General features: G+C 55.4%; 67 protein-coding genes across 67 annotated transcripts in view; 38 read left to right on the top strand and 29 right to left on the bottom strand.

The window, feature by feature from the left end:
- Positions 1–6,282, top strand: part of NCLIV_011480 (hypothetical protein) — a gene marked incomplete at both ends in the record, with an annotated part of 8,632 nt that extends 2,350 nt beyond the window's left edge. Inside the window, 10 exons of the mRNA XM_003880666.1 lie at positions 287–352; positions 773–889; positions 1,638–1,717; positions 2,137–2,349; positions 2,565–2,677; positions 3,347–3,450; positions 3,711–3,875; positions 4,183–4,305; positions 5,757–5,881; positions 6,219–6,282. Of these exons, the coding sequence (XP_003880715.1) occupies positions 287–352; positions 773–889; positions 1,638–1,717; positions 2,137–2,349; positions 2,565–2,677; positions 3,347–3,450; positions 3,711–3,875; positions 4,183–4,305; positions 5,757–5,881; positions 6,219–6,282 (1,170 nt within the window). The remainder of the gene's footprint in view (positions 1–286; positions 353–772; positions 890–1,637; positions 1,718–2,136; positions 2,350–2,564; positions 2,678–3,346; positions 3,451–3,710; positions 3,876–4,182; positions 4,306–5,756; positions 5,882–6,218) is intronic.
- Positions 6,283–8,336: 2,054 nt separating this feature from the next.
- NCLIV_011470 (conserved hypothetical protein) lies at positions 8,337–15,652 on the bottom strand (the record flags this gene model as incomplete). The annotated part of the gene is made up of 2 exons (XM_003880665.1): positions 8,337–8,848; positions 9,322–15,652. The coding sequence occupies 2 exons, from the start codon at positions 15,650–15,652 to the stop codon at positions 8,337–8,339; spliced, it is 6,843 nt and encodes a 2,280-aa protein (XP_003880714.1).
- Positions 15,653–18,411: 2,759 nt separating this feature from the next.
- Positions 18,412–21,715, top strand: NCLIV_011460 (conserved hypothetical protein; the record flags this gene model as incomplete). Its single annotated transcript, XM_003880664.1, has 3 exons — positions 18,412–18,714; positions 19,361–19,769; positions 20,313–21,715. The coding sequence occupies 3 exons, from the start codon at positions 18,412–18,414 to the stop codon at positions 21,713–21,715; spliced, it is 2,115 nt and encodes a 704-aa protein (XP_003880713.1).
- Positions 21,716–25,071: 3,356 nt separating this feature from the next.
- NCLIV_011450 (conserved hypothetical protein) lies at positions 25,072–27,242 on the bottom strand (the record flags this gene model as incomplete). Its single annotated transcript, XM_003880663.1, has 3 exons — positions 25,072–25,412; positions 26,176–26,296; positions 27,132–27,242. The coding sequence occupies 3 exons, from the start codon at positions 27,240–27,242 to the stop codon at positions 25,072–25,074; spliced, it is 573 nt and encodes a 190-aa protein (XP_003880712.1).
- Positions 27,243–29,580: 2,338 nt separating this feature from the next.
- On the top strand, positions 29,581–39,754 carry NCLIV_011440 (conserved hypothetical protein; the record flags this gene model as incomplete). The annotated part of the gene is made up of 6 exons (XM_003880662.1): positions 29,581–29,712; positions 30,007–30,745; positions 31,506–36,496; positions 36,779–37,148; positions 37,569–39,312; positions 39,601–39,754. The coding sequence occupies 6 exons, from the start codon at positions 29,581–29,583 to the stop codon at positions 39,752–39,754; spliced, it is 8,130 nt and encodes a 2,709-aa protein (XP_003880711.1).
- Positions 39,755–48,482: 8,728 nt separating this feature from the next.
- On the bottom strand, positions 48,483–49,901 carry NCLIV_011430 (conserved hypothetical protein; the record flags this gene model as incomplete). Its single annotated transcript, XM_003880661.1, has 1 exon — positions 48,483–49,901. The coding sequence occupies one exon, from the start codon at positions 49,899–49,901 to the stop codon at positions 48,483–48,485; it is 1,419 nt and encodes a 472-aa protein (XP_003880710.1).
- A 2,528-nt stretch (positions 49,902–52,429) lies between these two features.
- NCLIV_011420 (putative S1 RNA-binding domain containing protein) lies at positions 52,430–54,548 on the top strand (the record flags this gene model as incomplete). The annotated part of the gene is made up of 7 exons (XM_003880660.1): positions 52,430–52,584; positions 52,838–52,985; positions 53,173–53,364; positions 53,492–53,599; positions 53,754–53,935; positions 54,049–54,086; positions 54,199–54,548. The coding sequence occupies 7 exons, from the start codon at positions 52,430–52,432 to the stop codon at positions 54,546–54,548; spliced, it is 1,173 nt and encodes a 390-aa protein (XP_003880709.1).
- Positions 54,549–56,834: 2,286 nt separating this feature from the next.
- NCLIV_011410 (protein disulfide isomerase) lies at positions 56,835–58,699 on the bottom strand (the record flags this gene model as incomplete). Its single annotated transcript, XM_003880659.1, has 3 exons — positions 56,835–57,887; positions 57,987–58,185; positions 58,536–58,699. The coding sequence occupies 3 exons, from the start codon at positions 58,697–58,699 to the stop codon at positions 56,835–56,837; spliced, it is 1,416 nt and encodes a 471-aa protein (XP_003880708.1).
- Positions 58,700–63,433: 4,734 nt separating this feature from the next.
- Positions 63,434–79,477, top strand: NCLIV_011400 (putative ATP-dependent helicase; the record flags this gene model as incomplete). The annotated part of the gene is made up of 27 exons (XM_003880658.1): positions 63,434–63,919; positions 64,165–64,413; positions 64,700–64,784; positions 65,224–65,351; positions 65,767–65,943; positions 66,435–66,521; positions 66,921–67,070; positions 67,506–67,674; positions 68,168–68,274; positions 68,953–69,038; positions 69,324–69,472; positions 70,054–70,151; positions 70,506–70,614; positions 70,957–71,057; positions 71,531–71,618; positions 72,399–72,622; positions 73,006–73,171; positions 73,879–73,986; positions 74,371–74,466; positions 74,782–74,982; positions 75,147–75,255; positions 75,768–75,907; positions 76,452–76,590; positions 77,103–77,235; positions 77,903–78,102; positions 78,613–78,660; positions 79,126–79,477. 27 exons carry the CDS (start codon positions 63,434–63,436, stop codon positions 79,475–79,477), a joined length of 4,185 nt encoding a protein of 1,394 aa, XP_003880707.1.
- Positions 79,478–84,848: 5,371 nt separating this feature from the next.
- On the top strand, positions 84,849–94,319 carry NCLIV_011390 (putative SAC3/GANP family protein; the record flags this gene model as incomplete). The annotated part of the gene is made up of 5 exons (XM_003880657.1): positions 84,849–85,055; positions 85,731–86,655; positions 87,469–89,031; positions 89,272–91,531; positions 92,477–94,319. 5 exons carry the CDS (start codon positions 84,849–84,851, stop codon positions 94,317–94,319), a joined length of 6,798 nt encoding a protein of 2,265 aa, XP_003880706.1.
- Positions 94,320–96,403: 2,084 nt separating this feature from the next.
- NCLIV_011380 (putative TB2/DP1, HVA22 domain-containing protein) lies at positions 96,404–96,910 on the bottom strand (the record flags this gene model as incomplete). The annotated part of the gene is made up of 1 exon (XM_003880656.1): positions 96,404–96,910. The coding sequence occupies one exon, from the start codon at positions 96,908–96,910 to the stop codon at positions 96,404–96,406; it is 507 nt and encodes a 168-aa protein (XP_003880705.1).
- Positions 96,911–104,792: 7,882 nt separating this feature from the next.
- NCLIV_011370 (uncharacterized protein) lies at positions 104,793–110,098 on the top strand (the record flags this gene model as incomplete). The annotated part of the gene is made up of 2 exons (XM_003880655.1): positions 104,793–106,841; positions 107,261–110,098. 2 exons carry the CDS (start codon positions 104,793–104,795, stop codon positions 110,096–110,098), a joined length of 4,887 nt encoding a protein of 1,628 aa, XP_003880704.1.
- Positions 110,099–113,202: 3,104 nt separating this feature from the next.
- On the bottom strand, positions 113,203–121,802 carry NCLIV_011360 (putative SET domain-containing protein; the record flags this gene model as incomplete). Its single annotated transcript, XM_003880654.1, has 10 exons — positions 113,203–113,278; positions 113,571–113,638; positions 114,082–114,208; positions 114,486–114,564; positions 115,159–115,316; positions 115,599–115,736; positions 116,242–116,718; positions 116,840–117,739; positions 117,906–119,887; positions 120,183–121,802. The coding sequence occupies 10 exons, from the start codon at positions 121,800–121,802 to the stop codon at positions 113,203–113,205; spliced, it is 5,625 nt and encodes a 1,874-aa protein (XP_003880703.1).
- A 5,086-nt stretch (positions 121,803–126,888) lies between these two features.
- Positions 126,889–131,145, top strand: NCLIV_011350 (hypothetical protein; the record flags this gene model as incomplete). Its single annotated transcript, XM_003880653.1, has 2 exons — positions 126,889–126,907; positions 127,328–131,145. The coding sequence occupies 2 exons, from the start codon at positions 126,889–126,891 to the stop codon at positions 131,143–131,145; spliced, it is 3,837 nt and encodes a 1,278-aa protein (XP_003880702.1).
- A 1,458-nt stretch (positions 131,146–132,603) lies between these two features.
- NCLIV_011340 (os02g0511500 protein, related) lies at positions 132,604–140,230 on the bottom strand (the record flags this gene model as incomplete). Its single annotated transcript, XM_003880652.1, has 11 exons — positions 132,604–132,719; positions 133,423–133,519; positions 133,895–134,016; positions 134,471–134,639; positions 135,221–135,386; positions 136,015–136,258; positions 136,588–136,706; positions 137,203–137,469; positions 137,978–138,929; positions 139,357–139,636; positions 140,132–140,230. 11 exons carry the CDS (start codon positions 140,228–140,230, stop codon positions 132,604–132,606), a joined length of 2,631 nt encoding a protein of 876 aa, XP_003880701.1.
- A 3,047-nt stretch (positions 140,231–143,277) lies between these two features.
- NCLIV_011330 (putative major facilitator superfamily domain-containing protein) lies at positions 143,278–145,056 on the bottom strand (the record flags this gene model as incomplete). Its single annotated transcript, XM_003880651.1, has 1 exon — positions 143,278–145,056. The coding sequence occupies one exon, from the start codon at positions 145,054–145,056 to the stop codon at positions 143,278–143,280; it is 1,779 nt and encodes a 592-aa protein (XP_003880700.1).
- Positions 145,057–148,058: 3,002 nt separating this feature from the next.
- Positions 148,059–148,778, bottom strand: NCLIV_011320 (vesicle-associated membrane protein-associated protein A, related; the record flags this gene model as incomplete). The annotated part of the gene is made up of 1 exon (XM_003880650.1): positions 148,059–148,778. The coding sequence occupies one exon, from the start codon at positions 148,776–148,778 to the stop codon at positions 148,059–148,061; it is 720 nt and encodes a 239-aa protein (XP_003880699.1).
- A 3,190-nt stretch (positions 148,779–151,968) lies between these two features.
- On the top strand, positions 151,969–153,615 carry NCLIV_011310 (putative iron-sulfur cluster assembly accessory domain containing protein; the record flags this gene model as incomplete). Its single annotated transcript, XM_003880649.1, has 2 exons — positions 151,969–152,882; positions 153,348–153,615. 2 exons carry the CDS (start codon positions 151,969–151,971, stop codon positions 153,613–153,615), a joined length of 1,182 nt encoding a protein of 393 aa, XP_003880698.1.
- An 11,016-nt stretch (positions 153,616–164,631) lies between these two features.
- Positions 164,632–165,789, top strand: NCLIV_011305 (srs domain-containing protein; the record flags this gene model as incomplete). The annotated part of the gene is made up of 1 exon (XM_003880648.1): positions 164,632–165,789. One exon carries the CDS (start codon positions 164,632–164,634, stop codon positions 165,787–165,789), a length of 1,158 nt encoding a protein of 385 aa, XP_003880697.1.
- Positions 165,790–167,344: 1,555 nt separating this feature from the next.
- On the top strand, positions 167,345–178,880 carry NCLIV_011300 (putative phosphoglycerate mutase; the record flags this gene model as incomplete). The annotated part of the gene is made up of 12 exons (XM_003880647.1): positions 167,345–167,426; positions 168,792–169,215; positions 169,649–169,837; positions 170,555–170,607; positions 170,894–171,243; positions 171,825–172,725; positions 173,012–173,212; positions 173,507–175,643; positions 176,096–177,059; positions 177,499–177,549; positions 177,912–178,262; positions 178,809–178,880. The coding sequence occupies 12 exons, from the start codon at positions 167,345–167,347 to the stop codon at positions 178,878–178,880; spliced, it is 5,775 nt and encodes a 1,924-aa protein (XP_003880696.1).
- Positions 178,881–182,161: 3,281 nt separating this feature from the next.
- NCLIV_011290 (conserved hypothetical protein) lies at positions 182,162–185,809 on the top strand (the record flags this gene model as incomplete). Its single annotated transcript, XM_003880646.1, has 1 exon — positions 182,162–185,809. One exon carries the CDS (start codon positions 182,162–182,164, stop codon positions 185,807–185,809), a length of 3,648 nt encoding a protein of 1,215 aa, XP_003880695.1.
- A 3,523-nt stretch (positions 185,810–189,332) lies between these two features.
- NCLIV_011280 (conserved hypothetical protein) lies at positions 189,333–192,328 on the top strand (the record flags this gene model as incomplete). Its single annotated transcript, XM_003880645.1, has 5 exons — positions 189,333–189,352; positions 189,475–189,640; positions 190,420–190,464; positions 191,098–191,274; positions 191,405–192,328. The coding sequence occupies 5 exons, from the start codon at positions 189,333–189,335 to the stop codon at positions 192,326–192,328; spliced, it is 1,332 nt and encodes a 443-aa protein (XP_003880694.1).
- An 893-nt stretch (positions 192,329–193,221) lies between these two features.
- Positions 193,222–196,032, bottom strand: NCLIV_011270 (hypothetical protein; the record flags this gene model as incomplete). The annotated part of the gene is made up of 4 exons (XM_003880644.1): positions 193,222–193,497; positions 193,753–194,263; positions 194,529–194,956; positions 195,991–196,032. 4 exons carry the CDS (start codon positions 196,030–196,032, stop codon positions 193,222–193,224), a joined length of 1,257 nt encoding a protein of 418 aa, XP_003880693.1.
- Positions 196,033–201,172: 5,140 nt separating this feature from the next.
- On the top strand, positions 201,173–208,701 carry NCLIV_011260 (putative tubulin-tyrosine ligase family protein; the record flags this gene model as incomplete). Its single annotated transcript, XM_003880643.1, has 2 exons — positions 201,173–207,173; positions 207,482–208,701. The coding sequence occupies 2 exons, from the start codon at positions 201,173–201,175 to the stop codon at positions 208,699–208,701; spliced, it is 7,221 nt and encodes a 2,406-aa protein (XP_003880692.1).
- A 2,867-nt stretch (positions 208,702–211,568) lies between these two features.
- NCLIV_011250 (taf5-like RNA polymerase II, p300/CBP-associated factor (PCAF)-associated factor, 65kDa, related) lies at positions 211,569–219,105 on the top strand (the record flags this gene model as incomplete). Its single annotated transcript, XM_003880642.1, has 9 exons — positions 211,569–212,199; positions 212,832–212,985; positions 213,414–213,894; positions 214,311–214,448; positions 215,388–215,552; positions 216,137–216,780; positions 217,314–217,885; positions 218,117–218,323; positions 218,909–219,105. 9 exons carry the CDS (start codon positions 211,569–211,571, stop codon positions 219,103–219,105), a joined length of 3,189 nt encoding a protein of 1,062 aa, XP_003880691.1.
- Positions 219,106–220,428: 1,323 nt separating this feature from the next.
- Positions 220,429–222,540, bottom strand: NCLIV_011240 (fkbp-type peptidyl-prolyl cis-trans isomerase FklB, related; the record flags this gene model as incomplete). The annotated part of the gene is made up of 4 exons (XM_003880641.1): positions 220,429–220,685; positions 221,029–221,158; positions 221,606–221,684; positions 222,236–222,540. 4 exons carry the CDS (start codon positions 222,538–222,540, stop codon positions 220,429–220,431), a joined length of 771 nt encoding a protein of 256 aa, XP_003880690.1.
- A 555-nt stretch (positions 222,541–223,095) lies between these two features.
- Positions 223,096–224,019, bottom strand: NCLIV_011230 (conserved hypothetical protein; the record flags this gene model as incomplete). The annotated part of the gene is made up of 1 exon (XM_003880640.1): positions 223,096–224,019. One exon carries the CDS (start codon positions 224,017–224,019, stop codon positions 223,096–223,098), a length of 924 nt encoding a protein of 307 aa, XP_003880689.1.
- A 2,815-nt stretch (positions 224,020–226,834) lies between these two features.
- On the top strand, positions 226,835–231,892 carry NCLIV_011220 (protease Do (Precursor), related; the record flags this gene model as incomplete). Its single annotated transcript, XM_003880639.1, has 12 exons — positions 226,835–226,850; positions 227,000–227,034; positions 227,620–227,833; positions 228,063–228,149; positions 228,739–228,821; positions 229,330–229,447; positions 229,660–229,735; positions 230,157–230,236; positions 230,619–230,705; positions 231,041–231,153; positions 231,423–231,506; positions 231,848–231,892. 12 exons carry the CDS (start codon positions 226,835–226,837, stop codon positions 231,890–231,892), a joined length of 1,038 nt encoding a protein of 345 aa, XP_003880688.1.
- Positions 231,893–233,970: 2,078 nt separating this feature from the next.
- NCLIV_011210 (transketolase, related) lies at positions 233,971–242,710 on the top strand (the record flags this gene model as incomplete). Its single annotated transcript, XM_003880638.1, has 16 exons — positions 233,971–233,995; positions 234,043–234,096; positions 234,696–235,043; positions 235,784–235,991; positions 236,466–236,712; positions 236,765–236,908; positions 237,404–237,578; positions 237,817–237,928; positions 238,516–238,634; positions 239,253–239,452; positions 239,590–239,787; positions 240,301–240,546; positions 240,872–241,232; positions 241,601–241,773; positions 242,078–242,288; positions 242,571–242,710. 16 exons carry the CDS (start codon positions 233,971–233,973, stop codon positions 242,708–242,710), a joined length of 2,961 nt encoding a protein of 986 aa, XP_003880687.1.
- An 886-nt stretch (positions 242,711–243,596) lies between these two features.
- On the bottom strand, positions 243,597–245,383 carry NCLIV_011200 (atp-dependent Clp protease proteolytic subunit,related; the record flags this gene model as incomplete). The annotated part of the gene is made up of 3 exons (XM_003880637.1): positions 243,597–243,907; positions 244,426–244,584; positions 244,978–245,383. 3 exons carry the CDS (start codon positions 245,381–245,383, stop codon positions 243,597–243,599), a joined length of 876 nt encoding a protein of 291 aa, XP_003880686.1.
- A 3,602-nt stretch (positions 245,384–248,985) lies between these two features.
- On the top strand, positions 248,986–253,530 carry NCLIV_011190 (moz/SAS family protein, related; the record flags this gene model as incomplete). The annotated part of the gene is made up of 9 exons (XM_003880636.1): positions 248,986–249,237; positions 249,654–249,742; positions 250,193–250,321; positions 250,814–250,923; positions 251,261–251,432; positions 251,814–251,918; positions 252,300–252,429; positions 252,695–252,877; positions 253,300–253,530. 9 exons carry the CDS (start codon positions 248,986–248,988, stop codon positions 253,528–253,530), a joined length of 1,401 nt encoding a protein of 466 aa, XP_003880685.1.
- Positions 253,531–257,097: 3,567 nt separating this feature from the next.
- Positions 257,098–257,796, bottom strand: NCLIV_011180 (conserved hypothetical protein; the record flags this gene model as incomplete). Its single annotated transcript, XM_003880635.1, has 1 exon — positions 257,098–257,796. One exon carries the CDS (start codon positions 257,794–257,796, stop codon positions 257,098–257,100), a length of 699 nt encoding a protein of 232 aa, XP_003880684.1.
- Positions 257,797–263,712: 5,916 nt separating this feature from the next.
- Positions 263,713–272,715, top strand: NCLIV_011170 (hypothetical protein; the record flags this gene model as incomplete). Its single annotated transcript, XM_003880634.1, has 11 exons — positions 263,713–266,674; positions 266,854–266,987; positions 267,333–267,437; positions 267,808–267,973; positions 268,402–268,584; positions 268,703–268,860; positions 269,254–269,363; positions 269,734–269,793; positions 269,986–270,072; positions 270,438–270,583; positions 270,791–272,715. The coding sequence occupies 11 exons, from the start codon at positions 263,713–263,715 to the stop codon at positions 272,713–272,715; spliced, it is 6,036 nt and encodes a 2,011-aa protein (XP_003880683.1).
- Positions 272,716–277,326: 4,611 nt separating this feature from the next.
- Positions 277,327–278,709, top strand: NCLIV_011165 (uncharacterized protein; the record flags this gene model as incomplete). Its single annotated transcript, XM_003880633.1, has 1 exon — positions 277,327–278,709. The coding sequence occupies one exon, from the start codon at positions 277,327–277,329 to the stop codon at positions 278,707–278,709; it is 1,383 nt and encodes a 460-aa protein (XP_003880682.1).
- A 3,498-nt stretch (positions 278,710–282,207) lies between these two features.
- On the bottom strand, positions 282,208–287,147 carry NCLIV_011160 (conserved hypothetical protein; the record flags this gene model as incomplete). Its single annotated transcript, XM_003880632.1, has 2 exons — positions 282,208–284,370; positions 284,778–287,147. 2 exons carry the CDS (start codon positions 287,145–287,147, stop codon positions 282,208–282,210), a joined length of 4,533 nt encoding a protein of 1,510 aa, XP_003880681.1.
- Positions 287,148–293,785: 6,638 nt separating this feature from the next.
- Positions 293,786–303,294, top strand: NCLIV_011150 (conserved hypothetical protein; the record flags this gene model as incomplete). The annotated part of the gene is made up of 11 exons (XM_003880631.1): positions 293,786–295,558; positions 295,956–297,463; positions 298,205–298,302; positions 298,732–298,809; positions 299,617–299,683; positions 299,982–300,043; positions 300,760–301,151; positions 301,555–301,612; positions 301,879–301,947; positions 302,444–302,618; positions 303,210–303,294. 11 exons carry the CDS (start codon positions 293,786–293,788, stop codon positions 303,292–303,294), a joined length of 4,365 nt encoding a protein of 1,454 aa, XP_003880680.1.
- Positions 303,295–304,994: 1,700 nt separating this feature from the next.
- On the bottom strand, positions 304,995–309,557 carry NCLIV_011140 (gl18351, related; the record flags this gene model as incomplete). The annotated part of the gene is made up of 10 exons (XM_003880630.1): positions 304,995–305,116; positions 305,503–305,710; positions 306,189–306,299; positions 306,403–306,615; positions 306,945–307,052; positions 307,242–307,457; positions 308,050–308,280; positions 308,394–308,478; positions 308,823–308,997; positions 309,416–309,557. 10 exons carry the CDS (start codon positions 309,555–309,557, stop codon positions 304,995–304,997), a joined length of 1,611 nt encoding a protein of 536 aa, XP_003880679.1.
- Positions 309,558–312,918: 3,361 nt separating this feature from the next.
- On the bottom strand, positions 312,919–313,905 carry NCLIV_011130 (30s ribosomal protein S16, related; the record flags this gene model as incomplete). The annotated part of the gene is made up of 3 exons (XM_003880629.1): positions 312,919–313,050; positions 313,271–313,498; positions 313,759–313,905. The coding sequence occupies 3 exons, from the start codon at positions 313,903–313,905 to the stop codon at positions 312,919–312,921; spliced, it is 507 nt and encodes a 168-aa protein (XP_003880678.1).
- Positions 313,906–318,210: 4,305 nt separating this feature from the next.
- On the top strand, positions 318,211–321,381 carry NCLIV_011120 (malate dehydrogenase, related; the record flags this gene model as incomplete). Its single annotated transcript, XM_003880628.1, has 7 exons — positions 318,211–318,322; positions 318,769–318,896; positions 319,222–319,351; positions 319,699–319,893; positions 320,161–320,266; positions 320,685–320,793; positions 321,211–321,381. The coding sequence occupies 7 exons, from the start codon at positions 318,211–318,213 to the stop codon at positions 321,379–321,381; spliced, it is 951 nt and encodes a 316-aa protein (XP_003880677.1).
- Positions 321,382–328,144: 6,763 nt separating this feature from the next.
- NCLIV_011110 (putative DEAH-box RNA/DNA helicase) lies at positions 328,145–340,972 on the top strand (the record flags this gene model as incomplete). Its single annotated transcript, XM_003880627.1, has 15 exons — positions 328,145–329,863; positions 330,171–330,863; positions 331,816–332,035; positions 332,244–332,439; positions 332,889–333,089; positions 333,236–333,350; positions 334,114–334,237; positions 334,886–335,278; positions 335,988–336,615; positions 337,199–337,679; positions 337,968–338,152; positions 338,522–338,994; positions 339,246–339,427; positions 339,556–340,079; positions 340,342–340,972. 15 exons carry the CDS (start codon positions 328,145–328,147, stop codon positions 340,970–340,972), a joined length of 6,765 nt encoding a protein of 2,254 aa, XP_003880676.1.
- Positions 340,973–341,843: 871 nt separating this feature from the next.
- Positions 341,844–342,461, bottom strand: NCLIV_011100 (putative zinc finger (C3HC4 RING finger) protein; the record flags this gene model as incomplete). The annotated part of the gene is made up of 1 exon (XM_003880626.1): positions 341,844–342,461. One exon carries the CDS (start codon positions 342,459–342,461, stop codon positions 341,844–341,846), a length of 618 nt encoding a protein of 205 aa, XP_003880675.1.
- Positions 342,462–344,131: 1,670 nt separating this feature from the next.
- NCLIV_011090 (putative cation-transporting ATPase) lies at positions 344,132–350,467 on the top strand (the record flags this gene model as incomplete). Its single annotated transcript, XM_003880625.1, has 6 exons — positions 344,132–345,485; positions 345,858–345,928; positions 346,579–347,049; positions 347,296–347,446; positions 347,850–348,163; positions 348,566–350,467. The coding sequence occupies 6 exons, from the start codon at positions 344,132–344,134 to the stop codon at positions 350,465–350,467; spliced, it is 4,263 nt and encodes a 1,420-aa protein (XP_003880674.1).
- Positions 350,468–353,547: 3,080 nt separating this feature from the next.
- NCLIV_011080 (uncharacterized protein) lies at positions 353,548–360,969 on the bottom strand (the record flags this gene model as incomplete). Its single annotated transcript, XM_003880624.1, has 1 exon — positions 353,548–360,969. The coding sequence occupies one exon, from the start codon at positions 360,967–360,969 to the stop codon at positions 353,548–353,550; it is 7,422 nt and encodes a 2,473-aa protein (XP_003880673.1).
- Positions 360,970–366,984: 6,015 nt separating this feature from the next.
- On the bottom strand, positions 366,985–376,501 carry NCLIV_011070 (aar147wp, related; the record flags this gene model as incomplete). Its single annotated transcript, XM_003880623.1, has 10 exons — positions 366,985–367,101; positions 367,771–368,229; positions 368,558–369,589; positions 370,129–370,380; positions 371,176–371,345; positions 371,730–371,860; positions 372,249–374,207; positions 374,514–374,638; positions 374,747–375,094; positions 375,494–376,501. 10 exons carry the CDS (start codon positions 376,499–376,501, stop codon positions 366,985–366,987), a joined length of 5,601 nt encoding a protein of 1,866 aa, XP_003880672.1.
- A 2,349-nt stretch (positions 376,502–378,850) lies between these two features.
- On the top strand, positions 378,851–381,420 carry NCLIV_011060 (conserved hypothetical protein; the record flags this gene model as incomplete). The annotated part of the gene is made up of 9 exons (XM_003880622.1): positions 378,851–378,910; positions 379,411–379,490; positions 379,770–379,816; positions 379,975–380,030; positions 380,449–380,521; positions 380,640–380,765; positions 380,889–380,941; positions 381,075–381,156; positions 381,353–381,420. The coding sequence occupies 9 exons, from the start codon at positions 378,851–378,853 to the stop codon at positions 381,418–381,420; spliced, it is 645 nt and encodes a 214-aa protein (XP_003880671.1).
- A 1,323-nt stretch (positions 381,421–382,743) lies between these two features.
- Positions 382,744–383,503, top strand: NCLIV_011050 (conserved hypothetical protein; the record flags this gene model as incomplete). Its single annotated transcript, XM_003880621.1, has 3 exons — positions 382,744–382,975; positions 383,038–383,170; positions 383,332–383,503. The coding sequence occupies 3 exons, from the start codon at positions 382,744–382,746 to the stop codon at positions 383,501–383,503; spliced, it is 537 nt and encodes a 178-aa protein (XP_003880670.1).
- A 3,254-nt stretch (positions 383,504–386,757) lies between these two features.
- On the top strand, positions 386,758–397,812 carry NCLIV_011040 (putative N-ethylmaleimide-sensitive factor; the record flags this gene model as incomplete). Its single annotated transcript, XM_003880620.1, has 20 exons — positions 386,758–386,817; positions 387,268–387,380; positions 387,873–388,048; positions 388,485–388,611; positions 389,179–389,228; positions 389,880–390,122; positions 390,465–390,646; positions 391,163–391,249; positions 391,665–391,736; positions 392,338–392,403; positions 392,625–392,720; positions 393,029–393,178; positions 393,524–393,599; positions 393,927–393,943; positions 394,803–394,952; positions 395,645–395,711; positions 396,052–396,215; positions 396,482–396,613; positions 397,264–397,348; positions 397,733–397,812. The coding sequence occupies 20 exons, from the start codon at positions 386,758–386,760 to the stop codon at positions 397,810–397,812; spliced, it is 2,193 nt and encodes a 730-aa protein (XP_003880669.1).
- Positions 397,813–401,353: 3,541 nt separating this feature from the next.
- On the top strand, positions 401,354–410,352 carry NCLIV_011030 (conserved hypothetical protein; the record flags this gene model as incomplete). Its single annotated transcript, XM_003880619.1, has 14 exons — positions 401,354–403,097; positions 403,357–403,395; positions 403,820–404,056; positions 404,539–404,577; positions 404,849–405,010; positions 405,272–405,466; positions 406,077–406,343; positions 406,604–406,672; positions 407,360–407,746; positions 408,117–408,440; positions 408,954–409,253; positions 409,469–409,729; positions 410,012–410,071; positions 410,258–410,352. 14 exons carry the CDS (start codon positions 401,354–401,356, stop codon positions 410,350–410,352), a joined length of 4,179 nt encoding a protein of 1,392 aa, XP_003880668.1.
- A 4,314-nt stretch (positions 410,353–414,666) lies between these two features.
- NCLIV_011020 (hypothetical protein) lies at positions 414,667–421,601 on the top strand (the record flags this gene model as incomplete). The annotated part of the gene is made up of 9 exons (XM_003880618.1): positions 414,667–414,847; positions 414,963–415,154; positions 415,745–415,873; positions 416,877–416,996; positions 418,154–418,486; positions 418,933–419,235; positions 419,823–420,083; positions 420,652–420,714; positions 421,516–421,601. 9 exons carry the CDS (start codon positions 414,667–414,669, stop codon positions 421,599–421,601), a joined length of 1,668 nt encoding a protein of 555 aa, XP_003880667.1.
- A 365-nt stretch (positions 421,602–421,966) lies between these two features.
- Positions 421,967–431,562, bottom strand: NCLIV_011010 (hypothetical protein; the record flags this gene model as incomplete). The annotated part of the gene is made up of 15 exons (XM_003880617.1): positions 421,967–422,051; positions 422,563–422,654; positions 423,249–423,386; positions 423,637–423,687; positions 424,127–424,270; positions 424,537–424,873; positions 425,489–425,545; positions 425,932–426,026; positions 426,539–426,739; positions 427,190–427,384; positions 427,953–427,998; positions 428,637–428,917; positions 430,204–430,346; positions 430,991–431,119; positions 431,520–431,562. The coding sequence occupies 15 exons, from the start codon at positions 431,560–431,562 to the stop codon at positions 421,967–421,969; spliced, it is 2,037 nt and encodes a 678-aa protein (XP_003880666.1).
- Positions 431,563–434,380: 2,818 nt separating this feature from the next.
- Positions 434,381–436,948, top strand: NCLIV_011000 (fibrillin 1, related; the record flags this gene model as incomplete). The annotated part of the gene is made up of 2 exons (XM_003880616.1): positions 434,381–435,911; positions 436,584–436,948. The coding sequence occupies 2 exons, from the start codon at positions 434,381–434,383 to the stop codon at positions 436,946–436,948; spliced, it is 1,896 nt and encodes a 631-aa protein (XP_003880665.1).
- A 1,186-nt stretch (positions 436,949–438,134) lies between these two features.
- NCLIV_010990 (conserved hypothetical protein) lies at positions 438,135–440,703 on the bottom strand (the record flags this gene model as incomplete). The annotated part of the gene is made up of 4 exons (XM_003880615.1): positions 438,135–438,255; positions 439,021–439,147; positions 439,778–440,050; positions 440,652–440,703. The coding sequence occupies 4 exons, from the start codon at positions 440,701–440,703 to the stop codon at positions 438,135–438,137; spliced, it is 573 nt and encodes a 190-aa protein (XP_003880664.1).
- Positions 440,704–442,663: 1,960 nt separating this feature from the next.
- On the top strand, positions 442,664–448,808 carry NCLIV_010980 (putative 3-methyl-2-oxobutanoate dehydrogenase (lipoamide) kinase; the record flags this gene model as incomplete). The annotated part of the gene is made up of 10 exons (XM_003880614.1): positions 442,664–442,962; positions 443,329–443,517; positions 443,915–444,095; positions 444,735–444,858; positions 445,333–445,467; positions 445,976–446,065; positions 446,714–446,759; positions 447,388–447,479; positions 448,185–448,246; positions 448,689–448,808. 10 exons carry the CDS (start codon positions 442,664–442,666, stop codon positions 448,806–448,808), a joined length of 1,338 nt encoding a protein of 445 aa, XP_003880663.1.
- Positions 448,809–451,462: 2,654 nt separating this feature from the next.
- Positions 451,463–453,265, top strand: NCLIV_010970 (hypothetical protein; the record flags this gene model as incomplete). The annotated part of the gene is made up of 2 exons (XM_003880613.1): positions 451,463–452,175; positions 453,022–453,265. 2 exons carry the CDS (start codon positions 451,463–451,465, stop codon positions 453,263–453,265), a joined length of 957 nt encoding a protein of 318 aa, XP_003880662.1.
- A 2,493-nt stretch (positions 453,266–455,758) lies between these two features.
- On the top strand, positions 455,759–460,513 carry NCLIV_010960 (putative phosphoglucomutase; the record flags this gene model as incomplete). The annotated part of the gene is made up of 8 exons (XM_003880612.1): positions 455,759–455,932; positions 456,266–456,337; positions 456,702–456,793; positions 457,163–457,406; positions 458,118–458,400; positions 458,748–458,916; positions 459,446–459,596; positions 459,755–460,513. The coding sequence occupies 8 exons, from the start codon at positions 455,759–455,761 to the stop codon at positions 460,511–460,513; spliced, it is 1,944 nt and encodes a 647-aa protein (XP_003880661.1).
- A 2,333-nt stretch (positions 460,514–462,846) lies between these two features.
- Positions 462,847–467,624, top strand: NCLIV_010950 (atp-binding protein, Mrp/Nbp35 family, related; the record flags this gene model as incomplete). The annotated part of the gene is made up of 9 exons (XM_003880611.1): positions 462,847–463,170; positions 463,778–464,308; positions 464,668–464,855; positions 465,242–465,563; positions 465,877–466,090; positions 466,282–466,408; positions 466,724–466,801; positions 467,327–467,409; positions 467,578–467,624. 9 exons carry the CDS (start codon positions 462,847–462,849, stop codon positions 467,622–467,624), a joined length of 1,914 nt encoding a protein of 637 aa, XP_003880660.1.
- Positions 467,625–469,358: 1,734 nt separating this feature from the next.
- NCLIV_010940 (hypothetical protein) lies at positions 469,359–470,624 on the bottom strand (the record flags this gene model as incomplete). Its single annotated transcript, XM_003880610.1, has 2 exons — positions 469,359–469,460; positions 469,902–470,624. 2 exons carry the CDS (start codon positions 470,622–470,624, stop codon positions 469,359–469,361), a joined length of 825 nt encoding a protein of 274 aa, XP_003880659.1.
- A 5,426-nt stretch (positions 470,625–476,050) lies between these two features.
- Positions 476,051–480,217, bottom strand: NCLIV_010930 (uncharacterized protein; the record flags this gene model as incomplete). The annotated part of the gene is made up of 1 exon (XM_003880609.1): positions 476,051–480,217. The coding sequence occupies one exon, from the start codon at positions 480,215–480,217 to the stop codon at positions 476,051–476,053; it is 4,167 nt and encodes a 1,388-aa protein (XP_003880658.1).
- A 2,943-nt stretch (positions 480,218–483,160) lies between these two features.
- On the bottom strand, positions 483,161–492,008 carry NCLIV_010920 (hypothetical protein; the record flags this gene model as incomplete). Its single annotated transcript, XM_003880608.1, has 15 exons — positions 483,161–483,301; positions 483,479–483,638; positions 484,004–484,155; positions 484,571–484,729; positions 484,935–485,009; positions 485,287–485,520; positions 485,851–485,964; positions 486,403–486,528; positions 487,076–487,186; positions 487,641–487,761; positions 488,066–488,216; positions 488,642–489,071; positions 489,295–489,519; positions 490,113–490,856; positions 491,217–492,008. 15 exons carry the CDS (start codon positions 492,006–492,008, stop codon positions 483,161–483,163), a joined length of 3,735 nt encoding a protein of 1,244 aa, XP_003880657.1.
- A 2,393-nt stretch (positions 492,009–494,401) lies between these two features.
- Positions 494,402–495,412, top strand: NCLIV_010910 (conserved hypothetical protein; the record flags this gene model as incomplete). The annotated part of the gene is made up of 1 exon (XM_003880607.1): positions 494,402–495,412. One exon carries the CDS (start codon positions 494,402–494,404, stop codon positions 495,410–495,412), a length of 1,011 nt encoding a protein of 336 aa, XP_003880656.1.
- A 2,670-nt stretch (positions 495,413–498,082) lies between these two features.
- NCLIV_010900 (hypothetical protein) lies at positions 498,083–501,364 on the bottom strand (the record flags this gene model as incomplete). Its single annotated transcript, XM_003880606.1, has 4 exons — positions 498,083–498,110; positions 498,871–499,362; positions 499,420–500,186; positions 501,038–501,364. The coding sequence occupies 4 exons, from the start codon at positions 501,362–501,364 to the stop codon at positions 498,083–498,085; spliced, it is 1,614 nt and encodes a 537-aa protein (XP_003880655.1).
- Positions 501,365–504,621: 3,257 nt separating this feature from the next.
- On the top strand, positions 504,622–506,482 carry NCLIV_010890 (putative protein phosphatase 2C; the record flags this gene model as incomplete). Its single annotated transcript, XM_003880605.1, has 3 exons — positions 504,622–505,922; positions 506,036–506,210; positions 506,342–506,482. The coding sequence occupies 3 exons, from the start codon at positions 504,622–504,624 to the stop codon at positions 506,480–506,482; spliced, it is 1,617 nt and encodes a 538-aa protein (XP_003880654.1).
- Positions 506,483–509,116: 2,634 nt separating this feature from the next.
- Positions 509,117–518,849, top strand: NCLIV_010880 (putative 3',5'--cyclic-nucleotide phosphodiesterase; the record flags this gene model as incomplete). Its single annotated transcript, XM_003880604.1, has 16 exons — positions 509,117–509,609; positions 509,914–510,697; positions 511,232–511,379; positions 511,743–511,844; positions 512,262–512,420; positions 512,804–512,963; positions 513,441–513,481; positions 513,814–513,867; positions 514,145–514,312; positions 514,654–514,703; positions 514,825–514,930; positions 515,936–516,075; positions 516,504–516,767; positions 517,204–517,391; positions 517,826–517,853; positions 518,405–518,849. The coding sequence occupies 16 exons, from the start codon at positions 509,117–509,119 to the stop codon at positions 518,847–518,849; spliced, it is 3,330 nt and encodes a 1,109-aa protein (XP_003880653.1).
- A 2,834-nt stretch (positions 518,850–521,683) lies between these two features.
- NCLIV_010870 (probable RNA-binding protein 19, related) lies at positions 521,684–525,232 on the bottom strand (the record flags this gene model as incomplete). Its single annotated transcript, XM_003880603.1, has 2 exons — positions 521,684–522,409; positions 522,659–525,232. 2 exons carry the CDS (start codon positions 525,230–525,232, stop codon positions 521,684–521,686), a joined length of 3,300 nt encoding a protein of 1,099 aa, XP_003880652.1.
- A 3,677-nt stretch (positions 525,233–528,909) lies between these two features.
- On the bottom strand, positions 528,910–531,539 carry NCLIV_010860 (putative eukaryotic translation initiation factor 6; the record flags this gene model as incomplete). The annotated part of the gene is made up of 5 exons (XM_003880602.1): positions 528,910–529,073; positions 529,659–529,764; positions 530,078–530,364; positions 530,884–531,066; positions 531,530–531,539. The coding sequence occupies 5 exons, from the start codon at positions 531,537–531,539 to the stop codon at positions 528,910–528,912; spliced, it is 750 nt and encodes a 249-aa protein (XP_003880651.1).
- Positions 531,540–533,974: 2,435 nt separating this feature from the next.
- NCLIV_010850 (mgc81714 protein, related) lies at positions 533,975–542,865 on the bottom strand (the record flags this gene model as incomplete). Its single annotated transcript, XM_003880601.1, has 15 exons — positions 533,975–534,181; positions 534,543–534,587; positions 534,885–535,044; positions 535,726–535,901; positions 536,400–536,775; positions 537,161–537,342; positions 537,705–537,950; positions 538,274–538,396; positions 538,893–538,999; positions 539,459–539,649; positions 540,302–540,410; positions 540,795–541,109; positions 541,381–541,519; positions 542,223–542,332; positions 542,778–542,865. 15 exons carry the CDS (start codon positions 542,863–542,865, stop codon positions 533,975–533,977), a joined length of 2,574 nt encoding a protein of 857 aa, XP_003880650.1.
- Positions 542,866–545,107: 2,242 nt separating this feature from the next.
- Positions 545,108–548,667, top strand: NCLIV_010840 (hypothetical protein; the record flags this gene model as incomplete). Its single annotated transcript, XM_003880600.1, has 6 exons — positions 545,108–545,423; positions 545,687–545,847; positions 546,803–546,875; positions 547,356–547,449; positions 548,021–548,127; positions 548,438–548,667. The coding sequence occupies 6 exons, from the start codon at positions 545,108–545,110 to the stop codon at positions 548,665–548,667; spliced, it is 981 nt and encodes a 326-aa protein (XP_003880649.1).
- Positions 548,668–550,493: the final 1,826 nt, after the last annotated feature.

Below are 550,493 nucleotides of genomic sequence, written 5' to 3'. Positions count from 1 at the left end.
TGCATGCTGTGCGTTGGAGGGATGGATTCCTGTAGGATGCATGCCTAGTTTAAACGCGAAGACGCTTTCTATGCTTTGCCAGTCAAGTCGTTATTGTGCGTCAAAATCGAAATTCCGTCTTGAAATAAAGGGATGCGATGCCTCCACCGAAGTCTGCGAAAAAATGATTGTCGCCTCCAAGCGTCCTCAAGTCGGCAGACACTTGACAGGGGATTCCGGGAGGAAGGGCGTAGGTTGGGTTTTCTTCGCTGTCATTTTGGCCCCTGCGTCGTTGCGCTCCCCTCAGATTCGCACGCAAGTGCAATTTGCTCTCGCGGAGGCTACATGTGCCATCTTCGTTGTCGACGGCCGCGTAAGCCCATTGATGTTCTCCACTTTCTTCTCCGTGCCTTCCTCAACCCGCATACTTGAACTTGGAGTTTGCTTTTTTGGCGATCGCTCTTCTTCACTTGTGTTTTCCCTTCCTGTTCTCCAACTTTCTCTTCCGCCGTTCGCTGTTCTTTTTCCTCGTGTCCCCTCTAGCGTTTTGTTCTGCTGTCGCTGCTTCCTTGTCTGGTCTCTCTCCGTTCTTTCTCTCTCTTCGATTACGATTTTCGTTCTCTCGCCTCGCTTCTTCGCTCGTTGTCGTTGCGACGGAACCTGCTCGTGTCGTCTGCTTCCTACTCTTGCCTCGGATTTTGAATCGGTTGGCCGTCTTCGGGGCGGCCGTCGCGGAAGAGCCTTGTCTCCCAGCGTCGGTGTGCACGGGTCTCCGTCTCTGGCGTGTTTTCAGCACGGCTTGGCCGGAGAGGACGAAGTCATTGCCGACTTCCTGCGGCGCGCGGGCACGCCGGTCGTCGTGTGCGTCAACAAAACGGAGAACTATCAGTCCGGTCACGCCTCTGCGCAGGTCCGTCGCTCGTGCCGGCAAAGCCGCGATTCGGGCTCAGCATTAAAGCTCTGCATGCGGTACATGGGTGTATTGCCAGCAACCATCGGCAGCGCGGGGCTCGACCGTTCGGGCGTTGTCCCCTTTTCCCCGCTGCCTTGCATCTTCACTTGGCCGAGCGGGCAGTCATAACCCAGGTGCTAGTCTGCTGCTCAGTCGTTTCCCCTCCACGGGAAAACCTGTTCTGTAGAATGAAGCAGATCTTGTCTCTCCACGTCTTCTCTCACACTGTTGAAGGCGCCTCGTGGTGCGTTCGACGGCCCTACTGCCTCCGGCGAACTTGCCTGGCCGCACCCCCGCCGATGTGTGCTGTTGTTTCAATATACATGTTCATGGATTCAAAGTGGCTATTTCTACATTTGAGCATCTGGTGATCTACGTAGAGAAGGGGTGTTTACAGCATGTACCCATGCGCAGGTATAGAGATGTGTCGAACTCGTGCTGGTGCTGTGGAGTCCTTGCTGCGCGCATTCGATGCGCCGTGTGGTTGCCTAGGCCAGCGCGAGCAAACCCTAGAATGCGGCCACGCACGCGGCATGCGAGGCGCGTCAGGCTTCAGTTTGGACTCTCCAGATGTCAGGCTCAGTCGCCGTGTGCCTGGTCCGTCTCCGCAAAGCGAGGCTGTGCTTCGACTCGTCTTTTCATCTCTCCAGGATTCGAAGGGTTTTGCCTTCTCGCCGTCGCTCTCGTGTGCTTGGATGCATTACAGGAATTCTGGAAACTCGGCCTCGGACAGCCTTTCCCTTGCAGCGCGATCGAAGGCGTCGGCCTGGCTGACCTGTTAGATGCGTAAGCGATGTTTCACTGAGAACCCCAAACTGGCAATTCACGTTCGCCTTTCTTTCAGCGTCCCTCTGTACTTACCGTGGCGACTCGCGGCCTCCATGGCTGCCTTCTCGAGGGGGGGAAAGAACTGAACAGGAGAGGGCGAACAGGAAAACAGAGAACACCTTTGAGCGAGACTCCGAACCACCCAGTAGCGTCGCGTACGCGACCTTGAAAAAGAAGAGACGAAACAGGCCCTTGGAAAAGACGACGGACGCGCTCCGGGACGTGGCGCTTTTGCACCGGCTTCGTCGACGGCAGCGCGGAGTTGAGAAGCACACAGACCTGCTGAAACAGAGAGCGACACCATGGAGCGGCGAGTTGGTCTGCCGACCTCGCAGGGTGGAGCTCTAATCTGCTTCCCCTTTCCGCGTTGCCTGCAGCTGCTTTGAGCACTTTCCCCCCGATGCCAGGCGGTCGTCTTCGCGCGCCAGCCGAGCGCAGCGAGAGACTGAAAGGGGCGAGAAAACGCGCGACGCACCCGATTACGCCGAGGCTGCCGGACCATCGAGGCAGAGGACGGATCGGGACGCTCTGTCGCAGCTGGTCTTTTCCACCTTTGCGAAGGAAGATGTGAATGTGGCGATTGTCGGCAGGTAGAGAACATTCGCAAACAGAAACAGAAACGCTGTCTAAAAGATCGTGACGATCGCTCTGATGGGGCTGCAGCGGGGAGCGCAGGTTCCAGAGGTGACTCGATCCATCGCGCAGTCCCTTTGCTTCGGACTGTTCCTTCCTTTCGTGCTCACTTCCTTCGAATTGTTCTTGTTTCTAGGGATGTGCCTCGTTCTGTTTTTGTTCGTCCTTTCAGACCTAATGTGGGCAAATCACAGTTACTCAATCGCCTTCTCGGTGTCTCAAGGAGTCTCGTCAGCCCCGAAGCAGGCACGACGCGAGACGCCGTCGACGAGCTTGTCGAACGAGGTCCGCAGGCGACGCGCCACGTTACCCGTGTCTTTACAAATGCGGAAAAGAGTGTGCGTACACCGTTCCTAGCGCCCACTCCCCATTTGTGTGGGAATGCATGTGTGAAGTGCTACCTTAGGACAAAAGGTGTTTGTATCTATGCGCGGATGCGCATTCGGTTCCACGGCGTCTTTGGCAGCTCGGCCTGTCTAACTACATGTCGGAATGGCTGGAAATGATCCTCTACTTATTTGACGGACGTATATGCATGTATAGGTCTCCTGTTATGCATATATATAAATATATATCAATATGACTGTGCAAGAATGCTTTGCCATGGCTCCGTAGAACGCTCTATCGATACGCATCTGGCTATACATTTTTCGATGCTTATATGAGGCTCTCAAAGCTTCGACGTTGTTTATTGGAGCTACTTATTTGATCCCCTGCACAACGTCGATACGTCTGCTTCTCTTCGGAGGTATAGAAGCTCTTTCATTACACATCCATTATACCTGGAGCTGAATGCCGCACCTCTCGCAAATCTCCATATATATATATATATATATATATATATATGTACCTGTTGGCGGCCCAACGCTCCCCTCGACGGGTGCGCACGCACCAAGGGTTTGCTTGACGATTTTCTGTTTAGTCGTGCTCAACCTTCTTCCCCTCGGTCTGCAGACTCAGTGGTCTATCGCCTCGTCGACACTGCGGGGATTCGGCGGGCGCGTGTCGTGAAGGCCCAACAGGGCACCGAGTTTGTCATGGTGAAGCGGGCGGAAAGAGTAAGCATCTGCGGAAACTTCGCGCTTCGCTCGAGCACCTCGCGCCAAACGGTCACCCGTGCCGTCGCCAGTTCTGTGCTCACCTTCTTCTAAGACGTCTCTGTCGACTCTCTCCGTTCGCCGGTTCCTTCGTCCTTCCACTCGGAGCACGTCGCCGTCGTCTCGGTCGCTTTTCCCTCTCCAGAGCCTCTCCTATTTTTGCTTCACCGTTGCGCGTCCGTGTCTTCTTTGCTCTCCTTTCCTCCGCTTTGCACGACCAGGCTCTCACGAGGTGCGACGTCTGTCTCCTCGTCTGCGATGCCGAACGCGGTCTCGTGAAGCAAGACGTCCTCCTCGCGAAACGCATTGAAGAAGAAGGCCGTGCGGCAGTCATCGTGATGAACAAATGGGATACAGTCGACACAGAGGCGACAGCGCACCACGAGGTGGGGAAAGCGTGGCACGGGATTCAGAAACACAATTCAGGCGAACGCAAGGCCCCAACAATGCCCTCACTGACGAGGAAAGACAGATGAATCTGCTAACATCACGGTGACACAAATCCTCAGTGTAACACAGGTACATCCACACCTATCTATCTATCTATCTATCTATCTATCTATCTACCTATATATATATATATATATAGGTCGGTAGGTAAACACATGGAGAGATACGTAGAGGTTGATATTCATGTGTTTATGTTGATGCGTGCAGATTGGTGAATGGCTCTTGTTTTCGGTTTGCATTCAGGTTGCGACTTACATTCGTTCAGTGTTCTATCCACTACGATGGGCGTCAATCGTTTGCGTCTCTGCCTTGACCGGGAAAAATGCGTCCAGTATCTGGCCGGCAATCAACGAGGCCTTTCAACAGGTATCGCACAGTCGAATAGCAAAATCTGCGAAGGAACAGAAGACACCCAATCCTTTGCACATTGCCCGAATTACATATGCACATGTACAAGTGGACATATACACATCGATATATATATATATATATATATATTTATCTGTATTTGCATACATCGTCACATCGTTCTATATATATATATATATATATATATATATGATTGTATGCATACTGAACGGTGTGGGCATCTGTCGCTGCCTTCGAACTGGCGAAGTGTACGTGCAGATATCTTTGATTTCCGTACGCTCGTTTGGCTTTCTCTGTGCATGCACATTTGGATTATTCGTTCCCTCACGATCTTGTGTGTGAGGCTTGGGAGCCAGCGAGCGCCAAACTAGACACACTCTCTGTTCACTGTATGCAATTCTTTGCATCTGACCGTTTTTGTGTAGACGGCCACATACTCACGCAGTTGTCGATATCGACGTACGTATTTTATCGATTTATGCAGATTTTCGATTTTGCGTCGAGTCATGCATCGGCTCGAAGAGTTCTTTTTAGGACCGGGGTTCTCTTTTGCATAGGAACGGCAAAAAATTTGCGCACGTATATTTACGGTCGCAGGCTCTCAGTTGATTGTTTTGCTTTTTCCTCAGCATCGAAGGCGACTAGGGACAGGACTTTTAAATTTCGTGATTCGAGATGCTTTAGCTGTACATCCACCTCCTCTGTTCAAAGACCGCAAACGCGGGAAAATCTACGTCGCACAACAGGTCGGCAAAGCTGAGGATTTTGAGATGCCTTTAAACGGAAAACCATGATGCGCCCAACCGATTTCTCTCGTCAGGTGAACACTGTCTCTCACCCCCCAACGTATATATATATATATATATATATGTACGGGTATACATGCATATATATATATATATATATATAAATATATGGTATAGACATGTACACCTCCACACACCTTAAATGTATGCATATATATATATATATATATATATATATATATATATATATAGGGCTAGAGAGGGATCTGGAAAACGCTGGCTGCCGGATTTCCTGGCGGGTTGAGAGATCAAGAGGCATCCTGCAAAGTTGAGTGCAGTGAAGCCGCAGTGTCGATTCAGCAGGAGAAAGGTGGATGTATCAGTTCACCCCTAGACACTGTGGGTGGCAAGAGAGCAATTGACAAATGAATATTTAAACCTAACGCTCTCTTTCTCTATATATCCAGACTGAGAACTGATGCCGACGCTTCGAGACGCAGCGGTTCATGGTCAGAGGTTGAAGCGCTCAGCGCAGGATCGAAATCATCGAAATCAGCGTCGTCGCTTCTGATTTGGCGGCGGCTAGTGCTCCGCAGTACATACACGCCATCGGCCGCCTGTTGTCCGCGTTTTCTAGATTTTCCCGTCGCTGAAGTTCCACGAAGTCTCGCCTCTGTTCTCCGGAGTCTGCTTCGCCTCCAGGTGTCTATCCAGCCCCCAACTATTGTCGTGTTCTGCAACAAGGCCGAGTATTTCCCAGACGTTTATCGGCTCTATCTGGACTTCTCGACTCGCACGGCTTTCAACTTTCACTTCACGCCCATCAAGTACGCTAGGTCGAGGGGCCTTGCCGCCGTTCACAAAAATGCAGAGAGCGATGCATGCATTGCGAATCTCGCTCAAGAAGGCGCGCTTGTTTCCTCGGATGCGTCTGCCCATGCCTGCGGCTAAGGAGATAGAGACTAGCCGCATTCCAGGTGTCCACGTGGACTGCCTGCCTGTTTCGTGCCTTCACTTCACCTCTGTCTCTCCATCTCTCCGCGCCCGTCAAAACGGTCGGGAGTTTCACCTTTTTCCGCGTTTGTTTACATCAGGTTTCGCCACATTTCTGCCTTCTCGCTCTGTTTGTGCGATTCTCTTGGTTTTTCTCCCCTGGCTTCTTAGGTGGCTGTTCCGCGAGAAGCGCCGGCGCGAACTGGAGAAGGTGAGTCGGTCCAAGTCGCCTTAACAGCGTCAGTCGCTACGGCTTACGTTCGAAGAAGCAATCTTGTACGAAGGCTCGGAAAGAACAAGGAAAACCGTCTTCGGCAACGGCTAACATCTCTCTCAGCCATCCTCTCAATAACAGGTGCGTGAGAAGACGCGGAGGCGGTTTCGCAGCAGACCTCGTCTCTCGAGTTCTCATCCTGTCGTCTCTCTTGAAAGGTTCGCCGACCTCTCGGATGGCGTCTGTCTGTTTATCCCGCCCTGCCTCTTGGGCACTTTTTGCACTTCCCGCTCGCTGTGTCGCTTCATCTGTTCTTCGCGCTGCGGCCTGCGTTCTCTATTTCCTTGTCAAGTGTCCAGAGTGTCCCGGAACACAAACGGTTCCCTCGTTTCTGCAAGCTTGTCACATGAAGGCAATTTCTTTCTCGCGGCATCGCTCGCTGAAAATTACCAGGCAAATGCACTCCCCACTGCGAATGGTTGAACCGCGCCAACTTCTTTGTACCAGTCTATACTGGGGGTTCGGAAGTCGTTTTCCCAAGACCTAACGCGATCTCCTATGTCCTTTGCCTCACGAAAAAGAGACAAAGAGATGAGACAGAGACAAATGAGATGCGAAGGCAGCAAGTGAGAAGCGGAAGCGACACAGAGAAGGCGCAATGGAGAACCGAGCAGCAGGCAAAGAGGAACAGCGGACTTTTAACGAGGCCGCTCATGAGAGAACGGGCGGAAATCGAAAGTAGACCAAACGCTAGAAAGCAAGGGAAAACACAGGGCGTTGGTGAGACATGAGGCGACGCATCGCCGACTGACGGCTTCGGGACCGACCTCGCGATACACTTGACAACAGGGCATTAACGCTTCCTCCACAAACCCGCCGCTGGACATGGGCGTGGCCACTCGGGTGATTCGGCTTTTTGTCGCGTCTCAAACGCACCTCCGAACTGTCTTGACACACACAGACAGACACGAGACGCCCCCTTCCAACGTCTCTCTCGGCCTGTCACGGCTCGAGGGCTTCGCCTAGCACCAGAAACGGCTTATACTGGGAATCCACTTCCCATCCAGGCGGCCGACAGCGACGTACCGCCTCTAGTGCGAAGAGTCTGGAAGACCTACGGAGCTCTCCATAAGCCTCGCCGGACCACACCGGCAGTTTCCTGTTCACGTCTCTCTCCTCTACAGAGGCGACACGGACATTCAGCTTAATTTGTGTTGTAGTTTCGTGCACACGGAACGCATCTGGAAATAAAACGGTAAGGCGAGTGAGGCCTGTGTCGGAGGCAAAACAAAGCTCCAGCGCGAGGCGGCGATCGCGCGGTCGCCCCCGTTGATAGCATGGCATTCTACCCCTCTATTACGGTTTGAGAAAACAGTGGGCATTTGCACGCCGATGCAGAGAGAAGGAAAGTTGCAATTTCCGACGAAAACGCAGCACCGAGCGATTCGCCTCCGCGACCCGCGCGAACACCTGGCAGGTACAAGTGCCATCCGTCCCTGGATCCTGTCCCAAGTTCCTAGCACAACTCGTTAACACGACCCTTCAGTCTCCGGCGCTTTTCTTTCCCGGTTTTCTTCTCACTGGTTCAGCCCCTTTTCCTGTTCAGTAGAGTCGCCTTCACACCACCCAAGCAGGAAATGAGCAGAGACAGCAATTCCGAAGACTCGAAAGCCACTCTGAACAGCGAGAGAAGGCATGCAAGCGAGGGTTTTTCAGGCCGCGCCACACGTCACTCTCCCGTCTCGATCTTCTGTTTGACTTCCCACATCGCAACGGAGGCAATCCTCTCTTCTCGCCATCCTCAGGTACCTCTCGATCGTCTGCAATGTCATCGCCCTCTCGCCTTTCTGACTTCTCACTCACCCACCAAAAATTCTGAACCGAAGTGTTCCCCGCACCCCCCCAATTCCTCGACCCGAACGCACCCCTGAAAACCCCGATCACTCTGAATCCGGAAGGAGATCCCCCGCCTTCGAATTTCGCTCCTGAAACGTATCTCGTCTTCTCGCCTTACTCCGTCATTCTCGTCCTCTCGCTCCGCTTCGAACTTCTTCCCTTTTTCTTCGCGCCTTCGGCTAATACCAGGCGCTATCAAGAAAGGTGAGAAGATCGTCGTCCTCATCGACCTCCTCGTCGCCCAGCAGATAGCCGAGGAACGTCGCGCGGCGCCCATGGGGCTGCGCGCCTTCGCCACGTCCCGCCTCGCCCTCCGCGCCCTGTTCCCAGTCTCCTTCTCTGTCTCCCGCGCCCCCACTGGCGCCTCCCGCCTCGCCGCTCTGGCGCGCCTGTCGCTCCCGGCCAGGCGGCCTTTCTGTCTCCTCGAAGAGACTCGGCGGAAAGAGACTCGGCGGTTTCTTCACGAACGTCACGGAATGAATGGCCACCTTTGAGCCGCGAACGCCCCAGTCGTCGCGACGGCTGCGGCCGGCTGCAAAGCCGGGAGAAGGCGACAAAGGTGACAACGGCGAAGACCCGACGCCAAAGAACGACGGGGCAACCGACCCCTCGACGACGACGTCTGTGCGCCGGCGTCGGCTCGTGTCGAGAGCCCGGACAAAATTCGTGAAGGTCCTCGCAAGTCCCGAACCTGGCGAGAAAGAGACACACCAAGCAGCCACTTCAAAAAGCAGTTCGAAAACGACGGCACACAGCTGGTGACCTTGACTGCGCAAAAAAACGTCTGCTTGCGAAGGGTGCTCACCCCATCGACGAACGGAGGCCCAAGCATGGAATCGATGGAGTCTCCCGTTCGCCCCTGTAGTTTAGCCATCACAGCACTGGAACCACCGGAGCAGTCTCGGCTGCCTTTTCTCCCTTCTTAGAACCTCTCCGAAGGACCATCTCAAGCTTTATCTGTTTGCTTGCATTGTTTGGAATCGGAACCTTCGTTTTTCGTCCCAGGGGGAAAGGCATACGGCGCCTTCGTTTCAATCGCGCAGAGAGGGTTCGCGTGTTCGCGCTCGGCCCTCAACTATACTGGGAACGTCTTCACTGGCTGCCCCATGAAAGCCCAAAGGTCGCGCGGCAGTTCCCCGCATCCGTCTTGTTTTCTGAGCTTACCGATTCCACCTTCATCTCGCGCGCCGTAGACCTCATCGACAATCGTTCGCGAGCGAACAAATCCATCGACGTCTTCATCGTCTGTCTCGTCTCCTGCGCCGTCGTCCTCCGTCTCCGAGTCGGAGTCGCGTCCCCCTGGACCTGGGGCGTACGTGCCGAAGCCCGCGGCCGCATCAAGGTCTTCTCTCCTTCCGCCCTCGGCGCCCTCCCGCCCCTGTCTCCGCGCGTTCCCCCAGCCGCCTTCATCTCGGAACCCCCGCAGCTCCTGGCGTCTTCTCCTCCAGCCTCCCTCTTCCTCTTCGGAGGAAGGGTTTGCGTCGCTGTCCCGACCTCTCCACTCTCGGCCTGTTCGCTCTCGCTCCTCTCGCGCGTCGCTCGCTGCTTCTCCCTCGGCCCCCACCTCTCTTTCACGGCAGGCAGCCGTCGCCGCCTGCCGCGCCGCGCAGCGACAACACATCCCGCACGCCTTCCGGCTGCTGCGTGCTTGCGGCTGTTCCTCGCGGTCGCCACGTCCGCTCGCGCCCGGTCGCCGGCGGCCTTCTCCTCCCCAGCTCCAGCCCGCCCGGTCAAACGTTCGCCCCCCGCCTCCTGGAAACGCAGCAGCGCCTTGAGGCCGCAGGGCGATAGGCGGTCCGTCCTTCCGCCGGCACTTGATGCTTTCTAGCTGAAAGTGCTGGTCTTCCATGAACGCCGCAATCCCGCGAAAGTAGGCAAACACGTCGCCCTCAATGAAGAACATTTCTCCGTAATGGAGTTCGACGACTTCGAGCGTCTCCTCAAAGTCGCGGATCAGCAGCTTCAAATTGTACAGCGCGAGACCTTGCAGATGCTCCGCCTCGAGGTCATCCGGCCGCGCTCCATACCGCGGCGCGGCGTAGGTGCTGCCTCTGGGGCGAGGGCCCAGACTCGGGGAAGAACTGCCCAGAGTCTCGTCCTCGTTCATCGCCCCCGAGGCTCTTCGCATCTCTCTCGCGCGCGTGTCCCCCTCCACCCACGCCCGCCCTGCGCTCGAGAGCTGGCCCTCGGCGGACGAGGCCGACTCGAGGCGGCTGTCGTCCCCGCCGCTCGCGCCGCGTCTCCAAAGAACCGCGCTCGCAGTTCCGTCCAGGGTCGAGACAGTCCGCGCGTCCGACGTCTCTCGGGCCTCGGACCCCCATCCCGACGTCGAGGAGCTGGACGCCGTGTGGGCGTCGCTGCCGTGGCTTTCCATGCGGTCGCTCCCTCCCGGCCTGCCGCCACGGGAAACAAGTGCCCGCCTGCCTCGCCACCCTCCGGCGTCGAGCGCCGCCTCAGTGGGGTTGAGCGCATCGCTGCGGCCGCGCGCGAATCTGTCTCCGCGCCGCGGAGACGACACGCCCGGGACCTCGCGGCTCTCGCCCGCATCCACCAGCTGCAGCTGCTGGAATTTGTAGATGCGCAGGACCTTGACGGGGGGGCGTGACCAGGGCGGGAGATCTGCGAGGTACGCGTAGCTGCCCAGGAAAACAAAGTCGTGCGTCAGGAGGCGGAAGGGGATCTCCAGCCCCTGGAGACGCGGGTGGAGGACCGGGTCTTCGCACACCTGCTCGAGCAGAAACGACTCGTACAGCGGCAAGGCAAACCGCGGCAGGCGCTGGAGGATGCGCATCACCTGCTCCGTGACGCTCCGCTTCGGAACCATCATAAGCGACCGCAGTTTCCGCTGGTCCACAAACAGGTCGACTGACGGAATGACCAGGTGGTTCGCGGGCGCATGCACCAGAAAGCGCGCCGCCAGCGCAACCTTGTTCGCCATCGTCGCGGCCAGCCGCGCCGCCGCGTTCGCCTGGAGCTCCGCCAGACGGGCTGGAGGAAGGCCCGCGTGGAACGACGGCAGGCGCGTGGCGAGGAACGTCGCCATCGAGGGCGCCGCGGACCCCGCAAGCGGCGCCTGACCCGCGCTCGAGAACCCAGAGAACCCCGAGGCAAGCGCTCCGCCGTCCCGCATATCAAAGAGAAAGGAGAGATCGAGCGCGGCCTGGCGCGACACATGCGCCGTCGAGGCACGCCGCTTCAGCCCTTCTTCCGAGTCCGGACTCTGCCGATCTCGGCAGCAGCACGTCCCACAGACGCACGTGCAGGCGCCGTCTTTCCGCGACGCGGACGCGGGTGCACTGCCCGCCGGTGGGTGCGCGCTGTCTGTACTGCAGCCAATGCAGCAGCAACAGAAGCCACAGAGGCGACCGGCACAGGCGCGCCGGCGGACGACCTGCGCGAAATCGTCGAACGCCACTTGCGACGTGAGGGGTAGTCGGTCGAGGTTCACCCACTGGAACTTCGACTTGGGCACGGTTTGAGCGGGGGCCGACTGGCGAGACGCGCCGGGCGGAAACGAAGAGCTAGAGGCGACAGACGACTCTCGGGAAGAACCCGAACCCTCCAGCTCAGATCCCGCTCGAGGCGCGACGGAACAGTACGCAGAGTAAGAAGAGGAAGACGAGGACGAAGAAGACGAGGACGAAGATGAGGACGAAGAAGACGAGGACGAAGATGAGGACGAAGAAGAGGAGGAAGAAGCCGAGGGAGGGGAGGAAGAAGAGGGAGGCGAAGAAGACGAAACAGATGAAGAAGAACAGGACGTCGGGGAAGGAGAGGATGAAGAAGAGGACGACGCAGAACAGGAAGTAGGGGAGGACGAGGAAGACGACGAAGAGCAAGAGGGAGGGGAGCGGAACGGGGGCGAGGAAGGCCCAGCAGGAGAGGAATCAAGGCCGCCCTCGCTGTGTGGATGATGCGCCTCAGGCTGATCTGAATAGCGTCGGGACAGCGCAGCGTTCCAGGATGGGCCCTCAGGGCGCGTCGGGGTGGAAGATGTCGGCACGAGGGATGAGTCCGCTGTGCGCGTCGCCTCATTCCTTGTCGGCCTCTCCCTCTTCTCCGGCCTCCTTTCGGACTCTTCATCTGTCCACGACGAGCTGGTCGGGCCTCCACATTCACAATGCGAAGACGCCAGCGAGGACGAGAAACCACACGACGAAAACGAAGAGGCGAGAGAGGCGCGAGATGCCGTGGATCGGGAAGCGCAAGACTCCAGACTCGCACGCGACTGATAGCCCACCTTGCGATCGCCTACCGCCTCTTTCGCATCGGCAGCGCCTTTTCGCCCGTTTCCTCCTTCGGCCTGTTCGCGGAGTGTACCCTCCGCCTTCTCCAAATCAACGTGACTGTCCTGCGGCGTTGTGCACGGCGTGTCGCTGCGCTCTGGGCTCTGCGTCGGCTGATCGACGGACGCCCCCGGCGCTGTTGATGGCGGCGCCGTCGTCTGGGAAGAGTCCGACAGGACGCAGGACAACCCGGCGGATGACACGAGGACAGGCTGCGAGCGGGGAGACGAGGGCGGTGAGGCCGCAGACGGCGACGGCGAGAAGGGGGAAGCGAAGCGCAGAGACTGTGAAGAGTTGGTGAGAGAACCGCTGCTCTTCAGATCACTCCCTGGGTTCAACTGGTCTGCGCTCTGACGACGCTGCGCGTCTCCGCCTTCGTCCACGCTGTCTCCCTTCCTCTCGCGATCTTTTCTTCCTTCTTCCCCCAGTCGCCCCGCGCCGCGTGCTTCCTCAACCTCCTTCTTCACCCGCGCCGTCTGTCGCTCGTATCCCAGCGCCTCTCGCGCTTCCTCTGCCTTGTCCTTTCGGACGTCGCGGCGAACCTTCGTCTCTCGCGGTGACTGGCTGCGCGGCGAGCTCTGGGTTGCGCCTCCTCCAGCTCCCGCGCCCACATAGGTCTGTTCCCGCACCGAGCGTTCTCTCTCGGCCTCGGGGACTCCGGGCGAAGACGGGGAAACAGAAGGCGCACGGCGGTCCCTTCGTCTCCCTCTCCGCTCTCGGCTCCGGGACGACGGAGCGAGACGGAGCAAGTCGAAGAAGCTCAACCCTGCAGCCGACTTGTCGCGCTTCCCTCGCCTCTCAGCGTGTCCAGCAGCCCTCGAATCGACCGGCCGAGGCTCCTCTCGCCGCCGCGGAGACGCGCTGCGCGACGACGAGGACAGCGAGCGAGGAGGGGACAGAGACTCTGATCGCGAAGACAAAGACTGGGAACGCGAAGGCAACGACGAAGACGAAGGCGACAACGACGAAGACGAAGGCGACAACGACGATGATGAAGGCGACAACGACGAAGATGAAGGCGACGACGACGAAGGTGAAGGCGACGACGACGAAGGTGAAAGCGAGGAATCCACAGAGGAGAGGCGCACATGCACTCTGTGTCGAGACGCAGAGAGACCCTCGCCTCGTCCGGACCTCCCGACGGCGCTGGGTGAAGTGGAGGTCCGTGAGGTGGTGCCTTTCTCACGCCCTTCGCCTAGACGAAATACTCGAGGCCTGTTTTCCATCTCTGCTCCTTCAGCGGTTCTCGCGTCTGCCCCGGACCGCGCCATCCGAGCTGACGCGCTCTGCACCGTCGCGTTTTCGCCGTTCGCCCGCCCCACGGCTGCCTCGCCTCTTTGGGGTTCCAGCGGTGGATCGACGGGCCCTCTCGCTTTTTTCCCGCCGTTCCCCGTCACAACAGGCGCTCTGCGTGAGCCTTCGCCCCTCAGCTGCTCTTCCAGTTCGCCCGCGTCGGGACACGACGAGCGCGCAGAAGACAAAGCTGTCCACGGGCTGCCGCGCGCGTGGTCCTGCTGGATGCCAAAGAGCGGCGTGAAGAGTCGCAGCCAGCCGGCGGCCTTGCTTTTGCTGGCCGACTGTGTCTCGCTCCCAATCCCCTTTCTCCGCCGCTCGCCGACGCCTGTGTCCGCCCTCTGAAGACTCGCGGCTCGCGACAGCAAGTGGAGACGAAGCGCAGGCACCCTCCCGGAGCGCCGCGCGCGCCTCTCTGTGCGAGCCCCTTGCGCGACGCGCACGCGGCCCAGCGAGTGCGGCGACGCGCGCAGCTCGCCAGACCCGAAGCTCGCCGCTCGGAAACTTGCAGAGAGCGAACGAGAAGCGTGGGAACTGTACGTGGAAGAGAGAAACGTTTTTCGCAGAGCCGGCGCGAGCCGCCTGGGCGGAACAACTCTGCAGGGGTGACGAGGAAGCGAACGGTGATTCCTCGCGCGGTGTCGGCGGCGCGCCGAGGAATGCATGTTCCCGCTGAGTCCAGGGGACGGGGAGACAGAGGTCGGCGACCGCGAGTGGTACGCCGGTCGGCGTTGAAAAACGTGCGACAGCCCAGTGGCTCCAGTCCCCCTCTCTCTTGGATGCTCCACATCTGTGTCGCTGCCTTCAGCCGTTTTCATCTCCATGGTGACGACACTAGTGTCGGACGAAACGTTCGTGTCTTCACTCGACGTGAACGCCACAGACGACTGAAAGCTGCTCTGGCTCGTGGTCAGGGAGTTGTTTGCAGATCCGCTGCTCCGCCCGTGTCGCGCTCTCCATGAGGCCGTGCGTAGGTATCTGCTTGACTCGCCGCCGCGCTCGCTGGACCGTCGTCCCGTCCCCGGCCGTCCCAGGCCTGTCACCGGCACACGCGCGCGAAACAGCGAGAAAAGATCCGCCCGCGCAGTCGGCCTGGGGGTTCGAGCGCCATCGTTCGCCTCGCTGGAGTCGTCTGACGTCCGGTTATCGGAAAACAGACTGTCGTCGCTGGTTTCGCTAGAGGAGCCCGCCGCTTCACGGTCGGCCGGCCGCTTGCTCTCGACACTGCTCGGGACGCTTCTGTTGTCAGGTGTAGCTACACCGGAAGAAGACGTGTTGTCAGACGAACTGGACCGAGACGACGCAGCCTCCGACAGACTGCTGGGCGAGTCCGATGTCGGCTCGTCCTTCGCTGTCAAACCTTCCGATGAATCCGAGAAGAAATCACCGCCATCAGGCGGAGCTCGGATTTCTTTTGCTTTCCTCCGCATGCGCTCGGCTGCCTGCGCCTTGATGCGGGCCAGAGCCCGCACCCTTCCACCAGCGCCGCCCGGGAGACCAGGCACCGAGGACGTCCAAGTGGACTGGGACTGCAACACGCATGCGTAGTCAGCGGGGAGAGTGGCGACAAGAGAGGAATGCTCTTCTGTGGCCATCGCCGAGGGGGACGGCCGCGCAAAGGACGGATTTTCTGAACACGACGCGGGCAGTGCTCTCCCATAGGTTAGAAAAGAGGTCGAACCGGCTGGTCCCTTTCCTGGAGCTTGACTCGCGTGATGGCCGAATGCATCTGAGACGGGAGCTGCATTCAGTTGTGAAGCGCGGTAGACGTGGTTGAAGGTCCGTTGGAGCGGCTCTGCTGCGTGGGGTTCGCAGACCCCAGAACGCGTGCAGCTGGGGCCTTTTTCGACCGCACCTGCAAAGGAGGCGCTGTCGCCCGATGGCGAAGTTCCGCAGTCTGGTTCTTCGCTTACCATTTTTCTACGTCGGAGTGAGGCTGTCCCGTACAGCGGGTCGGCACACGAGCCAACTTGGGGATCGACGTGGGACACTGCCGAGTCGGCCTCTGCACGCGTTGAAGAAGGGAACTGGGAGCCCCGCGGAGATGCAGAGCTGGCCCATCAGCAGAAGCCCTCACGGGTCCTGAGACGGCAGACTTTTTCCCAGCGGAAATCGGCAATCGACATCCCCGGGCATCGACTGCCGGCGTTCGATTGCAAGCCGACAGCGGCTAACTTAAAAGCGGCGAACTCCTCTCCGAGGAAGACGGAAAGCCTCTCCCCCTCGCGCAGGGGAGCGAAGGACGAAGACAAAGAAGAAATGGGCTCATGGAAAAAGAAGTGAAAAATGCATGTGCCCCGGATGTGCAGTCGGGGATATACACGGGCACTGGCCGGAGGTTGTCGGAGGCGACGGAAGCAACGGGGCGACACGCCAGATCACGTCCGCGAGAGACAGCAGGACAAACGAAACCGCTCAGAGATCCGAAAAAGCCAACGATGTTTCCTCGAAGCTCCACGAGCGAAAGCAGAAACCCGGGAGTCGGGGGAAAACGGGGGTACAGACACCCGGCATGGGAGCTAGCGCTAGCAGAAACGCATCCGAAACAGGCAGGAAAACGCGAGCAATTGTCCACGAAAAAGAACGGGGCATCGGCAGACAAACGTAAAACAATAGGTGAGGGGATCGCACTTCCACATGGCGAAAAAGGCGGTTACGTACCGTCCGTAAAAAGAGTCGGACGATGGCAATCGAAACAGCAGCGCTACCAGCCCAGTTGCCGGTCGATGAAACCGGATTTCCGCCGGCGAAGGAAGGCGACCCGCATCACGGAACCACGCCACAAGCAATAACTGCCAGAGACGAAACTTAATTCAGCGTTTGGTTTTAAAAACGAATCGACGCCGCTCCACGCAGAAAGAGCAGAGCCTTCCTAGCGCCGCTGCAGCCGTACTGCGTTTACGCCTGCATCACCTCGGAGCAAGGAGTTAACACCTCCCTCCCTGCAACATTTTCTCACGAAAGCACAAACGGCCCGTACGACACTCTCCTTTGTGTGTTATGAAAGCAGACGCGGAGTCAACAGACTCGCGGCGTTCCTCTCCTTCTGTCCCATCTTGTCGAACGCAAGCGAAAAAAAAACCAGGTGCGCAACTTCTTCGCCCCCAACTCGAGAGTCTCCTGGTGCCTACGGAACGCGATGGGAAGGGAGAGACGTGGGGGGAAGATGGACGCTCTGCGTGTGCCGTGGCAGTAAATATGCTGGGTTTTACACTGGAGCGTTCTGTCCCTCCGTTTGGACTTTCTTGCCAATCTGCACGCTTCCTCTCGGTTCTACTTCCCGACTCGGCTAGAGCCTATCCAGCGAGGAAGGCCTCGCCGCTCGCAGGTTCTCACCCCTTTGCTGTGGAAAGAGACGCCGTCGACGTTGAGCCTTTGTGAGGCCCAGAGTCACGCGAGCGTGCGTTTCTGTCGCGATTGCTTTTTGGTTCTTCCTCATCTTCGTTCACGGGCGAACGGAGGTCCGTAGAGAGGCCGATGTTTTCCGCCAGGCAACTGCGCCTTGTGCCTCTCTCGCTATAGTCAGCCGGGTCTCGTGCGTTCGCCCAGCTGTGGCAGCGCTTCGCACATTCTGAGAGGGAAAAAACAGACTTTGGTTCCGGGGACAAACAGAAGCGCCGTGACCCAGCAAAATGAAGCGATGACTCGAGAGCAAAGAGCTCGGATTTTGGTTTGTCTTGCAGTCTGGCTTTCTCCTGCGACGAGCTGCTGGAGGTATATGTGCCCTACACATGCGCCAGAGCGCGTCACTTTGAAACAGCTGCGAGTGTAACCTCGCGCTGTGTTTGTTCCGTACTTCCCGCGCTTTTCAGTGCTTACTGAAAAGAGGCTCACCTCGAGTGCGGCGGTCGTTTTTCCGCGTTGACTGCGGGCTTTGTTTTCGCTCGGTCCCTCTACCTCCTACTGCGTATGTCCCGTCCACAGCGCCGTATACCCGGCCCCTTCTAGCCTCTTCAAGATGCTTTCCACCCTCTCCTCGCTGGCGTCTTTTGTCTTTTCTGTTTCTGCTCCGGGTCCTGAGGATCCTCGACCCGCTGTCCCTGCTTCGTCCGACGATCCCGCATCTCGCGGCGTGCGCAGCCACTCCCCTCACACTTTCGCTTCTTCCCGTCGCCCTCGCTCGTCGCCTCCCTCCCGAATCTGTCAAGACTCCGCGACCTCTTCCTCTCCCAGGTCGGCGGACGCGTCGCGCGAGAACACGGAAGACAACTGCGAGGCGGGAAGAGACCGATGCAAACACACAGAAGAACCGCGCCCCATCGACATCTGGTCCACACCGCTCTGTTTGCATGTCGGTTCCGACGTCCTCCCGGCGCGAGCGTCGCCCGGGCGGATGCCCCCGCGCTGTCTCGGGCGACGCAGCGTTTTGCCACGAAAACCGATTCCCGAAGAAAGGAACCGAAATGGACGAGCCCACGACGTTGAAGTGCCAAGCTCGCGTCCTCTGTCGCGCCGTCCGCGGGTCGGAAATGATTCTTCCCGCGCCACACCCAGCCAGCTGCGCAGCCTAACCGCTCGACCCTCCCTTTCGTCCTCTGCGTCCTCTGCGTCCTCGCCTGCCTCGGCCAACCGTCCTTCGTCTCCCGTCTTTCCCGCTTCTCCGTCGGTATTTCTGTCCGCAGCGGCTCGGCAGGCGTCCTCGACGCTCGCCTCGCCGCCAGCGGTTCACGTGGGTATGCGCGGGAATCGGACGCATCTGGAAGTGTTTGCGAATGCTGGTCTCGGTCTCGATGGCGACAGCGAAGGCGAGGAGGGCGGAGTCGGCGAGGAAGGCGAAGGGACGGGGGGGACGCCCAGGGCGGCTGGCCACGCGCCTCCGCGGAGCAGAGGCGCAGACGCTCCGAGACACGACCAGCGACGCACGCGGGGGGGTGTTCGAGGACGCGCAGCAACCATTCTCGGGAACGTCCCGTGCTTCTGCCTCCCCCTCGAAGACGTCATCTCGACGATTGCGACGGCGGAACGCGCGGCGCTTCTGGTAAGTGTGCAGTTGAGAGTCGCAACGTCTGGTGTGCTTGGAATCGAGGCAAGGCACTTGGGTGGCGCAGCAAACAATCTCGGGAACGTCCCGTGCTTTTCTGCCGGGGCCTGCGCGTCTCCTCTTTGGAACAGGGTTGCCTGCGCATGCAGGGAAGCAGGCCTCGAGCTGTGGACAACTGCGTAGACAGTAGCAGGCAGAAGGCAGGAGATGGTGTGTGCGACTCCATATAAAGACGTGGGATGTGGGGATTCGAATCAGTGAGCTGGCATCTTGTCAACTCGTTTGGCGGAAGCGCGTAGGCAATCCCGCGCTTTCGGCTCCTCTGCAGGAATCTGAGAGCGGTGTTTACTTCCAACAACTCGGTCTCCAGTTCTGCGCTCCCTTCTGGTTCGTCAATCAGCTCTGGGCTTCGTGCGGCCACTGGTGCCACTCCGCTTCTCGGTGCGTGTGTGTGTGTGCATCCTCTCTCGCCGCGCTGGGTCTCCCCTTTCTCGCCTTCCCTGGGTGTGTGTCCGTCTCTCTCAGTCGCTCTCGCTGCTGCGCTCTCCATCTGGCTGGTTTTTTCTCGTCCGTGCCTTCCTTCGCATTCGTCATCTTTTCTCTCTCTGTTCCCTGCGACTCCTCTGTGATGTGGCTGCTCCAGACGCGTTTGCGCGGTGTTGAGGTTCGCAGTTTCGTCTTGGAGAACAGCTACTTTTTCGACGCCTTGGCGAGTCACGTCTTTGCGTTGCCTGTGGACGCGAGGCCGCCTCTCGACCTCCTTCGGATCGTCAACTACCGGAATGAAGATCTGCGCGACACACTCTCTCCCGGGGAACTCGACCGGGTCAGGAAAGCTGAAATCGACCTTGTGCAGCAAATGCAGAGAGAGGATGTGCAGGAGGAAGCGCGGGTGCGACGGCTCCACGAGGAAGAAACAGAACGGCGCCGAACCGGAGACGAGGGCAAGCGAAGCAGCGAGGACGCGGCGACAGCGGATCTCCGAGAAGGCCCCAGTGGCAGCGACGCAGAGGCAGGAGACGAAGGAGAGGACAACGCCTGCCTGGGCAGTGGTGAAAGTGAAGAGAGAGGTCTTGCTGAGGAAAGACAAACAGCGGAGCGAGAACGGGGCGGGCGTCATGAAGGGGGAGAACAGACACCCGAGAGAAGAAGAACTCGAAGACCTTCCACGGAGTGTAATGTGCACAGGGGTGGAGCCAGCAGGCACGGGGGGGAATATCCACGCGGGAGTACTGACGTGGACACATCGCCCGTTGCTTCTTCCAACTCTTGTTCTCCGTCCTCCACGTCCTGTCCGATGTCCACCTCCAACCACGGAGTTGCTTCAGGACGAGACGAGGGATTCTCGGGTTCGAATGTGTCCACTGCCGCCGCGTGCATGCAGATGAACTCTCCTTCCCGTTCGCGTCGCCGTCCACGTGAGGATGGTACATCCGGGTCAGCTCATGCGGAAGGCGCGAGGCCGGCCGGCGACTTTTCTTCGTCCTCGCCTCCGAATTGTCAGGGCCCTCCACCCCTCTCTCGCCGTTCTCTCCGCATCTCGTCTTCCTCGTCTTCTGCGTCATCTATTTCTTTGCCTTCGTTTCCGTCCTCAGAGGCTTTCTCCGCGCCCTTACCTCTCGTCGTCTCCAAGTCGCTCCCGGTCGTCCCTCGGCCTGTCCAGCGCCACGTGCGTTCTCTGCTCTCGCACTTCCCTCGCATTCGGACAATTGAGTTGCTCTTTTCTCCGCGGAAGAAATTTTTCTCTTCCCCCGCGCACGCTATGGCCTTCGTCTCCCCGTTCGCTGTCTTTGCAGAGGCATTTGGCTTCGAATTGCGCCCGATTGAGCTCCATCCAATCACCCGAGCTTGTCCTGGGTGTACAGACACCGAAGGACAAATTGGGAGGTTACCCAAACTGGAAATTGGGTCACCGAAAGGTGGCCGACGCGACATGTGCCCTCAAGGTTCTTCCGGTTGCGCAGGAACTCACTCACTTCCTCACGGGCGCAGTTGCCTCTCAGCCGCATTGGGTCCACCCGAGGACAGCTTCGAAGCCGCAAGGACGCGACACTCTCTCCAGGTACCCGACTTCTCCAGTGGAGGCACTCCTGACTGTTCGTATACCATTGGCGGCCATTGTCTTCGGTACAACAAAGGGCTCTGCGTCTGTTGCGATGAAGAGGAGATTGGCGCGGCCCTCGCAGCTCGGCTTGTCGCCGAATATAAGGCGAAGCTAGAGAGGGACATGAGAAAGTTGCTTGCACTGAGGACAGCGCTCGCGCAGCATGCGGGGACGCCGAAGAAGACGAAGCCGCTGGAGGCAAACGACGGAGGTGTGAGGGAGAGGAACGTTGAAAGAAACGGGGGAGCACGGTCTGCGACAGAGGACAGCGATATTGAGCAGAGGAGAGACACAATATTGGCAAGAGAGGAGATGCGTCGTGAAACGGGTGACGCCAACGATGCTGGATTGCAAGACAAGATAACAGAACTCAAGGAAAAATCGCAGGCGGGATCAGGTGAAGGCGCGACTGCCGGCACGACTTGCGCTTCTTCGTGTCCAAAGTCTCCACGCACGAGCGAAAGGTTTTCTTATTTCGCTGGAGACGCCCAATCTGTAGTTGCGGACGACGCCGATGACAAGGAGACCCAGACAGGAGAGGTTCGATGGGCAGAATGCCAGGCGCTCCTCTTGTCGCAATCTGACGTAGAAGCGCTGCAGTCCGACCAGCAGCAAGAGCGGAAGGGAGGCGAGTTTAGTAGAGGGGAGAAGCAGCGCCATCAGGCAAGGAAGGAGGAAGGAAGTCTCATAACCTCTAGCCGCTTCGTTGGAGAGGAAAAGCACGGAACACCCAGTCGGGGCCGTGAACACCTTAGGGGCGGGGACGGATGCAGAAGGGAAGGAGAACGACTACGCAAACCGAAAAACAGCACGGATCCTGTTTCTTTCCCCATCCTTGGTTTTCTCGTTCGTGACATTACCCTGTCTCATCCGGTGGCGGATGCTGACGAGTAGGCTTCTCGCTTGCTGCATTCATGGTGCTGGCGAGAAAAGGAGGCAGTGCTTGGCAAGCGGTGACAATGGTACTTCTTCGTACGGCGGGCCGTCATCATAGTTGGTGAGACCAAAGCGACAAGTGTACAAACCTTGGTTTTTTTGGCGCATGCATGCGAAGCTGGAAAGACGGTTGAGAAGCGGGTCACGCGGGAGGAGGATGAGCGAAGTAGGTGTGGTCATGGAACGTCGCCGGCACTCGAGTCAGGCGAAACGGCAAACTGCCGCATGTTCCGTTTGTGTGGCCGATGAGCAGGAAAATGCAAGCGAAAGCAAATTAAGAGGAAAGACGTTTCTGTCTCCCTCCGGATATTCTGAGGTGAACGATAGTGAGCTGCGGGCACGTTCCTTTCTTCTGCTTTGAAGGCAAGGATCGTTGGGCGTGGCCGCGTGTGTCGCCCTCTCATAATTCCTGAATCTCTAGTTCTGTGAGGAATTGTCACCTTTCCGAGGACACGCGGCGAAGCCAGTGAGGGTGAAGAGACGTGCGGCGTCTGCGGGAAACTCTCCAAGAGGGAGGTTCAGCGTTAGCGTATGCAAGGGAGTTCATGCCTGTTCCTTTAGCCTCAGCAGTGTGGCAGGAAGAGCAGAGGAGAAGCCGCCGCTGCGGAGCTCCATTCGTTCCCCGACGGGACGAGAACCACGCAGACAGCTTAGTTTTGCTGCATTTTTTGTCGGTCGCAAAAATCACCGGAAACGTGGAAAAGCAGCATGTGTGCCCCACATTCGCCTGCATCTCCGAACGTCTGCCAAACCGATAGGAGGGTCGGCGGCCGCGGGTTGTCCACTTTGTATTTCGACCTTATAAACGCTCGGGGCGAAAGGGTTTCTGTGTTTCTTCTTTTGCGTGACTTTGTCGGTAAACGCAGAAAGCACGTTAGAGCGCCAGCTGTGTCCGTGTGCGCTTCGGGTTTCTGGCATGCCGTTGCCGCTTGCAGAAAGGAAAAATGCCTTGTCTTTCGTTTTTCGCTCTCCGGATTCTCGTGTGGAGCATGTGAAGCAGTGTTGTCACCTTGTTTTCATAGGCAGAGACGAAAGGGGAAACCCCTGTTGGTTAAGTGTTTCTTCACAGTGTCCGAAGACGTCAAAAATGTGTGAAACGAGGAAAACACCGTCATCTGTTGTTTTCGCCGTCTTCAGCGGGGACGTTGGAATGCGAGGGCAATGCATGTGGCGTTGACTCGCAGAGGCTCGAAGACAAGGGAGGCGAGGGAGACTGCATTGGAGCTGTTCTTCGCCAGGTCCACTCCATGTGTTTTGTGTGGGTGGGTGGGTATGGAAGAATGGCGGTGGGAATTTTTGTCATTTGTTTTCTTCTGTGGCTTTAAGTGGAGCGAACGAATGCGATCTTGTCACTGCCCTTCTAGGTTGAAAGGTTCCAGGGGTACGGCAGTCGTCCCCTTTGCGGACTGGACATCGTTTTTTTCCAGGACATGAAGAGGCCAGGCCGTGTATAAGCATAGATTCGGAATTACCTCGCCTTTTTGCCCCTAAATGGCTGCCAGAATCCGTGTGCCGGCAGTAGGCGGCAGTTTTGCACACAGGTCCTATGGTGCCAGCTTTGACATGTCAAGCTGCATCGATGTGAAAGTAAGAAGTCCATAGTACGGGATTGATAGTACGGGATTACTTTCGTCCTGTTACTGTTCAAGACTGAACAAGGGTTGCTTCGATTAGAACATGGTTGTGTCGTCTTGTGGAGTAGAGTTATAAAAAGAAACTTCACTGGATGGGAGCGATTTCTGATGGGTGGAATCTCCGCCGATATACAAGGAGAGCCACCATGTCTGTCAAGACTAATATCTGGTCACGTTGACTATCTCCTCTCTCCTTTTCTCCTGTGCCTTCAATGAGAGATGTTTCAAAAAGCATTCCGTCGGTTTGCATGTACGATTTAGATCTATTTGGACCTCCTTCACCAGGTTAACATGTCACATCCCGCAGGCGTACCACGCGGTCACGCGTTCCGACTGGCTATCACAGCCTTTTGCTCTGTGTGGCGTCTGTCAAAACAGCAAACACAGTCGGGCACGGACAGTTCGCGAACCCACTCGCATATCCCCACTTTTTGTGACGACAGTGTTTGCCGTCGCCGATGATCGCTGGCGGCTGCCGGTATCAGTCGCTGCTGTCCGTTCATCGCCCGCTCTGGTTGGATTTTTTCTTAGCTTTCTTAAGAACTCTGTCGTTTTGAAGCTGCCGGCGAAAGGCGGGAAACCTCGTCGGCACAGAGCGAGAAGAAGGCACAGGTGGTGTTTTTGCCTTCATGCTCGGAGTGTTAAAACTCAGCGGGAGAAAGTCGAGAGCCAGCGACAGAAAGGGCACGGAGACTGGCCCGTTTTAACCCAGGCGGGTTGTCAAAATCGCTTTTCGAGAAACCGACAACAGCGCCGTGGCCTGAGCCCACATGTCCCGTTGTTTTACAACGCTTCGGCACCGTGGTAGCAACGCTTCCGGGCATCTTTCTTCTCGCCTTAAGGTCGCAAGACGCGCACCTGTGGAAAAGCCCATCCTATGTAGTACGATGAACAGTATCAGAGAGGACAGCAGAGTGAAACGGTTTTTGCCAAGTAGAATCATGCATCAGATTCACACAACTTGTCCATGGTCAACACTCCCAACACGTGATCTTCGCCCGTGGTTCTCTTCTCTTCCACACTGTGCTAGCAGTGAGCGTGCTGCATCATGATGCCACCTACTTTCTACTTGTCCATTCTGCCCTTCGCCGTCCTTCGGTATGCTTTTGTCTTTCGGTTCTGTCTTCCGTGCTTCTTTCCATTGTCGGCATTCTCTGTTTTCTTCTTCGACACGGTGTGCCTCTTAGCGCCACCCTCTATATGCTCCGGCTTCCATTCCCGGCAACGCTGTCTGCTTCCCTTTGAGCCTCTCGCAACTCGACCAGGCTCTCATCTCTGCCAGTGATCGCCTCGACTGTTCTTTACTCTTCATCTCTTTTTCTTCCTCAACCTCGACCGGTGTTTCTTGTCCACAACACAAAAGTCCAACACCTCCTGTTTGTCTTCGCCTCGAAGTTGCTTCTCCTCTCCGTTGAATCTCACTTCGACTGCATTGTCTTAAACGTGTGCAGGAAACTCCAGCCAGCTGGATATCAGCCGCCCTCTTTTCTCCCCTTCTCACCAGAAGACTACCTCCTGAACGTAACATCGGCTGTCATGGTGTCCCCTTTTCGAGTGGAATACGTGCGCTGGATGAGTCGGAACAGGAGGTCTCTCCGTCGTCCTTGAAAAATTGTTCGTCCAATGTTTGGCTATCGCCCATTCAGTTCCCTGCTTCACCCCTTTCCCCCTATCCTCCCGCTATCTCTGCTCCCTATTCAGTTCCGCTAGTTTCTGTGTCAAAGCTTCCTGAGCGGCTCTCTCCGCAGCGCCAGCCTCAGGTGCAGTTGGTTCAGTTACCTCGAAAATGTTATCTGACGGAGAGGCTTGTGATTCACCCAAAACTGCCATGTTCTTTTCACGAGTAGTGCAGCCGAAAATAGCCTTTTGTCCACTTTCAGATCTCTGCTCTAACGGTTTCGATGAATCGAGGCCTTCCTGCCGGGGGTGAGAAGGACGGCGAGGCCCAGGTGGTCGGTCTTCACCTTCCGAGAGCTCTTCGTCTCGGAGGTCTGCGTTCAAGCCTCCAAAACTCGTGTACACTGTTTCATCCAATCCTGTGAGAACGCCAAGACGCAATCAAGAGACACAAACACGTGTCACCCAGACAGAAAGAAGGCAGCGCCACGGATACGACAGACCGAGAGACAAACGGTTTGACAGATAGATCTATGGACGCATTGGATACGAATGTACGTATCAAATCAATTACTTCTGCTAATGGACACCATCGTTCGACAACAGCCCAGCGCTAAGTAAAAACATAGGCCATGTACGAAAACCCATGCGGTTAATGGTGGGCATCATGCTGTCATCGATGCCTACAGATGCGTGACAATTCCAGACATAAAAATATGCCAGCTGAGGCGTATACAATGCAGACGACTTCCACATGCAAATTCATAATGAAATAAGAAGGGATATGAACAGTAGTCTATTGTATCGACAGAGACAGAGTCGTGGAGGGTGCAGTCAAGCGTCTCTGTGGAGATGTCCTGCCTCCCCTTTCATCCAGCCTAAGCAGCTGGGAAGACCCGTTCAACAAAAAGCGGCTACGGGACTTCTAAAGACACAAAATACTAGTGAAATGGAAGTCCTTGGTACGTGGCACAAGCGACCGAAGTCCACGCTACCATGGAATAGCAAGACGACAAGAGGAGCTAACTATTGGTCCACCTCCCAAGCTGCATGGATGCAAAACGAGTGTTGGCTACCTTGAATGTGCACTGTGTATTGCGGTACAGCCAGCACACAGTGCTGCAGGGAATTTTCAAGCCAACGTGTAAACGACACAATAACACTCACCAAGCTTCTGTCGGGTTGCTTGGATGTGTAGACGCCGGCGCTCTTCATGCACAGACAAGGCACGGCTGGTGTGCAACTTCTTCAGGGCCTCATGTTTTGCCGTCTCGATTCTCCGTGTAGACTAAACACGACAGAAACACACAAGGAACAAGGAATCTGTTCCTCACCGGAAACTGAGAAAGAGAGACAACAACACGTGCTCAAGAACGGGGAACGAGCGGAAACAGAAGGAGAGAGATTATTGATTCCCTCCGTCTTGCGCCAGGCAGGCGTCCGAGGGTTATCGAAAACGTAAAAGCTGAAAACGAAAGAAAGGTGCGATGGGATACCGCCATAGCACTGTAGCATCAAAAGGAAGAACTTCACAACCCGTGAGGACGAAAACGGAAAGCATAACCGACGGGAAGACCACCGGGGAAACTGCACAGTCACTGACCGTCCGCCGCGCCCCTCAAATGCCACGGACGAGCACCCCCCAACAAAGAAACCGCATAGCAATAAAAACCAAAAAGCACACCCAACGTGCCTGTAAGTCACGAATCACACAGCTTCACCATACGAGTCTCATACGAGATCTGCGGGCCTAGATCCACTAAAGCCGAAGCACGGAGCGCGACTGTGCAGTAGTGGCATAAACATTTTTTACAAGCAAGACAGTGAGGAAAGGAACTCAGAAAAGCGTGAGGAGAGCAAGGCGTGGCCTGACACCACAGTGAATCTGATATTCCTTCACAGTCTAGCGCCTGCTTGTGGACCCAAACTCAATCATATGTACCGACCCTTTGCTCGTCACTCTGTCATTGTTAAACTCCAGGTTATACGGCGTGTGCGAACAAAAAATCAATTTGGACAGGGGTGAGCCTAAAGTTCGGACAGAATAAAATGTCTTCCTTTCAACAGAAGGGAACTGGAAAGCTCTGTGAACAAAATCACGAGCCTCAGCGTTCGACGCTCACCGCTTGTTTACGTAGGGCCTTTTGTTCTGCTTCTGTTGACTCGCTCCTCTCCAATTTCGGAGGAGTACGGGGTTCTCTGGTTTTTCCTTCCCCTCTACACACATTCCCCATGGTGACAGTATACAAGTAGACACTTCTGAAAAAAGAAGTAATCTGTCAGTCTGGAGACAGCACAGCTTTGTGCGAAGCTAGCGCGATGTATCCTACGGGAGCTCTGTTCGGGCCGCCTAGGGTCCAGGGACGGCGACCATTGAGGCGGTTACGTGGTGCTAGGAGACGCTTCAGCATACGACAACACGGGCCGTTGGCCTTGACAAAAAGCTGCTACGAGTAGTGAACACGTCTGGAAACCGAAGCAGATGGATCTGGTAACAGCTGGCGTACAAACCGGCACGGCAGCGCAGAAGAGACACGGCAGCAGAGACAGCGACGTGCTGCAGCGAGGTGTCGAACGCATTTTAGAAACGCGAACTCTATCACGGAAAGCTATGCGTTATTCTATTTCTGATGCAAAGTGACAACGGGGAAAGGAGCGCGCTGCAGGTGTTCGACGAAACGGGGGGAGCAAGGGAGAGACGCCGAGAGGAGTCAACAGGGGGACCACCGTGCAGAAGGCCAGAACGAAGTTTAATGTCGTTTCCGCCGGAGGCGCACTCAGTTTATCGTCCGTTTCTTTCCCTGTATTTATCATCCGGATATGAAAATCCCGCAAAGCAATCGCCAGCACGGTGACGTCTGCAACCGAGTCAACGATTTTGCACGTTTCACGCTGGGTTTCCCTTTTTCTCTGTAGAGGCGATGCAGACGCAACGGGGCGGTTCCCATGTCCCGGGACCTATACAATGAAAAGCTGAGACGTAAAGAATCAAAGACGCTTCCATCAGTGTGCGCCGACGCGCAGCGGGACACATGTGGCGAAAAGCAGCACGGAGTTGGCTCCTCCTGCTGCTTGTGCTCGCCTACTTACAACTGACGAATTCAGGGGGATACCTTGAATGAATGCAGCACTCTATGCCATTCGGATCAACATACCCTCTATTGGCGGTGGGGTGGCCATGCTGCTCCGCGTCCAAGCAACTACTGAAATGGCGAGAAGAATTTTTCAGGTCACATTATACGGGCCCTGCCACTTGGAAGTTTAATGCCGATTGGCGGCTCCCCTTAAAGCGGCTCTTCCTGAACGTGGGCAAGAGTCAGCGTAGCCCCCTTCGAAGAAACTTCAGCAGTACTGGTGTGTCCAACTGTCTGGATTATCCATTCTTCTTCCACCACGCTCCTCTAGACGCTTTGACGCCAGGTGGCGCGGCTCAGCGATACTTCTGCAGCAAGTCCCGTCGAGGAAATGTTGACAGGGGGTTGTAATCCGTGGACTCCAGACAGCGCTACTGCGCAGGTACAGACACACTGAGCCTTTAGTGGAGCTCACCACAGAGCTCCTTCGATTGCTGGTTCTCCTCCCTTATGCTAGCTGCTGCTTCGTGTTTAGACTTTCAATTTTGCTAACCCCAAACTTTTCCGAGACTGCCCACCCGGCCACACTTTCAAGCTGGAACTATCACAACGGCAGGAACTGCAGAGTCCTCGAGTCTGTTCTGCATTCCGGAGGCAATGCACGTGTGCGAGTGCGCCAGTCGTCGCTTTTGTTCGCAAAACCAACGGAGACGCATTTCGTTCCTCTACTCTTAGTGTAGCTGTTGTTCTTCAGCCAGGTGCCGGCAGTCGACTAGCGCCAGTGTAGCGATGGAATGGGCCGCGCCCACCTCGGGGGAAACATGAACCGATATACAAGCGTACGTCATCGTTTTATGGTGGGAGGATACTCTTTTCCTGAAACAATCCCTGCGTCCCTTCATAAGGGGAAGATCGAAGACGAGAAAAGTTCGTCCGGGACTCAACACACCGGCGGCCGACTCCCTGTCATGCAGTGGCGGGCGAGGGGCGGCAAATGCGCGGGCACTCGAAGCACGCACGATAGTCCCCTTCCGACTTCGTTCTGTCTCCGCTTGGTCTTCCTCCGAAGAATCTCTGGGTTTGTGTTATGTGTACCATGTAAGGGCAGTTCGCCATCCTGAAGCGTCAAGCTCTAAAGAAATTCACTTCGCTTTGTGCGTGGTTTCACCTGTGGCCCCGGCAAACCGCTCTGTTCCGCTGCAGCACACCCGATTTTCCGTCGTTATCGTGCGTGCCATTGATGCAACGCTGGCGGGGTACCACGCACGAGGAACTAACCGCTGGTGGTTGTGTCTCGTCTGTACCGCCACTCGTCCGGTTGGCAGTTGATACTGTACATTTTTTCCGCTGTCCAGACACTGCAATGGTTCTTGGATAACACGGGACAATGCAGCCTTTTGGGGAGGGGAGCCTCCCCGAGTAACACCGAACTTTTCTTACCGCACGGAGCTGCATTTACCCGTGCCGAGTTCTTGTTCCACGTTGACGTGATCCCGGGATGATGACGCGTTTTCGTTGCTACTGTGGCGCGGCGTATTGCCTTTTTTACCTGGCGCGTTTGTCTTCCGGGGGTGCCCGTTCCTTCTGCCATTTCGGCCTCTTTGGGATTCTGCTGTGTCAGCTGGTCTCGGTAAGCGTGGTCGCTGGCGGAGAAACGTGGTCACCGAGTGCCTCCGGTTCAGGCCTCGTCGACTCCAGAGAGCCCTTCCCTTCCTTTTCCCCACTATCCCCCGTCCCCCTTTCTAGCCCTGTTTCATTTCCGCCAGAAACGGCCATCCTCGGAGATGCCACTTCCATAGGTCGTGAAGGCTGGGAGCTGTTTCGCGCCGACAGAGGAAGTAGCCCGACAAGGTCCAGTCCAGACTTTTCTTCGCGCACCTCGAGCCTGAGCGCTCCCTCCGATTCTGCCTATGTTTCGGCTCAGTCGGCCAGCCTTCCTACAGAACATGCGCGACACCCCGCAGGAGCTGCGGCGCCGCTGCCCACCGCCGCGGCGCCCCCCGTGGCTGCACACGCAGCTAGCCACGAAGCGGGAGACCGACGCGTCTCTCCTCCTTCAGCTTCCGCCAAAAGCGGAGATCCATTGAGGGGAAGCTCCCAGAGGCACGTCCCCGCATCTGTGCAGTCTCGCTGGCGTCCAATCCAACAGTTTCCCCCTCCACGAGATGGGCAACACACATATGGAGCTTTCTTTGCCCCTCCTCCCCGGGCCGGCTCCGATCCACTTCTCCCTCTGGACGAACCTGAGAAGACAACGAAGACGGAAGCCTCGTCCGACTTCGTGGAGATTCTTGTCAGAAGCGTGGACATGACTCACGGCTCCGCCCTCGTCGGCACCACGCGGGTGCAACTGCCCCTAAATCGTCTGCGGCCCGGTCGATCTCTGGAGAACAAGGCTTCTCCAGCCGAAGAAAAAGGGGGCGAAGAACGCGACGAAGAAGAAGAGCGGGACTCTCAGACCGGGGAAGGAGGCGTGTCGGACTCAACAGCGGCGGGTCACAGCAAGTCACAGTTTCCAGATGACGGCGCGGAGCCGAGGGAGGGCATAGAAGAAGAAACCGGAGAGGAAGTCGTCGCGGCCGAGTACGCCAGGTTGAAAATAGACATTTCCCATTTCTCCCTTCCTAGAGAGGCGGTCTTTTTCTTTCGATGGGGGAAGCCACGTAAGTCCAAAAAAGACTTTCTCCGCGGACCCGGAACTCCGACTGGAAACATCCCCCTCGAACTCCCACTCTCGTTCTCTCACTTCGGGCAGTCACGGTTGGTGGACCGTTTCAAAAAACCGTCCTCGTGCACGTCGTATTATGATTCGCACACGCCGAGGTGATCATACAGAGATGCCCATATAGGTATATGCATATCGAGATGGACATATAGACTCGTGTACAGCTGCGTATACGGCGTGCGTATACACATGCATTTTCGGTGATGTACGTATGGCCAAAGCTGAAGTTACAAAGCTTATATCTGTAGATATGCTCATACATTAGGTACTCCACGTACGAACATCCCCCATGTGGATTCGCATTCCTCGTTACCTGGTGCGCGTGAGCGCAACAGAGGACGAGACAAAATTTGCAAGATGCGCAAGTATCAAACGCAAAGTCGGTTCCTCTTTACAGGCATAGCAGGAAATAGCAGGCCTATATGAGTGGGACACAAACAATGGACCACGTGACGGGCGAGCGCATGCACGGAATCGCTTCACTGTGCCTACTCGGACGTGAGAATAGAGACGTCTCCGTAGTTCTTCAGATTCCGCGTGTGTGGTTTCTGTGAAGTACGTCATTTGGCCTTCCCCTGTAGTGTCTGCGTCGCGAATCCTGCGGTGAAAAGGGTAATAATTACAAATGACGGAGACGCCAAATGCTGTCTTGCGTGTGCTACCTCTCATTCCGCTTGTCTCCCTGCTCCACTCTTCAGCAACGTTTGTGAACTACGATCTGCGATTGGAAGTCAAGTCTCCAGGAATGTATTTCCTTCCTCTGGTTCGGGCGGTCGACGGTATCTCTTCCCTTCAACACTCGGTTGAGTGCGCGTCTCCTTCTTCTCTCTCATCATCTCAGTCCTGTTCTTCCCCCTCTTCATCTAGCTCGTCTGCTTCCTCTTCTTCGTCGCTCCAGTCGACTGGACGCGGCATCGACCCTTCACTATCGTCGCTGCCGGGGCTGCGCTCCTGCACGTGTTCACACCGTCCTTTCTCTTCGTCGCCTTTTGCCTCTCCTTCCGCTGGCTCTGCATTTTCGTCTTCTGCCTCTGGGTCTGCTTCCGCGCCCGTTTTCTCGTCTTTTCTCCCATTCGGCCGGCTTTACTACCTCATCCTTTCTTGCACGGTCGACGAATTTGCGGCGTATCGCCAAAAGTTGGCACCGCGCAGCAGAGACGCAACCCTTGCGGGCACAGTGTCTTTGTCTTTCCACGGAGAGAAGTTCCTGCGAATTCTTCCGTTCCTCACTCAAGATGAACGGGTGAACATGGACTTCACCAGCGACCCAGGAAATAACCGGAATGTCCACTTCTTCCATCTCCCTGCTGCCGTTCCTTCTCGCGCGTCTTCACTGCCCTTGTCTCCGGATGCCGCCGCAGCCGAAGAAGGCGCGGACCTGTTTCTTGCAGGCCTTCCGGGGCCGCTTCCTGCGGAGCTGGGAGCGGCGCCGCGAAGACGAAACGACCCAAAGAACGGAGGCGACGCGTCTGAAAAAGCGGGGCAAGCATCGGAGACGCTTGAGACCTCGCAAATCTCAGTGGGGATGCCGCAGTCTGACAACGAAGTCGCCAGACGCCGAGCAGTGCCTGAGAAACTGGACTGGGAAGGGCCACGAGGTCCCGAAGCCTTTTTGTCTTGGAGTGGTGATCTGAAAGCGGCGGAAGAGCGGATCCCGGACAAGGGAATCGAGGCAAAGAACAAGCATGTCGAAGACGCGTTCACGCGCTTCTTCTTCTTTGCGCCAAAGACGCTGTTGGAAGATCAGTTGACGGAAGAGGTGGAAGGCGAGGGCAGCTTGGAGGAGGTTCACGATCAGAATTCGCGGTCTGCCTCCTCACCGTCGTCCTCGTCTCTCCTTCGTCAGCGGAAGCGCCCCCATGCGTTTCGCTCACGGCTGTTCCGACCTCTCGTGGTCCCTTCTTCTACGCGGCTCAAAGCGGCGCCGAGTTTTTCCTTCGAATGGCATCAAGTCGTTTCGCTCCTGCCTAAAGCCCTGGCGTCTCTGTCTTCGCTGCCTGCTCGTCCTCCTGGGCTTTCCTCTCCTCTCGCTTCGCACGCTGTCTTCTCGCCTGTTGCATGCGTCCGCGTTCAGTTTTCGGGGCCGCCTTCGTCCCTCCCGCAGAGGGAGAATGGAGCGACGACAGACGCTGCCACGGCGCTCGACACATGTGCGTTTTTTGACGCAGCCGTGCACGGGGGCAGCGTTCCGGCGAGTCCCGGGGAGCCAGGAGACCTGGTGCGTTCCGAGCCAATGCATGCACATGCTGCGAAAGCGGAGGGGCTGGGGGCAAGGCGCGGTGCGGGAGAACGCGCGTTTGACGCAGGCGGGGGGGACGATGAGGGTTCAACGGCCCAAGGAGGCGCGAGGCGAGGCGCGGAGCCTTCGGGCCCTCCAGAGTGGCTCCAGGCGAACGCAGGGGGTGGGCGAGAAGACTTCGTGTCGGTGCCTGCGGCTCTCGCCCGCTTCTTCAACCTCCGCAGCATCGACATGCCGACGCAGAGATCGACTGCAGCCCAGGCAGGGAAGGGCAAATTTTGGGGTGAAAAAGGGAGCTCACCGGCGTTGCAAAGACAAACGCGGGAGTGGACGTTCTCGGTTCCACGGGAAAACCTCCCGGTGGCGATGCGGAAGGCAGCGTACGTGGCGTCGCTCTCTTGGCGGCTTGTCCCTTTGCTGTTGGCCCAGAGTGCAGCTTCTTCGGCGGCCAGCGTGGGGGGCGCGGGCCCGGGCCGAGACGAAAAGGCGAAGGAAACGGAGAGCGCAGAAAGCGGGAGCGGCGAAGAGACGGACAACGCGTCTCGAGAGACCGGCAGCGCTTGGCAAGAAGGCCTGCAAAGGCGCGAACTGCGTGGCGACGCAGGAGGCGGCCCGGAAGGAGACAGGGCGGCGAAGCATCTGGCGGTCGTGCAAGCTGAGGCAGATCAGGGGAAGGAAAGAACGGAGATCAAGGCAAGAGAGAAGGACACGCCAGACAGAGAAGAAGCCGCGGGTTCGGTCGAAGAGACTCAAGGAGAGATGACGGAAATCTTTGGTCCAAGTCTTTTTCTTCTCTCTCAGCGCGTCACTCTGGATCTTCCCGCTCGTGGGCCGTGGGCGTTCTCGTTCTACCTGAACACGACGATGCCAATCGACAGTGCGCTCAGATGGTTGGCATGCGAGTCTGCGACACAGTGCGACAGTCTCGGAGAAAACCCTTCGTTCCCCGCTTTCCCTCCCTCTGCGTCGTCTCCTCCGTCTTCGGCGTCGTCCGCATCCGACAGGGGGTTTGCTGGGGCGCGGCAGCCAGCCACGTTTCCGGCGTTTCGGGTGCAGGGCGAACCGTCCTCGGAGACGTTCTCGAAAGTCCCCTTCTTCATTCGCCGTCACTCTTGTCGGGCGGCTCTGCATGCGCCGCAGCGGCGGGAAGCGGAGGCGAGGGAGGGAGGAGGGCGAGAACGCGCGAGCTCGGTGCCTGTCCGGTTGGGTTCGTCTGTCTCGGGTGAGACGGGCGAGGCTGGCGAAGTCGAAGGAGACAGAGAGAACACGGCCGTTCAAACCGAGGAGAGTCCGTCTTCAGGATTACCCTTTCCCGCGTTGTTCCGCTTTCCGCCTTTCTTCTCGCTGATTTCTCCGTTTCTCTCTTTTTTGTCCAGGGTCAGCTCGAGATACAGCCTCGACGCAGCAAGCGAGGAGGCGCTTTCTTTCCAAGGACAAGACAAACGATCTAGGCAGCCGGCCGACGCGCTCTCTCCGGGTTCTCATCTTTCCCACCTTCCTCCGTCCCGTCCCGTGTGCACCTCCTGTGGTGGCCGCTCTTCTCTTCTCTCTCTTCCCCTTCTGTCTCCAAATCCCTCTTCCTCCTTCCTCTCGTTTCTGCTCCTGTCTTCGCTCGCGTCTAATCCGGCTTCTCGTTCTCCTCCCTCGACTGCCTCGTGCGGTATGTGGTGTACCACGCCAATTCTGTCCTTTTCCCGTCCGTCGCTTCCGATTTTCCAACCCAACCTTCTGCAAAGTGTGTCCTTGTCTCTCGGGCCCGAGTCGGAAGAGACGCCTGTACTGGCGGCGCTTTCCTTCGCGCCTTCGGAGGTCTCAGGGGGCGTCGCTGCACTACTCATTCTCGATGCAGGAGACATTTGGAGGAGTCCGAAGTTCGTCTGCGAAGAGGCTGACTGGGAGCAAGAAAATCAGCACAGCGCAGCGGAACCAGGAGATGCGAGATCTGCGGCAGCGCGCGGGAGCCCAGAATCGAATGAGGCCTGGAACAAAAAAGGACGCACAGAGACGCAGGCCGGGCGACGAGGCGGCGGAGAGGAGGCAAGGCGAGCGGCGAAACGCGACGGGGAGAGTGGGGAGGCAGAGGGAGGTGCCTGGAGAGAGTCGATGAGGAACGTTGGAGACCAAACCGTTCATTTCGGCAGGAGCGACGACGACGAAGGACAACCTGCTGCAGGCGGAGAAGCCGCTCGGACAAAGACGGAAGAGATGCAGGAGACACAGCGAGGAGTTGACGACACGAGCCTCCGTCGACGTGTGTTGTCGTCCGAGCACTGGGCCAAAGGCGATTGGCAGCGGCGCGTTTCCTTCGCTTCGCCGAATCCCGAAGAGGCCTTTGAGCGCGAGACACCCGCGCCCGTGTCGGGACTGGTCAATGGAGATTTGGAACCGAAAAAGGCAGGCGCTGAAAGGGCCGGATCGCGGAGGCTGCTGTCTTCAGGGTCAGACGTCGTTGTCTCCTTTACTGTCGAGTTTCTTTTGCGTCGAGAAGCGGCGCCGTTTCGCGGGCCTTCGCTGGCGAGAACAGATGGGACGGAGGCTGCGGGAGGGACAGAGCGTGCCCGGCGCAGTTTCGACGTCCAGAGCGGAAGTGCGACAGGCACTGTGATTGCTCATTCGTGGCTCCTCCCGTTTACCTGTCGAAATGCGGGGCCGGATGGCGAAAGGAGGGTCGGCGCCGAACCCCGTTTAGAGACAGAGCGGGGCCAGGTCCATGGCAGAGACGGGCGAGGACACGGGGCGAGAGAAGAACCGCGGCGCGGGAGTAGCGGTGCGTCGCCGGGGGCAACTGGAAGCCCCGAGGGAGAAGGCGAGGCTGGCGGCGCCCAGGGGGGTGTCGACCTCCCAGGAGTCGAAACAGCGAACAGCGCTCGAACGCTGGACACACGCAGCGAGCGATCCGCGGCGGCCCGTTCGGCTGGTTCGCGTGCGTCCACCTCTTCTGTGGTTTCCATGTCTCTCTCTCTTGAGTCCGCTATCGGATCGTCTTCTTTCGCTTCTCCATCTTCGGTTGCCGAGTCGTCGCCTGGATTCCCTTCTCGCCGTTTCTCGGTCGCGAAGAAAGTCGGAGCCAGCGAAGCGTTCCTGTACGAGGCGACTGTGCCGCCGTCGTGGAACTTCCTCCCAGGCCGACACCTGGCCTCGTGGAGGCTCGTGCAACGCGCGGTGGTCGTTTCGCCGCGAGGCGCAAGGCGGCTGCAGGCCAGCAGTTCCTTCTTGCCACCGGACGACGGCGCAGCCGGCGACAGGTCCAGGGGCGAGATCAACGGAGGGGCTGTGGGCGCGGCCAAAGTTGGGGAACGCAGAGACAAGTTGCAGCTGCGTGAGGACAGAAACGCTTTATCAGACCACGCGTTTCTACCGCGACAGAAAGCGCAGAGCACGCGCCTCGGAGGCGAGCAGCCCGGCGTGCGTCTCACGATGCAGATTCTCGCCGACGAGCCTTGTGAGCAGGTGCGCGGGTGTTGTCGGCGCGCCTCTCCGTTTTTGAAATCGACTCGGCATTCCTTTTCGCGAACCAGGGACCTGCGGCTTCGGCATGGTTGGGCGCACCCGCGACACTCTCTGTTTTGTCTGAGGTTCGTGCAGCTGCTAAATAGCAGCTGTGTTTTTTCGGTAGGCTTGTGAGGGCCGGTGGTCTCCCCGTCTGGTGTCTTTCGCGCGTTGTTTTCCCTCGTTCTCTGACTCCCTGTCTCCACCCGGATATCTGTGTCTTTCGTGCCTCGCTTTCTGCAGACCTGTCACCGAGGGCATTGCTGGCCTCTCGGCTTCGTGGACGGCTTCCGCCTCAGCTACTGCAGGTGCACTTTGGGGGTTGGCGGCGCAGCGTGCGATGTGGAACTCTTGCCGAGGTGGTATGTTTCTTTCCTCACGGGCCTTCTCGTTCTCTCCAACTCTGCGTTTCTCTTCGTTCTTCACTCCTCGATGCGCGAGCTAGCAGACGCGGCGAGTCTCAGCGCGCCCAAGTCAGCCAGCGACCGCCGACCTGCAGCGAGGGCGCTCCAGGCGGGCGCGGGAGGCCAGGGCGAGACGCTGTCTACGGCAATGTGGCGCGCGCCAGCCGCGTTGCGCGCTGCAGTCCGCGTTTGTGTCTTTGGTGCGGCCAGTAAGTGGACTGCATCACAAGACGAGCCAATGGGCTCGACCACGCGTGCGTGTATGTGGGCGTGCGAGAAATAGACGCCGGCGGCCTTCGCTCTGTTCTAGGCGCAATATGTGGATTTTTCTGTACCACTCGTATTACCAGCGCGCGAAAACTACTACGCAGATGCTAGTATGGTCAGTACCATCGTCCTGGGAGTGGTAATCTCTGAGCCGGGGGCTCTTCGCGTCGGCCCGGAAAAGGGGTGGGACTCTCTTGGGTCTGCCTCAAGGCAGGAAGAAGGGTGTTTGCTTCAGTTGGTTCTCGCCCACCTTTTCAGCCCCGGCGGTCGCCTCAGGCAGCCGCGGGTCTGAGCGACTGGACTTGTTGGAGCGCCAAATCTTCGATCTCCAGCTTTCGCGTGTCTCTGGTGTGTGCGTGCAGTGGCAGCGTCTTCCATGTACCACCTGTGCTTCGATGGCGACAGGTGTTTCGTTGTGTCTCCCCTGCTTTGGCAGAAACTCGACTTTCTGTTTTCGTTTCTCGCGATTCTCCTGGTGGTTGTCGCGCTGTTCCGGCTCCCTCCGTGCCTTGAGTTCCTTCTCCTCGGGATCAGCTTCGCGGTAATCTTTCGCGCGTTTTCCACGCCGCATGCATCTGCGATGGTGAGTCACCTGTTTGTCTGTCTCGGTCTCCTGCTGCTCCTACGCACAGTAGGCACCTTTCCACGGCTGTGGATGCAGCGAAGGAGACAGCGCGGCCGCATGCTGCCCGGCGCCTGGGAATGCCGGCAGCGTCTCCTGACGGCGATAGCCCGAGCCATCGAAGACGCGAGGGAGAACAGGCGTCGGCGAACGGAAGGCCCGGAGGCGGCGATCGGGTCGGCGGAGGCGTGGGGCAGAGAGCGAGGATCCGGACCCCAGAGATGTGGGCACTGGAAGACGCAGGGGGTGAACGAGATGAACAGCGCTTCCACGAGACGGGAGAAAAAGGGCGGACACAGAGAGCTGGAGCAGGCAGACGCAGCACGGCGAGAAGAGGCAGACGAAAACGGGGAAGGCGACGCGTCTCTCCACACGCGAGAATTCTCGTTTCTGCGCGGCTGTCTCCAGTTTTGCCGGGATTTTGCAGCCGTGCTGGGTACTCAGGTCGCAGCAGGTGTCGCTGATCCCGTGAGTCTGCTTGTGGGAATCTTCTTTGCGCTTGTTGGAGCGTGCGCGTTTGTCTTTTTTGAAACGAATGGGAACTATGCATTTGTCCACTCGCTGTGGCATGTCTCTATCGAGCTGTCTCCTTTCTTCTGTCTTCGGGGCCTGGCGGCCAGCCGGGCCGACCCCGTGCTCGCCGAGGTCAAGGCGCCACGCGAGAAAAGACAAAAAGGGACCGGAGGCGAGGCGGCAAGCAAAGACCGGCAAAACGGGACGCACGAGCTGAGAGGGGAGAACGAGGGCGGTGAACGAGCGCTGGGAGCGGAAAACGAGACGGAAAGGAGACAGGCTCCTGTGGAGCCGCCAGGCGAGACGCGACCCGAAGAGACGTTCACACGCCAGGGCGAGGCCCAACAGGCGGGGCGGCCTCAGTGCCGTTTCGTCCTCTTAAGACGCCTCCAAGCAGCGGCGTCTCATGCTTTTGGCTCTGAAAGGGAAGACGCAAGAAACGCGATCGCGGAGACAAGTGATGTTTGCTGGGAGGCCATCCTGTCGAAAGCCCTCGCTGAATCGGCAGAGACCGAGTTGCCACTGGAGACAGGAGCCGGCGACGAGGACGGGTCTGAGGGTGAGGAGACAACGGCAAGCTGGAGGCGAATGGTGACGGTGGAAGGCGAGGGAACCGGGGACGAAGAAGCAAGGCGATTCGCTGCTTCGAAAGGGGCGAATGACTTGAGAACAGTTGGAAACGTGGACAGTGTAGAAACGGAGCGAGACCATCTGGTGGGGGAATCGATCCTGGTTTCAACGAACGTGGGCCGCAGAACGCGATGCTTGGAGGCGCGCGGGACGCCTCCCGCTGGGCCGTCTCCTTCAAGTAACCGGCCGGCTGTGAAGGGCTGTCGCGGAGACAGGGTAGACGCGGATTCGCTGGGAAACGAACCTGCGGGGCGGGCTCCATGGCCGTCAGCGGAATTTCGGTCCGACCTGGTCGCTCCGCTCGCGTTCCTCCTGTCGCGTCAACAGGAGGCTCACAGGCAGTGCGTAGCTGCTGGGAAGAATGGCCAACTTGCCGCACAAGGCTCCGGCTGGCCTCAGCGAGCACTAGCTTCCCGTGGAATGACACCCGCGGTAGCCCCAGCGGATCACGCTGAGGATCGTTTGTGCTACCGCCGCCCAGTTTCGGAAGCTACCGCACGGTCTACCTCGCCCTCTTCATCTGCCTCGTCTGCCCCACTCTCGGCATGTCCACCTCCTTCCTCACGTTCGCTTCCGTCCTCAGCTCCATCCTTTTCATCTTCCTCGCCTTCGTGTTCCCTTTCTTCCAGCGCGACGCCTCGCATCGTGTTTGGCCGTGAGTGTCTGTGGTGTGCGATGGCGGGGCGTCTGAGTGCGTTTGACGTGGCGAAGATCCAGGGAGAAATAGTTCGTCTGAGAGTCAAGAAGGTGGTCAGGCAGTTGGTTGGAAAAGTCTGTTTCTAGGACGCGTCACTCTGTGCCGAAAGAGTTGTTGGCGCGGCGCGACGTCGCTTCGTTTTTTTTGTGAAGACATTGCAGCGCCGGCTTTTTCGAACCAAAGGGTCGGCTTTGATATTTCATGCTAAGGTACTTTCCGAGCCACAAAATACGTCTTTCCCATTTTCTGGCCGACTGACCGTTATTGTCAAGGCGTCCTGCATTTTCCCACATAAACGACACTTTGATAGCCTACGCATTTGGATTTGCGCAAGACTGGATCTTTTGGCCCTCATGCATTTAGCAGGCGGAGAGAAGAGAACCGTTCACACGATCAGCCTCAAATCAGCGATGCGTACCGAGGCTTATCTTAACGCGGTAACCCGCGGCGACGCTTTTGCCGTCGCGTTTTTTCGATCCGTCGAGCGCGGAGGACGCAGCGCACGCTTCGGACCCAGCCGCGTTGTGCCGCTCCTGCTTTTAATGCGTTTTCGGGGTGTTTCTCGTCTCTCCAGGCACTGCCGGTGCTGACTAGGACTCGGTTCTCTGAAACTTACACTGACAGGCTATCTACTTGTTGAGCACGGGAAGGCCCCAGGGAACCCTCGAATTGGCTTTCGAAAGCACAAACTCGTCTGTGCGAAAGAGAGCGGCCCGTTACGTCGTAGCAACTGCAGTCGCGGCTGCCGGTCTGGTTTAGTTTTATATCGACTTACTATGGCCACTGCCTTCCTCGGATATGTACTACCATGGGGACAAATGTGTTTCTGGGGTGAGTATTTGTCCTGTTGTAGCTCTCCGTCCAGCGGTATGCATAAAGAGGGTGCAAAAATACACACGTTTGTCGGACTACGAAACGCACAGAAAACGTCCATATAAAGTGACATGGTGGGTGGTGTGTACAGCCGGGCGGCGTGCATATCAATTCGGCTCTTTTTATTGACGAACCCTTCGCTGGGGTAGAGCCTGAGAAGAGTGAAGGATTCAGCTCTACAGATTCAGTTGTCTTCCACACTCTTGCCAGGTTCTTGCAGCGGTGTTCCGGCGACTCTGGTTGCCAACGGAACAAGGTTACACTAAAAGAGTCCCGTATCTCTGAAACGCTGCTCGTTCGCTTCTCGAAATCTAGAGCCACGTCATCGTCAGTGCACACGGCAAGCGACGGATGTTCACTCCACTTGCCGACAGGAAAGCGTCAACAGACTCGGCGCTTTCGTGGCAAATCGGAACGTGGGGTGTGGCCGAACACTAGCGGCCCGAACAACAGGCCAGCCGCTGAACTCGTCGCCTGCTACTGGAGCATTCGTGTCTGTCTCAACACAGGGAAACAGGAGGCCTGTCTTTCATGTATTCGCTTGAAACTCGTGCTTGCTCCGTGTGTTGTCCGTCGCGGATGGTCACTGCATCCACGTGAAGGAGCAAGGGGAAACTGACTCGTGCAGTGTGAAGATACACGCTGAGAGGAAGTGTGCTGCTTCTCAGAGAGGCGACTCGGCGGAAGCTGTCTTTTGTATTCGCCGGTATTTTCAAGGTCAAATGCCGAGTTTAAAAACGTGTTTGGGATCGAGGAGTTTCAGTCAACAGCCAACCCCAGAACCCGCTGTGTGTGTCTATACAGACGCCCTAGCTGGCATTTCTAGGAACAGGGAAGGAACGTTTTCTGGTGAAGTCCCTCAGCGCTGTGTGGCGAGCAGCCTCGTTGGGTACGAGCGAGGTGCCGCTACGTCTTGGCGGGCTTCTGGCACGTGGGCGCTTCCACAGCTGCTGGTTCACAGCGGCGCTTCAAAGCGTTTTCATTTTCCAACAGCCGGCCTACTCCCCGGAGAATAAACACAGCCCGCAGCAGGTGCGAGCTCTGCAGGCTTCCTCGCGGCGCGTACGCAATTGCGGAGGTGCGTCTCCTCGGCGACTGGCATGGCGAGAACCGACCGATTCGTCGCCTTTCTTACAAGACGTCAATGAGCGAATGACCTGACTACGCCTTCCGTCGGTGTGGTTTCTCTTCCAAGAACAGCCTCTCTTTGTGACAACTTGGACAGCGCTATTGGCCGTATGTTAGCGGTCGTTGTGTGCTCCGCTCCCGTGAACCGCTGAGGGACCGCTTCGATATTTCGATGCACATCTGTTCTCGTGGTTCAATCCTCTTCTGCATCTCCTTTCTGTTCGTGAGTTGCTTCCTCCATCGGCAAGGAACGCCCGTCCACACTCGAGAATGACCGGTCCCCCCGACAGCTCCGAGGAGCGTCGGTGCAACCAGAAATGCAGGCTTTGTTAGTCACTCAAAAGTGAAGACAGCGCAGCGACAGGCTGTCGGACTGCGTCCGTTACATCACGGCAACTCTTGCTCGTTCTTCTCGTCATTTATCGACCAGAACCCGTACGCTTGGAAGGCCAAACGCGGATTTCTTCGTCAGAGTTCTCGGATCGAAACGCGCGTTTCGCCTCGGTGGTGACTAGCTGACCACTGCCGCCGCGCCTTCCTAACCGAGTTTTCCGTCCCTCTGGTCTCGGTTCGCGGCGGCTCGGCACTGGCGGGCCAGCTTTTCTTCCGTCATAAATGATCCACATTTCCGTCGACTGTTTGTCCTTGTGCGTTTCTTTCCGGACTGCCTCGACTCACAGCGAGATTCCGGACGGTCTCGAAGCGACGCCTTGCCGCAACGTTTTGTGTCTTCCGCGACCTTTGTCTGCCTCTCTCGAGCGTCGAGCTGTCGAGCCTCGTTCCGCCTCGGTGAAACAAGCTTTGGCAAACAGACACGGTCACCGTGGCGTTACTCACCCCTCCACTCTTGAGTCCAGTAAAAAGGAACGTTCTAGGGGAAAGTGTGCCTGCTTCGCACGGCGAAGAAAGTGTGTTCCCTCGAGAATGTCGAGAAAAGCGGCAACCCGCGAGGCGCCTGAAAAAGCCAGCTGCTAGAGTACCCAATCGACGACTTGCTGCGAAAGGAACCAACCCGCGAAAGTCCGTGACAAATTCGCCAGCTGCGCTGACTTCTCCGCAAGTCGAAGCTGAGTGTACGTACACCCTCTGCTTTGTTTCGCAATTTCAATTTGAGTGACGCAGCCGTATATTCCCGCCTAACTGAATGGAGAACCGCCGACGCATCCCTCTCCAAAGTCCCTGCTTTGCACGTATCCATATCCAACCCGTCTACGTTCCGCTGGGTCCACCCGTCCGTGTTCGTGGTTCTGTCAAGCTGCTGGGCTGTCTAGGCAACCGATTCTCTGCATCTGCCTTTCAGGCTTGATGTGGCAGAACCCACTGGCGGGTTGCGCGGTCCAACCAAAACCTGTTGCCGGATTTCAAGGTGAATGCCTTGAGAAGCAAGTGGTTTTGACCGTTAAAGAACAGTTCTCCCTCTGTGTTCGTGGAGTCTCGGTGTTTCTATTCTCGGAACGACAGAAGGCTGAACCTCAGAGGGGGTAAGCTGTCGTTCCAGCGGCCTCCGCCTCCCAGCACTTTGAATTTCGTCCCAAAACACCACCCGCAAAAGGAAGACTCTCCCGCTCTCTGGTGCACCATACAATCGTGAGTGCTACCTCAACATGGCTGAAACATCTCCTCCTGTACGGCCCTTGATGGAGCTGGCCCCCGTCACGCGTCCTCCTCGGGAACGTTGCCACACTTCCTCTTCAGCTGCTTCATTTGCTGCCTCCTCGTGTCCTTCTTGTTCCACTTCTTCCAACTCGCCATTCGGGTGCCTATCGCTGCCGCATGCCTCAGCTTCTCCGTCCAGTTCCTCTTCCGATACCTCTTCCCCGTCTTCTTCTTTGTCGGCTTCTCCAAGTCGCCTCGCCTCGGAGCTAGCCTGGGCAAAATGCAGACAAGCGCCTGACGAAGGGGCTCCAGACAGCAGAACGCATCCCAACCTGTCCATACCCGCCGTTCTCGTGCCACTCTTGGCTGCCTTCCTCGAGGATGCCGAAACCTTCATCGCAATCGCCTTCACGGTAGGCTTTCTCTCTCTTCCTTCTTCTACCCCTTCCATTCGTCCCCCTCTTCCCTTCCTCCGCCTCTTCCCTTCCTCTTCCCTCCGTCTCCCCTTTCCTCTTTTCTCTTTTTTGTCCCCCCTTCCTCTGCTTTCCCTCCCTTCCCTCGGCGTTTATTCCTTTTGCGGCGCTCTGCGGTTTCGGAACGTAATCGTGTCTTGCCAAGGCACATTTTCTGCACAGAAAGTGAAGAGATCTACAGAGTCCGCGTCGTCTTGTCGGTCTGTCGAAACACCTCGCGTGCGCACGCAGTCAGCTACGTGCTTGAGTCCTTCGCAAACAGTATCCCGCTCCCACAACGGTCATTCGTAGAACGCTGCACTGTGCGAAAGAGGTAGAACCGGTGTGTAGGACAGAGAGCTCGTTCCTTTTGTCACCAAAACGGAAGAGTGAGGGCACAGCCACACCGCGAAAATGTCCATTGCTGAGGACAACAAAGGGAGAACGCTTTTCCGTTTCCGAGTGTCGCTGTGTTCCCGCATCCCAAAAACCGATCAGCAGCCTACCTGTGACTCGTCAGTCAAGCTTCCGATGCACACAGATATATGAAACCTTTATTTCTCTGTGTATATATGTATATATATGTATATATGTATATATATATATATATATGCACACGCATGCGTGCGTGGGTATACACCAGCATAGATACGTCATATAACGCAAACGTATGTATTTATAGATGTATATTGGTAGCATAGAGGTGGGCTGGAGTGTCGAGAGCGAGGCAGGGAGTGCGGGAGACGGCCGTATTGGCTAATATGCCTACAGAGCAGGAACGTCATTGGATGTGGCGGCAGGCATCGACTAACAGGTTTGGAAGACGATGAGACACTGGCGCGATTGTGTCCATTTTCCGCTTTGCTGAACTTGTGGCCTCGATGACGGGGTCGCTTCTCTCGTCGTCTCCAACTTTGAGCGCGCCTGGTTTCTGCGGTCTCGTGTCGACTGTCTCCGAAGCGTCGTGCGGTTTCTCTGCTGCTTCGCTCGTTCTGCTTCAGTGCCGGGAGTGGATGCACGCAATGGACTCTGCGGTGCAGAATCGGGAGTACCGGGAACAGAGACAGGCGCTCGCGGTGTCGCTTCCTGCTAGCCGCGAGCTTCTGCAGTCGGCCGCCTCTCCCTTTTTCCCTTCTTTTCTCCCTTCTTCCACGGCAAACGCGAGAGGACGCGCAAAGGTGGCGGTGACTGGGGAGGCGAGGACTCCACGTCAAGAGACAGAGACGCCTTCCCCTGAGGAGACAGAAGAAAGCGCTCTTGGGCACCCATGCCCGGGTCTGCGCCATCCCCTTTGCTCTCGCGCCTGCGCTTCTCCAAACGCGTGCGCCGTCCCTGCTTCGCCCTCGTCATGTTCGCCGTCGTCGCCTTGTCGCCCCTGCAGCGATGCGTCTTCTCCTTCTGCAGACTGCCTCGTAGAAGCCTCTAAGTCTCTGCGTGGGATGCACTCTATGAGGCACGTTTCCGCGAACGCCCTGCTTCTTCTTCCCTGCTTTTCCAGCTTGCAGTAAGGCCCACACAGCTTTCCTCCACTCTCCCTTTCCATTTCTGAAAATCTGTGCCTTCCGTTTGTTTCCGCTCTGGTGTGTACCACACTTCGTCCTCGACAGAAACGTCCCAATTCTCTTCCAGCGCCTCTTCTCCACGTGTCACGCTCCTCTTCTCGCGTCTCAGCTCTCTGCTTCGCTTCTCACGTCTCGTTTCTGAGTTCGTTTTCGTCCGCTGCTGCATCTTTCGGGGGTGTCCCCGTTCTGCCCGTCTCCTTTCCCTTTGTGTACTCCGTCGTCTTCTTTTCTCCGACGCGCAATTCCTGCCGCGCCTTCTTGCAGGAAAGTTTCGGCCGTTTCGTTTCCAGTTTTGCCTTTCTGTTGCGCGGCATGAATCGGTCTCACGGTTTCCTCTCGCGTCCGCTTTCCTTGAGAATGCCCGGACTTCTCTCCACCGTCCCTCTCCGAGCTGTGAACAGATCTCCAGTTTCGTCTCGGCGCCTTCTCTCCACACCCGTTCTTGGTGAATCTCGTCTTCACGTTGCTTCGTGGTTATCGACTCTCCCGCATCTTGGTGTGTCTTCTCTTTTTCTGCCTCGCCCTCCGGTTTTTCGTCCTTCGTGTTCGGCCTCAGGCATCGGATTCTGCTTCCTCTCAGCCCTTTCTTGCCTCTCGCCCCAGGCGCTGTCTCGGTTTCTCCCGTGCTTCCGTTTCTCGCCTTCATCGCCGGCCTCCGCTCTGGCTGTGCCTTTCTCGTGCCGAGCACGCCCCATCGTTCTTCCACTGCCGCTCTGAGCTTGTCGACTCTCTTGCCCGTTCAGGTGTCTCTCCCTCTCGGTTCCCGCTTTCTCGCACTCGCTCACTTTTCTGATCTCCTCGTCGTGTCCCCAGCTCTCCGCGCTTACTCTCGAGACTCCCCGGCGCTTAACCTCCGACTCCATTCTCTCTCTTTGTCAGCAGATTCCTCTCCTGAAACAACTGGAACTCTGCGCGCCTCGCAGAGTCACGCGTCAGCCTGCTTTCTCTTCTTCTGCGGCTTCCGGTGCCTCATCTGAGCTTTTCCTTTCTGTTTCGTTCCGGACAGTCAGGCAGCAGGCAGAGGCAGCGCCTTCACTCGGTGCACACTCGCAGCGAGAAGGCAGTCAGAGCGCGAAAGAGGTAGAACCGGAGAAACTGCAAACTGAAACGGGGCCTGCGGGCGAAGGCGGGAAGCCGCGCGCAAGTCCCTTGCTTTCCTTCTTCCGGGCGAAGCCGCTCGCACGATGCAAACCTCAGACGGTGAACACAGACGGAGAGAAAGGAGAGGGATCAGACGTTGAGAAAAGAGGAGACAGAGAAGCGGCAGAGACGCCGAGCGACGCGGGACGGAACGAGCACGAAACCGCGGCTGAGGTGAAGACGGAATCTGCAGCGAGAGACGTGGAAATCTCGCGGAAAGCAGGCGGCCTTGACAAAAACGAAACGACACCGAAAACACCTCAAACTCTCGTGTACCGCCGTCGCGTCGTCCATCGCGTTTGGCGGGGAGAAAGCCAGGAAGGCGAAATAAAGCGAGAGAGAGAAACGTCCAGCGACACGTCCCGGCATCTCGCGTCTTCAACCTCAACGTCTTCTGCTGGTTCGTCCACTTCCTCCTTTCCTTCATCTCGCGTTTCCGTTCCGCCCCCTTCTTCCACTTGTCCCACGTCTCTTTCGTCATCCTTTCCACTCTCCTCTTCTGTCTCTTCTTCCTTCTCTTCTAGCTTGTCGCCTTCGGCCGGTCTTTCGGCGCAGAGGGACGCGCTCCGGCGGCAAGGCGGCAGAAAGGCTGCTTCCAGCATTCGCCGCTACCTCAAGTTGTGGACGGAAATCGTTCACATTTCGGAAAGCTGGGAGGTCTGTAGCTAAAAATAGCTGAGACAGAGAAATCGGCTGGGGAGGCGACGGCAAGCTCGCCGAAGCAACGAAGCGCGAGGCCTCGGAGCTTTTTTGGAGACGAAGGAGACGGCATGCAACTGGGGAGCCTGTCACGGCCAAACCGTGCTAGAGGCGAGGCAGACGGCGGGTCCCCCCATGCTTCCCGGTGGCGTTTTGTCCTCGTAATGCCCTGAAAGACTCGTATTCAGGCAGCAGAGGAACAAAAACGAGACGAACAAGGGACTGGATGTGCCAGCCGTTTGCGTTGAGGCAGAGAGACGCCGCGCCTGTCCTCGGTCCTCTCGCGAGTGTGTTGAAACCATGTGTGCTAGGGGCGGGTCTCCGTGTGAACAAAGCGAGCAGACCACAGACAGAACCAAATGGCTCCTCGTTCACACTTCTCTCTATCTCTGCTTGTCTCTCTATCTATCTCTCCTCGGCTCTCTATCTCTCCTTGTCTCTGTGTCTCTCCTTGTCTCTCTATCTCTCCTCGGCTCTCTATCTCTCCTTGTATCTGTGTCTCTCCTCGGCTCTCTATCTCTCCTTGTCTATCTATCTCTCCTTGTCTCTCCTTGTCTCTCTATCTCTCCTCTTTTCTATCTTTTGTTCGGTCCCTCTTTCTCGCTCTTTCTCTGTATCCGCTTCGACTTTGATTGTGGATGCGTGCTCTGTGACACGAGTTTGCATCATTCGATTTGACAAATGAAGATTAAGGAGAGCAGACGCCACACGTCCGCGGTCTGCTAATGAAGTTGTCTCGTGACTGCACATTTCGGATCTTTGAGACGCTAGCGGAGATTTCAGTGCAAGCTTTAGAGCTGTGCGATCCGCCGAGACGCAAAACTTTTTTCTATCCGAAACACCTGAGACGACACTCTCGTAGCGCCAGTCTTTCAGGAGTCTTTCACTCCCGTCTGTCTGCGCACCCGTCTGCGCCGCCACCTCCAGCTCTTCTCGCCGATTTCGAGTCCGACAGACTTGCACGCTGTACCAGTCTCGGCCCCGCGCCTTTCGGAGACAACCGCCTTCTTACGAAGTTCGCCGCACTCGCAAGAACGCGCAGCCGCTCTCCCCCCGCACAACTAAATCCCTCATAAAACTCTCTCCGGCCGATGGCACCATGCCGGCACACAAGGAACGAGGTAAAACGTGCCGCGAACGGCATCGCGGCCTATATGCTTCACACAAGGAAAGGCCGCGTTCTCCGCTCGCCACGCCCTTTGTCTTGGAAGCGCACACCATATCACTCCACCTACCTATTCACACCGATGTAAACATGATATCGGTACTACACAGATTACATATATATATACATATTATACATAAATATATATATATATATATGGGTGTACATTTGAATAAGCAGGTTGCGGCCATTTGTAGCTTCAGAGATCAGAATCGTGTGGCGATTCGGATTCGAGTTTTGCGAGTTCTTCGTCGACGAAGGCCCCGACCGTGGTGGGCGGGAGGGCCAGGTGGAAGGCGTAGTGCATGTGGAGACACCTAATGGCGCAGAAAGTCCCGATGCCTCCAATGCCTCGCTCGCGGAGGACATGCAGCAAACGACAGAGGGGACACCGGTGCGAGGCATTGGCACGGATTCGCCGCGAAGCATGGTTTTCTCGGCTCGACGCCACCGGCAGGCTCCGCTCCTCGCCCTGCTCTTTGCCGTCTTCGCTGTCGTCCTGTCCTTGCGCCTGCGCCGTCTCCGCGGGGCGGTCTGTCTCCTGGTGTGCCGTCGCTCTGTCTTCCTCTTCGTAAAAGTGTTTTAGGACCGGGACGTCGAGCAAGAGCCACCGGATGGCGATGTAGCGCAGGTGATCGGCAACCAGAGCCTTTTGCAAGTCCGCACTGTCCCCAATGCGTTGTTGAATCAGCTTCATTCCTCCCTGAACTTCCACCGTCGAGATGTCTCGCCGCAGAAGCTCGTCGCTCAGCCAGAAGGTTGTCGGGAAAGGCGCGTAGTTTGCGTCTGTGAGCAGCGACGGCGCGGCAGCCGCACCTGGATCGGCGGGTGAAGCGGGCGACAGCGAACATGCCGGAGAGGACGGAAGAGGCGCTGGAGAAGGCGACGGCGCCGAAGACGCGCGGCCGCGCCTGCGCTTCCGACCTGTCTCCGAGGGCGCAGAAACCATCAACGGCCTGACCACCAAGACCTGAGGATCGCCTCGTGGGAGCGGAAGAGAAACTGAAGCAGCGGAAGAGGAAGAGGACGCAGCTAAAGCGGGGGAGGGTGGAGACGCCGGAGTCCCGTACCGTGCAACACCAATGAGCCCGACAGGGGGGCGTTCCAGGAGCGTCTCGATGCGTTGGATCACTGTGGCGGGCACGGGAGGAAACAGTCGCGCCGCCTTGCCGTCGGGTGCATTCGCCCTCGGAGACGCGCCGCCTGTCGGCTTCTCGTCGGCGACGGACGCGGCGCCACCGGGGGAAGCGTCTCCACTCGGACGCGCCGCACGAGCGTTGGGACGGGGCGGCAAGAGCAGAACCTTCTCCATGAAGGGGTCTAAGGCGACGAAAACGTCTCCACTTTCCCGGAAAGAAGCGAACGAGGGCAGTTGCGAAAGATCCCCCCGAGTCGGGAGAGCGGGAGAAGAGGAACGCGCAGCAGGCGATGCCGACGAAGCTTCAGATGCAGGCTCGGCGTCTCCATCGCTGGACTTCGAGGCTGTGAGCGAATGGCCCCAAGCGAGAGCGAACGGCAACAGACAGGCGTTCTCGTCAAACGCAGCGGAGTTAGCTGAGTCCCCAGAAACAGCGAGGGAGGAACGCGTCGACGGGGCAAAGTCGACGTGCTTGAGCATGTGTCGGCAAGCCTGGTCCAGTCTAGACAGAAAGCGGAGACGCAGGCCCTCTTGCAAGGCTAGCAGTGCGTCGCTGCTCGAAGCGGGTGTCTCTTCCTTCCCTGTGTCTTCAGCACCAGCCGAACTGTGTGGAACAAACGAGGAAGAGAGCGAAGGCGCGTGCGGCGTCGGGAGAAGTGGGTTCCTGTGGAAAGGGAACACGTGAGGGCGGCGCGATTCGGCCTTTTCCGGGTGAGAAGCCGCCTTGGAGGGTGGCCGACGCGGGAGACTGGAGATCGCCATCTTGCTGCTTCCTGGAAGCGCTCCACACGCAGGCGGCCTCGGATTCCACGTAGGGCCTCGGGCAAGCACGGCAAAGGCGGAGGACGCGGGCCAGGCGGGGGAAACGGAAGAAACGAAGAGAGCCGGAGACGCAGCGGCGCGAGAGAGAGACGAACAGACGCAGAGAAAGAGAGAGACAACAGAGAAGAGCGACGCAACGAAGCTTTTGAAGGAGCAGCGCAAGGGGGACATCAGGGGAGTCTTCGGGTGGCGACGCGTCGAGTCACGAGGAACGGGAGAAATGGACCGGAAAAGGCAATCTGGCAAGCAGACCTCTGAAGAGAACAGAGCCCGCGACGAAAAGGAAGAGGGATAGAAGGAGAAAGAGAGACGGAAAGAGAGAACGAAGACGAGAAAGAAGAGAAGAAAAAGAAAAAAGGCCACAGAAGGGGAGCGCCCGGAGGTCAGATGGCCCGGAAGGCGTCGCGCCTCATGGCGGATAACAGGCAGATGGGTAGCAGACAAGAAAAGGGTCAGAGGTGGATACGGAGAAAAGAGAAGTCGTGTTCCAAGCTCGAAGCAAGGAAGAAAGGGGGTTCGGCAGCTGTGGTCCTCGGGGAGTCGTGGAACCGGGCCCCGGGGGATATACACTTGGCGCGCGTATACAAAAGGGGAAAGGCGTCGCCAAGAGGAAGTCTTTCCTGCTGGACACGACTCTAACCCAGCTTTGGCGAGCCGCGTACGTGCGCTCCTGCTGACATGCGCTTCTCTGCAGATCCGCAACGCGTGACGGCTCGTCGTCCATCGAAAGCGCGGGCTCTGTGTCGAGGCCGAAACGCCGTTGAGCGGCGCCGGCTGAGAAGAGAAGTCGCCTGTGCGAAAACGCGGAACCTAAAGGGAGTTTCAAAGACCAAACGGACTTGTCAAAAAAGGGAGCACAAGCGGCGTGGCCCACATCTTCGCCTCGTAAGTTCGTGATTCCACAGCCCAGCATTGGCGCTGTCTCTGGACAGTGTAAGCTGTCTCTCTGGCGCCCCGGCGTCCACGCTGATAGAGGAGGCGGCAGAGGGGGAAAATTGAAAACCGGCGGCCGAAAGCAGAGAGCGCCTTTGCCAAGAAAAAGAGTGAAGCATACTGTTTCCGAGACAAGTTCACCTTCTTCGTGTGAGGAGCGTGGGGGTTCTGTTTCGAGAGCTCGATGCAGCGACCGATCGCGGACTGATCGGACGGTCGGGGGAAAACACACGGTAGGAATGCAGACACTGAAGCTTCCAAACAGGCAACCGTTGTGGGAGAGGCATCGCCGCGTGCGGTAATTGGTCCTGCGTGAAAATTTGGAATTCACGCGAATGTTGTCGCTCGTTGGTCTCCGGAGCCAAACTCAGAGCAAATCTTCGCTGGCGACTGGCGACGCGCACACGCGTCTTCAGTGCTTCCCTGCTGAAACTTGCCGAGAGTTCGCGGAGCGGTCGAGCCTGGAACGGGCTCCATCAGACAGGGTTTGAAGACTCGTTTCCGCGTCAGGAACTGTTTTACCGTCCGTCTGTTCATGGGCAGAAACGTGGTCTGTGCCGCCCTTCGACAGACGCGTTTTCCCGATGTGCCGGCTGCTGTGGCTTTTTCAGTCGGCTGCAGCCCGCCCGCAAAGTTTCGCGCCTAGTTTTCGAAAAGAACCCTTCAGAATAAGAAATAGGGAGAGTTCGCTAGAGCGTCCAGGTCAGTGGCAAAACTGTTGCAGGCAGCAGGTTGCCCGAACTGGAAATCAACCGCGTGAGAGGGTCTCTTCTAGCAGTGGTCTGTGTCTTCTGTTCCCCCTTTTTTCTCTGTCGAGTGGATTGGAAGCGCTCCTACGCGGAGAGACGGTGCTGAGGAGCTGTGGCGGAGTTCTGCGGAGGTATGTGACAGCAAAAAGGTTCGTCCTTCGCAGCGCGTTATCATTTTGGATTCAGGGATAGCGTCTTGCTCCGTGTTTGTGGTCGGGTGTTGCAACACGGGGTTCTTTTGTGGAAGACGATAACAGCCAACCTCGGGGACGAGGGTGCGAGCTAGTCCCAACAGATTTTGAGTTTTCTCGTCCTCTCAGGTGTGTGCACTGTCCATTCAGCCTCCTCCGCCTCCGCCACATCCTCTTGCTATTTCTCTCTGCGGAAAATAAGGAGAGTATGTGGAGCAGACGTGGATGGGTCGACACCAGCTGAGATGAACAGCCGCGTGCGTTGGAGGCTGTTCCGCAAACTTCTTTTTCTCGCTGCGTCCTTCCACTTGAGTTGAAATGTTCGACGACGAATTTGGGGAGGCTTTCGATCCTCGCTATGATCGAGAACCCTCGCCTTCAGAGGAAAGACAAAATGGAAAGCCACAGTCGACAGACATTCATAAGGGTGTTGTCAAAAGGCTTCAGTCTTACGGCGCCTTTGTTAAAGTAAGAGGCTGCCAGTGTGGAACCATTACGTCCCCTGGCAGAAGCGGGTATCACAACAAACTCCACGTCGAACAAAAGATTTTTCTATGTCCTATCTTGCTGGCTTTTTGGGGGGGACCTCGATAGCGAATCTGTCCTTGCTAGTTGCCCAATATGGAGAAATCTGCAGCTGGCGGGGCGCGCCTTTCGATTTGGGTCACGAGACGCACTAAAGTACCCGATTTCTTGTTTTTCACTCTTTCCTTGGTTATAGAGGCGGTCTTGACTGTGGACCTCACGTGGTGTGGCAACAGGTACCAAACCTAGACAAAGAGGGGCTGCTGCACATTTCTAGAATTTCTGACCAACGAGTGGAAAATGTCGAGGACGTCTTGGCGGTTGGCCAGGAAATCTGGGTAAAGGTACGTTGCGGTCAGCCTTCGGGTTTGTTCACTTTTGTCAGCACCGAGACGAAACGGACACCGAATACCTGGTGTCGCCTCACAACCTCAAATTGCTTCTGTGAGCAGTCTGGGGTCATTTGAACTCTAGCAAACGTTACACTAAAGCGGTGTGCATTATGTCTCTGCCTCATTCTCGCTGCGCCAGGTACTAAGTCAAGAAGACGGAAAGCTTCGCTTGTGCATGAAAAGCGTCAACCAGCATGACGGCACTGAAAGGGAGTCGCTGCGTCAAACCTTCAGCCACCGCGGAGAGGGAGGAGGGATAAAAACTCCGGAGCTGGACTCGATTCACCAAGGAACTGTTCGGCGGATTCAAGATTTCGGAGCATTTGTGTCAGTAAGTCTGCCCCCCACCAGGTCTTTTTTCCTCCCATACACATGTTGTGCCGGACGCAATTCCGACCACTGGTGCCACGCAGCTGTCGTTGTTCTCTGTGCGTGCTTTTCGGTGTGGTGTCTTGCAGATAGATGGATTTGACAGGGATGGTTTGTTGCACATTTCGTGTATCTCGAGCCAAAAGCTCGACAGAGTGGACGACGTGCTGGCCGTGGGTGATAAGGTCTGGGTGAAGGTAAGCTCAGAACAGCGGACGCGGCTCTCTCTCTCTCCCAGCAGTTCATGCCTGTCGCACAGAGTCTCTTGCCCTCACCCTTGCAGTTTCCCGTCGGTGGTAATGACCTTCCGTCAGTGCGGGAGACGATACCTTTGTGCGTCGGTGCGTGCAGGTGACCAAAGTGGAGGCAGGCGGCAAATATGGCCTGGACATGAGAGGAATCAGCCAAAAAGATGGAGCGGACAATGACCCAAACAACCTCTCTCGGTCACGGGGAACCCGTGCCAAAACGCAAAAGCAAGAACGGATAACGATCGACGCGATCTACAACATCGCGTGCCAGCGGTGTGGAGGGTGCGTGCTGCGGACAGAGTTGAGCTTGCGGCCTGATCGCTGTTGTGACTGACTCTCGTGCTGCTGCTAACTTGTTTGATTCCGGTGAATGTGTGTTTCCGTTTTTTCTGCAGGAAAGGCCACATGGCGCACGAGTGCTATAATACAGGAGGTGAATCCCACGGACCCTAGCGGATGTGCTGAGAGACTGCATTTGGCAAGAAGCTGGGGATTCTGGTCGCACATCTGCTACAGTTGTGGTGCGGTGTTTCTGTGCATTTCAGGGAACAAGTATGAAATGCTGGAGGACGACGAGCCACAACGTCCTGGACAGTCGACTGTGGCACAGCCCGCGTTTGCCACAGATGCAAATGCTGTCCCGATTTCTCCCACGGCTGCAGCGAAGATATCCAAGGAGTGGAAGAAGACACACAAAGAAGGGGAAAAGAAGGACCGAGGCAAAAAGAAAAAACACAAAAAGCGCAAAGCTTCGAGCAGCAGTTCGGACACGTATAGTAGTGACAGTGACGACAGCAAGAGCTCGCGCGATTCCAATCACAAGAAAAAGTCACGAAAGAGAAAACGGAACGACAAGTCTTCGAAACATCGAAAGAAAGCAGCAAGGAATCACTGATTGGAACCTGCATTCCCAAGGCCTGTGATGTGACAGTCGCAACACCAGATCTCGCGTCATGTGGTCCGCGTGTAACCCGCAAACTCCGAACTTTTTCACTTGTCAATCCAGTATACAGCATAAAAGCTCGCGGGCTAGTGGGCCCTTGCAGATGTGACCACCGCTTGACTCATTGAAGGACATGCTTAGATAGGGCGGAAGAGAATTGCTGCCTTAAATGACCGTGGTGAGGCGACAGGCACGGCGGCAAGAGTCCGATGTCTTACGTTTTGCTTTTCCCGCGACCGAGCTGACGGGGGTCTCCAACTCAGTTGCCGCAACTCGTGAAGCTTTGGTGAGAGAGTCTCTGGAGTGTGGCAGCGGAAACTAGAGTAGCTGGGACTTGACCTAGCAACGAAGGGGGTTGCCTTGTTGCCGCGGATACAACTTTCGCGCGGCGAGGAGCGCGCCGTTTCACGCCACACGTCAGAGTGTCGCCCGTCTCGAGGCCTCCTTTGGTGGCTGGGCCGTGAGATGCCTCGATTTGGGCCAGTTCCGCTTGCAGTTCGTTGCATATCTGTCCTCCCATAAACGTACTTTTGTGGCAGGCAGGTGCGTCGGTGTGAAGCTCACCTGGATGAGATCTCGCTTTCGCCGTGCGAGTGTACAGATCGACTGTTTTGGCGAACTGTCATCGGGCTGCTCAGTCTAGCGCACGATCTTCGCCACGAAAAGCGCGATAGTGACAGAAACGTGTGTACCTTGATTTTCTTCATAATATCTTCGTGGGCTGCCTCCAGGGCTTCGAGTTCCTTCGCATGTCTGGTGCGAAACAGAGTCTGTTGGCCTTTCTTTTTCTTCAACAAACTGGTCAATTCTTCAGCCTACTCATCTTTCAGGGGGCCGATGGTAGCAAGGATTTCCTTGCTCTGATCGAGTAGGTGTGACTCTTCCTCCCTGCGGTCGCTCGATGGTAACCCTGACATGGTCCGACTGATAGCGTCTCGGGCTCACTGCATCGCATTCATCTGTGCCTCTGCATCATCTAACACTTGCCGCAGGGCCGTTTCTTCATGTTCCCTGTCAAACTGAGTCACATCCCCATGGCAGCTCGACCGGCAGAATAACTGAAGGATGTTCCATTACCAAGAGCTGTTCTAAAGCTTCCTCGAAGACATCAATTCTGCATTGGATTTCCTGAAGCTGTTCTTCCGTTTTCTGGATTTCTGTGTCGCTCTTCGTTGCACAGACTCTAAACGCCAGCTTTGCGAAATTCAGCAACGCGTACCTGCAGCTGAACTGGCGCATATCTTGTCTTTCTTTTGGCTGAGTTCTTCGACCGCCCGCCTGGCAGACTTGTGCCTGTCGTGTATGACGCGTGTGAGTTGCACCCAGCAGACCGGTGGACACACAGCGTATGGCTGACCTCTCTTCAAAATCAATTTCACATTTCCACTTGTCAGACAGTACGGCTGGTCCCAAGATGCGTTGGACTGACCGGTAGGACTCGTTTGCATCAAGTTCAGTCACGTCACCATTAAGAAACCCTACCTTCAGTTTCGGCCATCAGGGCATACTCATAGAAATCCCGCATATCCTGTGCCGTGCCGCGACGAAGTTTCAGCACTCGCTGTTCGAGACATTTCTCCAACAGCACACACACGATTTGCTCAACCGTATCCTTGGTTTTTTCCATGACTGTTTTCCCTATTTGTTTCCTTCACATTCCTCCGGCCACCGACTTCCAGGCTACCCAATCCAAAAACCTCTGATTTCCAACACACTCTGCTTGAGGTGTATCTACACTGCGACGCCAGAAATGGGTACTGAATCGCGAAACTGGTACACTGCCCAGCTTCCGGTTGAACAGATAATACAAAGCTAAACCTTTTCTGTGGGTCCCTTCCTATCGATAAAAGGTCTGTAGACGCTGAAGCGCGGTGCCACACAACCGACACATCAGCATCCTCATAACTGACAGGGTTTCGCTTCAGGCGGTTGCGGAAAGGAATACAATGACCTGCAGACTACAGAGACAATGACTTCTGGAGCTGAGTGGAGCATTGCAATGTGCTGCCAACGGGTCAGCTTCGGTGTCCGGATATGCAACCGGGGGCCGTGTATGTGCCGTACCACCGCCGGTGGAATGGCTGCCATACACACATGTGCCGGAAGTATGTCAGAACAATTTATTGTCGGTTATCTTGACGGTGACACTTGAGCCAAACGGGGCTTCGTGTTTCAACCGCTCATGTACGAACAGCGTTACGAACACGTGAAACGGAACAGACTGTTGTTATGAACAGTTTACAATTCTTCACCCTTGTCGTCCTTCTTGAGAGGCTTGGAGCCGTGCTTGTTGATGAACTCAGTCAAACCTTCGACAGTCCGCGAGCCTTCGAACTTCATGGGGGTCTTCTCACCAGCCTTCACGAAAAAGATGCTCGGGAAGCTTGACCAGCTGAACTCCTCCAGGGGAGCTTCGTTCGCTGTGCCGTCCATCTTGGCAACAACGAGGTGGTCAACATCCTTGTATTTCTCAGCGAATTCCTTGTAGATGGGCTCGAAGCTCTTGCAGTAGCCGCACCACGGAGCGTAGATCTCCAGCATGACATCCTTGTCTTTCTGAATGACCATCTCTTCGAAGTTCTTTCCGACGACAACCTTGACGGCTTCGTCTTGTTTCTCGGGGACGGGCTCCGACTTAAGGGAGCGCTCGATCTTCCCGGCATCAACATCCTCGAAGAACTTGCTGATCTTAGCTGCGTCCTTCAGGGAAGAAGTCGCCTCAGGAAGCACGAACCGTCCCTTCTTCGACTGGAACACAAGGCCCGGGAACTCGGTGATGCCCAGAGCGTTCTCAGCGTGGCCCTTGAACTGGTCAGTGTCCAGCCACACGAAGGAGCGGGTGTCTCGGAGCTTCTTCGCAGCTTCACGGACAGCGGCCTTGGCCTCATCGAAGTCCTTCTCGGTACCGCAGAGCCAGACAAGGTCCAAGTCACGGTCGATGTATTTTCTGAAGTTCTCCGCGTTGATGGGCCCAAGAAGAGGGAAGGATTCAGTGTCAACAAACTTCTTCAGCTCATCTTTGGTCTTGCCTGTGAACGGCTCAGTGCCCTCCTCGTAGCGCAGGGAGTAGATCTTCTCGTCGGAGACGCCGTACTTGGCCAGGAACTTTCCGAGCTGACGGGACTCGTTGGCGACATCTTCGAACAGCTTCGCCATGTCGCTGTCCTTAGATGAGAGCTCAGCAACGAAGGCAATAGGTGACTCCTTCGTCACCTGTTCCTCAGGCTTGCCTTCCACTTCAGTCACCGCGGGTCCTGTCATCTTCTCGATCCACTCAACGATGGCTTCCGCCTGCGAGAGCAGCACAAACACACTCGAAACTTTTCATTCACTGCCTAACCACGCAACTGCGACCGAGGCTCTTCAGTGTGTCGCACGCAACAAACTCACCGTGCGGCCGCCAGTGAACTTCTCAGGCTTCTGGTTGCGGAAGAGAGTCAGAGTGGGGTATTCCCGGACACCCTGCTTGTCGGCAATGTCTGTCTCGCTGGTCGCGTCGACCTTCGCCAGCATGATCTTGGAACCCTTCTCCTTGAGGATCTTTGCAGCCTTCTCGTACTCAGGCGCCATGCGCTTGCAGTGACCGCACCTGCAGGACCAAAGGTGTTTCGCACCCAACGCGGATCCACACACGCAAGGGCGCAGTGTAAGAAGACTGCAAAAAGGGGAAGTGGGGAACACGAGCGGTCCAAGGCTCCCGCACTCGAGGGACGATGTCGCATGTGCGCCCTCTGAGGTTACGTGAGACACTGCCTCAACCCACGATCCCAGTGTGCGGGAGCATTGCGACAAAACTGTTGTTGCGGGAAGTCTTTTCAAGATAGTATCTAACGTGAACTGCACAACCCGTACGCGCAGCACGGGCGACGAAGCAAGCCACACACCGTGGCGTAGGCTGCCGGCGGCTGTGGAAAATCCCACATTTTATTACTGGCTCACCAGGGCGCGTAAAACTTGACCAGGACAATCTCCGTGTTCTTCAGAGTGTCATCGAAGTTGGAGGCTGTCAAAACAGTCACAGCCTCTTCCTCCGCTGCGCAGTACACCGACGCAGTGGCCAAAAGGCCAACTGCCAAAAGAACGAACGAAAACCCGGCTCGCATGATGGAGACTTGAAAAAAAAAATGGGTAGTCGCAAGCGGCACCGATGCTCGGGGCGAGACAGATGGCACCGGCAAGACTTCTTCGACGAAAGAGAGACGGAACAAGAAACGGTCGGGAAAAAATGTTTTGATCCAAAAGAGGAAGGTGCTAGTGTGTGTGAATCACTGTTCCGGAAAGAGTGGAGGCGTGATAGCCGTTGTGGCAACCCGGTGGGTGTCCTGTCCGTGTTTGCACACCGCCCCCATTTGTGACAGGAGAGTTGGTTCAGGAAACCTCGAGTTCCACCTACGGTCTCCACGTCACTGCGGTCAGCAATCCAGATCTGCTCACAGGTGACCAGGCGACGGAGCGGGGCGCACCTCTGGTGCGACAAGAGACAAAAAGATGACTTGCTCTCGAGTTCCCTGCTTTGCATCTCACTTCTAACGCGACCGTTTTAGTACATTTTCCCCATAAAAGCCGCCCACATCGTGACCCTCGGCCGCTTTCCACTGGCTGTCTCGCGCGCCGTGTCAGCCGTTCCCACTGTCTCAACTGCCTTTGCATGCTCCCCTGGGGCTTCGCCTGCCACCAAACCCCCTCCTCAGTGATGAAGCGACTGTCGCATTGTTTTCGAGCAACAGTCTCGGACAGCTGTTCAGCACACACACCTTTCGTCTCTCCAGATTCCTTGCAGAGAGAGACGCTAAAATCCAGGCTGGGGAAAATATGTGTGCGAGATTATCAGTGACCGAGCATGCGTGCCGAATCTACGTCCCCCCTGTGGTGACCCCAGGCTTGCACGCCATAATCATCAGATATCTAGAAAGCCTGGCCGCGGAGAGCGTCGTCCAAATTTATTAAACACACTCATCTGATCCTTGGACTCCCCGTGGCGCCTTCCGCTGCCTCTGAATGCCGTATGCCTCCCGGGCTCGACAGGCTCAATCCCCCGGTGTTTCCTTTTCTCCCGTTCAACAAACCGAAGGAGAGACCAAGGGAAAGGCAACTTTTCCATAACCATAAGAGCCGCTTCTCTTGCACACTGGAGCGGCGTGTCCAGGAGTGAGTCAGCCAGTCCGTCGCGTGTTCGACAGGAAAAAAAAGTGCAGCTGGCGGCGAACGAGTCAGACGGGCTGTCAACAGCGCAGATTGATTGCAGAATCCGTGTCGGTTACCATATCAGAACGATTTTTTTGAGCGAAGGGCCCACCAAAGGCGTCCGGGTTTTGACGTTGCTCCGAACCACAGATGCTCTAGATACACGGATTGCGGCGCAACCACGTTCTGTTGTGTCTACTTTTGAATGCGATTTCCCCGTTTCTCGAAGCGTGCCTGGAAACAGGTGCACATCATAACTGAAGAAGAAAAAACGCAACGATGTCGCACGAAGCGGAGGCAGGAGTCGCTCTGTGGCCAATAGGAGCAAAGTTTGTAGTTGAAGTTGCGCATCTCAGCCTTTCGGTAACCACCTCATGTCAGCTCTGGCTCTCGCTCAAACTGGCAGCTCTACGGGAAGCCGTGGTTCGCCGAGTCTGACGAAAACCGTTCCTGACTAGTAAGGCTACCTCTATTGCAGACGTCTCCTTCCACATAGGCTTTAGGCTGCAGCTTTTCAACATTCTTCAAGATTAGATGCATTTCCCTGGTTCCTCAGGGATTTTTGTCATCAGTTGAACGCCGGATCCCCATGCCGACGGTGTGGACCAGGGAACGAACATTCCATTTACCAAAAAGAAGCTACTTCAGTTGCCTCCAGCTTGAGTACGTTGGACACAAAGATGATCCGACACGGATCATGAAAATCATGAAATCACAATACTTTTTTCTTTTCTCGAAGGAGGCTATATGCACTGTACCTGATCGAAGAGACATTTCAACCGAGGCTTAGCGTGCGGTGGTAGCTCGACTGGAACTCTTCCCTCATGGAAAGACTCTCAATGTTTCCCTGGAACAAGAGATGGCGAATCTCACTCCATGCAACCGCAGGCACGATGGCAACCTCGATCGGTCCCACTGTGGTATTCTCCAGAACGCCCCAAGCATGTAGCCGGGGGTATTACACCCGTGTGTAAACGCTTAACTCGGTAGCTGGCCACGTCAAGAAGTGCCTAACATGCACAGCCGCCTCTCAATGAATATAACCGATGCTGTTTGAGAGCTCAAAATCCTTCACACCTACGGCTCCTCATCGACGCAGGCGAATCTGGTGAACCCATATGTGACGAGGATTCGGCAGCCTTGGTTTTGTACTGAGCTCTGCCGGAAGGGTGGGAGCGTTACTGCTGCAAGGCCACCATGAGCATCACCACGAAAGAGCTGGCTGTGGGATTAAGAAAACGTTCGAAGTTTTGTTGGCATGTTCTACACTGTTTCCTTGTTCTGAAATAGCATTTTCATGAGGGAAACCGATTCTTGCAAACTGGTCGCTGGGCCTTTGCTACGGGCAAACATCGCCGGCTTCTCTAGGAGTCACGAGAGTCGTCACGAGGGTCGTATACGTAGTAGATAGGTGGCCGAAACCGCCTAGACAAATCTGGGGGTAGTTTCCTCGCTTCTGAGGACATCTCTGTTTTCTGTCCATGTTGCGGGTTCGCTCTCGTTTGTTCTCGGTTCTCTCGCCTCACTTCACAACAAAAGGCAGGGAGTTTTTTTTCTTAAAAAACTACAGGTCGATGTTCCAGTTTGTTTCGCCTGCTACCTACCATCGTCTCTTCCCTTCCTCTGTCATCGCTTCTCCCTCCGTCTCCTTGTCTCCCCTAGAGTCTGTTGCAAAAAGTGGCAATGTGTCTTCAGCCTGCCGCGAACCAAGACAAAATGGACGACTGCCGACCGTTCGCTGCCTCTCGGTTTCCTCGGTGTTTGCCTCTCGGGCCGACGCGCGTTCTTCTGGGCCGTTCTGGACCTTCTTGGAAGTGAACTGTGTCTCGGGCTCCTCGTGGAAAACGATCGATGTCTGTTGGCAACTTCCTTTCTCGTTCCTGGCCCCGCCGACTTTTTCACCTTCCGCAGAGTTCCTCGCGTGCGCGCATGCATGCAGCCAGGCGACGGCGGCGGCCGCCCCTGGAGCGCATATTCGGGCATCAGCGAAAAGTCGACCAGAAGGGAAAGGGAAAGGGAGACTTCACAGAGAAAAGGGAGGAAATCCGTCGCTTTGCTGCTGACCCTCTCTCTCAGATTCGGTTTTATGCAGGCACGCGGTGAAAGAGGACCCGTCGTGGCCAGCGTACGAGGAAAAGAAGCAGCGAGAACCCCGCAGCCAGAAGAAGAGGGAAAGCAAGTGTGTCGAGAGAAGGGAACGAACGCGGTCGCATCACATGCTTTGAAGACTCTCAAAAGTGTAAGTTGTGCCTTGGAAAATCGCACTTCTTTCTTTCTCTCCTCGGGTTTCGCTCGCTCTTTCTGTTTTTTTGCCTCTGTCCTCCGCCCTCGTCTGTGTGTTGTTTTCTGGACAGTTACCCCGCTCGCTGTCCCTTTCGCGGGCAAAATCTCTTCCCTGCTAGCTGCCTGCAGCGTTCCCTGATACCGAATCGCCTCGCGCGTTTCCCGCCTCTTCTGGTTTTCTCTCTGAATTCGCCTCTTCCTCCTTTTCCCGCCCTTCTGCTGCCAGAGTGCTCTTCAGCGTGTGTGCGTCCACGCCCGCTTTGGGAGACGGAGTGCCTCGGCTCCTTTTCCTTTGAAAGTTTCCTTCCTCGGCATCTTTTTGACCTCTCTCGCCTCCCTCGCTGCGTCTTCTCCTTTCTGTTTCTTCCTCTCTCATTCGTCTCCAGAACCCTTGTCCCTCCTGCTCGCGTCTGTGTCCGCTTCTCGCTGCATACTCCGCTTTGAAACCGCTCGGGCCTCTCTCCCCGGCGCCGCCGCAGTTTTTTCATGGCAGGGGCGGCGGTCGCTCTCGTTCCGCTTTGCGGCGACCTCTCCAGCTCTGGGTCGTGTTCTGTCTTTTTCACGCTCTGTCCCTTTTTTTCCCTTCTCTCAATTCCTGGAGGCCCGGGATCGCCGGCTCGCCATGTTCATCCGCCACGCTGTTCTGTCCACTGTAGCTGCTCCCTTTCCCTCCACGCACTGACATCTCTGCCTCCCATCTCTGCCTCTCATCTCTGCCTCTCATCTCTGCCTCTCATCGCGACTGTTGCCACGTGTCCTTCCTGTCTCTGTAGGCCGATTTTCCCCGCGAACTCCCTCGCCGTCATTTCTCTTCGTTTCTCTCTGCACCGCCAATGTCACCGTCTACCCACTGTCTTCCTGTTCAGCGCTGCCCTTCTCTTCCTGTGTCTTCTTTTTCTCTCTCTTTCTCTTCCTTTTCTTTTTCTCTCTCTTCTCTCTCTTCTCTCTCTCTCTCTTCTTTCTCCTCTCCACCTGCCTTCTGGAGTCGAGGAGCGCCCCGACGCAGCGCGTCAGCTGTGCCCAGTCCACCGCTTTCCGCCTTCGTGTCTCGGCGCCGCAATCCCCCCGCATCTACGGTTGCTCGAGCGAAGCTGTTCCCGTTTCCTCTCGCCCACCACTCTCGCTTTCTGTCCCCCCATCTCTCCCCCTCTGCTCCGTCCCTCGGCTCTTCATCTTCTTCCGCCCGCCTGGTTGTCTTCTCTCCCGCCTCCAGTCTTCCATTGCCTCTCGGATTCGCGCCTGCTCCTGAGCGACGTCTCTTCTGTCTCGCTTCCTCACCACGGAGGCCTTCTCTCAACAGTTCCGAGCTATCTCCCGCGTCCCCGGCGCTTCCGGCCTCTGCGTCGTCCGGGCTCTTGCGCTTTTCCGAGATGAGCAGTCGCAGATTCGCGCACGCAGCGGCGATGGAGGGCCCTGAGCCGCCCGCGGATTCGCGCTACTCGTCTGGCGTCGCTCCGGAGCCCCAGCGCGGTGGCGGCGCGCCCTCGCGGCGAGGCCGCGGCGACTTTGGAAGATCGGGCGCTCACGCCTTCTCGAAGGATGCCGCCGCCTCCTTCGCTTCCTCGCGCAATGGACCGTCCTCGACGCCGGCGCCCGGCCCGCAGACTGCGTATCCCTCTGGACGCCCTGGGCCTCCTTCGCAGCCCCGCCGCCAGGCCTCTACCGCCCCGCATGCAGTTCCCTCGTCTCCTCTCTGCGGGTCGCCGGCTGCTCCGGTCCCCGCTGCGGCCTTCGCGTCTGTGCGGGACCAGCCCGACTCGGTCGACAAGCTATTCGGGGGCATGGGAAATCCGCAGTTCAACAAATACATCGTCGACGACGAGAACCTGCTGCATTTCTACGGCATCCGACAAGCGGTGAGAACAAAAGAAGAAAAAGAACGAGAAGGGGGAGAATTGGGGCGCAAGGAGCGAAGGAGAGATGGCAGGCGGTTTGCTCTACGCCAAAGATCGGAGGAGCCGAGAGCTAGATGCCGAGCAAGAGACGCGTCTGATTCGGTTTCGATTGACAGGTAGTTCGCTTTGCTTCTTAGTCTCGTAGACCCTCGGCTTCCCCTCACGCGCGCGTGGGTGGTGGATGTTTCTGCGCATGTCGTCTCCAGGTGCTTCGGCCGGTCGTCCACGAGGACTGCTCTCGAGGCGGGGCGTCTGCGACGCCGTCGCCCTCGCCGCCAAAGAATGCGCGACGCGGCAAAGAGTCGAATCAGAATCAGTTCTTCAAAGCGTCCCTCTCCTGGACCATCGCGGGCAATCGAAAGATCCAAACGGAGGGCATTGGCAGGTCGAAGAAAGATGCAAAGAAGGAAGCCGTCAAGGCACTCCTCGGCCAACTCGGGCCTGTCACGCTCCACGTACGAACACGGGGAAAAGAAGGCTGAGAACAGCACACCACTGAGGCAGGCCGCTCAATGACAGGTGTCCATACACTATACCTCGAAATGTAGATCGTTGTCCTCGATGGACTGCAGATACGTACACCCCTATTGCCCTGTATAGAAGTATGTATGTGTGTGTATGTACATACATATGCTTGTGTATGCGCGTGCATGCACAGTCGTGGTGAAAAAACGTGGAGTCTGTCTCTGACGTGAAACTGTGGCAACGGTCCCCTGGCGTGCGAGTGCGCCCTTGTTGCAGGAGTATGAACAAGTGACGAGGTGTCTCTTCGCGTCGCTTAGGGGCAAGATACACGGCAAACAAGCGTCGTTCCCAGGAGGCAACGGTACGGCCTGTCGTCTTCCTGTCCGTGCGCGCGTGCCTCCGCCGTTTCGCCGCCTCACTTGGACAGTTGCCTCGCCGGGTTGTCGCTCTCTTCTTGGCGAACCACTTGCCGCCGTTCTGCGTATCGCTGCGTCGTCTTTTATACGCATGGGGGGTAGCGCCTGCTTTCAACGCGCGCCTGGGTGCCAGCATTTCCCGCCTATACACATGAATGCATATGTGTGAGTATTTTGTACATTTAGGGCTGTACTTATTTGATCCTTGCGGTGGGCGGAGACGTAGAAAAGATCGCCTCCGCTAGCAGACACACAGCTATATATTCGTAATTATTCATGCATATATTGATATATATATATATATATATATGTATTACGAGTGTGTGGAGTGTACGTCCACCCATATCTGCACAAGCTTCCCGTGGTCTTTTGTTGAGTTTCCAGAACACCGATTTATGTGGACCTTCATGTCGGGCGGCGAAGAAGTGAGGATCGAGTCAACGGGCCGAGGAAACAGCTCGTGCGAGGCAGAGATCGCCGCCATGCAAGACATGTACCTCAAAGTGCTGAAGGTGAGAACACAAATGCGCCCTCTAAAAAGACAAAGAGGAGACACAGAGCAAGGAGAGACACGCTGGGTGAGAGGCTGAGAGAAAACACATGTGGGCACGAGCCGACGCAGACACCCCCTTGTTAGACAACCGAGCGTTTTTATTTTCCGTTTTACGCCTTACTGGAATGAAGCAAATGACGAAACCTCGCATTCGTCAGGGAGCGAGGTGGCGCCTCGGAAGATGACTGATGAAACCGAAGGAGCCGAAACACTTGAGACGCGTTTGCCGCGTAGAGAGCCTCCGAGACACTGCAGCTCATGGTATACATACACTGGAAGGCCAGCGCCGCCGGGCTAGGTTTGGGCTTCGGTGCAGAGACTCTCTCGGGCGCTGGGAAGGTGGCGATTCTTTCTTCGTCTGGCCTCTTTCGCAGTACAAAGACTGCCAGACTGAGGAGCGCGAGAAGATCAATCGACAGGTGACTCAAGCCCGCCAGCAGCAGGCAGCTGAAACTCGCGGGAAAGGAAACCACGGCGCACACTTGTCCAAGCAAGACGCTGGAGAAATCAATCAGCAGCACCACAACCTGACCACAAGAAACCAAATCAAAGTAAGGCAAAACAGCAAGCTCCACCGAAGACACAGGCGAAACCAGAAGGGTTCCGCCTCTCTGCCTAACGTTATGCATTTGACACCATTTCGATATCCCTATATATATATATATATATATAGATGTATATATATATATATATATATATATAGATGTATAGGCCGAGGTGCCTAGGCATCAGTGCCCATATCTGCCTCTGTGCCCATCTTCCTTTTTCAATCTGTTTGTCTCTTTCTCCCTCTCGCCGTGTATCTCCCGCTGTACACATCACTCTAGATCTCTCCTCGTACCTGCGTTGCTCTGGCGCGAAGCGTGTGGCTAGAGGCGTTTGAGGGATAAGCGTCAGCTGGAGACCGCAGCGCAGTTGTGCATCCTCGCGACGCACTGGCGTCTGGCCGGGGCTTCCGGCGAGGGAGGGCGCTGAAGGAGCAACACTCGCGGCGGGTGTGCTTTGTCTTCCATGCCTTGCTTTCTGTCCTTGCGTGCCCCAGCCCACAGAGACGATCGCGGTGTCTGCGGAGGGCTACCGCTGCAATCTGGAGTGGCGATGGACGGGGCGGGATGGACGGAGCCGGACGGTAAGAAGGACCAGCAAAACCGGAGAAAAAAGACGCTACGGGGGAACGGGCGTGCACCGAACAACCGGGATCCTCGAAGACGTGGCGCGTAGGGCAGCATCGGTGGGAGCGTCCACGCTTCTTCCCTCGTCGCGTGACGTCTCTCAGTGTCTCCTCTAGGTTCCGGCACTGCGCCTGTGTCTCCGAGTCCGCCTCGGGGCCTGCCATGCCTGGCCCCCTCGCGCGATGTCGGATTCTTCAGCCTGTCTGTGGTCGGGCGGACTGCACGCGAGGCCTTGGCAATTGAGGACGGGATGCGCGTAGCTCGTGTTCTCCCCTTTTCTGCGTGACCTTCTCGCCCGCGCCGCTCCCACGCCGGCTTTTCGCGTCTCCTCTGTTTCCGCCGCGCGCTGCATGCAGCTTTCCGTCGTCGGCATCGGGTCGTCGAAGCCGCTAGCGCGCGCCACTGCGGCTCTGCAGATGATGGCCGACGCTGGCTTCGTTGAGCACGTCGAGGCGCCGGACCGGCAGGCCGCTCGCAGCCTCTTGAATCTCGTCGCAGAACGACCGGTAAGGAGACAAGCCCCAAACCCTGGAACGCCAGGACGCGCAGGAAACGTGACACACGTGCATTCACGTGCGTATATCAATATATTTATTTCTGGATATGCAAATTGACTCATGCATGCGCACATGTCGATATGCGAGATGCTATCCCTACAAGTGCAGACGTACATATAAATATTTGTATCTATGCAGATTAGCATACATGTATTCAACTGCGCCCTTATATATACATGGATGCGTATGGCCGCGATACATTTCGCATCTGTAGAAGATGCACTTGGACGGGTTGGCTGGGAGTTTCCCCAAAAAGGCCTTCCACACACTCGCCTGTCTCGCTTGTCTGTCTCGCTTGTCTGTCTCGCTGCCTGCTTCGTCTTCTGTCCCGCGTTTTCACTGTCCGCACTCCTGCGATGGGCGTGTGCCTCGCTATGTCCTCAGGAAGGAAAAGTGTATGTGGCCAAGGCCTGCGCGTTGCTTGAGGCGACTACCAGTGCCGTCTGGCGGCTGTTTCTCCCCACAGTGTGGCGCATGGCCCTTGCAGAGAACGAACGATCTCTCATCGACGCACTCCTGCAAACGCTGAAGACCGTGACTGCGTCGGCCTCAGGTAGGCGGAGGACGCGACAGAGCACCCCGCCGCGAGAAAGCAGGCAGCCTTCGCGGCTCCCGGCGAGAGGAAAATGAAAGTAGAAAACACAATCTGCATCCGTTGGTGGTCTTCGCAAGTGTCGCTTCGGGGAAGCGCGCGAGGCCCGACAAATCGCTTCTCGCTTTTTCTTCGAGAAAAGGGGCGTTTGGAGACACGTACAAGTTCGGCTTGTAAAGTGTATAACCAGCCTGGAAAGAACTTGGCAGTCGGGTCTACGCCCGCAAGGCTCTGGACTCCACCGCTCTCTTGGCTGTCGTGTATCTCCTTTCTCTCTGTGTCTCTCGCTCTTTCTACGGGGGTGTCTCTCGCGTCGTGGAGAAGAAGCGAGCAGACGCATCTTGCCCTCGATTGCGTTCCTTTATGCGGCGGCGCCTTGGGTCTCCACCGCTTCCTCTGCGTTCGTTGCTTCGATCGCGATCGCATGCCTCTCTCCGCTGCTCATCCGTCGCAGATGAAGCCTCGCCGTCGCCTGCCAGTGGAAGTCGCGCGATGCCGCCGGACGTCTGGGAGATGCTGCTCGACGAATGCACGGTGCTCACCAACTGCAATTTCGGACAGGTAACACCCCCCGCAGCTGTCTCGTTCGGCGTCTGTTCAAACGCATGCAACAGTCCCACAATTGGGTTTGACCCCCACAAGCGTAGCCCGCAGTCTTCCCTGCCTTTCGTGTCATCTTCGCAAGCCGGATCGCTCCACCTAGAGCGGTCTTCCGTCGCCGCGTTCGGTTTCCGAAACAGCCCCTTTCCATCAACACGCAATTGTATACATGCGTATATATATATATATATATACGCATGTGTGGATATCTATTTTAAAATGCAGATGCATATATATATATATATATATATGTATATATGTATACGGATGTAGTTAGAGAGTGTCAGAGACAGAACAGTTGCGTGCATCAGTGCAACCGTAAGTCTCTACATGCATATATGGATGTGGACGCCGGCCCCTACATGTATATTACCGTTGACAGACGTGTGCATAGAACGTGGATACTTCTTGAGGGCACTCACGTGTAAAGGCACAGGCTGCTGACGCGGCGCAGACACCTGTGCCGAGCGCTGTCGGCATGGGAATGCACGCCGCTCCAGTAGGGTCTCTGCGTTCGCGTGTTTGCTTTGACGGACTGGGTGTCTCTCCTTTCAGAGTCGGATGTCCCAAGTGACTCTAGCCGCACACACGGTGTGTCGCTCTCGCGTCTGTGTGCGGCGCTCCGGCTCGTCTTTTCAGGCTGTGTTGCACGAGCTAGGCGACGTGAAGCTGGAGCAGAGCTACTTCCCGTCCCCGCTGGCCAGGCAGTACTTCCAGAATTATCGGTGAGCCGAGAGGGCACTCGTCCTTTGGCGGCGAACTCGCAAGCCGAAAAGGCCGCTTGCTTTCTGAGTCGTCCCACCCACGGCGTCCAGCGCCGCTTTTTCAGGTGTCTCTGCCCCACCCTCCCCTCGATGCGCCTCGCCGCTTGCGCCTCTCCGTAGGCCTGTCTACCTGTCTCTGCGTTCCTGGCAACCCGTCGAGGGAGAGGGACAGAGGCGCGCGAAAGAGAGGGTCGTGAGAGACGGGCGAACGCACTGGCTGCTGAGTGTTCTTTCGCTTCTGCGCAGCCTGATGCTCGCGCTGGAGTGGCAAGCGCAACTGGCCGCAGGGATCGAGGACCGGAAAGCTTACGGAGACATGTTCGAAGGAAAGCACATGGTTCTCAACTGCAAGTCCGCCGCCATGCCTGTCTTCTCACTCGGTACCACTCTCAAAGGTACAGAGGCGCTGGAAACCAGTGTGTCCGGACACTCCAGATCTGTGTGCGGTTGTGTACATAGTCAGATGCGTATTGATATCTATGTGCTTACTTGCATCCAACGATGGCTGGTTCTAGGCGGCACGTCTCATTGGAGAATCTCCTCGCGTGTCGGAGACTCGACTGAGCAATTCTCTGGTCAAATGCCTCGGGGCAAGGAGGAACACCCAAAACAGTTTTGTGTCTCTCAACATATATATATACATATATGCATGTATATATATATATATATATATATATATATATGCACCTCTCCATCTGCATCCGTGCAGATATCTTCATATAGATGGGAAGATCTCCATTTCCATGCTTCGGTATTGCCTACACATCCATACACCTCTCTCTGTATTATATATATATATATATATATATATATATATATGTGCTGGCATGAGATGCATCGCGCCGTGTTCCGTGTAGCTCGCTCCAGACGTTTAGAGGCGTATTTTCACGTGCGTCGAAACGAGGCGGCGCACGGGCGAATGTGTGTCGGGCGCTGCATTCGACTTCCGTCGGTTCTATCCCTGCCTTGTGCCCAGCGGAAGACCGGGAGTTCCTCGCCAACGTGCAATTCCGGGAAGATGACTGCGTGCTGCTACGCCCCTTCGAGGAGCAGCGGAACTCCGAAGATTCTTGGGTACGCCCGCAGCGATCGGGGAGGCCGCAACGGGGCGCACAAAGGAAACGCGGGGTCCCCAAATGCGGAGTGCCGGGGACGAAGCTCCAGGAAGTCTGCTCTATGCACAGATACGAATGCGTACTATGTAAATTGCGTAGATGTATCTGCTGCACTCATATGTGCATATACAAATGCGTAATGTATCTACGTGTACATTATACTTACATATTTATGCTTATGCATGTACATGTGTGCGCGTATACATGTGCGTGTTTATATATATGCATATGTGAAAGTTGAGCGAGAGCACGTGCGTTTACGATGCTTGTGTCTCACTTGGCGGTCTGCATGTGTTCACCTCCTGGGTTGCAGCGGAAGTGCTTCGTGGGCGTAGTGACGAGCGTGAAGAGCGACAGCGTGAACTTCAACGTCAACGTCCGACTCGCATCAGGCGAGGGCGCCAAGCACGCGGCCATCCTCAGTATGTCTTTTTGCGTTTCACCTTTCAACCTGTTTATTCGCTCCCAGACGTAAATGCGAAGCTCGCCTCCTGTGTCTGTGGACGCTCCTGTCTGGCCACATATGCGGACACCTCTCTCCTCGAGTTCTACCCGTTTTTGTCCTGCGGCAGGGCGTGTGTCCATGTCTGCATGCCTCTACCCCGTGCTGGACGATCAGACCCGAGCCGTCCCTGCATCTGTCCGTCGCCGGCTCTTTGTCTCTCGTTTTTTCTCCCTGTGTCGACTCCTGCATCCCTACGTAGACATCTGTGGACCCGCCCTCGTGTGACGACGCATGTGGGATTCCTTTCCCCTCCTCGCAGCCTGCCGCCGATTCAAGCTCTACTACCTCACCCCTGCGGTCACACACGATCGGATGGTGGAGGCGCTGCGGAGCCTCACCATGCACAGAATGCCCGTCTCGGTAGGCCTCGTCAAGTCGACGCACGAGCAACAGGAGCGCTTTGGAGAGACGTGACACTAGATAAAACCTGTTGCGAGGAGTTAAAGTCCAAACACATGCTGATGCACCTATCTCCCTCTGTGTTTCCCGCTCTTTCTCGAACTTGGTCTTTCTCTAACTCCCGTTCTCGCTCTTCTCTCTTTCTCTATCTCTCTGTGTCTGTCGTCCTCTCCGGCGGCGTTCTTCCTGTCGTCTCACTTGCCGCGAAAGAGCCTCTGAGCCGCTACCATTTCCGTTTTCCCCTCCACCCCGTGCGCTGCGTCGTCCGGCTCTGGATGGCCTGCCGAGTGTCTCGGCGCTTTTTGCTGCGCGGCCGGGAGCCCATCGAAACTCTACGGGGCTCTTCTGCCGTCTCGCGCGTGTGTGACGAGCGTTTTGTCGGCGAGAAGCGTTCCTCGCATCCGGGCGTCGCAGTGTCCCCTTGTCCTGTTCAGCACTCAACCTCCTCATACGCCTTCACCCCTGAGATTCGCTACTTGCTCCTCCACACCGGAGAGCCGCCGGCGAAGGACGTGGCTGGCCGTGAGTTAAGAAAGCGCGCGAAAGGAAACGCACGAAACACAAGAAAGAACAGACCAGAAACACGTGAAGGGAAACCGGGAGAAGCAACACGAAACAGGAAGGGAGAAAAAGAGAGAAGGAAGAGAAAGAGAGAAGCGAAAAGGGAGAAAAGGAGAGAAGAGAGAAAGGGGAAAAAGAGAGAAGAGAGAAGGGAGAAAAAGAGAGAAGAGAGACGGGGGAAAAAGAGAGAAGAGAGAAGGGGATAAGAGACAGAGTATAGGAGCGAGACACGAGCGGAAGGCCAGAACAGGCCAGCACGGCGGCGGGCCGGAATCGACACCAGGGGAGGAGCAAGAAGAGAGAAAATACGCACACACGGGGCGCGAAGCAGACGAAGAAAAACAAAGTGTAGACTAGAGAGTCCAAGACGCGAAGCGAAGGGAAATGGAACAGCGGAGAACCGATATGCCACAAAGGCGACAGGCTTCCAGATATACGAAAGACTGTGAAGTGCGTTGTACTGTTTCCGTATACGCTCCGAAGAGTCTATCTAGATATCAGTGTACACACCGCAACCCTTTTCTGTCCATCACTGTCTATCTCGCTACTCTTTCCCCTTATCTCTATCCACAAATATCTATCTGCATGGAAATATGTGTCAACAAATATACATATTTATATGGACCTATGCATAATCGATATTTCATATATATATATATATATGCATATATATATGCATATATATATATGCATGTATGCTTGCGTTTCGTCCATGTCTTTGTCGCTTTTTTCTTTCTCTAGGTGGTCCGGTGCCGCTGTTGAGTGACGTGGATCCTTCGCACTTCGATCCGCTTCATCGGCTGAACGAGCTCGCAGATGCCCAGATGTTTAGCGCGGCCTCGTTTGCCAATCGCGACGAGGCGGCTGTCGTCGGAGCGTCCGCGCTGCAACACACAAAGAAACAGCGACTTCAGCAGTCTTACGTGGCTGCGAACAATCCGCCTTCGCTCCTTCTTTCGCAAGTGGTGAGTATTCGCAAGGAGTCTTTCCACCGTCGCTCGATGTGCTTAACTCTCCGTGTCGCACCCTCTGTGTACCCGCACGTGTCGCAGCGGTTGGCTCGCTTCACGCGCCTGTCTCCTTCTCGGGCGCAGTCGCCCCACGCGCCTCTCTCTGCAGGACGGGGCGAGCAGTCTGCGGCGTTCCAACGCTCTGGGGACGGAGACAGGACACAGACTGTTTTTTTGTCGCTCGCGTGGGAGGTGGACCAGACGAAAGGCGCGGCGTGCGTTTGTGGTTATCGGGACGGCGACTCTAGGCTCCCGCAAGATTGCTCCACCGATGCAGCCTTTACGTCTCTGCCTCCGGCACAGCTGTGTTGCCCCGACGCGTCTTCGATGCCTCGCAGGCCTTGCAAGCTCGGAATCAACTGGCGTCAGATAGGAACGATTTCGGGACGCCCTCGCCGGAAACCGATTTGACTGACGTCGTGCTGCCTACGGGTCTCCCTCTGACGCGGCCTCAGAAGGCGGCGTGCCTGTCGGCTCTCACCAACCGTCTCACGCTCGTTCAAGGTTCGTCAGGCTTGCGGTCGGCGCAGCTCCAGAGGAACCAGAGAACGGAACTCCGTAGCGAGAGCCGTGACTTGTTGTAATCTGCGCACACACAACGCCTCTCACGGAAAGACACCCATATATATATATATATATATATACATACATATATATTGCACTGATAGGTTTAGACCTGTTTACATATATATATATATATATATATATATACACCTGTACACCAGCATACCTTTATTGCTGTCAGGACGTGTGGATGCGTGTGAATTGGGTTGTGGTGTATGTATTTCCATAATGCAACAGTTCGAGTCTGATTAGGAATCCAATGCAGATCTGTGGTTCTGCTTGCCTATCATATATATATATATATATATATATCTATTTGTGTGTATGTTTTAGTGTGGTTCTGCATACGCCTCGTTCGTGAGTGGTGACAGTCTTCTCTTCTGGTTCCAGTCCGTCTTGCGTCCAGAGTTTTGGGCGGGTCTTTGGCGCGTTGAGTCGGGCGCATAGACAGGCGGCCTGGTGCGGGGCGCCGTCGGAGGCACGCTGCGCAGTCGCATTTTCCCCTCTCGCGCTTTTTTCCCGCGGTAGACACTCTGAGAGAGGATTATTTGTAAGCTCTTCCGCATGCTTCCCGTCGCTAGAAGCATAGCGTGGCCGCCGAACAGTGCTCCAAAAGTAAGAAAATGCTGTTTGTTCCGGCTCTGCAGGGCCCCCCGGCACCGGGAAGACGCACGTCGCCTGCGCCATCATCGACGCGTGGCAGCGGAACGATCCCTCGAAGAAAATTCTCGCGGTTGCCGATAGCAACGTTGCAGGTAACCGTTTCGCCCCTCTTTGGGGCATCTTCGCTCGGACACTTTTCTCTATCTCCGTTGATCCCTCCACCTGGCCACCTATACCTCTACCTGCATGCAACGCATCGGTGCAAATCTGTCTTTACCTTGATGTCTATCTATCTCAACGACTGCCAACCTCTCGCTCTCTCCCTGTATCTCCCTATCTTTCTCTCTAAGTTCTCATGTATGTGCATGGATGCCGAGAGAACCGTCTTCCCTTGAGTGCCGTTGCCGAGCGCGTTGTGGTCTGCTTCAGCCTCCGCTCTCTGAATCAGCGCTTGCTCACCAGGTCAGGGGCGCGCGTATATGTAGGTTTGCTTGCATTTCTCCACATGCATGCGTGTGCCCCGGCCTGTGTGTCAGCGGATAACCTGATGGAGGGTCTGAGCGCCCGCGGAATTCGCAGCGTGCGTGTGGGGAACGGCAGCGAGTCGGATCTCCAGGAGGAGGCGATTGCAGGTGAGCTCTGAACATGTGCCGAAACGGACCTCTAGGAAAGTGATTCAATCTGGAGACACCTCACGGAAAGCTGGGGCTTTGCGGCCTTTCCTCCGTGTGGCCAGGCGCGCGCCTCTTTGCTCTCTCCTTTGGCGTCTACCCTGTCTCTCGTCGTCGTCTGTCCCGCTCTTCAGTCTCTCGCTCTTCAGTCTCTCGCTCTTCCGTCCACCAACCACCTTTCGTCTCCCTGTCGTTCCTCTCTCGTCTCTATCTCTCTCTGTCGTCTTCCGATCTTTCTCTGTTTTTCTTTCCTCTTTCCGGTTTCTATGTTTCCAGATTTAGGCCGATACCGCGACTACGTGCGCCTGAAGCAGAACGGCATGTACGGGGAGGCGAAGACCGTTCGCATGGCGCTCTTCAGAGAGGCGATTCGCCGACAGCCCGTCATCATCGCGACGTGTGTGGGAAGCGGCCACGAGATGTTTGACGATCTCGTGTTTCCGCGAGTCATCATTGACGAGGGGGCCCAGGCGATCGGTGAGAGATTCCCAGTTTTCCAGTCGTTTCTTCTCTTGCTCGCGAGGCCGCCGACGCACGAGGCAATGCAAACACGAGCGGGGTGAACGTAATTTGCATGCAAACACCACTGCGGTGAACAAAATTTGCATGCAGGCACTCGGGGTGGACTTGTGTGTTCGCAGAGCCGTCGAACTTGATTCCGCTTGCCCGCGGATGTCGAAACTTTGTGTTGATTGGAGACCACAAACAACTTCCGCCCACCATTCTCTCTCCCGAGGCAGCTTCTCGAGGGTGAGCTCGCAAACGCTTCTCTCGCCTTATCGGCAGAGCACTGTTGTGTTTCCACGCCCCGCAAGTGCACATTCTACACCCGAATCCGCAGAGTGCTTCTCGTTCCATATACCGTTCTCTGCGATGAAGGTAAAGATTTGTACAAGTTTGTGCTTGCCGCCACAGCCTATATATTTATATATATGTATATGTGTACTCCACTCTCAATGGGTGTCTTTGCAGCCAGACGTACATATACAAATACCTAGACATGTATGTGTATGTAGATAGTCCTGTGTGTATGTGTGTAGATTCTTGGAGAGACACACAAACACTTCTTCGTGCCGCTGTGGTTGAGTGGCCAGAGCCTGGCGGTTTTGTCAGAGCGGGCTGCGGTATGAGGATTTGTATTTCGGTGTGTTTCCGGTATCCCGGCACTGCTCCGCCGGTGAGAGCCGTTGCCACGTGCGGCCGCGCCCTCATTCGGGATGTGTGTGTGTGTGTGTGTGTGTGTCGATCTGAATTTGTCTCAGACTGGATGTGTCGCTTTTGGAGCGTTTCGTGGGAAGCGGCATCGCGCCCATCCAACTTCTGGATGAGCAGCGGCGCATGCATCCGTCCATCGCCTACTTCCCGAACCTCCAGTTCTACGATGGAAAAATTCAAAGCAGAGGTAATTCGCTTCCCGACGGTTTTCTTGCTCTCTCCAGTGCAGGCACGGGTGTGCGGTCTGCGGTGCATCACAGGCTTTTTTGCCGCATGCACGGAGAAGATTAAAGGAAAATCCGCGTGTGTCCGCAGGTCGCGAGTTCGGAGCCTTGGCCTCCCTGTGGCCGTCAACGCAGTTCTGGACAATGTACATTTTTATGCCTTTCCTGCTGCATCTTTGTGCAGGTATTCCTGTTTGTGCATCCAGTCCCGCAAAACACCGGAGGGAAACACGTATCTGTACCTGCGTTTCCCACTCTTCACGTGCTTCTCTCTGTCCACCCGCCCTACGCTTTGCACTATCCTAGAACGCTCCGGATGTCTGACTCTCGACTGGGAATCGCTAACATGTGCAAACACGCACACGCGTATGTGTATATATACCCACTCGTGTATATATATATATATATATATATATATACGCACACGCGTGGCGGCCGTCTCGTCTTTGTTTTGCCGGTAGAACCTTGTCGCCATTTTCCGGCCGTTTCCGCGTCTTTGGTCTGCAGACGTTGACGACCGAAATCGACCGCCCGTCGCCGGCTTCCGCTGGCCTTCGCAGAACAGTCGCGTTTGCCTCGTTGACATCTCAGCGGCGGGTCTCTCGGGCTCTGAGGCCTCTCAGGGCACTTCGAAATACAGCGCAGCGTAAGGCGAACCGAATCGTGGAATCTGTCTTTACGCAAATCCAGCACGCCTTGTCGTGATGCTTGCAGCTGTGCTTAGCCCTCCTCGAAGGAGCGCAGAAATGCGACGCGCTGCCGCAGCTGTGGCAGTCTGCATCGAAAACACGCGTTCGTCGTGTTGCTATGACATCTGGACACACACACACACACACACACAGATTCATATACGAAAGGACGAGGCGCATCCCAGTGGGCCGCACATAAGCAATGTATATATATATATATATATATATGTATGTATGTATGTATGTATGTATATATATATATATATATATATATATATAGTTCGGTATATCCCTGCAGACACAGGTACACATTTCGGGAGTAAGCGTTTGGAGATGCATGCCGTAAATAGTCTCCTTAGATGTATGCACATATGCAGCTGCATGGGAGAAGTTAGAAGTGTGTAGAGATATTTTTGTGGAGGCTGTTCCCGTTGCAGTGCCACGCGCTCTGTTTGTCCTGTGCATGCAGGGAAATCGATCCGATCATCGCGATCCTGCAGTCGGTGGCGAATGAGGGGAGCGTCTTGCCTTCTCAGATTGGCGTCCTAACCCCGTACGACGCCCAAAAGGCTCGGCTACGGAAGGCCATCAACGAAACGTTTGTAAGACGCGGCACAGCCTCTCACCTGCCTATGCCAGCAAGTCAAGGGTTGCACAGGAAGAAGTGCATGTGCACATGCACACGCGCCTACACACGCTTTCCCAGATAGATACACAAAACGATCATATCTATAGAGATAGGCCAAATCACTATGCACAGTTCTGCATATCCATAGACATACATATTCTTACATACGCCTATACAGATGTGTGTACATATTTATACATATATTTATTTATTGATATTGATCCGGGTGTATATACATCCACGCATATGTATATATATATATATATATATATGTATATACATATGCTGGCGCGTGTTCTCTAGATGCTGGCAGCATGCCTGTGTGTGTTGCCAAGTTTGGTTTCGTTGCTTCCACGTATCAGTACGTCCGTGCGGCCTTGTGTGGGTTTCCAAGCACTTTGTTGTCACTTCGTTTCTCGTTGTCGCTTTACCTGCTGTGTGCCGTGCGGGGCAGCTGTGGGAGGTGCCGAACGCTTACACCCGAAATGTGTACCTCTGTCTGTAGAGATATACGGAACTATACATATATATATATATATATATATATATATATACGTTCTCGGTTCGCCGTCCCACCGGTGGCGCCTCGCTCGGCGAGTCAACTTTCACGCTGCATGCGTTGCACTTTTTGTCGTTCGCAGGAGCCCCCGGCCTGCTACCAAATTGAAGTGGACAGTGTGGACGGCTTTCAGGGTAAGGAAAAGGATTTGATTATTTTCAGCGCGGTCAGGTCAAACGCCCGAGGCGAAATCGGATTCCTCCGAGACCCGCGCCGAATGAATGTGATGCTCACCCGCGCGAAACGCGGCGTCATTGTCGTCGGCGACCAGCTAACACTCTGGTAAGAAAAGCGGAAACGTACCGACACAAAACGTCTCTTCTGCGCACGGCGCACATTCTCGTTTCCTTCATTTTGTTCGTCTCGCATTTCCTTCGCATCCACCTATGACTATGTATAGCTGTCTATAGATACCGGTGCACATGGACATATATCGATGGTAAGAGGCTAGGTGAGTAGTCACACCAACGTGCGCTTATAGCGTGGTGTGGATAGGCGTGTGTGAACTACCTATATATATATATATATATATATATATATATATAGGTATGAAGATGTATCGGTGTCGACGTGCGCGTAGATGAGATAGAGGACGCTAGATATTTGTGGGCCTTCGCGCGTGTAGACGCGCGTATGTTCCTGCGGGAAGGTGTGTGGGCCTTTGTGTTTCTTGGGGGGAAAGGGGACAGCGCGGCCGCAGCCCGCCACGCGGCGGGTCGGAAGGCGTGACCAGCTTTCGGGGCGTTCGCTGGAGCTCGGCGTCTCTCTCTTCTTGATTTTTGGCTCATGCAGGAACGACGCAACGAACTGGCGACCGTGGATTCAATGGGTTGGCAGCATGTAGGTTCACACAGAACAGTCGCTGATCCGCTGTCCTTGACACGCCACAACCGTGTCTTCATGCGGAGTCCTACCGTCGCCGCCCTCGCCGTAGTAGAGATCTACATGCCTGCATTAGCTCTCTCTTCTCTTTTCACGCGGTATACAAACGTACTACCTTAAAACACATGTTTGTATTGCGTCCATCCACCGCGAAAGAAATACGCGTACCTGGCTTGCCGCCTGTGTACAAACACCCTCGTTTCCACATCTATACATATCTGTATATATGTGTATATTCAATATATATTTACGTATATTATATATATATATATATATATATATATATATCGAGACATGTGCACGCGTTTTGCTTGTCTGGTCCACTATGCCGTCTTTCTCCTTTCCGTGTTCCTCTTCCGCCCTAGTTGTGTGGCGTGGCTGCAGCGCTCTCCTTTCTCCGCGTCCTTCGTTTTCGTCCCGCAGGCGCTCCATCGTGCCGATTACCCGGCTGAACGATCATCTGGACGCCCCTCGGTACGCGCTGCCTGCACAGGGCGCTCCGGGCGGGAACCTCCCGCGCTCCGCCTCCTTCGCCGCGCGGCAAGGCGCGGGAGCTGCGCGCGGCGGCGGCGCTGCCGGACAGGTTTTCGTTCCGCAGGGGTTTCAGTGCGACTTCCACACGACCGGCGCGAGTCAGTTCGATCGGACCTTCGCTCAGTCGCAGAGCCCCGCCAAGAAGGCCGCGGAGGAAGAGGAGGAACGCGAGGTCAGACACAGAGGAAACCAAAGGGAAGGAGCGAGGCGAGGGAAGAGGTGGACGGACTGGACGGACTAGAGCACGCAACGAGTTGAGAGTGGAGAAACGGGAAGATAGGCATGAGCCCCACAGAGGGAGAGAGAAGGGAGGCGACGCCTAGATAGACATGCATGTGTCTACATGCAGATAGATGTACGTCTGTGGCGATATTTGAATGCCGGTCTGTTGGCGGTGGACGGGTGACTCCGCAGAGAAAAACGTTGCACCCTGTGTCCATTCGTCGTTTTGGTTCGCGTTTCGCTCTGCGTTTCGATCGGCGTGACTGCCCGCATGCACGTGTAGGTTTTCAAGCTCCCCCTAGAGCCAGTTGGAGTGTGTCTTGATGTTTGCGTTCTCCCCCCTTCCTCCCGTGACCAGTCCTCTGCGGCACGGCTTTTTTGTTCACGACAAACACGCCTGCTGTTGTGTTCAGAAAGAACGCGAAGTGCCTGACGACTGGGAGGAGCTGTTGTAAGGCCGGGAGGAGAACGGAGAGCCGGCGCGCGCGCGGCAGACGAAAGCCATGGCAAAAGCGCGAGAAAGAGCGACGGAGGGGACCTCAGAAAGACGCCCGCAGGTGAAAGGGTACAAAACGACGCAACGCGGAGACCAACGAACGTGCCCCGAGGAGGAGGAAAAGTAGAGAGAGACGGGATTTCCCTAGCGCGCACCCTTGGTGCGAGGTGGGAAGATGAGACGCCGAGCCCGCGTGGCAACTGACAAGGAAGAAGACAGCGGCGAGCGTCGCCATCGCAAAAGGACGACACGTGCAAGGCAGACAGACGTGCTGACGCTTCCGTTCTTTCCATGACCAGAGGGGGGCACTGGGACGAGACTCCCGAATGCAGCTCTGAGCGTTTTTCTTTGTTCCGTATAGTCTAAACGTTTTTCTGTACACTCTTCAGCCGTTCTCCGCTCCGATGCTCTCGCCATCGTCTACCGTTCTTGGCTTCCCTTTGTGTCCACTGCTTCCGTTTTGTTTTTTGCGGGCTCTTGTTCCCTCTTCTCCTGTCTCGCTCCTCCGCCGAGAGAAGAAGGGACGCGGCGATGCCTCCCCTTTTGACCTTGTGATTCAATTCATGTCTTTGGCTGCTTCCGTTGCGCGTCGTCGCGTCTCTGTGTGTCGTCTTTGTTCCGTTCTTTCTGTAAACGCTCTTTCCATCTCGTTTCTGTGCATTTGTTCGGTCGTGGACCGTCCCTGCGGCCTCGAGTGTCTTGGCGAAACGTACCTCTCTGGTTTTGTCCTCTCTCGCGCAAGTGGAACAACCGTTTTTTTTTTTCGTTCTGCGGATTGAAAAACCCGCTCCAAGCCGTGACACGCAAGGCGCACCCAACAGCCACGCGAAAAAGCGGCTGTGTTCCATTTCCACAGAAACGCCGACCCTTCTCCCGACACCCGCGATCACCTCGTAAAAGTCAGAGATCTCCCAATATACAAATATCACATAAAGATATATATATACATCATATATATAAATGTATATGCATATATATATGTACCGATACAGAGAGGACTCGGAAGATATATATATATATATATGTATCCGTTGGCAACATGGTAGCATATCAGGTGAGGAAAGACAATGCCACGTGTTTCAGTTTCCTGCTTCGACGGAGCGCTGCAATCGCCCTCGCCGCATTCTCTGGAAGAGAGGCGTTTGCGTCTCGCGCTTCTCAGCTTTGGCGGCTGTGCGGAGTGCGCGGTGAGTTGCGGTTCTTCTGACCAGCTTACGAACCCGACGGGGCAGTGCTTGAAGCCGAAACCGTTTCCTTGCATCTGTCGCAGCGTGTGTCGGCACGGAGCTGAGAGGCGAGCAGACTGCAGAACCGTGGGCGTCACGTCTCTCTCTGGACCCTCGATTGTCAACACAGAGACAGAGCCCCGGGCGGGCTTTAGATCAGTGGGGAGAAAAGATCCATGCGCGGCGGCAACGAACCGCGAAGCGGACGAAGCAGACGAAGCGGTCGCCGCGGTCGCCGAGCCAAGATGAGGCAGTGCCGGAGAGCGGCAGGTTTAGCCTTCGAACGGCCACACCAAAGGGAAGAAACTGGGAGTGAAAATCGCTGAGACAGGATTATTTTAACGAAGGGGCGCCGTGACGACTCGCCTGAGGCGGGCGCGCGGTGCATGCGGCTCGTCACGCTTCACGCCAGTCGGCTGACAGCCTCGGGCCCTGACGCCCGTGCAGACAACGGGGCGCAAAAGACTCTCCAGAGGACGACGAAACACAACGCCGGCGGCGGAAGCGGATGAGGCGAAAGACAGAATGAAGCGGAGGAGAGAACGAAGGGGACGGCGAGAGGAAGGGGGGAAAGGAGATCAAGCCGAAGGAGAGGAAGAACGGGAAGGAGACATGGCAGGGGCAAGCGACGAAGACGAGACAGAGGACGAAGCACGAGACTGTTCGTCGTCGAGAAGAGCGAAGAAGGCGCGACGGAGATCGTCAGGGAGGCAGTCGCCTTGGGCGGCCTGCGTCGGAGAATCCTCGCAGCTGAAACACGAAGCGCCACCAACGCACGAAGAAGCAGTGGATCAGGCGAGGAAAGCGCGGCGAACCGTCGGGGTGACAAACCAAGGAAGGTGAAGAAAAATGGAGAACGACGGACTCGCGAAAAAGGGAGAAAAACGTCGAGAAAAGGTGCGACTCCCCACACATCGAGGCGGGCAACCGCACGACGAGTGGAGGACCAGCAATAAAAAACGAAGAGAGAAGGCGAACGAGCACGGATGGAGCCACAAAAAAACAGGACATAAGGAAGGGGAGCCAAAGCGACTGAGAGCGAGAAAAGCAGCGCACGAAGCGCTCGATATAGGCTCTCAACCTCCCCCGACAAGGGTATTCCTGCGTCAATGAGCAGGGGTACCCTTGCTTCGGTTTTCGCCTTACCGATCTGCCACAGCCTCGGGCGAGGTCGCGGCTTTCTTCTTGACTGGGGACATGTGTGGCCGTTCTATCTGTGTGACCGCGCTGTCGCCTGTCTCGCATCCCTTCTCCTGTAGCTCCTGTCTCGTTTTACGCGGGCTTTCCTCCTCTGACTCCCCTCGTTCGCGCGCCTGTCCTCTTTCCTGTCGAGGCGCGCCTTCACAGCCGGGACCAGTCGAGGCCGGTGGCCCGGCCGTCACCTCGTTCTTCCCAGTCTGCGGTTCAGCGTGACGCTCGTCCTTCCTGCTGTCTCGGGCCTGCTTGGTTCCTCCCTTGTGTTGTCCTCTCGCCTCCGCCTCGGTTTCCGCCGCGCGGCTTTCAGCGGCAGATGCGGCCACGAACGCCAGGGAGAACAAACAGACAAAACCAGTTAGAAGGCGACGGGGGGAGAAGCTAGCCGCGCCCAAGGGAGACAGCGAGGCCGAAGAAGACGAACTTGAAGAAGAGAAACAACGGCAGGAGCAGAAAGAGGCGGAGGGAGAAGAGCGGCACGTCGTGCGCGCGATTTGACATGTAGGCGATGCGCAGAGAGACACCGACGTGAAGAGGGAACGCGGGGGAAAAGAGGAAGGAGAGGAGGAAGTGAAGGAAGAGGGGTACACAGAGGATCGGGAAAACAAACAAGGAGGGTGGGTAGGAGTGGAAGGACGCACGACAAAAGGGACAGCCCAGGACCGCTGTGACGGCAGAGGCGACTGCAGGGGCGTCGACGCGTGGAGAGACAAGGGCTGGGAAAAGAACCACGTGCGCCGCGATGGCGTTGCGAAGACAAGATTGCGTCGTTGCATTGTCTGCCTTTCCAGTGTGTGTCAATATCTTTTTTCGATGTCGTTGCTTGATCGACTCAGAAACGGCTCAGTGCCGCAAGAGAAAACGGTCTAAGCTCGCATCTTGTTCCTGAAACCCGCGAAACGCGTCTGCGCCGCGCAGCGCTCCCGAGCGAGTCACCCGCAAAAAACAAAACAGAAAAGAAAGGGCAATGCAGGGAGCGGCAAAAAGCTCATGGCTGGTCAAAGGTGCGGCCGAGAGGACCACCACCACTCCGGGAAGACGAGAAAGAAGAGACAGACGGGACAGTGAAGAAAGGAAGAACCGAAGCAGTTTGCACATTAAAAAAATTCTCGGAAAAAGCTTTTGTCGGGGCCTTTTCGTTGATCTTTATCCGCGCGCGCCATGTCGCATGTGCCTCTCAGCTGCATGCACTCGGAAACCAATTCCTCTCCACAGAGTTGCCCAGCCGCGGTCGGAAAACAATCCACACGGTCCGGGGTGGCCCATGATCACTTCTTCAGAGAAGGGAAACGCGGGAAATCCCTTTTCTGTGTTTCATTTCCCCCAGTAAATCATTTCCCTTTATGCCTCCTTCTTCGCATGCATTTCCTTTCCTCCCCCCTTTCGTTCTCCGCGGTGGCTGTCTGTGGAGGCGCTGGCTTCTCCCGGCCCTCCGTATGTCCCTCCTTCTCGCCAGCAGTCTCTCCTTACGGCCGGTGTCTTCCTCTCGGCGCAGTTTGTTTCCCTCGCTCTCGCTTTCCTCTCAAGATTCGTCGTTTCCTTTCCTTGCCCGCGGCGTGTGCAGGACAACGGAGAAGGGGGGGGGGGGGGCGGCTGTTTGGCGTGTTTGAATTCGGCGAAACCAAAGTTGTTCTCCTGTCCACCAGCCTCTTGTCAAAATGGAGCCGTCTCCGTTTTCCTCCTCGTCTTCTTCCGTGTTTTCTAGCCGACCGGCTGCTCTCCCAGGGCCGTCTCCCTCCCTCTTTGCCCACAGCGCAGCCTCTTTTCCTGCTTCTCTCCCGTTTTCTGCGCCTTCTTCCTCTTTCGGCCACGCTTCGTCGTCTCTCTTTTCTTCCGGGTCTTCTCTGTTTGCAGGTTCTGCGGCCGTGTCTGCCTCTGGGCTTCCTTCCTCCGCCTCTCTCTTTCCCTCCTCGTCTTCATTAGCGTCTTCCTCATTGTTTCCGCCCCAGCCGGCTGCCTCCTCTTCTTCATCCCCCGCGCCCTCGCACTCTTCCTCTCTCTTTTCTTCCGCTTCCTCCTCTTCTGTATTTTCTTCTTCCGCGTCGTCGATCTTCTCATCCTCTTCCTGCTCTAACTTCTCTTCACCGTCTTCCTCGTCTCTCTCTCCATCTTCCTCCTCTCTCTTTTCTGCCTCTCTGTCTTCCTCAACTTCTCCCGCTCTCTCTCCCCCGCATTCGGCAGCGCCAACGGCCACGCCTCCCGCCTCAGACCGCGCGGCGCGCTCCGTTCCTCCGTCGTCCTTCTCTTCGTCTGTTCCACAGCTCCCTTCGGCCGTGGCTGCTGTCTCCAAGAGAAAGGATCCGTACGTCGCCTCGGGGCGCGAGCGTCTGTGCACGCCGGAGGGCGACGCCGTTCCTCCGCCTTTGCCGACGAAATGCGCGAGACGTCGACACCTCGGAGACGGCCGGAAAGACAATCCGCTGTTGGGAGATACGGAGAAGGAACACCCCATTCTGCTCAAGATCCAGGATCCTATGCAACTCTTCCTGCAAGAGAGCACAGGCGCGAGTGACGGGGAAGGCGCCGCCTCAGCAGAGAAAGGCGCGTCCACGTCCTTCTTCGTTGGAAAACTGTACGGCTACTGTAGCGAAGAGGAGATGCTTGACAAGCAACAAGTTTGCACAACCAGCGATTTCGAAAGGCTAGAGGCGACCGTCGTCGGAGACCCTGAGGCGCGAATCGTAAGTTCCCTCTCACAGAACGCAAACATGTGAACACGAGACAGAAACTGAAGAGTCGACGGCGAAACACTCCAACAGAGCCATGAACCGTGGCAAGCAGGCACTGCGTGCGCAAGTCTCCTGCGTCAGCGGGGCGCGCTCCAGCGCTTTCTCTCTGCTTCGAAAGAGTTGTCTGTCCCCGCGCCGCATTTGCTTGTTTCACATCGTCCCGAGACAGGGGGAGCCCTGCGAGCCCTCGAGGCGAGAGGCGAAGGCGCCGACGCTCGAGGAGCGGCGCGGCGTAGAAACGAAGGCGAAAGAAAAGACAGAAGTTATTAAGGACGAGCGGAGAAACGGTTTGGGATGGAACTGGCGAGACCCGTTGCGGCACACGGTGTAGAGGGTGAAGGGGGCTGGCGCGGGGGGAGTGGAGAGGATAAAGAGGATAAAGAAGCTCGGAGACACAGAGAGAAGAACAGGATCAACACCGAAACTGCATACGCCTTTGGCCCCTCGAGTCCATGCGTGCGGTGTCGTCTCGCTGTCTATCCCTCTTCACCTCCTCGCTCGCCCCACCAATCCATCTCTTGATCTCCCGCTTGATCGCCGGCTTGATCTCGCTGTTCGTCTGCTTCAGTGTGTCTGTTGTTTGTGCCTCTCTTAGTTTCATCTATCTGGATGTTTGCCTGTGTCCAGATCAATCCGTACCTCGCCGTTGCCTCGTTCCGCCGGAGCGATGCCGGGAAGCCGTTCCACCCAATCAGCACGCGGCCTGCGGTGTGGTGCCGACGCACAGTGCACCACCTCCTCACGTACTCAGTCGACGCGGACCTCACGAATCCCGCGGCTGTCGACGCTCATGAGGCGAACCGTCTGCCGAGCAAACCGTACCTGTACTCGCGTCAGGGGCGCGGCTACGCCTTTCTGGATGTCTACAACTTTCTGCGTGACCGCCTTCGCGCATGTTGGCAACACTTGACCGTGCAGCACGTCCAAAAGCACCGCGCGTCGATTGAGACGCTCGAGATCTCGTTCCGCTTCCTCATCTTCGCGGAGGAACAGCTGGCGAACAACCCCGGCTTCGACCGCGTCTCCAATCAGGGCCTTATGCAAACCTGCCTTGACAAGCTGATGCACGGCTACGAGGCCGTTCGGTCCTTCCGGGCGAAGCGCGACTTCCACGTCTACGAGCAAAAGTGCCGCGAGGCTGCCGCGAGTCAGCCCGCCGCTGGCGCCTTCCCGCTGATCGACATCCTCGTCTACCAGAGCCGGTACGAGGGCGAGTTCTGGGGCTACCGCATCTTGTCGCTCATGAGTTCGAGCGGCAGCGAACGCGCCTTGGTCGGCATCCTGCAGCGTCTCCCGCCGGACCTGCTCAGCCACGAGTGCGTGCGGTTTGCCCTCGCCGTCTTCGCGGCCTTCAGATCGGCGAACGTTCGCCGGTACGTCCAGCTGATGCGAACTGGGAAGTTCCTCTGCGGCGTACTCATGAACAAATTCGCCAACTTTGCGCGCGCACGCGCTCTCCGACACCTCGTCTCGAGCCGCCTCGTCCACGATGAGAAACACCCCATCACACTCGAGCGCATGCGCAGGCTCCTTGGCTTCGACGGCGAACCTGGTGAGAGAGAACGCGGGAGCAACACTGAAGCAAACAAGCGGGTGGAGGGAGAGAGAGAGAGAAAGGGAAAGGGGGCGGCAAGGCGGAAAGTGAGGAAGAAGAAGCCACAGACAGAGGCAGAAACCCGGACGACTCTGACGTGCGTTCAGTCGCTGGCAAGTCGTGCAAAGGGCTTGAATGCATGGCGCAGGACCGGAAACGGAGGAAACGCAATCTGCATGCATTCAACTCAGCCGAGAAAGTGCCAGGGCAGTTCCGGAGCTGCATGCGTCCCCTGTCACACAGATTCAACGTCTAGAGATTTATCCTTAGATATAGGGTGCGGGTCTATGAATAGGATAGGAGTGTACGAATGCGCACATCGATTGACAAGCCTGGAGAGGAGTTGCGTCGGGGGGGAGAAAGAGCGGGTGACGGGGCGGACCGTGCACATCAGCAGCTTGAGCGCCACGGAGAGCCGCAGGCTTCAAACGTCTCGCTCGCCAGCCTCCCAGCAACGGCGGCAGGTGCGCGCGGTTCGATGTTCCGGACTGAAGGCCAACTCTCGTTCGTCGCTCTTTTGACATGCCGGAGCGTCCTCAGCCGGTCGCCACTGCACAGCAACGCATGCGTCTAGCGACACGTAGGCATGCACCCGCATACATATGTTTTTTCATGTATATCTGTAATCGTCTGCGTCTGTGTGTATGCATTCATAAGCAACAGTAAGTGGGCGCAGATGCAAATGTGCATATGTCTGGAAACGCGTGATGAGGGGGAAGCGGCTCTGCGTTTACATGTGTGGTGTTTTTGGTCCTGCGGGTGTGTTTTCAGATGACTCCTTTTTTTCGTTTCTTTCGTTTTTTTCGCTGCGCGTGGAGAGGGGGAACCCACGCGGCGAGGTCTACTGCTACTTTGGAGAGCTGAAGAAATCGCTGCTTCAGGATTTGTCCAACTACCGAAAGGTCCGGGCTGCCACGTTCCCGTCTGCGTTCCTCAAGCAGCCTCGGGGTCTCTCGCGCCAGCAACTCCTCGACCCAGACTACCCGGCACCGGAGGGCGGCGACGCGGCGCCTGCCGCGCCTCCACTGCCTTTTCCCTCAACTCCGCTCGCGCCGGCGCAAGCGTCAGCTCCTCGAGCCGCGCCTGTTGAGCCTCTGCATGTCTCCCCGTCCCAAACCCTCGCATGTGGCCAGTCTGCAGGGGCGACTGTGGGCGCGAGCGACGAGCGGTTTCTCTCGGCGACGCCAGCGCCGCCTCCAGCGTCGAGTTTGTTTGGCTCTTCCTCGCAGCCGTCGGCCGGCAGGGTGGCAAGCAAGGCTCCGGGTGCGTCTCTCTTTTCCTCGTCTCTCTGTCCGTCTTCCCTGCCTTCCGCCTCTGCTCTCCCACCGCCTGTGAGTGCTTCTTCCCTTTCGCCTGCGTGCGTCTTTCCTGCGAAAACGGCGTCTGTTCCGGCGGAACCTGAGAAACACCGGCAAGGCAGCGAGAGCGCGGGAGGGCGCGTGCCTGGTTTGCAGCCAGCTGAGGGTCGGTCGTCCCTCTCGCGGTCGCCGACAGCCGACCAGGCTGAGCGCCTCTCTGCTTCGTCTTTGTTTCCCGAGTCGCGAGCGCTTCCCGCAGCACCGTTTCCGCAGCCCCCACGCGGCTCTGCAGACCCTGCGAGCGGAGCAGAGCCTGCGAGTCTCTGTGGGGGCGTGGAGCCGTGCGCGACACTCCGCATTTCCCCCCCTGCCTCGCCTCTGCCGCTGACGCCTTCCCTCCTTTCGCCCCTCCCGCAGCCGGCGGCGAGCTCTGCGGAGACAGAGCCGGGAACGGCGGGGCGCGCAGAAGGGTCGGGGGAGCCGGGGACGGATCTCGGAACGGGCGAGTTGCATCCGGCGAGAGGCCGAGAGCGCTCGGCGCTGTCTGTGGAGGCGAACGCCGAACGCCGCAGCTCTTGTCCTCCGCCTTCACCCTTTTCCTCTCGCATGGAGGGAGAAGAATCGGGAGACGCAGAGACTGAGAAGGAGCGGGACGGAGACGATCGCGGAAAGGCGCCGGAGCGAGAAGGCGAGGACGAGGCGGCGTCTGACACAGAGGGATTGGACGAAGAACGGGGGACAGAGAGAGAAGGCCGAACTGAGGGAGAGCAGGCACGAAGACTGAAGGAGGTCGGTGTGCTGCGTAGCAAGGCTTTCGGCGGGCCTCGGAAGAGCCACGAAAGAGAAGAGAAACAAAGGGAAGCCGAGAGACGAAGACGGGAAGAGGAACAGAGACGGCAAGAGGCACAGAGACGGCAAGAGGCACAGAGGCGACAAGAAGAACAGAGGCAGAAAGAAGAAGAAATCAAGCGCCTCTCAGGAGAGGACGGCGACTGGTGGCTGACACTCGTTGGATTGAACGCGTGGCGAGAAGGACGTAAGTGGGAAAAAGTCGATGCGGCGTCTCCGTCGTGTTTTGCCCGTCATTTCACCGCTCGCTTCGACTCGTCTTGCGGTTTGTTTCCTCTTTCGTCTTTGAGCCCTCTCGTAAATCCGCGTCCTCTCTTCCTCTTTTCTCTCATGCTGTGCCGCGTGCGCCTTCTGCCCTCGTTCGCTTTGTTGCGCGCTCTCCTCTCTCAACCGCGCGCGTGCGTCGTCTTTTGTGCGCTCTGTACAGGCGAACGCGTAGACGCCCTACGCGCGGTCCTGACGCCCCGTGCTCTCGACCCTCAGCGACAGGAAGAAGGGAAAAGAGGGAGACTCTCCGTGGCATCGCTGTCGGCGGCCGCGAGCCCCACGGGAAAAGCCGTTCGTGCAGGCAGCAGAGAGAGCAGGCGTCGGTCTCCTTCCTCAAGCAGGAAACAGAGCACGGAGGCGGACGACGAGACTGAGGCGGCCGACGAGGCGGAACTTCAAGAGTTAGAGAACGTCTTGTTCTTCGCTCGTGACCATCCAGTGAAGAAGCAGAAGACGGAAGAGCCACTGGCGTGTGCGGGATCGACCCGGCAACGGCCGGCGACTTCTCAGCAGAGCCAAACCTCGCTCGTTCTTCCCTGCGTTTGCTCGCCTGTCTCCCCCGATGCGGCCTCTCCTCTTCGGCGACGTCCTTCCCTTTCCCGTTCTCAAGAGACGACAGCGGGTGCGGGCGGTCTGTCTCCTTTCTCGCGACACCAGCAGGCGCTTGTCGTTTGGCGCGAAGAACGGAGGCGAAAGAGGAAGGACGAGCTAGCAGGCTCGGGGGCGCGTCCGCAGACACAACCGACGCTCGGCGCCCTCGTTGCTACGGTCGTTCGCCGACGCGGCGCGCCTAGAGTGTCTCCGCCGTACGCGCCGGGGGACAGCCGCGACAGCGAGGGCCTGGAGAGCCGTCGGCCGCCGCCGATCGGCGTGAAGCCCAGATCAACGGAGGCGGCAGATCGAAGCTACGGCGGAGGCGAAGAAGAGCTGGAAGGCGAAGAGAGAGGAACCGATGCTTTGGGTGTTTTCGCGAAATTCGTCTTCTTCACTTCTGCGTGGCTTCTCCTCGATGGCCAGCCGCTGCCTCGCGATCCGGTTTTCCAGCATGTCTCGAACGGCGCAGCGGGAGGCAGTCATGCGCGCCCGCCTTTGCTTCTGGAGTCCGGCCGATCGGGGGGCGATCGATGGCTAGACCGAGACGAAGACACGATTGAACTGCGGCCGGACAGTGCAGTCAGCCCCGACACACTCGCCTCGTCCATGGTGGCGCTTGCCCTATCCTTGGGTCCCGGCCGCCAGAGACAGGCGGAGTCAGGAACTCCGTCCTCTTCGTTCTCGCGAGACGGGCGTCTTTCGCTGTCTGGGCGAGTCGCGTTCGCGCTCTCTTCTCCCGCGGTGGTACAGCGACAGGGACATCGAAAGGAAAAGGCCGCGCAGGAGCTTGTGGTACCCAGCACAGTCTTCCTCTGGCCTGCTAGTCAGGAGGGACAGCGAGAAGCATGGAGCATGTCTCCGTCGGTCTCTTCTGTGTCGCCTCCAGTGTACACGTGCTTGCATGTCGTTGGCTGTCGCTGGGCAGTCGCCAGGAGCACGACGAGCGCGGCCGCGCCAGAGTTGCCTTTCTCGTCGTGTTCACCCGACCGGAGAAGGCTGCGGCGAGCCGGAGAGACGGACGCCTGCGCGGGGGTATCCGACGCCTACCCGAGCCGCCAGCCTGAGGGAGAGCCGTTTTTTCTCAGGGAACAAGAAGCCGTGGCAGGCACGACAGGCGTGTTCTTGACGCTTCCCTTCTCGATAGCGGTTACGGGCCCCCAGACTGTGTTTTGTGCGTTCCAAGGGCGAGAGCGTACATCGAGGGCGTCTGCCTTCTCGTTCTTCTGTCCTCGCCGCGCGGTCCCAGAAGCGAACGCCGGAGAAGGCGACGGCCCGTCGTCTTCCGGCTCCTGGGCCCCGGTTTTCTGGGAAGATTTGGAGCCGGTGTGTGTGTCTCGTGGCGACCGGGGAGAAGGCAGGTGCCGGGACGAAGCCGAGGAAAACGCGAGGGCAAAGCAGATGTGGAGAGAGATCTTGAGTCGTCTTGTTTCCTTCGTGCCGCGATTTGGTACTGATGACCAGTCCCTCTGTTCCGACCGGGCACCAGCCTCCCGGTCGCCCTCAGCGACGTACCAAGAAGACGCCAGCGAGGGCTCTCGGGGGGCGACCCGCAAGGAGGGCTCAGGAGCTCCTCACGAAATCGCGACGCCGCCCGTGCGCCTCCTCTTCACTCTCGTCGTCCCTCTGCATTGCGTGCGACGGTCCCGGGGCGGGCGAGAGCGAACGCGACCGGACTGTCAAGAGCCGGCAGAAGACGCGGCAGGAGGCGAGCCGCGCATTGACGGCAGAGTCGAAGAGGAAGCTCAAGGCTTGGTGGCTGTGGCGCTTCGCCGGCGCTTGGCGGCGATAGCCGCTGACCCAGAGGGCTGGACCGACGCGGACACTCGGTAGGCAACGCGAGATGCGGGCGTCTGTAGAAACGCCCGAGAGAAGCAGCACGTGGATTCAGGAAAGCCAAGAGCCTGCGCAGGCGCTCCCGTGTCGTGTAGCGTACCCAGCTAGCCCAGCTGCAGATGGCGCCTCGCTGGACCTGCACGGTCGGTGCGCGGCCGGGCGAACTCTCCCCGATGTTCTCCAAGCGTTTCGAGCCTCCGACTCGCGCGACTTTCGTTGATCTCCCCTCTCGTGGCTTCCCAGATTGGCCAGGACGCTCCTGTTCTCTTCGCCTCAGTTGCAGATCTTACTTTTGCAGCTGCCGGTCGGGAGACGGTCTGTGTTTCTCTGTTTTTCTGTATGCACGCGTTTTACCGTCGGTGGTTTTTCCGCCTTACCCAAAAAACAGTGGGGCTAGGCTCCACTTCGAACGGCCCACTGGGGGTTCTCGACCGCTTCGAATAGATAGGATTTGGCAGCATGTCGGAAACGTTGCGGAACTGGCGGAACTGCTGGAGATAGGCGTGCATCCTGTGACTGCGACCGTGCACTGCAGCTGCTGAATTTGTGGAGAGCTGTACCCGAGTCCCCGGGTCTCGCTGGGTCCGCCCCGCGAGAGATCCGCTACTCTGTGTCAAGTCGCAGGCGGTTAAGAGGCGGTCTCTTTCCACGAAGAACGTCACGCCTTGATGCCTCCAAAAGTGTGTGCCGAGGGTGGCGAGAACCTCTCGATTGTGGTCTGTGGGGTTCGCTGGAGTCGTCTGCCTGCGCTGTCGCCGAGTGTCTCTGTCTTCACCAGCTGCGAGAGGAGACACGATGGAAGCCGACGGAAAGATGCAGTGAAAACCAGAAACGATGGCAACAATAGAGAGAGAAGAGGCCGCACGCCGGTGGTCGCGAGGGGACGAGAGGCGCAAGAACGAATGGTGTTGTCCTTTCGCTGTGTTTGTTCTTTTCAGGGAACGGGCGATGGCCCTTCTTGCCTCCCCCCTCGTTCAATTCACGTGTGCAGGGTATCTTCCTCTCTCCCGCGCGCTTCTCGCTTCTTCCCCTCTTGCCTCTTACCCTTCCGTCGCGTCTTCCTGCCAGTGCCGGCTCGCTTCTTGCTCCCGCCTCCTTCCAGCGTTCCGCTGGGTGCATCGCGCGATCAGATCGATGACCAGGCGATCCCTCGAGTCGCGCAGGCTTCGTTTTCTTCCTCGTCCTTCGTCGCTTCCTCTCTCCGACGTGCTGCTCTCTCAGTGGAACCTTCATCTCCGGTCGTTTCTCTCTTCGGCTCTTTCAGCGAGTCGGCACGGGGAAACTCGAGACACGAACGAAGGATATACAGAAGACGAGGAAGAACGCGCCGCGGTTTCCTTCAGCACGGGGTTGAGAGAGGATGAGAGAAGAGGATACCGAGAAGACGGAAACGCGGGCGTCGGTTTCGTACAGGCCCTCCGAGCTGCCTCTTCGTTGCACGCGTCGCTTCGCCGCGTCACCAATACCATAAAAGATGTAGAAAACATCATTCGCCGTCAGACGGCTGAGTCGCAGTGGCGCCTGCCTCCGGCTGAGTGGTGGTTAGCGAACGAAGCGTCGAGGGAGTCCCCTGGAGACGAGATAGACTCCGAACAGGCGCGCGCTGGCAGGGGCGCGCGTGGACGAGACGGCAGGAAGGGTGCAAATGCGAGAAGCTGTCAACGAGAGGATCCTCGTCCAGTCGAGAGGAGGGAGAGCGAGTGTTTGGCAGCAAGAAAGGCAGAGAGGAGACTTGTGGACCCGGTGACAGGGCGTCCTCTTCTTGACCACGAGAAGGACTTGCTGGTCCAGCACGAACTGTGTTTCCTCGCTCTCGTCGGAGACGTCGACAAGGTGCGTGACGAAGCGGAAAGGAACGGCGGGAGGGATAATGCTACAGCGCTCTACCGGTCAGAGGATGGGCTCGACGCTGGTTTGCAAGCGCGCTACACCCGAGAAAACGCGCTCCAGATCCTACGAGTGTTCCGTCGCAAAGTGAAAGAGAAAGGCAAGCAGGTCAAGCGTCTTCTGTCAAGCACAGCCAAGCCCGGTGACGGATTCTCGCCCGACCGCGACGACGCCTTTGTTACGTGGGGACAGATAGCCAAGTCAGGGCGAACCGTACGAGAGATCTGTGACGCTCTGCGGCTTCAGGCGGCGTCCCTTTTCCACTTGCCCGAATATAAGCCGAGATGCCCAACAGGGCAGAGACGGGGCCTTGCCTCGGTCGCGCATCTCCTCGTGCCTAGCCCGATGGAGAGTCTTCTGCTCCCAGCGGCTGCAGAGCCGTGGGAGGGCCTTCCAGTCCCTCTGCATGTCGTGGATCCGGACGAGTGGCTGCCAGTCCTCGGGTCGGAGCGTGATGAAGAAGCTGAGCAAGAAGCTAAACGAGACAGGAAAGAAAGCCAAACATCTAATTCAGATCGCAAGGAAGGGGCAGTTTGCGCTTTCCGCGAAAAGGAAGGGAAGGCAGGTCGCCTCTCGACCTCGGGTATGCTGGCGGCACCAACCGGTAGGCAGGAGACAAGCGCGGTTGTCTCTCTGTCTGCTGGTACGGGTGACTTTTTGCTGGAGCAGGATCCTCGATCAGGAGGGCGAGCGCAAGCGTTGCAAGAAATGACAGATGGGAAACGCGGGGATCCAACAGGGTGGCGAAGAGAGAGAGACGAAGAAGGCTGCAAACGAAGCGCCACGTTACTCACATCTCTCATTGAGTCCGCCAAACGCTGTCGACTGGACCTGGAAGTCGAGAAGCAGGAGACAGACGAGGTCATCAGATACATTGTCGGGTCTAAGGCATAGTGACTACGGTCTCCAGCTTTAGACATCTTTCTTGTAAAATTGGAGCGGACGCTCACTGGCAATCGTGTGCATATGGCATGCGGTCGGTCGTCAGGCATGAGAAGGTCGCGACCGTTATTTTTGGTGCGCTGTGAAATGCTCTCCCAACAACTCAGTTCAGACATGGTGAACCATGTTCATGACGTTCTTGGTGCCTCAACAACACTGCACAAAAGGCACAAGCTGATAATTCGCTCTCTAGGTGACGGCGCACATCTACGTACGCAGCATATACCACGTACATCTTTGCATACGCCATCCATTTCAGTAGTTCCAGAAGTGTGTCAAACGGGGAACCCACACGCAACGTGAATACAAAAATATGTATATATATATATATATATATATATATAATGCGGCAATCGGGCCGGATCGGTGCATGTTCTTGTGACGTCTCGTGAGCCTCAGTTTGATGCGGAAACAGAACGAAATGGCCGCATGCGCACGCTCCTCCCGCCGGCGTCTGAAGGTTGGACAGTCCATGTTAAATTAGGACATGCATCAAGTTGGTAGTTGCTGCCTAGTTGCAAAGCGTAGATTCTTCCACGTCTGCAAGCCGTGTTTTGTCAGCAGCTTGGGGGAGCCGTTGAAGGCAGCCTCTTGCCACAGTTGATCCAGACGATGGCACCAATGCTGTAGCTCGCGTCCCTCTTTGTGTTTCCTCGGTTCTTTTTGTCTCGCTCTGCCGTCGATAGCGAGAGCAAACCTCGTCTCTGTGTCACCTTTACCCCAAAGAACGATCTGCACTGCTAGACGCCGAGCCACAACCGTGCAGTCACAAGGGAACGTCTCAGCACATCTATAGATTTGTGATCAGCTAGAGCTGCATGTTGCGGCGGCACGTTCTCGACGTGAACCCCTTCATGTGTGTGTTGCCGACACGGATAGTAACTACGCAGTTTCTACTTTGCCCAGGAACTGTCCGATGTCGTTAGACAACGGATTGCTCCTGCTTGGAGATAAAAAGCAGCACGTTTCGTCTCCGCCCAGTGAAGGCGTCACACACCAATGGAGCGTTCAGTTCACTAGCCACTTCAAAAACCGAACCTCACACTGTGCTCCCGCGTGCGAATAGCATGAACAGGTGTATATATACATATATATATATATATATATATATATGCAGCTCCATGCCACCAGTGATTAGAATATGCTGAGTTAGGAGAGCTGCCGTGGGTCCTCTTGCTGGTGTGCAAACAGAGGCTTGAAGCTCTTGCATCTTCAGAGGCGTTTTGAGTTCCCTAAAAAAAGCCTACGGAAAAAAATACTTGCCAGTAGCGTACACCCGGGAGAGTCCGACGAGAAACAGCAACTGAAAAGGGTTTAACACCTAACGACATTCGTGAAAGATGTTTTGAAGCAGAGAGCCCCAGTCGGAGGGGAAAACAATAGAGGTGGAGCGAGAACAAGGAGGGAGTGAGCGAATGGCAAGACGGAGCAACTGCGATCATTTTTGCAATCCGTCCCTCGGAAACTACGTGGAGCATGCATATATATATATATATATATATACATACATACATACATACATACATACATTTATTCCATAAAAAGAGGTCTTCCGCCACCAATTTCTCTCATCGGAAAAGCATTTCCTATTCGCCTAGACTTCTCTCTTGCTCTCCAACCTCGCCGAGTCAGCGCTTTTCATATTGCCCCCCACGGAAGTGTCTCTATACTCTCCATTTCTCTTCCTGACACTGGATGGCGTCCCCCCGCTTTCTCTCTGTCACGAGAAAGGCAGACGGCCGCGTACATGCTAGAGGTAGAGAAAGGTAGAAACAAGTTTATGAATAGCGTCTTCCCGACACTCCGAATGGCTGAATGGGTCCACCAAATTTTTTCCTTCAGCGGTTATTCCGTGTTTCCCTCCAAGCCTCATACTCCTCATGCGATCACTCGTTGTCGTCACCTTTGAGCAGCCATATCTTCCTCTGGTTTCTGTTTCAGTCGCAGACTCTTCCCCTCCGTTCCATACTTCGACTTGTACGCCGGCGTGCACGTACTCCTTCCCTCCTCGGTAGCCCTCTCCTTTCTCGAATGCTTTATTTGCTTTTCATAGAGTCTCTGTCCAGCTGTTTGCTGGCGCTGCGGTCACGCCGGAAGGCCTCTTCCGCGGCGTTTCCGGATGCGTCTGCCGCCTGAGACAGGTACGCTTTGACCGTCGGGGGGCAGTAGCAATCGTACATCTCTCGAATTGTTCTGTCCAGAGTGAAATAGTGCGGGCTCAGCACGACGAGCCAGAGCCAGCCGGCGCCCTTGAACTCCGGACTGGCGAGCCAATAGAAGAGAGCTGCCAGCAGCTCATGGTAGAAGGGAATGAAAGCAGAAATCTTGGAAAGCACCAGACGGATGAAAATCGACAACCACGCATATAGAACCCAGTAGAACACATGCTGAATGTACTCCGCCGCGGGGAAATTGGACCGCGACGCAGAGTCTCCTGTAGCACGGTGTGCCAGCAGAAAACGGAACGTGAGGTACGCCGGATAAAGAAAGCTCACCCCGATGACGAGCAGAGAGCCGAGGAAGTTGCCCAGAATGGAAATCATTTTGGATGACCGGAGACTGTCGAGACGGTTTTACGGGAAGAACAAAAAAAAACGGGAAGGTGGGCAAACGGTGACTGGCGGCACACGAGACGCGGAGAGCACAAACTCGCGGTGTACGTACCTCTCACGCAACGGGAAAGGAACTGGCCACAAAAGAAGCAAAAGCAAGCGATTGGTTGGTCGTATAACAACAACCGCCTGGGTGAAGCTGTAGCAGGGGAAAGTCGACCTCGTAGACGGTGGTTCCGCTTGGCACGAAACGTTGGCAACCGCAAGAATATCCGGTGAAAAAGCGGGGGAACTTGCAACTTGCAGTTGGCACGTGGAACTGCGGGGCTTTTTGAAGTGGTTCTATCTTCAGAGACAAGCGCGCCAAGGCGTCGCCACTTGCTTTGTGTAGAATGTGTATCTGCCGTCCGTTGGAGGGTTTATGCGGGCGTCTTCCGAATTCTCGCAGGGGTAAAAGAGCAGATACCACACGGGGGGTGATTTTACGCTCGCGAAGAAAGCCAAACAGACGGGCTTTCGAAAGCAACAACTCTGCTGCAAAATTCTTGTGTCCCCGGAATAGGGAAGGAATTCCGAGAAGCTGTGTGTGCTGTCGGGGAATTGGGGGAGAACCGAGCCACTAAATTGCGACGAAAATTAATCCTACCGCACACGTGTGTACGAAACGCACAGCGACAAAAAGCAAAGTGATGCAGATTTTACGCGGGGAAAACAGGGCGGAGAGACGTCGGGTAAAGCAGTCCGAACCTGCGGTGTTGAGAGACAGCGTCACAAACACTAGCACACAGCCGCCCTTTTCCTCCGTCAGCACACCCTTCAGACCACAACCACCTACCTCTGTTTTCCTCTCTTTCCCAGGCGAGCAGCAGCACCTGCGCACACGGACAACATGACTTCCCCTGCGGAGAACTTCGACAGTGCGGACTTGGGATGCTGAAAACGTGTGCTTGTGGAGGCAGTAAAACAGCAGTCATATTCCTTGTTGCAAATTGTTTGGCACACAAAACGGGTAACAGGCTTGCCGGACACGGGTGGCCCGTCGCAGCGGGTGTGACCAACCTAGCCGCCGCAGAAACCACGGTAGAATCGATCCCTCACGGAACATATTCGAACAGACAGCAGTTGTACACATCTCGATCATCTGTGAGATCCCGCAATGACGATACGAAGCTGGCCAAAAATTGGAAAATGAGGTCTTGCGCGCTTAAGGTCGGCCACGCAGAAAATATTCAAGAAGCTGGCTCTCCACTGTCTCCGGATCTCCAACGAACACAACCGATGCTATGCCCACGATGTTTCGTCGTAGAAAGGCACTAAGCACTTTATAGAGCGGTGTCTTCTTCTTAGGAACATCGCAGATTGCCGTTGGCAGCCGCGCTTATAATGCCCGCGTGCTTACGGTAGAAAACTCTGTGGTACACAAGCGTATCTCGTCTGACTGTGGCATCGCAGTTATTCGCTAGATTAACTGCACGCACACGACAACCGCCCCCCTGCTCGCGAGGGCCCCTCCCTGGAAAAGTAGTATTATTATGATGATCAGCTTTGGCCTCTTCGTCCTCGGTGGATGGGGGGAGTGTGAGCCCACAGGGCGAACGATGACTCGGCGCCGAACTGCGACAGTCATCCTCGTTGGTTGTCACTAGAAACATGGATTATGAAGGAATTGGTATACCGAATGTTGCCCGTATGTGTGACGGAGGTACTTGGGCGTCATTGTTTATTTCCTCTTACTGGTGATTGTGTCAGAAAGAGCTCTATCCGTCCGTTCACTGTTTTATTGTGTTCTCGGTACAAACCAGAGATACGAAGCGTGTTTCGGCAAGGTGTGAATCACCTGAGCGTTCCGGGGCAAGCTAGCAGTCAGGCTATAGGGCGCGATGCGGTACTCATAGTCTCGCTCCAGATATGTTTGTACTCCACGAATAATGCTTCACCACGTGTATTCACTTCATAACCGAATCTATGAATAAGAGAGGGCTTTGCCTTTGCAAAACACTGCAGAAGAAATAAAACAAAGGCGACAGAAGGCAAATTAAGGACGCTTTCTTACAGAGGAATCTGTGTTTGTTGTGTACAACCAGGCTACCTGGGACGGGGAAACACTGGATTCTCCCTGTAGGTAGAAGGCTGTATTAATCAAAAACTCCTGAGAGCGTGTTCGCGGAAAAGGAATCTCTTGTTGTAGGCTTTTTGCCCTATCTAATGCTGACGTGGTACCGACGAGGTAATACGGGGAATGGGTCTGGCTTGCTATTCCGTGCGGGATCGTCTTAGGGCGACTACCAGTGGGCGTGTCCAAAACCGGCAGCAGTGCAGATGGATGAAGAAAACAAATGAGAAGACCCCGTTGCCACTTATTTGCGCAACAGGCCGTGCTCTGGTGGCAGAGTAGAGAGCATCCCCTGCCCTACCATCAAGCAAGCTGTCAACATGTTCAGGTGGAGGGTGAAACCTCTTCTTGATTTGATCATTTACTGCGACGGCGACAACTTGCAATCCGCTCGTCCAGACAGTGTAAGATCCATAACTCGTTTTCTTCGTCTACTCAGACGAGAGATCACTAGCCTTTTCAAGAGGTCCACACATTCAGAAGCCCCCCGACGCTGGTGTCTCCGCGAGGCCTTGCTGTCTTGGTTCTGAAAGACACTTGAGACCAACGCTCACATACACTTCCTTTCGAACAGTCTGAAGCATTTTCTGTTTTTCGGAGACCTGTCGGCAGCCCGCTTGAGCAGGTGAAAAACCATGGAGCAATACATGGACCGGAGTTTCTGGTCCTGACTTTCGTTCCTTCTTCCAAAATAGGCGTGAGATTGATATGAGGTCCTACACTTGCCTGGCTGATGTACAGCGCACCCCTGTTCCCCAGAACGTCCGCTGTCGATCCGTGACATGCGCTCTTGCCCCTGTTTCCTCAGTGGCATTGGGAATCCGTCTTGTGAGGAAACATCATTCGCCAGATGCTATTCGCCCGCCACAAATCTCGTATCGGAAAAGAGAAAAGCGACACGGGCAGAAGACGCGTAGACACGATTTGGCCACGTGTATAGCCCTTCAGAGTGTCTGCCATTTCAGGGGAGGGGGCATGCTTCTCGTTTCGGAGTCTGCTCAGAACCAGGCCTGGCCGGGGGCTGGGCGGGTGTCTCTTCGCAGCTCTCCGCCGAAAGGCCCTTTCTCCTGCAAGGTATGGCCCTACGTGCCTCAGACACCCGCAAGCGCCTCGGTGGCGTGTTTACTTATATGAAATTTTCTTCCTTGCTTCTCTTACGTTCGCCCGGTCCTAGCTCTCACTGTTCGACCTAGCCAAGATGCCACTGAGAAGCCATGGTATTTGAGACGTCGAGTAGGAAGGTCACTTTTGTGGCGCTCTGTCCGACACCCTAGCGTCCCCAGGCTCAGGCGTTCTTCATTTAGAGACGCGATCTGGGTTGTTTCCCTACATGTGTCTAAATAAAGGTGCAACGATTCCATGTTCTAGAAACTTGGTTTTTGTGGCTGTTCGTTTGAGTCCTTCAGCACTGAGCAGCAGTCGACAGGGCCCACGGCGAAGCTCACCGACCGCGTCTTTCTGTTTGCTCGGCCAATAGAACCGTAGGCGAGTGGTGATTTGTCCCAATAGAGCTGTGTAGTGCTGTACGCCGAGGCGCAGCGGGGTGTTTTCGTTTGTGCAGTAGTTCAGCCGGAAGCGTATTTCGTTTATTGTGGAGGTTGTTCAGGTAAACAGTTTTCCTGTCCCAAGCGAGTTCGTGACAGGTTTCCTCGTATCTTCGAGGTAGGCAGAGTGCGAACAGGGCTCTGCCTCAGACCCAGATTTATGGCCCGGCGCTCACCGAGTATATGGTGGCACCAGTGCTCCTTGTGATTCCCTGGAAACTGTGCTCGCTGTAGGGGGACAGGAGGGCTAGCGATCGCGTGCCCGCCTGTTGAATCTCCTCAGATGAACTGAATTTTTGAATTTCCAATGCGGCTTTTGCGATCTCGCCGTCTTGGTACACGAGATTGGCTGTCAACAAGCCACTCGAGGAATCGAGGTTTTCTATTTTAAAGTGCAATCGTAAGTGTGATCTCGATCATAGCTCGCCTGTTGTTGTGACAGTGTCCCCGCGTGGCTCGTTGAGAGAGAGCGGTCACGGGCATTCGTCAATCTCTTTTACCTAGATTCGTGTGTTAATGTTGCACAGTTTCACGGGATTTGGGAGAAACGTCTTGGTGTACCGGTGTCGCTTTCGGCAAAAAACAGGTTAAAGGGCGTCGATGAGAACGCTCATTGTTGTCAGAAACACAAAAACGCCAGATGTTTTGCTCCTCAAATCTTCGGCAGCCCCGGGGCATCTGAGATCGTTGTAAGCACATCTCTTGTCTCTTCAAAAGCGCGTGCCATGCTGAGAGTTGCCCTTTATGATGTGAACAGCTCACCACGGATTACTCCCGACTGTGGCTATGACCTTTTGTCCCTTTCAGGAAACGCTTACTGCTTTGCGTGAAACTGTACTGTGCCTACATCAAATTGGTATGGATATATTTACAGCCTGGTATGTACTGGTGATGGGCAGAGAAAAATTTGGACGTTTTGGAGTTATTGTGTGTCGCGTCTCCACAAGAGGCGAAGCGAAAAACTCATAGGAGAGGCGAAATGAATTTTCTCGCAGTTTCCTTTGCAGTCAAAATCAGGTGTCCTTTCAGAGGCGTAGTTTTTAACATGTTTTTGACATTGTAGAGTTGCCTCCGGACTCTTGTCAATTTGCGGATTTCGTATTGTCGCTTGTGAGCTGCTCTAGCGCTCGTAGGGTCGTCCCTTGGTCAGTCGATAGGTTACTTCTTTCGCCTTTGAAGCTGTTTGTGGGTTTTTCTTTGTCGGACCACTTCGGGGAACACGTATGCAAAGTTGTCGAGTCTTCGTTTATGTACTGGCTGGGTTTTTCGTCGTCCTCTGCCGGTGATTACGACCATGTGCACCGGGGATCAAAAGGGGAACGAAACAGGAGCGTAACACTTCTAGAGAGAAGACGAGGACAGGTCATCCCGTTTTCTCCCTTCTCCCTTTCTCCTGTCTCTCTCTTATTGGCCGTCCTGCTCCTCTCCCCTTTCCTCGCTCGAGCCCGTTTCGCGCGCATCCCCCAGCAAAAAGCGCAAGGTCATCGTTCCTCACGCGAGGTCCATCTTGTCACTCACTGACGCGGGTGACGCCTGCTGTCTCTCCGCCCCTAGACGGCTTTTTAATAACCCTTCTTGTCTCCTTTTTCCCTTCTCTAAGTAAAAACTTAAAGGGAGGCCGAAGGGAACAAGGGAATTCGATGAAACGCAATAGCGAGATAACTCAATTTTTTGTTTGAAACACACCTGTCTCGTGTGTCAGGCTCGCCAACCCGGTCCTATTCCAAAAAGGCCCTAACGTTGCACGCCGCCCACCAGGCGTCCCCGAGCGCTGAACGTTCTCTCTATACGCATTCCCGACGCCCAGTGACAAAGTCAGTCACCTGTATGCGCATCTGTGTAATAGTATGTATTCTCTATACATGCGCCCCTATGTATGATAGGTATAGGTTTGTGATTATATGCCTATGTCTGCGTAAAGACTGGAGGCGTGTGGACGGGAACGTTGTATGACTTTCGCCCTCTCTGTTCGTTTGACGTGACGGGAGGCGCGGTCGCGTTTTATGGACCTGTCTTCTTTTCGGGAGACAAAATGTGTCACCGATTTCCCGCTGTGGTTTCCAAAGTCCAAAGAGAAAGGGATCTCCTATCTTCTCTCCGTGCATTCCTTCGATATTTAGTACCCTTGTGTGGAATGTGCATTCTTGTCTGTCATGCGTATCTGTCGTGGATGTGATTTGTCTCCCGTTTTTCTGCTCGTTAGCACGTGACTGGCCAGCAGCACATAGCTAACGGGCGCCCGGGCATCTGACGCTTCAGAAGCCTCGTCGAGCCGTCTCGATCGATGCTGAGGCCGTCCTGTTGAATCAGAACTGAAGTGGCCGACAACCCTTCCTTTCAGCACTCGCCATTGTTTTGATACCTCTTCGTTGTCTTGTTTATCACGAACACTTTACGTTGATGAAGTGTTCCCCGTGTACGGAGAGTCGCAGTCTCACATCCGTAAGCCGCCGTCGACGTTCCGTGTTTTGTGCCCGCTCCATTCTTTTCATAGCCCTTTCATCGTCCACTTCTGTCGGAAAAGATGGCAGGCAACATTCCGAGCACTGTAGCACTGTGACAAGAAAACATCCAAGCGTTTTCACCTCTCAGTGCCTCAAGAGACTTACGTATACAGCATGACGAGAGCAGCCGCATTTCTGTGCTCTCCAGTTGCCATTTCCTACCGGCGAATACCGGCGCGTATTAGGTCCCGTCCTCTGAGAGGGAAGGGTTCATTTGCCTGCTCGCCTAAGATTACGGTTGTTTTCGCATTTGTGCATTTTCGCCTGGTGGGAAAGTAGCCCCGTTCATGACTCCGTACGAGAATAGCTGGGCAGTTCGTTCTGCGCCGCCTTTGATTTGTTACTCTTATTCTTCTTTTGAAAGGACAACCCTACTCTATTGCGTTTCTCAAAAACAGGAAAGAAAGGTCTGCGTTACCGTCAAACCCACACGAGTGGACTCGTCTCAATCTACAGAGTACCGCGTATACGTCTTGTTCGTATATGCGTCTCAAGATATCTAGTATACACATACGCGCGTATATGTGGTTACCGTTTTTAGGTGCTTATATTCTGTAAATACATAGAGTATGCATTGACATGCATACATGTGCGAATCTATACGTACGCCTATGTGAGCTCGCCTGATGTACGAGGCGAGCGGGTGAACCATGCAGGTTGATTTCCCCATCGGCCTGTCCGTTTCGGAGGACAGCAGTAATGGCGTAGAGCCGCCTCTTGCTTTACCTAGACGTGCGAGGACACGTGTGGATTTCAGTGACACTGCCGACCAGCTGCTAATCGAAAGACAAAGAAATACCGAGTCGTCTTCTACTCCGTCGCTTGGCCCATCCGGGGCTTCATCTTTTTCTCGGGAAGGAAACGAGGCAGGTATATCGTTTTGTGAGGGCGACAACAGACAGGGGACTTCCTCTCTCGCGGACAGTTCGCTGCTCAAAACCTCCCCCGAGACTTCCGACGTGGGGAGGTCTACTGCACTAGCGCAAGGTCACAACGCAAAGGCTGTTGAAGAAAGAAGGGTTACTAGGAATACCCTCGATTCTCTTCGACTATCAAAGTTCGCCCCTTCCACCGGAACTTGTAGTCATTGTTTTCCCGTTCATCATCACGCGGCCAACAGCGAAGCTTCTTCCTCTCTCCCTCTGTCGAAGTGTTCACCTCCAGAGATCAGAGAGGAGGAAGACCGTCTACATACTTTAGTGTCGGAGCACCAATACCTGGGCAAAGGGATTCGCCAAGAGAACGAAAACGGGAACGAGGGCCAGGGAGTTGATTTTCCTGGGCTGAGGCTGTTTCCGCCTTCATGGTCGAATTCTGTCTCAGTGACGGCCTGCAGCGAGCAGAGAGGGGGCGTTTCCAAGAGCGAAGACGACAAAGAAAATCGCTCGTTCTTTTCGTCTTACTCATCGGTACACCCAAATCAGGCGGTGGCGTCTGAACGCCCACGCGCCTTGGAGGCGAGTGCAGAAACGCCTTTTGCTGGTGATACAACGGGAAGCACAGCTGCCTCCTGCCTGGCTTCAACAGGTTCCGCCTCTTCGTCTTGTGGATCCGCCGCGGGGTTCGCGACGCCAGTGAAAGAGAGTGCCCTGGCGGAGAACGCAGCTGAAGCAGAGCCGTCGACTCTCGCTTTCAGTCCACTCAAAGAGGTAAAAACGCCCCACGACCCTGCTGTGAATGTTCAAGGGGAGGTGGCCCGGCCTACAAGCTGGATGTCGGCGGTGCTTGGAAAGATCGGACAGAAGGCGAAAGCCGCGCAAGCAGCGTCGGACCTCGTTCACCTGGCAGAGACGCCTGCTGGCCTTTCGAATCAGACTGGAGAGACAACGTGGACAGAGAAACAAGGTGAAGACGCGAACAGGTTAAACGCTATCCGTCAACTTGCTCTTGATCTCCTCTTCGCCGTTTCTTTTCTTCGACCGTTCGGCCGCGCCTCGTCCTGCGTCGCCTCGGTCGCAGCGCCTGAAAGCTCCGGGGATCCGGCAACTGCCTCTTTTCGGGCGCCGTCACCCCACTCTATCTCCTTGTCCTCGCCTGCTCCTGCTGGCCCTCCTGTGGCCTTCGCTTCTGCCGCTTCGGCTGCGCCAGGGGACATATCGAGAGTCAGTGCGCGCCGCCTGCATGGCGCGGGGAAGCGGCCAGAAACACCAACCCTTCGACAGATTTGCCCGACGTACGCCCTGCACACAGAGCTCGTGGAGAAGGCTACCAGTTTAAGGGAACTGACGCTGTATCTGCTGGTATGCTTCGGCCCGCTGCTGGAGCTCCTGCATCGCGACGTCGAGCAAAAATCGTTAGCTGCTTCCCCTTCGCTTGAGGCAGAGACCAGAGCGGCGCGCCGGCAAAACGAACAAGACGCGCAAGGAAAGGAAGAGAAACAAACCGACGTCTCTGCATTCGATGGCCGTTCCCCAGGACCGTCGTCGACTTTTACGGTTTTCTCTGTCTCTTCGGGAACACCTGAAGACCCTGTCCAGGTGTCGAGACAGCTTGCCAGCCTTTTGTCTGACAAGCTGAAAGGGATTGGCGCGATCCTGCAAGTTTTAACAGAAACGAAGTCGTCGGCAGGATCCCGTGTCCTGGACGCTGTGTGTGACGCTCTGGCTGCGGCAGAACACCCGGCGTTGAAGTGTCTTCCTCAGCAGTTCGCGTCTTCCGAGAAAGGCCCGGACTCTCGAGCCGCGGGAGGGCGTGAGTGCGTAAGCATGGAGGTGGGAGAGGATGCAGAACAGTGCGGAAGTCGGAGCGAACCGAGTGGAGACAGCCGGAGAGCCGGAGAGGGAGTAGACGAGCAAGGCTCTATGGCAGGCGAGAAGGACGGTTCCCCTCGCGCGGGGGAAAGTGGAGAAGAAGGAGCTCGCAGAGAGGCAACCAAGCAAGACAGACGCGAGAGAGCAGGACGCACAGAGGGAGGGTTGCTGCCTGCCTCGGCCTCGTCGGAGTTAATTGCGGCGCCTCTGTGGTCTGCCGCAGCTCAGGAAATCTTAGAGCACGAGCACGGCCTCGAGAAAGGACGAAATGGAGAAGAGCGAGCGGCAGGAGAGGCGGAAGCCGACACAGAGAGAGGCGATCCGCCTTCATCTTTCCGCGTTTCCGGAATCGAGAAAACGGTGCCGGCTCAGACGGCCGAGTGCAGTAACGTGCGGTGTACAGCCAGTGGGGAACACGAAGAAACGGACGCTACACGGCGGTTCGGTGAGGACTCGACGCCGAGCGAAACTCTTCCGAAAAACCTCCAGTGGATTGCCCAGCAGCTGGCAACGCCTTTGGAGAATCTCCGAGGCGACGCAGAAGAAGAGCAATTGCTCAGGGAACAAATCTCGCGTTCCTTCTGTCCGTCTGTGCCTTCATCTGAGTCGTCGGCACCGGCTGCTCGCTCACGTTTTGGACTTACCCAAGCGCTTCGCCGCGGAGAGAGGGAAGAAGCAAGCGAGCGACGCAGTGAAGAAACAGGGGACGGAGAGGCTCTGCATGTGGTCTCAGGGGATGGCCCTCGCGGCGAAGGGCGAAGGGAACAGGCCGCTGGAGACGAACTGGACAGCGGTGGCCGAAAGGAAGAGACGACCGAAACAGAACGCGCCAGGATGCGGTCTGAAACCCTAGCCGCAGAGCTCATTGACATCTTGGAGAACGAGAACTACAAAAAGCACCTGCGCGTGCGGGAGAAACAGCAACAGGGGCAGTTGTTGTTGCTGCTCCGAAAACTTCAAGAACACGCGGAAGACAGTGGAGACCTTTTCCTTGGCTCAACACACGAAAAGGTAGGGAACAAAACGCACATGTATTCAAACAGATGGTGCCATCGAGGGTCTCCTAGGGTTACCGCTGAACGGGAATGCGGGCGGTAGAATAGACTCGTTTGTCTACGGCGCGCCAGAGGAGCATCCGTCTTCGACAGGTGTCCGCGCGTTACGTCTGGGCCGTCACACATGGACGTAGCTGGGTGTGCGTGTCTGTGTGCATGTGTGCGTGGCTGACGCGGACCGGTGTGCATGGTTGAGTGTTGTGCGGCCTCGCGACCAGGGATATGCGTCGCATTCGGCAGTGCCCCGCGCTCTCGAGAACGGACACAGACGAATGGATCTGCATGCTTTTGGGAGCTAGGATCGCAGTCGCGGATGGCAGGCGTGAGTCTTCGAATGCCGGCTGCAACGCCGCTGTCCTGGGTGTTTGTGCACAGAATTCCCTGGCAGGATATTCCGGTTTATTTTCCGCAATCCCGTCTGGCGTGTACGAGAGTCTTCCCCCCACGGGCGTCCCGTCGCGCGAGACGCCTTCGCCTCTTTCTTCTTTTGCCTCGCGTTTGGCCTCGAAACGTGCTTCAGTCTCTTCCTCGTCTGGTGGTCTCCCCGCGTGGTCTTGCACAACCACGGCCTCTCTTCAGGCTTCTTCCTCCTCGCAGTGTACGTCCGCAAACGCGTACTCGCCTCTCTCTTCGACTCCGACATCTCCTGCTTCCCTCCTTTCGCCACCTCAGAACCTCTTCTCTCAGCAGCCGGTCTGGGCCTCTGGGGACACCCTTTCGTCTCCTCTTCTCCTTCCGTCGTCTTCTCTTTCGCTCGCGCTGTCGACGCTTCCACATCGCCTAACCGATGCGCCGAGCCACACGGGGGGTAGCTCGCTGAGCGGCGAAACGCTGTTGTGTGCAAAGGACGAGACTGGGGAGGGGGTAGGAAAACGTGAGGGAGGCGCCTCGACGTCTGCTTGCCTCAGCCAGCGCGGCCCGGATGGCAAGACACCGCGTGACTGCTCAGCGGCCATCCGCGCTACCGAGCTCGCTGCGGAGTCTCTTTCCTCTGCCGCCGCTCCTCTGTCTACTTTCTCGAGTCTGCCTGAAGGCGGAGTCGAGAAGATGAGAGCAGCTGACGGGCTGCGCCCGTCGTTGCCTTCCTCCAGCGCATCTGCTCTACGCGTAGGGCAACGAGCGTCAGGTGCGCGTGCCGCAGAGAGGTTTTCCTCTGGCACTGGGCCAACCGCGGTTTTGCCGACGGCAGTCCAGCTGTTTCTGAGGAAACGGAAAGGCGAATTCTTGGAAAGGGAGCCTGAGGGAGACAGCGGGCGCCACTTGAGAGACGGCCGCGGCAAGCAGTGTCGCGAGGAAGGTCTGTCCCCGCATTTTGCTTCCCTTGCTCTCCCGTACTCAACGCCAGCCTGTGAGGGCCAGTCAGACCAAGGCGCCAAGGCCGCACCTGCGTCTCCCATCGACTCGGGCTCGTCCTCCATTCCTTCTCTCCTAGGCAGCTCTGCCGCGCGCGGGGAGGCGGCGCAGGCCGACGAGATGGGAGGGACTGCAGGTGGGCGGGACGCCATCGGACGCGACCTGCCTGCTGACCTTTCGTTTCCCTTCTCCGCGTTTCTCTCGCGCGTCGTCGCCCGGGCCCAGGAAGAAGAGACTCAAGCGCGACGAGGTGACCCGAGAAACCACCGCAACGAAGCGAACGAAAAGGTGCAGTGCGGAGACAGCGAGAGACGACCGGACGCTCGAAAAGCGACTGCTCGGCGAGGGGGTGGAAGTGCCGCAGAGGGGCTGGAAGACGACGCGAAGCGGACAGCCAAGAGTGAACACGAAGAGACGGACGAAGGGCTTTTCTTCCGCCATCTCGCCCTCCATCTCGTTCGCCTTGCGAAGAGAGAACAAGACGAGAGGCAACGAGGCCGGCCGCCGTGCGCATCGGAGACTTACAGCATCGCCGAGGCAGGCAGCATGGGTTCACACGCTTTTCCTTGCGCGATTGGGGGCGCCAGTGACAGGACGAACAGTGCCCTGTGGAGCTCGCCGTCAGACTTCGATAGACCTGGTGAACCGACACCTTGGACAGGGTTGACAAAGGTCGGATCTTTCGGGTCCCGCACCCGCACGGATCGGGGGCAAAACGAGGGCGTGCCGTCTCTCTTCTCGTCGCTGTCCACGAATGGGCCTGGGATCGTCTCCGAATCGCCGTCCTGTTTCGGCCCATGCGGCGGTCGTCTCTCGCCTTCTGCGTTCGATTTGTCGAGGCGACCAGCGTTTGGAGAAGACGGAGATAGGAACGGAGTTTCTCTTCCGTCCTCCGGCGGGGATTTGTCTCCTCATTTGGTTCCGTATACCTCTCCGGAGCTTCGGCCCCAAAGCACCAGACGCCTCGAGCCGCTCCTGTCCTCGTTCTCGGATCCGAGCCATTCCGCGGCGGGAGATGCGTCCCGTTTGGGCGAGTGCCTCAGTGGGCTGTCTCCGCCGCTGAAGGATGGCGGGGCTGCCCGAAGTGTGGCGGACAGTGTGTCTCCGTTTGTGGGGTCGGCGGGGGTGTCTCCGTTTGTGGGGTGTCGGGGCTCGGGTGGAGGGGACTGCCGCTGTGGAGGCCCAGAGACAGGCTGCATGTATCGCAGTGGGGTAAGTGGGGTTGTGTATGACAAAAGCGGGCAAAAATGGACGGCCCGATGGAATGAAGACGGCAAGCAGCATAAGCGGACGTTTGCCGCCGCGAAGTACGGTTTTTTGAACGCGAAAATGAGAGCCGAGGCATGCAGAGGCGAGGCGAGGGAACGAGCCGCCGCCCGAGCCCGCCAAGCGACGGAGCGAAGTCATCAACGGCGAACGGACGCGAGCAAGGGGACCCGAGGCATAGGAGAACGGGAGAGGTCTCGTCCCTCGTGTGTGGCGTCGCCGTCTTTCTTCAGAAGAAAGTCGCTCAGTGTAAGAAGTGGTAGAGGCGGGGAAGAAGAGCGAGAACGAGGAGACGACCTGGAAGGTGAACACCCCGGCGAGGCAGGCGGCATGTTTCTGCCTGAATCGGTGAAGCCAGACAGTGAGGCAGAGGGGGAGGGGAGAAGAGAACATGAAACCGAACGAGGCGCAGAAAGCACAGTCCGGACGCACGCTCAGGAAACGGTGAAGAGCGAATCCAAGGACGGGACTTCCCAGGATGTCGCGTCTCCTGCATCTTCTGTGGGCCCCGTGGCGCCAGGGACAACAGAGAGAGACAGGAGCGAGGAAGAGAAAGGGGCCGAGAAGAACGAGAGTAGCGTGACGGAGAACTAGGGGGAAGCCGAGGCGGTTCTTACGGCAGGAGGAAGTGAGGCATCCGTACAGAAGACAGAGCAGAAGGTAGACACAGACGTGGAAAAGCCGGAAGAAGCGAGGAGGGAGAAAAGGACGAAGGAAGGCGAGGAAAAGGAAGGTCCATCGATAAGAGAGAGCGGAAACAACGGCGTAGCATCCAAAAGAGGAAAAACGGACGGTGATGAATAGAGTGTCACAGACGCCGGGGACGAAGAAGAAGCATGAACAGTTTCTAGCGGATTCGTACACAGGACAAAAAGACAGTTGTACGCGCCAGCCTGGCTTGGTGTGTAGACAACCGTTTATGCACAGCTGTGTATTGTTTCTTTCTGTGATCCTGCGAAATGTGGAAGAGGCAAGGCGCTTAACCCAATGCCTGCGGCTATGATATATATATATATATATATATATATACTCGCCGTCGGCACGGTGTCTAGGCGCAGCGGAAGAGAGCATCGCGAGCGTGGTTCAGCCTTTGTATTAGGTATGCATGTTGCCGAAGGAGACGCGCGGCTGCACGTCCTGGCGAACGTTTATGCGTGTGTGTGTTTTTTGTCTGATCCCGCCGCAAGAGTCTTAATGCCTGCCTTCCGTGACTTATCTCTGTCGTATGTAAATTGTGTTTTTAACGGTATAGCTGTGCAGTCTGATATTGCCAGCTGAATAGTTCTTGCGATTTCGCGTCTTTCACCGTATGATTCTCGGCGCACAGGCTTTCTCAGCTGTCCGCATGTCTTTCCGGTCCCTTGTAAGGCACGCGGTCCCTGCGCGGCTTATCGCCGCGGTGTGAGGCAGCGAAAGGCTCAGTTTCCCTTCGTACATGCGAAGGGAAACTGTGTGGAGGTAAACGCATCGGGATGTTTCTAGGTTTCGTCGGTTAAGGAACAAAGATTTCCAACGCACTGCATCTCCGGATGCAAACGATTGTATCATCCATCCCGATGTCGATTTATGTGAGCTTGGTTGTCCTTTGATAAAGCACGCGTTTTCCTGTTTTTGGGCCAGAACTGGTCTTCCTTGTCCTCCCGTCCCCCCAGTGGTGTATCCCCCCTCGCAGTCACCGATGCACACTTGGGAATGTCTGTCCCCACGCCGACTCCTGGTTCAAACGTATCGGCGTTCTGTGCCGTCTGCATTCGTGTCAGCACGACCGGTTTACAGGTTTCAACCGGGTCTGTGCGCGTCCATGTTTCCTGTTGCTTTGTTGCACTGTATCTGTCCTTTTGTGCGGAGAGTTTCGGAATTTCACCCGAATCTCACACTTGTTCTCTGCTCGACACTCTTCCCTTTCTGTTTTGCAGACGTCGCCGTGAACCACGCCAGTGGATAGGTACTGTTATACGCCGGTATATCATTTGCGTTTTTGCCTGTACCTTTCCGTTCCGCGGTTTCTGCGTCGCTTCCCCCCTTTCTCCCGGCGCCGTCGGCCTTGCCCATCTGTCCTCTTTTTCTGTGCTCTTTCGGGTTTGTCTCTTCGCTCCTGTGCGCTGCATTGCGGGAAGCCGTCGCAGTGTGTGTGTAGGAGCAGAACGGGAGAGACGGAGTGCGGAACGTCAGATCGACTTGGAAGTTGTTGTGGTGTCGCTGTGTGTGCTGAACGGGACGAAGGCCGAAAGAAGCGACAGACTAATATGGTGTTTGTGTCCGAAATGTGGTCGGGAAAAACGACACCCTTCTCTCCTGAAAAGACGCCCTATCCGGGTACACTCACGCGAGGGAGCGTAAGAGCTCGTTGACTTGCAGACGACACTCATCGGCAGCGCCAGCTCACGGTCTGTCGTCGCTCCCAGTCTGCAGCCCGACCCGCTGCTCTACAGTGCTCCAGCGAGACACTTCTCAGTTTCCAATCTTGCCTCGGTGGAACACGCTGGGTGAGGAAGAATGGACTGCGCGCCAGCCTATCCGAAAAAAGCTGGAAAGCGACAGCCGCAGAGACACCATTTGCACCCTACACATGTACACTGCACTTTCTGTCTCGGCGCTCCAGTCAAACAGACCCAAGCTCTTTGCGGGTAGATCGCAAGATACGGAACTCTAATTTATATATATATATATATATATATATATACATATATATTTCGCTGTTCTACATGAGAAAAGGCTGCGTTCAAAAGCGGGCGTGGTTTGCTGTCCTGAATCTGCGCGACCTCCACTCCCTGTCTCGAAGCTGGGAAGGGTCGGGGGACTCGGAAGTTCGACAGAGCTGCTGGTCTTTTACCGCAGATACACATCTGGAGGAAAACAGTGAACTTCGTTGCATCGTGACAGGTGAACAATTGCAGGCGCCACAAACGCCGGGCACCGAATGCATGCGCATGCACAGGCCTACGAGACTTTGTGGACTGGAATTCGTGGGCGAGTGAAAATACAAATAAGGCACTGTACACACGCGAGTTTGTCGTTAAACCGAATACGCAACTGCGCGGTCTGCCTCAATGCGGCAATGACGGAGACTGCACGTCGAAAAAGGAAACTCCCACTGCGAGAGAAAGCGCAAACTAAGACGGCACACAACGCGCACCGGGGAGAACTCTCACGTTTCTACGCGGTTCGGTCATGCGCCCATATACAGATAGACTCCACACGCGCACAACCGCATGCAGGCAGACACTAATCCCGCAAGAGCTCGCACCCGTTCTTCCCCCACTTTCCTTGAACAAAGAGAACTGTGGGCCCTAGGGACAGGCCAGGCAATCTGGAAAAAGAAAAACGGTTGACAAAGGCAATGGACAATTGAAACGAGTGACTGTGGGAACCCAGACGCACCCCGAGCAGAGATCGCTCTGAAAGGCCGTGTCGTCCACTTCACATCTGGACATACATTACGACGCGGCTCTCACAGGAACCGACACGCGAGGGCGCCCGTGGCCAAAAACACACATTCAAAGGCACAAAAGCACATGCACGTTTAAATAGACTTTTACGGATCTTCATGGATATATACGCGAAGGCAACCGCCTCTGGACCATACGCAAGTGTGCAGCATTGCTGTCTCGCTTCGCGACACACCGGCGTTCTCCCCCCGACGATTCACGTGAAACCAAGGGAGCGGGCCACCGAAACATACATCCAAAGCGACAGCTTCAGCTGTTCAACCACGGGTGTTCCTTGATAACGTCAGGATCGCGCTCGCCGTAGTCCACCAGCAGCTCTTCGCCTCTGAGAAAAACGAAGTGGAAACCAACCAAACACCAGTCCGTCTGCCAGGTGCGCCGCACACTCTTCGCTCTCTCACGAATCTCCTGTCAGATGGCTGTGCACATATCTAATATACATGCGTACATATACATGTATCCACATATATACACATATATCAACATTTACATACATATATATATATATATATATATGTATATATGTTTATATGTATATCCAGGCCCTCGCTAAAGCGGCGTTTGCCAACTCCAGCTCGCTTGTGTCTCGTCGCCGCTGCATGCGGGGCTTTCCTCACTGTTCTATGTTTCTTCGTGCGACGAAAATCAGCCGAGGCTCGCTGTTGAAGTCGCCCATCGTGATTGCCTGAAGACAGGCAGGCCAGCGTACACCCATAAACACACACAGGCAACATCCCTTCATTCTGCACTCATCCGCTATCCAGAAAGCGAGACGCGCACGCAGCTATGGTATACATGCATTCAGTCGCGCACGTATCTCTCTCTCTCTCTCTCTCTATATATATATATATATATATATGTAGAATGAGGAATTTCATGCGCGTTTCGCCAGCAAGTCTAAGGAGGCTTGTAACACATGCCTTCCACTCGCTGCGCGTCTTTGTCGGTTCGATGAGACAAAGTCGATCACTAAACACCGCGAGACATTTCTCGGCACCCTGGATCCTTCCCTACACAGGTCGACATATGCATGTTTACCCACGGAGAGAAAACGGTGCAAGCCACAAACTGCATTTCCTTGAGCAACTTAAGAATTCTTTGGCGTGTGGAAAGGTTCAGGTGCCGTACTCTGGGGGTCATATTTGGATTTCTGCGGGAGTGGTTAATGAGGCGAGCGGGTCCAAAATCTTGTTTTTCGTCTGTGGCGTCGATAGCCATCATCCGAGATCCGTTTTTGAAGTAGAACATGAAGCTCCTAAGGACGAGCAACAACGCAGGACACCACAACAAAACCGTCCAGGCCACGGGCCGAAAATCTGAAAAAATGCTCCTGGTGTGCGCAGGCCGGTCCAGGCACTGCCGTGTGTCGCGAGCGTCGCTCGCTGTCTCTGGAGAATGCCTGTCTCTCTGTCAGCGTCTTTCGGAGCTTGTTGAGGCTCTTGCGGTCGCCTCCTTCGCTCCTCGCGTGAGCAGGGATTCACCTTCTGCCTGTTTCCCTTTTTAAAATCGCATCGCTCTTCGTTCTCGCCTACCCCATCGGAACCTTCGACCGGTTGTAGCGTTGCTCCCTCTCGCGGGCTTCACGTTCGGAACACAGTTCGCCTTTGTACTCTGAGACCGGGAGACACACGTACACCGAGGCAAGCGTTGCGGCTGCGTGCGAGTCGCCGCTTTCGCGCTTCCTTTGCCCGGAAGACGCCAAAAAGCGAGATGGAAGGAAAAGGACGCGCGCACTCGCCGTCTGCGAGCGCGTGCTCGAGACGCCGTGGGGAAACGACTTCAGAACCCCCGCAATACAGATGGGTTCAAAGCAGTTACCTATCTTCCGTATAAAGCCGGGAGGACGGAAAAAAGGCTGGACGGTATACGACAGCTCGCGGCCCTCGAGGTGTCCGGACAGACGAGCATTCAAAAGCAACGGAAGCAGAAGCGCTGCCGCAACGCATTCCTTGCTGGATCGGAACAGACGAAAGGGAACCGAGACTCCAAAAAGGGACACAGTGAGCGAAGGCGAAGGACGGCACGAGGGTACAGAGAGAAACAAACAGAACGGGGAAGGCGGACAGCTGGATAACAGAGAACACCGAGAGGATGAAGAAGCTAGAGAAAGCGCAGTCCACCAAGACGGCGTTGAAGACGCCAGTTCGAACGAGGATCCCGTAATACACTCGTGGACGAAGCGTCTCCAACAGTGGGTTTCCTTACCGACAACGAAATCGTCTTTTAGAATTGTATCTGCAGCAAAGACGGCGCGACCTTTCCCAGGCACTTTCGTGAGGCGAATGCACGCCGTCAAATCCCGCCGAAGACACTCCTGGTAAATCACCGTTCGCTGCCGGATGCTCATCACGGATAAGGGCCACCTTTGCAAAGAACAAGAAAAAAAGACAACACCGTCACCTGGGGACGGCGATAAGGGAACTGCGGCTCAAACACACAGGATACACTGGAAAAGAAGCGCCGTCGAAAGAGGCCCAGAGGCACGCAGGAACAACACAAAGGCAGGACGAATGCGAGGGAGGAGCGCGCGAGCGAAGGAACCGTCGGCACACACAGTACGCAGAGCGACGGGCGGCAAGTCGACACGCCAGCGCGAGACGCGGGGGAAGAAACTGCATGCAGAAAATCGCGAGAGAAAGCCCTACTTGAGGATGCCTTGTTCTGGATCGATCATAATCTCGATGAGTGCCTCGTCGTCATTCTCCGGCAGCGACGGCACGCGCGGCTTCTTTGACCCTTTCCCGTCGTTGTAAATCTCACCCGCCAGCGCGGCACGTCGTGCGCTGCAGCGAGACAAAGGAAAGAACGCCAGGCGTGGTCCTTGCACAGCATCGCAGGTGTATGTACACTCGCAGACACGCAACGGGAGAAGGCACGACGCACCGCGTGGCACAGGATCGAACGATGCTTGGTCCTGACGCCGTGCGAAACGCCTACGTGTCTACCAGCCTCCAATCCGCCAGTCAACGCAAACGCTGGGTCAACGGTGGACTCGCATGCGCCGCGACAACGCGCAGCGGTGCTGATCCGCCTAGCTGCGCTGGGGACGGGCCCTCTCTGAGGGTCTATCTCGCTTATCCTCTCCATCCCTTCGTTCTTTCTCGATTCCCACATGTATATATATATATATATATATATATATATATATATATATATATATGTATAGCGAGAGACGTGGGGATGTTCAAGTCTGTAGAGAAAGCTCGCCCGCTGGAAGGCAAACGCTGCGAGGCTGGTCGCGGCGGCGCATGAGTCCCCACCAAGCACAGAGACTGGCGCCGCACTTACATCATTCTTTGCGCCTTTTCTTCGAACTCGATCTTCATTTCCTCGAATCGTTCCTCCAGCTCCTTTTGCCGCTTTTCTTCTCTTTGCTTCGCCTTGTCGACCGCCCCTTCTCGGTCTCGTGCGCGTTCGCCTCGGCCCTTTTCATCGCCGGACCCAGCTAGCCACGTCTCGAGGCAGAAGCCGTCGTCTGTGCCCGTTTTGTTCCTTTTCAGCCGCCGACAGGCGGTCTGTGAATCATCCCTGAGAGACTCGCCACCCCGCCGCGACGCCCCGAACCTCCCCGGAGCTAAAGAAAGGAAAGATGGGTTTTCCGTGTCGCCTCTCTTTCGCCGTCCGCGGGCACTCCTCAGCGACGCCACCGACGGAGCGATCGTGCGCACGACTTCGTCGATGTCTTTGTTTCCGCGACTGAACCGAATGATGTTCCAAAAGAGATTCGGCGCGTACTGGGCGACGTTCACTGCAGACAAGTCCGCTCTGCGAAACACGGAGCGCAACGAAGCACAAAGCATGATCGCAAACGCACACCCAGCCCGTGCCACAAACGCAACGAGTGTACGTACACACCGACGCCGAGTCTGTCGGCTGCGGGGCCTACCCTCTGGAAACGATAGCGACATCGACAATGAGTTGAAGCGCCCGAGCCAGAAACGCCTTGTCGTAAATTCGGATTCGGTCGGCCTCCCGGAACTGACTGAACTCGGTTGGATAGTCGACTTCGGCTAAGCTTCCGTTGGGAAGGTCGTGGGACGAAAGCGCAAAGGACCGTGTCTCGTTTCGCCCCTTGGGTTTCCGGCGGTCCTCGTCGCTGTCTTCGTCTGAGTCTCCTTGGTCGGAGGACGCCTTCGAGCAGCTCTGGGCAGTCGCCGGTTCGTCTTGCTCGTCCGGGATTCGGTCCTGGTCCTCAGCGGCCATGACCGCCTCGCCGCCCGCCTCGGCTTTGCTGCTTCTCGACGTTTCGCCCTCCTCGTCCCCGCCAGCGCAGCCGCCCCGGGCCTTTGTGTCCCTCGCTTCTTCGCCGCTCTTCTTGTCTTCTACCTGTCGACCCGGCTCGCTCGTGAGCGTCGTTCCCGGGTGTGCTGCAGGCCCCGAAGGAGCGGAAACAGAGAAGGACGACTCTTCGTCCTTTGTCTCATCGGCCAGCGCCGAAACGGACGCCTTCTTCGCTGTGTCTGCCGCTGCCTTCGCCTGGTCTGCACACAAGTTCACATCTCGCTCACCCTTCACGGGCGTCCGGTCCCACGCCTGCTCTCCAGGCCCCGCCCCGTCGACGCTGCACGAACCTCCCTCCTTCCTCTCCGGATTCGCCGCCTCGTTCTCCTTGTCGTCCGCCCCCTTGCCCGTCGCTTCCTCGTCCTCGTCTCCAGAAGCCGAAGCTGCCGACGCGGGCTCAAAAGGGTCGACTTGCTCTTCGCGACGCTCGCCGTCGGGGGAACACTGAAAGATGCGGAACCGCCGCTGGACGGCCCCCGAGACGCGGTGACTCGCCAGGGACATGCTGCATGCAACAGGAAAGAAGGGCGAGAAAGCGAAACGCGTTCACTGGCTGCCGATCTGCATGAATTCGCCGCGTGAAGCTCTTTGGTGCAGACCCTCGCTGCGATCCTCCCCCCCTTCTCTCTGTTTGCATGACTTTGGGCCCGCCGCGCGCCTTCGGACCCTACTTGCAGCGGTGAGGCGTCGGACTCGGCGCGAGCCCCAGAAGCACTCGCACTTCGGACGTGAAGGAGAACGGCAGGTCGAGGTCAGGATCCATGCCATCGTCTTCGTAGTCGTCGACATACGTCCAGTTTTTACACCCTGCGGCTCCGCGAGCAGTTTCCTCCGGCTCCTTCGCCGCCTCCTCTGCGTGGGCATGGCCTCGGTTCGGCGCCACTAGGAGCCGCAACAGGTGCGCGGGGTGTCTGTTCGCCTTGCCGGGGTCTGCGCTGCTGCGCACCCCCTCGTCTTTGCCTGCGCCGTCTGCCCCACTTCCCTCGACTCCTGCTTCGCCTGCGTCTCCAACGACTGCCTTGGTTTCTTCACCCTCGTTTTCTCCGAGGCCCGAGGCTGGTACGGACGCATCATGGCCGGCGGCAGACGCCAAGGCGCCGGAAAAGAGAGACGATGCAGCACCCACGGAACCGGACTTGAAGAGACAGGACGGCGGCGAGCTGTTTCTCTCCTCTCGCCGTCCGCTGCCTCCGGTGTAGCTCCCGCTCGCAAATACTCGTGATTTCTTCAGCAGCAACTTCTTCGGTCGCTTGCGCACCGAGACACTCAAATCATAGGTGTCGGCGCCCTCGTCGTCGGGCAGATATTGGCGAAAATAAATGTAGTCCTCGCCGATCACTTTGCCTTGAGAGCAGCAGTAGAAGTCTCGCATGTCAACGGCTGTTAATGGGCAGCCTTTCTTCCCGCCGTTGGCCCAAAACAAATCTTCGTCGTCTTCCTCTTCTCTCTCTTGGAGCGAAGGCGAAGCAGCCCGTGCGTCGGCAGTGCCTCGCGAACCGTCCTTTGAGGCGCCTGGAAAGCCTTGCGGAGAACCGCGAACGCCGCACCCCAGCCGTGCAGAAGCAGAGGACGGCGAGGCACACACGGCAGCGTCGCCGGGCAGTGGGGATCCGCTGCCAGTGGAAGGCGCGGTCGAATGTGACGCACACTGATCGCCGCCTGGAGACGAAGGGGGCGTTGGGGATTTTGAGGTCGCTTGGTCATCTTGTCTACGGAGACTCTCGGAAGGCGCTTGCTCGGTCCTCGGCACCTCTTCCGGTTTTGTCGCTTTTTCAGGACCACCCAAACTCTGCACGTGCTCTGTGTCTTTTCCCGGTGCGGCCTTCGCATCCTGTGGTGCGTCGACTCCGTGAAGCGCCCCGTTGTTCCCTACTCCTGCCGCCAGCGCGACAGAGAGGCCACCCAGACCCTGCGCGGCTGTCGACTCGCCGCCTTCGCCCTTCACTCTTGCCTGCTGGCCTTGGTCTCCGTGGGCGCTCGAGCCTTCGACTGCCGTACACACCTGTCCTTCGTCTCTTTGATGTGCGCCGGCGCACGGGCCGTTCTCCACAGGCGGACATTCTGCTTGACTCGGAGACGGCACGGCAAGAGGAGAGAGCGACGGCGCGGGAGTGAGCGCGAAGGGCTCAAGCGCATGAAAACACGCGTCACCGGCCGTCTTCCCGGCGCGGGTTTCGTCCGGTAACGAGGCCGCAGCCGCGGAGAAAGAAGGCTCTGTTGCCTCGCTTTCTAGGCATCCAAAGGGGCTCAGCGACGGAGACGAGGTGGATCGCGCAGAGACAGCCCGGCTGCCGGCCTCTGCGTCGCCGACACTGGCTGAGGCTGCGTCTGGGGGCGACTTCTCGCCTTGAGAGGACACCTTGACGCGCGCATTCGGAGACGGCGAGGAGCACGGAGACCGCCTTCGCTGGGTCTTGGAAGTCTGGGACGACGGCTTCTCAGGCTCGCCGGTCCGGAGCAGATTGAGCACGTGCTTCCGATACGCGTGGGGCGTCCGCGCCAGCGGCAGGCGAAACGCCGCCGTTGCGCTTCGCCGGCAAACGTGAGAGAAGAGGAGAGCCAAGGAAGTTGACGAGAGAATGAGAAACGGGATTTGGTTTCGCCGATACTTGGTTTGCATCAGCACCGGACAGTGGGTCCACGGAATGTAGGCCTGGCGAGCGACGACGGACACAGAACAGCAAGACAACGCAGGCACGACTCTCAGACGCAGCCGCCCTGAGTTTTTGCATGCGCCGTTGCTCTGAAAAGTGTAACGGGTCTGAGGAATCTGTGCTGCAGGCAAGAAAAACCGGCTGCCCCAACTCGCGCGTCGCACAGGCGGCTCAGACGGAGACGCGCAGCTCCTCCACCTGCCGGAGAACTGACCACTCGTCCGCTGTCGCTGTCGTGTCACCTGGTGTTCGGACTCTTCCCTTGAAAACTGGGGGAAAAAGGGGGAGGCTTACCTGGACATCGGCGAGAATGTCGATTCCTTTTTCGGTCCAAACAAGGTAGACGCGTTCCTCTTGCATGCCGGGAAGCGGCAAAAAGCCCTTTGCCTCGCCCCGGTCGATCCAGACAACTCGGTGTTTCTCCGACATCGTCTGCTCCACCAAGCGTCGCACTTTTTCACTCAGAGCGCCAGCGCGCCCCGCCCCACCCCCAGAGGCTCCCCCGTGTGAGCCGTGGTTCCCGCGTCCCCCCGCCGAGCCACCCGATGCATGCGAGACAGCTAGCCAGTGGTAGGGGTGGCTGTGTGCCCCGTGGCCCCGCGCGAACGGCGAGGCGTCTTCGTATTTCCGCGAGAAACCGCCGGACGCAGGCCGCTTCGACGTCGGCCGCTGAAAGGGCGAGAGCGTCGGAGGGTGCAGAGGCGAGGCGAGAACGTCGCCCACGTTGCGGCGGACCTTCTTCACTTGCCCGGGCCCCAGGAAGTGCCGACCGCAGTCTTCTCGGCCTCGGCGGCCTGCCGCTGCAGTCGCTGCAGATGCGCCTTTCCGGCACTTGGACACCGACGGACGCTTCGACGCGGCCCCGTCGAGGGGTGGAGTACTCGTCAGGCTCTTCTTCGCATTTGACTCCCCCCGGGAGACCGAGGCGAGAGACGCCGAGCGCCCAGAAGAGGCAGCCGAGGCCGCGCCCGCCTTCCGTTTCGAAGCCAGACTGTCTTTCTTCGAACTCTCGTCGCCGAGTGCGCCAACTTCGTTTCCCTCGCCGAGCACGCCGGAACACACAGGCGCAGAGGCTTGACTCTTTTCACTCGCCTCGTCGCCGTGGCATACCTCGCACGGGTCCCCCACAGCCGCGCTTGGGAGAGCGTCAATCTCTTGGGCAGGCCCCGAACTCTCCAAGTCGCCCGCCGCGCCTGCGATCTGTCCCCTCGCCCACGCGAACCCTCCTGGGTCACCCAGTGCAGACCCCGACGAGCACGCCGGCTGTCTGTTTGAACCGCGGACGAGACTCTTGGCAGCTGCGCGGACTCCACGCTGAGGACCGGCGCTGTCTGGCGACGGTGCAGGCACGAGACTTGATCCCTCGACGCCTTTGCGTCCCTGCGAGAGGGCGTCTCCACCTCCGTCGCTGGGGGCCAGACTGCTGGGCGTGTCCTTTGTCTCAGCAGGCAGAGAACCCCCCAGGATGGCCTGTGCGTCTGCGCCGTCTCGGGGAACGGAGCATGCGCCCGCACGCGACGCCGGACGCAGGGCGACATTCGCAGAGCCATCGACTGCGTTCGCGCTGTCGCTCGCCACGGACGCCCCGACTGTGCGATCCCACAGGTGGTGCGTCGCCGGTTCGAGTCGCTTCTCTGTTTCGGGTTCCCCCGGCGCACACCCTTCGCTCTCCTGTTTTGTGGATGCTTCTCGGCCGTGCGGAAAAGCGCCTGGCCCCTCGGCCGCAACCGCTTCGCAGGGCGAGCCGTGCGGCTGCGACTCCGGATCCGCCCGACTGAGGGCTGCAGGCGCACCTGGCATCTCGGCAGAGGTCTCGTCGTCCACCTCTTTCTGGAGGGAAATCTTCAATTCATTCCCGTCCATGCGTTGCACTGTCTCGGCGCTCGACGAGGACGCCGCAGTCCGTAGCGGCATAGTCGCCAGGCCCCAGCACTAGACACGCACTCTGCTGGTGAGACAGAAACGGTGAGAAGGGGCCGAGGCGGGAGGTCAACAGCAGAGACACCGCGCGGCTACTAACGCTCTCTGTCGAAGAGTTGAAAGGTGGCGAGAGGCGTCTGTCGGGAAGGCTCACGCCCACGGCGAGAAAAAGGCAGGCCGGGCGGACCGCCTCGCTGTCAGAGTCTCCCCCGTCCCGCGTACCGAGCAGCAGCTTGCATGCTTGGGTTCTTAGGACTGCTCCCAAAGTCCGGGTAGAGGCCAGGAGCCGAAGGAAGGAGGGAGCGGAACGCAAGGGGACGAGTCGCGGAAGCGCGAAGTGGGGGAAACTCTGACAAGGAGGCAGGAAACGCGTTTGCCGGGAACGAAGGTCCGGTGAAGAGAAAAGTGTCACAGGCTGAGCTGTGTATCTCGGGAATCAAGGCGATCGAGAAATGCACTCTGAGGCCACGAGGAGAATGGCATGAGACGGGGATACTGCTGTAGACAAAAGTCGGGAGAGACAAGACATGCAGAAATCCGTTCCCTCGTCGGGGGAAAAAACCGAACGCCTGTGTTTCTGTAGCAGAGGGAGAGCTTGTGGAAGGTGACAAGTGCCGATGCCAGACTTGACGAAAGCGAAACGCAGAGGAAACGCAATGGACGGACTGGAGGAAAAGTGAACAACAGCATGGCAGGAACCACCGAGGTTCGGGAGGCGGTCAAGATCCGCCGTGTTCTTGCTCAGCTGCTTTGAACAAGAGCAAGTCTAGGGAGTTTCCTTTGCAAGCAGGCGGCAGAAACCCTAGTGAAAAACTATCTCTTGTCTTTGCCCCGAGGAATCGGCTGCTGCCTTGACGGGGACAACCGCAAAAAAGACTGAAGGGGGGTTTTGACCAATGAAAGGCAGAAGCATGCCGGCGGCGAAAGGACTGAGTTGTGCAACGAACTGTCCGCAAAACCTTCAGATTCAGCACGAAGAAACTGCGAGAGGCTAACGAAAAGGGGCCGACGACAAAAACAGTGGACGTAATCCCAGACAGAGAAACCGCGTTGGATCTACGACTCTCTGCGTCGTGTACATACAGCCCAGCTCCGGAATGTCACAAGGACCGGTTGACTGCAAACCTACCAAGTTCGACAAGCAAATTGCGTTCTACCGCCAAAAACGGTTCAAATAAAGTAGTTGCGCGACGCTGAGTTATTTGTCGACGCAGTGTGAGTTGGGCAGAAAATGCTACACAGGAGATAACTGCGAGACAACGTCGACACGCAAAGGGGGGCGGCGTGTAGTTCGTGTGTACCCGCCCACCGTGTTCAATCGATCGCTCTCCTCAGGGAACACGGAATCCGTTTGACGAAAGGACGGAGTGCAATAAAAAGAAAGGAAATGGATGCCAAAGCAATCTTTCGGGGAAATGGGCCAGCAAAACGGAGGAGAAAAGCGCGGTGAAATGTGGACATCTGACTATATGCCAGTCAACAAACAGCGAAGAGGGTCTTCCGCTCGCCACCCTCGTCACGGCCTCTCCTCCCCTCGGTCGTGTGTTCCAAAGCATCAGCGCTCACTCAAAACAGAGCGATAGTGCAGGAACAGCCGCAGGGGTAGGGAGGCAACATCACACAGGACACAGTACTGGTTTCCTCGTTCCTTGCTCGGTCTGTCATGGAGGAAAGAAACCCGAAAGCGTGCGGAAGAGGGAACCTCCGTCGGTGAAAAGAAAAGCATTCGTGTAGGCATAAATATGCGTATACGGTGTGCAGAAGGGACACCGCAAATGCGTCTAGTTTGCACAAGCTCTTGCTTTGGTGACAGACTTGTTCTTAGAAATAGCACACCACAAAAGAGAAAAGGATTAGACGGCTTGTGTGATCGCTGTTGGTGAGAAATTGACTGTGTCGTTTCAGTCTGTCTGTTCAAAATTTTCGTGTGCTCGAGAAGAAGAATTAGTGGGTGTGGGAAATATGGCACCAGAGCCCGCGCAGAGTTCCTGTTGTATTTGGTAATCGAGACGATGTCATGCAGAGGTATTTTTGGGTTCGTTCCCAGATAAAATGAAACTCGATATGTATTTTGCTCTTCAGGGAATCAGTAGAGGTGCTTTACAGCGTTGAGGATGGCCGCATGGTCACCGTGTGCAAATATGCCTGTCTGGGAAAACTGTGGCAGTGACCAAGACACACCGATGCGTGCAACTCTGCTGTTCGCTATTCGACGCAAGACGACGACATCAGTGAGAAGGTCACTCGTGATATAGAGATAAGCATCTCGGAAATGGACATTCTTGCTGTTTCTTGAAGGCATACCAATTCATATTCTCAGATTCGTTGATAGTTATGACAGAGGTTTGGGGGAAGGGATTCGTGTTTGTATCTACTCGGCTATGTCGTTAAACTCCGGCGAGACGGAGAGAGCATCCTAGCTGCGCACGATGAGTGACGACCGTCCCCTTGTTCTCGATTCCTTTAACAAACATTGAACTTTCCTTTTGCACTTACCGGCGTATATCGTGGAACCTTCAGGTAGTGTGCCGGTGATGCTGGAGTATGTGAGTGACCCGCACACTCTGGCGTTCGTCCTTCTACAATACGCATGGAAAGGGGGGACGATACTAACAGTGGGTGTCGTGCCAAAAGAGGATTAATATACGTTCGTGCACCTGAACTAATACGGACGTGAATGCACCTGTGATTTGAGGTTTCAAGGGTGCGGGCGCTAAACATCTGCAACTGAGGCCCGGCACTGGGTTTCGCAAGGCGTTTCTGGTTGGAAGCCAAAGGATAGGGATCCTTCTGGTCTGAGGGTATCTCCTAGCGATGCCACGATAACAGCGTTTTCCTTTGTTTCTTCAGTGCCGTCGTTGGCACACGGCTCTACTCGTATGACTGGGTGCATGTTGCATGAGGATAGACGGTGACATGTTTGCCGGAGAAGGAAACAACTAACACTGCATTGTTTCTTCAGGGGTTCACGGCATACCGGCCATCGACGTGCCACTCTTCACAACAAACAGATACTCTATAGTGGAGTCGAGTCTCAGTCCTCAAACCGCGGGTCGTGCCGTGATGCGGGAACAAGAAAAAAAACAGACATTAGGTTTCAGGATGCCTCCAACTGTAAAATGCCGATTTTGTAGCCAGTTTGAGACCTCGTGGTCACCGCCATGTCTTTGTCCTGTACCGACCCTTTCCCAGCTGTAAAGCTGCTATGTGCCACATCAAAGGCTACGTATAATATGCATCCAACGGATGCTTTTAACGAGAACCCCCGCGAGCCTGGTTTCCGAAGCAGGCACGCGCTAGCCTTCTGTTGGGCTCCCCGGGAACATTGCTTTTAACCCCTCGTGAAGAACGTGCCGAGCCATAGGCTTCCCCTTGGCTGACAAAACCGCGGTGTATTGCACACCAGGATTCCTCGAGTTGAATGGAAAGAAAGCACGAAGGCGTTTAGAGTAGAACATGTAGGCCTGATTTCCTTTCCCCCTCCACGTTCCGATCGACCGATTCAACAGCAACAAGTGTCTCGCGGTATGGTGTTCAGCACGCACGCCACCACATGGAAGAGCTGCGGTGTGTTGTTCCCTGCACGATTCCCCCAACCCCGTCGCCTCCTCCTAGGAGTTGGCGCAGCCAGACACACGAAAGGAGAGGCTGCAAAGACGGATACTCAGGAATTGGACTGAGGATTTGCTTCGTTGCCAGAGTCTTCAACTGCATCTCCGGCACCATCATACCACAAGAAAGCTGTGATGCTATAGTAGTGGCTTTCTATGCCTGGCATTCGCTGCTCTCTTTTGCACTGCTGTATTCCCAAGACATCTGCAACGAATGTGCTGCTCAATCAGCAAGCTGCGAATAGCCTCTCCTGCCGCATCGTTTCATGTGTCGATCTACACGTATCCCCTGGCTCTCTCCTGAATGGCAGTGGCAGGCGATGACCAGGCTACGATCTTCTTGAGGATGGAACGTATATAGAACTTGTCAGGATGCTATGACACGGAGCAACACACATGAAAAGAAATGCAACCTTTCTTGCTGAGTCTCTGATTCTCTCGGCGCACTCAACAAGAGCGTCTTCGTTGTAGACCGAAACTGCAACCCCGATCTCTCTTTAGCAGACCTTGTCTGCCTAGAACCGGCGACGGACACACACCACCCCTGTCATCCGCTGTTTCAGTTTCTCTGGTGAGATTACACGGTGGAAACTCTACTCGTCTCGGTACAGCACCAGGTGTCCGGAAGGTTCTCAATTCCGCTGCAGCTTTTTTCCCGTTTCCAGCGACCGACTTGTCCAACCGGAGACGGTCCGGCGGGATTCGCAGATACTTGAGAGGAGCCTGCCGGCCAGCGAAGCGCCGTGCAGCCTCTACGGCAACGGCCGCGAGGCTGCAGCCTTCAACGTGGGCGAAAGGGTGTTTATTTTTCATGATGCAGGTGCAAGAATACGTGATTGCTCGGATCCCACTGCTCAAATGATGAGAACCAACGCACATCATTTCTGGTGGATAGTCAGCTGTTGATCAAGCAGCAACTTCCTCGTCGCCTCCCCCCATTGGAGAACCCGTGCTCTGGAGGGCCGAATCTAACTCTCGGAAGCGAAGCTCGTTTGACAATCAGTACTGCATGTCGGCGCTTGGCTCGGCTTTTCTTCGATGCGACTTTTTAAAACCTCCCTTTTTTTCGTCTTGTCTTCAACGTTTGCGAGACCTTACGACACCAGGTGGCTGCAGGGACCAAGAGACGAGGGGTGAGCTCGAACCCCCGTAAGCGCGTCAAAAGCGGGGGATCCCCGTGACAGATTTCGCATCCCTCTCTTCGACTTGGGTATTCCGCTGGTTTCGGCTTTCTGTACTTTAAACGCTTCCATAATACATTCCGCTGCCTCCAAGAAAAGAGGATGGAGGACATTACAACATTGTAAAGGACGTGGTGTGGAGCGCGGCTTCTTTTGGGCCCCTATTGCAACTGCAGCGGGGGCGCGGGGCCGTTCCTCGCGCCAATCCGTTTCCGCAAGTTGTGTGCTCCTGCGTGAACTATCGCGTTTGCATAACCCGAAGCCTCTCGACACAACATAACAGTCTGTATGACACCACCAAACAGGAGTACGTCGTTCTTCCCTGCACTTGAACATGAGTCACCAACGGGAATCCGTTCCATGAGCTCCAGCCGAGCCAGGGTACGCGGAAACGGCCTCTTCGACGGTCGCTTCGCATGACTCTTCGTCGCCTCCGAGCCCCAGAGACCACGAGACGCTATGGAAGACGCGAAAATTTCATCGAACGGCTTCCTGGAACGCAGCCATGTCAGAGAGTCGCCCCACCGGCCCAGTGAGGGCACCGACACCCAACCGTTGATAGCTACCAGGCCGACTCAACGTGGTTGGCGACGCCAGTCTCATTTCAGTGCAACTGCTCGCCGCAAGTCGTCTCCAAAGGGAAACCTTTTCGTTAGACTTCTTCTCATCTGTGTCACTCTTGGAATTGGTGTGTCCCTGGTAAAGTATGCTTCTCGCTGCTTGCTAGTCCAGCGCCGGTCCGGCCAGAACGCCGGTGTGGCGCTCCCCTTTCGGAATGTCGGTAGCACTGCCTATCCCGCCAGTGCTCGCCTCCCCGCCCTCACTGGAAACAGTCGCCGACTAGCTGAGGCGGATGGGGATAAAGGCGACGGTACACCTTCGGATGCCCCATCTGCTTCCCCAAGCACGGATCCGTTTTGCTCACCGGACAGCGCAGCACCGGCCGCTGACCCTTTCCCCGCTTCAGGCGGGACAGCACAAGGAGCGGACGATGCTTCAACCCCAGTCCCGGTTCATACCCCGTACACAACGCCCGCTCTTCGGACGACGAGCAGTCCGAATGATCACGTTTCTCATGCCTCGGCCGCAGCTGCTGGCAGCGCTTCCTCTCTCACTATTCAGGAGGTTCTAGAAGGCACCGCCTCACCTTCAAATGCAAGCGAAGAAGCTGTTTTGATGCGCCTTTTAGCCGACAAAGTTCTGGAGACGACATCACTTTTGTCGGCTGTCTTGCCGCATTTCCATCACGGAAGCAACCCCGTAAGAGCCGCTTCCCAGAAACTCGCTGAAGCGTGGGCCGAACTGCTGACACAAGCAGAACGCGTTGAGAAGGGAGGAAGTGACGGTGAAGCCAGTACTGGAACGCTAGCCCGAGAGGCACTTTTTTCAAGTGACAGGACGGCGCCGAGGGACGGCGTCGCTACTGCAGAAGGGGAGCGCACTGCTTTCGCCTCCGGCGCCACAGGGGGATTGCTCGAACCGCCACACACAAAGCACGTGCCGTTCGGCAAGCTGAGGAAGCCTCTGTCCCAGGCGATGCCAACTTCAGGTTCAAGGCCGATACTGTTGCAAACCATTTCCGAGACAGATATTTTGGATGACGATGTGAACGCCTCATCATGGCTGAATTCTAGGGCATCCCTCTTTGGAACGCGGCACACAGACACGAAAGCAGTCGATAATCCTGGTTTGGAGGAGGCGCTAGAACTGGCCGGGTTCGACACAGGTCCCTCCTGGAGTCCCTTCGGGAGTCATTTTGCAGATCCTAGTAGCCTGTGGAGACAATCTGCCGCCCGAGGCGGTCCCTGCTCATCCAGCACTGACGCGGCTGATGGCCCCTCGCCCCGGACACTCCCCGAGCTCTACAGTGCTGTCGCCGGTCGTGCGCCACGATCAGCTTCGGCACCGCCAATACGAACTGGGGTCGGCGCTACCAGTGGAGTCAAAACGACTCAGCGGGGCCAAGCCCCAGCTCCTGCAGGTAGGCAAACCGCCAGTGTGTCTCGCGGCCCGCCGCGTGGTGGGCATGCCGCTCTCACGCGAACGTTCAGCGTGGACAGGCGCCCCGCAGGACACGTTCCCAGGTGGGACCGCTCTGTTTCCAGAGACAGGAGGGGTGGGGCGATTTCGAGAGCGTATGGCGACGCGGCTGGTAGGCCAGGCGCAAAGACGTTTCCCGTGTCTCGTCAGACGACGCAGCGTGGCACGGACACGACGAGTCAAAAAGCCGGCACTCAGAAAGGCGAAGGGCAGTCGCCGCTGTCGAAGGACAGAGGCGAGGCAGGCGCTTCGGGGCATCCACAAGGGGGTGGGTCGGTTGCAGGGGCTGGTGGGAGCGGCCGACGGCCTGGCGGCGGGGATGATAAAAAGCCTCGGCCCCCTCCCGATGGTGGCGCGGCCGGCACGACGAAAAGGGGGAAGAAAGAGAAGAAGAAGGAAGAGAAGCGAACAGCCGAAACTCCGGTGACAGGAACGACCGAAGGGCCTGCAGGAAAAGAACAGCCCCAGCCATCCGCCCCGATGGATACGGGGAAGAAAGGGAAGGCGCAAGGAAAGGGAACGAAAGGCGAAGAGGCCGCCTCACGCGCGGGTGCTACGGGCGCGGGTGAGAAAGAAGACAGAGCGAAACCTGTTGCAGTCGAGTCGCCAGCAGGCGTCGAGTCCCACCTGCACTCGGGTGGTGACGATTCACCGCCCACTGCGGGGTTCCCGACGAGTGCAGGCAGCCGAACCTCCACCATGGTACAGACGGCCACGGGCACGGAAGACGAACAAACAGAGGCTGCGCCCTCGGAGACGGCGAAGCACCCGCCGAGTGAGAAACCCCACGGCACACCAGGCAAGGGAAAAGGGAAGAAAAAGGCGGCAGCCAAACCTTCAGGCGCTGGGAAAGGGCTTGGAGTTCCGCCTCACTCTCCGTTGCCTGAAGCGGAGACGTCGGCGACACAGGATGCGCCGGGCGAGGCGAAACAGGCAAGTGGGAGCAGCGCAGAAGAAAAGGCCGGAGACGGCCCAGAAGAAAAGCCCGGAGACGGCCCAGAACAGGCGCCGCTGGCCGGTGCGCCACTACCGGAGGCGCAAGACGAACAGGAGAGCCCCGCGGATGAACGGACGTCTGCAGGAGCGGCGGGCGGTCCCGTCCCCAGTGACGGCTTGGCTGAGCTCGAAGCGATCCGAATGGGAGCCCGACCGAAAGCCCGCCATGCGGCACCAACCAAAGGCAGTGGAAGACAAAAGAAAAAAGCGGCCAAAGAGGCGACTCCACCTGCTGCGGAGGCACCACAGCTGCCGCACGAGCGGGAGGAAGAGCCTGAGGAGCCTACGCGAGGCCGAGCGCGGCGCCGAGCGCAACGCAGCAGTGGCGATTCGAGAAGGGAGAGCAAAGGTCAGCGAGTGCCGGCGAGCAGCGCTGCAGATGTCAGAGGGCGGGAGGAGGCCGGAGAGGCGAAGGTCCTGGCGCCTGCTGGCGGGTTCCATGCCTTGGCACAGAACATTGAAGCGAAGCTCGCAGCGATTGTCGAAGAGCACGAGCAGAATAAACAGGACTACGACGGGCGTCCAGGGATAGCGGCGTTTGTCGGTGCAAGTTTCCGCGAGCGAGACGTGGAACCGTCGGATATGGTGAACCAGTTTGACCCTCTGTGCGAAGCGGCGATGGCCGACATACACGCCCTGACCAGGATGGAGGCTTTGCTCCTAGTTGCGAAAAAGATGAGAGAGACGGAGGCAGCCGCGGAGAAATCCGCAGGCTTCAGCGCAGGCGCAGGCGCCACAGGCGGAGAGGCTGGACGGGGAGAAGAAAGTGGCGTCCCGCCTACCCCACTGGCAGCTGTGACCGAGAAGATTTCAAACGCGATGACGGCCATACAGAAGCGCACCGTCGCGATGTCGATGTCTATTGCAGTCTCGCGGTATCGTTTTATCCTTTCCCGCTTCCAGCCTCCACCCCCGGCTCTCAGTTTCCCAAGCGAGCGCTCGTCGACAGAGGTTGGCTTACCGGAGGATAAATCCACCTTGGCGGACCTAGACCTGCCTTCGGCTAGAGATCCGTTCTTCATGCTTCGGCTTCTCAAGGAGCAGCTCGGAGACTGGACACGGTCCTTCCTAGCCGTGAAACAGCACCTCGAGAAGAAGTGGTGGACTCCACCGAGCGACCCAGAGGAAGCAGAGAGAGAGCGCCAACGAACGGCCCTCGCGTTTGAACTAGCAGGCGAGACTGCCGCAGTGTCCTTCTGGAAACAAGCCGCGAGCAAATGGAAGCTGCGGGAAGCGGCCTTAGCTGAGACGGACCCTGCGCGGAAGGAAAGCTTAGAGCGCGCTGCGGAAATGCTCAAAGTTATCATCGAGACGTGTAGACTGAAGAGGATCCAGGCCTTCGAGAGTTATGGATTGAGCCTGTGGGCGACGGCAGTGTCGCGTTTAAAGAAACATGAGGGTCGGTGGATGACGCCGCCGGATCGCGCGCATTGCCCAGAAGTACGCGCCGCCATGGAGGCGGCTTACGCGCCGCCGTCGACGGAGGCCGGAGCAACGAGTTCAGAGTAGGACAAAGACGCGGGCCTGGTTTCTCCTGGATCCGCGTGTCCTGGCCAAAGCGACGGTGTTCCCTTCTCACTCGCACACATGCGCAGGCGCGGGATAGCAAACCCTTCCAGAACGTGGGAGCACGTGTGCGAACGCAGTAACCTTTGGAAAGAACGGTTGAGCTGCTTCGGCGTCTAGACGGGTTGTACGCTCGTGCTTGGAAACGGACAAGTCTTTTGCAACGTTATGGCCGTCTCGCACGCGGTGGCGGCGCTCGTAGCCGGTAACGTGCGAGGTCGAGGCGAGATGTTAAAAGCATACAGCGGGGACACGACCGGTTCTGTGCTTAGCCTAAACGAAAGCGTGCGCGATGGCCCGAGCATCACGGGACGGCTGCGACGACCTTGGTGCAGCCACTTTTTGTCCACATTTCGCTGAGAACCTTTCCCGGTTTCAGAGAGGCTGCTCCGAGGCGGCGAGTGGGTTCCGGAGACAAGCCTTTGGACCTGGCGCTTGTGCACACTGTTGGAGACGTGGTTGTAGAGGGGCATCGCCACGAAGTCATGGTCGCGTCAGTGATCGAAGCAGGCAGGGGCTGCATGCATCCGCTCCTACAGTGTGTCTCGGAGTTCTAGTGCGCTGCATCTGGATGTGCAATGTGTTCTCGATGCCGGATCGCGAAACGTCATACACAAATAACTGCGCCCTGCAAAGGACTTCTCCGTGCCCCAGTGCAGATGCATGGTTGACTATATGCGTGCGTCTGGGCTTCCTGAGGTGAGCCCCGACCTGCTTCCTGAAGAACGGATCGGAGGCTCCCCGCGACTCGCCTCTAACTTCGCGTGAGTCGCTCGGCGCACATGCGCACGCCACTTTTTTTCTCGCATTAAGGACGCGACGTGAACGCGTTTCAATGCCGTGTACTGCATGCAAGCAGCTGCTTGTCAGCGTCATCCTTTGAGGAGGGCGCTCCATCCTTCTGCCCCCCACGCGAAGGCGTCTCCCTGCCGAATCGAGTTTTGTCACCAACGCACGCAGAAACAAGCTGGCGGCAAAACCGTCATGTGCGTCTTCACCGTCTCCACGGGCGTGGAAAAGTATATCTTTTTCAGCATGCGGAAGTCAACCTTTGCACATCGTATCGACGCATGCGCGACGTAGGTGGAGCCAGAAATGCAGTGTACACAGTTTGCACAGCACGTGTGCACACGAGTGGAATACCTAGACATAGACACACATACACCTGTGCATGGGCGCCGCTTGAGTGGGCTCTGAGGCGCGCTCTTTTTTGTCGAGAGCCGCGCGAACCGCCTGAGGACGAACCGGGCGGAGGGGCGCACCAGCGCAGTTCCACGCAACGGCCAGATGCTTTTTTCGGGGGCGTTGCACGCACTGGGAGCACGGCAGGAGGCGACGCGAGGGCAGGCACGGGGCGCCGGGAGAGGGCGACGTCTTCCGACAGAAATTCGCGCCAGGCTTCTAGTCCATCGATCCGCCAGTGAGAACCAGGTGAGAAGCCTTCTCCTTCTCCTGCAGTCTTTGGAGCGCATTTAAAGTAGGCAGCGCCTCCATCGGATTCTGCAGTAGCTTCCGCTCTACAAACAACGCGCCGAGATGGGTCAGGCACACCACACACGCCAGACTCAGTCCCTGCTTGAAAACGCGCAAAGGCCTCTCGCGGAGGGACCGAAGGCGCACAGTCGGCTGCGTGCAGGAACGACGACACGAGAGACAGAGAGAGAGACGCTGCCTGTCTCGCCGACACGTGTGCACGGCCTTGTCAGCAAATACGCAGCTGGGACCGACGACGTGACAGGGACACAGGAAGTTTCCGACCACCGAGCTGAGCACGCAACAGCCCCACACATGTCGCTGTCCACCTGCCTCCCTTCTTGTCTAATCGGATGCCTTCATACACACATCTATATACCTACATACATCTATATATATTTATAAAGACGGAAACATTTTGTCGATCTCCACTTTGAGGTGCTGGCGCTCTGCGCCGATCTACTTCTCGCAGCGATATGCATATAGAACTATCGCTATCAAAGTATGTGCATATATACGAATGTGCATGTGTCTCTCGTTCTCTCTCTTCTTTTATGTATATATCTAGATATAGATATAGATATGTACAGTGATATAGGGGCGTGGACATACGAGCGTTTGCACGGATACGCAAGTCGTTAGGCGACCACGGCCAGTCCCCGCCTGCGTATGCGTGGAGAGTGTCTCCGCAGGTCAAAGCCCTCGTTTCCCTTTCCCATTCTGAACACGGGCTGACCGCAGACTCACCGATGTCCATCTTTTTCATCTTCTTCTCCTGCTTCCTCAGACTGGGGTATTTTCCGTGGAAGCGCCAGGAGATCTCACGGAAGGCGTCTTTCGGCGTCTAGAAGACAGAACGCATCACGGAGGGATTCAGCCATGCCATACACACGCAACGCCACCTCAACGGCCCTTCCTCTGTTTCGTTTCCCTCGCCGTCTCGTCTCCGTTGCCAGTCCGTCAGTCTCGTTGTTTACCACGCGTGTCTGTGCCTCTTCTTTCTCCCCGCGGGTGGGTGGGTGATACAACCCCGAGCTTTTCCAGGCAAGCTACCCTGCATGCGTACACCCACGTGTGCACGCCTGCGGTCGGCGCTCTGAGGAGTCGCCCACGGGTGCGCTCGCCCAGGCAGAAACACCGCGGCACTTGCCTGCCTGTGCACGGGTTCGAGCTGGGACACAGCCGCAAGTGCGCGCGGGGAAACGGAGACGCGCCTTACCATGACATTCCCATATCGGTCGCGATGGTCAATCTTAATGTCCTTCTCCCCCAGGGGCTTGTGGAGTGGAAGCTCGTCTGGGCGGTGGCGCCGTTGCCGCATTTTGTCCAGCGAGTAGTGGTCTGCAGAGGCCAAGGGGGAGGCAGCACGGCAGCGAGCCAGGGAATCTTTAACACGGTCAAGAATGCCCATGCCGACGACGCGACAGTCACTACACCCGCAGCGCAGAGGTAACAGAAAGGCGGGAGGGTCAACTGCGAAGAGCGCCGACTGCCGCAGCCGCGTGCAGAACAAACACGATCGGAAGACGACGAAGACAGCGACCGAGGAGACACCGCCGAGGAAACGATCCGCAGGACGCGCGAACGGAAGTGACCGCACGCCAGAGACAACAAACGACGGGCGAGAATATCCACAAGACAAAAACGAGGAGCGCGAAGCTCAGGAGGCCGGAATTGCCCCGAAGTACCAAAGCGCACCCCAGGGAATGCGTCTGGTTTCGTAGGGGGGGGGGGGGGTGGGACACGGCAACGCGACCAGCGAATCGACGTAAAAAGGGAGCAATTCGTTGCTTACTTTTGCTCTGAAGATATTTCAGTGCTTCGGCCAGGCCGTGGCCCATGGGATTTTCGTTCATGAAGCCAGTCTTGAAAGAGACACCCGACGGCACCAAAAGCAAAAGGACTGAATAGGGGAAAGGGAGCGAAACAGGAGCAAGAGAGGACCCGAGAGGGTCAAGCGAGAACTGTCGAAACACGTCAACGCGCCACGCACCGGAAACCCGGGGGGGTGGGGGGGGGGGGGAAAGAAGAGGGAGAGGGAGTGCACACACCAAGACGGGGACGAAAAGTTCTGAAAACGGCATGCGAGCTCTGAGAGAGCCAACATCAGCGACAGGCCACGGGTTGAGAGGGGCCGGCGCTCTTTGTTCACGAAGTGCACGCCGCCAGCCTTGAGAACGGACGAACGGAAGGCAGGAAGGAAAAACGGCGGCGAACCCAGCGCGCATAAGCGGCGCGGAAAGACCACTCGGGAGCGTCGCGAGAGAGACGGCGAGAGCCCACTTTCTAACTCTCTCTCTCTCTGAGGGCAAAGTTGGTGCGTCGGGAAACGCTCTCACGGTGGGCCGTGTGCCCCGAAAATAGCAAATATCGTCAAAACCAGAAAGGGAAAAGTGGGAGGAAAACGAGGGTGGAAACGCCCCGAGAGAGGGAAGGCGAAACGGCACGACTGCGAACGAGAACCACAGAGAGGGACAGGGGAGGCGAGTCTTTCTTCACGTGACAGGCAAAGCGTCGACCGAGAGGTCAGCGCGAGAAGTCTTACCTCTAGGTCTTCCTCCTCTTCCGACGAGTCCTCGTCCTTCTCCTTGTTCCGACGCTCTTCGCTCCGATCGCCCGTGTCGCTGTCTTCTCCTTCTTCCTTCGCCGTCTCATTCGACTTGGACCGCTTCTCTCCCCTTGGCTGCTGTGCATGCGCGGGCTTCTCTTGGCTGCGCGCAGGAAGCCGCAACGGACGCCAGGGAAAAAAGACGTCTCCTCGAACTACACTCGGTGCATCGATACGGAGACAGACCCAGATGAACCTCGCGCCTTCCTAGGCCCCGAGGACGTGCACAAAGGAGGGGCGTGAGACAAAAAGGCCCCGCCAAACGAATAGGTGAAGTAGACAGTCACAAAGAAGGAATCTCGGATGCAGTCGCCGCGACACTCCGCCGAGGCCAGGTTGGCCGTTATTACGCACGAGGCCGTTCGGACCAACATGTGGGTGCGCATGTACCTGTGCAGGACGTATATTTTACCGCACGAGCATATTCGATACATCCATGTGTTTGTCTATATGGATGTGCACAGGGAGAGAGGGAGGGACGGAGATGCTTTACATGCGCCTCATTCCCTGTGTATATCGCTGAACCGGGTCGTGTGCCGGAGCGCAGGACGACCGTTTCCAGAGTCAAAAAACGTGAACTGCACATGATCCACAAGCAGGTGTTCGCGTTCGTCAGAGCGCTCGAGTGCTCGCGGGAGCATGCATATGGGGACGGCGGAGTGGTCTTGTTTTTCTCGCGCGAGTCGATCGCCAAAGTCGGAAACGCTTCCGCCTCGGTCCGGAGAGCTCACCGTTGTCGGGAACTGCCGTAGGGTTCCTGCTTCATGCTTTGAAGCTTCTCCAGAGGCGTCTGGATGGCGCGGCAGAATTCCGTCGTCGTGCTCAGCTGCAGGCCTTGCGTCTCGTCTTCCTCGTCTTCAGCTGGGGCCTCCGACGTCGCCGAGAAGCCGGCTCGGCGGTCGCGAGGCGCCGCAGCCCACGCATCTTTTCCTTTCGACGGCGAGGACGACCCGTCGACCGGCAGCTGGTCCGCTTCTGCAATCCACGAGGGGAAAACCGAGACTGGGAGCAGCCTTGGAAGACAGCAACCGAGTACGGAGAAGACGGCGAACGGCAAACCCAGGGACAGAGAGAGGCCCGACCCGCCGGGGGTCGAGAAAAAACCGAGAAGACACGTAAAAGTTCGCGAAACGAAGGAGACAAACAACGGCTGTGTGTCTTCGTCCGATTCGGAAGGTAGCCTCAAGCGAGGAGAAAGACGAGCCGAAGAGGAGAGACGACGGAAACGACGAGCGACGGACCACACGGGAGAAGGAGACGCGGAGAGAGCGAGAAATCGGAAACTGACCAAATCGCGTGCTTACCGACGACCCTGCCTTTTGCCTGGCTGCGAAGAAGGCTGAGAAGCCGTACTTGCGGGGTTTTCGCCTGCGCGTCCTCTGTCTCCTGTTCACGCAGCTTCAGACAGGCGAGGCGTCTCTGCCTGAGCGAAGCAAACGGGGTGCGAGCGTCACAGGCAACGCGCGAAGCGACAGCTGGTGGGTGGAAACGTCCGTGAGAAAAAAGACAGACGAGAAAAAAGCGAGAGACAGAGGAAAGCTCGAGGAAAACGAAAAGGCACGAGCAACTCGGACACGCCGGAAGAGACGCGCGCGCAGAAACGCAGAAGCGAGAAAACCTACGAAAAAGGCGGGAACGATGAAAAAGAAAAGACGGCAAGGGACAGCTGCAAGGGGCGTTGCAAAGCGCGAGGGAGAAATCGTGAAGCAAAACGAAAACTGGAAAGACGTTCGACAACGCAGCTGCGCCACCCTACGGCGGCCGCGCGACGTATTCGCCCACAAAGGAAAAAAAGGTGCACGACCCTAAACAAAAAACGTGGGGACGCGCTAGGGGTATGCAGGCTGTGTGTGTGACCGGGTTTGAAGCATCTCTGCTCAGGGCCTCCCCAGACCCGCACCACAGCCGAGACAACGCACTTTTCCAGGCTTTCCTGAAGCTCCCTGTCTGCCGCCGCGAGGTCGTCCACCTCGCTGTCTTCCACGTCTTCTTCCATGCCTTCTCTCTCTGCTTTCTCCACACGCGAAGAGCCTTCTTTCCCTCGGCTTCGCCTGTCGCTCCCTTCGTCTTTCCCTTCGCGTTCTCTCCGAGACGAGGAAGAAGTCGGCTGGGGACTGACATGTTTGGTGGCTGTTTCCGCAGCTTCCAGCGCCTCGCGGACGTGTTGTTTCTGCGAGTCTGCTTTCCTGCGAAAAAACAAAGTCACATTCGCAAATCAAAAAAAAAACGCGCTTGCCAACGAACCACCGTCTCTTTTCGCGGGACCGAGAACGCCTCCTGTACACATCGGCAACTCTCCCCACATATGCGTGCACAGGTACATGTAGACAACATGGATGTAGTCTGAGCGATGCGCGAGTCGCCTATCTGGCGGCGGTTACACCCCGTGCGTGCGTGTGTGCGAGGGGCGTGCACATCGGGCAAGGCGCCCGGTTGCTCGCGCCTCCCGCCGGGATACAAACGTCCCTCGTCCAGGGTTCCTCTCGAGGTCAGTCTCTGCGACTGAGGCACGAATCGTTCTCTTCGAAGCAGCGGCGAGACGCGACGGCGAACGAGGAGACGCTACAGACGACAGCCCAGACACAAAACACACCGGCCGCGCAGGTTCGGGCCGCTCTCGCGCGCGCGCACACACGGGCGACGCCCTTTGGAAGCCTACAGAGGCGTCGCTCCGTCCCGTGCGCACCCACGTACTTGCTGTCTCTTTCGCGTCTCTCCCCGCGCGACCCGTGGTGTCGATCGGCCTTTCGCGGTTTGCCGCCTGCGGCAGGTTTGATCTCGTCGTCCTGCGCCTCCTTCTCTTCGTCCTCTTCCTCTTGAGGTTTTCCTCCGAGGAGCTCTTTCCAGAACTCGGCCCCCTGCTTCTTCTTTTGGATCTTCTTCTTCTTCTTCAGCTTGCGGAACGCAACCGCCTCGCCGGCGCCTCCGTCTGCGCGCGCGGCCGCCTCGCGCTCGCCGCCGAGGACGACTGAAGACGGTCCCGAAGCGTCGTACTTTTGCCGACTGAGGTTCGCCCCAGTCAGCGCGATCCCGTCGCTGTGGTACGCGGCGAGCGACGTGAGACCCATGACCTTCTGCTTCTCGCGCTCCACGAGCCTCTGTCTCTCGCGCAGCAGTTCAATCTGGACTTCCACGGGCTCGTCGAGTTCTCGACCCTGCAGACTCGGCAGCACAAAGCCCCGGTCGTCGTCGGGCGGAGGCCCCTTTCCCTGGGCGGCGAGCTCCTCTCTCTCCCACGCGTCGTAGTGCTCCAGAATCTCCTTCTTCTTCGGCTGGCCGTCTTCGCCTTCTTCCCAGTCTTCTGTTGGGTCGTACACAGTCTTCTTCTCCTTCTCCCGCAGCAGCTTCTGCAGCTTCTTCTTCTCCGCCAGCGCAACGTTCTCGAGCGTGTCCATCTCCTCGTTGAGCGCTCCGTCGGCCGTCAAGATCTGAGAGTCCTTCAGCGTCAAGACGACCGTCTCCCCCTCCGCGAAATCCTTCAAGTCGTGCACGACCTTCACATCGCCGCCCGCCTGCTCGCCGTCCGTGGCGGCCAACGCCGCTCCACGATGGCGTTTCGCCGGATGTAACGGAGACTCCTGCCCTCGCCGCCCAGACACTCCCGACCCCGATTCGTCGTCGCTGTCGTCGTAGTGCGCCGCGTCAACTGCACAGCGGGACGAAAAAGAAGAGAGAAATCAAAATCCCCGCAGAGACAAAATGGAGCGGAAACGCGGGTCCGGACGCACACGCACACGCGTTTTCACACTTTGACATCTCCAGAGGCGCGTCAATCGCTCGGACTCCGTATCAAGAAACTAGCCTTCGCAAAAGAAACACACAAAAACGCATACAAACATCACGCACGGCAACCATTTGTGCACCAAAAGCGTTTCACACACAAATCCATATACACAAATATACACATTTATATACATAAGTATATACATATATATATATATATATATATATGAACATGTACGTGCATGTGTACTGCACATGCACTTTTACACGCTGGCGTCGGCTTCGCCTCTCCTTTGTACAGTCGGGCACATCTCTCGAGGAATGGCCGAGACGTTTTTTCAGAAACGAACCTCGAGCTTGAGACGCCAGAACGCGTTTCTCTTTATCGTTTTTCCTCATCCGCGCGACCCAGGCTGCAGGATCGTCTAAATCATCGTCGTCTTCTCCGAGGGTGGGACCACCAGTCATCGCCGCGTGAACTGCTTTCCTCTTTCGCTCTTCAGTCCGCTCGGCGAGCTGCCGCGCCGCCTGCCGCCTTCGCTCCTCTAGCTCGGCCGCTGTGAGATGCGCGTGGGGATCGGAGGACGAAGCCCCGCCCGCCTCAGAGTCGCCATCCTGAGAGGGCTTCGCCTAGAAAGCCAACAAACACGGCAGACGGCAAAAACGACGCCGTGGCAAGGCGTTCTCCCCTCTCGTTCCCTCTGCTCGCCTCCTGTTAGGCAAAGAACTCGGCACTGTGTTCGCATTCCGCGTCAAGTCGAAACGGAGTCAGCATCCGTTGACCCGGTGTCTCAGCTACTCCCTCACAATCGACTGGTTCGCCCCGCGCCTTCCACGCCACAGAGAGCACACTCTGAAACGGCGTGACGCACGCCCATCTCCCTGTTCTCTCGTCAGCATGGCAGGCAAATCCGAAAAACGCGGGAGACACAAACGTGGACGCGGAAGCGCGTCCTTCCCCATTCCACTCGCTGTTCGGCTTCTGCGGAAACGCTCTGTCCACTTAAACACACAAGTCAGCGAGACGAGCCCAGACGACGGGAGACGACCACGTGTCTCAACATCCAAAGGGGTTTTCGGCACCACGAAAATGGAGAGGGAATGTCGCCTGCACGCTGAGCACACCTTAGGTTCCGTGTCGACGCGCAACGGCTTCAGTCCCAGCTTTAGCCGCAGTCTGTTCGTCTCCTCCACCGACAGGCTGATCTCCTTGGCGTCGGCCATGTTTGATTCGCTGGAAAAGGAAAGGCAGTGTTCCAGTGTCTCACGGACAGCGCTCTCCGCCGCGCCTCTTGAACAGCGTGAAACTACGCTGCTTCCTGCTCCCGTTCCTCCTTATATATATATATATATATATATATATATATATATGAATATAGATATGCATATAACGAGAGATGTGTCGGTTGATTACGTGTGTATCCTTGTGTAAGTATGTGTAGACAGACAGACGGGAAGATGGGGAAATAAACGCGGAGGAATAACTCGAGAAAGTGGGCGCGCCTGCGGGTCGTGTCCGGTTTCAGGGGCAGAGTGCGCAGGGTGCGCGGCGTCAGGTGTAACCAAGGGAAACAAAACGCGCAAACAAAGAGCTGTGAACGGTAACGTAGGCGAAGGCCTGTGTTTGGAGGGAAAGAAGAGAAAGTTTCCGCTATACGGAGAAGAAAGAGAGGACAGACTGAGTTAAAAACAAAACCTGGACGGGGCACTCGAGGACGCACGAGAAAGGCGCATGCGAAACACGGGAAAGAAGCCTACATGATCGCAAGCAAAAAGGAACGGGAGTGGCAAAATGCGCGATGTTGTCCTTGGAGAAAAAGTAGAAACAGAGGAGACTTTCAGGGAAAAAGTGGAAGGTTCAGAAGAGGAGTAGAATCGATGAAGCGACTGGGTAAACCTCTCTTCTCGACTGTGTTCTGAACACCAGCGAATGGTGCGCAGTCGCTGTCGGAGTTTGAAAAGAATCGACAGGAGAGCAAGAAGAAGGCATGGAGAAACAGACCGCATTGCAAAAACAGCGCAATCTGAAGCGGGTTTTTTTAAAGGGGGAAAACAGGTTTGTTCCCAGCATGCAGCGCCGACAAACTGTGTGACCGCATGCAAGAGGTGAAGGAGATTTCTTTCCAACCGGATTTTAACTTGCCGCCCATGCAGGATCTCTCGAGTGGTGTGGAGAAACAAGTGCGCTTGCTGCCTTCAAAAGGAGGAAGCTCTTTTTGCTTCATTTACTTGTAACCCAGAACTGATGCGTTCGCACAACTCAACAGCATATGCGCAGCACAACGGTCACTGTATGCACTGGAATCTGGAGTACACACTTGCATTGTCCCCCTTTTCGCCAGAGAATGGCGTCTAAAGAGAGACGTCTACCGAGAATGAGGATGGCACAGGTGAGATGTAGCAATTGCAGAAGGAAAACGGCAAGGCAAGCACTGTTCTGCGCATGTCTCTAGACGGAGCGGACCAGCCTCAGTCTGTGGTACTGACTGTTCGTGTGCTAAACAGGAGGAACCCAAGCTCGAGAAGAGTCCTTTTTGCCGTTTCTTTCATCTCTCCATGCATTACTGAGGCTCACATCATGCCGACATCCTCCCTGTCTTCCGAGGTTCACCATACTTTCCGTCATTTCTTTTCCGGCACCCCTCTTTTGAGTTTGCTGGGTCTCGCAGTTTGGTTTTTCTTTCCAGTAGCCTCAGTTCTCTCCGTTTCAGTTATTCAAACGCTCCAGCTTCTCGCTCTTCTTTCTTGTTTCCTGACTCCCGTCCGCCGTCAATGCTTATCTCACGGAGAGACACGCACACGGAAGTACTGGCAGATCTAAGATAGGAAAGCCAAAGAAATGAAAATAACATCGGGTTTCCACTCCCTTAAACCTGGTCGCGAGTCCACTGAGAGAGTATCGAGCGGAGAGCTCGCGGAGGGTTTAGGGAGTGCACTTGTAGACTTTTTCTCCAGACTAACGCGCGCGTTTGATCCCCGACGGGGGGGAAAGAGTATGCCGCACCGTCCTCTAAGTTGGTCGGAACGAAACACCAATGGGGCAGTCTTTGCCTTGTATGCTGCAATGCCGTTGTCGGGTTGTCTTGGAGGCGAGTGTCTTTTTGCTGCATGCTCTGTTTCTTCCACCGTTTTTCCAAAAGGCAAAAGCGCCGCTAGTGTGCTTCGCTTCTTGCCTGCTGCTCGGCCTCGCCCCACACTCATATGAAACACCCTTCAATTCCAGAAGCGAAACGAAGACCGTTGTCTATTTCGGCGTACGGGCATCTGTACGCCTTCCACAAAGACTTAAAGGAAGTGCGCCACAGCATGTCTACGTCTACCGGCCTATGGATGCAAATTTAACAAAGCTCACTGCAACAACTTCTGCGTGCCGACCTTAGTTCTGTTTCTCGCTCTGCTAAATCTGTTTCATGTAAAGCTGATTCCTGGAACGGCGAGAGATAACGGTGCAACGGCAGTGGTACGTTCTTTTTCCTTCGCTGCGTTGGACCTCGCGAGCGCCCGCAACCCAGTCCGAGTTTCGACCGACTGTTCACGAGCGGACGATAGGAAGAACTGAACTGCGTTCTTCGTCGGTCACGACGATGGAATCAAACAACCGCACGGATTTCAAGCACAAACGCTTCGCTACAATTTGTCCACAACACGGAAAACGCCGCGTCTCTCCGCCACAAAGCTACGTTCGCGCGCGGAGCAAACAGAGTGCTAGGAACAGGTACTTTCCTTCGCACATAAGCCGCGGAGACACAACTGGACATGTCGCCTCCTGTTTCTCTGACCTTTCCCTGAGAAAAAAGACGAGGAGGAAAGCTTTTTTCGTCCTTCCTCTCCGCCAAAAATCTTTCCATAAACCGCAGAAAAAATACCTGTCTGCCCCCCACAAAAGTTTGTCTCGTACACACACACACACAGCGCAGTTGCTTATTCGTCTCTGCTTCCTGTGCAGGCCGAAGTCTCTGCATTGCCCCACGCGCGTTGTCTTCTGGGAGAAAAAAAAAACCAAGTTGTCGGAGTCGGAACCAAACCCGCGAGCAGCCCTTGAGGCTGCGTCGACACGAGTGGTTCCGCTGTTGCTTTTTTCGCCCGCCCCGGCGCTTTCAGCTGCGTTCGGTTGCGTTTTCACGAGCGACGCACAGACCGGGGGGGGAGGGGGGGGGGGGGGGGAGGCGACGACACCAGAAGGATTCTGGCGCAGAGCGCGCAAGAAGCGGAACCCCGAGGATGGCCTCCCGGCATCCAAACGCGCCCGCGAAGACAGACAAAAATGATTCTCAGCTGTGCAGTGTAATGGTAACCTGCTCGTCAGCTTCTACCCGGTCGCTTGGGGCGTTCTTTGGACACGCGAGGTACGCCTTGGGCCATCGGCGCTTGAGGAAGAAAAGGTACAGGGCGAGGCACAAGCATACGAGGGTCAGGCCGAGCATCATCAAACAGGTGTAGAAGTAGTCGCCGTCGAGAACGTGGAGAGTTAAGTCGTCGTGGAGCGGAATGCGGAGCAGCGAGAGGAGGCCGCCCGTTGCGCTGGTCACGCCCACGACCTTGCCGAAGTCCGTCGAGCGGAAAGTGTCGCTCATGTACGCGTACATTTGGCCACTAAAATTCGAGAGGTACAGACAGGAGAACACGGCGCTGACGTAGTAGCAGGGGACGAACCTGGAGAGTGCAAAGGCGTACATGAGGACGCCCGAGGAAATGATGAACAAGACGAGCGCCATGACTCCCCAAGTGTCCGCGAGCTTCCCGAGGAGAATCGCCGGGACCATGGACAGCGGACCCAGAATGCCGAGGACGTCGTTGACGTGCGCGTTGAACAGATTCTCTGCGGACGTCATGTAGAAGTTGTAGAACAGCGCATTCAGTGGCCAGTAGATGTAGAAGCAGTAAAAGTAGGGCGACCGCAACTGCTTGGCGAACGGGATGGTGGCGGACGCCTCCAGCCCCGCCGCCAGTTGCGCGCCTTCGCCTTGGCGCTGCGCGCTACCCCTGCCGACTGCAGCTTCTGCGGGTTCGCCGTCGACCGGTTCCCAGGCCGTCTTCGCCTCCTTGGTTGTAAGTGCCTCGGCCTCGGGCTTCTCGTTCCTCTCTGTACTCGCCGGTGCGTTGGCGCTCGAGCTGCCTTGTCGCGACTCCCGCATCAACTCTTCCTGCGACATGTAGCTCCGTGACGGGAAGAGGAAGAGCGCCACGAGGAAGCAGACGCCGGTCCCCGTTATCGCGTACGTCACGCAAATCCAGAAGAACGACTGCTCCGGGTGATTTCGCCAGAACCCGTCCATGATGGTTGGGACGGAAAAGGACGCGGACATGGCCGCACTCATGGTGACAATCACCAGCCCCTCTTGGCCGGGAAACAAGTTGCTGATGTTCAGCGAAGGCAGGTATCCCGCGTCTGCGCCGAGCGCGAGACAAAACACGCCCGGGATGTACGTCTGACAGTCTTCGCTGGCGACGCCCAAGAGCACCCAGCCGACGGTGTTCATCAGCTGGCCTACGCATGCGCACACCTTCGGGCCCTGGAAATCCATCAGGAGGCCTGCGGCGAGCGAAAAGCAAAAGGCGACCGCCACGCCGACGGTGAACAACAGCTGGACGGCGCTGTCCTGCGCACGACACAGATACCGCTTGTCTGTGACCGATGGCTCGTCTCGGCACAGCCACTCGAAGGCCCCCGCGCGAAACAGCATCGAAGACAAGCTCGGCCATCCAAACAGCACCCGCGCCGACGCAAAGGTGTACAGAATGTACACCACCAGGAGCACGTAGCGATTGAGGTTGAAGGGACGGGGCTGCAGTGCCGCGGCGGCCTCCGAACCCGTCACGGGAGGCACGAGACTTTCCTTCCCTTCCAGAGACTCTCGATCGTCGCATAGGATCCCCGCAGCAGCCGCGCCGAGCTCGTCGTCTTCGCTTGGGCGACTCTCCAACACATTCGCCGCCGTAGAGAGAGCCTCGACAGATATTTCGCCCGGAACACCTGAGCGTGACCGCGGACACACTGGGTCCGCCTCCTGCTCGACCAGCTCGACGCTCCCTTCCACAGGGGTCGCCATGTTTCAAAGAACGTAGGGCCGCTCCAACGAAAACAAACGGCGATACTCTCCCTGCTCAGCACGGGAGAAGAAAAAACCAATGCACTTTATTGAGATGTGTGGAGGTTGACGTCCGCGCATCAAGTCAACTGGGCAGCAAATCAAAAAACAACGCGTAAGAGAAGACTGAAAACGACGAGGCATGTCACAGATCCTCGTCCGTCCGAACTGCGGATGAAGGGAAAGAACGGCAATGGACTCGTATGACCCTACCCGGGGCCTTCGGCCCATTTAAAGCTTGATCGAAACTTTCCAGTGTCGAGACCCGGAACATGTCGAGACCCGGAACATGCAGACAAAACAACCCACCCCCACGTCAACAAGGGACGAAGGGCACTTAGCAAACACAAAAGAGACCCGTTAATTCTGCCTTGAGAAAAGCACAAGGACGCTGCCGAGGCGCGCAGCAGGGGAGGAGGGACAGAGGGACCGGGCGTGGAAACACGAGACGGGGAAGGGCGGGAAGCCAATTTCGAGATTCGCCACTCGCCCTGTGCAGTGGAGAAGCCATGGACAACACAACTCCGAACCGCGCACGTGAGCACAAACTCAAACACCGGAAAGAAACTGCGCGTTTCCTCTCACGTGGTAAGCTGTCTCTGGGTAACCAGAACCACGGTGACAGGCCTATTAGTCCTCCGTCCAGAGACAGCCTAGGACACCACACGTCTTCTGGGAAGCAGCGGCGAATCAGAGAGTCACCGAAAAGATGAGCAGCCAACGGAAGGGAATGGAGTGGACAGAGTCCACGAAAACCGCGGGGTCTCCTCGTACCCCCGACGGCGTGAACCCTACACCAGGGATTTCCCCGCGGAGTCGCCGCATCCGAAAGCCAACAACAAACAACGAACGGGAAAACCGAAGACAAAGAACGACTGTGGCCCCAAATATCTTCCAGTGCCGATTGCCAAATCGAAAAAGAGCGGGAAGCGTGTGTCGCGGAAGAACAAGGATGTGGAACTGCCGGGTACGACAAAACAACAGAGGTGATTTGGGAAAATCGTCTCGGCGGCCGGGACTCTAGCGATGTGGTTCAGCGCGGCAAGAGAAAACGCAGCGCAGAACAGAGGAATTCCCGGAGAGACAAGAACGAGCTAAAGGTAGACAAAGGTGAGTTTCAGAAAGCAATGACGAAGGGATCCGGACAAAGCGGGCCGCCGCTGCAGGGTGGCCGCATGTGTCTCGTCGTCGCGGTGTGAGCGTTGCGATGACGACTTTTGACGTGTGGAGAGGAGGCACTTTCCCACGGGGGAGCCGCTGGCTGCGTTGTCTTTGCAGTCCAGTGTCGGTCTGGGCCTTCGCTGGACACATGAATGCAGCTTACCTGACTGAAAAGGTGCGCCGGTATGTCTGTAACGCAGAACGTTTCGGCCCAATTCACTCGTGTTCAACACAGGGTTTGTAGCCATGGGCGAGTAGCGTGCCGAGAAAAAAGTCGCATACCGAGTCTTCAGACTCAGAGTGCTTAGAAGCCGGTAGGCCTTGTCGGCATCTGACCCTTTGCTTCGAGAACAATAGCATCTATCCACGTTTATTTTAAAATTTCAATTGCTCTCGAAGGTGGCGCCTCAAGCGAAACGGAAAAAAGTGACTCGACGGGGCACTGCTCGCCGCGTAAAATGTAGCGGCCATCGAGATTCCCAGGGGGACCGCCGGAGACGGAGCGCGGTTATTGTGTGCTGGAAGGCAGGAGAGACATATATCGTAAGTACGGCGAAAAGAAAACGATACTTGCATTCAGTGCGCTCGAATCGGTGAGAAGAAAAAGAGGAAAGCAGAGCGAGATGTCGGCGACAAAAGAAATCAGGGTCCAAGTCTACCGGAGGGCACCGTACATGATGGATACGTACATAGCGCTGAAAGGCCAGTACGTGGGTATACAGTGGCGGTTGAGAGAATAGGAACATGGCTGAAGAGAGTAGATATAAGGTTTCCAGCGTCTTTCCAAATATATACCCCTGAGATTTCCTCCATACATACATAAATATGCATCTATTTTAAAGACACCGACAGCGAAGACAGATGCCCCGATATAATGGAAGTTGGGTTCGGAAGAGCAGTGCGTCTGTGACGACACAGGCGTGTGTCTGGCGTCATTTGATTATGTATTCCTCATGGAATGCGCGTGAGGGCGAGTTCTCAGTTTTTCTCGTGGTTCCACCAGGAACGTTGGAGCAACTCTGAAACTGGAGGAGGCAGCTAACGGCGCCTGACAAATTGTGAAACTCATAGGAAGCGACACTTCACGTCAGTGTAACTGTGCATACTTTCCAGTGGGCCAGAAGAGCGAAAAAGAGAGAAGTCCGAGATGTCTTTCACAGGCGTGCTGACACACGAAAAAAGGACCAAGGAAAAAATGACCAGGTGAACAAAAAAACGAACTTTTGAACGAAGTCTGTCGATCCTCTATCCTCCCGACAACGAAAGAGGTGCTGAGAAACGTCGCCCCGAGAACACCCACGAACGTATCAGCCCTCAAGTGTTCGACAACACACGCCGTGTGACTGTTAGGGGCAGGGTCTGTGGCAGCTCTTTCAAGACGCATATCCCCCCGCCGTTTTGAGGCCCACGAGACGTAGGACTCAAGCGACACCCTCATTCACCTTCGCAACTTCCCAAGCACGCCTCCCCTCGACCTCGTCTCGCTGTCCTGCACGTGTGCATATATATTTATATCGATATATATATATATATATATATATATATGCATATGGGCCTGTACATACGCGGAGTCGTGTACAGGTTTCGAGAATTAATGGTTGGCGCAACAACGAGAATCAGCGTAGACGTTGGGTGGCGGGTGGTTGCGACGGGTTTTTTCAGGTCGCCCGCTCTTGGAGTATGTTTTGCTGTTTCGCAAATGAAGAGAGATGGATAGGGGTATTCCAAGGGCGAGTGACCGCAGTCCGTGTTTCGACGTCTCTGTCAGCTCCCCCTGTTTTTCTCCTCGTTTCAGGTCCTATTTACTTGGTGACTTCAGCAGACCTGCCGAAGAAGTACCAGATGACGACTCCAATGAAAATGTACACGGGGATATGCCACAGCTCAAAGACACCCATTCCTCCGCTTTTCTGTGCAGCACCCTTTCGCCCGATCTGAGCTTTAAGCGCCTCGTTCTCTTTCACGAGCTCGTCTTTATGCCGCTCCAGGGCCAGAGCATACTCGACCAGCTGGTCATATCGGCTCTTCAAATCCGCGGAATAGCTGCCGCCTTGACTGCTACTCGCGCCGCCATATCCGCCTCGACCAGAGGACGGCCCGTTCCCGTCAGCTGCTCCCATGGCGCCCCCTACATGGTCTCCCGAAGAGCTGCTCGTGCGGTAGACGACAGAAAGGCGCGTGTCTTCGATTCGGTCTCGATCAAGAGTTTGCCAGTAGTCGCGCGCCAAGGGTGCGTCCGAGGAGACTGCGGTAGACTGAATGAGGAAGCGGTCGCTGCAGGGACGCGTTGGCTCTTCCGAGAGCGGCTGCAGAACAATGTGGACAACCTCTTTTCCACCTCGCGGAATGATCCCGGTCGACGGGCGCACGAGGTAGCTTTTTGGCGCCGTGGTCTTGATTTTGAAGGCGACGAACGTATCAGCAGTGTTCTCCAAGTGCAACTCGACTGTAGACGAGCTGAAGAGAACCACCGGAAACTCGATCACCTTCTCGGGAGTGATCCGCAGCAACGGCCCCGCCATCGTCTCGTTCCGGCCACACGCAGTGCACCTAGGTTTCACTGTACATACACCTGACCACGAGACGACACACCCCGGGGAACCTCGAGAGTGCGCAAAGACACCGGAAAGTGTGCGACAGAATTTGAGAAGAGGCACGGACGGAAGCACGCTAGCAGAAGGAAAGTGAAATATGTGAGACACAGGCAAAAAACAACTGTTTAACGGCCACAGGTTTAAATTCGTGGAAAGGGGCGCAGGACAACGGTTGAAGCAGCGTGGGAGGTGAAGGTGAACCGAGAGAAACAAACAGGAGTACGGGCGAGCAACACTTGCGTGCGAAAGAGAGAGAGCGTAGAAGAACACTAGATGACAAACACAAACACTCGCAAGTCGCCTAGAAGGGAAAAAGAGACCCAGAAAGGAGTACCTTTACGAGATAGGCGGCCTCATTCGGTGGCTGTTATCTTCCGCCCGCCTGCTTCTTCGGCAGCATTCCCAAGAGAAAAGGGGTGTTTTTGAGAGTGACACGAAACGGAAAGCCGAAAGAAGGAATCCGTAGACGAAGGAAGAAAAAAAAACAGACGGAAAAGGAGAGGGAAGTTAAGAGACAGACAAACACACCCAGGAGAAAAAAAGAGCGAGAAAAAGGTGTAGAAACCACCACGCAGGGTTCAGGTATTATGTGTACGCACATTCATGTATGAGATTAGATCGCGTACAACCACAAGCAGTGGAAATTCCGGTTCTGCCCCCCAAGAACCACAGAAAAGGTTGCAGTTTTTTGTTTTCAGAAAACGAGGTAGAGGACGAACCCATTGCACGGGAGTTGGAACCCCCCCCCCTTCTTGCCGCTCTACACGCGCGCGAATCTCTCGCTCTCTTTCCTGTCGTCCGCCGCCGTGAGAATCGAATGTGAAGAAACGTGAAGCACGTAGTCGGCGGTCTGAGGATGCAACACAGCAACTGAGCAGACGACGCCCTCCGCGTGTCCGTCGACCGCATATATTCGAAACAGACTTACGGTCGCCGTATCCAGAGACACAAGGCAGGCAGCCGAAAACTGCAGCGAGGGGAGTGAAAACCACCACGCAGACCGGCGGGGGAGTCACACCGATACACACAGACCCTCGCCGCAAATTCGAGCGCGCGGCCAAATATTTATACACAACCGTGTGTGTCTTTGCACGCGTTTCTCTGAGCAAAAGAAATGCAAAGATCTGAATAGATATAGGCACTTGGAACGAGATCTATGTCCAAGCTGCGCAGGGTCATTGCAGGCGTTTCGCAGTTTTTGCAACACCCCCGCGTAGATGGCATGGGGTTGGTGTCGATCTGGTCACGCGGTGTTGCGGACACAGGACTCGCTAGAGGAATCACGGAGTTTTCCGGCGGTGTCTGTTGCCTTTGGTAACACAACCACATTCATTCCCTCATAGCAGGCAATGCGTAGATGCCTGTTTCGTGTCGCAGAGAGAGTCAAGAAAATAGTCGCTACACAGAATGCGTCAGAGTGCAGGCCGTGGAAAGCACACACAGTCGCGACCCCACGTAGGATCATTCGCTCGGTCCATCAGATTATGTTAATAAAAAATGCATAGATTTGTTCGTGCGTCTATGCGCGCACTTTCCCCTGATCCGATTACGCTTGTAGATCCGTATCGACACTGGTTTTCCCGTTGGAGAGGCAGATTTAGGGGTTGGTCGTTGGTCTCGCTCGCGTCCACGACCGGGTCAAGAGCAAGAAGCCGGCGTGCTTTCAGAAATTTTTCCGAGCAGATCAAAAGAGCTGTTTGAAATAGCAAGTCGAAAGGGTATAGAGAGAACAGTCTTTGTATATATTCACGGGGTGCGCAGAGAAAGGTTCTTGTGAGATCCCTCGAAGGTCACTTGATGTGCGTTGCACGAGAGACATCGGGCGGCTTGGAGCCTGGATGGCACACCCAGCAGACAAAAATTGCACATCTACTGAGGCTTTTCCGGCACAGAGGGAGTTCCTTTTTTCTAACCGTTGCCTTGTGTCTCAGTTCGGCCACAGCTTGCTGGTTCTCCTCGTGGGTTAGGATGAGAACGGCATCGCTCTGTCATCCCGCAAAGATGGCCCACGTTTTAGTCAGTCGAGGCCTAAAACGCTTCGACAGGTTGCGGGTGTCGCTGTTGAGCGCGCTGGCTGCAGTCTTCCCTGTAGTTGATGTTCGGGGTTTACCCGTCAGTCTTCTGCCTTTTCGTGTTCCTTTGGAGAAATAGTATCGGCGCGAAGGTCACAAATGAGGTCGTGTCGAGCCTGAGGGACCGACCAGGTTCGCTCTGATTTTTGCAGCTAGGCCGTGGAACAACGAACGCATCGCAACACCTCACGCCTTTTCTCAGGCGTTGGAAAAGCACTGTGGTCCTTTGTTTGACCACACGTTTTGACACATTTTCCCCCCGACCTGCAGTCTGGTCCGCCTCGAGTGCATTCTTAGTGCTCGCTCGTGTTCACCGCTCTATATGGCGTGCGCTTCTCTGTCGCCAAAAACACAAATTCGGCTGTTCGTCTGCGGTCGCAAGAAGACGAACAAGGCCCGTTTCGCTTTGGCGGCCATTCCTTTTCGTTCCTTCATCAGCGTACTTTGGCGTTTTTCGATGCTTCATCCGGCTGGTGGTCCTTTTGGCGAGCGAACCTCCTGTGTTCAGTCCCTTGGCTGTTTTTCCCCTCGCCGGGGTGGAGCGCGTTTCAGCGGAAACAGTCGCTTTTCGTTTGCCGTTCTGCGGCGCGCGGAGGTGCCTTTCCCGGCAGGACGTTTCCACTGATATAAAGCGATTGTTTTTTGAGGCCGTGCTCCACTGCATGTGCCTCTGGTGTCGGACATGGCCCTACCGCTGGTATGCCGCTACTGCAATATTTTCAGCTCCTGAATTCGCGGCGGGTACTGTGTTGCTCTCTCCCGATTTTCCCTTTTCTGTCTTGGGGTTCTCTGGAGCGGTCTCATTCCATCCGTTCCTTAAGTAACACGAGAAAGATAAGGCCCATACCAACTTTCAGAGCATAGTTGGAAAAGGGTATCCGGTGTAGCCGTCAGCTTTCTGGGACAGGCGGCTGTTTTTGCCGGAAATGACGCAGATTATTCTTCCTTATACAGAAAATCTCCGCTTGATTCGTTTTCGTCTGCCGTTTTCCCGTGTTCTGCGCGGCCAAGTCCATTATGGTTGCCCATGCCGTTTTATGGCCGAGATGCCGCTCTCAGCGCCACGCTTTTTCCGTTCCCCTCGCTCTCTCTCCGCGTCTCCACTGCTTTGCTGCGGTGCACCTTTTTCCGGTTCTTCCCCTTCTGGGTCTTTTCCTTCTTCCCGATTTTCGGCTTTCGTCGCTTCGGCCGCGCCGTCTCCGCAGGGACGAGTACATTCCTGCTTCGCCGGCTTTCCTCCGCCAAGCAAACCAGTGAGAAGGGGGCTAGCCTGCGAGCGCGACGGTGTCCACCTGAGCACCTCGGCCTGTCGCTTTTTCGCGCACGACGCAGGCGCGTTCTTCTCTTCCAAGTCGCCTAGGAAGGATGCTCTCAAGGCTCCGGTAGATGAGGGACAACCCGGCCGACTGACTCTGAAAGAAGACGGCGAGGCCGTCATCCACATATCGCCAGCAGCCGCCAAGCGGTTGACTCGGATTTGGGAAAAGCGCAGAGAGGCCGAAGCTCAGGCAGCCGCCGGTGCCTCGCAAAGTGTGAGTGCGGCCGCGCGGTCGGGTGTTCCGGAGAGTGGAAAGTCTTCGGTCGTCACTCCAGCTGCTGGTCGGGGGGCTGCCCAGGATGGGGTTCCTGGGGAACGGAAGGGAGGATCTTTTCGTCCGAATGAAGAGACGAAGCTCGCCTTCAAGGGCCAGGGGTCACCTGGACAAAATCGGCACGGAGCGGATGGAGGGGAGCGAGATATCGTAGGCAGGGGCGCGCACTGGTCGGAGACAGACGAGCCAAACGGGAGGTCAGGCGAGACGCAAGGCAGTACTCGTGGAAGCGAGGTACCCCCGCCGCTGGGGGCTTCTCGTTCGTGTTATCAGTGGCGGGTGTTCAGGATACCAGTACTGCTTCGATTTGATCGGACGCAGAGAGCTCGTCGACTTTCGACAAGCAGGCACGCATCTGTGAGTCTTGTGTTGCCACAGATCCACCAGTTCGTAGTTAGCGTTGGTGTGGCGTTTCGCGATGCGGTCGGGGGTGCACAAGTAAAAGGGGCGTTGAATATCTGTACTAGCCGAGCGAAACAAGGCTGCATGCAACCCCGATGTGGTTAAAGACAACGCGGCCGTGAGCGCCAGGCAGTGGCGTCCATTTGCACCAGCGGGTGTCGATCTAGAGCCCTTGATTTCCCTTTCTATCTCAAGAGGATATGGTGGGACTCAGATAGGGTTTTGGGGTCTCCTGCGACCATGCGCACGTACGACTCTTGGACGCATATTCATATATGAGGACAGTGCAGGACGAGTACAGTCAGTATTCTATGCGATTGGAGGTGTCTTGTCTCACAGGAAGCCACGAAGCAGAAAGCCTCTTCTTTTAGCAATGCGGCCTCGCGGTGCATTCGTTGCGTCTCTCCAATTTTCTTTCTCTTTTCCCCCAGGTTTTTCCGCATGGCCTCGCCATATGGAGGCCCGGACATCGGAGCAGAAGAGAGACCTAGGAGTTTTCAAGGCGGCGATTGTCAGAACGAGATGAGAGAGAATGCGTGGTGCGTGGTTGTGGACAAGTGCAGTGTTCCTTTACTGGAAAATTCTGTGGTAGATTATTCCGACACACTCGCCGCATCTGAGTTTCGCATTGTTAACAACGAACAAGCAGAGAATGTTTGCAGTTGCGGTCACTCTTTTGCCATAAAAGACGATTTTTAGAGAACGGAGTGGCAAAAAGGACTGCCGTTTCTGGTTGAGATTTCGTCTGGGCGTGTCCATATTTCTGAGTCCCCCTGGTTTGGGGATTTGGGGGTAGCTGCGCCACGCCCACGGGGTTCCGTCCGTGGTACTTTATGGTACTTTTCTGCGCGACCGTTTTTCTGCCTCACCGAGTTCCCATTTGGCATTCTTAACCGTTTTCCTCCATAAACGTAAAGAGCAACATATGACCGATACCTCTTCCTGCGCGACAGGAGTGCCGCGATATTTCGACAAGGTCTTGCCGCAGTATCTCTCTGGTGGCATCTTTTTCTGGGTCGAATGCCTCGCTGCGTTTCCACCTGTATAGAAAAACGTATTCTGAAGGGTTCCAGTTTCTAGCAGGCAGTCGCCCCCAGTGAGTAGATACTTCTTCCCTCTCCGCCGTTTGGTTAGTGGTCGGTGCCTTTTCCTATCTCTGCTGTCGTTCGGCACGAGCAAGATTGTGGACGTATGAGAAATCGTGGGGGATACTGAAGCATTGACACGGCATACGTCGAGAATGATCTGCTACATTGTATTCCACATGTGAGGGACACGAAGCAGGTAAGTGGATGCAGACAGCGGCTATGCAGGACATTGGCAGAAACCTCTCACATCTGATAATACCCTATTCCACGTCGGTTATGTTCTATTCGTAGTATATATGGATTTTTTCTGTTATCGCTCGTATGAACAGCGAGACAAAACAAGTACTCACGTGTTATTATGAGAAGTACCATCGTACCGGGAGTGACAATCTCTGTCGTAAACGCGCGGCCGATACAAACACGATCGGCTGTCGGCTGCTACAGACCGCCCTCTGAGCTTGGGATTGGAAGGCGGGGGCATTATCCGGCTGGCGGAGTGTTTTCGGAGTCGGGAAGTCTAGGTTTTCTTTGTAGTGCAGCAGCAGGAAATCTAGATGCGTCCCACCGGGATCCTGGTCGCTCCGAAGAATCCGGAAACTGAATGCAAAACTCTAGGAAGAACAAACCGCAGCAGAAGAGCGTTTTGTTACTGCTGAGCTTGCACATGCAGTTTCGTTTGAGAGGAAACAGTTCCGTCGTGCCCTCGTGGTGCAACAGATAGCGACGTTGCAAACCTCCGTGCAGCAAGAGATCTTCGTCCTGTATTTTGTTTATTTCTCTCCAGTTAACTGGAAGAGCGGAGACACCCTGGCTTGGCCACGTGACGTTTAACGTGTTTCGAACGTCCTTGTAAATACGTTCCTTACTGAGAGAAACGAGGAAACCACAAAAGCTGAAAACAGAGCAGTTGACAGTCTGAACGGAAACTTCGCTGCGAACAACTACACTGTGGCTATGGGAGTTCTTGCAAGATCACATTGGTCTTGAGCAAACGTTGCCTGCGTCTTTTTGGGGCGATGTCGGTTTGTCGGTGACGGAGAACCCTACTGGGTAGGAAAAGGCCTCGAAGGAGAAGCAAGAATGGTTGAACACTTCAGATAATGATAATTCGTGTCCCTCCATACATGCATAAAAGCGACATTTCAGTAATTCAAAAAATGCATCGTGAAGCACAAGATTACGGGAGACACGCAGGCGTCGAGGATACAGACAACGTCCAGAAGAACGGGGAAGCATACATATCTCTCTGTTTTGACAGCCAAAAGGGTATATTTTCCACAAAGAGTGGTGGCGTAGACAGATCTACATGGTGAGAATTCGTTGCTGGGCTCTTATCGCCACAACGTCGAGCAACAATGCCAGGGTGGGATCACGCACTTGCGTTGGAGACAGCACGTCCCGCATCTGCGCGGGGAGATTGCCGGTTCCTCTCTCATGCCTACTACCCTTCAGCTTTTTAACCACTGTTTTTGTGTCCCCGTTCTGTCTTTTCATAGCCTACAACCATCGAGCGGTACGCATGCACGGTGTTTGTGTTCTCGTTTCTTCTTTACCACAATTTTCCTCCCAAAGCCCCAGCCCAGGCTCTCATGCTTTCTATACGAACACTGCCCCGCTCTTGCCTGCACGAAGCGCCTGATGGCTTGCAGGTTTTTCTGCGTTCTGTCTTGTGTGTTCATGTTCCGGCACCCGTTTTATGCAAGGCGTGAGACTTTGTTGCTTTTCTCGTCCTCCCTTCAGGGGAGAGGTCACACACGCTGACCGCCGTTTGTGAGGTTATGGTCGACAGAGTTTTTCGTGGTGCCTTTCCAGTATTCAAGCATTTGTGATCATTTATGATGGCACCAATGGAGTGCACTGCAGCAATTGGACGAGCTTCACTAAACAGAACACGAGTGCTTCCCAAGATCGGTGCTATTCACGTATAAACCATGTTAAAGAACGTTTCAGATCCTAGAACACCGTTCGACCGAACTCATATCCACGGCACCACTCCTAGGACCGATCTGTAGATCCATTTTCCATTTTAATGTGTTTTATGGCGCTGGCGGGCGTTTATACGTTGTGTTGATAAAGATTGGTGCAACGCCTGGTACCCACGTGGCGAGGGGGAACTCTTGGTCATTGTGAGGGTTAATGGCGTATATCGCTCAAGACGACGGAAAGCGACTGTGGAAGAAGGCCCTTTCGTTAGCAGTACTTTTCCTTGGCAAGTACAGAAAAGGTATATGCCATACACGTGACCGAAAAGATGACTGCCCGTCTTAACAGTATGTCTTTTTCGCTCAATTACAGCGGGGAGGGTAATTTCATCGTCCTTCCCGGCAGCGCACACTTTTGTTGAGTGGGGTAAGGTCTGTTCTATGTCTGCCTCGTTTGTCAGTTCACGCCACTCCACCTCTCCTGCTCCGTCTTCTACCTCATGCTCTCCTCTGTCTTCTTCCCGTTCTGTTGTCTTTTCTTCTCATTCCTTCTACGACCTGACTTACTCTGCGCCCCCCCTGGCGCCTCCCAGAAGCCACCAGCGCCACATAACCCACGTGATCTCTTGGGAGACAGACGAAGAGGAGGAAGAAGGGCGTGAAACAGTGGAAAAATATGAAAAGGAAAAGGAGGAAGAAAGTACCAATTTGCAGGAAGGTGCAGTGGAAACGGAATCATCAGAAGGCCATTCTAACAAACGACCAACGGCCTCGCCGGTACCGTGTCGTACTGCGCAACTTGAAGCCGGCTTCACTGCATCTGTCGGACAAGAAAGAGAAAGGACTTCCCTGCCTAACTCCGCTGAACGCATGATGCAAGACGATGCACTTTGTCGCCCACGAATACAACTCCGGCGTTCTGAGACAGTACGACGGCGTCAAACAGCAACCAATCACAGGAGGAGCATCCAATCGAATGCCCTTCACCGCGAGAGGGAGGCGCACGCTCGCGACGAGTACGAAGAGCTAGTAGAGAACCTGATTTCCGCTGGACGTTTCGACGCACTGCACAGGATCCACGAAGTGGCTGTCCCGGGGAAAAAATTCGAAAAACGTGAAAAACAAAGAAGTCCGTATGAAACCTTCAAATTCAACTCCCCCTTCTGTGCGGGAGATGCAACCAGCAGACGCCGCGACTCCTCGCCACCGTTAGGGACTGCTGGCGGGGTCAACGGTCTACACTGCACAGAGAAGCAGCGAGGACAGGCGCAGAGGCAGCACGCGCCAGGTGTGGAGATGCCTGATGAAAGAGGCGAAGGAGAGGAAGACGGCAATCAGAAGACAGCAACTACCCACCACGGCGAATGCCCACGGTCCCTTCTTTGTTACTATGCTAGGAGAGAGGCGAAAGAAGCCGGCAACTTGAAAGAACCGAGAGAAATCACTCAGAAACTTCCGAGCAGTCTTGCCGAAGCGGGTTCAGCTGCGAGAGGTTACAAAAATGTTGAGCCCAAGAGACAGAAAGAACTGGAAAGAGAGACGTCCGAACATATCTGGAGAGAGCAATGCAACGAAGTGTTCACGTTCTGCAAGAAAAAGGTGGAAACTGTGTTGGAGACTGTGCGCACCGTAGGAGTGCCTCTGCAACCGACGAGGTCCTCCCAGCGCGAAACGATTACAGAGTGGCTGCAGCGTGTGGGTGCTGGATCTCTGGGAATACAAAGAGACTTGATGATGAGGTATGGAAACCTTGTCGAGGATATGCTCCAAATAGCCGCCTATACTGTGCCTGTCGAAGAGGAGGGTAAGTGCGAGGATTCACGTGTAAAGAGAAGCAATCAAGTCGCCGAGATACTCACACGAAGTCAGATGTCCTTCCCGTTGCTCAAGGGATACTCATTGGCATGTATTTGACCAGCTGTCGGTCTCGCGGGACCGCGCCTCCACTTGCTCGGCACTGAGGGCGGGGCTTCACAATTCACTTCAGATCTTCTTTACCATAACTACTTTTATGTTAGAAAGCCGCCTCTAGGTACATGAACAACGTGAACGATGCTACTGCATTATTTTTCACGCTCCCACTTTAGAGTCCAAAGGTGTGCGAGATGCCAGCGCTTTCTGCGTCACACGTCGTCTTTTCAAGCGCCATCTTCTGTCGCGACTACTTTGACAGGAGATTCGGAGCGAGATGGATGCCTGGCAACAGGAGAAAACAAAGGAAGCCGACATATGCTTCTGCTTATCCAGGCTATCTTGCAACTGTTCACGTTATACCGGTACCACCTTCTTCATCCTGGAGGTCGGGCCCCGCACAATATTGTCTGTGATGTCCTTTCACAAGTCCATGCGGACTACCGCTCCTCACTGGCGACCGAAGACGAGAATGAGTCATCCGTGCCAAGCGAAACACCACCTGTGACCTCCCCACCTCTCTACCCCGCTTGCGCCGCCTCTTCGTCCTTTTCTTCCTCAAGTTGTTCTCCTGACCAGTACCCTCCCTTGGCTCCTCTCGCTCAGCAGAGCGCAGCCAACCAGCAACGAATCCAACGCCTGCTCGTGGAGGGTTGTACGTTTGGGTTGAGAAGCCTTCGGGCGCTCCAGAGCCTTTTTGAAATCTACTTTTTCCGGTTTCAAGGAGGCAAGGAGCTGTATGCCACGAAACGCTTCTCTGTGTGCTTGTGGATTGAGGTCATCAAAGTCGTTCTCAAGATGTACATCCACAGTTCCAGTCGGCTCCGAATCTATGCAGACGACGAGACGATTTGCCGGGTTTTTGAATCCATCGGTTTGACATCGGAGGAACCGCTCGCTGACAATCATCGAATCCAAGGTAGCCGGCAGGGGCCCCCACAACCACATTTCCGAGCTCCTTTCTCTCGGTACTCTGCTGTCTCAGTGGCAAGAAGAACGAGAAGACACGTCTCTAATTTGCGTTCCGCTAAAACATTGGAAGAGGCAGAACTGCAAAGAGCGGATGACCGCCCTCATACAGAAGAGCATGAGATTTTCTTGAGAGCAGGTACAGCAGAACAGAGGGCTGAGAAAATGGAAGCAATGGGCGAAAGGTTAGAATACATCAGGATGCAAGACACTGGTCATCTGGGGACGGAAGGCCACCGGGATTTCTTGACGGACAAAAATATGGAAGGCCGGGCGCCTAGTAAGCTCCCTGACCCGGTGAAAGATGAAAATGCTCTGAACCGCAAAACTATGCACACGCCTGTTTTCCCGCTCTTCTTAGCCACGCTATTACGAGTTGCATTTACCGCTGCACGGCTCGGCGTACGAGCGGTAGTTAACGAATGGAGCAAACGAGCGCGGGCTGCAAACAGGAGAGACGACGGAGACGAAGAGAGAGAACAAAAGCAAGTATTTACTAAATCTAGTGTTGCCCAGCAGCCGAGATTAACGAAGCCCCGAAGGGACCCAATGGAAGACTATGGAACAGCCCAGGGCGAGAAGGAGAAGCGACGAGACCGCGACAGCCTTAACAAGCAGTCTTCCTTTCTGCGACTCCTCGCCGTACAAAAGAAACAGTAGGTCTTTGACGGTAACCCCGATGCAGGGTTAACAGATGGCCGAAGAACGTATTCCCGACAGTGAAACCACTGTTCGCAAGGACACACAGTGTCACTGTTCGCTGCGAAGCTCGCTTCGGCTGCAGCTCGAACCGGATACACACTGGAACGACACAAGCTACTTTGAACATGCACGCCACACAACAGAGCTTGGGAAACAAGTTTTTCATACGCAATGGACTTGGTTTTCTACACATGAGATTTAGGGGAGCTGTGATATTTGTCCACTCAGAGATTTGGACGAATTCCGGGAACAGAACCAAACGGAACTCCCTGCACGTTGAACTTAGCTGCTCGTTTCCACGTATTCTAGCAGCACTAGCGAAACCTGGTGCGCGATGTGAACAGTACTGAGTCGGCTTCTCACGAGACCGTGGAGGCGCCTCTGCCTCTTGGGCAGAGGTGGTCGAGTTGGGTGTGCGTAACGCGCGGTTGAAGTTTCTGTTTTTTGAACTGATGCCTGTATATTCTCTCCCTGCAGCCTTCTCATAGGCGAGTTCCTTTACCACTTCCGTCCCATCTTCCATCTGCTTCTTCTCCGCCGCGCCTTCCGCAAACGAGAGAGACGAAGGAAGGGAACGCCTGCAGTTTCTCTGCACGAGGGATTATGGCTTCCATGGGCTGCTGCGGTCGGTAGGTCATGCCTCGCTCCTGCTTCCATTCCAGTATCACGCGCTGGGGGAGGAGGTGACAGGGTTCGGGAAATGCAGAGTTTCAGCTTTCACAAGAGCAAACGATGATTGTTCAAGGAAGATGTCCTGAACGAAGATCAGCGACACATTTTGCACGCTCAGAACGTGGCACTCTATGCATGCCGTGCAGCTCCTGCAGATCAGCATCAGTCAGCTGCGCGCCCCAAACGAAATGCGAAATTCGTAGTATATGAGTTGCAACGTTCCCCACCCTCTGCTTTTTTGCAATTTCGTCGCTGCACTTTGTCGCAAGAATTGCGAGGGACAGGCCAATTTCATACCACCCGTGGGTGCGATAGGTTTGATATTATGTACCAACCCCTTCAAATTCGTGAACGAACGCCTGGTGTTCATGATCCCGGTGTACCTGCCCCCCTTTTTGTTATTCTGAGATCGTTTCGAGGCCTCAGTTGACTGAACGGGAAGATGCATCTCAATTGACAGCTTAGTATTTTCTCTGTCCCGTGTTTCAGAGTGTTCGTGCTCAACTGCGGAGCTCCGCTCAAGTGAAGAACAGATTCCTTTGTCTTTCTTTGTCGTGTGAAACACTGAGGAAAGATGGGTAATAGTTTTTCCGCCTGAGGCGGCAATGCACAGAATGCTTTCCTGGTTGGAGCTCGGAAGTGCATCTACCACTGGGCGGCTCTTTGCCTTTTCGTTCTGGCCAATTTCTCTTGTGCTGTGAACTCACTGCCTTCAGCGATAGATATTCTGAGTAACCACCTTATCCAGAAAGGTCTCGTCCAAGAGTGGGAACCAGACGAATCCGGACAGGGAGCAGCGGCTTTGAGGCAGCATGTTGACGCAGGCTTTCCGCTACCGACAGCCGAAGAATTTGAACAGGCGGAGCTCCAAAGCAGGTAAAGTCTCTCTCGTTAGCAAATTTCCTTTCAGAACTGAATTGTTTGCCCACGCTTCGCAAAGGAATCACCCGTCTGACTTGCTCTGCATTTCACGATGGAGCTGGGGTCGGCTTGGTCCCCGCCGCTTTCGGGACAGCGGTAGGGATCCGCCTGAGGGGACTGAAGCTGTCGTGACACCCTTTCACACTCTGGGGCCCCGGCTACACTACCCACAATATAGGGGGGCACGCAGAAATGCATTTAGATGCATGCAGATATACGTATGTCTTCTCAGAGGTATACTTCTGCTGGTAGTCTTGACGCTGGTCCATGGACGGGCACCTGCCGTGCGTGCTACCGTTGCGCGATGCTGTTTCCAGGAGGAAATGCATATATCTGGCAGCTCTACGAAGTCCGTTCTTCGATAAATTCCTTCTCAGGCCTTCTGAAGGCCTCGAAAAACTTCTCAAGTCTATTCCTTTCTTGCGGAATTTCAAGTAGGTTTCTTCCAGTTATTCCATGGGCAAGAAAGATGACAAGAGAAACTTAGTTTCCAGCTAGAGGTGGCAATATTTCATTGTGAACTGCGACATCAGAAAGGAGTTGTGTCATCTTTACGTGTATTCCCTGAAATGAGCTCCAGAGATAATACACAATGGAAATGTGCAGCATTAAAGTATGTACCGTGTAGTGCAATATCCGTACCTACGGAAACAGCTGGGAGATAAAGTACAGCAGCGATCGCGAGGAAACTATCTGCTTCTCTTTTCCTGTGGCACTGAAGAACTCATGAGGTGTATCTCCTTGTCGAGTCACAGCGCCTGATGTAGTATCCAGCACCTCTGATCATCCTGGATCCCTATGTTCGATTAAGGTCTGGGCATCTGTCTGGTACGGGAGTATCTGCCTATTGCTATAGAAAAGACAGCAATACGGATTTCCTGTTTCGTTCGAGCTGTGACTGATATGCGTACGAGACGTCGGTGCCTGAGAAAAAACGTCTAGGAAAATAATCGTCATATGGGAACACTATCCGGTCATCGATTTTCGTGCGCTTGAAGGCGGCAGAGCGACGCAAAAATCTGATCCGAAAAATCCAGTCCTCATCCATGAGCACCTTCTAAGGGTGTTTTATCCCCATGTATGAAACCAGCTCCTACAACAGGATGTTGCGGATATGAGCATTGTACTAGGAAATACCAGAAACTCCCACAAACTATTTGTACTCGAGTGGGAAAGGAACCTTCCTTGAAGTGCAACGTCTAGTCACATGCCTTCCTCTGATTTGTTGCTGCTTGTGTTTCCAGCATACTCGAGGCCTTTCTGGTGTACAGGCACCTCTACTTCACGACTTCGGGAACATAAAAACATGATTATAACGTATTAGAGAAACGTGTTCATCTCCGTTTGCATTCCATTTGTTCTGGTTCTTGGATTATCCCGCAAAGGCCAGGAACAACGACAGTCAGGCGAGATGTGGAAGTTGCAAAGGTACAATTGATACACCGTGTTCGTGAACCTTCTTGGAGCGCGTCAATACGAACAGGTTACAGACGGACGGGTCACACGTGACCTGGATTTTCGAGTGTTTTGTGGAAGTGTCGCAAGTGCAGAGACAAAGGGGGAACACAAAGGTCACTTTCTGTAAGTCACATGATACAGAGCAACCTGAGAACTGAGGAACGGGTAACTGCCAACGTCAATTTGCTCGCTACAGCACGGCGGACACGAGCTTGTCGGCAAGACCTGTGCACCGGAAAATGCGCTGAAAAAAAGAACGATTCCAAGGCTTTCACAAACTACCTTTTTCTGGGGAGTTAAAAAAGAGCGCCGAGTTTAGATGAAATATCCCGAGACAAAGCTGTGATCACAGGGAGTGGCAAAAGTGTACAACCACGGCCGTCCTTTCACTTCCCTAAAGCTCTACCCTTTCCAGAAACATCGTTGCGTAAATGTTAATCGACTTTTATTAACGTTGCGCCGTGGGGGTCTCCCGATGTTCGAAGAAAAGGTCGTAGATGGATGACAATGCTTCAGTTGTAACCACTTGCGTCCGGGTAACTAAAAGCGCAACCTAGCAATGCCCCCCCTTTCCAGAAAATGTCTATCGAACGAGCAAATGGGTGACCGTATTGATTGAATAATATTTAGATATGGGCGCAGGAATGTCAAACTCTCATGCGGATAACTGAGTGAAGTGGCGTTCCAGCCCAACCGAGCTGTCGCGCCTGGAATAGCCTGTGACCAGCGTATTGGAGAATTACGGTCGCCCGTTGCAGTCTATGCGTGCGTTACAAGCAAGTTGTAGTCATCCGGCGGCGTTCGCTTATGTGTCTGTTACTGGCAAGGTTCTGTCGCTCCCTAAATTGGCTGTCTGCTGAAGGCATTCCACTGACACTGACCTGACACAGTGAAGTGCAAACTGAGCCAGCGGCCGCCGAAATGAACTAGGTATTGCTCAACAATAGCTACACACCCGGCTGAACAAACCTTTCGTCTCTACACGTCCCTGCTGCAAACAGTATGCCCTAGAACGCCCCATGAAAACAAGAAAGCAGACAGGCTTTAACGCCAGCCCAGTTGTTCAGTTTAACACAGTGTAGGTCAGGCGCCGTGATTGACACCAGTACGCCCATTGCAATGAATCGCGCATGACACCACAAACCCTTAACCATCCGCAGAGGAACCGGGATCATCCAGCGGGCAACCCACATGAGTCAGTGGCAGTACCATGCAGGGGTTGTGTGTTGCATCTCTTCCTAGCGTCTACTTCACTCCATGCAGTGCTCCAGGGTCTTTCTGCTGCCGTTGGACACGGACCTCATCACGCATCAGAGAGTGGTAACACAGATACGATGTACAGCAGACTCCGGTTCCTCGGGTGACGGGGCTGTGAACACGAAGCATACGGATCCTCAAGAAGCGTGCACCGGATGATCACCGACGCCGTCGCTTGTGGTTGCCGAATGGTGTGCGGACGAGGTGGGCACGCATTGGCTACCTGCTAGCCCACAAGCGACAGGGAGAGGGATTCCGACCCTGGCCGCAGGATCGGTTGGCGTATGCCGGTCAGCTGCGTGGTGCGGGCATCACACGACCCCGTGTCATAAAGAAGCCGATGCCAAAGGGTCAAAGGTAGCCAGAGTTTGCGAGAGCTATTCTGTCCTATGCTACGATTGCGTTCCTCATCTACCTGACTCACCGCCTAGCGGTTTTTCTGGCACCATCGCCCGCAGCTGGTGACGTAGGACCAGCGAACTGCCGTTCCCTGTCTGTGCCTCGACGGGTGGCTGCCAGTGTGCCCACGGTGGCAAGCGGCGCTAGTTCGATCCCGCGCGCGAGTCGAACTTCTATCGCGTGGTCAACGGCTGTTGCTGTGAGATCCGGCACCGTCAAGTGAAGGAATGGCGACTCCCGTCGACTGGAAACGCCGTCACTCAATGAAAGGTGTGTCGAATAGATGTATGCCCTTCGCAAATCGAGAAAGGAGCAACGGTTATCCACTTCGTGGATGCTGATAAACAATAGTGTGTTAGATACATCACCATTTACATCGAGACGGATTGTGCGCGTCGAGTTCCCATTTCTGCGCAATGACGACATCAGTCGCAAAACTGTGGACACCGACATCAGCTGGGGCTGCACAGTTCCTCCTGGTCGTCTCTGACTATCTTTGTTTTGTTTTGGTCGTGGCCGTGCTCCACGCGGAGGCCCTTCGCCAATACGAGACGCTCAGCATCTCTGTTGGTGAAGAGCGTGAGTCTCCGTGCACAGTGAGCAACGGTGTCGCCTTGTGCGACTGCTCTACTGGAACCTCTGCATCCGCGACGAAACTGACGGCCCGGTTGTCCACCACAGTCAACACAATTCAACTCACCTGCGCAAATGCTGATGTGGGGATGCCTGATCCCATGGAATCGGATATGGTGTGTCCCGTGGATAGTCCGGACCTGTCACAGTGCAAGCCTGCAGGACGGGCGCTACAAGCACATAAAGCCGCGAACCAAGCCTTCCCAATAACCCAGCTTCTGAATGGTGCCACGGATGCTTCTCTGACGTGGCAGCAACAAAAACTTAAGAAAATCTACGCGCTCGAAATCCCGCCGAACTTGTTTCCGTTGACAGATCAACAGTTCGGCGTGGGCTGCGGGAAGAAAGGTACAAATACGTCGTGTAAAGTGAAGGTGACCGTTGCAGCGAAACCCTCTGCATCCGTAAACCAAATCGTCAGCTGCGCATACGGGGCCGACAGTAATACCGGGACCGCGCTTCAATCAGTGACGATTTCGCCGACGCATCCAAGCGTCACACTCGACTGTGGTTCTGCCGGCGTTGTGCAGCCTGAGGATCACACCACCGAGCACTGTCCAGCAGGAGCCCCGGTCCAGCATAAATGTGACCAGCCATACACATCCATCTTTAAGGATTTTCAGCCGAGCTGGTGGAGCGGTGACACTGAAACATCTCACAAAGCAACGTTAACCGTACCAAATGATAAATTCCCAGTCGACGAACAGAAGTTTGTCGTCGGGTGCAAGTCCCAGGAAACGATAAATGGGGGAGAGAGCACTGCTGGCTCGACCGTATGTAGCGTGGAAGTGACTGTCTTAGGAACAAGCGAAATGTCGAGTGGCGGAGCGAACACCCCCTCCGTGCTTGTGACTGCCGGGGTTAGCGTGGTGGCTGCATACTTTGCTTTTGCTTCTTTGGAAGCGGCGTTCCTGCAAGATTACTTCTCTGTTACGAGCTAGTTAAACGGGGAAATAGGATTTTAGGGACAGTGCTTTATGCCCAAAACAGGCAATGCACGCTTTAGGATTTTTTTGGGACAACTCTCTTTGCTGTGCTATTGCGAGAGGAGGCAACATTTTTATTATGGAGATTGATGTGGACGGTGAGTCACCAACTCCACGCGAACGTACAGCTGTCGACGCAGTGTGAGAAGTGAAGTCAGAATGCTTCGGTTGCATGACGGTGTATCTCGCAAGTTGCGAAGATGGAAGCTGACCGTGCAGTACGGTGGGAGCGTATTGGTGCCCCGCCAATTGTCTTGTGGAAATGCAGGAGCCCTTCATCGCGCTCCTCCTGTGCACAAGAGCTATACAAGCAACGGATACGGCCTTGGAATGCCCGCCACAACTGGCGGCAGAGTGTATCCGCGGCGGAGTGTATCCGCGGCAGGGCACCGTCTTTCTCTGAAGGAGCAGGGAAACTATATCCGAATGTACATGCGGGTCTGCGAGTTGTAACGCTTCGAATGAGAGAGGCCTGAATGCACGCGACGAGCATTGCTGAGTTGGCACCACAGCGAGTGAGATCTTGTCGCCTCGACCTTCCCTAAACGGGAGGGTAAACAGAACGAGTCATGTGAGCGTCGCGTAGAAGCGAGATAACGTAGTACGACGTTTCCGCGAACGCGCGTCAGGACAAGGCCACTGCTTCGTTTTTTTTTCTCATTAGGAGACTCAAGAAGCAACGCACTGCGGTGGTAAACAAGTTGAAAGACATTCGCATCTCTACGTCGTTGCGCGAGACGTTGCACAGGCGTCGAACCACATTTGTTCGGGTAAAGATATGGTGTAAAGTTGATGCAGCATGAGTAAGGAACTGGTGAGCGTTTTTAAACACATCAGTCAGTAGAGCAGGAACGGCCTTCCTCCACAATGGAAGAGAGTTTGGAGAGACAAAAAGGCATCCGAATACTCGAAACAGCAGCTCCAGGACAATTCAAGAGCTACTGAATGCGAAGGGGAGCCATGACACCACTATACATTGCCTATCTACGCTTATTTCTCTTCTGGCTTCTACCCTCCGAAAGCAACTTTCGACAACGTCACTCCATGGTCTTTCCCACTCTGGGCTAGCAGAATGAATTCAGAAACGCCCAACACTGTGACATATGACAGATTGCCGTTCGACTGTGGAAAGGAATACTTAAGAGCGGAATCTTTTGTGCGTGAAACCATCCTAAGGCTCTGTATTAAATACCAGCTGAGTAATGTCAGGAGGAGAGAAAGTGCATCTCTATATTGAGCAGAATGAAGATGCTGAGCGAGGCACCTACGACCCTGTCAAAGTGCGCGCGGAAAAAAAGCATCGGAGGGTGGAAAAGCTTTCGTTACCTACTCTTAGGCCCCTCAGATCCGGAGATAAAGTTGTTGATACAAACGGCTAGATCACTGGAGCTACAACGACGTAACAAGTACCGGTTCACCGGTTACCTCAAAGAATCCAGAAGAAGCGATTTCTTGTTTCTTGCTCCTTTCACGGGAACCATCTACGTACGGAAGTCCAAGTGACGTCAGCATGAACGTTGTCAACAAAATGTTTCAGCAAGCTGCGTCGGGCGAGGCCATCGCCTACGCCGTGGCGGTCGTTGTTGCATGCGGTAGGTAAGATTCGTGATAAGTCGTTCGTTCACTTTTTGCCTGCATGCGACTTGCACAGTTCACTGATGTGGAGAAAGCGTTGAACATTCTCTGCTCTGTAACCAGTCAGGAGCATTTTCCAAACACACACGCAACATTTCCCGTTTCTTGTTGCGCCTAGAGGCCACTTTGTGAACCTATGAGCATGTCGTATGGTAGGGCCGTCTTCTTCTCTTCTCTGTTGTGTCTTAACTCGGCCCCTGCTCGACCCCTGGAAAACAGAAGCGCTTGTTTTGTGCAAAGTACGTTCTTCCTTGAGTCCCCTGTCACTTTCCCGTCATTCTCCGCGTGTGTTTTCGCTTCTTTCTTGATTCATGACGTACCAGCGGCCTTGTCAGGAAGGTGCCTATCGCCTGCAACGGCTAAAGTTCACGTACGTGTGCTCGGAAGCGATTCGTTTTTCTTTTCCCTGCACACACACAGATCCAGAACGTTTGAAAGACCACAATGCCGAAAACGTTTCTCGGAACTACCGCCCTGTGTTGTTCATTGAGTTCGCCGGTTGTCATTTGCGGTGGACTCTCGAGTCTGAACTAGCGCCTGTTTCGAGCAGAAACGGAATTTGCCCGTGAACCCGGCGGTTTCGACTATTGATTTTGAGTCGAACTGAACAAGGCGTCACACGTCTGCAAAACGAGAGACCGGACGCTTCCCAGAAGAGTCCGCGAAGGCTTTTCTCGTGGTGACCGTTTCGAACAAGGAAACGGTGATGAGAGGAAACTGCCGTCTGATTCGAGATACTGCGCCTGATGGACGCTCGGGCGCACGCCCCGGATTCGAGAGAAAGAGCACGCGAGAGCCAGAGCACAATGTGCAATGGCCTTTCCGTCGCATCGAGTGGATTGCGCGGGGACGGCCTGATGTAGGCTGAAGGTATGTCAAGGAGGCTAGGCACGAACCTACTTTTAGCTGTCTTAAGCAGTCTAGTGGGGTGGGGAAAATGTGGGGAAGGCGAATCGCCAGGGAGAGACAGGGACTCACATCTCTGGTGTGCGGCGTCACAAGAGCTTTTGTTTCCTTCGTGGATCGCCGGCGCTACCCGGGTCCTGTTTCCCCTTCTGTGTGCTACCTCTTTGGGTTCCGTTCGACATCGCGCACATCGGTCTTCGAAGACCGTTGTTCTGCATCTTTCTTGTCTGTTTTCCTTCTGCTTCACCTTGTGTGTATGGGCCATTCGGGATGCTTGAGCGTATTCTGTCCCTTTCTGCTTTGTGCGCGTCCTCAGTCTGCGCTCTGCCTTCTTTACTCCGCTCACACAGTGGCGGGGGCGGCGTCGCTTTTGCCACGTTTAGGTGCCACGTGGTTTTGTTCCCTTTTTTTTGCAGCAACGACCTGCCTTCGTCTCGTCCTTCTCTTCCAGCCCTTCGCGTACCTTGCTTCATATCTGCGTCTTCGCCTGATCCTGCTGGCCGTCAACAGAATGTATCGGAACATGCCCGTGGACCTCGTTCTGGTCCGTCATGGCCAGTCTGAGGGGAATTTAGCTCAGCGACTCTGTCGCCAGCAGCAACAGAATCCGGGCTCTCTCTCCGGCTCAAATGATCCCTCGTCTGCTTCCGCTTCGCATTCGCGTGACAATGCAGCCACGGAACCAGGAATGGGCGTTTGGTCAAAGGAGTTCCGGGAACGGCACAATAGCCTCTACAGGCTTACCGACAAGGGGAGGATGCAGGCGGCGGTCGCGGGAAGATGGATTCGATCTCATGTGGCGACTCTGTTTGACAAATACTTCACTTCTGAATATGTCAGGTCAGTTCCAGACGAAACACCCCTTTTTGCTGTTCTCTACAAATACCTTTGGATCTTCTTCTCCGGAGCTTTTTTCTACGGCTTTGCGCAAGCGCGAGCGTCACCGCTCACAAATGAGCACAGGCACGTGCGGTCTCCTGTGCTCATCTTTCGACAAACCTCATGTCGTGCCGTTCTCCTCGTGTTTCTCCGTGGCAGGAAGTTCCCCCTGCGACTCCTCCAGGCCTCTCGGTTTTCTTGCTCAACGCTCCACAGAGTCAGCGGTGCTTTGGTCTTTCAGGCTACGTTCTGCATCTCTGCCTGTTCTCCTCTACCAGTTGTTGACCGCGGCTGCCTCATTGTGAAGTCCTCTCTGGACCGTCGCTCGCGAGGTGTCGAGCACACGCTGTGGAGGCTGCTCGCACATGCGTTTTTGCGGGCTGTATGCGCACAGAGCCATGGAGACGGCGGCAATGCTGTCGCTTCCGTCGGCCCGGTGGGCCACAGAGATGTACCTTCGCGAGCGCGACCGAGGAATTCTGGCCAACAAGCCTCACCACGAGAGACACGAACAACACCCCGAAGAAATGCGGCGGAAAGAGCGAGACGCCTTCTATTGGCAAGTATGGCACGCCAGCTGTCCGTGAACCGGCGACGTAGTGGGGCGAGATGCTGTGGGACGGTCCCCTCACCGCTGCGGGCCTATTCATCTATGCATACGTATCGGGTGCAAAGCGCCACACGCATGCTTACATCTAGAACTAGACTCATTCACAGAAAAACACTGCCTGGCTCAATATATATATATATATATATATAAATAGATATATATAGATATATGCATATGTAGATATACATTAGTATACACGTATACATGCCACCCAAGGCGGGCATTGTCGCACTGTCTCCAAGCGGTCGAAAGGGGCGTGCTCAAGACATTCCGACGCGCTGCCCTGAGGCTGCATTGGCGGCTTCCTGAACCGGAAAGTGGTGATCTTGGTAGTTGCTGTTTGTGTCGGCACTGCCCTCTTTGGCGTGCGTCAGCTAGCAGACACACTCGCCTCGCTCCTTTCGCAAGCCGCGCCTCTGTTCGAGTTCACCGAGGCTGTTGCCACGAGTCGCTTTTCCACATGGTTTCGAGCCTCGACGTTTTTTCGTAGGGCCGTTTCCACTGAGTCCGTCCGCGACGGTCAACAGTGCCGCAGTTGCGTTGCTCTGTGTTATTGTACCTCTTTTTTTCTCTTTTTTGCAGCCATCGGGGGGGGAATCAATCGCGAATTTGTGTCTCCGGGTAGACCGCGTTATGGAGAACCTCTGCGAGTCGTGCTCAGGTTCGTTTTTGCTCCTTTTTCTTTTCCAGCTGGAGGATCGTGCTCTTCACGACAGCTGAGTGTGCCTGGGGAACTGTCGCAGGTCAGTGCTCCGCTCTACGGACCCCGTGATGCTGCTTCGCCACGTGTTGGTGAACGCGATTGAGCTAGGAATGACAGTTCGCGGGCACCCTCTGGACCTCTGACGTATACAGAGACGCCGAGCGTCTGGTTTTAGTGAACGCTAGAACCACCTACGGGTTTGAATTTCTGAACGGTTGGCAAGACAGCGATTGGTGGACCGATCGCCGTTTTGGACTCGCTTCGCTGGACTCGAGACACGCTGTTCAGGCTCCTGGCTGAGTGTGTGTTTCTCCCGTCTTCTGTAGGCTTACGGGTCATCATTGTATGCCACGGGGGTGTGATAAAGTCGTTCCGGGCGCTGATCGAGCGCGTGCGCCCAACCGAGAGCCGCGCCGCCATCTCGTCCAGCGGGGCTGGGCCCGGCGGGGCAGGCGCGGCGGGCGGCGGCGGCGGGTCCACGACGGCCAGGGGACAGCTGGAGAAGATCCACAACTGCCAGATTGTGTGGTATAGCCGGAGAGATCCGCGAACGGGCTCGATCAGCTCCAAGTACAACTGGGTCAAAAGCGTGTGCCCGTGGAACATGAACCTCAGCAGCAATCAGTGGAGGGAGATACGCCGCCACGTGTATAGCAACGAGGAACTGCTGCGCTCAGTAAGCCGTCCACAGCACACCGCTGGCCTTTGCGAGGCCTGCCGATAGGATGACGAGAAACAACGGACGTGGGTCTGGGTACTCCGCACTGACACCCTTTCTTTTCTCCTACCAGGCCTCTCTCCTGCGCCTTCGAGAGTGACGAAAGAGAGACAGAGCAAACCTGAGAATCCGTGACGAGGATGGGGCGCGAAGGATTCGGGACTCGCTCGGCCGGTTTCACGAATCGTGGCAAGCGCTCATTGCTGTCAAAGGGGCAGAGCGGCAGCACTGCTAGAAACGCGTGTTCGATGAATCGCCGTCTTTTTCGGACCGGTGTGCTGACGACTGTGGAGCTTGCCGCCTCGGTGGCTGTCTCTGATCGTTATAGCCCGGGCCCCAGGGGTCGTCTCGCCTGTGGTTTTTGTAGACGTGTCGCCGTCGATTTTCCGTGTTTCCCCTGCGTGGTACGTCGGCGTCTGATCGTTCGTATCAGCCCCGCGTCTTTTTCGCTTGCCTCCTTCCTTTTCTTTTTTCGCTTTTTCCCCCCATTTCGCGTCACGACCCCGCCGCGTCTCGAGTGATCTCTCTCGATGTCTCAGGTTCACCAGGTGCCCCAGCTGGTGAATCGAAGCCTGGAAGAACTGGATGCCCCGTTCCAGTCCCTCGCCCTCATGCCGTCTCCGGGGCTCCGCACGACGCGCCCCGACGGCGCCCCGTCCCTGCTGGCGGTCGCGGCGGCCGCCGCGGCTGCGGCCAGTGCGCCTCTAGGGGCGTCTCCGCGTCACGCCGCGAGTGCCTACGGGCCTGCCTCGCCTCCGGGACACATCCAGCAGGCCTCCCCGCCCCGGCTCCAAAGCGACTTGCCTACGCCGTCGGGGCAGGAGGAAGAGCCTGGGGCTGAAAACGCCGCCGTGGTAGCGGAAGACTTTGAGGAGTTGCTTTCCGACGACAGCGAATGCAGCGACAGCGACGTGGACGCCCTTCTCGCCCAGCCGCCGTCTCTCGTGCTGCACGGGGAATCCACGCCACCCTCTCCTAGGGACGAAGAGGCTCCTGCGTCTCTGCCACGCGCTTCGGAGGAAGAAGCCGATGAAGAGCTCGAGGACGAGGAGGCTGAGGAAACACACCGGGACGACGCGGTTTGCGTTGAACGGGAGAAAAGCGACAGTGGCAGGCCCGCGGGAGAGGAGCGTCCGTCCACGAAGGCGACCGGCTCGTCCACGCTCAGGTCCGGCCCGCTCGCGGCGTCTCCTGCAGACGTCTCTGATGCGAGTCGTCGCCCCAGGTTCCTAGCGGCGCCTGCGTCCGGAACTGTCCACAGCGCCCGGACGGCCAGGACGGGGCCAGGCCAAGCGCCAGAGAGAGAGCACGACGGACAGGAGAGATTGAGGATCTCGACAGTCCCCAGGGGGAAACGCGAGGCTGGAGGTGGAGACCCGGACTCGACGGCCGCGTCGCCCCACAGCGGCGGGAAATACGACGCAGACAGAGATGGACAACGTGAGTTCCGGCGTCGGTGGATGCCGTCTTTCGGCTAACCAGGAGCCGGCCCTGGGCACACGCAGAGAGGGGTTTATACTTGGCTTTGTTCATGCGGCCGCTCGCGGGGGAAGTCTCCGTGTATTATGCCCGAGATGAGTTCTGCGAGCCTCCGGGCGCTTTTACGGTTACGCGCCTGGGTGTGATCATGAACGTGGGAAGGAGCGGAGCGAGTCGAGGGGCGATCCCAGCCCTGTGATCGATGAGGCGTTGTTTCGTGTTCGGTTCGTTCTCTCTCTGTTTGCAGCCGGTACACCTCGAAGTCCGTTGTCCACTCGGCGTCTCGCAGCGCCGTCCCTCCGCCGTCTCCGAAACCCCTTGCACGCATCGGCTGGCCTTTCGACATCAGAAGAGCTACTCGATCGCGTCGCCGCTGCAGGCAACGCGGTTGGCCTTTCGTCTCCACACTTGCCAACGTTGTCCCTTAGGGACGGTGCTCTCCATTCAGGTCCGTCCGGCGCTTCGTCTCTTCCCATCTATTTGTCTGTGAGCGAAGAGACGGAGACCGACGGCGGACGCGTTGCCCCCGGATCGTCCACTTCGCTCCACCATTCTCCCGAGGGCTGTGCCACGTGCCGCAGTTTGTCGCTCGAGATGCCGGGCCCCACAAGCAGGCGATACAGCGCAACTGACGTTCGGAGACTCTTCGAAGGCGCGCATGCAGAGAGGAGTCGGGCGCGGGGGTGGAGTGACGTACCCCTAACGACTGCTCTGCGCCCGTCGCCATGTTGTGTTTCGGCAGCTTCGCCCCAGATGGCGTCATGCGCTGCCCAGAGGGACAGGGCTAGCGGGACCGCCCAGTTCGCCGCCACCCGCGCTGGAGCCCAAAGCCGGCAAGAAACAGACAGACGGCCCGGCCGTCTTCTCGCTCTCGCGGAAGGCGCTGAGCGCACGACGCTCCCGCCTTCGCCCAGCCTGCAGCCGCGGGCAGAGGGGTTGCACGGAGGCGCTGACGAGGCCACACTCGCTTTTGAAGAGCACCAGACGCTCCGGCGCCCCGAGAGGCGGCGAGGCCCGCTGCGGCCGCCAGACCACGCACCCGCTCCTCCGCAGGCTGCTGCGAGCCTTTCTGGTACCCTGGCCTTGTCAGCGCAGAGGCAGCTTGGGCTCGCTGACCGCCCGTCCTCACCAGTTGGGGTGGAGGAGGCCGATCCGACCTGCTGCGTCGACGGCCTCGGTGAGAGGACAGCTGGGGGAGAAGGCGCTGAGGGTTGCGACCGCTGCAGCGATCCACTCGTTGCTTCCCTTCTGGCGTCTCCTGAACGTCGCCGGCTTGGTGCACTCTCCGCCAGCGACCGTCAGTTGGCCCAAGACGAGGGCGTCCGGGGATCAGCTGTGGCAAGAAAGATCGGCGGCGACGGGGAAGGCCCGCCGTCCCTCGTCGCGCCAAAGAACGCAGGCGAGTCGTCTACCGGCCCTGCGCGACGACAAGGCTCTCCAGAGATCTTGTCTTCAGCCGCCGACGGGCGGGAGTCCCGGGCGGCGCGCTCTGGCCTTTCTGTCCTCGCTCCGGTTCCTCCCTCGCCCAGTGTCCAGTCAGGTGCCCAGCCGCAGGGCCCTCCAGCGACGCGCGGGGCGCCGCCAGCGGCCAGTGGTCTGCCTAACGGGGACACGAGTGTCTCTGCTCTCCCTGGGAAGGCCTGCGTCCCGCCGCTGCGTGGGGCATCTGGACGCGGCGCCTCGACACCGCCGTCAGCAGACCGCAGCCGGAGAGAACAGCAAGCTGCTGGTCGCGTCATCGACTCTGGCGGCGAACCTAAACGCGCGAAGGGGCAGTTGACCCCCGGTGCGGACTCTTTAAATGACGTGGAAGCTGGCGGCGCCCCAGTCCCGTGGGGAGGCGCGTGCGTGCCGACGCCTGCACGGTTTGCGCGGAGTGGGCCTGGGGCGACTGGAAACGGGCTGTCCGCCTCGTTTCCGTGGCGCGCTTCCGAAGGTCTCCGTCAACTTCTCCTTCTCCAACAAAACCAGCTCCTTCTCCACAGACAACAGGAGACGCTCCGCGCGACGAGCGGGTTTCCGAGCGCGGCCGCCGGCGGCGCGACCCTGGAGGCCTCGTCTCCCCAAGCTGGCGTGTCGGCCTCGTCTGGCCTTCCTTCAGTCGGCACCCCCCCGCCTTCCCGCGGGGGCGAAGGCAGCGCTGCGCCCAGTGTGGCGACGGGGGGAGCGCCGCCGCTGGCGGGGTCTGGTGCACATCCGGGCGCGTTCTCTGGCGGGAGTCTTCGGGAGTTTGCACACGTCCAGCACCAGATCCTCCAACACCTGCAAAACCAGCAGTTCTTGCAACTCCAGCTGCAACAGCTTCTTGTGGCGGCTGTGCTGCCGAGCGTCCAGGCGGGACTTGTGAACGGGCCGTACGACCCAGCCTGCCCGCCGGGGCCTCCCCTGTTGTCCGCTTTCGGCGTTTCGGCGCTTTCTCGCGACTTTGGGGGCTTCGGTGACATGCCTGCGCACGCGGCCCTGTCTCTGCGGGACCCGGTGTGCGCCCGGACCTCAGACCCAGGCTGTCGGCTCGGCTTCGGGGCGCACTCGAGCGACTCCTTCGCGAAGGACCAGCGAACGAATCCCTACCTGCAGCGGAACGCAGACGGGGCGGACATCGTGAACATCCCACCTCTCCCTGTCCCCTTTCCCCCGTACGGAAATAACTCAAACACGACCACGCCAACTGCGGGGAGAGGACCCCCCAGCGGCGCGCAGGCGCTCTACACGCCCTCGAAAAGTTCTCGGAGCTCTGGGGCCTGCCCCGGCGCCGCACGCGAGGGCCAGGCCGGTGGAGAAAGCGACTCGGTGGGAGTCGGCGGCTCGCCGCGTCTGGGAGGCTACGCGACAATGGGGAGCGCGATCGTATTCGAGCAGAACCTTTTAGATTCGATCGGGTGAGTTTCGAACGTGAACCCGTCTCAAAGAATCCGGAAGAACCCACGGATCCCGCGCACAACCCAAGGCGCTACCAGAGCCATGGGAAGGCGAACTAGCCGTTCTTCTCGCAGAAGGTACCGCGAGGAAGCGGTAACGCGGTCCTTTGCGGCTAGACGTCCCTGCCGTCGACTGCGCGAAGCAGACGTGAAACTCGCTCGTCACTGATCCACTGGAATGGCGGGTGAAGTGTGCGAACAGCCTCGACTCACCAGCTTTGTTCGTGATATTTTCCTATCGCTCGTTCGCCGGGGTAGCCGTTGGCCAGAGGGCAGTTCCGAGTCGCAGTGCGTCGCCGTCTTCTGACCATGTTGCTACGCGATTGTGCATTTCGGCCCGCGTTTCACGCACTGCCTTTCCTTCTGTCTCTGCTGCGATCATTCCCGTCTGTTTCTGGTCCCTCTGTCCTCAGCTTTTCGCGGGATATTCACCGGATTGTGTCTCACGAACGGGACCGGGTGGTTGACGAGTATCAGCGCTTTCTGGCGGCTCAGACGCAGCGCCAGCAAGGCAACCTCGCGGGGAGTTCTTTGGAAGATGCGACGGGCCTTTCTTCACCCCGCAGCGCCTCTCCCGTTTGGCCGTGCGCCGTCTCGGGTTACGTGATGACCTCCGACGAGCCTCTGCTTCCCTTGCCTTCTGCGTCGCGTTCTCGCCCCGAGAGCCGCATGCTTATCGCGGGGTGCACGGGGTCGGAAGAGACGGACTTGCGGCTTCAACACGCACATAGTGCAGAACGGATAGATGCGAGCGGCCCAGCGGGGGCGGCGGAACCCGGCCCGGGGGCGAGGCCATCCGAGGCCGACTATCAGCGGCCTGGAAGTGGTCTGGTTGCCTCTCAGACCAGTTCAGCTTCAGTCTCAGCGGCTTCGAAGCGGACCTCGTCGTGCCAGGAGTCTGAACGAAGGACTGTCCATTTTTTGGAGAAACGGACGTCAGAAACTGCGACCGCTAGTTGGGGTCCAGAAGGCCATCCGGGCGCGGGGAGTGGGCGCGGGCCACGGTCGCGCGCTTCAGGCGCCGACGAGGGAGCCGGCAGGAGGGCCGGGACCGAACCGGCGACGCCGGAGGCTTCAAGAGTCGAGTTAGGTGCCGATTTGGGAGGCGTCGGAGAGAAAGTAGCGGCGGGGACAGCTGGGGATCCGGAGAATGGAGGGGTTCAAGGTAACGGAGGGAAGACGGCCCTTTTTGAACCCGTGGACGGACGGAGGGACCCGCGAGCCGCCAAAAGAAAAACGGATGAGGGACACATGCACGGGCAAACTGCGGATTCAGCCGACGTGTCTAGGAAGGAGATCCTCGCGGCGGCGGCCTCGCGGAGAGACGCAGGACCGCTAGGGAGTTCAAGCGAAACGCTCGCTCCGTCAGTTAGTGGGGTAAGTTGACAGTCCTCGGCAACTCGGCGTGCCATTCCGAGAACGGAGAGCAGCAGGACGACAGAGGCGGTCGCCGGGGCAGCTCAAATATCCAAAAGCGGGGCCTAGCAAAGCGATGAAATGAGAAGACAAGGAACGCAGCCCTCTGTGTGTGGGGGGTAACTGGGATAATTTGCGTGAAGTGGAGTAGATCCCCCGCCTAGCTAGCACCGGGAGGGGATGTGTTCAGAAGTGTTTCGAACCAAGGCGCGAAGAATAAAGGTTTCGACAGCACAAGGGGGGTTGGCGTACGGCGGGATGATCCGTGTCGCGAAGCAGTCGAGGAGGGTCTGCGGAAGGTCTGGAGCCCAATGGTTGACGTGTCGTCAGCGCACCGAGAAAGGATCCCTCTTCTCGGGTGTCCCCCGGGTCGGTTTTCCTTTTTTCACTGCTGTGGCAGTCGAGTGGGTGGGAGAAGCTGGTGTCGACTGCACGTCGGGAACAGGACAAGGTAAGCCACTCACACCCTAGCTGTTTCGAATTCGCGTCTCGCAGTTGCCCACTCGTGGTTCAAATTCCGGTCCGGAGGAGCTTACACGCTTTCTGTGGACGGTCCAGAGGCGAGGGGGGACTGTCCGCGAGAGGCCGACGTGGGGCTGGCGAAAGGGCGACCGGCTGCGTAGCTTGCCCAACCCACCAACGCGTCCACGCGCGTTTGTTCAACTCCACGACGGCCCCGAGGACAGTGTGTGGTGCGCTCTTCTCGAGTGTTTCTACGCACACCACGGTAGCTGCTTCGCGTTCCTCGGCGTGACTGTTTGTGGGCATGAAAAGGACGCACACAGTTCCCATCTGTCTGCTCTGTGGTTTCAGGGTGTCTCTGCCTGTCCTTCTTCTGTAAGCGACGGAGGTTCGTCCGTGGCTAGTACCACACGTGCGGCGACGGCCGCGGGTGCAAAGTTAGCTTCTGCGCAGGCGTGTAGTTCTCTGACCTCTTCTCTCCGTGGCTTCCGTCCCGCGGATTCCCAGGCTGCGGACCCAGAGGATGTGGCGGGGAACGGCGTCGAGGGACATGCGGTGGTGGAGACGGCGGAGACAGCGGAAGTAGCAACGCAGAAAGAAACGGTGGACTCCGGTTCAGAGGGTGAATCGGAGCGAGACCGGGGACAAGCGAGAGGCGCAGAGGAAGAAGACGCTGATGATGAATGCCCACGCGGCCACGAGGTAAAAAAAAGTGGCGTGTGAGGCAGGCGAAATGCTCTTCCTCAGCCCGATTTTGTACTCCACGTTAATCGCTCCTTACCCTCTGATGCGTGAAGATGCCCAAGGCACCACGCGGTGTTCATGGAGTGACTTTCATTTAAGGATGCGCACAGACAAATGGAACTCAGCCGGCAGTTCTCTACGGCCGTAGTATGCCGACTTTAATTTTAGATCTTCGGCTAAGTAGGAAAACTTCACTTGCACAGCTGTTTCAGGTAGAGGACGTGCTAATGACCATTTGCAATGCCCACGATGCCTTTCCCCCAGGCTTGTCGCCTGCGTCGTGCGGCCGTCGTGGCAGGGAGAGAACTCAGTCTGGCGTGCAATCGGGGACTCGTACACGTCAACTGAATCCGGGGAACGCGAGATGGAGACACCGGAGTTGAACTGTGAAAAGGGACCAAGGATGCGTGTCTCTCGTCGGATCGTGAGGTTCATTGTTGGTCCAGTTTTCCCTGTGTGGATAGCAACCGTCGCCTCTGCTGACCTGTCTGTCTGTCTCCGTAGGACGAGCTGAAGGAGGACTGGGACTCTGCAGATTCTGACCAAGACTGCGGAGTGCAGAGGCAGGCACGATAGCGACATGGAGTTGAAAAGGCGCAAGCGAGTGCATCCGTCGGGCGGCCGCGCGGGCCCTGACACGAATGATGGGACCTAGGGAGAAAAATGTGTTGACTTGTGGGGCTGTCTTGTGTTCAAACTCCGGCGTCGAATCCCCTGGTAACTACAGGTTCACTTGGTGGTATTAAATGTGTGCTTCTGGTAAGAAACGTTCTCTCACAAACATCTATGGGTGTAACGACGCACAAAGTCTACCGTTGTGTCAAGGTCTGAGTCCGGCGGTTCCGTATGGGCCTGGCGCCTTGCGTGGCATCCTCGCGTGGCTTTCAGTGTCTACGTTTTCGACAGTGTGTTGCTTTCACAGCAACCTATCAATGCAGGTACCGTTGTTTGGAAATAGTCTCCTTTCTCCTTCGATTTGGGATTTTCGAGACGCCCGAATGGGATCGACTCATGAAAGGGTAGGAAAGGTCGTGAATGTGAGCGCTCGGTTTGGTTTTTGCAAGGCTTTTTCCCGCTACCGAGAACTGAGAGTCGGCGACACATCCTTTTTCCAAAGCTGACAAGAGTTGGACCGCTTCCCAGTAAAACAGAACTTTTTCGCTCATGTGGTAATCCATAGACGTGCAATCTCCCTGGTACTTTGCTGGAGTACGGCGAGGGATAGTCATGTCACAGTGCCAAGAGCGTCAGCCGCTGGGCCTTTCCTTCTACCGAGCCTATTTTTTTGCCGCCGAGACTCGCCCGCGAATCCAGTTTTTTAATCCCGGAGACAAGCACCACGCAGGAGGCACCCGTCCTCCGCATACGGAGAAGAAGCATCTAGCAGGAGATGTGATCTCGCTAAGAGTTTGCTCTGAGCAAAAAAGAGCGCTTTACGCTATAGCGGGTGAGAGGGAATGTGAAGAGGTCCCGTCGAGCAGAGAGACACAAAAAGACAGACCGTCCCGCGACGGAAAATGCCCTGACCAAGCGGGAGATGCCGTGGACGAAACAGGGGGAGAGCGACGCAAAATTTGCGTGGACTGGGTGAGGCGCGGTTGGGTGCGCGTTCTTTTGCACATTTTCTGTGGAGGGTCTATACGAAGCGCCTCCGCTGGCGTTTTTATGGCGTTTTTTTTCAGTGAATCTCACGACGCCAGCAACAGCGTTGGTGACCACCTCTGTTAGCGGCCATACTTCACTCCCTTCTTTGTTTTTTGTCTTCCCAACGACTCACGCTTCAGCACTAGCCAAAGACAGGTGCATAAGGCTCAGCGATTCGCGGCCGTAGTCGTCCTGCAGGAATGTCACTGTCTACGAGAAAAGGCTGGAACTGTGTGTTTCGCTATGTCTTCACGTCGCCTAGAAGGTCCACGGACGGGCGGGAGATATGAAGTACGCTTCTCGAAGTCGCTTATTTCAGCCCGTTGTGGGCCGCCTCTCGTGACTCCGCAGTCGGACCGTCCGCACAACGAATCCTGCTCGGCGGTTCGGAAACTGCTGCGGTTAGCTTGAGAAGCGCATTCGCTTTTGTAAAAGACCGTTTCGACTCGGTGTGAGTACCAACAAGGAAAGAGTCAACAACCTCACCGGTTGAGAGTCTGTGCAAGTCGTTTTTGTTTCCGCTGCAATTCCTGTAGAGGGGGGAAACGACGTGGTACGCCAGGCGTGCTATCTGCAGCATGCGCCCCGTCGAAAGGTTGAAAAAGTTTGGCCGTTTCCCGTGGACAGAGGAGTTGTGAAACTCTCCTCACTTCTAGCGTTTCCTTTCCACGCAGAAACAGTGGAGAAGACGAGTGGACTGTGCACAGCTTCCCCGCGGAAACACGCCAGACAATCGACCGGAACGCACTGTGGACGACGTCTGATTCCGTGCGCGTGTGGTGTGCGCCTTTTCTCGCTTTCGGTGCTCACGCGTGGATTTTTCCGTTCAAGAAACCAAGCAAACTGCTCTGAATCTTCTTCTTTTTTGAATTGCCTCCGTTTTTTGTTCTTCTGCTTCGCCGTCCTCTCGGCGAACTCCTGTCGCCCGTCTTACCTGTCGCCCGTCCCCTGCCTCTCGCCTCTCCGTTGTTCGGGGTTCAATATCTCTGCGAAATCACTTCATTTTGACGGCGCCCCTGAAAATGCCGTTTTTGAGGCAAAGCGACGATCCCGGTCCGAGCAGCGAGGCCTTATGCACTTCTCCGTGTTCTCGTTTGGACATTCAGTCACGCTTTTCGATGCTTTCTCGTCGTTGCCGTCTTCGCATCGGTTCCACAGCTGTGTTTTTGCGCGAGCACCGGAGCACCGTGATTTGCGAGTCGCCCATAAACGGAAAAGACCTAGCCTGTTTCCCCAAAATTCCCGAGCGTTTGTGAACAGGGACAAAAACGTTCGCGCGGCTGCGGCGGACCAGCACTTTCTCGCCAAGAACGCGGCCGGAGAGTTTTTTCCGGCAACGGGACTGCCTAGCTGCAACACCTTTTCGTTTTTCCCGCGGAAGGGACATGCCAAAAGGCCTTTCTCTTCATGGTCTTCTGCACTTGGCAACACACTGGTCCCTCGGTAACTATCTTCGCTTAAGTGAGGAAAAGCGAAAACTCCACGATTCTGCAGTTCCCGGGCGCGGCAGGATCCCTTCCGCAATGTACACACACGCATACAAAAGTGTATGAGAATGCACACGTGTGTACACTGCTGAAATGGATTTCTTTCAATTGTGGGCTGTCTTGCCTGCGATTCTTTTCCGTAGCCGTTTCCCTTCGCACCTTTCGCACGCTTACACACATGCGGGTGTGCAGCGACAGAGCTGTGTCGATTCTTTGCCTTCCTCGTCTCGTTTCTCTTTTTCCACTTCTCTCCGTGTCCGGGGCCTTTCAAGAATCCGAGGCACAAGAGTATCATGCTGTTGCAGAGCACACCCGTGAATCTAGTCGTAAATGCACGAGCGCATGCAGGTATTTCCCAGACGAATCACGTTTACACATACATACGCAGCGCCCGGTTAGTACCGAGTCTGTGGACACGCAGTTCAACCCCGGAAATTTGCTGTTGCATGCGGATCGCAGGGACTGTGTGTCGCCTCCGCACACGGCGGTGACCCCTGCAGGCAAGGAGCAAGGGGCGCATTCGCATTTGAGAAGAGGCCCCGGCATTGTTCCGTCATCTTCAGGCGCTTCAAGCGAAGGAGGCGTCCACCTGTTTCGCCGCTCCTTGTTTCTTCAGACAACTCGCCTCGTCTGCGGAGGCCATGCGCCCGACCAAAACAACGCCTGAGCCCAAACGGGAGTGGCTACGAGGACAAAAGAGGAGCAGCGGTCCGGTGTCTGTACACCATGGAGCAGGGTTCATTTGAAATTTGTATGAATGGAAATATCTCTGGGAGAAAGGACGACCTCGTCACAGAGTCAGGGAAACGCGGCGTGGACCTGGGCACGGCTGCCGAGCTGCCTGAGGATGCGACTCCCGAAGGCACGGCCGTGGACACCATTGGAGGACTCGGCGCGTCTCCGTTTTCTTTCTGTACAAGAGAGGAGAAAGAGCAGGAAGACTCGGATGAGCCCGATCCGCGGTCTCCGCGAGAGTCGTCTGTTTGCCTCTCAGTCCGCGAACGAATGAGTAGACCCGAGATTTTCAATCCCGAAACGAACGGTGCGGCGCCCTCCCCCCCTGCAGTCTCTGGAGGGTCGCGGTCGGGCGGCGAAAATGGGCGGCCCCGAAGAACAGCCCGCGCGTCAATTCCTCCTCCAAGTTCGGCTCCGGCAACTGGCGAAGCAGCATGCGAACGCAGCGGCAGCACTGAGGATGCGGAGGCCTCCGTTTGGGGTGTACATACACGGCAGTCCGCCGTCCCGGGCGGCGGGTGCGAAGGACGCCTCCGCAAGGGCGGAACTCGAAACACTCCGGTGCCGAGGACCGCCAGCGACGAGTCACATTTGAAGCGGCCGGTGGGCCCTTCAGGAAGCCATCCCTGGGCGTCTCCAAGTTCAGTTCGACAGCCGAAATGTACAGCGGGGAGGCTCAGCCGGGACATCCGTACCGAAGGGACCGAAGGCGCTGGAGGTACACCCGGGGGTGGCCGGACCGCTGGTCGCGTTTCCAGCTCTTCTCAGAGTAGTCCGAGTGGGTGCACGAGCGTGTCCTACCTTGAAGACTTTTACATGCGCCAGAGGACGCGGGCCGCGCACGAGGCGCAGCGGCGGGAAGAAGCTCGCCGCGGGATGACGACGTGGCGCGGCGCGCCGGCAAGCAAGGAGTTTCAGTGGCTGCAGCGGCTGCGCGACGCGCAGACAGACTCTGGCGCCTTGGCGTGCGGCAGTCCAGGCTCCGGGACAGGCGGCGCGTGGCATCCCACAAGTCGCAGCTTCGAATCACAAGTGCGAGCCTCTGGCCAGGGAACCCTGTGGCGAAGGAGTGAAGGAAGCCGAGAGCCGCGCCAGGTGAGTAAACGGAGCGCGGCGGTTCCCGAAGAAACGAATTCGCGGCTCGTCAAACATCTCATCAGCTTGTTCCAGTCGCGGTCGACTCGCCGGCCCAGCGGCAGGTCTAGAGTCCAGAACGGCAGTGTCGTGGCGGGGGCTCACCCTCGGCAGTCACCGCAAGAAGGGACAGCCACGGGGACACAGAGGCAGTGGGCCACTTACCCCCGGTCGTCATCGCTGCAGCCGAACGGAGGCAGTGAGAGTCGCGCACCTGCCTCACTTGACACGAGCGGGCACCTCCCCGCAGGTTCCTTGCGTCACGCGCTTTCTTTTCCGCGCCCCAGTTGTCCGTCCTCGTCTCGGGGTGGACCGCCTCAACTCTGCTCGTTTCGGTCTGCACAGGAAAGTCTCGGCGAAACCCAGCATGGACCCAGTCGGGCCTCCGACTCCCTCCGCGTCCCTGCCTACTTCACGCCCGACGCCGCGCTTATGCAAGGGCGTAGGACTGTTGCCGCCCAGTCTCCCCCCCCACACGTTTCTGCCCAGGCGGGCGCGCGGTCGCCGGCGCGGAGCGCCGTTTCGATGCGTCAGACTCCCGTCAGCTCGCCGCGGCGTTCGCCTTGTTCCCCGAGAAGCCTGGCTCCAGTCTTTGCGGCGCCGCGGCCGACAGCGGCCTCCGTGCCTCCGCGTCTGAGTCGCGAAGAGGTACTTGTCATTCAAGATGCCTTGCTCCGGTACCAGCTTGCCCGCCAACATGGACCAGCACGCGCCGGACTCCCTGGATCTGGGGCGGCGTGTCGGCCAGTGCTCTCTGCCGCTTCCTTTCGAGGGCGCTCTGCGGGGCCGGGCGAGGCGTCTACGGGTCTCCCCGCCTCCACGCCGAGCGGCGGGCTGCTCAGCCCGTCTCAACGGAGACCGCACACTGATGCAGATGCACGGGGCGCTGAGTGTCGCCAGGAAATGAACCAAGCAGGGGGAAACAAAACGGACTTGGCCGCCTCCACACACGCGAGCAGAGGAACAGGATGCGGAGACGGAGCCGTCCGTGCGCCTGCGGCTGGGCCCGAACCGCCCACGCACCGACCCGAGCAGGCCTCGCGTCTAGAGCGCGCCGCAGACGAAGGCGAAGAGCGAACGCGCGACGCACAAACAGAAATACGACGCGAAGAAGGTGGACAGCGCGCGTCCCATCACGTAGCAGAGAAGTCTGAAGCCAGAGCATGCAGCAGCGAGGGCTGGCCGACAGGCGAATCCGGAAGGGATGAAAAGACGCCACTCGCCCGGGAACGCGGTCTCAGAGAGGAACGTGCGATGGCCACAGGTGGGACAGGACTGGCGGCGGAGAGTTTTTTGGAGAACCCGGGCGCGGTCGCCGGGCGTGGCGACGCGGAAACGGAGATTTCTTCCGATGCCGAGTCGGCGCCTCTCAGCGGCGGGGCTCAGGACACGGCGCAGCCGACGCCTGTCGTCGCGGCGAAGTGTGAGGCCTCTGAAACGGCCCCGCAGAGACTGGACGCCAGCGCTCTCTCTCTGTCCGGTAGCACTGTGTCCTCGTGTGCAGGACAGCCGCCAGCGAGCGGACAGGGGGGAAGCGTCGGTGCCGGCTCCAGCTGTCAAGCGCCGGAAGAGGCTCTTCTTTGTCTCGCCGATTGCTTTGCGGCAGCCGCCGTTGGCCTCGAAGGCGGGCCGGGGGCGCTCAAGGGAGGCGCAGCGGTCGCGGCAGGCGACAGCGCCAACACGATCTCGGAGCAAGACGGAGAGGGGACCGATGGAGAGAGGTGCGCGGGTCCCGGGGACCGGGAGGGAGGTTTGAGCGCCGCCTCCACGCCTTCGGATGGCGCTCCAGAGGAGCTGAAACCATACGAGCGAATAATGCTCAAGTTTCTGCAGTACAGAGAGTGGCTGGAGGCGCAGGACAAGAGCGGGGGCGACGGCGAGGCGCGGGCTGTTGATGACCTCTTGGCCGCGCTAGACGCGCACGGCGAGGACGGAGCGCAAGCTGGAGAACGCAGCTGGGATGCCGATGAAGAGGCCCAGCAGCTGCTGGAGATCGACGCGCTCCTGGAGTCGATTCCTGACCTTCGAAGAGACGGTCAGCTGTTCGGGGTTTTCGACAGTTTCGGCGCCTCCGAGCTGGCGGCAGAGGCAGGGCTCTTCAATTTCAACTTTGCGGAGCAAGATGGGATCCTCCTCTTTGAGGACGAGGGCGAAGACGCGCACAGTCAGGACAGTTTCGACGGGGCGGCGCCGACTGAAGAGCGAATGCCGGGTGTTCCAGAAGACGCGGCGGAATCCCTTTCGAATCTCAAGGGATCTCCCCTTGAAGAAGAGGCCCAGTCGGGATCGAATGCGCTTGAGAGTGACAGTCCACGAAAGAGAGACGAGGGGAAAGGGACAGCGTCTGAAACGCCTATCAGCGCATCAGATCTTCTCCGCGCTCATTACTTTGTCGGGCCTCTTCGTATGAGCCAGCTGGCGGCCGGGGCTACAACTAGTCGGCGGCCGGGAGAGTCGGCTTTTCTCACAGATGCGCAATCCCCGGAATCAGCGAAGGAGACGTGAGAGGCCAGGAGACGCCAAGGAGGAAACGAAGAAGGGGAGAAAGAGGAGGGAATGTCACACAGCGCTCAACGTGAGCGGAACAAGGGTGGGTAGGAATGCGAGTGCGAAAGGCGCGGCGCTGTCATACTGACAAGAAGGAAGAAAGGGGATGTCGGCGACACCGGGGAACGGTGGTGAGGGTGCGAAGGACGGAGCACCCAGAGAGCACGAGACAGCAGCGCATGTGAGATGCACAGCCTTCAAGTGGAGAGTACACCAGCGTTGTTCCAGCTTGAGGAAGGGACTCTTTTTCCCGGCAGCGTGGTGCGACGTTTGCCGATCGATTTTTAATAGTTGTGAATGAAGCCATACAAAGCTTTATTGATGGGCGTTTTTGTCCTTGCCCGGGCAACATCTCTGTCGGTTCCTGAACAGAGTCGTGCGTGTTCACACCAGCTCCTGGACGCCCGGAGCCCGACCAGTTTTGTTGTTGAACTGAGAAAGAAAAACGAAGGTGAAGCCCTCTGACAGGTTTTTCGATCTCGTTCTTGAGAGCTGTGAACACGTTTTTCTCCGGCTACGAAGCCATCGGAATGAGAGGCTGAGAACACGATGCAGTGTCTTCGGCGCTGGGTGCTTCCACAAGCAGAAGAATTGCTGTTAGAACTCCTTCCTCCGGTCTCTTCCATGGCCTCGCCATTTTGCTAATCAGACGACAATGAAGTTTAGATGTGGCTCTTTACGGCCAGGTAGTTCAGAGATTTTTTGCCTCTGAAAGAGAACGAGGGTCTGGAAACACTGAACGCATCCGGGGTCGCTGCGGAGAACACCGAAGCAAGTAGGGTACGCGCCACACAGTGAATAACTTCGGAACATGGGCGGTGACACCAACAAGCACCACGTGCGTGCTGTTCAACACTGGACCACTCCGTTGTTTCTGACGCGAAAAAGATGCCGTTAACCACCTTATGGCTACAGAATTCCTTCCTTAAAATGGCAGCAAGGATCCACGGTTGTCCGGAGCACCGGGTTTATCGTACGCGAGAACGGCCACGAGGACGCACATATAAATCAGGGATGCAGGGTATATCTGCACATGCACACCTGGACTCGGATACGTACGGATAAGTCTTTACAGATTGAGAGAAAGAGAAGTATGCGCGCGCGGTTTAGCCCGCCCTGCAGCTCGGCCGCTCTGGAGCGTTTCCTAGCAGCCCAGGCCCTATGCCATGCTGATCAGAAGGCAGGACACGAGAAGCGGCGCGCCTTCCACGCGAAAAGTGTCCGAGAGGCTGCGCAGAGACTGCCACGCTCTTACACATACTGCGTGTGTGCTCCCACTGCCAAGAGCTCCTCTACAAAAGCGTTGTTTCGAATTTTTCGGTTAGTCGGTTCGGCGTACCTCGCTTGATGATGGCAGCTGTGTCTATGTCAATGTACACACGACCTACGTGGCTAAAGGAGCACGTATTTCTTTGTGTCTTCTGCCATGTGTGGGTGCTTTCACTTTTGCAGAATAGAGCGCCTTTCATTGCCTGTCCTCCCGCTACGAGCCCGAGCACGCTCTTTCTGTTGTCCCGAGGCCTTCTCACAGGTGGTTTGAGAAAAAGGCTGGGAACGCTCTAGAAGGCGCAATGGAGAACTTTCCGTCTTTACGGACATTTGCCTTTAAAACGCAGACGTCTCTGCACACTGTCTGAGTTGACGAGTTTCGTTTCCCCAGAAGCCGCTCTAGTCTCCAGTCACCCGACGTGGCCGACTGTCGGCCGCTCCCCCGCGACGTTGTCTCGACGGAGAACTGCACGAGACGCTGCGCAGGAGACGCTGCGCAGAGTAGGGACAACTGAGGCCTCGAGTTTCTCCTAGCGAGTCATGGTACCCCTGTACTTCTCTTAAACCCAACCGGTTCAGTGATGCGTCTCGTGGCCGTTCATCCTAGAAACCATGGTTTTTCAAGTTAAAATGACAATCATGTGAGGCTTGGCCGGGAAGCCTTACAGGCCGCGTGTCCCTGGACTTGTCCGCCTGCATGGGGCACGGGCGCCTCCGACTTTCCGACACCTCATTCATACCCGAAGATCCGGTTCCGTTCTTGACTCCTTTTCACGCAGAACAACATCATTTTCAGACCGGCGCGTTTGGTTTTATCGCAGGGTTCGGGTCTTTCTTCGTGGATTCTTTTCCCTGTCGCCTTTACCGGCGGAGCTTCGCGGGCCGTGTCGCCAGCTGCCTTGCCGCGGCCAGGCTCCAAAGGCTGAGTGTACAGCTGGTCTTCCCAGAAACGCTTTATTATGACCCGTACGGTATTTCCCTGGCCGTTTTAGTGTTTGTAGGTGCTGCCACTTCTCGTGTCGCCGCCGCGCCTCCCCTACTTCATCAGTCACTCCCGACCAGCGTGTGCCGTGAACCTCTCTCTCTGCCTTCGCCAATTGCCTTTCACGCCTGACCGTGGCGTCTACCAGGCCTCATCCCCCCTTTTCTTGGAGTCAGCTGAATACCCTTCCGGAATTTCGAGTTCGTGTTTTCTCACTGCTGGGGACTGAGCACGCGGCACCTTGTACAAAGGCCCAGACTCGCCGACCGCGCGGTTTTCGGCGGTCCAAAGGCACACCACCCCCCGAAACACACAGGCATATCTTCCCCGTTTGCGGCTTCTGTCGAGAGTCAGGTGGACCTCGTGCCCCCCATAAGCAGCCTGTACTGCCTGTCCCTTCTGTCTGCCGTATAAAAGGCATCGTCTGTTAGGCTCGGGGTCCGTCACGCCCTCGAGGCTCACCTCTCGGCGCATGAGGAGGAGAAAACCCGGTCAGAGAAAGGCTTCTTTGTCGATCGATTGCGGCTAGCTTCCTTGGGGTCCGAAACTTTGGTTGGTCACATGCAGACGATCTCAAGGGGATGATGGCGTCGGCGCGGCGGCCTCGTGCTCGCGGTTTGCCAGATATCGAGCGAGAATTTGAACCCTTTCTCTCGCCGACTTCCACAGCCTGTGGGAGACGGGGTGGCCCAGTCTCGATAACGCTGCCGTCAAGCAACAGAAAGGGAATTCGGGAGACCCCTGCGCGTGCAGCTACGCAGGACGACTCCTTTAAGGCGCCTCCGAGATTCCTTGAAAAACCGGACGCATCTCAGCGCTTCAGTGACAAAACCTCTCGCGACAAATGTACGAGTTTCTTCTCTGGGGGGAGGCTGCATGGGTCAGGCGCCCTGGCTGCCGGCGGCCCACGCGCCCTCGTGCCCGTGAAGGCCGACGCAGTCGTCGTGGCGCCTCAGGCACTCCGGCGTTCCTCTTCGTGTGTAAGATTGCCTCGAAAAGCCGCTCCAGAGGGGGGACACGGAGGCCTCGACACGGATTGCTCACGGGGCGAGTCTCGTCAATCCTCCACTGCCACACTATGTGCTGGGGGGGCTGACCGACGCGAGCGCTCAGAGCCCGTCAAGGCGCCCTACTTTTATTCCAAAGTAGCTGGCCGAGCCGCCACAGCTGAGGGTGGTAACCGGATGCACACGCAGCCGCATCCCCAGCGAACCACGTTCTCGGTCTCCAATGCAGCCCCACTCTCCGGCGTGAGTACTCCAACGCTGGAACGGTGCTCGGTAACCCGCCTGACAAGCTCTCTGAGCGCCGTAAACTCGGCGGAACTGTCCAGAACCCAGTCCTCTCGAAGTGTGTGTGAACGGTCCCAAAGCGCATGCGATAAGAGCGAACTCAGCACTGACCGGAAAAGAAGGTACTTGGCTCCGCCGGCGTTTCCGAAACTGAGGAAGAATTTAAACCCGAGGCTGACCACGGATACTGCGAGCGAACAGGGTGGAGACGACGCAAGACAGCGCTCAGATGCGGATGTCATTGAGGTGCGTAGAATTGTAGGAACTGTGTTCTGCAAACTCAAGGGAGGTACAGCATCGCGCGTTTTGACCGTGTACCGGGATTTGGGAGCTCCGACTCGCCTCCGCGCCAAAAGAGAAGGCGTCTGAGTTTTAGGCAGGACACGTGAACACACAAGGCACCTAATCGGATGCGTTTGTCTTAACAGAGTGCCGAAGGCACTTTGCGTCGGTGCTCGTGGCCAGCAGTGTCTCCCGCAAAGCGTGAGTGCACAAAGAAAGGCTTTACGAGCGAATATGCACCATCAAACAGAGTTGAGGTTCCTGGCCCGCAGCCGTTAGGGACGCTTCCATACCAAAACCAAACCGTCCGAAAGACGCAAAGAGGCGTTTGAGAGCGGCGACTAGACGAGAGAAATCCGCACTGATTCCCCACGAACATTACCTTGCATCGGCGAGTTCTGTCGATGCACCAGGACATTTTTCTTTACCCTCATCCTCTATTTCGGAGGTCGTTGTGTTTGAACAATCGAGGTCGGTCAGATCACAAGCAATCGTGACACTCCTCTTACGTAGTCAGGATACGCACCCGCAGTCGGCTCCGAGATGCGGCTACTCGCGCGTGGATCGGTAAAGCGGAAGTCGACAAACGTCCGTGATTTTGAGGGAGGAAGAGAAGGGTGCTACACACCGTGGTTCATCGAAATCTGACGAGTTATCCCTCACTGTTTTGACAGAGTCTGGGACAAAAAGGCGAACAAAGAGATCACGTTTTTGCTTCTGTCGTACATGGCTTTTGTTTGCAGTCCACGGCCATCAAGGAAATTCAACGGGAGAACCAGCTTCTGAAGGTATAGTTGTAAAGCAAGCATCCCCTCAACACGCCCTGGAGGCACTGGCGTCGCAAGATAAACTGAGAGCATCTGGTATCACTGAGTCTGCTATCCGTTTCAGGTGGAGCTCTAAGGAAAGCCTGCACACCATGCGTTAGGGTCGTGTCTTGCGGGTACTCGGAAATGGACAACGACCAGCAGGTTCTTCCTTTCTGGTGATGTGTTGTTCGTGTCTTCAGGCTTGGATTGCCTGCATAGAGCTCCTTCCACATTCTAAAATTTGTGATGAGAGAAACGTAAGCTGGCAGTTCCTTCTCTCGAGGCAGAGACGTACGTGCTCAATTGAGGGGTCCGCTCGTGGCAGACCTGCTTTCCCTTGTCCCGTTTTTTTGTGTTTTTACAAAAGGTTTCTCCGCCGTGCCGCCGTTGCGGAACACCGTATCCATAATGCGCGTAACCAGTCCAAAAGGAGTGGGCTGGCTCTGGTTAGTGTTGCCTTTGAGTAGTGGATTCGGGCCTAAAATCAGCGGATCGTTTCAGAGGAGGACCGTGGACATCGATTTGTAGGGCATTTCTCTTTCGTCGCCACGAACCAAGAGGCGATAGAGAACAGGCCTCCCCTCGTTTTACTGCTGCGCCCATTGCGTTCAGGTCTGCGGAGAAGCACACGTCATTCGTCGGCTCCAAACGGAAAAGAAGCACCTACAAGAATCTCTCCTCCAAGCTGAGGCTGCTCGCCTGCGCGACTCCTGGGTGACCAAAACGGCTCAGGCAGTGGCCGCAGCGGAGACGAGGCTGCGACGGTCCTACGAGGAAGCTGCGAAAAAGGTAGGGTTCAACACGTTCGGTGAAGCGATGCCTTCCACAGGCGCCAGTCTCTGAGGTGTTGTGCAGCTGGTAGAAAACATGTGGTTTCTGCATGCCTGTGGTCCCTGTGTGCTCCCCCCTTTGACTGTAGAGAGAAGCACAACACGCATCTGAGATAGCGACGTTGCGGATTGCTCTGGATGAAGCGGAGAAACGTTTGGAGTGGGCCGAGGCGGCGCACGCTCAAGCTAAAGCTGATGCTCAGCGGGAAAAACAGAAAGTGGTGCGGGCGACAGCCGAGTGCGAAGTGACTGAACGGGCCCCGCGGGGCATTCACGAGATCACGCGGACGCAGGCTGCGCGAAAGCACGGAGTTGCAGAAGCAAACGGGGCCACCACACGATCTCCGGCAGCTCTCACTGACGAGAACAGAGAGGGTGCGGAGTTCGAGGGAGCGTCTGCCGAGCAGGAACAGCTGATCAGAACTCCCGAAGAAGAGACGCGACAGCTCCGTGAAGAACTGAGTGCGCTGAGAGTGACGCTTCAGGAGGCCGCCAGATTGACAGAAGCGGGGAAGGAGGATCGCAAACAGCTTGCAGCCGCTCGAGAGGAGATCGCGCAGCTGAGGGAGCGTTACGAAGCCGAGCAGAAACGGCGGCAGGAGCTCGAAGAGACAAAATCCCTCTTAGCCACGGGGGGAACCCCTCCGCACTCAAGCGCAGCGAGGCCCGGTGACCATGCAGGTCGAGCTGCCCTCCACTCGAACTCGAGTTGGCGAAAACATCTGCATCAACTTCGCAAGCTACGCACTGCTGAAGACGTGGCGTTGCTGAAGGCGACACTAGCGGCGCACAGGGTGGGAATTGCCCCTCACGTACTCATCCGAGACCGGCTTGCCCTCTCTCAACGAGGCCCCGCCGACGCAGGGAAGGAGTCGAGACAAGCGCAGTCAGAAAACCCTGCAGGCGCGCAAGTCTCTCCTCCGAGCGGCTCCCACTCGGTTTCGCCAAGCAACGGACCCAGCATAGGCCTGGGTAAATGTCCCCGCTCCACAGAACCTCCTGGAGATAAGTGACTAGCGGAGCAACGGCGAATGCACCAGTGCGACGTGAGTTGAAAGTGCGTGGGGGCGTTCCTTTTCTTGCGACGTGTACCATTCACGCTCCTCAACAGGAACTTCCCTCGGCCTGCACACGTGTCAGACTGGCTGCAGGACAAGACCCGCGGGCGCTTTGTTAATTTTGCCGACGATCGCTGACGTGGATTTTAGGGGGGACGGGCGTCGCGATTTGCCAAACCGGATAAAGCTCCGCCTACTGTGCTTGACTGTTGCGCTCGCCTATCAGCAGGTCAGAAACAATTCAGCTTGCGCACAGTCTCTGAAAAGCTGGAGCGGACTTCGTGAGGCTAATGAAGATCCGGCGGGGTGGGTCGTGCCTCAAATCCGCGGAAGCGGCACGACCCGACTGGCCGCCGTGCATCTTCTGACTGGCGCTGAGGCACGAGCGTTTTTTCGCGGTGTGTGCGACAAGTCAGGAGAGCTGGTGTCTCCCTTTCCCACGCTGTGCCGGTTTGTGCCTCAAACCCAGAAGAGCGTTGAGGACTGTGTACGTTCGCGTCTTGGCGTTTCCTCGGCAAAAGTTTTGTGGTAGAAACGGCGGTTCCCTCATACCCCAGGAAAAACAGACGTCTACGGCTGAAACCGGGCACATGCGCTCTGACGGGGTTGAAGACTACCGTGCACACTCTCGTGCACATGCATAGACAGGAAAACGCTGTTCTGCGTCCTGCTCACGTAGCCACGGTAGCCGCTCACACTTTTTCTGTAACCCCCGTTCCCCAGCAGCCACACACGACGCCTTGCCACGGGAAGAAGATTCTTACGCTCTGCCACGTTCCAAAACTGAGAATTACACACGCCGTGACGAGCATGGAGTCGCAGGGAAGTTCGCAAAATCCTGCGACTGCTTATTTGTCGGAGAGAGCTGCAACGCCGGGAAGCGTCTTGCCTTCCAGCAGCTCCAGCGAGGCGCCGCCGCCGGTCGACACGTGGCTAACCTTGGAGCCGTAGCCCTCCCTCTCCACCAACGCGGCGGTGTCCCCACCGCCGACAATGGTGATGCATCCCTTCTTTGTCGCCTCAGCGACAGCTCCACAGAACGCAACGCTACCCTTGGAGAAGTTCGGCATCTCGAAGACTCCAGGAGGTCCGTTCCACACGAGCGTCTTGGCGCGGAGGATCATCTGCAGGTACACACCGAAGCGAAGAATCGACAGATGGTGGGCACATCCGCACACCGCACCTCGTGGCTGGACGCTCTTCTTCCAACAACCTCTGACCCTGCTGAGCCTTCACAGCGTGAGTCGCGACACGCATTCAGGAAACACTGTTCGCGTGAGGGCCATCTCGCTGCGAGAGCTTGCCTCTGCGTGGACGCCCCAGACGTGCTCTGTAGCTGCTTGTGCCTCATCCTGTGGCTCGGCAAGCGAGTGTGTTACCTCTGTGGCCTTCTCGACGGTCTTGGGGCCCACGTCAATGCCCATCCATCCGTCAGGAATGCCGGTCTTGTCGTCGCAGATCTGAGTGTTTGCTTCGTTGTCGAATTTGTCCGCGCACAGAAAGTCAACGGAGAAAAGCATTTCAACGCCCTTTGCCTTTGCCTTCGCCATGATGTCCGGGACAATCTTCGCTCCTTCCTCGTCGAAAAGACTGTCGCCGATGGGCATGTTGTCGACAACCTTCTTGAAGGTGAACGCCATACCACCGGCAACGATCATCATTTGCACGCGGTCGAGCATGTTTTCGATGAGCTGGATCTTATCACGCACCTTGGCGCCGCCCAAAATGGCCAGGAAAGGCTTCTCGGGGCACTCCAGAGCCTTGGAGAAGTAATCCAACTCCTTCTTCATCAAGAGACCGGCCGCCCGGACAGGCACATCAATGCCCACCATCGATGCATGCGCGCGGTGCGCAGTTCCGAACGCGTCGTTAATGTACACATCACCCAACCTGAAAACAGGAATGAACATCGCATTCAACAGAGACGCTCCACTCAACAGCCGGCCCACACTGGCCGTCTGAAGTGCCCATCCTTCAAACCCGAGACGGCTCCACAAACAAACGCACCCACTCTTCTGTTCTCTCGAGTCTCGCCCGCGGTGGTTCCTGTAACGCGAACGACCCCCCCCCCTCTGGAATTCACACCTTTTGCTTGACGAGATACACACATTCCAGTACCACCACGCCCTGCCAGCGCGCTACGCGTTTCGCTTACTTGGTGAGATCGGCCTTGAACTTGGCAACGGCTTCAGGGCTAGCCTTGATTTTGTTTCCCTGCTCGTCTACGCCCTGGCCTTCCTCTTCAACGTGGAAACGGACGTTTTCCATGACGAGGATTTCTCCGTCCTTGGCCGCCTGCACTGCCTCCTCTGCCTTGGGGCCAACGCAGTCCTCGACAAAGATGACCTTCTGCTGAGGGAGCAGCGCCTGCAGCGCGGTCGCCACGGGGCGGAGGGTGTATTTCGCCTGAACGCGGCCATCCGGGCGTCCGGCGTGGGAGAGGAGAACGACGCACCGGGGGCTCTTGCTGAGCGCGTACTCCAGAGTCGGCAGCGTGGCTTTGATGCGGGTGGCGTCTTGCACAACTCCATCCTTCATGGGAACGTTGAAGTCCACGCGAATCAGCACGGACTTCCCTGTGAGCTGACAAAGAGAGGCAGGCGGCACCAAATGAGGGAGGGGAGGCCTTCCACCCACTTGCAGTCGACGCACAGCCCAAAAGACGTGGAAGGATCGGAACCGAAGAAAAAAGACAGATGCTGAGACGACTTAAAAGCACTGTACACGTGCAGAAAAATACACTGCTACCGGGTGGGTGCCGACTGCGCAAACCCCGCAACGCAATGCCATACATATATATACCATATATATATATATATATATGAACACCATATATACACATTATATATATACTGCATATATATATATATATATATATATATATATATATATATATATATATATGACTTGAAGCGCGACACGGAGGAGGCACTTTGGAGCAGATGAACAGAACGAACGACTCATAGAGACAGTCCTTATGGAACGTGTCGTTCACTTCTCTTACGACAAACGGGGCATTCCGGCACTGTACACGGATCACGCACGAGCCAGGCATCCGTGACTCGGCGCGCCGTACGAATAGACGTCTAGAAATGCGCACACTGACCTCAAGAGCACGGTTTCATGTGGACGGCGTATGTGCACAGACGCACTAGTGAAAGGCAAGTATGTTGATCCTTTTTGGACAGCACGTAGAGGCGAGATGCAAATGCGCAAAAAACGCACACATCCCTGTGATGTAGGACGCATACGAGAACAGGGCGGGTGCGTTTTTTGTGGTCGAAGCGACGGGCTCTGTCTACCGCGCTCCGGCGACTCTTCCCTTCGCCCGTTTCAGCGGCACAGGCCCAGCGCTGCTTCTTCCGCCGCCAAAACCTCACGGAACAGTGAGAGATTTTCGTGAGTCACAGACGCATTGTTTGCAGGATGCACAAACTGTCACTCGGCGAGCAAAGGTGCCTGGCAGCCTCGCAGCCGCACGATGTGCAGGTAGGGCAATCGAGCGAGTAGGTGGGAAAAGGCACTGCAAAAACGATGCGGACAAATAAACGCGGAACTCAAGAAAAAACCAGATGGCCCCCGGCCCACCACGGACGGGAACGCAGAAAAAAACTCACCTGGTCGCCCACATCTTGAATTCCCAGCTTGTTGGCCAACATTTTGTAAACGGGAGAGGGAGAAAAAAAGAGGCGGTTGCGTGTTCTTCGGAGAATCCCGAAAAACGACTGTTTTCAACAGGAGAGGCGGTCGTGACAACGAAAAAGAATATGCTGTGTCGACGGAAACACGGATCCCGCTCGCTCGACTCGCGTCGTCCTCGTAGCCAGGCACACGCGCGCACATTCGAGGGGCCAACCGACTTGGTTCTTCCTGCGCACACCGCGCAAGTCTTTTCGAAAAAACGCCGACAAAGTTTGAGGTCAGCAGCCCCGCCTTCCCGTGCGGATGTATGTGCCGGTGTGCGTGAACAAACCCGCCTCCTGGACCGCCAAGATCCAGTCCTTCCATAAATAGCGGCCCGCCACGGGGGGCCATTTTGGAGGCACTGCTTCCGGAATTCTTCTTGAACAGGTCGTGTCTTCTCTGCTTCGGCGTCCACTGCCTCTCTCGGGTCTGGCCACGTCCCCGCTCACTGCTAGATGCAGCAGAACGGGGACGGACCCACATGCCACACACACACTGGGAGAGAGCGGTGGCTTCGCCGGAGCAGGCAACTGGATGTTGTTGCCAGCGGGGCGCTCAGATTTCTTGTCTCGACACTTTCCGGGATGACAACCACAAAGAGCATGTCTCCCACAGCTTTGGGACGACAGAAATCTGCACCAAACCCAGATCGAAGGGTAGACACTCTCTGTACATGCAGCTGGCTCCGGTGTATGTGTCGCTGTCGTGGTGGCCAACCCGAACCGCGTCGCTGCTTTCCAGCTTTGAGGACGGAGAGATGCACTGCCGGCTCTGGCGCCTTTCGTTCAAGTGAAAATTGACAGACTGAACTGCCGCAGAAGTGAGGAGGGAAATTTCCGGAGTTCCTTGCATCCGCGCCGATCTTGGCTGCATTTCTTCCCACGAAAAGTTTGCTGCTGGCACACTGGGGTCGGCGGGTTCTCTCTCACCACACGCAACCTCGACGTGACACGCGTTTGTTGCGGGAAGGAGTCACAGTAGTTAACGGGTCGTCAAAGAGGCTGTGTACAGATAAATAGAGGAGATGCTGGGGCTAGTGAAAGTAGTAGAAGAAAGAGACATGCTTCTCGCCGGTTCACCCTGTACTGACGTGGCAGGTGTGCGGGGCACTCGCTCCCGGTGGCCAAACGTATTGTTGCCTTTCTCTACGCACACACCAAATTCTGTTCGGAGTGCTTCGAAACGCATTTAGTCTTTTCGAATCTCGACGCGGTTGCGCAAAGGCCCACCCCCCGTGAGCACGGTCGGATATTCGTGTCCGACTTCACTTGAGTCTGGTCGCGTTTGAACGAAATCGGGACAAGACATTCGATGTCGAACCGGTCGTGTTGCCTACGTTTCCATTGTCTCGCGCAAGAGAGACCGCTTCACTGTGGTCGGCATGTCCAAGCCTCTTGCTAGGGGCCGTGGCCTGGTTCTAAGACAAATTGTCCACTACCAGGCGTAGCGCAGCGGAGATGCACAAAAGTGGCGGGAGTGAAACGCTCTACACAGCTGCGTCAGGCTCTCAGAGAGCCAGGAAAACGTAGTTTATTCCTGTCCTGCGCTTGCTTACAAAAGACATTGGATTCTGGTTTGGCATGCATGTTGCCGCGCAACGGTCCGGCTGGTCTCTACCTCTGGAGCTGTCAATCTGCCTGCAGATATCTTTATTTCTTATCCACATATCAGCGTACCGATCGATCAAAGCAGCCTTCGCGCTTGAGGAGTGAAGGGTGTATTCAGGCAATGCATCCACCAGGGCGTCTGCTTTGCCAAGCCGAGTCAAAGTACCATCCTCACACGTTCGACGTTCGAGCGTTGACACACATGGAACACCCTTCCCCGAGGCGGGCTGCCGTGTCGCAAGGTCCAGGTCTCATCTTCGTTGCTAGCGATTACCTTTGCCGTCCATCGCCAAGTAACGTTCGTGCAACGATATACCGGTCTTTCTGTTCTTTCTTTATGGATACCTGCCAATCTTCGTACGAACCCCGGTTCGTCGAACCAGCTGTATACAACCACTATGACCATCCAGGTGTCCGCTTTGTGTATTGGCTCGCCTATTTCCCTGCGTATCTCCCTAGCTGCGTAATAACGTTCTACCTGCGGGCCTATCATTCAGCCTATCAACCTCACTAATAACCTGCGTTTGACTGTATCTATGTCACCTCGCCCGCTTTCATACCGTCCCGTCAATCCTCTGCGTATCTCTGCGCAGCAGGCCGCTCAAACGACCTACCGGCACTACTTCCTGCACGATTGCTCAGCGAGGATGTGGATTTGACTCGAACACCATGCATTATATTCGAGACGATTGCAAGAACAGAGAACGTTTCGTCCCTCGTCTGCCTGGGTTTGGTAGTGTCTCGATTCGTAGGTAGCGTCAGGGCCTTCTGAACGGCTATTATATGTGCGACATCTACGCCCTGTGCTCCCAAAATGGCTGTTATGGAACGCGGTCCACGAGAGTCTGCTAATCGTAGGCAGCGGTCTTTCAATGGCTCGTCCCCGGCAGTTTCTTCTCCGGCCTCACCTCCGTTTCCTTTTGTTCCTCCTCACTCAACTGATGTCTATCGTAGAACGCGAGATCGGCCCGCAGAAGAACCCCATTGTGGAACGGGTTCCGATGGTGCCCGGAACCGTTCCGGGACAGTGAACGTCAGCGGCACAAGATCTAGGTTCGCATCACGGGTTACCGACGAAACGCCCTGTGTTTTTGAAACATCCAGTCCATTCAGCCTTGCGACGGCTCCCAAAACATCCATTTCTGTCATGACAGCAGACTTTTCCCCCGGCGTCCCGGGAAGGCGAGAGCGCCAGTCTAGGGGGAGCGAAGAGAGAGGCGGGGAAGGGCATTTCCTTGTAAGTTCGGAAACAAGTCCTTTCGGCGCTTGTCGGAAATCGCCACCTTTGTGGGGAACTCAAGGCATTGGGAGCGCCCTTTCCCCCCACGGGCTGTCTACTCCTTTGAGAGGTGACCCTACGCATATGGGTCCGAAGCAATCCGCCCAAAAGGACAGTTCGTATTCGCCGTTGGTTCACTTCGCCGAGCCTCCGACGCAAGACGAAGACTTCTCGTCTTTTCGAAAGAGAAGTAACCGGCGTGTGATTCATCTTAATCAGGTCGAATTTTCAAAGGTTGTACGCGGTCTTGCTCCTGCTACTTGGATCGGGGAGTCGCGTCCGACGACAGGCTCTATCCTTGCTGAAACTGCTTGCCTCGGAAAGCCCCTTCCGTCCCCTCAGATTAGCTCTTCGTGCTCTCCCATTTGCACACGCTCGGGCCTGAATCCTAGGAGAACGCTCTCCGAGCTGGAGTGGGGTGAACGTACCTGGCCAAACGGCGTGAAAGAGCGAGGGTTCCCTGGGACTCGGGAGACGAACCCTTCACATCACGCTGCTTCCGACAGAAGGTGCCTTGCACTAAGAGAAACCGGCGAAGTTTACTCAACGCTGCAAGGTGACTGCATCTCTACAACCGGGAAACCGGATTTGGCGTGGCTGCCTGAGACCAGGCATACCTGGGGAACTCCTGGGAAACAGAGAGTCTGCGGCTCGTCAGGCGTGTGTCAAGCGTACGACTCAGTGTGTTCGGCCGGAACGACCGTCGCGAGACGTCAGGCGCCGAGCAGTCCGAGGATGCTGTCCAAAGTACGGCTCCAGCTGAAAACGAGGGCCCGCAGACATCTCGTTTCAGCGGCGACCTTTGCGGCAGGTCGGGATGACCAAGTGGGGCCGGAAAAGCGCAGAGATCCTGGTCTGACGAAACGCGGTCGCCGTGACGTGTCCAGAGATCGCAGCAGTCAATCTAGGAGGGAGAGCGATCCGGAGTGTCCGCCGTCGGACCCGGCAAAGTCTAAACATGTTTCCGGAGGAGACTCGGAAAATGTTTCCTGCACTCCACTTCACAGTTCGTGGTGCCATGCCGTCACGCCCGCCAGTTTCTGCCTCCCTGGTTGGTCTCGAAATCATTGTCCTGGCGGCGGTGCGTCGGAAGTTCAAAGGAATCGAGGGAACAAGACCGCTGAAAGACGCCCCTGTGGAACTACCCCGCTCGCTTCGGGCTCCGTTGGTACCTCCGGCACCGCCGGCCCGTTTCTTTTGCCATCGGCAAGGAAGGAGATGTCGCGTCGCCGGCAGCTGTCTCTGCAAAGTTCATCTTCGCCGCTAGAAGCAAAGGCTCGACCAACCGGAGGGAACGGTACTCTCCGTTTCAACTCAACGCCATGTCAGTCTTCTACGCATGATTCTCAGGTGAAAAGGACAACTGGACATCGTGAAACGTCGTACTCCCGGAGTCGCCACACAGGTCAAGCAGGGCCGTTCTCTCCTCTAATGGATCGTGCAAGTGAGGCTGCAAACGAAAGTGCATGTAGAACCACCAGCGAGGCCGAAAGGACTTTTCTGTCAAGCGTCGACGACTGCCTCGCCACCCGCTGCACAAGTTGCACAGCACCCCAGCCTCCCTCTGCTCCAGAACTTTCCTTTCGTCCTCATAAACTTGTGCCGCATCTGAGCACGGAGACACAGCCACGCGACGAATCACGCATGCTTCCAAAGCGTGGCACTTCTGCGTCCCGAACAACTTTCGGACGTAGAGATGGTTCGTCGCGGATCGGCGCCATCCACGGTTGTCCGCCGGCGGGAGTGAACCACCGGAATGACTCTCTGCGTCGGACAGTGGAGCTCGCCTCAAAGAACGCGACAAGGGTTAAAGGTGGACTGGGAACTGTGGACTCAGCTGTCCAGTTCACCTGCACGAGTGGCTACACCGAGCCACGGTCACCGGGGAAGCCTCCGGTTGCCGGGGTTATGCCGGAACCGAAGAGGAAAGAGAGGACGGGCGCTGAAGCTGCATCTGCCTCCCATGAACGGCATCGGTGGCGCCTCCCGCGCCTCGCTGGCGTGCGACTAAAGAGTTCGCTTTCAGCAGATCATCTTGACGTGAACAGGAAGGACAGTGAACTGGACGACGCGGGGAAGCGAAGACCGAGGGGATGTCCACGTGCTCTCCACAGCCGGGTTTCTAGGAGAGAGGAACCGAACAACTTCTCATCGTGCAGCACACTGGCGTCTGAGAGAGGGAGTGACGAAGCCCCGGAACGACAAGGTGTTCCATGCTGGTCCGCCACCATGAGAGGTCGAGAGCAGACACAGCCGTCCCCGGTCTGCTCAATTGGGACGGAAAGCCTGCACAGCGCAGATGTGAGGAGCCGACGGTGGTTCGCTCCCGTGGGCAATGCGCGAGGTGGGGAAACAAGCACGCAGAAGGTCGAGGCAGCCGAACCCAAGGACGTTCAGGCTGTGGCGGGGGATGGTGACCAGCGCCCGCATCACCTGCCTGACTCGAACGGTTTCAAGCATGAATCGACAGACGGGACCGATGAGTGTTCCAACGCTGCGTTGTTCAAGGAGATTGAGCAGCTACAGCGACTGCTTGGTCAGCACCTGAACGGAGATACGCCGTCCATGGACAGTCTTCAACAGCACATCCACTGCCTCAACGCACGCCTGCATCGATTCCCCCAGGCCAAGGAGCAAACGCATCGGGTGAAGCCATTGACAAAAGAGGGGAGCGCCGTAGCAGGCAGTGCAGCAGAAGGAGGAGGCTGTACAGGCAACCTGAGTGTACAGTGCGGCCTGGAAGCCAACGAGCTAGCTCAGGATGCAGAGCCTGCAGGCCGAAGGCGCGATATGCCTAAACGTAACTCAGTGCCGATGGCGTCAAGCGTTGCGTCTCCGGATCAGGCCGACCAAGAGACGAAACCTGTCGTCGAAAGGTTTGTCAGACGCACGCCAGTGAGCGGGTCGGTGACGCCCTATGTGTGGTCCGGGGATGTTCTAAACGCTCTTGACTGTGCACGAGGTGCTAGACACGCCGAGCCTTCTGAACACAGTGCAGGGGATCCGGCTTCCCAGCGAAGTAGGACAGCTCGGACCTGGGGACGCGAAAGTCCCAAAAGCGCCGCAATACGGCTTGAAAGGAAGGTCTGGCGTCATCCGAGTAGTGAGCGCAACGAGCCCGATGTCCCCAGCGGGGGACGAGGCTCCATTGGTGCCATGCTGCCGTCTGTGGCGCTGGGACAAGACACGCGGCAGGGTGGCAACCCCGTTGGAACACTGCGAGACACTTGTTTAAATCAGGAAACGAAATGTACACCTGATGTTCCAGGCGCGATGCAAACACCTGAAACGGGTATCCGCAGCGTACCAGCGGCATCTGGCCAAAGCCGGGAGCGGGTCTTTCCGACGACGAGCAGACAGTCTGGGCAAGCAGGCCTCGAAAAGACAGGCCCCGAAAAAACAGGCCTCGAGCAGCCAGGCTCTGTCTGCTTGTCATCCAGGGTTCATCCCTCAGACCTGGAACGGGAACGGGAACGGAATCAGTCAGCTCCGTCATCAGGAACCGCCGGTCGAGTGTCGGTGGAGGATCCGCTCCAGGCGTGGCAGAGCAGCAAAACGTCCACCGCTGCTCCTAGCCTTTCCGCGGAGAGGGCACGTGAAGGGAAACGCCTCACGAGTTGTGCTGCAGAAGCTCTGTCGCCTGCAAGCAACGCGATGTCGCCACCTTCGCCAGGCTCCACTTCCTCAGCGGCCTACTCGGTGGGAACACAGGTGAGCGCCGACGCCATCGGTAACCGACGCACAGGAAGGTCACCTGAAGCCGAGGAGAGCAGGAACAGCCGGCGCGAAGTCCCTGAAGCTGCATCGGCTGCCTGCGTGGAAGAACAGCGCAGTAGGTCAGAAGGCTTTAGGTGGGACTTAACTCCTCGGGGCATCCAACACGAAAGCGCTCGCGCTGGCTTGCTCGACTGCTCGGCACGCGTCTTGCAGGCCGACAGAGCCGCAGACGAGGTGCCTGGCTGTCTCCGCCCGCGGGCCTCGTGGATCCGCTTTCGCTCCGTCCGGCGGTTCGGCCGCCTCAAGCTGCGGCGGCGGTATCGGATCCGCGCCGTCAAAAACTGGAGAGAACACGACAGGGAGGAGCCTCGCCAATCCCAAGATGCCGCGACAGTCGCGACAGACCCTCGTTTCAGAGAGCCTCCACGTCCGGACTCTGGTACTGGCGCGTTCCGCGGTCGCCCCGCGGGACTGCCCACGACAGTCACGCCGCAGGTGGAGGTTATCGTGGCCGCTCGCACAAGTCCAGCGCGGGAAGGCGAAACCCGCGCGACCGCGAGTGCGGCGGCAGCCGTCGCTGCAGCCTCTCTCCGAAACGCAGGCCATGCGTTCGAGCCGCAGGCATCTGCGAGATCGACGACCGTGCAAGCGCCCGCTTGCAGAGAGAAGATCCGAGATCAGAATGCAGTGAAGGCCGCGGAAGAACCCCCTGGTCTTGGGGGATCGGAGGACGCCTCACAGGCCGTAGAGCGTTTGCCGCATTGGCAGAACTCGCCAGCGTCGGCGGTTCCGAACTGCACTTTTTTCGAGCAACAGTCAAAAGTTGCCCGTCCACCACGAACTCTGCACATAACGGAAGCAGCTGGCTTCACAGATCTGGCGACTCCCGCCGTCGGCAGGGCCCCAGACGAGGGCCAAGCCGATGCGGGACAGCAGGCCGGAGACGGGGACAGTCTTTCTTCTGGTTCACAGAGGAACCCCTCTTCCGACGGTCCCCGGAAACACGTGCGACACCCGAACGGGCTTTTTCGTCTGCGCATACGCCGTTGGCGCACGCGTCCGCTGGGCCGGCACATGCCTGCGGCGACGCAGAGGCTCCTGAAACGGGAGAGTGTCAGGCGGCATCCAGGCGTGAGCGAGGGGGATCCGGCGGCTGAAAACCGGGAAGTCGAGCGGACGCGGAACGTGCGGAGAAGACCGCCTCCAGCGTCGGCGAGGCGCGAGACGCAGGCCGTTGTGGTTCCGGGATCGCGGACCGCAGGTCGCGCAGCAGCACGCGCAGCACGACGGAGACGTGCCTCGTCCTGTAGGCCTCCTGGAGACGCCGACGTGTGGAGGGCGATCAGTGTTCCGTCAGCGGCGAAGGAAGATCCGCAAAAGAGCTGTCCAGATTTGTGTGCGCATGCGGCTGCTTCTCCTCTGAGCGAGGCCAAGCTCAGCATGAGACCGTCTCAGCAATCCCGAGGATGGCTGGCAGAAGGCGTGAGGGGCCTTCCACGCCACATGGCTGAAAGAGCTGGCCAGCGGCATGCAAAGGAGAAGCCCGGAAAACAGGAGACGAAGGACGCTGAAGACAAGAAAAAAGGCGGGGAGAGAGATAGGCAGAGGAGAGCCAAGGCGCAGGCCCCAAGTTCGGACGGTCCCGGCATCCTCAGAGGCGCCGAGAGAAGTTTCCATGGCAGTCCACTAGCAGGGCCTCGCTTTGAAGACGTCCGTGAAGAGCGTCGCGAGCGTCAAAGTGTCAGGGGAGGAAGCGTTGAAAAACCGGACGAAACAGGTGCGGGGCAGAGACACGTGCGAAGTGTTACGGAGAGCCCATCCCTGGCGCCGGCAGAGAAGGCGCCGAGGAAGAACTCGAGGAAAGCGCAACTCACACAGGAAACTGGCGACGTGAACTCGGAATGTCCTGACACAGCCTCGCTGCTTTCTCCCTTCGAGGAGTTGTTTGGCTTGCCAGACCTCATTCCTGACGAGTGGTACGGGGACGTGTCGAAGCGGTTCGAGGAGGTGCGCGACAAAACGCGTGTTCGCACGCTGTCGCGCAGCGCTGCCGGCGACGAGGCGGGCTTCCACCCTCCGTCTCCTTTCGTAGAGGAAACATGCCAAGCAGCAGTTAGAGGCGAGCCTTCCCCAGTTCAGGAACTACAGGCCATGCAGGTACAGAGGGAACAGCTGGAACAGAGGCGTCTAGAGGCAGTGCACGCGCTGAGCTCGCCTCAGGGATCGCGTCGGGATCCTGCAGGCACGCATACTTCTCCCTGTCTCTCTTCCCCGCAAATGCTCGACTTCGACTTCGACTCCGCAGACTTCGGAGCATGCCATTTTCCTGAAGACTTGCTTGAACTGATCGGTTCGGTGGAGGAATATTCTCCCAGTGCACTGAGAGGCGGCCCGTGTCTCCCTCCCACGTGCAAGACGTGTCGAGAGTCCTCGAGCTCGGCGTCATCTGGCCGTTTTCCGAGAAGCACTGAAGGTTCCCTTTCACCGTTCTCGACTTCATCTTCCTCTTCTTTCTCAGCCTCGTCTCAAGAGGAATCTGCAAGTTCCCCTAATGATCTCACGCCGCAGTCCCGTGTGGCCCGACGGACACCCCCCTCGTCCAGTGCTGATTCAGAGAAAAGACGTTTGCGCATGTCCAGAAAGGACCTTTCCTCTGATTCCGTCAGCGAGAAAGCGTCGCTTCAAGGTGAAGAAACGGGCGATGAGAAGTGGGATGCGGAGCCAACGCAACTGAGGTTAAAAGTTCGAAGGCCGTCGAACGACGAAAGGCCTTCTTCTTCAACGTCTGAGACCGACGACTCCGACCTGGCGCAGTCAGGCGATTCACCCGCGGACAGCCAAGGTCCGGGGAGTCTCTCAAGCTCTTCAGACGACGAAAATGGAGACCAGGCACCGACGGCATCGCCCGGCGCTTCCATCGACAACTTAGGCAGGATGCCTGGGAGAGCCACGAACTCCTTCAGTGACGCACGGTTCCACGGGACAGCGCTTCACACAGAGGCGCACGCACGCGGAACCTTTCGCACGCTTCAGAGAAACGCAAACCGGCTGTGTGGAGTCGAAGTGGATCGGGGAAAACCTAGCGCTCATTGGCGTCCGGCAGGCCGTCGTCGAAGAAGCCGCAGCCAGCCTCCCTTGTCAGGCGTGCCAAGACGCCGGAACCGCGCGCAACACAGTCGGCGGGAGGCGTGCCTGAAACAGAGGCTGTTAGCACTGGAAAGTGTGTGCATGAGTCACGACGAGTACATGAACCACTTTGCGCGGAAGATGCGACTGACAGGGGCGAAGAACAAAGTTGCCTGTGTCGAGTTGACGAAGGCGAAAAGAGCTTTCACGCCGCACTGCTTTCTCGGCGGGGGCCGGGACTCCTCTTGGAAGGGTGACGGGCGAGACGAGGACTCGGGGACCGAAACAGGCACGCCCTCGCAACCTCCGTGGGGAGGCAGCGAAGACGCGAAAGCCTTCCGTTGTCCCCGTCACCGTTCCTACGTGCTGACGATCGAGGCCGCCGTGTCCAGTTGTTTGCAGAAGCGGGGGTGGATGATGAACCGCCTCGTTAACACGCACTTTTTCGACCTCAAATGGAAGATCTCGGACGTCGACGAAGACTACCGGTGTCTGAGGCGGGAGCAGCTCTTCAACCACTTCCAGAACAACCGCGTCATGACGACAAAGGCAGGCCTCTCGCGCAGTTTCCGTCTCCTGGCCGTCGAGGAGCAAGTGCGGACTGAAGCCTTCTTTCCCCGTTGCTACGACCTCAGCACTCTGGACGACTGCATGGACTTCCTAGTCGATTACAGCCGGTGCGAGGCAGTGACTGTGCTCATGCACTATCTACGGTGCTGCCAGGCGCCGAAGGAGGAGTTCGAGGCCGTCATGCTCCAACCCGCCCCGGAGCCTTCTGTGAGACAGTCGAGCGTTCTCCTGCTCTGGATGGCGCACCACATCGTTTCCAGCTGGCTTCATGAACTGGAACCCGACTACTTCCTTGACAGGCACGATCCCCTGGGGGAGAGACGGAGGCTAGATCCTCAGCGACTTGAAGTGTTTGCCACGCACGCCTGGAACGTCCGCTCGCAGCCGGCGGCCTTCCGACGTGCCTGGCACTCGCTGGCGAAATGCGCCGACGGACGGAGCGCAGCCGGCGAGCGCGGAGCAGCGGGCAGCAGCGTCACACAAGTCTTGCCGAGGGATAGCGCGTGGGTTGCAGGGAAGGACGCTTTCGACGGTCCCCCCTCCGACTGTTCAGCGACGCCCTCGGAGGCGCAGATCCTCGATGTTCTACGCGGAGTCCAGAAGGCGTGGCTCCTCTGGCGAGCCGAGAGAGGCGATGTGGATTTGGAGAATCTGCGTTCATCCGAGAAACCTGAAACAAAAGACGGGAGCGCAGCGCGCGACGCTCCACAAGAACCGCGGTGGCACCACCATAACGTCTGGATCATGAAGCCGTCAAGCAGCTCTAAAGCTTCTGGAGTCTACTGCCTTAACAACCCATGGGACATCTTGAAATCGGGTAGGCTCAGCCTGGATTTGCTGGCACCCCACACGCTCTTCCACGGCCGCCGCCAGCAAGGCACAAGCGCAGGCGTACCCAAAACAAATGTGCCGGGGACAACCCTGTAGCTCTGGGCTCCTGTGTGCTCCGGCGATGCCCAGCGTGGCTTTGACGGCAAAAGCAACCGAGGCGCGATTCAGACATCTCCCATCGTCCTAAGGAGATCTCTCAGCGAACCAGCCCTCAGCACTCCGACGTGGGCCAGCCAGCGATGCATCTTCCGGGGCTGCTTACTCCTTCGTGGAATCTGTTGCGCTTGTGTGTAGGACGCGGTTTGAGTGACCGGCTAGTGCAGAGGTACATCGAGCGGCCCTTGCTGATCTTTTCAGGGCGGAAGTTTGACATGCGCCAGTGGGTGCTCATTCGGAGCTTCGCTCCGCTGAAGGTGTACGCGTTTACAGACCTCTACTTGCGCCTATGTTCAGAGCCCTACGACCTGCGAGATCTGCACAACCGGTTCCGACATATCAGCAACTGGAACCTAAATCGCTTGAACAGCGAGATGCAGGACGGGCGTGGCCTAGGGAAGCAAGCAGGCGACCCAAATGAAGACGTTTTCCCCGTCGCACCTCGAATTTTTTCCGACTGCACTAAGCCTCTCGCGGATCTCAGAGAGGCCCTAGAGCGAGCGACCGGGACGCCGAACTTCTGGGACCGCCGGATAAAGCCTCAGATTCGCAAACTGATTCTGCAGACCGCTCGCGCGGCTCGTCCAGCGATTGTTTCGCGTCCCAACTGCTTCGAGCTGTACGGCTTCGACATCCTCTTGGATGCGGAGTACCGGCCCTGGCTCGTCGAAGTCAACCTCAGTCCAGCCTGCGCCGCGCGCGCACCCTGGCACAAGCGAATGGTCTCTTCAATGACGCGTCAGTTGGTCCAGATCCTTGTGGACGAACCACACAACTCACCGGTGAACGCCGACCCATGCGGCGCTCCCAGCAACAAACCGACGTGGGAACTTCTATTCGATGAATCCGTTCCGCCCAGTGACGCTGCGCGCACATTCCCTCCCATCGAACCGGACTTTTCCGGCACGTTTCCAGAGGCCGAGACATGCACGCGGGCTGGTAATCCTTTTCTCCAGTTCTACAGTCAGTACTCGAGTTCCATCTGGGCACCGACTCGAGAACGTTCCCGGCAGAAAGCCTCGCGCGCTAACCAATCCGACCCTCCCCACCTTCCAGCTGGCGGACCGCCCTATTGGACGAGCCTCAGGACAGGCCTTCATGGGGCTGCCAAGGGGAGGCGAGGGCCCGGGGTGCCTGTGGGCGGCAAGGCAGATCTGTGGAACAAATTCATGGTCACTGGAGAGAGAATGGAGAGACAGCAAATTCTGGAGCTGGACATGCGTGTCAGCGTCGACGAGGCAGTCCGGCGTCTCGCGCGTTGGTGGCGTAAGACCGCTTGGCGGCGTCGCGCAGCACGGAGGCGGAAAGTAAAAGTTCTTGAAGACATTGAGCTAGACGTCTGCTTCGGGAACTGCTAGATGTTTTCGGTGTCCTACAAATGCACAGCTCCCTGTGTACACCGGAGCCGCGAACAAAGCCTGAACGTAACCTGTCATTTTTGTCGTCTGCCGATAGAAAGAGCGCACCCCATTTAGAAACGCGAAAGTCGCATCTATCTCAGGCTCGAGTTGGATCCCTCAGGCAGGTCGACACTGGCGCGTATCACTCCGGTCCGGTGGCAAAAGGAACCGTTCTTGCATTGGTCCTGCAATCTAACGTTTTCGCCAGTCCGATTGTGTCCAACAGCGACGGCTCTGGAAATACGAATTCGCAAAAACCAGGAATAAGGCCTGTCACTGGCTGGACAGCGCACGAACCCTATACGGTGTACTCTTTGAGAAATTCACTTGCCTCACCGTACCCAGCATAACAGATGCTCCTTGGCGCATTCCTCCGCAGTCACCAAGCGCCGAGCCACGCAAGCGCGGAGTCGAACTGTGCGTGAGGCCAGAAGGTCGTGCTGGTTTTCCAGAGGCTGTCACTGACTGCAGCGAGTGTAGCGTCTGTGTCCCTTTCGCCCCCGTGGTAGAGTGAAGAAGCAAGTTCCGGAAACCTACCCTACCCCGCCCTCTACTGTTCGTGTGTCCCAGTGGCGCGCCTCGGCTTCCTTGCAAGACAATTTCGGGAAGCCATTTCCTTCCTCCTCCATGATAGCTCCGAATAACCTGTCTATCTGCCCGACCATGCATGTGGCCGATGGAAAGACACCAAACCGGTTCGTGGGACTTCCGGGATCCCTCTTGTTGGGGAAAGTGTTCTGCTTGATTCCACCTGTTTTGCGCCTTTGTTGCCATCTCCCGGGAGTTTCGCCGGTGTGCTAGAGGCACATAAGCAGTCCCGGACAGGAGAGTGAAAGGGAAATGACGGTGACTCCCCGACACAGGACGAAAGGGAATGCGTGTGTGCTAGGCTGGTCAGTTACCGCTGAAGATACTTGCAGAACCGAGGCGCAGCAGCGTGTAAATCAGGGACTAGATGTCCAGGTATATAAAAATCACTGCAGGAACCGAACTGATGCCCATGACTGCATGGTTCTGCCTCCAGAGCCAGGTGTGGAGCGAAGAGCAGAGCTAGAGGAAACGCGGGAACTTTTAGACGCTCGAAGTTCGGATGCAGAGAAAACGTGGTCAGGCACACATACCCCGTCTTGACAACTTGCCTCTGCTCACCGGCAGGAAACAAACTACAGATCACGGCATGACTTTCCCATCACCATTATATCAGCTGGGTCTGTTTGAGTTTACGAATGCTCCCGCGAATGCGGAGACAACGTCTTAAAAAACGTCTTACGCGAAGACGGCCCTTCGCGTTCTGCAGTCCCGCGCCTCCAGCGGCAAAACGTCCAGGCGAAATGTGGCGTAGGAACCACTAAGAGCTCCGATCTCACAAAAGCGGCAGCACTTACGGACTGTTAGTAACAAAACGCCCATAGTAGCCCCTAGTGAATCGACTTCTGCGGCGCACGCGTACCGAGGTGGATATGTGTGTTCGTCCATGCCAATATCTCCATCTGTACGGGCGAAAACACTCTCTTGTACCTCAGAGATGCAGTGTTTGCCTCCACACAGACAGTGGTATGGCGGTTGTTTGGATTTCTTTGGTGAGACGAGCCCTCTGGTGTGTCCCGTGTTTCGAGTGGATCCGTTCAGTCGAGGGCCCTATGTGGTGATGGCGTGCACTGGCCAATTCAGCTTCGCTGGTCCAGAAGGGACAAAAGAATTTGTGGCTTCTATAGAAAGGAACCCCGACTTCCTTTGTGGAGCTTCTTTAAACGCCATTGTCACGTTTTTTGACGGCGGTTCGCACTCGGTGCTGCAAGCGCGAGAGCACAGCGGAGAAAGACTGGCGTTAAGCGCGTCAAAGTTACCGTCTAGAGGGAGACACAATCGACGCTTGGCAATGTAGGGTCCGTTTACGCTGGGCGTCTCATTCTGCTGTCCTCTTGTCGTTTTCCCGCAACAGAAGCTTGAGAAACCACGAACTAGCGAGGTAAAGACGAGTCGGAGAAAGAGTCGAAGAGACAGTGGAGAGAGACAGTGGAGAGAGACAGTGGAGAGAGACGGAGCAAAACGGAAGAAACAAACGAGGGAGAGACGGGACTGGAAAAGGGAAAACAGGAGAGAAGGAGAAACATCGACTGAGAGAGGGACACGGAGTGTATTGAGTATTTCCTCGCGAGTGTATCTGTATATGCCTCGTGTGTGTGTCGTTAGTTCTCCACCTAGGAAAAAGAAAAGTAAGCTATCGTCGTGTCGCTTCCCAAACGTGGCTGATATCGTTGCTCGCTCGTTTTCGCCTGCCTGCGTCACGACTCGCCCGCCCGAGCTAGACAGAAATTCGAGGTTGCATGCGCACTCCGATCTCCGTGGTTTCCCAATTTCTTTTCTTCCCATGTGTTTCCCTGTATCCGTCTTCTTTCCGTGTTTTCTCTGGCGGTCCCAGGTGCGTCTTTCTCTCGAATGGCGGATCCGTTTTCCGCAGCGAGACCGCATATCTGCATGCACCCGAGAGAACCGGCAGAAACTTTTCGTTCTTCTCTGAAGGCTTGCTGCGATTCGCCAGCTGGCCGCAGTCCTTCCCTTCTGCTTTCGTAGAGGGCCGTCTGGGCCTGGACCGACAAGTGAGGCTCTGGATTTCGCACTCCTCTCGCCGTCGCTTTCCCTCTGGTGTGTGCGGCACCTCTGCGCGCGACATCGCCTCCCCTTGTGGCGTCGCCGCCCGATTCTTCTCGCGCGTCTTTCCGCTCTGTCTCCTCTCCTCTCTGTGTTGCCCCTTTTTCTCGTCCTTCTCGGCCCCGCGGATTGGAAACGGACGCTCGCGGCCTCCCGGCAGCCTCCGGGAAAGCATGGCGGATGAACGCCCTGTCTCCTTCCCTCCCGGTGCGCAGCATCCCCGAGAGACCATGGCCCTGGGAGAGTCGCCGCCCTGTTCTTCCGCGTCGTCCTTCGGAGACGCCCCACAGACTCTCCCTTCCTTCTCCCCTCTGCCTGCTGTCCCTCCGGACCCACGCGGAGAAGGTGCGGCGCCTGCCACACTCCCCGCCGCAGCCTCCAGTCCCAACAAACTGGCGGAGATTTTCCAGCTTCTGCAAGAAAAGTACCATGTCGATTCACGCATGCTCGACTCGCTCCAAAAAGCAATCGCCTCGTCCACCGGTGCGCCTTCTCCGTCTTCTTCAGTAACTCCGCAGCATGAACAGCTTCAGGCATCTGTGCCTCAGCGCGCGTCTGCGGAGGCGGCAGCCATGGGAGCGCTCGGGACTTTGGGAGGCCTGAGCGCGAGTCAAGCGGGCCCTCGGCTCGCGTTGCCTGGAGGCACTTCGCTGCTGTCTTTCGACGTCTACGAGAGAATCTACAGCCGCTTCTGCGTTTGGATTTTGAGCCTCTTCGAGGACTGCCGAGAAGAACTCATGGACGTCGCCTTCGCGGTCCTTCTCCACATGTTCCGGAAGCTCCTAAGCATCGATGCCTACCAAGGTAAGAAAGCCCGCGGGGAATCAAAGACGAGAAAAAGACGCAAACGCCAGAGGGGAGGCGCGGTAGCGGGACCAGTCGTCCAACGCGTATGTACACTCCAGAAAACGGTGTGCAAGATCCACATCTGTCCCGGTTCGGCGAGATGTCTCCGGAACCGGCAGAACAAGAAGTTAACTGGTCGTGCGCACATTGTGCCGAGCGTGAGCCGAGCCCGGTCGCGGAGAGAAACTGGCCAGGACTCGCGCAGAGGCAATGCAAAGAACCAGGTGACACGCTTTTCTTGTTCGTGTTCCACCGTTGACCTCGCCTTTACACGTGCTGATGAAAACTGGCTTCAGGGTGCGACGATTTCGGTCCGTCACGGAACACCTTGGAGAAGGCAGTCAACGCTTTTATCCCATTTGTTGAGCTCCTCGAGGCGGGAGCGTTGCTCAGGAAGGAACGCAAGTGGTTTGTTGTGTTGTCGGTATCTCGTAATTGGAGTCCTATTCAGGACCATAGGTTTTTTCTCGCCGTCCGGCTTTTTTTCGTTTTTCATATTCAGCTGTACGTATTGTAAACTAGACAATGGAGCTTTGAAAATAGGGAATGTTGTCGACAATTTGTGACTCGAGTGCGCCTGTGGTTTCCAGCTCGCCAGCTCTTGCGGCGATTCTCCCTACTCCACGCCGGAAAGCATGGGCCTTTGTTGAAACAAATCGAGGACGCCGAGCCTGTGCACCCTCTTCAGTTGTCTCTGATTCCCTACTTCGCTTCCGACGAACGCCATCCGCTGTACATCTCTGAGTAAGGTCTTGTTTCCCTCTGTCTCGTCCAGCTTCTTTCCGCTCCTGTCTCTTTTGTTTTTCGTCTGCGTCTGCTCTCTCGCCCTGACTTTCACCGGCCTGCGCGCGTGCGTGCATTTGTTTTCCGTTTTCGATCTTCTTGAGGTCCGGCCGTTTGTGCATCTCGCATGACTCGGCGAGGTTTGTCGCCTATCCGTCGGGCACTGGCCTCACTCTCCCCTATGTTTCCGGCGTCCTCTTGCGTGATGATTTCTGCCTTTCTTCACTCCGTCTCTCCCCGCTCCGAGGAACCACTGTATCGTCGTCCAGAGCTTCCGTGGACCGTCCGTGTCGACTGCGTCCGCTCGTGTTCCCCCGCAGCTTCCGTGCACGTTTGCTCCCTTCCCGAGTCTCCGTCCTGGCGTCTCTTTTCTCCGTCTGTCTCTGCAGGCGCGCCTACTTTGTCCTGCGCACCTGGCTCGTCGACACGCGCTGTCTGTTGCTGGAAGTGATGATTCAGGCGGCCAGTCGGCTGCTTCCGCCGCCTCCGCATGCGCCTCACCTTCGCGGCGTGGTTTACCCAGGCCTGCTGGCGCCACTCTCTCAGTCGCTCTCGGCCCCCGCCCCGACCGCCCCACAGGCGCACCCGCTGTCGTCGCTCCCCGCCGGCCTGCGCAAGCGCGAAGAGACACCAGAGCCCGCGGCGCAGGAAAAGGCGGCGGCGCAGCGCGCAAGCGACTTGGCCTTCTTCGACGCTCGCCCGACCTTCACCTCGCCCCAGCTCGGCGAAACTGAGCGAGACAGAGGCGAGAAGCGCGAAGACGAGCGCCTGTCCGCAGAGGCCGACCTGCCGCCTGTGACTTGGGGCCTGCCGCGGCAGTTTTTCAGGGAAGAAACAACCGTCGTCGGACCAGGCGGCGAGAGGACCAAGGTGAGAGGCGCGCGACGGCAGTGCAGCAGGAGGAGCGACGGAGACAGCGGGAGCACACACACACGCAAAGGAGCTCGACGCGACAGGGCGAACGGTGTGCGAAGCGCAGTCCCCAGAGGGCGGTAGCGCCAGGGGCATGACATGCGCGACGAGCGAGAAAACGGGTTTTCAGCTAGACCATGCAGTGTTACCACATTACAAGTCGATATTGTCTCAGGACACAGGATGCGCGGTCCAGAGCTGCACAACTCAAATCGAATAAACAGCGACATCACATAGCACCTGTGGTCTGCGTCGTCGCCGTCCATCGCGTTTGGGATCTTTCGTTCTCGCTCCTTGGCCTCTCGCCTCTGTTCGTTTTCTGTTTTTCCTCGAGCGCCGTCTGCCGCGGTCCCCCCCTGCCTCTGTCTCTGCAGCGCGTGCGGCTGCTCGGCGGGGAGAACCTTCGGGAATCGGATCTCGCGGAGCCCAACAGTCTGCTACCGCTTCCCGAGCCGTCAAAGGATTCGTTTCTCCTCTACAAACGCCTTTTGAAACAGCAAACGGAAAGAAGAGTGAGTTCCACTTCTGTTCGTGTCGAACCGTTCACGACAGGCAGACACCTGGCCGTCCATAGACGCGAGGATGAATTCTGTGACTCAAGAAACCTTCCGCGGAAGTTGTTCCCTAGCAACCGGATCGTGGTGGCTAGGTGAACGAATCCCGGTTCATAAAGACCACCAGGGAAACGCTTTTGATTTGCCTGAACGGAGGTGGATAGTGATTATCTTCGCTCCCATGGTCTGCAGTAAATTAACAGTAAAACGTTTCCAGTGTAAAGTTTGAACGTAGTGCAGCTTAATGTTCTGTGTTGGTATGTCAACCAAATACGTTTCGCCGTTTTAGTGCTATTTCCTTGACGCGCGTTGGTGACATAAACACTAACGAACCACCGGTCGATTACGCCTGTCCCGAGGCAAAAGGAATTCCTTGTCGAGCAATTCTCAGACGTGAAGGTGGGTCCAACTGGTCGCATGTCGTTTATCGGAAACGTTTTTAAGTGGAATTATCGTTGAAGTTGAGGATCGAGGTGGCCCGACGGGGAGACCCTGAGCACCTTTTTCGGTGCGGGAGTGTTTGCGCCAAGCCAGCAGGCGAACGGCCAAAGACCTCGCAGCGTTTTAGAGTTAAGCCTGCCGCGCAAGTTGCCTCTGTTTCTAAGGAAGCACCAGGCGCTTGCCCCGCGGCTCTGCCTCTCTCTCGTCTCGAGCGAAGAGCGTCTTTCTAGGCCTTGCTGCTGCGTGACAGAGGGATGGGCCTCGCAGGTCTGGTCTCCTGGTCTCAGGGAGTCTTCTGGAGTTCCCCTCGACGCGTTCCTCCGGGTGACTGGGTTGGTCTGCATGCATGTGCGACGGTTTCGCGTGTCCTTGTTTGTCGCCCTCTCTGCCTTGCGTCCCCCCTCTTTCGGGCATTTTTGACCGCGTTCTTTTTGGGAGTTTTCTGCGTTTTCCCAGGCGCCCTTGTCGGCGGCTGCAGGTCAGTGGCCATCGATCGCGTGCATGACAGTTTTAAACTCCTCGTGCGAAAGTTCGTGCTGCGCCGTCAGCCCGAGCACATGCAAACTGATCGCGGTCGGAGGAGAAGGCGAGATCCGCCTCTGGGATCTGCAACAGTATCAAGTAAGTGGCCGGAGAAGACGGACACAGCATCTCAGCAAAGAGAAGAGGGAAGAGCTCGAGGGAATCCAGCAGAGAGAAGGGATCAGGAAGAGAAGCCCGGGCGGGTAACGGGAAGCGAAACACGGACAAGCAGCGGCGCAAGAGGGACAGGCGCGCTTGAAAACGCCCCAGTCTTCCGAAGGCGAGTCGCGGCGCGCCTCAGCCGCTGAAGTCTTGCAGCCCCGGAGACGGAAGACGCAGCGACGAACAAGCCAACATGCGCAGGAGGCAACAGGCGGAGGGGACGAGCTCGAACGGTCATTTAACGCGCGAAACGGAAAGCGCAGCAGAGACGAACAGATAACGCCTCGCCGAGGAAGAAGAGAAGCAGGCGAGGAGAGTCAGGATCTGCGCTTGGGGGCTCCGATGCCTGTTCTCGCGCTTCGTCTCGCCTTCGTCGCCCTGCTCACCTCTCGTCTTGTCTCCTTTGTCCCTTCTTCGCCACCCCACATCTGGTACGTTCTCGTCCGCTCCCTGTGGGGTGGGCGTCTCGCTTGGCGGTTTCGGCAGGGTGTCTGCTTTGTCCTTGTCCCCATTCTCCGCAGGTCACGAAGGCGCGGCGCGAGCGTCAGAGACGCAAATGGCTTCTGCGCATGCAGCAGCAGGCGCAAGAAGGCCGTCCTCTCTCTTCGTTTCCTGCCGGACCACCCGGCGCCGACGACGAAGACCGGACGTCTTCGGAGAGCGAGGAGGAAGACGCTGTGGGGGCGAAGGCCCCGAACGCAAAGAGCGAGCTCCGGCGCCGCAAAAAGGACGCAGCCGCTTCGGCGCCGCCACTCGCGTTGGAGTGGGGCGAAGACGCAGAGGGAGAAGAAGGTGTTTCGCGCCTCGTCGGCACGGACGGGCGCGTCCTCGCCCTCGCGTTTGGCGAGATCGACGACCGCATTCTGCTCTCAGGAGGGACCGATGGGGTGATTCGGCTTTGGCAGTCGTACCCCTTCTCCTCGCGGGCCTCCTCGCTCGTTGAGGACGAGGCGGGAGCGCTGGACGGCGAGGAAAAGAAGCTGAAGGCGCAGGGCGAGGCAGAAGAAGCTGGTGCAGGGCGGGATTCGCCGGACGGCGAGAGACTCAGCGACGAGCGCCACGAGGCGGGAAACATCTCCGGCGGCCGCTCCAACGTCGTTTCGCCTCTCTGCGTCTACCGCGGCGCCCTCGCCGCAGTCTGGTCCCTCGACGTGGGGCCCTACGGGTGAGGCGGAAAAGCGAGCGGGAGAGAAGACGCGGCCGGGATTTAGACTAGCGGGAAGAACCGTGGGAAAACGGAGACACAGGAGCAGGGATTGAGACACGGAACAGAACGCGAGGCAGAACAGAGGCTCAGCACGCGAGACGCGAGACGGCAGGGGCGCGAGAAGGGAGAAGCGAGCGTAAAGGAAGAAAAATGGGGGAGACAGAGCTCACAGAGCTCGCGAAGAAAACCAGGAAGGACGAGGAACTCAAAAGGTGTTACACGATGGAGCCCACAAAAGAGGAAAAGGTTACTCGCAAAACGAAGGGCGACGAGGAACGGTGCGGTCTTTGGCGTTTTTTCTCAGAGACAGACCATCCGCGTGTCACCCCTCAAAAAAGCCCCCGTTTCCCGGTCTACTCGATGGGTGGCTCGGCTGTTCCCACTGCTCGCTTTTCGCGTCTGCTCTTTCCTGCGGTGCGTTTCATCGTTTTCGCGAGGACGCTCAAGTCCGTCATTGCTGGCTGTCTCCGCTGCGTTCTGCGCGCATGCAGGCACTACTTCGCCTCCGGTTCGAGCGACAACTGCGCACGCTTGTGGTGCACTTCGCGTTCTTTTCCGGTTCGTCTCTTGCAGCACTCGGCCTCTGCGACGGACGTTTTCCACGTTGCCTTTCACCCGAATTCCTCTCTGCTTCTGACGGCTGCCTCCGATAACTCGGTGCGGCTCTTTGACCTGCGTTCGGCGCAGCTGGCGCGGGCGTGGGCGCCGCTCCTCCTCCCGTCTGTGGACGGCGAGGCGCGGAGGAGAGAGAACGAGGACGAAAGGGACGGAGACAGGGACGAGACCCGCGGGCGCGAAGACGAGCGCGAGAGGCGGGAGAGGCGCGAGAGGCGGGGCAGCGACCGAAAGCTCGAGAAGCACGACGCGCTGCTGCTGCGGAAAAAGAGGATACACGAAGAGGTCAAGAGGCCGGAAACGAAGCATTTGCGTCTGCTTGGGAAACGGGGCCTCGGCGCGTACGGAACCCACGACGAAGACGACAGACGAAGGCGCGATCGACGACGCACAGGACGCGTCACAACTCTCGCCATGTCCCCGAATGGACGCCTGGCAGCCGTGGGAGGTGAGGCGCCGCGACGCCGAAGCGACAAATGTCTCAATCTAGAGTTTCGACAGCGCCGCGTCGAGTGTGCTCGTCGAGTGTGCGTCGGCTGTCGCCTTCGCGTTCTTGACATGTGCCGTCCTCTTCTTGCCGCGCCGTGCCCCGGGTGCGCTGGAGCTCGCGCGGCGTGTCCCGAGGTGTTTTCTTTTGAGTTTCGTTTCCGCTGGCCTCCCGCGTTTTCCGCGTGTGCAGATTCTGCCGGAGGGATTTGCGTCTTTGACATTCCTTCGGGGCGTCCTCTCGCATTCGGATCGATCCCGACGATGCAGCGGCGAGAAGAAAGTTCTGCCTTTTCTTCGCTTCATTCTCGAATCGCCGGTCTCTCTTTCTGTCACGGCTCGTCGCTCCTCGCCTCCGCTGCTATCGACGGCACTGTCGCTCTCTGGGATACGAGCACGGGTAAGGGAGCGAGAAACACTGAAAGTGAACGAAGGCGGGTTTCAAGGCGCAGGAGGGCGTTTTTCTGCACGCTTGGTTCGAGACCGAAAACAGGGCAAAATGAGAAGAAACAGATGTTTCTGACTTCAGTCATAGGTCGTCGACCTTATACGAGGATCGCGATTTCAAGGCTATCCAGGAGCCTAAGCAAACGGAGCAAATGACTGGCCTCGATTGTTTATCTGGCAGCTTCGCAGACGCCTCCACTTTGTGTTGCGGTTTCGTCTCCAGAGTGGAGCCGACGGTCGGCCGTCTTTTTCCTTCGGGGGTTTGCGAATTCGTCCGTCGTGTCCCTCTGTGGCAGAATAAGACAAAAATATTCGCTGTCCTCGTCGGACTCTCAGGTATCTGTGCGTCCCACGCGTTTCCTCTTTTTCGCTGCTACCTCTACAGACGAAACGTTCGCCACTTGGTCGCCACGTGCCTTTTTCGTTTCGCCCTCTTCTCCCGATGGAATCGTGCGTGTTTTCCCTGTAGCGTAATCGCTCTTCCGCCGGGATGTGGTCCATTTTCTTAATCGGCTTGTGTGATTTTTCTTCTTCTCAGGCGCCCTCCCAACTCCAGACGGTGACGGGACCACCCGTCAGAAGCCGGGATTGTTTGCTGGCCATCTCCCCTCGTTGTCTCTGGCCGAGACGTACGGGGCCGCGCACGTGGCTTTCCGCTCGTGTCTCTTCACTCCTGAAAACCTGCTTCTGTGTCTGGGATTCTCCACGCTCTGCAGCGAAGAAGATTTCCTGTAGTATCCTGCGCTTTCTCAAGCAATAGGGTGCAAGAAAACCTGGAGGTTTCTTCCCTCTGGAGGCGGGTGCTACGTGTTCTGAGATTCCGTGCGTTCCTCTTAAACGCTGCCTATCCTCCGGTCTGTGTCGGTGGGGCTGTCGTGTGGGCGTTTTAGGATCTTGCTGTTTCTCGCGGACCGGCCTAATTTGTCCTTTCTCTGTCACAGTTGCTCGACTTTTGTAGGGCTTCTGGTTTCTTCGTCTCCTGTCTGGTCTCCAGCTGTCTCCCCCGTTGAGTTAAGCTCTCTTGGCCTTTTTCTTTCGCAACCGGCGCGGGCCTCTCTCGCCAAGACACCCGAAAGTCGCCTCGCGGCTGGCAGCTTTTTGCTCTGTAGTGTTGCTCGATCAGGTACTCTTTCCTCGCCTCTCAGCCGTCGGAGACAGGCGTACACAGAGTGAGCCGCAAAGGGTTATCGAAGAAAAGGAGAGCATTTATGTGTGTGGCGAGGCAGAGACAGAGCGAGAACTGAGAGGCAGGTGCTGCAGCACGAAACACTGTGGAACGCAGACGTTTTCTCTGTGGAAGCCAAGCAAACAAATGCTCTGCATGCGTAACTCGTAACATAAGCGGGGATCTGTTGAGACACCGAGACTGGACCCTCTACGGCACGGAGGGAACCCGCGGTGTACAGCGAGAAGCCGAACTGTGACGGGTTCGTTCTTTTGGCAGAGCAAGGCATGCGTGCAGCCGTTTGCGTCCCCGGTGATACCCGCGATGAGGTAGAGACAGACTTTTTCACATGTCCGTCCCCTTCAAATGCTCTCTTGGTGAGAGCGTGGTAGCAGGCGAGACTCTACAGGGTCGGCTGCCGTGCGATATCTCGACGCGAATATGCACAGCGCCTCTCCGTATTGTATCGTATACATGCTTCATTGTCGAGGCGTTGCTGATTGAGATCTGAGTTCGCAAGAGGTGACAAATATCTGGTAAGCTGCGCATGCCGTTCGCGCCTCCAAGCGACACTCTTTGTCACGGTTCTTGCCCTCTCCGCAAGGCGCGTCGCAGTTTCCCACGGCATGCAATTCAAATAATTCGCAGGTTTATGTTGCACGATTCAGTTCAACGAACAGAGGCTTCACACACACGGCCCCGCAACGCGTTCGAGGGTGGGGAAAACCTGGGGCGCTCGTTTCGTCTCTTCATGTTTCGATCAGGGAACAGGCCACCTTGGCGAGCAATCCATATTCTCCTTTCTTCTGTCTTGCGCCCGGTAACGTTCCGTCGCGTCCCTGTCTACGGTTCTCTGCCTAGCGCCGCGCCTCCTGACGCCTCGTTCATTGTCTTCAAAGCTCAGTGTGTCTTCTCTCCGGAGCCCGTGCGGCGCCTTCGTTTTCCTCGTCAGTCCCGTTCGCGTCTGCCGCTCCCGTCGCCTTTTGTTTCTGGTTGGACTTTTCCCGGCCTTCCCGTTTCTTTTTCTCAATGAACTCTGGCCGCGGCGACGGCACCACAGACCCGTAGTGGGGCGGGATGTGTTCGTGGAATTCGACGTACTCCAAGCGAATGTGCAGGAGCAATACCTCGTTGGGTCCGATCTTTCCCTCTAAGAGACCAAAAAAGAAACAAAAACGGGCGCCCCGCGACAAACACAGCTTCACTCGGAGGGTCGGAGCAGAGTCGTTGCACGTTCACCCGAAAACGCGAAAAAGAGCGGTCTGTGCGGTGCTCTGGAGACACACGCGTCGCCGCCGAGGAACGGCGGGAAGTGCCGATATCGCACAGACTTCTTTCACCGGGAAAGCCGAAAAGAAGGCAACAGGTGAAACAGGCAATCAGGCCTCTTCGTGATGCATATCGCATGTTGCTATAGACGCACGTCTTGGCTTCTTCGTGGTGTCCGACAGACGCTCTGGGCGGCGAACAGAACGCCCTGTGTAGGCACTCACCTAACCCGAGCTCGCCAAAGGCGATCTCCGCCGGAAGGTAGGCGTGCATTTCTTCGCCAGTTTTGAGGATTTTCAGAGCTTCCTGCCATCCCGGGACGAGCTTGCCGAGTTCCACCACGGCGGCATGACCCTGGACAAGCGGAGGAATGCGCGAAACCCCAAACAGAGCGGCACACACACAGTCTCGCGCATCGGAGCTGCGCGCAGCCGAAGCACCGAAGCGACGGACGTGAACTCTTCCCCACTTTGAAACGGAGACACAAGGCGAGAGACATCCACCAACCCGAGGCGCGCGCCTCTACGGAAAGAGCAGGCCTTCCCAGGTCCATGCCACAGAGACGCTAAGAGAATGCACACATGAGGAGAAGAAGAAGAGAGGAGGAAATATCGACGCTAAAAAAACGCGGCACCCTTACGTTCCACACGCCAAGCAGAAAATGGGGGCAGTCGCCGGACACAGGACGGGACAGAGGAAGCGAGAAGAGCAACAGCGGGAGAGGGAGGCAGAGATCGAGGAGAAACACAGCGGATGAAAAACCGCGAAAGGAGCGAAAACGAAAAGGTAGGCGAGACTCACTCGACGGAAAGTGTTTTGAAACGTCTCGCCATTCAGGCGCTTCCCGAGGTAGTGCATGTGGATCAAATCGCGTTCACTTCTGGAGAGAAAGACACCACAAAAGATACTTAAATAAGGTGGAGACACCTGAAACCCATGCGTAGAAGAAGAAAGCAGCGAACAGGCGCGCGACGTCTCGAGAGAAGACAGAAAGGAAAGCTCGAGCATCAGACACAGAACATCATTTGAATGCAAAGACCTGGCCCAGATGAAGCAGAGGGGAGCCGAGTTAGGACCGACTCCCCCGTCCCGTCCTTCCTCCTCCACAGAGGGCCCAGTTTACTTTAGGTGAGAAATGCGATATGTGTGCTTTCGTCGCTCTCTCCGTCGAGCCTCTAACTGCCTGGCGTTGTGACCACCACTCTATGCGCCCCGTGGGAACCCCTCAAATCTGGTGGAGAGGCCGAGCGTTTGTCGTTACGCGATTTTTTGCCGGGAGGAGGGAGGCGTGCGGCAAAGCGTAGCTCAATCGACACTGTATTGAACTCTTCGGGAAAGTTTAAAGAACTCGCCAAAAGGTAGAGGACGCTGCATGCGGCTGAGAAGCAACGATGTTTTGCCGCCTTGGGCGCTGCGGCTTTCTGCTTTTACTTGGGGTGTCTCGCGCGGTGATCGCGATTCGGCTTCAGAATCCGGAACTGGAGCCCAGAGTCGGTCTCGATGATTCCTGGCTGTTCGCGGTTCCACTGGAGAAACGCGCGGCCGAGCCGCAGGTTCCGGTCTGCTTGGGTTTCCCGCTTCTCTGGCAGATCGTCTTCTCCCCAGAGCGCGGCGCAGTGATGCGGTAGACACAAAAATTCCGAAAGCGAGCGCGGCGTCGCCTCCGGATGCGCCTCTAAAAAGGAGGCGACTCTCTCCGACTCCGACGCGAGGAGCACGCGGCAGGCGGACTGCATTTCACGCACAGTCAAGTCCTCCGTTTTGTCTAACAGACAGAGACCGAGAGAACAAGAAAATCACGGGTGAAGCAGGCGGGGCGACGAAACCGCCCCGCGACACCTGGCTTGCCATTCCAGGGGGAGTATCAAGAAACAGAGCCGGAGCAAGAAGCGAGCTGCGAGAGCGACAGCCTGGACCAACTCAGTTCCCCGTAAGCCGACTGGCTGGACATCTCCGGTCTGAAAAAAAGAGACCGAGAAGACGAGACGCGACAACCAGGAACATGAACCCGTTCCTGTGGGTATCAAGAATGTCTCGCCGCCCTACTGGAAGGACAAGAAACGCCCGTTTTGCTCGAAACGCTTCCTCTTTCTGGTCCTCTCTCCGTCCCTTCCTCGTCACCTTTAGGGGCTCCCGCGCCCGCATTTCTGTCTGCTTCCCTCCCTGTCGGCCTGTTGCGTGTGCGTTTTTAGCCCACGATTTCTTCCTTATTTGCCCAGCCCTTTTGCACTCGCTTCGTTCCTGAACCCTCCTCAGTTTCCCATGCCTCGCACTGCTTCTTCTCAGCCTTTTCAGTCTTCGTTTCTCTTTCCTTGCGTCTCCGTTTCTCTCTGTCTCACCTGCATACGGTTTCCAGTAGCCAAACGAGCAAAGGTTGTGCGGCTCCAAGGCCTCGTCGATTGCGATAGCCCGTTCAATGCGTCGTCGCTTTTCTTTCTCTGCTTTCCTTTCTCTTCTGGTGTCGTTCTTGTCCTCTCTTTTCTCACTTCTGTCGAGTTGCGGTCTCCTGCCTCAGCTCCGCCTCCTCTGTGGTTTTTTGCGCTTTCTCTTCTTTCCCGCTCGCTTGCTGGTCCAGATTCTTTGCCTGCGGCCGCTTCGCTTTGTCTTTCTCTTCTCGGTGATTCGTCCGTGCCTTCCTTCCTGTTCTGCGCAGTCTGTCTTTCTCCTTCTCCCTGTTCCGGTTTCCCCCCCTTTCCTCCCTCGCTCTCTGTCCCCGTCCTGGCGCCGTCCTCGCTGCCTGTCTCCGTGTGCGATCCTTCTTCGTTTCCGTTCAGCCGCTCGAGCACGAGACGCGACAGACACTGGCAGGCTTCGCAGGTGAGCACCCGCGAGTGGTAGGAGTCCCAGGAGAAAAGCGACTTGCCTCCGTCGGCCCCCACAGACACCGCCGACCGGGCCTCGAAGTGGGGAAGCGAAGGGTCGATGCGTTTCCGACGATGGTGGCTTTGCTCCCCTGTCTCGTCCAGCTCTGCATATTCTTCAAAGACTGCCCCAGCCCGGAGGAGAGTTGGAAAGACGCCGGAAAGAAACAAAGGAGAGAGCGCAGCGGGAAGTGACGGCGCCAGAAACGCACAAGAGGACTGCGCGCGAGAGAGCCCGGTGGCTGCGAGCAGACAGGCAACGATACAGAAGCGAGGTAGGGCGACGAGAAAGACAGGAGGAAGGAAGCGAAGAGAAGGAGAGAAGGGAGGAGACACGCACGGAGAAGACGCCATGGCGACTGGCTGCGAAGGATAGGCCAAACGCGGAGAGGGGAAACCGGAACAGGAAATGCGGAACAGGAAGAGAACAGCACAAAGAGGAGCAAATAGAAAAGGGTGGAAACGGAGACAAGAGAGAGGAGGAAGAATGGAAGACGACTGGGGGGTTTTCTTTCTTGTATCTGAGTTGTGCGTTTCCCTCAAAACGGACGTTGAAGCCGTTGCAATGCTGAGGGCTGAGGAGACGCCGTTTAACCCAGAGGTCTTGCCCGAACAGCTGGCGGCAGAGAAGGAGAAAGCGTCTTTCCTTCCTCTCTTTGGGACTCGAAGGGCGCCGTTTCTTTGGAGGGACAAGCCGCCAACGGTCCCTCCCTTTTCTCGGCTTTCAAAAAAGCTACAGCGGCCTTTCCTTTGTTTTCTCCTCCCGGCGTCACAGGCCGGAGCCTCGACCCTCGTTTTTCCGGCCGTCTTTGCACCTTTGTTTGTCTCCTACGCGTTTCCTTCCTTTTCCAGTCTCTTTCTTCACCTCTGCAGTCTTCTCTCTCTACCTGTCTCTCTACCTCTCTCTCTGCCTCGCTGCTGTCCCCTCTTTTCTCTTCCTCCTCTACTGCGTCTGGGGCCACTGGACTTTCTCTCGCTGAAATCCGAACGGTCCGATCGGATTCCACCAAGGAGGAGGGGCGACAGAAGGACGACCAGCAGGCGCCAAGCCCCCAATTTAAAATCGCCGGCTGAAACATGAAAAAAATCGTTGTTGTCTTTTGGAAACAAGACAATAATCCTGAACCTTTCTAGCTACGAGCTGCACACCGTTGTTCCCCCTCTTGTTCTCTCTCTTGATCTCTCTCTTGCTCTCTCTCTTGATCTCTCTCTAGATTTCTTTTTTCTGTTGATGCTGGCGCGGCGCTGTACGGTGGCGGAAGGGTGGGCAGACGCGTGGGGCCACAGGCGAGGAAAGAGAAGAGAAACGAGTGACTTCTCGTGCTCCTGCGTGTTCGCCTGGAGACTCGATGCTTTGATCTCTCAGTCGCACTTTTTGCACCGCCGTCTCCAGTCACGGAAAAGGTGCGAGAAGGAAGAACAGAGGACCGCACGGCCCGGAAAACGGCCGGGAGAACGAGGCATGAGAAGACACCGGAGCCTCCCTGCCAACGCGGAAGAAAAGATGCGCAAGACACACGCGCCCCGAACAGAAAACAGCGTGGAAGGCGCGAATATGCGTTTTTCTGAGCATCTGCCAATGACGGGGGAAAAGTAAAACGGCTCTCGCCTTGGGCGAGAGAAAGACTTTTCGTCCATCCCGGCGCCCTCTCTCCCTTTTTCGTCTTCTGTTTTTTTTTCTCCTCTCCCGCCTCCCTCCCCCTTTTCCCGGCTCTATTCTTTTTCCTCTGAATACCCGCTTGCTCTTTCTTCAGCCGCTTTCCTTCCACTTGCTCTCGCGTTTTCGTTGCCGCTTGACCCCTCTTTTCTTTTCTCCTTTTTCCAACCTCTTTCTGGCCTCGAGGAGTCTCGACGCGGCCGCTCTGTTCGACTGTCTCCTCGCGCGACTCGGAGGCAGCAGGCGAAAAAGGAGACAAAGAAACACCGTGGCGGGCCAAGAGGGAAAGTGATCGCGCAGTCATCTTAAGAAGGAAACTTTCAAACCATTCCAGCATGCGCGAGTGCCTCGCGAGCCGCGCACGGGCGCGGCTGTTCTTTAGGGCTCCACGACCCCGTCGTCTTCCGGTGTCTCCTTGCAGAGAAGCCACGTCGCCCTGTCTCTGTTCGGCGAAAGACAGACACAGCGAAAAGGAAGGACACGGAAAGCGAGGGCGAACCGGGCGTTCAGCCACAGCCTCCGTGCCGGGGATGGTCCTCCTTAGTGCTTTACCTTGGTTAAAACCGCAGGGCCAAGAAGAAGAAAGCAAAAGAGCCTCCTCGGGATACAGAGCGTCGAGTGTGCTTTACCGCGGCACAGATGCGTCTCTCCGTAATACTTCTTTTTCTCTCTCTTCGTCTTCCTCTCCTCTCGCTCACTCGTCTTCACCGCCCCGTTTGTCTGCTTCGTCTACTTACTCTTTCTCTTGCGGCGCACATGCTTGGTCTTCCTTCCCCTCTTTCCCATCGTCCGTTACTTCGTCCTCTCCTCGCCCGCCTCCCCCCTCGTCTTGTTCCTCCTCCCCCGGGGAGAAAGGAGGCAGTGGAATCTCCCGCAGGTTCCTCGGCGTCTCCTCTTCCTCGCCACTGTCTCTGCTGTCTCCGTCTCCCTCTTCGCTTCCCTCGCCCTCCCCAGACGCAACTCTCGCCGAGGTAGTAGACAAGGTGCGACCCGCAGTCGTGCGAATTTACCAGGTGAGAAGGGCACGCATCGCCCCCGTCTCCAGAGACACCTCACGGCTGCGCAACGAGAAGGCCTTCATCGAAGCAAAGAGAGCCGCGTCGCCCCGGACGCATCGAGTCGTGAGCGTCCAATATGCAGGCTCGGGGTTTGTCCTAAAACCAGAAGGTACGCCAAAATCGCAACACAACAACAGCACAAGCAAACCCACGGCCACACACACATATCCATTATATATATATATATATATATATGTTTGGGTGCTGCGATATGTACACGTTTCTTTATAGATGCCAGTGTGTTTGGGTGGGTATGGAGACACCGGTGCGCACACACGCATGCAGATTCAGGTGTCCACATAGGGATGCCTCTGAAGAGTATATATCTGCACAGATGGAAGGCTTCTCTATATATACAGGCGTGAGCATATATATATATATATATATATATCAGGTGTCTTTCTGTATGAGTATATTTGTGTACATCTGTGTGTGGGAAAATGTCAGTGTGTGGATGCATGTCTACGGATGTGAGCGAGAGAGAGTATGGGGTGGCGTCTCTCTCGAGAGCTCGGTGTTGAGAGTTGACGCCTGTGGAAGACCTGACACAGAAGCAGGATTGTTTCGAGCAATCGCAAATTCGAGTTTTTTTGTTCGTCCACCTTGCGACTCTTGTCAGGCGTGGTGGTCACGGCAGCGCATCTGTTTGACGAAGTGAGTCTGTCTCTTCCTCTTTTTCTTTAATTTCGCGAGTGTGCGTCACCGCACCCATCGAGTGCCCAGCGGAGGTGCCTTCCTTCTCTCTTTGTCCCCGAGGGTGTTCGTCACTTGACTGTCTTTCTTTGGCGAAGCTTTCCCAGACTTCTGCGCGCCTCTCGTCGTCCGGCCTCGCGCACGCAGCGCTCGTGTGCGAATCCTAGAGAAGGACGGGCGAGCGCTCTCGCGTCTTTCGTTTGTTTTTCTGACGCCTTTTGCGTCTCTTGACCGTTTTCTCGAATGATGCGTTCTGGCGCTGGCCTTCAGGAAAGAAGGAGAAACGACAGGCAAACAGCTTCAATAGAAGTCTCGGTACACACCGGGAGAACGGAAGAAGAAACTGCGACGCGCGAACCTGCGATTTGTTTCCCTTTCCTTCAGACCTCTGAGGAAGGAGACGACGCACATCTCCAGCTGCCTGACAACGTGTCGGCCGTCTTGCCACACACGTCCCTCCCGACTTCACGCGATTCTCCACCGGCGTCTCCCCAGGCCTCTTCAGTCCCCAGCCCTTCTCCGTGTCTGTTCTCTCCTCTTTCGCAGCGCTCGTCGAATGCGTCTTCCTCGAGCGAAGCTGCGAGCGTTGCGGGGACGGAAACTGTCTCTGCGCCGCTGCCTCGTCCTCGCGAAGCTCCTCACTTGTCGAATGTCTCGCCTCCCCCGAAACCTGGAGACGGCAAGGAAGAGGAAGTTGTGTATGTGGTGAAGATGAACGACGGCCAGCTTTTGTGGGGCGATTTCAGAGGCAAAGACACTCGTAAGGTTGAGAGGCGGCCCAAAACGTTTTTCCGCTCTTTCCGTGCCTCTCGCCTTCCGAGAAGCAACGCGTGTCGACCTCTCCGGTCTGACACCGTCCGTCTCTTTTTTTCTCCTCTTTATCTCCTCACGGCCTTTTCTTCTTTCTGCGTGCGTCCCCACATGAGGCAGGCGAACGCATGGTGTCTCGTCTCTCTGTGCTCTTCGATTGTTTTCTCTTTGCCTCTCAGGATCCGACGTGGCAGTGTTGCGCCTCCGCGCCCCGCACGGCGACCGGCCTCTCTGCCTCCCCTCGGTTTCTCTGCACAGCCCCGTCCGTAAGGAGCTGTGCTGGTGATTCGTCCGTCGTGTGGCCCAGACACAAACGCCGAAAACCGAGACGAGGTTCCTGGGAGTTCTCCCTCAACAGAAACCCATACTTGCAGTGCACTTACCCTAGGGGCATGACACGCACAGTAGCGCACTTGGATGCGCAACTCCAAGGCCTTCACGGTCCCAACCCGGCGTGGGTCGCGGTCCTTCACGTGGCGACACACGTGCCCAGCCGAAACGCATCTCCACTCCTCCCCGTTTTTGTCCCATCGTTGCGTGGAGCGCAACGATGGGACAAACCGCCCGGTGGCACACCGCGGAGACACTGCTCGCACTGTCTCGACCTGTGTGGGGTTCTTCGCGACTCTCCGCGCAGTCGGCAGCCACGTTCGGCTTCTCAGGCGCCGACGCCTCTCTCCAGTTCCGCGCCTGGTCTGTGCCGATACGCGCAAAGTCGTAGGTCCACTTGTTTCCGCCATGTTTCTCGTCTCGTCTTCTCAACAAAGCTCCACCTTTCCGCCTCAGAAAAGCGAAAGTGCCTGCGCTCGCATTGTGCTTGTCTCCTGTGTGGTTTGCGCGGCGTGCTCTCGCCAGGTGATCGGCGCCGAGGCGAAAAGACCGAGAGTCCGTATCGGCCGCGATTGGGTGAATTCGTCGTGGCGGTTGGAACGACTTACGTGAGGCAAGAAAAGGCTGAAACGCGGCGGAAAACGACAATGGTCCAGGCTGTCCTGTCGTGTCGGGGTTGCTCGGTTTCGCGTTCTCTCCTCATCTCTGTGTTTCTAGGCTATGTGGTCCAGCGTCGAAAATAAAAGTCTAGACGAGAAACGCTGCGCAGCCAGGAGATTCGCCTTTTCTTCTCTACACCCTGCCTCGCTGCCGTTCCGCTCGCCTCTCGATGCTGCCGGAAACAGGGTTCCCTATATCAAGAACAGAGCGCCCTTGGGCACAGCCTCGTCGACTCGGCCTTCGGGATCTCCTGCGCCTGTCCTCCCACATTTGCTGTTGGTTTTTTTGTTGTTTTCCGAGTGTGCGGCACCGGCTGTGCGCACGCGTCTCGGGCGTGTCTCGTCGGTCTTGCGAATTGCATCTTGCTGCCGCCTCTCTCCGATTCTGTGGACGGACCCTCTCTAACAAAACCTATGTCGTGCGCGCGCGTGCGCCTTCTCTTGCCTGTCTACGCAGTACGGGGACGAACCTGTGGGAGCGTGCGGCATCGTCAGTCAGCCGTGTCAGTCGTTTTCCGCCTTGAATGCCGGCACCAACGTGGGCTTTATCCAACTCGGCGTCATCACGCTTCCCGGTGAGTCTCCACGCGACAAAGAGAGGGACGGAAGAGGCGCAAACCGAGGTGAAGACAGAGGCGTCGAACGCGAGACGCGACAGGCAGAGCTCCCGAAGCTTCGCACGAGAAGACGGAGGGCGGAGCGAGGGACTCGATGCTGTCGATGCTGAAGAGGCGAGTCTCATCGACCGATGGCAGCGAACGCCTTCGACTGGTGTCGCTCTTTGCAGGCATGTCGGGATCTCTCGTGGCAAACATGCGTGGAGAAGTCGTAGGCATGGTGGTCAAGAAATTCCAAGACTACGGGTGAGAGAGAAGAATCACTTGACGGGAGACAGAGACCGAGGGGAACAGGAGAGAAGAAGCAGGGTAAGAGAGAGCGACGCCCAAGGGAAGAAAGGAGGTAGGAACCGAGAAGGCACGGCAGAGAAAGAGCGAGGCCATAGACTGCAGACGAGGGCCGAGAGCCGCAGCCTCTGTCGCTCGACGGTTTTCGTGGGGCTTTGAGTAGCGGGTCGGTGGAAGGCGGCGACAGAAAGGGTACGCGTCCCTAGCCATTCCTTTTCGGTTTTAGATTGCGAAGCGCAGCAACTGGACGGAGACTCACCGTCGCCTTTCAACCGTATCTCTGCGGTCTTGCTGTCCGGGCATCCCTTTCGTTTGTTTGCTCCGGAGTCGACGATTTCGCTTCTCGTCTCTGGTTCTCATCGGTTCGTTTCCTTTTCAGGTTGGCGCTTCCGATCCACTTTGTCACCGCGGTGTGCGATCAACTGGACGCAACAGGACACTACCAGGCACCCTCGCTAGGTAAGCTTTCTCCAACTTTTGTTGCTCTGCTGTCCCAAAGTTGATGCCTCCACACAAATGTCTTGTTCAGATACAGGTGTGCGCGCTTCCCTGGCGCTTTGTCTCTCTTTCTCGCGTCCTCTGTTTTTCACTTGAAGGGACGGCCTCGTCGCCGTTCCACGTCGTGAGGGAGACGCTGCGTGCCTGTGAGTATCTCAGGGAACGTGCAGGAGGAAAGCTTCGATCCGGGTTTCTGTAGGTCGCCGGCGATAGGCGGATAGACGCGCATGCGCAGGTTCTTACTTCCTACGCAGGTTGACGCCTGCCGGCATGTCGCCGGCGTTTCGGCTTTTTGCAGAGACGTGTTGTGCGTTTTCTCTCCCTCGGGTGATCGCCTTGCCAGGTCTGGTGTTTCAGCAGCCGGCGAGCCTGGCTGACGTCGCCGCCTTCGCGTCCAGCGAGGACACGCCTTGTATAGCCCCACGCGAACGTGAGCGAGAGGAAGGGCGAACGTTGGACGGAGAAGGGAAAACGGACGAGGCAGGAGACACACTGCGGGAAGAACAAGGATAGACGCAGAGAATGCACAATGAAGGCGAAAACGTTCAGACGAGATCCTAAGGGGAGGGGCTCTGAGGGGAAACGCGAAAGCGCCGGAACGAGCTCTGGGAACCAGCCTCGTGTCGGTTCGCGGCACGCGGGAAAAGCGCTTGGCTGGGGACGGCGGCAGAAAAGAAGGGGAATCTGCCCGAGAGGGAATCTCACCAGAGCGCGCAGCGAAGCAAAGAACGATCCGTTTTTTGGGTTCTCTCTGAGTCTCTTCAGAACACCTGCGCGTCGACTCGGTTGTGCCTGGTAGTCCTGCTGAGAAGGCGGGCATCCAGAAACGAGACGTCGTCGTTGCAGCGGACGGTTCGGCAGTTTGCAACTTACATGCAGTGAGGATGAAGGATCGAACCATCTGAGCACAACTCAGAGCGAGGAATTAGGGGAACTGCACAGGAGTTGCGTCTCGGGTCTCGGTGTTGCCTCGTGTTTTGCGGGGTTCGCCTCTGTCGTTTCCACTGGAAACCTTGCAGCTGACTGGTCGCCACTTCGCCGTTACACGGAAGGCAGTCGAGGTCGCAGACATCGAGAAACCAGACCCGGTTTTTCTCTGTTATATTAATACAGGTGTTCCCTCTCTCCGTTTTGTTTCTCACTTTAGCTCTTCGATTTCATTTTGAGTCGCGCGCCAGGCGAAGCGGTTGTGTTGGACGTGCTGAGAGCAAACATAAAGCGCACGTGCAAGGTGAGGCCTTGTTGTGTTTTCCGAGTTTCGAGTTCAAAGGGGTTCTCCGCAGGACTGACGACGATCCTGTCGGCGTGGTCTCTCTTTTTTAAAGGCGAGATGGCAACCGTTTGCCTTTGTTTCCACAGCCTCCCTTCTTTCACATACACGGCTCAGCCTGGCGTCTGCCTACACGCGCCTGTCGGGATTCATCGACTTGAGTAGAGTGGCAACCTACGTATCTGATGGCCTATCACTCCGTGCATATGCATATATACATGCATATATGTGCGTAGCTGTCGATTCTTGTAGTTTGAGGTGTGGAAAGTTCTTCTTTGCTTTCTGCGGTCCCCATTTTGCAGGTGATTCTTTCGCCGCCGGCAGGTCCGGCGGGGCCACCCGGGTGAAAGCCTTCTCAAGGCGCCAGTGAGTGCACGCAGTTCCACGTCTCTGTTTCTGTCCTAGGCCTTCTCCGTCGTTCTTGACACCGTCGATCTACGTCTCTGTTTCCCAATCAAGAACCCGCAAGGAAGACTCAGACAAATTCCTCGCGAGAGGACCTAACGGAAAAGGGGCTAAAAGCTCGTGTGGCGACGGGTGCGAAGCAGGCAGAAGGAAGCGGCGCAACTCAAACCTAAACGTTGAACCGTCGGTTTCCGGCGACGTGTAAGACCCACGCGTCGTGAACCCGAGTGAGGAGCAGAAGGCCAATGTGCCCCGCGAGGGTCTCCAGCGAGCCGTTACCAGAAAACAAGACATCTTCTAAATCAGTCGTCCCACTCGCAGTGCACGCTTCCCCATTCATCCGGCAGATGTAGAAACGGACACAGCGCACTTCATACGGTGGCACGGGGAGCCTAGCTCGCGGGGAACGCCGTCAACGCAGGGTAGAAGCCGCAGCGCAAGTTACGGCCTGGAGCGTCTGCATACAAGCGTGGCTGTACACATAAAAATAAACGTATAAAAGTAGTTCTGGACCTCAATGGATATATAAACATACATGAGTGAGTATCTCTGGATTGCAGCGGATGCAGATTGCGCGCCTCTCTCTCGTCACCTGTTCATGACTGTGTAGCGCACAAGAGCAGTCTACAACCTCTTCCGACGACCGGACTTCCCTGCTCTTCGTCTCGTTACAGAACCTTCCGTTTAACAAACGCTGTCGGAAGGTAGAAACGAAGCGAGGAAACCTACCAAATGACCTTGCAAAATGTGACAATTTCGCGCTTCGGCCTGGATGCTCTTTGCGAATGAGAGGCCGAACGGAACATGAGAGAGAAAAGACTTCTTTTCGCGAGCGTGGGGCTTGGCGACTGACGGCAAGCTCCGTTTCATCGCGTGCAAATCTTCCAGTTCCGTCTACTTTGTCAAGTCTCTTTGGACTCCCACGTTCATCTAAATCCCCATTCTGCCAGGGCGGGTCTAAAGCACGTGCTGGGTGTGAACTCGTGTGCTGAACGACACGGCGGGGGCGTAACCCTAAACCGGTTTGTTTCAAAAGCGCACGTCCTCATGTGAACAATCTCGCGTCCAATGTGCACACGTTCTCCCAACGATGAAAGCAAGCGCGTACGCGCCGCGTCTGCGGAGAGAGGGTTAGTCGCGAAAGACTAGACACATATCGCACCTTGTGATACGGAGTGCTACATAGAGGTCCACCAGGCGTGTTCGATTGGGTACAAGAGCAACGAGCTCCAGGCGCATTTTCCTCTTCCTGTCCAGGCAGAGGAAAACAGATTCTGAGCAGGTGTTTTTGTCTGTCTGGACTGAATTCGTGGCTGCACTCGCGTTGGTGCCTGAGAGCCAGGGCGTTGCCTGTTTGTCAACGTCGTCGCTTAACATTCACGCCACGTGGTGCGTCTGGTCTTCTGAGTGTGCCTTGCGTACTCTTGCACATGCTCAACAACCCTCGGATTCCATTGCTTTAGCACTGATGCGAGCGGCCTTCTTCTCCAACGGAGCGAACCAGGAAAAAGGACGCAAAATAGACGGCAGCCACACAGCGAAGCAGTTGCAGCCGTGCACATCTCCCTCTAGATGCTCCCCTGTCTACGTTTTTACCACAAAGCCGCGCGCCACGTCTTCGTTGCTGGAGCTCTCGGCAAGTTCTCGGTCACTCTCTATTTCCATGGATTGTCCTACACCCAAGCGGTTTCTCTCGAGTGCTCACGGGACCGAAACAAGAGTAGATGTTTTTCCCCAGCGACGCGCGCAGCATATAATTAGGCGAGATGCGTGGCCTTGAGGGTTTCTCCCCACTGGGTCCTCAGACTTTTAGAAAACGGGGAAAGGTGGGACACTCCGCAGCAGGAGAACATGCCTCAGTCTTTAACTACGAGGAAGAATAGTCCGGATTCTGTGTTCTCCGGCAGCGATTTCGCGTCGAAAAAATCGCGCCTCGCCGCGCACACCCTCGTCTTGTCGGTTTCTACGGTCTCACCGTCTCCTGTCTCATTTCAGCTCCAGGACTGCGCGCGGCCTGTCGATGGAGACGGGGCCGCAGGTTGTCCGTGAAGATCCCCGCAGAAGATTTTTTCGCTTCTTCGCAGATCTCTAGCGCGCAGCTTGCCTCGACACCAGGCTTTGTTTCCCGGAAACCCGCCGAAAATCCGTAAGTTCCGCGTTTGCTCCAAGGAACTCCCCAGAAAGAACGTGTGCCAGCGTTCGGTGAGGGGGTTGAGTGCCCGAAAGCGCGGGCGAATTGCGGCCCCAAACGCGCGAGTTTGAGGGTTTTCTGACGCGGCTTTCGCCTCTAGTCGCTGTCTCGACCCAGTGACATGCCTCCGCTTTTCACCAAAGTGCCTCCCGCATCGAAGACGCGCAGAACGCGGCGGGCGCTTGCCTGGCCGTTTGAACCAAAGTGAACGCCGCTTCCAAAGCAGGGAGTGCGAGCGCTACGGAGGAGCTTCGCGCCTGCCTTCCGTGTTTCCGGTTCAGGAAGGGAAACGAACCAGAAACGGAAAAGGACAAACGCGCAGTCGCAGCGACACTCGAAGCTGCGCGGGACGTGTTTGTCTGTTTCCCTCTCGCGCGGGCTCCAGGAAAGTCCACGCTTTCCAGAGCTCCGGTATGTCCGGTCCGTGCAGCGATAAAAAGAGGTTCGCTCTCTTCAGATCAACTGGACAGTGGCCAACCTAGGAAGAACGCAGGCACATCTCCGCGACTGGCGAGTTACCCGCAGCGCTCTCTCTCTTTTCCTTGCTTTTTTAGGTTCTTCCCGCTTGACCGTCCAAATCGCGTCTTGCGCCTCTCCTGGCGAAAGAACAGCGACAACAAGCGAGCCGCTTCTCGCAAACGCGCCAGAGACACAGAGAGACACTGGAGCATGCCGGCGGCTGAGTCTGTGCGGGGCAACTCTCCCCTCTCGTGTTCTTTGCTTTCTTCCAGCGACGAGGAACCTTCGTTCACGGTCGAGAGCTTTGCATTCGGCGACGAAGCGCGCCAGCACCCAACCGATCAGACCGGAGATCTCTCCGCCGAGGCAGCTCTTCACTTCTGTCGGAAACTCCGAGAGAACGACGCCGACAAAGACGCGCACGTCGCGTATGCCTTCGAGCAGTAAGGAATCTCGCACGTGTGTTCCGCGTCCAGCTGTCTCCTACAGGCGCTGTTGGGCGGGCAGGGGTCGTTAGCGTCCCCCTTCGCGCTTTGTTCACCTCGCTTTACGCGGGTTTGCTCGCTGGTTACGTACTTACCAACAAACTGTATACGTCTGAGTAAATGCAAAGGTGTTTCGTCCGTCTCGCCTGTTCCACTTGGCCTCCTGAGGCCGCGGGGAGGGCTCTGCGCGCCGCATAACCCTCGCTTTCGTTTCCCTTCTCTTGGTTCCGCGTCTCTCCGTTTCGCTTCTGTTTGTTTCTCCGAATCTACGTCCGTGTGCTCTCCTCGTTGTCGCGCTTCTTCCTGGTCTCCCTTCGGTCCCGCTCGCCTTCCTCGTCACTTTCGTCTTGATCCAGCGCGTGTTACTCTCGGTTTTCTTGCTCCATTCCTTCTACCTCCACGTCTCCACTTTTCGTCTTTTGAGCATCTGTCTCCGACTCTTTCTTTCCGCATGGTTTTCTCGCCTTTCCCTCTCCCCAACTCACGTCGGTCCTTCGAAGGACTACCCCCCCCCCCCCGACCATCCTCCCCTGCAACCGTCCTCGGCTTTCTTCTCGTTTCCTTCCCGCCTCGCCTGACTCTCTTCTTTCTTTGGTCTCCTCTCTTCGTTTTGCCTCCCATTTCTCCCCTCTCTCTCTCGCGTCGACTGCTGTCGATTTCAAGGCTTTTTTCCTGTCTGTCTCGATTTTCCTCTCCAGCGTGTTTTGCGTCTCCTTCGCTCGGCCCTCGCAAGCGCGCGTTTGTCTCCAGGCGCTGTCAGCGGAGCAAGAATTGCGCCCTGAGCAACACCGGACCGACTACCTCATCGGCGAAAAAACAAACTCCGTGCAAGACGCACACGTGCAGTGGCAACTGTGGCCGTTCAAACGAGAAATTGACCTGTCCACCGTCGTCCCCAGAGTCGCAGTGTACGGACATCTTGAGAAGCACTTCTTCCGTCGCTCCGCCTAGATATATTTTCAGACTTCCCTCCACGCCTCTAGGGGCATGCAATTGCTATATTCATTGATATATCTATCTATAGAGAGAGAGAGCGGGAGATGCGATGGATGGGAGGCTGAGGTAGGGAGGAAATCTAGATGCAATTCTCGGCACGTTTTCAGCTTGCCTGCACCACCGCGTCTCTGTATGAAGGAGATGCGTGTGTGCCCCTCTGCGTGTATTCGCACGCAAACGTCTTTGTTGTGGGTTTCAACTCGGGGCGAGCGTGTGCCTATGGAGCGAGGCAGAGTGAGAAAGAGAGCGGATGGCTCTGTTTCGGGTTCTGCACTTTCCGGTCTTGACTGTTTCGTCTAGCGCGCTGCACTCCGTGAGTCTTTCCGGCGGTCCTGTTTTGTGCGTGTATTCGGCGCCTTCCCTTTTTTTGCTTTCTTCGCAGAGTTCTCCAGTCGACGGACCGGTCTCTGCTTCACAAGAAAACCTCTTTCTTCCGGAACGCACTCAGCCTCATCTCGCGTCTCGTCGCCACCTTCGACCCAGCGCCTTCAGCCTGAGTTTCTGTCGCTTCTTTCCCCTCTTCATCTTTCGCCTTTCCTTCTTCGTGCGCCTTGAACGCGTTGCAGCGTTTGTCTTCAACTTTGCGTCTCTCAGTCCTCACTGCTCCCTCGCGCTCCGCCCCTCAATCGTCGTTTTCTTTTCGTTTTTCTTCTTCGGTTTCGTCTGTCACGATGGTGCAACAGAAGCGCCGTGGTTCCAACGCCCAGCTGGGCGAGGCGAACAGCCAGCCGGAGACGAAGAAATTGTCTCCTGGAAAACGCGAAACCGCCTCCACCGACGTGCTCTGCGTCAACACCATTCGGTGCCTCGGTGCCGACCTCCCGACAGTACGCGTCTCGGCACACACATGCGACGCCCTCCTCGTTTTGCAGTTCCTTCCGGTCCCAGTGTCCCTCTCAATCAAACGTCTCTTCTCGACCTGCAGTCCTGAAAATTTCTGCTCGCGACTGCCTCTCCATGCGTTCACCTCAGTTCCCGCCCCTCTCTACATAGTACCCCACAATCCACTCTCGTCCTCTCTCTTTCTTTTCCTCTGTCTTTCTCTTCCTCCCTCTTCTCCTCTCTCTTTCTCTCCCTCTTTCTCTTCCTCCCTCTTCTCCTCTCTCTTTCTCTCCCTCTTTCTCTTCCTCCCTCTTCTCCTCTCTCTTTCTCTCCCTCTTTCTCTTCCTCTCTCTTTTTCTTCCTCTCTCTTTTTCTTCCTCTCTCTTCCTCTCTCTTTCTCTTCCTCTCTCTTTCTCCTCGTCTCTTCCTCCCTCTTCTTCTCTCTCTTCCTCTTTCTTTCTCTGTATGTTGCGACGTGTGTCTCCGTTTTCACTGTGTAGATCGCCAACAGCGGGCACCCTGGAGCGCCCATGGGGATGGCGCCGATGGCGCATGCACTGTGGGGCTACGTGATGCGTTATTCCGGCAAGCACCCCCGGTGGTTCAACCGCGACCGCTTCATCCTCTCGAACGGCCACGCTTGCGCCCTCCTCTACTCCATGCTCCACCTCACGGGTCAGTCCTGTTTGCTGCGTCTTCTGCCTCTCCTGGAATAACGTGAATGCCGCAGTGTGTCGGGCCTTGCTGGCGTCAAATAAGCATCTTCGAGATTGTCTTTGCTTGTGGCTTTCGGTGCGCGGCACACGCGCGTGTGTCTCCGTCCCTGTCGTGATTCGCTGCGCCTCTTGTCGCTTCCGTGCCCCGTGGCGGCTTAAACAGCCTGGGGAATGCGCCTCTTTTCCGGCCTTCTTTCCTCGCAGGCTACGACGTGACAATCGAGGATCTGCGCCAGTTTCGCCAGCTGAACAGCAAAACGCCGGGACATCCCGAGGTGCACTACGCGGCGGGCATCGAAACGACGACGGGTGCGAGCGAGAAAAGCGAATTTCCTTTTCTTTCGTGGCGTCTCCCACAGTGCTGGTGATGCGCACACGAGAGTCGTCTTGCCACGGAAAGAAAAAACAGGAAGGAAAGGGAGGTCATGCGTCCCCGTATTCGTGCTGAGACTCGTGGGCACGGACAGGGGAAACAGGACGCAGCTTTTTTCGGATTGGAGTCCCCTGTTTCGTGTGTGTTTCGAGAAAGTGCAAATGCGCAGTCACTCCGCCCGAGCGCTACGTGACGCGCATTGTGTACAGACGTGCCGAGCAGCGAACCGTGTCTCGAACTAGGCGTATGCGAATGAACGCGCATGCACCATGTTTTTGGATATGCATGCATCAACATAATTCGCCTCGTTCCACACTGTGGCGGCGCGCTGAAACAGGATCAAACGTCGACGTCTTCTTCATTCTTCCCATCCCGACCACGGCACCTTAACTCACCACACATACGCAAAAACACGCCTGATCTCTCTCTCTGTATGTTGTTGCATGCATATGAACAAACACATATATGTTTTTGGTAATGTGCATGCGTTGCCTTGCCTAGGGCCGCTGGGTCAGGGCATCAGCAACGCTGTGGGCATTGCCCTCGCTGGCCAGTACATGGGCGCAAAGTACAACAAGGAGAACTTCCCGATCTTCGACAGCCACGTCTTTGTGTTCTGCGGCGACGGGTGCCTCGAAGAAGGTAAGCTCCCGGGCAGGGAAAGCTCGGGAAAGGTTGGCGGACGTGTCTTCTAAATATTTTGAAGCGGCATTTCTTTTAAATACTGTGGAGCGACACATCTTTTAAACATTTTGAAGCGACACATCTTTCAAATATTTTGAATTGTGGAGAGCAGAACGTCCTGGTTCGCAAGTTGCCGAACGCAGCGCCTGAGTGCATCTGCGGTGTGACATGCGAGGCAGACTCCACATTCGTTAAACCGTTCGGTATAGTTTTCGCGTAGTTAAATGTGGGGTTGTTCCCTTTTAACTCGACAGAGTATCCCCACGCCGCAGCGTCCAGTACCTTCTGAGCCGCGCGCAGACTCGCGAGGTTTTTTGCGGGCGAATCCTGCTCAGACGATAAGTCGCAGAAACCTCCAGAGGCGGCAGAGGCGCTCGGAGACAAGCTCCCACGGCGGCGGCCATGCCGCGAATGTCCGCGGAGAAGAAAGGCAGAAAAAGGAATTGGGGGACCGACACCGGACGCGTGCCGAATCGCTTGCGTCTGCCTAACACCACCACGTCCCTTCCCAAGTCGCTCATTCTCTTCCGTCCCTCTCTCCCCTGTCGTTTCCCTGCTTCTGCTCTGTTTGTCCAGGTGTCGCCAGTGAGGCGTGCTCGCTGGCCGGGCATCTCGGTTTGCACCGGCTGATTGTTCTCTACGACGAGAACAACATCACGATCGACGGCGAGGTGAACCTCGCGTTCTCGGAGAAGGTCCAGCAGCGCTTCAAGGCCTACGACTGGCACGTGGACGTCGTGGCCGACGGCAACCACGACGTGGCCGGGCTGGTTCGGGTGAGGCGACTGTGGACGTTTCTCGACGCGCTTCCGTCCAGGGGTTTCGCGGAGGGGCAGGCACCCCGAGTCGCAGAGCTTGGCCGCTTGTCGCGTCACTGGCGTCTGGAGCTTTGAGAGTTGTCCTGTGCTCGCAGACGATGGAGGCGGCGAAGAAGCGAACTGACAAGCCGACCCTAATTTGCGTCCGGACCACCATCGGGTTCCTCTCCAGCAAAGAAGGAACGGCCAAGGTCCACGGCTCTCCCCTGTCCGAAGACGACCTGCGAAAAGTGAAGGAAAAGTGTGGATTGAACCCCGACGAAAAACTCCAAGTTCCTGACGCTGTCAAGAAGGTAAACCCCGGAAACGCGGCGACGAAGCCACGCCCAACGTCCAGCTGGCATGCGCAAATACATCCATACACACGTAGACATGGAATTACGGAACCATCTAATATATATATATATATATATATGTGTCTGTATGGATATGTATGTGTACTGCATATGTATAGGTTTCTAGGTGTCTATTTTTGCGTGAGTACATGGTTTTTTGCGGGATTCTGGAAAGATGACGACCGCCGAAGCAAGGTGTTTCTCGTGCTTCTCGGTGAAAAAAAAACGGGCGTGTCGCGCAAACGCGAAAACACTAGGTGACCAGAGGCTGCGATGCATGCGAGATTGCATGCATGCATTCATATACATATGCATGTAAATATTTTTACATGCATACTCATTTATCTATCAAATGAGTGCAAGCACGCATACATGCAGATTCACGCCTGTCTACATCTACATAGCAAACCTCTGCAGCAAGCAGACGTGTGCGCGACTTGAGGGCGTTTTGTGGGTGTCGGCGTTCGTCAGTTTTACGAGGAGGTTCAGGAGCGCGGCGAACGGGCGGTGGCGGAGTGGAATGCGCTTTTCGACAAGTACAAGACGGCGTACCCGGAGGAGGCGAAGGAAATTGAGCGCATGTTCAGCCGCGAAGTGCGCCCCGAGGTCTTCGAGACACTGAAGCAGCTGGGCGACAAAGCCCGAGAGAAGGGGGACTCGACGCGCGCGCATTCCGGGCGGATGCTCAACGGCATCAAGGGTTTCATGCCTGAACTGGTGGGAGCACCGCATGCAGAAAAGGGAAACGACCTGAGAGCGGACAGAGAGAGCGGACACACCGACGCGAATCAGGGAAAGAACCTAACACGCAGTCGAGAGTGCAACAGAGAAACCCAGGTTGGCGAGAGAAACGACGAGCACAAACAGCGAAGCCGCAACGCAAATCGACGGCGCCGTGCACCAGGAGGCCATGAGGCGCTTACCGATGAGTGTTTTCTCTGTGGCTTCCGCGTCGGTGCGTGTCTCTCGCCTGTCTGTTCGCGTTAGCTTTCAGCCTCATTCTCGCGCGCGTGGACGCATGCGTTTTTCGCGGCTGTCTCAGATTGGCGGCAGCGCAGATTTGACGGGGTCGAACTGCACGGATTTGCAGAACGAGAAGTCGTTCCAAGTGGCGAACCGCTCTGGGCGGTACATCCACTTTGGCGTTCGCGAGCACGCCATGATTGCCATGGCGAACGGCATGTACCACTTTGGCTGCATGCGCCCGTTCTGCGCGACCTTCCTGAACTTTGTGACTTACGGCTGGGGCGCGACGCGCCTCGCGGCGCTCGCCAAATGCGGCATTCTGCTGGTGGCGACGCACGACTCGATCGAACTCGGCCAGGACGGCCCCACCCACCAACCGATCGAAGTCCTCGCCCTCTGCCGCGCGACGCCCGAGTTGATCGCGATTCGCCCCGCCGGTAAAAACTCGACAAGAGACGAAGAGAGCGACACAGACGGCAAAAGAGAGAGGGACAGACGGAAACACAGAGACAGTGGCACGCAGAGAAAAAAGGGAAAAAAACGAGAAGGAGCAAGGAGCAGAGAAAAGAGAGAAACCCGAAAGGGAACGAATTGCGGGAGACAAGAGGGGGATTTCCAGAATACGGCGGAAGCGCGGGGTCACCGGCGGTTGCGCCTTTGTGCACCTAGGCACAGACACACATCGCCGGGAAAAACGGCGGCATCGTCCTTTTCGCGAGATCGTGTTTGCCTCTGCAGTCTGTTTTCGCGACGCGCCGTTGTGAGACGCGCGCTGACGGTTTGCGTCTCCCTGGTTCCCTTGCAGATGGGACTGAAGTCGCGGGTGCGTACGCCGTGTGGCTGCGCGACGAGCTCAAGCGCGTGACGCTCCTGTCTCTCTGCCGCAGCACTGTCCCTGTTCTCGAAGGCAGCTCTTTCGACGGGGTCGCCTTGGGCGCGTACATCCTCAGCGACTTTGAAAACAACGGAAAGAAAAAGGTAGACGCCGCCTCTGTCGCTGCGGACACAGGAAGGTGTTGCGGTCTCTCTGCTGCTCGAGATCTATAACTCTGAGTCTGTGCAGTTCCCCTCTCTCCGCGCACGTTCTCGGTTTCTTCGCGTGCCAAGTGCTGTGCTTTTGCACTGACGGGTGCGGTTCCCTGTAAACTGTGTGTGAGATGTGCGGCTCCTCCGTCTTTTTCTCCGCTAGACGATGTCTCGGGCACCACGCAGCCTGTGAGCAGCTTCACCCGCGCGATGTGCCGCACCCCTTTGTGTCTTTCCTGCCTCTGCATTTCGCCAGGTTGTCATCGCTGGAAGTGGAAGCGAAGTGCACTTGTGCGTTGAGGCGAAGAAACTGCTGACAGGCAACTGGGACGTGCGCCTCGTCTCTATGCCTTGCTGGACGCTGTTCGACGAGCAGCCTGCGGAGTACAGAAACAAAATCCTCTGTCTCTCTGAGCGCAAGAACGGAAATGTCCTCACCGCCTACGTCGAAGCCGCCTCAACATTCGGTAAACATATAGATATAGATATATGCATATATATACATACATACACATATTAGGCGTGGACCAATGTATGTATGCCTATGTGTGTACAGAGTATCTGGGTAGGTGCTAAAACTGGAAAGAGTGTTCCGTTTGTTGTTTCCGCGAGGCGTCTCGACCGAGCGGGGGGTACAGAGCCACAGATTCGCGTTTCAAGGGCGGCGTGCGGAAGCCGAGAGGCAGAGACGAGAGCGCAACGAGAAAAGAACGCGTGGAATCTGTGAGGGCGGTGCTTTCCTGTTGCAGGATGGGACAAATACTTTGACGTTCACGTCGGCATGCAGTCGTTTGGCGCGAGCGCGCCGGGAAAGGCTCTCTACGACTTCTTCGGCTTCTCCCCTGCGAGCATTGCGAAGAAAATCGAGGAGTACAAACCTCCTTTCTAGACGTCCCAAAGCGCGGACAAAGAGGGGCGCAAACGGCCGATGAAAAGATAACGTGTAGAAGAAGCACGTAGCATCTGTACGCGGAGAGCGTCTCGAAAGGCCAGAGAGGCGTCTCGCGAGAGCAGAGCCTGGAAAAAGGAAATCTGTAGGAGAAAAGGCGGAGACGGCGGCTTGGGCAGAAAAGTGTCTCCCCAGCTGCCCGGAGCTTGAGACTTGTTGTGTCTGCGAAAAGGTCCAAGGGGAAAGACGATTCTCCGTTTCTGGTGTGCCGTCTGTTTGGGTGGATGTCCCGCCGAAAGGCAACTCGTTTCTTCCCTGTATGCGGAACCGAAACTGTCGCGATCGGAAAACAGGAATCGGCGTGCGGCAGACTCGCTGCCTCTCCAATCAGTCTTCCGAGAAGATACTTTCTCACCGCCTTCGCAAAACTCTCACCCCGCTGCGCAGGGGTTTCTCGATATCCTTTGAAGGCGAGAGAAAGAGGCAGCGAACGCACGCGCGGCCCGAGCTGGCCGACAAAAATGGATTTCGGATTCTCCGATCGGTCGAAAAAATCGACAGCGCGTGCATCGAAAGCAAAGTGCCACGAAACGCCTTTCCTTCCCTCAGCCACACGCTTGCCTCACACGTGGCCGCGAAGGACGGGAATATTCCCGAAACCAATCTACATACATAAACACGCGTAACCCTCTCCCCCTCATCTGCATATGCCCACGCACTTGCAGGCACACCCAAATGCACATATAGTTACACGCGCATGCAGATATAAATTTATATATATATATATATATATATATATATATATTCCTGTACAGACGGGTATAGATATACGTGAGACATGTCTGTTGACAGTCTCAGAGACGGAGAATTCATCTGCCTGCTCAACTCAATCGGCTTTTGGGCGCCCCACTGTGTGCCAGGGAGGTCTGTATTTGACGGGAATGACTCGGTCTATGAGCCCATACTTCACCGCCTCGCCGGCGCTAAGAAACAACTCTTTTTCGCAGTCCTCTCGAATTGCCTTCTCTCTCTTCTCGATCTGCCTTTCTCTCTCTTGTTCTCTCTCCTGTTCTCTCTCGTCTCGCCGAGCTTGGCGGCCAGTGCAGAAGGCCGCGAGGTGTCTGTACACCATGCGCTGGACGTTTTCGATCTCGAGCGTCTCTCGGTCGATTGCTTCCGCCTGGCCTTCTACCCGGCCTGGAGAAGAACGTTCACAAATCGCAAAAACGGCCAGGTGGACAAAAAAAAGATCGCATAGCGCCGGTGCGTTTCAAGTGAGAACTACGACGAAACGACAAAACCTTCCGCGCGGTTTTCATCCTTCATCCCCTCTCGCAAGGAAACCCAAAGGAAACGCCTTCATCCGAGAGAAGACGATGCACGCACCCACGCACGAGAGCCAGCACAAAAAATCTACATACATGTAGATAGATAAAGGGATATGCCTGTGTACGTGTATGGTCTCAGAAATCAAAAGTAGGCATTTGTACCTAGAAGTACAGGTGCATGCAAGTATCCATGAATCGGCGTACATGTACAAATAAAAATGCACGTGCCTACGTGTACTAGTTGGGATTCGGACATGACCGCAGACGCGACTGCACTCAGATTAAAATATTATTGACACGGGTTTTCCATGCCGCGAGTACGTGCAAGATGTCTGTGGACGAGAAGGGCGAATGCACATCTGGGTGTGCTACGGAGGACATGGTGACCTTCGATTTGCCGAAGAGAAAGGCGAGACGAAGGAAAGGCGCGACGGCAGCCAGGCGTCCCTGCAGCGAGGAGCATCGCGGCGACACCTGCAGCTTGGCCGACGCATGTTGTGTGGACGTCGAACGGGAGCGACTGGAAAAGATCCAAAATCCCCAGCGCTGAGGGCAACGCAAACACCGACTCTTTTTACACACTCGCTTCTCGACACCCCACATGGGGCGCATCGAACAGATGTCACACACACAAACACGCAGGCGCATGCATATACATATACACTTATGCATATGTGTACACGTACATATCGATGTAGTGGTAGAAGCATGCACAAAGAGACTCAGGGAGAAGATAATACAGAGGCACTTTTAAACCCAGCCCTACAGAGAGAAAGCGATAAGTTTTGGACACACAAACACCGCGACAGAAACAAAGCAGACAATGCATACATACACACGCGTACACCTATATATATATATGTACCTACGGTGGGGAGGAGCTTTTCGTCATGGCGTTTGTGTAGGACGATCACAGATCGAAGATTTGTCTTTCCATACCTGCTGTAACGGAGCCGCCTGGGGAATTGATGAGAATGTCAACCGGAAGTAGCTTTTCCTTCTCTCTCTCTTCGCAGTGTCGCGTACTCGAACGAGAAGGGACGAGTGATTCTTCACAAGACGAGATTGAGGGCGAGACCAAGGAATCTGGAAAGACTGAAGAGAGAAAAGTTCTCTTTGCATTTCTTCTTTTGCGCAGATGCGCAGCAGACGCTTCAGGGCGAGACGACGGACAAAACACGTCCGTTCTCTCTCGCCTTCCGCGCGCTCCCTGTTCTTCCCCCTCGCTTTCGTTTTCCATCTCCTCGCCTGCTCCTCGTCTCTCTCCTTGCCCGCGAGCCTCGTCTTCCCGTTCTGCTCCGTGTTCGCTTCCCTCTTCCTCCTGTCTCTGCGCAGTGTCAGCCATGTACAACAGCTGAGCAGCGAGTGAAGCGGCCAGCTGGTCGGTCAGGGGGCCGTGGAGGAAGAGAAGGCGGCGGCGTAGGAAGCCGGAGAAAAGATCGAACTTGTCAGATTCGCTTCGACAGAAAAGAGGAGGCTGCAAAGACGAAAAGAGAGACCGGGGCTAGGTAGAGGAATACCGGAACGTCACGCGATGCAGGGGATCCGAAGAAAGGTTCAGAGACGACGCTCACCGAAGCAGCAGGTAGCAAGCCCGCGAAGACGTAGAGATGCACTAGAGGGTGGAGGAGCGTGACAGCGGAGGAAAATACGTTTGAAGAGAGACAAGGATGAGGCGAAAGGAAAGGAATATGGCCGCCGTCCTCCTGAGACGAAGACGAGCTGGAGAAGGCGGAAGCGCGGCAAAAAAGCTAATGAATGAGAACGGGAGAGTCACGCTTCGGTGAGTTCTGTAGGTAAGCGAAAAGACACTTCATAAAAAGATACAAAACTGGGAAGCTCCTGAGAAACACAAGACTGGAAGTGTCTTCTCTCTCTGGTAGAGAACTCGACGGGAGAGAAGTCCAGAAGAGCACGACAAGAGGGCGAGGCTAAGGAGCGACGCGGAAGTCTGCAGACTCACTCCATCTCTGCAGACGAAATCTAAGGCGCAACACGAGAACCGAGGAGCGCAAGAGAGACAGATAGCCGCCATGAGTCTGCTGGACGCATAAAGAGGCGGAACTCGAAACGTACCTCTGCAGCGGTTGTGTATGGCGAGATGTGTCCTGGAGTGTACATACACCCCATAAAATCGCCATCCGTCATCGCTAGGCCTCCTCGCCGTCCTTTGGTTCCCCCGCACCCTTCTGGGCGGAAAGCGAAGTCACGTCCGAACTGGCATCTTCTCTCTTCCTGTTGACAGCAAAACCTCAGAAAAAGGCCCCGCTGCCAGCATCCCACCCTCCTTCTTGCACCGAATTGCCGCAGCGAGGAAGACAAGAGAAAAGGAGCTGGGGAACGGAAAGGGTACGAAGAGGAAAAGGGATGAAGAAACGACGGTGGTGAGGATACAGAGTGAAGAAGGCGACGAGAGGAAAACGGAGAAGAGTAGGACAAAAAAGACGCGACACAGAACGAGGGAGAAGAAAGAGCCAGAGAAGCGAGAACAAGAAAAGGGAAACCGAGAGACAAACGACGGCACAGAAAGGCAGGTGAACGGAGTGAAGAGGATAGGTAACATCGAGGGAGACAGGAAGAGTTGCCTGAAGACGCGCGAGGGTCAGAGGGGAGAGAGAGCGCGCAAAGAGGACGAGAGACTGAGTGAAGCTGCATTGTCGCTTTCTCTTCTGCCTGCAGCGAATGCCTTTGTCTCTTTGAGGCCATCCGTGCCCATCTCTCCTTCTGGGGCAGTCAGCCTCCGCATGGGCCGTTTTCTTCAAGACGCGTCTGCCGCACAAGTCACTTCGCCGGCGCGGGTCCAGAAGTGAAGCGCCGCGCGGAGCGTTTATAGGAAGAAGACGAAGAACACTGACGCCGGCAGATAGCCAGAGAAAGAGAACGACTCGAAATACAGAAAGAGAACAAGATATACAGAGAGAGAGAACAAGATATACAGAGGGAGAGAACAAGATATACAGAGGGAGAGAACAAGATATACAGAGGGAGAGAACGATATACAGAGAGAGGGACAGATATACAGAAGGAGAAAAAGACATACAGAAGGAGAAAAAGATATACAGGAAGATACTGATGGAGAGGAGGTAGAGATAGAGACAGAAAAAGATATATATAGGGTATATACATATATAAAGATCAGACGTTCAGAACGCGAGAACTTGAGAGGCTGAACGGCGTGCCGTAGTCATGTTGACACAGAGAAGGCGCAGCACGGACGTTCCAGGCCGCGAGTGAAAGAAGAGAGAAGAGAGGCAGGCGAAAGAGAGGCGCGGAAAGTGAAAAGAGAGAGAAAAAGTGGGCGAGAGAGACGAGCAATGTCTCTCCGTCCGGTATGTGCCTTTCATCGGTGTTATTGCGGCAGGCGAAGACGGCGGGGTGCGTCGGCTGCAGCGTGCATGCGCTCTCGAACGAAAAGGAAAACGGGCGTTTTGCACGCCCTCTAAAGAGAATAAAATTTCCTTCGTCTGTCTCTTTCTCCTCGTCCTTTTCCTCGCAGAATTGCCGAATTTGACAGCTGATTTCGACTGTCTTCTGCCGCGCGGCGGCCTCGCGACTCTGCGTGCACCCGCCGGTGCTGTCGGGGCGGAGGAAACGCGTTCGGTTTTTGCGATATAAAGACGGCGAAACCGCGGGGTTTCTTGTTTCTTTTCGTCGTGGTGACAAGGTGGATCTTTTCGCTTCTCTATCCTATCTAGAGGGCGGCACCCTGTCCGGAAAGAGCCTCCGTTGCGACCGTCAGAGCTCCCGCCCAGAGCGCAGAGACGGGCGCCGCATGCTCAGACGGCGGGCGAGAACAGAGGAAGATTCAGAACAAGAGAGGGACAGAAGCTGAGAGAGAAGAGGAAGAAGAAAGAGATGCGGAGAGAGGAGAGCAGGAAGCAAGGGAGAGATGAGATCTCGGGAGAGACACACTGAGAGACGAGGGACAGGAAGCGAGGAGAGAACAGGGACGAAGAGGTAAAAGAGACTCGAAGCCTTCTGGGCGCCGGGAGTCTGGGAAGTCGCCTGTTCGGGTTGCTCCTGGTTCACCTCTTCGCGCCTGTTCGGCTTCTCTCGGTCTAGCCTCATTCTTTCGCCGCTCGTTAGAGTTTGTCTCTCTCGAGCTCGTCCTTCGTTTGCAGCCTCTTCCTCTTCTTCATCTTCCTCTGTTTCGTCATCCCTTTGTCTTGTTCTGTTTTCGCGTCGTTCTTGCCGTTCTCCTCTCTGTCTCCATTTGGTATTCTCTTGCCGCCCTGCCTTTTCTGTTGTCTCCTTGCTTCGTTTTCTCTGGCATCTCCGCGTCTTCGTCTCCCGCGTACCCCTCCTCGCCTTTCCCCTTCTACAGCTTTTTGTCGTGTTGTCCTCTTCTTGGCATTCTCGCTGGATAGCCTCTGAGCGGTTTTCATCTCCCTCGGTCTGGTCTCTTTTCTCCCCGCGTCCTCGAGGACTGTCTTTCTCTTCGGCTTCTTTTCTTTTCCCTTCCTCATCGATGGGTAACGGTTTTGTCCTTTTTGTCTCGCATCGTCTCCGCGTCTTCTTCTTCGGAGCTCGTCCCCTCTCCTTAGCCCGCTGTATGTCCTGCCCCATCGTCTGCTGTCTCTTCTCTTCTCTCGCCTGCTTGTCTCTCGCGCTCCTCGTTCTCTTTTCGCGTCTCAAAGAACCTCCGGAGTTTCTCCCTGTCTCCGTTTCTCCTTCCTCTCTTTCGCCGCCAGCTTTCCCTCCCTCCTCCTCATCTGGAGTCCCTCCTCAACCCACCATTTAACCGTGTATGTCACCATTCTCTCCTGTCTCCTCAACCGCTCCTGTCTCCCTCTCTCCCTCTCTCCCTGCTTTCCCTTTTCCTGCCGTCCTCTGTGTCTCCTGCTGTCCTCTCTCCTTCCTCTCCCTTCTGTCTTGCTTCCGTTCTCCTCTTCTCTCGGCCCTTTTCCCCCTGGTTGTCTCCCTCGTTTCGTCCTCTCTTTTTCGACTATGAAACGTGTCTCTGCCTCTTCGGCTCCGCGGCTGAGCGCTGGAGCTGCGTCCGCGGCGGGGCGCGTCTCCAGCGCCCCACACGAGAGCCGCTCAACGCTGCCTCTGCCCCATCCGCCCATCTCAAAGGGTGGCGCCGTTTCTATGCCTGGCAAGGGCGCAATAAAGGGAGGCGGCGCGGGCCTCTGCAAGGGGAAAAAAGGCGGGAAAACCATCAGCACTGCCAGGATGAACGACTCCTACGTTGTCTCGGTGAGCCTCCCCGGTCATTCAGCCTTCTTTCCGCGGGTGCACGCGTCTCTTCGGCTTGCCTTGCCGCTCATCCCCCCCCCCCACCCCTGCTATTTGGTTTCTCACAAAAGCAAAACGAAGATGGGAAACCCCAGGGGCGCCGTCTTCCGGTTTGCGCGACCCTTCGTCTTTGTCTCCTGTCTTCGCCTCCATCCGCCTTCTAAGGCCATCCTGCGTTTTTTGTCATGCTTTCTGTTGCTCTTCCTCTGTGCATCTCTCTTTCTCTCTCTTCCTCTCTCTTTCTCTCTCTTTCTATCTTTCTGTCTTTCTCTCTCGTGTCGGGTTCGGCTGCCTCTCCCTCCGTTCTTTCCTTCCGTCTTCTTCTCGTTGACTTCCCCACCCTCGTTTTGTGGCTCGCCTGTCTGTGTCTCTCGCAGTTCCCGAACGCTCTGCCGGTGAAGCAAGTCATTTGGGCGCGGGATTCGTTGGCAGGCGTTTGGCGTCTCTGCTCAATTGTGCATGCAAGGTAAAAAAATCAAGGTGCCGAGCGAGATATTCCTTCCTCTTCCCCGTAACGAAAAGAAAATCAGACCTGCCGCGTCCGCGGCGACTCCCATCTCCTTCGTCTCCCCTTAAAACCCCCCTGTCTTTGGGCTGTCTCTCTCTGTTCCTTTCCATCTTGTCGAGAGTCTCTGTCTCTCGTCCTCGTTTCTTCTGCTCCGCTGTTTCCTTTCACAAGTTTCTGTACCCAGACCCCGACTCAAGTAGCCACTATCAGTACCCGTATCTTGCGTCCTTGCGTTGCGGATTACTCCTTTCTTCCGCTTTCGATCCGTCTCCCGCAGCTTCTCAGCCCCTTCTCTCCTCTCTTTTTCTGTCTTCTCTGCTCCTTCTCGCCTCTCGTTCTCTCTCTCTTCTTCTTTCTTTTTCTCTCGCTCTACTTTCTGGGCGTCTCTCGCGCGGTCTCTGCTTCCAGGCTGCGGTCCGCTCGCCCAGGAGAAGCCTCCTCTTCCAGCTCTTCGTCGAGTTCGGAGGCCCGACCAGGCTTGGAGCCTTCGCCAGATAACTACGACTATTACGTCCATTTCCTCGGATTCGATCGACGGTGAGGCACCGACACAGAGCGCTCTTCCCTCCACTCTCTCTCGCCCTCTCTCTGGTCTCTCCGTTTTCTGAAGAACGCAATGTGCTTCGGCTCTCCGGTGACCGTGTCCCTGTTTGCGGGCTGTCTCTCCTGTCCCCTCAAACTTTGCGCTTCTTTCCTCCTCCGGCGCGGCCCCCCCCCTTTCCTATGCCCACATTTTTACCTCCGAAATGCGCCGCTCCGGCCGTTTCCAAGTGTATGGACACACCCTAGGATCATGCCTGATTGTGCATAAACACGCTTACACGTTCCTATGCGTTTATATATAAATATATGTAATTATATGGATGTATAGGTGTATTGGAATGCATGCACCTTTGGTGGGCGCCAGCCTAGTACAGCGAAGGATGGTCAGAAATAGTTTTGCAACATTACAACTCGATGCATCAAGGCGTTAGACATCCCAGGGACTGCTCGCGCCGTTTCGCGCTTCTGTCGGGCGTCTGTCTCCAGCTTAGATCAGTGGAAGGCTTGGGAAGAAATCCGCGAAAACGAATCCGATTTGCCACCGAATGAGCCCTGCGTCAAAGAAGTCCCCGATTCGAGCGACGACGAACATGCAGGTGAGAAACAGAAACAGACGCAGAACCAACTTCCCTTCCCGCACGCCGACAGCCTTCTCGGGCTCTCCCCTGAGATGCTCTGTTTCTTGTTCGTGTCTTGCTCCAATATATATATATATATATATAGAGAGAGAGAGAGAGCTGTGTAAGGATGTGTCGGTACATGTAGATGTTCCTGTAGGTGCGTTCTACGGTCTCCTTTTTGGTGTGTAGAGAGGTAGAAACGTATCTCGGAGTGGGAGGCGTATCGCGTCAGACATGGTGAGGAAAAAAATGAGAGAGCGGTGCCTATAGTTTCACAGGCTGAGACGCCCCAGTGCTGCGTGCGTGTTCTCAGGGATGGACGAGGAGTACCTGCGGGAACACGAAGAAGCGACAAAGGTCAAGAGCATCAACAAAATTCGCATGGGCCGGTACAGCGTCGACACCTGGTACTTCTCGCCGTATCCAAAGCTTTTTCAAAATGTTCACACTCTCCATATTTGCGAGTTTTGCCTCACCTTCTTCAGGTAAGAAGCGCACGTATACGCGTCACTTGTAGTTTCGCCTCTCCTGTCTACCTGCTTAGCCGGTATTTTGCGTGGCGCCGTGCGCGGGTCAGCTTCTCTCTGTTTTTTTCTTTTCTCTCCTCAGAGAAGAAACAGAGCTCCGACGCCACATGGGGCTGTGCGAGTGCCGACATCCTCCCGGAAACGAAATTTACAGGCAAGTCTTCTGTCTTTTTCTGGGGTTCTCTCTTTGCTCCGCGGGCGTCAGGCCTCTGCATGCGCTGTCCGTCGGCCCCGCTTTGCTTTTCACGGATGCTCTCTGGGGACGCATGGTCCTGCGTTTTTTGACAAATCTCGGGGAATCTCCTGACAGCCATGCGTCTTCCCTCTGTGTCTTCTCAGAGACAACGACATCGCCATGTTTGAAGTCGACGGCAACCACTGCCGGGTGTACTGCGAGAACCTCTGCTTTCTCTCCAAGCTCTTCCTTGACCATAAAACGCTGCGGTACGCCCCGTTTCGCGATTTCCTCTGCGTATGCTGAACTGTTACGATGCGTTTTCGCTACTTCGCTTTGCTCGGACGCCAAAGCATACAGATTCCTTTTTTCGAACAGCTACGTTTCATCATTCAGGGAACCACGCGCCTTCCGGTCTTCGCCGTGTGCTGCGGGTCCGAACGCGTGTTTCGGGTTTGGGCGAGTCCTCGGTGTCTCCCCCTGCGATGTGTGTCCTTCCTGCTGGGTCTCCTTTCCGGTGTGTGTCTCCTCGGTGTGGGGTTTCCGAGTCATTCTGGGGCTGCGCCGCCTTGTCGCCGCTGAATTGCCGGTCTCTCGCCTTGCTTTTCTCGCTTACGCCTGTTGAGCTCTCTCTGGGGTATGCTCTGCAGGCATCCTGTGAGCCTCTTTCTCTTTTACGTGATGACGGAGATCGACGAGAAGGGATATCATATCACCGGCTACTTCTCCAAGGAAAAATACTCGAAAAACAATGTCTCCTGCATTCTCACGCTGCCTCAAGTACGCTTCCCAAGCCACGATCTGGCCACTGCCACTCAACAGAAATCTCCAACAGAGAGATTCGCGACACGGCATATTTTTATGTATCTTTGTCTCTGTATAAACATATACATATATATATATATATATATATACATGTGGGCCGGCATGTGTATGTGGATGGGTTTGATGTTTAGGCTGCAGGTATATATGCACATGAGCGTCGGTGGTGTGAAGCATTTTCTGTGGGGGAATGGGTTCCTTTTTCCTGCGTCTGTCTGTGCAGCATCAACGCAAGGGCTACGGCAAATTTCTGATCAATTTTTCGTACGCCCTGTCGCGGGCGGAGCGAAAAGCGGGCACGCCTGAGCGGCCTCTCTCTGACTTGGGGAAGGCCTCTTACATCGCCTTTTGGACCGAAGCGATCCTGGCGCTTGTCGAGAGACACAAGGGTCGAATATCTGTCCAGGTGCGCAGGCAATCGGGAAGGCCAGTTGGGTCCGACGCCTTGTTCTTCGCCAAACAAGATAGATGCCAAGCTCGTCCTCAGAGACACAGAGAGACTAGGGGACCGGACAAGAAGTGAAGTGATAGGCACGTCGATCAATATGTATATGGAGAGACAGAGATTTTTAGGTAGACATGGATGGAAAAAGATAGACTGATACCGGTAGACGCGAAAGTGAGTTGTGCGCACTCTACGGAGAGAGCGACCTGCCAGGCGGTGTGTACTGCCTCCTGGTCCCTTCCCCTCGATAGTGCGCGTAGGGTCTGTCTTCTTTTTCTCCAGGCTTCGTGGCGTTCTACTTCGTTTCTCTCTTTGGTTTTCCACTTTTTGCGCTTGCGTCGTTTTGAACGGGTGTGCGCCTCCGTTGTCTGTTTCACCGCCAGGACCTCTCTCGGCTCACATGCATCGAGCAGGCAGATATCTTGGCATGTCTGGAGCACCACGGCGTGTTGAAGAGCAAAGGTGACTGCTTTTTCCTCGTCCTTCCACAGCAAAAAATCAAATCTCTCAAGGAAGCAGCCGGACGCCCTTCGCGAACCGTGAAAGCCGAAGAGCTCCACTGGATTCCTTACGACCGCTACCTCATGCCATTCGAGTACAGCCCCCAAGCCTAGACCTTTTTAACGTCTCCGAAACGAACTGTGTCTGTCGCCCGTCTCGCTACAAAACACCCGATATATATATAGATTGCTCTGTATAGTATACAGATTTTGTGAAGCGTATCCATGCGGGGGGCGGCGGTATCGGCTCGGTTTCTTCCTTTAGAGGTACATCTGCGTGAAGACGTGAACTTCTAGGCCGCTTGGCGTCTAGCCAGAGCCGATGTGTCTCCTGGGAGACAGGCGCGTGCGATGAGAGAAACTTCCAGCATGCAAATCCAAACTTTCGAGAATATGGCAGAACCGCGCACGTTGGGCCCCGTCGCCCCGACCCTGCAACATGTTCAGAACGATCTCTCTTGTGATCTCAAAACACTCCCCTGACACGCGTAGGTGAAGTTGCAGCCACGGGGATAGATATAGAGTGGCGTATTCACGCGCACATTTGCGCATATAGGTGTGTACATGCGTGGATATATAGACATTCGGCCTCTTAAAAATAAGTCCTTAGCAGCCTGGAGTGTGTACTTGCACACAGGGATTGGCGTGTGTGGAGGCAGGGCGCTGACAGATACGAATGTGGCAAAACGCTGTGAAGGACGAGAAAGCCGGGACTCCTTTGTGACATTCCGAAAGCCCAGAGACGTGTTGAAAAGTGTGAAAGTTGGTACAGACTGGTTTTTGCTTTGTCGGCGCGAGGCGCCTGTGTCTACATTCCCGAGATGTGGGCGGAGCATGTGAGAAAGACGCGTGGAAGAAAGAAAAAGTAGCTCGGGGGGTTCCCGCGCAGATACCCTGAGGAAAAAAGGTGAGTCGGACACCCGTTGTTTAACGCCTGTCCACCTCTTGCCAGTTTCAAGCGAGCTGCCGCGCATGCACACAACGGGGGAGAAAAAGAGGAGCTGAGAACAGTCCCTGTCGTCGCCATTGTCAGGCGTGCGGATGCGTCCCGCCTAGTTCTCTGTTTCTCATGACTCTCTGAACCGAAGCACGCACTTGTGCGCAACGGGAGGAAAGGGGGAGAAAGCGTATCACGAGGAATACGAGTCGCGCATGAAGCGGAAATCTGTCTTTGAGATGGGCATCATCCGTGTAAACTGGAAATTGGGTGTCTCTTCAGAAGAAGACGGACGGCACGCCTCCGGAGACTCCCGGAAGGCCCTCGCGAGCGATGTCAGCATAAAACCCGAACTCCATAATCTCAGTGACTCGAGAGAGACGCATGACACAAGGATGTATTCACCGTTTAGAGCCATGTATTGTACTACTCAGAGAATTGGTGTTGGGTCCTTTTAGCTGTCTCTCAGCAGTCCAGAAGGGCGGTGGAGTACAGCAGTCATAAACAACGTGGTGATTCTGATACTTTCTGTAGAGAATGAGTCTTTTTGAAGCTTTCACCAGTATATTTATTATTAACATTATGAAAACGCTTGTACACTGTTTTGCGAAAAGGTAAGGAGGCGTGCCTTGTTCAAGTGTAGACCCCGTCGCGGCGGGCAGAAGGGTGAAGGGGAATCGAGCCTCGCGATCCCGTTAGTGGGGAAACCCTGACATTCCCCGAACCAAATCTGCTGGTTTCTCGGGAGCACAGGTGACCCTCTGTGTCCTTTTCCCCTCGTTGAGTCCGGAAAACGGGATCTTCCGCGTGTCGCTGCCTTCAACTCGTCCCGCTCCACAAACAGTCGCCAAAAGGTTTTGAATGAAAACTGAAAATGCATGGACAGTCCCAGTTAGCAACACCGAGATTTCTCCCTTCATTTCACACATCTGCGAGATCGCCTCTACAACCTCAGGCAGCACTTCACGAGCGAGAGAGTCTCTGCCGCTGTCAAGCTCGGTGTCTCTCCCAGAGCTGGGAATGACAAGGCCTAACGAGAAGCAGTGTCAGACCGTCGAATCAGAACTGCCGAAACGATTCCTCTCTTCGGTCTCAGGTTGCTGTCTGACTCCCGGTGTCCGGCGGGACTAGACGGAAGCGAAACTGAATGTTACGTTTGATATTCTGTACCTGCCGATCTAAAATCGTGAAGTCTTTTTGTTACGTGACGAACGGTGTGTTGACACACTTAATGGAGGGTACACTGTCCAACCCAGACCACTACCGAATTCTGAACAGATACTTTGAGGAATTAAAACGGGGTTCGACGTAACTTTCACACCCAGATAACTTCGTACCAGTCAATCGGTTCGTAACGCCACTTCATATCGTACCTGAATGCTATTTTCTAGCATATTATGTGGTGTTGAAAGTAATACCATCCAGAACCGGTGGTTTGTTTGTATTTTATGTCATCAACATGTCAATAGGGGCATACCGTTATATTCGATGATCTTATGTGTTCACGTTGGTATAACTCAAATCGAATGTCTTTGTCGTGTATATAATCTAATAATGCTTGTCAAGTTCCTTGTATCTAGTTAGCTCACTGCGGAATTAGATTCAGACCCAAAGAGAAACAGAATCGTAGATTGCTGGCCGAAGACCGCTCTGCATGAATACATAGAGTCTGGGAGACTACATCGCAACCAGGTGTTCACGCTCATGGATTCAGTGTGCAGGACTACCTGGCGCTCTCTCTTGGTTCGAAAGAAGTTACCATATCCTCCGTACAAAGGTAGTTCTGTTGAACATGTTTACACGATGTTAAATGGTAGATAGGGAACAAACTGTCGGCATCGCGAAAAGATTGGTTTTCCTTCACGCAATGCGACAACGCCGTGCAAAGAGGAGAGACAAACGAAAGTGGGGGGAAAAGCGACAGGTGGTGCACACGAGAAGAGAACCGTCGAATGCTGTTTCAATGTCCACGAGAAAGAGACGAGCGAAACCGTTTCTCCTCTGCGCCTGGAGATCGATGTGGAGGCGGATTGCGAAATGGGATGTGTGCGTCATCGTGGGGTGCGGCTCTGCCAGTGTCGCTCGGAGATCGCGGCAATGTGTAGGAAAGGCGTGACTGAGTGAGAGGGAGACTTCTCTCTCGGCGAGGCCGTGGAAAAGAGGAAAGTGTATGTGCAGCTCTTCCTGTGCTAGGTGCGTCTCCGCGTGTTTGCCGACTGGTTTTCGAGGTGTGAAGCGGCGTACGCGTCGAGGCAAACCAGCGAAGACGGCAGACGCATGCAGTCGTTTTCGAGACGATGTCAGCGTGGAACGCCGCAAAGAAGATGCACAAACTCAGCGTAGAACCGGGACAGGGTGGACTGTCGGTGCGCGGTTCGAAGAGCGAAATGGAATCCGAGGCGGGAACATGACAGTGAGTCGCAAGAGGAGGGAAGAACGGGACGAAGAACAAAAGACACATAAACACGGGGACAGAGGAGGAAAGACGGGAGAGGAGAGATTTCAGCAGAGAGGAAGAGAAGCGAGGCAGCACGAACGACCGACTGAGAGAGGGGAGAAGAAAACGGGTATCGGCACAGCCTGGTGAGAATCGGCGCTTTCTCGTCAAGAAATCGAGAATGCACGATGCGAAGGAAAGACGGAAGACCACCCAGTGAAAAGATCTTGCCGCGAGATTCACTTCTGTGCACGCAGGAGAGGCGATCGAGAAGCATCGGCCTCACCCCTCGCCGGCTTCTCTTTTCTTAGCCTCGTGCTCCGGGTCGCTTCTTTCTCCTCCAGAACTTGAACCAGAACGGGCCGTCGTACAGCTCGGGGGTTTTTGCACTGTGTGCGTCCTTCGCCGCAGTTTCTTTCTTCCACAACTCCTGCGAGTTCTTGATCGCGTCCTCCGTTTTTCTCTTCTCCTCAGATTCACAAAGAGAAAGAAAAAACGACTTTCCAGTCTTCTTTACTGACTCCGCCGCAGGTTTCCCGCCCCCGTCAGGCGCACGCACCGAGGAAGAGGAAGGAGAAGCGGAAGAAGAGGAGGAAGGAGAAGCGGAAGAAGAGGATGAAGGAGAAGCGGAAGAAGAGGAGGAAGGAGAAGCGGGAGAGGAAGAGGAGGAAGGAGAAGCGGGAGAGGAAGAGGAGAAAGGAGAAGCGGGAGAGGAAGAGGAGAAAGGAGAAGCGGGAGAGGAAGAGGAGGAAGGAGAAGCGGGAGAGGAAGAGGCGGAAGAGGACGAGAACGTTCTTCGGGTTCCTCCTGTAAGAACAGGGAAGCATAGGGAAGCACACCCCGCTGGAAGTTGGCGCCGTAGGGATAGAGGAGCAGCGGAGATTGCCCGGGAGGGGCGAGAAAGAAGGGAGACAGGAGACACGGGCACGTGGCTCAGCGAGAACGGGGCCTCAGCGAGGCGGCAGGCGGCCGCAGCAGAAAAGGCGCAGACTCTCTCCGTCATCATTCTGAATTTCTGAGCTGCCTGTTCCGATCTGCGTGCTGGCCGACAGCGACTACTCGGCCGTCCCCGTCGACGCAAACAAAAACGGCTCGAGAGAGGCTCCGTGCACCGTTTGCGTCATGCGGGCGCGAAAGGTAACGAGGACCGGAAGAAGAGAAACGAGAATAAAAACTCGCAAAAAAAAGAAGGTGGAAGACAGCCCCTTCAGCACTACGTGACCGTTGGAATGATACAAGAGAGTCGCGGCTCTCGTAGAGTCCCCAGTGTCTTCTTTTGTGGTCAGGAGAACGTCCTGTCCACCGCTTTCGCCCTCACTTCATCGCTCACAACTCTCCATTCTCCACATATATTCAGCGACAACCGGATGCATATATAAAATAGATACCGAGAGGCGTGTCTTTCTTCCAGGTTCCAGATGTCGATCTCCGTGCACATGAGTGTATGTACCCTGGCTGTCTCCCGTCTCTTTCTTGAGCCGAGAGACCATCGTGTGTTTGTATATTTCGGCCTTCTCTCCCCCGAGACTCCAGCACGGTCGAGAAAAAAGCCGAGCAAGTCGAGGCTCTCGTGCCTGCCGTTCCTTCTCGTTTTGATTTTGTCTCTTTTTCTCTGTACGTTCTCGATTGGTGTCACGTTCATCCCCCGAGCAGCTGGCGGCGCGCTGACACCGATCTGCCGCCCTACAGTCGGTATATAAGCCGAGGCTCCTACGCAGCAGCGTGCTGTCGGCGCTGGCCCGTCAAGCCAGGCAGCAAGCGGGGAGGAAAGCCCCAAAAGGTGTATCTGGCGCTTGCGTTTTAACATGGCGTCTCCTTTCTCTAAAATTCTTGGTACTTCAGGTCGTCTTGTCCTCTCGCGACCTGTAGATTGTGTGTCAAGCACACGTACTGCGCCGACTTTGCATCAGGTTATGTGTACATACAGAGACGGAGACGTGTACGTATTTGAAACCCCACATAAATGTATATGCAAATGTGTGTGAATACGTAGATAATGGGCTATATATATTGAATGATGCTGCTTGCCACCGAGGGTATTTCATGTGCGTTCCTTGCATCAGAAAAGCCTTCGTCGGCATGTGCGGTCGCGCCTTCAGGCCTGTCTGTGTTCCGACGGGGGGGAGCCTCGCGAACCACAAGGCATCAAGTTTTGTGTTGGTGAATCGTGGGCGGGGAAAACAGGGGAACGTGCTTAGGCAGCGTCACTGTTCGGGCATTTCCCAGGCACAACTCGCCAAAACAGTTTCTGCGCGCTTGCCGTCGGGGGGCTTCTCTCCAGGCAGCCTCCGTTCTGAACGTCTCCAAGCCGTTGTTCTCTGCCGAGCGGCAAGCGCCTGCTTGCCTCCGCGGCGCGTGCCCGCCGGGAAAAGGAAAAATCCACGCGCTTCGTCCACCAGAAGGAGTTGGAAGTGGCTTCTCCACAGGCAGCAAGCTGCCTCCCGCAAAATAATCGAGAAGACACACGTCACAGATTCTAAGGGGTTACGTCTTTGGAGTTGCCTCGGAATGCTATCGCGGTCTCACCGGCTGTGTCCACACCGAGGCGAGCGCTCCGCACCATCTACCCCGAGCTCGTGCGTGGACTGTTGCCTGCGTGTGCGCGCCTCTCTGGGGGAAAAGCGGCTCGGAAAACCCACGGAAAAAGGAGCAAGGCTCTGCGTCGACAGATACAGAGAGAAAGACTGCCGAGCGGGCTTTTTTTCTGGTACGCAAACAAGAGACACAGGGGATGTCGCGTGGTTTCCAGCCGTGCTCGACCGAAGGCGATGGACAGAGGCGCGCCCCGCGTGGCGGGTGAGGCAGTTGGATGCGCCTCCTCCCGCACAAGTGACGGAAAAGGTGCATGCTCTTTCTTGTCCGTTTGGTTATATTGGGCGGGGGGGGGGGGGGGGGGAATTCGAGGGTAGCACTGTTCGTAGCTGGATGGGCGTCACACGGAGGGAGGGAAGGCAGCTGTGCGCGCACTGGAGGGGAGGAGCGGAAGTGGCCGCGAAGGGCTGCATGAGCTGTGGCGGGGGCGAGTCCCCGCCGCCAGGAACACATCCACACAGGAACGTTGCTGGCAAGGAACGCGTCGTCTGGGAATATGTTGCCTCTTTTCTGTGCATACACGCATGAACGCGCGCGCCTTCGGGACTCTGTGCGCGTGTGCAAGTAGAAAAGTGGTGTATAGACACGTGAGGACGCGTCTGCTTTGTGGGCGTGTCGTTCCTCCCCTCCTTTTTATCTGTGTATTTGCACATATCGACGTGATTTATGCGGATCCGCAGGGGCGCGTCCGTTTCTCCTCTCCGTCTACCAAGCTTTGGGGGTGTGTCAAGGAGGAACCCCAGCGAAGAAACGTGTGTGGATCTGCCTCGTCGGCTACAGCGGAGTGCGTGTTTTTTCCGTTTTTCCCTGAGAAAGGCGTCGTTTTTCCTGAGGAGGAGGCGAGGAACGAAGAACGGCGCCGCAGAGAGAGGCCAGCCGCCGTCGCGTTTTCGTCCCGCCCCCGCCACAGGTTCTCACCCGTTTTTTCCCCCTTGCGTCCAGTTCGGTCGTGGCACGGCGACGGCGTCAACAGTGCGTCTGATTCGTCCTGAGAGTCGTGTGACGCTGAAAGCTTGGGGAATTCTCCGGTTTCGGGTCCAGAGTGAGTGCGACTCGTGCTCCTCTGTAAAATTCCAGGGGAAATCGACGATACTCTCCCTGGCAGCGTGGGAGCGGCTGGTTAGACGCTTTTTCGGTCTGACACCAGGTCTGCGTGTGGCGAAAAATGTAAGAGCGGGAAGTTTCTCCACGTTTTCTCTTGCCTCTTTTTTTCTCCCGATTGCTCTCTCCCTTGCTCCTTCTTCCCTCGAAAAAGTGCGACGCTCGTCCCTCGGGCGGACAAGCTACCACACCGACAGACAGGGCGAGTGCGGCGGGGCGCAGCGCGAGCGCTCCGAGCGAGGAAAAAACGGATCTATCGGGTTTAGCGCCATTCAGAGACCCGCGCAAGTCTCCCATATGTCTTCCGGTTCCGATGGTATGGGCGTTTCTGGTTTCGGTGTCTTTTTCCTACAAAACGTGAGGGCCCGCGCGCCCTCATCGAAGCCCCAGAGTTGCGGGTGCAATGTGCGAGGCCGTTGCTTTCGCGAGGCAGAGCTGTGAGGAGCGAAAGGGATGAACCGAAGTGGCAGAGCAGTGCGCCTTTGGAGGAGCGAAAACGGACCGCCTTCCCACTCTTTTTCTGTGGTAGAGCGAACAAGGCCACTGGAGCTCTGTGCGTCTGCCGACAGTCGCCCGGCCTGCACCATTTTTCCTCGCTCTGTTGTGGTCTCTAGGCGACAAACCCGAGTTTTTCCGCCGAACGAACAAGAAGACGCATTCGACGGGAGCGAGAGGGGGACATGGGAAGGAGCGAAGCGTCCTCGTCCCGCCCGTATTTTTCCCAAGCGACGGCAGAAAAACGCCCGCGCGAGTCGTCCCGAGTCACCTCCCCGCCGCCTGCCCCCAAGCGCCATAAATGAGACCCGTTTCAAACTTTTTCGGGCGTTGTGCAAGGTCTCCGCTAATGCGCGGCCTGCAGGACCGTTTTGTCAAATCTCTACGTGGGAGAAAAGTTGCCCTCGGTTTGGGCCATTCGTTTCTTGTCCAAGTGCGTTGACGCCCACGGCTCTCTGGATGTTGCGGCGCCTTCCCGGCTCTTGCCAGTTTCGTTCTTTTGCCTGCGAGACTCGCCCCCCCAAGTGGTGTCACCTGTTTGTGGAAAGCGTCGCTTCCCAGTTCGTTCCGTCCCAGTTTTCCCCCAGTCCACTTGCGAAAGTCGAGTGCCCGTGCTCCTCGAGACCACACCGTCTCTCCTGGCTTTCCTCCTAGTTCCTGCGGCCTCGACTCGACCTCGCGCCTGAAACGGCTCCAAATATGCGAGGACCGCGTGCGTCGGCAGTCTGTCTTCTCGCTGAATCGATTTGCCAGGAGACGGTTCGTCTCCCTTCGGATCTGCATTGTTGTCTGCCCAAAAAGTGGGCGCAAAAGACCGTTTCACTGGGGTAGGTCTGTCTGTTCAAGAGAGGGAACCATCTGTGTCGGCCGCGTCTCGATTCTCTGAGGCACGGCCGCTGCCCAACGCGGGCGAGAGAACGGGGCGCCCGTGTGAACCTGCGAAAAGTGGGATTGTGCCTGAAAAAGACAGGCCTTTCGCGTCGCCCGTTTTGTGCGTGCCTGTCTTTGTTCGTTCAAGAGCGTCCGTCTCGAGTCTTTGTCGGAAAACGCGCGACTCAACGCGGTCGACGTCGTTGCTCCCGGCCGACAACGAAGTTCCGTGCCGCGCATCTTTGGCGACGCCTTTTTGTTGCCTTTTCCTCTCGCTCCTCTCCCTGCAGAGCACCTGGGAGAACAGTCGCTCTCTTCGCCCACCGGGGGCACTCTACCTGTTCGTCCTCGCTGTCTTCAATCGCTTTTCCCCTCCGCTTCTTCGCGGTCCCGCCCCCAATCTTGTCAAGCGTCTGTGCGGGTCGACATAGGCGTGTCCGTTCGCGTTAGCCTCGCGAATGCTTCTCGTTTTCGCCTTCTTTTTCCACTGCCCCCGCTGGCGTTTTGTGCCGTACTCCCTGATTCAATTGCCTTGCCGTTCGAGGGTGCTCAAAACGCTCCGCGTTTTTCTCTCGCCGCACCTCTTCGTCGACCTGGGACTTTCTTGTACAGAGGAACTCCAAAACGCGAACGCTGAGTCCATGAGACAGGCCGCACAGGCGCGGCGACTGCTCGGTTTGGTTTGTTGTGCAATTCCCTGCGAAAACGAGGGCGCAACGCCAGAGATTTTCCTCGAAGCGGCTTCTGACGACGCGTCGACAGTATATAGAGGTCTTCCCCACAGCTACGTCGATGCGTGTGTGTCCACCCTGAGCGCGTGATGCGAAACCGCTCTCTGTTTAAGTGAAGGGAAGTGCTCACACTGTTCCTCGGACCGGCAAGGTTGATGCAGAGACACCTGGAGAACTCAACGCTGTTGAACGTGTGGGAAAGCGTGAAAGCGCGGCGCGGCCGGACTCTCGCAATGGAAGCACGCCTCGCTCGCCTTTCGCCTCTGCAGCCATTCTGGCGGGTCGGCTGAGGTCGGCGCGACCGGCGAAACGCCGCTTTTTTCGACGGTACTGGGTGGAACGCCGACCAGGACTTTTCGTCTCGATCTTGTCAATCAGGCGCCTGGCGATTCTGTTCTCGCCACCGGCAAACCCGGAGCGCCTTTCTCTCGTTCTCACCCATTGTATTTTTGTCCGTGCTTTCTAGTCGCGTGGCTCGGCGTCTCGTGCCTTCCCTAGGTTTTTTTACGTCCTCGGCCCCGACAGGAGGGAGTTTTTCTCTACCTCTGTGACCACTCTCTCCGCGTATTTTTCTGCGCAGAACTCGCTGCCTGAAACCGAACCGGGCATCGCTTGTCTCTGCCAAAGGGTTAAACAGACGGTCGTGTCGGAAGGATCTGGAGAGGCGCCACGGTCGCGGCCTCTGATGCGAGAACAGAGAAGAACGGAGGGTCGCGAGAGGACGGGAAAGAAGAGGCTGATTTCTCGTCTCACGGCCGATTGCGAGGGTCGGGTGACCGCGTCCCTTGAGTTTCCTGCGCTCTCATTTACTGAACGAACGCCTGCGAGACGCGCCGAGCGGCAGGATCTGCCCAGAATTGCCCGAGTCGTCCTGTCGGCGTCTGCGGTGCGGAGACAGCGACCGCACGGTCTCTCGTTTTTGCACGCACCAGTTGATCTCGCTTTTGAGGACGGGTCTCGGGTGGGAGTCTTCCTCCACATGAGGGCTGTCGGGTGGTACCGTTTTGTCGCTTTGGGCAGCAGTGAACCGTATTCTGTAGTGTCGCTTGAATTCTCGCCTTCTGTCATCACCCCCTTCGTGTCCACCTGTCGGCTGTGTGTCGAGGTGTCCTCTTTGTTGAAAGTTCACAAAAATGGAAAACGAAGAGAGCGCAGTCGTCGGGCTCTCTGCGGAGAGAGCGACGGGGGTGTGTGGCTATGTGGAGACAAAAAGCGGAACTGTCGAAGTCCCTTCTTTCTTTCCTCCAGATGCCTGCGGCAACAGGTTCGTTGACGGGGCTGACGTGTGCTCTGAAGTTTGTCTCTCCCCTGTGAAGGCGCGTCCAGTCGTGTCTGTGGGGAACCGCGAAGAAGAGGGAGGCTGTCCCGTGAAAGGCCACAGAGACAGCACGGCGTCGGCGAGTACCCAGGCTTCCCAGGGCGACGGCAGACGGAGCTCTGGGCGCCTGGACGATGCCGTGCTGTTCCGTGCTCTTTCCTCGCTCTCCACCTTCACCTCCTTCGACAGCCAGCGGCGACGCTTTTCTGCGGAGGGGCGACAGTCTTCACATCTTCTTGCGCAAATCGAAGAAGACCAAGAAGAGGACGAAGGCGGTCCTCGTCAAGTCAGTGGCGAGAGCAAGGCGTCGAGCGAAAAACGCGAGACGCCAGAGGAGGAACCTGCCGAGGAGTGCCAAAGCCTTTCTCAGCAAGGGAAGAGTCCAACTCCCGCTAGTCCCCTGTCGCGTGGCCCGTCTTCTTCCAGTCTGCCTGTACCGCAAGGCGACCTTGTTCGAGATGTCAATGCACGAGAACCGGGGGCGCCTTTGGAAGCTTCAGCGCTCCCCCTTTGTTCAGAAAAGGAGACGAAGGCGCAGACAGGTCCCGAGCGAGAGTGGGAAGAGCCGTCGCTCCCTGTTGTCTCTTTTCCGCAGAGAGACGCGTCCGAACCCCGACCAACTCCCTTTTCCTTTGGCCTCGGCTCCCGAGATGTCCACCCTCTCTCTGCGTATTCTTCCTCCTTCTCCTCGCCCTCCTCGCTGTTCCCTTCCTCGAGGCCATCCCGGGGCGCTGGCGTCCCGGCCGAGGTCGAGCGGGCCTTCTCCATAGACTGGCTGCAGGGTGACAAAGGGCCGTGTCTCTCGCAGGCGGGCGAAAACGTGTCCTCGCCGGAAGCAGACGCGTCTCTGGGTCTAGATAGCATCGACGGCACCCGCCAGTCGCAGCGGGCCCTTGGGCATTCGTTTGCGGGCCTTTCGGGCTTGGCGCCGCCACCGGGAATGACGCGCGAAGGCAGCCACGAGACAGGAGACATGCAGGCTCAGAGCTCGTCGCGGGGCGAGCAAGACGGCGAGGCGAAGCAGGGGTTTTCCGAGGACCGGAAAGAAGAGGCGCAAAGTGGAGACGTGTTCACACGTCCAGGAGACGCAGACGGGAGGGGAGCCGGACAGGCAGAAAAGGAGCTAGACGTCCGTAGGCCTGTTGATAACGGAGAAGTGCTCGGGGACATGTCTCCTCGTGCGCGTGCGAGGCAGGCCCTAGATTCCATCGTGCGTCCACAGGCTTCCTCGCCTGCTCAACCGCATTCTCCTGGGTCGGTTTTGTTCGATGGCCTACCAAGTCATCGAGACGGCGAAGTCCGGCTCCACAAGGCCCTGTCGTTCTTGCGTCAAAGCCTCGGGTTAGGCAAGAAGGAGAGTGCCGTGCTCCTGGACGTCCTCGTCGCCCTTGGCATGGAGAGAGAAGAAAGAGACCCCCAGGAGAGCGAGATGTGCGCCGAGGCTGGCCGAGTCGACGGCGTGCACAAAGAGAAGGGGGAGGACGGGCGCGGAAACGCGGGCAAAGACAGCGGACAAGACAAGAGAGCCGGACCGCATCGAAAGCGCGGGGACGAGACTCTGGAAGCTCTCTCCGAAGGGCGGCCTGAAAAGGACGGTTTCGGGCAGGCGTCGCGCCAAGGAACCATGTCTTTGTCGACGCACTCGCCGTCGCCGCCGTCGTCCTCTCCCATGGTCTCGTCTCCTCCTTGTCACCCTCCGGTTGCCTTTCCGTCTCCGCCTCCGCTGTTCTCGTCGCCCTCGTCTCCAGGCCTTACGTTTCTAGTGCCTCAGCAGCCGCCCGGTCTGGGCGCAGAGAGGGAGCGGCGCGACACAGCTTCGGGGCGTGGTGCGTCGCCAGCATGCTCGCTCGTCTCACTCTTCCCGTGTTCGTCGCCGTCCTCGCCCTCTTCGTCTGCAGCGCCTTCCTTTCCGCAGCCAACCTTGCATCCGTCACCCTTCCCCGGCTCGCCGCCGTCTTCTTGCTGGCATCCCGTCGCGCTTCCCACCTCACGCCTAGACGTCCAACGGGACACTGTGTCTCCGTCCTCGTTCTTCATCAGCGAGGAGGAGCTGTCTCTGCTGGAGCACATCGTGGCCACAGAGCGACAGAAACGCGAGACGAATGCGCACTCCCAGGCGGGGCCGCAGTTGGACCCTTCCCTCCTCGAGCGCCTGCTTCTGTTGCGAGACAAGCCGTACATGCGGCACACCGTCCCTCTGCACGCCGGCGTCGAGTGTGGGGTGCCTCCTGTCCCCGAAGTGCAGGCGTGTGGCGCCGACACGAAAGCCAGGGCTCCAGGCCCCGAAGGCTGCGCTGGGACCTATCCCGATGCTGCGCTCGTAGCACCCGGCGAGTTCGAGAGAAAGCGGCTGCTCTACCCTGTGACGCCGCACGACTTCACCCTCGCTTCCCCCCATGTCCTCCCGCCCCCCTTCTCGTCGCCATCGTCGTCCTCGTGCTGCCCCATCTCCCAGAGAAGTCCGGGGGATCTGGCCGGCGCTGTGTCCTCGGCCCTGTATCCGCGCCACAGCTCGTCCCACGCCGCTCAAGGCAACGACGCTGGGCTGGGCAACGAGGCAGAGTCGAAGAGCGGGCGAGGCGGGGGAAAAGCAAAGGCCGAAACACACCGAGGCCTTGCTGTGCGCTCAGGCGCTGCGTGTGGGGGCGTTCCTGGGGGCGCCTTCTTCCCTGGTCCTGCGCTGCCGTCTCTCTCGTCTCCGCTCGACTTCTTGTCTCCTGAGGCCGCGCCTCAGCCTCGCCCCGGCGGACGCGCCACGCGGTCTCCTGTCTCCTCACGTAAGTCGGGCGAGGGGACTAGCGGGGGAGCGTTAGAAAAACGAGGACAGGGAAGCATCTGCGGTGCCGATTCTCTTTTTTCGATCGGGGGCCTCGCGGTCGGTGTAGGCCTGTCCTTGCGCGACTTGCTCCCGCTCCCCCTCGACGGATTCGTGGCTTTTCGTGTCTCATGTGCGCAGTTGCCTCCGCGTCCCCGTCCGCTATTGGCACAGGCAGCGCTACCGATTCTGTTGCGGAGTCAAGAAGAGGACGGAAAAAGAGAGAGAACCGCCGAGGAAGAGGCTCAGGGCCTGCGTCGGCAGTGGAGGGAATGGTAAGACCGGAGAAAACGAAAGAGCGGGGCCGGCCCGCATGCAGTTCTCTCCCTTGGCTGTGGCCAATCTGAGTAGCCCTGGACCAGAAGATGGCGCTCGCAACGGTCTGTGCGGGCCAAGAAACGACTGGCTGCATCTCGCCTCTCATCTCTGAAAGTGCCTCGATCCCCAGTGGCAGGCACAATCGCACTCTTTTAAAAGAGGAGAACTCTCATTTCCTGCGTGTGTCTGCTTTTGACGCGGTACGCGACGGGGAAGGAGGTTGAAAACCTGCATGCAGTGCGGGTGCAAAGTGTCGACGCGTAACCTTCTTGGTCTGTGCGGCTTTTGCGTGTGCTTTCCAGGGCGCTGCAAATGCTCCCCTTCCGCCCTCATGTAGCACTGCTCTGAGGAACTTCCGCTTGGGCACAGTTTCCCCCTTCACCATGCGAGATATCGGCGATAATGCTGTACGTTTTGTCTGGGGTTTTCTGCATTTCAACTTCCGCCAGTGGGGCCGGACCTACGGCGTTCCAGGGTACCCAAATATTCACTGGCATGTGTCACAGCGGGTGACTCACACCGTTCCACACGCTACGATCCGCATGATCCGTATCCATGCCTGCTGTGGGCGCGTCCGTCCACTCTGGTGTCTCTACGCTGTAGGAGCGCTCTACATGCCTTTCCACATTTCCGGTTTGCCTTCACAGATTCGCCTGGTTCGGCACACACAGATGCGGTCGCGTGCGCGTCTCGAGAGTGCGTGTGGCTAAGGGCTTCTCTTTTGTTTGGGTGCGAAGCGATGGTAGGCGGTTGACTGTCTTTGTGTTTTTGGTTCAGCTGGAATTCGCCAAAGACCCGTTTGCGTCGGCCTTCCTACAAGAACAGTTGGAAGTTTGCTCTCTCGCAGACCGGGTTCCGGTTCTCCTGCAGTTGCTGCCGCACGTCCTGGACCTCTCCGCGGATCAACACGGAAATTATGTGCTCCAAAAATTCTTTGAAAAGGGTGAGAAGATGCAGCGGCGCGTGGGAAATTGAGCGTTTGTGAAAATCCATCCGAAAAGCCTTCACCTGCGTATCGGCCCGAAGCAATCCAGACCGTGGACCAGACGAGCTGAGCTCGTCAAAACAGTCACATCTGCTAGGGGCTCGGAACTCTCTAGGGATGTAGATGTGCGCGTGCGGGATGAATCCGTGTGTATTCTTCACTGACTCTCTGGATATGTCGATATACAAGGACAGGAGCGGGGCTCGGAACCGGAGTTTCGGCGGCGCATCGGGAGTCTCCCTTCGCTTCTGTTTGCAGAGAGGCGCTGTGCGCCGGCAAGAAGGCGCTCCCCTCTTGGGGCACTGCAGCCATGGGGGTTTCAGGGCGTCTCGGTTTGGCGGAGCTGGAATTCGCTCTGTTGCGTTTGCGGGCGGTGTTTGTTCCAGGCACTGACAAAGAAAAGGAATGGCTAGCTGCACAGCTAACTGGACATGTCTTTCGGCTGTCTCTGGAGGTCTACGGCTGTCGACTGATTCAGCGAGCCGTGGAATCGCTTCCCGTTCCCGCCCAGCTGCGTCTCGTTGCTGAGCTCAAGGACCATGTGGTCACTTGTGTCGAAGATCAGCACGGTAAGAGACAGTCTGTTTTTCAGGTGGCGGGTGGACTATCAAGTGTTCACGTGGAACCGGACGAGGCGCTTTCCGTGACGCGTTGTCACCCTCTTTTCTCCTTTGCCGTTTTCTTCAGGAAACCACGTCATCCAGAAATGTGCAGAGAGGCTGCCCTCGCCGTCGGCCCAGTTCATCATCGACGCGTTCAAAGGACAAGAAGCGCGCATGAGTGTCCACTCGTACGGCTGTCGCGTGATCCAGCGACTTCTGGAGGCCTGTCCGATTTCCCAGGTGGTGAGTCAAAAGGTCTCTGCAGTCTGCATGAGGACGCCTGCTTGACCTTTTGCAGATCTCACGGTCTGCAGAGGTACGAGAGGCGCTTGTACACACAGTGTGCACACGTGCCACATGAGCCAGGAAGCTGCGCATATCCAAGTGTATGCCCAAAGAAAGTCGGTTTTCTCGGTGTAGGCGTGCCGATGTATAGACAGCGCTCACAGCGCAACGCGTTGGCGGTTTCCTCCATTTATTCAGGACGAGATGTGGTGCCGTCTGTACGGCCACACGATGCTGAGTTTGCTGGTGAACGTCTCCCTGGGAGCGCGTCCTCGCTCATGGAGAGAGCGTACAAGGGGGTGGACGGGGGACCCGACGAACTTGGGTGCTGTGCTTTTGTTTTCTTCTTAGGCGACCCTTATTGACGCTGTCATGGCGGAACTGCGCATGCTTATCCGGGACCAGTTTGGGAACTACGTGGTCCAGCACATTCTCGAGTTTGGTCGAGACTCAGACAAAATGTGAGGCAACCGTCGAAGCATAGAAGGCGCATGCACGGTGCTCGCGCGTTCTCAGTAATGACCTAACCGGAACCCACGCCCGTTTGTGGGCCACAACTCGCCCGGTCTCTCGTGGACAGTGTCTGTGAAGCGCAGAGTTCAGGAAGGCCGCCGGAGGGGGGGTGATTGCAGTCTCTGCCACGTACTTCCTTCCGTCGAGCCTGGACACATGTCGCCTCTGAAGGTCACCATAAGAATCTGTTTTTGAGGGAGGTTGCGAAATTACAAAACACAGTTTTTGTCCTCTGCCTGCGGGGAAGAAAGGTTCGAGACTGTCCGTCGTTTGGTCTTTCCGCAGATTTCGCCCCGTGTTTGGTTGTTTCTGTGTCAGGAAAATCATCGACTTCATGTGCGAGGACATCATCCCTCTCTCCACAGAAAAATATGCGTGGTAAGTGTGCGACGATGTGAAGGGGAAAGGGGGCACATGCCGCTTCGAGCGCCTACGAGTTCGATCCCGTCTTCAGACTTTAGGTGTGGCAGATAGGGCATTGAATTTTTTTACCGAAAATCCGTGTTTGTGTTCCGAATGGTGTGCATTTCGAGTTTTGCGAATTTGCCTGTTCTCGTGTTATCTGTGCAGCAACGTGGTCGAGCGAGCTCTGACGCTGAACGCCATGGGGTGCGCGCGCCGCGGCATCATCAGTGCGGCTCTGGGCCCTGAGATGATGTAAGCCGCGGGGGGATATGCCCATACGCTTGGCCTGGAGGAACAGACGCGGTACCTCGGCAGTTCACAGGGCGACGTATGGACAGGCGCTGCTGTTTCAGCTGCAGTGACGCGTGCAGCTGTTTTTTTCGCCGAGACGTTTGCAGTGTCGGGAATGTTTTTGAGCCCAGAAGGGGTGCCGCTCTGGGGCATGCCCGTTTCTTTTCGACACGAAATCTTGGCCTTTGCGATTGCATGCACCCAGGAAAACCGATCTCTCCATAGGAACGTGGGGACGCGCGACGCAGTGGCAGAGACAAGCAAATGTGCGTACGGCAGATCGTCATTTTAGTGTTGTGCACTGTGCACACATAATTTGTGTCCAGGGGACAGCCGTTGAAGATGGTCATGTTGGACCGGTACGGCAACTACGTCGTTCAGCGAATGATGGAAGTCGCCCCGGATGACTTGCGGCCTCCGCTTCTGCGGCTTCTTCGCGAGCATGTGGATATTTTGAAGAAATTCACTTACGGTAGGTGTGGGCGGATGCCGGCGAGAAGTCTTTCGGTTGAAAAGGTGGACGGGACGCACAGCGCGGCCTTAACACCTCGGCCAGTTATTTTGCCCCGAGTCCTGGGTGTTTTAACCGGTTCCCGTGGAGCGAGGGAGGCAAGGGAAAAGCCGCCTAGCGTTTTTCCCTGGTCGATGTGTCTGCTTTTTCTGGTGCATGCGCATGCAGGCAAGCATATCGTCACGGCTCTGGAGCGCCTGGAGAGCAGCGGGGGATCGGGGAGCTCCTCGGGTCCCGCCTCCCCTCCCTCCCTCGGGTACTCGACAGGGGGCAGCCCCAAGGGCGGAAAGGGAGGACGAGAAGTGCTGTCTCGGACGGTCTCGGCGCCTCTGTCCCTGTCGGCTGATCCCCCCGCGCAGCTTCACCCCTCCTCTTCTTTCTCTGCCTCGACCATTCCTCGTCCGAGATCTGTCCATCCCCCGCCTCCTCGAACGGAAGCGCCTGGGCGCCAGAGTGGCTGCGGCCCCGCTCCGGGGTCTTCGGTCTTGTCTGTGGCGGGTGAACCTCGCTTATCTTCCTCGCTGAGTGCCTCGCCGGTGTCGGTCCCGCAGCCGCCGGCGGTGTCGCCTCCCCCTGTTTCCCTCGCGCCTCGGGTCCTCGGCGGGGGCTCCTGCACCCCGCGGGGCGAAGGCCTGCCTGGGAAGGGACGCGACAGGGGCCAGGGCCGGGAGGGCCAGCACGTCTCCTTCTCGGCGAGTGGCGTCTCCCGCGATCAACCGGACAAACGGTTCGGGTCTCGCCAGGCGAAGCCTCTGAAGGGCGAGAAGGGGCGCGCGCAGCGAGGCGAGAAGAGCCGAGACCGGACTCGGCAGGAGAAGAGCGACGAGGCTGGGAAATCGGTGCCCAGTCGAAGCGACGAAGGACGCGGCAAGTCGGGGCCGGGGCGGATGGGCGAGGGCGGAGACGCAGTCTCGAAAGGGAAGCGGAAAGGCGACAGAGCCGACGACGGCCTCGGGTACTCCAGGGGCCAGCCGGAGAGACGGGCGGCCGGAAGTGCAGCTGCTGACAAGGGCGGGCGCCGAAGGGAGTGTGGGGCGGAGAAGACGCAAAGGAGTCATGCCTTTGTCTCCGGAGCTGACGAGGCGCTGGGAACCAGCGGAGAAGAAGTCCCCAATGCGAAAGGGAGAGGCGGCCGCGGGGGTGGATCGGCCGCGCGAGAGGAGGAGTCGCCAGATCTGCAGCAGTGGGTGTCGGGTGGACAAGCGTTTTCACGCCAGGCTTCTGCTCTCGCGGCTCTCCAGAGGTATTTCTTGGCTTCCCTCTCTTCCCCGGTCCGCAGTCAGCCGCGAGCCCCCTCCGCCCAGTCAGGCGTTTCACAGGCCGCGGCTGCCTCGTCGGTCCCTTCTTTTCCCGCTGTGAGGGCCGAGGTCCAGCGGGCCTCCACCTTTGGGTCCCTCAGCGGCAACGCAGTGTGGGACAGTTCGTCCTCGGAGCCGCCTTCGACGCTGCCTTCCTTCTCCGTCTTCACCCCCAGCGCGTCGGGTTCGCACTTTGCTCGACACTGTCCCACTCCGCCGGGGAGGCCGTCGGTGCCTGCGGCGCGCGGGCCGTGCCCCGGCGTCCCGTCCAGTCCCGAGGCGCCGAGCGTGTTGTCGGAGGTCATGGATATCGGCGCGGGCTCGGTGGGCGCCGGCGCTTTCGCGTGGCCTCGCAGAGAGCGGGCGATGAGCGACTGCGTCCCCAGCAGCTTCTCGTCTTGCGGGCGCGTGGGGCCTCTCCCGCCCCTCCCCTCGGTCGCCAGAGACACCTGCTTCCCGCTGTCTGTGCGGCGCACAGGCGAACGGCGCGACGAGCGCCTAGCGGCCGTCGACGAGCGACGGAGACAGCCCGGCCCACCCCTGTCGCGCGCTCCCGACGCAGGTGCCCACGCGTCCACCAGTCAGTCAGAGCTTGTCGCCTGCCTCCACCCTCGCGAGGCTTCAGGGAAACAGGCTTCCGGTCTCGGGGAGTCAGCCGGCCGGAGACCAGACCCAGCGGGGAGGCCGCCCATGCTCGATGAAGAGGGGAGAAACACTGGCAACGTCCTGCCGCTCACACCCGAGATGATGAATGAAGTGTTAAAAGCCTTTCAGCAGTACCGCCACCAAACGTAGAAAGCCACGCCTCGGGTGTCTCCAGGGGGGCAGAGTCGCTCGAGGTTCGTGCTTGCAGTGCATGCAACCGTGAAGGGAACCGGAGGACGAATGAAGGGCGTGGGAAACAAGTCGCTTCCTGCGGTGGGTGGGCTGCTGGAGCATGTGCCTCGAGAAGGCGCACAGCGTAGGACCACAGGCTTTTTTTAATCGGGCCCGAGTGTGCAGGGATAGCATGCACGGGAAGGCATCTCATTTCAGGCTTCCGGAAGCCCCGTGTTCGGCTGTCTGGCCGCTGAGCCACCGGATAGGGCCCTCATTCTTCAGTTCGTTGGACTGTGTCTCGTGAACCAAGTGTCGTATGTCAACTTGCGAATTTTAAAGCGGTCGTCGACGCTCGCCGTGTGTGTCTGTGGCGTGTGCCTCGGACCCAAGTGGATATGTGTATATCCGGCCAGCTGCGCGGATTTTTGTTCCCGGTTGTGGAGACCGGTATTTCTTTGTATAAACTGTGTCGGTGGGGCGTTTCTAAACGGTTCGAGGGCACTCGCTGGGTGTGGAAATCGAATTTTGGACGCTGAAAGTCACCCCGCGGCAAGAAGTGTCTCCCTCGGCGGAAGACCTCGAGGCTGTCTATACGTCGGGAACCGTTTCTTCTCTGGGGTGGGCTGTCAACCCCACGTGTGGGATCGTGTCTCTAAATGTCGAGTGCTAGTGTGCTTCGATTCTTTTCGCCGTATGCCACGCGTTTCATGCATAAGCGCCGAGTCTGTGTGTGTCCGAGCGTCTCCGCGCCCAATGTGTTGGTTGTGCTTCTCATTCGAGTCACGTGTAAGCCTTCCCCCGAGATCAAGAGCGACCGGCCATGTGTTGGGGCTTCCTGTCTCCGCATGTTTGTCAGATATATGTGGGTGCTCGCGTGGCCTTTGTGTCAAAACGCGGAGCTCCCCTGTGGGAATCAGCTGGACTGTCGGGGAGGGGGAGGGTTCTTCGCGTTCCAAGCATTTCATCGCTTTTAGGGTTTAGGATCATGATCGTCGAACCTCGCGTCTTTCGCGCCGGATCAACCGGCGGGAAAGCTGCCGCGCAGAACGGCTCCGAGGGCTCACAGCGAACGTCATGTGCATTTAGGTAACGAAACATGTGCATGTACACAAGCACGCATATATGTGTGTGGTTGCGTCGGCGTCGACTGTGGGCTGTCTCTAGTGTGTCGCCAGGACAATCTCGCTGGGTGGTGCGTGGGGTCGATGGGCCTTTGCATACGCCAGTGTGTGGACAGATCCTTACGTGTACCAGGCGGACACAAAAATCTCTCCAGCGTTCCAGAGAGATGCCAACCATTTACATGCACGGATATATTATATAGATTGCTGCACAAATACACCTCTATTTTTTTAGATATAGGTAACTTTTGTAGCCGTACACACAAGTGTGTGCGCGAATATACTGTCATGCAGCTCCATTGTTAAATCAGTGTTCCCAGGTGTGTAAGCCCTAACCATGTGTTTCGTTGGGTGGGATTCCATGGAGCTCTCCTGATCAGAGAGAGGCCTGGCCGGTTCTCTCTGGGAATGTTTGTCCATGTGGGATGACTTACAGGCATAAAAAAACGGTTGCATGTGCCCGACTAGAAATGGCCCTGCGGTGAATCGATGACGGGAGAACGTTGCTCGTCCACTTTCCCTCAGTGTCTTGTGTGGAACCGCAACCAAGGTAACAGCGCAGCCTTTTTAATCGTTTTCCTTTTTTTACACGTGCAGTGGAACACAGCGGAGACATTGCACGTGAGACGAGTTTCCCTGTTTCAGTTCTTTTTCCGTCTCCTCTTCGCTTTTTTTCGTATTTGCATGGTGCTGTGTGTACGCGCTTCCACGGGAACGACCGTATCGTGAGAAGCGACAAATCCAGTCTCCCTGGGTCCAGCGTTCTGCCCCCTTCGTGCGCGCCTCTCTCTCCGTCGGCCCTTCCCTCGTGCAACTGTGTAGAACAAACGAGGGGAGAGCGGGGAAAGTCCTTCGGCGGAGCAAAGAGCAATAAAAGGCGACGTTTTGTGCCAACCATTTCGGGAGAGGGAACGGAGTAGCGACGGGGGAGAAAGGACCACCATGGATTTCACCGTTCTTGGAACAGAAACAGAGAAACAAACGTCTTCTTTTCGAGTTTTGTGAACTTCGAACTACGAAAACCGAAACTACGCAGGAGACCCGCATACCGTGTGTCCCTCGCGTCAGCGTTTCCCTCGTTTCGACGTCCCAGAGAATACAGAGTTGTTTTCTTCGCGGTGTCCCGGACTCCAGAGTCTTTCTGCATCAATAAAAAACCAGTGTCCCTTTCCACAGGATAGAATACAGAAATAGCTCCACCGGAGAAAGCACATGACGTAGCCCTCTTGACGAACAGCAAGGATCATCCCGGGCGTGGCACGTTTTACATACGCTGCAAACGGCCCGTGTCTCTAAAAGGGGACACCGGCGGTGCGCCGTGATCTCTGCGTCTTCACTGTTTTGAGGTATGGATCCTGTCGCGTGTGTGGCGGGCACTGCCTCCAGTGGACGAGAGTGATTTTCTCGTCCCATTCCTGTCATATTCTTTTTGGTAGCTCTTGTTGAAGCAGTCAGAAAGAGGAATACCTGTCGGCGCTTCCTTTTTATTCGTGAGTTGTCCTTGTTCTTTGTCGTGGAAGAAAACCTTGCAACGTAGAATGAAGGGTACGGTTCCGTGTTTCGGCGTGGTTGACCCGCCGGAGCGGGAAGGAACCCGCGGTAATCAGAACGCCCCTGCCGTCGCGGAATTCAACCGGAGAAAAACACATTGTCGGTATTCGGTGCTATTCGAACGGACTATCGCAATAGAAGGGACGCCAGCGAATGGATGCTGAGAGGTTTGGAGAAGCTTTCGCGTTTGGAGAGGCGGAAAGAAACCGTCGTCCCAGCATTCCGCAGTGTCTAACGTTACCGTTCTTGTGCAGGAGGGTGGCTCGCGGAAGCCGCTGTCTCCCCCACACAGACAAAAACATGCAAAGCCCGTCATCCTTTATGTACGGACCTTGGATAAGAGTGTCTTTTTCTGCACACATTGCTCCGCTGCAGCGTGTTCGCACCGCCTCCCAGATTACAGGACGGGAGTATATAGGCCTTGTGTATGTATGCCCGGGTGTATAAATGGAGGGTCTGTATTCGGTTATGTTGCTACACCAAGATGCGATACCACGAGCCCACGACAGTCGCACACCTGCAATTTCTTGGTGTTTATATCTGTAATTTTAATCAATCTGGTCTGATCTACGCCAGGCTGGCTGCACTGTGCATCATAGCACATGTGTGTCTTGTCTGCGGGCGTGGTCCACCTTGAAGTCGGAGGGGGGGGGGGGGGGGGAATCCGCTTGGGTCTTTCCCCATCGCTCAAGCTTGTCCGCTTGCTGTGATTCCTCCACTTGCTGAACGCTTATCTGCTAGTCTCGCGGCAATAATATAACTCAGATCTCTCTTTCGAATTGAAACGCGCGACCAAACCAACGGGCTACATCATCTGCCGCTCGTAGCTAGGGTGTACACGCACCGCGCCAGAATTTTCAACGAGCCCCCGGTGGAGGCTCAACTCCGGAATGGCGTAGAAGAAACGCATTGACCGGACTTCACGGCCGTTGTAAACTGTTTTTCTCCCGGTCATCTAAAACACAAGACACATGGGCAGCGGATGCAGTGATATGCAGCTCCTATTCCCGTTCTTTCCACGACAAAAGCGTGAAGAGGGCGCTCCAGTGGGGTATCTCTGCCTCAGAGTCCGCCGCTTTGCCGGCCGCGAACCCGAACACCCTTTCCTTAAAGGGAGAAAGCTGGCTTTTGGAGGAAGAATAAAGGATCCCCTCTTTTCCTTCAGAGAAAACAAAATGAATGGCTGAAACGGTTCTTCCTTTCGGATCTTCAAAGCTCAATTGGTCTTGCCACCGTTAGGTTTCAGCGCACACCTGTCGTCCCCGACAACGACCCAGGGAGTCTTGACACTGTCTGCTTGCGAAAAGATAACCCTCTGATAAAGTAGACCCGTGGGCTGCTTCTAGTTCCTGTTGTTCCCCTCGAGGGAGAGGGCGTGTGTATTTCTCCTCTTCTTTTATACTTTTCCTCTCAGTTACCCGTGGCTCATGGGTCTCTCTGCCCATGATTCGGTCGGGGTATTGTCGCGTCAGAAAAATATGTCGAACTACTGGCAAAGACTCGAAGCCGCCAGGTCGACGGCCGAGATCGATTACCTTCAAACGGCTCCTTCCACTGTTTCGCGTGCGGTTATCCATAAAACTGGAAGGACCTTTCAGGTTGAAATGACGTGTGTGTCTGCGTGTCTGTAGCAGTGTCAGTCTCTCCCGTTCCTGTCCCCTTGGCGTCGTCGCTCCCTTCTGCCTGAGCGTCCTATCCAAGTCTCTCTCCTTGTCACCCCTGGATTCTTCCTCTCGCGTCTGCTCTCCTCTCTCCCTATCAGTGTGTGTCGACCGTCTTTCGCTTCTTCTCGGAAGAGTGCGAACGCCTGTCCAGACCTCAGCTGCCTGACCCCCCTTCGTTCCGTGTTGCGTTTTTTTCGGCTCCGCAGCCCCTCGATTCATATCCTCCCCGTCGCCACAAAGAAAGCATAAAGATGAAGAGAAGGCGGCGTCCACCAGTTTCTTCTCCGTACTCTCCGTCCTGTTCTTCGCCAGTTCGTCGCTCTTCTGGCTCTTCTGCAGCATGTTCCTGCTCGCCTGCCGACTGCTCGGGGGACATCGGGACTAACGCGAGGCCAAGTAGCACACCCGCGTGTGAGCAGACGCTGCGGAAATGGCTCGTCGATTCTCACTTTTTCCCATTCGTTCTTCTTTTTCTCGGTCTCTTTCCTGCATTTTTCGCTCTCTTTGACACCCGAAACACAGGCTATATGTTCGTGAGAGCGGAGCTGCCGGATGGAGCCGAAACGGCCTCGGCGGATCCCGCCTCCGCTCCTCCGTTTCCTCTCTCCTCTTCCCTTCCGCGAGTGGCTGTCGTCCACCTTCCTTCAGGTCAAACGGTGCATGCATCGGCAGAGAGCCGACTCGACGGGGAGGGTTCACACCGCGTGTTGTCCACGCGAGTAGATATTCTGTCGCGTGCGCAGAAAGCGAGATGTGGAGGAAATCTGGGGCAGGGGGGACAGAGCCATGAGAGTCCATGCTCTTCGAGTTCTCTACAGACCGGGAAACAGAGCGAAGGCGAGGCAGAAAGGCCAGTTCTCGCCTGCAACGTCGAGTGTACGTACACTCTGGAGAACATTGCCTTTGTGGACCCAGACCAAACATGGGAACTGGGGATCGGCCCCACACAGCAGGCCTCGCCTTCCTCCTCTTCGGCTTGTCTATTGTCTGCTGCGGAGTGCGAGGCTCCACGGATCTCGACTCAAGTCCTCGATGATTTCGTCGACATTGAACTCCCGGTCTTCTCCCCGCAGCTGTCCCCCTACACTCAGACGCGGCAGAAAACGCTGTCGCCGTTGATTCTCAGGAAGGCGCCTGGCCTCCGTTCTTCCGCATGTCCTTCCTCGCTCGCAAACGGGCTCTGTGGCGAGAAGCGGGATGGCGAGACAAAAGGCCGCTCTTTGTCGGACGAGACGGGAGAGATCTACGCAGGCTGCGTCACCCTCCATCTCCCTTTCCATCTCCGCTATGATGCCGCATGCACGAGCTGTGGGGGGCTCACAAAGCATTTCCTCTCGCCTCCAGTCGTTCGCGTCGACTGCCGAGAAGGGCGAGGGGGAGACAAGGGAGGAGTCGAAAATAAAGCATCAGAGAGAAAAGAGGAGAGGCAGCGTGCGGCAGGTGTGGTGTGTGATAAGGAGGCCTGCGTCGCCACTCTTGTCGTTGGCGCCTACCCCGCGAACGGCCGCCTCCAAGGGAGGGAGAGGGAGAGAAGGAGAGAACAAGCGAGGGCCATGTTTTCCCCAGAACACTGCACCAGGAGCTGCGAGACGACAGGCACTCCTCGAGGGGAAGCAGACGAGGAACGCCAATGATGAAGACTCGGTTCTGTATCTCGAAGTGCCTGTCGGATCGCTGGATCACTTGGCGCCGGTCGCGTGCCTCACAGCCCTCGCCGTCGTGTTCTTCTCCGTGGGCACGGTGGTGGTCCTAATTCTCGCAGAGAACGACGAAGGGGAGAAGACGGAAGCCGCTGAAGGCCAGGAGGGACGCAGCGAGGAAAGTCGATTGGAAAGGCCGGAGACAAGGAAGCGAACGGAACGAAAGGGACAAGCTGCAGACTGAGACCAACGGAGGCGAAAGAGAGAGTGCAGAGCAAAAAAAACACGGAGGAAGAAGAGAGAATGCGCGAACAGAGAAGGCAGAGACAGATCGCAGAGTGGCTGGGCCAAAGAGGCCGCGACAGGAACGGTTGTTGGACGGAAGGGAACTTTGGGCGAGGCGCCCAGAGAGAAGCGAGTACATGCGAGAGAACGAGAAGCGGGGGACAGGGCGACACACGGTAAGAAACAAGAGGCAGAAGAACCGTGGCCGGAAAAGACACGGCGAAGCTCTGGTGTTTCGCATAGCAGCGGAGCGTGGGGGGGGAATTCCGGAGACGGGAAACGCCGGAGAGCAGGCACGCGCGCGACGCAAGAAAAAAGGAGTAGAATGAAGCGACGTGTATGGAGAGAGGCGCTGCTATCAATTCTTTTTCTCACTCGTGCACGGATCTCTCGTCTGTTCTGGTTTCTCTCGGGTTAGTCGCCCCTTGCTTCCGTTCTCTCGTTCACATCCGCTAGTCTCTCTTTGGCTTCACTGCCGTCTCGTGGGCAGAGAGAACGCGAGGCTTTTCGCCAGTTTTTCCTCACCCTCGCCCCTTTTGTGGATAGGGAAAGAGCCGAAGCTTACGCCGAGGCTGCGCCTTGTGTTTTTCTTATTTTCTCCCGCCCCATTGCGAAAAAAACAGAATAAATCGCCTCGCACACCGGCTACGAAGGACGGAGCAGGACTTCTCACCTCCGGAAGTTCGCGCTTCTTCGCTTCGTCGCCGACGCAGAGACGAGCGTTGCCTCGAAGGAATCACCGCCAGCAAACCAGGAACGGGGTGTGCGCCCTACTGAAAAACGGCAACGCCCCGTCCCTCTGATTTTGTCCGTTCTCTTTCGGTGTGTGAACTTTTGTCACGGGGCTTTGCCACGGGGAAGTGTCAAGAGGTGGGCTGGTTCAGTGACAGGGAGCTCGGCCTGCAATTTTGGAGAAGCCTGTTTGACTGCGTAAAAGAGAATGCGTCTTGCAAAATAACTGCACAGAAAAAGCCGCTGCACTGCCTCAGCAAAGACCGATATGCCGCTACACCCCGCGGGCGCCTCTCGGGGTTGGGGCGGCTTGTGTGTCTTTGGACTTTTAGCGCGATTCTCTTTCTGGCCGTGCAGACAGCGCGGGTCGTCGCCACACCAGAACTTCCAAGCATCGCTGCTGAGGCGTGATTTTGACTCCACGCGTATTCATATGTATGTATAGTTGTAGGTATATCGCGACGTGCTGTGGGTATGTGTGTGTGTGCATGCCTGAATGGCGAAGCAGAGGAGTTTCCACACAGGCTTCGACGCGGGCGCCTCAGTGGAATGCGAGAGCGGGGATTCAAGTGCTTCTGAAAACAGGCAAGTGTGTCGCATTTGAAATGGCCAAAGCCGATCACTTCGATTATGTCAGAGAAGCGCATGGCTTCGGTTTCTTTCGTGACAGGCAGTCAGCACTCGGTGACTGGTTGATAGGAAATGTTTCCGACTTTTGACACGCGTTCAAAGAGACAAAGGGCGGCCGCTCTCAAAGAAAAGCACGGCAGTGGAACACAGAAAACCCGCCCAATCTGGAAGCCCCCTCGACGCGAGTGAGCCTTTTCCCCAGCGAGACAAATGCAGAAAAGGGAAACGCGAATATCTCCTCGCACCAACCATCCGGCAAAAAACCTTGCAGAAAGATCGCGGCATGGATGCGTAGTCTGACTGCGTAACAGACGCCGACGGAAGAGAACGAATAACGCACACGGACAATGGATTACCCGCTGTTCTCGTCCCTCTGCTCCCTCATGTGTAGACAAATGCATATGTATCATATATATATATATATATATTTAAATGTGAATATAAATGTACGTGTTTATTTGCAGATGCAAAAAAATTTTATAGTTTCGTACACGGATAAGCGTGCTCGTAGGTGTTGCTTCATCTCCGGGCACGAGGAGTGAAGCCCGATAGACTCGCTTCAGAGACACCCTGGAAACAGGCCCTCTTTACGGGAAACCTGACTAGTCGAGAGTCTTTCGCGGCCACTTACACAAATTTCTAGTCGAACTGTGCAGCCGTAACCGTACATGTACTCCATATAGAGACATGCACTTGTTTTAACGTATGTGTATATAGATGGATAAAGCATGCATGCACACATGCATGTATATGCCTATCGAGATGTATCTCGTTTGGAAGCTCTCTGGACGAGACAAAGTGAAAGCAAAGTGCTTGTCCGGGAGGGTTTTAGAACGCGCTGCCCGCGACTCTCGCGTTTCCCTGTGTTGACAGAAAGGCGGGTACTGTGTTGACAATGGCGATGAGCAGTCGCGCAGATGAGAGCGCGCGGACTTGGTTTGTCCCGCTCGAGAGCCGTTTAGGGCTCCTAAACGGGACACCGAGACAAAAAGGCACAGAAGCACGCAGCCTGGATAGGCTGTCGAACGAAGTGAACGTGACAAAACGCGGGCTCTCGAAACCTCAAGTCTGTCTTGACAAGACACCACACGCAACGCCCACGAACGGGGCCTGGGACACTTTTTTGCACATGCCTGCTTCGCTCGAGGCGAAGAGGTCCAGCTACGTCAGTAGCTGCGCTCGCACAGACACGCATGCAGAGACAAGACACGCGCGCGGCTTCCCGAGCGTATATCGTCGCGTTGAAACGCTCTGAAAGAATGTCACTTTTAACGGAAAACTGTTGAAAAAGCGTCTTCTCACAAGTGCCAGCTTTCCCCCGAATCCTGCCATTTTTGCCGGTCCACTCGAGACGCCAAATAGCGGCGAGTCCTCGCACTTGGGGCTTCCAAAAAGATTCCCACGCATTCGATACTACCCATTTGCCCTTTTTTTTTTCCTTTTTCAGTTCTGCAAGCGTAGAAAGCCAAACGTCCCTGTGGCTACGTGCGATTCTCGACGCTCTGTGCATACCTAGTCAGCGCTCGTCTTTCAGCAGATTCGCGTCGCGTCAGTCCCACGTTGAACGTATGATACACGATTTGCCCAACTCCCGCAAACTCCCGACGACCAGGCGTCTCTCTGCGGCGCAGCCGCCCCGCCCTCTTCTACCTCCTGCTGTCGAGAGGCCGCCTGTTCTTCCCACGTTCTTGGCCTCGCAGCGAGAGAGAACGGACTCGAGACGGGACCGCTCAGGACCGCCTCCCGCGCTGACCGTGTAGACAGAATCGGAATAGAGAGCCCCGCCAGCAACCTGCACACCGGCCGTCCCCCCCCCCCCCCCCCCTGTGAGTTCGCCGCCAACTCTCACGAGGCCGGAGAGGGAGAGTACGAGGGAGAACACGACGGCGAACGAAGCGCCGAGGGCGAAGTGAAGCCCGAAAGCGTGCGCTCGAGACTCTTGGCGCGTGGCGACCGCGAGGCAGAGAAGGGCGCCGGCGAGTTCGAGCAAGACAGGCGGAAGGGGACACCTGTGGGGCCCGCGTGAGTTGCAAACTCTGAGAGAGACTGCGCCCGCGACCCCCGATCGGAAGTCGGTTTCTCGTCGCGCGGGGACAGAGACGCGAGATGCGAAGGCCGGTTGCACGAGGTCCGCCTGCGGTCCTCCCGGTCGGGTGTCCAGACAGCGTCCTCGTGCTCCGTTTCGACGACCATCGTCTCACCGTCTTCGAAGAACTGCGAAAACTGCGCACGCACATTCTCTTTCTTCTCGGCCTCGAGGCCCGCACTCCGCGCCTCGCCCACAGGCTCCTCTTCTTCCTCCGACGCGAGGAAGAAGACGCTGCGGTCTTCCTCGGCCGCAAACTCTTCGCCGAATGCGTCGTCCGTCATCACGATCTCTTCTTCCGCGAGCAAGAACGTGTCTTCTTCGCCCTCTCTGCTGACGCCCTCGCGTTCTTCCTCGCCAATCCCCGTCGTCAGCATCGCGTCCACCAAGAAATCCGAAACGGGAATGCTCTTCTCGCGGGAAGGCGACTTCCCGCGACTCTTCTCTTCCCCGCTCGAGGCGCGCCCTGACGCAGCCCCGGTGTCCCTGCCTTCCACACACATCCCCTCTCGCTCGGCATCGACGCGCGGCTCCTCAGTCGGGCCTTCCACGTCGCCCGCCAATCGCCCCTGCGCTCGAGTGCCCACCCGCCGATCGCACGACTCCTCCACGAGCTCACCCTCGACTCGCTCGCCAGCAAACGCGTGAGACAGAGGGCGCGTGGACCGGTACGCGCGGTCTGCGTAGTACACCGAACTCGCGATCGGATAGAAAGGTTTCCGTCTGCCCCGGGCCCCCACACACGGCCCAGGCCGCACGGACCCCATCGCTGGCGTCGCCTGTCTGTCGACTGACGAGGCCGTCCAATCGGGCGTCGCGGCCTCGCCGAGACGCTCGGCCGCTTGCGAGGTCGACGCCTTCGCCCCAATCCGGCGCTTCCCTGGAGTCAGCTGTTCCTCGCCCGCTCTCGCCTGCGCTCCCGGCCTCAAATCGTGGCCAAGCCCCATCGGCCCGTCCAGGTCGCCCTCTGCGCGCCGTTGTCGCGGCTGCTCGCCGGCGCAACGGCTCGGCTGTCTCCCTGTGCGGGTGAGGCCTTCGTTTCGGGCCTTCTCGCGTCGGTCGCGGCGCTTGGGATGTCCCTCTCGACTCGCCCGGCCATTGAGACGCCTGCGTCTCGCCTTCTGCTCGCTCACCTCCTCGTCCGTCGACGTGAAGACGTACTCCAGATGGCCCTCGAGGCAGTGCAGCGGCGGCAGGAAGAAACGCGAGGGCGAGGACACGGCTGCGGAAGAGAAGACGCCAGTCTTCCGCCACTCCGGCTGCCCCTGGCTGTCGAGCGTTTCCTCGTTCTCGTCCAGGAGACGCAGAAGCGCCTCCTGGAAGTCCACGAGCTGCGCCACGAACCTCTCGGGAGTCTGAGCCAAGTACCTGGGGTCATCCGGGTCGTTGAGGTACAGCAGCTTCGTGAGGTGGACGACGTCTTCCCCTGCCTGGTGTGCCACGCGACACGCAGCCATGATCTCGCACGCCTGGTCGCCTGCACTCAACAGATCGAAGCGCCAGTCACCTGGCAGAGGCATCGCGGCTCGGGTCTCCCGTGTCCCCCGCTCCGCCTCGTGTTCTTCCCCCGACGAAGACGTGGTCTCTTCCTCCGTCGACGGCGTCTCTGTCTCTTCCGAAGAGAAGTCCGCCTCGTCTTCCTTGACCGCAGAGGCGGGAGAAGAGGGAACGGTTGCACCACGCCTGTCTCGCTCGACATCTCTGTCTTCCGTCCACGGAGACTCCGGGAAGACGCGTCGCCCTTCCTCGCGGTCGCCGTCGGGCGCAACCGAAGAGCCAGGCGAACGCACGCGCGGCCCCGAACGGCCGGTCCTCTCTGCGCGCATTCTGCGGTGTAACGACAGCTGCTGGCGGCGCAGCGCCCCGTGCTCCCGCCGGAGGCCGTGGATGTACCGCTGGAGAACGAAATCAAATTCGTGGTACTGAGAGAGAGGGGGGGAAAAGACGCAGAGACGCAGACAAGAAAAGGTGGAGACTGCGCGAAAAGATCACAGGCAGCAAGGCACACCGTCGCGGGCCCGCACGAACGGCCTCGAATCGACGGCTGTTCACCTCAGTGAAACTGTGACCCGAACTGCGTATGGTGTACGACGAATGCGCCTGCTCTCCGGCAGACAGGGAAACGAGAGTGGTGGCCTGCCTCAAGAGAGGAAGATGGCTGCAGACTGGATCCCTCTGTGGATAAACTCGCGAGCGCTGCAGCCGTGGAAAAAAATCTGCGCACAGTTCCGCACGACCTGTGCAGTGTAGCCGCCGGCTCGAGGCGGTTAAGGACGATTTCTCCAGAGTTTCCTGTTCAGAGGGAAACCCGGACGGCAAAGCGACTTACTTTCGTTGTCGTGTAGAACTCTCGGTACGCTTCTTCGTCGGTGATTGGGGGAATGGGGCCGAGCCGCTTGACGACGTGTTCCGTCGAGTGAATGTATACCTGCTCTCGCGCACACAGTTCGCCAAGTTCTGGGAGACAAAACTGGAGATAAAAGTTTTCGACGGTTCGCGTGCCTGCATTGGTCACAATGACCACCTGGCTGAGAGAGAATCCGTTGTTTCTCACGTCGCGCATACTCGCGAAGAAATTGCCTAAAACCTGGAAAAACTTCGCCTCGTACAGAGCCTCGCGAATCGCGGCCACGGTCTCAAGGGGCCCGAGAGTGCAGTGCTTCGAGCGCCACTGGGACATGATCCACGACGTGGGGATGAGTGTGTTGTCGAGGTCGAGCAGAATCAGGCGCGGCCTGCCGCGCAGGGGGGTGAGAGAAAAGGGAGGAGACAAGTCGCTCGCGTCAAGAGTTTCTCCGAGCGAAGACGAGCGGCAAACGGACGACTGATCTGTGAGGCGCGAAGGCCGTGGCGAGGAAGGCTCGCGAGACACAGACAAAGACCTCGACGTTCTCGGAGAAGAGGGCCCTGAGCCGGTCTTGTCGAGACGTGGAGTCCCCGCAGCGTCTTCGCGATGTACCGGCGCAGCGACGCGACCGCGCTCAGCCCACGGCGAGGCATGACGGAACGAGCTCCGCGGAGACAAAGAAGAGGCCGAGCGCCTGGGCGACGGCGACTCCCCGGAGGGCCGGAGACACGAAGGCAGACGCGTCGTCTCTGCTCGCTCTTCCGCGATCGAAGAGAAGAATGAGGCAGAGCTGAGAGTCGCCGCCTCGGATCGACTCCCCTCGTGGCAGTTCCCACACGGAAAGACATGGGTCTCAGTCGGCGACAGCTGGGCCGCGCGAGAGGGTTCTGTCTCCGTTCGTTCGCTCGCTCGGCGACAGCTGCGCAGCGGCGACAGCCGACGGGGAGTTGGATCCACAGGAAAAAGACGACTCGGGCTCTCCGAGACTTCTCTAGGGTTTTGGGCCCCTCCAGGACTGCGCAGGCCTTCCGCACACGCCACGCTCGATGCAGGCAGAGAGGAAGAGAGTCTTCCGTTTAGACCACTGGCGGGCGACAAAGCTTCAGAGAGAGACTCTGCCTTTAACGTGGAAGCATGCAGGTGAGACTTGGGTGCGGCCTCGTCCGAGTCCCCCCCGACCACGCTCGCTGTCTCCGGAGACCGCTGAGCAGCGGAGACAGAAGAGGCGCCAGCAGACATAGTGGACGTCGCGCAAGAGGGCGGAGACGACACGGAGATTTCGCGCGGCGAGACGGAGTGGCATGTGTTCCTCGAACTCGCGCGTGGAGAGAGAGAAGACTGAGGCATCTCGGTTTCCGATCCACCCGCGACAAGTCCCTCGGCTTCTCTCTCGTGGTCCGTATCTCCCATCGCGGTTTCAGGAAAGGAGACAGCCGCGCACGGTCCCCCACGTGTGGCACGTAGAGAGCGCGAGTCCACCGCTGCGAGATTTTCTGGTCTTCCTTCCTGCTGAGGACCAGTCAGTCCGCGAGACGTTTCGACACCCGTCTGGGGCTCGAAGCTGTGTCTCAAGACTGTCGACGCTTCGTCGACACCAGCGGCCACCGACGCGCAAAGGCCTCCTGCCGAGGCAGGCGACTCGTCTCTGCAAGAATGCTGACCAGCCGCGGGCCTTGACGGCGTGCCGTAGTGGATCTCGGCACTCTCTTCACGTTGGCTTCGCCTCCCCGCTGGAGGCGCGGCCTCGCCCGTGAGAGGGAGACATCCGCGTCGGCTGTCCGCCATCTCTCCCTCTCTGGCGTCTTCGTCCATCGCATGCGATGAGCTGCAGTGAGGCGGACTGGAGCACGCGCGAGAGGCAGGGGGACAGGCAGGAGACGAAGGCCGGCTGAGACACCGCAGCTGTTCATGTGGGCAAAATGAACGCGCGTCAAATGTGTGCAGGTCTGGCTCTTGCGTCTCTGGATGTTCTCTGTTTGAAGCGTTCGGGCAGCGGTCGAGGATCTCTCTTGCACCCTCTTCGCCCCTGTCGGTCGCGAGGGCGTCCAGTGTTTTGGCCGAGGGACGAAGCGGCGATGAGGCATACGGGAGGGAATCGCCGGGTTTCACCCAGTCGGAGCGCGTCGCGTCGGACCAGAAGTTTCGCGATGAAAAGGCTTCCTCCTGCAGGCTTTCGAGGCCGTGGAAGACGGGGGAAATTGCTTCCAAGTGCCGGAGATGAGCTGCGCTCTCTGCGGTCGCGTCTTCCTTGGCTTCCAGGTTCTTCGCACAGAGAGACACGGGGGCTGACGGGTGCGCCGGCGGAATATGGAGCCTGTCTCTCTGCGGCTGTCCAGTCCATTGTTGCGTCATTTTTAAAAAGGGTGTGTTTCTTTCCGACCGCAAAGACAGAAGAAACGCCTTCCACCTCTTTCAGCTGTCTGAACAGCCGAGAGCATGTGAAGTCTCTATGGAACAAGCATTGCACGCCGTGCGCATTTTCTCGTTTTCTGCGCTCCGTCTGGCGGCTTTCGGCCGCCTTTTCCTTTCCCAGATTGCACGCGTTCTTGAGCCTATCGGTTTTCTTCGTCGCCGGAGTTGTGGCCACTAGGAAGACGTCTCTGCCGCCGCTGACACTCAGAACCGCGCGCTCCGCCGTCGTGGTGCACGCGGAGGGCAAATGAGGGCTACACAGGTGGATCTTTGTCTCGCCAAGTCTGTAATATTCGGAAACAGAAAAGATCCAAAGACAGAAACGAAGGAGTGACGGACCGACCGCCCGCGGGGGGATCGCTCTGACTCCCCAGTGCGCGCAGGAGAGACTCCTTTCGCGGCTCGTGCGTCGGAGAAAGGTCACCTCGTCGCGGGAGTGACTTCGGTGTGTGACGCCGAAAAGGAACAAAGCGGGAACAGAAAAGACGTGTCAGGCCGTTTCCTTTTGCTGAGCAGCCGAGCAACACATGACAGTGACGCTCGAAACCTTCGCGCGCGTCCGTCGTTTGGGTGTCGACGCCGTGCTCGGCTGCTACCCAGCTACGGTGGAACACACGAGGGGCGAAAAATCGGCGCGGGAACACGGGGTTCTCGGAAACAAAGCGGTGAACACGAAGCACTGGAATGCAGCACGCTCACGGCCTTTCGTCACACTAGATCACGCACAAGTTTTGTCTGAAAGGCACAACCCCTTTTAGCCTGAACGGCGCCCGTTCCTCGGGCGAGACAGAAGAAAATTTTAGCGGGTAGCTGTTTTCCTGCTTACACGCCGGCACCCGTGAGCGTCGCGACCTCTTGTGTCGTCGTGTCTACGGAACGGGGCGCGTGGAAAGAATCAGGTCTCAAGCGTAGAAGGGCGGAAAGAACGGATGCAAGGCACGATCCGAGTGCGACAAAAAAGGGAACAACGCCTCTTCGTCTCTGCCTGAAAAGAGAGAGGGCGCACGCTCCGGGAGAGGCTACAGAGCAGAGACTGTTCTCTCGGGGTGTACGTACACCGTTGAACGCGAGCGAAATATGACAGTCTGAACTTGTGTCGAGAACACTGACCGTTTTCCAATATTCCCCCGCCAGTGGGGCGCGCAAAAGTCGCTGGAGAGCTCCGAAAAAATCCCACAGAAGCGTCGTTCGCCGTGTGACGAAATTCGGCGAGGGTGTGAACGAACGGCCCAGTCTTCCGTGTCCTGAGCAACACATCCAGTAGCGCGGTGTATCTCACATGGGGTGGGCAGAACGACATCGGAGAGGTAGCTAGGCAAACGCCGCCGCGAGCACGCGCGTCCTGACAGATCAGTTGGCGGTGCCGTGCGGACGAAAGCTACGAACTTGCGGCGGGAAAATGGCCTGCAACCGTCCCACTGTTTTCTCCGGGGGAAAAGATGCTCATATGCAAACAAGGAATTTTCTTAAACCGCAGGGAAAAGGACCTTACCCGCAGCGGTGCGTTTCAAGACGATCGATCAGCCATACTGTGGCGCTAAGAACATCGTCTCCCCCCCAGAGCGTGCCGACACGCCTCATATCGAGAGAGACCCGCCAGCTAATATACGTAGAGGGCGACAAGAACAAAACCGCAGCCAAATTAGTCCGTATCCGTGTGGTGTCGTGTGTCACACGTCGAAGCGTACGCGTCGGCAAAGAGGTGTTCCGGAAGACACACGGACACTCTGCATTCAGAAACGATAGAGCAAGAGGAAATACGGTGGAGAGCAGGAGGAAATAGGGTTTCTTCTGGCCTTTGGCCGCCACGTCACGCACGAGAGGGATTTGTGGGCAACCACCCTAGTTTGCGTGCACCCTCGAGGCTCCTGAAGGCCGTCGAGGAACGGTGCCCGTCCTGCATCCACAACGAAGCCTCACGACAGCCACGAATGGTGCTCCCGTTCGTGGAGAGAACACGAATGCATAGATATTTGCTCTCTCAGTCACAGACAACAACTGATGGCAAAAGCAAGGGAAAACAGGAATCTCCCCCCCCCAAATAAAAAGCAGTATGGGGCTTTCTCCACTGGGGATTGGCGAGGACAGAGCAAGAGCAATCGAACTTTCAAAGGAAAAAAAGAAACTTTCACTCGAGTTCTCTCTCCTCTTCACTTGGCTACCCTCATACGAAGGGGAGGGCACCAAGAGGCATGTTCGCTGTGAAGCACTCGAGTCTCGTACCTGCCGCGCGTATGCCCGACGCCCCAGCGGGCCGTCACTACTGTTTAGGTTCAGAGGTAAACCAACTCGAGATTAAAATGACAACGAAGGTAGACGCTCAACAGTGTCTCCGGAGATACTCCTGCGCAAGCAGCAAACACGCAAATGGCCCCAGAGGATGATCATGCGTTGCAGTCATGTGGCGATGGTACTGCAACCCTGATAGAGGCGATGCTCAAGACAGCACTGATGCATAAAGACACACATCAAGGAAGGCAATAGAACTAAGGATCCTAATACCTAAGACAACAAGAATCGATACAGAAGTGTGCAGCGGTGTCAGGGTAAAGTGAGGAAGAGAATGAACGGTGGTTCCTCTCGTGATTGGTCCAACAACTAGAAGATCGAGCGTGGAGCCCCGGCTTCGACATTTATGGCGTTGCCGTGGAATGTACATTCGGTACTGAGTACACGCTACTGCACTTGCAGTTTCATGCAGTCACACTGCGACGCGCAGATCTTTGCTAAATCTCAAGGGGTGCACGGGACATTCAGTCTGGGTTTTTCCTATGACGTGCAGTTGGTTAGAAGAACTCTAGGGCATCGGAAAGTCTGGGCCCATGTGATGCGTTTAACTCGCGTCGATTTCGACCACAGTTGGCTGATGCGCCTCTCTCCACGAACAGCTTGGCAGGCGTACCCCCTTAGCTAAGTTTGGCAGGCACCTACAATTTCTATCCACCTGGTAGCCCTTTCGACACCTGAGGTGTGATCTCTGTCTCGAGCCGAAGTAGAATGTAACACCTGCAACAAAAGTGTCAAAGAAACCCACTTTGTCATTCTGGCTCTGGGCACAGCCACGGTCTCATGTGACAGGACTGAAGGGCTGTGAACCTTCTCATGTTCCCGCGCATATCTTGCTATCACGTCTTGCAAGAATTTGTGTAGGCCCCGCTTCTGGAACGTTGATTGCAATGTAGAAACGCCTCTGTTCGCAGTTTGGATATTTCCCGTGAACCGTCGGCTGCATGACGGGTGCATATCCATAACGGGTCCAGTGGTCCGAAAACGTGCACTTCGACCCGCGTTTCACGGAACAACGCCCCACTCCACAATAGATATTCCATAGATCTTTTTTGTGTTTGCTTTTGTCATGACGTTTGAAATCAGGGGTTATGATCTGGGCATTGCTTTCGTCGCTACCTCTTGCCCAGTATATGGGATACTCTTCGAGATGCTGGGACCTCCGAAAAGCGCCGCAGCGTCAGCAAGCTGATCAGGGGCATCGTTCGATTTCTGGAAAGAAGATCTACCTACGAACACAAAGACAGAGTCTACCGGCTACCCATGGGTTCGATTGTGTTGGGGTCTTGTAGACAGGGCTAACACCCGAAGTTTTAAGTGGAGTGGTTGAATCCAGCCACATGCTTACGAAAGGAAACGTCCTTTTCTTCAAAAGAGTTTCTCATTGCGCTGGAGGAAACCACAGACCGGATGTCTTTCCTCATTTGCGGGGGCCTCATGAAAGGACAAGCATTCTGATCCATGTCGGCCGCGTAAGGGCGCAGGCCTGTCGTCTCTTCAGCTGCAAGATGTTGCCGGGCCTTCGTGTCACAGCGTAAGTCGCCTTAACGGCCCGCGTGAACAGAGAAAGCGTAACCCGACACAGTAGAGAGAGGAAATTGTCACAGCCCACAACTGCTGCACAAGAAGCCTGCAGCGACGCTCTTTACATCAGAGGCCCTCGCCCTTTGTACTGGAAACAAGTGTCAAACCTTGAGTGATTGGTCCTACCCCTTACAGCTGGTGCTTCGCCGACCGGGGTATCTCGTTTTCGTCTTGTTTCCTGCCGGGTGAAGGATTCTCGCCTTTGCCAGGCGAAGCTGTTCGCAGTTAAGACTGAATAGAGAGAGTGCAGCAGCCTCTCGGAGTCGAAGCCTTACACCCGTTGACGCAGCAAGCGACACGACACGGTTCACTTGCGTCTCCCTAGGACGCTTCTTTCGTGACCGGTACATCTGCGTGCATCCGTGGAATGCAAATCATAGCTGAAGATAAGAACGCGTGGCGAGCGTGGGGTAGTGAAGGAGGCGGGACGATGCATCCTATTGGAAAGAGCGGGGCCAGCTCTCCTAACTTCCGGTAGATGTTCATGCTGTCCATACGCGCCCAAGTCCTTCTACCCCTGCGAGTGCCCCTAACACGAAACTTTGTCCTGAACGTGCGTTCGTGAAACGGAGCAAAAGAACCAAAGACGAGAACGAAATGTCGAAGCGTGGAGCCCATTCCAGACCCCTCTCTGTATGGCCAGTGGGCACATATGGGGCAGAAAAGTCTCTGCACACCCAGTGATATTCTTGCGAGCGGAGTTCTCTCGGCGCCTTTGTGGATTCGTCTGAAGCACCTCCCTCTTCCGTGTCTTAAGAAGCAAACAGAAAGATGGAATCGCCCGGTGTCTTGTTTCAAATGAGTCGGCTGTGGTATACGGGCGTGTCTTTACGTGGATCGCTTAGACATCCTCGTCTCTCCTAGGCCCTTCGGAGAAGCTCCAGAACGAGGCCCCGAATGTCTTTTACGTTGTTTCCGGGGACTTGCCGATTGGAAGAAACGTGTGGCCGTTTGAGAGGCAATCCAGCAACTTCTCGAGGGCCCCACAAAGCTCAGCTCCGCAGGGTGGACGGCTCTGTATGCGGCGCGCTGTATGCGTCGTTTTTCCTCGCACGAAAGAGCTGTTTTCTTCCAGAGCACGAACGATCGCAAGACTTGTGCAAGAAACGTGAACAAAGTCAACGTTTCCCCCCCAGCCGTAACAGAGGCACAGCTTAAGCGACTCCCGGCCCACTGATTTTGCGGTTGACTCGGGCTGTTTGCGCAGGTGACTGCTCCAGCGTGTTTCGGACCCAGACACAGACGACGCGTTTCTCGTGCGACTCTCCAGTGAGAAGCTCTTTTGCTCACCACGGTCTCGCCTTCTTCATGAACTTTTGCCTTTTCTTTTACGCGGGAGGGCCACAGAGCGGTGGCATTTTGGCACATTTCTGCGCACGTGCTCTCCGGTCGCGTTCGCAGCGGCCAGCGCAAAGAAGACGCAAGACGGTTCGCGTCAACAGCCCGTTCGTTTTGACTGAAGAGCGCATTTCCATCTATTGCTCACCTGCGCAGCAGCAAACGCGAAAACGAGAGAAGGCCTCTTCGCCAGTATCTCCAGTCGCGTTTTCCCTGCGCGGCAGACAAAGCCTCCGCTCTGGGCGGCCGACCATTCTCTCGGGACTCTCTCTCATCATATGAGTTCACCTCCTCTCGCAAGCAGGCTCTCACCCCGCCGTGGTAGCCTTCGTTACGTTGCGTTCTCTCGAGCGCTTCCTTTCTCTTGCTGCTCTGGCCAAGCAGTTGTGTTCGCCCGCAGACAACCTCCGGTGGAAAGTCCTGAACCGATGGCTGCGCTCCAGTGGAGAACGCTAGAAACGAGCAAAGTCACGGAAGGGAAAGCGGGACGCCATGTGGCGTCTTTTCGGTCCGCAGATCTCGCCCCCGTGGCCCATTTGTTCATCCGAGACGGCTGAGCTCCCGCTGGGCGTGCTGGAGGCTCGAGTCCAACGCGCGCGGCTTGTGCCTGTGTGTCGGAATGATGTGATGTGAATAAAGGAGAACGGTTTTTCTCGACGCACTCAAACGACAGTCGAGTCCCTGAAACCCCGTTTCACAGACGACGAGGTGCGCTGCGCTCGCTTTTCTGGCCGGCGCCAGGCACCACCTCGCGAGGACAGAGGACAGAGGACCGAGTGGAGATGTACAGACCGCTCGGCCACCGATTTCCCGAAATTCAAAGCTGGAAAAGAGGAACATCGCCCTTGCCAGGCGCACGCCCTGTACGTCCCCGAGAGTCTCCGGCCGTTTCTGTTTGGCGCTTTGTCTTTCGATCCCTCCCGCACTGTCGCTTCTCTTTCCAGGACCGCGCGTCTTTCCCCAGTGGTCTTTCGGCGCGACTTGGTTCCTTCCTCCGCATCTCTGCTCTCCACGGGACTCGTGGCGTCTCGACAGCGACTGTCCACGTTTGCAGGAAGCCTTCCACGAGGCCTTCTCTCCTGGTCATCCTTTTCTTTTAGGCGCGAACCTGCGCCGGCGCACCCACCCTTCTCTCCAGTCTCTCCGCAAGCGTGGCTCCGGAAGAGTCCACGTAGAAGGTCGGAGGCTGCTGCCAGGGGAGACACTCGCGTGGCGTTTGCGAGGTCAGCGCAGCTAGGCGACACTCCTCTCGAGCGGGGTGGTCCCCAGAAAACAGTGGTTTCCGCGGTTCGGTGCGGACTCCTTCGATTTGCGAGCTGTGGCGGAAAAACAACTCCCAGCCTCCCTCTCACGCTTCATCTGCGTCCAGGATGCATCCCTTTCACGCGGGGGTTCCCTGCGGGCCGCTCCGATCGCGGCCTCTCGTGGTCTTTTCCGCGCACCCTCATTCGCCTGCTCGGGTCTTCGCTTCGCGGGCGGCGGTCTTTGGCCAAGGCGAGATCTGTCGCAGCCTGAACATTCCTCCCACGCGCCAGCAGGCCTTCGACAGAGCGAGTGCGAACCGCGGCGGTCCTTCTGCGTCGGCCGGGAGCGGCGCTGAAGGCGCGAACGGCCGCGAGCAGCGGAAGGGAACTCGCGTGGGATGCTCCGCCTTTTCGACAGTCGGTGGAGACCAGGTGACTTGGCACGCGACTGGGCGTGCGTTCTCGAGTGTTCGCAGCGTTCTGCACGCGCGCGAGCCTTTCCCGCGGACCAGTCGCTTGGGCCTCGAGCCCCGAAAAGGCTGTCTGAAGGCCCTCGGAGAGAGGGAGCAGTTGGACTTGGCGCTGGAGGACGACGCGTCGCTGCAAGAGATTCGCGAGATCTGGATCGCCGACCCGAGCGAACTCGACGCCGCGGTCGCCGATCCTCTCAGAGAGACGCCGCACACGTCCCCAGGGGAGACATTCCTCAACGCCCAGCGTGACGCCCCGCCCTGCGAGCCGTGCGGGGAAGACAGCGCGAGTCCAAACAGAGAGGGACAAGTGACGACCTGCGCTGTCGGAAGCCAAGGGACGGACCGTTCGCCCGGAAGGCGAGAACGGTCCAGCGGTGGCCCAGGGGGGTTGCCGCCAGCGCCGCGTCTCCAAGTGATTGCTCGCGTTCGGCGCCTCGTGGAGGAGGCGCCTGAGCGTCTCTTTTCGCAGGCGTCCTCGGCCGCTCGTTTCAGCGCAGACGCCGCTGCCCGAGACGCTTTCGCCTGCGATCCGTACGACCAGGCGCAGGACGCGTGCTTCGCGTCGGGCAGCGTCGGCGCGTGGCGATGCGAGTGGACGGAGGCGAACGACTGCGTTTGCCAGTTCGCGACGCGCATGACTGCCAAGGAGATTCTCGGGCTCCTCGCCCTGTACACGAAGCTGAAGGCGCTGAAGGTTCCCGCGGGGGCTTCGCCCTCTTCGGCGACGCTTCAGAACCTCACGGAGTCGAAGCGAGCCTTCTACGCGCTCACGCAGGCGCTGCTGCGCAACACGGCCTCGCTCGTGGACGGCGCGGCGCCGGGTCGCATGGCGCTGCCGATTTTGCTCGAGAGTCTGACGTCCACGCAACTCGTGATGCTCCTACGCCACTTGGTGGTCCTCGAGTTTCACCACCAACTGTTGCTACTCCACGTCTTCCACCTGCTTCCGCGGCGTCTCCTCCTCCTCGCCCAGGAGGCGCGAGAACACGACGCTCGCCAGAAAGGCCTGCCGCCGCCCGCCTTTCCAGACCTCAGCCTCGCAGCGCGACAGAGCCCCGGCCGGGACGAGAAGGATCTCGCCAACAAGCAACAAAACCAGATTCGGCAGCTCGCTTCCTTCATTCCGTGGCAGCGTCCGGCCGCCTTCCATGGAAGGCCCGACTCGGCCGATCCTGGGCGACCCCCCACAAACTGCGCACCTCCCGCAAACTGCGCACCCCCCACAAACTGCGCACCCGCCCACAGAAAGGATGCTCTGCACATGGTGGCCTTGACGTTCCTCGGCGGCAGCGTCGCGGAACTCGCCCGCACGTGTCCTTCGCTCTCCTTCTGGAACAACGAAAACACACGGACTCTCGTTGCAATCATCGAACAACTGACCATTCTCAACATACACGAAACTTCTCCCGTCCAACTCACAGTCTTGGTGAGAACAGAGATGCGCAGCCGCCACACCGGAAACACAATCGCTCACACACGCACATACACATACGTTTGTAGTATATGTTGTTCGTGTACCCACACAGAGACACGTTTGACTGTTTTTCCGTCCGTGGCGACGTTGGGTGTTTGTCGAGTGTTCACGTGAACCTGGTTTCATCCACTCGTTCTCGGCTGTGGTTTTGGGTTTCTCCGCTTCCTTTCTCTTCCTTTCCCTGCGTTTGTCTGTTTTTCCGTGCCTTCGGCTGTTCCACTTGTCCCTTTCTCCAGGCTTTCCCCTCGCCTGCTGTGTTTCGTTCCTATTTTTTTCTCACCTTCCCCTCGTCCCCTTTTTGCGCGCGCCTGTGACTCTCAAAACCCTGCGTTGTTGCGCTGCTTCTCAGGCGACGTCTGTGTGCGGTTTGCACACCGCGACGATTCGTTTTCTGAACGTCCTGGCGCAGCGGGCCTCGGATTTCTTGAATGCCTTTTCCTTCGCGCAGCTGACGCTGGTCTCGAATGCTCTCGCGCGCCTCCACTTTGCGCATGGGAGCCTGGTGAAGAAAGTCGACGCGCTGACTGCGAACGCCCCGAAGCGGTCAGACGGCTCTGGATCTTTCGCGCCTCGCGCGGAGCGCAGAGTGCCTGCCGTCCGCGGAAAGATCGTCACAGGCGCGGCGGTGGAAGAGGCTAGTGCCCCGGCTGCTGGCGCCACGTCCTTTGCAGACCTCGTCGCGGAGTGTGACCCGCGAAGCCTCCGCAGTCTCTGGTATCGCATCGCCCTCCGAGCCGCCACAGCGCTGCCCAAGACGGCGTGGCGGCAGCAGGAGTTCCTCGACACGAGTGGAACCTGGATCGACGTCAACGAAATGCTCGCCTTGGAGCAAGCAGCGGCCGCTGAGGCGCGGGCTCCACAAACACCGCGAGGCGGAGGGCCTCAGGGTATAGACGGCCCCACACCAGAGAGAGAGAGAGAGAGCGAGAGAGGGAGGGAGAGCGAGATGCGCGCAGAGGGCTGGGAGGGCGCGTTGGGATTCCCCAAAGGGAGAGGAAGGTTTCTGCCAGCGAGTTGCCTAGACCTCTTCAAAGCTGCGGAAATCAGCTACGACTTGTCAACCAAAGATGATGTCGTCGCCTACTTCGACCCGGCCGTACGCGGCGGGACGTGGAAACGGCTCTTCTTTCCTTCCTTGTCTGGCTCTGCTGCTCACTCGTTGTCTTCTGCTTCTCCGGTTTCGAGTGCAGACGCCTCTGTGCGCACTGAAGATTGTGAACCTTCGAGCGCCTCCGGCGAAGAGACGCTGCAGGCGGAGTTCACTGGAGGGAAGACGCACGGCGCGGCCTCAGGCGCCTCCCGACTTGAGAAGGGACAGGACGGCGAGGGCTTTTCCCTCGCGAGTCTTCCGCCGTCGCCCGCGCCGGCGTGCGGCGAGGAGACAGCTGACGGCCTGCGGCCGTTCGCGCCTCTGCGGAACGAGGAGATTCGGCAGCTGATCAATTTGCTGAATTCGTTTGCGCGCGTTGTCGCCGCTGAGCTCGTCCCCCTCGACGACCGGGATATCTCCGCGGAGCTCTCCGAAACCTTCCCGGCGTGGGCGTCGAGGCAAACGTCCGCTAACGCGCAGAAACCCGCGACTGCGGGCAGCGAGCAGAGCGGGAAGCGCTCAGACGCCCCTCAATCTGAGTCTTCTCCCACAGACTTTAGCCACGATGTCGTGGACTGGGCGAATGTGCGGAAGGTGTGCGCCGCCATGGTGAACGCTGGAGCCGACACCGGAGCCGCGCAAGTCGACAACCCTGTTTTCCTCCTCTTCACCCGAGCCATCACCGAACTGATCGCCCGACAGGAACACATGACCCCGCAAGGCATCACGAGTTTCATGAACGCGTACAGCAAAGTTCGCCTCAAAGGGTGAGAGAGAAGTTTAGGCTGGAAAGAGACGGAACAAAAGCGCGCGGGAGACGAGAAACACGCACGACGAGAGGCGGACAAGTTGGAGCTGACCATAAACAGCCGAAAGGCACCATCCACAACTCACCTGTTGAACCAGCTACAAAAAAAAATGCGCAGCCATCGATGCGTATCTACATCTGTCTATCTCTATCTCTGATATATATATATATATATATATATATATATGTATGTATATGTATGTATATGTATATGTATGTTGTATATGTATATGTATGTATATGTATGTATATGTATGTATATGTATGTATATGTATATGTATGTTGTATATGTATATGTATGTATATGTATGTATATGTATATGTATATGTATATGTATATGTATGTATATGTATATGTATGTATATGTATGTATATGTATGTATATGTATGTATATGTATATGTATGTATATGTATGTATATGTATGTATATGTATGTATATGTATGTATATGTATGTATATGTATGTATATGTATATGTATGTATATGTATATGTATGTATATGTATGTATATGTATATGTATGTATATGTATATGTATGTCTATGTATATGCGTATGTATGTATGTATGTATGTATGTATGTATGTATGTATGTGTATGTACGTATGGACTGCGACCTGGTGTGGGGAAGAGGTGACCGGGAGAGGATGCGCATTTGCTTTTTCCTCGGTGTTTTTTGCTGCGTGTCTTCTCGCAAGGCACGGACGTTTCTTCTTCCAGCTCAAACCGAGGATTCTCAAGTTGTTGCCCGAGTTCGAGTCTCACCAAATCAGCATGGCGCTGAACGCCTTCTCGTGTAAGTCGAGGGCGACACACGCCTGTCGTGTTTGCGGCTCTGAGCGATCCTGAAAGGCCCTAAAAGCGCGAACGTAGCTGTTAAAAGAAGGGAATCGAGGCTCCGCACGTGGAAGCGGAGACAGTGGAGCCTCGCCTCGAACGCCCTGGATCGTCACGCGAGAAACCGGAGAGAGGCGAGAAACTGCACGTCTGTGAGCTGAAACTCGTGCGAGATTCAGTAGACGGCGAGCGCACGCCATCGTGGAAGGCAGCGTCTCTCTCGCGCGGCCTGCGTGCAAGTCCTGCGTCGGATGGCCGCATGCGGGCGCTGTCGGTGATTCGTGGACTTCCTCGTCTCTGGCTCAGACGGCACTCGAAGGCGTTTCCTCGCATCTCAGTCTGCACGCACGAATCACCGCGTGCTTGTCAACTGTTGTCTGATGCTCAGATTTTCGCTTCGATGACAAAGAAGTCGTTCGTGGACTGGTCAACGAATTCATGCATCGCCGCCACCAAGGCGCGTCAAGTAAGGTTTCCGGAAGTCCTGGGGATTAACTCTCGACAAGGAAGAGTTTTAAATGCGTCTGCAAAAGACGTGTTGAAGCGTCGGGATTTGTGGGGGGGCGACGCCGCAGCTTCGCGAGGTTCCCGTCTTTCTAGGAAACGTTCACCTTTTCTCTCCCCGATCTCTCCTTTTGGCACGCAGCGACTTGGCGAGAGTGCCTCTCTGCCGGCGTCTCTCCCTTGTGTCTCTGTCGCGCCGTTCCAGCGACTGTCCCTTTCTCTGTGTTGCCTCGGCATTGCACACTTTCTCACTGCGACATCGAACACAGGGTCGTCTGAACGCCTGCGGGTCGATACGCACAGCTACTGCTGTTTCCACACGTGCAGGGAGAACAAGCACAACGTGCCGAACACACACAGAGGCAATCTACAGGAACAGATACATGCAAACCTCCACCGCATACACGGATATATATATATATATATATATATCCATATATATATGTATATCCATATATATGTATATATATATATTTATGTTGTATGCATCTATGTCTATCTGTATGTATATGGGCATGTGCACGCTGGCCGCGCGCGACTTCGATACAGAGCTCGGTAGACAGTGCGCGGTTCTCTGTTGGTCTGGTGTCGTCGGTCCCTGGCCACGTAGAAAATGCGTGACGGAGCAAAAGACGCGGAACAACGCGTGTTATTATCGAGCGGCAAAAAACAGTCGCTTCTTCACAGACGACCTTCGAGGACCGAGGTTGGCCTTTGCATCGGCTTCCACCTATTTTCTTCGAGTGCATGTGTCCACGTACCTCTTCAGGTATCGCGGTTTCGAGTGTGATCCTTTCCATGGCAGCTCTCGGAATGAGAGAGGAATCAGTGATAAGGTAAAGGAAGGAAGAGGCAAAGAGACAGACTTCTCGCGCTGAGTCTCTTCAGCAAAACAATGACCTCGTAGAATCATCTGTCTCAAAACATGAACATTTACGCATACTTAGATGTGCGGACTCGCCTTCAAAGAGATTTACAGACGTAAAGACATACAGACATGCACATGTGTCTATATATATAGATATATCGAATCTCCCTCGAATGCGTGCGAATGAGTGCATCCGAGCGTCTGAATACGACAGTTGAGCTTTCCTTTCTTTCCTCTTGTTCCATTTTTCTTTGTGCACACACCAGGGCGATGACGCAGGGGAACTGGATCTCGAACTCCTTGTTCTTCAACAGTCTCTCAACTCAAGGTCAGTGGAGACAAGTGAAGTGGTCTAAATAACTCACCCACACAGTGACGCGAGTACTCTGAGTTCAAACACACAAGGACACCTGTATGTCTTTGTGTATTGTCTCTAGCTCTCTGTCTCTCTGTCTCTCTCTGTATGTTATTCGATCTTCCTATAGCTATCTCTTTATCTCTATATCTCTACCTCTGTGTATCTACCTACCCAACCCATCGTTCTCTATTTTTCTATCTTCTCTCCGTCTTTCTCTTTCTCCCGCTCCACATGCCTTGCAATGCATATCACCTCTCGATGCACATCTCTCTAGAGACACTTGGGAACAAAGGAACGAGTCGGGCGAGGAAGGAGAGAGGCCCAAAAATACATCGATGAGGATCGAAGCAGACTGCGAGACATTTGGTGATTCACGCTGGAGCACAAGAAACCAACCGCAGGAGACAAAACTCTCTTGGCCATTCTTTGAGTCGAACATATACGAGGATCCGCGACTTCCGATCCAGGCCGTGAAGCGGTGGCAGTGTTTTGGCGTTTTCTCCGTCGAAGATTGGCCTTGACAAAAGGCCGCAGCAGGAGTGTCTCCCTGTTTTCCGGTCTGTCGCTTGTGTCGCTTTTCCGCCTTTGTGACTCCGTTGATGGCCAGCTCTGCGTCATTCTGTTTCTCTCGCGGCGAGACACTCATGCGATGCATTTGCTTGGCGCGTTTGCGCTTGCGGTGTCAGGTCTCACCACCCTTCTCTTCTCGTTGGTTTGTCAAGACGCGATCTACGAAGCAGCGACAGGCTCGGCAGAGCTGCTGAACAAGATTTTGACTCGACTGCACGAGTCGCCGCTCAAGCGCCACGGAGAAGCGATGCTGACGACGTGCGCGCGCGCGATCTTTCCCTGCTCGTTTTTGACTATTTCGGATCACCTGCGTGCCGTCGAGAACGCTCGCAAGCACCGCCTCACAGGTGTCGACATGAGCTCGTACATTCGCCCCGAGTTCCAGAAAAAATGGATTTCCACTGGGGCCAAGAAAGACGGCGGCCGCGAACTCGCATGGGCGGTTCGCCCGCCGCCTGAGGTCCTCGACACGCCTCCCGCGCAGTGGTCGACAGGACTGAAGTTCTTGGTAAGAACAGAGAAAGAGAAAGAGAAAACGGAGGAAGCGCGAGAGAAAACGGAGGGACAAAAAGGGAGAGAGCGAAGGGAGAAAAAGAGAGGAAGAGGGAGAGAGGAGAGAGAGAAAGAGAGAAAAGAAGAGAGAGAAAGGAGGGAGAAAAAGGAGGGAGAAAAAGAGGAGAGAGAAAGGGGGGAGAGAGAAAGAGAAAGGAGAGAGAGAGAAAGGAAGGAAAAGACGGGAAAAGGAGGGAGAGTGGGAACACGGGGGAGGAAAGAGGAAAGATAAGAGAGCATGGCACGAAACAGAACGTGGTTTGTGTTTGAGTACCGCAAGTGGTTTTGTCGTTTAGGGGAAAGGTTCAGTTGTAGTTTCCGTATGAGTTTGTTTTTGGTTTTGTGTTTTTCGTTTCCAGGCAGATCAATTGTTCTGCAAGAGCCGGACCGACTCGCGCGCGAAGATTGTGCCCTCAGGTGAGAAACCGCGAGTGAGAGAAGAGACGAAAAGGCGAGGGAAATTTCAAAGAAGAGCCAAAAGGCGGAGGCGAACCGACCTGTCTCCCCTTTCTTCTTCGCTTCAGTTCTTCCCTCCTGTTTCCCTCGCTTTGCTTGTCTTGTTGTCTTGCTTTCGCCTTCAAATGTGTTTTTGACTCTCTTTGCTCTCCTCTCATCTTTCTTCTCCCGTCTCTCTTCTCTCGTGCATTTTCCTTTTCCCTTTCTGTCTCCTCTGCCTTCGCCAGGACTGCATTTCCAGGTAGCCGCTGTCGCGCACCTTCTCGGCTACCGGGTCCTCAACGAAATCTCCGTCTGTGAGTCTCTTTCCAAAGTAACACTCTCAGACGCACACATCCGTTTGTGCCACGTGCAAATGCATATAAATATATACATACATATATACTTATATATATATATATATATATATACTTATATATATCACTATATTCGTATATATATGTATATATATGTATCCATATAAACATTTAAATATATATATATATATATATATATACGTAGATGTGTAGATGCTTAGTCTATGTGTATGTCTGTGCATAGATCGCGTGTCTTCTCTCGGTATATGACTATAGGTGAGAGGCCGCTTTAGACTCTTGAACTGTATCTCAAAACCCATTCAGTTAAGTCTCTCTCTCGAGCTCTCGGTTGTCTGAATCTCCATTCTCACTCCCGCGTTTCTGAGGCGCCTGTGACAGCAGCGTTTAGAGGTCCAAGCGGGAAGACATGCACACGCCCTCGGCCGCGGGAGCTCTGCTCTCATTGGTTTCTCGCGTCTTTTCTTTTTTCTGTCAGTTCCGTACTCCATCGATATTGTCGTCTTGCCGGATGCCGGCGTCAGCGACCCTCGCAACGAGCGAGGGGAGAGAACAGACTTCCGGAAACGCGCGGCGCGAGGACACGCCGCTGGTGACGCGCCTCCAGGATTCTACGACATGCAACAGACGGAAGAACTCAATAGACTGGCAACGTGAGAGACCCAAAGCACAAACAGAACACCGTTGAGCGACAAAACAGAGCTTCTCTCTTTTGCTGTCGCGTTCTTGATTTTCTCTTTTGCTGTCGCGTTCTTGCTTTTCAGTCGCTCTCGCTTGCTGCATGTGCTCGGCGGCCTTGACTTTCGAACGCGCACAAACGATTTCGCAGCGCACTGCGCACATTCTCTCACCTAAGACCCCACTGCGTTCGTATAAATATACTTGTGTTGCGTGTCTCTGTTTCTTTTCTTGAGACGCTGAAGCCGTGTGTGTCTCTGTTTCTCTTTTCTTCTCTGCCGCTCCTGTCGCGGTCTCACGACTCTCGCCTGGCCCTTCTCGCTTCGCCGTCGCCGCAGTGTCGTTCTCTCCTTCTCCTCTCCTCTGTCTCTTTGTTCTCTTCTGTCTCTCTCTCTTCTCTCCGGTGTCTCCTTCTCCTCTCATGTGTGTCTCCTTCTCCTCTCGTGTGTGTCTCCTCCTCTCGTGTGTGTCTCCTTCTCCTCCCGTGTGTCTCGCCCCCCCCCTATCTCCACGCGTCTGGGAAACCGCCGTTCCGCGCTCCGCTCTGCTGTTTTTTCTTCGGCCAGCCGAGGCGTTCAAAGCGACGGCACGTTGACGCGCATGAGCAAAGTGATGACTTTCCGCTACGGCGGCTACGGCAAGCAGCCTTAATCTCAAAATACTCGAGCGTTTCCCACTTGCCAAAGACGAAGGGGAAGCCTCTGTCTGCGTTCCACGCTTTGGCGTTCACGCGAGGCGTGTGCTCCGCCTCGAAAGAAAAGCATGCGAAGGACGGTCTCGAGGCGCGCGCCGCGCGAATAAGACGCCGCATTGCGTCCCTTTCTTCGACTGGATCGCGACTTTCGTTCGCGGGGAGCCCAGAAGGAAACCTCTCTCCAGAGTCCACATCTCGATTCCCGTCTCTCTCCAGACTCTTTTCCCTCTCCTCTTTCGCGACGCTTTTTCTTACCTCTGTGTCTCCGAGGCGGCCCAGGTTTCTGCGCTGTCCCTGGCAAAGGGGGGTGCCCTGTCTCTAAGGTCTCCCGCACACACCCAAACCGGGAAACGTCTTCTGATGTGACGATTTCAAACTTCTTGTCTCTTCTCCAGAACCCCAAACCCCTGGCTTCCCTTCCTCTGGCGTTTCCCGATTCACCTCTTCTCGCGTTCCGGTTTCCACGTCCAACCTGCGCAAGACATGCCGCCTCTCCTCTTTCACGCTTTCCTCCAATTGTGTGTCCCGGCTCTGTCGCGGTGTTTCCTTTTTGAAGTTTGACTTCGTCGTTCCGCTGAGACAGAGCCCTCTGCTCTCCTTTCGCCGGGCGTCTCTCGAGCTCTGGCGTCTTTGCCTCGGAATCCCGCTTGCTCCACGTTTCGGCTTTTACCTTCATCTCGCAGTCCAGCGACTTCCGCCGTCTTTCTCTTGGCGCTTCCCGTATCTTCCTCCTCTCTCTGGGGAGTCTTCGGCTCCTGCCTCTCCCCTCTGTTTATCCCTCTCTCCTTCTGGTCTTTCTGATCGTCTGTCGTCTCTCTTGTCGCTGCGGTGCCTCCAGCATCTTTCTTCCTACGAAGCAATCGTCCGTGCCTCGCCATGATCCCGTTCCCTCTCCGCTCTCCGTTGTCAACGACATGGGTTGCTCGTTTGCCGTCTACGAAAAACAGCACTTGGCTGTGTTAGAGACGAAAAACGCCTCTCTATTGTCAAACCTCTCTTCCTTTTGGAAGCTTCCTAGCCACAAACTCGAGTTGTCCCTACGACTCCCTTTAAACATTTCTGCTGTTTGGCACACAAAGAAGAGCGAAGGCGTTTGTCTCTCGAAACACCTTTTTCGAAAGGCAGTCTAAGAAGCAAGAAGGCGCTTGTCGCCTCGCGCCTCGCATGTCACGGAGTGTTGCACTCTCGCTGTTTCTACATTTCACCTAGTGTCGCGAACGCGTCTTCCAGTTCAAAAAACTTTTTTTAGATAGAGGACAGACGCAACCTCCTGGCTCTTCGAGGAGTGTACGTCGAAACGCACGCAGCAGAGAGCGAAATACGAAAAACAGTTTGCGTCCTTGACAGTTCCATCGGGACCAGACAACCGCACCTACAAATACAGAATTATATCTTTATATATCAGTCATATACATGTTCACATATACATACATATATACACATGTGTGTATACACATATATATGTGCATCACGTTTCACGTATCAAAGTGCATGCGTTTGAATAAAAAAGTATTTGCGTGTCGGTTGGCGTCCCCAGGGGATTGTCGATGCAGCTGAATCACGTGGAGGAGAGAAGCCAAGAAAGTCGTTTTGGTTGAGAACTTGAGAGCCTTTTTGGCTGAAAACTTGACAGTCTTCGGACAAAAATGGATTCTTTTCACGCGCCACGAGACATGGACTTCCCAGCCTTCAGCACTTCGTCGACCAGCAGCAACTGCTGCGCCAGAGTCGGAGCGATCGAAAGCATTTGCTTCTTCACCAGGTAGTTATCCCAAATTCCTGAAAAGAAAAAGGACAGAAACCTCGCATATTAATCAGCCACGACCAAGACGACTCCCCAACAACACCCCTATACATGTAACCAGCTTCTTACGCATAATACACATATACATATACACACATAATATATACATATATATACATACATTATATATATATATATATATATATATATATATATACATATATATGTATATATATGTAAATACTTCCATATCTACCCGCCTGCACATAGGCACATACACATAAATACAGATGTCTATAGGTGTATACACATCTGCAATTGTCCCTTAACATATATAAATAATCATACAGGGTGTCTTTGTGTGCATTTCGTCGCTTCTTGGATTTGAACTTCTGTCCCAGGCGTGGAGAAATTCTCTCACCTTCGACAGAGGGCGAGAGAGCCTCGCCAGTGGTAAGGTTGAGACCCAACGGTTGTCTCTTCTTCTCGTATTCGTCGATCAGAGACAAAACGGATTCCTGCGCGTCGATGCCGCTGTTCTCTGCCAGCGTCTTGGGTATGGACAACATCGCCTGCGCAAAGGCTTCGATAGCCAGCTTCTCTTTTCCCGGAACTTCCTTCTTGTAATCCTAAAAAACAAGACCGCCTCTCACAAACAAAACATTCAGAAAGAAGGCGCAAGACCAGCGCACAGGACAGAAACCCCGCGGCGGCAACGTGAAAACGCGGTGCGACACGCAGAAAGATTCGTCAAACAGTCCTCCCATAAAGGAGATGAAACTGCCTGAAAAAAAGACGCGAAAAAACGGAGGTTTAGAACGCGACGAGCTCGATCGGCGCTTCCGACTGCCCGAAAGGCAGACGAGGAGAGCTCACGCCGAAACTGCCTCTCGCTCTTTCCGTTTTGAGAAAGCCTTCCCCGCGCCTTGTCACATGTTCCTTCTCGTATTCCCGCTGTGCAAACTTTCCGTCTCTTGCAGCGAGGTGTACAGACACACCGCTCCGCCCCCCCCCAACCCCCCCCCCCCCCCGCCGCGCGCGCGTTCGTTCGTTTCGCGTTTTCCTGCTTTCTCTGTTCACCAGGGATTTTGCGACTTTTTGTCTCACCTGCAGGGCGGAGAAGGCAGCAATCTCGTACGCCCCGGCACCCGGAACGACGGCGCGATCGTCGAAAACATTCTTCACCGCTCGGAGGCCGTCTCTGAGTGCATCCTTGATCTGAAAAGGGTCAAAATACAAAGGAGTTTGCATAATGAACGGAACTACTGGAAATGAAGAGCGCTTTTGCACGCAGAGAGAATCCGCGTTTCTGTTATCGCACCTGTGCAATGGTGTGATCGTTCGGTCCCTTGATGAGAATGCAGCAGGACTGGGGATTCTTCACTCCATCGACAAATGTGTATTTTTCTTCTCCGAGAGTCTGTTCGTAGACGTGCTCTGCATAGCCGAGGTCGTCTTCCGTCAAATCGTCCACGCTGTTCACTGGATTGCCTCCGCAGCAGAGAGACAGTCTCTCCATGTTGCGTCTTTTCACCTGAAAAAGCAAGAAAATCGGAAGAGAACCCGAGAGGCAGGTGAGACAGGGTTTCTGCGCGTCTCGCAATCGAAAAGAACAGGGCGTGAGCGGAGCAACACGCAGAGAACGCGGGAGAGAAAGAGAAAAGATGCACGATCCTGGAACGAGACAGAGAGGGAGAAGAGAGATGAACAGAGAGCCCGACGAGCCCGCACAACAAATAGGCGAAGGACGCAGGGCAGAAAACTACCAGGAAGAGCGGAACGGCCCTCCACGCAAAGAGAGGCGCGTGAACTGAGGGTGAAAGCGTAAAGAAAAGCTGGACGAACGAGAGAGGCGAGTCCTACCCTGCGAAGCGCGAGGATGCCATCCTTTGCGAAGAGGTCCAGGGAAGGTGGATCGATGCCTTTCTGGTTCAAGACGACGAACGTTCGGCCGTTCTCTGGCGTGCAAACCTACGAAAAGAAAGAAAAAAGGCCAGAGGCACACCCAGGGTACGCCCGCTGGAGACAGCCGCGGCACGATGCGCCGTCAGAAGAGCGTCCAGAGACACGAGCGAGGAAGGAGAAGCGAGAGAAAAGAACTGGAAAAAGACGGGAGAAAGGAGATGGAGCGAAAAGTCTCATCCGTGACAAGAGGTTTACCTTTCGCTTGAGTTCGATGATTTTCTTGACTTTCTCGTCTGTGAATCTTCTCTCGGCCTCAACCATCTTCTCCCGTTCCTCTGCCGAGGAGTAAAAGAATCCCGAGTTCACTTCCGACTTCTCGTACTCGAGAGAGACATTGCATGTGAGAATGTAGCACTTCTTCAGGCTCGTCGGCATGTCCGGGTGTCGAGCGCCGTGATCCATCACCATACCCTGAAAAAGCGAAGACGCACCGAAACGCACGCCTGTGTCTGCCTCTCCTTTTCTCCTCGCATCTCTATTCACAAATGTATATTGTCTGTACACAGGTACACCTGTGTGTGCGCATGCTAGCTGTATATAAATTTCGACAGAAGCAGGGGGAGATATCGAGAAAAGACGAGATGTCTTTGAAAGAGAATGAAGCGCACAGAAAGAAGGCCGCCGATCGACACACATACATTTAATGGGCACATGCAGTTGGGCAAGACACACACGAAAGCAACATCAACCGTTCCGGCACTTGGACACTTTCACATCGAGACGCAAACACGCACACGGATCCATGTACATCTTTACTAAAATAATCCATACGCACACATATATCTATCTACGTACATATACATATACAATCAATATGTATATATATGTATATGTATATATATATATATATACATATATATGCATTATCGAGACTATCGACGTGCCTAGGCGATTTTTCGCCTCGTGGAGAGAGTCGGAAAACCACCAGACAGACTGCACCAAGCATCTCTGGTGCTCGGGAGGCGAGGTATCTGGAGATTTGAAGTCTCGGCGCGTCTCTCACCTTGATGAGTTTCGTCTCGCTCGCGAGGCCGCGGCGCATGTGGAGAATTTCGATCATGAATAGGTCCAGGGGAGACTCGTCAGGCTTCGCGATGAGACAAACAGCGTCCACTACGTCAGGCGTCAGTTTTTCCGCCAAGCCAGCCGTCAGTTTCGTTCGCAGAGAAGTCCGCGCGACGCTGTGCAAGAGTTCCCGGTCGGGCAGCGGCGAGAACGGGACGGGAACTTTCAGCTGCAAGCCCGCATGCACGTCAAAAAAACACCCCGATTTGCACTTTGTGCAAGCGAGAACGAGAGTGCCGCACCGCTGCGCGTCTGGTATGCAGACGAGTCTCCGAGGCTTACTTGGTCGAGAACTTCGAGACACTTGGACCGCGCCTTGTCGAAGCCCTTGCAGAGCAGTCGCGGGTGCACGCCTTCGAAGACGAGTCTGAGAAATGGAGACACCCGGAATTCGAAAACGGTTCAACAGCACTTTTGAGAGAACGCAGCAGTTGTCGAAACAAAGACACCATGCAAAAAGGGTGAAAAAAGGCATCCCTTTCTGCAGTATCTACACACAGAAGTGTGTATATACGTTTGTATGTATACGCATATATACATACGTGTGTAAACTACGTGCCTGTAAGGAACGAGCACAGCCGAGCTTCGACTGCTCGTGTTCTCTCGATGTCATCCGCCATGCATCTCTACAGATGCGATGTGGTTCTCGACGCGAGTGTGTGAAGGTCACAGCGCTCTCTGCGTCTATCTCTGTGCGGAAACACCTTTTACCTTTCGGATTGTCTGAGGATTTCGCCAATGAGAAGGACGCTGCTGGTCGTCCCATCTCCAGTGCTTTCGTCTTGGGCAGTGGCAGCTCTCGCAATCATCGACGCTGTCGGGTGTTGGATCTGCATTTCGTGCAGGAGCACGCATCCGTCCTTCGTTATCTTGATCTGTCCGGCGCCTGCAAAGAAAACGCACAGTTCCACTGTTTCCACAAATCGACAGCGACTCGCGCAGTTCCTCCAGGAAAGGCGTTTCAAACAGATGGGGAGGCTTTAAGAGCCACACACCATCGCCCGCATGACGTGTGCAGGGGACCATTCACCACCGGGTCTAACCGAGAGCGCCTTGTTTCTCGCCGGAAGAACGCGCACATCTCAGCAAAAAAAGCTGACACGCGCTCGAAAGATGACAGCACGCATGCAGGCCACATCGGGGCACATCTCTGTATCGCCTTCCTCGGATATATACACAGCCACATGACAAACGCGCGTCTGGGTTCTCCAGGGATAGATCCAGGCCTGGAGGTCGTGTGGAGAATTCCGCACGCGCCTATTTCTGCATGAGGTGCGTATGGAAACTGGGAAACAACTTCTCACCGCCGACGAGCATCTTGAGAGTGCCATGAGGCCCGAAGTTGGTTTTGACGACTTCCTGCAGACCCTTCGCAGCGTTGCAGTTCGCTGCTAAAGCAGCCGCCGAACGAAGGACGTCCGCCTTGGCGTTGACGATCGACACCATGGTGTACGTACACCGGAGCACACAGGTGGAGAGCAGGTTGACAGCCTACACCGTTTTGTCTCTAGGCAACCCGAGGCAGCTCCCCGGTGGAAACCCCCCGAAGAACGGAGAGCGAAGCACAGACCGAGGGGAGAAAGAAGACACGAAGACGGGACAGAGTCTGGCAGTCGAGAGGACGGGAACTACGCAGACTGGGCGAGGACGCAGAGGCTCAACTGGGAGAAAAGGAAAGAACGCTTGAAAAGAGAGGGGACGAGAGGAGCGACGCGGGGGACCAAAGAGAGGGACGGAAAGACGGTGAGATCGAAAAAAAGGCGAGAGTCCGGTGTCTCTGAAGGCGGCCTGCACGGACAGTCAATCAGAAGAGAGAACGAAATGCAGTTTCCAAGGTATACACGGACTTCCCAGTTTTCTCCCTGCTGTTTTTTCGATGTACTCTTGAGCGGCGTTCGGCCCTCCCGGTGTGGAGGGTGTGGCAGCCGGCCTGGTCTCTGCTTCCCAGAAAGCCCCTATTTCTGCAGGCACGCAGAGACCTCCTGGCAGCGAGAGGGGGATTTTTATCTCGAGCCTGAAGAGGCCGGCGCGTGTGTCCTCAGGTGTATCGACACCTGCGGAATTCTTACCTCGTTTGCGTTTCGAGTGGTAACGGCAGGAGGGGCAGAGCACGACAAAACCGGTTGGAGAGGAAGACAGAGAGCCAGTTCGTAACACGCCTTTCCAAACACACGCGCGGGAAGGCTACAGGAAAATGGAGAAAGTGAAAAAACGGAAAAACGAGACTTTTCTTACGCACCTCTCAGGCATGCTGCGCAAGACGCATCCCCCAGAAATCAAGCCTCTCCCGCCCACCTTGACTTTTTGCTCACAGCACACTCGACTGCATGCGCCCTCAACATGTCTCTCCGCTTTCTCTCTCTCTCGTGCCCGCGTTCTCTCCTCTCTGTTGCGCGTGCGTCCCTTCTATGGGTGCTTTAAATTCTCGTTCTTCCTTTGAACGTGTGCAGAATGGAGAAAAATCGTATCTAGCAGAGAAGACACAGGGGCATCGAACTCGTCCCTTTGGCCTTCCCCTCTCAGTCCTGAGTCTTTTCCCGGTCGTCCACTCTCACCATCACCTCCTCTCTGGCAGCACACGAATTTCGTTTTCCACGAGCTCTTTTTCGCCACTGTATGCGTGTCTTTCTCTCACACACGCCACACCTCCTATGCTCTTGTGTCGGAACCCCGCTTCCTCCCCCGCAGATCCGCGCACTACAGCTACACATATATATACCGGTGTAACATCGATATCTGCATGTGTATGTATACAACTATGCGAATAAAAGAATGTAAGCATGCATATGCCCATAAAGGTGCACGTGTATAGATATGTTTATGGATATGTATAAATAAGAGTAGCTATCTTCGTAGGTCCTACATTGCTGATGCCGGGTGTGAAGTACCGAATTTCTTGTGAGTCTCGCGGAGCGTCTCTTTCATGTGAAACAGCGATAAGGCTTGTACAGAGTAACCCTAAGAGGTAAGGTAGACTTCTTTCACCTCGAATTTCTAGAACCCCATGTATCTAGATGCGACGATCTGGATGCCCTACCGGCGGAGTGTACCGGCACCTCGCGTCGGCGTATAACCTTCCCCTGTTCTTCCGTCGTTTTCCTCTCCAGAGGAAGAGGCGATTCCTGGAAATTAATGCCCTTAAACTCTCTGCCGTGCCCAAATGCTTGACAGGAAAAGGGAGGAGCGAGAGAGGACTGGGAAGACAAAAGCCAGCTTGCTGTCTTCGCTCCCGTGAACCGACGATGTATCCAGACGCCCGTTATCGTTTGCATACACGCTTTGCCTGTGCTTGTATAAAAACACTCGTAGTGATTTTACCGCATGCATACAAAAGCGCATATGGAGTCATATCTACGTTTCTGCAGCGCTAATTTGTACGTGGGTGTACCTCTCCGTCTCGAGGCGCGGATTGAACGCGGTTTTGAGGACAATGGATTTTCTTGGAAAGGGGGCCGGGCTGAGCGACACCCCGACTGTAGCGCCCGAGCTGAGCCATCCTGCGTCGTTTCCGTGCGAGTTTCTCCGTGCGCTTTCTCTGCACTCGGTCAACTTCAACACACCGTCCACCTTGCTGCTCCGCGTTCGCAGAATTCGCCCGTCTACATCACTCGTGTCCTTCTCTTCCTCTGTGGCCATGAGTTACAACACGCGCCAATGACATTACCTATTCCGTCGCTCTGCAGCTCAAGGACGTACACTGAATGAGCTAAGGCAGCAAAAGCCTGTGTTCTGATATTTTCGGAGGGAATCGTCTCAGATCAACGCCCCCCCCCCCCCCCCCCCCCAATCCTTGCGGGCGAAACGCCGACGGAAACCGCACACACACTCAGGACTCGCCGAGAATGAGTTCACGTCCGAAAACGCCTGTAGCTTCTTGGCGTCCGAGCGCTTCGGCTTATATACGGGTCTACACTTCCCTCCGCAGTTGTGTGGTCCTTCGAAAGGTGTGACCCCATTTTCCGAAAAGAGCGGTAGCACGTGCGACGTAAAATATGGGCGTGAGTCCATGCACATCCCCCCGTTCAGCGGCGTCGCCAAAATCTGTTTTTTCTGCCGGGATCTCTGGACAACGCGAGAGTGCTGTGCGCAGTTCGTGGCCCAATAAGCTGCCGCGAAACCGGAGACGTTTGGTGGAACTGAGACCTCTGGCAAATGGGTCTCGCCATCAATAAGACCAGGTCCAAAGACGTAGTCATACGCATGTTTACTTTTTTGCGCGCACATTCACATCGCTAGTTCAGGAATATAGAGACATATCTCATAAATATGTGTGTAAATGCCTCTATCAGTAGACCATGGGCGCCCTATACACATGAACATATAAATATTATATATATATATATATATATATATATTGTGACTCGTTGCTGTTGCAGATTTAAAGAGATGCACACACATCTCCTGGTGAATGGCTTTGATATTCTGAACAGTGCGACTTTCGAGATTTTCCGTGGTGAGGAACCAAGGGGGGAATGCGCCTGGAGTGCTTTCTTGCCTCGCTGCTTCCTCTGTCAGTCCCTGCCGGGGAATGCCCCGCGGTCTTTTGCAGGAGACGCTCGAAAAAGGCCCCAGGAAAACAGCAAACGAAAAACGGGCTCTAAAGAAAAAAAACGCCAACTGTTGAAGCGCACGAGGGGTGCTCGACTTCGTGAAAGAGCAAGACAGAGAGACAGTGAGGGAGAAAGGGCGAGAAAAAACCTGCCAGAAATGGGGAAAAATTGACAGAAAGCTTGACAGGACGAGAGATAAAGAGACATAGACCAGAAGAAGGGAAACCTTTGGAAAGCGACAGCCGCATTCGAGCGCTCTACCGCAGAATCCGGCGGACTCGTTCTTCCTTTTGTTCACCTTCTCCCTCTGCTTCTTCGTCCTCCGAAGCCGAAGCAGGTCTGTACACCACGGGCTCCGCGGTTTTGAAATACTCGCGCAGTTGCCTTTCCTGGGAAAAGAAAAGAACAACAAACGCGACGAGGAAATCGACAAAAATCCGCATCCCATGTGCTTTTCCCACGAATCAAGACGGAGCAGAGACACTGTCCACGAGAAAAGGAGAGGGGACACGTTTACGAACTCTGGTGAGCCTTGCCAGGAAGCCTGCAACGGAAAGCAGCCCACCGCGCGAGTGAAGGTCTCTAAGCCGTTTCTGTTCCGTTGCCTACCCGCAGTTTTTCTTGCTTTTGCATCACGCTCTCGAGGAGCGTGTATCTGGCCTTTGCGCGCCAGCCAAACATCGGCGGAGGCACCGGTACGAGTCCCGCATTTCCCAGCAGGTTCGCCATCTTGGGGTTGAAGGCGGCGCCGGCCGCCAACCAGAATTTGATTCTCGAGAAGCGCAGGCGGAGCTCTTCAACACCCGAAGGCGTGCAGGGGACGTAGCTCCCAAGAACCTACAACGGTAAGAAAGCGAGAAAAAAAGCGGTCTGGAGAGTCGCATGGACCGGCAAGGAACGGGAAACGCGAGAAGAACGGCAGCCAGAAACTCGCACACCAGTGGGTGGCGCAAAGGGGAAAACAGGAATAGAGGGAGAAGAAGAGAGCACGCAACGCAGGAGAAGGCTGGGATACAGATGCGGTGACGAGAGAGGGGCAAAATGGAGAGGAGAGAGATCAAAAGGATAGCAACGGCGAAGGCGAGAAGACGCATTACCTCCATGTGCTTCCCGTCTCGAGGGTCTCGCTGGTTGGCTGCAACGATCTTGTAAAACCGTTTCCCTTTCACGCCCATGACTTGCATCCGAATGCGCGGGGGGCCGCGCTCCTTCGAGTAGAAGGGAAGAAACATGTGCCTGACCATCTTGCAACAGAAAAGCACCCAAGAGAGTCGACAAAAACCCGGAAGAAGAGAACGCAGACTGGGAAGCAGAGGAAACAGAAAAAAGAGCAAGAGAGAGCGAGACGGTCTCGGAGCAAAAGACAGAGAGAACGAGAGGAGACACACACCCTCAGCAGACTCACCAGGTGGATGGCAAGAAAGGCATGGAACACATCGAGAGATGTTGCCGACCGACAAGCACAGGGGAAAAGCGAGAAACAAGATTATCCGACACAACACGTGGAAAAGCAAGTACTGCAAGCGCAAGAAATGACGAGCGCGGTGGTCGGCTACGGCCGGAGGGAGACGGAACAGCCGCCAGCAGTTGAAAGCTCCGAAACGCCGCAGGAGCTGGACGGAACACACGAAAACGCGAAAAGTGGACAGAAGGTGGAGCGTCTGAGAGATTGGCAGGGAGTTTCTATAGAGAGCCGTTTTTGCGGCAACGATTCTGCTCGAGAGGAAAAAGATCGACTGCATGCGCACTGCTGGGCTTTTTTGAGGCTAGAGCAGCGACAGGCGTCCACAAGGCAACGCAACGGAAACGAGCCGTCTTTTTTGTCTACACAAAACTCCGATTTCCGGAGACGAGACACTCGGATGGAATCGCGGTAAGAGAGCAAACTTGCTCCGCCGTAGAACATTGCGTGGACGGTGAACAAGTCCCGAGGACCTCTCGAGCTGAAGAGGCGGGTTGAAGGACTGAACAGCTGTGAAACAAGCCTGCACGGCTCTCGCTTCGTATCTTGCGAGTGTGTGTCGTCTTCGCAAGACCTCGCAAGCGCGTAGACGTTTCAGTGAAACGAAAGGTTGCGTGGAGATGCTGCAGCGGGTCCTTTTGGTGATCCACTTGCCTAAATCAGCGGCGAACGGGAAGGCGGAGGACAGGACACTCGTCGCCCTCTGGATGAACCACGGAGCAGCAGACGTTTGTCTGCTTGGAAGAAACACCTTTGTGTCTGCCTGGCCACTTGCGAGAAAGGATTTTAGAACCACAGCAGAGAGGCCAGGAGGACACAGGGGTGCCGGAGGGCAGAACGAGAAGCTTCAGCGCTTGACTCTCGCGCGCCGCTTGTGCCCCCGACCAGGGACTTCTTCATTGTTGCAAGTGTGTACCCCCAAGAAGGAAAACAAAGAGATGAACCACTGAGTTGCTGCGTTCTGCGAAGTAGACACTGGGAATTCCTGCACTTGAGATATGCAGACGGAAGCCGGAAACAGAGCTTCCTGGTAGTCCTGGTTCCCCGGAGCTGAGTGCACTGGCCTCTCGACTGCACCTCGATGAAGGAGAAATGACAGAAAAGTGACGGTGCGCTTATCGCTGCACACCTCTTCAACAAGGGACAAGCAAACAAGAAAATTCCTCTCTGACACACATAGCTGAAAAGCGATCCCAGCCGTTAGATGACTCCAACATCCTACACGACATGTGTGCTTGGCTACAAGATTCACTTTTTGAGGCTCGAGGACAGGAAATCAACTGGGTGCTGTGCTTTTGAGAATGAGCCGTTCAACTTGCTGGTTTTTCACGAATAACATTTCACGGCCGGAAGTTGCTTGTGGAGCACGACGCTGCACTCTCCGTGGAGGTTAAAGTGTACACGCACATATCAATTCGTTTGTATACCATACACATATCCATGCAGCTGCTCAGGAGAGAACGGCAACCGCAAGGTGTGGGCATCCACGGATCCTAGATGTTTCTCTTGCCATTCATCTCTTTTCACGAACGAACAGGATTTTCCGCATACATTCTTGTTGACGGGCCAGCACAAGCTGCCGATCGTCCAAAAAAACAGCCCATGCGTGTCTTTGCTTTTCTGTGAGTTGGATGCAGTTTTCAGCAAACCCGGTACAGCTCTGCGACCGTTTCAGTACCTGTTTTCTCGTTCGCTCGTCGGGGAGCCTCCGGCTTTTAACGTGTAGGTGAAAGGTTGCATTCGAATCAAAGTTTGGCTTTTTCCTGTCCGTGTATTGTCGCTTCGTCCCTGGGAGCATGTATGCGTTTCACGTTGCATTTCTACAGTGTTTCCCAGAACGATTGAACTGGTGAAAAAGGTAATCATCTTCTGAGTACGGGCGAAAGAAGAACAGCAAAATCATTTTAGACGCTCTAGCGCCGTAGCGTTCGTCGTTCTCCGTAGACCACGAAAATTTGCAGCAAAGAGCCAGAATCCTTGAGGGGTGCCCACTGCCGCAGCCGCCATGGTCCTCACTACCATTTCACCAGCTGACCAGGCCCCATGATGCGAAAGTTCTTGGGCTCCCTGCGTTACCTTTTCTCTCGCCCGAAGAAAATATTTCTTTGCCTGTATGTGTCGTCACCGTACGCCATTCTCTGCGCTTCCACCGTTCACCTGTGAGGGTGACTCCACACAGCTTTCTCCGGTTCCGAACGTGGGACCTGACATCCACCCTCGTGTCGACGAAAAGCGGGTAAGTTCTTGGGTCCCGCTCGGCAAACATTCGCTGGTCCCCCCGCTTTAGGTCTTCTTTCCCTTGTCAGGCGGGAGGCCGCCCTTTTGCTACACTTTTGCCAGCGGATTAGCGCTGAACCAAATCGTCGTATGTACGTCGTGTCATCCCTTCAAACAAACAACCGCCCTCACAAACCGTCACTGCCACTACGGTGTTTTACATTCTCGTGGCTAGGCATTTGTTTTTTGCGGGTGTCGACAATGAGCAAGGTTCCCCCGTTGCCCGCTGGTCTCCCTGGTGTTGTGTAAGCAGCCAGACTGCGCCCCCGTACTGGTGTGCGTGTCACGAATGAAAAACTGCCTGAATCTGCAGAGGGCGGGGCTCTCAGCCACCTGACAAACGCGAAACACGCACCCTTCAGGTTCTGCTTCCAGCGTTTTCGAGAAGCTGGTAACTGTGCGGGCTCGGGCTGTCCGTTCCCTGTTGCCAAGGTGACAGACACCATTTCGGTCTCCCACATTTTCCTCCGTCTGTTGTTCCCACGAACGTGGCATCGCGTGATTCTGCGTCTCTGTGTTGAGAAACGGAAAGCTGCATGGGCCAGTACTCCACCTCAACGCCATCGTTTCTACTTTGGTCTGACTGTCTTTTTCGCACATTCTCTTCGCTTGGATGAGGGCACAATTCCAAAAGCCCTGGCCATACTAGGAAACAATGTGGAGGATCTGTGATGCTAGTAACCGAAAAAAACCCGCTCCTCGGTTTGCTGCTTTGGCTGCTCTCGGTACGTCAGAAGTCTGGTGGTGTCTCGTGTCTTTCGGTGGCTCCACACGCAACTTCTTGTCTCTCATTCTTGGGAACCCCCCAGAAGTTTTTCTTTTGAATTCACTTCCGCGCTCAGCCCACTTCTCCCCTAGAGGCGGTAGCCTGCCCGGACTCTCATCTCGAGGTGGTAGACCGTTTCTGTGTTCCGGCCAAGGTGCGCCACGGGTCAACTCTCGAGGTGCATCACTGTAGACAGTTACGCGCTGCGGCATCCGCTGGTTATGCGCCCTGCCGACATTCCGTCAGAACCTCGCTTGCTCATTCACAACGTGTAAACGAAAACACATGCAAAGTGCACGCAGAAAAAACACGTGAGGGTGCCAACCACAGGAGTGACGTGTCTGTTCTGCACCGTCGTTGCTCTGCGCTGCTGTCTCGGGGCAGAGAGTAGCCGTGGATCTCGGGGTGTTGCATGCGTGCGCGTGCGGGCGTCGGTGCAATTTGCGCGAGACAAAATGTCCCTTCAGCACACTAAACCCTAGGGGGAGCTGAGTGGGTGCAACTACAGAAATCGTGGTTTTACGGGGTAAGCTGAATTTCCTGGTGTTCTCAGGCGTCTGCACGGTTTCTCGGACGCTGTATGTACGGAACTGCCGTCAGCAAGGCGCTGAATTATCCAAGTCAACGAGGCGGTGCGCGAGACACGTTCCTGTTTCGTGTTTCAGCTCTCCCTTGCTCGCATTTTCTGAAGCTCCCAAGACGAAGCAAGACGCACTGCAGCGCGCGTCCTGCTTCCTTCAAGCACTCAGCTCAACGGAAACGTGTACTTCCCTGCCGTCGATTTGCTTGAGGCACTCCGTTCTAAACGGTTCCATAGAGTCCTTTGGTGCCAGTGACGCGGGGGCCGTCTTTCGTGTAAGGGGTGGCCGAAACTCAGTTCGCCTGTCCCCCAGTGGTCGGCAAGGCTTCCTGCCTGTTTTTCACCGTTCAATCTGCTCCGCATCCGCAGCCGGGTGCTTTCCACGAGAAAGTGAGAGGTTTCCCTGTGTTGCCACCCAAAAGAACGATAAAGTTCCACGTCGGACCCCTGCTCGGTGCTTCAAAATGTCCAGAAGAAAGATCGGTCTTATCGGGGGCGGCAACATCGGTGCCACTTTTGCCCTCCTCTCTGCCGTCAAGGAGCTCGGCGATGTTGTCATGTTCGACGTCGTCCAGGGTAAGGGATATGGAGCCAAGCACAACCGAACGGAAATCCAACCTCCTGCGCACAACCGAGTGGCGAAGTAAATCTGTTAGGTGTATGTACACCGGACATAGGAGTGCCACTCGGGAACAAGCTCCTGCCCATCAGTTTGCTTTACAGTGCTCACACAAGCGAACTAGATGGTGCATGTGTGTAGGCAGAGAAGAGGACATCTCACTTCTCACACATCAGCCGGAGTCTCCTGTGGCTGATGCCGGGGGTAAACACGGCGAGAAAACCTCTCCTTGCGTGAGTTGCCGTGCCAAGGCTGATACGTGTCTGCCTGAAGATGATGTGGAACCGTGGATGACGTGCGTGTGCACCGATTTGCACATGTGCATGGTTACGTGCCGTTGCCGACGCCAGCAACAAAGTGTACGCACTTCTACGTGGTGCTCTCGGTGTCCTTTGCGTGTCAGACCTCCCTCAGGGAAAATGCCTGGACCTGTACCAGTCCACCCCGATCTCGGGCGTCGACATTCACTTTGAGGGTTCGAACGACTACAGCGTCATTAAGGACGCGGATGTGATTATCGTCACAGCTGGTGTAAGTTTCTTTTTCTCACCAGGACGCAGAAAATGGGCACCGCCACAAAGGGACAAAGTACAAGGGGAAAAGCGTGCAAGAGACAAAGAAACAAAGCACAGTGGTGTTCCCACGTTCTTGCCGGAGGTATCAACGCGGTTAGCGCTCTGCGGAAATTCCTGTTCCTCCAGTTTCCCTATCATCCCCAGTCGCCGCCTCAGAGCGGTTCGTTTGCCTTGTCTCTCCCTTTTCCGTTCTCTTCCGTGCCTCTCTCCCCTCCCCTTTTGTGCCTCTTCCCTCTTTTTTCCCGCCAACGCTTCTCGCTCCTGGCTCCCGGGCTCTCCAGGTCCCTCGCAAGCCGGGCATGTCCCGCGACGACCTCCTGGCGATCAACGCGAAGATCATGGGCCAAGTTGGAGACGCAATCAAGCAGTTCTGCCCGAATGCCTTCGTCATTTGCATCACCAATCCGCTCGGTGAGGAAAGCGGAATCTGCCATAGGAGAAGAACGGTTTTCTAGCCATACTGCGGCACAGGAAGCGGAAACATGTTTGTGGTTGAAAACTCCGCCCTAAGGTGCTTTGTCTGGGTTTGCACACCCCGTGGGCATGACTCAATAGACGACAACGGAAGATGCCAAAACCAGAGGGGAAAGGACGCCAAGCCGAAGGAGTTCCGCAGCGAAAAGGAACATGTGGGAGGTGGCTCTCAATGTGAGTACCCTCTTGCGTCTTTCTTTTCGGTATTTCAACACGTCCAAATAGCCGGCCATCCTGCCGCACAGCTGATCAGCTGCGGTGTAGCTACACCTTTCTTTTTGCAGATGTGATGGTCTACATTCTGCGTGAAAGATGCGGCCTGCCTCACCACAAAGTCTGCGGAATGGCAGGCGTCCTCGACGCGGCACGCCTCCGCACTTTCCTCTCCGACCGACTGAAGGTTTCCGTCGATGACATCCAAGCGCTCGTTATGGGCGGCCACGGCGACACGATGGTCCCTCTCCCTCGATTCACAACTGGTAAGTCACTTCCATATATGTATATATATATATATATATATGTTCCTATTCGTACATGCGTATGTGGGACGAGAGCGCACAGGTCGACATATGGCTACATATGCGATTACAAGTCTTGTCCGTCTATACACATTCAGCGCGAGAGCCTCGGCACCCTCTGATCCTTCGTTGACGGCGTAGATGTATATATGTATATATGCGAGTGAATCTCCAAAGCAAAGTTCCTGTACACCAGCACCATTTGCCTTATTTGTGGTTGTTTTTCAGTGGGTGGCATTCCTCTCCCCGAGTTGGTGAAGATGGGCATGATTTCCCAGCAAGAAGTCGACGACATTGTTCAGCGTACTCGGAACGGAGGCGGCGAGATTGTCTCGTAAGTCTTCGATCTCTGAGAAAACGCCCTGTAAAGGACCCAGAAGCATGCTCATATCCGTGCATGTCCAAATCAAGATAGGTATGGTAGATAGGTGTAGATGCAGCGTTCTCTCTCTTTCCATATATATATATATATATATATAGGAATGTTCGGTGTACGTGCCAGGGAAGAGACTTTTCGTCTCTGTGGTTTGTCTCCGATTTCTCTACTAAATAGGACGAGATCTCGTCATAGAAGCTCCGAGGTGGGCGTCTCCTGACATAGACGAGCGCTTGCGCACGCATGTTACATATGCATCTGTGTGTCAAGGTGCGGATTCAAGAGACATTTTGATTCTCCGGGCTGAATTTGAGAATGGAAGACGAGCGACGATCGTTTGGAGCTGTCTTGGGCCTCGTTTTGTCGTTTTGTTCAGGCTGCTCAAGACAGGCTCGGCGTTCTTTGCTCCAGCGGCTGCTGGCGTCATGATGGCTGAGGCGTATCTGAAGGACAGGAAGCGCTTGCTTCCTTGTGCTGCCTATTTGGTAAGAAAGGTTTTCTTAACTTATCCCTCATTTTTCGTGATCTGCTCTCGTTCCCTTCAAGGCCCTCGGGTTGGCCTTCCCGTTCTTTCGCGTCCTTTCTCGCTTGCATCCTCTTTTCTGTCTCTTCTTTCTCGATTCGTCTCTCTGCGCCCCGTTTCTCGGGTTCCCTCTCGTGTCCTTCCGTGCGTCTCGCGCCTTTTCACATTCCTTCGCATTTGCCTGTCTCTCCGGCACTCGCCTTCTCCCGCTTCCTTTCCGTTCGGCGCATTCTTCCCAGCCGGCTGTCTCTTCTGGACCAGCGCCGCGCAGGCGGGCGAGGCCCGAAACGCGTTTTTCGGAGAGATATCCGAGTTGTCTCCTGTTCCGGTTTCCACTGTCTCTTCATGTCTCTTTTCCTCCTGGCCCTTTTCTATTCAGAATGGAGAATACGGAGTCAAGGACATGTACGTCGGCGTGCCGTGCGTCATCGGGGCGGGCGGCGTGGAGAAGGTCGTTGAACTCGATCTGACACCCGAGGAGAAGAAGATGTTCGATCACTCTGTGGAAAGCGTGAAGGCCCTCCTCGCCGCTGCGCCCAAGTCAGCCTGAGCTACGAGTACGACCGCGCGTGCCGACACGAGTTTGTGGCTCCGCACCGTCACTTGGATAGAGCTATGTTTGACCTTTCAGCTAGAACCATGGCTGTTGTTTCCACGGACAAGCTGCAGCTGCGGTTCCAACAACCGGGGACATATTCTACGAAGCGTCGTGTCATCCCACACACATCTCGAAGCATACGCCCAGCTGTGTATGTATGTACACATTTTTGTTAAAATGTCTATGCATTTGGACGAATTTCGCAGGTTGTGCCACTGTGTGTGTGGAGTTAGATATATGCGTTTGCCATTTCGGTTCCCCGCTTTGTTTTCGACGGCAGTTTGCGGATCTGAGGCTGTCTAGGATTTCTGTTGTCTCTGCGGAGGTTCCGGGATTTCTGAACGTTGCGAGCGCAAGGTCCACGTTCTGATGTTTTTTTCAGGGCTAGACTTTGAACGCCACTTGTGGGGAGAGGTCGAAGGATACGCGGAGGTGCCAACGTGTCCCGTCTGTCTCTTGTGGGGACAGTTCCCTTGCAAGAAAACCGTCTCCTCCGAAGCCGCGCGCCTCCATAAGAGTGCCGCGTGCTGTCAGCTTTGTGATGGAAATGAATCCGAGAGTTGTGTATGTATGTGTGTGTGAACGTATGGACGCTGTGTTGCTCTTCTCTGCTTCTCGGTTCTACGGTCGCCCGGCCGGGGGGAAGCACGGGGGGGGGGCGCTGCAGAACCGAGTTTTGGATGCCTGTCCCGTCGATTTGTCACGAGAAGAGCCATCGAAGGTAAATCTCGTCGCTGTTCTCCGTGCGTGGTGCCCAACACTCACTGGCAGATGTTTTGAAAAGGGACACTCTGTTTACCTTCCCGCTTGCCTCCGTTCTCGGGCGTCGCACGCGGCTCCTTCGCTTCTTTCACGTCTTCACCTGTTTCTTCCTTTGCCGACCCACCGCTCTCTCTTTTCTTTTCTCCTCTCCACCCTCCTCTCTGTCTTTCCGGATTGCGCTCTTCCGCCACTCTGGCGTCGCCTCTTCGCGTGAACGGCCAACCCGGGGAAGGCAGCGCTCTGACACACGGTCGAAACGCGTCTCACCGCCACGCAGACGCTAGTATTTGCGCTTTATTCTTTCGCAAAGATGTCTGTGTATGTGCCGATATGTATTTCTCTAGAGATAGATTGATCGGCAGATAAATAGACGTTTTTGTCCAGCTTCCAACTGTGGAAGAACCGAAGGATAGGAAAGTGGAGAAATGTGGCGAGCGCCTCGTAGAGTCCCGACACACCGCGGCTTGTGGAGAATCGAAGGGAAGGCCATCGAGGGTCCGTGACGGCCAGGGCACTTCCAGAAAGACCGAATTTCTTGTCGATCCACCGGAAACAGATGCACTCACAACGAGCAGAATGAAGCAGACTGCGTGTGTCGCGTCTCCCTTTGCGCGAACGCCCGCATTCTAAAAAAGCGAAGAAAACAGGAAAAGTGCCCCGTACCTAAAAACGCCGAGATGAGCTTTGCGCTGAGGGGGCATGCGAAGGAGAAGAAATCGAGAAGCAGAGTCGGAGCTCGGATAAAACAATGGTAACGAAGAACGTGCGCCTGGCTGCACAACACATCTCGAAGCCGAATTGCTTTGCGCCCGTCCGCGTGGACGATAGTGGTAGCCTTGCACAGATTTCTGAACAAGTTCGACGTTGGATAATGGGACTTCCCTACGCAAAGAAGATGCACAAAGAATCGGATATCTCACCGAAACTCAACCTCACCCAGCCCACTCAGGGCTTCCCCACTTTCTTCGCACAGTACGGGTGGACAAGGGGGGTTCAGGACTGTCCGAGGCAACTCACGACTTTCTGTGGGAGAAATTTCGTGGAGGCCTCAGAGGGGAACCCAGATGAAGGATTCCTGGTAACAGCTGTCTCTGCTGAACCGAGAGAGAGCGAAATCGCACACGCGAAACGGGAGACAGAGCGCCGCGGCGACTGGGAAGAAGCCTCATGGAATCGAACGCAGCCACCCAAGACAGCGTTGTGGAGGGAAGACAGGGGTCAAAGACAAGGAAATGATAAAGAATCAGAAGAAACCCGCCTCCGCGAGAGCGACCGACGGTTGAGGGCTAAGCCGGGATCAAGAGATAAGGGCTCTTCATAGACTAGAGGGAAAGATCTCTTTCTCCCCAGCAAGGCGAGACAACAGAAGACTCTTGGAAACTGAAGAAAACACGACTTTGCCTCTTTGTTCCTCTTTCAAGTAGCCCCGCTCCCTCCACCGAAGAAGGTCTGTCCGCCTCAGAGACAGCCCACCGTCTCGGGTTCTCCGCGGCTTCTGCCCCAGCGCCCGCTGACCCCGGGAAGCCGAAAAACTGTCTCTGCAGACTGCCCGCGCTGAATGCTGGGTCCCTTCCTTACAGCTGGAGTCTCGTTTGCGTTTGCCATTGGTTGTCTGTTCTTTTCCGTTTGCTTTCCTTCCGCAGTTCGTTCTGTGGTTCTTAGACGCCCTAAAACCCCACGAGCCGAAGGGAGCCACGCTCTGCAAGCGTGGGGAAAAAGGGACCGGAAAGGGTTGGCAACAAATCGCCGCTTTCTGTTACTGTCTATCTTGAAAATGTCGGCCAGCATGTCTGGAGGTTCCCCTATTCCTTCTGGACCCTATGAACCTGTGTACTTTGCACCAGAATTCCCTGGGCCGCCATGTGTCGATCGCCGTCTCCCAACGCGTTGACGCAACGCAATCGAACGTCATAGAGGGAGCATCAGGAAGATGCGCACTCTCTGCTGTGACGGGTGAAGGTATAACTCTTTCGAGACAACCCTGAGCGGTGGTACAGGTGTTGTGAGTGATTCCTTCGTTAAAGACAGGACTTCTCCCTCGTGCGCTGGCCCGCCGAGATCGCTCGGAAGACAGGATTTCCTGGGAACACTCTTCTGAGGCACCTCTCCTTTCCGGATTTGTCGAAACCTCTCGATTGTGTGCAGCCGAATCCCGTGGCGAGCACGAGAAAAAGGACGTCAACGGATTTTGCTGTCTCCAGGGTGCTTGCGTGTTCAAGAAGAATCCACCTGCATGTGTGGCTAGCTCGCCTGTTCGGCGGCGGGTGAGTTCTCCAGCGGCGTCCCTGCCGGTTGATCCAAATGACGGAATGTGACATTCTCGTTCTGTGCCTCGTGTTCTGTTTTCTGCGGTCGTTTCAACTCGGGTATGCGGCCTTGCTCGCGTCGGGGTTCCCCTCCGTCTCCCCTCTATGCAGGACCGCTGCCTCCGAAAGGTTGTTGGAGGCGCGAAACAGTCGGTCTTTTCCTACGCTCTGTCGCTGCAGATCTATGCGAACTTCTCGTTGCCGCCCCGGCCCGACGAGGCGAGATGAATCTCTATCCACTTCACTGTGTACCGCTGAGACGGGGAGGAGTAGTGACTTGCCAGAATCTCCCGTTTTAGATGACGTCGTTCCCGTGCCATGGGTAGTGTTCACTGTCTCGTCGGGAGAGTTCGGCTGTACAAAATCCAGGGGGAAGTGTCGAGCACCTCGTGCCCACAAAAAAAACTACGCCTAGCTCCCCTGTGTCTGTTTTAAATACGTCCTTCGTTGTGTACACACTGACCTCTCTCCGTGCTCCCGGCAAAAGACGTACGAACACACGGATATACAGATTTCCTCGCACTTCGTGCCTACCTCCCGGTTCCGAGACTGTACAGGCGTGTACAGGCGTTTCGCTGTCCAGGGTCGAGCGGAGTTGCGGGTGCCCGCCGTTCCACCGTGTGAGTTTGCCGGTCTCTTTGTCGGATATCAATAAACGACGTGCTGAATTCGATGGAAATTGAGGAACGCTTTGGTTTTTACTGCACTGGCTGAAGCTGGTTCCCCCGCAACAGGTTTCTTGCCGGCTCAGCGCGCCGCCGTTTCGACTGGACGGGCGGCGTGTGTCCCCGTTTAAAAAGCGGTGATCGGAGCTCTCCCAAGTGAAGAGCGCATTTCTCTCGTTTTTCCCAGAACCCCAGCCTCACCTTTTCGCCTGCCACACGGGAAGCGAGGGTTCAACACCTCCCTTTTATAAGGAGACAGAGGAGAGACAGGGCTGTCGCTAGCTGGGTACGAGACGCAGGAGAACCAGTGTCGAGACGGGGGGAGGGGACCCGTCGGTCTGCTGAGGGGCGAGGCTTAGCCTGGAGCGCCGAGGCTGAAGAAGGAACGACGAGAGCGGAGTGTGTGTGTGTGTTTCTTTTTCCTTTAACTCGGAGACGAAAAAGAGCGACACGAGGACGTGTCCCCCAGAAAGGCAGCGCGCGTGCGCGAGAAGGGGCTTTAGACAGCACAACCAAAGCGGCGGCGCGGTCCCGGCCGCAAAAGGAGAAAGAAAAAAGCGAGAAGCGTGTGTGCTGTGCGAGACTTTCCGTGTGCAATCCATTTCCTTCTGAGACTCAAAAAAAGACACCGTGGCTTCAGGGTTTCTCGGCAAACTTTTGGGGGAAGAGACTCGGGGGAGACCAAAGAGGAAAAGACCCGACCCTCTCCCCCCGGTGAAGGTGTAATAAAGGGGAGAGAGAGGGGGTTAAGGACGGGATGCTCTCCTCTCTCTCTCTCGACGTGAGAAAGGATCTTTGACTGGTGTGCTAGGGGAGAGAGGCAGGCGAAAGGGTGACGTCGCAGGTCTCGGGGCGATAACTCTACGTTGGGTTTGTCTCGCCTTTTTGCCGCGTTTTCTTCTTCTCTTCTACGCGTTCCCGTGCAGCGCTTCCGGCGGAAACCAACCGCAGAGCCTCCTAGCGCTCCAAAGCAGGCCTCTCTCGCTTGCGTCCGCGCAGCCGCCCTGCTTCGGGGATGCAGAGAAAACCGATGCAGCCGGTGCACTGAAAAAGCAAGACACGCGGCGGCGAGGAAATCTCTCAGTCGCTGCAGAGAAGACACAGATATGAGAACGAGCGATTCGGAACGGCGCACGGCTGTTTTCCGGACCAGTCGAACAGGGTCGGCACATGCGCACGTCGAGAAACGGAGTAGCACGCTACACGTTGCACTGCGTTGTCGCGAGCCCTGCGGCAAATCGCACGACGGTCGCTCGTTTTTGAGCGGGTTTGCTCGGATTTTCCTCGGGCAGAAAACGATATGTTCGCGACTCGGCTCTCTTGGCAGTCTCTCAGTGCTGTTTTCGCGGAAGAAACCCCTCGTGGACACAGCCGCAGTTCTTCGCAGTCGACGGAGGTACTACACGCGATCCCTCCCGTTGTACAGGAGACAGAATACCCGTACATCCCTGTATGCGCGGCCTCATCTGCGTCATGTGAGAGTGCACGCCGAACCTTTTTCCCGAATACAACTGGACGCACAGAAATATGCGTTTCTCCAAATAGTCGTAGATAGATCTGTACGTCGTGGTTTTGCGTGCGTAGGCGGCGCTTCTTTTGCTGCGTTTCCACACGTGGCTGCTGCGCCTGTCGTGTCTCGCTTTCCGCCGCTTCCACGTTGAAGAGACCAAAGGACGCGGCAACACGTTGAATTTTTTACCGGCGTTTTCTCTCGAAGAGACGCGCACAAGAAATCTGTGACGGTCTCGGAAGCGAGGCGGAGGGCTTTCCTTCCGGAAGCACTTCCTCCGGCGCTCTCGGCAGTTGCTTTCGCTCACAGTAGACAAGAGAAACGGCGACTCTCGCGCGCAACCGGGTTCGCGCAAAGTGGAATTTAGGCATGCCTTGCACGCGCCTTTCCGAACAAAGCGGGAGAGACACGGAGACCACGCGAAGGACCGCAAAGAGAACCCGTAGACAACGAGCGCGGAGCGGCCGAGACGACTCGCGGGCTCTCGACAGGGAACGGCCCTTCGCTCCGTGCTTCCCTCTGTTTGCGCGTGCGTCTCCCCTCCACAACGCGTGATGCCTTTCAGCTGACTCAAGAGCGGCGACGAAGGAACCCGAGAGAGAGGCGCCCTCGAGGGTGTTCTTCTGCACGGTTTAACGCCAGAAATTCGGTTCTCGGGGCACCGGCGCCGTCTCGTCCTTGTTCCATGGACGCCGCACGGCCCTCGCGCGGACTGCCTCGACGCCTGCAGCTCTCAGTGTGTACACGTTCAAGAGTGCGCCCGCATGGACTTGCCCACAAAGCGAACGCACATGCATCGATCTGCCTACACGCAGAGGCAACCAGAGCCCGCCGAGAGACGCTTGAGCTGAAGAGAGTGTAGAGCTGTGACACACCAAATCGGGTTACACGAGCACAGACTGAGCCTGCGACGGTGGAGAGGGAAACATGAACCCGTGGACGCCTGTGGCGAAGCAAGCTCGGGTCTGTTCAGGCGAGACACGTGGCAGGCAACCCGCGATCTCGGGCTGTGCCTGGTAGAATTCTTCAGAGTTTTTGTCCGGCTCTCTCCCCCCCTTGGCGCGGAAGCAGGGACGACCGGACTTTGACGAGTGAGAGAGCGAGGAGACGTTCTGTCGAGAGAGTGCAGGTGCCTCCCTGCAGCGCGTTCCCGGCCAAGCCGGGCGGTTTTTGTTCGTTGGTTCGAGACTGCCACACACGCCTCTGTTTTTGAACCCACGAGTGCGACGCTCGCCCGAACTTCACCCCGACGTCGGTCGCGCGTTCTCTCAGTGAAGCGCAGCGCGCGCGCTGGCGGCACGGTGACCTTCCGGATTTGAGCACTTCGCCTGCCACGCGAAAGGCGGCAACTGTCGGCGGCGTCAGCCCAGTTTGCGTTTTATCTTTTTTCTCTAGAGAGGTCTCAAGCACTTTCTCTTCGCTCTCTCGCGCGCGGCTTCGGCCTTCCCCGTTCTGCCGCCGCCTGCTTCGTGATGGCACCTTCGCACTATCGGCGGGGCCGGGGCGACGGACCCAGTCGAGGGCGAGGAGACACGCGCCGCGACCGGGACGGACCGCTCCCCTCCCTGTCCCCCGCTGCGTCTTCGGGCCCCACAGACGCCGCGCAGTTGAACGCTGCAGACGCCCAGCAACCTCCGGCTCCGAGCCAGAGACTTGCCTCAGCGCCCCACGGGGCCAGCCGAGGGCGAGGAAACACGCCGCCCGCCCGAGGCCCGCGGGGCGCGAGCAGAGGGCGAGACGCCCCTGCCGAGACACGCGACCGAGAGGGCGGCCCTCCTGTCGCCTCGGGTGTCTCCTCAGGCGTCTCCTCAGGTGTCTCGGGGGCTGCGCGGGGCGAGAAGGCCTTTCCGCTCGCTCGAGCTTTCGCGAGTGGTTTGACGGGGGGTCGCGTGCAGGCAGGTCGAGGCAGAGGCGGCGGGCGCGCACCTGGCGTCGGCCGGCGCCGATTCCCTGAAGAGGCGCAGAGCCCGCAGGCGTTCCGAAACGGCTCGGACGTTTTGGGTTCGCTGTCCACGGCCACGCCTCCGTCTTCGCGCAGTTCGGTCGTGTCGGGCCTTCGCGGCGGGGCCGACGGCCTCGCGCCTGCCTCCTTGCCTGCCTCGGCGCCAGGCGCGCCCGAGGCCCAGACGGCGGGGAGCCCGGAGCGCGCGCTGACCTTTCCCCATCCGCAGCCTCCTGTCGCCTCGCCTGCGCCTGTGGCGTCCTTTCCGTCGACGTATTTCTCCAGCCCCCCGCAGAGCGAGGCGACCAAGGGCGAGATGGCCCCCGTGGAGGAGCTGCCGATTATGCGTTACAAAGACGTGATTCTGGACCACATTCGGACGCACCCCGTCACGTGCATCCAGGGCGAGACTGGCTGCGGGAAGAGCACGCGGGTCCCGCGCTTCCTCCTCGAAGAGGACTTGCGGCAGAGTTTGGAGACCGGGGCGTCGGCCAGCGCAGGCGCGCGCAGGCTGAACGCGATCGTGACGCAGCCCCGGCGCCTGGCCTGCATCGCTCTCGCACGGCGCGTGGCGCAGGAGCTCGAGGAGCCGCTGGGGCGAAGCGTCGGGTACCGGATTTCCGGCGACGCGGTGACCAGCAAGGACACAAAGATCTGCTTCGTCACCACGGGGTACTTTCTCCAAGTCCTGATCAACCAGCCGCACGCTCTCGCCTCGCTGACGCACATCATCCTCGACGAAGTCCACGAACGCGACCTCGACGCCGACCTCCTCTCGCTCGTGCTCAAGCTGCAGCTGAACCGAAAGTCGTCGCTGAAACTGATCGTCATGTCTGCCACGCTGCAGGGCAACCTTTTCGCGGAGTACTTCACGCCGGCCAGCGTCCCCGTCTCGCCCCGCATCTACGTGGGGGCGAGACGGTTCCCTGTCCAGAGCCTCTTCCTCGACGATCTCCTGACTGCCACGACGCGCCCGGAGACCCTCCGCGGGAAACTGCTGCACGTCGAGGACCTCACTGGCACGAGCTTGCTCATGGAGGGTCGCGCAGACGACGACAGCCCCGTCCTCGGGCCCGAGCGCGAGACGGCCGGACGCGGCCGCCCGGAGGACAACGCAGGGAGAGCCGCCGGCGCCGGCGAAGGCTCGACGGGCGGCATGCCTCACGTGAACCTCGTCCGCGCACTCCTGCAAAGGAAAAGTGCGCGGGCGGTCTCCGCAGGGTGGCAGACGAGCAAGGCGATCCGCGATGTAAGTGAGGCGACGGAGAGGGACGCGAGGAGAGGACAGCTCAAAACTGTGGACGAACGACGTGGGGTGTGTGACTTGCACGCAACCAGGAGAATTTTGCCCAATGCGGAGTGGAGTTATGTGTGACTCCGATGTGTCGCGTGTGGGGTTTCGCGTTGTGGGGCCTGCCGCCGGGTCCGCCGACACCGAGGGGAAACAGTCAGACCTAGGTTTGGCCTGTCGCGACGCCGGACCTCTGTAGCGCCTTGCGAGAGCCTCGCGTTCTTCACGCGCTGTGCGTGGTTGCGTCTCTCTTCCTTCCGTGCAGGCGCTCTCTCTGTTTGACAGGAACTCGACCGCGGAGCTGCAGAAAAAGAGCCCTGGCGGCGGGCGTCTGCGCGGCGCTGCGGGGCCGCCGTCTTTGCCGATGCGGAGTAGAACGGCAGACTGCTTTCGCGAGGGCGCACCCGTGGAGACTGCAGGGGGGTGGGAAGCCGAGCTGCAGACGTCGCTTCAGCCGCAAATCATGGACGGTTTGGACTCGGTGTGCCTGGACCTGGTGACCTCTCTCGGCTTTGGGGGCGAGACGATCCTGATTTTTTTGCCGGGGATCGGCGAAATCACCGATCTGTACGAAACGCTCTCCCGCCTCGACTCCTCGACTGTGTGGACCGGGCCGACGAATTCGTCTCTCGCAGACGTGGCCGGGGAGCGCAGAGATCTCCCGAGCTCAGTCGCGTCCAAGGCTCCGAGCCACGCACTTCCCTCCGACTCCAGAGAGGCGAGGGGTGCACCGTCGGGAAGTGAAGAGAAAGGCGCCCGGCCAGAGCCGCTGAAATATCGCATCTTCGTCCTGCACTCGGCCATCAGTCGCGAGGAGCAAGAAGAAGTCTTCTCGCCGCCACCCAGTGACACTGTCCACGTCGTCCTCGCCTCGAACATCGCCGAGAGCTCCCTTACCCTTCCGCAAGTCCGAATCGTCATCGACTTCTGCCTCAAGAGACAACTCATCTATGACCAGGTATAGGGCGAGCGAAACACTGGAAACAAACAACTTTGAATGCCGCGCCGAAACGGCTGTTACAGGAAACAAGTCGCGCAACCCCGAGGGATCGAAAGAAACATGAGACCGCCACCCACACGGCACGTACAAACATATATACTTACACACATGTATATATACATACATTTGTATGTATGTATATATATATATATATATATATGCATGTGTGTACGTGCCTGTATTTATACGTGTTTGTTCATGCGTGTGTGGGCGCATGTGTACTCGGTAGAAATGCGAAGAGGCCGATTTTGGGGAGAAGATGCATGTGGACAGAGAACCCGAGAAACCTACTCGAAAGGCGCTTGGGGCGCCTGGCAGTTTTACTTTTCTTGCCGTTTGCGGGAGGCGACAGGTCAATTCAAGCCGAGAAACGTCTCTGTTTTTTGTTGTCTTCAGCGTCGCCACACAGCGGCACTCGTTCGCGCATGGACCTCCCACGCATCCTCACAGCAGCGCACAGGCCGAACAGGTAAAGAGTCATCCTTGAAGAGACTCGGTTGCCGGTGTCTCCGTTCGCGGAGTGGTAGAGAGCGCGTTGCCTCGTCTGTTCCGTACACACACGTGCTCTCCATGGTACTTCCCCCATACGGACGTGCAGAGAAAACGAATTGTCTGCTTTTTGCAGGTGCTTACGTCCGATCGAAGTGTATGCGAGTGTTGAGATATCACCCTGAACAGATTTCGACCACATACGTGTCTCTGGAGACATCTATATCACTCTCTCGTAAAGGTTAGGCCTACACTCTCCTGCGTATATATATATATATATATATATATATGTATATGTTTATGCGCACATGCATGTCCAAGTTTGCAAATAGTCGTGAGAGTCTGCATGTGGCTTTTCTGTCCGCTGTCTCCCGCAGGTCGCGTCTTTCCGGGTCTTTCCATTCGTCTGGTGTCTCGTCAGTTCTACGAGCGCTGCATGCGCCGCTTCGACCCACCGGAAATGCAGACTGCGCCTTTGGAGAAGCTGTACTTGACTGTGAAGCATCTGACCCACAGTTTGAATCGCTTGGCGTTGCGCGACGACGAGGAAGGCGAGGGGAAGGGCGAAAGGAGCCAGCTGGGTGAAGGGAGGCGCGGCGAGAACTTGCCTGGCTTCCTTGACGAACAAGGGTCCATCAACCGTGAGTGCTTTCTCTCTTTGCGTTACGGCGAGTGTCTTGTCTTTTCTTCAAGTCGCTCCGAGCCTTCTCCGGTTCCTCTCCGAAACAACACCAACGCGCTGGAAACTGCCTCCACAAACTGCGGGTTCGCGTCTCCCAGGAAACGGCCTGTGGCCTGGCGCGGCCGAGGTTTCAGAAATGCGCTCCTGTCTTCTCCTTTCTCCTGCAGAGGCGCTCCACGCTCGAAAGCTAACTCCTTGCCAGCTGTTGCGGCTGACCGTTCAGCCCCCAGACGTGAGCGCTCTTGACTCGGCGCGGCATCTGCTGAATCGCCTCGGCGCCCTCACCAGCGACAGCGAAGACGCAGAAATCACCAACCTCGGACTCCTGATGATGCAACTTCCCATCGACACTCACCTCACCAAGTAGGCTCCTGTCGAACCTCCCCGAATCAACGCACTTTTGCCGCGGTGGACATATCCGTAGATAAATCCTTGTCAAGATGAATGTGCACACGTGTATGCATACATGCACTTACATGTGCACACATGTATGCATATATATATATATATATATGTAGGGACTGTGAGTTCTTGGCCGTGTTCTGCGAGGCAGTGTTCTTCTGTGGGCATCCTTACGTCACCAAAAAGTCGCCCGCCCATCCGCTGCCTCGAATGCTCAGAAAACTGTCGCACAGCGATGCTCGCCAGTGGCCGCGCGGGTCGACGTCTCTCTGTTGGCCTCTCTCCGAGTGTATATACAGCCAGAGGTGTACGCATGCGGAAAAAAGGCAGGTGCGGAAAAAAGGCGAGTGAAGGCGCGCGTAGAACGCGTTCCCGTCTTTTCCCTGTGTTTTCGTGCTTGTGCCCTCAAGGCTGCTCATGGTCGGCATCATCGCAGGCTGCACGAGCGAGGCACTCGTCCTCGCAACAGTTCTTGCTAGCCAGGATCCGTTCACAATGCCCTCGGGCCTCCTCATCAAACACCCTGCGGAACTCGCCGAGCGTCTCCAGCTGTCGCTGAAGTCTCGCGCAGCCTACGACGGCGGTCACTACTCAGAGCCCCTCATGCTCAGGTACGGCGCAGCTGCAGGAGCGAGAGGGCGAAGCTTTTGCTTGGCCCGTCAGACACAGGCGGCACGGCACACTTCACAGCGGACTCCGGTGTGGACGCCCCGCGGCCTCGAAACTCGGGTGTCGCTCTCCTGCGTGCGTCCTCCAGGAATCTCTTCGTGGACTGGCTGACAGAATTCGCCTCCAGTGTCGCGGGAGTGCGCTCGCGCCTCGCTCGCCAGGCAGCCATGCGAAGGAATCGAAGACTCGAAATGAACATGAAGGTAAAACTCCAAAGCCACCTTTTCTGCCAATCTGTGTAAACATACGTTTCACGGCACGCAGGTATGTGCACAGGATAGCTACATACACACATAATACATATACATATATATTCTCTGGATTAGGGGGGAGTTATGCCAATGCATTCTTGTCTGTGTGGTGAATAGAGCGCAGCACGAAGGACCAGATTCCGTGGTCTTTCAGGGAGCACAGTGGAGGCGTAAGGCCGCTCCGGATGTTCCAGGGGCGTTGCGTGTTACCCCTGCGTACTTGATACGTGATGCACATGCATGTGGTTCGAGGTGCATGCGTGCACGCGCATGCGCAGTTAGATTTCCTGTAGTAAACAGCTAACGAGTTAGCGAAATCGAGGTGGGCGGCAGCAGCCGGTCCGACAGCTAGGCGATGGGCAGGAAGGCAAGCAGGGCGTTTGCGGCGTGCCAGGTGAAACGCTGAGTGTGCGGACGCAGCCGAGATAGAGGTCCGCAGATACTCTGTCTTGCGCGCGTTTGATGCTGCTCTTGTCCGGCGCTTTCTCCTGATTTTCGAGAAGGGAAGGCCGAAGTCGAAGTCAGCCGAAAAATCCGAATGCCTCTTGGTCGATCGGCGATTTGTGAGCCCGCTCCCACGGATCGCCTCTGGAAACGCAATCGTTCCGCCGTGGCTAGTCTCGAACTTCGCACAGCGGACGCCGCTTTCGATTTTCTCGCCTTCTCTGGATCCTTTCACGTTTTTTCTGGTGCGCGCATCGTTTTGTCTCCGTAGATGGAATACCTCCGCGTCTCGCGAGACTTTGCGCGCGGGCACAGCGTGGTGGCGAAGCGCATGGTCCATGTGGCCATGATGTGCGTAGATCTCGCCACGCGTCTAAAGCGTCTCCTTCGGCCCGGTGAGTTTTCGTCCTGGCAACTTTGAAACCTCCTTCGGCGCAACTTGAATTTGAAAGTGACAGCATTCACTTGCCTCCACTGTGTGCCCCCGAGAAAAAGGAGGCAGGGTTTCGTAGGTCCGTTTTTTCCCATTGCATGCGGCGATGTGCTGTCGAGTCGCGGAGTCACGACTACGGGGCTTCCTCCGGTTTCCTTTTTACGAGTTTTAAACACTCCGCCGCTTTGTTGTAACACGCGTTCCCTGGCGACTGACGTCTCCCCGAACCCTCGAAAAAACAGGCTTCAAACCGCTGGCAGATCCACCGGCGCGCGCGGGCTGAGGATTGCCGTAGTCCGACCAGGCCGCCTGAGACAAGTCCTGCCTGCTCCAGGTTACCGCCTGAGTGGTGGCGAGAGTCGCCTTCATGTCTCCGAGCTCCCCTACGAGGTTTGTGGTTGATGTAGCAAAGTTGGCGCGTCCGGTGTGTCTTTCGTGTATCACGTTGGAGACGGCGTTTTCGCCTGTCGCAACTGTCGGCGACCGGGCGAGAAGTCAGCTCCAACTCCTCTCCCTCCCCTCTGTGGATTTTTAGGGATACTTTGCATGCAGCTCGCGTATCGCATTCACTTTTGTGCTGTGGCCGTTTTTTTCTTCGCACCTGTGTCAGACTCGGCTGCGGCGACGAATCTGTCCTTCTTTGTCGACCTCCTCCAAAATCCGACGATCCACCCTCCTGCTCCGGGGGCCTCGCCTCCGCTTCTCGGCTCGACGCCTCCTGAAGCGAATCCTCCCGCGCCCGACGCTCCGGTGTCACGCTACGCATACAGCACGGCCCTCACTTATAACGGCGCGGCCGCAGCTGCCGCTGTGCAAGAGCGCTTCACCTCCGACACCCTTCTCCTCAAAGCCCTGCTCGTCGCGGCCTTTGCTCCCTCCTTCATTGTGGGCAAACCTCGAGTCTGCGTGGACGGCAAGGCGGTGGACCGCGTCGTCCCTCGGGCCCTCACCTCTGGCGGGCACGGAAAGGAAAACGCCAAGTGGGACCTAACCGATTACGCAGGTGAGAGAAACCGTAACCGACAAGAGCCACGCCACATCTAGATAAATAAATAAATATATATATATATACGAAAATGGAGAAATGTGTGCATTATGTACCTTCTTTTGCGTGTGTTGAAAAAAGCGTATATAAATGCATGCAGCTCTGCCGACTGGTAGCCAGAGGTACAAGGACTTTGATGCCGGTACATTCAGCTGTGCATGCGCTGAGACCGCTATTGATCGGAACACAGAACGATTTGGCTGCTTCGGAGGGTTCTGCTCTGAGGGGAAAGAGATGACGAGGACAGAAAGGAAAATGACGGGGCTGGCGCGCTCGTGCACGTGCAGCACACGACAGCAGAGAACTATATATATATATATATATATGTATATTTATATATATATGTATGTGTATATGTATATATATATATATATATATATATATATGTTTATGTATATATGTATGTGTATATGTGTATATGTATGTATGTATGTATGTATGTATGTATGTATGTATGTATGTATGTATGTATGTATATATGTATGTATGTATATATGTATCTATAAGCATAGAGAAGGGCGGGGTTCTGGGCGCATATCAGTCAGTTTGTTCCTGAACATGACCTGTGGTCTGTGGAGAGTGGATGAATTCCCAATTGTGTGGTTAGTTTCCGTTGGCCATCGCGCTTGAAACCTGTACCTGGTGTGTGCGGTGCCTTTTGCGGCAGCGGCGATGCTGCGGCAAGGATTGGATCCTTCGCGGACGCTGGTGTTGCACGATCGTCTAGATAGTCGAACAGGTACGGTGTGCAGGCAAGTCCGCGCGTCGCTTTCTCTGGTGTGCGCCGGCATGGACTACTCCATCGTTCCCTGCCAAGGCATGGAAGAAAAGTGTTTTCTGTACTTCCCCGAGAGTTCCGCCAATGCCTGTCTGACCTTTGACGCCACCCGCTTGCCCAACATTCTCAAGGCCCTGAAGGAGAAGCTTCTCACGCCGGTGTCCGCGGTGGGAGACAGCGCAGCTGGGGCTGCTCACTCCAGACAAGCGGGCGGCAGCGAAGACGGCCTGCCTGGACCTGGCGCGCCCGCGAGAGGAGCCACCGGCGACGAGGAGTTCGGTTTCCGTGCCCAGGCGGAGAAGAAAGTCCACGAAGAAAGAATGGCCAAGACGGAAACGGTCGGCCTCCATGTGCGGGTCGGGAGCGAGGCACAAGACACAGAGGGCGGGGAAGAAAAGAACGGCGAAGGAGCGAGTGAAGAAACGGCTAGTCAGGACGGCCGCCGCACCCAGTACTCGGCTACGTCCACTCTGGTTCTTGCTGCGCACCTTCCAAACCAATTCGCAAATGGAAGATGGTAAGCCGAGCAAGGACTGTCCAGATCACGAGGTTCCCGGCGTGTTGAAAGAGGAATTAAAGTGCTGCGGGGTTTCTGCGCCTTCGCACTCACAGACGTGAGACGGACGTCTCATCGGACTACACACATGTGCGCGGGACACGGGTGAGCATTGGCCTCGGTGGGCGATTGTCGCCTTTCGAGCTTGCGGACGCTCGGCCACATGCACTGGCGTGACGCGGGTGTGGACGTGAAGTGTGTGAACAGCGTTTTGCCACGACAAACAAGAGACGTCGATTCCCGGCGCGGCGCCCTCGGGTCTGCCTCTGGCTGCGTGCTTACAGTGGCACTGCCAGCATCTGTTTACAAACACAAATACAGCACTGCGCTCCTCCTTTTTGTCTAGGGAAGCAGTAAAATGACCCTCGAGATGCCTACATATCCAGATATATATATATATATATATCCGTACATATGTAGATAGTCACCTGGAAAGGCAGATGCAGACAGTATTTTATATATATATATATATATATATATATGCGCTTCTGCATGCGTCTTTTGTTGCCGTTCTCCTGTCTCCCGCGTTCGTCTCTGTGATTAGGAAACTCTCGATTGCGTTGCCGGAGACAGTCGAGTCGCCACAGCCGCCGACGGACGAGGCACTTCAGGGGCTAGGCGGTGGAGGCGTCTCAGGATCTCAAGGAGGGCGAGGGTCGTCAGGGAATCTCTCTGGACGCTTTGGCGCCGGCGCCTCGGGCTACGACGGCAGTGCGGGAGGAAAGGCACCTTTCGCCGCGATGAATGTCGATTCCGGAGTTCAACAGTTCGATATGGTTCGCCCGTGCTCGCCTTTCCTCGTCTCTTGGCTGTTGATGGGAGACGACCAGTCGGCGACAGCTGCAGGTCAGGGCGTCGAGGGCAAAGAAGAAAGCCGCACAGGGAAGGCAAAGAAGAAGGGAAAAGACCAAGGAAAGAAGAAGGCGGTCAAAGTTAAGGCAGTGACAAACTGTCGGAACCCAATCGGATTCTACTGCGCCTGTCCAGTACGTGTCGAGGAAGGCGGCGTCAAACTGTTCAGACAGGTACGGAGCGGAACGCCGACGTTTGGAAGTTTGTGGTGCCGAGGAGAAAGAGAGAGCGGTACTTACAAAGAAGAAACGGAAGAGAGGGGAGGGAAGAGACGACGTTTTCTGAAAAAGACCGAGGACATAGACGTTGCAGGAATCAGCAACACGAAACTAACGCCGAGACAAGCGAAATAAAAGAGCGGAAGTTGCTGCTGACTCGATACTTCGAACCCGCGGGGGACTCACGAGCGTCTCCTCTGCTGTGATGATCTTCGGCTTTTGTTGTCCTTTTTTTGTTGTCAGCAAGAAGAAGTTTATGGCGTGGTAACCATGACGCAAGGCACCGACGATCCACAAATGTGCTGGGTGGAGGGCGTCACAGTGTTGCCACAGAAACACGCGGCTCTCCTCATGCTCGCGTTCCTGAGTCACAAACACGACGCCGAACTGGGGATCCAGGTCACCTCGACCGGGCCGGTAGTAAAGGAGTAAGTCGTGAAAAACAACGCCACCAATGCGACGACGAGTGAGGCATCAGCCAGGACACGTTTTTCGCTGTAATGTACATATTGGGAGCTTTTGTGAATCCCCCGCGTCCAGCACGTTTTCGCGTTCCCGGGGGACCGAATGCTAACGGTGTTAAGGGGGGGCCGTCGCTTGTTTGAATCCGGAAGAACCTGCCGACCTCCGTCTTTTTCTCCCTTCGCGCGCATTTCTTCCGTGTCGCTCGCTGGCTGCTTTCGTGCTTCGTTTTCCCGCCCGGGTGTCCCGTCCTGGGCTCTCCCAGAACAGCGGTACCGACACAGTGGGTGGGAGTCCGTTGCACGTTTTGAGTGTGCCGTGTGTGCTCGTCCCAGAATATCTCTCTTCAACGGCGTGAGAACGATGAAGCTGCCGTTCTACGACGAGGGACCTACGGTGACGCTGGCCGACCTCTGGCGCGTGAACAAAGTGAGACGCTTGCTGTCGGAAGCCTTCGCTACGCCCAAGGGGACTGCAGTCAGTCGTTGGGGAAGCACATCAGAACCGCGGCATCAACCCAGCGCAGGCCGAGGTGCTGTGACGCAGCAGATGCCCTCATCCGACACTGTGAGCATCTCTGCGGTGTCGGTCAATATGGACGCATCCGTGCGCCTCGGCGGACGACCAGCCTCCGGTGCTGGCGCGGGTGCAAGAGAAGGAAATGCAGGAGCCTCGGCTCCTCTCAAAGACGAGTCTGACCAGATCAATATCGACGAAAACGAAGCTGTCAAGCAGGCCCTCTTGGAGATGTTGCGAGCGTGCAACAAGGACGTCGATGCTCTTGCTCTAAGCAATTCACCACAAGATGGTAGGCTTCGAACCCCCGACGGAATGGACTGGAGTGCGAACCGCGCGGGATCGGCCCTCCTCTGGCTCTTGAACCGTTTGCATTCAGACAACCCCGGAGGTGGACAGATTTACAGAGACACGCCTAGGTGGCTTCAAGGTCTCGTCGCGTCTGCCGCGCCCTAGAGGCGGTGTGCCTCACGAACCCGCTGGATGGCCGGGCTACCTGACCAGCTGAGGGTCGCCGCGCGTGTGTGGCTTCTTTGTGTGCAGACTGCGTCAGGGTGCTCACAACCCCGGGATACCTGTCTTGCTTGACTTCCAATTTGGGAAATTCAATGAAGGCCGATCTGAGCCTGTGCCGAATCCCCGCCTTCGAGGACACGCACGGCGACTTGCTTTCTCCGTTCAATTTGAGTGGTGTCGCTGGGAAAGTTGAAAGCGTCAAGTCGAAGGTACGTCGGATGGTCCCACTGGAGGCTTCGCGTTGGGAGGCTGCAGGAAGCTGTGGAAAAAACCCGTTTTTAGAACCTGGTCTCAAGCGTTTCGGTCTCTGTGAGTTGCTGCGTGTTTCCTTTACCAGGCCATGAATATCCTGCAAGCCAAGGCACGCGCTCAGCAAGAGGCCGCAAGGCGAGAGGCGGAGAAGCGTCTCGCTGCAGCTCAGAAGCGCAAGGGAGCACAGCCGAAAGCAAACCAAAAGGGTGGCAGGATGCCGCAACAGCCAGCGTATCCGATGAGTTCAGGCCACGGAAGGCAGAACTTCAACCCTTACGCTGGTGCGGTGGGAGAACCGGCAGCCGTCGGCGGCAAGCGGGAAGGAAAAAAGGGCAAAGGAAAGAATGCAGCAGCCCCGGAGGTTCCGCCTGCACCGCAGAGTTCGCGCAGACAGCCGAGACAGGCCGCAAGTCAGCCAACAGCGTATGGTAGAATGACAGAAGCTGTTGGAACTCCTGGACAGTTTCGGAACACGCCTCTGCAGGAGATAGGAGCGCAGTCGTATCGACGAGGCGCTGCTCCTTTCCGGGGGGCTGGAGTGCCACAGGCAGCCTCAGAGCTTATCGCCAGCCACACTGTAGCGTCTGCCGCCGGGATGGACGCAAACTGGTGAGTCGTGGAGCCCCTGTTCTGCGGTCATGATACATCGGGATGCTACTGAGGCAGCTGCTGCTCAGGGAATTACTTCCGTTTCTCCACCGGTGCCAAAACTTCTTCGCTTTTGTTCTTCCGCTGTCTAGGTGCTCACGTGAGAACTGTTTGATGTTTAGCAGAACCGCAAACAGCAAGTACATTTTTGCAGAATTAGCAGATGGGAGTACACCCAGGAGTTCAATAGCAATTCTGTTGTGGCTCCGCTTTGCTTGTTTAGGCACAACTATGGTGCCGCGGCCGTCGCCGGCCCGATGGCTGGAGCGTACGCCGGCGCGGAGCGACAAGGATATCGGTCGAGCTATCCTTACCCACAACAGCAGGAGCATGCTCAGCAGTACCTTCAGCCGCGCGGAGTTCTCCAGCAGCATATGGGTGCAGGCAATGTCGGCGGAGCAAATACGGCTGCCTATGCGATGACCCCAGCTGTATACGCCCCTCAGGCAAACTATCAGGTCCATCAAAATGCCGGCTACGTGGGTGGAGGCGGCTACCAGACCTTCGGGCAGCACCTTGGACCTACGATGGGAAGAACGGCGCAAGCGCCATTGCCGCACGCGTACCCATCCGTGGGGCAGTTTGTTGCCGGCTCTCAGTACGATTTCTCTGGCAACCGCTCGGTAGCCCCCGGGTACCAGCAAGATTATCGGTGCCCTGTGGTGCCCAGCTACGGTGCTAGGGGCACTAAAGAAACAGATGGATTACAGCGTCCAGGAGTGCCACAGGCTGACGGAGGCAGTTCCATTTTTCCTGGCGCTGTGCCTGGTGCCGGGCGTGCGTTGATGCAGAACTTGCAAAACATGCAGAACCTTCAAAATGCGCGCCGTTTTGCAGGAGACGGATACCAGTAGAGTGCAGTGTTGCAACTCACACTGCGTCGTGATTGATTTCCGATGTGTTCGCTTTCTTTGTTGTTCCCATGTTAATGACGTCATAGCCTTCCTAATTAATGCGTTGACGCCTGCAGCGGTGGACCTCCCCCAGAGCGGAATGTTTGCATCTTTCACATTTTGATAGCCGTCGGGGGGGTAGTGACTGGTTGGGGCTGTTACACACCACGACGGTGTGCGCGATGGTGCAATGCAGCGGACTTCACGCATGTGATACACGTGGTTGCGTGCAGGTGAGTCGTTAGGTGTGGAAAAGTACGGCTGTGTTCGAAAGTATACATATGGTAAATCATACGGTAATTAAAGGAAGTGCGAAGCTCTCAATTCGGATTTCCCGAAGTTTTTTCCGGAGCTAAGAGAGCTGACTCCATCTTTGTCCAGTCTATGGTGAAGTCCTGTTGTCGTTCTTCTTGCCGTTCTAAAGAAGCCGCATTATCCGACGAGCTCGTTATAGTTGGTGATCCACATTTTTTCGCGGCTGCGTTGTGTTCAGTGGTGTCATCTGTAAGAGTGGGATGACAGTTTTTCTGACACCGAACTCCGCGATGGTGAACTCAAGGCAGCCTATACCTGATATTCTTTTCCTTTTGCATTCGCCCGAGATTCGCGCTTGCTGTATAAAGACGAAGTCAATACGGGCTGATGATTCAAAGTTTTACGTGCCGTACCAGCTCCGCTTTCAATGATTGAACCTGCCTCTGAGCCTCGAGCAGCTGCCACTGAAGCAGCTGAATGCAGTTGGCCATACAGTTCTTTTCGAGTCTGGATTCCTAAAGGTTAGGAGGAGCAGTGGATGGAAATTTGAGTGGTCAGGAAAGGAATAAATGTCCATCTAAGGTACCTGCAATATTTTGCTCCGCTCGTTTTTGTAGAAGTCCCGGAGGCTTTCGATACATCGTGAATTGCACAACCACACTTCGCAGCCACCAGTAACAGTCTCATCGCAGCAAGCACAGTTTACGGTCCTGTGGGGGCATGCCTTCATGTGGGATTCAAGCTCGTCGGCCTTCACGTGTTCCTGGCATCCCTCGTAGGCACACTTGACTAGTCTCTGAATGCAGTGGGAAGCTAAATGCTGCGGAAATTCTCCTAGTGGAATAACCTCCCCACATCCATCATTGCTGCACATCATTGGAGTTCCCTCTAGAATCCGGACGAAGGACTTGTTGGGGTCAGAAAAGAGCCACGTATCCACAGCTCTGCCGTCATCGTCTTTTTTCCCGCTTGAACCATATGTCTGTTTATTGCAAAGAGGGCACGTCTGAATATTAGACTTTTTCAGATTCTCACAGCAAGACCTGCAAAAATGGTGATCGCAGGGCGTCGCTAGTGGATCGTCTAGGAGATCATGGCACACGGGGCATATCAGGTGTTCCACTGCCCTTGGTCCGTAGTTCAAGTGCAAAGCACACTGATCAACCGGGAAACGGCTGCCGTTGATTTTCGCCATGGGTTCTTGGGCCCTATGCATGTTTGTGGGAGAAGAGGAAGGCGAACGAAACCCTCTTCCGAGAATCTCCGAACAGTTCTCCAGTAATCGGATGGCAGATAACCAACCGTGGCACGAATTCAAATGATATGATCTAGAAGGACGACGGCAACACGTTTTCCAGAGTGTACATACACCCTAAATCCGAAACGGAGTTGCTCTTGTGAGGACAGGAAGCTAAGAACTAAGACGTATTACACACGTTCGCAGACGAACAAGGAGGCTGAGCACATTTTTTTTAATCCGTGCATTCTGACGCGTATGACTTTCCGCTTTGCCCACCGGCTGTGCGCATTCCGGATGACACCGGTCCGCGTTATGCTCGTTCCGGTGAACCACAGTTGCTGGACCCAAAATCGCACTCTCAGCTTCTCCCGTTCGTATCTGCATCCTTGGGTTCATAAGCTGACGAGCGTGCCCATAACCTGTTTGTCGAGTTTGAAGAACGATAATTTCATTCTGTGCGCTATTGACCATGCGGTATCGCGCGACTGCCGCGACGCCTACGCCAACTTGTAGCTTCAGTCGAGCCCGGGCAGCAGCTTCTATAGGCAAAATTCATTCCATGTGACGCAGTTTCCATCACTTCTTCCTGGTAGAGACTCCAATACACAACAGCGATGAGCGCGGGCGATTGGCACGCGCTTTCCTCCGTGAAACGACGGGCAACCGACGGTGCCCCTGAGATATAAACCCGGGCTGCGTTTGGGTGCCATTCTCCTGCTGCGAAGAGCGTCAGCAACGCCCAAAATTGCCAACGATACAGGCTTCCTTAGTTGATCAATTCAACTGCCCAAAAGCGTATCTTGGAGTGTTTCAGTGTAAGCGTCCAACGGAAAGCCGACGGAAATTGCCATGTATCGATAAGACTATGCATGATCATTGGGCACGGCCATCATACTGTTGTTCATGCCCTTCGAACCATTATAAGAGTGCTCAGCTGTGTGTGATAATGGCGCGCGGCAACACTTTCGGTCTGTCACAAACGGATGGTCTTGCAACCGCGACATGCGCATCCACTGGTGCATGCAAGACATCGAGACTGTCGCACACAGTGGTCTATGAACCATCCACAGGGCTTCTGAGCGTTCGTGAATGAAATGTTTCATCGCTTCATACAACCGCCCCCCTTCTCTGCATTTCTCTGTGGCGATTCTAAAGACACGAAGAATCTCTGAAGTGGGGGATCGGCGGTTTCACAGGCTGTGTGCGCCCGCCTGCAAGCCCGTAGACTGTAGTGTTTGTCCGCATGAGGCATCTTTTGCATCGGAAAAAAGGAGCAAGTCTGCGCAGAATCGGCGACGGAGGAAAAAACCTGCCAAGTTCGAGTTTTTTTTAATTGTTTGCTTTAGTCATGTGGCAGTCGGAGCGCGGCGGTACGTGGGTTTCTGACTGGCCAGAGAACTGACTGCATGCAGCTTGTTCGTCTACCGCGGTCCGCCGGTTGTTGTTACTGGGCAGGGTCTGGATTTCGCAGTCAAAGATCTTGCTTGCTCCTTTTCGCCTATGTTCCGCATCTTCGACTGTGCGTGTGTATCGTGACTTCTTCCTCACACCTGGCACTGCAAAATCTCAAGAAGGCGTTCTCCGTGGCTAGCAACCGGGCTGTGCTCGGTAAAGTTGTCGTAAAGATGAGCAGGCCAACTTCCAACCTGCAGGAGAAAGGAGGCTCCTCAGGTTCGACCTCCGCTGACCTGCGTACGCGGCGTTTTTTTCTGTATCGCAAGAAGCCCTGGCCGCTCCGCTACGATGTCTGGCCCTTTGCACTCCTTGTTGGCGCGTGTGCTGTTCTGGTCTTCAACGACCTCGCCTACCGCGAAGACGTGCTTCCAGTGTCTCCAACATCCCCTAGGCCACCTCCTGAGTCGGCCAGCACACTAGGCGACGCAGCTTCCTCAGACACAGCAGCGGACCCGCGAGAGGCGCTGGAAGAGGATACACGCAACCCGCAGCCTGCCGAGAGAATACCCGCGGAGGCTGGAATCCCGCCGTCTGCCAGCTCGGGTGCATCTGATCCGCAGTACGATGAAATTGATGCTTCTACGTCATCGTCCACAGAGGCGCCAAAGACGATCGAAGAGCTCTTCCCGACTCTGGCGTGGTTGTTTTCGTCAGTGTATTTCCTGTACTGCCTTTTGTGGGCTTTTCTCGGAGGTCTCTTGCATCTCAGCACCCACTGGTTCGTGGCCTTGGATTGCCTCGTTGGCCACACTCGCACGTCGTCAGTAGACGAAGCGACTGATGTTCTCGTCATTCCTCCCGGGGGTAAGCCGCTGGAAAGACGAACGCTGTGCCCCCTGATTCGGCGACCAGACCAGGCTTTCTTCTTTTACCGTAAAAAGAAGTTCATGTTTGTTCCCGCCACAAGCTCTTTCGAGCCCCTCCGTTTCCCGAAAAGTCAGCCTCTGTCTGAGTATCTCAAATGGAAGGGACTCGAAGCAGCTCCACAGTCCAGTCCCCAGCCTCTTCCGCCCACTTCCGTGAAGCTGGCCTCGGAACTGCAATGCGCGCCTGTCGAAAAAACGCTCTCCCCCCGGTGGGATCCTTCAGAGGATATCTCCGTCCAGGCTGTGCAGGCGAAATACGGTTTGAACGACTATGACATCCCTATCCCGACGTTCCAAGAACTGCTCAAGGAGCACGCGGTCTCGCCCTTCTTCGTGTTTCAAATGTGCTGCGTTTTCCTCTGGCTGATTGACGAATACTGGCAATACAGTCTCCTCACTCTGGTGATGCTCGTCCTGCTGGAGTGCCAAATGGTGAAGAAACGCCTGAAAGATTTCCAGCAGCTCCGGGCCATGCGCATTCCTCCCCGCCCCGTCCATGTCTTCCGGTCGGGCTCCTGGGTTCCCATCCGCTCGGATTTCCTTCTCCCCGGGGATGTCTTCGCCATCACTGGATCGAGCAAACCGGACGCCGCTGTATGCCCCGTGGATGCTCTCCTCCTTCAGGGCTCTGCCGTCGTCAATGAGGCAACTCTCACAGGTACAAGCGAGGATCGCTCGGGACACAAAGCGCCACAGGCGAAGGAAAGAAGGAAAGGACAGTGGAAAGAGAAGGAAGAAAAGACAGTGGAGAGAGAAAGAAGAGAGACACAAGCAAAGGGGAAGGGCGCATTAGCGGGAGGAAAGGGAAAGGCAAGGGGACACGGAGATCGCTGAAACCAGCGACGAGGGGCATTCCTAGGACGGGACTCGAGATGAAACTGCCCTCGGATACAAAACACTCCTCTGGTCGATGAGAAAAACGGCACTCCACCGAGCTCCACAGCATATCTTCTCCGCGCCTCCCATATGTGATGCGCATTTTCCTCCTTTTTTGCTTTCGAGAACAGAATTTTGACCGAACCTCTCGCAGAGACCCAGGACGCGTTTGCGGTGTGTGCTGACGGTTCTATCACCCCAGGCGAGTCGATTCCCCAGACTAAGGTAGCCCTCGAGATCGACGACATGAAACGAGAGACGACAGGGAACAACCAAGAGGACGAGACAGGGACGGAAGGAGAAACCTGTCTAGATATGGAAATGCGAAATAAACAAAACGTCATCTTTGCAGGCACTTCCGTTATCCTTCATCGAAACGAACAATCCAGTTTTTCCAAAGCTCGAGTCCCCGCAAAAGCTTGTGTTGGCTACGTTCTCCGAACCGCCTTCAGCACCACTCAGGTATAGAGCGCCCTTTGGGGCCTTGTTCCTTGACTTTCATGTTGTGTCTTGTAGACGACACACTCCCGGATTGCATGATTGCCTGGAAGACTCCGGTTTTCCTGGCTGCTCTGTTTCTCCTCCTCTATCATTCTTTTGCTCCCCCGTCTGCTGTGAGCTGTTTCGGTAGCTTTGCCTATCTGTCGCGTTCTTCTCTTCAGCGATTCATCATGTCTCTCGCTACCGTTCTTTCCTGTTCACGATGTGTGTTCCTCCCCCTGGTTCTCTCTGGTCTCTCACTCCTTTCTGTGTCGCGTTCTCTTCGTGCCTCGCTCCCCGTACTCCTCCCCCCCTCGACGCGTTCTTCCTGGTTCTTCCCTCGCTTTGCCGTGCACGGCCTGTCTCTGTCCCTCTGCGACTCTGTCTCCTCTCAGGGTAAGCTCGTGCGGACGATTCTCTATTGTCACGGTCGCGTGACGGTGGCGAGTCGCGAGGCGTGGCTGTTTTTGGGGCTTCTTCTCGTTCTCGCGCTGTGCGCGTCCGCCTACGTTCTCCGAGAAGGCATTCAAAACGCGGACCGGTCTCGATTCAAGCTCTTTCTCTCCTGCTCCCACATCGTCATGGCTGTCGTCCCTGCGGAGTTCCCCATCACGCTCTCCCTCGCAGTGACCATGTCGCTGCTGCTTCTCTTCACTCAGCAGATTTTCTGCACCGAACCGTTCCGAGTGCCCTACGCCGGTCAGGTCGATGTGTGTGCCTTCGACAAAACGGGAACTCTGACCTCGGATTCCATGCGCGTGAAAGGCGTCTACGGTGTACAGACAGGCGGACAGGAGCCGAAGCAGTCGGCAACCGCCGGAGGAACAGACCTCGGCAACGCTGAAGAGGACACCCTCGTCACGCAGGTCAGCCACGCAGCGGAAAGAGCCGAAACAAAACTGGGAACATAAAAGGACACAACAGAACGCAAGGAGACCACGCCAGCAAGCACGCACATCCGTGGATCTCCCGCTCTACCTACCGAGTTGACCAGTTTCCACAATACGTGTAAATCCGCGTTCTCCCGCTGCCTCGCACAGTCGTGTGTCCATCTGACATAGGGTTTTCTCAACTTGGCTGTCCGACTTTTCTTCCACGCGCTTTCTTCTCAGGTTCTGCCCTTTGATACCGTGGCAGTTATGGGCGCTTGCCACGCCTTGGCAGTCGTCGATGGACACCTCTTGGGAGATCCCCTGGAGAAGGCGGCCTTCTCCGCGGTTGGATGGACGCTCACTTCGCCTGACTGCGTCGTGTCTGCTCCCCGTAAGTGTGTTTTCCGATGCAGGCAGCCGGTTGCCCCCCGTCCTGTGTGCTTCGTCTTGCATCCTAGGCACCTTCCTCTGTTCGGCTCACAAATCTGTGTCATTTGAACGACGAACGCGACTCTGCGTACCGCCTGTCATCTGGCGAGGTGGACCACGCTCTCTACATCCCTACCCATCTGCTTGACTACGGGTTCACCCACATTTCCAGTTACAAAGATATATATATATATATATATATATATATACGTGCGGATGTGGGGTGGGTACGCGTCGTCGGTTTGCACAGCGTTTGGTGCCTTTAGGGAGGGAAGCAAAGACAGAATGTCTCTATCTCGTCGCTGTCTCCCGAGTCCGCTGGTTTGGTCATCTTCTCTTGCGGGTTTCCGCTTGTACCTGTGTAGGCCCGTGGCCGCTGCCTACGAGCTCGACATTTCAGCAGGACCGCATCTCCATTCTTCGTCGCTTCCCGTTTTCTTCTGTCCTCCAAAGAATGACCGTTGTGGCGCGTGTGGACGGCCCGCGGATGCCGTGGCACGGCGCCTGTGCCGCGTCGAAAAGCGTGCAGGCGTTTCTGGGAAATCCGCCAAAGGACCGAACCCCAGACGCGGGGTATGCGGACTTTGTCGCCTCAAAGGGATCCCCTGAAATGATCAAGAAGCTCCTCAAAGATGTCCCTTCTTTCTACGACGCGTTGTACACTGGTTTTTGCATGAAGGTAAGCCCGAGACTCCGCTCAGCCAGACGGGCGCGCCAGGAGCGTAACGGAGAGACACACCGTACACGCTAGGAAAGCAAAAGGGCGAGCGAAAACGGAGACGGAACGCGCGGCCTGCGAGTGGCGAACTCGCGTCTCTGGAGAGGCCCTCAGCTTAGCAGGGAGGGGAGAAAGCGACAAAAGAGAAGAACCGGAAAAGGCAGCAACCTGGCAAGTGCTGGAGATGCGAAAGAAAGCGCGAGACAAAGTGCATGGGGCAACTGAGCTCGCCCAAGAGAGGAAGGAAGAAGCCGAAGCATGGGGGTGTTTTTACATCAAATTCGGGAGAGACAGAACGCGGCTCAAGGGTTGTTTTTTTTTCTGCACTGTGTGCCTGAATCTCCCACCGACTTGCTATCGCAGGGTTACCGGGTACTCGCTCTCGCGTACAAGCAAGTGGAGCCTGGTGCCTCGCATGCGCAGCGGTCGGATCTGGAGAAGAACCTTTCCTTTGCAGGTTTCTTGGTGGTGACATGCCCGATCAAGAAAGGCACGAAATCCGACATCGACGTCGTTTCGAGGGCCGGGCATCGCGCCATCATGATTACGGGCGACAGTCCCCTGACGGCGTGTCAAGTGGCTGCAGACGTGGGGATTTTCCGAGAGGAGTCTGCGTCTTCTCGAGACGCGAGCGAGAAGAACGCCGGCGCGGAGACGGAGAGCGACGCGGAGACCCATTCAGTTTCACGGCCCATTCTCATTTTGAAGTGTGGAGACCGACGCCGGGGTGCTTCGCTACCAAGCGGCGAAGCTGAGAACGCGCCTCCTGTCGCGGACGGCCTCCGCCAGCGGCGCGCTCCGCCGACGGCTCCGAGCGCGCTCGCGTCTTCCTCGCCTGCGTCGGCGCTGCCGCCCGCTTTGGAACATTTCTTCTGGGAGAGTCGAGACGGCCGGCAGAGTATCCCGTTGCTCGCCTTCCTGGCCGCCACTCCCAGCCCCGGCCAGGACGTTTCTTCCGCGTCTTCGCGGCCTCGGTGGACGGGGTTGGAGCGGCTCGCCGAGGAGTTCCACTTGTGCCTGACGGGGCCGGTGATCTCTGCGCTCCTGGACGCGTTTGGGGCGGTCTCGGTCAGCGAGCACGTCGAGGTGTTGCAGCCACTGCTGCCGTTTGTCGGCGTCTTTGCGCGGATGTCTCCGCAGCAGAAAGAACTGGTTCTGATTGCCCTGAATGCCTCGGGACTGACCACGCTGATGTGCGGGGACGGGACGAACGACGTGGGGGCTCTCAAAGCCGCCCACGTGGGCGTCTCGCTGCTCTGTCAGGAGGCGAGCTCGACTCGGGGCAGCTGCAGTCGCCCGGAGCGGGGCGACCAGGAGGCCAAGAAGGGCGGCGCGGTCGGCGGCGGCGGCGCGCTTGTCCCTGGCAGCCCACACGCGGCCAGCGTTTCTCCGCTTGGCGGCAGACCCGGAGTCGCGAGCAAGAAAGAGTTGGAGCGGCGGATGGCAGAAATGTGGGAGCAGCTGGACGACGGCCCGCCGCTCGTGCGTCTGGGCGACGCGTCCATTGCCTCACCCTTCACCTTCAAAGGCGATTCGATTCGGTGCGTGCCGCTGATTCTGCGGTCGGGGCGAGCGACGCTGGTCACCGTCATCATGATGTACAAGCTGATGGCTTTGAACTCGACGATCACCGCGTTCGCTCTCTCCGTCCTCACGCTCGACGGAGTCAAGCTGGGCGACCTGCAAACCATCCTCGAGAACCTGCTGTGCACGCTGCTCACTCTGATGATCTCAAAGACGCGCCCGTCCGTCGAGATGGGCTCCTGTCGCCCGATTGCCTCGATCTTTCACCCGCTGGTCTTCCTCTCCCTCGCCCTCCAGGCGGCGCTCCACACCTACACTTTGTACTCCGCCTGGGACCTGGCCAAGGCGTTTCGCGCGCCCGACTATACGCCGAATCTGGACGGCCACTTCGAGCCGAACCTGGTGAACTCCGTGGTGTTTCTCCTCATCGCCTCGATGCATGCGTCCACGTTCCTCAGCAACTACGAAGGCGCCCCGTTCATGGTCCCTCTCGTTGAGAACAGGCCGCTCGTCGTCACGCTCGGTTTCCTCATCGCCACGCTCCTGACGCTGGTCTTCGAGTTGGTGCCCAGCCTGAACGAAACCCTGTCTCTGGTCCCCTTCCCCAACGGCGCATTCAAACGGCAAATCGTCGGTCTCGTCTTCCTCGACTTGGGCGGCGCGTGGCTCGTCGCCTGGATCCTCAGAAGGATCGGCTGGGCGTGGGCGCAGCGCAGCGCGCGCAGAGCTCGGCCTCTCTGAGGCTTAGACTCAACGGCGAGAAAGAAAGAGGACAAGAGACACACAGATGACAGCGCGACAGAAGGGGCCGGAGAGCGGGAGAAGGAGTGCACGGGGAAGAAGCGGGGAGAGAGAAAGCGAGTGAGAAGAGAGGCGAGACACGGCGAGGACTGAGACGGGCGGCAAAAGAGGCAGAGATGCGAAGAAGCGAGGAAGAGAACGACCGCGGGCGCGCACATACCCGGAAGAGAAAACAGGGAACGCAAGTGAAAGAGAGGCATTGATGGGGAGAAAATGAAAAGGAAAAGATGGGCAGGACGCGCTTTTGACGGTATAGGAAGGAGACGTGCAGTTCGCCGACGAGTTCGTTGTTCCATGCACATATCTCTATGAATGCGTGTATATATGTATGTGGATCTATACTGATGTCTCTGTGTAGTTCCGGCCCTTCAGTGCGGCTGTTTCGGGGCGTGACGGGTCAGTCTCGCCCTTCTTTTTTCTACATTCTTGCGTCGAGCTTGTGGGAACTGCATCTGAACGCACCGCACACGAAAAGACGTAATTCCTCCCGGGGAAAGACCATAAAACCCGATTTTGTTTCCGTGTCACTATACTGATACGCTTTCAATATTCGGGCGATCTAACAGCGGAGTCCGGCGGGAGAAGAGAGAGTGAATGCGTCTTTCGTCTTACAGGTTCCGTCGCGTGTCTGTCGCGATGGGTTTCGAAGCACCTGTGTGCGTCCCATCTCTTTTCGCGAATTAATTCGAGTGTTCTGGAGAAGCACAATGCATGCAGTTCGTGCAGTTCTCAAATTGCCCCGCTTCGTCGACCGGTCTTGCCCCTCCTCTCCTTCCCCTGGATGGCTGCGTCTTCATACTGCTCGTTCGACAGGCCCTGTCTTTCCGCTAGGAGGGAAAAGGGGAGAGACCCGTGAGAAAAGCGTGGACGTTTTTTCGCCCTTCGCCTCACGCGAGAGCTTTCTATGTTGCATCCCTCGGCCCGAAACGGACGTTTCCACCTGCGTTCGCAGAGGCGGCTGTTTCGCCCCCATCTGAGTGACGACGGCGATTCGAACGCCCCTCCTCGCCGAACACCCCGAGTCAAATGTGCTCCTGGTGCATGCATGTATACATACATATATATATATATATATATATATGTTTTACTGCACACACATATACGGAATTGTCAAGGAAAGTGCGTTAGGGTTTCGCCTCTTTCTGCAATGATCGTGGGGAAGACATGTTTCGTCGAACACTGGTTCAAAAGGACGACAGAAAAGAGTTGTTGCCCGGGACACTGCGCGTCGAATCCTGTGTCGTGCCGTTTCTGTGCAATCTCTGTCAAGCGGCAACTGCTTCGCGAACTCGCGTTTCCTAACGTCCAGTCTCGCTTTGTTCTGGCAAAAGCGCCACGATGCCCAACAGTGGATGTCCGGAAGCCTTCAGGCGCTGTCGTGTCGACTCGCCGCAACTGAGCGATCTCTTGAGAGGGAAAATCGCGGCGAAAGGCGCCCCACATCAACCGCGCGTGTCTGTACAGCCTGCGTGGAAAGCTCGGGGATTGGAGAAATATCTACTTTGTGGCATGCAGAGGCAAATCTACCCACGTCCGTGCCTGCGGTTCGAGAAGCCCGCGGGTCGGAGCATCGCGAAAAGCAAGCGAAGGGTGTCCCTGCGGGCGGGGCTTCCGCGGTCGCGTTTCGAGTCTTCAAAAAAAAAAAAAGTTGTCGGACACCGCCACGCGGCAGGCATTTACACACGTTCAAATTTTTGTCAACGGCAACGCCGTCGACTTGTCGCATCACCCTTTCGGCACACCACTGTCGAAATACGTGCATGCACACACAGGCAGATATGTGACCGCAAGCGACGGACACACTGGCGAGATGTAAAAGTGCTCCGATTAAAGCAGCTGAGCAAAGCCCAGGACAAGTGCGAATCACCGCCTGGGCACCACACCTTGGCGCCTCGACGACTCATTCTTTTATGTACATGTGTAGAAATACACGGAGGAAGACCTGTTGAAAGATTCAAATTGGGTCCAAAAGACCAGTCACTCCTCCTCACTTTCTTGGATCTAGAATGTGGAGACGAGAATAGCACCAGCCGCGCGTGCGTCGGCGCACAACCACCAAACTGACGGCCCAAAGACCCCAAACCGCACTCTCCAGTCCTGGGGTTTTTAGGGGGGGCTGTAACGGCAGGATGTTCGAGCGCATGGAACGACATGAAACAGAGACAGCGACGAGAGACGATCTGACCCAGGGCGTACCTGTCGCGTTCTGACCCCGTGGCTCTAGACGTTCCTTCTTCCCACTCTTCTGGAAGTTGAGGAGGAAGGAGACACACGCGGCTGTCGCATGGTCGCACGTGCGAGAGCCGGCTCTTGTGGAGCTCTCCCGAGAAACGTTTTCCACGTCTCCTGCTCTCCGCCCCCACATTCTGTCTACGTGGCGAGGCGAAGATGAACAACCAGGGACCGGGGCAAAAAGAGGTTTCTACTGCTCGGGGGTGGTAAGAAACAAGTAGCAAAGCGGATCAGAAAGACACACACTTCAAATACTTTCTTCCGGCGCCTTCATCGGTCGAAAGCAGAACTCAGCTTCTAGTCCCTTACCACGCGCGAGCACAATGCGGAGATCCCGCCAAGAAATCAATGGACGCCGCTGAGGCTAGCCGCACAAAAAATCTGGACACAACGTCCGTTTCAAAATCTCCCTTCTCTCTCTTGGCGCAAAAACGCGCCGTGAATAAACCCCAGTCGTCACGCGGCGGGCTCCGACAGAACCACAAAATGTTCGAACACACGGAATCGCCTTCTCGGTCTTCATCGCTTTACTCCACTTTCTCCTCTCTCACCTTCCGGATGTCGCTGTGTTCCCTTCCTGTTTTCCCTGTTTCGTCCGTCTTCTTCGCCCCATTTCCTTTCTGAATGTCCCCTCTGGGAGCTTTTCCGCTGTCTCCGGAGGTGTCTCGGGCCTGCCTTTGGGACACGGCGGGAGCGGCATGCCGCGCCCTCTTCACTGAAGATGGATAGAGCCGGCGCTCGATGCCGCGAGGGTTGTGAAATGCAAAGGCTGTGCCGCGCTGCTGTCCCTACGCTTGCAAAACTGCAGGATGCACGTCGGCAGACAGCGAGAGAAGAGAAGCGAGATCTGAGTCTCCACGTTCCACTCCCGCTGCGGTTCCTGTCGGCGCGACTCTAAAGGCAGCCGGGGCGGAAGAATAGCTTAGATCGGCTTCGGCGGCGGCAGGCCCCGAAGCGCACGAGAGAAAGGGTGAAGCGCTGTCTTCCTCAGATGCTTCGGTGGGTTGAAGCAAATCCGCCGTGGTCCGCGGCAACGCCTCCTCCTCTTGCGCTCCTGCGTCTGTCTCTGTCGTCTTGTGGGGCAAGCTGTCAGTCGAGAGAAGGGAAACGACGGTGTTGAGGAGCGTGAATTTGTCCCCACGTTCCTTCGTTTCACCGTCGCGCTCCGCATACACCGGAGAAGGGAGACTCGCCTCGAGTGCTTCTGGCCGCGCGCCGCCATTCTCTTCGCGCGCGGCAACCTCGCCACTCTCGACAGACAACAGCGCGTTCTCCCCCTGGCTGTCTCCCCTCTCCCTTCCTCGCCCTCGTTTCCTTGATTCGCCTTCGTCCTCGGCCTCCTTCTTCCGTTTCTTCTCCGTGCTGTCCTCGGGGCATCGGATGTCGTCTTCGAGAACGCGACGAAGGTGAGCGCAAATGAAGCGGTGGATGAGTTTCTTGTGGAGAGTCAAAATCATCGAGGAAACCGTATGCAGAAGCGACTGGAGAGGGAGAATAAAGGCGAGCATCGCAGAGTAAGACAGACTCAACAACCCAATCGTCGAGAGGTCCAGGCTCGGCCCTTCGCCCTCCTTTCGCTCGCCAACTGCGCCGACTACCGGCGCAACTCCGATCAGCGAGGACGAAAACGACGCCATGGCGTGTCCCGCCGCCAGAAGGGAAGAAGATGAAAACGAGGTCCTCTGCTGTTCATCCGAGCGACTCTCAGAAAGCGTCGCTGGGTCTGCGTCTCCACTTTCAGTCGGCTTTTGCACGGACGCCTCGGAAGAATCAGCAACGAAACCCCGTCCGACAGCCACGTTCACGTCGAAAGACGGCTGGGAGCGCAACGCCAGAGGAACCCCTTCGGCGGTTTTCGGGCCTTTGGACGACGGGAGCAAACACTCGCCGACCATGTGCGCATCTCCTGAGGTGCGGCTTTGCCCTTCCTGCCCCATCCCATCCTCTGAATCGGCCGAAGCAGCGATCTCTGCCATCTCGGGGTGAGGCGCGTGATCAGAGCAGGAACTCATCACGCCAATCGAGATGTCGGGTCGCGCTTCCCCCTCGCCGTGGCCTCGCGCGTTTGGTCCTTGGGCGTTCTGCGCAGTGGATGCTTCTCTCTGGCCCTCCGGTCCTGTCTGTGCATCCGTGCGCTCGTCCTCTGGCCTAGCCTCTGGCTCGGGACTGCGCGTCTTCTCTGTTTTGCACGCCTGCTGACGCGCAGGGATCGCATAGAGAAGGTAAATCATGTCCGCCACTTGCTGGCGGTCGCACGGGCACGGCCGATCCGTGCAGGAGCAAACCGGCGTGTCCTGGAAGGGCGCGAGAAGAAGACGCTCGAGAGACGCCTCGTCGCGAATCACGCGAGTCGAAGTCGAGGCGCGTCTGAAGCTGGCGGCCGAGCTCTTATCCGCACCGGGACCCGAAGCCTGATCCAGTGCTACACCTGCGAGATCCTCTTCTTCGCCTCTTTCGCTGCCATCTGCCTCTTCTCTCGGCCGCTTCCGACTCACCTTCTCGGTCTCTGCAGCCGAGGCACTCTCGCGCTTCACGCTGCACTCTGCAGACGCGCCTTCGATCTCTCTTTCCGCAGAGCCCTGTTTCTTCTCGCCGTGCTCAAGGGCCACGTCCGAGGCGGACGGCGGGCGGTTCGACTGGTGCTCTCCCTTCGCGTCTGCCCCGACTTCCTCTCCCGAGCTGCGTTGGAACGACGCAGGCGGCAGCACACATGGAAGAAGTTGAGGCGCGGCAATCCGCAAAATGAAGCGGAGTTGCTGCGAGACCGGTCCCTTGAGCTGCGAGATTGTCAGCGCCAGGTGCTGGTGGGTCTCCAAGAGGCCCAGCGCAGTTGCGATGACACTCGGTCGCTTTTCGCTCCGTTGCCGGTGTTCCCCCCGCGCCTCCTCTGTCCGCTCTTTGCCCTCCACGTCCGGACTGCCTGAGCGTCTCCGGCAGTCGCTCCCCGCCTCCTTCCCCATCTCCACCGCTTCCGGTTTCGCCGGCTCTCCCCGGGCATCACCTGCGTCCTTGCTCTGGAGGGCTTCCTTCGCGCTCGCCTGTTTGAAGTCGCCGAGTGCAGGCGTCGCAGTGGAGGCGCATGTGAAGGAGAAGACGCCGCTCGAGGTCGACGTGCGCGTAGGCGCCGGCGTGTTGCTGCCTGCAGCCAGGGAAGCGGCGCTCCACTGCAGACTGGCTGCGACTCGAGAGCCGCCGGTGTTCGGCATCTCCAAGGCGTATTTCGGCTCTGAGTCGAGAAGGGTGCCTGCGGACCCAGCCATGCCTGCGCCGATGGCAGACAGCGTCGTCGCCACAGTTTCCCCGCAACTCGTGCTCACGCAGCTCCTGCTCTCTTCGTCCATGTGCTGGCCGAGACTGTCGCTGAAGGTGACCGCCGGGCCCGCGGCCTCCAAGTCAACCACCGCTGAGAACAAGTCCCGTTTCTTCGACGCCTCGCTTTCCTTGAAAAGGGAGGAGGCCTGCGTCTCGCCCTCGTCGGTCGACGCAAGAGGTCCAGACGCAGACGCACGCAACGCCGCGTCCTCCAAAGGCAAAACTGAGAAGGGCGCCACCGTCTCAAGAGAAGCTGAGGCGGAAAGCGGCGGAGGGTCGTTCGTCGAAGCTGTCAGAGCCGGCGACAACTTGTCGGGAAACGCGAGGTCGGGCGTCGCATCGGTGAGAGGGTCAGCGAACCCTCGGGAAAACTCCGTCTTCGCGTCCGTCTTCTCTTCTTTCTCCGTTGGATCCGTCTCCGAGGGCGCACCCGCCAATAGAGGCTGGTGGAGCTGAACCGCTTCCGTCGATTTCGTTAGGGACGCTTTAAGTGTGTGCATCAGAACATAGGTCGAGGACGTCAGATTCACGAGGGTGTGGGACAGAACCAGAAGCTCGGGCTGGCCCAACTCCGGCTTTTTCTCGTCCTCCCCGTCCAGCAAATCGTTTCCAGGAAACAAGCCGCGAGCGAGCGCGAACTGCGCCTCCCCGGTCGTTCCGTTTGTCCGGGCGCTCTCCAGCGACAGTTGCGAGGCAAGCTCGGGCAGGGCGCCGGCGTCTGCGCAGCTCGTCTTGCCCGTTGTAGCGGTGTTTCCCAGAGAAAACGGATTTCTGCCTTCATCCGTATTCAAAAAGAGGGAAGAAACTTCTGGGACGGCTTCAACGGTCAGAGGCGGTGCGTTCAGTCCGTACTCGTGGAACTCGTTTACTTTTTCCTTGGCGAACTCGCGGAGAAATTCGCCAAACAAAGTGATCGTGTCAAAGATTTGGTGACTCACTGCGGTTGCCGCCACGGCTGTCGCAGTCACACTGTGGCCGTTTCCCCCGAAGCCTTGAGGCAGAGCCGACCCGGACTTCCCGTCTGACCCGCAGCGCCCGAGCTGAAGAAAATCTGCCGCAAGAACGCCGGTGGGAGGTAAGCTCGTCGCGGGAAGAAGCGACTTGACTTCTTCTGGTGCGCCGTTTTTCGACATGCTTTCGCAGACGATGGCGAAACGGCGCGACATCTCCCCTTCCTCGCCTTTAATGTCCTGCATGACTGCGGGCGGAAGCGGAGGAGTGGACAGCTTCGCACACTGGGAAGGAAAGTCCTCCGGTTGGGCAGCGAGAGAAGACCCGGCCTGGTCTTGCCGCGGGTGAGAAGGCAAAACGGCAGCAATGTGTCCGTTTCGTTCCTTCGAGAAGTCTGCCGCTTCGCTGGCGAGTGGCAACGAAGAGCCGCTCGAAGGGAAGGCGGAAGACAAATAGAGCGCTTCCACCCCTCCAGAAAACGGCAAGGCCAGATGGTCGGGTGGGGGTGTCCGAGAAGACAGAAATTGGAAAGGATCTCGCGCAAACACGGCGATGCCCGCTTCACCTTCTCTCAAGCTCGACTCCTCCCCACTCTGACATGCTTGAAGGTCAGCCACTTCGAGCGCCTCCTCGCACTCTGAACGTTCGTTTCCGACTCCCCCCGGTTTGTTTTCTGCCGGCGTGGCAGGACGCCTGCGAGTCGGAGGCAGTATCTCCCCTTGATCCTGCTTGCCAGTCGTAGTATCGGGGACTTTCCCGAGGGCTGCCCAAAGGGCTTCGTCGGCCGCGTCTAAGCCCTCTCGGCCATCGTTCGAGCAGGCGCCTGGAGCATGCACGGTCGCTTCGGAACCCGGAGCCTGGCTGGGCTCACCGAACCAAGTGTGTCTCGCTGGATCTGCCTTTTTTTCCTGCCTCCCGAGGGCCGGCACACTGCTTGCACTGCGCACCGAAGACAGGGAGCGGGAGGAACCTGAAGCGAGTGGTTGTGGCTCGCCTGCTTCGCCCTCTTGACTCACAGAAAAGTCGGGGCTCGGAGGCGTCGCAGTCTCAGAGCTGCCGGTCACCCCGTTCTTCGTAGAAGCTGCTTTGGGGGCTTGGCCTTCCCCGGCCAAAGCGCCGGAAGCTCTCACGCCGCGCGCGACAGGGGCCGTTTGCCCAGGGGACGCAGCTGCGTTAGCCTGCGCCTGCAGCATCATGGCGGTCATCATCATTGAGTCGGGCAGCGCCTCGTGCTTGTCCACATAGTGAGCAAAGTCCTCGGCCATGGTGTGCGCCGTTTCATACCCGTAGAACTTGGCACTGTACGTCCTCATCTTCCTCTTCCCGTTCATGTAGTAGCGCACTCTCCACTCTTGCTTGGCCACATGGTAATGTGGACGATTGCCGCCCAGAGTCACGACCGCTCGCAAGGGGACTGGCGGCGGTGCGCCCGAAGCGCCTGCGCCGCGTCGGCCCTCTCGCGTCTTGGGCGCGACAGTCGACGTCTGAGTCCCGGAAGCCGAAGGCAACGAGGCCGAGAGCACCCCGCAGCCTTGGTTCGCTGCCGCGTCTTTCCCTGTTCCTCCCAACGCAGGCGCAGAGTCGGGCAGGAACGCGGCCGCGGCCTTGGAGGCGCCGAGGGTGTGAGGTTCTCCTTCGCGACTTGCGCTGGTTGAATCGGACAGCTGGAGCACACTTTCCTGGGTTAGCACGCGAGACAGTGAGCTCCGCTGTGAAGGCTCACCGGAAAGCGTTGCAGTTTCGTCCGAGTGAACTGAAATGTCCTGCTTGCCTGCGCCTCCTGAGAAGGCCCCCAGACGCAGGATGTCGAGCGGATGCGGCGGGGACGCGGCAAGGTCTCCGAGCGCGTCTTGAGGAGAGAAACCTCGTTGCGGGGCGTCCCGTGGGGCCCCAGCTGCATAGGACATCACACTCTCACTCGAGGCTTGCCGCTGGGGAGCCACAGAGTTGCCGCTTTTCCCGCGTCTGACGCGGCCACCATTCTGAGAGGATGCCCCTTGGCGATGCACTCGGCTGGCCTTGCGACCAGGGCTGCCATCTGAGCTGGAGGTCTGGGGAAAGGAGCACGCGAGAGGGTGAGCAGGCGCCGCGAGCTTGGAGCCTCTCTCGTCTCTTTCGGACCCCGGAATGCCAAGAGCTCCGGACCCATCCGTCCGAGCGGCGGAGGCAGAGTACGACGAGGCAAGCAATGCATCCAGCAGCGCTTGTTGAGAGGAAGAAGGCAGTCGGGAAGCAGACTGAAGCAGCTGAAGAGGACCTACGTTTTTGCCGCCGTTCCCACTCCGTGTTTCCACAGTTCCGTCTGGACCTCCAGAGAGAAGCGACGCGGGCAGACCAGCGGCGTCTGGAATAGTCAAGGGGAGGGGTGAGCCCCTACCTTGCAGCTGATCCAGGAAGTCCGAAGTTCCCAGGCTAGCAAGTGCATTGGTTTTCTGGAGGAAGGCCAACAAAGCGCTCGTGGAAGCGTCCGTCGCTCTCCTAGCAGCACTTTCGTCAGCAACGGCGGGCAATACTTCTGAGAGTGAGGCAGCAGCGGTTGAGGAAGCCGAAGCAGACGGCAGGCATGGAGACGATGCTAGAGTGGAAGAGGGTGTGGAAGGAATCGCCGATGGAAGCGCTCCTGCTGGAGCGGCGGAGAGCAAGTGGGATGAAGACGCAGATAAATCTCGAAACACTGAGGCTTGTGACGGTTGAAGAGCAGCCAAGAGACCAAGAAGATTTGATGGATCCAGGGCACTTTGTTCTTGTCGTCCTCTCGAGCTGGTTGTCCCCTGCATGGATCTCTCTCCAGCTCCCAAGTTGCCTGTCCGTTCTGTCGCATCCAGTGCACTGCCTGGTTCTGGAGTCGAAGGCGCGCCTGTCCCTCGGCGCATGCCTACACCGGCGCTGTTGGCCCCTCGTGTGTTGTAGCGGCGATTTGCTTCATCAGCCGAAAGACCTCGCGTGTCGGGAAGGATGTTTGGCTTCGTCAGGATGTCTCTCCGCGGTGTCGAAGGCTGGGATGCCTTGCTGAGGGGGGTTGCATTAGGCAGGAAGTTCTTTCCCTTCGCCACTTCCGCTTGGAGCAGAAGTCTCTCAAGTTGGTTGGTGCTGGTGTTTCTCGACACTACTCCAGCAGGCACTGCTAGTGAGGGAGAAACAGAGGCTATGGAAGGCACGGAAGACGCGAGGGGGGCTGTGGACAACAGCAGGGCCCGAAGCAGAGATTGGCGATTCAGTGCCGATGCTGCGGCAGAGGCAGCGAACGCGGGGTGTTCTTCCGGTCGGGACGAAGAAGTCTTGGGATCGCACGCGCCTCCAGTCAGTGAACGAAAAGCACTTTGGGCAAGAGCCAGAGTCTCTGCAGGTGGAAGAGAAGAAGCTGGCGCGGCGGACGGGCAGCCCGGGGCACTCAACGGGGCGGCTGGTCTCGGCACTGCGGCCGTGCGGGCTGCTTCTCCCAGTAGCGCGAAAAGCGGAGAAGCATCCGGAGCCGTGGCTTTCCCAGCGCATGCAAATGCTTCACCTTGCATAAAATCTGCTGATACGGAGGAGGCTTGCGGGTACGCTGTTCCGACCCCCGGCAAGGTTGAAGAAGACGAGGGCGTGGATGCGTAGAGAGAGACACTCGAGGCGGTAGGAGGCAACGGGTTCCCTTGCCAAGTTTTCAGCGGGTTCCGATGCAGGGAAGTAAACAGATTTCGGATAACGGCTTGAGGAACTCCTCCAGTGCTTTGGGATTGGACCAGTTGAAGCAAAGCCGCTGACGACAGAGGCCCCACTTGAGGCGCGGCACTAACAGGTGTCATGTCTTGGCCAGAACCGTTCTGGGAGAGGCAAGCGAGAGGTTCGTGTTGTAAAGTCTTCCGCGTCGCCTCTTCTCCAGCAAACGCAGCAGGAGTCTCCTGAGGCAGGAAGCACCGCCTCTTGGCGGGCCGGGCATCAGTGGTCGGTGCGGGCGTGGCCATCGTGGGCGCTGGGAGGACTCACGGGCGGCAGAGACGTCTGTTTGTTGCTGTAGAAATATGAGGAGCGGAAGGGAGAGACACACGCGCAGGAAGAAGGTAGGATGTGTGACTAGAAAGTCGCAGGAGAACCGAAAAGACACTCGTCTTGCCCGAGCGCGGCTAGCGCTCGCTCGTCGACGGACCCGCCCCGGGCGCCCGCGAAGACGAGCTGGGGGAACCACGAAACCACTACCCGTGGTTCTCGGACCAGGAAAAATACATTCCCCTTTGCGGCAAAAATGGTTCAGAAAACTCGAAAAAGACGCAGGCAAGGCCGGGATGCAGCCGATATCAAAAGAAATTGACTTCTTTCTTGATACGGGCAAGACACGCGCACCCTCCTCACTCGCGCAAGTGTTTTAGAGGGGCGGGGCTTCAACGAAGAGAGCAGTTCGTGTACTGGCAGGAATCGAACTCGTTTTTGATCGTACACGTGGGGCTTAGAGAAAAGCCATCGGCAGGGAAGAAAAGACAACGGCCTGGCACAACTTTCTCAGGCGGCAGGGACGATGCGAACCCTCGCTTGTCTTGCTGGAGAGTTGGATCGCCACAACGCAAAATGCGCGCGCGCACAGAACCCGGCGACGCCCTGTCCCGACACGCAGTGTCCTCGTACGCTGCGCGGGCGTTTGCTTCTAGGCATTGGGGAGGGCCGGCAATTTTGCGCTAAAGATGAAGGGAATGCAGTTGTCGATCACAAACTGGAGCACTGCCGAGAGGAAAAACCTAAAAAGACCGGAAAACATACAAAGAAGCTGCAGAGGACAGGCCGAGAAAGTAACGACAGTAGCTCGTTCGAAACAGCAGTGCGCCAAATGACCGAGGACAGCTCAACCAGCTACTGGGTGAGGTTGCCGGGCATCCGGTTGAGAAACCACTCTGTCTGTTTCCGCCCAGTTCTTCTCGTTCTTCCAGCGAAACGAAGAAACGTGTGTGGGTTTTTCTGAAGAAAGGAAAAGGCTGGCCACAGGAAAAAAACATAGTCAGGCAGGCTGCCGGGAAGGGGATAAGGAGGCGGACCTCAACGGGCAAGACGAGTCGACAAGACGTCGTTGAGGCGATAAGCCGCCAATCCCCGTGCGCGACCCTCGCGCAACCACCACGGCTGCTGAGTGACCGCCGTCCAGGCCTTCTCTGATGCGCTTTAGGGCTGTCCTCCGCAAAGGTCTCGCCGCTTGAGGGGTATTCCGACCCGCCGTGAGCTTTTCGTGACTGGTGGATTTTAGCTTTTCAAAGACCGCTACCATCTCCTGCCGATCCAGGGAGAGTACTGATTTGACGTGGGCCACCGCAACTTCTACAGGTAAGAGGCAGCTGCCGAAGACTCCGGAGAAAAAGGCGGGAGGGCCAATGCTTCGTCCGTGCCCGCTGCACGAACCCTCTCTGGAGGCTGTGTCTTGAAGGTGGAAAAGCAGTTTCCGTGGTGGGGGCGTGCCAACCGGGCGGGCAGCTTTCTAGAAGACAAGCGCTTCGGACACTGCAGAGAACAGCAGCTCTTGACCAGCAGGCAAGCTCCATAGGCTTCGGCCAATTGCTCTCTACACACGACGTGCAAGAGAAAGGGGAAAAATTTATAGAGGGGCCGGTCGTACGTGCGTAGTTCGTGCACTACAAAAAAAAGAGTAAATGCCGATCACCTACAGCGAATGTGCGGATCTCACTCGCGGTCATTCACAATCACAACGGAGGCCGGACAGAGCGTCGTGTCGTTTTCTTTTTGTACGGAGCCCTTGTTTTGATATCTCCAGTGGTCGATCGTCGAGTTGTTTGGGTGAACTCATAAGATAGTCGAATGTAACGGTAGACTCTTGGCGCGTCACATTACAAACTGGAAACTAGAGACTCATTTGTAGAAGACATGTTCATATTTTTATTGATTCTACTGCAATTTGTATACAACTTCCGAATCGTTTATCCGTACAAAACCCTCGTTTAGTGGCAAAATTAGGAGGATCGCCTTTTAATTGGTTACCTCTGTATCATTATTTCGTTTTCAAATTGTAGAATACTTAAAATAGCTGTTCTCTAAAAAAAAAGTCCAACTGTAGCTGTGTTGTACCGAAGCCGTAATGGAGTGTATTTACACCGCCTCAATTTTCTGGAGATCGTGTCAAGGTGCTGGCCGCTTCCGGACATCAATGAGCACAAGAAGGCCGTATCGGTCGTAGTTGCTCCACTTCCGAAGAGATAATGCTGCCGGGCGCCCCAGGAGTCCATCGAAAATGCTCTGGTAGTGGTAGCGCGTACGAATGCAAGGGAGAAACAAACCAACCCCTGGCCCTCCCAGCTATCTCTGATGGACTGAATGACAGTTAGGGACGCAAAACCGTCACAGCATGATCTTAACGTACACACTACGCAGTTGTCACTAACAAGCATAGAGTGCTGACGGTTGAATGTGCCAGGTGATGCGCCAAAGTAGCTCTGTCATGAAGAATGACAGGGATTAGGCACCCGATGCAAGAACTTCGCAAACGAGGATCTATCAATTATGTTCCGCTAGAGTAATACAATATGGCGGCAACGATTGATGCGGTGCCAACTGTGTTTTGGTGAACATGTTGCTGGTGTGTTGGAGAGAAGAAATGGAAAAGGTCAGAAAAAAGAGATGGGGAGGAGGCCACCCCGCAGCAGGGTTAGTCAGTTCAACTCAGCGTGCTGCTTCACGCCCATCTAACAGCTGGCAGGTTCGCTTGCTAAGTCGCGGTGGCTGTTACCCCACTGAGGTATTAATCGTGTGGGTACCGAGTGGCGTAGCGTTCGCTGCGACTAGCACACTAGGGAAGAACCCTGAAGGCCAAATGTGGATCCTGGTCAGCTCAACCACTGGTGGTGCGTCCCTGTGTATAAAATGTCTACTGTGTCAAGTGCAATAGGCAGTATACTGCACGTGAACACATGGTGGATGTATAATGGATAACCCCGATACACTACTTTGAAGGGAAAAATTCACAAAATATACTGGAGGGTGCCGGAGAGGCCAAAAAGGGGTCCAGATTGTAGCCTTCTGCGAAACCTCCTTTGAAGAAGAGCTGCCTTAATGACACCACCTTCACAGCCGTTCCCTCGAACCTGGGGCAGGTGGTCATCAACGATGGAGCTGCCAAGGTCTAGAGACCTCATAGGCGGTTGATTTGGCACCGCATCAGAAGGAGTGGCCTTATGGGCCAGGAAAACTCTTGCAGGATGCAGACTCTGTCAGTCGGGACACTGTGAGAGCCCCTCGACGATTCAGGGGACATGATTTCTCTTCCGGAATGAGGCATGAAGGGATTGGTGACGTAAGGAGGCTCAGAAGTCTCAAAGGTAAGTGCTGCCATTACAGAACAATAAAGTGGGACGGGGACGCTACCGTTCCTAAAGCTTCACCATGTGCGATTTGGTGACTACTTCTGTTCCAACAAAACAATGTCATCGTAGCGTCGATGAAGGTATGGCATTATCAGTAGGTTATGTTCAGCTTAAGGGACATGGTCCCCAGGTGCTGATAAACAGGCTAACAAATGAAGCTACCTACTATTTTGGAATTTCTTTTGCGGTTCCAGGAGTTCAGTAAAAGTCAGTGTTCCAGCGGCTGACTGTAGACAGATGGAGTATCCGTAGGTTTTCGTGTCGAGCACAGTGTAAACACCAACTGCGGTTACTGATGGTTCCACCAACACACTACGACAACCATGCTCGCCAGCAACACCAACGGTTGCCTACCGACTGATTTTGAGAAATCACGATACCTTTTGTCACCGATTCGCCATTTAACCAACCATCAACCGCTGTGTCGGTATGCACTTCCGGTACCTAGGTCTAGTGTGAGCTGTCATGAGTAGAGCGCTCACGCATGCAAAAAAAATATCGCCCTGGTGCATGTGTATAAATTAGCGACAGATCACGTCTGCTGTTGTTGGGAAAGGCTGCGGCGCATGCTCTCTGGACGCTGCGCTCGTGTGACTCCCTGGCACCTGTTGTACCGACTCAGAAGAAACAAAGCTGGGGCACTTCGTCAAGTTTAGTCGCTTCCGTGAGTGCAGATGAGATTAAATCCTGTCTTGAGAAGTTGCTGATCGACAACTGCCAGCTCCCGTGTCGTCGTCCCACTAATGGATCCGGTGGTTTTCTGCTCCCGTAGCCATCATGTCGAAGACTGAGAGGAGAGAACTGATAGATCTGGTTCGCGAGGCTCTCCAATCTCGGGGTTTCCTTAGTACGCTACGCGCCCGTCTCCGTGCAGAAATATATCACTCCATGGAAGACCGGGTACTAAATCAGCGACCTCTGTTTCCTGTAACACGCCGTGCTCATGAGAAAAATTAGATGTTCTTGTGCTTAGCAGAAAGCTCCACGTCTTGCCTCTCCTGTTTATGGCTCGCGAGTTTATTTACACGCTCACATCTACTCTTCCCTTGCACGCTTCAGCGTAATATTTGGCAACACTTGGCACCTCTTGCTTAATAGAACGATAGGCCATGCATGACGTGTTTTACTCCCCTCCAGCTCAGAAACACAATATGTCATCGATTTTTAAAGTGCTACGAACTCCTGATCTGCGCCAGAGAAAACAGGACCTCCCTGAATATTATTGTCCACTTTACTAAGACCCACGATTAGCCTCCTGCACTTTGCAGATACGATCAACGTGTCTCTGCACGGCGAAACGGGGGTTGTGCAGGTGATAACTAAGTCGTTGTTCCTTGGGATTTGCCCAACTGAGTGTATACATTACCGAGGTGTTTTACAGATTGAACTGGCTCGACTGGTTATTTGTTTCTTCAGAAGATGCTTTGATTGACAACTGCCTACAGAATGAGGTCCCTCACAAGCCACCGCGCCTGAACATTCTAATCAACGAGTTGATCCGAGAGTACCTCATTTTCAATCGCTATCACAATACCCTTTCGGTCTTTCTGAGCGAGACCGGCTCGGACGACGCGGAACCGTTAGCAAAAGACCTCCTTGGAGAAGCGGTCAACGTAGTCAGGGAGCCTCAGGATCGTTTGTAAGAGGGTGGTATCTCTGGAACAACGGACCTAGCCCCTGTAGACACTTTAAGGCCAAAACGATTCTTTGCTTGAGTAACAGGCTCCTCTCACATGTTCTCAATCGACCAAGACGGCGCGGTCCGGTGCACAGACGGGTCGTCTCTCAACGTGCCCGCCACTATGCCAATAGCAGTGCAGCGACGCCAATTGTCACACCACATGGCCCCGCCCTCGGTTTGTTCTATTTCCTTTTCCTTTTCTGTCGGATTTTTAGAGCGTTATCTGATGAGATTTTCCTCGCATATATATGTATATATATGGCGTTAACCACTTCGCATGTACGACTTTTGTGTTTTTGAGCAGACCGCTTTTATATCGCTTGGCCTGCTCGAATCAGCGTGAAATTGAGGACATAGTGAACACCAGGAGAGTTTATGCCCATGAAGAGGCGCATGCAGGCACCGACAGTCATTCGCAGCTTAACGTCGGCTGAGGTGAATTCTAGCAGGAAGAAGTGGCGGGGAATTCTGGGCACCAACTTTTCTGTTACAGCATTGGCTCCGAGGAGACGGACTACCACCGAATCAATCATACAGCTGCTGCTACGGTCACAGAGTGACGCACTCAGGACAGACGACAGCGAACCTGCTGCAAAGGGGCGTCGCGCCATGCCTGTAAGGGCACCGTAGTCCAGTGGGGCCATGATGTACATCACTCATAAAGAAGTTGGTTGTCTGAATCTGATCACTGGAGTAATATTCAGTATCCTAGGTACTATAATGTTTATTTACTCGATTTGAGTTGTACAGTTCTGGATCGCGGATGACAAGACAGAGCAACTTGAGGCATACCTCATCGAATTGCGTCCACGCTCGCAGACGGTCGGGATCGAATTCCGACAGGTTTCGTTCATGGTGGTACATAACGGTACCAGATGCTTCCACTGAAGTCAAGAACAGTAACGTTTCAGACAAGCGTAATCTCTGACACCTTTCCGAAACACTCAAATACATCTCGCAGCATACCAGGCCACCATGGAATTCGCTTTCCATTTCGTAATAATCACGTGGATGGGTCCAATCATTAGCTCTGTTGAAAACTGGAAAGCTCGCGCAAGAGACTGTTGAGAGGATTGGCATGACAGAAAAGAACGGACACCTTGAGAATGAACACTCAACTGTCTTACCGCTGAGAGCTCGCCTCAGGACAAGATTCTTCTCGTCCACAAGTGACGTTGCACAGCGCCCTCGCGGTTACCACTGAAATGGAATGTTTATCTCCATCTTTTCCTCTTCTGATTTCCTCTATTTACCTCCGTCGAGAGGACTCGCAACCATGGTACCTCAGCGAGATTTACCTGTCGTTCTGCTGCAAGGTTCGACTCTACAGCAGCTGCCTCTGTCCTCTTTGCATTGTCACCGATGTAGCTGTCGACACTCGACAAATTATCTGGGTGACTCTCCTCCTCACGTTGAGCGACAGAAGTGAGTAAGGCCTTCTTCTAACGGGGCATGCTGCGCCGTTGTATCATGCGAGACGACACGATGCACCCTGCGGCTTTAGTTGCCATCCTGCCGAGATGGTTTTTCGCATTTGTGCTTCTCGCCACAGCGTACCAATTGATCTTCGAAAACCTCACTTCCCCATTGCTTCACCCTTCAGTTTTTTCTCCGGTGCGGATCTAAGACAACCACGGAAGGCCTCTCAGCAACTCTGTTCACCAGCGGTGCCTTCCTCGCCAGTGCTATACGTGTGCCTGCTGTAAGCTGCTGTTGGATGCACTGCCTACCTTTTCCATCGACGCTTCTGCAGCCTCGAGTGCGGCGGGCCGGGACGGCATCCGCACCTGCTGTGCGCCGCCGGTATCTGGCCGCTCGGGTGATGCCTCTGTAGCAGATTCGGCGCTGCCCTCTGTGCTGTAACTACCCACTTCATCGGTCCCCAAGTGTTCGAGCGCGGGGCCGGGATATCTCCGGGTGTCATGCATTTCTGCACCCGCGAGCTCTTCGGTTTCGAAGCCTCTGAATAGCCGTTTCAACTCGTCGATAGAGAGACGACCCCGTTGTTTATCTTCGTCAAATGACTCTGGCCTTCCAGAACTCGGGGCGCCCTGTCCGTCAACGTCATCCACGCCTGAACCAACCTCGCAGACGCCCCGGGCCATCCAGCCTTTGAATTCCTTGATTTCTTCTAGACGCTCTTCGACGGTCCGCACACATACAAAGCGGACCACCTTCACGGGTTTGTCCTAGAAAAACCGGCGAAAGTCAACACAGCGCAGAAACCTTTGTCGCAGAAGGAATCACAGAGCCCCACCGGCCGCTTCAAAACACACACGAAGTCACGATATACCCGCACGAAGATCTCGACACAAACTGCAACAAGTCCCGTGTTCTCCCCCTCGGGCCTGAGTACTAGGACTGCAGTGCAACTCTTCAATAAGACAGAGAAGGGAAATCCAACCCATAGTGCCCACACAGCCTCCTTGTTTGTACCTAGTTCCCGAAAAAAACCGTGGAAGAAGGAACTGAGCAAACAAAACGATTGTACCGGCACACCGCTGTTTACTGTCTCACCTGGCCGAATCGCCAGATCCGTTTCATAGCTTGGTTTTCCACTTGAGGGTTCCACCAGCCGTCCATGAGGTAACACCGGGACGCTCGCGTGAGGTTCAACCCCACATTCCCCGCCTTCAAAGAACAAAGAAGAATGCGTCCTTCCCCGCCGGGCTGCCTCTGAAGCGCGCGTCCGTCTGCTGTCTCGCTCCTCGTTGCCGCTTCCGCTGTCTCCCTCGCGCCATCTTTCGCGTCCCTGAGATCTTGGAAAATTCCCGCGAACGGCCCCCCGTCGCGGTCTTGGCTCTTTCTGGGGCCGGAGGAAAGCGATTTGCTCCCACCTCTTCCTCCATCTGCCTCCTGTTCGGCCCAGAACGCAGGCTCATTTGCAGCGCTCTTGCTGTGGGCGAACCAGGATAAAACCGCCTGTCTTTGTGAGCTAGTCATACTGCCATCGAGTCTCCTGTACGGCAGAATAGGTGCCTGATCCGCGTTCGCCTCTTTGCTTCTTCTCTGTCTCTCGTACTCAGCAAAGCCTCTCTCGATCGTGTCCAGCATCGACGTCCACTGTGAAAAGATGACACAGCTGCGGCCTTGTCGCACGTCCTCTGCCACCAGAGCAATAGCAACCTTGAGTTTGGTGCTGAAGAAGAACTCTTCGTCTTTCTTTTCTCGTCCCTGTTCGTTCTTGCTTGCGCTGCTCCCGTTCTTTCCCGCCTCATCAGCAGACGAGGTCGGAGCAACGCCTCCGGCCGTCTCTCTCTGAGCCTCCTCCCCGTCGAGCTCGGCCGTTTTACTTGCTTCGGCACTCGCCCCAGAGAGAAGTGCTGGCGGGGGAAGAAGCATGACTTGATTCCGCTCGAATTTCCGCCGACAAATCGGGCACTCATTCCGCTTTCTCCGCAACAAATTCATCGCACAAGAGTGGCAGAGCGTGTGGCAACACGAAACCAGCAGGACTGGCTCGGCAGGGAAATCCAGACAGATCGGGCAATCTTCCACGCGACCTTCTCGCACCTCCTGCACGACGCTGCTCACGAAGAGCGGCGACGCCTGAGATGAAGCAAAGTGGATGCAAACACATTAGAGGATCCAGTTTTGACTGTTTAGCAATTCAAAGAAGGGAATCGAGTGGCGCAAAACTTTTCATCTGTTTCATCTTCGTTTGGTTGTATCATACCTGCATAAAAATTCCTACCTAGTCACGGGGAAGACTCCAACAAGAGGACGGAGGAAACGAGCAGACAAGGGGGGACAGAGAGACCAGGATGGCACGCGAAAAGCATCGACAGAAGGACGGCGGCTCGCACGAAAACCACCGGGGCAAAAGGAAAGAAGCTGTAATGGGAAGAGAAAAGAGGAAGGATCGCAGAGAGAGAGATGAGCTCTGAAGACGGAAATACGGAGGGCAGAAAACTAGGCAAACACCAGCAGGAGAAACAGGTGGAAGAAAACCCAGATATGCAAGAAGCTAGGCGAGAAGCGAGAGAGAAGAACCAACGCGACGCAGAGGACACCTCTGGATAAGGACCAGCACGGCGAGGGGAAACAGTACGAATACGAGAAGAGTGGAGATCCCCTCATTAGCCTACGCGGTCTGCCTCTGCAGTGGCATCGCCCGTCTCTTTTCGTCGAATAAGGGAACCAAGAAGGCGATCAACGTCCTCTGTGCTTCCCGAGAGAATGCGCTCCTGCAGGTCTCGGCTTCGGGCTGTAACGAGGGAAGGATGACAACACAGCTGCCGCAGACGAAGAAGAAGGAGAAGGACATGCGAGTAGTTGGTCATGACTACCCCCGCCTTCAACAGCCTCTCAAACTCTTCGCGGCTCCGCGTGAAGAACGCCTGAAAATCCACATCGCAGGCGACACAGGAGAGAGGAAAGAGATGACGAAACGAGAGGAAAAGAGAGTGCGAGAGGGTGCGCCAGCCAGAAGTAGAGAGGAAAGGAGAGAAACGACGGAGAAAAAAATGTGAGCCTCCTCTGGAGATGCGTGACCAAGGGGGACCACTTGGCACTCTCTCGTCTCTTCGTCTTCGCGTCTTGGCTTCGATTGAGAGCCACCGTGGATCCCACCGCAGAGAGACGGGGACGGACCACGACCCTCGGGCGAAACACGACAGAGAGGGCCAGAGAGATCAAAGGTTCGGAGAGAGAAGACGAAGAAGGTACAAGGATCTGAGACAGGAACATGAAACATCACCCCCAAAGCCTATCTGTCTCACGAGTACTATGACTACTACGTGGCGTACTCTGCCGATCTGGTCGCCTCGCGGACCTTCAGCTGTTCCGATGCCCGGATCTGAGGTCTCCTTGTTTCCACAAACCCATCGACGGCTAAACGTGCGGGGATCTACGCAGACCCTCTCCAGAGCTATGTAAAAACAGATTCGGGAATTCGGCAGGTGTCTCTCATGCGCGACCACCTGAGCTCTGCATCTTGGTTCTTGCATCTAATGGAGACACCCCACGTGTGCTTTTGTCCTCCTTCTCCGCATCTCCATTCACGCATTTCCATTCACGCATCTCCATAGAGAACCTCTCTACACACAACTCCCGATGAGTGCACCTTCGAGTAGGCGGCGTTTTTTTTTGGGCGGCTGGCTCCGCTTGACCCTCACCGCTGCGGCCAGTCTTACCATGTAGAGTGCGCGCTCGAACGGGGTGAGGCACACGCTGAAGCAGTGGAAGGAGATGGGAGGAAGCGGCAGAATCGGTTTTCCGTCTTCACCCCTCGAGTTGGCGTGGCGGCGAAGCATCAGAGGCAGCAAAATGCTACGCACCGTGCTAATCGCTGCAGCTGTTTGGCCTGGAAAAACAGCGCAGAGCCGAAAACACACGCGAGACGCTCGCGGACGCGAATGCCGATCGAACAATTGCGCAGAGCTGCACACACACATCTGGCTCCTACATACATCAATCCACAAATATCTACACATACGTGGAGGCCCCGGAAGCACATGTGTATCTGCAGACGCGTGACTCGACGCTCGGTGGACGACTTTCGGGTCGAGTGCCCTAGGCCGTTTGTGCCCTGCCCGTGGGCCGTCGTGGCTGCATTTGGTAGCCTCTATCTTTCTCTGAAGAAACGGACGGAGGACTGTAGAAGACGGGGCAGCGCCCGTTGTCCCATGTTGAACGCCTTTAAAAACGAAATCTGAAGACTGCATGTGCTCAGTGACGGATTGCGTACCCCGCTCCATAGGCTGCGCGACATGCGCGTTCCACCAGGCTGCCGTCCCCATAGGCCGAATTTTGAGAAATTTGACGAGAGCGAATGCGTCGCTCACGTCGTTCTGCAGAGGCGTCCCCGTGAGCATCCACCTGGAAAAAACAAACATACACCGGGGCTTCCCTAGGGGCTGAATTATGGACTGTGCACCTGAGAGGAAGCACACGGTTTAACGGATTAGCAGATCAAAACCCTGTTCTTTCAAACGCGCTCCATACGGACCGTGACAGTTTATCTCTGTCCACTCGAAACGCTAGACGGCCGTTCCACGGCGGCTTCCTGCATGCGAGAAGGAATGACTGCCGTTGACAAACAGCACATTTATATATAGATGCGTTATGCAGAGATACAGTCTGATATTCGACTCTGAACCTCTGCAGGGATGTAAGTCCCGGCGTGGATAGTACACACAAACGACCGAGGCGTCTCCAGAACAGCTGGAATCTGGGCATATCCCCAAAACGCCCTATTCTTTCCAACGCCATCCAGCAGAGTGTGTGGCTGCGCCCGTGTGTTCTCTCCTCCGGAGCTCCCGTTTGTTTGATCTTTTTGTTCTCTGGCCGGTCCGCATTCCTCCCGTCTCTCAGCCGACGCCCTTTTCCGGTCCCTTCTCGGGGTGTTTCTTGCCTGCGTTCGGCGTTGATGGCGCAACAAGCCTGGCTCTGGCTCGAGGGCGCGCTCTTGATGATGTGGCCTTCGTCGAGGACGACGCGGTAGAAGAAAATGGCGTGGAGTGGCGACGCGACGGCGTTTCTGCCGCCAGGCGCATTTCTGCTCCGGTCTTCTCTCTCCTTTCCGTCCCCACAAGACGAAGGCGAGAAGAAGGACGCGCCGCCCGCGTTCGGGGACGCCTTCGCACTAGGGAGACACCCGGTCGCAAGGCCTGGGCGTCGTCCAGCCTGCCGAAAGTCTGTCGCGAGAGTCTGGTAAGTGGTCAGCACGAGAGTGTGCGAGGCGAGGAACGCGGGATTCTTGTTCCTGCCCGCACCGTAGTACTCGTAGACGGAGCACACTCCCGGCTGCATGTGCGTGCGAATCTCCTCACGCCACTGAGAAAGCAGAGAGAGCGGCACGACAATCAGCGTCCCGCCCGGATAGTAGCCCTCCGCGTCGGGTTTGAGATGCTGCGCAATCACCTCTGGGCGAGGCGGCGGAGCAAGAGGAAGACATTCGTCTGCCTTTGACGAGGAAGCACAGACCTCTCTCTCGCAGCCTGGCTTTTGTTGCCTGGATGCCGTGGAGCGACTCAGACCTGTCGCGCGCCCTCCCGCGGACCTTTCATCCTCTCTCTTTTCCTCTGCTTCGGCTCGGCTTCCGGCTGCCTGCCGGCGCCTCGGCCCTTCGCGTCCTTTGAGTTCTTCGGTCTCGTCTTGTGCGTCACGACTGTCTCCGGTCGCCGGCGCGCCGTCCCCCTCAGCTCCTCCAGGGTCGTAGGCAGGCACGAGGTCGGTCGAAACCAGCGCGAGGAGCTGCACGGTCTTTCCGAGCCCCATCGCGTCGCCGAGAATGCCGCCGGTGACGGCTTTCGAGGAAGTGGGACACGCGAGAGAGAATGCGCAGGCGTCGAAGTTGCAAAAGAGATGCCGAATGGCGTTCTGTCTGTCTCCGTTCCACCTGAAGAAAGGATCTTCTCGAGCGTCCAAGACCTCGCCACCGGCCCCCGAACGCTTCTCAGTGAAGGGCGAACGGTCGCTCCCGCCATTCGATCCGCGACTGGGGGCAGAGGCTGCATGCGGCGCATGCAGCCAAGAAGGCAAGCTGGAAGGGAGTTCGAGACGGAGCCAAGAAGGAGGCAGAAATGCCAACCGCTCGTCTGGGTGTTTGCACTTGTCCATCTGCTTCTTGGCCGCCGAGTAGTCGAAGTCCCTGGATTCGCGAGACACCAACCAGTACAAGCCTTCCTCTTGGTACCGTCGGAGGCTCGTCCGAAAAACGCGACGGGACGGACGCAGGCGCCCTCGAGTGGACACTTCCCCGCCTCGACTCGACGCGAAGGCCCCTGCAGAGACAGAACCACATGCAGGGGGAGGGGCCGAGGCAGGGGCGAGGGAGGCAGAGCAGGCGCGAAGACTCGGTGGCGCGGCCGAGAGCGACGACGAGGCGCAGGACGGCAGCGCCGTTTCAGTGCCCAGGACGAGGTCGGAAAGACGGTTGCCGGCATCCAGAGCTTCTTCATCTTCAGATTCACTGTCGTCTTCCGCTTCGTGTCCTTCCTCTTCGCGTCGTCCGCCCTCGTCCTCGTCCCCTGCCGCGGACGCGCTGCCGTCGAGAACCCGATGCGCTGTCAGGACACCCGGACCCGCGGGTTCCGCCGCAGATGGACACGGCGCTGATGGAAGGACTCCCACGAGATCCGCTCGGCTCTTCATCGGCGCGCGCACTGCTTGGAACAGCGTCGCCAGGGCGTGGCTGCACTGTCCGCCGAGATCCAAACTCACGCTGAAAATGGGCGGACAGCACACAAGTGAACAAGACGCGTCTGGGGAACGGAGAGAGATGAAGCACGCAGAGACCGCGGACGCAAACGAACAAGGAGCAAATGGACGGGACGTGAAGAACGGCGCGGCGACCTGGAGCACAACGAACCGACACGGATTCCTCCTGAGACCGCCTACGCAGTTCCTTTTCGGGAGAGAGGACGAAGACGAAGCCGTTCGCGGAATCGAAGAAGCACACGGAGAAGTGCAGATGCACCGAAGTGGCGTTGGGTTCTCGGCAGGGGCTGTTCTTTCTGGTGTTTCTGACCTGTTTTTCGCCCTTTCGAGGCTGAAGAGATTGGAAGTTAAAAAGACGTAGACCGCCACAGTCACCGTCGTGCCGACACGGAGAGGAAAGGCGGGAGGCGCCCCAGGGACCCACGTGATGTGGACCTGCGAGGATTTCGGAGACGCCGAAAAGGAAAGTGGAGATGAAAAACCACCGACCGAAGAGCCAGACAGCAGAAGCGAAGGGCGCCTAAAAAACTGGTGTCTTCTTACCTTGATGACATCGAGAAGGAGAAGAAGGAGGAGTTCCTTGGAGAGGCTTTTTTGGATTCGTCCTGCCTCTCGCTCACCAAGAAGCAGACGAAGCGTGCAGGAGGCATCTGTGAGATTCTCTAGCAGGGTCGTTAGAGCCGGCAGCGTGCGCTTCTTGCCTGTGCGCGCAGAGCCGCCGGAATCTCCCGAAAGTTTCTTCGCCGCAAACAGCTTTCGCGCATCCTCGCGAATCTCGTCGAACCCTGGATCCACGCGGTAAAGCTTCGGAGCCGCCTTCCGAGGAAGAAAAAACGTCCCTCTCGCGGCGGGAAGCTGAACGCGGACGTCCCCGACAAAGCGCATCTGCGGCTGAAGGGCACTCAGGCACACGAGGCCAGACCGCAAATGTCGCTCATCACCAAAAAACCAACGCGCGGCAAAAGTCGGGAGCGCGTGGCAGCTGTCCCTTCTTCCCTCGCCTTGCCTGTTTCTATTCGAGGGCCGGCTTGGTGGCGCGGGCGCACGCGAGCTCACTAACCTTCTCCACAGATCCTCCATTGTGTAGATCCACGCACGGCATCTGATGCTCTCCAGAAACGATCTCTGTTTTCCGCACGCAGGAAAATAGCGAGGCTGCCCCCCTCGAAAGGTGCCTAGGGTTTTCACTGGAAGCTGCATGTGGTCCAGGCCCTGTGAACTCCCCCACGCTCTCAAGATGAGGCGTAAGCCGCGCTTGCCAGTGTGCGAGCGAGAGAAAACGAGACCGACCTGAGGAAGCGGGCGGGTGAAGGCGGCAGTGATGATGGTCGCATCGAGAGTGAGGTAGCCGACGTAGGTAGTCCAGTCCGCTTTGACTCCCGCCGAGCTGAGGAGGCTTTGGCTTCGCAGAATCTCTTGTTGCCTCCACGCATACTTTTGTTGGAGAAACTTGAGAAGTTTTTCCGCCTCTGCCGTCTGTACCTCTCTTCCTCGCGGCCGCCAGCTCAGAGCCTCCGCACCGGGTCTCGCGCGCTTGGCTGCGGGACCATCAGAAATAGTCTGAGACTCTTTCTCCCGGCAGCCTGGAACGGCCGCTGGAGCCGTCTGCGCGTCTACGTCTTCTGCTGTCTTGCCAGAGTGGAACCGTGTCTCCGCGAGCCCCCATTGTCGGCGGCTTTCCAGTCTGGAGGCGTCTTCTTTCAGCTGGGCCTTCCCAGACTCCGCAACGCCGTCCTCTGTCACATGGCGTTTTCGACAAAACCGACCTGAAGCCGCGACTCCCCGCTCGCGCGCTGTCTCTGTGTGGGCTCTCCCCTGCACAGCCGCGGGGTCTCCGCCGCCTTCGTCGAGCTTCGAGAGCGGATCAAAGTCTGTGTCCTGCGTGCGCGTTTCCGGAGTCTCTCCATCGCTCGTGTCGTCGAGGAGAATGGGCGACGAGGGATTCGCGGCCTGGGCAGAGGCAGGATTTGCCGTGCAGGAAACGGAGTTGGATCCGCCCTGCCTTTTGCGCGAGACAGGAGTGGCGAGGAAGGGTTGCGGGACTTCTTCGCGGCGCTGTCTGTTTGACGAGCCTCGGCGAGCAGGCTCAACCAGCGGCGCAGGCTGAGAACCAGCGGGACCCGGCCGCTGCGAGAAGAAGAGATCTACTGCTGCATTGACATCCCAGTTCGCTGTCTGAAGCAGCGAGAGGGCGGTCTGCTCAGAAGCCGCGAGGAGACTCGTGACCTGGCTTACAAGCAGCTTCTGCGAGCGAGACAGTTTCTCCGGACGTCTGGGAGCCGTGCGAGCCGGGTCCATTCTGATGGGCGACAGAGCACGGCCGCCTCGCGTTGCGGCGCAAGTGGCTGCGAGAAGGCGCAGGAAACAAACAGAAGAAGAGAGAAGGAAGAAAGACGAGGGCACACAGAGAGAGAGAAGACGGCAGAGGGGCAGATCGGAGAAAGAAGACAAACGGGATTCATCGCAACGCAGCGGGCGTCGGTGCGGGAGACGCCCAGGCGGGGCAGCGGTAGCTCAATTAGAGCATGTCGACAGCCCGCAGCAAGAGAACTCGACTGTCTCGAAGGCAGTTGAAATCTGGGAGGGAAGTCGAGAAGGTTGGGACAAGAGAATAGGAGTGGCTGGGAGACCAATAGGAAAGAAGGGACGGGGGAGATATCCGGAAGCAGCGAGGATGGAGAGAGACGATTTCGCATCCAGAGGAAGGAAAGGAGAGGTTTCGAGGAAACGTTTTCTGAGTCGGAGGGTAAAAAGATATTCAAAAGAGAAGGAACGCCGCCTCACTCCTCGGCCTGGCGGTGGAAGCCGTGTCGAATGCAACAGGCAGACGTGAAGGCCGAACGCGACGGGGTCGAAACCGTGGAGGCGAGCCAGCGGATTTCCGAGGGCAGAGAGACGCGCAGGTTTGGAGCTCTTGTCTCCTCTGGAAGTTGCGCTTTCGTAGGCTTTGGCGTTTCGACGGCAAAACCGCAGGCGAGAGCCGCTGTACACTTCGCCGCAGGACACGCGTCCCAGGGACAAGATTGGTGGGAGTTTTCCTTCCTGTAGAGACCGCGGAAGAATCGGACGAAAAGGGAACGGGTTACGAAAATGCCGTGTAGCCGAGGCACGCCGCGCAGAGCGGCAAAACAAGAGAGGAAGCGACAGAGGAAAGCGGGGAAGGGAACCGCGCAGGCGTTGCAGAAGAAGGGATACGTGCGACTGTTAAGGCACCGGCGCAAGAGCTGTCAAGGGAAGGAAGAGAAACAAAACTCGCGCAGTTCGCGTCATCGAACTGAAGAAGCGAAAAACGGAGACTTTTCTTCAGGTCTTGGTGAGCTGCTGGCCCAGACTCGAAATTGACGGAGTGTCTCGCAGACGAAGAAGGGAGCGCGACACATGCACACTGGCAAGGCGAGATGACTGAGAAGCGTGCGCAAGATACTTCCAGAGGAAAAAAGAAGGCGACTGCCTGGACATACGCGAAAAGGGGTGCATGTCGTGGGCATGCAGTCACTTGCGTGAATTCTTCGAAACCGGAGACAAGACGCGACCCTCCACGCGTACACTCTGGGTCCATGGGAGGAAGCGCCTAGGGAAAAAAGTCGGCTAAGGTTGGATCGAGGAAACACAAGACATCAGAAAAAGGCAAATCGAGAGAAAAGAGAAAGCGGAAAGCGTTCCAGGCCTGTTCTGTACAATCCGGCTGCAACAGACAGTTGATGTGACTAACGATTTGAAGAAGCGGAATGCGAGGGTTGTTGTCGGACTTTCGCGTAGGGGGGTGCTGCCGATTCCTTTCTCTCCAAAATGTGCTGGCGAGCCAAGAATCGAATCGTCTGCGCCGCCCCACCTGGCGAAAAGCGGGCTGAAGCTTGCATGTCACTCAATCGCCGCTCTTGATTTCTCAGGAGAAAATCCGGAAACCGAGATCTGGAATCTCGTCAGGCAAAGCAAAAGAAACATAATCGCCAAGGGTGAAAGGGACTCGCTCGCGGTCTGACGCAGCGACCGTCTGTAGGCGGGTTTTCAACCGTCGAGCATGAAAGCTACCCTCAACGAGGAGAGGCCGTGGCCATGGCCCGCAATTTGGGATCTTTTTAGACGGAAGCAGAGACGGAGAGACCCTTTGCGTTGTAGGCAGCGCTCGTCCGATTTCCCCGACGTTTTCCAATCCGACTTTTAACGTAGAACCGCACAGCAGGCGTGGCTGCACGTGCCAGCTTCACGCAGCGCAGCGAAGTTTGAGCGGTTTGCTAGGCAGGTCACCAGCCTTGTTGTTTCAGAAGGAACTGAGTGTCCTTTAACCCTTCTGTCCGCGGCAAAGAATGCGCCTGAAAATCCCTTGCTCAATGGCGACTGAACCAAGGAAATACCTGTTTGCCTTCCGTCGTGTCTGAAAACGACCGTGACCCGGCCGTCGTCCCGAGGAGCTCGTTGGTTTCATCTCCTGTTATACGGACTCAGATTTCTTTGCATCTACCTTATTCCTCCCTACCACCCCCCCTCCCCCACCGCCCACAGTCACAGTCAAGCGCTTGACGGTTTTGCCGCAATCTGCTCTTCCTGAAAGCCCCAATATCTGCGCAGGTTGATCGCCGGTGTTGATCCGCCAGTGCCTCTCTTGTTTCCCCCTTTGGAAAAAGAAATGTAAAGGGGGATACCAGGATGGCGCCCGAACTCTCTGAAAGGCGTTACCTCGTTGAAAACATCGAGGAGGAAATTGAAGTAAGGTCAGGCCCAGCTCCCAGCAAAAACGCTGCCCACGTGAACGCCCTGAACGTTCGGAGCATGGACGGGAAATGGCGGTAGAGAGGGTCAGAGGAGAGGCGCGGAAGAGGCACACGCAGTAGACAAATGTTAGAAACGAGGAGGAAGACCCAGTTGCTGCTGTAGGGCTGTCGGCGGGCGTGTTTGCAGCCGAGGAAGAACAGACAACCAGTGCCAAAGATCGGCTCCAACGAATTGCCAAGCGGACTCGCTTTTTTCGCAGGCTGCAACGAAAACAGCATGAGACGAATACACCTGCCAAGAGATGGGCACACAATAGGGGCAATTTCTTTCCGGCCGGGCAATACGGTTTGGTGGGGACGTTGCCTCTCCGTCGCAAAAGGGTGCTCTGTCTTTTTTCGATGATACCCCCCACTGGTTTCTTTCTCCGGAAACGCACCCGTAAGGCTGAACGCGACGCGACAGTCGCCCCTGGCACCTGTCCGTGTCATGTGCAGGAATGGTGCAGTCTTGAGTACGAGCACATCTGCCAAGTCATCGGACCAGAGCGAGTCATCTTCGCCAACATTCTGGAAAGGTACGCAGGCAGAAATTCGGAATTCGCTGTCCAATGGGTAGGAATCATCCAAAGGCCGGCGGTACGCATCTTGGTGACTATTTTTTCTGTTCTAGTTCACCGAAAACGTATATATACATATGCGTATTTGTGAACGTGTACACACATTTCCTTATGCTTACAATCGCAGTCACAGCGAAGGCGCCTTTCCTGTCGGTGAATGGAAGACCCCTACAGGGGCAACAGGGGTGCAATCTCTCTTTGCGAATGTCTGTTCCTCTGTGCCCATTTCTTTTCCAGTGACATTCCGGACGTCAGGAAAAAATACAATGCGAAGTTTCTCACAGGTATGGCGGACGGTCTGCTGCAGCCATAGCGGGAGACACTCGTCCTGCAGTGAGATGCGATTGGTTTGATCAATAGCTGTTGGTGTAGTGGGGGCGAAGCGAGTGCCGATTTTGTTGGGAACAATCTTAACTGGCATTCGGCGTGATGTCCTGTGCAGCTTCGATTGGCCAATTGAAGGACGACTTCGCGTGGGACAAAGCCGTCTTACTAGACGTAAGTGAAACCCACGCAATGCGCAGTAAACCTGCTCTTCTGTGCCTCCCAGAGTGTCCATGAGACACTTGTGGAGAGATTTGTCAGGTCTCGAGTGGACTGTAAAAAACGATCGCGGTTGGGGTGCGCCCACAGACACGAAGTGCTGGGGTAAGATATCGCTCGACCCCGCGTACATCGCAAATCACTTCAGTACGGGCAGTCTTCTGAAACCTTATTTAGGTGTGGCTTTCGGACTGCATTTGCTGCTTTGGTAAGGAATATAACGATGGACGGTTGATTCATCCATAAGGACAGTCGCTTCTTTCGAGTTCTGAAGCTGACTAATTTGGGTTTCACCGATGGAACAGGATTCAGTGAAGTCCCCTAAAATGGAAAAACCGGGATGTTTCACTACTTGCGATTTTGTTTCTTTCAGATGGACGCCGAAGAAACCTTGGCACCTGAAGACGCAGAGAAGTTCCAGCTTTGTGTTTTTGGAGGCATCCTCGGTAGGCGGTCTTGCGTCAACTTCTGGAAAGAGGCAAAACTTGACACGAGTTGAAGAGCAGAACCAAGGGAAAAAACGGTGCGCTAAGGTCGGTTTCTGGTGGTTTGTCTGCGTTTCAGGGAATGTTCCTTCTGATGATCGAACAGCGGAGGTCCGGAAGCACGACCTCCAACATTCACGAAATCTAGGACCAGAGCAAATGACGACGAATACGGCAGTCTTGGTGACGAAAATCATCCTAGAAGGTGAGGAAGGGCCTTCTGAGGCCTCCGCTACGCTGCAGGTCGGTGTCGCACTCTACAGGCGTTGAACTCTCTTCTTAGCTGTCCAGTTACATAACACATCTTCGTGCCGTGGGCTTCTTGCAGATCGGGTTCCACTTTCGGATATCCCATTCGTCGACGACCCCGAAATACCCGTGGTAAGCGACTGGCACAAAAGCAGAGATGCCAGACTGCGTCGTCAATAATTGAATGTCCTCGAAGGGGGGCGCGCTGCCTGTTGGTACGCTGTGCCCGTCTCGCTTCCAAGTGTGGACTGGTGTTTCTCTGCAGGATGACAGGGGCTGCGAGACTGTCTCTCTTCCGTTCCGTTATGTCGCCACGAGCTACTACACCAAAAACAGTGCTGACAGAGGTATGGAGAACTGAGCTTTTGTAGCCTGGGGGCGGGCAGTTGTCATCAGGCACACAGAGGAGAGCGAATTTGGAGTGTGTGTGTTCAGGGCCGGTCGGAAACCGTCATGTTCCGTATATCATATGAATTTGTACGTGAAGGATGTCTCTTCTACTGTGTTAGGGTATCTTTGATATGTGTGCTCTCTCTGCTGCAGAGACTCCGGTTCTTCCAGAAGGCATGCTCGAATATTTGCGAGATTCAGGGGGCTTCAGTCTGGAGTAGGCCAGCTTCCAAGTCTCTGTTCGTCGCACGCTGGAACACGCTTGTTGCCCATGGTGCCTGTGCTCGGCTCTGTCGATAGCGTGTAGCGTGGCCGGCAAGTTTCTGAAATTCAGCCTCCGTGGCTATACCACAGCGGTACCAATCCCTCACACGCCAGTGGCGTGCCCGCGCCGCCCCAGATAACCGGACACTCTTGGCCCCGGCGACCGTTCTCCTAGCACAGTGATTTCGCAGCGGCCGTGGCTGACAGTGAGGGCTGCTTGTAGAATCATACACAAGATCGGATACTATCTTGGTCTGATATTGCCCAAATATTTTATTTCTACGTCTCACGTCAAGCAACGGCTTCGATCTCCGCTGTACATTCAAAATTTTTGTGGATTTTAGTTTTCCGATGGAACTCAGCGTACAGATTTTTGATGAGGGACCAGTTAATTCTCTTCCGGTGACTGCATGAGATTCTTCTTCGAATGATATCCATCCTCACTGACACGCTACAAAGTTGCAAGCGTGACATTCTGTCCTTTACTTGATTGCGCCATTGTACCAGCACTTGTCGGACGCGTGGGCAGAAGACTGTCAGCCTTCAGTATGCAGTTTTAAGAGGTCACACGATGGATGGTCAAATATGCCCCCCCCCCCCACCCCGCTGACACTATGTATTCCGCATTCTGGCCGAGCCACATCCGCTTACTATGTCGCATGGGCAGTGAATATCAAAGGAGCTAAATTGTGGGCCTACCTCTGACTCCCGACTAATATGACCATGCGGAACGTTGCGTTCACACGGACAGGTGCCCTTAGCGTAAATTCACCGAACCAAGGGAATGCCATAAAGTATCACCAACAGAGTCACGGCGGACACAATGGTGCCGAGCTGCCACCGTCCGGTTGTGAACCTTTCACATTTTTGAGGAATTAAATGTCTCTATCTCGTTCACGAGAAAAATGCTACTAACAGAGTTCTAAGTTTTGTTCTTCTTCTGGGGCCGATAGCAAAACATTACCTAACAAACGCGAGATTTCACTGATGCGCTGAGACAGCTTCTCGACCTCAATGGGGTGTACAGCCACCGCCTGGCAGTAAGAAGCCTCCCGCTGGACAAGAAGTCGAAATCTGTGGCGGAATAGCGGTCCAAACTGGGTGTGTTCTTCGGAGAGGCAGTACCTTGTGACCTAGCACGGTGAATGATGCAAAACATGGGGAGCGTCTGCCTCTGTGGGGCTGCAGTAATAGCCCTGACCTCTTGCGTGGGGGCGTTCCGAACGACATCTCGCCTGTTCCTGAATCCAGAGCCAACTGCTGGACCGTACCAAAGAGATATGTGGGGGCATCCCATTAAGATAGCCAATCCAGGCTATCAATGGACAATACCCGCAGGGCACACTGTCAACGATCCTGCATTCGGTTCTCTGCCTAGCGCACCAGGCGTACCCGTGCCAGAAACAACAGGCACGAATCTCCTCTATGGGCAAACAACCACACTCAGCGGGCGGTCGCTTTCGCCTACACCGCAGGAACCGAGTGTGCCGCCGCCTGCAGGCGAACTTCCAGGTGCGTGCTATTTCAAACCTTGCCTCTTTTGTTATGGATGTCAGTCAGCCACTACTGCCCAGTTGTTCTTGGCACGCCGCAAGGAACAGCGACCGCATCATCTGCGCAGCTTTATGCAGCAAGCCAAACACCTGTCAATGCTGCGAGAGGGAATGTACCCATTGTGTCTAGAGCACCTGCTCCGACCGCTGTAATGCCAATTCCACTGCCGGCACCGATGTCAATCCAGCCTTTTCCCTTCTCTCAGTCGCACATACCCAACTGTAAGCGCTGACTGACCAACAGCGATACAGCAGTGTGTTCGCAAATCGCCTGCACCATAGTTGATCCTGCTTCGCTGCTCCGGACCCTGGGAGGTGCCCTCGCAAATCAGTTGCTGGGGTTCCGCTCTGCATCTTCCTCTGTGCCCAACCGGCCTTTTACTTATCCCTTGATGAACACGAATATACCGCTCACCATAAAGGTAACACACAGTCTGCCTCTGCATTCGTTTTCATATCACATAGCGAATACAGCAAGTTATGGTAAAATATAGTCCTGCACGTATGCCTCGAAAGTCCGACAGCGTTTCACGTCTGAGTCCAGAAAGAACAGGCGAAAAAAGCGGCGTGGCAAGACCTGGAGCCAGTCGTAAGCATCGCCACGCGAGAATCGCTCGCGGTCTATTCACCTGATCTTCGTGCTCTGTAGGCGGATCTGACTTGTACTCGAAACTGTGAGACTCTGAGAGCGGATGCTTCCGAGCACTGCCATAAAATGGATCATATGAGTACATCGCAGACGCCAAGCAGTGCCCTGCTGGATGGGAAGAAATAAGCGACACTGAATGCCGAGCCCCCGTAGACTACAGCGGCCCTTGCCCTCATATTCTGGTTCGCGTTGCAGTTCTGCGATAACCAGCATGTCATTAACTCCATTTCGTGACAGGCCTTCGAGGTGAAGACACCTCAGGACAAGTCGCAGATCTCTGCAGGCACGCTTACATTTTTGTTCTGCACCTTGTGGAACATCCACACCAGCTTGTGCAGAGTGCAAAATCCGGTGGCCGTGTATGGATGACGTTTGTGATGCGCGTGGAGGACGTAACTACTCCTTAGAGTGCCCGGGTAATAAATTCAATGTGACTAGTTGGACGATTGCTCATGGCATTGTGCCTGCGCAGAAGGGTGGAGCTACAATGGAAAATGCATTGCCCCAGCGTAAGTGTCAGCATCTGCGAACTTACTCGACACTCTTTCAGCAGTTTTTCATCCTCAGCGAGTATAAGGGCCACTGCGAGGCCGAACAAGTGAGAAAGCCGCGGACAAAATGAGGGCACAACCCCCCTCGTGATGCTGTCCCCTGCAGGATTTGTCTGGTTTCTCGGCCGCAGACAAGGAACGTTTTGCCGTTGCATGTACGCGAAGACAGCGAAAGAGGAACTTTCTCTTTTCTTATTTCGAGGTCATCCAGGCCAGGTTGAATGGCCGTGCCAGCAGGTGGATTGCGGTAAGAAACTTGCGTATCTTGTGCTGTAGTTCGGGACCACAAGATGTCGTGAGATCAGTTCGTGACTATACCCATACCTGCCCCAAGGACTGGTCGTATGATGCTGAGGCACACATGTGCCGGCCTCCCCCGGTAGGATTGACGAGGTCATCACCTTGCTACACTCCTTATCCACCGATTTCGCAGGGGTCAGCTCCTGCGTGTTCAGATACACGCGACCTCCAGCGACTCACTCCACTGGCGCGACAGGCTTTTGCGGCCGAGTGCAATGTTCGGTGGCCTTGCGTACAGCAGACAATCGTCGCAACCTGTACGTTTGTATACACAGGGGAATACATGCTTTGCTGTATCCGCCCCGTTCGACAGGCAAGCGAGCATACTCTACAGCGCCCTGCCCGGTGGGATGGATGAACCTGATGGGTTCTGGGGCGTGTCGGGCGCCAGACAGTAGGAAGCGTCCTCCTCGCCATCCAAATTGAAGTTGCCGCTAATCAGACTTTCCTCTGACCAGGCTTCGCATCGTCGCCGCAATGCCCCTCTCTCACCCACTTTGACTTCATGTCTGAGCACGAGAAACAAGGTACAGAGCTCCTGAACCAATGCGTCGCAAAGCTTTCATCGAGCTCCCCAGAATTTGAGAAACGATGTCGCGTGACCTGGCCTTGCGAAGGTATGCTCCAGTGTATGTGGCTGCCCTGACGCCCCGGCAAACTTTTGAGTTCACAGGGCAGGCGACGCGAAACTGCTCCGGATGCCCCATCGGCTGGCAGCGAATCCCGGGACAACCAGGTAGGATTCACCACTCCGCGCGTATTGGATAGCGAATGTCACGATGGCTATGCAGGGTGGTGCGAGCCAGGGCCATTATACACAGGTTGGGTCAAATATGTGCCTCTCAGCAAGACTGTTCTTTACCTTATCCTTTCAGGGCCCTGCAAGAGACCTCAGGAATGGGGATCACTATCCGACGAGCAGAAACAAACTCTGCTGAAGCTCTGCAACCTTGACTGCTATCCCTTGGACACCATCAATGGTGCATTCACATTGAGTGACGGGTTTGATGTAACTCGCCTGCTCACAGGAACCGGAGGTGAGAATATACGCATCCAAAAGCAATACAATCGCAAGAAAATACGTATCGCCTACTCATCAGCGAGCGATGCGCATACTCTAACGTAGTTCTGGGTGGAGGGGGGAAGAAGCTAGTGGGTGTCTAACTCCCCGCTTCCCCTCGTCCCCGAGGAAATGGTGTGAAGCATCCCCGACGAAGAAACCCCGGGGCTCAACAGAAGATTTTGTACATACCGTAGAAACATGTCCCTCCGCAGCGTTTAGACAGATCCTAGCAATCATGGGCGGGCTCGTGAGCATATCCGATGTGACAAGACCGAATATTTCTGACCGTGATTCTAAACAACGTCTCAAGCGGCACTGAGACAGCTCAGGCCATCGGCATTTACGTTTTCTATGTCAAAATGACGCGGTATATGGGAACGCTGACCTACGCAGCGGTCGTGACAACTCAGCTAACCGTGGATGGGAATCTTGTATTTGTTCTGAAGTGTTGGCCGCCACCGTCCCTCTTGAAAAACAGGCAATTGCACACACACCGGATTAGTCTTGACCACAACGGGTACGAAGGCGGTTAGAGTGAGCTCACATGCGACATGCCGCATTGTTGCTGACGCAGAAGCGTCAGCAAAGAGTCTCGGTTGGTCGGCTTGTACCGTAGAGATCGAGGCCCACTGGCGTGCAATTTTGCTCAGCTAGAGTCCGAACAGACAGTCATCACAGCTAAGCGACACTGGCTAAAGGTGAATCCTGATTTCTTTCGTAACTTGAAGCAACTGACCAAACCGCCGCATTCTGCCTTCCGCCTCGTCCCACTTGCTCGATTTTTTTTTCTGATTCCCATTGGTTTATGTCTCCCGCCCGCGCATGCACCCTCCCCGCTGTTCACCCGTGACAGCCTCCCGCTCGACGCCAGGCGTGGGCCAGATCCTACGGTGACGTTGAAAGGCTGAATGATTGTGTGCTGGCTTCACTTTGTGAACTGACTAGTCTTTTTGCCCCTGTTCAATCCAATGCGGAAGGTCGCTTGGCTTGATCATTGTGTCTGCTAGCATCAAGCTACAGGGTCAAGAGCAGCGCAGTGTCTTGCCGGCTGCATGTTTTACTTTTCTCCTCGTACAGTGTTACGGGCAAGCCGGCTGGACTGAGACTTCTTCAGCGAATCCAATTCTCACCAGAATCGGATAGTTCCATGTTTCGCGACCGTGACTTTCTGGAAAAATATGGCATTCGTACTGACGACCGTTAAGCTGCCGTCCAAGGATGTGGCATTCACAAACTGCGTAAGAGACCCTGGGACACCGGACGCGTTTCGGCAAGAAAGTAGCTTCGATAAATTGTGCTGAACGTGGCCTTCACTGGTCCACAGAGCCCCTTCCAGCGACACAACTTTCTCCTGGCACGATCCAGACTCCCGGGTGCTTTTTTTTGTCGCCGGACGTAGTCTGTCGCTCATGGTTCAGTAGATATGCATCCGCCAGACACGTGTGCGGTGGTCACGGCCACGACTTCTCTTCGGGAGACTCTTACTATTATGCGTACGCGGCCAACTGGAACTGAAGCCACAAATTGCAGCCCTACGCCGTTTCAGAGCCACGTTGTGGACTCGTGAACGGCACAGCTGAAGGCGTTAAGCTTTTCCGTTTTCCCATTCTCGCTGTGGTCTCGACTACAGCCTTGCCATCGCCTTTTCGACGGCAGCCTGTCTGTCATGCGGATGATTGCTGCCTCAGGCATACGTCAATCCACGGGTGTATGCCAGTCTCCGACAGACGGCAGCGTCGTCGGGGGATGCGTCCGGTCACGCCCTCCTCTGCGAGGTGAAGAACATTGTCGTCTCTGTCATGTAAGATGACACTCCTCAGACTCAAGACGGAAACTGCTTGCCATTCCGTAGCGGCCTGACTCTAAGCACACAATGACATCTGCGCACCTCTATTTGTTTACCGGTTGATGAGGCCTGGACTGGCATGATTTCTGGGTCGGGAGAGAACCTTACGACGGTGCCTGTCGCCGAAGGCGCTGGAGACGCCTGTGGTGGGGCGCTAGCCGCCTTCTCCTCCCTTCCACAGGCACAAACAACTACCCTTGGTCTGCACTATTTCCGGGTCAAGTATGTTTAGTGGCTGGTAGCACCGGTAAGGACACCGGGTGCACAGCTTATAAGGACAGGGACCAAAGTCTGCTGTCTCTCTGAGAGGGGACTCACTGCCGCAGTTCTCTTTTCTTCTACATGTCGACACGCCTTGAGGTATTGGTGACTGACTTGCAAGAAACACAGAGAACTGGAGCAAAAAGCGTATTTATACGGTTGACATCTCTGTTCGGACCCTCGCAGGCCTGATGAATTGCTCCAGGAGAATGAGATTGGTTTGAATACCTGTCAGCGGGAGAGCGCAAGAATTCAACTTAGAGATGAAGTTGCGCTTCGCCCTTTTCAGCTTCCGCCGGACCGCGAGCATCTGTACCAGATTGGAGTGATGCAAATCGAGGTTTCTACTTATCTCAAACCAGGTATCAGAAACCTGTCAAGGCTTTGCACAGTTTGCTGTTCTAAGTCAGTCCGTCGGTGTACTGAGAGGCGACCCGCTTGCCGCCTCGACGCCTCATGGTCGGTCCTCTGAATGTCACAAGTTTTCTTGATCGCCGTTCGATGCATGCCATTCTGGACTTGTCCTTGCTGTGAGTCATGACCCCCTTCGTGTGATGTACGCGTCGAAGTCACAAAAGCCAGCTGTTCCGTGATCCTTGCGTCAACGCGGCACGCTCCGGCTTTTTGTGTAGCTACATGGATCGTTTGTTTTTCGACGATACGCCGTGCACCTGTCACATCCCCCTCCTGCAGAGATTTCTCCTTTGGCCGGAGAGCCCACTAGTGAGAAGTTTTGCGCCAAAAGGCTTTTAAGGCGTCTTGAGCATTTGCTGCGGAGCCCGGCGTTGTTGTGAACAGAGTCGCGTATCGTTGTGCACGATGACAAGCTGGAAGAGGAATTTCGATCGCTCTTTTGTCGGCAAGTCTTCACCCAGCACCAGTGCGTGGCTGTCAAGCTCGACGAGAAGCAGGCGCTCAAGATGACGTAAGTTATACCTGCTTACATGACGCACCTGTTTCTGCGTTGCGGAGCATGCAGCACATCGTGGACCACTTCAACTCCCCTTCCTCGTGCTTTCGTTCCTCACCATTTCCAGCTGTTTTTTTGCGAGCGCAGTGCAGACTGCCGAGGATGTTCCCCCCCGTGCCGCATGCTGACTAGGGGGTTCTGCTGCTGTCGAATACTCCACGAAAGTACTATCACGGCGCCGGCTGGCTGGAGCTAATCTATGCTGTGGCGGTCCCGTGTGTAGGTCTTGTGTCGCATGCTTTTTCCGTGTTGTTTCTGCTCGCTCAACTTCGTAGATCGCGCATTTCCTCAGGTTGACGCGGAAGTGGCTATACGCAGAAGACAGATCACACTCGAGAAGCGCTTTCAGTGCTCGTGCTCTGCCATGGAGAGGCTACATCGTTCATCGTTGTCCTAAAGACTTCCTAAATTCGCCCGCCTCGCTGTCTTTCCCCCTTTTTGGCTGCTCACCTTTGTTGATCCAACCCGTTTTCCATGCATGCGACGGCTGGTTCGGCGGCGTCCTTTTCCCTTTCCTAGCAGCGTCAAGGAGATGCTCCCTTTCGAGGGCGCTAGCCGGCAAAGCTCAAGACGTAAGCGTCCCAGATGCCCACCTTCTTCCCTCTCATCTGAATGTCTACGCCCTTCATCGGAGACTTCGGTCTAAATACATATTTTCATGAATACCTGTATTTAGGTGCCTTCTACTCTTTACATCAGCAGACGTTTTGCCTGTTGCGAAAAGGTGAAAATCCCAGCGCCAAGTCTTTAGACACTCCCTGTTGACTTTGTGTCCCTTTCTATTCTTCATTGGACCTTCGAGAGTAAGGGACGGTTGAAGCTCTTTGAGATCAGTTGCTTTCACATTTTCTGCGTCGTGCGGCAATATCAACTGAGGAGCTAGAGGTTATCTGACATGCCACTTACTTCTGATAGTACGGCCCAAAGCAGAGAGACAAGCAATATGTTCTTCCGTTGCTCCGGGAGGGCATGTATTATAAGCAAGGGAAAACAGGAAACAAGTGCTCCTGGGGGATTTGTCTCTCTCCGAGGCGAACACCTGGGGCAATCGATATTTCACCGTGGGATAGGGTGTCTGTACAGCTGGCTGTTTCCGAGTCAAGTGACACAGTTCTTTAAGGAACGGGGACAGGGTCTGTTTCTCTGCGGAATCGACCTTGGTGCAAATGCCTTCGGGCGTCCTCATTCCGACATCGCTGATACCCGTGTTTTTTCGCTCGCAGTGCTGACACGTGGGCAACTGACAGAAAAGAGTCAGGTGCTTTTTGTCGGGGCAGACGACGGCCGGGTATGTGTCCAGAGTCGACGCATGCTGCAGAGAAACATTCTGACTCCGGATTTCAATTTTGAGGAGCTCGGAATTGGGGGGCTGGACAAGGAGTTCAACGAGATTTTTCGAAGAGCTTTTGCGTCACGGATTTTTCCTCCTGCCGTCGTCCAGGAAATGGGAATCAAACACGTTCGAGGTAACTGTTCACCATCCTCCGTGTTGACTGTTCCAGAGAGGAAACGCTGAACATCAAAATGGAAGAGGAAGTCTCTGTTTCGGATTCCCCAGTTGCACGTATTCTCAGGACGACGGGGGGTCTCACCGAGTTTTTTAGGCGCTGAAGTTTTCATAGAACTCCCTGAGAGGCTGTTGCCTGTCTCAAGATTCCTCTGTTTGTTGGTTTCACTTCTCTGCCGGTTTCCCTCCTTAGAGTTTGGTTTCTCCGAAAGAAAAACGCTATCTTCCGTCCTTTCGATTCTCGCTTCCTGCCGCATCTCCACTCTGCTCAGTGTATAAGCCCTCTGTTTTCTGCGCACAGGAATGTTGCTGTACGGCCCGCCTGGAACAGGGAAGACGCTGATTGCTCGCCAGATCGGGAAGAGCCTTCGTGCGCGCGAACCTGTGATCGTCAACGGACCGGAGATTCTCAACAAATACGTTGGCCAGTCGGAAGAGAACATTCGCAACCTGTTCAAGGCAGCAGAAGACGAATACAGGAAGGTAAGCTGCAAGTTCCTTCGTTGATCTGCCGTTTTGCTGTCGTTGTTGAAACTGCTTCAAGGCAGAAGGCCAGCAGGAAGGGAAGAAACTTCCCTTCTTTGATTTGCAACCCCTTGTGGAGTCTGTGAATTCTCCTCGAGGCACTGGGGGGGTCTTCTTCCGCCTTGCCGCCGACCCCGGAGCCGGGAAGGCAGGCTTGCCGGGTATTTAAAACTAGCAGGTATCTGTGTGGTTGGAACATACAGCCTTCCATGTGAGTCTGTTGCTTGTGTGCGGTAGTTATGCCTGTTTGGTGCGTGTGGCGTGAGTGTTCAAAATCGACGCTGCCCGGACGACACCAGCAGCGTTGTGTTACTCAGCACGCGCAGGCTTGTTGTTCAAATGATGAAAGACAGAACTCTCCGCGCATTCGCGTTCACTCTCGTAGCATAGGAGAGCGGCAGAGGGACGAAATCGCAAGCTCGTCTCGTTTCGTGTTTGTTGGGTGCCTGGCACGGGCAATCTGTGTATGTACAGCTCGGCGACAACGCTTCTCTCCACATCATCATCTTTGACGAAATCGACGCCATTTGCAAACAACGCGGCTCGAACCCTTCTTCTGCGGTACGCGATTTTGCTTCGTCGTTCCCTCTGAATGCAGACGCCGCTTTCTCAAGAGAGTCTCGCACACGTCGAACGCACTGGACAAGTGTCTGCGTTCACCGTTTCGTTTGCAGTTTCCAGACGGAATTGCCTCTTCAGGCGTCTGGGCCATGTCAAGGGGGAGCAGCGTGGCGATGGGGAGGAAGCGGAAGACTTGCAGGGACACAGCCATAGACGAACGGAGAAGAAACGTGTGCAATTGGTTCGAAAATGGCCACGGTGCATAGAAGGCAATCGATAAATAAACGTGGACACAAACTCGAGACTGCTCGTATTTCTGCAGCTAAAGGGAGACGGAGGCACGGCTCAAAGGTTTCTTACAGTGATGTGCATGCCCACGTATTGCTGGTGTCTCCCTTCTCTTTTTTTTTCCTAGGGTGTGAACGACAGTATTGTCAACCAGCTGCTGTCAAAGATTGACGGTGTTGAGGCTCTCAACAATATTCTGGTGAGTGGAGTCGCATTATAGAAGACTTCGGCCAAACGGATTCAGGCGGTTTTTTTTCTGCAGAGACCGCGCCCTCCAATCACGGCGACGCCTGTAGCTGGTTTCTCCTGTGTAGCATCTCGAGAGTCCCGACAGGGAGGGAGATAAAAAGAACAGAGAGGCACACGGGAAGCGTAGGAGAGAAAGAGAGACTGAGGCGGAGCGGACAAAGAGGGAGTGGGGAAAAGGGAGCGCAGAACGACGCGCCAGAGACGGGGAGGCGGGATGAAGAGAAGGAGAGTAGAGGTAACATGGGGAAAGTCAGTGTGGAGGGCAGGAGATCTTGGCGTCTAGATTGAGGTCTGCAGGCTTTGGCTCTTGCGCGGAGACAGGGAGGCTGCGTGCGAGGAAAAGTGTCCTTCCTTTACTGTTTACGTATCCGAGATAAGCGTGGAGCGCCAATGCACTTGATTTTCGCAACGCAGTTGCGCCACTGACGTGCATGTGAGTGGCTCTGGATCGCGTGATTCCCACATATCCGCTTTCGATCGTCTCATTGGAGACTGCAGTGACATCCATCGGCAGGATGACCGGAAAGCAGTCGCCTTCTTTTTTTTCGTAGTTGATCGGCATGACCAATCGAATCGACATGATCGACGAGGCTCTTCTTCGTCCCGGACGTCTTGAGGTAAGACAGCGGCGTGCTGCTCTTTCGCTGACGAGATGCAGTTTGGCAGTCTCCATCGGAGTTCTTTCCAAGCGACGACAGCCGCGACTAAGTTGCCGCGCGGGTTGTTGTCGAACGTCTTCGGAGCCGTGCGAGAGGCGTGTGCCGCGACAGATCGCCAGAATAGTCAAGTGCGGTCAGACCCACTCAACGGAAGCGGTAGTTCGTGTGTTTTTTTCTAGGTTCACATTGAGATCGGACTGCCCGACGAGTCAGGCCGAATTCAAATCCTGAGCATCCACACGAAGCAAATGCGCGAGAGCGGCCGTCTGGGCAACGTACGTCCACGAGGTGACAGACGGGGCGCGAGGGGACTCCGTGGAAATGGAAAGTCGGCGAGGCTCAAGATGCGAGGCTCCACTCTAGGGCCCCTCGGTTTTAGCACTGCATGCAAGACAGCGAACCCTGGAGAACCCGAGCCTATTCAGTCGAGCTGAAAACGTTGAAGAGTTGTCGCCCCCCCCTTTCATCGGACGGCACTGCAGAGACGAACCAAAGTCTTGGTTCCAGCGCGGCATCTCTTCACGAGGGCCGTTCGCGTTACGACGGTGGTGCTGCCTGTTTTTCGACTGCTTGCCTGCGACAGGACGTCGACCTGGCGGTGCTTGCGGCGGAGACGAAAAATTTCTCCGGGGCGGAGATCGAGGGCCTCGTGCGCAGCGCTGCCTCGTACGCGTTTCAACGAAATGTGAACGTGAAGGATTTGTCGAAGCCAACAGATGTGGAGACCATCAAAGTAAGCGAGAGGAAATCTTTGTCTTCCCGACAACGAGGCCTCGTTGCTGGGGAGTTTGCATTGATATACGGTCTCAGGGCCAGGGTCCGTGTTCCCGCGCCGACCACGCGTTCGTTTCCCCGCAGGAGGTCCAACCTAGAGGTTTGCCTCGCGGGTTTGTGATTTTCGCTTTGTGTCTCGTACCCGCTGTCTTTCTGTGTAAACAGAGAGATGCCGCGTCTTCGGTTTGCGGGATTACCCCGTTTTTTCAGCGTGCTGGCTCTACTCTCGCGCACAAAAAACACTTCCGTTCCCGAGACAGTCGCGAGGCAGTCGCTCGTGCGATTTCCGGCTCTTTTTTCGCAGGTAACGCGTCTCGACTTTGAGAACGCATTGACGGAGGTTAAACCCGCCTTCGGCGCAGAGGAAGACCTCTTCGACAGTACGTTTCCAGCTGTACAATCCAACGTTTCTTTCGCGCAGGCACCGCCACCAATCGCAATCCGCGGATGTGCAAATCGACCTACTTTGATAGCAATGCGCAAACACAAGCGCCCATTTGCAGACTGCGTGTATGCGCTGTTAATGCGCGATTTGGATCAGGCAGCGCAAGATATCGAACCTAGCACGATTTAACGGTGTGAAATCATCGACGGGTGTCCTGTTGGTTAGCGTCTCAATGTCAGAGGCCTTCTCAGAGCCATGTACATTTGTGCGCTTCATTTTGTCCAAGCACACTGTGGGCAGTGATTCACGTTAATTTTTGCAGCTCAGAGTGCACAAAACGTAAGGGCGGCGGGGAATGTGGAAGTTGAGTCCTTTGTTTACGGCTGGCACGATTACACGGAGGGGCATGCATTTGGGAATTTGCAGACAGGCTAGACACCATCTATACTCCATGTGCTGCACAGTGTGGCCACGGAAATCACAGCGTAACTTGGAACTGGTTTAAAGAAAACATGTGTGTCCGAGGACACAGCCACATCTGCGTAGGGGTTAATTTGCCTACTGTGGCGTAAGGCGACTGCGCCTTTTTTGCCGGCCTTCTCCCTCTCATCGGGAAGAAAAACTGAAAACGTTGCTCATGTCGAAGGTCTGCCGTCCTGTACTTCATTGCCGCGACCCTTTTTCGATGAGGGAAATCCTGCGGGCGTCTCAAAATACACCTCTCCTCTTTGCACCTCTGGTGTGCTCCATCGTCTCGCAGGCTGTCTCCGAAACGGCATTATTTCATACGGTCCCGAGTTCGATCATCTTCTCCAGACCTGCACGACACTCGCCCAGCAAGTCAGGCGCCCTAAGCTTTCCCCTGCTTTGCTTCTCTTTTTGTTTTTGCTTGAATTTGTCCTTCTCGGATTCCCCTGCTTCCAGTTCGCAGCGTGCTCGACTTGCGTCCGCCCTGGCCGTGTGTGTATTCCTGCCCCGTGTTTGCTGCGTGCGCTCCGTCGCTGTCACTTTCTGTTTTCGTGCCCCAGCCTTTCCCTCTGCCTTTCTCGCCGTACTTTGTTCTTTCGGCTCCAATACGGTGGTCTTCACCGCTGTCTACGACCGCCTGCTAGGTTCTCTACAGAGAAACAACGCGGCTCCGCCCGCGGCACGTAGGGTGTCGACGTCTCGGATTTCTCGCTTCCTCCGTGTTTCTCAGGTGCGAGACAGCGAGAACACCCAGGTTCTCTCCATTCTCCTTCACGGCCCTCCAGGATGTGGCAAAACCGCTCTGGCAGCCCACGTCGCCAAGGAAGCGCAGTTTCCCTTCATGAAACTCGTCACGCCTGACAATTTTGTTGGTTTCTCGGTGAGAAGGAACGTGCGCACTTCAGGGGCATTTCAGGAGTCCGGAAGCACTTCGGTGTGTAACGGAGTGCCGTGACTTCCCTGCGAGCATGTGTGACGCTTGTTTTCTCTTCGCTTTCTCTCCGTTTGCCAAGAGTTAGTGAACAGCACCACCACTTCGACATGACTAGGTCACGATCGGCCCGTGCATTTTCCGCTCGACTCTTTACGATGGCCCCACGTTTTGTAAAACGTAATGAGAGGATACGTGTAGACAACGGAAGTTCCCACACTGCCTGAGTCCAGAATGAGGCGTTAGGAGGTGAAAACGGTTCGGAGGAGACGACACAAGACGGATGCCAGTTCCAAGCAACACGAGCTTGAAGCGGGGATACGTTTGCCATATATGCGGGTGCCGTGTTGCACTCTCGGGCTGCGGAGCCCAGCACCAGAAGACATCATGTGGTATTTCCTCCTCACTGCGTATGCACCTATTCGTGCACTCATGCGCACGCATTCTATCTTTGGAGAGGCATACTTACCTCCACGCCTGTTTGCACGCAAAAGTCGGCGAGGCTGAAAACATGAGAGCTTGAGCGCAGCGAGCATTTCGGGATCTTTCCCCTCCTTCCGCTATGGGCTGCTTTTTGTGGATGGGAACTTCTCTCGCTCCGGCTTCGGCCGATTCATGTGTCTGTCGCTGTCTTTTTTCAGGAGGCAGCTCGGACGAATTCTTTATCACGGACGTTCGACGATGCGTACAAAAGCCCTCTTTCCTTGTGTAAGCTTTGTCTCTGCATGGCAAGCTGATGGCAGAAAACGGTTTTCCCTCCTCCCTCTGTCTCCGTTGCGTCGTTGCCCAGACTACTACAACTCGCATTTGCTTTTTAATTGCGCGAGAATGAAAGCACGAATGGAAGCACTCATAAGTCATCAAAAAGTGAGGACGCGGAAAACGTAGATGCCTCTCTGCGGCCGCGCCACCGAACGGGTGAGCGAGTTTCGCCAACACGCCTTGCAGATCCAGGTGTATGTCTTCAACCCTGGTGTGCATTTCTGCCAAAGCGCCATTTCGAGTGTCTTTTGTGTTCTGTGGTCATCCAAACTCGTGTCGTTTGCAGTGATGATCGACAATATCGAAAGGCTCATCGACTTCACTCCCATAGGTCCGCGGTTCAGCAACGCCGTGCTTCAGGCTCTCGTGGTCCTGGTGAAGAAAATGCCTGCCAAAGAAAACCGTCGCCTCCTTATTCTCGCCACTACCTCGGAATTCGAATTCATGAAGGTAATTGAATTTTCTCTTGTGGACCCGAGACGACAGCCCCATGTACGAAGGTTTTCCGTCGCACAGCTTGTTCGCCTGTAGAAAGGCAGGCGCGGTGACTCTTCCCGATTCAGAGAGGGGTTTCCAGAGTCGCTCAAAACTGTTGACACGAGGCGTAGCCTTTTTGTCTTTGACGTCTTGCGATGGCTTTGCACTCGCTGTTCGAGTCAGAAGTCCATCAGTATAGAGTGATCTCGGCTCTGTGTTCGTCCTTTCCTTCTTGTCAGGAAGCAGGTGTTGCCAAAGCGTTCAATGTTTCGTTGCAAGTGCCGCTCGTTCGCGGGCCTCACCAAATTCGCACGGTCCTCCAAGCGCACTGCGGGGATCGTCACGTCTTTCCCCCAGAGGAAATTGCGCTGGTCAGTGCAGCACGTGTTTTGGATTTAGCACTCTCTCGGTCTCCCGGATCTTTGGGGGGAAGAAATCTCTGGACAGTCAGCCCGCCTATAGAGTGCCTGTCAGGAAACAAGCTTTTCCCCCGCAACCTGTAGGACGCGCCAAGACAGCCCGCGTTTTGCGGCCTAATTAGAGGGTATTCCGGTCCCCGTGATATGACACAGTTGCCACAGATGTTCTGAGACCCGTGGCGAAGAACTGGCAAAGAGGCCGCGCCTTTTTCAGACGCAAGCATAATCCATCTTTTTCTGAAGGCGGTGCGAGCCGAACAGATGACAGAAGAGAACCTGGGGTCGTTTGTTTTTGGCCTTCGAGAAGCACGCCATTGCCTGGAGTGCTCACCGGTTCTCTGGGAATCTTCGGCTAGTGCGAAGTGATCGAGTTCTTGGTCACCAGACGCGAGCGCGCACGGGCTATGGAGAGTGGCATGGACTAGATATTTCGGTTTCAGATTACATAGAATTGCGGTTAGAACTACACAGAATATACCAGTGAACACCTGCGGGCCTGAGAAGCTCAATGGAAATAAGCTTTGCTACAAAGTCTCCAACGGCGTCGTCAAAATGGACGGAACAAGACCATGGAGTGTTTCTTGGGTGCTTTCCATGTATAGGTCTGCGAATCTGGCAAGGTCCATGATGTGAGCATCAAACAGCTTCTCCTGGTTACTGACATGGCGAAGGAGTTCTCGAAGCCCGGTGAGTGTTCAGTCGAACATGGAGATACTCTCACGCGCCCGGGACTATATTTCCATCTTCCCAAGCAGAAGGAATATTCACACTGTCCCAGCAGGAGGATCGTAACTATCGGACCACTCCGCGAAATTCAAAAGTCAAAGGCTGGTTGCTTCACAGATGTCAGCATTTCGACGGCACAGTGGTAGTGTCTCAGATTGCGTCACAGAATTTATTTTTTGGTAAACAAAGGTACATGCCACTCCAAGCTCGCAACCCCCATCAGAATGTATGCCTTCGACACGCTCCGAACACTCCTGTTTACTGGGACAGTTTAAGCTGAATTGTTCTGCGGGTACCGAAAAAAGGGCGGTCGTGCTTGCGTCTTGATTTGACTGTGTCTTTCAGGTCCCATCAAATGCGGCCCGTTCCTTCAGTGTCTACACGATTGTGGCTACGAGGGGGGTTTCGACGCAATGCCTTTCTGATGCGCCACATGCATGAACTCTGCATGATTTGAGCCGTTTCCGCCAGTCCAGTGAGAGTAAAACAGCGGCAACCAGACAGTGGTCGTTCCCTTCTTTTGTCAAAAAAACAAAACTTCCATTCTCAAAACTTTCACGGAGTTTCGAATCTTGAGTTGTTTACGTTCTCCCAAAAAGTACTTTCCAGAACACCCGATAGTTCAGAACATGTTTCTTCGGAAAAGCCTTTGTTCTGACACCATAAAATACCAGTTGTACAGGAAAGCTGCCTCAAACCTTCACGAGGGGTATGACAGGATGCTCTCGTCACCGATGGAGAAGCATTGCATTCATGCTGCTGTCCTACGTGCAATCATCGGCAGATCTTCCTTTGAACGGCTCCCCGAAAACAGAGAATCTGTCGCGTTGGTACGGAGAAACCCAGCCAAGAAAATACAGGGGACCTTGCTGTTTTTGAGTAATCCGATTTTCATAAAATGCTTCGGACTCTTCAACGAGTCGATGGCGCGATTTTCAATTTGTTGTCGACGCAGGAGTGGAATCGTGCCACTTACTTTTCCTCTGTAACAAAGCAGAGAGGGACACTCCAAAAATAATTAGTCGTATGTTAGTGGGCAGGAAGGTAAGGCGCGCGAGGCACCGAAACGCACGCTGGCATCTCGCATGGAGTGACATATTCGGACATAGCACCGAACGGCGAAACACACCGACGTTGAGGAAGCGCCTAGTAAGTAAGAATCCATGCTGTTCAGCCTCAACAGACAGTGACTGGCTGTGTTTTATCGGGCCTCTCCCACCGCAGTTAGGACGCATGTGTTCCCCCTTCGACACAGGAGGCGACCGTGATGCAAGAGAGAAAGAGAAAGCGAGAGTGGGGTAGAAATGCTTGGTGGGGGTGGCGTCCCTGCTCACGATTCATCACGCTGATTGCTTGAATGCTTACATACCAGTAGAGCCAGTCTTCAGTGAAGAGTTGCTAGGGAGAGGCATAGAATTAATACGCAAATACTTTGCAACGCCAGCCTCCATATTCATGGCGATAGGGAACATTGTAAGTTCTTAATAGCAAGGCCATGGCAGCGTTTTAAAGTGTTGAAGGCATGTATCTGTGCGCTGTGCTTTGCCGCCATGAAAGCAAACGTCACTTCTAAAAAACGGAGTAAGCACACACCGCTACTCTCCCGTGTGTAAGGGCTGCGTACCAGGAGCCCCCAAACCCCACGACGGTCGCTGGACGCCAGGAATTGGCCGCTCGCTGAAGTTTGAGTTTTACAGACGAGCGCCGGTGTCAGAACACAAACATTGCCGCGACAGTACTTCAGGGCCACTCCAGCAGTCGACGCGACGGGTCATGAGGTCTACCACACACCGGGGAATCCTTTACCAGCAAGCCTCGTGCAACCACCACTGATTAATCTAGAAAGACAACTTGTTTCGAAACTTGAAACTCCTGTCAGTATGAGTACAGAAATCGTGCAACTGGTTCACTGCCTTTTGAATAAAACAAGCTGCAGCCGCCCCCGGCACAAGCACAGTCCTCTGTTCCGCTCTGCCTACAGTCAAACGCGCCCCGAAATGCCAGCGAAAAAAAAACTCTAAAGTGTCCAAACTGGCTCCAGCGAGAAACCACGTTGCGTCTTTGAGTCTGCTGTCCCCTCTCTCGATCCCCCAAGAAGTTAGCCTCTGTTTTGAGATCTGATACCTATTCAAAGACAGGATAGAAGAAATTCACTTTTGCACGCCAGGCCGGGATTCGTATCTAGTGAGGCGCGCAGCAAATGGACAGGGAGCGAAGGGACCGTGCCAATGTCTAGGCAGTTCGTGCGTATACTACATATCAGTCAGGAGGCGGTTTTTTGGTGGTCAACGACGGCAGCTAACTGCGGATTTCCGTCCACGCATGTGTCGCGACGTTTGTGTTTGAGTCCGGAGACTTGCTTTTGATTTGGTAAGGAAGAAGGCGGCGCCGCGTCGACGCGGTCCGTTGACGGCTTCGCGTAATCCGCGTCAGACAGCCACGCCACAGAGCCCGTCCCATCCCCCTCGGTCGGTCAACCGCAGGCCAGAAGACACAGATTCCGGGGGAGCGAACGTTGAGCCGGCGGCGGAGCGAACCCCGCGCGTTCCTGCCCCGTTCCCTTTGCCCAAGCAATGAATAGTTACTTTTCGGGAAGTTTTCCCGTCCATTGAAGACCTATTTTTTGCGGCGAAGAACGGCCGCAGCTACCGATATAGTTTGCCGTCCGTAGCGGCCATTGCCGTTCCCCTTGGCGAACCTCACTCGTGACCCTCCAGGCGCGCGCGCGCGTGTTCCCGGCAGGAAAGACAACGCCTGCTCTACTTGCCATCTTCAATGGCCCGTTGTCTGAAGCTGCGTCCCGTCCAACATTTCTCTTGAAACGCCCTGTCTCGCCTGGGCCATCTGGGTGGGGTATGTAATCGCCCTGAGCTACGAGAAGACTGCGCCCGTCTCGCGAGTCACTCGGCTCCGAGTCCCGTTCGCCGACAAGAGAGACCTCAAGGCACCGGGGCGCCATGATCGGCCTGTGGTTTCTGTCCTGGACGGGTACGGTTAGCCGAAAGACACTTTTCCCATAGCAACCGATGGAGCTCTCACCGCTATATGACCCTTCGCCTTTTGTTAGAGAAAGTGGCACTCTTCCTGCCCGCTCAAGATTCGTTTTCATAGCCGTCCTTTTTTCTCCCAGCAGCTACCAGAGAGGGTTTCCAGCAACAAACACGCGCTGCTCACTGGCACTCGAGCCAAAATCACCCGAAAAGAGCTTCTTTCAGCGTTGCTCGTGGTGTATAAGCTGTGGCGCTTGCCGCCAGTGCAGTACACGCGTCAAAATCGAAATGTGGGAGACTGGGCATTCGGCCTCTGCTGCTGCTGCAGCCGGTATTCGACTGCAGAGAGGACCGACTGCAGAGAGGGACCGTCAACAAGAGGCTACTGGTCTTCATTGGGAGGCTCTCAATTGATCGCGATCCTCGGCCACGGACATGTCCCAAGTATACATGAGTGTGCTTCAAGTTTTTCGTACAACATTGGTGTTATATCTCGGTTGTGCTTGTGTTTCCTCCTTTAGGGATCTCCCAATTGGTGGAGGGGACAGGCGGAGGCGCATTTAGCAAAAAGGGCCTCTACGCTGTCCTCGTCGTGTGCTTGTTCTCTGCGGCTGCTGTGACTGGAGTCGAAGCTACAACTGACGGACTCATACACCGTCGCGGCTCGTTCGACGGCACAAGGACATCCGGGACACCAGATGGAACACCACGCCGCACGAACTCGTGGTCTGGGCCTCGACCGCCCACTCCACCGAAAAAATGGGCAGCAGTTAGGGTTCAGGTTCCTTCCCGGGGTGGGTCAGGGCTTTACCCTAACGATTTTAAGGCTATCGACCTTTACAAAGCAACCTCACCCTCCACATCTTCCGGTGCGTCAGGGTCTCCAGCCGCGCAACCCCAGCCAAACCCAACCTCAACTACAATTGGACCGCCTGCTCCAGTGCTGCCAGACGATGGATCTAAGCACACGGCAAGGATGGTATTTGTCGGAGACGAAACCAAAGATGACACATCAAAGCCCACACCACCCAGACCCGCCTTGCTAAAACCAAGCGCTGACAAGATGCCAAGTAGTACCGGTGACGTGGAGACAGCAGGGCCAGTCGACAAACCCAGGGGCGCGTCCTCCGGTGGACCTTCACCCAAGCCCGTCTGGCTAAAACCAAGCGCTGACAAGATGCCAAGTAGTACCGGTGACATGGAGACAGCAGGGCCAGTCGACAAAGCCAGTGGCGCGTCCTCCGGTGGACCTTCACCCAAGCCCGTCTGGCTAAAACCAGGCGCTGACAAGATGCCAAGTAGTACCGGTGACATGGAGACAGCAGGGCCAGTCGACAAAGCCAGTGGCGCGTCCTCCGGTGGACCTTCACCCAAGCCCGTCTGGCTAAAACCAAGCGCTGACAAGATGCCAAGTAGTACCGGTGACGTGGCGACAGCAGGGCCAGTCGACAAAGCCAGTGGCGCGTCCTCCGGTGGACCTTCACCCAAGCCCGTCTGGCTAAAACCAAGCGCTGACAAGATGCCACGTAGTACCGGTGACATGGAGACAGCAGGGCCAGTCGCCAAACCCAGGGGCGCGTCCTCCGGTGGACCTTCAGCCATACCCGTCTTGCTAAAACCAAGCGCTGACAAGATGCCAAGTAGTACCGGTGACGTGGAGACAGCAGGGCCAGTCGACAAAGCCAGTGGCGCGTCCTCCGGTGGACCTTCACCCAAGCCCGTCTGGCTAAAACCAAGCGCTGACAAGATGCCACGTAGTACCGGTGACGTGGAGACAGCAGGGCCAGTCGACAAACCCAGGGGCGCGTCCTCCGGTGGACCTTCAGCCATACCCGTCTTGCTAAAACCAAGCGCTGACAAGATGCCAAGTAGTACCGGTGACATGGAGACAGCAGGGCCAGTCGACAAAGCCAGTGGCGCGTCCTCCGGTGGACCTTCAGCCATACCCGTCTTGCTAAAACCAAGCGCTGACAAGATGCCACGTAGTACCGGTGACGTGGAGACAGCAGGGCCAGTCGACAAAGCCAGTGGCGCGTCCTCCGGTGGACCTTCACCCAAACCCGTCTGGCTAAAACCAAGCGCTGACAAGATGCCACGTAGTACCGGTGACGTGGAGACAGCAGGACCAGTCGACAGACCCAGTGGAGCGTCTTCCGGCGGACCTCCACCCATACCCGTCTTGCTAAAACCAAGCGCTGACAAGGGACCAGAAACGGGCGCTACAGCTCCACCGCCAAAGAGTGAAGGTAGTGTCCGAAGCATGGCACCGGTAGAACCGAAAGAGGAGGCGGGGCCGGTTCAGCCTCCATCAGAGGCCCCTGTAAAGAACGTTGGCCCCGGTGGATCCCCATACCAACCCCGGAAAGAAAGCATGGAGCTCCAACGTCAACCGCTGAGTCCTGAAAATACTACTCGTTCTGGTCCCCAAGGGCGGGCGCGGGCGCGAACGCAAGCTGGGGACCTCCCTGCACTGCCACCGCCGACTCCTGAGGAGGAGGCTGCCCTCGGTGGTCCCCCTGAGGAGCCCCCTACAAGTCGGATGGCATCTCAATCAGGTGAACCGCTTGCGGAGTCAGGATCCCTATTGCCCGAGGTATCAGTGGATGGGCCAGGGGAGGAGGACATTCCCACGCCATCGTCTGATGCTGTCGCTGGCAAGTCAGCTGCAGCGCCCGAATTAGCAGCGCCTCTCATGCGGAGAGGAAGACCCGGCAGCAACCGTAAGTCCCCGTGTGGTGGCTCCCCTCAACACAGCCTCTTTTTACGCTCGACGCTGTAGTTTGACGTGATCACCGGCGTATCGCAAAGTTTGTGACGGCTTTAAGTTTTCTAGGTGGTGCCTATATCGCTTGCGGGTCGCACCTAGACAGTGGCCTACGAGTCGCGATTGATGGCCGCGAGTTCTCACGATGCTTAAGAGTAACTCTCTCAATGGGCACCAAGCTGAAAACTGTGTGTCTTTTTGATATGTGCGTTCAGTTCCCGTGTGTGGACCAGAAGTGTCTCACTTCGAACGAAGTAAGAGCTCGTTGGAGCTGCTCATGGAAAAGAAACTGGGGCTCCAAGCCCCCTCCCCGCGCCCTTGTAGCGATTTGTTAGTGCTTCACGGGACTCTGCTGCTCGTGCTACCTAAGGAACGCCGCTCTTGAGCTCAGGAAGGGCGCCTGCATTCGCTCGTCCCGTGGCCGACATTCGCTAGGTTCGCTGCATTCAATGTTTGTTGTGCGGCTGAGGGGCACTACATATCGTAGAGCATTTGTTTATAACCAGCATAATTTACAGATCACTTCACGCTCGGCCGCACACGAACGAGACGCCTCATCTGCGTTACCTCGTGATACCCCGTCCCCTTTATACGTCTCACTCATGCAGCCGCAGCCCCTGTTTTCTGACATCCACGGGCAGTTATCTGACAGCTCCTTGGTGCGACCTGTGACGTCAGCATTCCAACGGGCCTACAAGGAAGCGCTTGCGGCGGTCCACGAGCTGGACGATGGCCCCCGGTGTATAACGTCAATTATCGGGAAAATTGGGCTTCCGATTCATCGAAAGTTCCCTGAAGTTCGAACTGAAGTCGTGGAGACAGTGGTGGTCTCTGCCCGAATGAGACTGCTCGTCCAGTCTACGGAGAAGACGCTAAAAGCAATGCGCTCTGGTAGTATGCGCAACTCGCACAGCGGTAAGTTGCTGGGCACCTGCACGAAGCCAAAAATGGATCCAAATAGGGCCAGGGGGAAAGCGGAAAGTTTATTTCACTTTTATGATTTCAACTGGCCTTTCGTCAAAACTACCCCGAACGGCGCACTGGTACTCCGGTTGTTGCTTTCACACGCGTTTTGAAGTCCCGTGTCAAGACATAAGATTGTCCGTGTAGCAAATTGTCGCTTCCATAAGAAGAGAAAAGGGAACGAGCGGTGAGGACTGGGTATCCCGGGTACTCGCTCCGTCTCGCCTCCAAATGTGTACCGAACTGGGAATCGATTTTCGCGACACCCCCCATGTGAGAGCACCACTCCTTTTTGGAAGCTCCCGACTGCGGCCTCTGCTGAACACAACTGCATTCCTCGTCCCTGGGATGACTGTGCACTTTTTGTTCGGGTCGAGCACACTGCCGTTGCGCTGCACCATCGCTCCGCTGTTTTCCTTGATTTTGTACATCAGAGTCGGCGCTTGATGTGGCGATTAACCTGCTCGGAACAGGTAGGGCACTTCCCGCTTGCCAGAAGCCCCGTTCGCCGCCACAGCCACAAAGGCAGTGCTGGAAACGGGTCCCAGAGCCGCTTAAGCTGCAAACGTGTTGCGCATCCTGTCTACTTGAGAGACACATGTGGAGTGGAACTCGTTACCTGTGAGCGGAGTCCTGTGGAACTGGGGGTTGCTCAAAACTGTGGGTCACAGGAGACGTCTGCTTATGGTGGTTCGTAGTGGCCTAATGTGATTCCTCCTGCGACGCGCTGCGTTCACGTTGCAGAGATTGCCATCGGTGATACGGTGAAGGAGATAGGCCCCGATAACCAGCTGCAGTCTCGGACCTGGATCGTGGAGAGCGTCGCGGGGAAACGCCTGAACTGCAAGAATGGAGATGAGACACGGATCTTGGATGTAGAGAAAGCCGTGAAAACCATTGATTCCTGTGAGGCATTTGAAATGAGGAGTGACAATCTCTCCTTGAAGCGTGCGCTGGGCCTTGATCGCGGGCTCAGCAAATGGAGCCGTGCTCCGGTAGTTCTGTAGAGAGACACAGTCGTGCTCGACGTCGACGTTTGCTTCTCTTCAGTGCTGAGTAGCAAGGCCCATGGTTCCTCGCGAGGTTTGCAAATCTCGTGTCTCTCTAAACAACTCCGGACTACTGCGGTGAATGCCTTTGATTTTGGCTGCGTATGTTTGTCGCCAGACCACGCCACCATTGCAGACTTGACTCTAACAAATAGCTGGAAGGAAGTGGAGAAAAACAATCCCAGTCTGTTTAAGGCTCTTCAGAAGGTCATGTGGGAACAAGGATGGTGGACTGCCTATACACAAGCGAAGGCGAAAGGCGCCTGGGGCATACTATTGAAGAGTATGGAAAAGGGAGAGCAGCCTACTGGAGGTAAGTCTTGTGGGCAGTGTTCTCGTTCCACCTAGTCGGTCGGTGATAGTTTCATGTTTCGGTGCTTTCGATTGATGGTGGTCCTGAATGTTCCGCTGAATCTCTTCTGTTTCATTTCCTGCTGGTCCAGGACTTTGACCGGATCATGATCGTACCCTATTTCGTGTTTCCTTTTTTTCCCCTCCCTACAGCACTGGCTTTGACGGATGCAGTTCGCCATTCACGTTCGGAGAAAATGATGAGCATGCAGGAGAAGCGGAGCCGCGGAAAGGATGTCTCTCTAACCGTACCATATCTGTCGGTGACCCATGTCGTTACGTGTAAGCATGCGAGTCCCAATCACCGGATGCGAATTTTCCTCCGCTGTGTCTCGTCATCAGTGGTCGGGCGAATGTGGTTTGCCGCTACGAGCAACACGGACTCACACACGGTTGGCTGAAGAGAGACTCTAGACCTCGCGACTCGTGCTGTGCATTCCTTGCTCAGTTCTTCAGAAGCATCCGCCGCATAATATCTATAGGGTGTAGTGCTGGGTGCATCTCAGCCGCTGCGCCGGGAACACATCTTATTCCGAGCTGCGGGAATGCTGGTTTTCTGTCCTTTCCCTCAGTTCTGGAAACGTATCATCTATATAAAAAGACCTCTGCAGTGCAGGGCTGCATGCCGCTCTCTGCGGCCACGGCTGCCGCCGAGTCCGATCTCCTGGGAGTTGTCGCCGATTTCGGAACGACCCCGCTGGATGACCTGGAGAAGGAGATCGATGTAGGCGAAGACGGTCCTGCCTGCCTTGCTGCGATCGACTTTTTCTTTTCTCGCAAAACCCAGGGCACGTGTGCAACCGAATGGCGACGCAAAGTGGCTTGGCCACCAAAGATTAGTAAGGTGGATAGGGAATACGAAGATGCGAGACCCTCTCTATGGCTTTGAAAAGGAAAAAGGAGAGTTCTTGTGGCTGGCCGCACATATCCGAGTGTGGTAACACGGCTTCGGGAACACGCATGTAATACTACGTACACGAATACGTGCCCACAGCAATGAAGTTGCCTAGTCGGTAAATCGAATGCCTTGTACGGACCAAAGACTCGACACCAGCGGAAATTGTGCATGTGCTGTGTGCGCTGTGTTCTCTGCACACAGTCAGTATGACCAACGCCACTGCACTGAAGGAGTTCTTTTCGCAGAGCTGCGAATCAAAGGTTCCCACAGGTAACCTCGAGCGAGGGATATCTGGTCTGTCTTTCAAACAGACGATCCTGTGTGCGACAGAGCGAGCGGACGCTCCCTAGTGTTTTCCGGCCGATTCTACATGTGTATGCCTATACTGATGAAGAGGTGCGTGAGCCATATGCCGACCGCCCCCACTGCTGCACGCAGCGCCACGGAGGACTGGCTAGAGGTTATTGCTGCAATTTTCTTCTTCTTGAGAACCGTGAAGTATCTTTCCTTCGAGTGGAGCTGCATTGTCTGTTGACGACCGCATTTTCTCACGGGTGTGCAGTTCGGTGTTGACACGAAATTCGGCGAACGTGTGTTTGGTTGTCTCTTTGTCTCCACCTTCCAGGGTATCCAGTTGCCTACACAAAGAAGTGCAACATGGCTTGCTTGCGCCGGCTGTGGCAGCGCACAAAACCTTATGGAAAGGCAAAAAGCCTATCGCAAAGCGTTCGCATCAGTGGTGACTGTAAGTGGATGTTTCCAGTGGCCTCAAGGCTACAAGAGTGAATACCTTGATATTCGTACGGGTCGTATACAGATGTGGGTTTTTCATGTATACGCGGGACACTGAGCAAGCTGCCGTAGGTCTAGCGTCGTTCCCTCAAATATTCCACAATCGAACACAGACCCTTTCCTTTCTTTCTGCTGCTTGGTTCCGCCGGTGTGTGTTAACCGCAGTCGTTCGGACGGCTCTGAAATACGAGTGGAAGACTCTCCTGATGCTTGAAGATCTTGGCGCCTCCATGGCAGATGTTGCAATCTCTCTTGATCCCCAGGGGGATCCGTTCAAGCAACTGGAGATGGACATATGCGTCGCGGCCTGGTTCAAACGGCAGAAAGCGGAAAGCCTCCAGCAAGGTTTCGGCCTCGACTTTTACAATCCTCTCCTTGTTGGGTCATACGCCATCACTCACTTCCGAGCTCTCTTGTCTGCAACACAGGCTGGCCTGAAGAGTGCTGACTCCGCTGCGATAGAGACCAGCGAACCTCTGAGTGGTCTGTTCAGAACTCTAACCTGTAAAGCGCCTTACGCTGTTCCCATTGCATCTTTCCTTCTTCAAGCCAGTAAGCTCCCGACCCCTCCCCCCCGAGAACGACGTGGCTGCACAACGAAGCGTCAACGTGCCTGTAGCACTGAGGCAAAAATTCCTTGACTGAAGAGCATTCATGTCTCACGCTAACTGAAACGCGTGGTGGCCAACAGGACAATGAACTGTCGAAAACCCTTTTGCGAAGCACACAGTACAGCAAACTCCTGTCACGCGAGGCTGGGAACAGTTGACAAAACCTACCTCTCTAGTGCGCGGAACAGTAGGTCTTTTTTGCGACCGTGCTGGAGGGGAAGGATTCGGCTTGTATTGCGATGGATAAAAATTCTGTGGATTTCTACCTAAAAATCTCAACCAGGTTTTGTTTCGGGGTTTGGTGCTTCCAGGTGCATTTTTGCATGTGGAGGTGGAACAGGCAAAGAAGAAGCAATACGCCAATGCAGCAGCAGTGATGGCACAAGGCGTCTTCGACGAGAAAAAATTTGATGCTTCCAGGAAGTGGATCAGGAGCCAAGTCATCAAATTTGCAAGGCTATTCATGCCTGGGTACCTTGACGGAAAGAATCCCGCTGCCAACCGTCAACATGCGCTTTTCCCCTTCACCAAAATGGCTGTGGTGATGTGGATGCTCGGCCTTACGGATCCGCAAAACTCGCCGGTGCCTCCCCCATCTCCGAAGGTGTTCTTCGCTCATCTTCTCTACAATAAAGGTATGATACATTTCGATGGAATACTTGGTCCTCAGGACCCGCCCTCATGTTACTACGAGGGCTTCCTTTGATCGCGACTTTGCTTGCCTCCGCCGCGACGGTACTGGCATTCCTTCAAACAGAGTGTATGCGCATGCATTGCATTCGCCGTGGTTACTCGTCTGTGAAGCATGAAGGAGTTTTTTGGTTGGAGGGACACTTACGCCTGGGTGGTCCCACCGTCTTCCTGCTCTACTGAAACGGCAGCCTCTTGTCCACATAGACGCCGCGTCTGCCTTTGAGGAGATGTTACCGTATGTGACTCTTCTATAGTTTAACCGCTACTGCTGGGCCTGTATATTATGAACTTACGGTAGTACTATCAAGCCCCTTCTTCCAACGAGATTTCATGGAAAACCAAAAATTGTAGGAATCGGTGACGGTAATTGGGGATGCGACTGCAAGCCGCCTGAGGCGCTGATGATTGACTGTCGACGTGTTGTCAAAAACATTCCCATTTCCGTTTTCTTTCAGGCAAAGACCCGGTCGATGGAATGGCAGAACGAATCAAGCTCGACTGCAAGAAGGCTGCGGTGAACCTGCCCCTGTGGATCAGCACGAACATTCGAGCGACACCAGCTAAAGTCAAACTTGAAGATATCCGTCAGAAACTTGTTACGGGTCTCAAGTTTGGCGTTTCCCAGACTGGTGATATGCATCAGGCCACCAAGGACGTGGAGAATCTGGTACAGGGCTGCAAGGGTCTCCTCTTTGACTTTAATGACCCCAGTTACAGGCCCTTGTTCGAGCACCATCACTGTATGACATTGCAGAGTGAGTGCCGCTCTCGTGAGATGGAATCACACCGTGGCTCTTGCCTCTGCGACGTCCCAACCACGGGACGTATTTTCGTGGCTGTTCAGCGTTGAGATGAATCGCTTCCTATCTTCCTGGGCGACTGTAGTTGTCATAGTTCTCCCCAGGTGTAGTCGATCTACGCTGGCCGAATCTCCTGTCGCTCTGTTCTTCCTGCTTGTGCGATGTTTCAGAGAACGCTATCTCGTTCTTGAGAAAATTATTTAAAGGCTCCAAAAAACAAGTGCCGGAAGACCAGATTAACGAGGTCTTCGAGTTCTTGAGCCAGGTCCACCTGGTATATTCCAATGATGACAGCGGGCGACTGCTAAAGGGATTCGCTGAGTGGAAGAAAACAAGGAAGCCATACGATACAGAACGTCACACGCTGGAGTTCAATTGCCTGTGGAAAGAGAAACCGGAGACTCAACGTGCTATGGTCTACGCGGCTCTGAGTAAGCATTACGTTTTCTTCCGAGCTCATTCTGCGGCACGCGTGGAAGATTTTTAGCTGCAGGAGTTGTTTTTGTCTAACACGCTACGGAACCGGTCTCTGGTTCGGTTGTATCTCAATTGGAAGCGTAGAGGGAGGTTTTCCTGTGGCGACAATCCTGTTCGTCGCTCACAGATAGCCTCCGATCCCACATCGACATGACAGTCAAAATTGCTCAGTACGAATTCTGCTATGCAGCAGAATGCCCTTCCCGCCTCCGATTCTGTTTTTTGATATTCTACAGAGCAAGAGGACCCAGAACCAGGCAACTACCCGGTTCCCCCCTCTTTCGACACTTGCCCGGGTAAGTGAAGTCGCCTCGGGGCGCAGGCAACGATGCGGCCGGCCCGAGAGGCAGTTGGGAAGGAAAGACACACGCGCTCTCTCCTAGGTCCGTCGTGGGCCCGTAGTTGACTGTATTCGCTTGAAAAAAGTTTTCCAAGAACGCGAATTCTAACGCTAGCTGTTTTTTTCCATGTGTGTCCTGCAGCTCATGCGGTTGACCCTTTGACTACCTCGAGTCCGGAGTTTGCCGGAATTCCCGGGGGCCACAGCATATACCCTGATCTCTCTGCTTTCTTCTAATTTTAGCTTATCTATTTTTGAATTTCTTTTTGATTAGCGGTGTGGCACTCTGCTCCAAGTGAAATATTTGAAGGAGTATCGATTTGCTATCCCCATTCCGTGGGGGGAAGCGAGACATTCGGAGAACACTACATACGATGTGTGTGTCTCTTTTCTTCCGGCAAGGGTCTGAGTGTCCAGGGCCATACAAACCCTGGGAGGGCCTGCTGTATCGCGCAATCTGTCCCAGTGGAAAACAACAAGACAGAGGGTGTCGGTTGATAATGGGGAGCGAACCCATTCGGTTGCGAAAAGTAAACGGAGGTGTGTAGGACAACAATGCATCGGGGAAGGAAACCGGTCAATAGCAGCGTGCATTAATAAATAGATTTTCGTGAAACCATGCCCCTTGGGCAAACTGTGACTCAATCTCCCCCTGACCCTAGCCAGTCTCCGGACTCTGTCGTAGTTTCCTTTTCGTAAGATGACTCAGAGTAGTCACTGGTCATTAAACGTTCGAAATCGAGTGAACTGATCACGGCCATCGTCTTCACAATGAACCGGGGGCACGGGCTGAGTGATTAGCAGAGTGGTTGCACCTTATGTAATGTAAAACCATGGTGACTCGGCTCCAGAGTCGCGCTAACTGCTCTCCAACCAGGTGAGGTTGGGTCATCTTCCACTGCGGAAAAAATCAATTCTCACAGAATGAATCCGTCTGTCAGAGCTACAAAGTCGATATTTAGCAGTTCAGGACGCACGAGTCTGACATTTGCGCTCTACTGCAGAACGTATACGACTCACATGCGGCATAGCACACTGTCAGAATTTGCAGAATGTTGTTGAAAGCTTTAGATTCTAAATAGCTTTCGGACGGCACACGCCCACAGTTGTTGAGAGCCCCGAAACGTACACGCCCGCGAGTGAAGTTACAGCACGGATAGCTGAGGATCCCGAAGCGTCGTGTGTGCAACATCCAAGACAGTAGAATGCACTCGCTACACGCTTTCGATGCAGGGTCCATGCTTCCAAATTGTAATCACCGAGTTCTTTTCTGGAGCCAGTTGCTGAAGCTTCGACCTTGTGGGATGGATCTGCAACAATAGGACGCCCGTCGGACAGTCACTAACTGCGGCGATAAGCCATCATGGGCTACTTCCGCTCTAGCTGTTGCCTGTCCCTTCTGGGTCTCGATCCGAAAGGGTACTGTACAGGCTTAATTCTCGACGAATATTGTGACTGAAGATGGTGGTGTGTTACTGTAGTGGGATAGTGAGAAACGTAGACGCACTGCATCCTGTTCCAGCAAGGGTCACCACGCAGGGGAAAAAAACCCAAACACGTAGCCATTTCTTCCTCCAGCAGGAGGTAAGTCATTAGTGTAAGTGGAAAGCAGACACTGTGCTTGAATAGTTACGTCCGCGGCTCTGACAGCTCGAGCGCAGCATCCGCTCTTGCTCGCTGGGCGAGCTGGTAGTTGTCTCGTCTTCTGACTAGCCAGGACACGCACAATAGCACCAGAAAAGCGAGCAGCTGTCTCGGCTCCCATGATCAATTTCCTTATGACCCCTGTAGTTCGCGCCGTTAGCTCCAAGGTCGGGGGGTCTAGGGACTCCCGCTTTGTCAAAATTCTCGTGTTCTACCTCCCACCCTCGAGACCGCCACTTAGTAGCGTTTCAGGCGGCTCCTTCTTTGACAAATTCATCAGTTGTGAGAGGTATCTCAGACAGTGCTGTGTTTTCCACAAAGGCCAGAACAGTGCTTTGGATGCTCACGGCAGCATTGTCTCTACGTGAAACTTCTGTAAAAATAAAGTAGGCGCGGCACGTCTCAGCTGCGGCTTCTGCTTCCGACTCGTCCACTCGTCCTGCACGGATCAGAGCCCCGCCAAGAGCAATGATGGGCAAAAATGGCAAGGGCTTCTTTCTACCAAGCGGTATGCCCCTCGTTCTCCGTTTCGTTGTGAAACTCATTACACGTCCTCCTGAGAACTAGCAAGGGTGCAATGGTCTGAAGATGTAGGCTGTGGAGGGAACTGCTACACGGTGGAAATGGAAATCAAAGTTGGCCGTGTGAGGAGTCCGAACTGGCTCTTTTCCTGTGTACCATTGCAGAGGAATCTTATTACTCGCTGTCTGTGCGAACGGTTTTGCTTGCCTCAGGATGGCGGATTGCTTTTAGGCTTTGCGTGTATGAAACTGTCTTCTACTAGGAAACAATGCAGGGAGCTTCTAGAAAGTGTGAACCGAACACAGAGAGTGTTTAGGATGTTTGATTCTTTGTCTTGGCTCAGCTGGTTTGCCTTACCCTGCTGACCGAATGTTGAGCGTGCCATACTTGAAGTTGCCGCCATAAGTGAGCACCACGTCTTCAGCTCATGACAACGTCTCAGAGGGAATGAAAGAGTGACCGGATGGTAGAATCATCGGCCCCACTGTTCTTGGTCTCTGAACTTATTCGCTTGTAGGCCCTCGGCTTCAACAACAACAACGACGGTCTACATCGATAGCTGCTGCCATATTCTTTTTTTCCGCCGTTTTCGTGGAGGCCACACAGAAAACAGTAACACTGAATACGTCTATCGGCGAAACTTCAACGGCCAGCCCATCGCAGCGAAAATGGGAAGTGAAAGAACAAAAGCTGCCCATCATTACATTCCGTGGAATGGGTCCTGCCAGACCAGTGACTGTTTATGGATATCAAGGAATTCCTACCAGTCCTACTCCCAATCCTCAGCAACAGCATATAAAAGCGGCAACGCCAGTGGTGTTGCCTGCCATCAATATAGAGAAAGAGAAGCAACCACCGCTGGTCGAGGCACACGTCATGCCAGGGCCGGCTAAAGTTGGGCCACCGTTGCCGCAAGTTGGCGAGACACATGTTGTATCTGGACCAGAGAACGCTGAGAAGCCGGCGCCGGCTTCACAGGAGCACCAACGGGCTGACGAGGAAGAAAGGCAACAGCTCGACAAAACACGGGCACAGTCCTCACATTTACAATCACCAGGACCCGTTAAAGTCGGGCCACCGTTGCCGCAAGTTGGCGAGACACATGTTGTATCTGGACCAGAGAACGCTGAGAAGCCGGAGCCGGCTTCACAGGGACATCAACGGGCTGACGCGGAAGAAAGGCAACAGCACGGCAAAACACGGACACAGTCCTCACATTTACCTCCGCCGCCTTCAGAAAAGCATCCTCCTCCGGCGGAAGCGGAAGTTACACGGAACGGGTCCTCAGCGAAAGCAGTGTCTGGGGCGGGTAAGAGCGACTCAGCGCACTGCCCAACTGAAGCAGTTCGTTAACTCAACCCGTGATCCCCCCATCGGGGCACTGTTGCCACTCGAAGGACGTGGAACGTTTGGTTGATACAAATGCCTTTGCATTCTAAATAACATAGCAATGAAGTTTTTACGCATACACGGTGCCTTATGCCCATGCGATGTCCTCACAGGTCAGGAGTGTGAACAGATCGTGTCAGAGTTTGAACAAGGTAGGCTATTCCAGAGTAGGGGCAAGAGGGTAACCGACGAAAGAACTACGGGAGACTGCGATCCCGCGTCTAGACATGAAACGGCGAACATCCGTGCCCACCGGAGAACGGCGGACGAGCCCGCGGTATAGCGTGAATCTGGCAGTTTCCCTCCCGGTACGGATTCGAAACTGGAAAAAAGGGCACGGTATACTTCTCAGCCATCCGACAATCGCCGATCACTGGGCGCTTGTGCATGTTCTCCGTACAGTCCAGAAGAATGCTCTTCATCGGTCCCTATCCCTTTTAAAACAGATCAGGGAACCAACAGACTGTGCCGCGCTGGTGACGGGGGTAAGGTTTAAGGAGATATCCGCCTATTTTCCGCAACAGATTGAGGCGATCCGTGCAGCCGCACTTCTGTCTGGGGAAATCCACACGTTTTTTGAGCGTCTCAAGTCTTCCTTAAGAGATATGGAGCACGCGAAAATAAAGACCGAACACACGGGTAAGAGGCTGAAGTCGGTATAAAAAACCGTGAGTGTTGCAACGCAGAGGCTGCTTATCGACACTATTGTGAACCGTAAATCAGTCTGGCTCCAAGGTTCACTGACGGCGGTGGCATCGGAGAGCAGGGACGTCAGAGTACATTAGAGTCCTACCCCGCTGTGGCTTCTTCACAGCACAGCATGATACTGATTGCATTGCCATCGCTTGCAGGCGTCGCGCTAACTAAGGCATGGAGTCTGCTGAACAGAAACGGTGAGCGACGCGGACAGATGCGAACAAACGCAAGCACCAATGGTGTTTCTGCCACCCTCATCTCGTCTCTGCAGGAAATGCCCTGTTAAACATTATTCGTGCGATGCCTCCTCTTTCACCAGAATTCAAAGTTGGCGATCGAATCCAAGAACTAAGCCAATCGAACAACATTTCTCCTGGCATATGGGTTGTCAACGCGGTACATGGTAACGAAGTAACGTGTGGCAAAGGTGCAGAAACGAAGAAGCTCCACATTGATAGTCTTATCAAGACCGAAGAACCAGGTACGCTGTACTGTCCCTTTTATATGTCCCAGTCAACGTCGTTACACCACTAGTATCGCCCCAAGTGTTCGCCAAATCTTGCCTACATGCGTGTCCTTTTCCGCTGTCTCAACAGCTGTGGCCACAATAGCAGATCTGTGTCTGACGGACGGCTGGAGAGACATCGAGAAGAATGACCCTGCGCTCTTCACGACAATTATGGCCACAATCAGAGCCCGTGGCTGGGATCAGGCCTACAAAGAATCGATGAAATTAAGGAGCTGGAAACTCCTCCTTCGCAGGCTGGAAACAGCAGACGCTACAGGCTGTAAGCGTATCACACAATACGCCCACGCGAATGTTGACTGACTTCATGACATAAATTTTGGTTCAGAGAAGCCGGAGAAGATCGGCTTATTAGAGACTAAATAGCTAGGTATAGTACCGCTGACCCGCCGGTTCGCAGACAGCAGCTGCGATACTCCATTTCTATGTTTTGAACCAAACTGCTCGTACCTGTCCCCACGCAATGCATTTGCTCATAACAGGGGCCCTTGGTATTTGTTGACAATTTCATTTCTCTCAGGCTAGTCGTAAGGCACCAGACGGAAGGCCAAATGTGATGGGAAGAGCCACATTGCATAGATGGAGGGCGAACAACTGCTTGTATGACAACATACCTGCATGTACAACTGTACATTTATAACAGAGAGCTAGTAACTTTCACTCTGTGCCGAGCAACAACCTCGAGGTCGAGTGTCCGCCGCTGCTACGCCATGATTCCGGGACAACCACATTCTGTCCACACTCTGTAGGCACCTTGAAGTTGACACCAGTATGCTGGACATCAGCGATGATTCCGCTTTGAGTACGTATCTTGCCTCGTGTAGTGGCTATTTGCTGTTGTGCGAATCGCAGTGTTGGCATTGGCGGATGCAGCAAGAATCGTTCTCGGCTCTCAGTTGCTGGATCTCAAACCAACTCAAAAGTCCAACAAGGACCCTTCTGTTCAGGATCCGTCATTGTCTACCTCCGAGGTCCTCAAGAGTAAGACTCTTCCCTGCTTCTTGCTTTGACATTTTTCAGAAATACGTGTTCAGCTGTTCAGGCCGATCTGAAAATTACAGCCTTCTCAAAGTGATGCCGCCTGGCCACATTTAGGCACCAGCACGCAAGATCACAGCCGTGGAGCCAATCCACTGCGTGACCCCTGTCACTACTTGTTACTTCTGCAGTGCTCGGACAGGCGCAGGTCCTTCTGAGAACAGGCGCTTTGCCCGCTTGCACGGATGCATCATATGCGACTGCTTTGGGCACTTCGAGTACCCTGTTGGCGCGAGTTGTTCGTCAAGGGGCAGGCACAGGCCACACCAAAACTCCGACACAGAACGAAATTATGGCAAATGATGCGGTGGGATCTGCATGTTTGGCTGCTGTCGATTTCACGTTTGCAAGAAACTCAAACCACAAGTGTGCTAATGTTTGGAAGAGCAGGAATCCAGGTCCACCGAGAACAGGCACGTTATAATTTACTGCATGCGAGAAGCACGACTGGCATTATGGGGTACAGACGTGCTGTTCACACCCGCTGACCGGCATAAAGCGCTTCATTCGATTCCTTCTCGATAGTGTAACGTTGGTATACCGAAGGCTAGATCCAAACGCGCTCACAAACAAACAATGCTTGATAAATGCAAAGCACAGCGAGTGACCTAATGCCAGACTTTCCTTGCTTGACACTCCCTTGAAGGGGGGGGGGGCAAGACTACTGAACCGTTCACGAGTTATTTCCTCTTCTGTCGTCTGCAGTCGCGAACACATCAGGAAAAGCTCTTTCGGAATTCCTGAGTCAAGTCTGCACCGCAGAGCCTCCACAAGGTATGCAACCCGCGGAGAGCTTGTAAAAACTGCCTGACGTTTTGACCGGCAATGACACAAGCCTCTTATTGTGCATTCTGTCTATGTAGGGAATAAACCAGCCGTTTACGGCGTCAAAGGTTCCATGTTAGAAGCTTACCTCTATGTTGCTTTCGGGGCCGTTTACCTTCAGGAACTCACCCCACCGGTTACGTGACCAAGTGCAATAATATGTGCTTGACACGAGCTATGACATGGGACACCGGCATCGGAAGCCCGAAACCGAAGCAACGAGATCGCGTGACTGGGGACGGTAAGATAGTGCTGGGTTTCCTTTCACGGCCTAAAAAAAATCTAGTAAGAATATTTAAGACCCATACTCCAACGGTAGAAACTTGACTAGGTGCGTACTTCCAGTCTGAGGCCGGACTCCAGAGTACTCATCCACCAGCATGGTTCCAAACACGCAATAAACGGCATCTGCTTTCGTCAACACCTTAAGTTTTCTACTTTTGTTCTCTTGACTCACATATTGTGCTTACGTCGTAGTGTTTCCAACTGAATTATTTTGATGCCGACCTCTCGCATTATCGAAAGGACCCTGTTACTTCCAGGACATATCAAGAACTGAGCAGTGTCGTTTCCGTGTGGGCATTGCAGTATTACGAACAATACTCAGATACGAAAACAAGACTATCGCGCTCCTGGATCAATTGGCAGGGACACTTGCGGGTTTATCCCGAAGCCTTGCTGATTTGGGGAAGGAGCAACACTCCTCGGTGATCAGAACCATTTTAATGGACATATGCGCTGCAAGCTGGTTCAAACGAGATCCGCAAAACGGTGACAAATTCGGTTTTGGTCTTCTTAATGTTCAGCTAGTCGCGTCGTATTTTGTAACACACACACGATTTAGCGTTCTGGCCACCGAAGGGGACCTGTCGAGCAGCCGAATGAGGCGAGGGCATGAGAAAACATCTCCCGCCATCAGTGTGGTCTTCAGAGGCCTCACATGCGGCATTGATGGGGGTGGTCAAATTACTCCGTTTCGTTTTCCTCTGGCAGCATACATCGGACAAATAGGTACGAAGGCCAACAGCATGCGTGTATCCTTGGAGAAAAAAAGGGTATTGTGTTTGGTCGGGTGAAATTCTAGTGCTTTGCAAGCATCCACTGAACTCCTGTATAAACGCGTCATTGTGATTCTACGAAGAAACTGACCGTGTCAACGTAATCGATAAATGTGCCAGCCATAGGAGAGGCATGTGATCACTGGGGGACTCAAGCAAAACTGCACATTAAAAATATGTGTTTGCATACACCTTCGCACTTATATTCGTTGATATCTAAAATCATCTAGATGTACCTTTGCATGTCGAGACTGGCACGAGCAGTGTCTTCATGCCAGGATATCATACATCAATGTTGCGTTGGATGCTGTCTCTCTGATTTGGTTTGTTTTTGGTACAGCCTTTTTCCTCAGAGTTTCAGTTGAGGAATCAAGGAAAATCAAGTTCAAAGACATCGTCGATGCCATAGGTGGACAGACTTTCACTGAAAAGGAGTTCGACCGTGCTGCCAGTTGGATGCAAAAGAAAGCAAAAGACTACGTGAAACGTCTCATGCCCGGTTACGATTATAACGGAATCAAACCTTCCAAGAAATCGCTCGATGTATATAAGACGCTGCACGGAATAGCCAAGCTGATCCCAGTTCTATGGCTGCTTGGCATCACAGACTCAATGCAGGGGGATATAAGTTCAAAAGCCAAGCTCTTTTTCGTTTTTCTTCTTTACAGTCGCGGTGAGCTCTCTCTTTTCTTCTAGCTTCTCCTTACAAACACCTTCCTCTGGGAGTATCATCGTTTCAATGTTTGCAGCAACATTACGGCGAAAGCGCCCCAACATATCGCTCCTGTAATTATTGACCCACCTACAATGACAGCACCCTATTAAAGATCAAGTGCATTCTAACCGCATGATAGAGTATTGCACGCTTGAAGTCTACCGATGATGTAGCACGATTCGCGAGGTGCAGTGAATCGCCGACCTGGCAGTTCGCGTTGAAGAGTGACAACCCCTAGTCCGACTGAACTACATAGCAATTGTGTGGTGCCACAAATCCCAGGGAGTTTGTATCGACTTCATTCCTCTTCATCTGAATACTTTGTACATTTTCGTTTAGTGGAGCTGGTGCAAAGAATTCATACACCTTATGCGGATGCTGTTCTGTTATTTCCGCGCGCTCAGGAAAGCGACTCGATGAATACTTCATGGAGAAGATCAGAAAAGCGTGTGAAAATGTGACGATGACTCCTCGTTATGGATTCACTCTATTGGAAGGAAACCCGAAGAAAAACCTTAAAATGAAAGATCGCATGAAAACCGTGGCAGCTGTCATTAAGTACGCTTTTAGTGAGACAGGGGACCTCCAGCAACTGGAGAACGCCACGGATGCCTTCGTGCAAGAGTGCAAACGTGACGGAAATAAGAAATTTAACGATCCAGCTAGCCAACCATTGGTGATTGAGCACCAGTGTATGGTTCTTCAACGTAAGTCTCACTGTGAGTATCTGAATATATCAGATTGCCTATCACGACAGAAGTATAGAGCGGAAGTAACGGATGTCCTATGCCTTTGTGTGTTTGAGTTGTGAGTTAATTACACCACCAACCGCTCGGAGCAGCAGAAATAACCCACAGACTGAGAATACGGAACCAACGACGACTCAGTTTTCTCCTTCGTAGGAGAATACACAGAAGTGGAGAGAAAAACGGCGTATTGAATACAGAGAATCGAACCAGGAGCCTTAAAAACATTTTCCCCCTTCAACCGAGCTTCCTTGGACACATACTGTGGAGAGAAAGAGGAATAGATCGAGAAAACTTAATCCAGGATTGGGAGTACTTGTTTTTTGTTGGGTGGACTGTGTGAATGTTGCACCCACAACCTGCGTTCGTTGAGAAAAAGGGGAGACAATAGGGAGAAAATCCTGCTATGATTAAGAAACCACATACGATAACTATCCCTCTGCTTCTCGTATCCCCCCGAACAGGACTGGTTGTGTCAACAGGACTACAATGTGGTGAAATGCGTATTTCAGAATATACGGTTTTTCCATGATGCATGCGTCTTTCAGAGTCAGCAATTTCTTTTTTGGCCAAATTGTTCGGATCGCGATTAAAGAAGCCTCCTCCTGAAGACGAGGTCCAGAAAGCTTTTCACTTTCTGGAGGGCATCCATGAAGTACACCCTGGGGACGACGGCAATCGAATGCTACAAGAATACCAGAAGCCGAAAGACTCGAGGAAACCCTGGAACAAGACTAACTTCCCAACTGTCAACTGTACCTGGAAACATGACAAGAGAAGCCAACAAAAAATGCTCGTTGTAGCGACAGGTGAGTAACTTTACAAGAGAGTACCCGCAGTATCAAGAGGTACGCATTTACCGAAAAGTATTGAGGCTTGTAGTGTTGCAGTAATATTCTTGGGCATGTAGTAATGGTCAAGTTCTCCTCCGTTGTCTCCAATTTTAGTTCCTTCCTCTATGGGATAGAGCCGTTTTCAGTCCCTGTCACCGTTACGCTAGAATCTGGTCACCCTGTCTACAAAAATTTTTATGATCCGCATGATGAGGTTGCGTTTGATGTTACTGGAAATAATGGCCTATCGTCTTGATCCCCTGAGCAGAACCTGACAAAAACGCTTGACTTCGAACTTCGACAAAGCAGTAGTCGTAACTTATGAAGCACGTCATTTGCCCTCGCATTCTCTTGGTGGTAATCAATGGTCTAGAAACGCTGGTGCTAATATTTTTGGTGCTTCTTTGCCAACATCATCAAAGCGCTCTCTTGCTTGTTGAAACATAAATGCATTCTCCGTTCGTTCAACTGAAGAATGCCACTCTATGATTTTTTTTACCGGAAAATCAACCTTCATTGCTCCCTCCTTTTTCGTGAACGTCAGGCTATAAAGCTGCGAAAGACGACTACGAACCGCATACGAGAAACCAGACACCGACCTGCGGTGGTAAGTGTGCGCCTCGCACGGTGCCAGCTTTTTTGTGCTGTCTTAAATCCCACCGCCACATCCCTTTTGAATCCACAAAGGTTTAGTGTAAATAGTCGCACACCTATTACGACACGTGGTTCCAGGTGGAACCTTAGTTTCGGTCCTTTGGCACACTCGAATCATGCGACGGTGGCTACAGTCGAAACGTTCCCCGTTGCCGTCCTGATACACATGCGTGCCATCATACCAGCGATAGACAACACCGGGCACAATGTATGTCTAGGAATAAGAAGACGAATTGCGTACAGACCATGAAAACTACCTGTTGCCCACGCTCACAACGAAGTACATTAAAGAGAGGTACTGAGGAAAGTAGTTAGTCTTGCCGTAAGATTCGTATACGAACATGTCAGGGAATTAGGTGCAGTACCGAAAAATGCATGTGACCGAACGGGTATGAACGTCGACGACGCTGAGCTGGACACATACATCATGCTCTGTATACATTATATCTTCACACTGCGAAATGCCGATTAGCAAGCAAACATAGGTACCTTTTTGAATATCCGTGGGAAATGTCTCCACCTGCCTGCACCGTGTACTCATTCCCGATCCTCCCTTCACCGGGCCATGAACTTTTCATGAACACACCACCTCACACAAGCTTGCCCTGAATCCGGGTTAGCCACCAAAGATGGACAGGGTATTCAGAACGCTTGTTTGTCTTTTTTGTCTGCTCGCACTGCAGCGCAATCGGTGTCTCCCCTTTCAGGCTTTGAGCGATTTTCTCCACATGTTGACGACGACTTGCACTCTCAGGCGGGGACTCTGGAATGATGGGACAACCGGACGCATTTGATGAACCGAGGGTCAGCTACTCTGAGGGCGCAGTGGCGGAGGACTAAACATTCCTAAATGGATTGATGAGGTGCTTCAGCTCATCAGATATGATGGCGCCATCCCATGGTAGAATATATTTCCAGGTCCGCAAACGCGCAGGGCTGTTGTCATTATATACACTTCATAGAACTTGGATTTTATACAGGAGCACTGTGCAGGGGTGACAGCGAGGTCGCACATCGATGCGGATGACAGTGTCACGTGTCGATTCTCCCATGCCAATGCGAAAAACCGCATAGAAAAAAGTGAATCAACTGACATTTCGTGTGCGTATGTTCTGGTGAGATAAAGAAACAGCACTCGATACGGAAATGCCCCAAGTGATAGGGAGAACAGTCGCACGCTCCTGCGGCACTTGGTCGGGGACTTCTTAGCACTGCAGTAGAGGGCTCGGCTGCATGATTCTAGAAACAAAAACCCTGTAGTCGACATACTCCTCCGCGCCCCCGGGTGCCCTGTAATAGAAAAAGTGACACAGACACTGTATACGAACGGTTCTGTCGATACCAAGTGGGCTTTTCCAAACCAGACTCCACGACTTCATGTTCACCTGAGGGACATCCGGAGACATATTGAGTTTCATCGCGAACCTTCAGACGGCACACCTGGCATTCGCTACTGGCCACATTCCACCGTCCGTGGGGGCCATGCACGAACGAACCACTTGATTTCCATTTTGGAAGCATCTGTGCTTCTACGGCTTCCAGTTCACTCCGACAAATATTTCTGCAGTGTCGACTAGACGTCCGTTCCCACATGGGCCAGTTCCCATGCAGTGCACAAACTGCTTTGCTGAAGGATGCGGGGAAACGTGATCCCCCCTCCCCCCCATAGCCTGCTCAGCGCCCACACTGAAGAATAGGGACAAAGTGCTGGCTTCCCTTCCCGCGCAGGGTTTGTCGCAGAAAGAGCCCTTCACGCGCTTCATTAGCTAACGATGAACACGAAACGCCTCTGCCTGCTTACGTGAGGAGACGCTCTGCCTCATCGGCGTTCATCGATTCGCCCCAGTTGGCGAGCACGTTCAGCAACGTCTTTCGTTTAATTTTCCCGGAGTTCTGGGGTGCAAACCGTGGACAAAAGAGCAAGGAAAACATGGAAGAAGCGAGCTGTGACCGGCTGACTATCTCCTGTACACGAAAACCTGCGTCGTTCAAGCACGAAGCGTCCCGGCAAGTGAGGACTTTGTGAAGAAACGAACACCTGGCAGCGATGGGGTGTACCGTTGTCTTTGGTGTCTAACGTCCACTTCTTCTCGGTTCGTTCCAGTGTGTCCTCTGTTGTCCAGTACCTCTTTATCATAAAAAGCGAAGACTTCCCGTAGTTTCTCCTTGTGTCATTTTGATGTTTGAGTTCGGCGAGCTGCGTAACAAACGCGTTGTAGTCAATAGTCAACCCCTGCCGGATTCGCCTTCTGCAAAGCTTCCAGTCCTTGCAGAGACAGAGTGAAGCCGAAGATGTGCGCCAGCCGACCAATGCTCGATGAGTTGATCTTGCCTGGCGTGGCGTCTTGTGCCTGAACAGAGATACACGTATGTACACAAAAGCTCTCAGTTCCGAATATTACTGCCACGCATATATTCACGAGCGAATCTAGGAGAGATCAGAACGAATGGATGCGCAGCAGAACTTGAAGAAAGGGAAAACCTTACCGCTTGCTGCTGGAAAGCCGCGTGCCGAGCTTGGACGAAGTGGGTAAACAGCTGGAAGGTTGCATAATCCATCACCTGGATTTGCTTGCCGCTGGAAAACTGCTGAGCATCCATCGGATGCACATCGACGAGAACTCCCTGTTTGCCCAACAGAAACACAGAAACAAAACCGAACAAAGGAACGTCCTTCAACCCCAGTCTGCCAGCGCCCGTTCAAGACAGAATGCCCGAAAAAAGGGACCGACCTAACGATAAACTTGCCTGCTGCTACTGTGACGCTTCCTTCACTAGAGAGTCAGAGGCGGTGCCTCTTCCGCGAATTTCCGACCCATTATTTTTAATATTCTCAGTCGCGCCGACTATGGGGCAGACATTCCTCTCTACTTACGAAAAGGGGGAACAACTTGGTTGCATCCGAGAGGGAAATGACGCCATTCCTCTGTGAAAACGACACGCAGAAGAGAAGCGACACAACAGAAGCATTGCCAAGCGTGGATGCGGGCAAGCTGCTCCACGACAGCGACGCCCAAAGCTTCACACACGCATACGTCGAGGTAGCGTATACATATGTGTGCATACGTTCACAACTGTATACCAATACATCTCTCTATATATATTAATATGCATTGCTTGGAGGAGCAATGCCGGGCTACGCTGGCCCTAGTATTCACACCAGTGTGGTTTATGAAGTGAAACTTTGAGCCATATGCTCCAAGTAGGAGAGGTGGAGCCGAGCCTCGATATGTCCGCGGGATATGACGTCGCGTTCTGAAGACACTGGTCTTTTTGCACGAAAGGTGGGCTCTAGGTGGTGCACTGGTTTTCCGTGAAGAGAAAAATCACGTTGACTGCAGCAACCTCCCGTTTTTTCGATTTACCGCAGCGTGCGTGAAAGCCTCGTAACGAGGGGGGGCGAACGCGACGGATCTGAGGAAAGTTTTCAAGTCCACGGAATTGGGGACTCTCTCTCCGCTTTCACGCTCAAAAGCTTCGATGTCCTGTGGAGTGGCTGGGAGGCCCAGCTGAAGAAACCCGGAATTCGAGGCAGCACAAAATATCAAGAGATAAACACCCGTGGCCGATTGACTAGCGGTCAAAGACTGCCTACGCGAAAACGCCCACAGAAGCCTGCGGATACAAATCTTTCAACTTTTTCATGCAGTTCCCGCGCAACTCGCACCGACTGTCTCTACACCTGAAACATATCCGTATATGCCTACTCTGTGCATCTGTCTAGCGATAAAGCAAAGGAAGAAGTTAAACTAGCGGGGAAGCACTGCCGAATCACCTGTTCTTTGGCTGCTTCGCACGCCTGGTCAGGCGTGAGAGTGGCCGTTTTGGAACCTGCAAACTCGACGAACGCCTGAACCTCCAAAGAGGCGCACTGAGCTGCGGGGAATTCTGGCGTTGGGGAAACTGCAGTCATTCCAACTGTCGAGTCAACGGTTGTCACATGCGTCACGCCGGAGAAATCCTCTTCTGTTCCTCTCTCCTCGGCACCCATCGTGGACTGATTGCACGATGCACCCGGGCGCGACGACGCAGCAGGTGCCGAGGAAAGGGACGGTCCCAGCGGCGCGGCCAGGCTTGGGGCGATTCCGATGTTCGGCGTTGGCTGCAGAAGCCTGCAGAGGAGGCACAAAGCGCAGAGCGACGCGCTAACCAAGACATACACTCGCACACGTGGGAAATCAGTCGCCACACAGAAAAACACAGTCCTGAGTGTCTCTACACAGCCCTGCACATGAATGTACATACATGCAACAAAAATATTTATATATACATGTATATATTGTACATACAAGCACGTGTGAACATTGGATGGCATCGTCGACGCGTAATGCCCCTCAAGACAGTCGATATGCACATGCATTTATGTGAACGGTCAATTTGCGGGTAGCGGTTCGCGAATGAGTAACGAGAAGAGAGTTGTGAATACACAGGTGTCCTACGACGGCGATGTCTCTTCACGTAGACGATGACGGATAGTAAGTTATTCAAGAGAGCAAAATGGGAGAAGATGGTTTCCCTCGGTACGGTACACATGTGCATGTTTGAGCGTCACCTGCCTTCTCGTGTTCAAAGTCTCCTTGAGTCCTTTAGAGTCAGGGCCCCACCAGCAGGGCGTGAACCCTCACTCGCACTACGTTCTGCTTTGCAGTTTCTCGTCAGGACATCGTGGCTCTCATAGTTTTCCTCCGGGATGTCTTCCCTGTCTCGAAAATGCCCGAAACACTTACGCGTCGGCGAACTTGATGTAATTAACTTTCCTTCCGTCACCGTACAGACCGAACTTTCTGAGGACACACGACGGCGATACAGATCACGGGGAAGAACCGGCTTCACTCTCATTCCTCCAGTTCCTGCATCCCAAGGAAAACAGCGAATGCTTTACTTGCAGGATACCTTCACTCTTCCCACGGAAGAGATGCCTTCTGCTTCGTCTATAAATTATCCCGATTCCGCGTCAATACCCAACTGTCCTAATGAAGGAGAGGGCGCTTTGCCGGTTCAAGCGAAGCCAAACACGAAGGAGACGCAGAAGAGAAGGCACACACACAGGGTCGTCTCCCCTCATAGAAAACGCTTGCTTTTAAGTTGCGTGAGGACGCGTTTGCGCGGCGTATTCGCTGCTTGGGAGACAGGAGAGACGGATGCCGCGAAAATATCCGTCGGGACCGACCTGAGAAGGATGTCAACGTGTTGCTCCGTGTTTGGGTCTTGTGTCAGAACCATCAACAGCGAAACCAGAGTGAAACGACTGACATAGCCGGTGTTCTGCAGAAGCAACACACGGAAACTGGACGAAAAGATAGGAAACCGGAAACCCACTTCACGAGAAAACTGGCAAATGCCTTAGATGTAAACATCAGCACGACCGACCATCGGCCTGGAGCTGCTTGATGTGCTCTCCAGATGTGTCCAGTGCACCTCCCCCTACCCTGACGTGTATACAGAAATTACGTGTGTCCTCCCCCCTCCCAAGTCCCCTCTTCCTCAAGTGCACCAAACATGCATACATCTACACAGAAGAACAGGTATGCACATGCATATATTCGCTCACTTCGCGCCTGCCTCGCAAAGGCCACCTTTGGATGCCCAGATGGCGTTACGCACTGTGGATCTGGTAGCAGCGCACCTAACTCCTTCGTGCGCAGCAAACGGTGTGGGCATTTGATCATTATCCACACTGCTTCGACAAAATGTAGATATAAAATTGCAAATGGTACACATACAGATAAATATACATTTATATATATAGGTCTATAGTTGGTGCGTTTTGGGCATACTGATTCGTCGTAGGCCGCAAATGCAGACGCCAGGTAGGAGGGTGTGTGGACGCAGAAAGCGAGGAACGTTTGGAGTTGCGAGTGCTTCACCCCGGGGCCATGCTCGGCGTCCCATCTAGCCAAATCTTCAGGAGACGGCGCCAGCCCTTTCATATACGCCACCAAAACAGCCTCGTTCGCCTCCACTCGTCCCTTGGAGCCCTGAGCATATCCCAAGTACCATATGTACATCCGTCTATACAAGCACAGACGCACCTACTATACGCACGTTTCCATGTATATATATATATATATATATATATATATATATATATATGCATGTATACCTGCGAATACCGGTGACAGCCAAAACTGGAGACAATTGCAGGACTCCTACGTCTTCTTGGTCGATCCGCGTATTGTCTACGGCAACGTCAGGTGCATCTGCAACGCGACGATAAGTGTCCCGTAGATTCGAACATATAACCGCGATTCAATAGATGGTCGTTTCGAAGCAAGGGCGTTTCCTTTCGACGTGTGCTTACGCTATAGAGATATGCATGCATACGTTTGAATGCAAACGGAGATACGCATCTCCTTTCCACGCAAATCGCTTTTAGCACGCGAAGCGCGAAAACGCGAGCGCTCGCAAACGTGTACAGGATGTCTCACGCAAAGATTCATGAAGCAAGCGAGAGCGGGATCGGAGACGGGGCTAGCGGCTGCTGCGCTTCGGTCCTCCTCGTAGTTCTTTTCCTCGGCCGGCGTGTCGCATGCGCCGCCGTGCCGTTCGTCTCTTTCCTCTGCGTCGCTGAAAACCTCCTCGGCGGCGTCCAGTTGCGGGGCATAACAGCCCAACCCAAAAGCCTGACAAAAAGTGGAATCGAGCCAGAGACGTCAAAACACGTTTCCCCTCCTGCGCGCTTCGTAAACGGATTGTTTGCCTCCCTTTTCGAACCAAATAGAGAGGGAAGACGACTGCGCAGCCGTGTCGTAAGGGCCCCAATGCACGCATATAGAACACATGCGGCTCACGCTGTCGAGCGAAAATGAAGCGACAAAACAAACATGAGCCGGACCGTCTGTATGCGGACGACTTCCCTCGTAGCGAAAGGTTGTCGACAGCGCCGATTCGGCCGTTCCACGGACAGAAGAAACGCGTCTGCTTCCTCTTTTTCCCCCGGCTGTGAATCGGCGGCAGGCGACTCTCTTTAGAGAGAAAAGGGCCACGCTCTAACTCTTGTACACGCTCATGCATCGTGAGTCTTCTAGCCCTTGTACATGCGTGCTTATGTATATATATATATATATATTGGAACAATATATATACGTATATGCATATATGCATATATGTGGAGTACATATACCGGTGCACGTCCGCACACCATTACATATTGAGTATCAACTCAAAGTGTCTAAGAGACTTGCCACTCACCCAGGAACTCGGAACTGTGTCGCCGCTCTTGCTCCACATTAAGGGACTGAAAAAGCGAGCATCGGAAGACGGAGACTTTTGGAATCAGCATCGCTTCATCTCAGATGGGTCCACGAAGACAGACAGGAACCGGAAGACGACAATAGCGTTCATCGCTCCTCACGTGCATTCCAGAAGCATCTCCGCACAAGAGGGGTGCCTTGGAGTGCCCAGTAGGCTATTCGCAACGCATGAACCACAGCAGCATGAGCAGCAGCTCCAGTAGACCAAAAAGGGACGACTTCCGCAGCGCTGCGGAAACCTTTCTCCTGCGTGTCTGTTCTCTACAGTTTCCCGTCGCCGATCCTGCCCCTGTCCCTCTTGAGGTACTCCGCAGCCTCCTTTTTGGCTTGAAGCTCACAAGTCTGCTTCTGACAAACCCGCTATTCATTGCCGTCCTTTGTCCGGAGGATTTGGTAGCTTCTTTGTACCAATCTACATTGGAGGTGGGGCCTCTGCTCGCAGAAAATTCGAGGGCACGAATTCCAAAAGAGTCACCCGTGGCAGCATCTACGGCGCAGCTGCGCTTTTCCATATCCCTGTGCAAGCGTCCTTCGGATGCTCTCTAGATACACGCAACTCTATATGTCGGCGCATGCATACACGGATGCAAATATATATATATATATATATATATATGCTTACGAGGCGCTCCGGGGCGGCGCCCTGTAGATTTGTTTCGCGACGCTGACAAGACGAGCATCGACAATGGCATTGCCTGCCTGTGTATCTCTCGTCAAAGCAATTTCCGTCACGCTTCCACAAGGCACACCGCCCCAAAAGAGCGCGCTTTCGAGGGAGCACCCCGCCGCGCTTTTTCCTTTGCCTTTCTGCAGAGAATGCGTCAAGAGGTGGACGATCGAGCCGGAGTCGCAGATGAAGGCAACGCTCTTGGAAGGATAGTGATTCAGCAGCTTGTGAAGCGCCTGCAAGGAAGAAAAGAGCACGCGGCACGCGCGGTGGATAAACATATAGCTGCATAGCCGTTCGGGAACGTATGGAAGAAGATACATATACATACGTATATACATATATATACATATCTACATGTTTAGTGTACGATTTATAAATATGTACACATGAATAGTGTAGGGCCATTGCGCATATGTATATGTATATCAGTATATATGTATATATATATATATATATATATAGATAGATAGATAGATAGATAGATATGTGTTCACATGGTCAATTTGTTGGGCATGCAGAGAGAGCCACGACAGCGCCTCAGCTCAACCTGTACGAGGAGACGACATTCGTGCGTAGTCGCTTGCACCGCAAGTCCTTGTCGATCGCCGCCTCCATATAATTTGTCGAACTGCACTCATCGAGTTATGGATGTACTTGAGCACTCCTCCATGTCATCCTATGGCTATGTGGAATAATCATATATATATATATATATATATATATATATATATACATATGTACATATGCACAAGATCGCGAATGGATGTTCCTCAGAAAACAAAGGAACGCCGAAGAGCTCTTGGAGACTTGCTTGAGTGCTTCGGCGCGCTTGATGAGAGAACTGGGAGGAGCAGCAACTCGGGAACGTGTCGGCTCCGCAGCTTTCCAGCATGCCGACGGAGGTTGCCGCCAGGTGGAGAGTAAACTCGAGTACGCTGAAAATGCCCTTGGTAACGGCAGCGACGTCTTTCACGCATTCCGCAGCCACGGCAGTGCATTCCTTCGAGAGGCGCTTCAGCCGCTTGAGGGAAGAAACCACGTTTTCTGCGTAGCGGCGCACGTTTCTCTGTCCTCCGGCAACGGTGTTAAGTCTCGAGATGGCCCCTGCAGCTGCTGCTCGGGCCAGACCCTAGAGTGTCTCCAAATATGCTCTGTACCGCTGAATGTTCTCCGGCCCACAAATAAGATCTGCGTGAGGAGCGATGCTCGGGAGAGCGGCGAGAGGTTCCGGCACCAAGCCCTCTGTCTGTTCACCGCACGCGGCCGCGCTTGGCATTCCTGCTTCGCTTTCGCAATTGACCGTGACGCCACCGGTCAAATTGTGCTCTAGAGGTCTCTCGCCCGCGCTGACCGAGCTTGTGTCCGTCACGTTTTCATTCGCGGAACGGAGTGTCACAAGGGAGTTTGCTCTGTCTTTCACAGTCGACGCCGCGACTTGGCACGCATCTTGCGTGTTTGTGAGCCACTCTTTTAGCGCGGAAACCAGTTGATGAGTTCTCTGAGGAAGTTCGGTGCTCACGTTCGCCTCTTGAAAATACATGATGTTCTCTTCCAGAGTTTCCTTGCCTCCATGTGTCTTGCACGTTTTGCCAATTGCACGCTGTGCCCCATCAGCTGTCTCGACGCTGCTCTCTGTCAACCCCGCGAAAATGTGGGTGACGCCTGAAAGGGAACGATCACGAGATAGAGACACGTTCGAAACAAAGAGGCCGTACCACAACACTGTAGACAGTCACGGTGCAACGCCCACTCTGGAGCTCTCGCTATCCAAGTCGTGACGAATCCGAAAAACGCCACCGAAGAAAGGGATGCCGGTAACGTGCCGGAGCTGCAACCGACCCTTTTGCTCGCCCCGTTCCCGATCCCCGCAGCCGGTCAGTGTTTTGTATGCTTCTGGAAACGTTCAAAAATGTAAATGCGGAACGGTGGTGTGCACTCGCCTATAATTTGTGGGTAGCTGTAAACTCGCGTCGACCCGGTTCGTGATGCACGGAACAGATGGTCAGTTCACTTCTTTTGCATTTAAACAGCACGCGTAACGCGAGGCCGTTCACCGCAGTTGATTCGAATCATCTTCGGGGCAGAGGGTACAGCGGACTCTGACAGCGGCAGTCTCTCTGCTCCCCAGTTTTAGAATCGACTAGGATTTCATCTGGTATTTTGTCCCCGCCATACAACCGAATCTTGCCTCAAAAAAAGATACTTTCACTGGTTCAACCTTGAGCATGTCTGACTTCCGGTGTTTGAAATTGCTTGGACTACCAGGGGGCCCAGCAACTCTACAGACCAGAGCACCTCATGCCTACCCTTTTCTCGAAAATTCTCTCCAAGGTACTCCGCTTGACTCGCTCCAGCAGGAGAAAGGAATGTGGCGCTGCGTTCTTGTCTCGAAGTGCCGACTCCAATCCAGTTGTTTAGGTGGTCGGCTTCCTCACCTGGGACGTAAACGGCAAACAAACATGTTCAGCGACCCAGGAAATGCAAATCGGAGCTGCAAAACGCAGAGACGCCTGCATTCCTGTCTGGCAAGGCGGGTTGATCGCTGCCATGAATTCGTCCCAGTGAACAGCCTCTTTCCGTGTGAACCACAGAACATGTCGACGTGTAAAAGGGGTTTGCAGAGTATCCAGATGGAAAATTGCTCGGTGGGGGCGGGTACCCGGAAGCGACACAACACATGTGAAGCTTGGAGTCGGCAGTCCCGAAGGTTGGCCTATGGAGGCCAGTTGACCGTTCCATAGTTGGGCTGTATGTACCCCAGTGACGGTCCAAGAAGATTGCGGTTTCTTCTTCATGGCTCCACTCAGACACAGAGGACTCCCTGCTTCTACTCACCGCGTCGAGCAATGAAGACGTGCTGGACGTAGTGTCCACTCATCTTCTGCGACGTTGAGAGCACGTTTGGACGAATGCTCAACCAGCACACACCAACCGGCTATCTAAATGGTTTGCTTTTCCCCGATTTCTCGTCTGCTGATTTCAGCACAGAAATGGTTTAGGAGAACAAAGCCTCCGCATCTATGGACACACATGGATTTTCATTCAAGGGTACAACTCCATCACCTTATCTCGGAAGCGTCACACGCGGGAACGCCGAGAAGGTGCTTCAGGAGCAACGACGCTTTCACCCGTGCATGCACAGATGCAGGAAGTTTCTCACCCCTAAAAGGCCCTAAAAGGGCAGGTTTCTCAGGGGAATTCGCAGCTCCGTTGCGAAAAAAAAAATGCGCGCGTCTGCGTTTTTGACGCGAAACGTCAGCTTTTCTCGTGTGCATCTGCGCTAGGGCCTCTCCCCGGTTGCCGGGCTTCTGGCCACGCGCTCCTGCGAAAACGCAGAGGCCCAGACTCCTCGTGTGGTGTTTTCCCATCATCGGCAAACCCTGGCCTTCAGTGGAGTTCCTTGGTTCTCAGAGCAGTAAACAGGTGATGTTTCCAGTAGCTTTTCCGCCAACGAATTCGGAGTCAGGCATCCGGCTAGACGATATCGGGGGGTGGGAGCGATCACTCCTGTCTCCAGGCTACACTGTCACCGAGAGCGCGTAGACAAGAGTGACCTGGCGCGTGCAGAATCCGCTTTCGTGCATCGCCACATCAGCCCACTGCCCTTGTCACATTTCCCTTTACACGCAATAGCCCAAGGTTTGGAGCCGAGTTGCGCAATCCGGTATCTTACAGCAATTTCACAGGAAACAGCGGGAACAAATGGCGTGGGGGCTCCCTAATTTCCTCCCCCGTAGACAGCAGCGTAGCGGCAGGGATTCTGTGGCCTGTGGTGTTGACGTGCAGGAGTCTGTAAAGGCATGGTACCACACAAGGCCGCTGTGGGCTTGAACCTAATCCTAGAATACCTATCTGTACCTTAAAAAAGAAGAATACATATATTCTGTGAAATATCCTCCGTGAGAACCGAGAGCTCCCAAAGGTGGGGAATTTTACAGGCAACCCCCCCCCCCCCCAACAACGCGCCGAACACAGAATCAGGAGCAAACGTAAAACATGTCTGCTTTAGGCTTGACAAGCGGAGTGAAAAGCCTTTTGTGGCCTACTACACAGACCCGGAAACGACTCTCCAGTGGCCTTGGATTATTTCAAGTGCACGTCAGAATGGTAATTCCCCATGTGCATTAGGGGGGCGCGTCGCACGGAAATCTCCGGTGCCGGATCCGCTCAGACCGCGACACGGCAGCGCGCGCAACAGTCTCAACGCTGCATACTTTTCTGATCGACTAAATTCCGTCCGCTATTCTGATCTAATTGCTGGTGTGGAGGAGTATACGAGCTTCTACCGTTACCTCTGTGAACTTTAACAAAGTGTCGCTAGAAATTCAACTAAAATGGAGGCGCCTTACATAACGGGCGGCTGCCGATTGCAAGCACATTCCGCAAATGTGTAGCGTTGTGTGTAATCTACCCTGGGTAAACATGAGTAAGGAACTGGCCCGCGCCGTCAAGGCTTTTCTATTCCTGACGATCTGTGTTCTGAGGTTTTCGTGGGGAGATGTGTCACCAGTGTTGATCCGAAGGCAGGTTACGCCTAACGGTGGCCACCCAGCCCAGTGCCGAGCATAACCTTCACTCACTATGGAATACCGTTGGTGGGCGTACTTGCATCCTGCCTAGTCTAGAGAAACAGTATCATGCTTTGCACATTGCATTCACAGCTTTCAGCGGCATTTTAAGTGACTGATAAAATGAGAGCCTGCCCCTCCAGAATCACATCTGACGTGGTATTGCCGACTACTCAGGACTGGCTGGTGCAAAATGTTTCCTACAACAGATAGGGTCAAACGGATGCTTTTTTGTGGTGGCATGACGACGAAAGCCCGCAGAGCAACGCGTTTGAACTTATGGAGGTTCGGGGCTCTGCAGTGATTTCATATCCGGGGATCTGATGATTCGGAAATCGGCGCTTGAATATGGTCAAAATGAACATTTAAAACGTTTGCAGTAACTGAGTGGAGTTATGTGCACCATATGAAGTTGTGAAGGTCCTAAGCTGCTGAAAAACGCTGTGACTTTAGAAAATCGGTCCCGACAATCTTGGTTTATATGAACACGTGTGCTTTTTGCAACCCTATCGATGTTGTTTCTGGTTGTGTCCCTATGACATTTCTGTGGGTGCACTCGTCTTCTGAGGGACAGCCTCTTGTAATGGGCGTTCGGCTGTCGCGGCGTTGCTCGGGGTAGCGGTGTTTCCAGCTAGCTCGCGAGTTGCTAGTCACGTGAGATCGTAATATTTTTTCTCTTATCGCGTACAAGACGGGTTTCTCCGGCTGAATGTAGCGTGCCACGTGTCTGCATACGCTTTTCAACCTGCCCGCTGTCACGTGGGGGCTTTGGACTATTGTGAACGAGGCACTACTGAAACGGAGAAAGTTAGTTGTCCATACGAGCCCCACAGGCGCTCTGTTTGCACGGGTGTCTCATATCAGTTCTTGTTGATTCGCTTTTGTGCGCGCACGTCATTGTATCAGGTTGTTCTTTGGGCTTGGCATTGCAAGTGTCTGTAGATTCCAACCCCGATGTACAGTATTCTTGTCTTCTGTCTGAGACCAACAGAAGTTTGGAACTGTAACATAATTCTGAAGGCTTTCCCGATCTCGTGCTTTACTTTGGTGTTCGGGAGGACATCACCTTCCAAGATGAAGGGACACTGGCTTCGTACTTCGGCCGCGCTCGTACTCTTTTCTTTTTCTATGATTGTGGGAACTGAACGCACACACAGTCTGTCTCCAGCGAACTCTTTTTACTTTGGTGACCTCCCAGAAGACAATCAAAATGCTTTGGAAATTTCATCTTCTTGGGACGTGTCGCCTGCCGCACGCCAATTGGCTACAGCTGCGCCGGTGCCATCATACGTGACAAGAGTAGCAACTACCAGAACGAATCCAGCTTCGGCCAACTTCAGGAGTTCAGATGATGAACTCGCTCCGATTCTCCGAGGCATCTGCAATATCGCTGCCTTCAATCCTTGCGTACCGGAAGCGGAATGTGTGCCCACTGTCCCTGTCATTGGGGAAGCAACGTGCGTCTGCCCTCCAGGTTATGCTGGCGACGGTCTGGCTGCTGGTGAAGGATGTGTAGATATCAACGAGTGCGCTACAGGAAGCCATGATTGCGATACGAGGACTACCGTGTGTATCGATCTGCCAGGGTCGTACAAATGTGAATGTAAGCCTGGATTTCTTACAGCACCCAATGGACGTACATGCCTGGATATTGATGAATGCCAGAATCCGGCACTGAATGATTGTCATTCCCTAACCATGACCTGCCACAATCTAGAAGGCACATATCGATGCGTGTGCAAGGACCCACAACAGTTCATGGATCCCCTGATGAAATGGTGTAGAGACTTGAATGAATGCGAGGACATGGATGGTGTAATGAATCCGTGCGAACAGCTGTGTTTCGACCGAATCGGAGGATTCGAATGTGGTTGCAGGGAGGGATACAAGCTCGCTAGGGATGGCGTATCTTGTACAGATGTTGATGAATGTGCGGATCCAACGCTTAACGCTTGTGACCCAGAAGGCATTGTCTCCCGTTGTCAGAATGAGGTTGGAGGTTACAGGTGCTTATGCAATATTGCCCTGGGCTTTACTGACAGTCCAGATGGGATATCATGCGTCAACTTGGATGAGTGCGCCAGAGATCCGTACATTTGCGGGGGAGCACTTTCATGTTGCAAAGACATGTTTCCTCCTCAACGCTTTGCATGTACAGTTCCTCTCGACGACACACTCGGCCATACAGCGCCATTAGGGGGGGTCACGACTCAGAATATTAATAATGCCTTCGGAGCATCTCCTTTAACAAGTTGGATTCCTGGCTTTCTTGGAGTGGCAAATAGTGCAAGTCTTGCAACTCCCAGGGTTCTGGAGCAAACATCAACGGAAAGTCCTTCGGGAGAGTCCGATAGCCTCATTGGTTCTGGCTTGTCTTCACCCACACACAACATTATACGTTCAGACGCTCAGATGGGAACACGGGCAGAGTTCATTGAGCTGGGCACGGATGGAATTGCTGTCTTTCAAGAGAACGGGGAAAGTATGAATTTCTTTGGTGTTATTGCCGGACCCAGGACAACCGAGGAGGTGCATCGCCAACTGGACATTCTTAGATCTCTTGGGAGCACAGACACCACACTGAAACCAGCCGAATCGCAAGCTCTGCGCAGTCTACAGTTACTGACCGCCCTTAAACCAGGGTCCCCACATATCCCAGGTACGTTTTGGTTTTCTGAAGCAAACCTCTGCTCAGGAAGATGGGAGAGGTTTGGACAGGTAAAACAGCTGCAAAATAACTGTTTCGTGTAGACTCGCTTCCCCCTGTGTTGATGTGTACCGAGGAATCAGCAATTGCGGCTTTACGCTATTCAAATTCTGCTGCTACATCGTATGGATGACCTTGCACAGTTTGACTGTCACTTCACTCCCACTGCCCGTTTCCGATGTTTTATAAACTGGAATGCCGACTAACCATTTCCTATCTGGTAAAGTAAAACTGTCTTTGTTATCTAGATGTATTAGCGTATCTAGATGCAGATATGTGGACAAAGCAAGTAAAGATAAAAGCACATATAGTGCTTGAATGTTCACACTGTATATGGACATTATGATGTTGTTTTAGTAGAGGTCACTGCTTTAGTCATTAGCCGCTGCCGTGTGGAGCAGGTAGAACAAGACATGCTAGAAGGCAACTCCTCTACCTATACTAAAGGTCGATAACCGATCTTAAAGGTACAGAGTATCTCGATGGTTCAATATGTTGCACCGCGAACGTCTATAGTACTGTCTTTCCTCACCTGCCTAGACACCGATCTGCTACAGCTTCTCTCTGTGTGTCTGAGACCGAGGAATATTTCCCCCCCTCGTTTATTCGTGTTCTCTTCATCAGGTAGTCAACTGGGTCCGATTGGTGGTTTGAGAATCGCACGTGGGGCAACATGCCCAGCAGGCTTTCGCCTCGGCGGCGATTTGTATCGAGAAAAAGTTAGGAATAAAGTGAAGAACACGTTCGAATACTTGATTACAAGTAACATCCAAACGAATACCGACGGAACGCGAAAGGTTGTCGCTCCGCAGGAAGTGGCTGCTGGCGTTTTGGGAAATACACACCTAGTTGCGGACGAAGCAATGAAGTGGTACAACGAACTTTCGAACATTCCGTCCTCTCTCGGTTCCACCGTCCAGGTTGGCAATGCAGCCGCAAATGCGGCCAGAGATGCCGCCCTCGAACAGCTCATGGGTGGCGGCGTGTAAAGTTATCATGGATACAGTTCTCCCAGCGGCCTCGAAAATACTGGGAAAAGGAGATTGTTCACAGGGTTCCATTGTTGATCTACACGGATAGCTCATCTTTCAGATATGTTCTGTTCTTTAACAGTGTATTTGCCTATTTCTTGATAAACAGATACCACGTTTATACATATATATGCATTCGTCGAGACGGCCCTATCCGCATCCATACCGAAGTTTTTGTCACGGTGCCTATGAAAATCCAAGAAGAGTAATATTTGTTTCCTCTCCTCGTGCAGGTTGCTTTTTCCCCACAGCTATACCAAAAACCTTAGGACATGGAAACCAGAAAGGGACGTGAGAAGTGTGCCCAGAGGTGTATGTAGTACGGACAGTGATTGCTTTTCCTCCTGTCGAGAGCCAGTTTCTTCGTTATCTTTTGTCAGTCGTAAAACTTGATTCATTCGTCGTATCGCAATGACATGCAGTTACTGACAACGAATTTACATCGCGTAGAGATACTCATCTCGAACGAAGTCGTGAACAAAACCGTACAATGTTTCCTTCACTCCGTCTGCAGCACCGCTGCCCAAGCAGACGTTGTGTTCATTAAGCTCCAAACGAGATATCTGTTCTCACCAGATGGGAGAAGAAAGACTGTAAAGCTGTAAAGGGCATCACTTCGTCTGCTAAGGTACTCCCGCAGACACGTGGCAAGTAGGCTAGCTGACTTGTTCTGACTCCCAAATATTTTCTTGCGTAGAGAACAAACATAGGGGGAAGGAAAGACATTGGGAGCTGGAGGGGAGGTAGCCTGATAAGGAAAACGATGGCCACGTCTTTTTCTCGAGTAGAAAACATTTGCGATACCGAACATAGGCAGTTCTTCCGGATCGGAGAGCTTGCTGGGTGACGGAGTGACATAGAGGGCGAATGAAAAAATGGAAACACGGGTGAAACGCAGTGACACGAGAACGAAAAAGACATCACAGCTAAAAAATTGTCTCGCGAATCCGCCTCATGAAGTGAAGCTGGGATGCCAATACGACGAATTCAAAAGAACAAACGTCTGCCTTTTGTGGAGGTACGCAAAAAGGTGAAGGCTTGAGTGCCACATGAAGACCAGAATCCGAAGGAACGCGTGTTTCGTCCGTTCCCTCTCACCATAAGAGAGATGTTACGAGAGAAACAAAAGAAGAAACGAGTAAAGTTACAGAAACTTCGTGAGACTATCGGACAGCAACACAACAGCTGTTACACCGAGAGCGATAAGCGTGATCGTGCAGCTTCCTTCCGGGAAGTAGTCAGCCACAGACCAGTTCTCGTACGATCTGCAGAGGAAAACGGGAGAATCGGAAGCAGCCGAAAGTGGCGATTTCCCGACTTCGACGGGGCGGAACCCCGAAAATCGTGTGACCGAGACTGCTCCGATTCTTCCACATCCCCAGCACACTGCTCAAACGTGTTGCTTCCTTTCAAACCACGAACATGCATGTATGCACATCGACTTGCATACATGCACCAGCATAAATGTATTGATGACGATGCCTGTGGACAAACGCATCTGCCTATCCCTGTTCACATATGACCGCAATACCGCTCGTGCCACTACCACTGAGAGGCGCCTAGCCACACCCACGTGCAGCTCTGTGTGTGGCATTCTCTTGAACGCTGGCAATTTGGCTTTCAACAATTACACGTTTTCCTTCCGTGCACAAACTAGACATGAAACTATCCAACGCCTTCCGTGAGGAGACTGTGTTCCCCGCAGAACTATACTGGAAATCTACGTCCAACTGAAATGCAGACTTCCGGTACAGGGAACGGTCCCTTCGAAAAAACCTTCCCCTCCTTTGCGGCAGCAGCCCGCAGCTACCATTGCCCCCCTTTGACTTCAGGCCTGTCAAAAACACTTCCCGTGAACCTCGCATGCCAGCCACATGCATGTGTATTAAACTCTAAAATCTGTAACCGAGGAGCAAACACCCGCGGGACTGCTGCCATTGAAGATTTTTCGCTGATGAACGTCGTCTGAACTGGACACACTTGCGTGGAAAGGCCTCGCGTTTCTTAGGGGGAGCGGCGTGCGTTCTTACTTGCAAGCGTCGTATCTTATGCCTCCTCGACGATGCAGTCCGAACTTGCGGAGGGCATGCGTGCAGGCGACTTCCGTGACCGACAAAGACCCTACGCGCCGATATTCGGGTGGGTCGCTGGCGCTTACTGCGAAAAGGAAGTCCAAAACAACCCGCTTCTCGGAGACAGATGAAAAACAGTGTCCTCCAGCGCATCGGAAACCACAGCCATACGTTTGGTTCTGGAAAGGCCCAGCTATGTTATCTGTGGCCACTGCCGCGCACACACAGATTTCTTGGAAGCACGCCCACGTTTCTCTAAGGCGGCCGTACGCACATGCATATATCCGTCGGTGCATTTATATATAAACATCTCTGGAGATCCTGGCCTACGGGGGTTTACGAACATGCAGTCTATTTCCAGAGATTTGTTGTGGCAACTTTCTTTCACCGGCGACGCAGATCATTGTCGGAAGCTTGAGATTTGAGTCCGGAAATTGAAAAAAGGCTACCGGCAAGCGGAGGCACCAACGTGTCGCTCACAACGAATCCTGCGTCAGGTTGAGAGCGAGCGAATGCATCTCTACCCCGCAAAAGGAGTCGGCGAACGTGAAGAACCAAAAAGATCCCATTGGGCCGTGGACCGGCCTTCGCCTCGCGCTCGACAGCTGGCGAAAAAAACACGCAATTTTGAGCAGCGATTTCAACAGACAACATGGGACACGAATGTCACGGTAGAAAAGAAGAGACAGGGCCCGGAAAAGGCAAAAAAACTTACGCTGGTCGCTGCAGAGCTTGGTGATTCGAGATCGGTCAGTCTCGTCACTCCGAGCAAATCCTTGACCTTCCACCGCGGGGTTGTCTCGGATGCACTCTATAAGGTAGCCTACGCCTAGACAAAAGCGAAGAACCTGTCGGTCCTCCTCAGTTGCAGGGCATTCCTTCCGGTCTCGCACTGCACGGTCGATCGCCTCCGATATTCTCTGATAAGGCGCCGAGGATTCGTCCTCCAGGTGAGAATTGCAAGTGCTCCACGGGCTCGTGTAGCCCTCTGAGTGGAGAAGGAGAAAGCGGCGAACGCTGGACTTTCAGCAGACAAAAATACTGATTTCACGCGACACAGGGGCCACGAAACGCCGAGAGCTTGGATCAGCTGCCACCAGACGACGAACCTTTATACACTGTGAAGAAGGGAGGCGGAGCACGCGGTGACACTCGAAGGCACAAATCCCACGACATCGAGTAGCCTTTTTTGTCTCAACAGAAAAAATGGAAGACAAATAGAGCTATAGCAAGGGAGAAGACTCTGCAGGAAAGACAAAGAGAAAAGTGTGCGCAGAACAAAAGGTCATGCAACGCACCAAAGCAGCGGCCCGCCCGGAATGCAAGATCTCACACTGACAACTGTACAGCGTATATGCAGCTAAATGGAGACATAAGAATGCACAGATGCGGATGCATACACGTGTGCACATCTGCCCAGATATATATCTATCCGAAACTCTGAGCAGACATATAGCCGTTTCTATAGACAGCGAACGTCTGCACTCTGAAAGGAACGCCTAAACGACGCATCCCCGCTGCCCTGAACACTTTTGTCTGGCGTTTTCGAAACTTTCCACGCCAGAGTTGCTCCTTGCCTGGTCACTGACCTCCTGTGATCGTGCTGAGAAGCAGAACGCCAAGAACTACAAGGAGAGACATTTTCGCTTTCCAGAAATTCTTAATCCGCTCTTAAGGGTTCTTGCGTTCAAATCAATGCCGCATCATGGCCGCTCTGCCTTAGTGGCTGAGATGCTAGCCGGGGATTCTGTTCCGTAGATGTACTCTTCTTCGCGGAGAGGCGGAGCACACATATAGACAGACGCATGCGGCTTCGTGGACGGATGGATGCAAAGAATTGACAACCTACAAATCGAGATCCAGACTGAAAAACTACGTCTCGAACACGAGTGAACCAAGTTGTCCCCGAAAAGCCGAGATTTCATTCCGTGACGAAGAAGCAGTCGTCTTCGCAACACACTTGGAAAACGAGGCCGTGAGAAGGCGGAGAAGGACAGGACAGTCTCGTCGCCAGGGAAAAATCCGTTTTTCATCGAGATACGGAAACTGATACGGGTCTGTTTCTGGAGAAGTGTGTGTTGCGGTGCATGCATGCATCCGGGAACAGAGGGCGCGTGTCTCGTCAAAAAGCGGCATCTTAGCTTGTTAAAAAGCCTTTAGGCGAAACACCCCGTCTCTCTTGCCCGTCCGTTTTAGGAATCTGTCAAACTTCTCGGGCCAGGTGTACGTGAAACTCGGGCAAAAGAGGAGCTAAGCTGACAAATTCGAGTAACGCAAAGTTCGGAAAGCACTGCGATGGATGCGGTTATCTCACTCCTGTCGTCCTAGCCGTTCGAGTGAAACGAAACCGGTGAGTCTTCAGATTTGGAAGCAGAACCCTGCGGCAAGCAAAAAAGCCCAACCGATACTGCGGTCTGTGAGGCAAGACCAGCTCTGGACCCGAGGGTTGATCTGAGGACAAGGTCAAATCGGAGTTTCCCGCTTGTGTCGTCTGCATTCCAGGAAATCGGAGCTCGTGTCTCGCCAGAGTTCCTTCGCTTGTTGCCTTCTTTTTGCCCTCTGGGCCTTTGCTTCGCGTCGTGTCAAGAACCCTCAAAGACAGAAGAAGAAGGCCAGCTGGAGGCTGCGGCCAACAACTTCACATTCTTCGTCGCAAGCCATTTTGCTCAATTCAGGAACCGCCTGTTTTTGGTCTGTTGGATCCGTGCGAGAGCCTAAGAGATCCGGAGCGCCTCTTCGTGTCCTCCAGCTTTTGTCGCAGAAGATCCACAAAGTCTTGAAGGCAGCGAGAGTTCCACGTTTTTTTCACCGGTTCCAAGTTCCGGGGACAAGGGCGCCTCGTGCCCCGCCTTTGTCAGGCGACAGATCGAGCGCTTTCCGCTTCTCTCGACTCTGTTTGCGTCTACGCTGAGTTCGTTGACGCTCTCGTGCGCTGTCGCGCTTGATATCGTTTCGGAAACGGAAAGTGCGGATTGTTTTCGACTGTGCGCCTCGGCTCCACACCTGTCAGTAGAACCTCCAAGAAGGCGAAAAAAATCGGTAGGCATAATCTCACCTGCGCGCTCTCAAAAGCCACGCGGTTATTCTCGTGTCTGATACTGCGGTGTCCTTCGTCCCCGCCCTATATTGCATATATGCATATGCCGAAGCGGTGGAGACTGTATCTCTACGTCTATCCGTCGGCTGTGTTGCGTGCACGGAAAAACATGGTTTCTACTGATGACGTCACTTCACCTTTTTCACTCTGCGAAATGCGTCCACCGCTCTTTTTGCGGGTGCCGCGTCTCCCACAATCTCTGATCACGAATCCCTACCCCTTTGTAGATAGATGCGCTCTTACGCACTTAGACATTTGCAGTGAAAAAAGCATACACCTTTTCCTTGTTTTGACGCTGTGGATGCGGAGACGCTTGTTTTGCCTTTTGGCAGGCGTTTCGATTTGGGCAACAAAGGTGGGACTGTGTGTGGTTTTCCTAGGGGCGTCTTTCCCCAGTTGTCTACGGGGGCAGAAACCGGGGAAGCCTCTGCCGCCATGCTGGCCCCCTCCAGCTCGGCAGGCGCTGCGCCTTTCCTGGGCGTTGCCGCTCTTCTTTCCTCCAGCATGCGTTGTGTGGAAAAGGCTCTCGGCTCTCTGCCGTGCCGCGCGATCGGCACTCGAACCGTACACTCCCGCGCACAAACTCACAACGATTCACCAAAGTCGGAAGCCTCGCCCGCGTGGAGTTCTCCCCGTCCCAACGTCGGCGCGCATGCAGCCCTGCTCGTGCCGCAAAACGTTCTCGCCAACTCGTGGCACACCGTCGCGGTGGTGGAGAAGATGAGCAGCACGCCGATCCGGCCCATGACCATCAAACGTCTGCTCCAGTTGGAACCCGCAAACGAAACGTCGCTCCTTAAAGGGTACCCGCTCCCACCTAGGCCAATATATATACACGCCTGCATACCGGTTCGCTTGGTCCATGTGGATACATGTACATGCATGCAAAATAAACCATTCGTTTAGAACGTGCGTAGACACCGGTACATCATCCGTATACGTATAAATGTATATCTACGTATATCTGCACGTGCAGTTCTGAATGCTTGCGTGTATGGGTTTGCCTGTCGATGTGCGAATTCGTGCGTCTGGGTGGGCCGTTTCCCGTCTGTGGTTTTGTCCTTGTTCACGAGCTGAGACGATCGAGGGGCGGAGGCACTGCGTGGTCGTGGGCCGTGCAACAGCGAAAAGTTCACGCGTGTGCCTCTCGACTCTGCGTCCCACTTTAGGGCCGAGTGGATTCGAGAAGAACTTCCAGTGCGCCTGTCGCACCGGCTGTACGACTTCCACCGTCTCCCGTTTGTCGCGGTGACAAATCCTCTTGTCCATTCTGTCTACGAGACCTACGTGAAGACGTTTGACCGTATGAGGCGGCTTCCGCCTCTCAAGACGGTCGGCGACATGAACGCGTTCGTCCAGTAAGTGCCAAAGAACGCGTCCAACACAGACAGGGAAAACGAAATCAAGCACGTATACAGATACACACCCAGGCCCTATCGGTAGCTCTGCATGCAACCGCAACAAACAGACAGCAATGTATCTACATGCCGTCATGTGGTGGTCTTTATGGGTGCTCTACACGACCCACTAGACTGCTTAAAACAGCGCAATGTTGAGTTCACTATCGTACGACATTACGGTTCTTCCGCATAGGTGAGGTTCTAGCCGGTGTACTTGCAGGAACAAAGGAGGGCGGGAACGAGGACGGATGTCTGTGCGTCTCCGCCTGGCAGAATGCAGACGAAACACGAACACCAGAGAGACCCACGTGCTCACTCAGTTCACGATTTTGAGTTGGAGTTTCCATCTGTGCAGGCTCGTCGAGAAGGAGCGGTCAACGCACGACCGCACGGTTGACCTGATGGGTCAGGGCGTTCGCCAGCTTCGTCGAGTCTGCCGAGATATCGATTTGAATTCCTTCTTAGAGCGCTTCTTCTACTTCCGAATCGGCAGGCGCGTCATGATAGACCAGCTGGTTCACCTGCAGCGCAAACAGGTTGGGCGACTGGAACGCTCCCGCGCGCCGCCAACACAGCGTCGCCTCAGGCGCTCTCGAAGGCAATCGCCGCATCCGCACACTGCAAATCTATGCATATACACGCATGCATGCGCCTCTAAGGAGACTACCTCGCGTCGAGTATCAGATTATAGCTGCGGTCATCATGCACTTTTTCTGTAGCATGGGGAGAGAGCAGCGTGACGCCGGGGAAAGGCGGTGGCGCCAGTGTCCCTCAGAGCTCGTTGCAAGTCGCTTCATCGTCGGGAACACCATGTAGCCGTGCTAGCCATGCACGACCGCGTCTGGGGTTTTGTGCACAGAGATGAATCTGTGTGTGTTTGATGCCCCCGCGACGGCGCTGTTCCACTCGCATGCGTTCATTTATGTACGAGTGTGGGCGTGCACAGGCCTGCATGGGTCTGCATGAAGAGATGCATTTCATTGCGCGCGCCTCTGTTTACTTGCACCAGAATGGAATTCTGTCTCCGAAATCCACGGCTGCCTCTCTCTCCGTCTGTGATGCTCTTCACACATGTTAAGAAGGAAGGGACTGGGTTGGCGGAGGCGTAGAACCCTTTTCGCGCACTGGCGGTGCCGCGTCGCAGCACCGTTTTGGTGTCCCTTTGATGCATGCAGGAAGGATGGCAAGGGATCATCCACTTGAACTGCCACGCGGCGAAGATCATCGAGCAGAGAAGCAAGGACGTGTGCGAGTCTTGCCGACACTCCTACGGTCTCGCTCCGCCTGTCGTCATTTCAGGTGCGTTGTGAGTTCACCTCGCCTTTTTGGTCTCGAGTTCGACGTTGGTCTTCTGTTTGTTCCAGCTGTGTTTTCGCACGTTAAGTTCCCATTTCCCTCCGTGCGATCGCGCTGCGCTTCACGAACCGCCAACATCCGTAGCCGAGGCGCTCGCCCCGTGACCGACACAGAAAAGCTGCGCCTCCACAGTGGGGCTCTCCTGCGGTGACCGGAACGGGAGTCGTGTCGTTCATATGGCAAGACTCTTTGGCAGTTCCAGCTGGGGTACTCTTCAGGAGGTTCAACGTGCACGCCGCCTGAGCGCTTTTCTGTGTCCATGCCTCCCTATACATATATATACATATATATAGAATATGGGCGTAATTTTCGAAAAGGTCAGATCTTACGTTTTGAGTGACGCCGGTTTGACCGTCCCCACCAGGCACGGGGGATGCACGAGGGTGGCTGTGGCGAGTTGGATCCGGTTTCGCGCAGGAAACACCGACATGAAATTCGCCACGATCCCCGACCACCTGGCGCTCATTGTCACGGAGGTTCTGAAGAACGCACTGCGAGCGACTGTGGAGTTCCACACGATGGGGAACTCTCTCGTCGACGCCACGACTAGAGGTGAGGACTTGCCGCGATGATGCAAACCCTTTGAATTTTCGTCGATTTTTCTCTGTTCTCGCGCTGGCTTCCGTGCCGACTGTCGTGCTCCTCGCTTTGAGGTTCAGCAATCTCCCATAGATGTGCACTAGTTAATACGATGAGTATCCCAGCATTGTTCACCCTCCCCCCCCACGCCCGTTAGAGAAGGGGCGTCGGCATGTCGGGAAAATGGCGGGTTGTCCGTTACCGTTTTGGTCCCTGCTGCAGCTTATGCATGCATTTCGAGGCCTCTCGTTTGAGCGTGTGTGCAAAAACAACGTGTACGTGGGTGTCGACATACTTTTCCATCGCGCTGTAGGTTCCTCCGGCTGTGAGTGTATCTCTTTGGAAAGATGTGGAGAGGCGTACGGCCGCGGGCGCACGCATCTGTGAGTTCAGTCCCGTGCGAGTCGCATCGCCGTCGTTGCCCGGGTCGTTTCCTGCGAAGTATGGCTGAACGAGCAAAGTGTGTCGTCGTGTGTATCAGGCATGATCCAGGAAGACGAGGACCTACCTGAAGTGAAAGTTGAAGTATACAAGGGCAAGCGAGAGGTCGTGATAAAAATCTCCGACAAAGGTACGAGCCTGCAACGTGGAAATCTGAATCTACATCTCTGTGGCTTTTCCCACGCGCATGGGTGCCTTGGAAAGGTGAACGTTCTATACAGCCGTCTGCATGCATACAACACAAAACCGTGCATCTCTGTACGCAAACAGACACATATGCGTATGTATGCATGCCGACACAGCGTATTGCCTTTGTCGGGGCTTTGTTTAGACTGCCTGTCGTCGCTAGGGGCGTGCTCGTCCTCAGCGTGGTATGCCTTTTCTCGCTGAAAGTCAAACAGGTTTGAACTGCAGTATCTTCGTGTAACATTCGTCTCGTTGCAATCCGGAATTTTCTGCATGTTCAGAAAGAAGCGACGTCGTCCGTCGGTGACTCGAATGTTTCATTTCTATTCGCGTCTTGCACTGACATTAGCCAGTGTACATATCTATATGCTCTTTGACAGCCCGTGTCGGCGGTGAATGGCTAGCATATTCTGCGGCGTTAAACGTAATACTATCCAAAACCGGTGGTTTGTTAGTATCTATGCCCTCCCCTGTTAATCTAGGTGTATTATCTGAGTTGGAGCTTTGAATGCTTTGTTGATTCGTCAGCACTTTGTGACTCGAAATGTAGAGGCTGCGTCGCCTTTTGCCATTCATGGTTTTTTCCGCGTAGGTGGCGGCGTTCCTCCACCAAAGCTTCAGGACATCTGGAGCTTCGGGTAAGACGTCAGACAGGTTAGCGTGAACCGCGTTCTCGCAGCCCCTGCACAGAGTGCAGCTACATTTCGTTATTTTCCCTCGTTAAACAAATTCCGTTGTGGTACATGGCAGCTCAACTGGCTATACCCAGAACCCCGGAAAATCGAAGGTCTTTTGTAGCGGCGCTGTCTAAATCGGCTCAGACAGCGCACTGCACACCGACACCAGCACCTGGTGTGGTGTCGAGCGGAACTTGAGCGGACCTCCACAGAACCCGTTGCCTCTTCTCGTACTCGTGCGAAAACACGTGTGCCTGTCTCTGTGCACATCTCTAGGAAGGATAGTGTACCTGCATGCGTGCATACGCACAAGTAGTTTTATATGTATACAGAGCCGTTCGTCTCGTTACACGGTCGTTCTCTGCTTGGATGAGCAGACGCGGAAGGGCGTTGAGAAGGATTTGTCACAAGACAGAAGGCGTCCACCGTTTAGACGTCGCCGCCAACTAAAAACCTGGAACGCGCAAAGTTTTTATACCGCTGCGCAGAGCCGCCCAGAACCAGCATCCGACGCGGTTGTGCGCTCGGGCGACACCGGAGGACTCTTTTTCAGCTCTGTTGTTCGTTCCTGTCGGTTTTTTCGGTTCAGGTATAGCACCGTCGGAGACAGCAACACAAAGCTGCAGGAGAAGTCCTCAGGCATGGGCGAAAACTTCATCCGCTCCGATATGGCTGGATATGGTCAGTCATAGTCGCGTCCGCTCTGAAGCGCCGCGGAGAGACGAGTCGGTTTTTTCCGGTCGACCCAAGTGCACACTTGTGTCGAGATAGAACTGTCAACCCCCCGAAAACGCACGGACACGCATACACATGTCCGTGGTCAGATGATTATTTCTCGGGTCCGCTCGCTTTTGTGCAACTCGGCTCCGAATCCGGAGAAGAAAAGGCGTCTCTGGGATCGCTGTGAGAAAGCAGGAAGAGAGGAGGAACACCGGGACAGAGAGGGCTAGCCGAGCAGGGAGGAGAGCATGAAGGCCAGGAGACGAAGCGGAGGAAACAGGCAGCACGAGGACATCACAGGGATCCACATCCCTACATGTGCGTGCATGTGTTCATACAGTTTCCTTGCAGCGGTCTAACTGCGCTTCTAGGTCCAATACAGTGCATATGCATATATATAAATATATATATATATATATATATATATATAAATGCCTGTGTCTGTTATGTGTGGTTTGAGGTAGCATGGAATTACTGAGGCATTCGGATTCACGCAGGGGTGCGATTGGTTTCTTCTCGATCCTATTTGTGTGGAGGGGTCTGCGATTCGTTGTTTTCTGTTGGAGCGGTCGGGAGACGTGGTGTATGTGCATCTGCATCCACGTGCACATTTCTTTCCACGAAAGTAAGTTTGTGGAGGTATGCGCATGTGCGGAGTTTGAACAGGCTTCGGTCTTCCATTAGCTCGCGCGTTCGCTCGCTACTTCGGAGGAGACATTCATGTTCAGGTGAGAACCAGAGAGAAGATCGAGCGAGCAGTTCTCTACTCCACAACAGCTGTATCGCACCGAGGACGTGAGCAGGGAAACGCTACCTACGGGGGGGGGCCGGGGGAGAATACGAATTTGCGCTAGAGTCTGAACGGACAGAGTCCCGACCGCGAGTTTGGGGATATGCTTCTCTGCATGTGTCTTTGGTATGCTTGTACATAAACTGGATACACACGCATACGTGTAGAGGGCGCACGGGTGCCCTTTTTCTTCCCCTTACCAGTAGGTGCACAGGTGTATGCATGCTTATACATCTAAATATGCATGCAGTTGTCTGCATATTTTTGCACCTGCAGAGACATTTGTCAAGTTATTCGCCGTGCGGTGTACGTTTTTGAGGCAGACGAAATTGTTGGCGCCTTTTCCCTGTTTTGCACGTGTCCTGCCGATGGTTTCTCAGTCCCATTTCGGCATTGGAACGGACGTGTACATCACGTTGAATCATATCGGAGATCAAGAGGAGGCACTGTACTACGAAGAGCGCCCCGAACTGCGACTGGAACACAAAGTGACAGAATAGGCGAAACATGAGAAATTCTCTGAAATACCCGCAGTGACAGCCCACTGCGAGGGTCGTTGTGCACAGATGTGCGTGTACTTTTTTAGTTTTTTCTCTTGGCGTATCTGATTAAGGGACGATGTGGCCGTGTTTGGCGTTCCTTTTTTTTCAAATTTCTTCAAACAGCGCTGCTGCGCTTTTTATGTACGCTCACTACTCGCCACTCCGCAATAGGTGACCAACCCTCTTTTCCAACCCGGACGCGGCTTTCTTTTTTCCAAGTCTGTCCGTTCTGCTATCACAGTGGCGGAGTGTTCATGTATGGCGATTTGTGTGCTAGCCCGTTGTTGTTTCCAGTACGAGCTTTGTGAGATCCCGTAGGCTTCGAATCGTGGCCCTGTATGAGAAAGGCCCTCGCGGAAATTGGCGTCAACGACACGTGATGAATCTTCTCCACAAGCAGTAATCACGCTGTTGGGAACGATTTGAGCTCTGCACGTGCATGCTGACGGACTTGTTGGATACAGGTCCAGGGAGAGTATCCACGTCTGCAAACAAGTGTCTGTACATGGAGTAGAAATCATAATTGTCCATGTTTACGGATATACTGCGTGAATAGGAGTTTGCATTTGCGTGCGTGAAATACAATCGAGTCTGTGAGACTACATAAATTGCCTGTAGCCATGTTGCTTCTGGTTTCGGGTCGGCGCGCTCGATATGCGTTGTGAGGAAAAGGCTGGGGTTGTTTTTAGCGGTGGCCTTCAACTGCGGCAGAGATCGCGTTTCCTAGGTTGTGTCGAGAAAAGAATTTTGTTGATTCATGACAAACTGTCTGAGTCTCTCTTGTCGACAGACCCTAGTCTGAAATCCGTTGACGATTCGCGCTGCGAACACGGCCATGGACGAAGGCGTCCACAGTTTCCGCGTGACAGAGAGTCCCTCCTGATCACAGATCCTCTATAAATGAAGCTCTTCTGTAGAGTTTGGAACTATATATACTACACTTTACTTACGTCAATAGGTACATACGAGCCCGCATGTTTCGTCGTCTATCCTTATCTCGCCACATGTGGAGATAAGGATAGATATAGAGACAGATAGATATGCGCCATGATTTCAGCAACGTGAAGTGTAACATATGTAACTAGTAAGCCTCTGCAACCGCCACAGCGTGGAAGCGTCATGACAGGCAATATTATTTCGACATTCGAGAATCAGTCCTGGTAACCTTGCTTTATCTGGATACTTTTGTTGCGTTACGCGGGACTCAAAATCTCGACAAGGGCTATTGCTTGCTCGAGGATTTTTCAGAACTCTCATGTCTTCCCCTCCCTTGACCGGATCGTTGATCTGCATCGTTCCGCGCCGTCCTACACCTTTGTGTCGGATTAGCCTGGATTTCTGCACTGGCTTTTCCGCGTGCATCCCTCAAATCAGGTAACGGTATTCTTTTCTCACTCGTGTCGACCGGAAGACAGGCCTCTACCCGGCGAATGCCGTTGAAGTATCATACAAGACTCCTCGACGCCGGAGCACGAAAAAGTTGCCTTTCACCCTTCAGCACAACCTTTCAGTAGTCTTCCCCTCTCTCATCTTCCAACTTCTGCCTTCGCAGCAGGTCATTCCTCTTATAAACGAGTGTCTGGCCGGCCATCGTCCAGAACGTAGAGGAGGTTTGTCAGCGCGTCACTGCCAAGACGAGACCTCGCCGCCGTTTAATATAGTCTTTCGGTCACCCCCGGCATGCGTCGGGATGTTTTGTAGGTTCAGCGAAAGAAGGGGAAACGGCACTATCGGAAACCGTAGGTTTCATCCGAATAGCGTGGCCACGCGTTCCTCAGGGCTGGTCTTGCCCGTTATAGCCCTTTTCTGCCTTTTCTCGCAACAGTTGCGCAAGTGCATGCGCGGCGTTTCTCTCGGGAGCAAAAACGAGGCCCTCCCTGGCGTACATGGCGGTTTCCTACAAGTTTTCCCCCGGTTTTCTCTCTTCAAAAGTAGTTAGCCTGTGGCCTTTCATTCTGAGCTTGACTCTCGTTCGTTCCTCAAAGGTTGGCAGCGGGTTCATATTTTTTCCCTGACTGCGTCGCCTGGTCGAGTATCCGCTACGGTCTGTCGTGTGAAAGGACCTCGAACCTGCAGTTTTGAGAACCTAAGTGCCAGGTACCCTTTTTTTGCAGCCACGAGAACTCACAGAAACCTGATATTCGAGGGTAGGCCATTTCTCAAGCGTTTTTTGCCGGGCAGACTCTGGCGTCGCCGCCGTCCTTCCGTTGGCGTCTCGTGTCTTTTTTTGTCCCGGACCCCCACTGACTCTCTCCTCTCGCGTTTTCTCTCGGTCTGTTTACGTATTCGCCTCGCTGAAAGAGACTCTCGCTAAGCCGTCGTGGACCTTCCGTGATTTACCGCTCCTCTGTTCCCCGCGTTTCGTTTGCTGACAGTCCGTACCGGTACCGAACCCACTTTCAATCTACCTGTTTTTTCACGTGCATACTTTTACACGGCCTCACCGGTTGGAAAGAATGCGCGCCTAGGGAAAAAAACTGACTCGAAAACGTTTCTGGGAGGATAGCGAGTTTGGTGTGCGTCTGACGCGTCCGTGTGGTGCCCCGCTTCTCCGGCGTGGACCTCAGGTCTCGTTGCGGCCTTTTTATTTGCGCAGTTCCCCAGTCGCAACGATGAATCAGCCCTTTGGCGACTTTGGAGAGAACCTCTCATTCTACGGCTCCGCCTCCTACTCGGGGGGGGCGGGCGCGAAGAGCGGCGAGTCTTTCGGGATGATTTCCTTGGATCCGAGCAACCCGGCCGGCGAGTGCGCGCCGCCGCCCAAGACAGAGTCTTCCAGCATGCAGAACTTGATCTTCGGCAAGATATTTGAGGGCAAAGGCAGCGGGGCGGACACGACCTTCGCCTCGACGCGCAGCTCTTCTGCCTTTGGCTCCTTCACTGACAAGAGCTGGAACCCGCTGAGCAAACCGCCTCGGGGGTCAATGGACAACGTCGCCGCCGCCTTGGCGCAGGCTGGGAGGAGCGGCCTTCCTGGCCAGAACGCCGCCAACGCGCAGGAGGAGCAAGGTCTGCTGGCCTCAGGCATGTCGGCGGTCAAAGAAGGGGCGACCCGCATTCTCGGCGGCGCCCAGACCGTCGTCGCCGCGACTACGCAGTCCGTCACAGAGTCGCCCCTCTCCACGCAGCATCTCCTTCTCTTTGGTCTCGTCGCAGGCGTCGGAGTGCTCTTCATGTTTCTCGCCTTCCTCACCCTGCCTCTGCTCGTCTTCGCCCCCGCCAAATTCGCCCTCCTGTTCACGATGGGATCCGTCTGCTTCATGGTCAGTCTCGCGTTGCTCCGCGGCGTCACGGCCCTCGTCGCTCACCTCTCCGAAGCTGCAAGGTAAGACCGTTTCCCCTGCGCCTCGGCGCTCGCCACCCAAAGGGGGAAAGGACGAAACGGGGGGAAACCCGCCGTGTCCAATGTGCTCAGATCCTGCTGAAGACTGAAGCACGCGTAGATTGCTTCTTGTGCCGCGTATGCACACAAACGAGGCAGCTCGTGCAGTTGTACGCGTCTGGAAATACACGTAAAGAAACGCGTGGAAACGCGCTCTCCCTTTCTTCTCTCCCCTATTTTTTTCCAACCACGCCGTATAATATATATATATATATATATATATATATATATATACAAAGATATGTACGTGATGACTCTAGAGGACCTGGGATGACTGTCTTCTCTGCCGTGTGGTTTTCCTGTGCTCCACTTCCTCTGCTGCGCACTCGGCTAGGCCGTCTGTGTCGATTTGCCTTCCGGCATCTGGTGCTTGAAGGCCAATCCAGTGTAGAGAGTCGGAAGAAACGGATGAGCGAAATGGGATCTTGTGAAAGCGAATGTTGATAGCTGTCGCGTAATGCCAAGGACAGTGGGGTAGGTCATAGATTGCATTTCTAGGAAACCGGATGCTCTTGTGCGTGGCAAGGCCCTTCTCTGCCTTCCTATCGGTTTCTCTTGTGTCTCGGCTAATCTGTGTCTTGTCTCTTTATGGCTGTGCTGTCTGACCATCACCTCTGTCCTGCGAGCAAACGGTGGGGCCGTCTTGTCTCTCCTCCGGGATCTTTTTCCTGCTCGTTCCTTTCCTTTTTCAGCTCCATCGCCCAGCTGTAGGAGATACGGGGATTCTGGCGCTGCCTGTGTTTGCCGTGTGCATGAGTGGTTTCCTGATGCGTGCCTGTCTTCTCTCAGGCTACCGTTCACGATCGCATACGGTCTGTCTCTCGTTCTCACTCTCTACGCAACACTGTGGGCAAAGTCTTACGTCCTTACTCTCATCTTTTCGGTCGTGCAAATGCTGGCACTCGCCTCGTTCTTGGTGTCGTACATTCCGGGTGGGAAGCACATGCTCAAGTTCATCGGGGGGGCCGCGTGGCAGATGGTGAAGAAGTTGTGCAACTGCAAGGACGCGAGAGATCTGCAGTTGCCGTTGTAGGACCGTCGCGGTGTCGGCAGGGCGCGCCTCCCGAGGCGCTCCTTTCCGCCAGGTCTTTGGACGAAGTCACGTTCTAGGGGAAACGCCGAGGCCGCTGATTCCAAGGCCGGCCGCCGCGAGTTTGCAGGAAAAAAAGCCGAGTGCACACGCTGCACGAATCTCTGAACACACAGAGGGGAGGTCTTGGCACACAGCATCTCTGTGCACCTACGTATATGCACACACATGTATCCTTATCTGTATATATGTGTAACTACAAATATGCATGCATGTGGGTAAGCATGTGCACGAATTCGTACGTCACCACAACAGGGACGCACACGATCAGAGAGCGTAAAGTCTTCTTGCTCACGTGCACCCGCCACGGTTCCATGCATGCACTCACGCAGCTGGAAGGGCGACCGCTTCGACCTTTCGCGAGGGCTGTCGGCGTAGAGAAAGGGATCAGGGTGTGTTTTTCGGACGCGTCCCATTTAAGGGTTTTTACGTCCCTTTCTGGAGGCATCAGCAAGATGCGAGCGCCTTTGTCCAAAACGGGCGCAGCTAAATGACCGCTCTGCAGTCCGCTGATGAGGTCACCCATCTTGGACCCCTTGTCTTGTGATTTGGGTAAACGCTAGGGATTTTCTGTTATTGCAGGCGGACAGTGCTTTTTCTGTATACGAAAGCTTTTACGACTTGTGACTTTTGCCGCTTTTGAGAGACAACTGTGGAGCTTTGTTTCTCTCTTGCCACTTGGAACCCTGATATAGCGATGCTTGAGAAACCACCTTCTAGCAGGGACGTGAGGGCTGAACGTTTCTCTCTACATGCATTGCGCATGTGCGCGCACACGTCGGGGTTTCCTGGAGAAAACGCGTTGCCCGTACGAAGAAAAATGCTTGTGCTCTACCGTCTTCCGGCTTCACTGCCAAAGGGAATGCCTCAACTTTTCGTATGTGTGATTCGAGAACCAGACGTGTCTCCCCGATGTGTGTGCATTTGTGTGCATGTATCTGTTCATTCGCATATGCATAAGTATATAGGTAGAGAGATGTGTGCGCATGCGTGCAGTGCTGTTGGAGAGGGAGACTGGCATGGGGCTCGTGTCTGTGTGGCGAGCACGATTCAAGTAGCTTCATCAATGGAGACAGCGTTTTCAGGTATCATCTCGTTAACTGTTGTCTACCGAAGCATTTTCGTCTGCGAGCTCGACAGCGCTTTCGGAGGGCGTACGTCGCCCCTTGATATCTCGCATTTTTTGACAATACAAACTCCACCCTTCTGACGTACACTTGCAACAAGAGTTGCACAGAAAAGGCGGGAACACGGTCCATTCTCGTCTCTGTTTCGGGGAAATGTTTCGGCGTGTACGAAGGGAAATCTGTAACATTGAAACATGGGACGTGTCGAAGAACCAGTTATACGTGGCGTTGCGTGGTGGCTTCAGCAGCTTCTTCCCGGATGGAGGGCTAGGGTGTACAGAGAGATTGAATAAGTTCTTTTCCTTTGAAATCGCCTACACTTCTATAGGCAAATAATCATCTACGTGTCTATACTTCAACATATATACAGGGACTAATATAGACTACCCTCGAGGACCTATGGAATCAATTCCTCACCCTTTCGATGATGCGGGAAAGTGCGTCTCCGGAACGATCGGTGCGCATACACGAACACACGCAGTGGCATTTGCTGCGCCCATAGTATACATATATACATTCATATGTACCTTGTGTGCCGAATAAAAAAGGCGAAAGTCAGCTTGTTTGAATTCGATTTTTGTTCAAAGGACACCAAGGGATGAGACGAACGTATCGGTTGTCTGCCGAAATCCTCTCTGGGGGGGCGTGCTCAGGTCAGACGCCCGTCCTTCCCAGGTTTCTCGACCCGTCGAATATCCTAAACCCTGAAAGAATGCGTGCACGAACCGGGCGGGAGAGCCGCAACGGAAACTCTGTAGAAATGCCACTCGAGTTCTCGGTTCCCCGTGAAACCGCGCCTTTTAAACGCGCGCGAGAGACGAGAACGGGGCTGTTTTTTTAAACCCAGAGGGGGGACGGTCCTGGCTAGGTACACCTTCAGCTCGTCTAGTAGGGCGGATTTGAAGACAACGACACAAATGTCGCTTTCTGTGCGCGCTTTCTTTTCCAAGATTTCGCGAGAAGAGGAGAATGACACACGCGGCTTCAACGCGGCAACGAGACTTCCGCGACGTTTCCCATGCCCGTCGCACGCCGACCCCGCGGAGGCGTGGGTCACGCTTCCGCGAGAAAGCGTCTCACAGCGAGAGAAACAACTCGACGCGGTTTCTGCGTCTGTTGTCTCCGTCCTGTCTCTCCTGTGCGTGACCGTTCCCCTCGTCAGTTCATTTTCCCCCCTTTCTTCCCTTTTTGTGAGATTAACCTTTCGAATTTCCGCACTCGCGGACTGCTGTTTCCTCGACACCACAGGGCCGAAGTGCCTCAACGCTTTCGCAACAAAGTTCGCTTCCCGACTCGGGCGCCTCAAACGATGTCTGGAGTCGCAGAAAGGAAGTTTGTGAACGGCGCCTTGGAGGCCGCCGTCAAGTTCTGGTGTTCGGTGGACCGGAGAGAAGAAACACAGAACGAAACTCGGGAGATGCTCAAAAATTTGTCCGAAGATGAACTCGCGAAACTGTTTCTCGCACGGCTCGAATTCGGAACGGTAAACAGTCCTACGCTGCTCTGCGTAGACAACAGAGGGGAACAGACAATGTCGTACACATCCTTCGCGAAGAGACCTGAACTTTGTCATATCCCCTTTAAACGTACATGTCGCAAATGCATCTACAGGCACACGTGCTAGTTGTGTGTGGGTAGTCCATTCGAGACGTAGGCCTGTGCGAGTGAGAATGCGCTGGTTTTCGAGAGTTTGGTAGATCTGGGGCAGCGACCTCGAGAAGGTTTCGGATGGCCACGCGCGTCATAACTCGAAACGCACCTTCCGCAGAGAGCGAACGTATGTCAGTTGGTGCGCCGGTGTTCGGGACTCCCGCAGGCGGGTTTGCGCGGTCGAATGGGTGCCGGCTTCAGCAGGATGAACGACGTGACCATTCAGCAGACTACTCAGGTGAGTTCTACCGAAAAGAGGCAGCAGTTTAACGTCGCTCCACCGCATGCCCTTCTAGGGATAGCGGCACAGACACACGCAAAGTCTATCCAGTTGTTTTGGAGTGGTGGTCCATCTAAATCCGCTTGGCTCAATACGTGAACTGTCTACGATTCGGTAGTGACGAACAAGGACAGGGCCGCCCCAGTGAAGCACCTGGTGATCGCACAGCCTGGCCACACACTTTGCGTCAGGACTGCTGCTCCGATGGCCCGTTTTGTCCAGATGTCGTATCTTCTGTGTGTGCACTCCTTCGCAGCCAAGTGCTGCCTCCTTTCCTCTTTTTCTAACTCCTGATAGTGTCGTTTCTCCCCTTCTCTTTCAGGGATACTGTGCTTTCCTCATGGACCTCTTTGGAGAAGATGGCAAAGATCGCGGGGTTGTGATTGGCTTCGATGCGCGACATAACTCCAGAAGGTGAATTGGCGACCGTTTTGAGTCCTGCCCACTTTGAAAATCCATCTCTTGTTCTGCTCCATTTCCACAGCTTAGTCTCATATATATAGATATATGTGTGCAGGTGAATGCCTATCGGCGTATCTTGATATAGGCGCTGTTACCACAGCTCCACAAGGCCCCGCCTTAGGCAGAACGCCACGCCTTCTCTCGACGAGGATGGGGTGCGATTCTCTGCGAGCAGTCTGCTTTCGAGCTCTCTTGACTTTTCCTCTGTGCATCCAGTTTGCTCGTACAGTCGAAGAAAGAATGCGGTCGCACAGTCTGTAAATCCCCTCCAGAGTCGCGCCGGGTGCTCATGCGTCGTGCAGAGTTTTTCGCTTTGTTCAGGTTCGCTCAGCTCACGGCTGCGGTGTTCTTGAGCAAAGGGGTTCGCGTGCGACTGTTTGGCGACATCGTGCACACGCCCATGGTGCCCTACACGGTTGTGTCGGCGAACTGCATCGCCGGTATTATGATCACAGCCTCCCACAACCCCAAGGCTGACAACGGCTACAAGGTGTACGCGGCGAACGGCGCACAAATCATCCCGCCGATGGACAGCGAGATCTCCGCTTTCATCAACAGCAACCTCGTAAGCGTCGGACCCAAGTTTCCAGTTGCAGGGAGGGGCCTGTGGGTGTTCATTCGTGTACAGACACTTGGACCTCCAGTTGTTTTGCCAAGGGACAAACGGTTAGCAGTCCTACAACTATCTACATAAACATAGCGGGAAGCCGAATGCTGTGAATGCAACTGAGACATTCCGAGTTGGGTTTTCACTGGAACCAGAAGGGAAGATTTGGAGAGTGCAGTGTTGCCCTCGTAAGCTTTGTAACAATGGTCTCGGCAAACTGAGGCCTATCCTCGCCGACCGCGCTTTTCACGGCGAGAATGCCGGCAGTGGCATGCAGGGTGAAAAGTGAGTCTGGCGCCGTCTGCCGTCTCGGTTGCCAATAAGAACTCTGCGGGATCCTTTCACAGCCGCCAAAGGACAAAGATGCTGCACTTTGCACAGAAGCTTCGTGCACTGCGGTCACGGAAGCGCGTCGACTTTAAAGAGCCCCCTTCAGTGCAGAAAGGGAGTAGTAGCAAAGAGTCAGCTTATGCCTGTGAGAGGAAACTGCTCGTGAAAAATGAACAACCGCAGGCAATACGGTTTTCTCCTGTCTCCATTTTCCCGTTTTTAGAGTCGAGGTGGTGCTGTGCTGTTGATCCTGGGCGCCTGTTTTGTTTGACCCGTTTCGCATGCGTTCCTGTCTTTCCTTGCGATGCGGGGTGTCTCACACTGCATGCGTGTGTTCAGGATTTCTGGAGCGACGTGGACGACTTTTTCGACAACAAGACTGGGAGGCTGACGGAGAAGGCCGCGAAAAGTTCTTTGTTGGAAGATCCGTTGAACACGTTCGTTGACGCGTATATCAAGGACATTGCGGCAGACCTCTGCGTTCCGAAACGCGAAGCAGGCAGCGTGAAGTTCATGTACACCGCCATGCACGGCGTCGGCGAGCCGATGGTCAAGAAGATGATCGCGGCGTTCGGCTTCAAAGACAATCTCCTCACAGGCAAGGCGAGGCTCTTTTCTGAGCGTAGCCGGAAGGAGTGAACGTATCGGTGTGTGGAGGACCGTCGCCTGGGTTGGGTTCTCTCCAAGGAAGAGTCGTCTCTTTCAGCTCCGCTTCTTTCTTTTCAGCCCCCCTCCCGAATCGCCTGGAAGCATCCTGTCCACCAGGCCTGTCAGACAGGTTGCGTGGTTCCTCCTGGTCTCTGTCGTGGCCGCGGAGGCTGCACGGCCCCACCTTTGTTCGCGCATGAAGGCGCACAAACAGCTCTTAGTGGCCTTCGCCTCATCCCTCAGGCGTGCCAGCGCTTGTTGTTCTCGCGGAACTCTCTGTAGACGCGTGCGTGGGTCTCCTTCCCGCGCGGTTGTGTGCAGTGGATGCGCAGTGCACTCCAGATCCGGAGTTCCCCACCGTGGCGTTCCCGAATCCTGAAGAGCACGGCGCGCTGGACATGGCGTTCAAGGAGGCCGACGCTCACGGCCTGACGCTGGTAATTGCCAACGACCCAGATGCCGATCGCTTTGCCGCCGCCGAGAAATGCGAGTGAGTGTGTGTTTCAGCCATCCTCCCAGAGGAGGCGGGTCGCCAGGCAACTTTCCGCTGTCTATATCTGCAGGGCCGACTGTCGGCGACGAGGAAGAACCAGGCGCTCGCTCTGCCCAGCGGTGTACCACTGGCATGAGGAGAGATGCCAGCCCTGGAAAACGCCCGAGGACGAGCCGGGAGACCACAAGGCCCCTATGCGTTTTTGCGAATGCATTGCATCCTGTCGAGCAGGATGTTTTCCACTGTGTGGGTCTGACGGCCAGAGAAAGAGCGGCACTTTGTCCGATTCTCGTAAATACGTGCAAATTCGGTTCCGGCAGAAGCTAAATTCGTCGGACGGTCGCTGCTGATCGCGGGGTGCGCTTCTTTCTTCCGTCTTGCATGCCAGTCTCCGATTCACGTTCGGAAATGTCTCTCTCTTCGTGGACGACACGCGTATGATGCTGTCGCCACAGGTTCTGTAGCCCCACGGTGTGGTTTTCACTAGCCGAAATGGCCTGTGCGGAGTTTTGTTTTGTGTCTTCAGCGGTCGCTGGTATCAGTTTACGGGAGACGAGTTGGGGGCTATCCTTGGGGCGTACGCAATAGAATTAAGAGAAGGCCAGGGAATTGCCAAATCGAACATGGCACTGATATGCTCTGCTGTCTCTTCGCGGATGCTTCAAAAGATTGCCAAGGTGAGTATCTGCGTTCGGAGCAGGAGTTGAAGGCAACGCTGGAGCTTCCGATAGTTTCTGCGTCAGCCACTGCAGCGTCATCCCGCTGCTTAGGACAGGCAGTGACGCTTCAGTTTTCCTCTCCGGTTGAAGTTGTTCGGTGTCTCTTTCTTGCGTAGCTGGATCTGACGAGGTGGGAGAACGAGTGCTTCGAAGTGTCTCTGCGGCTGCGTGCGGACGTTGTCGTGGGCTCGTTGCAGCAGCTGTTGATTTGTTGGGAACCTGCGTCGCGCTTTCAGGACAACGGCTGCAGATTTGCCGAGACCATGACCGGATTCAAGTGGATGGAGAACAAGGCAATTGAAATGGAGGCGGAAGGCCTGACGCCGGTTTTTGTGTACGAAGAGGCTTTGGGTTACGCTCTCAGCCAGCGAGTCCGAGACAAAGACGGTGTAAGTGCAGCAGCGGTGTGGATGCAGATGGCGACCGACCTCTACGCGCGAGGCCAGACCGTGATGGACTTTCTAATGTCCTTGCGAAAGCGGTACGGGTATTTCGTGACGAAGAACTCGTACTTCATCTGTCCCGATCCGCCCGTGATCCAAGGGCTTTTCAAGGATTTTGCCAACGGGGGACAGTACCCAACGCATCTGGGGCCTTTCGCGATCCGACGAATCCGAGATGTCGGCCGCAGTTACGACAGTGGGGAAACGTGCACGTTCCCCCCAAACTGCGAGATGCTGACTGTGTACTTGGATAACGGAGCTGTAGTTACGCTCCGTGGCAGCGGGACTGAGCCGAAGCTGAAATATTACGCAGAGACGAGCTCATCGAATCCCGAACAAGGCGCGGCAGAACTCGAAAAAGTTATCGCCGCGGTCGTCTCCGACTTCGTGAAACCTGATCTCCACCCCGCGATCAAAGTGACTCTCCCCTGAAGCGGCAAACACGGGGAGTTGGTGCAACCTGACCCGAGACCTCAGCTCTGCAATGTGTGGGCCCAGCTAGACTTTTCTCTATTCGCCGTATCGAGGGTTCGTGTCTCTCTCGTGTGTGCAATGATGAATCTCCGCGGCCAGTTTTGAGCTGCAAATCCCACGTGCCGACGTAGAAATATCTACGTGCTTCGTGAGCGCGTCCTCTTAGCCCCGCGCCGAAAAGGAAGGCCTTTTTCGACGGGAAAATCGCCGGTCCGGGTGTTTAGGTATCCTGTGTGCACGCAAGCTTCGTATCATCTCGAGGCTTGTGAGGCACAACGCGGTGGATGGCGTTGCTGCGGGCGCTGAGCCAGGACTTCGTGCATCGAGTTTCTACTCGGTGATTCCGTTTTCCGTGATGATACATATTGCTGTTTCGGGCGTTGAGATGGAAATGTGTGCGTCTCAAAATCGAATTCATGTTCCGAGTCGAGCCGACACCGTTCTCCGGGATTGCCGCTCACGCAATCTGGAACCGGGTCCCGATTCGTTCATCTTCTCCGCAGTGAGGCATACAGCCTTTCTCAGGTGTAGAAATTGAACTGCCTATGCCTCACGGGGTCAGGTACATATGTCTTGCTGGTATGCTGAGACCATTTTCCATGAATTAACCCTTCACGTCATGCGGTCTCCGGAAGACGGAACAGTCAAACCCAAACGCATGTACCTTTCTGCGGCCTATCTAGCGCCCGTAGGTAAATTTCTGAAGCGGCTACTCCCCATTGGTTTAGCTCTTGTCGTTGTTACGTCCAGGCTTAGAGTTTCCCTAGGGACATGAGACTGATTAAGACAGAGAGACGAGCTTCCGTTCTTACTTGCTAAATGGTGAGGCACACATTGCACAGCTCGCCGTACCGTTACAACAAACTCGCGTGCACGGTTTGCGGCTTTCCAGCGCGAGCATGGATGCGTGTGGACGTTTTTTGCTCATGTGCCTTTGATGTAAAGATGCTGAATTGCGACGGATTGGCTGAATCTGTCAGAAGACGTCTACCTGCAGAACGCGAGCCAGTCCACAGTGCCGATGAGGATTCCTCCCACACACGCACTTTCGAGATTTGCGCCGAGAAACAAATGCGCTTTTGCTGCCATCGCCAGCAAGCACAATGATTTTCAGTTTGGCGCTTTGCTGACGGTGACTCTCACTTTCAAATTCACCGCTGTTCGGGGCCTTGCGTGTCGAAGCATCACGGCGACGCGACATTGAGAGCCCTCTTCGTCGTCGCTCCAGAACAGGCAACGCACCCCTCTAGTGACGGTCTCGTTGGGTGCCAAGGTTTCAGAAGCTTGCACGTATCTTTTGTGTGGCCGCGTTTCGCAGACACTCGACATGCAGGACTTCATGTTACTCCGCGGGGATCCATTCGCCATTTCCGTTTGAGTCACTCCGCGCGAATTTGCGGCCACTGGCAGAATTCACTAGCACATGATGAGGCTGCGTCCTGAGAAGACTCCAGTAGCTCTGTTGAAAGCACACCTGGAGCTTGCGTGGTTGACGAGCTACGATTCGGCCTTTAAAGACATCCTTTCCTCGTCCCGGTTCCTGCAACCCGAGTTGGAGAACAAAGTCCAGAACCCCTGCATCTTCAGAGGTGACAACCTGCTTCGTAACAGTCAAAGAGCAGAGACTGTTCAGCGCTTTTCTCCTCGTCTCTCGAGGAGAAGGAACTCGCGATTTGTGCATCCTCATCGTGCGCATTTCACTGCTGCTCCAGTTAGCGGCTACGAACCTGTGGCTACCTCACATGACCCTTGCGTCTCTGTCACACTGGCGGGTTCCGTAGAGAGTCAATTTATGGAAACGACCTTCGACTTTCGGACCTTTTTGTAATAGATACGTGGTAAGCCATTCCGATCGTGGCTCTGGCGTATCGTAGCGTCGACGAAAGCCAACCGCTTTTCTGCTGTCGTATGCCACGAGACACCAAAAACGAACAGCCGTTTATCCGGATGATTCGAAAACGGCGCTGCCCGATTCTACTCCTTTGCATCTGTTAAAGAGGGCGCTGCTCTCTCATGCTTTTCAAACAGCAGGTGTTTGCTTTTCTCCTAAGCGTCGCGGCAAGAGCGCGTCGCCGCTTTTTCCGTCAGCATCGAGATGCATGCGCATGCAAAGGCGACATGAGAGTTACATTTTCCGTACTCAGATGCACGGACAGCGTCATTTTTCCTCGGTCCGGTTCCAATTTCCGCTTTTTGACGCCACCGAACATGCTGCATGCTGGCTCCACTTGCCTTTTTTGCGTGGCTAGTTGTCACTGTGGATGTGAACGTTCCTTCCGTTTTCTGCCGTCATGAATCGAGATGATGGCCGTCAAGCGGCCGTCGACAGGAATGTCGATGGCGAAGAGCTTCCATCCGCCGCGTTCCACACGTCTGCAGATGCATGCCGGATTCAACGGTTAAGAGACGAAGTCTTGGATCAGCTAAGGACGGTCATTGATCCCGACCTTCACAAGGACATTGTCGCTTTAGGTTTCGTACGGGATTTAGAGATACACGAGCACGCGGGCTCCGTAAAGTTTCGTTTGCGGCTCACGACTCCTGCCTGCCCAGTCAAAGATGTCTTCGTCGCTACTTGTACGGCGCGCCTTCGCGCCCTCGAATGGGTTCACCAAGTGAGGCTGGAAAAAGGCGGAACCAGACCTCAGCTAGCTCGGAAGAACTGCAGGAAAAGAAGACCTAGCAGTTGAAGGTCAAAGTCCGTCGTGTTTCTGTTGTTTCCGCAGTCTCCGCGTTCCCTTGCTTCTTCGGGAACCCGAAACCACGAGGGATCGTTACGCGTGTTTTCTTGTATACCATTTTGCACGGCCAGCAGTCCAGCTGATTACAACTACCGTTTAGAGTCGGAGAGAGCTGGAGTCTGTCACAACAAACGAAGCGGAACAAGGGAGCCTTTTTCTGCCATTACGCGTGCAGAAATATGGCCATGAACAACCGAAGAACACAGGGGGAGGCAGTGGTTTGTCTAAGCGAGGCGCCGTAATGAATGTTCCTGCGTCTTGGATGAATTTGCAGCACGCGTTCAAAGATGCGCTTCAAAAACAGGGGGGGTCGGGAAAATTCCTTTGTGTCACCTACCGCGTGGAAAGGTGACGGTGTGGTCTGTTATGGCACTCCTGATATTCTAGGGAAAATACAGGCGTTTCGTGTTTTGTGAGAGGTTGAACGGTTTTCTGCGTCACGCTCATTTGTCGCCGGCGTGCGTTTGTCCCTTTTGTTCAGGTCGACATACAGTTGGAGAGTCAAAAGCCCTCAGGATCTACGGCATCTCGTAGTGCCGGTGATGGGCTGAAATGCGTTTCGTTCGTGCTTGCGGTAACGTCCTGCAAAGGAGGCGTTGGAAAGTCGACAGTCGCTGTCAACTTGGCATTTATGCTGCGGCGGTTGGGCGCAAAGGTTGGGCTTCTTGACGCTGACTTGTACGGCCCAAGTCTTCCTGTTCTGCTTCCGCTTCCAGACACGGACGTGTATTTTGAGGAAGAAAGCGAGGGAGAACCTTCAGAGGAGCACACGTCCGAAGTGGTATTCAGGCCAAAGAGAAGTAAGGATCGGGGGCATTCCCGGGCAAACAGTAGCCGCGGGAGTCCCATTGCCTTCGAACCGACGAGGAGTCAACGAGGCGAAACGGACACGAAGAAAAAGCACTCGGCTGGAGACCAAGACGTCGAGAACGCCCAGCCGAAATTGCGTCCTTTGGTCCACAATGGCGTCAAAATCATGTCGTACGGATTCATTAGGAATTCCGGGTCCCAAGTGAGTCAGCCCGTCCGTCGTCCTCGCCGTATAATGAATTGGTGGTACATGCGGAATTGCAAGTCCTCGCATGGCCTGTCCTGTGGAAAACGCGCTAGAACATCCGAGCGGAAAAACCACTTCGGCTCTACTCTCCGCCTCGTGTGTCGGAAGGACTGGGGACGTGACTTGCGCTTCTACGCAACGCGTTTGAACCGACGATTTTACCGGCAACCTCTCACGGCATATCAACTCACCGTACCGCGTTGTGAATGAGAAATGGAAACTAGGGAGATAAATGTTGGATGCCGTTTGATCTTCCTTGACGTGTGGAACGATTAAGGCCACCTGGCGCGACGAATTGTGTTTGCAATGCTTAGGGTTTCTCCGCTCTACGTGGCCCATTTGCAAGCAGCGTCATCGAGCAGCTGTTGACAGGCACTGCCTGGCGAGATCTCGACTACCTCGTCATCGATTTCCCTCCTGGAACGGGCGACATTCATATCACCCTTTCTCAGACAGTGAAAATTGATGCCTGCGTTGTTGTGACGACGCCTCAAACGCTAAGGTACCCGCCGGGCTACGATGTCCTTTTTTGTGCATTCGGAGCGACGAAAAAATGCCGATTTTCGATCTAAGTCACAGGATGGTGCCTCTCCGTCGAGAAGTGCATCGTGGTAATAACGCTGCCATTTCTGACGTATTGGCGGAGATTTCTGTGGTATCCACCGCGTGTCAGTTTGCGGAGTACTCGTTTCCTTTTGGTGGCTGCGGAACTTGATTATCGCACTTTACTTAATTTCGTAGACAACTCATGCATCTGGACGTATCCTCGAAAGCGGCAAACTTAGGTTACCACAGAGGCGCGCAGGTACGGCTGCAAAAGGTGGTAAGGTGCGCGTAATTTTTTTGAATTGTGGCGCTTTCAAACATGTTTTTGCTGTGGGTTGCTAGCACGGCAGATGCGGAGAGAGGAATTAAGATGTTCAACGAACTCGGTATCCCCACCATATGCGTCGTGGAGAACATGGCCCACTTCGTGTGTGACGGATGCCAAAAGAAACACATCCTTTTTCCCGGGCAGCAAAACGTGGAGAAACTTGCGGATCTTGCGGAGGCGCCGCATGTCGTTCAAATTCCTCTCGATCCTCGTCTGTCAGAAGTTGTTGGGGACGAAGCGTCGGCTGGTGACCAACCTACGAAAAATGCACAGAGCGCCGGAGAAACCTGCACGTTCCCTGTTGTAGAACGGCTCCGCCAAGTTCCGGAAGATAAAGTGAGGATGAAAGGAACACGACCAGCCCATACAAGAGATGCGTTTGCGGCTTCCCATCCGGAGTGAAACGCATCAAGTGCTCACTAGTGTTGGTGTCATCTCTGTGGTGCGGCAAGACTTGCCGCCTGTCCGCGGTATAGTCGATTGTTGCGCTGCTGGGACAGTTCTCGAAGAGCACTTCAGCAGGACGTGGCTTTCAAGTCATTACTGAACGCATGCACTTTCGCATCTTAGGCGCGTTCGCGTGAAGACAACATTCGCCTGCATCGCGCCATTTCCTGCCTCATTTGGTGCGAGCTTGCTGCTTCAACAGGTCTATTCGGTGTTTCATGACCTAGCTGCCATCGTCGTGCGCGAACTTTCGACTTTGCGCTACGGCTACGTCGGCCCCTCCGTCACGCTTACTGGCGATTCTTGTGTCCAGATAGGTCTACCAAGGAGAATTCACAGAACACGCGCCGACGATTCAGAAAAACGCTGGACATCCTCTACCGGGGATCCTGACGATGATCATGTGGCTGCAGCCGGTGAGTTTTTCCGCAAAGACTCTGTACAGGTGAAGCAGCAATGACGAGGCGCCATGCAATTGAGTGTCCGCAACTGTGTCGTAGGCAAAAGCGGCCGAAACGCCCATCTTGCAGTCTTGCCGCCACGACGGTTTAGAGAAGCAGTGGCACATAGTGTTTATTTGTCGTTGCATGGTTCGATTTCCGTGCAGGAAAGGCCAGCACGTCGGATCCTCACGCTGTCTCCATCGACGTGTGCACCGTCTCTCTCCGCCGCCTACGAGACGCTTGTGAATGTGGAATCTGCACGGAAGAAGCGGAGAAAGTCCCAAAATCGGGGTGCGTCTGTTCGCCGCGCTGGTACAAGACATCAACGGTAGCGTATCCACTCGCGGCAGAACGATAAACGCATACAGGAACAAATTACAGTTGAGGCGGTCATGAACGGCCACGGCTCCTGCGGAATACCCATGCATGCTGTCTCGCATATAGCTATGTTTCACGAATGCGTTTAGCAGCTGGAGTTCGTTCGTGTCATTCGGTAAAGGGACCTTGCACATGGCGAGATGCCACAGCGAGGCGCAGACTGACTTGCATGCATTTATGGACGGGGTTACGAGCGATTCGGTTCTTTTTTTTGGCTATCTGTTGCAGAACGAGAGCGACATCGCCTGCGGAGCTGGCTTTGACGGAGGTTCTTCATGCGTCGAACCGTAGCCTGATTTTCGTATGGTAAGGCGAGAACTCACGGAGGCGTATGGATGGAACGGCGAAAATTCCGATAAGCAAGATCTGCGTTTGCGTTGTAAGTTTCACGGAAGTCCGTCATAACCAGTGATCCAGGTCAACCCCAAGTCCACTGACGGATTCGTTCCGTTTTTGGTGGCAGGACACTGTTCGCACCGATGCACCCACTGTTGTTTGCAATGTGTTGCGAGCGAGAAAGAAATGCGAGGTACTTTCGCCGCCAGTTCTATGCTCGTTGGAAGCTTAGCTGTACTCGCTCGTATATGGAAAAGGCACAGTTGAAAGCAATCAGTAACATATACTCGGGCGAAGCCCCCGTTGCGGAATGAACACAGTGACAAAGCGAGTTGAAGGTTAGGTCTCTGTACGAGCTGTTGTCGAGGTCTGTCGCCGAGCTGTGTCTCTTAGACTGGGGTGGCTGTGTAGGAACGTCCCCCCAAAGGTGCGTAGTTGTGAATTATTGGGGGGCCAAGAAGGAAGAACGCAATTCTCTGTTATGCCTTCCGTTAGGGACGATGACCACCGGACGGCGCTACCACTCCAAACCTTGGAACGCCTTGCACACGCGGAGGACGAGATCCGAAGTCGCGCAAGTAAGTGGTCCTCAAACAGCACAGAGCTGAGGCACCGTGGTTTTTCTTCGGAGGCGTTTCACTATTTGGGCATAATGCACAACCCGCGAAAATTCCGGTGCTGCTCTAGAGCTTGAATCAGATGATGATCACGCAGATGCTGTTGTTCCGTCCACTGTTTTCTCGCAGGCGGTTCGGTGTGCACGGCTGGCGCGCAACCAGAGCTTGAGTGGTGAACGGGAGTTACAGGAAATTAAGAGGATGATTTGTACCTATCGGTACCAGCACCTCGTCTGACCACACACACGTTCTCTGGAGAAGCAGACTGTGGTGACGCGTGGGTTGGTGCCGTCCGTAATCCGAGGGGACCGCAAGTGAACGTGTGTTTCTCGACACACGTTCTCTGGAGAATCAGACTGTGGTGACGCGTGGGTTGGTGCCGTCCGTAATCCGAGGGGACCGCAAGTGAACGTGTGTTTCTCGACACACGTTCTCTGGAGAAGCAGACTGTGGTGGCGCGTGGGTTGGTGCCGTCCGTAATCCGAGGGGACCGCAAGTGAACGTGTGTTTCTCGACACACGTTCTCTGGAGAAGCAGACTGTGGTGGCGCGTGGGTTGGTGCCGTCCGTAATCCCAGGGGACCGCAAGTGAACGTGTGTTTCTCGACACACGTTCTCTGGAGAATCAGACTGTGGTGGCGCGTGGGTTGGTGCCGTCCGTAATCCCAGGGGACCGCAAGTGAACGTGTGTTTCTCGACACACGTTCTCTGGAGAATCAGACTGTGGTGACGCGTGGGTTGGTGCCGTCCGTAATCCCAGGGGACCGCAAGTGAACGTGTGTTTCTCGGGCAACGCGTCACTTGGGTGCTAGCCCCCTGGCGTCCTTGAAGGAAAACCAGGCGCACTGAGTACACGGTTCCTGAGCATATTTCCATGTCGCATGACTTCTACGTGCAAGGCGAAATCCGTTGAAAACCTACACCTTTCAAAGAGCACTCGATAAGATCGGGTAGGACTGCAGCTGCGGTGAGGGGGAGTGAAAACGAGGGTTTCGTGGAAGGATCTTGCCCTCGGCCGACCAGTCCCGCTCCAACGTAAAATCTGCAGGCGCGATCTTCCAGATGCCTGATGGAGAGAAAGAAAGAGACTCTTGTCGTGATGCACCGCCTTTATCCTTCCGTTTCCAGGAAGCGTGGAGACCGGAGGCAGTACACGGTATATATGTGGTAATCTGTGTACACGGCACCGGAAACGCGTGTTTCTATCAACGACGTTAAATTCTAAATGGAGGACGAACACACAGGGTGGGAGTTGCGGCTTGCTTCCTTATGAGCGGAATGCTTACCGTGCATTCGACTACGAATTGTATTCAATAAGGACGGCCCTTTCAAGCATGATACCCAGAGAAAGGTTGAGACAGCGTTACGGGAACATTTCGATTGGAGCTTATGCCTAAACTCACTGAGCAAGGCTTCAAGCTGCTCTGAGTATCTGGAAAACGAGTTTCAAATGACAAAAACTGGCTGTTTCGAGGGGTCCTGAGTCTCCAATTCCGCGGTAGCTATGAACTGTACCCTCCGTGCGACACAGTGGAAGGCCGGTATACCACATGCCGCCTACTTGATTTACCAAAACGGATCTACCCGAACAGTCCACCTAGCCGTATGCTGCTCGCCACAAAGGCCGTATGCTAGACGTCCCCCTTACTACAGAGGGAGTCTCAATGAAAACGCCGTGGAGACTAACAAGCGTTTTGTCGGAATCTCAGACGACAGTGGCGACAGCACGGCGTTCGGAGCCCAAATTGAACACATGCCTCACACGGCGACGTTATTTCCTTTCTCATCAGTGAACTATTGCAATAATTCACAAGCTTCGTTCCACCGGTTTCTGGGCCCAGTGATGAGCACTCTCCCTTAGGAAAAAGCCAGCATCCGGACGAAAGGGTGCCTCCTCTCCACAGCAAAAATCTAGATGTCTTGCCTGTGGGACATCTGCGCCTTTTTGCGCTGCTCTCTTGCGTGCAGCTGGTTCACCAACTGAACGAGTTGGGCTTCAATCGAGCCTGCACCCTGCAGAAACATGGGACACAGCAGACAGTTGGTCCCTTCGAACACCAGAGAAAAAAGCTCGGATGAAAACACGGTACAGAGCAGCACAGCGCGTACGAGCCGGATCAGCACTTGAGCTTCTGCGCTGCCTTGTCGATATGTGTCCCACTTCCAAACAGACCCACAACAAAGCTAATTCATGTGCTTTCCCGTGCATGCGGCCGACCGCAAAGGTCGGTTAGCAGGCAGCAACACAAACGTGGATGCTTCTCTATAGAGTCCTTTGTTTTGGCCTACCTGTACGCGCATATATATATATATATATTCTTGATTTAGATCCGCCGAGACGAACCCGTCTCGCGGGTCCACCAATCCACCACAAGGATATCAAGGATATCCTACGGTATCCGTTTATTTATCGTCCGGGTCGGATCACCTACACGAGTTCATGTCTAGACTCACCAGCAAGTCGTTCGCACCGTCTCTTCCTTCTTTATCTCCCAAACAGCCGGCCCCCCCGTCAGCGGTGATCTCGAGGGGCGGCGCTGTGTCATCTGGATTCACAAACACTGTGACGCTCTGATGTCTTGAATGAAGAAGATTGGCGACAACCATGTCGCAACTGTACAGACGAAGAGACCGGCGGGCTTTGCCGTGAAGCGTATCCGCATTCGTCTCGAGCTTGAAGGACATGAAAACACAATGTGGATTCAGATGCTTCACCAGCCCGAGCATCTTCGGCACCTGCTGAAGCTCGAGAGTGACGCCAGTCTGAGTGCCTGACGGCGTTTCCTCTGTTGGCCGCCCGACACCAACAGCGGAGCTGGAATTCAATATCTTTTTTACGTCGTCGTGCTTTTCGCCAGCAGCCGTCTCCAAGACCTCTCCGGAGCATGCAGCTTGCTTCCTAGGTAAGCCTGCACCGTTGTCGCTCGTCCCTTCTCCCTGGTCAGCAGAGGTGAGGGCCATCTGGGGACCGTCACAGTCAGTTTTTCTCTGCTGTTGACCCTTGCTGGTCTGGGACAGCCTAGACGCTTCGATTCCCGAGCTTGTGGGCAGCGCCTGGTGCTCAATTCGCCGGTTTTTTCTCCTCTCTGCTTCTGCCTCCACAGAAGCCGCATCCCTGGATGTCTTCCCGCATGACTTGTGGGTAGGGAGGCGGCTTTCCAATTTGTGCGTCGGCATGCGAGAGACAGGAATGTAAAAGTCGGCAACAGCCGCGCATGCGCAGACTACCAAGCTGTCTCCAAGTGAACGGCACCGACTTAGGATTTCCTGCCACAAGAAGAGGTATTCCGTTACCGTCTGAAAGGACACACACAGAAGGCGGTCTTTGCAGCGCCTGTACGACCGGACCGCTGCTTCTGCGTCCTGATTACACACCCGATACCGAGCAGGGAGACCGCTGGCACGGCCCTGTCCGATATGTGTGCAGTTCCCTGCCGAGTCACCGACAGCGGAACCTGTCCCGGGGGTATCTCCACTCGGAGCGGCAACTGCACTGTCCGCGCTCTCTCCCGCAATGGTAGGCGGCGGCATCTGCTGCGCGCCGTTCCGCGCGACAGAATGCTGCCGAGCATGTCCAGAATCGGCTCCGAGAGTAAAGCACGGTGGCTCACTGCTACACTCTGCTCCCTTGTCTGACGGCAGCTGGACACTGTCAAGGAACGCAGGGCTCGGCCGATGTGGAAGAACACGGCGAACGAATGGCTGGGCCGAGTTCGGGGACGAGAGGAAAATAACAAAGTAGCCATCCAACAGAAACTGCTCGCACAGCGCTGCTCCTCGCCTGCCTGTGCTGAAATTCGCAATGAAGCGAATGGTGTTTCTCTGCGGGGAAATCAGGCAGCAACACAGCAACGCGAACTGGCTTCCATTTGAACTGATTCGGCCTCTCTCCTCCTATGGCGACTCACGGCGGCCGCCGCTTCCGAGATCAAGATGACGACAGCAAAAATGCAGTTGCAAAAGCAAGGCCCATCCCAGCGAACAGCCTCTGGTTTTGCCCAACGGTGCTCAGCGTCGTTTGACAGCTGCTAAAAGCTTGGTATGGATATGTTTATCTACTCATACATTCAGCCTTTCCACCGATAGGCACTGCAGTGCACTGATGAAAAGTACATTTCTTCCGGCGCAGTCGGATGGCCGTGTGAAGACTGGCGACTCTTGCCGCTGCCGACAGCTTCCGGCCGTGTGGTAGCCGAAAGTGAATGGATAACAATTGAAACTTGTTCTACCATGATCAAAGTGCAAAGGGCCTATCAAAGCTTCTTCTTTTTGGTAAACAGGATTGCGCGTCCAGCGTGGCCGCCAACAATTGACCTCAAATGAATTGCTGCCCTTGCCTGGGACTCACAGCCACAACCAAAGACCATTTTAGAAAAAGGACATTTGTGTCCGGTTTTCCTGAAAGTGCCCCCCTCTCATGCGAATGAGGCAGCACACATACGCCCGCGTCTCGGTAAATGGCGGTATACGGTTCTTTCCACTGCAATGCGGAGAGAGCGTCGTCCTTTAGACCGGATTCATGTTGAGCTGCTTCGGAAGATTGTTCATTGGACTTCAGCGACCCAAAAAAAGCTTCAGCTTACTTCAATGGGCACATCTGTCCCGCCGGACGTAATGAAGGCTACCCCCTGTTTTGGAAACTCAGAGTCCACTGACGTGTCATGATCAGGGATCGAACTCAAGAACTGTGAAACTGCTGCGGAAACCGCAGGAAGCTCCACTGGCGGGCGCTCCGAGGCGAAGAATTCCGAAACACCGTCTAAATCAAAGGAATTCGGTGGCCTCTCCATTATGAGTATCTTTCTGAGCATCAGAGATGTTCCTGGTTGCGTTGGGAGAGAAAACCGCCCGCACAGAAAACTGCCGTTAATAATAGGGGGGATCGCTCGACAGAGACAGGACCGCGAACTGCCGCCTCGCAAAGGAGTTGCTGACAGTTTGCACACATCACACACCACTCTATCGCGTGTGCATACACTACGCATGGCCACGAGAAGGGTATGGGCATCCCTCGTCGCCCGCTGCACATAATCTGTGCACCGAACCGCAGAATTATACCGTACTGGTTACCTCAGGATAGGACTCGGCAAGGAGTCGCTCAGGCTAGACTGGATAGCAGTCAACACTCCGAAAGGACGATAATAATACAAAGGGGACTCTCGTTCAGGCCACCCAGGTTTGTGATGGACACTAATGCCAGGTTCCAGTCAAGATACTTGTACAGGACTCTCAGATCCGCGGTATGAGTAAAGATGGCAAACAAAAGAAGAGTGTGTTTGTGGCCTGGCAAGCGCGATGAAATATAGTCACTGCACTGAAGAAACACCCAACGGCCCCCTACCCAATGCATAGGATTTGAGACGGCTCTGGGAATCACGGGTACCCCAGAGGGGACACATTAGTCGTCATTTTTTTCACAACCCAATGAGCCTCCTATGTCCGGCGACAACTTTGCAAGAAGTGCGGCAGAAAAGAAATGTGCCAACATTGGAATCGAAAAGATGAGAAAGGCTACAAATTTCTGTCAAAGTGACGGGGCGAGAAAGTGGAACAGATGACGGAGAGCCACCAGTAGACTACCGTTGCAAAAAAGAAACAAACAGCCTGTCGGACACACTGCATGCATGCTCCGGCGGGCTCAGAGTCACCTCAGGCCGAGCGCTTTGCTCGGCTGAGATAACCACCGAAAAGACAGAGAGCACTTATTGTTTTCTCGGTATGCTCACTCATATCTGTGACTGCGGAGCTCTCCAACACTTGGCGTGAGTATTTCACAGGCGCACACAAGCATACTTCCTCGCGATGCCTTCGGTACATCGACAGGTTTGTGTCGATGCATGTGTTGCCCGGAGTCAAAACAGGGACGCTGAATGGCCGCTACAAATCGGGATCGATTTATCGGGTCCACTGTGGTTGCTGAACGGTTTTGAAAAGGTAATGGGTTAGAAGAGAGATTTTCTTCAAGGGAGAGAGCCTGACGCAGCCTCCGCACTGACGTAGATCGCCAGTGCCGGGGAATCGGTATCCTCTGTGCGGGCGGCTTAGTACACAGGATTGGAGTTAAGAAAGAATAGTATTCCTCTCACTCCCCGAGAACCACACTAACCCGCCATGGCCGTATCCTAAGGAACGTGGCCATCAAAATGGGTACGAGCAGCTTGCGAAGTTGGAAGCAGGGCGGGAAGTCGGACCTGCGCAGAGTGGTAATGCGTGCCACACTCAGTACAGCACCGGGAGGCATTTGCTCACCATTCTCAAGAGGTCCGTTTTGTCTCCAGCTGGATTTGTCAAGCGTGCAGAGACTTCTTGGGACCCATGTTTCGAGCTTTTTTGCGCTCTTATGCTCTGTTGTTCAGCAGATCAACACCGAAAGAAAAGAGAGATTTCCGATGCTTCAGTCGCCTGAGGCTACGTTTGTTATCGAGAACGCCAAGATGAAAGTATCATCATGGAAGTTTAACCTCCGATGAGTCCCTGCCATCAACAAGTGGTGCTGCAGCGTCCAGCACACAAAAAACATATCTCAGCGGCCGTGGCGTCCGAGTCGCGTGGAATCCAGCAGCGCTGCGTACCTGCTAGAGCACAGAATCGTACTTTCCACTGTTGCCTGTTGAGTCTATTTGTCGGTGGGGGACGCAAGAGGCACTCTCCTATCATGCACAGTATAGAAATTCTTGCATGCGAAAAATGAGTGGCTCCCAGTGGTGAGCCGATTTGGATGAAACGGACAAATTTACACAGTGCGCGGGTTCCGGACCGTTCTGGACTCCCGTAGCACTCACACGGTAAGAGGCGCACACTACGGCCTCGACTCCATTTCGGCTTTCGGATCAGTTCCGGGTGCCTTCGGGAACTGAGACGGTAGTTCTACCGTCGTACCGTTTTTATGGCGCATATTCGTACAGACACTACTCGGTTCTATCGATCAAATACAACCTCTCTGTTTCCCCGGGAGGGCTCCGGAACTCGACCACCAGGATAAGTCACCCTCACTGGTGGGCGTTCGCTGCGATTACCGTCCTTCGGGACATCCACCGAAAAAACTTATTACCATTTTGGTTAACAGGGAACGGCGCCTGCGTGGAAAGAAGCAGTGCGCCCTCATGTGCTGTCTGAGTGGAGAGGAGATACAGTACACTTTATTTGCGCCGGAAGTATATATTAGTCAGAGCGGCTACGTGCTGAGGCATGGGTCAACACCCGGGGAAGGGGCGTGGACTTCTAACTCTCCTGTTGACTCCGATGTGGCATGCGTCTTTTGCTGATCCTGTGTACCACGCACGTGACTTCGATATTAAGAATCTACCCGGACTTCGCTGATGCCTGGCGAGCCCCTGAGGCCAAAAGGGCCATTTTCCAGTGTGACAGTATTACGGGGACTCTCACCAACCGAAACTACTTCACGCAAAACATGATGAAACCATTCTGGATCTGTCAAGGACACAGGCATCTCAGTCCGCACATGCTCTTGTTCACAACTACACGGCCGTTACCACGGTATCCTCAACGAACCCCCCCTTCGTGCCTCACCACAAAACAGTGTCACAGCTTGCTAGTACCCATTACTGTAACCGAAACACCACTTGGGTCAACGACACGGCACGCGCCGTATGCTCAGGCACAACCACGCCCCGGGACATCCATATTGTTTTTTATGCGAACGTGAGAGCATCTGCATTTAACAGCCAAACTCAGCTGCATGCGTGGGGGTCTGTTAATCCAGAACGTTTCTCCGCGGCCCGAAATAAGTATACATCACCGACATAGCAGATCGCCGTGAAATGTCGGATTGCCCAGCAGTAAAATTCCAAGTCCCTGCGAAAGCATGACCATGGTTTACATAAATTACATGGAGGCGTATCCTGCGTGTCACCCAGCGCAACACCGTACATCCCAGACAGGCTCGCCACCGTCAGCCAGCGTCGGACTCCGCAGTTACGGACCGCAAGTCTGACAGCACACCGACCAAGCTCCCCTGACAACATGTACATTGCTTGGGCGTATTCACCTCGACCTGCGACGCCGCCGATGACAGCAGACATAGGAAGTCCTTTCGCCATAGGGTCTGAAAGGCTCAAAAAAAGCTGCTTACACACTAAACGCTACCGCAACGCACGGCCGCGTTTCCTCAAAACTTACGCTGGGAAGATGGCCACCAGACGGTTGCCTCGCGCGAGGCTAAGAATCGAAGCCACACACATACACTGCCACCGGGCTGATTTCCTGAACAACAGTATGAAATATCGTCCGCGGCAACGCTCAGGGAACCGGCTGAAGAAAATTGCCGTCCTGCCGCCGGAAGCCCTGATCCGACCTGGGGGGTTGAACCACAGATTCGCAGACGCTGCATCAGTTCCCATTGCTTCATTCGTTTACGATAGCCAGACTCCCGGAGACCTGCCAATCCGGTAACTCCTTCCCGCGGAACAGTGGCGACTTGGATTTCTGAGCAAGAATCCCTCTCTTGTTTCGGCCACAGACGTTTGCCGCCGAAACAAAAAGGCAGTCAGTTGACAAACCCTCACGCAAAATCCGCGTCAACTCCAAACACCCGACGGCTGCAGTTCTTTTCCAGGTTCCCAACCCACCAGCGAACCTGTGCTTTACGCCGCCGCGTCCGCTACGGACGGGGAAACGACCTCTTGATTTCCGCGGGAGCAGTCAAAGCGGTTGCAATAGTACGTCATGACCGACGCCAGCAAAGCGAGCTGCTCCGACTCGGACAGCGACGCGGGCAGACGGAGCTCGGCAAGACAGCCACCAAGTAGCACTGTGAGAGGTTCCAGTTGCCTCACGTCGCCTGTCCGTGCAGCAGCCGCAAGGTCGTCAAGTGCTCCGGAACACCACGCTGTGAACTGCAAATCGCCATGTCGACTGGAGAAAGATCCCTTTTCCCCGGCGCGCCCGTCCTTTGCCGCAGAACCCGTAAGCAATACAAGCGACGCCGAAGCGCACTGAATTGTTTGACACTGTCCTTTACTAGCTAGAGGGAGACTGAATTCCTTGAGATTCTGTAGAACCTCTAGAACGCGAGCCCGATGTACCAAGACCGTACTTTGGCCACTAGCGTCTTTGGTGAGCCTTTCAGAAGTCGTCGGCGTCAGCCCCCCCCCACCCGGATACGCACTGGAACGTCCCTCTCGAGCACCAGGCGCAGCCGCTTCTCCCAGCCCCGCAGATTCCGCGTTAGCACTGGGATCCATCTTATCAGACGCGGAATCAACAACAAATCCCACTTCGCGGCAAGTTCCCGTGGCGTCGGTAGTAGGCCTTTCTGGCGCTGCGGCACTCGCTGCTCGCAATCCGTTCCCCGTACACTCGATCTCGTTACATAATTGCGGGTTTATGCTTGTGCTGATATCCCCGCCACTGCCGCTGTCGTCCGCGTCCGGAGATTCCCGAGTCACCGTCCCTGCTGGGTTGCCCTGGGTGGGTTCTTGTTCTGCCTTGTCCCTCCCAGCACTTGCAGCTGTGGCTGCAGAAACAACGCGTCGCAGGAGGGCTTCCGCGGATCGCACGGGAATTTGAGCAGGACACCAGGGGCTGCTTTCTGGTCCTGCGCCAAGAGCCAGCTTGCTTCTCTCATCAGCCGACGTAGTTGTGGACGCACCTGCCAAGGAATCGGCACCTGCGTGCGCAGACGGGAACTCGGTTTCTTTCTCGGGGACGCTCAGACCTCCTTCAGCTCTGCCCTTGAGGCCTTCACATTTCGGTTCCTTGACGACTTCGTCTGAGCACTTGTCATCGAGGCACGCGTCTCCGACAACCGGGACCAATGTGGGAGTCTCCAGCCGCGTTCCCTCGCACGCTTCTTCGTCGAACGCGTCATCCCGAGTTCGACGGAAATCCATCGACGCCCGGTTCCTAAGGTTTTGCCCGAAAGGCAAAAAGTCCCCGTCTGGGTTTCCGCTCAGAGGCGCTCTTTCCAACAAAGCCACAGCCCTGTGCAGATCCTCTGGAGTCGCCAGCACTGTGTCGTCGCCAGCTAGATCGCTCAGCGATGACGGATTCACAGGAGAACGATGAGCCAGCAGCGTGGCTACCCGCGAGTTCTCTCTGAGACAGTGAAGGACTCCGTTGACGGATGGTTTTTCTCCCTCCGGCGAAAGAGAATTATAGCCGGGCAGAGAGCAGCACGCAGCAGCCGTTTGGTTCAGCAGCTGACTCAGATCTCCATCGCCATTCGCCACCTGCGGCGAAGAATGAGCACACCTACACGGTGGCTCTGCAACGTCTCGAACGCTGACCCTGCGTGCGCCGAATGGTGAGCTGCAACTCTTAAGGATGGAAGAAAGGTCTGCTTTTGACAGTGCATTCTGTTCTTCACGGGGCCCGTCTGAAGAGTCTGGTCGTCCATACATGCATGCGTGTGCATGGCAAGGCCGTTTCGACACTTTTGCTTGGCTTTCCTCGAGGCTGCGGCTCTGTGACTCTTTCATGGACAAGACTCGTCGAAGCACTGCAGTCAACGGCTCGCCGTCGTCTTCGTGGTCTTCCGAATGCAGCGTCCTCTCTCGCGTTCCGCCGGGCATCCTCCCGACAGACCTTTTCCCACAGGTAAGTTCCTCCTCCGCACCAAGTTGGTTACTGCGGGACGCCTGCAACGACGACTGTGAGCAGCTTCCCACAGGTTCCTGATGCAGCGGCGAGGCTCCAAGGCCTGCTGCAGGTGAGGCACCGTGAGACCGCGACGAGGGAGAGACGCCGGAGGCGTGTGGCGCACCTGGCCGGACTCCTCGGGAAGAACGCATGAGAGCTGGAAGCAGTGGCGAAGCGTGTAAAGACGGGCTGGCCTCGCTACCTGTTTGAGAGTTCATCGATGACAGCGGACTCTGTGAGTAGGCAGGCGGCGCATGTTTTATCCGCTCGGCAATGGCCTTCGCCCGGGCGCGTGCCATGCCGAACTTCATTACACTCCAGCTGCGGCTCCTCTTCTTCCCGTGCACCTTCCAGCTACACCGCCAAGACAGATTGCCCCGTCGGGTGTCAAAGTAGACGCCCCGGAAAGGCGGGAACTTTCGCGCTTCGCGCACAAGCTGGACTCTCGTCTCTTCTCCGGGGTCGTTGACGGGGCCGTTGACTTCTTCTGCGTCTTCCTCGTCCTCTTCCTCGGAGTCCCATCGTTGCCGCTTCGCACCACGGAGATGCGCATCCGCAGCGCCACTGTCATCGCTTTCCCCCACTGCATCCGCTTCGCCGGAATCGGAAAAGAAAGAGCCCTCCACAGGCGACGATCGTTGTCGCCGGCGACTCGCGCTGGAAATGCTGGTTACCGTTTCCGAAGACTCGAGGCCCACAGCCCTTTTCGGCTTCACCGCCTCCTCGTGTCTGCCGGCACGTGACATCCACGAAGCTGCGCCGACGCCACTCGCCGAATGGCATTCCGCAGCGCGGGAGCTCGACCGAAGATGCGGCGTTCTCTCGGGGCGCCACCACGGGTGGTCTTCCTCTTGAAGCTGTTGAAGAGCGAGTTGCTGCGCGAACCGACTGCGCAGGATCGAGCTCAGATGGTCAGCGTGAGAGGGACTCGTGCCGTTCGGCGCCTTCAACGAGGCTTCGTTAGCGGCCAGCGAATCCCTCGGGCTCCGACCATGGTCCATTCCACCGACACTAACGGGTCGCCGGAGGATACAATCCGTTTGAGGGAAACGATCAGGCCCTCGCCATCCGCGGACGCTGTCGCCGAGGCCAACCAGGACTGCCTCCGAACCGGCGCTGGCGAGAGCGCGAAGCGAGGACGGATTACTCGGACGGCGACCGTTTCCGGCATCTCGGTCACCACTGTCCCCAGCAAACGACGCGTCGTCCCCCTGCCTCTCGTGCAACGAAAGAACATTCACGGGCATTTCGCGGCTCGACTCGTTACACCTGCTGCCGACCGACTCAGGGGCTGTTTTTTGGCTGTGCCGCGCAAAGTATCCGGTGTCGCCGCCAATGATCGAATCGCCGAAAATTCCGTCAACAGATTTCTCAGCGGCGGCAGAGAAGCGTTCCTTGTCTTTTGGATCATCCGATTCTCCAGACACGGATACAACTCTTTGCAGGAGGTCCTCCGGTTCAAATCCAACACTCGAAAACGAGCGGAAGTCGCGGTTGAGCACATCACTCTGGTGCCACACCGTGCTTCTTGAGGAAAGACGGGAAATCGGTGAAATGTCTTTTATGCCTGGACCTCCTCGTTTGTCGCTGAGACGGAGTTTCTCTTCAGGACACTTCAACGACGTTGTCATCTCTCTGACGCTGTCGGAACACTCGTGATGCTCCGGAAGCATACTCGAGCCGAGCGGGGCTGCAGCCAATGGGGACAAGCGATCTGCCACCGCCTTCAGTATGTCTGCTGCATGAACTGTACTGCTTCCCTCCGAGTCCGGAGAGCAAGACACATGCTCACATACCGTCTGTTTGGTTGACATTGAAGCTTCCTGCGCCTCCTCTGATCCGCCTGAGCCTGCAGCAGTCGGGCGCGGAGGCATCCTTCTTCCGCTCCTCTTGACTTCGGCCCGCCGCGCGCCCGGGCCGAGTTTGCTGTCAGTTTTCGTCGCACCGTGCTCTCCTTGGAACAGTTCCTTAGTGAAACGCGAACTAACCAGGTCAGAAGGTTCGCGAGTTGAGCTCTTGTGTCCATGTGCACGTTCCGCTTCGCGGCCGTTCCGTTGCGGGGGTGTAGTAGACGGGGTAGGCGATGAGACAGTCGTGCACAGAGAGCCGCCGAATCCGCTCCGGCCAGTGCTTTTCGGTTGAATAACCCTCAATCGAGAGTCATCCGCCATGGGACGTCAGAAGGAAACCACGTTTTTGTATTTTTTTCTCCCAGAGGGGTGATATCGATGCCAGCTGGTGCCAACATATACTGGTGATGCCTAGACGGGAAGAGCCTCTGCGGCGGCGCGAACTTTCTGGTGTGCCGCAGCACTGGATGACCGGGCTGTTCGCTTCATCTCCAGACGGGAGAAGAACGAACCCTCCCGGGGGTACAAAAGCTGAACGTTCGGGATTCACCCTGCTGTGAGGGAAAGAATCCCTTTCTTTTTCCTGTTTTACAGAAGCAAACAAAACAGATGCAGACGCCAGAAAACGTACCCGACTCAGGGGTTCCAGCCTTGTGATCGGCCAAACCTCCTCTCCAGAGCCGGGGCCCGCTGCAACTCCGCCGCCAGGGAAGCAAGTTGAACAGGTTCGCCACTCCAATCGGACGGTGGCGCCGAAATCGAGGCGGCTGGGGAGTTGAGACAGGTGAGACAGGAGCTTTCAGGTTCCACTTCCACAGGAAGGGAACGTGAAACCAGACCACCGGAATAACTATGGAAAGCAGCTGAAGCATAGCTCTGCCGCGGTATTCTCTCGAGAAAGGAAGCCTAGAAACCCTCCTGGCAGCGTCGCGGATGCGGCGCGCAGAGTCTCTCTCCGCACCGCCAGGGTTCTCTGCCTACGGACCACGGTGAATCCGCACTGCTGGGAGTGGAGAGAGAGGGGGGGGGGGGGTCCGGCGCCCGATTCGTTTGCGGAACTCGGAGAAGCGCAAGGCCGCAGATTCGTTACTCAACAGTCCCTGAATATCGCACTGACGGCGCCAGCACAAGGCCCAGGAAGACACGTCAACGGCAGCTACTACTTTTGTATACTGAATGAAAATGCAAATCTCGCTTCGGAAAGAAATGCAACATGTGCTGTCTTTGACAATTACCGTGGAGAACGACGCGCGCGCCGCCCCACTCGGATCGACCAATAGACAACGTGCGCGGCGACACGCGGCCTCGGACACGTCTCGCGCACGGACCCCACAGGACGGTGTAGGCGTCTCTGGGCGGAATTGTCCTCACGCTTCTGAGGAGAAAGCTTTCACCCGTGTGTTTCAAGCAGCCACACACGTAAATTGGACGGTGAAAAACTAGGAAGGGATCGCAAGAAAGACGCTTGATGTCCAAGTGCTGGTCTCTGTGTGCAGCAGGATATGTCTCAGTGAACGGCTGGGCCGCCGCTCGACTGCGAAACGGCTACCCCGCATGCGGTTGAACACAGCGCACCCACCGCTGCTGGTGAGCTAAAAAGTGCGTCCCGCGAATCCCGCGAGTGGCGCTTAAAACACCATAAGGCAGGGACTGAGTCTGAAGCCCTCTTGAAACGAATTCGACGTCCAAGGGAACGAGTGTCAATCTTTTAAAGACACACAAGCCAGTTACAGGAGAAAAGAGTGAATGGCCTGATGCCCAGAAGGCCAATACCAAAATTTCCACTCGGGTCCGCGCGGCTTCTACCAATACGGGCCATGCACGCACGGATTCGGTGTGGACACAGCTCCGAGTCCGCGGAGGAGCGCACGAACTCCGTTGATGTGCAGAGGCGCACTTTCCTCCTTTGCTCTTAGGTTAAGCCAGAAGCAGCCAAAGTATTGATTTTGCCTTTGGGTGACAGGTCAACCCTCCCATAAGAAGGCAGATTTGCGGAAACCCGAGATGCAGCAGCCGTAGTCTGCACGAGAGAACGATGAGCGCTGCACACAGCAAGGGGGTGAGAGAGGCGATGCCCGAGTTTCGACAGTGCGTCTCGCGTAACAAACCAAAGGAACAGCGGAATGTTCACAAGATTTGTCTACAGATACATGCAACACACCTTCGAAATCAACTTTCGCGTGTCACTGAGTGTAAACATCACCTCGCTCCCGGTTGCAACGACCTCCGCCGAACCACTCGGGTTGTGGATGGTTACCCCTTAAAAGTGCTTTCGACTGAAAAAACGTCTTTGGGCAAGATGTTCCTTCACTGTTAATCCTAGCACCAGCTTCGGAAGCCTGACACCCTCCGTGCTAAGCGTGAAATTGGTGGTGGACGACACACTCGAAACTGTTCCATGCGTACCGATACAATATGGCCTTATCAAGTGCATAAAGAGCAGACGCAGGACTAATGCTCCTCAGTGTCTTCAGTTGTTGTTCTATCTGGAAATGTGGAGCACGTTTGCAATTTGATGGTAGGGCCGAATGCGCTGCCGGGCATACCACCGGCCGTTCAGTACGCTGCGCGCGAAAGTATCACGAACGCAGAGTCAGGAAAAGACCACAGTGGCACATCCATGTCTTTGCTCTCCCAGCCCCGTTACCACGCCCACTCGAGGGCCGCTCAGAGGAGAGCAACGCACCGAGATTTCCTAAGCAAGGTCGGTAGATCGGCAGAAAAAACATGTGCCTCGCACGCCTCGAGTTCCGCACGTCAGTAAAAGTGCTGCCTTTACCTACACCCGTCGCATTGCTATGATCTAGTAGTGTTACTTGCGTGGTGCACGATTTTGTCCACGGTAAGAAAAAGTGTGAAACAGGATGTATGTTTCCCCTTCAGTGGATGTGATATCTTATCGCCGTCAGCGACAGTTCCACAAGCCTAGATCTCTTTCACGTATGTACCTATCCACGGAATCTTTCGGCTACCAAACAGCGAAAGATTAGCGTTCAGAAGTCGGAACGAAACCACTTAGTGCGGTGTCCACTCAAGGTTCATCGCGCTGGTAGCTGCCCCTGTCATCAGGAACAGCGGCCAGGAGGCATTGACACTATATGGTCCTTTGTGCGTTCCAGCCTGAAACGGCCAAAGACAACGGTAAGGAACGAAAAAGCGCACCGCCGCGAAACTGTTACACATCGACCAGCCTGCTACACTGGACTGTTCTCAACGAGCAATACAGAATAAAACCGCTTCTGTATAGCTTTGGAGCGAAGGTGTTCACTCGTTTCCTGGAGAGACTGAAGTCACGTCCTCGGTGGAGACTTTTCTTGCCTTCCTGGCTGCTGCGCACTCCTTGACATCCGTCTCCAGAGCGGGCAGGAAAGTCGGCACCTGCTCGTCCAGCATATTTTTCTCCGCCTGCAACACAAAAATTCGTTTTCAGTCGAAATGCGCCGGGGAAATGGGGAGAGATCAATTCACGAGTTGTCTGGTAAAGAGCCTGTGGTTCGTATCCGTGGCGAGAAAAGGGCTACACGCAATATTTCGTTAGGCCAGAGCATCCGGGAAACAACCCCTTGGAGCTGCCATCCTCACCGGGTGTTTGTTGGTGAACTTCAGCAGCCACTTAGCAAGCAGAAGCTCCGTCTTCATGAATTTTTCTTCAATCGAAATTAATGTGCCAAGCTCCTTCGTGTACTTCCATAGGCACCGCCAATGGTGGTTGCTCATCAAAAAGCGCCCGTTGCCTACGATCCTGTGAGGACCAGGAACAAGAGAGACGCACCACGTGCTCTAGTTCCATTAGACACAACTGCTGTTCGGAGAAGGCGACACTGTCCGTGAGCTCCCTCCCTTGAGTAGCTACCCCTGTTGAATCGAAGCAGCAACATCTCCGAAATTTTCCACTGTCGCACGTCCAGCAGTTTGGCCTTCAAAAAACATTACACTGCGTTGACGAAGGCCGGACTACCCGCTGCCATACAAGAGAAATTGCTCCCAGTAGAGCGAAAAACTGGTGAGTTGAATCCAGCCAGAGCCCATCAAGCAAAATGAAGGCTTCGAGTTGAACTGCAACCGCAGCAGCTGCTGAGGCGGCAGCAGCTTCCTGCACTCCCTTACCACAGGTTTGTACGTCCTCTCGTCAGGGCGACGTTGATACGCCTTTCGTCAGCCAAAAAACCTATTGACGTGTCTAATTTTGTTGCAGCAGTCGTCGGGCTCGTATATTGTGCGCGAACCGCAGAGAAGATAATCAGATCCTTCTCTTGTCCCTACAGAGAGAAGAAAGCACGATCCCGCACGCTGGGCAGACAGCCATGCATCTCGAGTCCTGCGCCGCCATACGTCAATTTACACAGCGTTTTCATTAAGCGCCGGCACGCCCTACACTTCATATTCTTTTTACAGGTCACCTCTGGGAAGACACGCCACCTCAAGCGGGCACCTGTGCTGTTCGCTGCGTCGTTCTCGAACAGTAGAGGGTCCGAAAAAAATAGATCCGCGGCCAAAACATAGACGGTCACACCCTTGGGAACGAAAAGATTTCCCCCTGCAGTGGACTGCACAGAAACTGCGTGTCCCTGCCGACAGTTCCAGCAGCCGTGGGGACGCTTCCTTCCGCAAACAACCTTGCCACTGAACAAAGCTAGTGCGACCGCAGGTAGCCCTATTGCCTCAGTTCCTAACCTGGAATCCATCAACTGTATTGACATCGATCGGGCAGGGTTTATTGTCGGTTATCCTTAGCTGTGCCTTGATGCGCTGTCGGAGCAACGACACCTGCTGCGCATACGGACTGATCACCGCTACCTTTCCTTCCCAGTCCGTCTGGCCTAGCGCAACGAACTGCACGGAAGCCCACACACACACACACAGCACGCACCTCTTCGCGTGCTCTCTGGGGGAAACAGAAACCTCTTCTGAAGTCTGCCACTCTTAACAGTTCGAGTCTCCCAGGTCACGGACGGTGGAAATACGAATCATCGCAACATACGGCGACAGCGAAGACGTACTTGACCGCCTTTGGTGCAGCAGGCTAGCCTTGACTTACGATGCGTTTCAGCAGGTCGACCAGCTGACAGACGAAGTTCGCCTCATCCACGTTGACAAGAGAGGTGTTCTCCTCCTGCACAAGAGCACCGACAGGGAGGCACACAGAGACCGCGTGTGCAAGGGGGTGACCACGCGTTTTGTAACAGAAGGTCGTTTGATGGCGTACAGCCAGATCCACCGACGTTCTGCTTATATGGAGAGTCCGGCAACGTGCTGAATAAGACCCGCGACACACAACGCGTGTCTGAACTGGCCACCAGGAACAGTGGTGTAGCTTCCGGGTTTTATACAGGCCTCCACTGGCGGAGCATTTCAGCTGAAACTTTGGAACATCCCTTTGGCTCGCTTACCGTGTGACTCGTGTTAATGGCGAAGAACACCAGGGGCTTGAAAATCGGAATCGAATACCACGGGATTGGCGGGCGAACAAGACCGACAATGTTTTCCGCATCTTGAAGCTGGTTTTGGTAGAAGGTGCTACTCGCAAATTTGCTGATGCATGGATGCATGCGGTACTGCACACTGAGCATGTTGACTTTATGCCCAGCCGCCTCAAGGCGTTGGAAGAGCGACTGATCATACCGCTGCAAAAAAGGCAGACAGCAGAGCCGGAGCGGAGACGTTTCGGCAGAGCGCGTGGCATCTGCCAAGCCACCATCTCCTGAACGTGCCGTCCCCTGCTGCGGCGTCTACGTCAGACACACTCCCCACCTTCCCAATGGAACAACGCTTGCAACGCCTTTGTGAGCTTTCAGCGCCTCTGAGGACGGTGTCGAATGATCGACGGCAGTTCGTTGGCCCCTCAGAAGCCACTGCGCACGTAGGCTCCGAATCCGAGGGGAACGCCTCGTCACTGAGGGACAGGATGCAGGAAGGTTTTTTCGAAGGAGTAAGCGACCGAATGGAGAGCTCACATGTTGAATGGCCACCCGCGAGAAAATCGTTGCAGGCAACTGCCGAGGATCACCAACAAGGATGAGCCGCCGGCAGCCGAGCCGCAACGGAATGAGTGTCGACATCTCCACTCCCTGTAAGAAGAAACCGAAAGCGAGCAATGAGTCAAAAAAATGCACAACGCAGCCGCGACTGCAGACGGATCCACCGCCCACGTCACCGATAGCACGCGCGGAATCGCCTTCGCGGCAACAAATGGAGGCGCGGCACGGGCGTACCGCTGATCACTTTCAGCAGAAGCGAGGCCTTCTGCAAATTGGCGAGACAATGGAAACAGCCGTTTCACAGTGGAACAGCGACCTCAGCAGTGTGGCCTTCTGCATGCACCGAGAGCCGCGAGGTAAATGCAGGCTGACAAGCATTAGCTTAGAACGGTTTTGGCGGACCCACGAGTGTACAGGATCATTTCATCTGGTACACCAGACCGCAGCAAGCACCGCTTTACTGAAACGCATACACAGTTCCTTTGACAAAACACACAACGAACGCGGCTGCAAAGTTCCGGAGCTCACTTGAGAAGCCTCGTCAATGACAACCGTGTCGAAGGCCTCCGTGGCGGCGGCGATGTCTCGGCAGCCACAGACTGAGAGCGTGGCGCATACGATGCGGCTTTCCTGAAGAATTTCGGCCTTGATTGCCTATGAATACGACGAAAAAGCAGACACACGGAGCAGCGGCAGTGTCGCTGACGGTGGGGTCTCACAACCAACTCTTTCAGCGAGGGGGGCCAGTTTAGGCTTGATAGTACTACCGTCCTGGGATGACACAAAAATGTAGACGCGAAAAACTTGTCTACCTATCTGTGTCGAACCCTCCAATACGCCTCTATGAGCGCGTTTCCCGCTGTCAGGATCCACCCGCCAAGATGATCGAGACTAACACCGCTTCCTCGCCACACAGAACGGGACAACATGTGTGGACGCGGAGTGCGCATCCAGTCTCCTGAGAACTTGTCCGGCACCCGTGTGTCTACACCGGCGGGTACCAAATTGTAAAAACGGAATAGCGCTATACGATTTAAAATGGGTATATCAGCCGTCTGCATTCCAGAGGAGTTCCGGAACGATCGGCTGCGTCGTCAACAAGCAAGTGCACTGTTTCGTCCGTAAAGAGGCCGGCACCTCTTTACGTATCCTAGTGCCCCACAGAAACGTTTGAGAGCAGAAATGGGCCGTGAAAACTGACCGCAAGTGCCGAGAAATGTGTGGCGCCTTTCGCCTTCATCAGCTGATTCGCCTTATACTCCAGACTGTAGTGAACCAAGTCTGGGTGGACGTTCGGACCGACGCGAACAACCTGCGCAGGACAGCAGGGACATGCGACAGACCCAACCCGCTTGCAGACACACTTGGTTGCGGTCACAAACGGAAAAAAGCTCCAACGCCTCCTGCGCAGTGCAAGCACCTGAATAGCGTTTCGCCAGGGAGCACCTAAGCTTGGGTAGCTCGCCCACGCCACCAGAGCGTTTCTCGAAGTTCAGCAGCGAGCGGATACACTTGCTTGCGTTCAGACTCCGCAGAAACGAAAAACAATTCACGGGAGCGCCTGCTGCAAATGGCTGCAGATGCACGCTGCCTAGGAATCGCTAACCCCCTCAGACATTTGGCCAGTCAGCTTCTGCTCCAGGACCATACCCCCCGCCCATTGCTGCACGGGATGATTGAACCAAGGCTTTGTGGTCAGTTCCCAAAGATAGCGTTGAGCTGCAGCACAGCTCGGACGCCCCAGGACCAGCGACGAGGAACCTTACTGAGGGAGTGTAGCGTTTGCCTTGTGAATCGAAAATGCCGCCTCCCTTGCTGGGCTCCGCCACGAGACGCTTCAAAATTTCATCGATGGCGGCATTCGAAGGCGCGCACACGAGCACGCGGCTGCAAAACGGAAATGGACGACGGACCATATCGGGTGAGCCGGCAAGTTTGGTCCGAACGGCAGTCTCACTGGCACGGGCGACTCACGGACACGCCACCCGGGAGAGAGGAAGCGAGACGAGGCCTGCGCGGAGCTCGCGCAAAGCCGGAATCCACACGAGAGCTTAGCACGCAGACATCAAACCATATATGCACAGGACGCTTTCTCGAAATGAAGATGGCGTGCAGTCAGCCACGGCCGAGCAAAGAGTCTGCAGCATCACAGAGCGCGAAAAGAAAGGAGTCTGCGGGTGGTTCCGCTTACTTGGGCAGCAGCGCATTTCTTCCTTTGTCAAGGAAAACCCGCTGGGAATCGCTGACTCCATTCGCCGTGGCTGAGGCACTCCAGTTGGCGTCGCTGCCTTCCAAGTCTTCAGTCATGCAGACGACCTCGTCCATCCATGGAACGTACTCCCCTGAAGCACAGAATGCCGAGAGAAGCGGCACGAATCCGTAAAGGCGAGAGAGAATTCGGTTTCCGCGGATTCCACAGCTGCTGGCACGAAGAGACATGCCAAAGGAAAAGAGTAAGCATTCACTCCTCGCGGGCTGCGAGCCCTTGCATCACCGTTTTCGAGGTGTCCGACATCGTCTTGCAAGTGCAAACGTGGGGCTACGGCGAAACTATGCTCCCCATCCTGGCACACACGAGTCTTGTTCGCGCCGGAGAGCCATACGAGCACCCCGCGCTGAATCGGACGTTGCCCCAGGACTCTGCACCAAAGCACGAATGGACTTGGTCCGGTCAGAAACGGACTCGCGAGACTCGCAGGAAACCGTCCCCTAAGTGTCCCTCTCCCGCTTCTACAGTGAACACGTCACAAGCAGCGTCGGGACCTACTGGCAGAGAGCCAGGGCTGAGCGCGTGCCAGGCACTTCTTGATTTCTAACTCTTCGGCCTCCCGTCGTTTTGCTCTTTCCTCTTCTGTTTCGTCAAGCTTTGCGCATTGCCCGCAATTTCCAAGGCTACCCCCGGCTGCGCTCGCCTCGACTTCGTCTGCTCCCGGGGCTTTGGCCGCCGTGTTCACCCCAACTGCGCTTCTGTCGTTGCTCTCCATCTGGGCATTCAAAACGACAGATATCACCGCCATAATGGTCGTCGTCTTCCCTGTCCCGGGAGGGCCTTGGATAAGCGTCACGCCTTGGATCTTCAAGCAGTCGTTCAAGGCATCCAGTTGGCTGGTGTTATACAGTTGGTGGAGGGACTCCCGCAGCTTCGAGGAGATAAACAGCTTCTGGCGAGTCGAAAGAGCCGATGCATCGTCGTTCGCCTGCACACCCCACGAGAAAAAACCACGAGACACACACCAGATGTAGGCACAGCTGCCGCGTCCGAAAAGGTGCGGGCACCCCCAGAGAACTCAGAAGTTCTACTGAGAAACCCCGGTGAAACGCGGCAGGCACGGGGAAAACGTCCGGCTTGCCACTTCGGAGACGCTCCCCTCCGTCTCTCCTTTCATTTTATCGCCGATTCACGCTCTGGGAATGCCCCACCTGTTCTGCGTTGTCTCGGTCCTTCGACGCCGCTGTCGACGGGAAGCCACCGACACCTTCATCTCCAGAGTGATCACCGTCGCCCGGCCGTGACTCAGAAGCGTCTTGTGCTGCCACATCTTCCAGCAGGGGATTCTGCAGCGGCGCGGTCAACGACCCGAGAGCTCCACGGCTCGGACACAGAATTTGTTTCTTGATAAGGAGATCGGGGACCGACATTAAACCCTGTGCGCAGGGGTGTACCACACGCGAAAGACGAACACCACGGCCGTTTCCACACACCGTTCCTCCACGAAAGCGAAACACAGCAGACGTCCATGCAGTGCGGATGAAACATACACAGACTGGCAGCCAAGCCGCCTCTTCCCTCCAAGTCGCGTCGAACGGCGCACGGATCTGTCCCACGACGAGTACGCAGCGAGGATATAAGTTTAGAGCAGAGCGACATGCACGGAACAGCTCAAGCGGTGCATAACGATTTACAGCTTTCCGCGTCCCGTTCGGGGCCTCGGGGGCGTCGCCATACGAGAGAGTGTACCGGGTGAGCTCCACGCTTCGATATGCTCCCCAGGAGACGAAAGCATAGCGTGGCACGACTTCCCAGAGTTGTTACAGGCGTAGCCACTGTGAATTCAATGCATTCGGTCGCCGAAAAGGGGGGGTGGCGCCTGCAAGTCCCCTCCATCCAGTTCAGGGAATCGCCGGCAGAGTTTTGTTCCTCGAGAGGGTGCAAGTCGACTCTATCACGAGGGTCCAGGCGTAGCTGTGTCAGTCCTTCAAAAGGCAAAGCCGCTGCACTGGATCGAACGCGATCGTACCTGGAACTCTCGATGGAGCGTAGTGAGACCCATAACTCTGCATACTCGCCACGGCGTTTGCGAATCATTGAGGGCCTCAGTCAACGCGAGAATTCTCTCGCGCCTGGCCTTCCGTCGCTGTTGCCTTCTCGCTCGTCGAAGCGCCTCGCGTGTCTTGCGTCGCTCGATTTCTGCATCCGCAACGTCGTCGTCGTCGCTGTTCGGGCCGTCCTTGTCCTGCTCCGACCCGCTCAAAGGCCTTCTTCGCCCGTTCCTGTGGCCTGTGCCTTCGTCCGGGGACTCACAAGAAGACCCGTCCGTCTCCTCGGGGTGAGACAGAAGCGGCATCAAAATCTTCACAACCAGGGTGCTCCGTAGCGACTGATGGACGACGCCGAGCATGTGAACCTTGTGAACCGTGCTGAGGTCATGGCTCGCGTCGCCTCGTTCCCTGCTGGCCTGTTCCAGCTGCAACTCGGTGTCCTCAGGCTTCATCGTCGACGTGTCCTCCGGGCCAAAGAGCTCCTGTACGGACACCCCGGCCTTCGTTTCCTCCTCCGCCCGCAGAGCCTGACTCCCCGACGACGGCGCGAGAGAAAGGCGCGGCGCTGTCGAGGCGCTGGACAGATCCGACTGGCGGTTCTGCTCCTCAGGAATGTAGAGTACAACGAGATCGTTGTGGCAGTAGTGACTGGAGTGAGGGCTGAGCATCTGCGCCCGTTCGAGCGTGAGGTAGATGAAGTCGCCTTGCGGCTCACCGCTAACCTGGGGAGAAGCGCGAAGCGAGACAGCCGAACGCACAGCCAAGGCCAACGATCATAAGCATGTGCGGAGAGACTCGGGGAACCCCTGTCTGCAATGCTCGAGAACACTCGATCCCAGCTGCGAGTGGCAGGTACCCCCCCCCCCCCCCCCGCCGTTGTTGCACTCTCTCTAGGAAAAGAGACTCCACCAGCGATGAAAACGATGCCAGTGCTTCGCCTGGCGGCAAGAGGACGGCGGTGGCAGCCGACGTGGATCCTGTCCCGAGACAACTACATCGTTAGTTTGGGCAAGCACGCATTTTCATCCCGCGACTCGCGACATACACGCAAACCGTTCTCTCTGGCCAGTCCGCCGACTAACCTGGATAAAGCGTTCAGCCTTGCTCATTTCCATCTTTTTCGCCCGGTGAATGGACTGCTTCGCTTCTTGAATGAAGAGAGGAAAGAATGTGTTGACGTAATCTTCTGCGGAGTTGAAGTACGTCGGTACAGTCCGTAACTTCGAGACTCCAAATTCGTCGTCGCTGTCTTCGTCTTCCGAGTCATCCTCTGACGCTCGAGAAAGACTTGGACCTGGTTGGTCACTTGCACTGCAATCGGGCGTCGACGCAGGGCCCTCTTCGCGCACACACGCAGAACCGACATCTCCCGAGGCTTCGCCCGTTTCGCCCTCCGCAGGTTCGTCTTGGACGTGCGGCTGGGATGTCGAGTGTCCGCCGCCGCGTTGTTCGGGTTCAAGGACCGATTCCTTTCCGGTTGTCTGCGAAGCGTCACCGGTTTTGGCAACTGAAGATCGGGAAGCGGGGGTGGGGGCAGCAGAGCTCGTCTCTTTTCTGCGGCACTTCTCGTCGTGAATGTCCCGGTAGAAGTCGAATGAAAGAATGATTTTGTCGAACGGCTCAACGCTGGGGGTGCGGCCGGCGCCTTCGACAACGCGGAGACGCTGCAAGTAATTTGCCTTACGCAACACCTTCCCGGATTTGCTATGGGGATACCGCGGGTGGCGACCAAGCGGCTGCGGTCTGTGGGGAAACGTCTTTTTTACCAAAGTCTTTTCAGACCCGGGTTCTGAAGACCCAAATTTGCTGCCTGCTGCAGCACCTGCTTTCTTGCCGTCGACATCGCGTGCAGCGGAAAGGAGTTCGGTACCCATCTTGGAGAGACAAAGGAGTTGTACGTACAGCAGAGGAAGGTTATCGAGCTACCCCCGCAGGCGTCTCCACAAAATTCCCGTGCTACATGATACGAAACGGCTGTGCGGCGGATGCTTTTTCTCGTCGAAGAATCTCTGCCTACTCTCGGGACGTCAAGACTGCCACAGGAAACGAGTGGGAGGCGGCATCTTTCTTCGAAACTCAGCCCCGGTCTCGGAATTTTCGCGCCCTCAACACAGTGTGACGAACAGTGCAGTTGTCGCGGCCCCAAACGTCGAGGAGGAACACGGGAAACGCGAGAGAAAAAACAGGCCGAGTCACTTGCGGTTCGTGCGGCCTTTCCGCCAAAGCCCCCACCCAGTAATGGACCTCTCAGTCGATGAATTTTGTACCTGGAACGGTGACAAGATCGGGTGACAAGCAGAGGAGGTGGGGTCGGCGCTGCAGGAACGCCATCCGAGACGGGATGAAGCAGTGCGGTCTTTCTTTCTACTCAAAGAAAAATCTCAAAAGACGAGTTGCAAAACCGGCGAGGAAGCCCCGGTAGACGCGGAAGCGGGCGACGGCCTGATGCACTTGTTTGCTCACGCAAAAGCACAAAGGAAAGAGGAGACGAGTCAGGAAAGGGCGTTAGCAGACGCAAAAGGAAAAGAGGACTCAAATGTGCCAATGAGGGCCTCAATGGGAAAAGAGAGAAAAGGAGCGGATGCATACAGCGTCACACCCCAAGGTCGTTCAATTTATTCAGCTTCGAGTTGAAACGAACATGCATGCGCTCTGCAATCCCGTTTCTGCACTGCCTATAACGTACCGGGAAATCACTCAAATCGGACTGTCTTCTTTGCAGCGAGAGGTGAAGTTTGTCTCTTGCGTGAACCGTAAAAATAAGGCAATGTACCTCAATCAGTGTGCCTTTTGCCTGCTCTTCAGCGAGGATACATTCGCGTGCATGCAGCCGCCAAGCATCGACACACATGGGACCTCGCCTTCGCCGTCCTTCCGCCTCGCAGTGAACACGCCCCTGCTCTCTTCCCCAATAAACTTGAAAAACGCTTTCTTTCATAGGCCGGGAAGTCGCGCTGGAGCTTCTACGTTTCTTGTGTGTCCTCTCTGGCTGCGTCCTGATGTGCGCGTTTCCGACGTGACCATCCCATGCCGTAGCGGCTCAGTGTGAGAACGTTTCTACATTTCTTTTTGGAATTTAAGGAGGCTTCGGACTACTACATATCGCTCTGCGCTGTATGGTGCCGCACACGGGGCCTTGACTGCCTTGCGAAAGATGCCTGCTGCATCTTCGAGCGGCCAAGTCTCGCCGGAATGGCCGAATCCGATGCGATGCCGTCTGCTGATAGTCGGGCGAAAGCAAACAGTCAGATGAACCTCACAACGTGCGGGGAGATGGGCGGCGAAGAAAGAGTAGCTGACACGTGTGTGCAGTCCTCATCTGTTGTGTTTGACCGGTTGGTCGCCGGGCCAGTAGCCATTTGCTCTCCAAGTCTGTTAAAGAAGCACATTCAGGAGTTGTCCGGAACGCTTGGATTTCCTAGCCTCAATGGAGAATCAAAACTGGTCTCTGCGCAGGCCAGGACGGATGAAGGCACTGAGAGGAAATCCTCCGTGGGGACATCCGGTCTCCCATGTATCCCTTCGTCTTCGCAAGGCGCCACGTTGGAAAGCGAGGAGGGCGTGAGAAATCGCGTGTGTCATGCGAAACTCAGGCGTGCAGTTTTATCTCCGACGTGTCTTTCTCAGATGAGCAGGCACCTAGACCGCTGCGCCGCCGCCTCGGCTGCTTCCACGCAGTCCAAAGGCGAACTTGACGACGCCCGTCTCGCTTGGAGTCATCTTCTCCTGCACGCGGTGGTTACTTTCTGGGAAACAGAGGGCAAAGAGCCGTGCTGCGCAGACACCGGGGACGGATCACACGCGGTGCTGTGCGACGACGGGAACGCAGGCGTCTCTGATGCAGCCGGGGAAGAACGCGCTCACTGGTCAGACAATTCTGCGGAGGCGATTAGAGCCGGTTGGGAGGCCGTCGCAGACATTGAACAGGCGCTGGACGGTGCGTTCTTTTCGTTGCCTCGCTTCGGGGCAAGTGCGAAGGTGGAGAGCCAGAGCCAGCGCTAACGAGTGTGTGTGTGTGTGTGGCGAAGCGTGTATCCATTACGTGCATAGCTGTATGGAGTGCTTTAGAGCTGACACCAAGTGTCCATTCGCAGGTACAGCTAACTCAGAACAGTGCATTGGGCATGCAGGTGCACTCGTCAGTAAAGCCCTTTCAGCTCCGACGCGCTCCTGCCTGGTTCACTGCAGAATTCATTCTTCCTGTGTTTCTCCGCATCGGTCGTCACTCTAAAGTAGAGCACCGTGGTTCACCAAAATTCCAGGTGCGATGGACAGGATATCCACGCGCTTGGAACTGACAGACGCGGACTGCGCATTCGGCGGGGAGCCTGCGGCCGGGCGCAACCCGAGTGCTTTTGACCTTGCTCAGTTCAAGAATAGACACCCGCGCGCTCCACGTTCCTTCCCGAGCTGTCTGTGGGATTTGTTTTCAGGACTTTTGGCTGCCATTGAATCCGTACTCGCGTCGCCGTCTCAAGGCGGCAGAGGTCTCGATTCTTGTGCTGCGCTTCTAAAGCAGACTCGGGACGCAATGGAGAGGCGTCTCTCGGCTGCTCGGCGCGACGCGTCTTCGTTGGACAAGGCCCTCGAAAGGCGACAGCCGCCTCCAGCAGACGACGGTGGCGTGGAAGCATCTGGAGAAACCGCCGAAGAATGTGTTTCGCGTGCGAGACACCGCGCAGGTCTTTCTCTTGTCTTTGTCAATCTTCCATCTCTTCTCTGCAGCGTCGCACACTTCGTCGCTGCTGCTGCGCGACCGCCACCCGGACAAACGCCAGGGTGCTTGTTAAGCGCGCCTTCTGGCGTGGAAACGAGAGACACAACCTCAGATAAGCATCAAAAAGAGCAAACAGAGCTGTACGAGAAAGGATTGCTTGCTAGTCTAAAGCTTGTTCGTGCGGTAATTCTGGATGCGGCTGAGTCTACGGATACTGAGCGCTATCGGGCTCCGGTCGAGGAGTTTGAAACAGACCTTGTAGAGAAAGTGATTGGCATTTGCACACCTCCCAACATGCTATGGAAGCCAGAAGATTTAGTGGGCGCAAGCAACCGAACTAAGCCGTACGAACGCCTCCTGCCGTCGTCCATGGAAGGATACGAGCTCGTCTTCGACGACGGAGTCGCAAAAGTTGCTGGCACCTTCAGCCCAGGCTTTAACAAGCCCGAATTACCAAACAAGCAACGAATCACCCCCGAACGCTCGATTCGCGATGCCGTCTTGCGTGTAGCCGCTCTTATTGAGGCAAGTCAGGACAGCTTCGCCACCGCTCTGATGTAGCGTCAGGAACATCGCCCTTCCTCTTGGAGCGGGTTTGATCCGTAGACTGTGCGAAACATATGAGAGTCGCGCGAGTGAGGAGCGTGACTGTCTGTGTGAAGCCGACTTGACGTTCGAATGCGCTGTGTAGGTCTCTTTTGACTTGAGTGCTTTCGTTACGTGGCCGAGCCACACGCATACACGATGTTCATGGCGATCACCTAAAATTCCCTCCGCATGCCACAGTATATGTGGGGTCTTTTCGTATATTGCTTGCAGGCGCTGCTGGTTCCGCTTCAATCACTAGGAGGTAGTGAATCTGCATCAACGGCCAAAGTTGATTTCCCCCTTCTCGATGCATGGCGTAGTTCAAGAGTCATCTCTCTCAGTGCCGGTAGGCTGCTGGAACCAAAAAGGCGGAATTGTCAGTGAGGCAGTGGCGGCCGAATTTGTTCGTTCAACATTCCTCGGATGGCCGTGCTGCACATTGTCTGATGCTGTGTTTGTAGAAATTCTTCAAGCTCTGCGCGATGCAGCGACACCCGCTGTCTCCTCTTCACTCCCACCGACGATACGTCAGCCGTTTCTGACAGAAGGCATCCGTACACGTTTAATCTGTCGGACTTGCTCTCTGCTCCTGAGCTGCAAACAGCTGCCTCGAGCGTTTGACGGATCCAGGTGTCCACACAGGAGGCAAATGCTGCCCCTCGAGCTTGCTGTCGACGTGGCAGCGGCTCAAACAGAAACTACGCCAGACTTCTTTCGAGACAAAATTTCCGGTACGTTTCGTTTCGAAGACGGCTCGTCGGGATCCGTTTTTCTCGGCTGCATCATTCCTCTACAGTCACGTTGTACATAGTACACTGGTCGCTTGGGGTCATCAGTGTCAGGATGGTCTATGCAAGAGCTTGCTGTGCTAGCAGTCACGTTGCTCTCTATCTGCGGAGTGCTGCCTATTTCTACAGGAGTCAAATGCCTTCCGGATGGCTTAGATTACGAGAACGTGGTGCGGCACGCGGCCGCGTTTCCCCGTAATACTCTCGGTCAAGCGACCACACAGGATAGAAGAACAACGTATGATTTTGCTAGCCACCTTGGAGATACAGGTGCAATGCTTCTAAGCTGGTTTGTTGCCCGCGTCTTTCTCGAGCTCCTACGTTCTTTAGCGGTAAGGCAGTTGCAAACAATAAGGGACCATCTGCAGTGACCACAAGCGTTTTTGATGTATTCTCTGTTACGACACCCTGTTCACTCTCTGGCGCTCCCGGTTTTCAGGAACACGAAACCACCGATTACTCAAGACTAACGATTCCAATTCTCCTTCGCCTTGTTGACATCCCGCAACGTAAGCATCTCACAAAAACGGTGACCACCCAAAGTATTTCCTCGTGTTAGATAAAAACGAAACATGTGAAGCGTCTCTCCATTTGTCTTGTCCTTGTCCTTTGAATTTCCCCCGTCCAGCACATGTTCGTCGCTTAGGATGGATATGCTTTTCCATCTCCAGCACACTCCTGTCGCCCTCAGGTGAGCTCCTTTCCTGAATGCAACGGTAAGATCCAGGACATGTCTTGCAGGGAACCGTGTGTCCTAACGTGCAACAAAAGACTGTATCCTTCCTGGTAGAACCCCAGACTGATTTCATTGTTAAACGTGTAGTATGTGTGTCTTCAGATGCCTTGGCATTCCATTCTCCCTTGCTGCGGGTACGTTGTCGCATTTTGCTGATATCGCCAGTTGACATAGTGATGGGGTGGAGTGGAGTTGCGCGGTGAACTGCAATTATCATCCCCCCTGTGCTCTTCTCTTCTTGGTGTAGGCAATTCACGATGGCTTCCCCATCTGTAACGAAATACCCACCTGTGTGGAGGCGTACATGTCGGCGGTGGTATCCGCTTTTGAAGTCCTTTTTCCGGACCCCACAGAGAGCAGTTTTCTTTCGGAGTAAGTGACCGTCGACAAGGGCAGAGCAGCGGACTGCAAGCATTCTTTTGTGTGAGATGTACAGCGAGTCCTGGAATTAATTTGTGTGCGTGTGCGTGTGTGTGTTCCAAACTCCTTGTAGACTGCAGTTTGTCACGAACATGTGCATTGTCACCCTGGGGCACGAGCCCACATGTCTCGCAACTTGTATGTGGCACTTTCAAGCGGTTGTCAGACGAGCGAAGATCGCTGTCATTTACATCGCAAAGGATTTAATGAAGATTGGTCTACGAGGAGTTGAATCACTCACACCGGTTGCAATCACTGAAGGCAAGTATGGGGGCTTTTACTGCGAACGGTCGGCGCATCAACTTCACCCTGTAATTATTGCAGCCTTACGACTCCTCATCGTGCGTTGTCCGGCTTGAATTTCAGGTATCGCCCTGATTCGGCAGCTATTTGTCGAGTTGGGTATGCACTGCATTTGCTACGTGCCCGAAGTACTTTGTCGCCTTCTGATGATCTATATCACATTCATATCTCCAGCGGCAGATAGTTGGGATCCCCGACCGTTCAACATTGTTGGCAACCAAGGAAACACCGAGCGGCTTACAGAGACACAGAGGTGAGGACCATCCACACGTTCGACATGCCGATCTCTCCACACGTTGTCAGCTCGACAGTGTTTGTCGAGCGTCAGCATCTCGGTGATGTGCCTCATGTGTGTGTTGCTTCAACAGGTTTTGTCTGCAGAATGAAAGCGTGCTGTTAATGAGGGCCATTCGTGCCAATTGCACTGCAGACGAGTACACCCAGGTTGTTGCATGTCTACGCTGCACGTGCCTACGAAACTCTTCCGCACACGAGGCAGAACTACGCCATTATATACAGGAGTTCAGGGAATTCTGTATGCGCTGCGCGCCAATTTAAGGGTTCACTGTACTGATTTGAATTGTAGTTGCAGTCAGTTTGTGGCGCATGCCGCTCTAGACTGTTGTGTCACCGCGCAAATAACCGTTCTGTTGCATCCTCCTTGTCAATCCCTGCGTGCATGGAGGACCTTCACAATGGTGTTCATGCATATGCAAACGACTGGCTTATGCAATCTGAAACATTTGCAGCATGCGCTGAGTGACATAAAATCCTCCTGAGGCAATTCCAAGCTATATGCAAAGAACTGTTTCAACATATCTGCCAGAGGGCACCTACCCGCAATGTTGAGTGAAGATAGAAACGTCGCACACAGGGCGCAGATTGCAGATGCGCTGGTTATAGATGGTCCGTATTCTGCACCAGTCCGCCGGTTCAAGTTAAGGATGAAAGATGGCTTTCCGTGAGGAACTCACCCAGCATTGAACCGATGATGATGACTCCAGACAGCTGCAAATATTATGATGTATGAGCGAACTCTCCGGCGAAGGCTTCCGTCGTTGCTAACCGCGTTTGTGACGCTCATCAGAGGAGTGTGAAGGGCTGGTGTCACGGACCATACACTGATCGAAGAAGAATTGAAATAGAAGACATCTCGTGGTAACGAGCAGAAGCAGAGTACTGACCTGTAGTACCCCACTATCAGGGACAGCGCAAACAGTGTGAAATGCTTTAGCTCCACGGCGTTCAGAGTAACTGGAACAACGACAACGATTCTGTGAGGCAACCACTTTTGTATCATGTTGTCTAACCTCCCAGGAGTCCCGCAAATGCCGCCGTGAAAACAAGGGTCATTGCGAAGAAAGCATCGGACGTCAGCAGCTGGTCGACCAAGGACAATTCCTTCGGAGGCATCCGGGGTGAAAAGCGCGCCGATGGTGTAGGTGGGCGCCGTGGCAGAGGCTGCGGCGGAGCCCATGAAACTCCTGTCCAAGTCATACCGTTCATCGTTGATATAACGCGTATGATGTAGCCTTTCAAGCTCACTTCCTTCGTGGACGCAGCACAATCCCTGGATGACCTCGTTGGTCAGATCTATCCGGAAGTTATCTCCCCCACCAAGCTCCTCCAACAGGTTTGACATGTTCATGGAAAACAGTTCCGATGCTTGGGTAGGCCTGCACACAAAGGCGCGTGAAAAGTCTTCGTAGTCACAGGGTTAACAATTACCTTACATGTGTGTCTCTATATGGGATCTTCCCATAACAGTAACTCCATGAACCTGTGTTTCCCCATCGGTGGGAGAACCTTCGACATTTCCTCCCCATCCGCTTCTCCGATCGCCAAACTCTGTCGCAAGGTCAATAACAACCGATCCGGGGCGCATCCCCGCAAGCATATCATTAGAAATCAGCTTCGGCGACGGCTTCCCGTGGATCGCTGCCGTACAGATAATGACATCAACGTTGGGCACGACTCGGGAAAGCATCTTTTTTTGTGCCCTTTCATGTGCTTCGCCCATCTCCCTCGCATAGCCGCCCTCGACTTCCCCCTCCTCCTCCTGATATTGCGGCAAGTTACGAAGGAAAAGCAGCACATGAATAAATGTTTCACTGACGACTTCTACTGAAAGGAAAGTCCCGCCGCACGATTCAACTTCTTCGCGTGTCGCTGATCGAACATCGTAAGCGAAGACTTGAGCTTGAAGGCCGTGAGCAGTTGATATTGCTTGAAGCCCCGCAACACCCGCTCCTAGCACTAGCACTCTGGCCGCGTCAACCCGACCTGGAGTCAAGCGTTCTTCCACGCTGCTCTCGATACGGTTGTTGCTGTCAAACTCACCAGCGGCAGTGATAGACGCTTTGCTTAGTCGAGGGAATGCAGCGAACGCCTCCAGCACTGCCCTATAGCCCTGAAGCAATCCAAGATCTGTTAAGTACGAGAAGGTAGCGGCGCCCCCTGCTAAGTGTGGTGTTTCACCTGCAGCCCCTGCATTGAAGATCTGAAGAGAGATTCAGCTGCACAGGATGCGTGGTAAGAGACGATGCGCTGGTACCCTTACTTAACATCGACATTCTGGGCTCTCGTAATTCTTGGAACCTCATCAACGGCTAGCACTGACGGCAAGCGTCACCGAATCAGAAGTTGTTTGACCGTAATGCACTTGCCTGTCAATCCTTGAGAAGCCATTAACTCCAGAAGTGGTGCGTTCCTGAGTGGTGGCGTGTGCTCACGACTCAAGCCATCAACCAGTTCGAACAATGACTTACTGTCCTGGGAAAACATGGCTGATAAGGACTTTGCCGCGTGGGATTCGACGTATAAGATCTTCAGAAGGGACTGAGACCTTCAGTATTACATCACTTTTGCTTATCACTGTGTCAGCGTTTGGCACGATTTCCGCTCCAGCTTTCTGCAGTTTAATCGAGCATATGCTCACTGCAGTCAACGAACAACGAATTTCCAGTTACCAGATAATCGTCATCTGAAAAGCTTGCTTCTGCTCCCGCTCCGGCTTCAACGATGACCCTGAATGAAAAGGAGTCTCGAATGTAACGATGATCTACCTCACAGGCAAGAGACAGCACCTGAAAGCCTGTTTCCGAAGTCTCTTCACGAACCGTGGCGCCAACGACACTAGTGGAGTTCCACGCCCATTCGTATCCTTCAGGACACCGACAGATCTTTTGGGGCTTGGCCATGTAGTGGGCAGCGTCTCGCGGCGGCCTTCCTCTAGTGCACGTGCACCCGCCTCAAGATCAAGGAAAACATCGCTTTTCCCAACAAATGCAGCTCGCTGAAATGATAGCAGGCTGGCGTTTGTCTCTGTGCTTTACCATTCCCGAAACTAACCTGGCTCAGACTAGCAAATATCGCGGCGGTTGTATCCTTTGCATTTCCGAAAAGCATCCTCGTGTTGTCGAGAAAGAACAAAGGGTTGTCGATAGCGGCGTAGCCAGGGGCAAGTGATCGTTTCAGGACGATAACTCGTTTTGCCTTCCAGACCTCGATCACTGGCATTCCGTAGATTTTTGTGCTAGGCTCTAATGAGGCTGGATTTACAGTATCGTTCGCCCCAACCACAATAGCTACATCGTATTCCGACATCTGCTTGTTAACTTCTGACATTTCTTTCACGATGCGGTATGGCACATCTGCCTCAGCAAGTAGCACGTTCATGTGACCTGCGAGAGAACTCCTCATGTCTCTCTGACTTGCCCGAACGTTCGCACTCTCCTACCTGGCATTCGCCCCGCGACTGGATGGATGCCAAATTCAACCTCCACACCTCGAGATAAAAGGATCTGGTATGCAGCATCAAGGTCACTTCTTCCTCGTGTCTTGTGATCGTGGTTACCTGAGTAATATCCGCTACATCGGACTGGCATCGGCTAACCGCCATCCCGTATCCAGGCACTATGAGCACTTTTTTCGCAACGAGAACCTCTTCTGCCGCCTGACGCATTACAGTGCTACGAACACGCCCACACCACGGTTTCCGTTGTGTCGCTCACCGAGTCAGGGCTGATTTCCCTGACCACTCCCTCGATTCCGGTTACTCCTTCTGCAACAGCTTCTTCCCATCCTCCAAGGACTACACTCCACAAATCGCGGTTCATGCCACGGCTTCCAAGGCATTTGCTATGGAACTCCTTCCGTCTTAAAAACAAAACATGCCACCTACCACATGATATACGACAAGATTGCGCCAGACGATCCAATGAGGGATCCCGCGATGATCAGCAAATTGTTATCCAGCATGAAACCACTACGACACGATTCACTTCGTTTCGATTCACGTAGGATCGCGTCAGCATGAGAGTTCACCTCGCTGCAGTAGCGAATCCCGAGTAGGAATTCAGCATGCTGATCACCACTGGCATATCAGCACCGCCAATGGAAGCCACTAGGTGAAAGCCAAGCCAGAGGCTCAACATTATCAGCGTGTACCTGCGAAGGATTGAGACTTAGGTGTGTAAAAAACTGGTTTTCTGAAGTATTCCCAACTCACAAGCAAATAAGTTTGGTATCGGGGTCCCCGGTTGCGGAGAAGGTGATTCCTAGAACAGCGACTCCTGATATTGTTAGGACGTTTATCGGATGTCTGCCGGGGATCTTCAGCGACTTCGGGTCCATGAGTTCGTGCAGTTTAGCGGCCGCAGCGACTGAAATCTATTTTGTCCAGAAATCAGAAGGCAGAAAAGAAGAGCACAACGCTAACGTGAGCCGGTGAAGGTGACCGCAGCTATGAACTCCCCAAAAACGATTTCCGCCGAACGAGTTATATTTTCACCATTTTCGCCAGGGCCTGCGTGAAAGCTTGAAACACCGACCTGTTGAAATGTAAATTTGAAACGTAAATCTTCCGTGGTCGCCAGCAAGTTGACTCGAAGGCACGTACCAGCATAGCGGCCAAACCCACAAAACTGTGGAACAATGCAACCAGTTGGGGCATCTGTACCATGTTGACAGATTGCGCGATGTAGAGGCCGACGGCTGTTGCTGGTGCTATCGTCAAGAAGAAGGCTATGTAGTGTCTCCCGAAACCCTCTGTTAAAAACGTGATAAGAATGGCTGCTCCCATGCCTGTCATCCTACAGCACATCCGTTCCGCTGAGCGGCAAGGCCACGACTTAATCGGCGTTTTCTTACCCCAGTATGTTTCCTCTCTTCGCGGTCTCTGGAGTGCTCAGTCCGCGGAGGGAGAGGATGAAGCAAATTGCAGAAAATAAATAAACAAAACCCCGCATTGTGGGTAACTGCCTGAACCCAGAACGCATGGGCGATGCTACTTCCTCGTCATCTCCAGGGGCGCCTTTTGTTCCTCTGCTACTCGAACCCGCTTTACTCGCGCTTGCTGCGCCTTCATCAGTTTCACCGGGACTGAAAAAAGGGCATTACCAGCGATGCGGGCAGGATAGTTGAAAATGTATCATCGCTTACCGGTTGATCGGAAAGAATTCTTCCACTGGAATAGCGTGTTGTTTAATGGGGTGAGTGGTGAGGTCGGGGAATTGAAATCCGGCTTCGGCATGTGTTACGTACAAAGCTACAGTGAAACACAACCACCAGGTGACAACGTTTCTTAGCGTAGGTACCGCCATCATGACGGTTTGTTCTCAGTTTCTCAGCGATAGAATTTCTTAACTCGCCCGTGCCCACGCGCCAGTGGTATATGTTATCCGCAAAGCTGCTCCCTCATCGTTTTCGCGTGCCTCCTCACTGGCGAGGGCATGGTAGTTCTGTACTTACACTATGACAGAAACGACATTGGGGGTTAACTACTCCACAACGAGGGGTTGGGTTTGCCACTGCTGCCGCAGTAGCGTCAAAGAACTGGGCGACGTCACTCACAAAGTCCGGCACTCCAAAATACAGAAGTGTGAGTGCCCCCGGTAGAACATGAGTTCTGCGGAGAAAGAATCAAATACGCATTTTGACTATCCGTAGTCCACATCCGGTAGCTAGCGGTGAGGCAGACTCACCAGGTTCAGTGGGGTGTGCGCCACTAGAGGCTGTACAAAGGCGCTTCTCAGGTAATCCGGTCCATCGGCTACCTTTTTCACCGGAGGAAGGGGGCCACTGGTCCTCAGTAGCTGGCTCAGTTGCATGCGGAACCTCCGACGCAACACCGATGTAGTCAACAGATAAGTTCACGCATCGATTTCTTTTCCTTTTTCCATGAGCGTATTGTGTGCGAGTACTGGCTGTTTGCTACGTCGCTAAAGGATTTTTCCGTGTATTGATGTGTTTTGGCGCCTTTGAGGTCGACCCGTTACCACCCCGTCTCGTGTTCGGCCAACTACAGCAGAAAGGTCAGCTCCAGCATTACGTATCAAATGCCGTGCTACGTGAATTGCTTTTTCCGGAAGCGACAGATTGTGTGTGTCGCCTTCGATGTGACTAGTGTTAGCCGAGTGGCTAACCAAACCACTTCTGTGAAACGAGCCATTTCCTGTTCAAATCGTGGGCAGATTCAGAATCCCTGGGCTGTGCTAGTTTTGTCGCTTGATAGATCTAATTCAATCCGATGGCCGTCGCATCGCCTTCAACTGGCATGCACGACGCGACCACCATGCTTGTGTTTGCAGCTGCACACTTGACTGACGCGGATGTCATTCTGGTAGGGACAGCGTTTTGCCTGTCGCTGGCAAACGTTCATGGGATTCAAAATGGTGCAACGCCGTTCCCACTGGCGCAATGTTAGCGCGTGGCAATTGATGGAGTCGGATGTGGTGTGAACGCATACAGTACAGAGCTGTTTTGTGAGGTCTAACTGTCACGAGTTATTCACCCGGAGGTGGTATCATGCATACGTGTTGTCGGACGTGCATAAGAACCCTGGCGGTGCACTATCTTTCCTTGTCTTTAGCTGTTATTCACTCTGGGCCGAGAATCGTGCGGTTGCTGTCAACAAAATTCCTGCAGTGCTCTCAATGCCGCATCTGCAGATCCGCCGGTCGTTTCATGTCCCAGGTGCCGCTCGTGTTCTTGCTTCATTGACAAAACGGTCGAGCGCTTCGACTCAAAAGTATGGTACGACAGAGTGGGATGGGAGTCAGACGCTCAACCATGATTCCCGTCCCTGTGTGCCCCCTGAGAAAGTCAAATCCGAGGCCGGACGGGAAGCATCTCCCACGGTGCAGCAGTTCACTGGACAAACAGGGGATTTGGTAAACTTTTGCGACAGACCAACCTCGAAGAACTCTGACCAGCAGTTGTCCCGCTCGGTCACAGGGATGGCAGAAAAGCGTGGGAGTGGCACAGTTGCGAACGCCAGCGTGTTGATATCACCAGCTTCTGACTCACAAGATTCGCTAAGAGATTCGAATGAGGTCGTGCGTCACGAGTTATCGTCTGCTCCGGTAAAGGGAAAGGCAGCTGGAGCCGTAGTTGATACCGATATACTAGCTTTGACGGCAGGTAGGACCCCGGGAAAGGTCTCATTCGGAAGCGAAGATGCCCGCGACAGAATTAGATCGTCTCCAGGCCGATCGGCGCTCTCACTAAATGAAAACCGCAGTCCGGATGGCGTGCCCAGCAGAAGGCATCAAAAGCAAGGATCACATCATGAGTGTCGTCGTGCTGCAGCAGCTGGAAAGCTCACTAGCAAGAAGGAGCGTCCTTATCAGGAGAAAGCTCGTCTCTTGTTGAACGGAGAAGTATCTGCGGCACTGTTTGTGGAGTTGGGGATCGCAACGTCGTGTAGAAAGGGTCTGAAGAAGGGTTTCTTCAATCAGGATGACTTTTTTGCATATCAGTGCGACGAATGGGGTCTGTATGGTGTGTTTGACGGGCATGGCCCTGGAGGTCATTTGGTGGCAAATTTTGTGCAGTGGCACCTACCGAATATCATCCACGAATACATGGTTACGAGTGATCCGAAGGTAGCGCTACACCGCGCTTTTGTTCAAGTGAATTCCATGTTAAAGGACGCTTCTGAGGCTCAGAAATTCGACAGTGCATCTAGCGGGTCAACTGCTTCTGTCGTTTTGCATCGGCGACAAGAACGCAAACTATTCTTCGCCCATGTGGGAGATTCCAGGGTTGTTCTAGCCCGGCGGAACCAGCAAGGAAGACTTGTTGCAGACTGTGTGACGAAAGACCACAAACCAGATGATCCTGTGGAACGAGCGCGAATAGAGAGGAACGGGGGAGAAGTGCGACGCCCCACCGGCCATATTCCTCATCGTGTGTTTCTGAAAGGCAAGAACTACCCGGGGCTTGCCATGTCACGGTAAGGACCCACCACGCGGGACGTTGTTTCTGTTTCCGTACTCTCCATTTGATGGTTGATTTGATGGGGGTTGAAAGCTCAGTTCGCGGAATGTGCCTTTTTCTTGTGCGCAGATCCATCGGCGATTCAATGGGCCACTGCGCCGGAGTGACTCCAGAACCAGATGTGTCCGACATTGATCTGCTAGAGGATCGGGATGAAGTCGTGATCATGTGCACGGATGGTGTATGGGAATTCATGACTCCGGATGAAGTGGTTGAGATCGTCAGCCGCTATAGCATATATCAGGTATGTTCTGATTTACAAATTTAGGTGCTCACTAGTCGCCCTGGCATGAATCAGTTTTGCTTTGTTTGGTCAGATTTAAGTATAAATAACCGTCTCCGTGTGTAGCACTTTTGTTTCTTCTGTGGCGGCAGGCTGACGAAGCTGCTGAAGAGCTCAGCCGAGAAGCTTGGAAGCGCTGGTTAGAGCAGGACGGTCATTCTGTTGACGACATTACCGTTCAGATAATTCATCTCTTCCCTCCTACCGAAGAAAGGCATCCGCGGTGGAGCTGATACGCGGGTGAGACAAACGGGGGAGTTCCTTAGTGCGTGACAGCACTTTTATGCATTTACGCCCCCAGGTAAAAGGTTCTTTGAGGGTCAAAGGAAAGTTTGAATTCGTAGACGTGCCCTTATCGGTGTTGTTGAGGAGCGCGAGGCAAGAAATAACTTCTTTCGATTTGGGAACTGTCCTCCTCGAAGCAGAATTTTCACATCGACGGCGGTAGGACATAGCCGCTTACGCGTAACTCGGTCCTGTATTCATAATCGGACAGCTGCATAGCACATTTTCTTGTTTGTGACCGCGCACGAGCTAATCTGGGTGGCTTTTGTTCACTTTCCAGGAAAAGGGACAAGGTGTGGAGGGGGCAGTGTAGCTCCCTTGTTCAAGCGTATGCTTCTACGCAGTAGGTAGGGGTTTCACTCGGCGGAGCCCCCTGCGTAGTTCCGATGCGGACCAGCCTAGAATCTCTGATTATAGTAATGGACATTCTGGTTCTCACTTGAAGTCGCCTTTTGCATCGCAATAGAGTCCCGTTTTTTTGCACTCCAGAAGAATGCGATGGTATCAGGGGCTAAAGAAAAAGTCCGTCGTACCCAGAGACAGCGGTATGGAACGATAGGATCGCCCGCAGACGTGACGTGAAGGGTTACGACTGTAAACACATCGCGTTTTTAAACCCCTTTTGAAAGGTGTAGAACTTCCGTCGTTACTTTCACACAGCCATAACGTGTCTGAATGGAATGTGATGAGGTAGTACGCGCCGGTATTAGGGGAAGACTGCCGCTACTCTATTGTGAAGATAAACAATAAATTCAGCGTGCACCTACAGCTCCGTAAACCTTTGTGATTCAATAGAACATCAGAACTAGGGTAAGCTTTCGTACCGCGTAAAAAACTAGAAGAACTAGAAATGGATATATTCAGAGAAACGTCGAACTGCCTCCCGTTCAGTGTGCCCCTGGGACTGGGACGCGCCGGGGAGAGACTTTTTTAAGCTGCGGAACGGGCGTTTTGTATGGTCTCCCCAACGATGTTACTGCATCTGGAATCCTACTGTCTCAGAACCATTACGAGAATAGGCGTGGCATGAAGTTGCGCAAGTGATTCACTGGCGCAGATTACCTTAAAAGCAGAGCACACCGATAGTAGGTAGACGGTTGCTCTCCCGCCATTGGAGACCTGAACTGCTGAATTACCCACGTACGTGAGAAAATAATGGAGAGCCCCGAGGAAACTACGGCATCTGATATGTTGCATTGACAGGGGGGGAGGGGAGGGGGTTCCGGTCGAGTTCCGAATTATTTAGCGAACAAAATTTCGCAGCGTTAATCTTGCCTGCTCATGCCCCAGGGGCTGCAACAAGGCTGGGTCTCCGTGACTGGACGTCGCATCCGGGGTGCTGTGCCCCTCCATCCCATTGTCCAGTCAGCTATCCCCGCTATGGTCGCTTTGTTTTTCTGGCGCTTTCCCACAGACCCAAGTGAAAGTTGATTCCATTTTGACCATTCATTCTCACTGTTTTTGTGAAGTTATTCACTGTCCGCAGCAGCTAGCTCGCCTGCCTTCTTCCTGGCACCGGCCGACGGGATCGCGCGGGCCACGGCGGTTTGCACGACCCATCACCTCTCCACGGGAACTGGGCCACATCTTAGTAGGGAGACCGGCGTTGCTGCACCTTAAATGACTGTTGGTCACGCAAAAGTTTCTGGGTATCTCCTCTGCCTCTTTACGATTATTTTATTTTTCCCTTGAGAGATGGTAGTCCCACTATTTTTCTTGGGGTTGCCTTCCATGCTTTGTTCCGTATTACGGTAGGCGTGGCTTCTCTTCATTCGAGAGCGCACGTTCTGCCTTCAGGCGTCTTGCTGTCGTCGATAGCATAAAAACTGTAATTCCTAAGTTGTACATCGACTGCGGTGTACCGCTAGGGTACTAACCCAATTCTTCATTTCGGAGGAGCGTGGCTGGCACTACTACCGGCTAAAGGTCGGACCAGTCACCAGGGTAGAATCTCTGGGCCTTTTCCTCCGTCACGTTTTTTCTGCCACCGTGTGCCCGTCTACAGGTTAATGAGGTCCTCGTGATACTGTCGAGCTTCCACTAGGAAATTGACGTCTCGAAAGTTTCGGGGCTTCTTACAGAGACTTGGGATGGCGGAGTCGGGGAGGCCCAGTTTTTTTAGTCACCCCCCCTTCTGATCTTGACCGTCTTCCGGTTACCGCAGCCGGAGATCGAGAACAAGAGGTGGAGCTGGTGAAGCATGTTAACTGTCCGCTGCAGGTGCTTCAATCGTTTGCTGTGGTTCTATTCAAGACGTTGGGGTCTCTGGGGAACCTGACTCGACGTCCTGTATTGGGCACCAAGCTACCCATAACCATTTTTTGCCCCCACGAGACCTTCGTTCTTGACATCTCATCGGCTACGCCGTCAAGACCCTTTGATGTCGCCGAGAGGGGAATCGAATCCTCAGGAGTGAATCTTTTTCGTATGTGTGCAGTCCCTCGTGAGATGCTCTCTAAACACGTGAGTGCCGTCATTACCTGGCTTGCAGCGGGCAGACAAGGTTTTCAGATTGAGCGGCTCAGGTCAAACAACGAAAAACATCAACTCGAAACACCTGTTACACATTTAGGGTACAGGGTATGGAGGAGCGACGGCTCTTGAAGGGGAATTCACAAACCCCGATCAATCCCTCGGAGGCTCATTCAACCGAGAATGAGTTGCTGCCGCCGAAAAACGATGGCAATTTTGCGCACGGTCGCTCAAATGCGACCGGAGCTGCGTATGCTCCGAGTAACATAAGCGTGGGTAGCAAAGCGACCTCGGTTGCACCCTCCAGGCGCTCTCCCCGAGGCGAACCACCTGCCGAGCTCAAGTCAATTTTGGTCAATCGCCATCTGAAGCCACCTGAAGGCGATGAGGATGCCCATGAGAAGGGCGAGGGCGATGAGCTCACAGGCCCTCAGCTTTTCGGAAAGAAGAGCTCTAAGGGGTGCTGGGAGCGGTTCATGGACTTCATGATGCCCCTCTGGGAAAACGAAGTGAACTTTGTCCTCAAGGAGGAATCTGAAAAACAAGCATTTACAGAACGAGACCCGCGGTCTGTTCGATCGAAACCCCGGTTTTTTTCGCAGAGTGAGTCTCTTTCACATCGGGTAGCTGGTTTTCACCAACTCAAGTACCCATGAGGGCTTCCTTCTCCACAAGGCAGTAGCACACGACTTTGTTAGACACGTAGCCTGAGCACTCTTCTCATCTGCAGGATGAATCCATGGGCTTGCAGGACTGTGACGGTACCAATGAGGCACTCGCAAGAACTGCTTGAACGCCGTCCGGAGATTACCTGTGTCTGATGTTGACTGAGTAGCCCCCAACACCACTCAACGGCCCGTGCACACGAATTGTGGAACTTTGATGGTCTTCTCTGCTGTGGCTGTAGCGATCAAACCACAGGAAACGGAGGCGACGACAGTGAAGAGCGTCACTTCCGCTGTATCTGCGTCTTCATGTACAACGAGCGGCGAACAGTTGAAACGCCGACCTCTGCGGACGAGCCTGAACTTTTGGGGTCTTAGATTTTGTGACAAGAAGATCGAAGAGGAATTCGAGTATAACAATACTCGACTGTTCAAGTATAGGAATGCATTCACCGGAGTTGTATGCTTTGCCGTCACTGCGTTTGATTATATTCTTTTCCTGCTGGCTGCCAATTCCCCTGTGTACCTATCTGGATCCCCCGCAGCATTCTTCGGTTTCCATCTCTTGTTCAATTTTACCTTCGTATCTATCATTTGGTTCATGTTCAGCTACAAAATTTCGTTTGTCCAGCCGCGGCAGGAGCAGTCGAGTTACATTATTGTCACTATGTCATATGTAACCATTTGGATTATTGTTTTCGCCACGAAAATACAACTCTACTGGGGCGACGCGTGGAAGATGCTCGGCAAGGATTTTCTACCCCTCAGTTTGAACCTGTATAAGGATCCGGACTATCAAATGAAAAATTGTATCAACGACCCTCGATTCGCCTTGTTTGTCGTCCTGAATGAGATCCTCCTAAGCAGCGTCGCGGATGCCTACTACTATGTCATTACTCTCCTGTTCTCTGGCATACTGCCGTCAAGGAATCGTTACATTGCAATTCATCAAACAATCCTCGTGATCCTGAACTGTATCGTCACCCTCATGGGCGTGGGTAGATTTTCAGTACTGATTTTCCCCGCGTAAGTTTACCGGTGAGACGGAGTCGCTGTGCTAGTCAAAAGACTGTAAATCTGGGCTTCTCGGTAAGGGTAGAAAGAGCGGGAAGACGTCGCGCGTGTGAAGTATGCATGCAATCGTGTTCAGATACCCGTAGTCAATAATTCTCCTCCCATCGGTTTGGTTGCAGGTCATGGCCAGCTTGAGAGAGGGTCGGGCTACTGCGTTTGTGTCGGTTGCAGCCGTTGCCGTTTCGGGTCTGTGTAATATCCCATCATGAATCTCGTAAATCGTTCGTGCGCATCTTTTGTGGATTTCGGATGGGATGGTGGCTTCCAGTCGATCGACAAGCGTATTCGTGTGCACTACCATCAGCCCTCGCGCTCATTGGGTCAGCATCACGTAGACACCTTTGGTTGTGTTCCCAGCTTTGTTCCTGATGCATTGCATGTGCCCAGCGTAACCAGTGGAAGGAGTCTGTACTGTACAGTCGAGTGTCCTCTCACGGTTTCCTCTGGTCGGTAGCGTGTGGCTCCTATTGCCTCGTGCGCTAGCAGCACGCACTCCCATGTTATTCCCGTCGGCCTTCGTCTGTTCTTCTCAAGGCTGTATCGAATGAGCACGATGGTGACATGCTACGTGCTCGGACTGGCGGGTGAATTCCTGGGTGAAGTGCAGCGCCGCGGCCTCTTCTACGAGTGGTATGTAAGTAAAACACTACACCAGAACAGATGAAACGATCCTATTTCACGGTAGCTCCTCTGAGACCACGCAGTGTCTGCGTTACCTGAGACGGAGGACCGATCTGTGGTTACACACGGCTGCCTGAGGAGTGTATGCCGAAGTGAGCAACGAACGAAAATGGACTCAGGAAAGTCGTGGAGAGAGTGGTAAGACTGTTTAGGAGAAATGCTGCGACCATTTTTGGTGAGTTGTCGCTGGCCCGAGGTGGTGAGCAATTAGTCGAAAGACCTTCTCGTTAATAGGGGGCGCGCGGATGGTCGGGGATACGATGCGGACATGACATGCGCAGGGTTTTCGTTTCCTATATGTGCTGCTATTTCCTAGACGATGAGGAAAAAACTGATGCAAATTCACCAGGAGAGGAAGAAGGCTCAGAAGAAGCATGCCACTAGCGGGCTAGATGACTTACGAGCGTCTTTCAACGAGGTAAATGAAATTAGCATGCATCGCGGTGTGATATTCTTGATGGCGATCCGACGTGCCACCATTCGCAGTCAGATGCTTTGTGTCAGTTGTGGTGGGGTCCTTGTTTGGATGAAGATGGCTATCGTGCGTCTCTCTGTTACAGTATCAGTCAGCCGTACTTCGTTTTTTATGCGGGAAGAGCCGGTGTATCGGCTAAGAAAGGATGGTCTTCTGAAGCTTCCGCTCTAGGAGACGCCTAGCTGCGATGCGTTCCCAGGGACGATAACCTTTGGAGTAGATGTTGCCGATTGAAAGCGTGGCCCCCGGAGCCTGGTTCTTGCAATTCGCACGCAATCACGCTTGTTTTGCGGCCTCTACGATGCAGTCAGTTTGTGGTCTGTGCCAAGTGAGAATTTTTCCTACTTTGCACGCGCTCAGATTCGAACCATTCTCATGCAAGCCAAGCTGCGCTGTAAGGAGTACGATGTGACCACGGAGGTCAGCCAGGCGCTCGAGCTCGTGGAGGAAGCGATGAAGCTTCTCACGAATTCGTGGAACTTGTACACAGTCCAGGTGGACGACACCCTGAAGCAAGAGGTCAGCGACGGTCTATTTCAGGCGCTGTCTGGCACTGGGAGGACATGAATGGCGGCTCGATTGACAGCGCGATTCCACGAGATGGCGGGGGGGGGGGGGGGGGGGCGATGCGAGGGCAGTGTGTACATTTCTCTCGGGTTGGAGGATGCTAGGGTTTCATAAGATTCAAACGAAACAGAACGGGATATGGGCACGCAGTCAGAGTGTCCAGCTTCGCACCGTTCGATGCCACGGCTTTCCATTTTGGTATAGGGGGAAAATAGTGCCCGCGGAGCTGGTGACGCTGGCCGTTTCCAGGATGGTTTACCACATAACCGTGTGCTCGAATGCAGAGTCCTGTGCACGGTGCTATGTGGTGTGTCTGTGTCCCTCTCCCTTTTTAGGAGTTCATTAAAGCCATGGACGTGGAGCCTCGAGTCAAAAGGATATGCCTTGTCTCTGGACCACAGGGATCGTCTCGGACTGCAGTCAAGAGCCTGTTCGAGAAGGGTGCATCGGGTTCAGCATCGTTTGACGACAAAAACGCTGTTGTGAAAGCTTCCTGTAAGTTTTGTGTGGTCCTCGTTGCCGGTCTTTTTGGTGGGCAGGCTCTGTGGCGTCTTGGGAAAATCTTCAGTGGCTTCGTAGAAACTCGCTGCAGTCCCGCCGCCTGTGTGGGGAGGGCGTTCCGCCCAAACGGTTTCGGAGGCGGAACCTTCGTTGGTGAGGCGTCTGGTGGTAAGTCAGTATGTGTATATTTTGCTCCGGTTGTAGTCGCGAGGGCCTGGCCTTCGATCTCACGGGGGCCTGCGAGGACCATAGAAATGGCGTGTTGCATGTGCGTGGTAGAGAGTCTGTTCGTTTGCGTTGCGACGGAATTGTAACTGGGCGTTCGTGAGGCGACGAGCGCCAGGCTGACTCGCACCGTGCTGAGGAATCGCAGACGTGACGTGAGGAAACCGACTGGCTCAGTACATATTGCGATGACAGGAGAGCGCACTGGCTCGTCCGTTCAAGACCTGTTCTTGTGTCTTTCCGCAGTGGAACTTCCAAAGATGTCCGGCGTACTGGCGACCAAATACGTAAGTTCGGTGTGGAAGCTCTCCTATTGCACTTTTATGTGTTGATATGTTCCGAATGATTTCTGGCTTTCGATTTGTCGCTTGTGTTGGGCGGCGCGACGAAACCTGCTTGCCACTGCATGGACGTCAAGCCGACGCTTGGGTCTCGGGGGACCTCGTAGCGATAACTTGGCGATATAGAGTCGTGCTGGCCCAGCCACGAAGGATACGAACAGCGGGGTGGTAGCGGACGGCCTTCTGCAAGGGGTTGCGTTTCATCTATTCAGAAGGTCTTCTTTGCAGTTGACTGTGACTCAAGTGCATCCGCGGTCAAAAATGCTTTGTTCTCGCAGACTATCGACCTTCTTCCCGTGGTTGGCATCGACATCAGCTACAACATTCTGGAGGTGAGTGTGGAGTTCAAGCAGCAAGGAACTGTGGCCCGACTGACATCACTAGTTGAATGGCAGCAACCAAGCGACTGTGGGTGGTGCACGAATTTCCCACCCGACAGCACCGAAACCTCAGCTCTTTGGTACATCTGTGTCTTGAGCGCAGTGGCATTGATCTTTTAGTCGCAAATCGGTATCTCCGTTATGTAGAGTTTTTGTCGCTCGCTTGAAGCAACGTTTCGTTGGTGATCTTGCATTCTTTTCGTGTCTCTCTGCCTGCCTGTGACGCCAGTTCAGCAAACAGTGCCCAGACTCGGTTCTGTCGGAGGTTGGCTACGTCTTGCTGAGTCGAATCGTCTGTGACTGGGGATGTGAAGACAAAGTTCTTTGCCAGTTCCTGCACACAGCTCAAAGCCTGTACCGAGACAATTCCTATCACAACCAGATTCACGGTGCAATGGTAAGCTCAGGGCCGAAGGGACGGCTGCCGCCTGTGGTTTCCGCCTATTTGAGTGAGCTGGAGAATAGAAATAGCGTCAGGCCTTTCGAGAAACGACGCTGGTGTCCGGGCACTTTGCCTGATAATAGACCCTGGCCATTGTTCCAGCTTCACAAAAATGCCTGAAGCACAGGAGGCTGTGTCACATAGAGATCACGCCTGGACCAGTCACGCACGGATAGGCCTTTCTTATCGCCTGCTGTACTCCCTTTCCGTGTGTTTGCTTTTTTCCGGTCGAAAGGCCTAATGCATCACGCCAATGCAAGCGGCGACACCGGTTTTCTTGTTTGTTTTTGTTGCAGGTGGCTCACTATATGGGTTGTTTGCTTCGCGCCCTCGGAGTCAACCGCGAGTGAGCTGCAGCACACCGTCTGCTGTCATTTTCACTTGGTGCAGAGTCTCCATTGGTCTACTGAATTCAAAAGCTGTTCAGCGTCTCTGCCAATGTACTCGTTCGTGTCTGTCTGGTGCAGAATGAACTCCATCTCCGCCGCAGCGTGTGCAGTGGCTGCCCTCTGCCACGACATCGGTCATCCGGGCAGAAACAACAACTTTTTTGTTGCCTCGGGCGCTCCGCTGGTAAGAGCGAGTTTCTGCTCAGAGGTCCAGGGTTTCAAACGTTCTCCGGCATGGAGACACGGATCTCCTGGCCTTTCGAAGAGTGACGAGCAGCACACAGCCGAGAAGGCCGTAGGGCCTCCGTGGGAATGTCCGTCGTGCCGAATCTTATGTAGCTTTTGTTTCAGTGTTGGACCCCGCACTTTCTCGAGCCTCCCAGTGGGGTTCCCGTGGGAAGGACTTTCCACCTTAGCTTTTTCCCGGTGTTGCGTAGGCCAAGCTCCTGACCGACCTCAGGTAGGTTCCTGCTACGTTTTATTGGGTAGCAACGGAAGGAATCGTTTGAACCCCTGAGACCGTGCTGTGTACTCTTCGGCTTTCGGAAGTTCCCGCACAAGATCCCATAAAGACACATGTACCAAGGATGTTGTGTTCAGGCGGTGCTGTACAACGACAGGGCAGTGCTGGAGAACTTTCATTCTGCACTTGGTTTCCGTGTCCTCGGAAGAGCCGAATGCAACGTCTTCGCGTATCTTTCGGACGCTGTAGGTTTCTGTGACCGGGCCACGTCGAAAGGGTTCCAGATGCGCACCCGAAACCCTCGAGTTATATTTTTCTATGATTATGCGCGAAAGTTGCGAATATGTACATACATATGCATGTGTATAGTGCATGTACACATAGTTGGATACACTTTATGTTTCTTTCTTCAAGGCAGCCCTGTGAAATATCGATGCCACGGTCAAAGTGGACGCAGCGTTCGTCAGTCTTTCGGGGGTATTGCGTTGGCGATGAGAGCGAAAACTTCACCTGTGTATTTTTGTCAGCGTCGAGAACGGTAGCTATTCTGTAGGTCCCCCGATGCCTACTCAACTGACGTTAGAAGAGCCTTCGAGCAGCACCGACCATGCACAACTAGCAGGCGGCGTCTCACCTGTTGAGGCGTTCGTTCTATTTCTTGAATTTATTCGTGCACAACCTCATGTCAATACTGGATTTTTGGGGATTTCTGGTTCGTGTCTTCAGGAATTTAAGCAAGTTCGAGCAAACATGATCGACCTAATTCTCGCCACGGACATGAAAACGCATTTCGACTTCCTTAGCCGGTTCCGGAACCGGCGCCAGGCTGCGGGTTTCAATTTCCACAAAGTCGCGGAAGATCAGTGGTGCGTCACCGTACACTAGGAGAAGTCACGTTTTTCTCATGGCCTCTTGACCTGGAGGGACGGTGGTTCAGGACATCGGATTATGCTCCGATTTGTTCCATTCGCATTTGCGTACAAGAGTTCTCCCCCAAGGCCTCCGGCTTCATGGCAATCGTTGACTACTTTCTTGACTGGTTTTGAGGGCCTGCTAGCGATTCACCCGGATAGGAAGGGGAGTTTGCCGCACCGACGATCCCCATGACTGTAAAACGTTTCTACCAGTACACAGATATCGGTTTGGCCACTGCGCCCTGTCGCTCTCTCGTTGGTTTGTTTTCACGACCGAAAAGGAAGTCGCGATTGCAGTGGTTTCTGCTTCCCTTCGCTGCGGAGTCACTTGTTGGGTATGGCCTAAAGGGTTTCCCAAACCGATTTTGCTATGCTTGCAGGCTGGCTGCGGAAATCTGCATTCGCGCGTCCGATCTCGGGCATGCGGTGACTGAATGGGACCAGCACTTTGAGTGGGCCTCACGAGTTGTCACTGAATTCTATCTCCAGGGCGAAGAAGAACGCCGCATGGGCTTGCACATCTCGCCTCTCTGTGACCGAGAAGATCATCCGTCGTTCGCCAAGTGCCAGCATGGCTTCCTCGGCTACGTCGTCAAGCCTCTTATGGTTGAATTGGGTGAATGTGACCTGTCGCAAAAGATCATGTGAGAGCCGGAAAAAGATTACGCTGCTTCCGTTGGTAGAACTGCTGAGAGAACTTTCCTGTGACTCCCGTCTTTTTTCAAGTGCGAGCCTTAGATCTGAAGATGCGCGCAGCTTGCCTTTGCTAAGAGCGGGCGTGAAGGGGAGTGAGCGTCGCAGAAGCTTTTCCGCTTCCGGTAGGAACACGGTCCGCGTATGTGATCTCTCGGCAGGGTTGTGACGTGTCTGCGCGCGTGGGAGACTAGGTGGCGATATAAACGCTGCTGTTAGTCGAAAGTTGCTGCTCTTCAGCCAGGCGAGAAGGAAGGCTTGCCTGAACGCGTGCCGCGGGGCACAAACTGTGTGCCTTTGTTCCGACAAGCGAGGCTCTGATTCTTTCCAGGACATATGTTCTAGGGGGTTCCATTCTGCTGTCTCGCTTGGCCACTTTGTTTACAGACCGCAGCTGATGCACAATCTCGAGCAGAATATGGCGCGATGGGAGGAATTTACGAACGAGGGCGTCAACGTGGTTTTGTCTTCTGCCGCGCTCGCGTATGATATCAAGGGACAAGGTGTTGATGTTGACCTCGACATCCATGTGCTTACCGCCAATGACATTTTAGCGCCGCAAGGCCACAGTGGTGGTAAGTGATGTTTGAACCTCCCCTGCCACGGCGGGTTAACGTTCCAGGTGCTTGGCCCTTTTCAAGGTGGATTTGCCCGGTTCAGTTTGTTGGACTTTTGAGAGAAGTCGTTAGTGCGCAAGCAAGGAACTAATGCCTGTTGAAGCATGCAGCCGCTTGTGAAACAGCCGTATCAGGTGCCGACAGAGGCACCACAAACGTATTCTTGAGCTCGCCGTGGAATCGGACACAGTCTCTCCCGTTCAGTGCGAACGATCTGAGAGCAGAAAATAGCTCGCGGAGGGGCGGTGCGGGAGTCTGACGTCGATATGAGTTCCTCATCTCGAGGTTGCTGACTCTCGTGTAGTTCAGGCAGACCGACTGGCGACCGTAGCGCTCCTGTTCGCGTGCATTTCTATTTCCATGGAATTTTGTGTGTGTTGTGAATGCCTCAGCTGATTTGGGCCATTCGCGACACTCAATGTAAGGCACTGCAGCCCATCCAACAATTACACGATGCCTGCTTTTCTCGTATGACGGCAAAGCCGTCCATCCTCTCATCGTCACGAGCCTCTACCCTGTTGAAGTTGGTTCTAGTCGCAGAATGGAGCGCGCATTGGCGCAAGAGAGTTGTTTTCATTCAGTGAAAACGAACTCGTGATACAAAGAGCCAGCGTCATAGATTTCCGACATGCGACAACAACGTGATAGGGGTTATTTAGCTTTTACGATGCCAGCTTTCACGTGCTGCTGCACAACAGCCACGTCTCTACTATTGTACGCTGTTAGTTGTGAGGGCGGGTCGAGACTCGATCAAAATTTGCTGGGGGTTGGGCAACGGGAGGAGACTCTGCCACATCCGGGTGCTTGTGACCAGCAGATGTCTGCTTCCGGAGGTCCGCATGTCATTACGGCAGTGTCTCCGCTGCTCAGAGGGGAACTCCCACCGGGCGAAAAAGCAGTCAAAACGAAAATCAACGAGCATGTGCACATCGTATTCTTCCAGTGCTTGCCGTGTCATGCATGTTTCGCAGATCAAGACGACGTGACTCAGAAATGCAGAACAAAACAACATTAGGAGCCTCTGGCTCAGATAACGCTGACGATCTCAGCTCGAAGCTGAAGCAGCAGCTTATTCAACAGCAGCGGGATTTCGAAACCCAGCAACAGAACTTGATGAAGCAAATCATCGAACTGAAAGAGAAAATCGCCGTATTGACAGCGGAGCTGAACCGCCAGCGCGCTCGAGTGGCGGCTCAAGAATCAGCAGGGGGCCGCCAGGATAATGCTCCAAGGTTGGAGGGACGTGAAAATGAGGAGCAGAGCAATCGTCTTCTCTCCGAGTCGAGCATGGTGAAGAAAACGTCGCAAAGTAGCGTGGTTAACCTTGGCTCAATAACAGCGAATAGTCTTTTCAGCGGGCACAAAAAGTCCGACCGAGAGAAGATCCCTGATAGCGACGAGGAGGGTTCGTCGTGAGACCCGAGTCTTCGGGGAAGATTCAGATAAATTTCTTTTTGTCCAGCGGGCATGGCAAGTGAAGACGCAGAAGTTTCAGTGACAGCCGTTAAGCGACTGCCGTGGTGCTGTCTCATGGCGCACTCCGATGAGAGAGGTGCACACGCTGTGGCTGTCGCGCGGACAAACCGCAGATTAAAGCGTCGGGTTTGTCTTGGCTGAGTGACTCCGTTCAAGACACAAAAGCTCGTAGTGGTCTGTCAGGGAACCTGGAATTTGGCGGTGTTCTCTCTCGCTGCACCAGACTGGGGCGTCTCTCGTCCTCGGTCCTTTGTCTGATCCCGAGCGACAACGATGAGTCCAACCAAGCCTTTGCGTGCGGGTGGATCCTCTCCACATCCGCCGTGGCACAGACAAACAAGCTGTCCCCAGGGCCCCTGCGTTTTAAGGCGCCGTCCTTAAGATGCGTATCTGGGAAGCTGGACTGGGGTGTACGGTCTTTGGACCTGTAAGCATGTTAGCTCTTGCCGGGCAAGGGCTGCTCGTGGCAATGACGCGGAGCGACTCTGGATGGGGCGCGTGTGAGGTCATGCGCTGGGGGCTTGAGGCAAGCCAGGAGAAGCGGGGAGCCGTTCGGGGCCGTTAAGTTCCAGGGTTCGCTTCCCCCCGGCTTCCTGCTTCCTCGAAGTTCTCATTTGTATTCGGTTGCGTGTAGATTCTTACCCCACGCAGTGAATAACCATATCAGTCTTCGTGACAGTCCAGACTAGCCTTTGCGGGGATCCACGAGGGCGTCCAGAGCGACCTTCACATTGCACGCCCTCCACCCCGGGCGTTCGGACTGTCTGATGGTATTTTTGCAAATCTCCGCAGAAGAAAGGTTGCCAATTGACGCCAGGAGCTCACCTGATGGTCGTTTGGGCAGTGTTTCCCTTCTCTGAAGGATGACTATGTGGTTTCATGCTTATTTCGAACAGCCCGCAAAAACAGTGGTCAGACGCGTTTGTTTTTTTTTTCGGGCAATCCTAGCGCAGCGGCGGCACCTAGGCAGGACTGCCACGGATGCAAGGTTGGGGGTTGCGAAGACGCCTAATTTCGTAGCTGTACGTGAATCCCTCAACGAGGAAGGTCACACAGGCTGGACGGTGCTGAAAGTGCCCGTCAAAGCAGCGGAAACGCGCTGCATGAGAAGAATTGTGATTCTCCCGATGCTGCTTCACTTGTTGTGCTTGGGATTCTTTTGTGGAAAGCGAAAAGACGGGAATGCGCCGTGGGGGGACCGCGGGCCCGGACCGAAAAGGTCCCGATGAGTGAAAAGCGAATATGTTACCCCCCTCATGTAATTTTCAGACATCTGTTGCCTCATATAAGGTCGCATTTGTGAAACGGAGCTTAATACGCTCTGCTCGACCGAAAACTAGGTCTTCATTCCCGTCCAGAATTGGATGTGCAATATTGCTTCCTTTTGTCAACCGAAAAACGTTTGCTTGTTCATCTTTCCTGCCCGGCTGACCCTGTGAAACAGGTGAGCAATGTATCCGTTTCCAAAGGTGGCAGCTCGAAGGCATGTGTGAAAAAAAGCAGGAAAGCTGGTGTGTTGATGTTGAAGATGTACCTCCGTGGCAATGTTGATTCATCTCCTCGAATCTGGACGAAAACATTATATCCCAATACCCATAATAAGTGCACGTTCGTACCTGAAGCGTTAAAGAACAATTCTCCCTATCTGTCCACAGCGAGCTCCAAGGAAGCGGAAGTCATAGGGAAACCGTGCGGATACCTCTGCCCCGCGCTGGTCACTATGATGAGCAGTCATTTCTATTTATAGTGTACAAAACAACACATGTAGTTCTGCGTGAGGTACAAAGTGTTTGTATCTGATGGAAATGCCCCACAGTAGCCTTCACGCTTCCTGTGGCTTGGTCACACGATGACACGGCTCTGCGAAATGCTGAGGAACCGCGATATGACTGTGCCCCCAGTGCTGGCATGGCATCCAAGGATTGTGTGTTTAGGCTGTGCCGAAGATCGCAAGCATAAATAACCTCATTCATAACGAGCAACTTTCATACTCGTGCAGGGCCCATTCGGTGACGATAAGGCTTTGGCCGCGGACAACAGAAAAACTCAGTTCTAACATATCCAGTGACAAGGGGGAGCGGTCGATTCTTCGTCCGCTTTTTCCGCGTGTCTGGATGGGTTGCAAAGTTTGAATGCCGGCACTCGTCAATCGCGGCCCCAGCTACGATTCCTCAACTTGACGACTCACAGCGTTCGTGGGCTTCTCTACCACCGTGTTTCAAGTCGGGGAAGAGGAAGGGAGAGGAAAATCGCAATAGGCCAGCAACTGGTCCTCTCACCGAAAAGAAGGCCCGGATGGATGTTTAAAAAGTGATGCCAGCAGACTTCGAGAAGGAGTGGTCCCCCACCACCACTCGGAGAGACAGTCGGGGATAAACCATGCTTCGCCGGGACCGGCTGCGACTGTGCAAGCTATAAACTCGCGCTGAAGAAAGGTTGTTTTTCGAGACGAACACACGTTTGTGAGATTCGGAGGGTGCCAGAAAATGTGAGACGGACGACCCTTAGTCTGGGATACCGCAGTGCGATTGTCGTCCGCTTGTCTCTCTTTGCAACCAGAAGATACAGTCTGACTACGATTATTCTGTGTGTACGGCCGTCTGGAGACACATGTGCAGAGAACGTGTAGTAGCACTTACATGAGGCAGTCTTTGACCACGGCTTTTGAGAGGCAAACCGTAAATACAACGCGAAAAGAACTCGCACCAAAATGACAGCAGGTGAGAGCGGTACTGACTAGGCGCATACACGGAACCGTCACAAATTTCGTCTTGTCAGATCGCTGCCTTTTTGGACACGTGTTCCTGATTTGCTGGCTCGAGGACAAGTCTTCTTCCATACAGATGGCTGCCACTAAGAGCATCGACTGCGTTCTGTGCTTCTTGTTTTGTGGCGAAATCGACAAACGCAAAGCCTCTGCTGCGCCCCTCGTGCTGCCTAGGGATGCAAACGCGTGTGACATTTCCATACGCCGAGAAGAGGCCTCTAAGATCGGAGGCAGAGGCTTGGAAAGCTAAATTCTTGACCAATACTTTGTTGCTTTGAGCTTGGTGACCCTTGCCACCCGCGCTGCTGGCTCCACCCCGCGCTTTCGCTCCCGTTCCAGGCACTCTCCGATGTGCACCTGAGGCCCTGGAAATCGAGATTTGCAGCACGTGGTCATCCACGACTACGCCCTGCATGCGCTTACACGCCGCCAGAGCGTTCGCCGCCGAATCGAACTCAACAAAGGCGTAACCCATGGACAGCGAAGCGGCAGATTGTGGGTCATCTCCGTTCTCTGTGCTTCCGGTGGCATTGCTCGTTATGGCTTTCTTCTTTGTCATCAGTTTCGTCCGGCGAAGGCCTGGACATCCAGCGAAAACGTCGTTGAGCGTCGCCTCAGAAGTCGAGAAATTAACATTCTTGACGAATAGACTAACCCCTTGGACCTCCTCTTCAAAGTCGTCCCCAGTTGCGTCGTTTCCTATAAGTTCCTCGATATCCTTCACCTTCCGCTTCTTCAAACTCGTACGCGGCTCTTGTGTTGCTGGTCTACCTTCAGGTGAAGACTCGAGACTCTCCGAGCCCTTCAATTGCCGACAGGCTCCTTCCCCACCCGACTCTGCCGCGTTTCTGCGCGTGCTGTGCCCCGCTGGCTTCCTCTCCTGGCCTGGCTCGCCCGACGCGTTTCTTTGACTGTCACTTCCCGCAGGCTTCTTTCTTTCCTTTTGGGATAAACAGTCGCTGCTGACACTTCTATCGGCTACCTTCGCTGCACGAACTTCTTCCGCGGCCCTCTTCCGCGCTGCCTGCATTTCTTCTTCCCTTTCAACGAACACATTCACTGGCGCCTTCTCGAGGAAAAGAGGGACATTTTTGTACTGTCGATACGCCAGGCGTCGAAACGCCACCTCGGCGTCTTTCTCACGTTCATACTGAACAATGGCAACCGTTTTGGAGGGCGCGAGGAGAAACCGAGCCAGCGGGCCGACCCGCTCGAAAAGACGTAGCAACTCCGCCCCGTCCACGTGTGCCGTGGGTAGGTGCTTCACAATCAACGTGTCCCGCGACCTCGTGCAGTCACTCCCTCCCCCGTCCTCCGCATCCCCTCGTCCTCCACAACTACTGGCGGTCCTTGAGTCACCAGTGTCCTTACCGGCGTCCAGGCAACTGCCGTTCTGACCTCTTTCGTTATTTTGTCGATACGCGGCAGTAAGGAGTGTATTTCCGCGTCGCTCGAAAGCCTGAAGCGAGATCCCCTCTGCCTTAATCCACGCCTTTGTCTGATTGAGCAGATGGGCTTCCATGAGCGCAACCGTAGCCGCTGCCGTGTTTTTCCCGGCCACGTTTGCGCCCTCGTCCTTGAGGACTTTTCCTTTTCTTCCTCCGTCTTCCCCGTCCAACAGCAACGCGGCTTTGTCTGCCTGCAGCTCGGTCAACACGGCGTCAGCAGCCGAATTTGCCGAGACATACAGCAAGTTCCACACCTTTTCCTCCGCGAAGCGTTCGTCTTGGTTGACTAACTGTTCGAGTTTCCGAGCCTTGTAGCTGCTTCCAGCGAGCTTTTTCTGTCGGGCCAGGCGACGCTCTTCGCGCAGCTGCAGACGCCGCTCTCGCGTGGTGTCTGGCCGCGCAGGAAAAGCTCCAAGAAGACGTCCTTGGAAAATAGACCCGTTCAAACGCGGCAAAGCAGCGACTGCATGTTCAGGGAAGACAAACGTGACAAACCCAAAGCCTCGCGGTTTACGGGTCTCTTCATCAACCACTAGGTGCGCCTCCGCAACTTCTCCGTACTCCTCACACAAAGCACGCAGCTCGTCCACTGCCGTGGCGAAGGGAAGGTTCTGAATCAGCAAGCGGCCGTGAGACCCGAGAAGTGCGAAATCGAGTTCTTCGTTCTTTGTTCCACCAGATGTGTCCAGACCTTCTCCCGCCTGCGCTTTGCTCGGTCCAGTCGACATGGAGTGGAGATCATCTTCATCTTGTCCGTCGTTCGCTTTGAAGTCTGACTCCTCCCGGGCGGCGCGGGCACTCTGTTGGCGGAGCCAAGCGAGATCGTCGGCTTCGTCATCGTCCCCTATTTTCGCGTTTTCAGTGCCCTGAGCGGTTTCCGACACGGCCGCCTTCTCCCCTCCAGTCCGTTTTTTGTCTTTCTTCTCGTCTTCGCTTCCACCCGAGGCGTTCTGTCCACTACTCGCCTCGCTGTCACTGCCGTCGTCGAAGAGCACGCGTGTCCTGACACTCGAGACTCCCGCCTTCCGCGCGCCCACTGGCTCCTCCTCCATCACTTTTACCTTTCCCTTCGCCTCTCCTCGGCCTCGCCGAAGCTCCTCTCTTTTCACGACTTTCTTCCCACTTAACGCAGACTTGGCTGATTCAGATTCTTGTTTCTTGGCGTTTGCTGCCTTCGGGCCTCCCGGCGTGTCGGCACCGGCTTTTCCGCGTTCTGAAGAAAAGGGCGTGGCACGAGGCAGCGCGAAAGAAATCTCGACCTTTCGAGTGTGAATAAAAGTGTTGTGGAAATGGTCTTTGACATTCGCCGCTTGCTGCTGCGTCTTGAAGCCGACGAACGCACACTGACGGCTTTTCCCTCGTTCATTGCGCAACAAACAAACGTCGGTTATTTCCCCGCCCAGAGACGTCAGCTTTTGCTTCAGCTCCGTCGTCGTGATGTACGGCGGCAAGTTCTTGACAATCAGACGTGAAGACCGGTAGTCCGGAGGTACGTCAACAGCCCGATCAGTCCATCGCGCCTTTCCACCTGGACGTTCCTTCCTCTCTTGGCGACCTGCAGACGCGTTTCTGTTGTTTCCCGAAGACTTCCCCTTTCCTTTCTCGCCATTGTCGTCGGAGAAAATGTCAAGTTCTCTTCCCCTTCGCTTCCTGCTCTCTTGCTGTGCGCGGTTTCTCCTGTCGTCACCTCCTGCCGGCGAGCCGGTTCTCTTTTTCTGTTCTCGAGATGCTCGAGGCGACACTCCACCGGGAGAGTTGTCACCTTTCGCGCGCTCTCCTCTCTGCTCCGTCTGCTGACTGATCGGATGTTGCCGTCGCTGAGTCGCCACCCCACGTCCGACGGTGTCAGACGAAGTTGCAGAAGAGTCCGCTTCCTCTGCACCCTTTTGTCTTTTTCCCTCCCCCACTAGCTTGCGTCTCTTTCTCTGGTGAAGGGAACGGCTGTCGCTCGCCGACTCCCTGTTCACATGAGTGTCGGCCGTTTCGGAGAGCCCGCAATCTGCAGAAAAGCGTCGACCGACGGCAACCCCAGGGTCAGGGGCTTCCGTTCCCACCGCCCATGCTGAGGCGTTCCCGCGTTTCGAGCGACTGAGTTTTCTCTTCTCCATTGCCATCTCCGCGCGAATTTGTTCCTCCACGGCGTGCCGGAGAAACCCACGGAGAAGGCTGGCAAGGGAACAATGGTGCAACGGAGCGAGACACCCAGGCAAAGGATGACACGGAGAAGGAATATGAATCAGGAGACTCCAGTCTTGAGAAACGTTACAACGTATTAGCTCCAAATGGGGGCCGTCTGCTCCCCAAAAGCCAGGATATGAGCGCCCGCTAGGCAGTGGTTAACTCAAGCAGGCTGCAGAGCCAAGTCCGTCACGCCTAACAAAAACTAGTCCGAAAAGGAGCAAATCGGACAGACGAACGCTCACTTGTCTCAAAAATGAAACTGCAAGTCTGTGACTAGGCGAAAACTTTGGCAAAAAGTGAGAGAACAAGAAGGGACTACGACGCCAAGCGGGGAAGTCGACGTTTCTGCCTTCCTCGCCGATAAAACCAGGACGATATCCCCAGATCGTGGTGAGTGGGATTCGGTTTGACATGCAATTCTTCACGTATCAGAACGCCAGAAACCTTGCATATCTTCCTCTTCTTTAAAAGCCTCTCAGTCGCTGCAATGGAAAGGCAGAAAAAGGCGGCGGAGTTTGTGGGCAAACAAGAATCGATAGTGTCAACTGGGCTGCGCTGTTTCGCTGCATGCATGCGTGTACCCTGTCAAAATAAAATCCGCAAATTTGCGTGCAGTCCCCAGTCTTTGTTTAGAAGAAAAGCATCTTTTTCACTTCAACCCAGCGCGACAGGTACTGAGCAAAATCTTTCGATCTGGGAGACTGCTAGTGACTGAGACGCAAAAAGAGCGAGTTATTGTCGCTGACGGGAAGACGATGTGCCGCGGTGAGTTGGGAGCCAGGTGAAGGAGATTGTTCTTTCTTTGGACAAGATGATACATTTGTTCAGAGACAGGAAAAAAAAGTCCTATCTGTTTACGTCTTTTGTTCTGTTCCGAAGCGAGTCAACATCACACACAGGCTCATCTGCCTCAAACCTTGGCGCCACAAATTAAAAGCATGCTCCCGTTCGTCCACAAATGTGAGGGATAGATGGAATCCGAATCAATAGCCGAGAGGGAGAGTGTCTCTGCTTTCTTCTCCCTAGAGAAAACAAAGCAGAATATGGCAGATGTGAAACCGGACCATAACACTGTGGCCCATATATATGTGTGTATATACACCCGGGTACATGTCGATGTCGGGTCTGACGTTGGACTCCTTTTTCCCTGCAGTTTGCCGACTGTGAATGTTGGTTCTTCCAACACTGACAGAGGATCTTCCGAATCTTGCGAATCTGGACGCATACTGCGTTGTCCGTCGAGAGAAGCCGTGAGACATCTCAACGGTGGTTAAAGTCCCCGTACCTCCTCAACCGAGGCAGGCAGCAAATGGTCCAAGCGCAAAGCGCTTGCCTCTCCCAGTAGGGTGGCACAGACGGTACGAGCTGTGAGAATCGTTTTTCTCTCGCTACTGACTGTTTCGTTCCACAGTAGGGGGACGTTGCCACTCTTATGCTGCTAACGAGGCTATTTTCTAGGGGATGTGCTTCTGGCGTGGAGGAACGTGTTTTCCATCCTAGATTTTATCGGGAATTGTACTCCAACCCCGTACGCAGTGACTACCGAACTGTAGAAAACACCATCTAAGCAACACTACTATTCTCGGTCGCAGTGGCAGTCTCGACTGAACGGCGAACCAGGCGAGCCGTTTTCCTCTCATGGGAGGAAAGTCGATCTTCATTTGCTGAACATTCAGTCTAGCTTGGATACCGTCGCACAAGTTGACGTATTCAGGCTCCTTTTGAAAGGCGTACCACCAATCAGAGTACTGACGGGTCCCTGATCGTGATCTGGATGAGATAGTGGGGCAAAAGAGCCCCACTGCATTACAACCCTGTTTTTCCTTCCCTGCAGGATGATAGTTTTTCCCAGTTATTTTCCACGATTTAATTTCGATTTGTAGCCTCATGTGCCTTTTGCACCCGCGTGAAGGTCAACCTAACGGATGCTGGCACCCGAAACAAGAGACAAAACCCTGTATTTGGGACCGTACCAGCTTCTTGGCTGCCAGCCTCCCACACTCCATCTGAGAGTGAACAGACACGACGTATGAATCTGTGTCCTCGTGCGCTGTGATGCATCACCTTTACAAGTACACCTTTATATGTGTATCTGCGTTGGCCTATAGACCTCTGCAAGTTCTCCCCAATGGTCACCGCAGTCTTTCGATCCGACGGAGGGATCCAATTTCTTACCGGTTCGAAATACTTCTGGACAAATACGTGTAGCTTTTCCTGACTGAGCTTTTGTCACCATATCATAGACCGTAGTGCCGTTTCCTGCAGAAGTCGTTCTGTACGCGGCATTAACTTCCCGCAGGAGGACGACGGTCGTGTCACGACGGTCGCCCACGTATCACGAAAAACGAACAGCTGGAGGAACTGGTGACGCGCCTTCTCGTCGCGGGAAAAGCGAACAGCATGGGAAGAAAGAGGGCGCGTTCGAACCTAACCTGGTAAAACCGATAGGGGTTCTCGGGTCTCAGCGGAACAGCACATCCACACGCACGATTCCTTGGCTGGCACCAACCCATACATCTCTGGATCTACATCCAAATACGTGCATTGAGCGTAGAACCGATCGAGCCTCTCACTTAGTGCTGGCCATCGCACAACAGGGGCCGACTTCTAGACCGCACTTCCCCGTTCACAGAAAAGCCAGCACGATATCTTCACATGCCCATATAGCACATACACGAAGTATAAATGCTCACGCATCGTGCCGTTTAAGCATGACCACCGGCACGGGGCCCCGAGGATGGAGCCCCCTAAACCTCGCGCGTTCTTTCTGCTCCGTTCCCTTCCTCACTCCTATTTTCTTTGCTGCGAGGGGAACGGCAAAAGCATTCCGGCAACACAGCCACCAGACGTACCCATTCTTGGATGACCCAACACCTCGACGTTGAGCCCTTCCCCACATGTCCCACCTCCAGCCCACCTCCCGCGACAGACGGGAACACAAAGATTGCCCTTCCGCCTGCGTTCCCCGCCGTTTTTCACCTCTTTGCAGCGACAGAAATCGACATAAAAACGCGTGCCCGTTCTTCTGTTTCTGCACACGCGGTCAGGCACAAGGCTTTCCCGCGGCCCCGCGAAGAGCGAAGAAAGAAAATAGATTTACTCACGCGACAGCCTAAATGAGAAAATACGGTATACATTGGCTTCCGTTCCGGAGAGCGAAAGTCTAGTCTACGTAGAAGAAAGCAAGGAAAGCGATGCCGCGTCACCTTTGAGGACGCCGGGTAGCAACCATGCATGCCTCCAGAGCACAACACATCATCCAAGTGTTACAAGAAAGATAGAGAGATAGACGGAGAAACACACATATGCATATTCCCACGTAGAAGGGTGCCAAGAAAAAAGGCAGACGAAGAATACTTTGATGTCTTTTCAATTCGATGCGAGTGTAAGACAGGGAGTAAAAGACAGCGGCAGCTGTTCTGAGCTCAGGGCTACTGACCGTCCAAACTGATCGTCGCGCGCAAGGAGGCAAACGTTCCCCACACTTCAGGATACAAGGGCAAGAGTAGGTAAACAGATGCGTCCTCGTTGAGAGACGAGAACACGTGTAAGGATGCCAATAGAGCTGTTTGCGAAGAATGAACGGGACGTGTCTTCTGTTCTCTTAAGACAGTGTGTCGATCAGAGAGGAGCGGAGAGTTAGGTCGTCCACCAAGTTCAGTTTCTGTTGATTCCGCGTGGCGATTTTGAAGATCCTCTCGACCACTGCCAACTCCGTCGCCGTGGTGTCCATGCCGCAGAAGGCGGCCCAGTCATTCGCAATTAGGCCTGCAGCAGTTGAAAAATCAAGTTAAAAAGACAGACATTTAACGTCCGACACCCCAACATGTGAGGAGAAGCGGCAACTTTTGCGGTAACGGAATCGCGTTGGCCTGCTTCCTGCGGAAATCGCCCCAGGAATCGAGTGTTTGTTCCCCTCTCTGTGCCACACAGAGCCGCGGCTTACCACACCAAAAAGCCCCCAACGACAAGAAACGGACGGGAAGCATCACAACGTTTCAGAGCGAAATGCGCAAGACAACTTCAAGTGCGAGAAACGGGGACAGTCCTCGGGCAAGACAAAAAACAGACGGGGAGCCCCCGTCGCTTCCCGGTCTGAGTCTTCCAGACTCTCTGGTGCTTCAGTGCAGCGCGGAGCATCACTGCGTGGAAACTGCCGACACCTATACGCGCATGCACACCTGTACGAGGACACGCGTAGCTATACGCATGTGTCCACCATGGACAAATGCAAGGTGGTATAGATACCTACAGGGAAACACACGCGCCCGATGGGAAGTAACTGCTGTTCGCACGGCTCCCACGGAGCTAACAAGGGACGCTTGGCTGAACAAACGAAAACGCACGGCTCACCTGCGCCAACCAAGTCGGACCCGCGGTTCACGGTTCCCGCCGTGAGAGGCACCTGAAGAAGCTGGGAGAGTTCTTCCATGTCTTCTACCGGAGTCATGACGTGCACCTGCAGCAGCCAAACAGCAGAAGACCCCGCGAATCCCCGCGTGGAGTCAAACGCGGGCTGACGCCGGCGCTAAAACGTGGAGGGAACGACGGACAGCTCTGCGGCACAGGGAGAGACCACCGCACGCTGCAGCCTTTTTGCGCGTTCTTCCTGATCAGCCTTGCTCCTCTCGTTGTCCCCCTATCTGTGCTGCCCGCGCCTCCCTTCCTCTGCGCCCAGGTAACCAGGCCGACCACGCATTTCAACCTGCATTTTCTCCGCCCGCCACCGACGACCGTGCAACTGCGCTTCCTCGCCACTCAAGCAAACGCACCAGTCCGCCCTGGTTGGTGAAATGGCAGTAGCTGCCGACGAGCGTCTGCTTCCCAATCGTCGCCCGAAAGGCCTCGACGCCCAGCACGTCCTGCACGATTTCCTCTGTTTCCTTGTCCATGTCTGTGTGAAGCAAAGCCACGTAGTCGTTGCAGGCGACGTTGTTCCCGAGCGCCGACAGCCGCTCCTCGACTCGGCGGATCTCCACCGAGTCGGGGAGAGAGTTGCGCAGGTGCTGCAATTCCTGGTCCGTCGTGATGGAGGGGACGATAAGCCCTCGGCGGTTGCCTGCAGCGGAGACACGCAGCGGCGCAGCGTGGCGCAAGAAGCTGAAACGGTTTCGAGTCTCGAGCCTGCTGCACGCTTGGGTGGTTCGGCAAGCCACGACCGTCGAGCTAGAAATACTCCGCTTAAAGACTCCCAAGAAAGCACCTTGTTTACAGGCTTTTTCTGGTGGAGTCGATGCCAGATTCTTACCACACAGCGCTCCCGCCCCGCGGCAAGGTCGGGGAAAAAACGCGGCAGGGCGACAACAGCCCGGACTGCTGTTCTCCTCTCTTCACTACAGAGCCGCCGCCCTGCCGCCACGAGGACCAGCACGAGATTCATGGAACGCTCACACGTGACGAGATCGAAGTCTCAACGGTTAACCACGCACACGGAAACCCACACATGTTTATATCTGCAAATTCACACAGCGTGCACATGGAGAGGTTAGGGAAGAGCGTGGGGAACTGAAAAAAGAGACACCAACACGGGTAACACGGTGACGAGAGAGCCTGTGCACCACATGTGCAGGGCGCTTACCTACACAGACCCGACCAATCACTCGAGTGCCGCCCACGGTGGCGTGGACGACGGGAATGTGTGGGGCCAACTCAGCCTCGAGGGTGCTGTAAAAGTGCTCTGAGCCTCCGAGAGCCACGAGACAGTACGAGTTCGTGAGCTTCGCAAAAACGCCCACTTCGTTGCTCGATTCAAATTGCGCACCTGAAAAAGCAGGCGGAAACACGTTTTTCTTTGGTGAACAGCCATCCATATATACATATATACATGTGTGTGTATACTCCATATGTGGACGAGTTACCGCCTGGAGCTACAGTTCTACGTAGGGTCGGGTGGATGTGGTGGTGTCCAGAACAATTTCTGTTTTGCAGATGCGTATTCTACATGTGCTTCCCCGTCTGTAAACACATGGGAATTTAGATGTGTCATTCGTATCCACCCAAAGGACGCGGTTGAAAGTGCCGAGACGGCTCCAGTGCACGCCTTTGCACTCTCACACCGTCACTGTCCTCGAGGCCACGTTGCGAGCACCTCGGGAGACCAGAAACTGCTTCCTTTCCGGACAATGTTCTGCGATGCTCCAAGTGCCGGAAGCAGTCGGGATGTCCGGGAATGTGCCTACGTGGACCTTCCTTTAGTTGCGTTTTGTGTGAAGTTCTTCACTTACGCGTCGCCATATTGGGAAAACCGAGTGTACAGACGCCGGCCACAGTGGCTTGGTTCATGAAAAATGTTTGTAACAATGCCGTAGAAAGAGAAGGGAGAAAGACGAGGTCGTTGCCTGCTTGTGTCGAGCGTGCGTGCGCCGTAGGGACTAACAACGAGCGCAAGAAAACCGCGTCTCTTCCGAACGGTGTAGCGGAACCACGACGAACGGCCTTTGGCTGCCAGGGAGACGAGAGCCGGGCTGAAAAAAGATAGCCGATGGGAAAAATACACGGGAAAAGGGAGGGGAAAACGGTCGGTCTCTCTTCAAATGTAGAAGAAATGGTCGACGGTTCGATTCTTTGGGGAACAGGGGGAAAACCAGACCTTTGTGGGCAGACAGCTGGCTTCTGCGCTTACTCGATTTTTGCCGAGAAAAATGGGGCGAGAAAAGCAAATCTCGCACGCTGAAGCAAATTGAGAAGTCGACTTTGTGGCCCTAAAGAGCATGCGATTTCTGCTTGCCTCAAAATCAAAACGTTTTTCTGGTTTTGCGCGGCGAAAAAGGTCGTTCGTTCTCAAGGAGAGAGACGGAAGATGAGGGGCGGGGAGGAACCACTCACGCGAGACGCGGACTTCCAGAGGAACCACGAATCAAGACCAAGATCGCCGGTAAGTGGAATTTAAGCGCCTTCTTGACAACCCGCAGTCAGACGAGAATAGCGAGACTCGGGCGCACAGAGAAGCCACCCGGTTTTCCTGAAAAAAAGAGCCGGCATCACGAAAAGCGCTTGACGAAGGAACTGCATGCGGAACGCAGAGAACGGGAAAAGAGCAAGGCACACGGACTGGCGACTTCACCGGCATCCGTCTGTTTTTCCTCTTCCTTTTCCTAAAGGAGTTTAGGACACTCAGGCTGGGACCCAAAATACGGGATTTTTCTCCCAGTTAAAGGCGGAGAATAAGACGGTACGGAGACACCCAACTCTCTCCTTCTCCTTTCACCCCCCGGGCTCCATTAGGTTGAACTGTGCCTCGAGAAACCGATGGCCACAGCGCCTGCCCTAGACCGGCTCGCTATACTGTCAGACCCATGCAGAGCAGAGAATCTACACGGAGATAAATAATTGTACCTGCTCGCGCATACTCATATGGCCCTTTAGAGGGGGGGGGGGGGGGCCAGGAAGTACAGATTTCCCCCGCGCCCAGCAACGCCTACGTGGGAACTGGTCCCCGCTTCGTCCAACGGACGTTGGTCTCGTACGGCGGCCAGGGGTGACAGCTGCATACACGTGTGGACCTGCGCATAACCACAGGTGTGTGGATATGTGGAGCAAAAGCAGCTGTACATATATATATATATATATAGAGAGAGAGAGAGAGAGAGAGGCACGCCCTTCTCAAAAGGGGACGCTTGTGTGCCACAGAGCTGTTGCGTATCAACGGTCTATCTCTTGGTTTCGTTTCAGCAAAAAATACGCGTCAAAACCCTCTCTCGTTGAAATGCTTAAAAACATACTTACTTGAGTCCCCTCTACGGTAACGGGGAAAGATTGCGGATCACTCTCTCTCAACCCAGTTGGCTTTCCGGATGCATGCACGTGGACCCATAAACCCTTCCAGATACATAGATATATACCTGTAAATCAATTAGATAAGCGCACGTGTATATACGGTGGACGCACTCTCTGGAGGTAAAGCCCACTGGACAGGTTTGCAGGGCACTTTGCAATTGAAGATTCGCACATGTTCGCTTCTGTCTTTATGACCGCTGGCATGTACAGGGAGCGCAGCCCCACGGTCGTGCAGATCCGAGGGAGGCAGGGGGCCTAAATACTAGGTTTGGTGTTCCCAGCAACCGACATACGACCGTTATGTCTTTTTGTTACGGGACGAGCGGTGTGACTGTGCCTTTGCAATTCCTTATTTTATAAACTTGTGACTCCGTTTCGCTGGTTGGTGTGGCGAGCAGATTCGAACGCAAGCGTGAGATTCCTGATGGTTTCGAGCCAGTGGAAGTTCGGTGGTGCGAGGTAACGGGCCGCAGACGTGGAGAAGACTCGACTGGGCGTTGAGAGGAGAGCCTCGCAGCGTGGCGACAGTTGCAGAAAAGGAAAAAAAACCGAGACTGCCGGAGCTTTCCGCCCCCCTTACGTAGACGAACCGTCCAGGGTGTCGCGATGGACACGTGCATGAGCGCGCATGTAGCCACATGCTTGTTTAAAGGTACGGATAGGCTCTGACCGGGGCCGACAGGTGTCTGTATACAGGCTCCCGAGCCTGCGGAAAGACGATCCCCACCGATGGCCATTCGAACCACGCGCAAGAACCACTCTCCTCTTGTCGCAAAGCAAAACGAGCCGACTCCCTGCGTGCCGCGCTCTCCTTCATCTCTAAATGTCTACCAGGGGGACACCTGGATTTGCGGTCCACCGCAAAAACCCGCCCCTTGGTTCCCTTCCCAGCGTCAGTGGTTCGCTTGGGCAGCGGCTGCTGCCTTTGCCCGCTTCAAGAGCTCCTTGCGATATTTCAAGAAGTCGCCGTGGTACTTTTGCAACTTGTGAGCCTGTTCGTCCATGTAGAAAATTTCTTCGACGACGCACGAGAGAAGGTGGCTGTCGTGGCTAACCAGGAGAACGCCGCCTTTGAAGTTGTTCAGCGCCGCAATCAGGGCCTGCAGCGCGCAAAAGAAGATCGCGAAAAACTCTGAGAGAAAACCACGAACCACACGGCCAGTCGCCGGTCACGCCAACGAGCACGTAGCGCCTCTCAAACCTTCCTGTTCCTCTGCAGCGCTACCTATGGAAACGCGCGGTCCAGTGACCTACAAATAAATGTGCATTTATAGAGATGGCTGTGAGCTTGTGTCCACACAGATATGCATGTGGATATATTTCTTTGAGGGATTGGGATGCATCCATACACAGGAATAGAATACGGCAACGCAGGCTGAGGCACGGCGCCGGGGGAGCAATTCGCCGCTGCGCCCAGCTGCCGTGGCTTCTTCCCTGTCTCTCGGTACGTGTTTTGCTTACTTGGACAGCATCCAGATCGAGATGGTTCGTCGGCTCATCGAGAATCTGACAAAAAGAAAACAAACACTATTCAGGCATGTACCTAAATATACCTAAATATATATATATATATATATATATATATGTACATATGAAAGAGATATCTCTCCGTGACTAGGACGACAATTTAGGTGATGTAGGAGCGCGATGGCAACGCAGCTCGTTAACTTGGTGAAAAGAATATGGAAAGATATGGATGTGGCCCAGTGCATGCATGTCCGCACGATCCATAAGAAACGAATGGATTACCTACAACCTTGTACGCCTGTGCATATCGACGTATCGACCTGCCGTAACACGTACCAAAATGTGGGGGTTGTTGAACGCCATGAGAGCGATGGCAACACGACTTTTTTGACCTCCGGAGAGAATGTACAAAGGCTCGAGCGCCAATAGACCGCTGATGCCGAACTGGCCCAGGTACGTTCGCGCGGCTTCGTCCTTGAGGCCTGCTTCCGGATATCTGAAAGCGTCAGGTTTCGGGCAAACGCCCAGGGAAGCGCCACCAAATGTAAATGGAAACGCAAAGGCGAAGAAACGAAAAGGAAAAAAACTACAGCAGTCGGGCCGTCTCTCTGCAGCATCAAGGTGTCTGTTGACACAACCTCGTCTCCCGTCGACGCCCTTACCCCCTGTTAATCTACGTCTCTGTATATCTCCGCACCTCTCTACCCCTCTCGAATCTGCTGCTCGAATCAGCTTTGCGTCCACGTGTATCGCCCGCCACATGGAAAGACATTTAACCTTCGAGCCATCTTTCTCCTGCCCTGTGTTGTCGTCGGCAGCTCTCCCTCTCGATAGCGCAAAACACATGCGTGTAGGAATGCGTTCCTGTTCGTCCCCGTCATGTCTAAGGAAGTTTCTCTCCCTTTCCTCTTCACATTCTAAACTGTGTCCAGTGACCGCGACGTCTCTGGGCTCGTGCCCATCCACACCGACTTAACCACAGACACGCGCATCTATATACGAAGACATATATATATATATATATATATTGACACATGCATACATGCCCACATATATATATATATATATATATATATATATAAAGTCGGCGTAGGTCTCTGTGCGCAAACAGACTGTTACCACTTGAGTAGACGGATTGTCACCGTGCACGTTCTTTCTGCTTGGATGCTCCTCCTACCTCATTTGCAGGGACTGTACGGCGTTGAGAGTCAGGTCGAGTTGGTCCACGTGCTGCTGGGTGAAGTACCCGATTCTCAGCTTGCCGTTCCGGTGCACCATTCCCTTTGTGGGCTGCTCTGAGCCAACGAGAAGCTTCAAAATGGTACTTTTCCCGCTTCCGTTCACACCACACAGCTGTACAGACACACCCGAAAGAGAAGACACACTGCTGCGCCGACGTCACTGCGGCTCCCTCGCTCACGTGTCTTCACGAGTCCTCCAGGTGCCGGGTCGGAGACACCGCCAGACAAAGCCACGGATTCAGCCATCTTTGCATCTATCTCTACAAATACCGGTAGATTGATATTGGCGCATATATATGTATGTATGTATATGTATGTATGTATGTATGTATGTATGTATGTATGTATGTATGTATATGTAAATGTACATGCAAGTACTCCCGGATAGCAATGAGGGAGCAGAGCTCCACATAATTGCATGCGCCTCAAGAGGACGGTGTGTCCATCTAGGTCCAACGGCGTGAGGCACACCAGAAGGCATTTTGCATGCGCATGGGCAGAGCAGACGTCCTGGTGAACACGTTCGCGCGTTCGCTAGAAGACGCCGGATGAGGATGGTCCAGCAGGGGGGACCCTTTCGCTCGCTGTGTCTCGCTGGGTGGCTGCGTACCGCAATTCGGGAGTCCATGTCGACGTTGAGATTGAGGCCGCGAACGATCAGTTTTCCTCCCTCCTTCTTCTGAGTGTTCTGTTCCGCGTGCTCGCCGGAGGCTGCGTCGGGAGTCTCCTGGCCGTCTGCCTTTGCGTCCTGCGCAGCCTCGTCGCCGTCGGCCTTCCGAGGCGCGTAACTGAACGTGACTTCCTCGGCCTGGAGCAAGGGCGCTGCCAATACCTCGGGCTCTTTGAAGTTAAAGTGGAGAGAAGGATCTTCCGCCACCATGTCCAGCATCGGCAACTTGCTCAGCAGTTTGATGCGACTCTGAACCAAAGACGCGCTGCAGACACCCCGCGCGGCCGCACACACCCACACGCAGCAAACAGCCCCCCTGACGCGAAATCCGACAACCGCACCAAGCAAACAGCTCGCCGAACGCGTCTGCGCCAAACGCGACAGGAGACAACGTTCGCATCCAGCAATCAAAAGGCTCCTCCCCGTTACCAGCGCAACCTCACAGAACCACCTGCCGTTCCGCGGAATGCAGTATACACGGATACACTCGGCGTCCTCAGTGCTACGCAGGCTATACGCATATACAAAATATATATAAAATAGATATATATATATATATATGTATATATATATATATGGTTTCCAGTCTGGGTGGAAGTGAAGGCAATTAAAGCCTGCACCGCTCTATTGTCTCTGGACGCATATATCTCGTTACTCCTTTTGTATGTGTATATTCAGATGCATGCGGTGAAGAGGCTGACCGTTTGGCATTGTATCGGAATTTGTCGATGAAGGATTGTACGTGCTTGATTTTCGCTTGTTGCGCCTCGGCCTGTCGCTGCTGCTGAAGGAGTTGCGCGGCTCGTACCGACTCAAAGGTGTCGAAGTCACCCTTGTAGTAAGTCAGGCTTTGGTTCGTGAAGTGAATCATGTCTGTGCACACCTGAGACGCATGCACCCGCGCGAGGAGAGCCAGGCAGAGAATCCCGTGTTGGAGCTGACGTAAGGGAACCGTTTCGAGAACAGGGACGCACCCCCGCGGCCACACGAGAAGGGAGAAAAAACGCCAAGAAGCCACGAGAGAAAGCAAAACCAGCGGAGCGGGCGGGAGAGAGCGGTGTAAATCCCACTGAAGGACCCTAGAGGCAGCATCGAGCGAAGAACGGGGAGGAAGCAGAAACACCGAGAGCGAAGGAAGAGAAAGCTGAGAAGGACTGGGCGTTCGGTGTGGCTGTTTCGCGCGTCAGAACCTAGCGTCCGGCGAGTTCTTCTGAGGACGCATTTGGTCTTTTTTCGCTTCCTTACGTCGTTGAGAAATTCGCGTGCGTGCGAAACGACAATGACGATTTTGTCTTTGCCGCACCGCATCGTTTGTGCGTCGCCAGCGGGTCCCTCGTTAACGGACAGATAGTTCGTCAGCCACTGGACCGCTTCCAAGTCCAAGTGGTTCGTCGGCTCATCGAGCAAAAGCACGTCCGGGTTGCTGAACAGACAGCGCGCGAGGAGCACGCGCATGCGCCAGCCTCCTGAGAGCGCCGTCACTCTCATGTGCTGCAGCACAGAGCGAAAACGCAGTTGGACAGGTGTGGACTCGAAGGATGTGCCGAGCTGCGCCCATCCCTCCACAAGGGGGTGGAGACAAGTGGGGGGCGAGGTGATGCCGGCCAAGGAGTTGTACGAGAGACGGATGGCCGAAACTGCGCGTTGCCGTTCGACACGGGTGACAGGCTACTTCATGTATGATAGAGACTCGTCGCGGCGGAAACCGCGGAAAGAAGGGATAAACAGAGAGAACAAAGGAGCCTCCGGGAGAAACGGCAGGCCAGAAGCCGCCTGGCTTTCCTGCTTTCTGCCTGGTTCTCTGCGACGCTTACTTGCATGCTCTCTGTGAAGCCGAGACCCCGCAGAATCGTCGCCGCCGTCTTCTCTGCGTTCGCTGCATCGATCTCTTGGAGTCTCTCGTAGATCACTCCGAGGCGTCGGCCGACCTTATCCGACTGCATGCAGGCGACACGCAAATGAAACTCAGCACGCAGAACAGTTTGGAAGGTGACGCGTTTACAAGCAGGAAGAGAGCGCGCTTTCGAAAGCACCAAAAGGGATGCTTCTTCCAGCAGACACTTCCTGTGGAGACCGTTACAGCCGCAGCGACACACAGACAGGCTCTCGCTGTCGCCTCATCGACCATACGTCCCCACATCTTCTCGCAAAAAAGAAAAGAGTTTCGTTGCTGAAGTATGTGAGGAAATAGAAACCACTCCTCACAAAGACGACACTATGTCGCCTAGACAGGACCTCACGGTCGAAAACAATCTGCAATGGGCGTTGACAGCGGCGTGCCTCTCCCTGCCTCCCGCAATCCCTCGGCCCTAAAATTCAGGGGAGACGCACCGACGGCAGCAAACAAACTGGATTTCTCCTTTGTGGTGTCTCCTGTGATCCCCCCCTGGGCAGAAATAGGCCGAGGGACACGGCAAGTCATCCTTCTCTCACTTGATCTTCTTGCTTCAGCAGCACTTCCTCCTCCTCCAGCAGGCGCAGGCGATCTTCGTCGACTGCCAGCACCGCGTCCAGCACGGTCTCAGACCCCCAGAGGTGCTCTGAGGGCAAACGCAGGAAAAAGGTGAAAAAACCACGTGTGAAGCACCAAGAGAAGAAGGGGAAGACGAAACAGAAGAGAAGGACAGAGCGGAGAAGACGAAAAGGGGGAAAGGCGGCGAGCCAAGACGATGTGGGAGAAGAACACGTGGAAGAACATGTAGAATTAGAAGATGCGATGCGTCTTCTCCGGGCGCGTCGTGGAGCAGAACTACAGGTCGTTGAAGCGGAAGAGAGCAAAGGCAAAATCGAATCACAGGAGGCGTTCCAGGCACGCCCAAAAGCGAGACGGACACAAGGGCTGTGAAGAGGAAGAGACAGAGCCAAGGCCGCCGGGAAGCCCAGCCTCGACGGCAGCGCTTCATATAGTGCGTTGGAAAACGCAGAGAGAGAGGCGCCGGGTGCAAGAAGCTCCAGAAAACACGGCTGTGATCTTCTTCAGCTTTCGCGTTTGCGCTCACCTTGCTCCACCATCCCGATCGCTATATCTGGATCGACGCCGTGGATTTCTTGGCGAGCCAGCGCCGAGAGCAGTGTACTCTTCCCGATACCATTTCTGCGAGCCGCAAAATTTGACGCAAAGCAAAACGCATCTCGAGCCTGACACGAGTCGACCGAGACGTGAGAAGGAATGCCGAGCCAGTCCATACCCCTGACCGCATGCACAGAGCGGAGAAGGACCGCGAAATCCGGGAAATGGATACGTGAGCCTCTGTGCCATCTAGGGACGAACTTGGGACAGTTCTGAGGAAAAGGGAAAACGAAGAAATTCGGCGAAAGGGTTGCTCTGGGAAAGGGAACACCGTACGCGTTTCTCGGGGCGCAAGGAGTCAGGAAGGCGCCCCCGGTGTGAAAACGCGAACATGTGCCGTGCCGGCAGCACGAAAGCACCTGGGATGCATGCGGCGCAGAGACCACTCCGCAGCGCAGCCGCAGACGGCTAGATTCACGACAGACGGATGAAAAGACAGGCAGTTACGAAGACAAATCGGCAAGTCTACGCGTCCAAGCAACAGCCAGCACTTGCGCGGCGGCACTCGGCTCCATTGAAGACGAGTCGCTCCATAGGCAAGTCCACAGACAGCCAACACACGGCCCGACATCCTGCGCGACCTACACGAATACCTCGTGGAGACAGAGCGAAAGCGAGAAACAGCTGAAGATCCGAAGATGCGGAGAGGCTTCTAGGAGGGACAGTTAGATCAGAATGCGCACACCGCGTTTCACGCACTCCGGGTAGCCGCTGGGTCTGGCTAAAACCAGGCGAAAGCGGTGCACCAAAAGTCGGGGCGAGTCGCACTGACCTGCCCACAAGCCCGTAGCGTCGTCCCTTCACAAGTTTCAGCTGGGCGTCGATCAGCAATTCTCGGCCTGCGACGGCGATGGAGAAGCTGTCGACGAGGATGCCCTCTCCTGCAGGCATGGTCAGCCGTTCCGTGGAAAGAGAAATCCTACAGGGAGAGCGCCGGTCGAAACTTCTACTCCCCTCTCTCCAGCTACTCCCCGCGTTGCGACCCCTCCGAAAGGACCTACGTCTCGCTGTGACTGTGTACGTAGTGAGCCTGTCGTAAGCCATGCCCGAACAACATATATATATATATATATATATATATATATATATATATATGTTGTGCATGCAGACGTGTCTGTAAGTGTGGCTGTCCTCATGTGCAGGGGAGTGTGTGTGTGTGTGTAAGGCTGCCGCTTTCTGTCTGTAGAGATGGCCAGCGACCGAAGCCTCGATCTGTACCCGTGTTGCCTCCGAGCGCGAGGTTCTCGCGAGCCTGTTTCCCTCACCCATTTTCTTCAGTTGTTTGTCTCCGTGCTTTCTTTTGGGAGGCGGGAGCGGAGGTTTGTTCTTCTCCCACTCCTTCAACTGCCGCAGGTGGCGTTCGCGCTGCTGCTGCATGCACTGCTGCTGCTGCGCAGCGGCTGCAGCGGCTGCAGCGCCTTCGGGGTCTGTGCCGTAGAGGACCGGCGCGTTGTAGTTCACCTTCGCCGAGCTCTGTTGGAGACCGAGGAACGGATCGTCAAACGAACGGACGCCGAGACCGCCCGCCATGTCGCCGAGTTTCATCGGCATCGCAAAGTCCCGAGGCTTCGACAGAGAGCCTGCAGAACAGACCCAGTGCACGCATGCACCCACATCAACGCAGAGGCATACACAAAACGACGCACGCATGCACACGCACATACACGCACACATTCAGGAAACGCAGGGGAAGCAGGAATAAGCTCTGGACGGGCAGAGAGAGACGATTCTCAAAAAAAAGGAGACAGGCTGGGATCCAACAGTGCAGAGAGAAGGGAAGAGAGCGCGAGACGAAGGAGCGTTTGCGGCGGAGAGCGCGCGAGGCGTGCGTCGGTTTCTCTGGAGCCTCACCGTCTCCATCTGTGCGCTTGGCGCCGTCTAAAGCGTCGTCTCCTGCCGAGTTGCCGTGCTGCTTTTCGTTCGGGTCTCCCGCGTCTTTGCCGCCAGGCGCGTCCTTTCGCAGCAGACTCAGCAGCTTCTCGCAGACCGCCTGAACGGGAGCGGCAGGCAAAAGGAAAAGTGAAGAGAAGGCAGAGAAAGCGACGCTTCCCGTGGCTGCTCGAAGCGTAGGCAAAGACGCCTCGCGCAGGCGCTCCCGGCAAAACACAGAAACGAGGAGAAAGACCCAACGACACAGAGGGAGAAAGAGGAAGGAGATAGGGCAACGGCGGTAGAGCGAAGGAGAGGAGGAGAGAAAGAGGAGATGAGACCAACGGGAAGAAGGGGTGAAAAAGCGCATCAACAAGCACGCGGGGCGTGGGAAACGAGACAGGCAGAAAGATGCTCTCCCGCATTTCTTGTCGTGGTCCGAAAAGCCAGCTTCCGTGAATCCACACGTCCTGTCCGTCCCTGTCTGTCCATCATCTTCTCACTCGACGTCTCGGAATCGCCCTTCTTCCACGAAACACCTGCCAAAGGGCTGCCGAGCAGCTCCGGCACAACCGCCTCTCCCGCGCGCCCTGCGTTTTCTGCGGCGGCGTTCTTTTTTTCTCGGTGCCCAGATGTCTGTACACCGTGAACGGTCTGCGCCGCCGGCGCTCTCGCCCCTTCTTTAGTCTCCTGGGCCGAGACAAATGGAGGTCCGACGTGAGTCGACCTGTCTGTGTCTCTGCTTCACCCCGGCTCGCGTGCGTCTCTTCTCGCACTCGCTCCCATGTCTCTGTTCGACGTGAGCTGTCTCTTTTTGGACATACCCGTGCCTCCTGTTCGTTTTTCGAAACGCCTGCGTCGTGGAGGAAGTCGCCGATGAGGTCGACCGCGGTGGTCACCGACAGCTGCGCAAGGCCCTCCTCCTCGAGCATGCCTGGGAGAGCGAAACAGGGGGAAACTCGACCTCGCGTGGACAGCGTGACAAACACCTGTGGTGGGCGTCTCCCGCTTCATCCGGGACTCGAAAAGAGAAAAACCGAAAAACGCGCGTTTTTGCTCTCCGCGCGTCCCCGTTCCCCCCGAAAGGCCCCTAAACACGCACAACTAAGGTAGGAAAAAGGAAAACGAGAGAAACTGACAGGCAGAGACTATAAATATATGTATACGTATATATATGTATATGCACATGCATGAGACCAGATACCCACGCATAGATATTTCTACATGGAGGTACATGCCTATCCAGATATATACAAATATATATACAAATATATATATATATATATATGTATATATGTATAGGCTTCTGCTCTTGCCTCATGCGAAGGTTGTGCCGCCCCTTGGCTCTGTTTTTGTGTGCACCACTTTCCTGGTCTTACCGGCCATGTACTCTAAAGTCCCATCGTCGACTTTTCCTGCTGTGACCGCTCGGAGAGCGTCGAGGATGTTTTCGCTCTCCTGCCCCATGCTTCCGACCTGCGCTCCTGCAAGAAGGCGGAAGAAGAGAAAGAGAAGATCAGCACCACTGGGGATCGCCTCCACGGGGGGGGAGAGGCATGGAGTGACGGTCGAGAGGGTCGCGGCAGCTCCCAGCAGCCTCGAGTCCGACCCGAGCAGTTCGCGAGGGTGTTTGAGAGAAAGAGCTTGGGAAGCGGAAGGCGCGAGGAGAGGCAGGGACCAAGTGAGTTTGGTCTCGAAGTGGTGTGAGAAACGATTTCTTCTCTTTGAGAGCGACTGAAAACTCTGAAAGCGTGGACGGGCAAGAGGGCCGCGCGAGAATTCGCCGCGCGATCGCAAGCGCCCAACAGGGACGACCGAACTCCTGATCCTGGTGGACCAAGAAGGAAGAAGGTGGGGAAGAAATAGAGAGAGACAGAGAGAGAGACAGAGAGATACAGAGAGACAGAGAGAGAGACGGAGAGAGAGACAGAGGCTGGGTTTCGGGACGGCAGGTGACGGGGGTGGCGAGCCGAGGCGCGTTGACTGGAGTTTTCCGCAGGCAGACAGGGAGAGAGGGGAACGCGAGAGACGCGGGGAACGAGAGAAAGCAAGATGCGGTGCGACAGACGGTGAAGAGGAGAGAGACTTGCGTAGAGATAACAAGACAAGCAACGCGCCCGCAGAGGAGACGCGCTCCGCCCTCCACTTTTGCACGACAGCGAAGCTTGAGAGGCGGGCGAGTCTCTTGAGAGGAAGGGACGACAAAGACACGAGAGACTGAGAAGAAGCGACGGATACAGACGCACAGCCGCAAGCGAGACGCAAACTGGAAGTGAAGGCCAGCGGACTGCGAGAAAGCAGAGAGAGGGCGAAGTCGCCCTCGAGAACACGTCAGCGGAAAGGAGCCCAGCAGAGGAGACGCGAAGCCGCAACTGCGCGCGACTGGGAGAGAGCAATCGATCGGGGAAAGAAAAGAGTACACCGCTAGCCTCCCAGCCAGTTTTTCTTTTGAGAACAGACCGCTTCGGCCTGCTCGAGTTGGGGCGTTCTCCCGCCTTTTCAGAGCCGGTGCCCTGCATGCTGTGTGGGTGTCGAGGCGCAGAAACGCCTGTCTGCCACGAGTGTGTCGCGCGACTTTTCTCAGAATCGACGGAGAGACTGCAACCCGAGACAGTCTCCTCCGCTCGCGTTCCCGTCGAGGCAAGTTTTTTGAGCCGCGAAAAAAGCGAGAGAAAACAGAAATGTGCACACACAAATCTCCTTCCTGAAATGGGGGACTCTCTCTAGTTGGCGGGTAAGAAGAAGCGCGAGGGCGGGCTCTCGGGCAGTGAATTTCGCCTGTTTTTTTGCAAGGCGCCCTACCAGCAGCTGTTCCGAAGCGGGGCATTGGTGACGCAAAACGTCCGTCGGTGTTCAGCCTTTCCGCCTCGGATTTTCTCGCCAGGCGAAGACCCGAAGGCAGAGCAGTAGACTGAGCACCCGCGCGGAGACGTGTCCTCCTCTACACACGCATAAGAAGCAGAAGACAAGTCACCGCAGGACACGCTGGCGTGTGAAAAGATTGCAGAGACGCCACAAGAATCCAGGAAAGACAGCCTGGAGACCCCGCCCCTGGAGACAGGCGCCACTTAGTCGATACGCCGGGAGGGCCTTTCCTCGCGACTTCCTCGAAGCCGCTTCTCCCGAGTCCCAACACTTGAACAGCCTTCCCCGGGTGACTTACTGCTGCTCTCTGCACTGCTCGAAAACGCACGACTCCTCCTGTGTCTCGTAAGTCCGTCTGTCCTACGCCTGCCTCTCGTACGTCCGTCTCTCGTACGCCTGTCCTTCTCTCTCGCTTGTCCTTCTCTCTCGCTTGTCCTTCTCTCTCGCTTGTCCTTCTCTCTGGACTCGCTGGTCTCATCGTAGATCAGTGGAAAGGCATCGTCTCCCTCGAGGTCTACAAGACTCTTCCGCGATTTTCCGTGAGCTTTTCCGGCTGATTCGACAACAAATGCACCGGAGCTGGCTTTTCTTCCCCGCTCGAATGTTCTCCAGACGCGTCTTCCCTCCCTCTCTTCCTCGTCCTCTCCACAGAACACCCGCTTCTTCCTTCTGTTCCTCTTCCGTTTTTGTCTCTTCCTCTTTCTTCTCTCCGTTTTCTTCGTTCTTCTCTAGCTCGTCTTCCTCGCCCCTGCACGACAGACAGCCCGAGCCGCTCTGCTGTCTTCTGGCCAGCGCCTCTCGAACGCGAAACGTGCCTTTCTCTCGAGGGGAGGACGCAGCAGAGATGGCGACCGACGCTGCTTCCCTCGACTGCCGAATTCGCGAGAATCTGCAAAGAGTGCGCGGCGAAGTCCGTGCGCTCGCTTCTCGCCACGCCCCGCCCTCCGCATCTTCTCCTTCGGCGACTTCTTCGGCGGCAACAGGGGCTGCCGCCGGCCGCCTCAAAGTGCGGATCCTGGCCGTGAGCAAGCACCACCCCGCGGCGGCTGTCGCCGCTGCAGCGCAGGCGGGGCAGAGACATTTTGGGGAGAACTACGTTCAAGAGTTGGTGGACAAGGCGGCGCAGCTTCGCGAGCTCGACTTGGAATGGCACATGATCGGTGAGCCGCGTGTTTTCCCCCTTTTCTCAAAGAAGGGGGACCTTGTTCGCCCCACAACGCCGGCGTACAGAACATCAAGAGTCGCTCTAGACCTTATGGGGAGGCGCGGACTCTCTACTGGGCGTGTATCGAAACCAAAAGACGCGAGACACGCGACGCACACACAGCGGGCCAACGCTGGACCGCACAGAGGCGGCTGCAGTCTGGGAGCAGCCTCGCTGCTGTGGATGCATGCGTATGGGCGCCTTGCTCGTCTGCTTCAGGTCATCTCCAGTCGAATAAAGTCAAGCAACTCCTCACTGCATGCCCCAGACTGTACGCCGTGGAAACCGTTGATTCGAAGAAACTAGCCAAAACCCTCAACGACGCCGCCGCGGCCGTCCTCCCTCAGCGAAACGGCGCGCCGCTCAGAGTTCTGGTTCAGGTGGGTAGCTCGACCGTTATCTGGAAAACAAATGTGAACAATGATGAACGCTCTGCCAAGTCCTCCCTCCCGCCCAAGCTGCGCATACCTCCTCGTCCTACTACACACACGTTGACCCATGCCGCTCCCTCCATGTCCCCATAGCCATAGCTATATATATACCTATATATATATATATATATATATATACCTATATATATATATATATATATATATATATATAGTGGAGAACTAGATAGATATTGATTGGTGCATCGATTACATAACTATATAAACGGCTCCATCAGTGAGCAGTTGTATCTGGGTATGCCTGTGTGCTTCTGCCTTCGCGTTTAGAGCCATCCGCGTTGGTGACGTCTGGGGAGTGACTGCGTCTCTGCGGGCGGGTGTTGGTGAGGCTCTGTGACTCTCGCTGGTGGAGGGTGGATCCGACGCTGCGAAGCTGTCGGGTTTTTTCAGCTCTCAGTGGAGTTTCCAGTTCTCTCTTTGCGCTCGTTTTCTCGCCATCGGAATCCACAGTGACTGTGGCGGCTCGGGATGCTGGCGCCGCTCGTCGGGCTCCCGTAAACCCAAAACCGTAAAGAAACGCTTTTCTGGTCTGGTGGTGGGCTACTTTGGGTTTTCCAGTATCCTTCCGCTCATCTCCGCCTCGACACCTCTGTCTCGCACTTCCCGTGTCCGAAACCCGTCGCTCCGTCTGTACACCTCACCCTCCTCTGCGCCCCGATATAGAGCTCTTTTCATCCACGCACTCGCTGCTCGGGAGTTTGCTGCGGGGGATGAGGAACCAAGCTGAGTGAAAACCCCGTTTCTCCCGTTCCACGTGTCTCCATTCGCCATGGAGTCGCTGCGTCTCCATGTTCTGTGAACGTGTGGCGTGAGGCGAGCCCCAAGCGAGGGCCAGGTTTCTCATGCCTCGCCTTGTGGCATTTCATTTCTCGCTTCCTTCTCTCAGGTCAACGCATCCGACGAAGAGAGCAAGAGCGGCGTGAGACTCCACGCTAACGACAATCCAGACGAAAAAACGGGTGCGGCAGGCACTGCTTCTTGCTAGAGGGAAAGAGATGAATCAGCCAAGCCATAGAGCCGGACTCTGAGGTGTATCTCAAGGCGGCCGTAGACCCCGTCTTTTTCCTGAGACCAAATCGCGTGCATTGCTTGGACGTGGTTCGTGAGTATTCGGAAGAAGACAGAGAATTCTCTTTCGCGTGTATGCACACTTGCGGTATGAAGCTGAGGCTGTTCTCCCAAGCACGCCCAGTCTGAGAGGTTCACTTTCGTTTCTCCCTTCCCCGTGTCTCTTCGTTTTTTCCAAGTCGAGGCGGAGCCTTTGGACGAGGGAATTCGACCTGAGGACGTTTCGTGCATTTCGCATGTGCGATCGTTTGCGTCTCTGTTCAACAACGCGATTAACAGACACTTTCTCCTTCAATATTAAAAGGGCGTGCATCTTTCTTCCGTGTTCGCACTGTTTTTGCTGGCCTCTTGTATCCTGATTCCGTTTGCAGCGGGTACGTCCGGCGACAGCGCAGTGAGAGAGTTGGTCGAGTACATCATCGATTCTTGTCCCCACCTTCGGTTCTCTGGCCTGATGACAATCGGGTGAGCGTTTTTTTCTCGATCGCGCGGGGAGTTTACCGAGAGCGGCCGACGGAAAGTGGAGGGAGGCCTATGATGTTCCCATTGGCCTACATCTGGCAATTTGTCTCTTCGTTGAGCGATGCCTCGACGTTCAGTCTCCGTGGTGACGCTGAACTCCCCAGTCGCTTCTCCATATGGGGCGCATTTGCTGAAGGAGAAACAGTTGGAAACAGTTGCGGTCTCCCCGGCTCCGGTGACCAGAAGAAGAAGACCGTGGGGACCGAGGCCGAGCGAAGCGAGTCGCGGCCTCGCCGCGGCCCCTGCGCGTTCGCTCCTTTTCCCTTCGCAGTCGAAGGGAGTCCGACTTTGGAATCGATTCAGGGATCGCAGTGGATGCCGGGAAGTGGTCCGGAGATGCAAGACGCCCGGCGAGTTTTTGGCGTTTTTTGTGCTTTCTTCCGCGAAGCTTCGCGACGCGGATACACTGGAGCTGGGGCAAGGCAACGCGCTCGAAAACGCAAGGGAAATCCAACGAGGCGCGAAAGCAAGACGAGTCGCTTCTTGTTTCTGTGCCTTTGCGGTTTTCCTCCAGCGATCCAGACCCGGAACGAACTCCAGGGACGTTCGCGAAGTTGGCGAAACTGCGGTTGGACCTCCTGGAGCTTCCTCGCGTTCGCCAGGTGTTTGCGCCTCGCGCAGGTGCGTTTCTAGTGAAGACTGCCTGACTGCGAAAGGGCCAGAACGGTCCTCTGAAGAAACATGCCTGCTGTCTTGCCGTCCTCTTGTTCTCTTATTTCTGCCGTCTCAGTTGAAAACGAGGCCCGCTGTTTAGGGGCAGTGACGTCGTTTGGCGCACAGAGACTGCTCGACTTAGGAGAAAGGCAGATATCGCTGTGAGAGTTATTCGCAGCTTGAGAGAGATCGAGAGTGTGCCATTTTCACTGGCATGTCCAAGCCTGCACTTCCCTCGCTCTCTTCTCGCCGCCTGCTGCTGACTTGTGCTCTTCAGAGAACGTGCACGGCCGTGCAGAAGGCAAACGAGCCGTGCAGGCGGAGCCGCCCGAAGGAAACGAGCATTGTGGGGACTCCGATGCAGAGCGCGACACAGACGAGCGGTTCGAACTGAGCATGGGAATGAGTGGTGATATGGCTGAAGCCATCAAACACGGAAGCACAGAGGTGCGGATTGGCACAGCAATCTTCGGGTCCCGCCCAGCGCAGCCGAAAAGCCGTTCCTAAAAAGCATTCCGTGCACCGTACTCCGCACAGGTCGCCTACCCCCGGCGCCTCCTGGACGTCATCCCGTGTGCATAGTCGTAGTTCTATGCACGCGTCTGACTGCGTGCACAGCTTCTAAATGCAGTAGGTGGGGCGTGGAGCTGCATGTATGTATATCGATAGAGGGATTTATATATATATATATATATATATATATATATGCAAGGGGTTTCGGTGAGGTGGGGGATGAGACTGGCGAGATGACGAAGAGGCCACGACACCCTGGAGTGGCAACTGAGGCTGTCTGTGAAGCCCCAGCGGGTGCAAAGGTGAGCAGCACTGTCCGGTTTTTTATTTTGGGCGACTGCTGCATTCGGCCCCGCCTTCCGAGAGTCTCGAGTTGCCGTCACGTCTCCAAGTTGACTCCGAGACTGTCGTCACCGTCACGAATTGTGTAGGTCTCGCCAGAAACGAAGGTTGCTCTCAGAACTCCGGTGGTTGGTGGCAACGCAGGTATTGCCTGCGCTTCTGTCCTGTGACTATGTTCTGTTTCGCGGCTTCGAGCTAAGAAAAGTGCCTCTCTAGTCAGTTTTTCTCGCTGAAGCGTGCTTTTGAACCCTCGGCTCTCTTCCAGCTCACGCCGCTCCGGCACTGTGTCTCAGGAGGCGAGCGGACCCCGGGACAGGCACCGCGTCGTAGACCCGGTGTCGAGTCTGCCTCTGTGAGGCGTCGCGGAAAAGACGACAGGCGTCGCTCTCTGCCGCGTGGTCGAGCCGCAGTCCTGACAGAACCGCTCAGCTCGGCGTTTCCACCGAAGACTGTCTAGCTACTCGAGTTTCCTCTGGAGAAAGATGCGCCGACAGCTTTGCACCGCGTGCGCCCACTGCGCCGCTCGGGGGCACCCCGGCAACTGCCCTCATTCTTACAATTGCCTCATTCTTGCAATGCACTTGTGTCGGGCCCGAAAACCAATAAAACTGAGAAGAACGGCTTCTAACCGCCGGCGCCCTCGCCCGTTCCCTCGTTTTATGCGCGCACTGTAAACGCAGCACGGAATGGGCTAAAGTCACGGGAGTGCCCACATGGCTCCACGTGCCGAAAGACGACTTTGAAACTTTCAGTCCCGTATCCACACGCTGATACGCAAATACAGGCGCATGTGCACGGCGCATTCAGGCAAGGCAGTACACGCCCTCGCGTCTACAAATGGCCGAAGAGATTTAGGACTGAATCACCGGCTCGAGATCCGGTCCCCGTCCGTCGATACTGCTTCCATCCTCTGAGTCCTGGTTTCCTCGACAGCAGCGGGCGACTGGGTCTACCGGTTCACACACACATGCCTCGTCTTTGTTTCCACACAAGCATCTGCAAGGCCAGCACAGACAGCAGAAACACATGCCGCACAGCATGCGCCCCACACACGTGAACAAGGTCAAGACGACCAGGACGACTCCGAAGCACAGACCCAGCACTGCGCCGATCAACACGCCTCCGTCCAACATGAAGGAAGACGACGACGGAAACAAACGTTCAAACCTTCGAACGAGAAAGTGCAGCAGTGAGCCAGAATGGCGCGCATGCACATCTCAATCGAAATTAACAGAGATCGAAGAAATCGAATCTGGGCGCGGTGTATACGCTCCTTGGCATGCGGCTATCGGTGTCGGCGGGATGTTTTCTACGCCACCCCAGAGCGAAGCTCTTCAGGAACCTGCCAGAGTCATTCTCTACAGCGACTCTTGACGCATGCGTTGCGGTGCCTCCCGTGAGCCCAGCGACTTGAGCAGAAGCAGGAACGAACTCAACCGTTCGTCACACTGAGCATCGGACGCGACTCAGAGCCATTC

Source organism: Neospora caninum, chromosome IV (genome assembly GCF_000208865.1).
Source record: "Neospora caninum Liverpool complete genome, chromosome IV".
Lineage (NCBI taxonomy): Eukaryota > Apicomplexa > Conoidasida > Eucoccidiorida > Sarcocystidae > Neospora > Neospora caninum.
The sequence above is the reverse complement of the archived record's forward strand: the minus strand, read 5'-3'. Positions and strand labels throughout refer to the sequence as shown.